Source organism: Cucumis melo, chromosome 11 (assembly GCF_025177605.1).
Source record: "Cucumis melo cultivar AY chromosome 11, USDA_Cmelo_AY_1.0, whole genome shotgun sequence".
NCBI lineage: Eukaryota > Viridiplantae > Streptophyta > Magnoliopsida > Cucurbitales > Cucurbitaceae > Cucumis > Cucumis melo.
The window spans coordinates 29755007-30242636 of record NC_066867.1 but is presented as its reverse complement, the minus strand read 5'-3'; the positions used below and the strand labels follow the sequence as shown (position 1 = coordinate 30242636).

The following is a 487630-nucleotide window of genomic DNA, read 5'->3' as shown; positions in this document are numbered from 1 at the left end:
TATATTTTAATTTTGGATATAAAACTATTTAGTAATAGTGTAATATATAGAATCATAACTGCTCCAAATCTGAAACGTTTTGGTTTCATCTATTCTTTAAATGTAGTAACCTTTTCTTCATATAAATACAAGTTTTTATGTAATATATAGTTTCATTCTTTCTTTGATTCAAGCCCGTCTATAATAAGCGTAAGTTTCACTTATGAGTTGGCTGTCATATTAGCCTATTGAGATGGTCTAAATCAATTTTATTTTTGAAGGACATAACGATTGTATTTTTGGTTCTGTAAAAAATCGTCGAGAAAACAATGGATTTTTATGTAAATATAACTAGAAAAAGAGAAATGAATATCAATGTGAATATAACTCGATTTGAATCTCTCATCTCACGTGTGCTCTTGACCAGAATATCAAAAGTTTGAATCTCTCACTTTACGTGTTATTAAATAAATAAATAAATAATTCACGGGGACAAAAGAAAAAGATAAAAGTCATAAACTACTGTGTATGATTCCAATTCATACTCTGCCAACCGGTAGTAGTAGTTATATATTAACTATGTTATACTTCATGGTTATACATTGGAAATACAAATACATTTATATAAAGTTTAGTATGAACCAATTAAAATATCACGAGATAGCCAATATTACAGTATATGGAATATGATTGGATGATAATTTTATTTATATTGTTTGTTCTGACAATAAAATATCAGTAACTTTTTCAGAACAAAAAAACAAAGAAATGCATACAGTCAAAGAAAAGAGTTATATGCACGAGGTCTCATCCTCGAAAAAAGAAGAAAAAGAAACAAGAAAGCTCATATACCTTATAAAAGAAACAAAAACAAACTCTCTTTATCCCAATTCTTTTTTTAATTTTGTCACATTACTTAGATAAAGTCTATTTTTAAATATAGTAAAATAAATTAAAATATTTATAGAATATGATATAATAAATCGCAATCGTCAATTTACAATGGATCGTGATAGATTGAGATAGACTATCATTTGTATCTATCTATATATTGTGATTAATACATATGAATAGTTTATTACGGTTTACCACAAATAGATTGTTGTATTTTGTAAACATTTAAAATAATTTTCAAATTTTTCTTAAAGCACTTTTGATCTAAATTTTAAATTGAAATTCGACTATTTATTAATTAACTTACTTATTACTTATTGTATTTGTTGAGATCAATATTTTTTATTTTATAACAATATAACCACTCAATTTAAATGTGCTAACAATTTCAACTTTTTACCTCATATATTGATCGATTTGTTACATTTTCAAATATTGTTACGAACTATATTATTATTCTTCAAACTTTTACAAGAAAAATTAATCATTTAAATTTTTGGGTAATTATAATAAGTAGTAATTTTTAGAGGATAAGTATTGAGTATGTAATAATATTTCAAAAAAATTGTAAATATAACAAAGTCTATCAGTAATAGACTTCTATCGATAGACTCTTATGGTTTATCAGTGATAGGCCAACATTTGCTACGTGGTCTGTCAATGATAGACTCTATCATCGATAGATTTTGACAAGTTTTACTATATTTATAATTTCTTTAAAATATTGCTATATATTTAATTATTTTGAATATAATATATGGAGTTTAAAAGGCCCAGTTAAGTTCGGGCCCATTTCCTATCCACTGCTTCCCACGAATGGGCCGAAAACAATGACTGCGGCCCAAACAACGTTGTACTGATTTTAGGCAACCCATTGCCCTAACAGCCAAACACGTGAGTTGCATGTGATTTTTAAGAGATATTAATATAAGTTTATTATATAAAAGCTGACGACCTAATAATGTATAAATAAATTCGTACCCACTTTTTCTAAACAAATTTATTTATTGAAGTATTAGATTCATAGCTTATAAACATATGGGACAAATTCAGTCAAAAAAAAAAAAAAAAAAATCTATCTCGTCACTAAACCTAAATTAGTTTCTCGATTAATCTACATGATTTAGCAATAATATTTAAATCGTTACAAATTTTTAAATTTTCGTACTAAACGATTATATGGTAAAAAGTTTATACACCAAATTGCTATCGAAGTACACATATTGAACCGTTACATAATAAAGTTAAAAAATTATCAATTTAAACTAGTTAAGTTTTAAATATAGCGCAATAGAAAAAGAAAAAAAGTCACATATTTCTAAATCTTTGGTTGAATGGGATGAAATGGAAAATATAAAAGTTCACCCACTAAACAAAGTCTAGAGGGTAAAACTAAATCTTTCCACAAAGATATAGTATGGTATGGTAGAGCTCATCCAGATGCTTTAGAAAGAAGGTAAAACACGAGGTTTAAGGGGCCCCCTTGTTTGCTTTGTTATTATAAGATTAGTTACTTTAGGAGATAACTAATTCCTTTTGATTTGACTAAGAAAATTCACTTAAAACATGATTGATGGTCCCACGATACAAAAGAGTTTCGTTAAAGATTATTTATATATTATCATAAGATTTAAGAAATATTTCATTTCAATTGCTATAATACATCATTTCAGGCGATTTGAATCCTCCTCAATTTTAGGTTATATATATATATATAATCGAAAAAATACCAATATCACAGTTTAGTCTAGTGGTATAACCATCTCCGAACATTCTTTACACTTTTTTCAAACTCATTTTAACTAAACTATAAAGCGTATTTTCGACCAAACGTACGAATCCGCCTGAATCTGCTTTTGCAACATGTATATTGTTGGAAATGACTTATGGGTTTTGACCCAAATAGCAAAGTTAAAGTAATATATATTCTCAACGACTCAAAGAGGATATCAAACTAAGTTGGTGGTAATAGTATAACCCTGTCGCCACACGTGCGCCGCTGTCTGTCCTGTCGAACTGACAGGCTTGGACTCGGGTAACCGCTCTTACGCGAATAAATGATGTATTTTTTTATTACCTATATTTTTGGTAATTTACCTTTTTACCCACTATTTCTTTTGATAATTTACATGAACACGTGTAAATCATTTACATAGTCTACTCGCCCCAAGTTTTTTTGTTCAACGTGTGCGCCTCCAACATTCACTCCCTGCCAAAACGTTGCGATCGTCACTCTCGTCCACGCTCTCCCGACGATCACTCTCGTCCACACTCTACCTCCTTCGGTTCTCTGTAAATTGGACAGAACTCAACTGGTTTCAACACATCAAACATTCTTCCAATTCCCTCCTCTCATTCTTCGCTTCCTCTTATGTTCTGAAAATAAATTTTTTGTTTATATCCCCTGTTCTGACGAGTGCACGTCAGTACTGGGAAGCCGTGTTAACCTTGGGAAGCAACCAACATCATGATTAGCACCACGGTCACTCGAAATTCCTTTCAAGATAGTAGTTCGTCACGACACAACAATTAATATATTCTATCAATATTTCTTTAATACAACATCGACACAAAAAAATATATACGTTTATATATTTGGAATCTATATAAGAGCATCACTAATAGTAAATATAACCTTGTAGGTACATTAAAATTTTAAATAAACTATTCATGGGTATTTTATTTATATATGGATCATTTTTTCCATCAATATTTTGTTTATGGAGATGTAATTAAATTTATTAGATTATGGTCTTACGTGGTTGGATAAACATAGGACTCTTACGTGGTCACTTGTGTTTTGCTTTACCCCACCCCCACCCATCTATGAACATTTCCCTTTATTTCCGTCTAAATGTTATATTCCTCTTCTTTTCTTCTTCCTTATTTGAGAAAAAAAAAATTTGTGTGTTAAAATTACAAATTTCATCCGTTTGGAAAGAATTTAAATTTATTTCCTTAATTTAGAACAAATATATTTTAGAAATGTTTTCATATAAAAAAACGAACCAACTAATTATAAATATAGAAAAACGTCGTTATCTTCATTGTCTATTATAGATAGAAGACTAGCTTCTATACTTTAGAATATTTCTAGAAGTTTTGTGTTTAAAACATCTATTAAATGTCAACTTTAATAATCCATCAAACAACTAATATTGATTATGAGATTTTTATCGAACTAAAAATACGAAATTCTCAACTTTTAAAATTACAAGAGCAAATTTTATTTTTATTTATTTACTTATTATTAGTATTATAAAAAGATAGGAATAGTATAGTAACGTATCTGATAATTTTGTCGATGAAAGACTCGAAAAACTTTTAATATATGTAGTGGAGTTAGATTGAGAAACAAAAATGGTCAAACAAGTGAATCAAAACTATTTTGATCAATTTAACTGAAATTACCTGTTTGGTGAAATAATTATATTTTAGCTTGTTTTGTATGGTTAGTTTGTTAATGCCTATCAATCGTTGAAATAAAAGCAAAACAATAACAATAATAAATTATTTCTTTTTAAATACTAAAGATAATGATTATTTATTTTTTTTTTTTTTGGCAAACTATATCCAATTAGTTAGTATCGGCTCATTCTTAATCATTTTTCTTTGATTTTCAATCTGTGGTTATTTGATTCTTCCAATTTTCTAACTTTCACGATCATACAATTTTTAAATTTAAATTTAAATTTATATATAGTAAAACAATTATCTTTAATAATGCCAAATTCATAAAGAACCTACTAAAATTGAAAGTTAAATGACATGTTACATATAAAATTAAATACTAGAGGTCTATTCGTTTTCTAAAATTTAGAAACCATAAACACAAACGTAAAGTTTATAAACTAAATTTATAATCTAAATTATTTACGTCGTATTTAGTAATTATTTGAATTTTTATTCCAAATTTTGTACTTCTTGCCTTCAAAGTTATTAGTTTTTAAATTTACTAAAAATTATAGTCTTTTACTTATAAAATAAAGGTCATCAAAAGAAATTGAGATAAAAAAAAAAAAGTTAGCAAATTAGATCGTTAAGTGACATACAAATGTATCGAGAGATATATTAATTTAAATGTTTCCTAAAACAATGCTTAATCAGCATGCCAACTCATCATTTAACCATCACTCCATTTTATCATTCGTTAACTAATATTCCATGTAACCTCAAAAACCGTTTAGAACTATTTTTTTAAATCATGGAGACTAAAATATTAAACTTTTAAGGACAGATATTAGTAGGGACTAAAATTTAAATAAAATAAATTAGAATATGGGGGGCCGATTTTATATTTCAACAAAAAGGCCGAACCAACCAGTTTCCCACATGAGTAGGATGGCCCAGTAACAGTTCCAATATTTAGAGGGCACAAAAATAAATGAATGGAAAATGAAAATTGGTAGTAAAATGAAGAACAATCATTTAAAGCGAGGGAAAGTGATTGCTCAAAAGAGGGATAAGAATGTTAGCCTATGAAACTTATCATCATCTTTCCTTCTTTATCTATCAATAATAATAATAACAATAATGAATATTATTATTATTATTATGAAAAATTATTATAAATAATAAAATTATTGAGAATATTTATAACTATAAAAAAATTTCAGAAAACAAATCAATATTAATTGACTCCACAATTTTGGTTCATTATTTTAATTTATCCATAGTTTGTGCATTCTCATACGAAAAAGTTTCTCTCAAGATAGGGTTGGTGGGCCCTTATTTACAACTAATAGGCCCTGGCCCACTTAACTTTCGAAGCCCATTTATCTACACCTTCAGCTTCCGTTCTTCATTCGTCGTATAAAGATCTAAACTAAGAGATTGATTGATTTTTTTTTTCTTTTTATCAAATTCTGATATGTACTAATTTTCATGAGTTAAAAGTTTACATATAAGCTGTTTTTTTTTTCTTTCTTTCGAAAATCAAAGTAAAATGGAATTAAATAGAGTAGATAAAACATCAATTACTATATAAAATATCGATGGTTTAAACCTCTAATTAAAAATTACAATTGTTTTTAAATTGAAAATGTTAAATGACAAACATTTTTAAAAAACCAAATTGAATCTCCTAGAAATATTACTGTCACTCTCATCCATTTTCTTTTTGCATACTTGACTCTTTGATGACCACAAGTTGAAATTAATTAGTTATGGACAAAACAATATGGGAAGCTCAGCATACCATACCTTTCTCGAAAACAATATGTGGGTATGTGGAGTTGGGAAATGAAACTTCTAATTTTGAGGTATTTTTTTAGCTCAAAATCACTTTATTAACACCATAATTTTGACTTTGTAAGTATTGTAATACTTACGGACTCAACATTGTTTTGAAAACGAGATGTCGATGTGGTAATCAAATAAATCGTAATAACAATTAAAACTATTAATTAGTTTAGTTGTAACGTTGTCTCCGTATGAGTCAATATCAAACACGAAAGATACATTTCATGCCAACTTGAAAAATATATGGACCACTTATGCTATATCCATCAGTGACCATACTACAAAATTTCAAATCAAATATATATCTCTTCAAATTATTGATTTGTTCAAGAAGTGCTGAATATGATTGAATTAATTAAAATAATCCTCTTAGTCATCACAATTAACAAAACTAAATTTTTGAACACCTTTTTGTCACGATGTTAATTATATTCATTTGTCTAGTCAAATTTGTTCGATTCAAATTCCTTTATTTGTCTCATTACCACATGATAGTCAAACAAGTTCACGTTTTCAATGTGACTGTATATAAATTACGAACAATCGTACATGATAAAATAATAGGCGAAATCCTACACCTATTTAATTATTCCAATTCTTTTATAACAGTTATAAAAAAAATTGATTATTACACGAACAAAACTTAATGCACACCAAATAACATTTCACATATCATGAGATTATCATAATATATATTATTGCCAAAATCAATTTTCTTATCATAACAACCAAATAATATATGCAAGTAGTTCTTGACCTAAAGTAGTACTATTATTATTATTATTATTATTATTATTATTATTATTGAGATAAGACCTAAAGTATAAGCTATATTCAATAATTGTAGAAGCTTTTTTCTTTTAATATAAACTTCTAGGAGAATATATCTCCAAACCCTTATTCTCTATATATATATATATATATATAAAGACAGTAAATATATATATATAAGTAGGTATGGGTAGCCAATGGCAAATTTGGAAAAAGAAAAGAGAAGAGAACTACACTTGTTATTGGCTATGGGTTTGTGGAGTGCATGTGCCATCTTATTCCTTTTTAAACTTTCTTGTTTTTAAAATAACTTTCATAGGAAAAGACCATCTACTTTTAGTTTTTAGTACACATGCATACTAATTCCTATACATTATCTAGTTTTTATTTATTTATTTATTTATTTAATTAAAAATTTCAAATGAAAAACTCTAGCTAATTAACCTCTCGATTGAAAGATGGTACGTTTTTTAACCGATTAAATTAGACTTAGATGATAATATAAATGACCTAATTTACATTCACTTCGATAATTCGATAATACAACATTTGAAATTAAAAAGAGTCTAAATTTTTTATACTATCTTAAATGTTTACAAAAACTTTGTCTATATAGTAAAAAAATGGAGTTCGTTTTGATTGTTTGTCTCAATAAACATAAATGGTTTGGTACAACAACCAATCATTTCATCTTTTATATGATATTTTTATAGATTACAAACCTTAATTTTATATTTAAATCATTTTTAGACTTATCCAAATGGAGAAAGAGAGAGACATCTATTTTATTTTATTTTTTAAAATGTAAATGTTGTAATTAACTTTGTTGTTACTAATAACCATACAAAACTTTAATTACAATCAATCACATACTTTCGCTATATATGTTTTAGGTATGCAATCCTTCACTTTTGAAAATTCAAAGAGATCAAAAGGAAGATAACTAACAAGGAAATATTAAAAAATATATGAATTGTATAGTTTAATTAGGTTAATCGGTAACCATCTAGTTTTTAGTTTTTTTTTTTCAAAAAATTTATCCTAGTCAATTTTAAGATGACGTACAACTTTGGTATTCAAAGAATTGACTTTAAAATTTTTAAATATTAGCACATGAAGTATAAAAAATTATAAACTTTTGTATATATGAGCTCAATTTTCAAAAAATAAAAATAAAATAGTTAACGAGCGAGAATCTTAGGGTTTTTTTTTAAACTTGAAACGAGCTAGTAATGCCATTCAATTTAGTTCTTTCTCATTTAAGATCGTTCATTTTTATTTATAAATGTAGGACTATGTAGGTTTGCATCCATCATAATTATCAAATTGCATATGTTTATAAGATGAATTAAAAGTATATTGAGAATCGATTGTTTATGTTTATTTAAGGAGTTGTCGGTGAGAAAAGAGAAAAGTGGGTGTAGTATGAAGATTTATTTGTCTTAAATTAATTAAAACTTGTACTCAATAATTATTATTGATGATGCAAATTTTGGTTAGTCGAATAAATAAATAAATCGGGTAGAGTACCTACATGAATGAGAGCCTAATTTAGCATATGTTTATGTGTGATTTTGTCCAAAAACATATATCTAAGAACTTAAAATTAATGTAATATTTAATTTTATACTTTTAAACTAATTTTTTATTTCGAACAATTAAAAACTTTTGCAACGATTTCCATTACGTTTGGGAGTGTTTTTGAATAATTAAAATTCTTTTTATGATTTTTAAAATCAATGAATTTAGAATTAATTATTCTCAAATATGTAAAAATAAATAAGTAATGTTAACCAAAAATAAAAAATAAAAAAACGAGGACAAATCACACAACCTAATATCTCCAGGCCGAAGTCAATCAATCTGAAAAATTAGAATGCCACGTGAATGGGACACGTACGATAAGAGATCTATGCTTAGCCGGTACATGAGAGACATTTTTCGGATGTTGATAGATAAATCGAAATTGAAAGCCACATAAAATGTCAGATAGCATATGTCATTAAATCTCCAATCTCAAGAACGGATTCTATAAATGCAATTGGTGATGGTAATAACAATTTTAAGAAAAGCACTTCTAAACTTTGTCGTTATATTTACCTCAGCACATAGTGTTGTGATAAGTAGTTTCATAAGTTAGTCGTTTAGTGAAGATTGGAATCAGAAGATCACGAGAAGGCTTTTGAAAATGTCAATTCACTTTTCAAAGAGTTTCAAAATTCAAACCCTAAAAATGGCTCTTCTGACTTCCCCCACTATTCGTTCATAGGTCGCCTACTCTCACATGATTTTAGACTCCACTAATCTCTCTCTCTCTTTCTCTTTGGTTTCTTTTTTCTTTTTCATTCTACCCCCTTTTACTTTTATATATTTCATTTTAGGTCCTCATAATTAAATTAAAAAAAATTAGGAAGAAGAATAGAATGTTGGACCTATCTCAAAAGTGTGAATATAACTTCGAATTAGGGTTTTTACTGTGAGCATTTTATTGTATTAGTTACATTATCGACACAAAAAATCGTGTGAAGAAGAACGTTATGATATTCATTCGTTTATATTCTAATTCAAGATTTAATAGAAAAATTAAACCGAGGTAAACAATAAAAGAAATAGCAATATACTCCTATTTCAATTGATTGCATTCTAAGTCTTTTTATTCTAATTACAAACTTATTGCTATGATTGATTTTTTTGTAGTCCGTAAACACAACCTTTAATTCTCATATATTAAATCTTAAAATTAGTCATTATTATTACCATATTTTGATTTTTTTTAGTTTTTCTAAACAACTAATTTTAATAACGTTGTCTCCATAAATTGTAAAAACATATTCACATTGCATTTTCTTACGTATTAAATTAATATATATTATTAATGTTTAACCAAATTTTTATGGAACTTAATTATTAGTTTTAGACATGTTTTGGATTTGATTAATTTGTCGCTAAAGGGATATATAGTTATTTCATCGACGGATGAATAACTATTTGATCTATAAAATTCGTGTTTATTTTCTTGTAATAACTTTTCTTTAAGAAACAAATGAATTAATAGCTAAACTTTAGAAAACAATACATAGTTTTTTTTTTTCAAAAAAAGAAAAAACTTGTTAGGGACTTTGCTAGACCCCATATAAGCTAAAATTGTGTCTTACGTCTCAACCACAATAATGAAATTTCAAAAGAAAATCATTAAAAAATGGGTTTCTTTTTCGTTTTCCATAAAATAATGAATGAAAAAAAAAAAGAAAAATTGTTAGCAAATAATAATAATTGAACAAACTATCTATCTAAAGAAAAGTCTACAAAATATTCAATGTGAATATGGTATTAACAATAGACTATAAAGTGATCGTGAGGGGCGGCAGCTTCCTTTCTTTACATACCTTTCCCTTCTTTTTTTTCTTTTCCTTTTAAACTTAAATTAAGGAAATTATTATAAATAATAAAATATTAAAACTATTTATAAAATACAGCATGAAGTTTAAAAAAAACCATAAAAATAAAGATTGATTTTATTATATTTTGTAAATAATTTTCATATTGGATTATTTTATAAAATGTTTTTTAAATTATTCTTTATTTTTAATTATCTTATCATTTTTCTAAGGGAAATTAAAGAAAATGAAAATAGTAAGCCATATATATTCGATTTCGTTTGAAATAAAAAAAGAAATGAACATTTTCAAATATAATAAAGAAATTGAAGCTATTTATAAAATACAACAAAATTTTTCTATAGCTCAATTGAGTTTTTTTTTTTTTTTTAAGTAATTTTAGGTTTTTGTTATTTATGCCAATTCCTCGAAGAAAAAAAAAACAATTTAAAAAAGATAAACTAACAAGTGAAATAATATATTTTGGGTTCTCGAGTTCTAATTGTCTAGTTTATATCTGGTTTTTAGGTTTTTAAAATATTACACAATTAATCAACGAAATTTGAATTGGATTTGAATTCAAATTATTTAAGTACTCTAAGATGTTCAAATGTGTAGTAGAAAAACATATTTATAATTAATATAACCACTTTTGAATACATAACAACCAAAAATAATTTATCTTTAAAAAAAACCCAAAATAATTTGTTATTTAAAGCATAAGTCTATAACAATATATATTTAATGCATCATTGAAATTAAGAGCTAAGACAACGTTTTGATAATGATTTCGGTTTTTATTTTCAACCGTAAACCGCTGTTCTTATTTCCCCACCAAATTTTCATTATAATTTTCACACTTCTTTTTGAAAAAAAAAATAACGTTAGTTAAAATTAATTAAAAACAAAAATAATTTGTTATCATTTATAATATTATTAATTTTGATAATTTAACCTCACTTCTGCATTCAAAAACTCACCACACAAATAAATATTTTTAAAAATTTAACTGATCAAAAGCTTAAAAACAGATAATTTTGTTAAAATCGGTGTCCATTATTATTAAATTATATATTATAGTAGATAAAATAAAAAGGTAATAAAGTTAATTTTCAATTTAGATGGCAAAAAGAAAAACAATTTATTTGTCTCTCTTCACTTCCTTTTTCCTTCTCCTTTTTTAATTGCTTAGTTTTATATCTAATCCTCCTTTTTAGTAACTACTCATAGTGAGTGTACCCCACTCGGCAGATGCGTCTACAATTTGCTCACTCTCAATCCCTATCTTATATATTATTATTTCACTGAAAAAAATTTCCTTCTTTTTTTTTTGTCATTGTTAGATTGTATGAAATATCAGTATTTCATTGATGATTCATTGATAATAATGACAGATTACAGCCCTATATATAACCATATTAAAACACACTAAAGGAAAGAACATACAAGAATAATATAATATTTTCTAAGAATAATATTTCCTAAAAATACTCTAATTATGTCAATATCCTCCCTCAAACTCAAGGTTATCACAAACTTGAGTTTGTTAGAAAAACTTACTAAACAAATCAGTAAATCTAGGATATCAAGAACCCACGAAGAAGAAAAACACAAGGAACTTCTAGGTTGGAGACAGATCCCACAAAGAACAAAACGAAGAACTTCTGGGATGGAGATAGATCCCACGAAGAACAAAAGGAAGAACTTATGGGATGGAGACATAGATCCTCGATCTATAACAGAACCTACGAAGAACATACCGAACTTCTGGGTCGAAGAAATAATTTTGATTTGAAAACAGAATAAATAAATAAATAATATATATATATATATATATATATATATATATATATATATATATATAGATAGATAGATCGAGATAGAGACGGAGTGTTATAATGTTGAGGAGGGAACGTCAGTGGAGAGTAGCCAAACCCTAAATGCAAACATGAAGCATAAACAAGTAATGGGATTTGATCCTGAAGAGGAAAGAGGGTGGTGAGGATATTCCGGCTGTTCCACGATGACTTGGAGTTGACGGCTTGGATCGGAGATCTGAACGGAGGTGGGGCGGAGCGGATTTGAAGGGCGGCGACGGCGGCTGATGTGAGAAGCTTCGTGCAGCTGACGTGGGTTGCAAAGGAACGGGCGAGGAATGGCAGATCTGAAGGCAGCGGCAGCGGCGGCTGAAGTTGGGGGCGGCGACGGACGTGGGTCGCAAGCGACTAGCGGTTGATGGATTTTTAGGGAATTGTGGGGGCGGATTTTTTTTTTTTTTTTTTAAAGTAAAAACAAAGGGTGAAAGTGGGAGATTTACATTTGGGGCTGCTGGGTCTACCTCCGTCTATGGCTAGTCATTGACGATAGACGGAGGTAGAGATCGAACACGAAAATAGAGATCGACTAAAACCTAAAGCTCTGATACCATGTTAGATTGTATGGAATATCAGTATTTCATTGATGATTCATTGATAATAATGACAGATTACAGCCCTATATATAACCATATTGAAACACACTAAAGGAAAGAATATACAAGAATAATATAATATTTTCTAAGAATAATATTTCCTAAAAATACTCTAATTATGTCAATAGTCATCATCACTCAAAATGTCGAAATTTTATTATATGTTATGAAATTAATAATATATTATTTTTTGTAAAAAACATAGTAAGAAAAAGCGTAAAATATTTATTTATTAATTTAAAGGAAACCTATGGATATTTACATGTTCTTATATTTTAATCAACATTTCTATAAAGCAGAGACATTATCACACTTCGAAATTAAAACGAAACAAAACCCTTTAATTAGTGATCATATTAAAATCCTTTTATACGATGTTGGTTAATAAAAATTTATTTAGAAAAAAAAAAAGGAAACTAATTGCATTGGTCATGAAAAGAAAAAGAAAAAGAAAAAGAAAATCCCAAATTTGTTCATGAGAAACGTCGACGTGGAAACCCAATCGTGAAAGCGAAAAGAAAAAAAAAATCATCCCACCAACGCATACTTTGCCCTATAAAAACCCATTTCCTTCGTCTCTTACGCTACTAAACCAACACACTTACGCTATTAATATACTCATTGGTTTTCTCTTCCAATTATTGTAATGGCAAATGGGTATTCGGCGGTGGTGGTGGCGATGGTGGTGGTGATAGTAGTAGCGGCGGTGGTGGGGGTACCAGCGGCGGAGGGGGCGGCGGCGTTTGCATGTGACAAGAGGAATGTGGGGACGAGAAATATGGGGTTCTGTAAGGAGTCGTTGGGGATTGAAGAGAGAGTTAAGGATTTGATTGGGAGATTAACGTTAGGTGAAAAGATTAGGCTTTTAGTTAACAATGCAATCGCGGTGCCGCGGCTGGGGATTAGAGGGTATGAGTGGTGGTCGGAAGCTCTCCATGGAGTTTCTAATGTGGGTCCCGGTACTAAGTTTGGTGGGCCCTTCCCTGGAGCCACTAGCTTTCCTCAAGTCATCACAACCGCTGCTTCTTTCAATCAGTCGCTTTGGCTTGAAATCGGACGGGTCACAATTCTCTCTCTCTCTCTCTCTCTCTCTCTCTCTCTCTCTCTCTCTCTCTCTCTCTCTTCCTTCGCATTTTATTTTATTTATTAAAACACAATAGAATGTTCATTTACTATTTATCTTTTTTTAATTGGTTTGGTTTTTATAATTTTTTTTAAAAGAATGTTCATGTAAATCAATGTTTCCGTTGAAAGTTTTCTTTTAAAGTTGAAATCTTATTGGTATTTCAAAAATTTTATTTTGATGAGGTCTGCATTGTGATTGTTTTTTTTTTAATAATGTTTTTTTTGTTAGGATATTAGTTTATGCACTTTAGTAATAAAAAGACTCTTTAGTGAAATTTTACTATGGACTGTTTGATTTATTTTATCTTTTTTAGTCGAATTTGATTTTTTTTTCTTTAATCTCTGTTTTAGGGAATTAATATTTGAAATCTGTTCATGTTAATTTTGTTTTTATTTTTTTAATTTTAAGTGGTAGTGATGGGCGACCTTCTTGCCTTATTATGATTGAAATATTGTGAACGTAAATTACAAACTTGGCCTTGGAGTGGTAGGAAGAAAGGGAAGTAATTTGATTGATTGGTTGATTGATGTGTGTGTGTGTGTATATATATATGAATATGAGTATGTGAAAGTACTGTTTCGGGTGTGAATTTTAAAAAGCTTTTGATGTCTTCTTTTTACATATTTATGAAAACTATGTGGAAAGTTTTTAATGTTTTTTTTTTACTTATATTTTCATATAAGTACAAAAAAAAAAAAAAAAAAACGATTGTATTTCCAAAAAATTATGTTCACTGAATTCCATTCTAAACCAATCCAAATAGTTTGGCTCAATGAGAGCTCTTTTGGGTGCGTACAAATAAATATCACGGCCCAATATTTGATAATTAATATTTTGTTCTTCACGGACCCTTGAAAAATCCAATCTTCAGACTTCTGAACAATAATGTTGGGGTGAAATATTTGGTGTGGTGTTTGTAATTTCATCCAAAAACCTGTGTTCAGATCCATCGTTTGGGTCTAATTTATTATAAAAACTCATTTTATTCTTACGGTTTTCAAACAAACTTACATGTTTTATGATTTTATTCTCATTTTATCATTATTCATATTTTTCTTTTTTTCTTAAACATTATTGTATTAAATTATACCTTTTTTTTAGCATCATTGAAGTTTGATTCTTGATGAGGGGAAAGACAAATTGCTATGCCCTGAAGCCTCCAAGGCATTATAAAAAGAAAAGTAAAGAAAAAAGTCATAAAACTATTGAAAAGTACTGATTGATCCTCATGAAAATGGAAAATTCAGTGGTCCTCCTCAGTCCCGACTGTGGAAGCAGAACAACTTGTTCATCTAATCTGTATATGTGTGTGTATATAAACTTTCTATATTTTTAGGAGAAAAAAATAACATATTACTCAAAGTTTGAAAAATGATATTGACTTCTGTCTTGCTGTCAACTTGACAGAGCATGCGTGTGCCATGTGAGCACAATTATGTGGGGGTTAAAAGTTAAATTTAACTTTATTACCATTGCTTAAAAACATCTTTACTTCTACCATTAGCATTACTTATTTAACTTTAATGTTTAAAATATGGATATCGAATCTGTACAAATGTGTAATTACACGTCGATAGTTCATACTTAGAATTTTAATTTTTTTGTTATAATAATTATGGAAGATGAAAGATTGGACATCCCAACTAGAATTAAACATTGTGATGATCAACTTCAAACTAGGTTCACTTTTAACTAATTTAAAATTTAATTTAGTGTCTATTACATCGATAATTTTGATAAAAACTATATGGTAAAATTTAATTGTCTTTTAGACATTAAATTCTATGCACATTTTAGGTGATTCTTTTAAATTAGAGAAGGAAGAAAAATCCAATGTTCCCTTGACACAATTTCCTACTTGAATTCAAATCATTAGGTAATCAATAGACCTTTCAACCATTCTTAAATAACCTTTCAATGGCCGTCCCTGACAACTTGACAATAATCAATTAACCAAAAATTTATACTTGACTATATTATTATTGTATTGATGCAAATTTCTGACCTCTTGATTAAAGAAGAGTTAAACCGTGTTAAGATTTACGTATTATAATTCTCAATAATGACATTGATTGCAATGTGTATCGATTTGTAGGTGGTTTCAGACGAAGCAAGAGCCATGTACAACGGAGGAACAGCAGGTTTAACCTATTGGAGTCCAAACGTGAACATTTTTCGAGATCCACGATGGGGGAGAGGCCAAGAAACTCCCGGCGAGGACCCGATTTTGGCTGCAAAATACGCTGCCAATTACGTCCAAGGGCTGCAGGGCAATGCTGGAAGGAGAAGGCTGAAAGTGGCAGCTTGTTGCAAGCATTACACAGCCTATGATCTTGACAATTGGAATGGCGTAGACCGTTACCATTTCAACGCTAAGGTATTTATTTTATCAATGGGCTTTTGAAATTAGAAGCCCTTTTTCTGATTAAACCTTAATGGGCTCTTCTCCGGGCCAGGTGAGCAAGCAAGATTTAGAGGACACTTACAACGTGCCGTTCAAAGCTTGTGTGGTGGAGGGAAAAGTGGCAAGTGTAATGTGTTCTTACAATCAGGTTAACGGGAAGCCAACTTGTGCTGACCCGGATTTGCTTAAGAACACAATTCGAGGTGCTTGGGGACTAGATGGGTGAGTCACCATGGAATTATTAAGAAGAATCTTGTTTTCTAGTTCACCAATTAATTATGGAGTGAGTGATTGAAGCGTAAAGACAAGAGAATCTTAAATTAAAATCATTGATTAATGGTGAATTGAAACAGGTATATTGTATCTGATTGCGATTCTGTTGGAGTTTTGTACGATAGCCAACATTTCACTCCTACACCGGAAGAAGCAGCTGCGTCTACAATTAAGGCCGGTATGTACTTTCATGTTTTGATTAATTTTGAGTTGAATCAGGGGTTAAAACAAAGACATACCATAGCTCTAAACTTAGCATTGATTTGCAGGTTTGGACTTGGATTGTGGACCATTCTTGGCAGTGCACACAGCAACAGCAGTGGGAAGAGGACTCCTAAAAGAAATTGATCTCAACAATGCCTTAACCAATCTACTTTCAGGTAATTGCAATAAATAACACTTAGCTTATAATTAAATGTATAACAACAACTTAGAAAAACGGTAAACATAGTAAAACTCGTTTTACACTACACTATATCTTCTAATATTTCAAGTCTAATGCTTCATTTACTCTCAGTTCAAATGAGGCTCGGAATGTTCGACGGGGAGCCCGCGGCACAACCTTACGGCAACTTGGGCCCCAAAGACGTATGCACTCCAGCCCACAAACACCTAGCACTCGAAGCCGCAAGACAAGGCATAGTCCTTCTCCAGAACCGAGGCGGAGCTCTACCACTCTCCCCCACACGCCACCGAACAGTAGCAGTAATCGGTCCAAACTCAGACGCTACCGTTACAATGATAGGAAACTACGCCGGAGTAGCGTGTGAATACACTACACCGCTTCAAGGGATCTCAAAGTACGTTAAGACCATCCATGCCAAAGGCTGTGCCAACGTCGCGTGTGTTGGGGATCAGCTGATAGGGGAGGCGGAAGCGGCGGCGCGTGTGGCAGACGCAGCAGTGGTAGTGGTGGGATTGGACCAGTCGATTGAAGCGGAGGCTAGAGATAGAAATGGGGTGTTATTGCCTGGGAAGCAAGAAGAATTGGTAAAGAGAGTTGGGTGGGCTTGTAAAGGGCCGACGGTGGTGGTTTTAATGTCGGGAGGGCCGATTGATGTGTCGTTTGCGAAAAATGATGGGAAAATTAGTGGGATTCTTTGGGTTGGGTATCCTGGTCAAGCTGGTGGTGCAGCCATTGCTGATGTTTTGTTTGGGGCTACTAATCCTGGTAATCATTTCATTTCCTCTCTATTTTTATAGTTTTCTTTAATGGTTCAGGTATAATTATGAGTTAATTATAGGAAGAATCGTCATGAATAGCAAAATATTAAACAAATGTTTGATTGGTATATGAATTTTAAGAGCTTTTGGACAATCTCTTGAAACGATACAGGAGGAAAATTGCCAATGACTTGGTACCCACAAAGCTACCTAGCAAAGGTCCCAATGACAAACATGGGTCTAAGACCCGACCCATCAACCGGTTATCCGGGTCGAACCTACCGGTTCTACAAGGGCCCGGTCGTATTCCCATTCGGGTTCGGTTTAAGCTACTCAAAATTCTCCCACTCCATAGCGGAAGCCCCAACAAAAATCTCACTTCCTCTCTCAAGTCTCTCCCCCAATTCCTCCGCCGCAGTCAAAGTCTCTCACACCGACTGCGCCTCCGTGTCCGATCTCCCCATTCAGGTCGACGTGAAGAACACCGGAACCGTCGACGGATCTCACACCATTCTCGTCTTCTCAACCGCTCCGAACCCGATCTGGTCGCCGGAAAAGCACTTGATCGGATTCGAAAAGGTTCATCTCATGGCCGGATCTCAGAAGCGAGTTCGAATCGGAATCCATGTTTGCGATCATCTCAGCCGAGTTGATGAATTTGGAACTCGAAGAATTCCGACTGGTGAGCATAAACTACATATTGGTGATCTCACTCATTCGATTTCACTTCACGCTGATTTACAGGATATTAAATTCTGATTGATTGTGAACACTGTCGTAAACCTTGATGGTGTTTTTGCAATAATTTACGTTAAAATTACAGAGAAGTAATTAAAAAGGTGAATTGAAGAATTGATTGTAAATAATCAAAAAAAAAAAAATCAAATAGGCTGAAGAAGAAAATTCGAAGTAATTGTGATTATAAGATGTTTGGTATTGAAAGTACGATCGTGCCTCAAACGCAGCAAATTTGCGAGGGGCTGTTTATGTAGTTTTTTAAATTGTAAATTCGTTTTCTTAATGAAGGTATTATGTTATACTTAAAATTTCTCTACTTTTATTTATTTATTTATTTATTATTATATATTCTACTATTGCACTCAAACACACTGAAATGTTAAAATGCATGGATGAATGTAACGATTATATTTCCAAAAAATTATGTTCTCTATTGATAGGGATTGGGATCGAACTTTTATATCTTCGTAGGTAAGATCATATCTGCTTGTTTAGTATTGTGTTTTTTTTTTTTATGATAAAGTGAATTTAAGAAAGACTTCATTTATTCAATCATAATTTAGTTGATATAATATTTTATCTTATAAGATTCAAATGGTTTCTAGTATATATATATGAAATATAGTGATATAAATTTTGTCCTTATACTTTGACAATGACAACTTAAATCTATCCATGTGAAATTATTAATAGGCCATATGCAACCATAGTGAATATTGAAAATAATAAAAACTTATACATTACAATATTTCAAGAACATGAAATTTTACTCCAATGTTTAAGTTAAATAGGCTTTTATGGTTTTAGTCAATTTCTCACATTTTATTTTTTGTGTGCCGATTGGTAGTTATTGATAAAATGGAATCATCTTAACCCATTCCATAAAATAAAAACAATTAAACTGTTTTCAATTTTTTAAAAAAATAATAGTGAAGTCAAATGAATAAAATTTCTCCATTGATTTATTTAAAGAAAGGAATAATAAACTCTTGTCGGCACCGTTGGATTTATAAGGTTTTAATTAAATCAAGATAATTATATAATTAATTGAATTAATTAATAGTCGTAAAATTTTAAATGAATTAAATTTGGGAATATTGAAAATACTTTGGTATATTCTTATTTTTTAAACATTTTTTTATTTAATAAATTCGAAAATATTTTAATCTAATTAATTGTCTTAGATCAGTTGAATTGTACAAATAAATGTTTTTAATCAAACATTTTGATTAAATGCTTTTTATTAGTTTAAAAAGGGACATTGGTGATTAATGACCTAATTCCACCTAACAATGAAAACAAAACGTGTTTATTTTTTGACCACGAATTTCGTAGGGGTTTTTTATTTGTAAAAGTTCGAATGTTTGGTTTTTTTTTTCTTCTTCTTCTTTTTTCCTTTAAGGAAAAAGGTTTCTAATATTAAAAAAGAAAAATCCAACTTTTCCAAAAATAAAAAAAAAGGAAAAAAAAGAAAAAAAAAAAAACAGAAGCCAAGTTTGAATATTCACACATTCAAACTTACATATTTATTTGGTTCAATTAAATTGGTAGCTCACTATTTGAGAATCGAAATTTTAACGATTTGTATTACAAATTAAATTGGTTATATGATAATTTGTATGTGTTCTTTTCCTTTTAGGAAATGAATATTTGTTTTGACAAAATATGTTTCTAAGGGTAATTCTAACTATTTCTTTGATTTTTACATTCTTTTTAAGAATATGGGAAAGCTGAAAAGTCAAACTTTTAATTTCAATGTTAACACTAAATTTTATATGATAGTCAACTATGCTCACATTTATGATGAACTTGAGTCGAATTTATGGTCTTAATTATAATTTTTTTAGGTTTCAATATTGTAAAAGGTAAAAATATTTATACGTATATAATAATTTTGAAAATAAAAAAAGTCCAAAAACACATAATATAAAATAACAAAAATACCTCACGATTAATCTACCACACATGTGAAAGAAAAAAATGTTATTGTACCCAATCTAAACAATTTTGGTATACGATATTACACTAAATCTTAACGATTGTTTAGTGAAAAAGAATGAGAGTACTTGATTATGAATAAATTTTAAAATGACAAATTTAAAATTTATAAAAAAATTAACCCAAATTATATGATCTTCATGAACTTTTTTTTTTATTTTGTTATAACGAATCCTAAATATATTTAGGTTTATATATATTAACCTTTTTTTATGTATGAAATAAAAATTGGATATTATTTCCAAGTATTATATGTTAGTTCATTCAAACCAATAAATAAATAATTTGAATTTGCTAAACATTTGACGATAATGAAAAATGGTTTCGAGGAAGTATTAATTTCCTTTTAAATGTAGAATTATAGATATCATTATTTTTTATGTTTTGTGATAAAGCAGTAGAAATTGCATATTTTTCTTCTTTAGTTAGTCATAGTCAAAGTATGAAATTTTAAACACCAAACCACTTTTGAGTAATAATAAATACGTTACAATAATATTTTAATCTATGATTCAATTTCCAAGTTAAACATATGTAAAAATTAACTTTTGTTTTTTTAATGAGACTCGTGGTTTTTAATTTTCTATTTCCAAATCACCACATTTTTGTTTGAATTTTGATTACCATTTAATTTTGAAATTAAGCTTATATAAATTAACATCTCGTCAAAACGCTTTCAACAACCAAACTAATTTTTAAAAACGAAGAAAAGTGTTATACACGTATTTTTTAAAAATGTTAGTACATGTTAGGATATTAATTTAATACAATAGGACGTCAAATTTATTGTTAAATATGTATTGTTTATCTTATGTTAAATCTTGTATTTTCTTTGTTTAAAGTTTATTAATTATAATATATAAATACAACAACGAATACGATCTTTTAGTCTTTATATGATATCAGAGTTAAGTTCTATACGTATTTAACAATACATTAGACATCCTGATTCATCAAAATATTCTTATAGCATCAAACATAAGAGAAAACAAGCCTATGTTTTAAAACCATAGGACTAAAATCATAACCGTTATCCTCGTACAAGCAAAAACAAAACAAACACAAACAGAAAAATAATTGTCAACGAACCATTCAATTCAACTCTAAATTTCCTTAAAAGAAAAAAAAAATCAACTCTATATTTAATTTTTGAAAATTGAAAAATTTCACCGACAATTTCTTTTTCTTATATATATATATTAATTAATTAAAGGAAAAAAAAAAACAGAAAAAGTATATAACCTCAAATTGATTGTGTACAAATCCTCGTGAGACATCTTCTTTACTCAACCGCCCCTTATTATTCCTCCCCTTCCACGTCTATCCATTTCTTTTTAATCTTCGTCTTCATTTTAACTCTCTCTCTCTCTCTCTCTCCTCTCTCAGGTACTTCTCTCTCTAAAATTTCTTCTTCCTTTTCCCCATGACCGAACTCCTTTCTTTTCTTCACAATTCGAACTGAACTCATCAATTTTTCAAAATTAATTTTGATTTTCAGACCGCGTCGTTCCCCTACGAATAACATCGGCCGAGTCGAGTTCATTTCTCGTTTCTGAATCTTTGAATTTCTTGCTTCCTTTTCCTTAACCATTGCGGCGGTTTAATTTATTGATAGGAAAATATATATATATGGCGGATCATCAAAGAGACGGAGGAGAAAACTACTTCGCCTTCCATCAAAACAAGGTACATTTAATTCCTTTTTCCTTTTAATAAAAATCTATTAACAGTATTATTCGAGTCTAATTACAAGTTTAGTAGAATTACATGATTACTCTACAAAATTTTTATCTGTATTTGTATAGTATTTATGAACTTTTACTTTTCTCTATCTAAATTATCGAGACCTTCCCTTCAACTTAAATACGTTGTTAATTAATATACGTGAAAACTTAAAAATTCATGAACGTCGTCAATTTAAAATTTTAGGATCTCTCACTACAATTAAATATTAATGCCTAATAAAATTTTTATTTAGTTTTTTTTTAAAAACATTGAGTGCTATGTCTAACAAATTTGTTTATTTCAAAATTAAATTTACTTACTGGGTATAATAAGAAACAATTCGTTTTTTTTTTTAAACTAATTTTTATTTTTATTTTATTAAAAGGTAAGTTTCTTTTTGTTTGAAAAAAAAAGAAGTAAAGAAATTCCAAATACATGACCACCAATGAAATTTGCGTGGCTTTGGTTGGTGGCCCCATAGAAATATTCAATGGGCTGTGTCGTTTCTAAATCTTTCAACACACGGTGAAATTATGATTTATTTCGTATTCTATAGTAAGTGGTTATTGTTATTTCTATTAATAAAATATTTTATACTTTGATTTTTCTTTTAAAATCAATTAACGAATGTTTGAACTTTTTTTATTTTTTCGATGTGAAATTCTCAAGGTAAGAAATAATAAATATTATAATGGTAAATTTAAAATACTAACACTATAATCAATTATATATTATATAGACAGAGAAATACATCAAAAGATTCATGACAAATATTTTAAAAAATCAACGGTTAGTGACTAAATTTAAGACGATTTATAAAAATTGTATTTATTTTAAAGTGTATGGACTAAAGTGACATTTTTCTATAACTTTTTTCTTTTGTAAAATGTGATATTTTTGGAATATTAGAATCAGGATTTTCCCTTTGTTTTTGTTTTTTTTTTTTAATTTATTGAAATTCCTCGTTTTTTAATAGTTCTTTTCTTATCGTTTTATTCTGCCACTTGGAATTGTATTTTTTAATATTCGACAATCTGACGTGGTTTGATTTCATCCAAAAGAGGGACAAAAAAAAAAAAAAAAAAAACTGAAAACTGAATTTGTTTTGTGTTGAAATTAGAAGAGAATATTATCCGCTTGAGATTTTATATTTTAGTTAATAAAACGTTTCAATTATAAATTTCAAGCTTTATTATAAGAAGTAATTGTGTAGACTATTTGTAAAACTGAGATTATCAATTTTTCTTGTATTCTTAGAAATTGTGATTTGTATGAATGATATTAACACTTTTATTCGTTTACGATTAATTAAAAAATGTAAACTAGTTTAAAGTAAATAGAAAGAAAAATCATCACAATTTATAACGAGGTTAAGAAAAAGAAAAAAGAATTACAAAAAGGGTTTTACAAGTTTTTGTTTTCCAAATATAAATTTATCTTAAAATAAAATTAAATGTTATAATTTAATGAATCAATAGAGATTTTGGTGTTAGAAACATATACATCAAATTAAAAGTTTGGTCACTAATTCTTTTTGTATTTGTGTGAAACAATTTCTTATTCTTTTTTTTTTTAATTTATCTAATAATCACAAAATTTTAAATTTTGTTTTCATTGAATCATTAATATATTTGAAATATTTTTTTGGAGGAGACATAAGCCATTTAATTCGATTTATGAAAGTACACAATAAGTCAAAGACTAAATATAAATATAAGAACTATATTAAAACTATAAGAACCATAACATATATTATATGTTATAAGTTGAAGTGTATGAACTTGTTAGACAAAGTCTAAAGTTAGTTGACACTTTAAAATTGAAAATTATATTTGATATAAAATTGAATATGCAAACATCTATATATATAAAAAAAGTACAATGCTAGAGATAACAGTGATCAAACTTAGAAGTAAAAATATTTATAAATATATTGTGACAAAAGATGAATAAGGTCCCACACTTTAATAATATAAAGCTGTGATTAGGAAGGTCAACTATTCATCAAAGGACACACTCCCACATGCTTGGGCTGTTGAGTGGTACTTTTACTCACAAATTTATAAGTTCATATCAATTTGTCGGTCAAGTGAAATGATTCTTAACCATAAACTTTTAATATTGGTTGATCGAAGTCAGTTTTCTAATCAAATTACTACAAAATCGACTATGATCGATTTAACAAATGTTCAAATTGACACTAACTATGAAGGAGTACACAGAAATCGTTGGTCAATTTAGGTTGGTTTAAGCTTTTGAAATAGTTTTAAATATTGTCAGTTTGAATCACTAATCAAACTCCTTCTCATCATAGAACAACCACCTTCGATTCAATTGATTTTGGTCAGTTGGCTCGGTTTTTCGGTCAATTATATATATAGTGTCTATTGTTTTTACTTTCTAAAACCAATAAATTGACATATAAAAGTGGTTATGATCCTATGAATTTTCAATTTTGTTTAATAAGTATGAAAAATAAAAATAGCAATCTCTTGACTAGAGAAACAGAAAATAATCATTTTTCCCCCCTTTAAGCAAAAAGGTGGGTTATTTGCTTCCATCTAAAGGATGAGTTTTCTTTACGTTGAAGTCACGGTTAATAAATAAATAAACAAACAAACATTTTTTGTGGCACAAGTTTCGTAATTCGAAGATGTAAATGAAACTTTTTCGAAATGTAGTAATTTAGGGATTACATTTTTTCTTAAAAAGATTGAAGGCAAAAATAAGTTGAATTATTGCAGGAAGTAACAGAAGGAAGAAGTGGGAATAGATATGGAGGACTTGCCCCAAAAAAGAAGCCATTGATTTCAAAGGTAATAATAGATCAATGGAAGTGGTTTGGTGTCACTTTCACCAGCTTTTTTAATATAATTATTTCCTCTTTGTGGATTTTGTTAACCTAGTTTGGTTTTTACTCTTATAAATAGGATCATGAACGTGCTTTCTTTGATTCCGCAGACTGGGCCTTGTGCAAGGTAATACTAGCACCCCCTTTCGTAATTATTTATTCGTACAACAATTTTAGAAATAATAATTAAATATATAAAAATATGTTAATAAAATTATAATTATAGTAAAATATACTAATAATAAAATTCTATTATAGATATACTTTTATGGTTTATTAGTGATAAATCCCCTTGCAATATTATTGATAGACTCCAATTATTGATATACTTTGACAAACTTTGTTATATTTGTAATTATTTTAAAATATTGTTACATATTTAATTATTTTAAATCTAATTATTATATTTACAACTATGTATTTCGTATTTTAGTTTTTGAAAATTAAGCTTACTTTCTCTTAATTTTTTTTTACTATGATTTATATATTTCTCATATATAATAATTGAATTTATAGCTATATTTTAAAAACAAAACAAGTTTTTAAAGTAAAGGCCATTTTTTTCTTTTAGTTTTCAAAAAATTTGCTTAGTATTTTAAACTACTGGAAAAAGTAGATGACAAAAGAAGTTTAGAGGTAAAAGTAGTGTCCGTAAGTTTGATTTTAAAAATCAAAGAATAAAAAACTAAATGGTTACCAAAGGACACTTGACTTTTTGTTCCAAGACGTTTTCTCTAATTGTTTTAAAATATTATTGTCTATCAATGATGGACCATGATATTAGTTTTTGGTTCTAGAAAATTAGACACAAATAAAAGTACCTACATCACCGACACAAATAAAAATATATCACAGTCTGTTGTCGATATACAGTAATATTTTAAATATTTTCAACAGTTTTATCATTTAGAACAATTTTTCAATATATAATTTGAGGGCTCAACAAGCTATTCATTTATATTTATTTCTAATCGTGAAAGCAGCAAGGAGCAGGGCTCTATAACAATGTGGCCGTTGAAAAACTACAGCCTAAACTTCAGGTAATTAATTAAATACTCTCAAATGTTCCATTTTTATTCCCTGAAATATACACACCGCTACCAATTAAGTTAAGTTCATATTGACTAAAATGTTTATATATATTTTTTTAATTCATTTTAAATTTAGTATTAAGTTCTAATTTATTGTTAATCTTTTAAAATATTTTATATTATTCATTAGTTTTTTCATTGTAAATTTTGAAAACATAAAAATCATAATCATTATTGAACCAATTTCCCTAAAATTTAACTTTTATATGGTTGATTTTGCTTTTGTTTTTGTTTAATTACCAGAGGACCCCAAAGCCACAGCTTCCACCAAGGAGGCCAATCTGTACATCCGAGAAGGGCAATATCGTAAGAAAATAAATCGGATTTAAAACTTTTAATTATTGTATTTTTCTAATGATTAAACTCTAATATTATTATTTTTTTAGTAAAAAATTTGACTTTGGGTTTTATGGTAACGCATGCAGGTAGAACTAATAGAGAATTAAAAGGCCATTGTGAAGAAATCTAAGAGGAAAAGGTCTATGGAAGGATTCATTTAATTGTGCAATTTTTAGCAGCTAAATTAATTCCAAGACCACTCCTTTTTTTTTTTTTAATATATATATATATATATCTAAATATATATTAAATGAAGATTGTTGAAATTATTTGTGTTATTGAAATTAAATTCGACTTGTGGATAAATATGGTTTTAATTTTTTAAACCAATCTTATGAAGTTTAAACAAGTATAGTTTAGAAAATTAGAACAATTTGAGTTTGTATATTTCTATTTAACAAAAGTAGAAAATAAATTTTGATTTGGATTTTTAATAAATATATAATGTCATTTCATTGAGAGCCATACGTGGTACTAGACTATCGGGATGGTTGTAAGATTTGGAACCTAGATTGAAAGGGAGATTAATAGTCAAAGTAATCGCTAAACCAACTATAAATATTAAAAATTAAGTAGTTTTCTTTATATATATTATATAAAGACAATAAAGTCTAGGGGAGCTCGAGTCCCTCTTGGGCCTATGTTAATCTGTCAGTGACTGCAAGATGTTAAACAATGTACATCTTTTTTATTTCTTGATCAATGTATATTTACTGACTCAGCTAGTTAGCTTAAACTAAAAATTTTAACTTTTATTTGTTCACATATATTTTCTTACGTTTTCGTTTAGATTTAGAATCCATTTATGAATTTTGAACTTGTGTTAACTAATATGAAAAAAATAATTTTAAAACACAACCTAAACGTTGAAAAATATTTAATAGAAAAATAAATCTCCTTTTGATAAAGCAATTCCTTGAAGTTCAAGAATGTCACATACATTCTTTTAAGTGGCAAATAAGAGTTTGGTGAATTGTAGTTCAACTTCTGTCTCTATTTTTTCTTTAAATTCTTACCATTTCTCAATGTTTTCTTTTCCATAATTCCTTTCATTCACCAAACCATATGTATTTTCTTACCTCACAATATCCTTTGTTAATTTCTTCAAGCTAATGATCCAATCAAACTATATAGATGTGAATGAACTTTGGATTTGCATCTTTTAATTTTTTTTCCCCAATTACATCAACTATGGCTCTCTTTTTCTTGCATTATGCTAGAGTTCCCCTTTCAGCTATTCTCCTCTTCTACCTTCTCACTTATGGTTGTTTTTATGGTAATGTGTAGCCATGTATTCTTTCTATCTCATTTTATAATAATTTTCTTTGGTTTTAAACTTATTTATTCGATTTAATATCGATCTAAACATAAATAACTCAACTGATATTGTTGTATGTATAAAACAATATTTTTGAATCAGGATGGTCAAAATTTCAAATCTCGTACACACTTTTGCTATATAAAACTAGGATTCTTGTGCTCTGTTTGGTTCTTTGTTTTTTAAAACTAAACTTATTTTCTATCGGCTTCTTATAAGGATTTTCATCTTTTTTAAATTAAAAGTTGAATTCTCGACCAAATTCTAAAATTTTCAAATTTATGTTTCAACTACATTTTTCTTTGTTTAAAAAATTGAGTTGGTTTTTGAAAACATTGATAAATGGTACATAGCAAGAAAAGAAATACAAAGGTGAAAGATATGTTTAGATTATTAATTTTTAAAAATAGAAATAAAAAGAAATTTTGAAAGAACTTAGTTTATTATTTTTGAAAATTAAACTTATAAACTCTACTTTTACTAATAATTTCTATGTTACATTGTTGGTTTAAAAATTCAAGCCAAGTTCTTTTTTTATCTTTTGACAGTATACATAAGGTGGAAAGTCGAATCTCTGAGTTCATTAAATTATGTTTATGTTGACAAAACTAAACCAGAGTTATAAAAAATGTTTTTAGATTTTGAGGTATAACTAAACCAGAGAAAAATCAGTTTTATAAACGCAAATTTATTAGTATAATGAGCATAAATTTAAAATAAAGCCTTTTTTTTCTTTCTTTCAGGAAAATGTGATGATTTCGAGAGCGGTTCAACAGGTGGTTCGGTGGGTTTTGAGGACCCGCCTGAGATTGTTGCCAAAGCATTGCTTTGCTTTAATGACAGATATGTATGTCTCACTTCATCTCTAATTTTTTCATACTCATTGTGTTTTCATCTCTAGTTTTTTCTTTAGGTCTCTTAAGTTTTATTGCATATTTAGTCCGTGAATTTTGATGGTCATAGTTATTTGGTTTCTAACTTTTTCAAATTACAAATTTTATCTTTTAATTTGTTGGTTTTTTTTTAATATAAATTTACTAAATGCAAGTTCTGAAATTTAGAATTTTAGCAAACATAAAAAATTTAAAAATTTATATCTTTGATCTCATAATTTTTTTCGTAGTACAAATAGAGGAAAGGATTTAAACTAAGAACCTCTTAGTTTTTGACCAATTGAGTAAGTCCAAATTAACATGATCAACTATCTTTGAATAAATGAAGATAATTATTTAGAGTTTGGTATCAAATTTTTAGAAGTTCTGGAATTAAATAAACATAATTATCTCGTAATTTAGTCTATTTTATAATACTTAACTTTTTTTTTTTTTTATGATTTTTTCAAAAAAATTATAAGGAGTTTTTTTTCTATTTAAAAAAAAACTATTTACACCTCATAAAAAAACCACTAAAAAAGAATTTATTATAATTGATTTTTTTTATGAGACGTAAATATTTTGTCAAATTTTCTATATTTAATATTTTTACAAATTATAATGCAAAATTACCGTTTATTTTAGTTTCAAAATAAAACATCAAATTTGTGTCTATTTAATTATATTGTTTGCTTTACAAAATCAAAGTACATAGATTTGATTAGGCCATCTTACAAGTTCAAAGATCAAACAAATACAATTTTAAAAGTTTTTTTAAACCGATAAAAAATGATACGTTGTTTTCTAAAAGCTCAAAGACCAAAATGAATCTATCGAAACAAAATAAAGATTTTGAAAATATAAAATTGAAAATGTAAACCAAAAATAAAAAAAAAAACTAGGATGGGATTTAAACCAAACTTGTTTATGTATGCAAATTATAGTTATACAGTGATGAATAATAATAATAATAATAATGAATACAGATATACAGCGCATGTGAAGAATCGTATAGATTAAAGGAGAGTGGGAATCTGGAAGTACCACTAGAGAAAACGGAGGAATATTGCAACGGACCGTGTTTGAGTGAAACGGAATTGGTGTTGGATTGCATTAATGGAATTTTTAGCAACTTCTTGTTTTACAATAGAGCCACCTTGCAAGACGTTAGGGATACTATCCACGCTGGATGTGGCTATGGCCCACAGAGAGGTACTACTACTTCTTCTTCTTCATCATCTTTTTCTTTTTTTTTTTTTTAATATTAATAATTATTATTAATTTTATTGTTGAAATTGAAAATATCATTTGGGTAGGAGAAATGGTTAAAAAAAAAAATAGCAAAATTGGGTAACTACAAAAATTGAATTTTGATGAATAAATGGATTTAGTTTCTTATGCTTTGGATTTATTATTATGTGCATTTTTTTTTTTAAATTGAGCTTAACACATTATAATTGACATAATCTTCCAATTTAAGGATATGAAGGTTAGGATGGAAGGTTTGATCTCACGTTGTACTAAAATAAAAGTATAATTATTTTTAAAATTAAGAAATAAAAACGTTTTTTTAGACTTTTAAGATTAAGTTTATGAATCTATTGGTTTATCCTGTACTTTTTTTTTCTTTTTCATTATTTTAACTATTCAAGTAAAGTTTAGAAAACTAAAAAAATAGTTCCAAAAACTTTATTTTTGTTTTTACAATCAATAAAGAATTCAACTATTTCTTGAAGAATATGGAATCAATAACAAGGGATATGTTTGTTTTCAGAAGTAAATAACAAAATAAACAAATATTTTTTTTTAAACCTATAATATTTGAAAAATTCAAATCAAAGTTTTGAACATATTTTTTAAACACATCTTTTTCTCTCTCTCTTTTTTTTTTTTTTTTTTTAACAAGTTGACTAATAATTTAACTATTTTACTATAAGAAATTTAGAGAATAAACTTAACTTTAAAAAATAAAAAAACTAAGTAAATACCAAAAAAAACACCTACATTTTTATCCATAAATTTTGCAACCCACTAAGAAGTGAAAATCAGAATTGTTTGACCCAAGGAATTCACCAACACTACTGTGGACACACTGTTATATAACACACACATGCTTCACAATTTCACTATATTTATTCCAATCATTCAATCATTTTGTTAAAAGATATTTATTTATTAGGCACGTACAAAAGTCTATATAATTGTTAGTTGGTATATAAATTACAACTCTAAATTTCATTTTTGTGACTGCAGGAAACTTTGATGTGTTGGAGCATATAAATGCAGAAAGAGGCAATGCTTGTAGGGCTTCCAACATGGCAGCTCTTGGATTTTCCTTTTTCATTTTAGGCATTTTTAGCTTATTGCTTTGAAAACCTTCATGATTTTCTCACTATGGACATTGTATTAACATGGTTTGCATTAACTAATTCAAACATTAGTGTATGACAAAAATATTTAGTTTAGTGCTTTAGTTGTTGTAACTCTCTATTATACAAAGTAAAATTTTTTAACTATTTGGTTTGAGAGTGATTTTTTAAAAGTCACTATTAAATATGTTTTTTAATCGTGTACCATTAATAAATTTTATGTAATTTGAGTTGTTCACTTCTCAATTCTTACTAATGTGAATGAATTGTAAGGTTATGAGCATGGGTTGGTCTTTGATACGGGCTTTCCATCAAATATATAAAATGAGCCGCGGTCATAAATAAATAGCATGTAGAAGAAGATACCAATGGGTAATGTATATCATAAGCTCATCTTATTTTATATACTTCCAACCTTAATGTTGTAACGTTTTTAAAAGGTAATTTTAGTTCCTAAATTTTGAGGTTTTGAACCGATGACAAATTCATCTATGATAATGATTCGATATTCGTAAGATATATTTTATTATTTTATAATCTTCACACCTATCATTCAATACATACAAACAAAGAAAGGATGCATGAAATTTCTCCATGCACGGCAATAAACTATCAATTAATTTTCTTTATTTCTTTATTTTTTAGGAAAATAAGCGGTTATATTAAAACTATGTTTTGAACCCCAAACATCATTCAATTGATCCATACATTACATTATCAAATAACATGGTAGAAAAGGACTAACAAGATTTACTAGTAATTTTTTTTTTGGTGTAGATAACTTAATTTTCATAGAGTTATTATGACTCGTTAGAATTTTATTTTTAACAAAATATCGTTCTATGCTTTTTTTTTTAATGGTACTACACTAAATGAATGTAATTTATCCATATTTACCTCACGCACAATAGATGAGGTATTAAAAATTATGAAAGTCCCCTCTACCATGAGATATGGACTCCAATTTTTCGTTAAGCCCGATCACAAATTGTTGAAAATTTAAACATCATCTAGCAAATGTCATATTGAATTTTTAGCTTGATGATACTATTGAGCTTTGACAATGGGGAAGGTATGTTTCATTATTTTCAAAAATTGATCAAAATTGCATTAACCCTTAATATAGGTCATCTTTGTATATTACATATAAACAAAAATATATTTTCTCAAAAAGAGAGAGAGAGAGTTCCATATGAATAAGAGGATTTATATACGAAACTACATGTCGAAAAATGACACGACAGATCGTTAAAACCACGAACCGGCAAGTCGGGTCAAGGAAGAAGTTGCGTGTAGCGAGTCGCGATTGTGAATTCGCCTCTCGAAAATTTCACGGCCAAAGCCCTGAATCCTCTCCTACAAGACTGCAACCTCATCATGTCGACATTCAAGTTCCAGCTTGAACTTCAATTCTTCGGTCCCACATTGATTCTTCGCGCTTAAGCAAATTAAGCTGGTTTACGAGACACCGATTCATTCATACACGGGTTTCTACTGATTTTTCTTCAGATTTATTGCTATTATTTCTCTTCAATTGAAGATGAAGATCAACATCGATAGGGAGGCGCGGAAAGTTGCCGTTGATAATCGAATTCCCCTCCGAAATTACTTCCGGATCGCCGATAATCTCTTAAAACAGGTGATCTTTTTGGAATCGTTATTTTTTATTGTTGTATTTGATTATCGATTCTGAATTGCTTATGATTGATGATTAATTCGAAGCTTTTCTAATTTTCATTTCTTTCTCTATACGGATGTTGAAGTGATTTTCGTTGCAGTTTTCTTTATCGGTGGTTTAAGTATTAGAATTGTGCTTTGTTGTCATGAATATTTTTATCCGTGTCTCTCATTGTTTTTTGATGTAATTGAGTTCGTTTTCTCAAAATGGCAGGCTAATATCTATCGGGAAGAGAATAATGTTGTGGATTTGTTCATTATACTTCTTAGGTTTTCAAGGTAAGGCTCTAGTTGATACTTGAATTTCCATTGCCTAGGGTTGTTGATTCTTTGTGTAGGAGTTCGCTTCTCAACTTGTTCTTATTTTCTCAGCTTGGTTTCTGAAACTATACCACGGCATCGTGATTATCAAGCTTTTTTCCCAAAGGAGAAGATATACTATAAGAAGGTGAGTAAGAAGTGCACATCTCTCTCCTTTTTCATGAATGGTGTACGAATGTTCTGTAAAGTGGTTTCATGTTGTCCTGCCAGAAACTACTGAATGTAGTGGATGAACTTGAGTCCCTGAAGCCTGAATTTGATCGCCGAGTAAATGAACTGGAGAAAGTGTATGGACGACCTCGTCTTCCTCTACCTGATGAGCAGGGAAGTGTTTCAAACAGTTTGCGGCCTTCTCCTAAGGAACAGCCATATGCGAATGGAAATTATTCGTTAATGTTGGATCAAAAGCAGGTATAACCTTAAATTTTTCTAACGAGACTTTCTTTGCTTGTAAATGCAGTTTTAAATGGAAATTCTAGCAATTATTTTGAGTTTCTTTTCCTTCTCTGATTTCTTTCAAATTTTCTCCATGGGCATGTGATTATTATCATGTTACTTGTGATTTAATTTTAGTGATTCGCGTCCTCCCTTCTTCTCTTGATTCTTAGCATGTGAATTCACGTCCCCAATCTTCATGGAGGTATAGTGATGACCGAGGCCAAGTTTCACAATCAAGTTCCTTAAGGCTTGAGAATAAGTTCTCAACAATGTGAGTATACTTCTTTCCCATTTATTACGCACATTTTTATACAAACAAGGGCGTATTAGTAAATATAAATACTTCTCTTGATGATGTAGGGAGATAAATCATTCAATTATTTGTTTCTTATTATAAAAAAATGATTACAGTATTTATGTTCTAGTCCAAGAAAGAAGAGGCCATTTTGTAGTTCAAGTAGTTAGCTAGAGAGTAGAAGATTGAATGGGACTGGCTATAACTTGCATTCTGAACTTAGTTGACCGAAAAAAAAGAAAGTATGTTGATGATGTAAAAGTTCTTCTGCAGCCGTCCTCAAGATTGAATAGAAAGACAGTTTCAGTACAAGGCCTTAAATAATACACTGTCGTAATTTGAATGGGAGCCATAAGAATACAATTCTATGCATACTTATATGGTCACCTGTTTTAATAAACTCGGACAAAGGATCTGATAATTGGTGCTGGAAATATGCAGGTCTCTTAATGTACCGCTTCCCAAACCCGAAACTTTATCTAGACATTCTATTTTGGGACCCAGTGGTCTTCAGGGCCAATGGAAGGGGCCAAGTACAGATAAGGTGAGTTATTGCGTATTCCTTTTTTATATTGTTATCTCTTGTTTCTGCTGATTCCGAAATTCATTAACAGATTAATCCTATTGTTCTGTACAGATTCAATATCCAAGAAATCAGGACTTTACTCCTGAAGATTCAAGGTTAGAGGCGTGTTTAGCTTGTACTATTGTTTGAAAACTTAACATTCTTGTTTTCTATGTTTTGAATATTCTCTTTCCTGATGAAAAACACGTAAAAGATATTAATATTCTCTGCCTTCAAATTCTTTCAGACTGAATCAAAGTGAACATTGTGATCTAGTGGCACACAAAGATAGTGGTTCAGGCGGTGTTATGTCAATGATGGAGTCAGTGCTCTCACTAGATGATGGTAGATGGCCTAATCCCGCAGACATGTCTACTCCTCCATTGATAACAGAAGTAAGGGAGGATCCTTTCCCATTGGTCAAACAACCTTCTCCTCCTCCGGTGCTTGCTAAGGTTCAGCAGGAGTATGCAACAATTCCCCCATCTAAAGTTGCAGATCCAAGGCCTGGAGTGGCAAGGCAATCACAGGATGAGTCTGAATCGTTTCAACGTTTACACATTGTAGGCCTTTTTCATTTTTCTTATATAACTTCAGAAAGCAAACAATTATTCACTACTTCCTATTGCTATATGTAGTGATTCCTTTTGCCATGTCTATGCTGCAAATATGTTTACCTTTCAATATGATATTGGTTACTTTTACTTATTGCTGCAGCCAGTAAAAATGCTTGATGATTTCTTGAGATTGGCTCGGGAAAACACAAATAAGAACCTGGAAACTTGTGGTGTTTTAGCTGGCTCTCTGGTAAGAACAAATTAATGGTTTAATGTAGTTTATTTTTAAAGATTTTCTAATATATTCTCATACTTCATCATATATTTGCAGAAAAACAGGATTTTTTACATATCTACGCTCATAATCCCAAAACAAGAATCAACATCAGATTCCGTAAGAATATAAATACTTTTCAATTGTTTCAAGCTTAAATTAGCCATGTTTTCCATGTTATTGATTTTCACTGCTTTTGAATGTTTAGTTTTCATATGACTGGTGAATGGTGATTGTAGCTTTGAACATGTAAGTTAAAGTAGGCTGTGCATATGTTTGAGTTTCATTTGTTTTATGGTTTGGGCATTTTCTATTACTTTTACCTACACTCCTATGCTACCGGTTCATATATGGTAATAATAGTTGACTTGAGGATTACTTGATTAAGCTTCATTAGTTACGACTGTTACCTTTAATCAATACTGAGAAATCATTTCTTTTTGTAATGTTCAGTGTCAGACGTTGAACGAAGAGGAAATATTTGAAGTTCAAGACAGATTATCACTTTTCCCTCTTGGTTGGATCCATGTAAGCTTGCTGACTCAATATGCAATCAATAGTATGAATCTATGATTATAGAATTGGAGAATGCAGAATTAGAAAACTTGGGATCATTATCTTGATTTCTATTGATGCTTCACAAATAATTTGTTTTTGCATCTACGGTTCATAGTACGCTCGTTACAATTTATGATACGGATAGAAAAGAAAACAAATTACGGTAATGTTCCCTGGCACATAAGAGAAGGTCAATCTAGATAGACATTCTAACCTCTCACCAAAGTTCACTTTCTTTTTTGCTTATGGACAAACCACATTCCACATATAGACTAACATTACACAAGACAATGGAGTATATCCCTCCTTAACTGCCCATACTACCAACAAAATTTCATAACTACCCACCACAGCTCATAACTACCTGAAAGACTAACTTTTTTCCTCCGTCTCTAGTCTTCTTTACAATCCTCTCATCTTTCGCATGATGCTTATCTTCTCACCTTATAGGGTTACTGTAGAAAACTCGTCAACTATATTCAGTCTAAAGATAAAAGCAAAGCATTTCCTTGATAGGATGTTGGACTGCACTTTCTGTCGTTATAAAAAGTGGAGGGAGTGTTGTTATTGTCTTTATATATAATAAGTCTTTGCATTATTTCACTTCAGTTGACTTGCTATGCAATGATGTCTTGGCTGGTATGGGAAGTCTTGTGGGGCTTTTAGATTAAGAGGAAGAATAAAATATTTAGAGAAATGGAGAAAGCAGGTGAAAAAGCTTAAGAGGTAGCTAGGTTTAGCTCCCTCCTTGTGAGTTGTGGGCCAGTCACTAGGCTTTTTTTGAATTATGAGCGAGCTTTGTCTTGGTATTTTTGGATTGGGGTCCTATTCTTTTCAGTTAGAGTTTTGATTTTTTTGTACCTGCTATATTCTTTCCATAAAAGTGCGGTTTCTTAAAAGATAATAATGAATAAAATTTAAAATGCTAAGTACAACAGTGGAATTTAACTTCCGTTATATACTTTCTTGAGAATATATGAATATTTGGTGTTAACGTTTCTATTGGCCGTATTATCCATAGAAGAAACTTCTGTTTTGATTTTTCCTCTTTCTGATTCTTGTTTGATTCTCAGACACACCCATCACAAACCTGTTTCATGTCGTCTGTGGATTTGCACACGCATTACTCGTACCAGGTAAGATAACAATTCTACTCCTTTTTGTTATTCGGAACGGATATATTTTTTTTTGAATGTTCACTCAAAGAACAAGTTTAGTTATTTTCATAACGTTGAAAGTTCCATCATGAAATTGAAGTCCTAACTTGTGAAAACTTTAATCATCTTTGCCGGTTTTCCGGTTTGCATTATTTGTTCTTCCTCTTCTAGTTTCTTTTGCCTCTTCTAAGTTTTTTTTTTTTTTTTTTTTTTTTTTTTTTTTTTTTTTTTTTTTTTTTTTTGCTTCAGATTATGCTACCAGAAGCAATTGCAATTGTCATGGCTCCAACCGATACGTCAAGGTGTGCTTTCCCCCCTCCATTCATTCAACTTTCACTGTTTTTGTTTCTCCAATCTTGTATGTATATCATTAGCTAACAAGTGCCATTGCTATTGCAGTCCATATGGAATATTTCATCTATCCGATCCAGGCGGTGTATCAGTCATCCGAAACTGCCAACAGCGCGGATTTCATCCCCACGAGGAGCCTGACGATGGGAGTCCACTCTATGAACACTGCTCTCATGTTATGATGAATCCAAATGCAAAGTTTGACGTTATCGATCTAAGGTAAGTGTTCGATTGTTGACTATTTAAGGGGAACTTGTATAGCACCCTGGAAATAGATAAAAAAAAAAAAAAAAAAAAAAGACACTTAACACTTCAACAACCGCTATGTAAATTTTGTAATTTGCAAATCCAATTGAGTTACTGCCATTGTTGCGAGACTTCGGGCGGTGGCTATAATAAAGCCTTTTGTTGTGCCGAAGTTCTCTATGATTAAGGTTTCTCTTTGTTGAAAGAATAGCTTCAAGTTATATAATGTACATGATAACTTCATTTCTTTTTCATGTCTTAGAGCTGTTTTTCTTCTTCTTCTTTAGATGATAGATGTAAGCTTTTGTTGTGGACATTATTTGTGATATGATATTATTTTAAGCTTTAAATTTTCCTTTCTATTTTTGTGATTTTTAAAAGTGAATGGATTCCATCTATGATGATCAATATACTTAGGGACCATTTGGTCCCAGGGTTATCAATATTGGGTTGGGTTATGGTAACTCGACCCTTGTTTGGGGAAGGGTTATCATAACCCCTCTTCTCTCTCATTCTTTTTAAACCTTTTTTAACTTCCTATAATCCTATCTCTTCAACTCTTCCATAAAATTATTTTTTTAAACTCTTTTTCCAAACACATGTTATGATAAAACTAGGTTTATCATAACACGAATCCTTCATAATCTAATTCTTCTCCCAAACAGCTCCTTAGATTTTAACATTCAATAGGTTGTATTGATACTTGATTGATGATTTGATGGATCTTTTGGTGAGATCAGTTGAAATGGATATGGGCTCGTTCATATGATATAAATATAGTTCATATGATATAAATATAGAACATAAAGTAAAATAAAATAAAATAATAAGAATGAATTTGTGAACTCTATTGATTTGACACAAAAATAATCCATCCCAAAATCAATTTCCAACTTTTTATGTTTGTGCCTATTAGGCCTCTTATACTTAACTCTTGACATTTTAAAATTTATTTTGGAAATTAACTTTTGAAATAATATTTAATGAAAAGGCTAATGGCTAAGGATTAGGTAAGAATTTATTGTTGCAAAAAAAAAAAAAAAAATAATATTGACATGTGGGAGTATAAGTCTATAAGAGAACGATAGGGTTAATCAATAATGAAATTTGCACTTCAGACCAATGGACAACGTAGCACCACCAAATTTTGACAAGTGTCCATTAGGCTCCACAATTTAGTACCAAAGCATTCCTAAATGGCTAAAGCTTATAGTCCACGATTCCAAAGCCATTTAGCTTAACTAGAATGAAAATAAGAGATAATTGAACAAAAAAAATGTATAACGAGGACCACATTCTAAATATTGTACTTTTTAAAATAAAAAATAGGAACAAAGAGGTGTAATTTTTATTGAAATTCATTTTTACTAGTGAATTGCATGGTAATTAAGTATAAGTGATACAAAGTTTAATGAAATTTTAATAATACCGATAAGTACATGTGAAACAAAGTTTATTGATAATCGTAATGATGTGAGAGTTGAGTTTGCACTGTTGAATATTTTATAACAATTTCGTAGTATGTTTTTCTAGTTTAGTATATATCAAGAGATATTGCGTTATTGAGGTTTTAGAAGCCATGGCCTATGTTTAGAGTTGATTAGCATACGATCAAGTAATTGAAGGTTGTTAATCTACTTAATGTTATATCATTAGATCTATCTGAAGTATTGATCTTTATTGACGAGGGCTAAGGTCTGGAAACAAGATGTGTGGTTGATTCCATCTACCATTATTTGGTGTTGTAACAATGTTTGGATGCACTCTCTTGTGAACTAAGATTTTAGAAGTACAAATTTCTTCTTTTCTTGAATGGTTTAGTTGCTGGTATCTTTTGGTGTGATGCTCTAGCTTGGTGTGATAAATGTAAAAAAGAAGCTGTGTATTTTCATTATTAATATTACTATTTTATAATCTTTTGATATAATAAAGGGACTAGAAAAGCAAAATCAGTAAAAACATGTTTTCTGTTTTTTTTTTTATTATTAATATTCTTTGTCGTTTTCACATTTTTCTTGTCTTTGAACATTTGAAATTGACACTTGTAACCTATAATCTTTGAATTAATAAAGTCTAAATTTTCATCTACTTATGGACTGGTTTTCTAAGAGATTTGGTCGTTGATACATTAGGTTAGTATGGTTGGTGCCAATCCAGTGGCATGACATCACATTCTTGATCGATTGATATTTTGTCAATTTAAACTCATTATTTGAGTTAGGATGTTAGTAAAGTCTTAATGTTATTAAGGTTAAAATATAAGCCGATTCACAAAAGAATATGGACTAATAGCCGACATGTAGGTTGTTTCATAACCTTAGACGACATAGATACACCATAGGATTTAAAGATTTATTTGATTAAACCTAATTCTCAATTGACTAGAGAAATATAAGTTTAGCTCCTTAGCTCTTAGAAGAACTTGTAAAAGTAGATTGGATATGAGCCGTTCTCTATTCATAGTTGACTTTTAATTTAATCCTTGTTGTCATCTACTAAATAGTCTAATATTCAATAAACACTCACACAAACTTACTTATTTTTACTTGACGACTTTGTTTTTGCATTGAATGTATTGTCTTAACAAGAAATGAATTAACTACTAGTTTAAAGGATACGATACTTGGAATACAACCAAGAATTAACATTCTAACAATGTGTAGTTGTATTAGACCTCAATTCATATTATTACTCGTACTTATTTGGTTAAGGGAGTTTTATTTTGTGTCTTTTGCTCCTTTTTCTTTCAAAAGGAAAAAGAAAAAAAAGAAAGATGTTTGAGTGAAAAATTTAAGAATGAATGCTTTTCAATTTTATCATAAAGTTTGTGGATTCCGAATAACTTTAACTCTTTTAACTATAGAATCAGTGTTACATATTTGAAATCCATAAAATTTTCTATAGTTAGGTTAGATATGTTAATAGCTTAATTTAATATCAATTAATTTTTCTTTTACTCTAGAATAATTATAAATCTATTATTACTCGTACTTAATATTAAAGAATTTTAATGTTACAATTCCAAGAAAAGGAATGAAAATATCTTTAATGCTAGTTTTGCATCTGAGGTGGTTTTCTAGTTTTGTTGTTTTTATATAGGGGTTTTAGAAAAAAAAAATGAAATAAAATTAATATAGGTGTTATAAACATGGCATTATCACAAACACAAACACAAACACACACTCATTATTTATTGTTATTTTTTTATATAACAAGTAAGAAGGTAAGAGGTCAAAACTTGGAACTTAAAAAGAAAAAGCTACAAAAATTATATTAATGACTTCTTAACAAATTTAAAAATTGTCTGTTTTCAATGATGCTTTTATCTCACTTGTTTTCATTTGTAAAAAAATTGTAAAAATATAATCATTTTTTAAATGTCTTGTTATATTGACAAAAACAAAAAAAATATGATCATTGTTCTCTGTTTAAGAAAAAAGTTAATTTATATCATGGAACTTTGCAAGTTAATATCAGTAAAAATTTAAATTAATAATGCCAATTGATTGATGAATCCATGAATCCCTAGATCGAAGTTTGGTAGGTAAAAAAAGTACTCAATTACTGTTTGGTTCATCAATAATTAAGGAGGTTTATTATTTTGTTCACATTAACTCACATTTTTCGCTTTGATATTCATGTCAACTCCCTCGGTTACTTTATTGTATAGTAATTCCCAACTAACGAATTTTGATTTTATTGATTTGTAGTATAAGCGTTAGATCTCTAAATTTTATCCTTGATTGTTTTCCTTTGAATGCATAAGAGCTTTACTATTCAGGCTAGTCGAACAATTTGGATTGACCTTTAACTTGTTGATAAGCTTGGAATAGCCTTTAGCTCATGCTCATCAACCTGTATCGATCTTTGGAGTTTGACTTCCAAAGCTTTAGAGAATCTTATGACTTCGGTCTTTAAAACTTGAGAGTTACAATTTTCAACTACTCCATTTCTTCCCAAAATGAATAGTAAGGCTTCTCTTTATAGAGTTTTCATAGGCTTAGTGAACTTTAGTTTGGTTAGTCATGTACCTGACCTTATAAATTGTCTTTTGAAATTGGTTGATGACGAAATTAAACCTATTTTTAGGCACAATTGAAAGTGAAAATATACATATTTAACTAAATCACATCATTTAAATTGATCAAAAGGTCAACGACATCATTTAAATCCATTGACTTTGCCCTCAATTTTAATTTGAGACACATGTTGATATTTAATGACCTCCAAAATTTATAATTTTGTCATTAATTAAAAAAACCGCGGACAACATGTGGTTGAAAATTATCTTACTCAACAAAAAACGCACTCTCGAACTTCCATGAACACCAAAAGGGCAAAACTTTCCAATAATAAACTTTTTTTTTTTTTTTTTATAAAAAGTAATACATAGAGGCTGAGGTACGGTGTATACAATTTAACCACAAATCGAAAATGAATTTGATTGTTTTAAGATCAAGCGGATAGTTTTGTTCCCCGATAGGTTGAAGTTTCGTTTCTATAAAATTAATTGTGTCGGTCGGTTCTCTAAAAAAAACTGAGAAACCAATCTACCGTAAGATTTGTATGATTCATGTAATCAACTATTTCCAGAAAACAATTCATAAACAATCTAATACGAAAATGTAACCATTTTTGTTACATGAAAGGTAAGCATTGTGCAGTACAATGAAAATGCATTACTATTAATCCATTAAAAAGAAGTTAGAAACATGTTTTTGAAAAATTAAAAAAAGAAAAAAAGAAAAAGAAAGAGTTTGAAAACCGATCAAACCGATGGTCGGTCTTGTTTAACAAAATTTCAAATCGGCTTTAAAATATCCCAGACCGGCTGGTCGATTTTCTACACCGGTTTTCTCGAGAAACCGATAACAACAGATCGAACATATCTCTAAAGTCCAATTGGAATTAAATTAAAATAGAAGGGGCAAATTTGACCTCCGGAATTTATAGGTTCTCTCCCACAGCTTCAGTGGCGCACGGCTCAAATAAAGAAAAACTTATTTATACATATAAAAAGGTAGGCTTATAGGATCATAGACTCATAGCGTAGCCATTTTCATTGCTCAAGCTTATTCGTACAGCGGTACTCCCATCCCGTCTCTGCCATTCACGAGCATTTCCACTATTTTACAGAGAGAGAATTTAGAGAGAGAGAGAGAGAGAGAGAGAAAGAGAGTTGTTCCATTAATGCGGCTTGTGAAGGAAGATGAAGGCGGAGTCTATGTAAGGCGTTTGAGAGAAAGTTTTGTCGTTCTCCATTGAGGCAGTGTATTTTTATTTAAGAGAATGGGGAGAACGCCGTGTTGTGAGAAAGAAGGACTTAGAAGAGGCCGTTGGACGGCGGAGGAAGACGATAAACTCAAAAAGTATATCGAAGCGAACGGCGAAGGTTCGTGGAGATCCTTGCCAAAGAATGCTGGTGAGATTAATTTTGATTTTGAATTTTTTGTGCGATTAAGTGCTGCGATTTTTCTGGTTTTATCGGAGATTATGAATTTTTCTGACTTGTTGCTTCTTCTAGTTCTAACTTAGATTATCAATTGTTTTGAAATTATTTCTTCTAGTTTATGTATCTGAGATTATGAATTGATGTGAAGTGTGTGTGAAAATCTAAGGCTGTTGAGGTTATGTATTTTTTCTGGATTTTTGCTTCTTCTAGTTCTGACTTAGATTATGAACTGATCTGAAATTTTTCCTTCTAGTTCTATGTATCTGAGATTATGAATTGATGTGAAGGTGTGTGTGTGAAAATCTAGGGCTGTTGAGGTGCGGAAAAAGTTGCAGGTTGAGATGGATTAATTACTTGAGAACAGACTTGAAGAGAGGAAATATCACTCCTCAAGAAGACGAAACTATTCTCAAATTGCATACGACTCTTGGAAATCGGTCAGTCTCTCTCTCTCTCTCTCTCTCTCATACACACACAGTATAGAAATATTCGTGCAGCTCTCTTCGTGATTCTTTTCTAAATAATTATACTCCTCGATTTATAATTATCGGCGAATAGATCGTTAAGGTTTAATTGAAGTATTAATATTGAGTAGACGACATTTGTATTCGTGAATCGCCGTTTGATTCTTCGCAACAGACATTTTGCTTTGTTGAGTCTGCATCGTTCTCTTCTTGATCATTCACAGAACTTTTTAATTTCATTTTCTATTTTCTCTTGTGCATACATTTTTTCCACTTCTGATTTTCATTTCAACCTTTACGACTGATTTCTGCTTTCTTTTTCTTGCTTACGTCGTTATTTGCCCGACGATCATTATAATCATTCTTTTGGAATATTCGAACCTTTTATTATAAATTTATTTTATACTTTTCCTTCTTTTGAGATCTTCATTTGAAGCTAATTCACTGACCTCTGCTTTGTCGTTCTTGTCAACATCGTTCTCGTCTTTTTGATCATCATCATCAGTTTTATTTTGGCGCATTCGATTTATTTATTTATTTTTGCAATTTTCTTTCCATTAGAGATTTTCTGATATTATTTAAAATTTTTCTAAAATGTTATCATTTGATTGTATATAGATCAATCTATTCGTTCGTAATTTCTCATAGTCTCCTTGTGAAGTTTGACGAAATTCATCTGAGAATTATAAGATGAATTCATAAAAATGAATTTCCTCTAAAATAATGGAAATCAAAGAAAATTTTATGGAGATTCCAAACTAAAAAACGAAAAAAATGATAAAAAAAATACCAAAAAGAGATGCGACTATAGAAATGTACAGTTATCTGGATTAAATTGAAAGTATGTAATAAAATTATACATTAATTTTTTTATAGATTATTTTGTCTACTTAATAATTAAATTCTCTTAATTTACTTTTTTAAAAAAGCCGAAATTGATCATTCAAATACTTTAAAACTTTACAAATTGCCTACTGTTCGATAGTATGTTAATTCTATTTATTTCTTTGTTTTTCAAATTCTTTCGTAAATCTTAGAACGAGTCTTATTTTTAACTTTTTCTCTATTAACCTTCACTATATAAATTTAAAAATATGTCTATTTTTTTCTTCAATGAAAAATAGTATTGTTATTAGTTTACAAAGTTCACCAGAGTTTTCTTCAACACTATACTAGTTGGCTTAGTTTGAGATTTATTAGTACAAATTAACTAAAGTAGGAAATAAAATTGTATTTCATTTTTGTTTGAATAACAGCGTAATTAGTTTGTGGATTTTTTTTAGGTTCCGTTTATTTGATTTCTAAAATTTCAAAAGTTTCAAGAGAATTCTGTAAAAACTTCCAATTATTTCCATTGTTGTGTGATAGATTCTAGAAAATAGTCGATCTAAGAATCATTTTTTTGTTTTTAACTTTTAATTTTCGACTTTTTATTTTAATGAATGTGTTGTTCTATTTTTAAAAAAATTGAAATTAAAAGAATAAATTCGGAAATTTATAAGTTTAGGGGTTAGAATATGTAAGTTAAATTTTTTAAAAAATTCAACCTAAGTTTAAGGGTTGAATTTGTAATTTTATATATTTTTCTTTTTCAAAAACTTTTTGCTTTCAATTTTTTTGTGAATTAATTAGTGTCATCTTTTCAGACTTTCATAATAAAAGTCTGACATTATTGATAATGATAATAGAAATTACTTTATTAAAAAGGGACAGAAACACGTGTAACACATTTTGCATGTAATGCCATTGATTTTGGGCTCACGGGCCTTAAAGCTTGAAAGAAGGCATCACTTTCATGTTCTTTCCACTTCCGTGTCCCACCATACTCCTTTAACTAACATGTCATTAAATAAGACTTTGAAGAAACTATCTTTTAGTCTTCTAGATTATAAAATAGATGTCTCAAGTTTTCAAAAGGTATGTGTTTATAATAAGTTTAACTTGTTCTAAAAGTATTTTTTAAAATGTTTTAAAAATAAATATATAAATTTAAGATGTAATATAATTATCTAAAATAAAAGTTTAAAATTACATACAGGATCTTTAAACTAATTTTTCAAATTTAAGATGTAATATAATTATCTAAAATAAAAGTTTAAAGTTACATACAGGATCTTTAAACTTATTTTTAAAGCTCAGGAACTATAGTAAAGTATATTTTAAAAAATTAAGAACGAGACGAATAGTCTACTAAAAAGGTAACGTTTTCTAAAAAGATTTATATTCATTTGTAAGCATTACATTTTTTATTTTTATTTTTAAGTATTAAATATATTTTCTTTTTGTGTTTTATAATAAATTTTAATTTTTTATATATAATGATTGGATTTTAGTCAAATATGCAGAAAAAAACAACTTTTTAAAAGTATTTTTTAGTTTTCAAATAACCGAAATATAGACAAAAAGAATGGAAATAAAAGTAATATCAATAAATGAAAGTTAATGAACACATCTCTAATTTTAATAGGGTAATTATATAAGGTAGCAATTTTTAGAATAATTATTAAGTATGTATCAATATTTTAAAAAGATCGTAAATATAGCAAAATCTATCAGTGATACTTTTATAGTTGATAGACTCTAATGGTTTATTAGACCAACATTTGTTATATGGTCTATCATCGATAGATTTCTATATACTTAATTATTTATAATTTTTTAAAAATATTAATATACTTAATTATTTTGAATATAATTACTACATTTGCAACTATCTCATTCTAATATTCATTGAAGAGCTTATTAATTACTATTGGTATTTTTGTATTATTTTCAATTCTCCACACGTGTGGCCATTTAGTGCATAGCTCATTCATGGATGCCAGCTAGTTAAAGAGTATTGGGACATTGAATTTATTTTCTTTATAAATTTTGAGTTCTATAATCCATTTTTTTAAAAAAATATATTTTTGAATTTACAATTTGAGAGTCCTAACTTTTAGCATTCATATAATTTGACTTTCCTTTGATTCACTAAAGACCTATTGATAAAATGTATGTTTGAAAACGGATTTTAGATGGTTGAAATCACTTTAAATTATGGAGGATTTAGTATTGGATAACCCTCAACTATATCATATATATATATATATATATATATATATATTATAATGACATTAAATGGAAATTAGTGATTGATTAAGGGGTAAATCACTTTTTTAATTTCCTTTGAACTTGGATTCAAAGTTCCATCCTGACATGTTAATACTTCGAATCTAATTATTATACTGATCTTTGATTTAAACAATAATATAATTATAAAAAATAACTTAGAAAACATATGTAATTAACTAAGGATATTTTCTAATATAGTAAGATAAATCAAAATATTGATGGTGTTTTGCTTCTATCTTTATCATATATATATATATATAATCTAAAATTTTACTTTATTTTGTAAATATTTTCTAAAAGCTATTTCTAAAAATAGAGCATTTTTTGGGTCAACTGATTGTTTATTGTATTTATTTTATATATTGTATAGGACACTATAACCCATGTGAGCTTGGAACAGAGATAGTGTGTTAACCCTTCTCTCGCACCCAATTTTGGGTTGAACTTCGGCTCAAAATGTCTTAAGTTAAATTTGAGCTGAAGTGGGGTTTGGAAAATGTCATAATACCACTACTATTTTATGAGGTTTTCTTTTTAAAATTCTATAATTTGAACCCAATAACTTATAAATTTTTATTTAAACATAGGTATTGAAAGATAAGATTTCACAATAAAACAAAGTAAGTTCGGACGAGGTAGAAACTGAAAATCATATACCGCAAAGACAAATTTTCTAGAGTTTTCTCTGTTGCTTTCAGGGGTTGAGCCTTTAAATTTATAGCAGCGGTAGAAGTTACCGATTACCACTAATAATTCAACATTTGCTTCCTTAGTCAAAGTTACGAATAGTTGTTGGAGACAGTTCAAAATATAATAATTAGATTCAATTATAACAACATTTTAAAAATTTGTAAATATAAAAAAATTTGTAGAATATTAATGATAGGAGTTGATCATCATAGACCACAAAAAATTTAACGATAGATGTTTATAGATTTTGCTATATCTTTTTTAAATGTTGCTATATATTTGTGATTATTATTCATAAAATTGTTATCCATTTTAATTATTATCGTAGATAGGAAGGTTTGCGAGTGATATTTTGCAAATTTTGCAATTTTGAATAGTTGAATTCTTTTGAAAATAATATAATAGTCTAGAAAAATATTCTGAGAAGACTTTCAACGCTCAAGAAAAGTAGTTTACGTGGATAACATCTATGATTTAATGCAACGATCTCATTTGAGGAAGAAAAATATCTTTCAAAATGTTTGATTTTAAAATGTTCATTTTGTTTCTTTTCTCCCCCTATTTTGGTCCCTTGAATTAAACCATCCTTCTTTATTTATTTTATAAATAAATAAGCTTTTATAATAGTAGTTATTATAGTCTTAAGATATAATCCAATTATGAAGGGTAATTTGGAGCAAAATCTCTGTAATTACAATAATTATCTGTTACAACAAATACTATTTAAAAATCCTAATAGCTATAATTTCAAAGCCTCTTGTATGGGTATTTACTATTTGCTATAATTTTTTAATATTTTACATTTATCAATTTTTTATTCTTTACTAGGGTAAGGTGTTTTACCATTTTCATATCAAACTAAAACAATTTACACATCAAACACATATTGTTCTAACCCAATTTAAAATGAATTTATGCCATAAATACAATATGATCTTATAGTTTGGGCTTGTCTAGATTATAATTATATGCTATTGAGGTGTATCCCATTTTAGTTTCAGAAAGTCAAGAAAATACTATCAACCGATGAGATGAAACATAAATGGATAGATGTTTTACATATCGTATTGAAAATGATCTTTTTGTAGTTTACTATAATAGCCTCTTTAAAAAGAGATGGAACTTTCTATATATATATAAATAGTTTTTAAAATATCTGTTTTTCTTTTTTAATGATTATTGTCTTTTTTGGATCGTTTTGCCTCGGTAAATTGTGTGTATTTTGGTGAAGGTTATTATTCATTGTTTTGAGAAAAATTGTTTTAAATCACGAAACTTACATAAAATATCTAAAATATTATTTGGGTATGTTGATAAAAAGTAAAATTTTGTTACATTTGTGAGTAGTTTAGTGCATTAGGTTTAAAAACGTCTCTTACTATTATCATTAAAATCCTTTTTGCCTTAATTTGTGTGGTCATTCATTTGTGTGTTTGTACTGTAGGTGGTCAATAATTGCAGGACATTTACCCGGACGAACAGATAACGAAATAAAAAACTACTGGAATTCACATTTGAGTAAGAAAATCTATAGCGACACCAAAAAAGATTCTCCCCAAGAATCAACAATTCCAAAGCGAGGTCGACCAAACAACAAACAACAAACGATTATAGCAAAGAAGAACAAGAAGAAGACAATACCAAATGAAGAAAGTTGCCAATCTAATTCTATACCCGAAACCACCACCAACAACAAGCCTAAAGAACAGGAAGAGCATGCTACCACCAGCAGCAGTTCAGAAAAGGAACCAAATAGAAATGACCATAATAATAAGAAGAATAATAATAATTCAACAACAAAGGATCCAAAAATAGAGGAAGAACATTGGGAATTTACGACGGATGATGGCGAGAAAGTAGAAAACGAGGTGATAAGTACAATTATAGAGAGTGGGGAATGGTTTTATTCTTCTTGGCCTTCTTCAAACTTTAATAATGAATGGATGAATTGGGACTGGGAAAGTGATGGGGTTTTAGGTCAGAATGTACAAGAGCCATCGTCTTGGTTTTGGGCTAATAATAATGATGATAATAATACTAATGGAGAAGGAGAAGAAGAATGTCGTTGAAAAAAGTTGCCTCTTTTTTTTCTTTCGAAGGAAATTTCTATAGGCCGTTTACAGCCTATAGAAATTTGGTGATTTACCAAATTTGATGTAATAAGGTCTAATATTATACTTCTACTGAGAAATGAATGGGACTTTATTTTTTCTACTTGAAAGTGACCGACGTCCTTGTATTTAATAGAGCCAAAGATTCTCCATAGGGGGCTAGTTGAGAACCACAGCCAACTTTTATGACCTACCATAGTTCTAGTTTCTAGTGGAATGGGGAGTTGTGTACTCCATGAGATTATAAAGTCTGGAAAGTTGAATTTCTGATATGAAGTTAGTATTAATTCTCTTTTAAATAACGAGACTCACAAACTCTTTTGGAACGAACTCCACTTCTCTCATTTCCTTCGGCCAAAGACTCCCTTGATGGACTCTTTGAAGCCAGAAATCATTTTTCTTTTATTAAAAATGATTAATAAGTCAAAAGGATTGTTGATGGCAATTGACAAGTTTCTTTTGGGTTTCAAAGCTTCTTGGGCCTAACTTGGAGTGTAGTTAATAACCTACTTGCTTCATCTTGAATGAAAGCAAGAGAATCAACTATCCCTAGTTGCTAAAAAGAACCAAATTTGATGGCTTATTAAGAGGCCACCACCTCCAAATGATGTTGGTCCTATGAATCAACCAAAAATCTTGCAGTAAATTTAGATTTTTTTGTTGATGCTCTTAGCACTGTCCCCTCACTTTGTAGAATTTTATAAGGTCCAAAAATAAATATCAACATTGATCGTAAAGGAATCAATGTTAATAAATATATGAACATAGGAACTTACGCTCTTATACTAAAAGGCTTAAGCTCTTCGGTTTACTAATAAATTAACAGATTTCATCTGCAAAATGAGGACAGGGGAAAGAGCATATGTATTGTTTCCCAACTAAAAAGAAACGAAAATAACATATGAAATTGGAGTAACCTGTGCTCTAGAAAAAGTACCAATAATGATGGCTGGATAAGTATACAAAGGACGGTTCATTCTACTTCCCTATATTTGTGCTTGTGTTAAAGAGTTTAACTTAGCGAAAATCGCATTCGAGCACAACCTTGAATGATGATGATATAATAATTTGAATTCCAAAAACTGAAATATACTTCACACGATACAATTTAATTTGGATGAGGAAAGTGAATACCTGGAAAATATGGTTGGTTGGTTGGTTGGCTGGCTCTTTTAAGGAGTCACAATATCAGCAAGCACTTCTTCAACTAAAGAATCCAGAATTTGAGTCTCGATTTCGTTTCCTATTGTAAAAGCATCGACTTCAAAGTACATCCATCTACCGTACCAGCAACTCATGTCCTTATCGACCAGTTCGTCGACCATACAATCCCCCATTCCTCTCCAATCTGAAACCTCCTTCCAAATCTCTTTGGCTAGCAGTTCTTTTCTTCTCAAAACTCCCACTCCTTTCTCCCACATTTTATACCCTCCACCCACATATTGTCTACATCTTAAGTCCAAACATTCACAAACGCAATCAAATAATGCCTTCCGTCTCAGCCGGGATTCACCAGGGCTTCGATCCGATCCTTTGTTTTGATTCTCTAATATATTGAATAGGTAAGGGTTTATAACTTCATGAGAACGCCCCAATACGTAGTCTTTAAACATCAACTCCACATCGCAGAGTATATCCTTTATGTATTCTACTTCCCATTCGATGCGTACTTTTGTACCTCTCGAGATAGATGAACCAGTGAACTTACTTGTTGGAGTTTCATCGGTTATCGAGGTTGCAGAATCTAGTAACTCTGTATCAACTTCCACCCGATTGAACTTAGAGAAACCTATGCCAATAACGTCCTGGCCTTGGACTGAAGAGCAAAGCCCGTTACCTATAAATTGGAATACTTAAGACTCTGTAACTTAAGAATGAAGAGTAATGCAAGTAAGAGTAAATTCTACCTTCTCTGCTGTTACTATCTGATGAGTCACAGCTTTCTGAAGAAAAGGAATGTTCAAGAATGGAGACGGGACTCGGGTGTCGAACTTTAAGGGACTGCCCAGCATCAGGATCATTACTGTTACTACTACACTCTTCAATCCCACGTACTAACTGAAGACACCGACATTTCGAAACATATAGATGAGCTTTAGCATATTAAGGACATTTTAAGTAATACCTAGTTAACTACTAAAATGGAAACTCAAGCTAATTGCACATGATCTCTGAGGGCACTAAAAGAAAAAAAAAGTGGCATTGAATGAAATTAACAGATGTATCTTAAAAAGTAGAGTACACATACCGAGGATTCGTGCTTTAATCCTTGTGATGAAGAATCAGTTGAAGAGCAATCAAAACTCTCTTGGCCAACCAGCTTGCTGCAAACGGAACTGTGTTGGTTATTCTCATTCGGCTCTGATGACATTGTATCGAATGTATCAAGTGAGGGTGAAAGATGATCATAAGTTGACAAACAAGAACTCTCAGATCCTCCAACAATAGATCCGAGGCTAGGAGACTCGACCTTATCAATTAATTCTCTTAGCTTCTGCTCTAAAAGTGCACTCAAGGCATTTTCTCCAATAGCATTGCATTCTATTGAGGATGACTTCAAACCATCTAATCCAGAGGTGTCAGATCCAGGCACCTTCCTTGTCAGTGGTGTAGTAAATGTAAAAGAAACAACATCTGTACCCTTTTTTCTGCAGTCTTGAGCCAAAGTACTAGACGATCTGTCAACGATTTTATTTGAATGAACTGACATCTGGATTTTGTCAGTTAACATATTATCCGTTGCCTGTTTCTTGTCAAACCGTTGTTCCCTATCTATTGACCGTTTCTTCCTACGAAGATTCTTTGTATTAGAATGCAAGACTTCCTTTTCCCTGTCAGATATTTCTAAACTTGATTTCCTAGCACCAGCTTTTGAGCCAACGACAACTCTTCCTGTATTTCTTCGATGTCCTAAAGACGAATCTCCAGTTAGTGGTTTCTTGCCCTCAGAGTTGGAAATTGAGTTCTTTGATGCTAATTTTGCCCTGTCAACGTTGCTGTTTTGTTTCTGGTTGTTCTGCTTGAGTGGCTGGTTATAAGAACCATTGGTAACAGAGGATTGCACATGCAAATTTTTCCTAGTGCTTGCCGGCGTCTTAAAGGGCTGGCTTGACTTGGCCTCAGTGTGTTGTTTCTGGCCAGTAAAATTTCTATGGCTATCGGTATTCACATTCTCTCTCTTTTGTACATTAACTTTTGCTTGTATTGCAAGTGATATGGATTTTCCTTTGTTCTTAGAACCATATTCCACATCAGGTAAAACCTTGAATGATGATGAATCTTGAGATCCATCCCAGCTTTTGTTCATAGACTGTCCCTTCAAAAGCCTGGAAGCATTTGATTCAATAGGCTTTCTAGAAGTTTCAAGAAACCTGGTTGATTTATGAGATGCTTCTGCTTTCTCTTTTAATTCTTTGACCTTCAAGCCAACTGAAGAGGACCTAACTGGAGGCAGTTTTTGTGGTATATCTATCTTTTCTTTTGGACCTTGAAATTTCAAGGGTGCTGAAGATCCAATCAGTGAGATCCTACTCTTGGTAGTTGCTGAAGGTCCAGGATCTATTATTTTCGCAGCAGCTTCCATTATGTGAGCAGCATTTTTACTCGGTATGAAAGCAGGACTCTTAATAGGGGACAAAAGCTTATGATGAGTAATTGGAATTGATTTTGCTGATTTAGGAGGGAGGATTTCTGTTTGGAACTTCTCTATTGGCCTGCTCAGTATCTTCTGAGGTTTTGGTTCTGAAGGTTTCTTGGCAGGGGCAGGTGCTCGATCATCAACTTGATCAAGCAAATTACCAGAGAACATGATTTGGCAGTCATGGCGGTAATTGAAACTTCCCCCATGACTGTGAGCCTCTTGAAGAGATTGAGTATCAAATGCTGGGGCAAAGTAGGAGTCTGAAAAATGGGATGACGGTAGCGAATCTAATCCCATAAGCCTAGCAACTACCCCGGGGACTTTAACACCGCATCCTTCATCTTCTGTCACAGACGAAGAACAGCTATAATCACTGCTTCCTTTAATACTTTGTCTTCCTCCGCATTCATCCAAATCTATCTGGAAATATTCGAAGGAATCAACCAAAAATCTAGAGAAATGGAAAAGAAATCGAAATACAAACGTTGTTCCACTCACCAGATGAACCTGTGTCAGTGGCGAGTTACCAGCACTTCTATTCCCTTGTCTAGAACGCTCTGTGGATAGAAGCAAAAACGTAGTTTAAAGACAATATAATATATATACAAGTGAGAGAACACAATCGCGAGAAAAAAATTTCTGCGTACTCTACACCTGAGAAATTGAGATTGTACCTTGTACGTCCGGTTTGCTAGAGAACAATTTCTTTCGAGATTTAGCAGTCCAATCAAACAACTGAAAAAATCCTCCAACATAACTTCCTCCACTTTTCAAACCTTCTTTCTCAACTCCCATTTTCTTATATGAAAACAGAGGTCATTCAACAGATACGGGGAAAAGAAACAAGATAGGAAAAAGTATTCGACGGTTCCATCCACCTATCCATCTGCATCTACATCTGCAAGCTGTTTATTTCTGAATGAATTAGCATACGAAGTTGTGATTCAGTGCATCAACTGTCAGAGTTAAACCATTCCAAAAGTTCAGTAGGCTTAGCCTTTCAAATAATCCACATACACATGACTAAAATGAAGTCAAAGATGAGATAAATCGGGAGCATAAGGTGCCCCGTTTTTCTTGATATATGGTTATTAAGACATAATATTAACATCTCAACAAACCACGATATTCTAAATCCGAAATTGACGGGAACTGACATCGACTTAATCATTTTCAAACTCTTCTAACCACATTTTTGAAAGGATAAGCATCCGTAAATTAACAAGAAAATGAAAGAACGCAGAAAACAAATAGAAAGCCACCGACGTAACTCAAGGCAAACTACAAAGCCATTTAATCGAATAAGTCTTCTATTTCTTGTTACAGTTTACAGAGTTGACCTAAAATACAGCTGAATAGGAGAAACCAAAGAATAAGATTCTAGAATCCGAAAATTAACTAAGAAGATTTAGAAATAAAAACCTAAAGATAGACAGATCAGTAAAGCATTGCGTTCTTCTTCTAGTCACTATCTCTTTCTTTCTCCTTAGAAATGCTTGTTGCCTAATACATTCATCGATTTACACAACGATTACATTCATTCAAACTACAAACTCACAGATTCTTAACATCCGATAAATCATTTCAATCTTCCTGTAACTAAGACTTGAAGAAAACTAAACAGTCCGAAAAATTCATAGGCAAAACAAGGAATGCCGAAAACAAATAGAAAATTATCAACAAACTGAAGGTAAACAACTAAACGAGCGAATCGATCAACTTAGCTATCTAGTGTCTTGTTTTTGTTCACAGAATTACTCTAAACTAGAGTAAAATCACAGGAATCGAACAATGAGAATCAAAAATACGAAAATTAAACAAGAATATTTTAAAGCAAACCTTACATTTCTAAGTAGCCAAAATCAAAAAACCTTCGCGCTCTTCTTCAAGTTATTATCTCTTTCTTTCACCTCAAAATGCACTTCAATCGATTACGATTCTCAGAGATTTGCAAGTCGGAAAAAATGGAGAATGATCGGCTACTATCGAGAGAGAGAGAGAGAGAGAGAGAGAGAGAGAGGGAGAGAGAGAGAGAACAGGCGAAAGCTCTCTTAATTGCTACTACAGACGCACAGCGGAAGTGGGTCTCCAAAGTAATGAATCGGATAGAATGAGAACGTTATTTTTGTTTTCGTTCTTTTGTTTTTCGTCCCTATACTTTCATTTTTAAAAAGATATTCAAAAATTTTAATCTACGTTCTTTAAATAAATTTAAATCAAACCTAACTTTTATTATTCTTATTTATTTTTGTAAAGATATTAGATTAATATATAATATTAAAAAATTAAATCAATAAAAATACTATATCAATTGAGCTATATTGGTTGACAATTTACTAGTAATAACATATGAAATATTTTATAATAAAAACCATAATACATAGATATTTCTTTGATATTGTAGGTAGTTTTCTCCTTTAAAACATTTTTTTTAATCCTTAACAAATTATAATTTTTTAGAAAAACAAATTATTGTTTTGAAGTTAGACAAAAAAAGAAAAAAGATTTATTTTAAAAAAAATCAACTCTAAATTAGAAATATGATCTAATTTTAAGATTTGGAAATAATATTAGACAAACTCAAAAGGAAAGGCATCAAAATGCAATTTTAACTTTATTTTACAAAATCCAATAACTATTTTTTTATTAAATAAAATATAAATTCAAAAGCTATATATTTTTATTGATTTTTAAATAATCGAAAGTAACGTCTCTTTAGGTTTGTAGAGAGAGAGAGAGAGAGAGAGAGAGAGAGAGAGAGAGAGAGATTTCAAATTCAAAACTCGCTGGAATCAAGAGATTGGTATTGAGAGGCGGTGATAAACTCACCTAACTCAACCGGATAACGGTCTTTACGATTAGTGACGTGGCAGTTCATGAGCGTTTAAGTGGCTAAGCTCAATCTCAAAATTGCTACGTGTCCTACGAAGGATTTGAAAGCACGCAAATTTTCATACCTCATGGTGAAATTTATATTTTTCTCTGCCTTTAACATCTAATGCCCTTTTGCTTTGCTAATGGCATCGCGAAATGCGAAAGTAAAATCAAAATCCTATTTTGCAAAAGGAAATTTTCATTAAAAAAAATTTCCATTCAAACCATTTTTCACTAATTTAATTTAATAAACTAAAGCAATTTATAAATAAAATAAAAATATAGGTTCATGACCCCACAATTTCATCTATGAAATTATTATATGATGGTGATGCTTGAACATTTTAATTTTTTAATATATAGTTTAAAATTTAATTTATTACATTAAAAAAAAGCTAATCAGTAATCTCTTTTTGAAAGGCTAATCAGTATTTCTTTTTTAATGCAACTATGGATTGTATAATTTAGTGAGCAAGCAATTTCGATAAGGTCAAACAAGTAAAACCAATTTTTTTTTATTATTATTTTTTTATTTTAGTAGTATATTTTTTATATCTTTAAGAGCATATTGTAATTGTATTGGGATAAATTTACCCATTTTGGGTGAGTAAAAATGAATTTTAACTTTGAACTTATTAAATTGTATTAATTTTAGTACTAAACTTGTAATAACATTAATTTAACTCTAAACTTATTTTCCCTTGACTGCATATTTTTAAAAGAAAGAAAAAAAAAACAATGTTATGATGTTCATAAACTCATTTATCTCAGTAAAATGAAGTTTGTAAAAATCAAATTTGACCAATGTAAAAAAATAATTCTGTTGAAATTGATAATTTAAGGGAAAAAAAACTCTAATTTTGTATTTTCCTCCCAATTTTTTTAAATCAATTATATAATACACATATGTTTTTATATATATTTTTCATATATAAACTTCAAATTTAAAATTATAGAAAAATACTTTGGTAACCATTTTTATTTCTCTGCTTCACTGAATTTAATACTTTTTTTTTTCAGAATACCTAAAGTGAGATTTAAATCTATGACTTAAAAATGTAGATATTTTATAAACGTGGAAATATTTTATACTTAATTATATAAACTGGTGATTTTAAAATAAGAATGATTGTTTGATTAGTTATTTAATTAAATTGACAAAGCATAGTTGGCATTTTGGGAATTAATTTTGAAAATAATAATTGAAGCTAAAGTTCAATTTGTTGCTTAATTAGGATTTGTTTTGGATCCACCATTTTAGGATCAGATTTTTGCATTTAATTAGCTTTGAGACTTCTATACACGACCTTCCCTCCAGTGGGTCACGGGACCTTCCACTCTCTATTCATTTCATACATTTATTTAAACAACTCGACTATGTATTTTTTTTTCAATATTTAATCAACTATCTACAAAAATTTAATTGGAAATATAGCTAATAATAAGGTTTGATGTTGTTTTCGATTATAAAATCGGTATAATTTAGTTTCCACCCACAACAATTTAACTTAACTAGAATATGAGTATACTAATAAATACAAGTGTTCATATAATCTAACAACTATGTTTTAGTTTCGCACCTACGTAAATTTAGCTTAGTTGGAATTCGAGTATACTAGTAATTATGAGTGTTCAAATAATCTGATTTCGAACAATCTAGACTACTATACAGTTCAAACTGTAAAAGTTTGGTTGGGTTGAGTTAGTTGTAATTTTAGGTTGGATAGAGTTGCATTTTTTGTGATATTTCGGATTGGGTTTAGGTTACATTTTTTAAAATTAACCCAACCCAACCCAAATTTCTAATGTTATTAAAAGAATATATAATATAACTTATAAATATTATAATTTATCTTATTGAGAGATTTTTGTAATAGATATATTGAATTTTATGAAATTTTAGTTATAATAGTAAAAAGATTTGAGTATTTAGAGTTAATAAAAAAATATTTTAAAAAAGAAAAGAAAAAATAAATAATAAGATTGAGTTAGGTTGAAGAATATAGTATTTGGGTCCATTAGTTTACCAACTTGATACCCCTAACCCAACCCAACTCAATCCACGTACACCATTATTAATTAGTAACCCACAATATATATGGTTTGAATTCTCCTACGTCTAATTGTATCCTAAACTATTTAAATGGTAAAAGCACTTGAATGTTCCTTTAATGAACAAATTTCTTTTTGACTATCTTGACACTCTATATTTATATTAGAACAACTATGTACATATTTATGATAGAAGCAAAACTAAAAACAGAACAAAAAGTGGCCGATAAAAAAGAATTACAAAAAACTATATATATATATATATATATATATATATATATATATATATATATATATATATAGTTCGCCGAATAGTGTGCTAGTTAAGGTAACGTGATAGAGGGAGTTGAAAAATATTACTAAAGAGAATGCTTTTTGGAATATAAATGATGTCAACCATATTAGAGAGTTTATATATCGTACTTCTCTAAACCCTAAAATCATAATTGTATATAATTAATTGATAAATTCTAAAATTTTGTTATATATATTGTTAAATACATTACGCAATTTTTTCATTAACAATGAATTATTTTTTTTTAAAAAAAAAGAATAGTTTGTAATTCTTCAATAAATGCAAACATATAATATGAATTCGGTTAAGGAAACAAATATAAATATAAAAGAACATAAAACTAAAATGAAGTTCTTATCCAAACAAGACTTAACTGATAGTTAACGACGTTATATAAATCGATAAAAGTCTATTATTGTCTATCATTAATATAATCTAAAATTTCGTTATACTTTGAAGAGGACAGAACTACTTTAAAAAATTTACAATAATTTTTTTATGCGGTATCAATTACAACCCATTTTAACTTATTCATTAATATTCAAATTAGGCTTAAAGTTTCTAATTTCCCAATAATTTCTTTTTTAGAAAGTTAAAGTTCTTTAGAGTAAATTTAATATCTGGTAAGTTTATTATTAGCTCATTTTAGTCTCAACTATTGATTAGAAAATTAAGATTACATTTTAAGGGATTTAATTTTAGAAAATGAGTCATTTTAAAAAGAAATAAATAAAGTGATTGATAACTACTTAAAACATATTTTAAACAATTTATTCAAAATGTTTAGATGATAAGAACTAAAATTGTTAAATAAAAAGGGGAAAAACTACCCAGATTATATTATACACTAAAAAACATATATTTGGCTAAATCTCAACATTTCTTTGCATGAAAAAAAAAAAAGAAAAAAAGTAAAAGTAAATAATTTCTTTAAAAGAAAAAAGCATTTAAATACACGGAAATTGAAAATAATTAAATCAATCAAATATCAACGATGAAGAAGCTCACTGCATTTGATCTTAACCCACCGAATCCCATTTCTAAGCGACGATTTCAATTTGCTTTCAACGGCGTAAGCCTTGTACTTCGCAATCCGCCGTTGCCTTTTAACCTCCTGTTCATCGTGGCCGTTAGAAACCGACGACGTATTCCACGCCGTTGGCGCCGCCGTAAACCGTTGAGGATTATCACTGCTGCTTGTATACATATCTGACCTACAGGTTGATTTTAGCACACCACCTCCCTCTCTATTTCCTTTGCCAGCCATTGGAAATTCACGAGGGAGGTAAAAGGAAATTTGAAAAAAAAAAAACTATATATATTTATTGATTTTTGATTTGAGAGGAAAAATGGTACGAAAATTGAGCTGTGGAAATTGGGAATTAGAGAAAGTTGAAAGCTCAGGTAAGGGAAAGCCTTACATTTCTGCGAATATTTTGGGGGAGTTTTTACTTAACAGATTTACGGACAACAAAAACTTAACTGCGGTTTCTTGAATTAGGAGCATTGTTTGTTTTATTTTTGCCATTAATTAGTACCCATCAATTTCCAATTATGATATAATTTGAGAGATTTGATTGGTTCAAATACTTATACTCTTATTAGTATCACTTAATTTTTTGTCGAGTTAATTAAGCTCTATTTTTAGTTATTATTAGATAAAATTGCCATAACCTAAGTTAAAAGTCAACAATTTTACTATTATTGATGCATGAGCAAAATATCTTGAGATTTCTTAATTTATATATCTAAAGTTGTCGTGAGTTGCAATCAATTATGGTCGTCTTATTTTTAACTTTTCCAAAAGAGAATATTTTAATAAGTAAATCAAGAGTACAGCAAATTTTGATTTGTCTAAGGTAATACTTATATAATTATGTCAAAAAAATTCAATTCAATTATTGATTTATTCTTTGAACTTCATGTTTCAATGCTTTTGTTTCTAATCTACAAGTTTAACTTTTAATTTAACTCTTAAGGTTGATCAACGGTCTAGTACCAAATATATATGTATGTATATTTTATATAATCAAGAATTAATCTAATGCTCGTAACAAAAATGTTCATGAATTTTGTAATTTTGAGTAAAAGTTACTCTTAAATTTTCAAAAATTTCAAAAATCTCCTTAGATTTTTAAGAATATGTTAAAAAATACGTAAGAAAAGTTAAAAAAAAATATTCTTATTTTTGGATGGAAATTGGTAAATTACTGTTTAAATACCAAAATTTCTAATTTAAAATATAAAACTCTGCAAAATCCTTCCAAAGTATATGTATTTGACTAAAACAATAGTTTATTGTGCGATGATAGTTAAATACTTTTTTTATAAGACTAATTATTATTTTAATATGTTTTAGAAGAAAATTTGATTTTATAAATTTGTAAGATTTTGTAGAATTCCATGTTCTAACTTAAAATTTTTATTTTTATTTTGAATAGTGAGAATTCATGTGAAAAAATTGGACCAAAATGAGTTTTTTTTTTTAACATATTTACGAAACTTTTCTGGATTATTTTTCAAACAAAGTTTTAAGGAATGCAAAACTAACTATAGGTGCAGTTTTGAATTTTTTTCTTAAATTTAAGGATATATTTGAAACACTGAACTTTTGAAAGTTAAAATTATTTTATACCCAAATGACATAATTCACGAGCCTTTTTTATAATTTAGCCTAAAATCAAAAGCAAGAAAACTTAAATACAAATGATTACGGAATTGATTGGTAAGTGGTGAGAAAATTGGTATTCCTCGTATCACAATTTCCATTCACAATAATATCAAACCAAACACTTTCCTCCCACTTTTCCATTCAACAGTTCAACACAATCCTGGCCGAGGAAGGTGCGAGACTGAGGTGGAGATCAACGCCATTACTTTCCCTGCTAACATCCCCGCCGCCAACCACCGCCGGCCTCGCTTGTACCTGGATCCCATCTTTCGGAGGTGGAGCTCTACCCGCCGACCAGATTCCGATAGTAGAAGGCGGCGTGGAAGTAAAAAAGTTACGAGAGTGTTTAGTAGGATGGAGAGGGAGTAATTGCTTGGCGAGCTGCCGCTCGCGCTTGTGTGCGTTCTGGTGGCCGCCAAGGGCTTGAGAATTGGCGAACTCACGGCCGCAGAATTGGCACTCAAATCTCTTGTCGTGGTTGGGACATGGGGCACCCAATTTGCTGGCTCCATCGGTAGTCGTAGTACTAGCCGTCACTGAAAAACCAAACAGCTTCATCATATAATATATCCACTTCTAATTTAATATCCACACTTACGCAAAAATTTGAATAAATATATTCCTTCACATTTTGTGGACCATGTATTTATAGACAAACTTATATTATTGGATTTTTTTTTTCTTTTTTGAATCCTCGTGACTTCATTTTATCATAAACTTTATTATAACTAATCAAATAATAAAGTGAATTTTATATATACTTTGAATATAAATATAACTTTAAAGAGCAAACAATTGTTGATACTCTTAAAGAAAAAGAAAAAAAAAAAATGACCAACAAATCATACCATGCGAGAAGAATGTGTCAGTCTCATAATAATTATCAAATATGATAATTGGATTCAAAGTCTACATATTCTTGATAACAATTTGATACAAATTCGAGGTACTTATTATTTGATACAAATCTATATATTCTTAATTAATAAAAATGTGTCAGTCTCTTTTTTATACGTCTAACAGTGAAAAATTGTCAAATACATTATAGTTACCTCATCAAATAACTTTTTGTAGTTAAAAGATATTCATACATCCATCTCATACCTTCTATAAGATTTAATCCAAAGTCTTTAGTAGCTTTTATATATATATAGATTTTAAAAAGTTAAAAGTCCTTTTTCTTATGTAATTATTTAGTTTAAAAAAACGAGAAATTACATCATATAACAATTTAAAAAAAAAAAAAAAACAGTCTATCTCTTTTTACATATTACAAATATAACAAATAATTAGATATATTAGACGGTTATCAAAGCATTATCATAAGGCTATTTATTTTTAAATTTACTACTTTTGAAATTTAGAAAATGTACTAACATAGAACCTATTATAAAAAAAATTGTGTAATATATGTAATTTTATAATTTTTGTCCTCAACCAATATTGTGACAATTTAGTACTTAATTTTAATTGCATAATAAGTTGATTTTGGTGCAGAGTAGTTTATGATCAATACATTTTAGACAGCTTATATAAACTAAATAATAGACAGTAGAAACATAAATCATTACAAAGTTTGTATTGTAATGGACAAGCTAAGGTGTGACATATTAAAATTGAACTAAATTAAATGGTTAGAACTTGTAAATACATTGGGAACTAAATTATGTTATACACTCTTACATATATTAGTTAGGTAGTACAATTTGACATTATTTGTTAATTGACAGCTGATATTTGTAATAAAATTTTAATTAAAGACTTAAATTGAGTAAAATTTTATAAATTACTTTAATATTCTTTTAAATAACAGTTAGGCATATACTGTTGTAATGATTCAATAAAAACATTCTTAAGAAATTCTTGTCATTTTGTAAGTCGGCCCTTAAATCAAAGAGATATGACCTTGAAAGATAAAAGTTCAAAGAATCGATCGAATCCATTAGGTTAGACATCTCGATCTCTCCTTGTGTGTTTTCTTTGGCCAAATTATGGGCCGACGATACTTTACGTGCAAACTTATTATAATTATTATTATTATTATTATTCTGAAGTGTTTATAAAACAACAATGGTATCAGATTTATATATATATATATTGACAAAGATCATAATTATATCAATGTGTTTGAGCTTTTAATACTTCAAAATTAAACTTGGTTATTTGAAAATTAAATCTATTTTATCTCGATTTTATTTTTTCACAATGGTTTTCACCTTTCTGCCTAAGTAAAAGTGGTCGAATTCTCTCTTAATCAAAGTCTGAAAACAAAAATTGTTTTTTTTACTTCTCTAAACTTGGTTCTTTTTATTTTTTTAAAAAATATCGATAAAAAATACATTGATACAAGAAATTTGAAGATGAAAAAGAGGTGTTTAAAAGCTAATTTTCAAAAATTAAAGAAAAAAAAATGGTTACCAAATGCATGTTAAAAACAAGTTCAAATTTAGTAGTTTATAGATTAATTATTGAATTTTTATAAAATTGAATCGTAAAAAAAAAACTACAGATTACAAGATTGAAAATTTGAGGATATGTATGAAACCTTTTAAAAAGTCCAAAAAAAAGCCAAATAGATAAAACACCAAAGTTATAAACCACGCTGAACTTTTAATCTAGTTAACATTAAATTAATTTTAAAAGATGAAAAACGCTTAATTATATAAATAAGTAAAAAATGATTTTAGCTATTTCAACATCACACTATAACATATTTTTAATTTTTTTTAATCAAATAATATGTAAAACGAATGGATTTATAGCTCTCATTTTTTAGTCAAACACACATGAATACATATATATTATGTATATATTATATCCAAATTAAACAATATTGATGTTATCCATTAAAATCGTTCTTAATTAGGAGTTTTTGTATTTTTGCTTAAAACTTGATGACTATGATTCACGAAAAAGAAACCCTAATTTACAAAATAAACAAAGGTTAATTTGAGAATAGAACGAAGGAAGCCAAAATTTACATTTACTATTACGATACGTGGTTTCAAGCCAACCAACACCATCACTTTATAAATAGAATCACATTTTAAAATATTGTTATGTGTTGTCGAATGGTTTCGTGTTCCATTTTGAGGGGTCTCCCAAAGCTAAAAACTTTTACTTGTAAATTCTTCCCATTAGTTTCCTTTATAGCTTGTCGCCCTCATTCAACTTTTCAAACATATCCCTTCCTCCTAACCTACAGCCAAATTTTTCTTTTTCATTTCTTTCCTCTATCTTTATAAATTAGAAGATATTTTCAAATATAAAAAGATAAAATAAAATATTTTAGAAAAATGATAAGTTATTTGGTTATAATATTTTATAAGTATTCTTAAAAACTTTGTCATTTAAATAATTCTATTATTATTATTTTAACAAGTATTTGTTAATCTTACTTCTTTTTATGAATTTCTTTCTTTTTGTTATCTATATTGTTTACGTGTTGTTTTTAAAATATCAAGTCGTTTAATAACTATTTTTTTCAATATTAAGATAATAATTAATAAGCAATACTTTATTCTATATTTTTTAGATAAACAATAAAGATATATAATTTTTAAAATTTTAAGTCTCTATATTTTGCTATTTACGTACCTTTTACAAATGTGATTAAAAAAAGTCGAATCAAAGTTTGAAATCAAAATGGCAATGGATTTCCAAATCTTGATATTGTTTTTAGAATCCGACCGAAAATTCGTATTCTTTATTAGAAAAGAAAAAAAGTGAAACCATCATTGAAAATTTCATTTATGGAAGAAGCCTGAAATTTAAAAACGAAATCATCGTCCTAATTGAAGACGTAGTTTTTAAATTTTTTTAAAAAATATTTGATAATGAATTCAATTGTTTAACTTAATAGAAAAATGAAAATTATTGTAAATTAATTGTGGAAAAAAAAAAGCACAAGAGTTCCTTGAGTTAAAATAAATATCAAATGGATTTTTCAAAATGATATTTTGAAGGGTCCTTAAACACTTGATCTAAATTTTATTTTCTAAAATTTAAATTTTTTTGAAATTTTTTTTGGAAAAAGTGAAATTGATCGATAGATCTTTAATATAACGATGGTTGGAAATGAGATCGAATTTCATTGACCTCAGAAAATAACCCTCAACGACATGCGCACTAAATAAATGTCATTAAGAAAAGGATAGTTCATAATTAAATATACTTAAAGATTCTCATTCTAATAAAGATTTGTCTGTAATTTATTTTCTTAATCAAATATGACACAATTAATGTTGATATTTTCTAACATAAGGTAAATACACTTTAAAACGTTATAATGATACTCTCAATGTGTGGATTAATATCCTCCGAAATTTATAAAAATTTGCAATTATAAATCCTTAAATATGATAAAATATGTACGAATTAAATTACTCTTCAACTATTAAAAATCAAACATTTTAGTTTAAAAGTAGTTTATCCATTTTATTATTATATTAAGGATCGCATCATTATAACAACTTGAAAGTTTAGGTGGATGGTTCCATCAAATCAAAAGTATTGATATGATGTATTTGTAATTATTTTTATAGGTGTCATCGCCACTACTCTGTATGCAATGTTTCTAGTGTTGATGTACAATGAAAATGTCGAGAGCTCTGTGAAAAGATACATTGTTGTTTAAAAAATTATATAAAAATCTATTACACGTACATATTACACTTAACCAATTTTCTACAATTTACGAAGTTAAACCTCGATTCACCTCGTATTTATATCTTGATATCAAACTCGAAGATACGTGAAAAATATGGGAGTTTAGTACAATAATTTGGTTATCATGGATGGTAAAATATGGAAGGTAAGTTTAAAGCAATAATGTTGTAGGAGGGAAAGTGGAAGGGTTATATCAAAACGACAATCGCCTACAAGGAAAGTGATTGTCGGCTTGGAGGGGCTAAGGCAAAGGGGTAACGCGTTATGTTGGATTTATGTTATATTCCCTCTTTCATTATATTATACTTTCATTCATTCATTTCATTTTAGTGTACTTTTCACTCCCACTTCTTTTCCATTCATTTTCTTCTTCTCTTGTTTGTGTGGAGATTGGTACAACTTCAACCATAAACCACTTTTTCTTTCTTTATTTTCTCTGTACAAACCACATATACGTTTTTCTCTTTCTTTCTCTTCGGACATTTTTTATTCTCGATTTACTTTTCGTCTCTTCTTTTTATTGAGTCGTTGATTATTTTATATACTTTCATTTTCAAAATAACTAATATATATATTTGTTAAAGATCTTACGATTTATTAGTTCGGAAGATTTCAAAACTTTTATAAAAGATACATAAATTACTCATTTCGATGTTAGAACTTTAAAAAAACCAAATAGTTATATTTGATCCATAAATTACAATCTAAAAAAGAATGGTAAATCAAAAGGATTCTATCTTAGAAACTACGTTGGTCGGAATCTAACATTCTAAGAACATTCCTCCCTATATATATATATGTTATGTGGTTGGTTAGGGAAGTACATATTTATTAATTTTGCAGTTTGTTAACTTTGTATTATATGCATGAAAATACATGCTTAATACATATTACAAAAGAGACTTATTAACCAACTTTATTTCAACTATATAAACATTCTTGTTAAGAACATAAATAACCAAATTTCGACGTATATATTACTTGTAATTAATTTTACCAGAAATTGATGTTTATGCCAAGGAGAAAACAAACTTCCAAATATCCTCACAATTATATAATATTGTCTTCAGTAAGCATAAGAGACTTAATTAATCTCTGTTTGTTTTTTAATATTTCAACCAAAATGGCTCTTATACCTAAGTTAGAGAGATATATTTGTTCTCTAAGTTATATAACCATCATCATTCTATTTTTCTAGCCAACGTATATGGAATTTTGGTCCAATCTCCCACCGCTCATAAATCGAAAATGTATGTAGGTTTTTTTTTTTTTTTTTGGACTTTGTTAAACTAAGTTAAGCGTAGAGAGCTAACACAAGTATAGTCTAAACTAACTTAAAGACATGGATGGATCGTTAATTGAATCTTCCGATACTAAAAAATATTTGTTTTAAAAGAAGTTGAACAAGGAAAGGGAGAATGAGGGCAATGATTACCACATGCTATGTCTTGATCAAGGCAAATAAACACAAACAAGGCCCCCAACAAGAGGTAAGAAATTGGGGATATGAAGGGGAGGGCCAAATTTTGAAAAGTTTTTGAAGTTGGCTAGAACAGTATAATTACATGGCTTCTCTTTAGGACCAATATTTGTGGGAAATGCTTCATTTTTTGTGTATAGTAACCCCATAATTAAGGGTATTTGGTTGCAATTCAACCAGGCACTTTGTTTTGGAGCTATCTGTTCATGAAGCCCTAGCTTATACAAGACAAAACATGTCACACACAAAATTCAAATATAAATCCATATAATTAACAAGACCATAAGAGATTTATCAGGACCATTTGTTTAGGGCAAAAAAGTTGTAAGGGCCTTTCATCTTTGAGATAAGGTTAAGAGAGAGAAAGAGAGAGCTTTTAGTGGAATTGTGAGAGGGGAGAAAGTATGAATTGGGAAAAGTGAAAATGATGTGTGTTCTTTTGTTGAAGAAGCAAAAGCTATACGCACATCAAAGTTTGCTAATAGTCTTTATCACTACCATCTCTTTTTTTGTCCTAATTAATGAAATCAATATGGACAATGTAGTTGTCTCTTTGTTGGACATATATCAATTAAACTCTTCACTAAATTATAAATTTAGTTATATATTGGTGTTTAATAAGCTTTTAAATTTTTAATAAAATATGTTTTTTTAGAGTTTTTAATTTGATGTCTAATATCGTATGTGTTAAGATTCTCTAAAATCCAAGCTCTTGAATCTTTTGATTTTAATTCCTAATAAGTTTTTAAACTTTTAATTTGGTGTCTAATAAGTAATTGATTTTTTCAATATATACATACTCGTACAAAAGAAATAAAAATAAAATTAAAAACTCAAACACTTAGTTTAACTTTTTTTTTCCTTTTTTTTCCTTTTTTATTTTTGAAAGATATTGTAATATACATAGGAGTGAAAAGGATCTTTTATCCACGCGTACATACAAATGTCAGTTGAGTTAAGCTTATGTTAGTTATTTTTGTACTAAAAGCATATGAAAGAAAATATATTGACTTCCTTTACGCTATCTATCTAAAAAAATAACTAATTAATCAATAAGCTCGTAACATTTGGAATAAATATGTGTATAAAGAGATAAAGTTATATGAGAATTTTAACCTATCAAAAGCTTTAAATTAAAATGTTTAAGTCTCTCCATAACATAACATGATATTAATTTTTTTTAAAGAAAAAAGAGTTTACGTCAACATACACTAAGGGCTATTGGTTAAGACATTCATTTCTTCCCGTAAGCTCAAATCATTCCCTTTCACTTTCGTTGAACTAAAGAAATCAAGTTTGAAAAAAATTCATAATGTCGTCATTTTCAATTAAAAGAAGGAATTGTGGATGAAAGTTTTGCACAAAAGAAAAACAAAGATAGAGATTGAATATATATATATATATATATATATATATATATATATACTATGTAATATGGAGTATTGTGTAATAATTGTCTGAATGAGATATTAACAACATCATATTAGAATACTAAATGGAGGATTTAAGGGTGATTAAATAAGTGAAAAAAAAAAATATTCATAAATATTTAAAAAGTTAATTCAAAACCAATTATTGTATCCATAAGGAAAGATATTTTTAAATTCATATGAAATATGTATATCTAACTTTTGGATTTAGTGTAGTAATATAAGTGAAATTGATTTTGGTGTTCAATATTGTGCCCAAAGCCAAAGCCCCCTCATGGCCCCTTCCCCTACAAATGGTTTTGTTCATTAGAGGGTGAAGTCAAACATTCTCATCTCTCTCACTTTAGATTTAAGACAGATAGCTTGTGAAAGCATCTCTCTCTTTTAAAAAAAAAAAAGAAAAACGAGGCTCGCAAAAATAGTAAAAAAAAATTGTGATAATAGGACTCATGTCACTACATTTTCTAAATTGCAAACACATCAAATTTAAATATGGATAACCTTCTTAAAGTCTTCTGGTAGCCATTTGATATCCGTATGTAATCATTAATTACTTGTTATATTCACAATATGCAAAAGATAGGTATTATAGGCTGTTTTTTTAAAATGTTTTTGTCATGTGATGCAATTTTCTTAATAACACTATTCAAACAATGTAAAAAAATGAGTAGGCTAAAATATAGAAAATCAATTTGGATAAGGAAGATTATTATACAGTAAAAACATAAATTATTTGTCCCATGACAAGATTATGTTGGGTTAAGATAAGACAGAGATATGGGACAAAAAAATTTCACATTATTTTCTTATTTTTTCGGTTTTATTACATAGGAAGATTATTGATTTTGTAAAGACTTAGACATTAGAACTTTCGTTGTGATCATTAAATTATTTTAATATAGTATATCATTGTTTAAATATTATTTTAATCTCTACCGTTTTTCACTTTGGTTCATTTTGGTCATTAAATTTTAGTATATTTATTTTGTTTTATGTATTTTTTTTTTTTTATTTGAGTTGATTTTAGGATTTGTACTTTCAAAGTACTAAATTAAAGAAATTTTCTTTTAAGAATAAAAAGTTCTATATATCATGACTCAAATTGTATATTCGCAATTATGGCAAGGAGCAATTTAAAGTTCGTTCTGGGCTGCTACTTCTATATGATATAGTTTTTCGATCATCTTGAATTCAAATTCATTTTATATTTTATTAGTTCTTTTTAAAAAAATACAATTAAAGTAATTTTTTCAAACATTCAACATGGTAACCTCTTAAATATCTTACAATAGCTAAAAGACAGGTTAAGTTACCAAAATTTTAGTTTTTACAAATTGGTAATATATCTATCAATTTATGAAATTTGTCAAGTTTTAATTAAGTTATCAGTATTACATATCTTTTTTAACTTATACACTGCCATCATTCACAAATCTAAACTTATAATTAAATATATATGAGTGTGAAAATAAATATCAAACCATCCAAACTTATAAGAAACGAAAAAAAATAAAAGTGAAACGACTAGGGAGAAATTATAAGAAGTGACTCAATTTTATTTTATATATCGAACAAAGATTAATTACAGTGAATCCTAAAAAATGAAATTATTCTCGCATATCCCAATAAATCTTAAATGAACTATATATATATAAAAGATTTTATGAATTTAATTTTGCTATATTTTATAAATAGCTTTTTTCCGTAGGTTTTGCTCCATTTGTAATTTTTAAAAATAATAATAATAAAACTAAGGGACATATATTAGGATTTTAGATTCGAGATATGGTCAAATTTTCTATTTAAAACTAATAGGTATTTTCAAAAATAATAAAAAAAAACAAATTGTTTAAACTTCACGATAGAATCACTAAAATACAAAAATTGGTAAAATTGGTTAGATATATTTTGCTATATTTTATCGTTTTCCAAAAATAATTTTTAAAACACACTAATTTATAAAATTATACCGCCCACTCCCACTAAACCATCGGGACACATCCCAAGTATTTAGGTGGCACTACCTAAACATTTCCCACTAATATTAATTAAATAAAAGACTCAATTAAATTACTTCCAAAATAACTTTAGACTAAATTTCAAGTGAATTGTTTCACCAAGTTCTATATATATATATGCTTGAATAGGCTATAAAAATACATTCATGATTAATTAAGCTTGATGAGTTTCGTTAATGTTTGGGGTTTACATATATAGTATTTCTAAGATGATTAAGATCATTCTCGTCTCTTTTAAATTTGGTGAAAGAAAAATTGTTTTTGATTCATTTTAAACATGAAAAAAAAAAAAAAACCAAACAATTTCAATAAATCACTTATCTTAATAAAACATCATTATCAAACTCTTTCGTTTCTCTTTCAGTCTCCACACGAATCCAACTAAGTTTCCCAATCTGTGAAAGAAAACGAAACCCACCATCTCACTTTCACCACCACCATTATCTTATGAGATAAATCTATAGATCAAACCCTAAAAAAGGGGAAGTCCAAACTAATTTTTGCCCCATTTTTCTGAAATCTAAAATTTTTATTTTGTCTTTTTGCTTATATTGCTAAAATGCTTTTTTTTTCTCCACTTTTTTCTTTGTTGTTGCAGAGTGGTTTTTGGCCCTAGTGTTCACAAAAGTGTTCGTAATTAAACTCGACGAGAAAAGGGATTCGAGAGGTTGTTCGAGTGTTGGATGCGTGGGTTTTCATCACGATATTGGTTTGTCGTTCACCCAACCAAATCTTTAGTTTTTCTTTGGAAAATATCATTTTGAAGCAAGAGCAAGGGATAAAGGAGAGATCAAGAGTGAAAGAGGAGCAAGAGCTAGGAGTAATCCTCGAGCATATATTATTTACAATAATTAAGTATATAACAATAATTTTAAAAAATCGTTATATTCACAACAATCCATTATTCTTTTGAAAAAATATCCAAATCTTAGCTATATAAATATCTCTGATGTTTAGGGTATTTATATTAAAGTTGGATATTTAATTTTCTTTAACCCGTCATATGTGGATCTCTAATTTTATCGAGAGAGTAAATAATTTAATTAGTTCAATTATTAATATTATGAGTTCAACCATTTAATTAAGAGAAATTGCATGAGATGATAAAAAATTTAGAAAAAAAACATCTCATATCACATATTTTTTGTATATTGCAAACATGTCAAATACAGACGGTCATATCAAAGAGTTATCAGAGAGCTACCAAAGGGTTATCAAAAAGCTATCAAATATTTATCTGCTTTTAAATTTACTACTTTTACAATTTAAAAGATGTAGCGACACGAACTCCAGTTTTATAATTTCTTTTGCTATTCTTGCAAAAACCCCTTAAATTAATTCAGTCTACATCAATATATGGTGATTAGGTTTTTTTCTCATAGTCATGATTGGTACTTTTACATCTTAATTATTTAAAAATAGTATTTTAAAAAAAAAATTGAAAATAGTAGCATATAGTTTTTAATGATATAGTTCCAAATAATTATTCAATCCTATTTAATAATTATTAAAGACGTGACCTCTAATAGGACTAATTGAAGTATTATAAATTATTAAGTAACTTTTGTTTTGTTACTATAATAATTATAATTATATATATATAAACAGTAACGTATAAAATGTTTCGAATATGTCAAGGCAATATCAACTTTGTCAATAGTTTATCATGGTTTTCCTTGTATATTATCGTACCGTTCCAAGTATATATTAACTTAAATACATAGAATATCCATATGTTAATTGTTGTGTATGAAGCAATTAAAACATAAAATCCACAAAAATATTTACATAAAATAATGAATAAAATAGATAATCCAACGAAAATTTATTTGAAAAGTAATTTTTTTTATTTGTTAAAATTAGGATTTCAAAATTAAAAGTAAACATAGAGTGAATGATAGTAGAGATGACATTTCATCCCAAAAATGAAATATTCACTTCTCTTAAATTATTTCTTTCTTAAGAAGTAAAAAAATGGGGTTATAGGCTACACCAATTCTAAGCTTAAAACTCACCATTGTTAGTAGGGTAGATGGTGACTCGTAAGGGTTAGATTTAAATTTCTTTACAAATTTTTTTTTTATAAATCTATGATATTTTGAGTCGAAGACATTTCTAAATTCTTTTTTTTTTTTTTTTTTCTAAAGGTTTTTGTATCCACTCACCCTTGATTAATTTATTTTATTTTTACATTTTTCTTCTTTTAAAGGATGGGCCCGGTTCAGTGCGACGCTATTAGCCCATAAATCTAGGGATTCCTTGGGCTCGATATGTTTAGGCCCATCATCAAAATCTAAATCATGGAATAAAATGCTGTTACAAAACGATTATGGCAAATATAGCCATTACATTCACAAATCATAATATTATAATATATATATATATATAGGAACATTTAAAAAAATATTGTGTAGTAAAGTGACTATCAATGATAAAAGTTTATTACTGATAAATCATATTGTGAATATTGGTCTATCAAAATTTATCGTTAATAGATCTTGTCATGTTTGTAAATTTTTTAAAATGTTGCTATATACTTAATTATTATTTTTAAAATATCTATCCATTATAATTATCCTTAAAAATACATAAATATGAGAATTTTTTTATAGAAAAGAAATATATATGGATGCGATTATATACCCATATTTTAAAATAACCAAACTCCCAACCCATTGTGAACAACATCTAAGTATCTTCTCTCCTAATTGTAACTTATACTAAAATAATCAACATCTCAGACACTAATTATTATAATTCATGAACGATAATAATCAACTTAGCACTCCCAAATAACCCTTGGTTTCTAAAAAGAAAAAAAATCAAAGAAGTGATGTGAACAATTTAACCCAATTAAAATGCTTTCCCAACTCAATTGAGTTAGTTTATTATTTAAATGCAATAGCAAATATAATCATCAGATCTAAAGTATATATTTATAAGTATATGGCAAAATTCAAAACTAGTTTTTAAAGTCTATCACTTATAAACTATATTGTGAATATTGGTCTATCAGAAACTATCAGTAGACTATTACTTATAGACCATATTGTGAATATTGGTCTATCAGAGTCTATATAGAAATATCGTTATTCTATCGATGATAAACTTTTATATATTCAGAACTCTTTAAAGAAGTTGTTGTATATTTAACTATTGTTTATAAAAGTATTATCTAACTCGATTACCCTATTAGTTAATCAAAATTGTTCATTAAAGATGAAAAAGAAAGAGAGTAAGTGAATTAAATAAAGTCAAATGGTGTCAACTTTCCTATTTTACTCTTAGAATTGCGGGTGAGAATTAATCCAAAGGAATGTGATATTTGCATGACTCAAATATGAGATTTTGACTTTTGAAATTCAATGGAAAAAGAAAAAGGAAGAAGAAGGACAAAAATTGAAGAGAAGAGGAAAGTTTGGTGGAAATAGCAGAGGGGGCAGAGGGGCAGAAGGGCAGGTGTTAGGGTTAGGGTTTGGGGCAGCTACCAAAAAATGTGGACACAAAACAAGGAGTGTACCAAACCAACAATGCAATTTCATAAATAAATTTTATTAAATAGAATATTTTTTTAATAAAAAAATGAAATTAATGAAATTATTATTTAAAAAAAAAAAAAAGAACTTATAAGTGAATTTAGCCTTTTTGTGTAAAACGACAACTCTTCCTTTTTACTGTCTCCCTTTTTATTACGATACGATGCTTAATTTTATGTATATTCCCTCTCCCCTTCATTAATTTTTTCCTTTTATTTCTTTTTTTCACCATTTGAATTGAAGCAATGTGATCGTTGATTTTGCAATTAATTTCGTTTGTCTATGTTTTTTCTTTTATTTTTCGAAAGTGTGATATTCAACTTTTTGACATTTTGATCGAGAATATAAATTTTACGTTTGGTTGAGTCATATATGTTGATGAACAACATATTAAATATATACAATAAACGATTTCAAAATATGAATTTAAGATATAATTTGAAAAGAGTATTTTTCTATTAGTTCGACATTGGTCAGGGAACTTAAGCTTCAGAGATTGAAGTAGATAATCCGTGTAATTTAAATGAGTTGAGTTATGCTCGTTTTGTCGATTGTTTTAATTTAAACATAACTTAAAAAGTAAAACCATAGGTGCAAATATTAGAATTAGACACAAAATATTGGCATATATAATAACCTATTTAAAAAATTATAAATATAACAAAGTATGTCAAATGTGATGAATAAGTCTCCATATTAGAAATATTGATCTATCGGGGATAAACTTTTCTATATTTATAATCTTTTTAGAAAACATTGCTATACTTAATTATTATTTCTAAAATTGTTATTGTTTATTATAATTGTTCGTAAATAAAAGGTGAATTATTCGATTATTTTCTGTATAATTAAATGTTTGATCTTCTCGCTCACTTTGTTTTGAATTTTATTTTTGTTGATGATCAGTGTTCTATTTCAATATAAACTTTTAAAAGGTTGTTTTAGTTGTTAAGCTTCAACTACTTTCGTACTTATATCTATTTTGATTTAACGAAACTAATGACGGTAACTTAAGTATGTGAATCAACATAATTTCAAGAGAAAAGAGGATTAGACAAATAAATAATATAGAAAGAACCAAGATGATTGTTTCTTAATAGTTCTAAACCAAAACAAAGGAAACATCAAACTTCATCGATGAAAATGAAATTCAAAAACACATAATCGCTTGTAAAAGTAGTAAAAGATTTTATAATAATAGAATTCATGTCACTACATTTTTTAAATTGCAAAAGTAGCAAATTTTAAAGCGGATAATCCTCTAATAGTCATTTAATAACTCTCTAATAGTCATATGATATATCTAATTACTTGTCATATTTGTTATATATGGATATGTAAAAAAGAGATGTTATGGACTACTTTCTTCTAAATTTTTTTGTCATATATTGCAGTTTTCCTAAAATTATTATTAAACGTTGCAAACGACTTCTTGAAGTTTTCAAAGAATTCATATATTCAAGAAACTACGTATTTAAAATTAAAATAAAATGAACTAAAATATTTACAAAATATCACGGACTATAACGAAGTGTGATAAACCAATAGACACAAATAGTAATTTATCATTGGTCTATTGTGACATATCACAAATAAATTGTAATATTTACGATGTTACAAATATATCAATGATAAATTATCGTGAAGTTTTATTCAATATTAAGGAGATAAATACGACGTTTTAGTAAAGATATCTCATGAATGTTCCAAAATTGCTCTGAGAAACAACAGACATCAGAGAAATTGCATGAGAGTTGAATCAAATTATGAATACTTTGAAGTCAATTATGAAATAGAAACATTCCCTTTAGGAAAAAAATTCAAAACAAAGTTCATAGTGTTCAGACAGAAGGGAATGTCCTCAATTACTTATGTTCTCACAACTTTGACTATTTTTATTTTTATTTTTTCTTTCTGAGTTTGAACTGTTGGTCAACAGTAGTTCAATAAAACACCTATTATTCCCATTTGTGGTTCAATAAATTTAATATTCAAACCATACACTTTCTACATCTTTTACAACTAACTATTTAATCTTATAATTTAATTTTGCACCAATTATTTAGATCTTCTTGTACTTTAAATGACAATTTATTCCCTACTAAAGGCTACTATTCTTTATTTTATTTTATTTTTTGAAAAAGCATTAATACTTTATAGATAATAAACAAATATGATACCAATATAATACCTTAATATATATATATTTCAAAATCATCTTTTTATCTACAAGTTGTTTAACTTTCAAAATATAGCTTGTTTTATCAATAAATAAAAATTATAATAGTCCATTAATTAATTCACTAGACGAATACAATACAAGTTTATATTATTTCATTTGAAAAGTTACCTAAGTGTCCAAACTATACCTAAGTGTGTCCAACTATATAACTTAAGTCAATACCATAAAAGACTCAATAGACCCTTTTCAAAAGTTTAAAATTTAAAATAAAAATTACAATGAGAGCTTCAACTACCATTTATATCTAACTGAACACCAAGAGATGTATTTAAATTTAAATGCTTTAAAATAGAAAAAATCTAATTTAAACAAATCTCAAAATTGATCGCTGAAAAAGAAAAGATTAAATACCTCCAAAGCCTAATTTTGTCGATCAACTTTAATGTTAATTTGTTACAAATGACTACTTGATTAATTAAGTTGGAAAATTAAATTATTGGAAATATGAAAGAGAAATGCTAAACCAAAAACGAATTTTAAACGTTCAAAAAGGAAAGGAAATAAAAAACACAAAACAGAAGAGAACCAATCCATTGAAGAAAGCAAATAATCAAATGCTACATTACAGTTAAAAGGTTAAATACTCAAGAAATCATAAAGCTCTAAAAAATAATGATAATGATAATAATAATAATAAAAGGAACTATTCCATTATATTAGCATTTCAAGCATATACAGATCCATAAGAAAGAGCCATTAACAAAACAGCAGCTTGCTCTTCCTCTCCCAACTGTGTCCTTTGCATTAATTCTTTTCTACCAAACGCCATTGATCTCCATTTCAAGCTTTCTCCCCCAATTTTCCCTTGATTTCCACCCCCATTGTTGTTTCTGTTGTTACTACTTCCCTTGTTTTTCCTCTCTACTTCCCCTCCTCTGTTTAAACCTAGAAGCGATCTTCTCTTCTTCCTACTTCTGATCCCACACGCATTGCAAAGAGACTGAGCACGAAAAAACCAAGTTCTGATCGTTAAAATCGAGCGATAGGAATGGAAAATCAAACAGAAGATTCGATCGAGTTTAGACATGAAGATTAAGAATAAATCACCTTAGGGCCAGCCGGACCTCCACGCCAGAGAGGAGTCTTCGTCGTACCACAATCAGCGCAGGTCTTCTTATTCTGTTCACTTTCCATCGGCGATGTCTTTCCGGCATCCTTGAACTCCGATCCCTATATTCCAGCACAGTACGATCGAATCAATACTAAAATAATTTCAAAATCAGTAAAGAAATCAACTCAAATAAAGACTCACGAATCGCGATCACTCACTTCCTCGATCGGATCCATCATTTTTCAGTAGAAATCTCAAAGATCTGAGAGGAACCAGCACCGAAGACGGAAGCGGAAAGAGGATGTTGACGTTTGAAAGCGGTGGAGACGAATTGGAGTCATAAAATCAAAGGAAACTGAAGGAGAAATGCAGTAAAAGAAGAGCTCAAACTCAAACTCGAAGGACGTAAACGAAAGTTTGAACAGAAGATCAGACGAACAAAACCACTCAACAATCAATACTACAACAGAAAATGCGAAGAACTGCAAGTACAAAAACAGTGAAAAAAGAGAGAATAGAAATCCGAGAAGAAACCGACATGCAGAGAGAGAGAGAGAGAGAGAGGAAGAACAGAGTGAGAGCGATCAGTGGCACGAAGAAAGAGAGAAGAAGAAGATGAAGATGACGATGATGATGAAGAAGAAGAAGAATTGAACCGACACGGTTTAGCAGCCGCTTTAGGGCAGAAAAAACCGACTTAATATACAACCGGATAACGAAACCCTAGTCATCGATCTGTGTTTTATGAAATGACGGAAATGCCCCTCCCTCGACTTTCTCAGCGTACCCGCCAAAATATAACGCTGGAGAAATAAATCCCTCCCAATTTTGATTATTGAGTATTATAAGGTAAAACGCGCTATATTTCAATTTCAAATCCATTCCTTCCATTCTTATCCCTATGCTTCGGACTTTATTCAATTTTACTCCTTCTACTTTTAAATGGCCAACTATCTCTCACTATTTGTTAACGTCTAAAGTGATATTTTGTTTTATTGATAAATATTTTTAACAATTTTATCGTTTAAAATAATTATTATGTATTTTTTTAATAAATCTTTAATTTGATTAGAAAATTTGGTTAAATATTTATATTTCTAGAAAAAGAATTGTATGTACTAATTTTTTCTTTTAGTAGTTTTTTTAGAGGTAGTTAGTTTTTCAATTTTTTTTTATTTTTGAAAACTCCTTTAATTATTCTATTAGAAAATTACGATGTATTTGTATATATTTGTATGTATATAAAGGAACATTTTGGGATATAGTAAAATAAATTAAAATATTTACGATATATAACAAAACCTTAGATACTATCAATGATAAACATTGATAGACTTTTATTACTGTTTATCAATATGACTAATAGAAGTATATCAGTATATCTATTATTGATAGAATATGAAATTTTGTTTATGTTGTAAATATTTTGTCAAATTTGTCGTTTTTGAAAAAATTTCTATATAAACAGATATTTAAAATCCATCGCTAAAAATGCTAATGGAAAATACACAAAAAGATGAAGAAAAAAATCATAATAAACTATCTGTGAGATTAAATTTAAGATTAATAAAATACAATTGGAGTTTATATAGCTTCCAAACTACATGACCAAAATGGTAATTTAATTTTTTTTAAAAGAAAAAGTTTGCTACTTTTACTTCTTGTTTTCGTATTTCCAAGGGTTTGTTGAGGATCAATTTGGAGTTGTTTTGTTTTTGTTGTTGGGGAGTGTGGTCTAATGAAACCATCCATGGCTCCTAAGGATGCCCAAATGGATGTGTGAATTTTGGAATATCATGTGGGGGTTGCAACACCTAGGTTAGTTCATTCGATTGTTATTAACATCTCTTCAATCAGGCACGATCATGTAAATATTCGGGTTTTGATGGTTGAATTGAGTCCCAAAAATGAAGGTAGACATATTTACCTTTGTGATTCTTTCGTGCTATTTGCTGTCAAATTTCAGTCGTCGCCTTTTGATGTCTTTCTTACATAATAGAAGAAAAACCTACATCGGAATAGTGCTTAGCCATTGATAAGTTGACGATCTAGTCGTTTATAACTTAGAGAGCTAAAGACTAGAGTTTGAAATATATTTCTACAAACCTTGAATGTCAAAAACCCTCTCGATTATATAAAAATAGGTTTCATAACAATTATTTACTGATTAATTCATTTGATCATTAATCAAAAGTGTCACTAACCATTGTTGATGGCGTGTATTTATTACACTAGTGACCTAAGCTTGCACAAAACACTTAGACATAATCTTTATTTTGATAGGATCTACATCCTTGAACTCTACGATCGTCCATATAATTGAGCTTTTATATTTTTGAGTATTATGGCTTTATGACCATCCTTATAAATATGTCTCCATGCTTAACAAAATAAACTTATGGTTTCCTAGCCAACCCATAAGATCAACACTCGTATTTAGTGAAATAAACTTATATTTTCACCTTTTAATTCAATCTACGTACTTTACAAACCGTGTTGCTCTACGATCGTGGGGTGGACTTTAGCAAATAAGGTTGGGAATATTTGGTATTCAAATCCTTGAAATAGGTAATTCTAAAACAGAAATAACCGATTATGTTCCATAAACTAGAATAGAATTGTTAACATAAATTATAATAATATGAAAGCATAGCCTTTTGATTTTTGTAGGTATTTTTCACAAACTTAATCTAACTTTTTTTTTTTTTTTTTTGATCGATATGATAGTAAATCGAGGTGGTAAAAAATCACGTTAACATTTGTAAATGAAACTATTGGGCCATCGGCTATTTGCAATGGGCCAGCATCTACATTTGCGAGGGCCCACGTAATTTTCTTTGTACAACAGAACCGTTGAACTTAGGGCCTAACTTCGGCTATGTTAGGTTCCTAAAACATAGCCCAGAGTCCACAGGGGCCATTCTTTGAAACTATAAAGGACCGACAACCAGGGGTATTTCTAGTGATTTTTTTTTTTTGATAGCGGTGAATGTAGTAATTATATTCAAAATAATTAAATATATAATAACATTTTTTAAAAATTGCAAATAACAAAACATGTCCAAATATAGCAAATGTTGGTCTATCACTCATACACCATTGATAAACCATAAGGTTCTATCAACAATATTAATCTATCACGGATAGACTTTGTTATATTTGCAATTTTTTTAAGATATTACTACATACTTAATAACTATTCTAAAAATTGCTACATTCTATAATTATCCTCTTTTTTTCAATATATATACACACAACACAAAAGCGGTTGAAAAAATACATCTTCGGTTTGGGTTTTACAAAATAGGTGTGCTTTATCGAAAACGTTTATTTAAATTATTTTTCAAAAAACTCATTTTTATTTAAATTTTTTTATAAAAATAATCCCTTTAATTAATTAATGTAATCATCAATCGGTTTTGGAAAAAGTCAATCCGAAACAGACCATAGTCAAGTTAATAAAGCATCGAACTGACCTCATCATCATTAATGAGTAAAAATCGATTGATTAGATCCGTTACTGACCTCATCATCAATGAAAAAGGGTCGATCGATCTGATTCATTTAACCCTCTAATTTTTCTACCGATCAACTTTGATTTGATCGATTGACTTGGTTCTTCGATTTATCATACTCACTCCTAATAAATAAGGATAAAAACCTCAAAACTTCGAGAAGAAAAAAGGTGACATAAATAGTAGTTTTTTTTTTTTGGCAATTGGTATAATTAATGTTAAAAGATCAATTACAAATACCACAATTATTATTAATGCTATTATTACTATTTTGAAAACATTAGTTCCATTGAAAGATAAAATTAGGTAACAAAATTCAAATTCCGATTCCCCACATGTTATTGAACTAAAAGAAAACCATGCTTCGAAAAATGTTCTTTTTTTTAAGAAAAAGGCTAACATAAGTAGAGAAAGTACAAGCAAGGCCCTACACCACCCCATATAATCCTTCCAAAAACCACCGGAGGAAATTTCAAAATCACAAACCGAATAAACAAGCCAGCTAAATACTTGCATGGAATCATGTGCATCAAATAATAATAATAATAATAATTCCTTCAAAAAGAAAAAAATAATAATAATAATACAAAAGTGCCAATTTCTTGCCTAGCAATAACAAAGTTTATAATAAAAATACTATATTCACTCGATAAGTCATAACAAATCCCAACTCCGAAGCAATTGCCATGTAAAAACAACAATGACGAATGACCTAAAATATGGTAAAAAAGAAGAAAAAAATAAATAACAGACTCGATGCCAAAATGAGAACCAAAAGAAAATTAAAGAAAGAAAAAGAAAAAAGAACACCCTGCGCTAGCAAAGACCCATAATCCCAACTAAGTACAAATCAAATGCTTATATGATGAAACCCATAATTGCCCAGTTGAGCACATTTTTATTACATGATACAATGCAATGCAGATATTTTGTGAACACTGATGCTACGTCATCTTGCCAAAACGACCTACCTTTACTTTTCCGAATGATTGTTTTGGCCGTCGTTGAACTTGACTCTTCTCCTCCCTCTTTTAAGCATCTCCTTGAACACAATGTAAACTGGACGAGACCAGACCCAACTAAAAACTCGATATTAAGATGCCCCAGATTGGACCCGAATTGAATCCAATTGACCCCAACAAATAAGCTTGTGCGCCGACACATGTACTACTCTCCCTTAGTATCACCACCAAAACCGCTGCAAAAATTCGGGTGAAAAACGAAGCAATTATTACATTATTAACACAAACAGCTCCCATCATCTCAACCTTCAAAGAATGAGTAAAAGATGATGAGCAGCTTACATACCACATATCCTTCAAAAGCCTTCAACTAAAGTTGAATCCACCAGAAGGAACTGGAAGTTCGTTTCCACCAAAGCGGAAACCAGGCTGAGCACCACCATCAGTTGTGGGCAATGCCTCGTCCTCTTCCTCCAACCAATACGTCTCGAGTATTTTGACAGCCTTCTCATAAATCTCGTGGTTGTCATGACTCTGGAGATTCTCAATCTTTTCTAAACCCTCAGCATCGTCAATCATTTGTGCATATAGATTAACATCTCCATTGGTACCCAGATTCTTTTCGGCTTCTCCAACCTTCAAAATGTTCTCCAGCCCCTCTAAACAGACGGTAACAATCCTTGGATCTGGGCATACAAGAAGATCACACAAAGGTTTTATGCACCCTTGACTGACAAGGTACCTGTATACAAAAAGGAAAGTTGTCAAACCAATGAAGAGAACTCATGGGGGAGAAAAAAACTTCTAACTTGACTTACTTAATTTGCTCATGAGTTCCACCGGATGTTGCATTCGAAATTGCCCATGCAGCCTCTTTCTTTATATCAAACTCAGCATTTTGAAGCAAATTGACAAGTGGAGGTATTAAACCAGCTTCGATGACAGCCTGCATTATGAAGGACACAAATTTAAGGTTTAATCTTCCAAGTCCACTGTAGAATCAGTAATCGACATGCAGAGACTTCAGTAGTCTATGTGATTGCTGGTGGAAACCATATACACAAATCTTAGGCTTAATAAGCATATTCGACATTGCCAAAGTTTAAAAGCCTCTCTTACCTGGATCTGTTCCTTGTTTCCAGCAGTAATGTTAGATATCGTCCAACAAGCTTCTTTCTTGATACTCTTTTTATGATTGTGAGTCAATAAGCTCAGAAGGCATGGAAGGGCACCATCATTAATTATACACTGATAAGATAAAGAATAAGACAAATGATGAAATCGCATACAAATATCTTAACATTAACAATGCCATAATCACTATCCATACTCCAGCTATGCAGTCTTAGTTACCACTTTATTCTGGCTTTACACACAAGCAGAAAACTAACTTGGCATGAGAGTACAAATGTACTCAAAATACTAGAGACCTAATCAAGATTTACAGCATTCTTGAAATTGCCCAGATCATGGACCTAATACATAAAAATAAACCAAAATTGCAATACTGGGACTGGAAATCTTCATTCGTACCTGAGTTTGAATGTCATCTCCAGTCACAATATTCCCAACTGTGCGAAGGGCAGGAATGAGGACCGACGGTGAAGGATGTCTGAAGTAACAATGACATGTTTTTATTACAAGGAAAATGAAAAGGGAGCATTATGCTTACAATAGGATGCAAGATACGCTTACAATAGCAGCTGTACGAGTCGTCCACACACCCCTGCCTCGATCACGGCTTGGATTTTGTCATTAGTACCATCAGATAGATAAGAGAGTGCCCAGCAGGCATCTGTAAGAACTTCTTCATCATTGGAGTGAACTAAGCGCTCAAGAGCTGGAAGAGCTGGCTTTACCTATCCAAGAAACATTCACAGGTTATACACAGGTGAAGAAGAATAAGGAACATTTCTAAATCTCAAACTTCACAATAATTACAAAAAGTAACCTGGTCAAATGGAGGTTGTGGCTTGCCCCTGCAGAAGTTTGAAAGCGTCCAAGTTGCATTTCTCAACATAGAAAGCTTAGCATGCTCATTCAACTGGGAAAGAAGTGGAATCAAAGCTCCATGGCGGAGAACAAGATCACGGCATGTAGGGGAATCTCCAGCAACGTTCCCCAAAGCCCAAACAGCCTACAATTATTCAGAAACCATGCCGTTCAAGTTTCAAATTCATTCAAAAGCGTCACACAAAAAACCTAACAGTTCGTCAAAGTTCTGAGGTATACCTGCTCTCGAACATCGTCACTAGGAGAAGCGAGTAGCTTAACAAAAATTGGTACTGCACCATGATCAATAACCACCTTTGTGTGTTCTGAGGTTCCAGATGCAATGTTTGTGAGAGCCCAAGCAGCCTCAAACTTCAATTAGCACATACCATCCAAGTCAGTACAAAAGGAACAGCTGATATTAATTCAAACCAATAAAACAGTTAGCAAGAATATGAGTTAAAACCTGAAGTTGAGGGAAATCCTCCCTCACAAGAAATTCTACAAAACGCGGAACAACTCCAGATTGAATCACTTCCTCAATGGGAGGGCTTCGTTCTGTAATCGCCAATAAAGAAATCAAAACGAGTTAAACTTTTATATCAAAACAAGAGCAACAAGAAAACAAAAAGATTACACAACGTAATACACATAAAAGTACCAATCGAAAGTAATTTTCGAAACTGAGTTGTTGCCTCGAGCTGAAGACTGCTATTATCAGACCATACCCCAGCAACCATAGACGGAAGGCTCTCTAACTGCAGACAAATACCAAAAACCCCTTAAATAACCCCTTAAATAACCCCTAAATCGTAAAACCCCCAACATCCACAACAATAACCCCTAATTTTTTTAAAAAAAAAAAAATCAAAGATTCAAAACATCAGATGCCAGAGCCTCCAGAATCGCATATAGATCCAAGATCAATTAGAAAAACAGAATCAACAGAGATTGAAATCGAAACAATCGAATTCGACAATACCTTCTTCTCGACAGTGGAAGTGTGGACGGCAGAAGGAAACTGCTGTGCTTGAAGGCCTTCCCTACGCTTCTTCTGAAGACTCTCTTCGCGCTTACTCTTCCTGATCTCAACCATGTTATCCTCTCGCCGGCGTCGGCCTTCTTCGGCATCGACGGATACCTTATAACGGTTCCGACGAACCTCGGTTCTAGCAGTAGGCCTCAACGACATGGCTACTTCGTCGATTAACTTGGAGTGGATTCAAAAACCCTCGCAGAAATGGGAATTCGGTGAAAGGAATTCAAAAATGATCGGGATCGCCGGTATAGAGAAAAACCCTAGCGACGACAATAATTGGAAATCCTATAAGAAGAACCGAGCCTTGGTTTGTTTTGAAATACAGGGCGTATGAAGTGGTTTAGAGTTTCGAACGAATTTAAATAGATCGCTTGTTTGGGAATATAAAAATAATAACTGTGATTAAAAAAATTACAAAAATAATTCCCTCTTTTAATTTAATTTAATTTTAGTCCTCGAAATTATTTTAATTCTTTTATTTTCAAAATTTCTTACCGTTTCAGTTTAAAGTTTCTCAATTTTTAAATTTTTATTAAACTTAAAAATAAATAATATATATAAATTAGAGTTTTAATTCTTTCTTTACTTGTTGTTAGCCGTATCACAAATATGATAGACTGGGTGAGCATAGACTCGTCGAAGTCGATTCTTCAATCAAATTGTCATCGAATTGAATATGATCGATTTAATAAATATTTAAAGTAATTCCAACTATAAAGAATAACAAAGTGGTGTTGTTGGTTGATGTCGGTTTAAGCCTCCTAAGTTTTTTAAAAATGTTTTCAATTTAGATTTTTCTAAACCGACGTCAACTCAAATCCTCTTTATCAATCTCCAATCAACCACCTTCGTTTTGGTCCGTTGACTCAATTCTTCCGTTTGTCATTTGCAACCCTACATCTGATTTGGGTTGTAGTCTCATTTCAATTTGAAATTTCGAATTTAATGAAATAATGTTTTAAAATAGTATTTCAAAATATGAATATAAGCAAGTTTTAATTGTTTTTATATGTATCTTTTCTTGTTTAAGACATAAAAACGAAAATGATTAACAAATTGAATAGAATCTAAACTTCTTTTGTATGTAATGAAATTTTCGTTGGATTGAAAAATTAATGACTCTAAAATAGTCAAAAACAATTTGTCATTTTCGAAATTACACAAACACTTCCACTTCACTTCTAATGATATGAAAACCACACTTCAAAAGTATAAAACTAGATTTTAAATTATTTGAACGAATTAAATACATGTTCGAAGTAATTTTATATATGACAATATTGATTTTAACGAATTTAAAATCAGTTCCAAACTTGCACTTGAAGTTAATATAAAATTTTAGTGTTATTTCAAATTTTATATAATGACTAATTTTGTCGGTGTTTTTTCTTTTGTTTCTTATTTTTATTATCGTTACTTTTGTGAATAATAGGAATCATTGAATAATTCTCTTTTCTCCTTTTAATGATTTTTATTTGTTAAGAAACGAATTATTGATTTAAATTTGATTATTATTGTGAACGATACAAATATAACAAATTATCCGTAAATAATTTTAAAATTTTTATCATTTAATATATATATATATACGCGATCTTTTAAAAAATATAACAAAACAAATTTGAAAAAAAACCCATCATTTAGTAGCCAAATCTAAATGATATTTTTTCAAAATTCAGTTTAGATTTTGCTAAACTATTTTTTTAATTCGTACACGTTTATTTTTTTTACTTGTTTATATTTGGCTACTCCTCTTTTGAAAAATTTATTATACATGATTCTTATTTTTCAAGAGTTTTTATACATACGATGGTTTAAATTTGGGTAAAAAAATAAGAAGAAAATAAGAAAGACTATGGAGACCCAAATAACTAGAATTATATTCTCAACCCAACCCTTATAAAATATGGGTTGAGTTGTCGGGTTGTATTATTTTTTTTGTTCATAATATTTGTATGGTTTAAAATTGTTGTACGTCGATGAATACTCACATCTAAAAATTCAAGCATCCATAAATTAATTTAAAACATTTATAAAAGTTCACATTCTGAACATTATCCATACATAATAAAAAATATAATATATATATATATATTAATAATTCGGGTTGGGTTGGGTTGACTCGAATTTTTCCATCCCAATCCCAATCCGAAAAAAAAAAAATGTTAACCCAACTCAACCCATATAATATAAATTGGATAATCCGGAAAATCGCAAAGAAAAAAGACGAATACATGAAAATAAAAAAGAAAAAGACGATAAAAAGAAATCATGAAAATTTTCATATATATTATTTTCTTGAGCACGTGCGTATCATGATATTTTGTTAAATTAAAACATAAGTTGGATAATATATGGGAAAATAAACAAATATAAAATTCTCTCAATAATTATATTAACAATTTTTTTTAAAGAACAATAAATTTTTGTAAGTATAAATATTTAAAAATGGATGTAATTGTTTATTAATATTTTTAAATACAAACAAAAAATTGACAAACTATTTATGTGATAAATATTCCGTCCGTGGATTGTTATATTTTTTACAATTTTCTTTGTTTTTTAAGAACGCATTTACTATTTATCATTTAAACAAATACATTATGTGTATTTGGATATACATCGTTTTTAGAACAAAAATATATATAAGTTTATAAATATTCATCAACCTTACTCTATTTAAAATTTCATAACAAAATTAGTAAATAAGTATACCTAAGAACACTTAATTAAAAAATATGCATATCTCAAAAAACATAAATATTTGGCAATACATACCTTCACTCCAACTAGTAGTGTTCTCTCATTTCCTTTGTAGTTTTATTATTAGCCTATCTGTAATATACTAATTTCGCACTTTTTATATTTTGAATCACATTTTTTTATTATAGTTTTGATATTTTTCAACGTCAACGTCATAGATATTAAGATCACTACTTATATTAGTTTGAAATTAAAGTTATTTTTATCAAATTTGTTAACTAATAGCATTTAAAAAAAAGGAAGGAAAATACACATTTAAATATATTTCCAAAATGTATACATAAAAAAGTTAATAAATACTTAATAAATAGTAAATTAATTATTGTGTTATGTATAATATATTTATATTCACCTCGTCTCTTCACATTCGTGTTCGTCGTCTATTATGAATAACGATAACATCAAGTAATAAATCAAACTATTCAATACGTTGGTTTAATTTTTTATTTTTAATCGAATGAAAATAGTTTTTGCTATGAATTTAACTATTTGTTTCATGTTATATTTAATTTTATTCCTTTAGTAATTATTACTACCACTGTTATTATTATTACATTATTATCGTTACTACTATCGTTATTAATTTAACAATGAGGGGTGGAGATGGATGATTGAAAAGTTACTTGTGCTTTTTTTTTTTCTTTTCTTTTTTAAAAATAAACTTTGATTTAATTTACGTTTTCTAGAAAGAAAAAAAGAAAAAAATCAAAATTCAGATACTACGTATTGGAAAAAAAAAAAATCAAATTAAAACATAGCTCAACTCTTTGTGCTATCAAATCAACCTCTTCCCCATCCATGTATTGTTTGTTTGTGTGTTTTCTTTTAGGTGGGCCGATTAAAATTGGGCTCAAATGGCACAACTACCCATCCAAACTCACGGCCTTGTCGAACCCAATAACAAATGGAAGTGTATCAATATTTTTAAAAAATTGTAAATATTCTTTTATGATTTATCAGCGACAGACCAACATTTGCTACATGATCTATCGGTGATAAACTCTTATCATTGATAGATTTTGACAGATTTTTACTATATTTGCAATTTTTTTAAAATGTTATATACTTAATTATTTTGAATATAATTGCTACATTTGCAACTATCTTTTTTTTAATACACACATTGTTGCATGTATTTTTATTTTATTTAAATTTGATCTTATTATAGATGTTATAATAAGTGTGTAATATAGACAGATGTTTAGTGTATGTAGACGGAATGGCACTATATAATAAACATACTAAAAAAAATTAAATATTAAAATTTGCAAATGGATAGCTCAAAACACAACTTGGTCATTATAAAAGTGAGGGCACAATTACAATGCTACAACTATATTTTGTTTAAAAATGATAAACATATATATTGGAATCTGACACTTCAAAATTAGTATTAAATTACAAAAACGATAATATAAGAAGCGTCACGTGTCCCCACTGGCCCCTACATAAATCCGTCGGTGTATCTTTCTAGATGTTGTTTACATATCTTATAATTAGACTCTCTTAATGTACATGAAATGTCATGTTCTAGTTGTTAAGTAGCCTTAAACAACAATATTTGGCAAAATGCATATCAGTGGGAAAGTGAAAGAAGAAAATTTTGGTAGAATTGAATTTATATATTTTATATTTTGGTATTTTAACATTTTTCTAATTTTTAGTTTTTTATTTTATTATATTATAATTTGGCTACATCAGATAATTTGAATATATGGGACCTAAGCTCGAGCCTATACCTAATCTTTCAATTTGAAAATTGAAGGGAGGGATTGATAAGAAAAGTGTGAAAAAAAAATACTAAACTTTGACACAATTTTCCTAAGTAGGGCTATAAATGACAGTAGCAATTTACTTCATTGTTTGCTTATCGTATGTCTATGCATGCACCGGCTAAAGAATTTTGTGCAATTTAATGTTGTCTTGACGAAAGGATACGATACGAACGGTCAAAGACTCAAAGACTCAAAGTTACTGTTTATGTTTTCTTTAACAGTTTAGATGTAGATTTATCATTTCTAAAATATGTTACACAAGAGTATTTTGATATTTTACTAAGGTTTAGGAAGCTATCTAATTCTAGCCATTGGTTTTTACAAGACAGTTTTTTAACTTATAATTTTGGAAATGAAATTTTTTCTACGTGGATGACCGAGATTTGCTATTATCTTCTTTAAATTATCAATTTTGTAGCTGCATGCTTGGGTATTCATATGAAATTGATCAACTTATCTATCAAGTGTGAGTAGGGAATGAGTTTTTGCTATCGATCACAAGACAACAACGTCTAACTTTCATTGGAGTTGTGCTTGTTGATTTTGGGGTTCTCAAATTTGTTAATTAAGGGTTCTAATTCTCAAATTGCTAGGATTTACGATTGTTTTCTTATAAGAGAGGAAAATGAAGAGAGCAAGATGAAGGTACAGTTAGCAAAGAGATCAGATGATAATCGAATGCATACTGATATTTGAATTCTGGATTTCTTATCATATGTCAAACAATCATGATCATTCCTATCAAACCACACACTATACAGGAAATAGTATGGACAGAAGTCAAAACTATTCGTAATACATTGTGAGAAAAGTTGGAAGCAAGTTGAGAATCTAAGAGAAGCTGCCAAGAAGAAGAATTTCTTTTTTAACAAACTCAAGAAATTATGCACACATTTGTCTCAATCAAACAAGAATATTTACATCGAAGTTGATGATTTTTCATGGGGGTTTAAATAAAACCATTCTTAAAGTGTAATTAGAGAGATGAGAAATCTCCTAAATGGTTCCAGATGCAATGGAGCTGAGCTGAGCCTTGCATCGACGACAATCGAGCGATGTGCCCGTTACAAACAAACAGTTTCACACTCGTCCTAAAATAAATCGCTTCGGGCATTAGATGTCAACCGAAGTCCGAGTAAGATTTGCACCTTGCATCTTTCGTGTAAGCATTCTGAGGAAGATTGCTTCAGGCTTGCATAGAAATCTGACATTTCCAAGGTTCAACTAGCTAAGCATACTATTCACGATGGAATTGTTGACAAGAATGATGAACTACCTTTGTCATCTAATGTGGGAGGACTTTGATCTATAAAGTTACAACAAAGTGTATCTGAAGCTGCAGCCAAATGAGGAACTAAAGCAAGAAATCATCTAAACACAAATATTCTCTGTTTGGTACCCGCTAAAGTCGACCGATCCATCGTCTCCTTGTTGCTGGGAAATAGAAAACATAGTAGAGTTAACAATGATATATGGAAAGGAATCCATTTTTTATAACAATCAAACAAACATTTAGGAAAAAGGGAAAAACTAACCTGTTGTTTGAGAAAGACACCAAGAAGTTCATCCTGGCCAAAGTCATCGGATAAGAGGTCAGTTTGATAGTTTGCATCGGGGATTTTCTGAGATTTGACCTCCACAGGATCGAGAAGCGAGTTTTGGGCAATATTTTGAGGATTCTCGGGTTGAGTCAAATCCGAAAAGGAAAACATAGTCTTTCCAACGACTGATGAATTTTGATTTTGTCCATTCATTTGGCTTGAAGGAAAACCATGATGAATTAAAGTGGAGGGTGAGATATCAAAGCTATCCTGCATGAAGTTCCCATGGTGAAAAGTACCAAAGGCCAAGGTGTTAACATTTTGAGAATCCCAGTCATGGGATTTCTGCAGGGGCAAGTCACTAAAAACATCATAACTTGACATTAGTCCGCCCGAAACTTTTAGATCTGAACTAATCTCTTCTTGAAACACCCCTTTACAGTTCAAGGTAGATACAGATGAATTGCTCTGAAGAGAATAATTGTTAGACAATTCTGTGGTTTGGCTCATTGGATAGTTCACCATCACCGATGTTGGTGAAACTAGGTTGTATCCAGGCCTGTGGCTATTATCAGTAGTCCCATTTCCCCTTGTAACACTACCTGATATGATCGGTTTCCTTAGTGTTGATGGAATTCTGGGTAAGTGGCTAGCAGGAGAGTGGCCTAGAGTTTGTTGTTGAGACAAATGCATTAGTTGAGTTCCACTATGTTCGCTCTTGATATTGAGTTGCATGTTTATGTTCCCCTGAGGCTGCACAGAGGAGTGCTGAATATTTCCAAGCTGCTTTGGCTCAATTTTTGTTGGAATCTCATGAAACAAGTTTACTGGTTTACTATTATTTAGGTGTTGTGTTTGGTCCTCAACAAACCTCAATTTTGGATTTTCAAAGCTGAATATATTGTTCTGATCAACAAGGGCCATGGATATGCTAGATTTCGCGGTAGGCCTACGAAGTCCTGTTGCTTGGAGGGCAGCAAGACTTTGTGGCGAGAGTTGGCCAGTGACCGAAAGCGTCTGAAGATCGATCCCATTGAATGAACCCATTGATCCAAAAGGTGGGTCTTGGGGGTTGATAAAAGAATTGTTCAAATTACTTTGATGTGGAGATACTCCACTAAGCCTTCTAAGATATAAGCGATATTTCTGCATAGCCATCAAATAAATAAAACAATTAAGATGCCTATGCTAATCATCAGGAAACAAAGAGAAGATACACACAAAGAGCCCCTTAAATCTTTTATACCTGAAGATGACTGGCAACATTTTCTCTAGTAAGCCCTGGAACATTCATCAACTCCAATATCTTCTTAGGGACAGCTTCTGCATTTTCAAAACAAGATTGAAAACATAACCAAGAAGAACAATGTGCAGTTGGAGTTGGGTATATGATGAATTAATCCTTTAAAGATTCTTGACTTGATCAAACTTAAAGAAAATAAAGATAAAAGAAAATGGCTACAGAACTATTTTGAGGATAAGACGGCACGAAATAAAAAGAAATGCTTTAAGAGAAGCAATGGATGAACTGATTCTTCTTAAAGTTTGGGTTCAATTGCAAAGAACAGGATGAACAACATGAAGAAATGTGTCGGTCATGCATTAGGCTTCTAATTCATCGAGATGAAAAATGATCATATAATTAAATAAGGGTCAAGCATTAAAAACAAAACCTCCCTAAATGAACTTGAAATGTAGGCTATAATCAGCTAATGTTACAGGATCATAGCCTATACATGTATCATTTATGTTACGATGGTTGTGTTGTTACCTAGAAAATGTTAAATTACAAATTTAGTTTATGAAACAAAGTACATCCAAAAAGTCTTGAAATTAAAAAATATCTATTAAGTCCTTGAATCTTAAATCTTGTGATTAATAGATTCCTAAATTTTAAGAATGTCAAATAAGCCCATATACTTTCCATTTTGCATCTAATAAATCCTTGGCATGTCCAATATTTGTTTATAATTATTAACAAGTTTTTTAAACATGAATAATCAAATACAGAGTTCCAAGTTTAAAAACCTTCTAAAACTCTAATCGAAGGACATATTTGACACGAATATGAAAGTCTAGGGACTACTCGTAAATTGTAATTTAACCTCTAAAAAACAGTCATAAGTTTGACGGAGGCATATAGAACTGGGAGAGGTAGAAGGGAAGACATACTGTCAATGCCTAGCTGATTAACTGCGGCAACAAACTGTTGATGGAGCTCAACTGACCATACCACCCTCGGCTTCTTTAAAGTTGATGTATCGTCCCTCTCCTCGGGCTCTTCTTCTGCATCCCTCCTCCTCTTCGAGCTGTTCCAACTTCCTTCATATGCCGAAGATGAATAATTTGCACCTTCAGACAGATTTTGCTCTCGATCTCCCTCGTCCACGCTACCGGATTGCTCTAAATCCTTCCATTCAGTCTTTCTCTTCCGAACTACATGTTGCCATATGTTCCTGAGTGCTTCAATCCGAACAGGTTTGATAAGGTAATCACAAGCACCATGAATCACTCCTTTCATCACAACATTCTTCCCATCATCAGCTGACATCACTGTACAATCACATGTCTCCAATATTAGTCTGCAAAATTATATAAACCACACATAATTATATAAGTTAGTATTCAACGATCCAGTAAACGCATCTAAACCAATTTACTCACTGATGACAGGCAAATCCATCTCCAGCCCAACTTGCTCTAGAAGCTTGAATCCATCCATGTCAGGCATATGCACATCACTTAAGACAATATCAAAACCATTTTTGTTCTCACGAAGCATGGATAGAGCAATCTCCGCTCGGTTGCATTTCGTCACTGTCATTAACCCCAAAAACAGCAGATTAACTACTGATGATTTGTTGTATGATCACAGAATTGTTGGATTGGTATAAGGTTTAGCTAAGAGACCAATTATTTATGTTGAAAAGCAGTTTAATCATGTCCAAAATGGGTACAAAACATACTTTCTAATGATTGAAATCAATTTTAATGATATGGAAACAAGTTTCAAGAATAAAACCCCCCAAGTCACTCACAAACATGACGGAAAGAGTTCCGATTTCTGAATCTACAAATGAGTAAAGAGATGATAGCTTCAGAAGCACGCAAATCAATTAGCAGAATTTAATGTAATTTCCGTTGTGGATCAAATAGAAAAATAAGCTCAGGGGGGCAAAAAAAGTGTAATAAGTGATAAGACAACATGTTCTTATTCCAAAGACAATAAGAAAATTCGAGGTCAGGAGCAAACCTAAACTTAAAATTTCTTCAAGAAACAATCCAGAAAATAGTCCAGAGTCGAATATTAACTCACAAAGAACAGGAGACCCCAAAAAGTAAAGAACTCAGGAAAGAAAGAAGAAAAACGGAAGTTGGAATTGAAAACAAACCAGCATAGCAGCAATTCTGAAGCATCTTTTCCAAGATCCTGAGACAGGTAGGATCGTCGTCTACAACCAGAACCCGAAGACCCGCCGGAAACTGATCAGAACCCATATCCGTGGCTTTTCTAGCAGAAATTAAAGTCGGCGTCGGTGTCGGTGTCGGTGTCGGGATCGATCCCTTCATGTGGCTGAGATCCATTCCACAAGGCTCAAAGTTCCCACAAGCAAAACAGAGCTAAAGAAACCAAAAGACTACACCTTCAGAAGAGAGATTCCCCAATTTACAAAACCCATCAGAATCTGACTTTCTAATAAAAGAATAATTGGAGCCGTCTGAACCAGAAACCAAAGACAAGAACTCTTTCACTACTTGAAGATGAAATTCTCAGATTGATTTGATTTCAAGGGGGTTTCTATTTCTATAGCCTACTCATAAAAATGGCTTGCTCCTTGAAGAACCCATGAACCCAATTTTTGTTTCTCTCTCTATTATGGGAGTTTTCTCTCTCCTAACCTGGCTTTTTTCCTCCAATAGTTGAACTGTTTTCTGCTTTCTTCCACTGCAGTCCACTTTATCCGCTATAAACAGAGAGCAAAACCTACAAATGCCTTACTTTTAACAGTCAAATCCATTGGCTAAAGGCTTCTTCAACACAGGACTTTAACTCGAGATAACAAGATATACAATAATCCACAAAAAGAAGTGAGCTTTTTGAAAATTAAACAAAATTTTCATAGAGGATGGATATCTGACACAGATGGTGATGAGCAAAAATTAATATTCTTTCAAATTCGATAAGGTTGAGGATCGAATTTGAGGGTTGTTTACTTGGAGTTGCTATGCTACAATGACAGCCACTTGCACCATTACGAGGAGATCAATTTTCAGCTTCCTTTCTCAACCTTAGTTTTAGAAACTTTAAATTACAAGTTTAGTCCATTCCTTTTAAAAGCTTTTGTATCAAATAGATTTTAAAACTTTTTTAAAAACTTCTTTCAATTTTACACAAATGACTCTTCAAATACTAACAATTTCTGTCTATATGCCCTTGACCCTTGTTTATTTTGTTATTTTAAAAAAAGTGATGAACAATTTTAGGCACAAATTTTAATTTTATGTATATATGTACTGATTCATGAAGTGTTGAATATCTCATAAGTGACTTGTGTGATACAAAAATTAAAACTTTACTCATGCATTTGAAATTGTATAGATAAAGAAAAAAAGAAGCAAAAGAACAATAAACTTTGGAGCCGTTTGACACACCAACTTTCTAAGTTATGATTAAACGGTTCAAGATCAACAACAAATACCATTTTTTTTAGTACTAGTAGCAAATACCATTAAGCTCAACTTCATCTTCTTACTTTTTTATACTATTCACCTATAACAAGGAATTCAATGTTCTCCTTTATCTATAATTTTTGTAATAAACTGTAACTTAATCTTACAAGTCTACCCTTCATACTAAGTTTAATAAATTGATCTCAAACTTACTAACTCCATCTAGTAAGTCAATCGTCCTTGATATATAAAAGTCGAATCTATTAAAATATAACTAGAGTCAGCAAAAGCAAAACTAAATGGCAATAATAAGAAAAAGTAAACAATAATAACAATAAAAAAAACCTAAATTCCACGTGCTCCAAAGGGGAATCATCCCTGTGAAGAGAAGAACCCAAGAAGCAGGGCTTGCAAAGTGAGAGAAGGTTGTCTGTCTCTGTCAATTATGAAATAATATGAATAATAATAATGATATAGTTTTTAAAATAATAAATAAATAATTGGGCAAAGCTACCCGTCAAGTTGCCCTCCGCTGTCTCTGACAAGCCTTTTGATTATTATATGCTTTACCCATTCATCTACCTGTGCTTCCCTCAGCGGCCATCTGTCATTTCGACTTCGTGGAGGATAAGATCTCTTTGGCTCCCATCCTTTCTAGTTCTAACCCTTTCCTTTTTTCCTTTTTACATAGTCAGAGAAAGAAAAAAGGATAATGAATTAATGATTAAACAAATCAAGGCCGTCCGATTCATTTTCCACCCTCAATTTTTCTTCTTCTTTTTACTATAATAATAAATAAGGAATTAAAAATTCATTATAAAACCTATTCTATCTAGCTATGAAGTAAATTTTAGTAAAAGGACAAAGCTATAAAGTTAACAGATGTCTGACTAATTATACCACCTCTATTATATGTGTGTCAATATAATAATAATAAATAATATAAATAGGTTAAATGATTCTAAACTTTGTTCATTTTATCTTGGTCTCTCAATTTTTCTCTCTTTTGCTATCGAAGTTTTGAAATAACTTTAAAATCTTGTTAATTTAATCTATAAATATTTATATGATCAAACCCACTTGAGTCAAATAAATCCAAATTAAAAAACAATTCTTCTTCCACTTGCATCTACAGCTTTCCACATTTTATTTATTTATTTTTAAATTGAAATCTTTAAGCAAATTAGAATAACGACTTCGAGTAAATTAAAAACAAAATAGAACTAACATATCAATGTTAACATCTATGATAAGTAAAATAAATTAGAAAAAAAATTACAACATATGTATAAAATAAACTCTAAAAAATTACTGATAAGTATAACAACAATGTATCACAAAATCGAAGAGAGAGAGGGAGGGAGAATTGGAAGGAAGAAAAACAAAACACTTTTTGTATCACAAATTATCCCAAGTTTGAGGCACTAAAAAATTTATAGGTAGATGAATTGCATCTAATATATGAGATGAGAAGGAGAAATAGAATGACAATACTCCAAAATGGTCACAATCAAATTTTTGAATGAGAAACTTCTTGAGTTTTTCAAAAAAAAAAAAAATCAATTTACCATTTAACCTTTAATTAAAATTTAAACAATACAGTTATTATCGTATTTAGTATCATGGTCATCCAAATATAGAAATCATATCATCATTTTGAGTCTTAACGAGAGAAACTAAAATAAATTCTTTTTAAAAGCTTAAGGATTAAAACATACATTTTAAAAGTTTAGGGACCAAAATAAAATAAGATAGAAAGTTTAGGGGCCAAAATATGATATAAACCTAACAAATATATAAAAGGTATAATGAATGGATTATAATTTACCCAGTACAAATTTAATAGTCCAACATCTCTAATTATTATAATCTACGATCGTCAACGATAGGATTCCTATTTCAATCGCTCTTTATTACCATATTCATTATTTTTTAAAACCATTTCTTTTAGTTTTTTAGTATAGTGCTTACTATTTCTTATTCATACCAAAATAGTATGCACATCAGACACAAACTATACAGTATATAGACCTCAAACTACAACAATCTTCAACTCCAATACAAAGTATTATAACCTACTAACTACTATAACCAACTACCAAATTGAGTTTAACTCAATAGCACAATCTCCTATCATAGAGGTGGGTGGTTTGATATCCCATCTCTATAATTGTTGTATTCAAGAAAATAACTTATAATAACCAACTCAATTTGCTAAACACTCTCTGTTTGATTTATATTTACAAATCTTCTATTTCTTTCTACTTAAAATACATAAAAATATCAATAAATATCATCACAAGTGCTTTTTCGCCTAATCATAATTACTTTTTCTAGGTGTAACAATTGGCCTCATTCATGACATGGGCACAACGATTACTGCTAAATAAGCTTAATTTGACATATGTCTAAGAAGTTGTACATCTATAAGAAAAGGTTTGAGAAAGTTCATGTTGTGTTGATCCTCAGAACCTAAAAGCATACGTAGTTAAGTTTTAATTAATAACATAAATATCAAACTATACAAGTTTTAGATATACTCTAAAATTTTAAAATATTTTGATGATTAAACTTGAAATTATTTTTAAAAATTACAACTCACAAAGTCTTTATATCGAAACAATTGACATAAATGAATGCAGAGGTTAATTGAAAAAAATTAGAAAGCATGTATTTACTTCAATGATCCATGATAATTCTAATTACATGAAGCTCTTATAAACGATCGACAATGTATGTATGCTTTTCAATTTTAATTTTCAAAAATAAAAATTGAAACTCCAAAAGCCTTATTCGTGAAATGGTTTCCGAATTTTGAAATAGTCTTAAAAGAGGGTTGACATAGTCATCCGATGTTCAACTAAAAAGGTTATAAAGAAAAATCTTTGTTATTCACTGTCTTGAGATTTCTAAACATTAATCCAGTTTAGTTGCTAAAGCATCTCTACCACCAAAAGGCAGTAGACTAGAATTCTACGTGTGATGTAAATATTAAACAAAAAGAAAAAAAAAAAAAAGCACCGAGAAGAATTCAATTATTATAAAAGCTTCAAAAAAGAAAATCAAAATATTAAAAAAAAAAAAATTGATTCTTTATCCCTTGGGGATAAAGAAATAGCTTGCTTATTCCATTGATAAAACATAAAAAAGTAGAATTCTGGTAAAGTGGAGTCTACTGAACCGTATATTCCCCGTGTGGCACAATGGCCTAGTCTCTAAAAAGTAGAGATGTTCGGAAATGACACGAAACATAATTTTTTCAGTTTTTTTTTTTTTTTTTTCCCTTAAAGCAAATCAATACAAAAATAATCAATAATTGTTCTTTCTTGGTTAAAATATGTCTTAATAATTTTGGTCCCTTATAATTGTCTAATAGTCTTTGTTAAGTATTTTTACCAAATCTTAAATTTATGTTTATTTTCTTTTTATCAAAATGGATTAAATAATAATAATAATAAATAATTTTAGTATAATAAAATAAATAAATTATTTTAGATGACAAAATTTATGAAAAAAATTACAAATATACTAAAATATGATAAATCTATATGTCTTTATCATGATATAAGTTAACACATATAAGTCATCGTAGATCAACCGTAATATTTCGCTATATTTTATAAATAATTTAAATTTATTTTACTATATTTAAAATAAAAAAAAATAGACTTTCAAAGTTTATGATGAAAATGCTATAGATGGCAAAAAGAACTAAATTTAAGATTTATTAAAAATATAAAGTCTAAAATTAGATAAATAAAAGTTATAAAAATATAAAGATCAAAACTGCACAAATCTGAAAGTATAGGAACAAAAGGATAATTCAACCTTCTTTCCTTTAAATTCAGCTAAAATACCATTTCAATCCTTATAGTTATATGTTTGTTCAATTTTAGCCATGGATTTAAATTTTAACGCGTGTATTTTTAATTAATCTAGTAAATAACAAAAAAAGAAAAAAAAATCGGGCAAAAGATCAATAAATGTGGGGGCTATTTTTTTTTTAATACATGACTAAAATCAACCGTTTGAAAGGATGGAAGTTAAAATTAAGTTAATAACCAAAATGACATTTTAATTGTTAAAATTTAATTTAGTTTCTCGATGTTATGTTTTGAAAATTGTTTTTTATTCTTTTGAATTTTGAACACAGTTTAAATATACAATAGTTTTAACTTCATAACTAATATAACAGTCATCCTTAAAAAGTAAGTTTTTAGAATAGGATAAGAAATGTCACTGAAATTTGTTTAAATATTTCACGCTTTGAATGTATACAAAGGAAATATGTTTTGAATGTATATATATTTATTTATTTATATAATCATAAAAAATCTAATAGAGTATAATATAAAAATAAGCATTCATCAGTGTTTATCGATCGATTGGAGTTGGTTTTAACAAAATCGACCCCTAACCGACCATAGTCGATTTAGTAAAGTGTTAAACCGATCTTGGCATTGATGAGTAAGGATCAATCGGTCAGATCGACTTAACGCTAAAAAATAATTTTTGAAAATTTTCAATTTAAAACTTTCCAAAACCAACTATGACCAACTCTTTTCATTTTTCGATCAATCAACTTCAATTTCGACGATCTACTTGACTTTTCGATCCACCATACTTATCCCTATTTAGTCTATCCCATTTTTGTGTCTATTGTTTTAAACAAAAAGAAAAAGAATATGTTAAGTGAATATTTGAATATACCAAATGAAAAATATTTGCCACGTGGTGACACACAAAGTGTTGGACCAAAGAAATGGCCAGCAGGAAAACTACAATAATGACCAATCAGCTCACTTCTCTGTCTTAATCACCACGAAAGCAGTTGTGTACTACAACTTAAAATATTATTGAAAAAAGATAAATAAATGTTTGGAAATTTGTGAGTCGTTAAAACTCCAAATTCTAAAAGAGAATTGAAATGCCACTACCAAAAGCTGACACAAAAGGGCAATAACAAGCATGTTGGCAGCAAGCAATTCAATAGAGAGAAAAAAAATATAAGATAGCATATGAAAAGAAAACGACGGAAAGACCCTAAAAAAAGACATGAGTAATTATTTTAAAGAAATAAGATTTAAAACAAAATGAAAAGTTTTTAAGTATTATTATAGTGAATATGCAAGAGCTTTGATGGACCAAAATGAGTTAGAAGTGAAAATGAAATAACCAAATATAGTCTATTTATAAAAGTAAAGGACCAACATAAACATTTTGAAAGTTCTATGAAAATATAATTTGAAAACCAAAATTAATATTTTGAAAACCAACCCGAATTGAAACAAAAAAGTGTAAGGACCAAGAGTATATAATAATTAATTTACATGGATACCATCATACCAATTCATATCCTAAACTTCCGTCGAAGCAACAATCCAAGTAGGCTACCTTTTATAATCACTTCAATTGACTTTCAACAAGAGAATATTTTTTAAATAGGCTATCTTATTAGTGTCCAAGTTAGCTTACATGCATCTTAATTAATCTCATGAAACAACTTACAAGACTTTAGAATATTTAGATATCGAGCAAACCCATAGAATATTAAATTCTAAGTAGGTGGTCACATGAATTGAACTCATGATCTTATAGTCCGTGATCAAAGTCATGCCTCTATTTTTACCTATAGGTCAACCAATTATTGTTAACAAATAGCTCGTGAACAAAGTAGTCATGCCTCTACTTTTACCCATAGGTCAATCCATTATGGTTAATAAATAGGCCACCATGAAATGAAGTACTACCATTTGGAGTGGAATGTAAAATTAGACTAAGTAGCCACTTGACCAAACACCTGAGAGTTATATATTAAAACTAAGGGTAAACATAATAGACCGTTAAACCATTCTGACCAATTAAACTAAAGTCGGTCGGAGAATGAGAGGGGTCGGTTGGTATCGGTTTGAAAAAGATCCAAATTGAGAAATTTCATAAAACATTTAAAAGAGCTAAATCGATTGACCGACCCGATAAAAAAACAAAAAAACAAAAAAACAACCCACCGACATTTACTCATCGACGGTTAAAGTCAGTTTTGAACATTTACTAAACCAACTATAATTGATTTAGTGACGGTTTTGTCAAAAAACCGACCGAAGACCATACTTAATCAAAACATCAGTCACCTACTTATCAATCAATTAATTATAACAATAGGCCAATCTAATAATCTATAACTCATGCTAGAAAGATATCTAGCACATCACATCTAAAAGAAGCTTGTGTAAGGAAGATAATGTAGCATATGGTCGCGCTCTATACTAACATAATATGTAGACCACTAAAGATGTGACTAATGTCAAGACAGCACACCTTAAGCCATCCTAGCAAGTTACAGGAATCAATCGAGATAATTGTTATCGAGGCCAATAATTACAATTTGGTGTGGCTCTAATGGGGTCACCTTAATAGACACTAAAAGAACTATCAAAATTTTGTGTCTCTTCTCGTTGTATTTGATTACAACAACTCAGCTAATGTAATAACTAGGCTAGGCTATCTGTGAGTAACAACTAGCTAAACTAAAAAATAGTTATCAAAGATAAAGGAATAATATGTTACAACAAGGCTAAAAATAGTGATTAAGAACTCAAACTGTGCCGCAGAACTGTTGGGGTCATATTTGATCTGAAACGCCCATCAACAATCAACCAAATTCATGTCAAAGTTTCTAGAGATTAGGGCCCATGTCTTATTCTTGAAGAGCATTGAACTCTATTCCTTTTATCTCTGTAACTATATCTTATTTTAGCTAGTTGTTACATGAACTCATTCAATAAATATAGTTCATCCCTTGTAATCAAATACAATAAGAAACACAAAATTTTGATTTTGATATTTATTTGTCTTTATTTGTATAAAAGCCACATTGACAAGTGTCTAATAACCTTGACAAGCGATAACCATTAAACTTTTCCTCTCGTTAAATAAAGGGGACTAATCACATATATGCACATTCTCAAGGTGAAAATCTATCTTACCAAAACGTTAATCTAATTGAAGTATTAGAGAGTGATTCTAATTATGTCAAGCGAACACCACCGTTTCACGTCACTCTCTTCCATTCCAATTAATTATTTTTTTTAATATCGAAACTGCACAAACATAATTATAACTCCTCAAGCTCTACTTAGAAGTGAACTTCAATACTAGATTGTTTTACCTGTGCGATTAATGCATGGCACCATAAATAAGCCCATTCACCTTACAGACTTCATCTTCTAACTGCGGCTCCACAAGCACCATTTCTGAGAAGATACAACGAAGATGTGTCCTCTGCTTGAAACTGCAAAGCCCAGCTGATTGAATGCAAGTTACATCTTGAAATAAATATACGTACAGTAGAAATTTGTAGTCTGCAGACTATGCAACTCACTAAACCTTAAAATTCATCAAAATAATTACAAAAAGCTAAATAATATTTTGAAGTACTTCTCTGTTTGTACCACATTCTTTCTATTTTCTTCCTTCTCTTTCTCTATTTCAACAGCTCTTCTCGGTATTCTTTTTGGTGCTTGCATAGGGTTTAGAGCATAGCTCTTAACCGTTTCTTTCATGTTTAACCAAAAGCTTCTTGAACTTTTGCAACTCGTGCATAGAAAATTCAAGTAGAATTAACTTTTCTTGTGAAGTGTTTGATTTTTGGGCTTAAAAACGTGTTCATTGTCTTGAGAGTTTGATCTTAAAAGCAATTTGTGTTCAACTAATGTGAAAATTAAATCAATTTAGGATTTGAAAGATCGTAAATTAAAATGAATTCATATCTAAAGGGCTACTACCTTCACCAGGTTTTTATGTGCATAGATTTGCTCATTGCTCTCTCTTTTTTTGCAAGGAAAAGAGTGCTATGACAAAAAATGGAAACTACTTGCCAACTGTTATGGATAAGGATATAGTATATGTAATTGTATGCAGAAAATCCCTAAACATGTTACTCGTTTTTTACTACCAACACAAACTTCACCTTTTCTCGCTTTAAAGTTCAATTACCAACTCTTCGGTTCCAACAGAGAATTCAAATCACACATTTATTAACATAAGTAAGCTCTCAATTAGTGTTCCAGCATAGAAACAAAAGCAAGAAATTTGATCGAGGATAGATGTCATCAACCAACTCTCCTGGGAGTTGTAGCTGAGAGGAAAGAATCTACTTTATTTCTTTCTTTATTATCATTTGAATAAAAAGCTGTTTTCACAGGGAAAATTTTGAAAAAGTAAAAGTGCCTAAAAGAACCAACCCGAAAACCATAAAGAAAGGATTTCTAACTAAGTAAAATATTTCCTAGAGAATAATTACAGGGCTTTGACCAAATAGAGACGTGAAACCTACTCCAGACCAAACCAAGCCAGAGAACACATTCTCAAGACTACTTTATTTGAACTCATCTATTCATATGCATCATCTTACGAAATTAATTGGCGTATGTTCGGAGGATAAAAAGAAAATCAATGAGCCACCTCCATGATTAAGAGATGGCTCATGGCTCACGCCATTCTCCTCTCTGGAAAACTCCTTTTGTTGTGGATAGAAGGGGACTTGAACGTCGGACCTACAATTTTGATTTAGATAGATATTGACTAGCAAAATCTCCCAAAAATGATGGGCAAGTTTAATACATTCCGATACATCACGTGGGATCATGCCCAAGAATATACCCTCTTGAGTCTTTTCTATCTAGAAAATTATCTGCTTGAAGACACCCTGTATGAACGCAATTGCGTACAAGCACTCAAAAAGCAGGAAGAAAATCTCCCAATTTCCGTACAATCTACCCATAACCCATTGGTCCTTGCTGATTCCAAAAAATATTGAATATGCAATTTATCAGAAACCAGTCAACTAAATTAAAGACAACATAATTCATAAAGAATGCTAGAGCAGAATTTGAAACTGAACGGAAAGGATTCTATAGCACCTAGACCTCTTACATTAAAATAGAAACCAAACCCTAACTAATCTAGAAGATTGTTGAAGTATCTACAAAATGACACATATGTGCATACTTAGTTTTTCCAGAATTATGTTGAAATACGTAAATTGTGAACAAATATGGCAAAAGTAAGGATATAGAAGTGTCTAAGGTTTCGCTAGGATCCAAGGAGTTCTCGAGAATTTGATAATTTATAGAAATATCTAGAACCTTGATAGACTCTAAAAAAACTAAAAGATCCTTTTTACTTGGACTCCAAAAGTCTCATGCTTTTTAGGTGCTGTGGCCCATGTGAAATCCAAGCAAAGAAAGGAAGGAAGAAGAGAAAACAAAAGCAAGAGAATTAGACATTCTCGTAGTAAAAGGTGAGTGGATGAGTTTTGAGAGAGGGAAAAAGAATCCTCGCAAAGCTGTACATCTTTTGTTTAAGTGATTGTCTCCCTACCTTTTGTGCCAATTCCTTCAATGTGTTACGGAAAATGGAATCCACGGCTGATATTCTACCTCCATTGGAGTGGGAAAAAAAATCCGACCATATTCAATAATCACACGATACATCTCGAAATCTTTCCTCGTAACCAGAGCCAAACAAAGCGTCTTGGTTAAAAGAGCAGTAGACTAAATTAATTACTTTCTATCTGCTTAGTGCTTACGACTGCCCACCAATTGGTTAACAGTTGGTGCTATGATATTTTCAATCTGCTTACGACTGCAATTAGCATATGACAATTTCGAACGTAAAGACAAGAATCAATCCTCCAGTAGTTGAAAAGCTTCGCACTATAGTAAAGTCCTATCGTCCACAGCAGAAACGATCGTGTCAATAAATAACAAACATTGAGCAACCTAGCCTCGGGCAAGACATATCGGGTAAAGGCAATCAATTGGAGAATCCATAACTTCCAACAACACCGGCTAATCAATAATTCAACATCAGAAAAGTAAAATCCACAAAACTAATATCTAATCAAGAAATTTGTCTAAGAAGAATATGATTCCAGATACCATTAGCATGAAAGCCTAAATGAATCTTTCAGACAGAAACATTCGCATCCAATATCGAACTCCAAAAAACGAAGGGCAAAAAGCACAACGAATCGATTTCAATGGGATATTAAAAATTAAAATGAAATCATAGAAAGCCAAGAAAACAAATATGCAATGGCGATCAGAAAATAATAGATTGGATTGATTAGTTTTGCTGAAAGAAAATGGAGAATCCATAACTTCCAAAAACACCCGCTGATCAATGATTCGGCATCAGAAAAGATAAACCCACAAAACTAATATCTAATCAAGAAATTTTTCTAAGAATAATATGTTTCTAATGTCAAACTCCATAACACGAATGGCAAAAAGAGGCAAAAAGCACGATGGATCGATTTCAATGGGAGATTAAAATTTGAAATGAAATCACAGAAAGCCAAGAAAACAAAGATGCATTGGTGATCAGAAAATAATCGGGAAAATAATCAAATGAATTCATTAGTTTTGCTGAAAGAAAATGGAGAATCCATTACTTCCAAAAGCACTGGCTAATCAGCGATTCAACATCATAAAAGATAATTCCACAAAACTAATATCTAATCGAGAAATCTGTTTAAGAAGATTGTGTTACCAGATACCGTTGGCATCCAAAAATATTTGCATCCAAAAATATTTGCATCCAAAATCGAACTCCATAACACGAATGGCAAAAAACACGGATCAATTCCAATGGGAGTATAAATTTTAAAATTAAATCATAGAAAGCCAGAAAACAAAGATGCATTGGCAATCAGAAAATAATCAGGAAAAGGTAATGCATCAGAAAGTATAAAAGAGAAACGGATCGCAGTTCTTACCGCAGGAAGATTGGCGCGAAACAGCATGGATGAATATCTTCGACGAGAGAAAATTCGGGAACCCGAGGAATGTTAAGAGAGTTGGATTTTGAACTCCGTTGGTCCAGTACTGATCGGCCCATTTTAACTACTGTTGGGCCACCTGTGTGTTGGGCTGGTTGGTTTTGGGTTAACCATGTTCGGCCGAAAACTAACAGAATTGGATTGCATAACTTTTAATGGGAGGTTTGGGTGAAGAGCGACTTGTAATAGTATAAGTATAAAAAAGCATACACATACATTTAACAAACATTTTTTCTATTTAAAAATTTATTGTTCATATAATAGACGTATTTGAAAATATCATAAAAAATGTTTGATTTATCGTGTATACTACACTATCTATCATATTTTCTAACTATCAATAACTTTATAAAAATAAATGTAAGTTATAAATATAAAAGGAAATAAGTATGATCTGCTAATTTGTTTAAATATATATATATATGTACATTTTAAATTTTTAGTAAAATCTTGACATACGACGTATTACTAGTAATAATAAAAAGAAAGTAATTTAATAAACTGATTTTAGAAAAACCATATTTAGTCCTTCAAATCTGGTCCATATAAATAGGCACATGTACTGGCAGTTCACATATTCCATATATTTAATTAAAGGAACAACCCTTCGAAAATAAAAAAAACAATAGAAAAAATTAAAGGAACACAAACTAGCTAAGACGTGAGCCGCGAGCCCCTCCACTTGAGTTGTGAGCCTCGAGCCCTTCTGCCCCAGTCATTAGTCACACCCCTTCTTCTGAGCCGTGAGCCGAATCTCTGTCTTTCAAGCCGTGAGTCTGGTCCCCTTCTTTCGAGCCATGAGCCAAGTCCCTTTTCTTTCAAGCCATGAGCCAAGCTCCTTTTCTTTCAAGCCGTGAGCCTAACCCCTTTCTTTCTTTCGAGCTGTGAGCCAAGCCTTTCTTCCAAGTCATTGAGCTGAGCCCCCTTTTGATCCCCTAGGCACAAGCCGCGCATCTTCCTTCGAGTCGTGAGTTGCACTATTCTACCCGAGTCGTGAGCCGTGCTCTTCTGCTGAGTCGTGAACCGCGCTCCTTCTGACCGAGCCATGAGCTGCACCCCTTTGCCTGAGTCAAGCCTTGAGTCGTTTCTTTCTGCCCAGTCCAGCAGCGTCTTCTCCCTCCCAAGCCAAAGCTGATTTGAATTTTCTTTGAGTCACCTTTAGGTAAATTTTATGTGCGTATTTCTTTATAATTTTAGGACTCTAAAATAATTTACCAATTTACAAAATAATTTAAAATTTTTAGTTCTCTCCGGCTAACATCTTTTCTTCTCGATTTTTACCAATTTACTAAATTAAGCTTTTTAAGTTTAAATATTTTAAACTAGAGAGAAATGAAAAAACATTAGAAGTTAACACACTTTTTTATATACTAAAGTCTACCTTCTTAGCCTTTTATGGCCGCCTGAAAAACTATTATATTTTCTATTATAAAAATTATATATAGAGAAAATTAAACTAGTGAATCAATTAAATAAACATCAAATCAAAACATTTTAATTTTTTTCCTGAAAACAAAACTTCCAACAAACACCCCCAAAACCCTAGATTTCCTTCAAGTCATTCCATCTTCTTCGTCTCTGTTGAGGATCAACGCCAACCTTCTAGAAACATACATCGTATACAACAAACGATCGAAAAATGCCACAAAATCCCACCTCTCTCTCATTCTCATTCGCTGTTTTCTACAAAACCACAATTTAAAAACCTTCTCGTCTTTTGTTTACAATATTCCATTATAAAAATTGAAAAAAAAAATTTGCTATAAGTTTGAATTTTATTTAAGAAATATCACGATTTTCAAACTATGTCTAGATGAATTGAAAAATTATTTTCATATTTTAGATACATGAAAGTAAATCTAATATATCAACTAAATATTTACTGTTTTATAAAGTTTATTAATGAAATATTTCGATAATTATAAAAAAGAATGAAAGTCTATCAAAGAGACATATAATTAGTTTAATACAAGATTGAGATAATAAAAAGGAATAAAATATTTTGGAAACTTTATTAAACTATGTTTTTTTTGAAAATATTAGAAAAAAATAAATATTATATATCAATTAAATACATATTTTAGATAATAAATATATAAACATTTATTAAATATAAATGCTAATTGGGGTATAATTTTATTAAATAAATAAATATATTATTGTTGGGTTAGAATAACTAACCAAGAATATTGTAGATAAAGATTTATATAGAAAATATTTGGTACACTGTTCTACTCAAATAAATCTCATATTGGTTAAGATCTAATATAATATCCGAGTTTGAAAAATACAATATCGAGTTTGAAAAATAAAATTCAATGATCACATAAATGTCTGATACATATATAATGTATGTGAAAGTCATAATGTACCACATAAACAAGACAATTTCCAACTTAGTATAAATAAAAAACAACATGAATGTACACGTATAGAGAGATTTATATTATTTTTACTAAACTATTCTCAATTTATTTTTTTATCTAAATCTATAGGACTTAAAGAAATGGTTGAAGAGAATAAAAAACTATTGATCAGATTCTGTAAGATCAAACTATGGGACTTATGAAATGATCCAAGGAATAAAAATACTAGCTAGGAACACCTTTTCATTGAGTATTTTGTTGGTGTTTGTTATAATTATTTATTATTTTCAACATTATTTCCAAATTCTAGTGAACTAGATTAAGAATATTTTTTATTAAAAAAAATAAAAATATTTAACTAAAGAATTGTCACGAATAACACAAAATAAATAAATAAATGAAGAGTCGGAAGACTTTTACTCCTAAATCGTTTGATATTTTGATATTTAAAAAAAAGTTAATTTATTATAACAAAACTTAAAAATATTCCTGGTTGTAACAAAAAAAAAACAATATTCACAATTGTCTCTTCAATATTTCATGTTTTTTTTTTAATATTGTTTTTCATATTCTTCATATTTGAAAATATCAAAATCATTTAAATATCATGATTATTTTTCATTGTCAATGCGATCATCTAGCATGATCAACACGACCGTTTAAATTTGAAGCATTTTTTTTGTCATTTAAAACGAACTATATGATCGTGTTGACATGATCAACAAGATCATTTAAATTTGAAGAAAAATTTTCCTTTGTTTAAAACGAGCTACACGATCGTGTTAAGATGATCTTAATGATCGCGTACCATGGTCAACACGATCGTTGATTAAAGTCTTTTTTTCATCGTTAAAAAGAGTTACTTAATTGTGTATCATGATCTAAATGATCGTACATTATTCCGTTTAGGCTGTAACATACAATTGTTCAGAAAAATATTACTCACGCACGTGTGGTCGATCAATCGTGTGTTGACTATGCTGTTTTTTGTATTTTTCATTTCTAAGTCTTTTCCGTTTTTGAAACGGTTTATATAATTTTAAAAATGTTCCTATTTAATACTTTTTTAAAAAGTGAGAATATATAATTTAAAAAAGCTAAAAGAATAAAAAACGAAATGACCTAAAATTTTAGAAGCCACGTGGGAAATCTAGCACAATCCTTACAAGCAAGAAAAATTAAAAATCGTAAATAATTAAACTAAAGGGGAAGAATTGGAAATAACATCAAATACAAGGCCTTGTTTGTTTGGATCGTGTCATGTTTAAAGCCTTCAAAGCGGAAAGTAGGTGGGGGTGCCGGGTGGGGGGGTATATTGGCAAATAATTAGATAAACAGGGGCATGCTCGCAAAATCTATATCTTAAAGTCGCATCGTAGCCAGAGGGTCGGTAGAGAGTCTTTTGGTGCTCTCTCCGTCGCGTAATTTCTGTGTCTTTTCCTTGCTGCCATTTCTTCGTTTCTTTAAGGTCTAGTTTCTAGTTTGATTTGGATTCCATTTCGCGATCTTCGATAACTATCGAGTTTTTTTTGTTTGTTGTGAGAATTCATCGGAGATCAATTTGTAGAAGAAGATTTTAGAGTTTAATCGATGGATGACGATTCATGGGATGCTCCTTTTCAAGTTTCGCGACGCTACCGATCGCGGTCCGGTACGTTTCCGATTCTTTTATTTTGGAAATTCTCTGTTTGGTTTTATTATTATTTTTTTTTGGAAATGGGCGTTCTGTTTTGATCGTCTTTTTTGTTTGTTTGGTGTAGGCGTGTATCAGGGAGATCATGAAGAAATTGAAGAGGACAATTCAAGAGCTGAATTTTTATGTCCTTTTTGCGCCGAGGATTTTGATATCGTAGGTCTTTATTGTCACGTCGACGAGGAGCACCCGGTGGAAGTCAAGAACGCGGTATGGATATTTGATAATTTTGATTTATAACATAGATATGGCCGATCTATAACACTCTGTGGTAAGAAATGATCGCATCGTTTCGTGTAAAACTCTTGTTCTTCATAATCTGGAAATTTTGTGTTTTGGTTGAGATTATTACTACTTATAGTCACAATTGGTAAACGTGGAATTGCAATATTCTGTTCTAATTTCCTTAATGAAATCTGTTCATTTTTTTCCCCTCAACCACTGTTTTATCGATCTGTTTGGATTCCACTTATAGCCTCTTTAACACCTCCATGTATTGCTGTAAGGTCATTTTGTGTAAGTGTCTAACTGCGTTTCTGGATAGCTTAATACCAAAAACCCTCGATGTCTCCTAGGTTTGGGTCTTGGGAGGTTACAGGTGCTCCTAGGTATACAAGAGCAAAACTCTTATTAGATAACACGAGCTTCCATTTGACAATGAGAGGAGTAGTCCCCATCTTATGAAGATTATCTCTACGTCTTTCCAATGTAGGACCTTTAACATGTTCCTCAAGATGGTGCCTTCTGGGTTCACTATTCTTGCGTGGGTTTTATGCGCTTTATAACACTTGATTCATCTCAAGCCCAATTAACATGAAGATCTAGTTTTGAGATGCAACCCCATGTTTATGAAGTCCAAATGAGCTTTTGGTTCGAACAAAAAAAAAAAAAAGAACACTCAAAGAAGCACCATTTTGAGTGGACATGTCGAAAACTTACGTTGAAAAGTTTGGAAAATATCACGATCCTTATAAGATATATGTGTAACTTCTCTCATTGTTAATTGGTTTTGATTTTTAAGATGGAACTTTAGGTTTATCTAATAACTCCAACTCCTAGTTATCAAGAAGGAAACAAAAGCCTTAGGATTGTAGTAAACTATGGATAAAATATGACTAAGGAGAGAAGGAGAACAAAATTTTATCTGATTAATGATGTGAATCACAAGCCCTAGCTTTGTTCACTTTCAGTTAGCTTATATCGTTTGTACTATGTGTTACTTTGGTATGTGATGAGGAGAGGGAATAAAGGGACAAATTTAAAGAATTAATGTTTTTATGGTGCCTTACTTCGTTCTTCCTGAAAGGCATCATCAGTACATTCTGCAACTATAAAGCTGGTCAAATGGGGAAATATTCTCCCCTACCATCTCATTTTTCATATCTCTGGATAGCTTGATTGCTGTATGGTCATTGTCAAGAATAAGATGCCATCAAAATTAATTTTTGCCTCACAACAGCAATATTCTAATTTCAGGTATGTCCACTATGCACAAAGAAGGTGGGGATGGATATTGTTGGCCACATCATCTCACAACATGGGAGCCTTTTCAAGATATCCTTAATCTTCCTTTGTGATAATTTATGTTCTGGTGTTGGATATTTTGTTTTCATCCTACTAACTCAACTTTCACTGATATTTCACTTTTTTCTTTGCATTTAGAACTTGTATTGTTTAGAGTTATGTTGGAATAATATCACTTTTTTCACGTTCAAGATCACTTATACTTTTAAATTAACTTGTCCAAAATCACTTTCAGGTGTATGATATTTACTTTTTTAAAAACTATAGAACCAAAGGCTAGAATGGTTATATGGAAATTATTTTTAATAAACATCTAGATCATCTTTTATTGTTAAAATTACTCTCAAACATTTCCAAATCTATGATGCTATGCCTGAAACTGAAGGACAATTCTTCCTGTCAGTCCTTCGTAATTTCTTTACTGATTTGTAGTTACTCCACTTCCTTGACTAAAAAATACGTGCAGCGACATAGGAGATTGCGAAAAATTGGATCCAATTTGACATTTTCAAAGCTGAGAAAAGAGCTTAGGGAAGGAAACTTGAGATCCCTTCTTGGTGGTTCTTTACACTCTGCACCAACAAGTACTGAGCCTGATCCATTGTTGTTTTCATTTACTTCTAATCTGCCTACGGTCAGTAAACCTGACAGGGTGCAGCCTCAGTCATCAGCCGAAGTAATTTCGTCAAAGGAAAATCCTAACGTTCTTCCAGAGAGGAGGTAAGAAACAACCTCCTCCCCCCCCCCCCCCCCCCCCCCCCCCCCCCCCCCACCACCACCACCAAAAAAAAAAAAGAAGAAAAAAAAGAAAAAAAAAAACTCTTCTGCATGTTGATCAATCTAGAGACTAAATGAAAATATGTATTTCTGTGTTACTTGTCCTGTGTATTTTGTTTCTCACTGAATTCATATCATATCATATCATCTCTCTTTCTTGCTAACATGAGTACAGCTCAGTTTCGAATCTTCACATCGGACATTTGTTGTATTCATGAAAAATAACTTAATTTCTCCTGTTGCAAAGTCTAAAACCTGAACTTATCATGGCAGCAATTCCTCAAAGTTGGCGGCTTCAAATAATAAGGATGTAAAGGAGAAGGCTCAGAAATGTGAGTTTGTACAAGGGCTGTTGATGTCTACTATTCTTGATGAGTTATGATTGGTTATAGGTTCGTCGGAGGAGGAGACCTTGCCAGTTAAAAGTACGTAACCATGAGTAACCATGAGCGTAGGTTATCGGGATGGATCAGTCTGATTTGAATGTTGCAGCAGGTGGCACGGCAATAGTTATTAGGTAATGTAAACCATGCAAGGTTCTATTATCCAAAAGTATATATGTGCATAAATGGAAAGATGGAAGTTCTTCTTTTATCAACATTTAGTACTATGATATGATAATGCAACTCTTAATCATAGATAACTCTCCCGTTCCCCTAGAACTTAAAGAGTTTGCTTGGGAAAATAATGTTAATTTCAAGCTATTTAAAAGGCTACCTTTGCTTAATATATATGTTTGTAGGCTTTGGTGCATCTTAGGTTTATTCTAAATTATGGATTGAACTAAAGCATAGTGGCCTGTTTAGTATGTTAATTTAGGCTCTTGGAACCAAAATTTTAGCCTGTAAAAATATAAAATCGCATTTCACTCACTTCCATTTTTGTGTGTTTTATTAAATTATAAAGTAGAGTTTTGGCTAGTTGTAATTGTAATAAATAGAGAAAATATTGGCTAAAATATAATTTTTATCCCTTAATTATAATTTAGTCCTTTATTTTAGTTGAATATGAACTAAACTTTGAAAAGAAAGCCAATCTTAGAGGAAAAAACCTCAAGTTGTTCATGTTGTATTTATTTATTTTGGAGATTTGGATGGGGAGATACTAATTTTTTTTTTCTCAAGGAAGTGTCTTTTCCCCCTTGTAAACTTCCTACATTTATTAGTAAGCTTTCTTTTCACTAGAAATGAGGCAGCAACTTATTACCACCGGGTTAAACTCTCGGTTATTTGGACTATTAAATGCTAAATTATTTAATTTGTAATAATTTAATCTTAATAGTTGTAATAAATTGATTTTAATATTTGTCAATGAGAAATACTTTTTTATAGGTTTTCGTATGGGGTTTCAATATTTCAATTTCACAAATCTAGAATAAGAACATACAAAGAATATTACCTAACTTAAACGTTAAGGTTAAAAAGTCGAAAATAATCCTACACATCGGGAAAAAGGATGAATGATTGACGGAAGTTAAGACTTTAGAGTTTTTGATCTGTTGATATACTTTTCCATAGATTCTTTTTTCTCCTTTATTTTTTGATAATTCAACTTCTTTTCTTTGTTGATTATACTTTGTTATGATGTTTAATTCGTTTGAATATTCGTTTGATGGTTTGTTTAACGATTCAACTTTCATACACATCGTTACACCATCTTCCATTTTTTTGGATCACTCTTTCGGCCTCTCAAGTTTCCCCTAACTAAAACTTCATTCACTTTTGATACAAAAAATGTTGTTTATTGTTTTTGGTCTTTTAATACCCATTTTGTCAATATACTTTTGCTGACTTATTTTGTTTTCTAGTTTTTGTTTTGTTATTGAATGGTCGTTTCTCTGATTATCCCTTTGAACACGCTTCCAGTGTCAAGCTTCCAATTTGACTAATTGAGTTTCAGGGATGAGATTTGAGTTTTAATACTTTCTTTTTGTTCAATTCTGTGTAATAATTATGAATTTTTTGGTTCATTTTCTAAATACTGCAAACAGGGAAAGCTAATTATTTGAATATATTAAATTGTAACTAATAGTTTGAGGTCCATTTTATTAGAAATAATTTTCTCGCTAAAATCTTAAGTAAACATTATTTTACACTTAGATAATAATGTTGTTAAAGGATATTTGAACCACTAATTTTGTAGTCACTAACACGTTCAAATACCATATGAACTAAGCTTATTTTAGTTGACCTTGATAGTGTTACTTTCTTTTCTTAAATATAGACATCCCTTGTCATGCTACATCTCAGTAATTTTATTATAACAAGATTATTCGATAATTCGTTCTTTTCTTTTCTTTGAAGAATTAATAAGGTTTTGATTTGAGTTTGGAGTTCAATACCTAAATAATATGTTCTACATATATTTGTTGGTTGAAGATTATTTCTAAATATTTTCATTTAAGGATTTCTAAACAGATGAGAAAGAATATGTTCTACATATATTTGTTGGTTGGAGATTATTTCTAAATATTTTCATTTAAGGATTTCTAAACAGATGAGAAAGATTTTATATTAGCGAAAGTAACTAACTTTACATTCAAGTACAAAAACATAATACGCAAATAAATAAATCAAAATACTTAGACATGAAACCTTATCATAGTGTAAGATTGGTATTTAAGGAGGTAAATATTTTACGTGAACATAGTACTAAAAAAATTCATGTACATTTCCAATAGTTCTTTTATAGTTTGACTCATGATAGAAAAAAATTAGTTTTAAAATATTATTAATTTTTTTTTATGTGAATAGAGGAAGTCCCTAACCTATATAAAAAGGTATACAACCTATATCGTACTTAAGTATCACGATAAAAAAAGTGTTATTCACCAAATTTATTATTGGTCTAGTTTAAATTGACTTCACTTGGCATATTATATGTTATCATGGAAAAATAATATATTTGATTCAAAATTATTATCTTAAGGAATCAATATTATATTAATACAATGTGTTATAAGTCTATATTGATAAAAAAGAAAAAGACAATTATTGGTCTCTATCATTCGACTAAGATTGATATTATATTGGGATCGTTTTCAAATCTGATAATATTTAAAAAATAATGTAAGTATTTGATTAAGATGATTGATTGACTGAATCATATGCTCTTTTATTTAGTTTACAATAATTGAGATGATTATTCAACTTCAAATTATGGGAACCTCTTTTTCTTATTATTATTGGAAAATTAGAATATGAAATCGACGGTTGGGAATGCGACCGGCTCGACTAGCTTCTAGAAATTTGTGTGGTTGATCTCACTCGCAATTCTTGTGTTATATTTAATGCCCGCTGTTCTTCAAAATAAATAAACTAATTCCCACTCTTTATGTAATATATCAATGAAAACATTTTCAAATATACTAAAATGTATAAAAATATAGTAAAATTTTATATTCTATTAATATCATCGATGAATTTTATGGTATTTTGTAAATATTAATTTTCTAAAATTTGAAATTAACAAACACATACGGTATTTTTTCATGAAATTTATAATTATTATTGTGATAGTTTCAAATATAGCAATTAGATTAAAAAATAATTAAGTATATAATAATAATTTTTTTAAAAATCGTAAATATAGAAAAATCTGACTAAATCTATTAATGATATGAGTTTATAGACCATGTTGTAAATATTAATATATTACTCATAAAAGAGTTTATTAACGATAAAAGTTTATAATAGATTTTGCTATATTTGTAAATTTTTTAAATCATTGATATATACTTGATTATTATTTTTAAAATTGCTACCAATTATAATTATCTAACAAACTTTGTAGATCGAATCTAAAATTTAATTAAAAAAATATTAAGATTAAAATTAGATATCTTAGTATAGGGAGGGATGAACAAATAAGAAACTACAGAATCGATAAGACTATTTCAACAATTTTTTTTTTTTAAAAAAATCATTCAAGTTTTGATTCATTTTTATAAATTTTAACGAATGTTAGCTTTTTTTTTAGTTCACATTTCTAATTTACTAATAAAAAATGCTCTTGTTTGTCTATGTTTTCTTCACATTCTCAGTGAAAATCAAAACACAAAATTTGTTTTTATAAAAACATGATAATTGATTCTTTTTTAAGTTGCTTATTTTTGGCTATGTAATTATTATTATTTATTTTCAAATTTACAAAACACCCCATGTTTGTGACCCTAAAGCCGAGTTGAAATTTGAAATATTAAACTGCAATTTCTAAGGGAGAAATTGCAAGAACAATTTTTTTAATTACATCAGAACAATTTAATATTAATAATCCAGCGGTAGTTAATATGATGTAATTGCATTAAATTAATAATCCAAATTTGATTTTTTTTTCCTTTTCATTCTATGTGTTCCTCTCCTATGCAAACTTTAACATTTCTATCATCATCAACTGGTGAATTTTATAATTAGAAGTGATTATATTATCAAATTGTTATCATCTCCGTTGAAAATCAACAGTATCTAATAGATCTCTAATTAAACTTTCAATTTTAAGTCGCCTAGTCTTAGGATGAGACATGTATATGTTACATTTCTTATAATACCTTTCAATCTTTTCTTTCTAAATAGGTATTTTGACCTATTCTCTATCACTTTCCAAAATTGACCACGTTATCCAAGACACGAAACTAAAGGTTTAGATTTTCATTAAACACAAAGTTCAAATTTAATTCTAATAAATCAATCTAATTTAATAATAAGTTTAATATATCATAGACTTTATAAAATAAATATGCACAAATAATATAATTGAAGGAAGGAAGTTGTGATTTAACCTAACTATATACTCCCACACTGAGGCAAAAATACCAAAATATATAATAAGGCCAATTCATTTTATTAGAAACAATAATACAACATATATATAACATTTTCTTTTTACCCTTTGAAAAATACAATTCACTCACAAACATGGAAATTAATTAACCCCACACACAATCCATGCTCCTTATTAGAAGAAGGCTAAGACACACATAAAAATAACTCAAAATGCATATATATGTTTTAAAATTAGTTGTATTCGGCGGGGTTGGCCAAGAGGTAGGCCTCGGCAGCTTTGAGAAGAGCCAATCCCTTTTCCTCGCCGCTCTTCAGTTTCCCCTCGTCGAGTTGGTTGTCTCCTTTGGTGTGGTAAACGCTAGTGCTCTTCAAAATGGAACCTCCGTCAGGACCTTCGGTTACCTTAATTTCCTTAACAATTTGGTCAATGGTTTCTGAAATAAGATCTCCTTCTAACACTGTGTATTTGTATGTTAATGATGCTTCATCCACTACGTCTAGCCTGTGTTTTATAGTTTTCAATTCCCCTCCTGCAAAAATATATATATATTCGTTATGAATATGATACAACTTCTTCTAAAAGGATTCTTAATTTATTGTATATATTCAACATTTCTTAACAAAAAAAAAAAAAAAAAAAAAAAATTAATGCATTTTATTAAATATAAAATTGAAATTTGTATCAATAAACATTATAGTATTAAATCTTTTTGTTTGTAGTCTTTTTTTTTCTTTTAGAATTTTGGTCGGAGTTCTTTGAAATTGGAAAAATTAAACCTTTCAAAAGAATAGCAAGAAAACAAAAGCAATTTCAACTTTTTTAAAGAAATATAATATTTTCTAAAAAAAACTTGTTTAAACTTGTTTTCAGAGTTGAGTTAAAGAGTTGAGACGTATTCTCTTTAACTAATTAAATTTGTTGTAAATAGATGATGAGAAAACGAGAATACAATTATCTGTTACAAACAACTATACAAATATTTTTAGTATCCGATTATTTTGTAAATTTTTTTTTATATATATAAAATGGTCAAATAGGTCAATAATTGACTAACACATTTTTAAAAGTTGTAACTAGGAGAAAAACACCAAAATGAATTAACGAAGGTAAATATAAGACTAATTACCATAATTGAAGGTGATCTTCTTGATAGTTCCAGCACCACCATCACCTTCAACAATTTCGGTTTGAGGCTGATTTGGGATAATCTTAGGGTAAAGGTTGTCAGCATCAAGAATAAATGCCTTAAAGAATTTAGTTGGAGGAATCACTGAGGTTACTTCGTTTTCGAATGTGAAAACACCCATGGCTATGTAACTTTAAAAAAAATAATTACCACTTTAACTTATAAAGGCTTTAGGTATGAGCTTGGTGATTAAGGCTTATGGATGTATGCTCTATTTATAGTTGGGAAAATGAAGCCTTCAATTTCCCTCTCAGATTTTAATATTATTTCTTAATAATTTAAAAGTTTGATTCAATTATTTTTTCAAGTCAAGATGCCAATAGCGTAGATGAAATTCCAATATAATTGAATTCCCATTCTTAATTTGTCGCTTCTTCTTCTTTATTTATTTTTAATCAAATTGATCTTTTATTATTGAACTCTTAATTGTATTTGACCAAAAATTTGGATTATGTAATGTAATAGAGAAATGAAATAATGATATTATTTTTTTAATGAAAAAACAAGACGAATATAACTTAAGAATCAAATTAGAAGGAACAAACAATCCGAACAATACAAGATAAAGAAAAACAAAAGAGAGAGGAGACACTTGTTCGACCTAACACCATAAAAGTCAAATAATGAACCAAAACATATTATTCGACCCACACGAGCATAGAGCTCTTATTGACTATAGCCTATAAAAGTTCAATAAAATAAAGTGATTGTTGTGATGTATATATATATACGTATACAATTTTCATCATCGATGAATATAGATTATTATTATATCTTATAAATATTTTCAGTAGTTATTTAATTTGTAATAATTTTTCGTATTGTCATTGCTATCGTTGAATTAACCGGAGTTGTGGATAAATGCTCACAAGAAATTTTTTTCTAAGTTTTCCCTTTAATTAATTTGGTCACAATAAAACAAATTTAATAGATATTACGTTATATATATATATATATATAAAAGTATATTAAAGCATGATTCTCATCTTGATCTATTGATGTATTTATTTATTGTTTATTGGTTTGAAACTTTGAATACACAATATAACGTTCTTCTCTATTGTAATAAATAAATAAAACGTTGTTCTCAAACTACCAATATTTTATTTATTGTGACAACAATTTTTTTTATTTATTTCTAGAAGCACCTCCATGAATAAGAAAAATACTAGAATTTTGACAATTTCTTACGATAATATTTAATTAACCATGATGATTCCACTAATTATGTAAAACTATTGCGTTGAACAATAATATAGTATAAAAAAGATAGGGTTGGTTTACAGATATATAACAAAATATTCAATTATTTACAATCCGTACAATAAAAAAAATGTTCATAGAAGTCTACGTTGTATTTTAAGTTACCCTTCTTCTTCACCTTCTTCATTGAAACCAAATCTGGAATACCCACGTCGCCAGAGTCGAAAACTGACTACCAGAGCCAACTCACACTATCTACTAACGTTGACTACATTCACAAAATGAAAAACCCAACATTTCTCTCACTAGATTTGCTTAAAATCTCACTCACTCTCTAGATGTGTGTGTTATTCTGATGCCTATCTCTTTTTCCACTCTTTTCATTTTACGATTTTGAGACCTAAAAGAAGAAATTGAAGTTACACAAAAATGCCATTGAGACAAAAATTACAACTTTGCCCTCAACTAAAGTAGACTCCAATTTTGTTTCTTGAATAGGGGCATATTGATTGCTATTTGTGTTTATCCGAGATAAATAGAGATAGAATTTTACCATGCCTATCTCAGATTAGCAACATTGAATACAAGGCAATGGATATAGAAATGAACAGTTCATAGCGAAGTTAGACTTATCATGTAGTTGTTGAGTGTGAGATTTTTAAGAAATTCCATGTATACGTGTTCTTGCTGTTCTACGATACTTAATTTAGATACCAATTCTTATATAGCTTAGTTTTATTATGGAGAAACATTGTCACCAACATATAGTAGTTGTGTTCGACCAATTGGAATTCATTTGAATTGGAGAGTTGAAGATGATCATAAAAACAAAATATAGCAAATTGCACATCATCTCAGATTTCTCAACAAGATAGATTTCAAATTATAATGAAATATTTATTAAATCATTGTAAAATATAGCCAAAATATACACACATAACACCTACATTTGCAACGTTATAAGAGCTCTTGTACAAGAAAAAAGTACATACATATATATATATATATATATATATATATATATATATATATTCCTTATCAATATATAAATTTAGTTTTTAAATATAATAAAATTTATCATAATATTAATAAATATTTATATCATATATCACCGATAAAATCTAAAATTTTGTTATATTTTATAAATATTTCTAACCGTTTTTTACTTACAATAATTCTCGATACAAAAAAGAAGGTAATAAAGAGAAAAAATGAAATTGTACGGACATATTCTATATATGTATTTAGTTACACGGATGACTTTATCTTTATCATAAGTGTTTACCAATTGTAGACCTTCGTAGATACATCATTATTTCATTAGCTGATTAAATTATATTAGTCCAAGTTATTGGTCAAATTAAGAGTACATTTAAGAAAATAAATTTGATTAAAAATAACTATATGATTGGAGCTCCATCTACGCCATTGGCATCTTAACTTAAAAAAAATACTTAAATCAAACATTGAATTCTTAAGAAAATTTTAAAAATATAAAAAATCTGAGAGGGAAAGTTGCAAGAAAGGCTTCATTTTCCCAACTATAAATAGACCATATATCCATAACCCTTAATCACCAAGCTCATATCTAAAGCCTTTATAAGTACTAATTGTTTTTTTCTAAAGCTACATAGCAATGGGTGTTTTCACATTCGAAAACGAAGTAACCTCAGTGGTTCCTCCAACTAAATTCTTTAAGGCATTTATCCTTAACGCTGACAATCTTTACCCTAAGATTATCCCAAATCAACCTCAAACTGAAATTGTTGAAGGTGACGGTGGCGCTGGAACTATCAAGAAGATCACCTTCAATTATGGTAATTAATCTTATATTTACCATCATTAGTTAATTTGGGTGTTTTTCTTCTAGTTACAATTTTTAAAATTGTGTTAATCTATTATCGACCCTATATAAAATTTTTTATAGAACTATTGGATACTAAAATTTTAAGGTTGTGCATATCTTATTTTATTAAACTATATATACGAGCGTTTGCACAAAACAGTGTGACATATAATTGTGTTCATTTTCAAATTATGTATTTACAATAATTTTAATTAGTTTAAGAGCACCTAACTAAACAAAGTTTTTCTTTTCTTTTGAAAAGAGTCAAATAATGGTTAAAATCTTAAATATCTTTTATATTAAGAAAATATTATATTTCTTGAAAAAAAAAAGTTGAAATTGCATTTATTTTCTCACCATTCCTTTTGAAAGATTTAATTTTTCAATTTTAATTAAGAACTCCAACCAAATTCTAAAAGAAAAAAAAAAAGAGAACAACAAACAAAAAATAAATAAATAATATAATGTTTATTGATACAAATTTCAATTTTATATTTAATAAAATGTTGAATACAAACTAAGAATCTTTTAGAACAAGTCGTATTGTATTCATAACAAATATATATTTATTACTTAAATTTTGGCAGGAGGGGAATTGAAAACTATAAAACACAGGCTGGACGTAGTGGACGAAGCATCGTTAACATACAAATACACGGTGTTAGAAGGAGACCTTATTTCAGAAACCATTGACCAAATTGTTAAGGAAATTAAGGTAACGGAAGGTCCTGACGGAGGTTCCATTTTGAAGAGCACTAGCATTTACCACACCAAAGGAGACAACCAACTCGACGAGGGAAAACTCAAAAGCGGCGAGGAAAAGGGATTGGCTCTTCTCAAAGCTGCCGAGGCCTACCTCTTGGCCAACCCTGCTGAATACAACTAATTATAAAACCAAATTTATACATAAAATATATGCATTTTGAGTTATTTTTATGTGTGTGTTAGCCTTTCTTCTAATAAGGGGCATTGGATTGTGTCTTGTGTCGAGTTGTATGCTTCTGAGTTGTGGGTGAATTGTAATTTTCAAAGGGTAAAAAAGAATGTTATGTTCAAGTTGTATTATTGCTTTCAATAAAATGAGTTGGCCTTATTATATTTTGAGGTTTGGCTAATTACAAGTTGCTTCTAACCATTTGAAAAAAATAAAATAAAATTATATTCTGTCGATGATTTATACTTTATTTTTAAAATACAGATAAGGTTGTAAGACTAAATTTTAAAAATAAATAAATAGCTTTTCTTTAATTATTAAAACTTCTTTTAAAGTACAAAAAAGACTTAAGACTTAATTTAAAAGAATTGCAAGAGAAGGTACCACAGGTCAAAATTTTTTCACATTGCCAAAATTCATCATCAATTGTTACAAAGTATATGATTAAAGCCTATTTGATTTCCCAAAATTGATCATTACAATTACAACATGATAAAAAGAATCTAATTCTCATCATCACTACTTAATTCGGATTCATTTTCTTCTTCCCCATAAAGAACATCATCAACTTCTTCGTCTTCCTCTTCATCGTTGTCATCGCTGCTCTCACTTCCAGCTATTTCAAGACCGTCTTGAATCGTTTGATCGGTTTTGTTGGTCGATGCCCTTTCAATCTGTCGAATATGCAAAGTAATGCAACACTACGTAAGCTTTTCAAGAACCCTCATGAAAAAAAGGGAATTACCAAAAGAAAGAGAAATTACTCACTTGTGCCAACACCAACTGCAAACGACCTGATAATTGAAGAAGAGGCTGAACCGCAGTCTCTTTGGACTTGGTAATCTGATGGAGGAAAAAAATCTAAACTCTCAATATACCATTTTTTTCCCTTGAAAAAAACATTGAGATTTCTTATTACAAATTGAGGTCAAGAGATACCAATTTCCTCTTGTACTATGAATATCCTTCTATTATGTCCAAATTTAATCCCCATACATAGTCTTTTGAAGTTATTTTTTCTTATGGAAATCAGTTAAATAACAATACTGATCTTTATGCAAGAAAAGAGGGTACATAAATATGTTTCCAAAATCTAATAAGGAGAACGTTACAAGACATTTTTTCTTGGAAAATCAACAATAAACTAACCTTTGGGATTATTTTAAAGATTTATTGAAGTAAATTTGGACAAAGACTGAAATAAAATTGAGGTGAAGAGACCAATATATTATTTTTTAACCTAACATGTACTGTCAGCAAATATTTAATCACAAATTTAGTTTTGAAAACAAAAACCGAACCATTTTCAAGATAGTTATCTAAAGAACGCCTAATTGATATAAGATCAAAGTGAGAAGAGTTCAATACTAGAAATCTTACACTATCTCACAATGAATGAAAGTAGGACAGGAGGAAAGTAACAATGACAGTCAAAGACAGCGAGACGAATTGCTAACACCAAACAAGGAAATTGAAAATGGTAATGAAAAAGGAAAACAGTCTACCTTAAATAAAGAATCGAGCATCTGGGCTGATTGTTCTTGAGACAAGATATGTTGACTGTGATTCAACAATAAACTATATATCCATTGTAGAACATTCTTTCCGCAATGCAACCTGAGCCAGTCGAGATGCGTCACTCGGTTAACCGAAGAAATAATCACTTTTGAAGTTGCATTTCCAATGTGTAAAACTATTTTACCTTGATTGCCAGATGTTAACCAAGTTTCCGAGTAACTTGTATGCATCGCCTGGTGCTAATGATAAAACTGCTTCTCTTAACTAATCAAGAAATAGCAATGTGTGTTAAGAACTGAGACATTAAATGGAAATGGAAAAAAAAAAAAAAAAAACAAAAGAACAGCCATTTGTGTAATGAAATAATGGTTAGAGAGAAACAGAGGTCGTCATGGACCTTTTTCTGTGACATGTTAGCTTCGAGATCAATGCCCTTGGATTTTGCCAACTTAAGAATGGACTCCAACATATGATCATCTGTACTATGGAGTATGCCTAACGACCGAAGTTGGTCCTCCATGCAAACTGCTGCAGAGTCCTTCACTCCGACATCATCTGTGGCAAAGAGAATCAACAACTGGATCAGATTTAATCATTTCATAGCAAACAATAATACACCATCATAGACCATAGGCAAGAGAAGAACATTTTATTAAAAACAATAGTCTATTTTAAGCCTCTATCAGATGTATATGAATTTAGACCATGTTTGATTATTCTATCACAGAAAACTCAAGTAAGATCCTTTTGCAAATGAAAAAGGTAAAGGTTGTAGTAATACTTGATTTAATGTATAACTACATTTTCTTGTAGCTACCTCAATTCATGTGATCTAACTCAACGTGTTATTGGGGCACCTTTGACTAATCTCTTTGGAGTCTTGTTCTCCTATAAAGTTCGTCTAATAATTGATTATACATACATACATACATATGTATGTATAACCCTTGTAAAAAATAGTTCAATTTTACATTTGTACCTTCTAATCGGCTCCCACTGTCAACCAATTGAGTCATCACATCATTGCGGTCAACTTGCAAATCTTGATATAAGGTACTTTTCTCTTGAGAATCGAAAACCTTTGGAATTGGCCGTAAAGCATCTTCAGCATTAGCTCGATCTAATGCAACGACTGAAACAATATAAAAGAAGTGATTAATGAGCAAAAAGAATCAGTGTTATCTGATGTCATAACATTTGCTAGCTCTACAGGAAGCCAAAGTCCAAGTAAGGTCTCACCTCCACCCTGTACATCTAAACCCTTCTTAGATTTTCCAATCGACTGACTTGGTAGAAGAATTCCTTCATTGGAGCTGTTTAAATATATGTCAGTTCCGGATTGCACCAAAACGTTCTGAAATGAAGGCTTCACTAGCAATCCATGAGCAAGGAACACCTGCCCTGACCCAGACTTGGGAACTCCTTGTAATTTTGCAGCATAAATTGCAGGAGTAGCCCGTTTTTTACTCTTTGAGAAAATATCATTATCAGATATCAATACTTTAGTAGGCTTCGCACTTCGTAACTCCTCAAGATTCTGTCCATACCATAAATAACAAACACCGATTTCTGATATGGCTAAAACGTATAGAGCAGATTCATCACCTCCATCATTCGAACGCCTGCTGTCCACAAAGATGGCAGGATGCTCCATTGCAAGAACACAACTAGCTGATTGTTTTTTCCCTCCATCTACACTCCAAACAACAATATACCTTTCACCAACTGCAGATGAAAGGATGTACCTTCCATCTTCGGTAAAAACCATACATCGAACGGCTCCCTATTTGTCAGGAGAGAAACTATTATTCCACTAGAACTTGAAAGACATACACAAAAGTGAAAGATCACAAGAAAGATAAAGAACATATACTCACAGGATGCCCAGAAAACTTTTGTATCTTTTTGTGATTGGAGCAGTTGAAGATCTTCATTTGGGAAGCTGCAGTTGCAATTATCTTCCCATCTGTTACAAGCCAAAAACCAAACCAGACACGTTATCAGTCAAATATTACCTGATACTTAAAATACTTTTCCTTTTTCTTTTTCATAAAACCAAACCAGACACGTTATCAGTCAAATATTACCTGATACTTAAAATACTTTTCCTTTTTCTTTTTCATAACCGGGGTATCTCCTCCTTGTATTATATTCATAACCCACCATGTTTTAGCACAATAAGCAGTTTTGGTGCTTTGGGTGTGGCACAAACTAAAACCTAGATTCCTAGAGATGCTTAGTAGACTACCCAAAAACTAATTCCTTTTCCTTGAGGCTTATTTCTATTTCTAGGTTATAGGAGTTCTTTTGTATGTTTGTTTTTGCTTTTTTTCCCCTTTTTTTATGAACAACCAAATCTTTATTTGACAAATGAAAGAATAGAAGGGCATACAAAAGAGAGGTTACAAATGGGGGGAGGACAATTGTGCACAGTCAAGTAAAATAAAACCTAATGGGCAATTATGAAAAAACACTTGAGCTCTGAAAAACCTAAATAATTGCTCTCTCTACATAGGCTTCACAAAATAGCCCACACCCCGACTTAACGCAAAAAGCTTTCTTTCTCGAGAATGGTGAAGTGGAGGAGGAACTCTTCTATCATCTCTTTGCAAGTCACAAACCCTATGTCTAGCCAAGTAAGACCAAATTCCTCAAAAAACCAATTCCAAATTTCTAGACCATTGGAGTTATGTGAGTCATTCTTTGTAAATTTCTGATTTAACAAAGAAAAGAACAAGGTAAGCATTTGAATACCTGGTGAAACTGAAATACAGGATATTGCCTTTGTAGAAGCCTTGAACTTCCTTAACATGTTTCCCGTCAAAGAATTGATTTCGCATAGCATTCCATCAGCACCAGCAGTATAAATGCATGAACCATGTGTAGGAAACGAAATCGATGCAACACCCCTGGCACAAAAGAGTGACACTAAATGTGAGGCAACTCTAATACCCCCAGACTAGGAGGCCATAGTGGTTCGTTTAACTTCATTGTTAAGAAAGAAAGATGCACCTTCCCCCTTCTAAGAGAAGAATGAAGGGACTAAACAGGCGGTATTGCAAAAGACTTCAATCTTACCCAGGATGACAGTCACTTATTTTCCACTTCAATTCACCAGCCGCTACATCAAGGGCTAGAACATCACCACTACCGGTTCCTAACAACAATAGCAAACATTGGCGCTTTCTTTTTCTCTGCATTGAAAAGAAAAGTACACGTTGAATAATGACATACTGCTTGAGAAATAAAAATGCCTAAATATTCAAGTACACGTAATAAGAAATTCATTTATCTAATCCATAAATGAAAAACCTTTTTCTCCAATGACAACCACTTCATGCATTTATAATCAATTGATAGATGCCCTTTTTCTGGTTTCGTGAGTATGCTTGTTGAATCAGATGTAAAGAAGTCTGCAAACTCAGTCTGTATCTGCCCCTTCAACGTGTCCCAAATCTAACATAAAGACGAAAAAAAAAAAAAAAAAGCAATCATGTTTTAGAATAAACTGAACTGAATGGTAACAAAATTGCAGTAGGCTATCACAGATTCAGTATCCATAGATGAACATAAATGTCCCATGTTTTGATATGTTTTACTTTCTTTCGCCTTTTTTTAAATATAATATAATGCTTAGAAGATAGTTCCTACGGTACGTAAGCTAGGGCCTCATTTTTGCTGGCAAATAAACCAGCACTAAAACTTTCAAACTCACTCGTTAATCTCACGGGACAACCCACCTGACCCTTCATGTCCACTTTTAACTAATGTATCATTCAACCAAAAGCTTATGCTGATAAACTGGGACATATTTGATATTCTATAAATATTATTAACAGTTAACACTCTTCTTTATGCGTGGGATTGGATGTCCTAAACTATTAAAATCTTAACCCAATAAGTTATGGCAGGTTATGTAAAATTATTGCAAAATAAACAGGCAATGATGATTTCATAAACAACATACAACAGCTCCACGCCACGGTCTCAGCATTCGCATTTGGCATGCAGTTAAGAAAGAGATACCTTAATCCGACCATCTCCAGAGCTGATAGCAAAGAAGTGCAAATCTGGACTAAAAGATGTCAATAGATCTCTGATATTTGAAAACCCCATGATTCTGAGATGTAAAAATCAATCATAATAGTAAGAATTAAAAAAAAAATCATCTTTAATAAAATAGAATTACCTTATATCATATAAATCAATATCTATATCTATACTCGACTATTAATATAATGTCTATGTTTTACCCTGATCATTTCCTATACCTCCTTAAAGCTTATAGACGGCTCTTATTTCAAGTAAATTCAAAATATCATTGGTGATTCAACAACATGAGAGAGAGAATCCCAGTTCCAAAAAAGACTCATCGTCTCTTTCCCAACTATGGTTGAGGTTTTTCTGTCAATCAAAACAACTCGAAGAAGTTCGGGACTAAACGATGATTGGATAACATGACGTCGGCTATGCTGGAAATTCAGGGTGGGTAGTGCTTTGGACGATAAACAAGACAATTTTCAGTAGAGACCAAACAGACGTGCAGATGATCAAAGCAATAAATCAAAAGACAGTACGGGAAGTCCCACTTTGCAGGAACCGAGCTTGTTTTGCTTACTATTCTAATATTGGTATACATAATAATAAAAACGATAATAAAATTAAAAACAACTCCTTTATTTCATTGGACAGTTACTGATTTGAGTTTTTCGAGTGAGAGACAAGACATGGACAGAGATTGGGAGAATACCAGGGCCAACAACAAGAGAGTAGAAACTCAATGCAACCCACCAGGAGATATACCGTGGCACGCACGAGCGGCGGAGTGGCGGCGGCGACGCTTAATTGCTGAAAGGGAAGAGACGCCGGCGTGAAGAAGAAGAAGAAGAAGCTGAAGCACGTGAGGGTGATGGGAAAATAGAAGGGTTTTAGACGTTTAGGTTTACGCTTATTTCTTTCTTTTTTTTCTCCCTCGACTCAGTATTTTATTTTAGCATTAAAGCTTTGTGTTAGCATTATTTTTCTAAGTAATCTTATACTAACAATTTAGCATCAAACTTGGAAGCTTAGGTTAAAATATCTCTCCCATCTAGAATATAACACACATTCATTCACTTTTCCACTTCATTTTTTTTTGTTTTGTTTTGTTTTTATGATTTTCGTTTATTAAAAATTAAAAACCATATATATTTGGTACCAGATTTAAAAAACAAAATTATTTTTTCTTTTCATTTTTTCAGTTTTCCTTCCTAGTTTAGAAAACAAATTTTCTGTTTAAAATATTAAAAAAGTGAATTGGCTACTAAAATTTTCAGTTTATTTTTTTTAAGGTGCGAACTCTTTTGTGTTTCATTTTTTCTAAAATTTTAAAACTTACTTACACAAAAATATCAAAATCTAGAGCTTTACTCAAGAAAAAAAATTGAGAAATTCTAAAATGTTTTGGGAGTATATTTCTGCTAATTTTTTTTAGGAGAACAATATAATCAAAACAATTCTTTTTGTTTGATTTATTGTTGTCAAACAATCTTCTTCTCAACAACTACATACTCCAATCTCACCCAATTCATTAAGTCTACTATCAACTACGAAGAATGTTGTAGAAACTCAAAATATGATTATTTAAATAAAAAAAAATATGAAGAATAAAAATGTTATAAAAGTTTAGGGCTATATTATATGAATTAAATGTTTGTTACAGACTGTTGTAATTATTTTTATTTTTTATCCCAATTTAAACATAGTTACGAAAAGTCATACTAAAAATTAAAATAAATTTAGTTTAATTGTAATTAACACTACAATCCTCTTTAAAGCGGAAATGTATTTAAAATGGTAAAAAAAATAGGATTCCAAAAAAACATTTGGAAGACAATAGTGTCATCGAAGGTTTTAGGTAAATACAATTGTACCATTTTTCTGATTGAAAGTAAGTAAATAAAAACAAACGCCAATAAACAAGAAAGAGAAACCTAAACCCTATTATCGTCCTAAACCCTTGCATCTTCCTCTTTACCTATCACGTGCTCCCCCTTCTTCACCCCCTCTCCTCCTCCTCCCTTCCAACAAGCTCAGCGTCGCCGCCGCCGTTTCCCACTCTCGTCGGTTCAGTTCTTCCACCGCCGCCGCAGCCTTCATCCTAGCGTGTATGTACTTATTTTACGTTTTCTTCGATTCAGTTGCTCGTAATCTCTCTCTCCATATTTGTGTTTTTTCTCGCAACTTGTTTAGTGAAAGAATAGAGGAGCTGTTTTGATTTTTTTTTTTTTTTTTTTTTTTTTTTTTGATTTCTTAACTTGCGTTAATTTGGGACTTTTGGAACCGCCGTTTGTTACCCACTTCTTCTTGATTGGTTGCATATTTCTGTCAATCGAAGCTTTGATTATATGTTTATCTCTTTGCTCTCTGCTGAAAATTGCATTGTTTCTGCAACCATGAAGCTTCCGGCAATTCCTTTCTTTGTTTATCCGAGAATCAGTTGAAGTAATCTATCTTGCTATCCTGTTCTCTTTTAATCTATATTCGTAATAGTTAGGCATTAGGCAAATAAAGTATTGATTACAATAATTGCAATTTACGGAATCAATATTATAAAGATTGGAATTCCTAATGTAAGTCTGGAGTAATTCAACTCGCAAAACCCTTTTGTTCCTCTCCTAATCAAATTCCTTTGTATCAGAAAAACAGCTTCAGCCTTAAAATCAGACGTCAAGTCTTCTAATGGCACCGAAGAGCCAACAAAACAGTAAACCCAAGAAGAGAAAGCAAATTTCGGGCAACAAGAGCTCCTCTCATGGCTCCATTTCGAAGAAACCGAAGTTTGTTGACAGCAAGTCCTCAAAATCCCCCAGGCTGGGGACTGTTGGTAAACCCTTCAAACCGCCCAAACAGAAAGAAAATCAGCATTTCAAATCAAATGTTGTAAAAGCAGAAGCTCGAAAGGAGAATTCGGTGCCAACCACAAATCGAGATCGTCGAGTCCAAGCTAAGGTTTGTTCCTGTTTTATAGTTTCACTTTCACTCTATTGAATGCAGTTTACTTTATATTGGCTGTTTTTTTGCATTTGTTTCAAACATTTGTTGAGCATGACTAATTGCTATTGCATTCTAACAATTCTTTCCTTGAAGGAAATTGCTCAAGTATTCTCTTTTGATTCCATCAGGAACTTGCAGAGGCTAGGAAGAAGAAAAGGAAACGACATTATGATTTGGAACATGTAAATTTCGCAACTTTGATTAGTCATATTTCTCCATTGATTCATGAAGCCTTTAGTTGGTGCTGAGGGTAAACTTGAGCAGCTGCTTAAAATATGCCATTTCACTGCTAAAATCTGGTTAATCTATATTTCCCTCCCTCTCACTGCTGCACATTTATGTGCGTGTTATGAGACAGGCATGTAAGGGGTTGAAACTAAGCTATATTCCTTCCTTCTTCTTCTTCATCATCTTCTTCTTCCACTCTCTCTCTTAAATGCCTAATTCAGTTACTCAGTCATTTTTCATTAAATAATTATTGCAGAGTTATAAACTTAATTACAGACTTTGAGGAGTCAATGATGGGTAGGCTAAGTTTTTTTTTAATCCTTCATGCCCTTAACCATCCATTGTATACAGGAGCTTGCACGTCTATGGGAGGAAATGAGGAAACGCGATATCACTAAAGAAGATAGATCCAAGTATGAATAACCATAACTGAGTTACTTTGTCCTACCTTCTCTCATATCATCGATTTTACTGTTCTTAACTATTCTCATGATTGAATTTCAGATTGATCAGTAAAGCATTAGAAAACATGAAGGGAAAGATCCCTGAAATTGCAGGTTCCCACGTATCATCTCGTGTGCTTCAGGTGAATTTTCCATGCAATATCTCTCTTGTTCTTCACAAATTTATATATATTTCTTTGTTCACCTTTACTTATTTTTGGTCTTCTGCTGTAGACGTGTGTTAAACACTGCACAGATACTGAGAGAGATGCAGTGTTTGAGGAACTTAAGCCTCATTTTCTCACTCTTGCAAGCAACACTTATGCAGTTCATCTAGTGAAAAAAATGTTAGACAATGGTATGTATGCTTTTATCTTATCATCTCCATCTCATACTCCTTGATTTCTTCTAAGCAAGGTATTTTGTGATGTGAGATTACTATATACATATTGGATCAATAATTTTTTTTATGTTGTGTTTTAGCCTCGAAAAAGCAGCTGGCAGTGTTTATCTCATCTTTACGTGGGCACGTAGCTTCTCTTCTTCGTCACATGGTTGGATCTTTAGGTACTTTTTGAATTGTAAAATCTTGTTCCCATCCCATCATTCTCTTCTGGTTAATGTTTCCATGCTCTGATTTTGTTTTATTTTATTTTTTCTCTTTCCTTTTCCTTTCTTTTATCTTTATGAACTAGCAGATGCATTTATTTACTGAACCTTTTATCTGTACTCGTTCATCTAATTAGTTTTTGGTCTTTATGGTCTGTGTTGCTTTTGTAAGTGAATATTTTTCTTTAAGTGATGCAACTAGGGCATGCATTTGCATATTTCCTACGTCATTGTTAATGTTTTTTTTTTTTTTTTTTTTTTTTTTTTTGCAGTTGTTGAACATGCATACCATTTAGCAAATGCAGCGCAGAAGCAAACTCTTCTACAGGAACTTTATTCATTGGAACTTCAGTTATTTAAGGATATGGTCTCAGTGAAAGAAAGCAGGTTCAGATACTTGGCAAATTTGGTTATTTTGTATTTTTCTCTGGCAGGCCCTCCAATGGAATTATGTAATATTGCAGGTTAGTAGATATAATTTCAAAATTGGACATTCAGAAAGCTTCAGTCTCACGACACATGACATCGGTTATCCAACCAATTCTGGAAAAAGGGATAGTTGATCACTCTATCATACATAGGGTGCTGATGGAATACTTTACCGTAGCTGATAAGGTGTTCAGAGATTTTTATTGTTCAATCATTACTAAGAATCATCAGAAATTTTTTTAGGAGTTATATTTTCTTTCTAAATCTCTCTTTGTTCCCTAAATGAATTTGTTGGAAGACATCTGCCGCAGATGTAGTCCAACAGTTGTCCAGTTCACTTCTTGTTAGAATGATTCACACTAAAGATGGATCGAGGATTGGTATACTTTGCATAAAACATGGCAGTGCAAAGGTTTGCCTTTAATCTAATTCTTGTATCTTAAAATCAAAACGAACAAATTACCTAATTTGTATAACATATCTAACACTAAACAAGTTTGTTCTTGTCTTGGATTCATTACCTCAGGAAAGAAAGAAAAGCATCAAGGGAATGAAAGGCCATATGAAGAAGATAGCGCATGAGCAACATGCAAGTATGGTAAGCATTACTTTTTAAACTGTGCTTACTAAACCCTGTCATATGAATTTCTTGTTTGTATAAAACATAATATTCTCTCTGGAATTGTAACTTCACTGATATCTCTATACCAGCTTATATAAAAAAGTCATCAGTTTAAGACAAGTACAAAAACTATGCTGACTTCACAGTGGTTGACAAATTTGAACTGAATCAACTAAAGAAAAGATCAGCAAATTCAATTTTAATATGATAAACCAACTTGGCTGATTAGGTTTCTTTGATTTCTTTCTTATTTATTTATTTATTTAGAATCCCACTTACGTTCTTGATCCTATGTCATATGAATACCAAGTGTATAGGTATTAATTATTATCCTCAAGTTTATGGATTATAGTAGAAACCATTAGCATAAAGTAAGTTCAAATCACTTGGAATTGTGCTACATTAGACCATTGAGTTGTTCCATGTTTTTCTTTCTTTCTTTCTGTCTTTTTCTTTTTTTGGCTGTGAATCCACCTATGTGAGGGTATTGCCCCCAATCACATGTACAAAATTGGGGACGACATTTGTACCATTACGCCTTCCTTAACCAATAAAGCAAGTGCTCTCATGAGGTTCCTCTTCTGCTCTTTTAGGTGCTTGTGTGCATCATCTCAGTTGTTGATGATACAAAGCTCATTAGGAAGGTTAGTTCTTAATCAATATTTCCAAATTATTGTTCTGTTTATCGTATTTTGAAGCATGTTTTAAGTTAAATTTAATGTATTTCAGATTATCATCAGTGAGCTCGAAAAAGATTTGAAGGAGCTCATTTTAGACAAGGTTTTTATTCTTCTCTTCCTTCACTTTCCATATCGAGGTGACCATTTCTCTAGTACCATTCTTCCCTGCTAGCCATTTCTTTGATTTTTTCTTTTGCTCAATTTCAATTTCAGAATGGAAGGCGTGTATTACTGCAACTGTTGCATCCAAACTGTTCACGCTACTTCAGTCCTGACGATCTTGCTTCTTTAAATTCATCAATACCTTCTCTTTGCAGCAAGGTATTTAATGGCTGTCAATCATTTTGTTTTGCACAACTAGTTCTTACTTTTGGTGCAAGCTGCCAACATTATAACTAAACTGTACCTTCTTCTCAGGGTGAGTCAGGAGTTGAAAAGGCTGAAGAGAAGGTGGAGAATGACACAGGTGAAAAAGAAAGTGAAGCTGATGGAAGCAAGGTTTCTGCTGAGGGCTCTGAAGTCGTGGAGGGTGGTAAAAAAGATCCACTTATCAGAAGGCATGAGTTGTTGGTGGATAGTGGGCTCGCTGAGGTTTGTTGTTTCACATTGTGTCATTATTCTTTTATAAATGACAAGATGTATTAAAAATGAAATGATAAGAGGAGCACCCTAACAGCAGGGATAGAGAAAGCTCTATCGTAGAGAAACCTGTACATAAAAAATACATACTTTTGCTTTGTCGTTCAACCTCCATTGATGTGTCAATAAAGCTTTAAGAAGCCAATTATCATTTTATCCTTGAAGAGGAGAAGAATATATTGATAGTTTCCAGGAACCAATTATCAGTTTATCGATAGAGCTTTAAGAAGCCAATCATCAATTTATCCTTGGAAGAGCAAATTATATTGATAGTTTCCAGGAACAGTGAACTGGGAACTTTATACTTTCTTCCATTTGTTACCATTGCTTTAATCATGCTGCATAAATTGTTTGTATTATCACATTCAGTAACCTGCCCAAGTTGACTTGGAAAGCTTTACATTTTACAGAAGCTTGTAGACGTATGCATCAACGATGCTGGGGAAATATTAAGGTCAAATTTTGGCCGTGAAGTACTGTACGAGGTATATTATACTAAAGCTAGATAACTCAATGTCTAGTATCCATGGTCTAGTTAGTTGTTTGGATTTACTTCATCTGCCCGCATTCAGGTTGCAACTGGGGGTGCTGATGGCATTCTGCAATCGAAATTGGGTGAAAAGCTGAGTGCTTTGTATGAAGCTATTGCTTCACTTGCAGCAGAGCCTAAACCTGAAGACGCAGCCTCAGGAAACGAGCACGTCTTTGAAAATTTTCACTCTAGTAGGACCATAAGAAAGCTAATCTTGGACTGCCCTGCCTTTGCCCTCACTTTGTGGAACAAAGCACTTGAAGGCAAATCCAAATTGTGGGCCCAAGGTCACAGGTTCGTTATAAATTTTTCCATATTTTGGTATTTTGGATCTTGAAGTTAGCTCAATACGTCTTATGTCGACCATATCAAAAGTGTTACAGAACTCTTCTAGATGTTGAGTATGTTGGAATGACTTTGTTAGTGCTTTTAAAACACTACCTTAAGCTTATAAACTAAAAAATCATTTCAAATAGACCTGTAATATTTCCAAAACCAAAGTAGAAACTGTTTCTTGAAAACCAACAAATATTCCAACCAGAAAACTGAACCAAGGAACAAATGATATTCTAAACCAACTCTACCACTTTACGGTTTTGGTTTTTACTCCTAGACCAATATCTTGTGATTAATTTTATCATCTACGTTAACACATTTTCTTGTTGTGAAATTATAGCTGTAAGATAGTTCAAGCTTTCCTGGAATCCTCGGACTCTAACATTCGTGAGATTGCAAGAGTAGAACTGCAGTCCTTGATAGACGAAGGTGTACTCAAAATCCCAGACTCGAAGATGTCTGCCAACAAAAGCTAGATCCAATTTTGTCTGTCCACATCCCAGAGGTACTGTTAAACTGCAGCATATCTATTGAATTGTTATCTCTGGAATTGGGTCTAACTTCTGAGGTAGAATTGTACCATGCAAGTAGACCCCGTTATTTATAAACCGATTAAATGTTTCAAACTCTCAGCCAGCTCAAAAGTTATCTTTTGCTTTGAAGTAATAGATTTACGTTCAATTCTTTGAATATAGCGCTTTCCACTCTATTAGAGAGTTCTCGCCACAATCGATGCCGAATTGAGACATCGATTTGTGGAGAATTCAACCCAGTGCTGAAATTGGTTTTTGTGGAAACCGAATTGACAAATCAATAAAACCAACTACCAAACTGACTAATATAGCAAATAGGAGAAAAATGTATAGTTTATAACTTAACCATCTTTGGTTTTTTAGTTAAAAAAGTAGGATGAGGTTATAAATCTTTTATTTTTTGTGATCCGAGAGCGTATTTTTTGTCCTATTTAGCTTATACAACTAAGCTGTGTTTACATTAGCACCTATTTTCTTATAGGTTATGAAACTGAAGGTAACAATCTAGAATTGAGATTTAAACTAATAAACTAATGAAAATTCAAATAAAGTTATTCCTACTGAGTTGAGTTTAGCGGAATTATTTGTTAACATGAGTATAAACTCAACTTTCTAAATACTTACATACATATATATATGTATATGTATCACAACTTACTACTTGATGAAATCAATTTCACAAAAAATATATACATATTTTGTGTAATTGATTTCATCAAGTAGTAAGTTGTGATACAGTCATGGGGGCTAAAATGATGTTGAATGGATAAAATAACAAAAGATATGTTGACAGAATCTCAAATAATTAATGCTAAAAACGAAGGACCAACAACCGGCAAATCAATGGCTAAGGTCAGTATTTTGATGGGCAATTTTTAGATAAATGTTATGTTATCACAACAAAAACGAAACTGCTCGTAAAATTTCCTGGCCTGTCCGGTCGGCGGTCGTATCCTCGGATAAGAACCTTCTACCCTATTATAAATTAATGCTCAAATTTAATATATACTTTATTTGAAGAAAAATAAAATAAATCAAAAGCATTCAAGATTCTAACCTTCTCTTTTTTAGTACTTCTAAAAATGATTTTTAGAACTTATGAATGTGACCTTTAAACATACAAACTATAGTTTCAAAGTTGTCCCCTCTGCTATTCCTCGGTAAGTATCCATGCGCCTATGGCTAAAGTTTTATGATTATCCTTTGTTTTTTCTAAATGATATTTAATGATTGGAGGCTACATTTTCTCGGCTTGCATTCCATGAAATGTAAGGAGGGTATTTGGATACTCATTATGAAATTAGAATGCATTATAATGCATTTTGGACTCAAATTATAATATTAAACTCATTATGTTTCGATAGATTTCAGTTAAGCTCTATATAAAATCGTTTATACTATTTATGATTTCGTTTTGGTTTTCTACTTCTCTAATTTCCAATAATCCCTGTTACATTTCAATTGACAGCTTTACGAAAACTCTTTAAGTTCATGACCTAGCTGCATTTATTAACAATATAATAAAAAAATTTAATAAAATTATATGCAATGAAGTGACAGTTTTATTGGAACATTGAGACTAGAAAAAGATTTCCTTCTCTTTCGAGTTCAAGCATTCAAAGTGGAGGATACAAAGATATGCTTTAATAAATTGAGTATCCTAAAACAAGGAAATGTTGTTATGTTGGAGATAAGCATAAGAATTTGTTGCTTTTAGACAAGGACATGGTATTTTCATGTAAACTATGATTATTTGACTTGAATGTCAAGTCGATGGACAAACCCATTTAGCAATGAAAGAATAAAAGTGAAGCAATATACAAACAGGTCTTCCAATGGTACATTTTTATTTCCCTTTCCACCATTATTTCAGAATAATTCAATTTTTTAAATTAGCATTATTTTGGATTTTTTTTTTTTTTTTTACATATTAATTTCAATTTATATTTATTTAATATAATTTTTTTCTACATTTTAGAAGATACGAAGAAACACTTCATTGCAAAATCAAGTGCGGTAGGTTTTTGCTATTTAGTTATCTTTTATCAATAATTTGTTATTTCATTATTTTCAAAAAACCTCCTTTTATATAAACTAGTAAATAACATGTGCGATGCACGTTAAAAAATTACACACGAAAAATTTATAGTTTTAATTTAAATTTATAAAACTAGAACAATCATTTGACTATATTCATATCTATATCATTTTTATATTCATATCGTAATAAGTGTAAAATGAATAATAAATTTAGAAATATCATAATATACTATCTCAAAATTTATAATACCTTTAATTAAAAAAATTAAATGAAAAAAAAAAATATCAGCAAAATTTCCATGGTTACATTGGATTCTCAATGTTACATATTTTAAACATAAAGAGCATAAACATATCTACATGTCAACCACGAAGTTGGTAGTTCAAGTTTTCTCAACTTCTGTCGTGTACTAAAAAGAAACATATATATGAAGGAATATACACAAGCACACTTCTATATAAAAAATAGACAAAATAAAAAAATTTAGAAGAGAATAGAAAATAATAATTTGATATGCTTTTCGTCTTCACTTCTATCATTTTGTTGTGACTTGTGAACATGAATGAAAAAAAAAGAGAGAGATATTTATACCCAAAGATTTGAAAATGAAGAATTTGAAAAATTGAAAAAGATATAAAAGAGTTAATATTAGATAAAAGAATGTGAATAGTTGGGAGATAGAAGATTAAAGGATAGAGAAAAATGTGAATAGATTTGAATAAATTTAAATGACATAATTAATTGAAAAAAGTTTTTTAAATATTTTTAAAAAATTATAATAGATAGATGAAAAATTAAAGAAATGTAATTTCAATGTAAAAATGGTCATAAACATTAAAATTATGTGAATAACAAAATCGTCCTACAACAAGACAAAAAAAATAAAAGTTATAGTAAAAGGGTAAAATGAGACTAAAAAATTTATCACTTCCATCATTTTATATATACTATAGATATAAATATAGATATACATGTATTTCTTGCTTTAAATAGAAAATGAAAAATATACGTGCCATACAATGTGGTTTATTGTTATTTGTGTGTGGCTACAAGTAAAAAGAAAAATATTGTACGTAGTGTTCAATATTCAAGACAATATATGGTGCATTTATCAAATAATTTATTTATAGAAAATTCAAATACATATCGATTATATATTACTATAAATATCATGGATTGTTCTCTCCTTCAAGAGTTTTTCCTATTTTTGATTTGTTTACAAGGGAAACTTATATGATTATGTAATTAGCTTACTTAGTATAATTTTATCTCTAAACTCGATTAGGAATACTTTGTTTTTTTTTTTTTTCTTGCCATATATACGATTTCATTAAATTTTGACTATAGATTAAATAATTCTTACATTTGACCCGAAAAGGAAAGCAAAAATTTAATATTGATTCTAATTTAACTCTGAAGCGTTTTTATTACCAAATTAACTTTTAATCTATATTTAAGGTCTTTTAAAAAATATAAAAATAATTTCAAAAATGGAAAAAACCTATAGGCTTATCGTGAAAATACCAAAAATATCCCGTCAACTACGTCGTCTAATATATTTGCGATCATTTAGATTTGATTATTATTTGATACGCGATCGTTTAGATATGACTACCATTTATCTTTTCAATTTCATCGGCTACCATTCTACTAGTGCACCCAAAATTATACACATCATCTTAAATATCTCCAAACAAAAAATAACAATATCTTTTCAACAACATCCTCTGAGAAAATTATTAAATCCATTTGGAGTTCCGTAAGTATAAAATGGCATTTTTTTGCAAGCAAATGGGAACTCATGAGGTATTCTTATAATGTGGGACGACCTAAGATTCAACATTATCAATCACATAGAAAGAAAATTCTCTGTTTTGATCTAGATAAATCTCCCATCCAATACACAAGGCCCTTCTTGGTGGCTTTCTGGCATTTATGGCCCGACTAATAGAAGAAATAGAGTTGAATTTTGGAATGAACTTGAAGACCTCAAATCGGTTTGCCTTCCCAATTGGCTTTTGGGAGGAGATTTCAATGTCATCAGGTGGAACTCGGAAACCTCGACTAAGCATCCGACCCAATTAAGCATGAAAAAATTCAATGCTTTTATTGTGAATAATAATCTTATTGAGCCGCCTCTAACTAATGCAAAATACACCTAGTCTAATATGAGAAATCAGCCCACTTGGTCGAAACTTGATAGATTTCTTCACACTACTGATTGTGAATCTCTTTTCTTTATGCATTACTCAAGAACGTTATCTCGTGTTGCCTCAGATCACTTTCCCATTGTGCTAGAAACTACCAATCTCAAATGGGGTCCCGCTCCTTTTAGATTCACGAATTCATTGTTAAAGGACATTCATTTTAACAAGAATTTGAAAATGTGGTGGAACAATACAAACCAATCGGGACATCTTGGTTATGCTTTCATGAGACGCCTCAAACAACTATCCAACTCCATAAAAAACTGGCAGAAAATACATAATGGAAACAGAGAAGAGGAAAAGAAAGCGTGGATAAAAGAAATTGATGAGATTGATAATCTAGAAGGTGAAAATGAGATGATAGATATTCTAAGATTGCATAGAATTTCTATCAAGACCGACCTCAATCAATTTGCCTTTCAAGAAGCACAAACTTGGACCCAAAGATGCGAAAGATTATGGAACTTAGAGGGAGATGAAAATTTTGCATATTTTCACAAAATTTGCTCTGCTAGACAAAGAAGAAACTTCATTTCGAGCATAACTTCTAAGAGAGGGGAAGCCTGCACAACAAATTATAAAATTGAGAAAGCTTTTTTAGATCACTTTGAAGAAATCTACCGGAACAATTGTGAAGACTTGTGACTCATTGATAATTTACATTGGTCCATTATCTCAAACAAAGAAAGAGAAGATCTTTGCAAGCCTTTCACCGAATCTGAAATTCAAGCGGCTTTCAAAGATTTTACAAACAATAAATTCTCGGGGCTCGATGGTTTTACTATTGAATTCTTCAAAGCAGCGTGACCTTTCCTCAAAAGCAATATTATGGATATCTTTAAAGACTTTCACAAAAATGGCATCATCAACAAAGTAGTGAATGTAACTTATATTGCTCTGATTGCTAAAAAGGAAAAATGCTCTTTGCCTTTTGATTACCGGTCGATTAGTCTCACTACTACTCTATATAAACTCATAGCTAAAATGATAGCAGAGAGACTGAAAATTACACTCCTAGACACAATTTCAGAATAAATCAGATGACTTTTGTTAAAAGGAGGCAAATTATCGACGCAATTTTGATTGCAAATGAAGCGGTGGACTATTGGAAAGTGAAAAAACCAAAGGTTTTATCATTAAACTTGATATTGAAAAAGCTTTTGATAAAATCCAATGGAGATTCATAGATTTTATGTTACGCAAAAAAGGCTATCATCTACAATGGCGTAGATGGATTAATTCTTGTGTCAGCAACGTTCAATATTCTAATATTATAAACAAAAAACCAAGGGGCAAGATACAACCAACCAGAGGTATTCGGCAAAGCGATATAAGTCGACTGCTGAAATCTTTAGAGGAACAAAATTGAATTAAAGGAGTCAAAATTAGTGAGTCTCTTAACCTCACCCATCTGTTATTTGCGGACGATATCTTACTCTTTGTTGAAGATCATAACGAATCTATGGAGAATCTGAAGTTTGCGCTGAAACTCTTTAAGATGGCTTTCGGTCTTAATATAGACCTCTAAAAATCTACGATCTCTCCGATTAATGTGGGAGTATCAAGAACTTTGGAGATGGCTGCCAAATGAGGTTTCTCTTCACAAGCATTGCCGATAAACTACCTTGGTGTTCCTCTTGGTGGTAAACCATTGACAAAAAATTTTTGGGAAGGAATTTATGGAAAAATTCAAAAAAAGCTGAGTAATTGGAAATATTATTATTTGTTTAAAGGAGGTAAAATCACTCTGATTAACTTCTTTGCTAGTTTTCCAACCTATTAGCTTTCTATTTTCAAGGCCCCAAATTCTGTTTGCAGAAATATTGAGAAATATTGGAGAAACTTCCTTTGGAAAAATTCTAGCGATAAGAAAAACATCCACCTTATTAACTGCGCTGCAATCACCTCTCCTAACGAAAATTGGTGGACTGGGTATTAGTAGAGTTAAAGATACAAATTTCACTCTGCTCTGTTGGCTATGGAGATTCATTATAGAATTTGACCCCCTCTGGAAGCATATTATACAGGCGAAATATGATAAATTTTTTTAGGGGATGTCCCTTCAAAAGGCAAATACAACAACCAAAGGTCTCCTTGGACTTCCATCATCAAAGGGGTTGATTGGTTTATGAACCAGATTAAATGGAAGATAAATAATGGTGAAAGTCTTTTCCTTTTGGCATAGTCTTTGGCATGAAACAGCTCTTTGAACTTCTACAGACCAAGACTTTTTTCTCTTACTACTGAAAAGGGGAGCTCCATTAATATGATGTGGAATGCAGTAGATGCAAATTGGAAATTTTCCCTAGAAGGCCTCCCAGAGATTTTGAAATACAACAATGGTGTGAATTGACTGCATCCTTCCTTACTCCTCTTCAGAATCGCGGACAAGACTTTCCTCGATGGAAATTAAATTCAAATGGAGTTTTTCTATTGCCTTTGTTAAAGTTGCCATTCATGAAGGAGTCCAAAGATATAGACCCAGCTATTTACAATAATCTTTGGAAAGTTAGCATATCAAAAAATGTAAATACTTCATTTGGTCTCTTATACACGAATGCATCAATACTGCTGAGAATCTACAAAAAAGACTTCCAAATTGGAGTCTAAAACCATCATGGTGTATTCTATGCAAGGAAGCTGACGAAGATATAAACCATTTGTTTTCCTCTTGCTCTTTTAGCCTTTACATTTGGGACTCTATTAAATCGACTTTGAACGGAAATGTTGATGTTTAAAATATGGCTGTCCTTTGTAAGTACATCTGTCTCTCCAAACAAAAATCAAAGAACATTTTTCGTTTCAACTTGGCTGTTGTCTCTCTTTGGTTGATTTGGAAAGAAAGAAATAGCAGAATTTTCAACGACAAGAAGAAAACTCCGGTTAAAATATGGGAAGATATCCACGCGTTTACTGGCCTCTGAACTATTCGATCTCCAAAATTCTATAACTATACTGCTAGCACCATTGCTCTTAATTTAAATGCTTTCTGTTGACCTTTTCTTTGGCTTATCTCTAGCCCCTTTTGTTTTGTTCTCTCAGCTTCGTGTACTCTCTTTCTTATCATTATTCAAACGGGGATGATGATGGTGCAGGGGTGTCCGCCTAGTGGAGATACCTAGGTTTACCTACTGACCTATTGTATCTTTTTTTAAAAAATTAAATATATAAAAATATTTTTAAAAAGTTGCAAATATAGTAAAATCTATTAGTGATAGACATGTATGGCTGATAGACTCTTATGGTTTATTAGTTATAGACCAATATTTGTACATAGTCTATCATTGATAGACTTGACAAATTTTGCTATATTTGCAAATTTCTTTAATTTTAAATATACATTAATATTTTGATTTTAATTGCTATGTTTGCAACTATCCCTATAAAATATTCAAGAATTATTATTCTATTGTATATAAATTATATATTAATAAAATTTAAAAATCAAATTGTATTTGCATCAAAAAGTTTTCTTTAAATTTATTCATTTGAAGTTGGGTTTTTTTTTTCAATCACATAAATTTAATAAATTTTTATGATTAAAACATTCAGGGGCGTTTGCAAAAATAGTAAAAAAAAGAAATGATAATAGAAATTGTATTTTCTAAATTGCAAAAGTAGCAAATTTAAAAGAAAATAACCCTTTGATAGTCGTCTGATAACTGTCTGATATCATTAATTACTTGTCATATTTGTCATATAGCAATATGCAAAAAAGATGTGTTACGGACTATTTTTTTCTAATTTTTTTTATCATCTGATACAATTTCCTAAACATTAAATTAAATTTAGCACTTTATAGTATCTCATAATTACTATTATTCTCCACTATTTTTTTATCTACGTATATGTAGAATCACCACTTATTCATCAATCCACCTATACTTATAGAATCATAATATGTATTTTCCAAATTTTAAGTAATAATCTCTCCTTACACATATTACATTGTTCTTCAGTTAAGATAATTCAAACTCAATAGAAATTGTATACTTAAGTGAAACTTAATTCTCTTAATAAGATAAATTTTACTTTATTTTCAAATAAAAAGCGAAACTTCTCTTATAAAATAATTCAGTTGTTGAGGATCCCACTCTTGGAAAATCAAATAAAGATAAAATTGTTATAGTTTATGAGCATATGAAGTCTAAAACGACAAAAATTGGAATATGATTCAATAATGGTAAACTTAATTAAAGAAATGTCATCTTAAAGATCTACATTAGAAAAATCAGAGGACCTAATTTATTCTTTCATTATTTAGAGTATATGAACTCGACCTTTTTTCTGAGTCAACAAATACCTTACGTTGGAGGCTCTAAACGGAATTTGATGAATACTTGATATTAATCCAACTTAATTGCTAATACTACTTTAAAGTAAAGATTTCATTTCATGGAATTCTCAGTAATAAAGATCTGACACTCACCACCAAGAATATATATCACTCACCAATTATTATTCCCTTTCTTATTTTCTTCTCTCTCAACATCTATGATCAACCTCTTGTCATTGTTGGATTTAATTTGGATATGATTTTTTACTATTCATTAAGTTGACAATCAAAGATAAAAAAAAGAAAAAAAAACATAAACGATAGAGAATAAAAAAATTCTAATTTGCATGGTCACATAATAATGTATTGACTGCATTTTGTTCACTTATTAGAATACCAAATTGCAAACTCAAATGTATTTTAGAGAATTTATAGAGTATACTAATCTTTAACCTTGAGCGAAATCGTAGATAACGCAAATATAAGAGTACAACTAATAAAACTAAAGTTTTAAGACATCTTATAAAACTTTTCGAGAACAAATATTCAAGGTATTATTTTGGTGTGTATCAATAATAGATAACTCTTTTTCGTAAGGCTTATCTCTAGCCCTTTTTGTATCAATAATGAATTTTCTATCCTGGTGCATATTGAATATATATAGAGGAATGATGAGAGTGCTAAAAATGTGTCCATGCAAGTGGTGATATTTGGGTGTACATACCGACCAAAATGTATCCGTTTCTAAAAAAAAAATATTCTAAGGCATTATTCAACAAATTAAAATATCATTTATTAGATAAGGAATTACAAAGAGCTTCATATATGACAACAACAAAATTCCAACAAATATATGCATAAATAAAGACAGAAAGTATACACACTTATTGAGTAAAACAATGAAAAAAATCAATAAATTTGAACAAACCAATAACATTTTAAACACACAGACCAAACTTCTTCTTTCCTTGCAGATTAAACAAGTGATCCCCAAAGAAGCTTCGAAATCAATTCACAAAGCTGCAATGGCGTCTGATCTCTCCCTTGGATCCTGTGAGGACATCAATTTTGCCCATTTTAACCATTGCCTTCCCAAACTTGGTTGCCCATTTGGACCGATGATGGGCATATCTCAACACCATTTTTGAAGTCAATGAACTGCTCAACAATGTCTGATCGGAAATCAGCAGCCCACGGTGGTTCGTTAGCTCGATGTAGTAACTGTTATCCAAATGATGGGGGGTTGAAAAATCAAGATCCACGTCTGGCTGCTGACTCCCGTCATCGCCAGAGCTACTTGGCGGTGGGCATTTGCTCTTCAAGTAATCAGCATATGAAGGGTCCAAGGAAGGGTCTTGTGCATGAGTTGTATTGAAGGAATATAGCCTGCCAACAAAGGTAGGGCAATGAGCTATTCCTATGGAATGGGCACCGGAAAGAGTCACCATCTCCGCCACTGACAGCCCTCGTTTTCCAAACTCACTAGCCAGCCTCTCGGCATGGAAAGTAAAACTAGGAAGAGCGCTAGCATCTTCCTTTCTTGAGATGTATCCATCACGTCGGCCAGCTGGCACGACATAGTTAATACCTGGTACAGATATGAGTAGAGAAGATTTAAATCTATTGTAATGTATCAATTTTCCAAAAAAACTATTGTAATGTATCAAAGTTCAAGCTTTTGAGTTTAATTAGTGATGGTTTAATCAAACAGTACCTCCAACTTTGTTGGCGCTATCGCGGGCGGCGAAGGCAAGAATGTCGGCGCATGACACAGTGTTGGGACAAACAACCTCAATTTTCGCCTTGGCTTCATCAATAACCTCGAAACCTCGTAAGGTTGGAAAGTTTGCAGGATGATATTTCTCAGATGGATTTCCAAGAGTGGATTCTAGAAGCACAGAAGCATCGCATCCCTGTAAAAATTACAAAACAAAAAGAGAGACATACAAATCAATTTTTTGTTTTCCCTTATATTATTTGGATGGGTTCAAGAAAGAAAAAAAATATACAATATTTGCTAAAATTAGAAGTTTCATTCTCAATTTTCAACAGTGGTGTTTATTTAGTCGTAATGCTTTAAGAAACTTTTAAGTGAATACATGATAGAAGTGCAAAGATGGATATCTAAATTCAAGTTTTTTTTATCACAAAAGCCTTGTGTGTGCGTGATATACTAAAAGTAAGGTTAAATTACAAGAATTTGGTCCTTCTGAAACGAAAAAAAGGTGAAAAATGCAGTCTTTATGTAGTTCTAAAAGTTAAAATTCATTTTTTCATACAGTTTCATTATTATTTATAAGGTTTTTATCAAACAAAAAAACTTCAAAATGAAACTTACCCTAACAAAGCAGTCGTGGAAGTGCATTCTAATGAGACCTGCAGCGATGCCAGGGTTTCTAGAGACGACTTTGTCTACCGCATCTTCAACAATGGCCTCAGCATCAGGACAAGATGAACTATAGAAACCTACTCTAAGGCTTGTAGAAGCAAAAGTAGATAGGGAAAAGAAGAAGATGATGCATAAGAGCTTGGAGAAAAGTGCTTGGAATAACTTATGGGAAGAAGAAGAATTAGCCATTGTAAAGAAGAGCCAAATAAGAGGGATGTTTTTAGGCAATGATGTTATCAATTTTGTTTGGTAATTTTGATGAAGAAATTAGGGGCGTTGATGATGCATATTTATAGCTTGAGGATATGTTGTGTTGATGAAATCAAAAAGGTGGCTAAAGTAATATGAAGTTGTCTAAGTTTGAACTTTTATATATTATTTGTCATCTATGTAATTAAAAATAATATATATATATATATATATATATATATATATATATATATATATATATATATATATATATATATATATATATATATATAATGGAAGGGGGAATTTATTGAGAGATAATTATTGACTTATAAGGAAAAACAAAACCCTAGTGGAAAATTTTAAAATAAGTTTACTTAGCAAAAAATGGATTGCTAGAGAGGCTGCTTGAACCAAGAATTCGAGTATAAATTGTATATAGAGACATTAAAAATATATTTTTGCATGAACAAATATAAAATAACATCTCCTTTCGTAGCTATTTCCTAAGAGAGATTATTAATTAACATGACTCGTGCTTAATTAGAACATAATTAGATGTATGAAAGAATGATAGAATAATATTTAAAATATACAAACAAATTTTCAATATGGTCGTTTTTAAGGGGAAGATTAAATGTTTTAACAACAAAATTTCAATTGCATACCAAACTCATGTTTTAGATTGATTATTATTAGTAGGGTTTCTTTTCAAATATAAATAATTGGATCAAAATAATTATAAAATACAGTAAAATTTCATATTCTATGGATGGTTGACATTAATAAACTTCTATCATCGGTGCCTAATTTTACCATTTGAAATAGGTTTCTTTATTATTATTATCTTCGTCTATGTTCATTTTGAAATAGTTGAATTTTAGAAATTTGGTTAGTTAAAAAACGTGGGAAAAGAAATTTATTAATGCATATAAATAAAATAATGTGTATTACTATGTTTCAACGACCAAAGTATATGGAATATTATACCAAAAAATGGAAGAGAAAAAAGAAAATAAAGTCAGAGACGCTTATGCATGTCAAGTTGTCAACTACTAAACTATTTTTTTATATGTAATATCGAACTTTTGAAATCTATATATATTTGTTAGATATTTTTATGCTAACTACCAACTTATTCATAATTTTAATGTGAATTTCATGCTTTGAATAACTCGTATTATCTTTCTAACACTTCATGTTTTATAGCTTCTTTAGGTGGTTGTTTTCGTCTTTTCTCTTATATTATTAGTAAAGAATGCGTGCGATTCACGTGAAAATCACACACGAAAAAAATTATAGTTTTAACTTAATTTTATAAAATTAAAATAGTAACTTTAATACTTTCCTATTTATATCATTTTTATATTCACATTGTAATGAGTGGAAAATGAATTTATTCAGTAAAGAGACATTTTTGTCATATTTCGAATGTACATTTGAATTGATTTGTTTGGATAATTCAAATTCTATCACTTAACATTCTGAGTTTGTACGTTTCAAACTTAAGCATCTAATATATCCAAATAAAGTGGAAGATAGAAATGTTGTTAGTTGTGTAGTAACATATATCATTATGTTATATCAATTACGGAAGATGAAAAAGATACATTATGACCCTGAAAACATAGAGTATTAACTAATATAGGCTATGTAATCAAAACTGTTTTTTAGTAAGGAGATGAAAAGTTAACAAAAAAAATATTCAAAGTATTTAAAAATAGAAAAAAACAAAAAAGAACGACGGAGTAAAAAAAATAAAGGAAAAAAATAAATATTTCGAAGAGATTTCTTATTAGACATAAAATAAAAGTTTATTCTAAAATTTGGTTGCACGTAATTTTTTTTAAATGATTTATTTTATAACCTCATTTTTTTCAAAAATTATTTCAAAAGGCAAAACACTTCCATTTATCTTAAAATAAATTATTTTAAAAATTAAATCTTTCAAAAACCAATCCAAACACACCTACTATGTCAATCAAAGAAATATAGTATAAATAAAGAGTGAGTTGAGTTTGAGTTTGAGTGGGATTCCACGTAATTCGATAAATGAACATAAAATAATATTAAATAAAATGTATTTGAAATTAAAATCCGGTCTACGTGGCAGCCTAAGGTTATGAGTCGGCGTCGGTTTTTATATGCCAACTTCCACGTGTCTGCATAACCAAAATATATGCCGATGCAGCCCAGCAACCTACAAAACCTCCAAACTCATTTTTCTTTTCCTAAATTATAAATTATATCCACTTTTAAAATGTATCAAAATTACCTACACACTCTATACAACTTATAGTTTTGTCAATTAGTTAACTTTAGACTTTCGTATATAAATCAATTAATTTTGATTCATTAGAAATAATTTTCTTTAAAAAATGGTATATTTGGTTAAATCTACATTCGAAAAAGTCATGGACATGTTTGAAAACTAATCATGAAGAATCTAAATTGCTTTTACTCGAATTAAATCTAGAGAAGGTGTACAAATAAACAAGTGGAAATGTAAATTTATATCATTATAAAATTTTATAATATAAATTAGTTTATATTTATATTCCCTTTTTAACCTTCAAAGAGTATAATTAAATTTTAAAATTTGTTCATAATTAAATTGGTTTGTTTCAAATAAAATAACTTTAATATAATTATTTTCCACCATAACTTATTAAAGCAGTGAAAAAATATCATAAAATTATTTATATATGTATTGTAAAAACAAGGTGTAAATAATAAATAATAAATAAAATAAAAAATTATTCATTAACTCAATTTTTACATGAATTTTGACCAAGGTGTATATATTTTTACTCAAGAAAGCTATTAGGCAAGCTTACGATGGATTACCTGAGTATCAGAATTGTTAGGTCGAAAGTTGATGAGAATAACATATGGTGAACAATGAGCATAATAATAAACATCTATACTAATAGTGTTTGTAATAAAATGTTGTTATTTACCACGATAAAAACATTAGCATTCAATTTCGAATGATTAAATTTAAGATGTCTTGGAGTGATTAGGAATATAAAAAAAAATTATAGAATAATTGGAGTTTTAAGTTAGAAAAATTAGAATTAAAAGTAACACAATTGGAGGAGTATATGGTCAATATTATTTATTATATTGTTTTATTTGGATCATTATAGAAAAGTGAAAGCGGGACTTTCGGAATAAATAATGATTTATGTTTATTTAATTTTATGCTTAAACTATATGAAATATTCTAAAACTTGTATTTTTATATAAAAATATCTTCAAACTTAAAAGTTTAAAATAATAAATATAACACACTAACAAGATCCATAAAATTAGCTATTTTTAAAATATCAGGTCCATCTTTCTGTTCCATCGTCTTTCTTTTTTTATTTCTTTCTCTTTCTTCCCGTTTTTGTCTATTCTATCATGTAAAAAAAGTTGTCAAATCTATTCTATCGTATAAAAAAAAAGTCCTAAACTACCAAATCTTGAAAAAAAAATTGTAAATGATATTGTATATCAAATAATAGTCAAATTTTGAGTAAATTACGGATTGCCAAATATATTTTTGAAAAGATCTCTATAGTTAAATTTTTAAAGATGAATTTAAAAATATCCTTACATTTAAGTTTTAGGATTTTCTTTTAATAACAAAAAAAGTGATAAACTATTTACATTCTAACAAAACTACTTAAAAAGATAAAATTTAACTTCAAAAAAAAATTGTCGAAGAACCCGTAAACTAAATAAAAACATACTTTAATGTGCAACTTCTTTAAAAATAGTTTCGTTTTACTTCATTTTTTTTTTTCCATCTCTTATTCGATAGCCTCTTACTCCACCATTTTTTCCTTTTTGTTAAATATTTGACATTTATTTATCTAAAAAGACAATAACAAATATAACTGCATATCTCAAATAAAGATATACAAGTGGATTAAAACAATGGAAGGATTAAGAGAGTTTCATATAATATTGTATTAGCATGTAGTTAAGGGTAGATTTTTAAGTATTATGTTGAGAAAGCTAGTGTAATACTTAAAAACACAAGAAAAATAATAGTATCCATAGGGAAAAAAATATATATTATATGAATAATGTATATATTATTTTCAAATTGGTTCTTTTAAACTTTAATATTGTTCTATTTAAATTCGTTTGTTTGCTTGTTTTATACTTTTGTATTTGGTTTACGTCTTTTACTTTATGTTGTGAGGTCCTTATTTCCTTTTAATATTACAATACATTTGCAAAAGGAAAAAAAAAAAAAAAAAAAAACTTCATTTTATTTTCTCAATTTAGGTTTATTTTTCGTAACAAGGTACCGACCCTTTCTACTCGTATAGTCATGATGTTGAGAGTGTCTTTTATTTTAACGTATGTTTTTTTAAACTAGAATTTAACGGTTTTCATTTTACACTAATGATAATAGCATTTTTTTTTACATTTCAAAAAATAATTAGAGTATTTTTGCAACTTTTAAATATTTGTATTATCAACGGAACATTGTTTTTAGGGAGATTTTTTCTCAAATTGGTTGCATTAGTATATATAACTTTGTATTTAAAATGTCAATCTTTGTCATATACAAATATTTCATATATTCTCCCCTTTAACCTTTTATTTTATTTCATTTTATAAACATTTACACTTAAAATTACATTTCATAATCGGACCACCGTAATAGTTCACCAAATCCTTTGTAATCCATTTAAAATTTTTACTATATTTTGTAAATAGTTTCATTTGTAGGTTATTCGTAACAATTCATTTCCTAATTATTTTAAAGTTATCTATCAACATTAACTTTAAAAAATCAAGAATTTTTTTTAAAAATTATTTACACTAATAGAAACACTAACTAAACAACAAAATTCATTAATTTAATTTGAAATGTGAAAATTTTGTCAATTTTACATTTGCGACAATTTCCTCGAAGAGAATATCTCCTAAAAAATCAACTTGAATTTAGAAAAGAACATTTTTAAAAATAACAAAATATTGAAACTATTTAAAAATATAGTGAAATTCATCGAACTTTTTTTAATTAATTTAATGATATTAATTATTTTAGCAAATTCATACCCCTTCACTAACTAGAAACATAATTATTATTATTATTGAAATATAACATCTTAAAAAGAAATATAAATATAAATTCTAAAGGAAAGAAAAAAGGAAAACAAATATTTTTGGTGTACACTGAATCAAACTACTTGCCGATTGTTTTATCAATGTGGAGCATTAAAATATAACACACCAATCGTTTACAACGACCAAACCAAATGAAATTTTCCTCGATCTTCATCTTCATTGTTGGATTTGACCCGAAACCCACGTTACAAACCCGCGAATTTTCACACTTTGACGTGTTTCTTGTTGCTTGCAGTTCAGAAAAAAGGCCAAAATTCAATCTTCAACGACAAGAAATTCCCATCTCTCGATCTCTCTGTTTCCGTTTTCTGTGATTCTATACTCTTCAATTGTGGCAAAATTCGATCAAACCAAGCTGCTGTGGTCTTGGACGGATTTGGGATGGGATCGGAGCAGTTGATGGCCGGAGGCGGGCCTCGATATGTTCAAATGCAATCGGAGCAGCCCACGGCTTCGATGTCTTCGTTTTTTTCTTTTCATCAGGATGCTCCTGAGCCTACAAGGATTTTCGATGAGTTGCCCAAGGCTACAATCATTTCTGTCTCTCGTCCTGATGCCGGTGATATCAGTCCTATGCTTCTTTCTTACACAATCGAGTGCCAGTATAAGCAGGTTTGAGTTTTTTTTTTTCGAATTCTTGTATTTTCTAAATTTATCATGGTTTGGAGATTTCATTTCTGCTGCTGAATTACTCCATGCTTTAGGTGGTCTGTAATTTCATTTGGGTCTAGGCTTGTGATATTAGATTTGTGCAATCTGTTATGTTTTTTCCGCTTAGAACAATGAGGAAATCGGATAAGACGATTGTAAAATTATGTGTATTATTATCGATGAGTTGCCTCAAGTTTGTCATATAGTGTAGTGGTGGGATTGAGGAAGGCTTATTCTATTGTATTTAGAGCTTTATTTCGATGCACTGTTCCTAATTCTAAAATTTGATGATTAACTACTCCCTTCTACCAAAACACTCCAGCAGAAGTAAGAGTTACTTAGTTGTTTGTACTCCTGACGTTATAAAATAATTTCCTCGCCAATATTCCTGCTGTAGTCTAGTGAGTGTTTTCCATCTTCATTTTGAGATTTTAAAAAAAATTTCTTACCTTTTCAGCTTTGAACATTTCCTGGTTTAACCCTTTCTTATTTTCCTGTAATAGTTTAAATGGCGCATGTTGAAGAAAGCTTCCCATGTATTTTACTTGCATTTTGCATTAAAGAAACGGGCATTCATTGAGGAAATTCACGAGAAGCAAGAACAGGTATGTGCATAATATGGTCCACATAGTTGTATGGTTGTTTTTTTTTTCTTTTTCACGATAACCCATACTTTCATTAAGAGAACTTGTGGCATTAAAAGAAAAAAAGGGCTCTGATCAGCCTAATAAGATCTAAAGGGTAACTACAAAAATCATTACACACTGAGGCTCAAGGGAAGATATAGAATCAAACAATTGATCAAATCAGCTCTTTCAACCTCTCAGCCCCTACATAAGCTTTATTGTGTCTCAACCCCTCTAAAAACTTTATAGTATGATTGTTACTATTATACGTTTCCTTAATTATCATGGGTTGTTCTAGTGGTAAATAGGGGATGACTTTGATAAAGGGCTAAGCGGTCAATAGTTTCAATCCATGGTGACCAACTACGTAGGATAATATCCTATGAGTTTCTTTGACACCCAAATATTGTATGATCAGATAAGTTATCGTATGAGATTAGTTGAGGTGTGGGTAAGCTGGATTAAACACTCAAGATATCAAAATAAGAAAAAAAAATCATTACACGTTTTGTTCTTGGTTTGATAATGTGAATTATTTGGTGTTAATGCTTTTATGCTTTTCAAATCTTAGATAAGTTATTTTTAATACGAAGGTTTGGGGTTTTGATGTATTCTTCATTGGAACATTATATTAAAGGTTAAAGAATGGCTTCAAAATCTAGGAATAGGAGATCAAACAGCAGTACCCCAAGATGAGGATGGACCAGATGATGAGGCCGAGCCTCTGCATCATGATGAAAGTTCTAAAAATAGGTATTTTTCAGCTATGCTCAAAGCAAAACTAGAAGAATTTGTTTATGTAGCCTATTCAGTTATGCGTAAATGATTCATATGGTTGTGTTCATTTTAGGGATGTTCCATCCAGTGCAGCCCTGCCAATTATTCGGCCTGCCTTAGGAAGGCAGCACTCTATGTCTGATAGAGCTAAGACTGCAATGCAAGGGTATCTGAATCACTTTTTGAGTAACATGGATATTGTCAACTCTCGGGAGGTATAAGCAGTGATACGTTATTTTGAATACATATGATGCATATCTTATTACTGTCCTGAAACCACTGTATCGGCTCTTTTTATACAGGACTTCTATATATTTTTTAAAGCCCATCTATTTTCTGGTATTTTCTCAATGAAAGCTTGGTTTATTTTTTTTGTGGAACAATGATTTAAGAGCTTTTGTGGAAGTCTTCCTCTTGTTTAGTTTAGTTGGTTGTTGTTAATCTGTTTGGATTTGTTATTGTATTCAGTTGGGTTTAGTTTCTGTTTAGTTGGCTTTGTTTTAATCCCTTCTGGTTTCTGGCTGGTAGCTTATAAATAGGCTTTATTTTCTATTCCATTCATTCAATAAAAATTCTAAGAGATATTCAAGAATTCTCCAAGAAAGTGAAGCCTATTCTTTGCAATTGTGAGTTTGCAAGCATGCTTTTGGGACTCTTTTCTCTAGACCTTTTGCTTGAGCTGTGTTTGTCACAAAGTTAGAGATATGATCGAGGAGTTCCTTCTCAATCACTATTCAGGGAGAGAGGCCACTTTCTCTGGTATGCTAGCATCTGTGCTATTCCATGGGTGCTTTGGGAAGAGGGGAATAGTAGGGTGTTTAGGGGTCTTGAAAAGGGGAGGGAAGGCTTATGGTCTCTTGTTCACCTTCATGTTTTCCATTGGGCTTTGATTTTGTAGACCTTTTATAATTATCTTATGAACATGATTCTGTATCGTTGGAGTCCCTTCTTGTAGGAGATTCCTCCATTGTGTGGGCTTGGTTTTTGTATGCCCATGTATTCTATCAATCTTTCTTAATGAAAGTTGTAATTTCTCATTAAAAAAAAAAAAAGAATTCTCCAAGGAAGTAATTTTATCAAACAAATTGTTTCATGAGTTTAAAAATGGTGACTCTATACTTAAGACTACAACATATGGTGGCCAAGAAATTCATGGGTTGTTTGCCATTGCAGTTGTCGGTACCTAGTGTGGTCTTACTAAATTTTCTTGCTATTACCTCTCTGAAAACTTGTATGGTCATTTACTAAATTACTATCACATTGGTGTTCTTTATCATAGATTTTTTTTCTCTCGTGGTTTCTTCCCCTTTTTCTTCTTTGCAAACATGGAATCAGGAATGTGACTCAACTAACTGATCAACTGAAATTTGTATCTTAATGTATTTTTTTAAAAATAATTTTATTTTGAAATTTCCATACTATTGCAGAATTAAATTAAAAAATGTGTTTTTAGAATATGTATAAAATTAGGATGATTTTTGAAATACCTTGATAAATTATTTTGTAACAAGTCCTCTTTTAGGGTCTTTTTGCTCCTTCAAAATCTCTCGCATTGGTAAAAGACCTGATATACTTATCAGTCATGAGAAACCATTTTTACCATTGATTAGTGTGATTATCTTTCACTTCTTATACTTTAGGAATTCATGAGTCATGAATGAAAATATGAATATCAACAATGTTGAGAACCACATGTCAATGTCGTTCTTTTTTCTTCTTCCCCTTTCATGTGTTTTGGGTTGCCTAATGGTCTTATGAAATCTTCAAATAGTTTTGACTGCTTTTGTTAGACAAATATATGCATGGCAGGTACGACCAAATTTAGAATGTTAATAAAATTAGTCAAAAGTATGGAACTGTCGGGTGGCTGCAAATTTGTAATTACGATTAATATACCAAGTTCATCTTTCTTGAGAAAAATTATTTAATTTATCTTCTACCCGAGCCAAATGAGTACTAGTAGTTTTAGATTTCTAATTTGCTTGCTTTTTTTCAATAATGAGTAGTATTTCGCTCGTTTTACTTGTTCTTTGCAAGATGTATAATGGTATTTTGAATCTGATTGGGGTATGCATAGCTTTCATTGAAGTTTAGTACCTTTTGGTTATTTAAACCTCCATTGGGGGTGTTAACACTTAACCCTTTTATATTCTAGATGTCCTAATGCATGTTTTTTAATATAGAACACTTCGATGCTAGTCTTTGTTTGTAGGATCCTTATTTTAGTTGTTTGATATTTCACTTGTATGTTTTAATGCATGAATGTAAAGCATTTTTTTCTCATTTATGATCTCTTTTTATTATTATAATTCCTTTTAAATTTATAAACTGTAGGTTTGCAGGTTCTTGGAGGTCTCTAAGTTATCATTTTCACCAGAATATGGCCCAAAGTTGAAAGAGGATTATGTCATGGTGAAGCATCTACCTAAAATTCCAAAGCAAGATGACTCTAGGAAATGTTGTTTATGCCCATGGTTTAGTTGTTGTAATGACAATTGGCAAAAGGTAAGGGGCTTTTTTTTTCTCTTAATTATCTTTATGTCTGGGTTTCCATGGTGTTTTAAGTGACCAAGCAAGTTTGGTTGGATGCAGTTGGCTTCCGCTTCTTTTTATTCTCCTCCTCTCTGTGTATGAAGTATGTCCTACTATTAGCTAGGTTATGATCTATTTCACCTATTGTTTGCTTTATACAAGACTTGTTTATGTAGAGAAATCTGCAAACATTCAATATATCGTTTTCACATGAAGACATATCGGGTTGTGGTCACCGGTGGATATAGTAGAGGCCGAGCTGTGTTCATCACAAGTATGCTCTTTATATAATATATATTAAAAAAATTGAAATAATAGCAATACCAGTAGACACCCAGTGATAAAACTGTTTTCCAGCCTCCTCTAGACCCAAGTTTAAGTGTCACTCCTACATTTTTATCCAAATTATTTTGACTGAATTATAGAGCTCCCTGTCAATAAAATTTTTGGATCAGCCACTGGTTGTGGGTTTTTTAAGAATATGGAGTTTCTCTGGTCCTCCTAACAGTTCTCGAAAGAAATGGGCAATAATCAGTTCAAACGCTCTATTGTTTGTTCCCTCAATGGTGTCCTGAAAGTAAAACCTCTTTAATCCCCTATATCCAGACTAAGATCCTCTCAGCTTATACGAAATGATTATATGTTTATTCTGGGAGCCAAATTGTAAAGTTTGATTATATGGTTTTTCCTTAAAGTAGACACCTAAATTTGTAGGTATGCTAGCAGGAAATGAAATTCCTCCCTTTTGAAGAACTTGTGTAGGATGTTCTCTTCTTTTTCTCCTTCTATGGAGGTTGCAACTTTAAATGCTTGTTTCCTCTTTCGAGTTCTAACTTTCTTCTATCAACATTTGGCAAACTGTAACTGGATCTTCTTGGATTTGCATCATATTATACCATGACTTGTAGCTCTTTTGAGTTTTGATTGTTCAATTGACCATGAAAGAAACTACTGGTTATGCCTTATGCTTTTTATTGTCATTTACCGATGTTTTTATCATGAAAATTCTTCTAGAGTTTCTTTTTTTCCTGCCTTTTGCATCTTAGCAATTGACCTCTTGGATCTCCCACCTTCTGACCTCTTTCCATGTTGTAGTAATTTCCTGTTGGCCCATGAACCTTTATCTTTAACTGGACAATCTTGGCATATTGGTAATTGTTGGTGATATATAATTAAATTTGCCTTCAACCACCAGCTTAAGCTTTTGTGTGAATTGGCAGTTTAATATGGTATCAGAGCAGGTGGTCCAAGGAGGTCCTGTGTTCAAGCCCCTGCATTGTTGTTTCCTCCCCAATTAAAAATTAATTTCCACTTGTTGGGCCTTTCAAACATTTCAGCTCACAAGTGAGGTAAAATTGATTTCCACTTGTTGGGCCTTTCAAATATTTCGCCCACAAGTGAGGGGGAGTGTTGGTGATATATAATTAAATTTGCCTTCAACCACCAGCTTAAGCTTTTGTGTGAATTGGCAGTTTAATAGTAATGTTAGTAGGTTTTTAAAGCAACTTATTTGATGACAAGCTTTACATAGAAATCTACGCTGTTGATTGGACTTTGTAGGTGTGGGCTGTATTAAAGCCTGGGTTTTTGGCATTGTTGGGAGATTCTTTTGATACTCAACCAATGGATATTATAGTTTTTGATGTGCTACCTACTTCTGATGGCAATGGAGATGGACGACTATCTTTGGCTAAGGAAATTAGGGAGCCAAATCCGTTACGGCATTCATTTAAGGTAGTAAAATTTTTTCATTACAATTTGTTTCTAGTTATAAATGTGGTGCTGCTCTTTTGCCCCCCATATGGTTGGAATTAAGACAGATTTCACTTCTTCCATTATTTATTTAGTTGTTGGACACTTTTGTTTGTGGTGGAACTTTGTGCTAATAAGAATTCTTAGGTGGAGTTTAAGGATATGTTTGGATTGACTTAAGAAAAAAATGTTTCTGAAGAAACTTATTTTTGTTTAAATGCTTTCAAACATTCTAATATTTTTTCAAAATAATTTATTTTTTGAATTAAACACTTGAAAATGTAATCCAAACACACCATAAATTTGTGATTTAAAATGTCAGGTAGCATGTGGAAATAGGAGTATTAGGATAAGAGCGAAGACTGGATCGAAGGTTAAAGATTGGGTTGCTGCAATTAATGATGCTGGACTGAGACCTCCTGAGGGCTGGTGTCATCCTCACCGTTTTGGTTCTTATGCTCCACCAAGAGGTTTGACTGAAGATGGTAGCAAGGCTCAATGGTTCATCGATGGCCAAGCAGCTTTTGAAGCGATTGCCTTTTCCATTGAACGTGCAAAATCAGAGGTATTATCCCAATCATTCTCTTCTCACATAAGAGATAATTGGTTTTACAATCATTATTCTTGTGGGGAAGAATTTTTGGCTGATTGAGGAGTCTTATGCAGATTTTCATTTGTGGTTGGTGGCTTTGCCCAGAATTGTATCTGCGGCGTCCTTTTGTTTCGAATGCTTCATCTAGGCTTGATGCTTTACTTGAAGCAAAAGCTAAGGAAGGGGTCCAGGTACCTTTTGGAATTCTTTCATATTTTTATAATATGAATTCATGAAAATCTTGTTAGTTATAGTGTAAACTCATGAATATCTTATTATAAATTTCATGTCCTTTTAATATATTTAATTGTATTGGGATGTTGAAAATAAAAAATAATTGCTAAAATTTATCTATTTTTATGCAAGGCTGCAGCTGAATTTTGATAGTGAAAACATTTGGGGTGGAGCAGGGATATGGATCCTGCCCAGTCGCCATTACTACAAGTTTTTAGATTGTTCAAATAATCTTGGAATAATTTAAAAACTACATGAACATGAACCTTAGATTTAATTCCATGCATCTGGTTAATTTTGGTACAATTTAATTTCTTTCAAAGTCTCAATCTGATGATAGTTTCTATATATCAATTAATTATCCATGTAAACCATTAAAAATAATACATTAATAACTCCACAAAGTGGGTTTAGTTTTTTTTTCTTCAAAAAAAGACTGAATTGTTTACAGTAGAGAGAGAATTTTTTTGTAATAATTATTCTATTCCTCCGAAGCATTAGTATAATGAGGCATCAAAAAGTTACCTAATATATTCTAGAAACTTTAAAAGTTACCTAATATATTCTAAATAGAATAGTTATCCAATGATTTAGATGGCACCGGGCACGGAATAGATTGAAAATTTGAAATAACTATTCTATTCTCTCTCTTAATGTTGTGAAACTTGCGTACCTTATGCATTATGAATGTATTTCACTCTTTCTTTTTCCACAGTTTTGATCTGAATCTCTGACGATGGTAATTTCTGCATTTTGTATACAGATATACATTCTTCTCTACAAAGAGGTTGCCCTTGCTTTAAAAATTAACAGTGTTTATAGTAAGAGAAAACTTCTCAGCATCCATGAGAATGTGAGAGTATTGCGCTACCCTGACCATTTCTCCTGTGGTGTGTACTTATGGTATGTGTTCAGTGCCTTCTTTTTGAGGGCATAAATCTATACGTTTTTGTGTCAAATCGCTCTAGATTTTCCAGCATCTAATATTAGTGAGTGGTTAATATAGGTCACACCATGAAAAACTTGTCATTGTTGATTATCATATTTGCTTTATTGGAGGACTGGATTTATGCTTTGGTCGTTATGATACACCTGAACATAAAGTTGGTGATTGCCCTCCTTCAGTGTGGCCTGGGAAGGACTACTATAATCCAAGGTAAGTTCTACTCTCCTTGCTGCTGAATATTTGCCCTGAATTTTTTTGGGTAATTGTTACAACTTAGATGATTCCTCATGTCATTATGATATTTTTTTTTTTATCTAAATTAATTGTGAGTTGGTAAAAGTTAGTGGGATCACCTCGTACACCACTAAATGGTGATAATTATTTAAGAACTTTTCATGCTATTCTATTTGAATTCTGTTTGATTCCACGTGATGATTTTATGTGTAATTTTGCTAATTTCATCTATGATTGACTCAGGGAATCTGAGCCAAATTCATGGGAAGATACCATGAGAGATGAGTTGGATCGGAAGAAATATCCTCGCATGCCTTGGCATGATGTCCACTGTGCACTCTGGGGACCACCTTGTCGAGACATAGCCAGGCATTTTGTCCAACGCTGGAATTATGCTAAGGTCAGTGCTCGTTTATACTCTGTCTAGATAGGACAAAAGTTGTTGAACCATGAAGCACTTGAAGCACATACAACGGTAGTTTTGAAAGTTTTAACACTATATCCTAATGGAAATATATATTTTCATGCAGAGAAATAAAGCCCCAAATGAGCAGGCAATTCCATTACTTATGCCTCAGCATCATATGGTCATTCCTCATTACTTGTGGAATAGCCGAGAGTTGGAGGTTGAAAAGAAGAGTTTTGACGACCCTAGAGAAACAACAGTACAGGATTCATTTTCTCGAGGATCATCTTTCCATGATATTCCATTGCTTTTGCCTCAAGAGGCTGATGGACAGGATGCTGAAAATGAAGGTCCAAAACTAAATGGACTGGAACCAATTGTCAATCCCCTCGATCAGCCAAGTAGGGTCAGCAGCGGTCTCCCTTTTTCTTTCAGGAAGACCAAAGTTGAACCCATAGGACAAGATATGCCTCTGAAAGGCTTTGTTGATGATCTTGACCATTTGGATTCTCATGGAAAGTTTTCTGGAGATGGGAAAACACATAATCGTATCAAAAGTTCAGATTTTGAGTGGTGGGAAACACAAGACAGGGGAGATCATGGTGGCTTCGCAGATGAATCTGGACAAGTTGGTCCACGTGCTTCATGTCGTTGCCAGGTGAGTTGCTTGAAGAAGATATAGGAAGTTTTGTACCTGTGGATAAAAAATTTGCATAATTGTTTTGGGTTTTGGTTTTCTTCGGCGAACTTGTTCTTTTGCAGTTTCAAAGGCTCTCTACTGTTTTTGATTTTCTGATATTTATAGTCTGAACTCCCTGTTTGTATAGATATTTATATTTAAAAAAATCTCAACTCACCTGTATGAATATATTTAAAAAAACTCAACTCACCTGGACTTAAGGCTCTTTAAAGTCATATTTTCATATATACAAGCTAGTTGTTGGTCAGTGATTCGCCAGTATTTATGGTATTAGATTGTTCTATTGCTAATGACCGCTCATTTCAGGTCATCAGAAGCGTCAGTCAGTGGTCTGCTGGGACAAGCCAAGATGAAGAAAGCATTCACACTGCATATTGTTCTCTTATTGAGAAGGCAGAACATTTTATCTACATTGAGGTACATGATTCTTTACCTTTAGTTAGGTTATTGCGTTGATGATACTTTTTCTTTTTTTATTTTCTGTTCTTTCTCATTTTCTTTATTACCACCTTCATTTTTTAACTAAACATGATGGTATTTGAGAATTTTGCTGTTGAAATTAACTGGTATTCTACACTTAATTAATGATATCGATACTTGGTTTTCCTTTTTCAGAATCAATTTTTTATATCAGGTCTCTCAGATGATGTTTCAATAAGGAACCGTGTGTTAGACGCATTATATCGCCGAATAATGAGAGCCTTCCGTGAAAAGAAGATTTTTAGGGTCATTGTTGTCATACCACTCTTGCCTGGATTTCAGGTTCTTGGAAATTCGTCATTCTTGTCCCTTGCTGGTTTATTATTGTAGTATATATATATATATTGTTTTCTTTTCTTCTATTCTGAATCTGCGGTTTGTCAGGGGGGCCTGGATGACAGTGGTGCAGCATCTGTTAGAGCTATAATGCATTGGCAGTATCGAACTATATGCCGAGGACCGAATTCAATATTGCATAATCTTTATGAGCTTCTTGGTTCTAAATTTCATGATTATATATCGTTTTATGGCCTCAGAGCTTATGGTAAACTCTTTGATGGTGGTCCTGTGGCTACAAGCCAGGTATGTATGTATGTATTTATATATTTCTTTTATGGGTTTGTTTTTAACATACTTTGTGATTTTGGATGGAACACATAGGGTTTGTTTGAAATGACTTTATAAGTCCTTGGAAAGTCATTTCAAACTGATCTTCAGTGGCATTCATATCTGACTTTTAGCTTTTCTTGACATGCTAGCATCTTTTTATGTTCTGAATATAGGTGTACGTGCATAGTAAAATTATGATTATCGACGATTGTATTGCTTTGATTGGTTCGGCTAATATCAACGACAGAAGTTTACTTGGTGCTAGGGATTCTGAGGTACCACTTCTCTTTTGGAAAACCGTGGCCCTTTCCAGTTTATTTCTTCTTCTTTTTTTCCATCAATAAAATATTTAATTGGTGCTAATTCACAACGTACCTGAAAATTTATGAATAACAACTGCTGAAAAGTTTTGAATGAGATCAATAACTAATAAACATATTCCTCTCAGATTGCAGTTGTTATTGAAGATAACGAACTCATCAATTCATCTATGGGAGGACAACCATGGAAAGCAGGAAAATTTTGCTGGAGTCTACGTATCTCTCTTTGGTCTGAACATCTTGGTCTTCGTCCCGGACAGGTAAGTGGGTAGCAAATTTAAACATCCGTCTTAGGATTAGGAAAAAGTATTTTCACTGTTTGAAGAAACGCATCTTTTTTACCTGGGGCAGAGTTATATGATTTTATATGGGACGTTGGTTTAATTTAAATGTTTAACCATTTGTGTCTCAAGTGGCTGATTATGATGTGAATTTGTTTTCTCCAGGTCAATCAAATAGTTGATCCAGTTGTTGATTCAACCTACAAGGATACGTGGATGGCAACTGCCAAGGTGAGAAAACCTAAAAAGACTAATGTGTATTTGTTCTTCTGAGGACTAATAGTTTTGTAGAATGGAAAGAATAGAAGTTCGCCCCTAAAATTCTATTTTAATTATCTCTGGAATAAAATACATGTTCGTCCTTAGGATTTGAGCTTAGTTTCTATTTGGTTTTGAAGGTTTCAAAATGAATACTTTTGTGAATTTAGTTACTATTTTGGTGCTTGAGATTTCAAAAGTCTCCGAGGTGAAGAACTTAGACCTCATTTAGTAACCATTGAAATTTTGAACATTAGGTCTATTTCTCTTCATTTATTATAGTAATTTTCATTTCTGTTGAGTGAAATAGTTGAATTCTTAGCCAAATTTAAAAAACAAAAATAATTTTTTAACTTCCTTTTTTTAAAACATGGCTTGGTTACTAAGCAAGAAATTTAGGGATGAAGATATATTTGTAGGCTTAATTTTTAAAATCCAAGAACCAAATGATTACCAAAGAGGATCTAGATAATTTTCAATATCTATTTTCTTGTGGAGTTGGCCTTGGTAGGCAGGTCAGGTGCAATCTTGGGATAGTTTATGAACATAATGTCTAGTTATACCAAAAAATACAAATGGTAAAGGGAAATTGTCAAAAGAAAGAAAAATTGACAAAATATTTATACGATGAAGGAGGACCTCCCCTTAGAATGATAGCAATTATTACTAAGATCTCATGGACTAAAAGTTTGCATTCTTCTTCCATGTTGGTACCTCATCCTCAAAGCATTGCATTAGATTTCTGTTTTGTTGCATTAGAGCACTGACAATAAACTGTTGCTTTTCAAACAGACAAACACAACGATATACCAAGATGTTTTTTCTTGCATACCAAACGACCTCATAAATTCCAGGTATGACTTGTGCTTTTGACACTGACTTGTTTATCTCCTTCTCAACATAACGGTTTTTACGTGCATTTTAAATACAGAGCTGGGCTGAGACAGAGCGTTGCGATCTGGAAAGAGCGACTGGGACACACTACAATAGATTTAGGAATTGCCCCTGAGAAGCTTGAGTTCTATAGGAATGGAGAAATCGAAAGGATTGATCCAATGGAGAGATTAAGTTCAGTGAAGGGGCATCTTGTTTCCTTCCCACTTGAATTCCTCAGCAAAGAAGATCTAAGACCTGTGTTCAATCAGAGTGAGTATTATGCATCTCTAGTATTTCATTAAATATTTACATATATCTATATATATACACACATACACATATATATGCCCTGTTTTTTGTTAGGTTAACTTCATTAATTTTTATAGTTAAATGTTGCATTATACTTTATTTACCATTTTTTAAAGGTGGAAAAAAAAAAAAAAGAAAGAAAAATAAGAGAGAGAGAGAGAAGGAAGGTGGGTGGGTGGGTGGAGGCTCATGATAGAGGCCTTCAAAAAAGGACCTTAACAAAAATTAGTACTTTGTAATATTCATTCAATTAATACAATACTTTTGTCCTAATTTGGGCATTTAATGTCGTTTTCATCTCCAACTCTACGCATTCGCATTAGCGCCTTAATACTAATAATGCTTTCAGGTGTGGATTGATATGATTCACTTAATTTTAAGTTATGTTTCCAAGTATTCAAATATCTAAAATTATTGAAAATATCTAAAATTATTTGGGACTAGTATAGTTAGTTGAATTATGTTTACGATAGAAATTTGAACTTCTAATATATAGATCGAGAATTCATGTTTTATTAGCAACTTATGCGGTAAAAAGAAAAAAAAAGCTTTTTTTAGATATTTTTGGGCACTATTGGTATAAAAATGTTAGTGCTCTTAACAATAATGCAAATGTCTGCATTATTAGCTTGGAATTTTCATGTTGAATGAATGGTTGAAAAATGGAAATGTGAGGTCAAAGAAGAATGGCTATGGCTATGATAAAAATGTGTTAGTCTAATTAGGCTATAACACGTGTTCACATTGTTGTGTTAAGTGGTGGACAATTGTAGGCCGTAAGAAATTGTATCACTAGCTAACTAAAATCCAAACTCATCGTTTTATTAATTAAACTTTTGATTAATATTAGGATATGTTTACCAATTGCTGATCAAGATCGGTGCAAGTGTAATAAAATTCTATTACGGTGAGCCTCAATTGCAAATGTTTGTTTAGGAATTTTGCAAATATAATTAATTATGATCGAGATCGTTTCCTTTATATTGTTTGGTATTATTATCTTCTTTTGACATTTAGGGGCCGTTTGGGGGAAGGATTAGGGTTATGATAAACCTAATGTTATGATAAACCTAGGATTATGATAAGATGTGTTTGGGGGAAGGGTTATGAAGGAAGTGTTATGATAATGTTTTGATAAGATGTGTTTGGGAGAAAGGTTATATGGGTAGGGTTATGATAGATTAAGAAAGAGTTGAAGAAGAGTTAAGGAAAAGTTGAAGAAGGGTTAAGAAATGTTGAAGAATGATTGAGGAAAAGTTGAAGAGGGTTAAGAAGTGTTGAAGAAGTGTTTGAGGAAGGGTTAAGAGGCTAAAACTAGGGTTACATAACATTTACCCCAAACGAGGGTTGGATTACATAACCCTAACCCTCATAATCCAACCCTTCCCCCAAACGCCCCCTTAGAGTTAATAGATAGCGAAGCGCTAATAGTAAAATTCACAATTTTTGTACTAACATTGATGGTAAAGATATTTTAGGTTATTTGAAAGTAAAGATTATTTAGGACTATAATAACTACGTGTAAATACTATTTAAAAGTCTCAAATTAATTATTTCAAAACTTTCAATTTGCTACGGTATTTATTATTTGCTACAATTTTGTAATCTTATCAAATTAAAATAGTCTACGCATCAAACACATACTATTCTAACTCTAACTAAATTAATCTACACTTCAAACACAAATTATTCTGATTAAATTATAATAGCATAGGACTATAGTAATTCAATTTTGTTCCAAACACTTTTAGTAAATTTCATATAATTTTTAAATGCAACTATATATCATATACATCTCACTCTCCAAATTACTGATTATAAATTTGGACGTGGATCCCATGTTTACTGAACTAAACCCGCTCAAGGTTTTGAGAGAAATAGCCAACGACCTTAAATTGAAAAACATTTTAACCATTGCTAAAAGACAGTTTTGTAACTTCCTCTTTTATTTATCTATTATCATTATTTGTTTGAAAAGACAGTTTTGTAAACTTTTAAAAGTAGAATAAATTGATAAATAAATCAACATTATATATACACACACACACACACATATATATATATAAAATCTCGTCCAACTTTAGTATGACGAATTTAAGAGATTCACTAATTGTGGTGGTCCGGCCCCCCAGGCTAGCTGGCTCGTCGGCAGCCACCAATTTTAGATCTCCCCATTTTGCCTTTACATAATCTACAAAGTCACCACAAAACATTAGTCACGAGTCACATCAACTATCAATTTAATATTTGTTTAGGATTATTCAATGTTCTAACTTTCTAACTTATCTCTATATTTAAATTTTTTAATACAAAAATAAATACAATTTATCATGGCAACATACCTATCGTTTACTTGAATTAAGACATTTATATTTGATTGTCAAGTTAGAAGTTTAAATCTTTTCAATTCAATTTAAAAATAAATAAAAATTTTATGTTTTTAAAAATTAAATCTATAAAAACTATTTCTTATTTTAAATTTTTCTCTTTATTATTTATATTCGATTAATGATTTGAAAAACAAATTCTAAATTTGAAAACTAACGTTTAAAAATATTTTTAGAATCTAAAATTTTATTAAAAGTTTAACTATTATATTTAAAAAATATGTAAATCATTTTCGACGACATCGACAAATTGAGTGTTAAATATTGTAAGAAAAAGAGCGGTCAATTACAATATAAATAGAGAACTAGAATGATATTATTTTATAATACTCCATCATATAACTGTGTAGTTGTTTGTTTTAAAAAAGGAACACAAATCTATCTTTTCTTCCTCTCTTCTCACATTTTTAAAATTGGTTATTTGTCAAGTAGGAAATGAACTCTTGAGAACATGTTTTCTCTTAGATAACTGTTTCGTTTTCTATTTTTGAAAAATAAAAATTATTTTTCATTTTAAAATCTCCTTTTCATTATTTTATAAATAGATTTCCTGTTTAGAAAAAAAGTGAATGAACAAATTCCTCAATCAATTTTATTCTAAATGGTCATATTAATGAATAATAAATAAATTATTGAAAAGGAAATTCAAATTATTAAAATGAATGAAATAGACAAGCAAATTGTATGGTAATGAAACCTTGTTCAACAACTCCAATCCAAGATATTTTTAATAACAATAATAATAATTTATGATCCCAATCTCTCATGGCTTCAATTGAAGTTCCCTAGCAATTCTCATCCACACAAAATTAATACTATATTTGATTTAGTTTTCTTTTCAACTTTTAAATTATAAATAATACAATACTTTGGCTTATATATATATATATATATATATATACGTAATTTAGTTACCGACCTTGAACTTATTTTATTTAAAATATGGCTTCCGATAATTTTGTTTAGTTAGCTTCCAAGTCCATGTAATGACATAAAGATATGCACATTGTTTAGGTTAAACTCCACGTTTATTATTCTTTATCAAAACTTCTATCATTTTTTTTTAATATAATCCTCGTTGTGACATTTTATATATATATATTTCAGTTGGCCAAATACATATTCGCTAAACTTACAAATAACATAAAATATAGGGTTTTTTAAAAATATAATAAATCAAAAAAATATTTAAAAATCCACATGGAAAATACTAAAAAAAATGATCCAGTGGATGCGATTAATTAACACATGGCATGAATTTCAAAAAGTGAAATCGACAAAAATGACAAATTTATGCTTCTATCTAAGGGTGTTTGCGGTTTTGTTCGGTTCGGTTTGGAGCTAAAACCGCACCGAACCGAAAAATACAAAAAAAGATCTAATCCGAAATCGAATCAAACCGCTCATCTTTGTCAAACCGAATTGAAACCGAACTACTTATGCATAAATATTAGAATCGTAATCCTTTATGAACATTATACGTAAATAAAAGTTCTACAAATAAATATAGATTAAATTATTTTGTAAAAATAATTAAATACAAGACATATAAAAGTTTTCAAACATTAAAGTTTGATAATCTATCAAAATAATTCATACAAAGTTACACTTATACCCAACCCTAATTTATACTTATATATTTAATTATTATTATCATTTTTTTATTAAAGCGGTTCGGTTCGGTTAATAGAATCGGTTTAATGTCTTAAACCAAACCAAACCGCGTAAGAATCGGTTTCAATTTAACACAAATCGAATTGAACTGCATGCATTCGGTTTCAATTCGATTGCATTTCGGTTTTCAACCTTTTTTTGAACACCCCTTCTTCTATCAGTGACATTGATAGACAATGATAAAAGTCTATCAACTTCTATCATCGATAGAATTCAAAATTTTGTTATATTTTGTAAATATTTTAGTTTATTTTACCATATTTCAAAATGTCTTTTCAAAAACTCTATACAAAATTAGTTAAAATACAAAGTTAGAAGGTAAAAGTAGGATCTTAATTTAAAAAAAAAAAAAAAAAAAAAAACTTATTTTTTCAATAAAACAAAAACAAAAGCAATGAAACTTGACCAAAATTATATTATTCTAATTAAGAGATAACCTACTCTTTTAATTAATTTCTCAATAATGTTTTTTCTTTAAAAAGTGTATTTTCCAAAAAGAATACCATAATTTAATATCCAGCTAACAGTGGGTAGTGACGTAATTTCAAAACGCAACCGTATTCTTTTCAAATTGTCCAAACTACCCATACAAATAGTCATTATTTTAAGGTCATTATCATACTTTCACACAAGAGGACACCGTACGGCTTGAAGCCCGCGGTGACGAAATATACATTCACGTAAAGAACGCTTTGGATTATACAACTGAGAGAGAGAGAGAGAAAGAGATAAATAAGTAAATGGAGAATCAGCGTACGCAAGGCTTCAAGTTTCCGACTAGAAGTTTTCTCTCGCCGGGAATTTTCGGATTCCGACCGGCGGAGATCAGTTTCAGGAGGTAGTTTTGGCGGACCAGTTTCGATCGACATATAGAACTTTCCGCGTTGACGTGTGCTTGAACAATAGTTCCGGCGGCACTTCAGATTTGGTACGCTTTAATTTAATTAGTTTTTTGTTCTTCTTCCTTGGATTTTAATGATTCAATGGATCGGAATTCAGTTTTTGTTTCTTTTTCAATAATTTTTGGCTTGGAAAAGTGATGAGTGCTGAAAAATTCCGTAGTTTAGATTCATTTGTTTACAGCATTTTTTTGGTTGCCTTTCTGGATCTCCAAATTTCTCATTGTTCTGAGCTTTAAACAAGAAGTACTCAGAGCTTTGGACTGATTTAATTTGGTGACGAAGTCATCTTCGTTTTTCTCGATTTAGAAATCTTTTGTAGGACAGTTTTAGATTATTTTTTTTTTTTTGGACAAATTACAAGCACTACCGTATATCACAATTACACCTTATAACTTTAAATTATAAAAATTAAATTCGGTATCAAAATTAGCTAAGCTTATAATATTAGTAGAAATCGAATCCTCAAATGTTAAATTATATCAACTTGAAGTCTAGTTTTAATTTTTTTTATATAAGTTTGAGACTATAATTCAACTACAACTCCATTGTTACGGTAATTTTTGAGATTTTTTTTTGTTAGATCTTAAATTTGATGTTTTTTCAGATTTCTTTAGTTAACCATACATTAGCATTTTCACTCAGAATTTAAAATATTCAATATTAATTCAAAATAAAAAATTAAAATGGAATAAACTTCAAAAATATATAACCAAAATAATAATTTATTTTATTTCCTTAGGTTCAATATTGATGGTGGTTTTTCCGGAAGTTATCGAGGAAATGGTAAGAAATATGTCGATAAAGAAAAAGAATAACAACAATAATAATAATGAAGATGATGGGAGCAAAGAAAAAATAGGTAAAGAGGGAAAAAAGAACAAATCCATGATTTGTTTATCTGGAAGTTTTAAAACCAGCAAGTTTGAAGATATGGCTTCTGTTTGCTCCAAGAGAGGAAATAAAGGAATTAATCAAGATTCTCTTGTTCTTTGGGAGGTAACTTTTCTTTTTTTCCTTTATCATTCCTTCTCATTTTGTTTCCCTATATATATACTTTAAAAGATTAAATTGGATCTAAAATTTTTCTCAACATTGATCATATAATTATGTGGATGTATATGTAGGATTTTGGTTGCCAGGCAGATGTGGTATTATGTGGGATGTTTGATGGGCATGGGCCTTGGGGTCACATGATTAGCAAACAAGTCAGAAAATCATTACCTTCTCAATTACTCACCAATATTCAAAAAAACCTTTCCATGCAAACCGACCAAACCCATCTCTTTCCTTTCAACCTGTGGAAGCAATCTTGCTTAAAAACTTATGCCGCTATTGATGAAGAGCTCAAGCAACACCCTCGTATTGATTCCTTTTATAGTGGCACCACTGCCTTAACCGTCGTTAAACAGGTAAGAACTCATTTAATAACTACTTAGTTTTTTTTTTCAAAATTGAACCTAAAAATGTTAAACTTTATTTCGATAACTATTTGATTTTTGAAATTAAACAAATGTCTGTTTGATTTTTTATCTTTATTTTAATTGTTTGTTTGGAATCTTGTGACTGGGAGGGATTTTAGTTCTTCATAGATTTTTTTAAAAAATTTCTGTTGATTACTGCATGATAAAAAGATTGAATGATTTCGAAATTAGAAATGGTTGGATTTCTTTTGTGACTAGATTTCACAGAATTTAAAATTAAATTTTACTTATTCACCATTCTAGATTTTAATTTACATATCACAGTTAAAATGTTTCTGTTAGTAAATTACTAATAATTTATCTTTTTCTTCTTTTTGTTTCGATTCAAATATAAAATTTGAAATAGTTTCGTTTCGAACTCTTTAGCTAATTAATTTAAAATAATTTTTATGATTTTAAATTATTGAATTTAAAACAATTTCTCAAACTTTCTTCAATCTAAATTACAACTTAAACTCTAAACCCATTTTAGAAAACAAACAAGTTTTTAAAACTTTGGAGGTTTTTTAAAACACCAATCTAAAGTATATAACCAAACAATAAACTTAGAGAGGGAGAGATATTTATAAGCTTAATATTTGAAAACTAAAATAAAAAAAAATCAAAGAACTGCCAAATAGAGTCTAATGCCATTATTTGGTTGTGTAATTCGAAAGGTTTAAAATTATGAGTAGGTTTAGAAAACTATAATGAGTACAGCTAGTTTTTAAAATTTTATTTTCTTTTGAAGAATTTGGTTGAAAATTTTAATCTTGCAATTAACTGTGTGCAAAATTTTAGAATACAACAAACGAAATCAAAACCGTTATCAAACCGGATCTAGAAGTATTTGTTAATTTCTATGTTAACTAACCAACTGGGAGACTTCTGTTTGCATTTCTAATAATCACTATTTTATATTGACATTTGGGGTTTAAATTTGGTTCTTAGTTGTTTTGGTATGTATCAAAATTTCAGGGTCGACATCTTGTTGTTGCAAATGCTGGTGATTCACGAGCTGTCTTAGCAGTAACTTCCGATGATGGGTGCTTGAAACCAGTTCAGCTCTCAGTTGATTTCAGACCTAATTTGCCTGGTTAGAACTTAAAAGACTCCTCTATCAAAATTTCTTTATTCTTGTTTCTTTACTTAATGTTAAATTAGTAGTTCCATATACATATATACATATATACATATATACGTATGTATATATTCGTAGGTACGTACAAACATATTATTTTTATACAAAAAAGAGAAATTCAAAATAAATGGATTATGATGCATTTATGTGCATAAAAAAACCAATTTGATGAATTTTGCACACGAAATTTATTATTATTGTTATATATATGTTTACTATCAAGTTTCCTATTTATGTCTAACACATTTGTTGCATTAATACATGTCCAACAAATGTTGGAGAGTTCATGCATCATGGTACTTCCTAACTTTTATCTTTTATTTTTAAGAATAATATTTATATTATTCTTTCAAAAGTTAGTATCATCCTTTTTTAACCTTTTTATATACATTTCAAAACTACTATTAGAATAAAAGTATTCATTCAAAGTTTGAGATTGTGCGATGATCACGACCTAAAATGGAAATTTGGATGATGGGACTGTTGTTCCAAATCTTCATTTTAGTTCTAAACTATTCTAATTAATTTTATTCTTATACTAGTTTTGAAATATTTATGAAAATTAAGTTACCCTTGTTTTAATTATATATTCACCTAATTTGATCAAATAAAAAAGGGTCATTTGGCCTATCAACTTCAATAGAAGTTTGCATATTTATCTTGTAATTCTATCTTTTTCATCTTTATTGAGTAACTATTTTTTCGTTTACTCTACTTTTCACAATTATCAAGTAGTTTGATATTATTACTACTTGCTTCTTACAACTTTACATTTCAAACAAAAATTTACTTTTTACAATCTATTAACCTCAAAATCTATATCAACTTAGTAGAAAGTTATGAGCGGAAAGCAAAATATTTATTAATAGTAAAAAATTTAGACTTTAATTTTTGAAAATAAGAGTCTAAAGAAAAAATCAACTAATAGTGAAGGATAAAAATTAAACAAGGTGAAAATTGAGAAGTGGTTGGTTTGTTTGGGTTTTATGTATATGGCAGAGGAGGCTGAAAGAATAAAGCAATCAAAAGGGAAAGTGTTGTGTTTAAAGGACGAACCTGGGGTTTATAGAGTATGGACTCCTGACTCTGGGACGCCAGGTTTGGCTATTTCAAGAGCTTTTGGGGACTACTGTTCCAAGCAATACGGCCTCATTTCTGTGCCCGATGTCAGCCACCGAGTCATTACCATGGAGGATCAGTTTGTCATTGTCGCCACCGATGGGGTATATATGTGTTTAAGCCAACTTCATTGACCATTTTTTTAATTCTATTTTTTAAAAATTAATGCTATTTTCTTCCTATATTTTACCATAAATTTGCATATTTTGTCCAGTCAAATTTCAAAAGAATAAAAATTTAGTTTGGTTTTTTTAAACCATGAATAAGAAGAAGATATTTGAATATAAAAGTAACGTTTACATATTTATTTTTAAAAACCACACGCTAAAATATAACTTCAAATGTTAAGATACTAATAACATTTTCGAAAATAATATAATTTAGATTTTTAAAATCATTAAAGTAGTCCTATAATAACATCATTGGATAGAATTTAGAGTTGAAAAAATGTCCTTTGGTTGAAATTTTTTAATCATTTTTCTTCCAAATTTCTACGAATCAATAGAATATTTCTTAGCTTTATCTTTTCTATCAATATAGCTCTTTTTCTAAATTTCTACTACTTCTTTACTAGGTGTGGGACGTCATGTCGAATCAAGAAGCGGTTCACATAGTTTCTACAACACCAAATAGGGAAATGTCGGCCAAAAGACTAGTGGATTGTGCTGCACGTGCGTGGAAATCAAAGAAACGAGGGTTCGCAAGGGACGACATGTCGGCCATTTGCCTCTTTTTTCATGCCGCGCACACAAAATGATTGAGTCGTAAATATAGGTATAGTGTAAGACTCCTCCCTTTGTGTGTGTAGTAAATATAATTAAGAATTAAGAACTTTAGCCAAATAAAATGAATATTCATAAAAGTAAGTCCTTATGATTTTAGTAGTAGATAAGTTATGCCATGGTGAGACCATATGACTATTTCTCTACGTTCTTTTTCAATCGTGAAAATTTGCGATTAATTTAAAATTTTTCATTCAACAAATATGAAGAATGTAGAATGTTCTTTAAATTTATGTTACATAATTTGCTATTACTCATGAATGACTTTGCTCGAAAACTAAAACTAAAGAAAAACTTTTGAACGAGTTTTGTAAAAGATTGTATTCTCGAATAATACAAAATAAGACGAGAAATGGACTATATACAGTAGTAGATTTCATGAACGCTCAATGACCATAAGAGAGCATTAACACTTAAAGATCCATAATGCATAACACTTAAGTGGCCATGTTAAAGTGTTAAATGTCTCGTCACCTCATTTAATTTTAGGGATAGTTGCAAATGTAGCAATTATATTCAAAATAATTAAGTATATAGCAACATTTTAAAAAAATTGCAAATATAGCAAAATTTGTCAAAATCTATCAATGCTAGGAGTCTATCACCGATATACCATATAACAAATGTTGGTCTATCACTGATAAACCATAGGAGTCTATCAACGATAGAAGTCTATTACCGATAGATTTTGCTATATTTGCAATTTTTTAAAATGTTGCTACATAGTTAATAATTATTCTAACAATTGCTATCCATTCTAACTACCCTTAATGTTATTAATATTTTAAAAATAAAATATAATTATTCCACCTTATTTATTTTATTATTTTTTCAAAAAATATTATTTTTTATTATCCTATCACCTATTGGTCATTTAATATATTACAAATACTATTTTTTTATTCATTATTTCTCCTTACTTATTTTATTATTTTATTAATTTAAAGAAAAATACTATTTTTTATGATCCCATCGCCTACTGGTCATTTAATACATTACATAAAATACAAATCACAGCAATTGCACATGTATCGAAAATGGTAGATAATATTTTGATTTAAAGATGAAAATCAAATATTAAATTTTTATTTAATTATTATATCATAGGCTATTTTTTAATTACTTTATTTATATATATATGTACATATATATATATGTATATATATGTACATACATATATATATATATATGTATCTGTATGTACATACATATATATATATGTATCTGTATGTACATACATATATATATATGTATCTGTATGTACGTACATATATATATATGATATGTATGTACGTACATATATATATATGATATGTATATATCTACATATGAGAAACTTTCATAGATGTAATTATCAAACTATTTATGATCCATCTAAAAAAGCCTATCAAATTAGTTATTTTTTAAATATTTCAGGTTTTTCCTTCTTTAAGTCGTTTAAATTTGGATAACCAAATCTAAACAAAATCTAAAAATTCTTGAAAAAAATATCATATAGATTGGAGTAGCCAAATGTAAACGATCTGTAAAAAAAATAAATCATCAGTTAAACAAATCTAAATGATCATGTACCAAAAAAATTTAAAAACTCCTTTAGTCAAAACTAAACGATGGTGTAAATAAATCCAAACGATCGTGTAAAAAAAATAAACGATCATATAGCAAAAGAATTAAAAAAAATTGTTTAGCGATCGTATAACAAAATTAAATAAATAGTAGTGATATCGATTTTGTATCAAACAATAGCCAAATCTAACGATCGGGTAGCAAATATACTACACGTGCCTGGTTGACGGCTAATTGATGTGACATTTTTGGTATTTTACACGACGGGCTTATGGCTTTTTTTCGTTTTCAAAATTGTTTGCTACTTTGTTATACTTTTTTAAAAGACTCATATATATATATATATATATATATATATATATATATATATATATATATATATATATATATATATATATTAAAAATATCATTTTAATCACCATACTTTACAAATTGTTCAATTTTAGTCTTTATGTCTTCAAATGTCTTTTGTTCTCTTGATTCCAAAATCGTAAAACAATTTCCATACAAAATAAATACAAGTAAATATACTTTAATTTATAATAAAAATATCATAAATAACACAAAAAAGGATTGAACCATAAACTAATGACTAAATTAATGTTTAGTATGAACTAGACTTTAACAAAATTCAAAGTTCAAAGTTCAAAGTTCAAAGTTCAAATAGGGTGACAAAAATTATACTTTTGACCTATATTTTTCTTCTTTTATTTATTTATTTTGAAAAAGATGTATTAATAGAATATTATGGGCTATATAATATAAATAATAATAATCTTCTGAGCAATAATTGCTTACTTTTATTAATTTTTATTATCTTATCATCTATTGACTGTTTAATATGTTATATGTACATATATATATATATATATATATTCACTGCAAAAGTTCAGAACATTATTTAAGCCATTGTTTGAGCTTCTGATTCGCTCGAGCAGTGAGAGATCGACTCACTCTCCAATTGGCTCATCCTTCTCTCTATCCAATCCATTCCCCTTCGCATCCTCATCCCAATCCGAGAAAATTGTGAGATGAGCCCGATTTTGAGTGAAGCAGAACCGAAGGAACTGCGAGATGAGTCCGATTTTGAAGCAATCTGCTCCGACAGCGATTACATTTCCATTTGTGGCTATGGATCTCTCCTCTCCGGTATGTATGTACAATTGAAGTGATTTTAAATTCATCGATGGTTGATTTCGTATTATGACTTTGTGAGCAATTTGTGAGTTTGATTCAATTTAGAGAGGAGTGCGCGGAGTACTTTTCCTGAACTGATCAACTTCAGAATTGCGAGATTGAACAATATCAGACGCGTTTTCGGAATTATTGCTCCTATTTTCTTTGAGCACGGCATTGCTAAACCTGAAACCAAGGTTTTCTATTCTCAATTTGAGATTTTGTTCTGACTGTTCTATTTGTAGTACATCCGATTTTGAATAAATTGAGAGATTTTTTTAACTGAGATCGTTTCGCTTATTCCTCTTCCATTGTTCTTTGATTTCTCTTCTAACCAAAGCAATTTGACTATGCGTCTGAAATATTAGGAGATTTCAAGCTTATTTGCGGAGCCTTGTGAAGGAGAAACTATTATCATTACGGTTTTCGAGATTAAGAAATCTGAGGTAACATTAAAACAAAACTGATCTTGATTCATGAATATCAAGAATAATTTCTATATCTCGTGTTTGCAGATTCCAGCGTTTATACAGAGAGAGTTTGCGTATCGATTTCTGGCCGTAAGATTACCATACCTCTTATGAACTCATTACCATCAATAAATTCTTATGAATATAATATATACATATAATGTATTTGATGAAGGTTCTTCCTGAGACATTAGATGGAAAGCTATATCATAAACCAGCGGTAAGTGATTGCTGAAGTCATATCATCACCTTTAAAGCTTTTTAATTCCCAAAAACATTTGAATATCTCTTTATAAGAAAAAGCATTTTAATTTATAAAAAAGTAATTACTTTTATACATCACATTTAAAATTATTTAATCGCAAAAACATGAACCCATAAAACATACTTCGAATTTAGAGAAGAACAAGTACTTTCATAAATTTGTGCATTTGGTTTTGTAGTTTTCAAAACATATTATTTTAGTTTTTAAAATTTTAGATTTAGAATATTTGTTCCCTAATTTTTAACAATTCACCCTTTTATTAAGATCCTTGTAATAATATGTTGGACATTCGATACGTATATAATTAAAGTCAATTTTTGTCCAAAATCGATACTGACTCAAAGATCGTAATTCAAATCTAAAAATATTCCTTTTTTCTTAATTCAATTCTAAAAAGAACTTTATTTAATTAAAGTTACATTATTGTAGGTGCTTTGTTCTCGATCTACAGACGAGAGATTTTTCCAAGTGAAATGCAAAGGTAATCTTACAAATTATCATACTTAGTTAAACCAAAATATACATGAATGATTATGTAAATCAGAGTAGAAATGCCTAAAAAAATGAGAACATAAGAAAATTGTGATACTTTCAAATAATAATTCCCTAACGATGCAAACTCATTTATCTACTAATATCAGGAAAAAAGGACATTTTTTTTCGATATTATGGCCGTCATAATAATGTTGATAGGATATGGAGAGATGATATCTTACCTTGTCGCGTCTATCTTCGACACTGGTAAGTAATTTTTTAATTATGCATCTTTTTCTCATTAAAGCAAGTATTTTAATTTTCTAGATCAAGTAAAATTAAACCATGCTTAATCTTGTTGACGGTTTGTTATTAAGAATATATTAATAATTAGTGTAAAAGGAAAGTTTCGAAACAAAATATGAAATGATCATTGTTTTGAAAGTAATTAATCAATTTTTCAACATGACCTTGGTGCTAACTGAGATACTCTTGATAGAAAAACCCAATACTTATCATATAAAACATAGGATTTTGTAATGTACAAACATCTTGTAAAAACAAACTAAAAGTAATAACAATGCTTTTCAACTTTCATAATACTTTCAAACAAGACCTATATAAAACACTTGTCTAATGTAACACTTGGAACATTATACCACGTAACAATAATATTATTGACTTTTTCTCGAACATGTCATAAGACAATTTGCTACTCGAGAAATATTTGACTATATATCTATCAAATATACATTTGAATATGATGTCAAATATATAACAATGAAATAAATTGTTAAATCCTCATATATATCACATACAAAAATTTAAAATATTGTCTAAGTTAAAAAAATATAGAAAAGTGAACTTATATGTAGTTTATTCAAATAAAGCTAACCATGCATATTAACAAATTCCCAGCTGGGATAACTTTCAACATATTTGATGGTTGAATTTAGATTTTGAATAAAATTACAGCTATCATTATTATAAATAATTGATAGCAATTAAGAAAGATGGAAGTGTTTGTGGATGAAGCCTTCTCCTAAAGCCATTATACTTGATGCCTAATTCTTTCAATCGAAATTCTTTCAACATTCGATTGCACGACAAACTGATTTTAATTTATAGAGGAGAAGTGTTTTAACGAATCAAAAATTGTGTTGAGGAATAACTCCTACTTTAAAAGTAATTATGATGCAATCTTAATTGATTACTTCTAGGGTGTAATTAACATGAGTATTAGATGAGTACTAATAGAAGAAGAGTTAGAATCAACAAAAATCTTGTTCAAATAAAATCATTAGAGACATGAAAAATAAAGAGAAAAAGGAATCTATATTTTACCAAACTAAATACTAATTTATAGATAAAAAGACATTTAATTTGTAACGGTTAAACGATTTTTAAATCCTTATATTTGTAGCAATCAAACAATTTTAAAAGACATGCAATGTAAGACAAAAGAAAAAGATAAATTTTGACAAGTCATTTATCAATATAATTAGTAAAGGAAGTTGTTAGGATATTGATTGTAAACAGAGGAAATGAAAAATGAGAAAGACGGTATTTTAGCAAGTAATTTAGGGTTCGAGAAAAAACTTACCAAGTACCCTCGAACACTTAACGTATATTAAAAAGATTGTGATGTATTCTTATCATCCGTTTTGTTGATTCTTTTCCTAATTTGTTCATACCAACTTCTTAAGCCTAATTGAAGTCATATTTTCGTAGTATTTTAGCTGCAAAAAGTCTAGGCGACACTGTTTATAACAACTTTTTGGATCACACTTTCCTTGGAGATCGTCGTACAACCATTCGCAAATATTTGGTTGCTAATGGCTCAAGCATTATAGAAGAGGAGCCTCCAAAATCCCTCAAGTCTCGATATGGAGGTTGATATTACGAAGGAAAATTATTTAAATGTATTACAAACAACACCTATTTTTATTCTAGAAAGTTTTAGAAATAGTCGTAAATGTAGCAATTATATTCAAAATAATTAAGTACATCGCAACATTTTAAAAAAATTGCAAATATAGCAAAATATGTCAAAATCTATCAATGATAGGAGTCTATCGCTAATAGACCATATAGCAAATGTTGGTCTATCACTGATAAACTATAAAAGTCTATCAACGATAGAAGCCTATAATCGATAGATTTTGCTATATTTGCAATTTTTTTTAAAATATTGCTACATACTTAATAATTATTCTAAAAATTGCTACCCATTATAATTACCCAAATTATATATGGTAGTTTTATTTCTTTGCATTCCAATTATTATTTTGTCCATCTATTTTCTAATATATTTCTCGACGTCAGATGTAATATTTTTATAGTAATTAAAATTACTTTTGAAAATGTTTTTAATTAAATTCAAATTACATGTATAAAGATGGAATCAAATATGAAAACAATTGATAACACTCTTACAAAACTCATTGAAGTAATTTAGCTCAAACCAACTATTCTAAATGTCAATATGTTCACTCAAGTAATTGAAATTAAACACTTCTCGTGCAACCATTGCAACACGTTTTTCATTTTTTTAAGCCTTTAGAGAGTTAGTTAAAGCTTCTAGTTCATCCGATCTTAAAATTCTCTCGGTCGTCTCTATTGGTCTATTTAGCCTTAGGTCTAATTAGTATCCGTTCTTTGGTAAAAGAAAAAATAACAAAATTAAATTCAATCCAATAATCAGGACGACATTATCATATTTGTTATTAATTTTTTATTTCAATTTCAATTTGGTAAACATGATGTCTTCTAAATTCATCGATAATATGAGAAATGATGCGATAATCGTTTGCTATCACTCCAAAATTCTTCATTCTACAATTCTACAATGGTTATAAGAATAATAAATAAATAAACGAAGTATTTAAACTTATATCACTATTACAACCACAGCGACCAACGAATTCTGAAAGCTATTTTGGAAACCAACAGATTTTCATAAGTTCTTGAGTTTCTGATTGTCGCGGGCAATGACTGATCGACTCGCTCTCCAATTTGCTCGTCCTTCTCCATCTCTAGGGCTTTCCGCTTCCAATCGCATCCCAATTCCCTCTAAATTTCAGTTTCAGCTTCCATTTCCTTTCTCTTTCGGTAATGCACACTCTCCTCTTTGCTACGGCTCCGGCCTACTCCGGCGAATATCTCCGATCAATGTGTCGTCGATTTCTCTTGTGAGTGAAGCAGAACCAAAGGAACTGCGAGATGAGTCCGATTTTGAAGCAGTCTTCTTTGACAGCGATTATATTTCCGTTTGTGGATTTGGTTCTCTCCTTTCTGGTATGTACGATTGAAGTAATAAATTGATCGTTTCGTAATCTTGATGGTTGATTTTGTGGTGTTTTTGGTCTGTGTGCTTGATTTCTCTCTCTCTTTCTCTGTCCATGTAGAGAGGAGTGCGCGAAGTACATTTCCTGATCTGATCAACTTTAGAATGGCGAGATTGAATGGCTTTAGACGCATTTTCGGAAATGTAGCTCCTGTATTCTTTGAGCGCGGCATTGCTAAACCTGAAACCAAGGTTTTCTTATTCTTTGAAACTCTGTCTACTGTTTTATTTATAATAAATCTGATTGGATACAGACAATTTTTGTGAAAAGAGATGTGAGACAATTTGTCTTCGATTTTTAAGTTTAATTTCTATTTTAACCGAAGGAATTCTGCTATAATGTTTAACGACGTGCCATTCATCCGAATATCAGGAGATTTCCAGCTTGTGTGCGGAGCCTTGCGAAGGAGAAAATATCATCATTACGGTTTTCGAGATTAAGAAGTTTGAGGTAACATCAATAGCACTTCTCATGTAGTATAATCGAACTTCGATTTGAAGAGGAAAATTTTCTTACTCTCGTTTATGCTGCCTAACGGTGTCAGATTCCCGCGTTTATACAAAGAGAGATTGAGTTTCGATTTCTAGCAGTAAGTGTCTGCTTCCTGTCCATTATCTCGTCTCTGATGAACTCTGTAAGACCAATAATTTCTGTTGATACCATTTGAGATATATATATATTTGATGTAGGTTTTTCCTGAAACATTAGATGGAAAGGCATATCAAAAACCAGCGGTATGTGATGATTGATGATTGTGTACTCTTAGGTTACTGATAATTTATAGTGATCGATTGATGTTTTAAAGTTGCATTGCAGGTGCTTTGTTCTCGATCCACTGATGAAGAGTTTTTCCAAGTGAGATGCAAAGGTACTCTTAAAAACTATCCTGCTTGGTTATACCGAAATTTTCATGAACTATTATGGAAGGCAAAGTAGAAAAGCCTAGGAATTGAGGCCAAAGAAAATGCTACTTCAATGTAAGAATTTCTACTGAATGCTTGCTTATTTCTGCTAATACCAGGGAATAAGGACATCTTTTTTCATCATTATGGTCGGCATAATATCGATAAGATATGGAGAGATGATATCTTTCCTTGTCGCGTTTATCTTCGTCACTGGTAAGTAATTTCGCTATCCATCTTCTGTGTCTCCAAGAAAATATATTCCTACATTAGCAACAAGATTCAACATGAAACTGAGAAATAAGACTGTTTAATTTGATTCAAGGTCTTGGGACCAGCATCACATGCTTCTGTTGATTATGATATTGCAAATGTACAAAATTTGTTTGGTTTAGCATACAGATGTTGCTCTAGATCGGAAATGCTATGATATTGATCTTTGCTCTCTTGACACATCCGACTGTGTTCTGTTCCCTATAGATTTTAAACACCGATCGAAAATGCTATGATATTGATCTTTGCTCTTGACACATCTGAGTGTATTCTGTTCCCTATAGATTTTAAACCTTCAACGGTGTGTTTACGGCCTGAGTTGTTATCGTAGTCGGTGGTTATTATAGTTTGTAGGGTTTTTTAGGTGCTCACTATTTTAATCTGGATTATAGTAGCAGCCTATGTTTGGAGTGCAAACTTTTTCAGAAGATTAGTACAGAAACAAAGAGAAAAAGAGGGAATGAGTACGTAATACTAAACACTGCATTAAATGTCGTAACAAAAAGGAATTCGAAATGGTAATACTTTAATTAATTGCATGTTATAATAGTTGGAAACACTAACTATTGTAATTGGAGCCCCGAGCATGGAGTGCGCTATCACCTACTTGAAGTTGGAGGCCTAACCACCCCTAAAAGAGTGTGTGTGTGTGTATGCCAAATAGTGAAAATAGAAATTCTAAGTTTATATCAAAGCATGAAAATTGAAACTTTGATCTTTTAGTTGTTAATCTTTCTTATTGCTGGTGATGGTAGACTCTTCATTGGTGCCTCATAAGTGATAGACGCTATTTAATTTGTAGCTTTGCTAGGAATAAAGTAGACAAAGTGAAGTTCTCTTTCCATGTAGGAAAAGTTAGCGAATTTTCTCTTTTGCTAAATTGTAGTGTATAGAGTTTACTTTTTTCTTAATTGGTTTCTATCTTACTTTAGTGTCCAATAATTTTGCTTCTGATTGAAAAATTCAGACATGCTTAGAAGCTGTTTCTCAACTCTGTTCATAAGTTGTTCGTGTCAACTTCTCGATCTAAACTGGTATTTTTCTCTAGTATTTTAGCTGCAAAGAACCTGGGTGACGAAGCTTATAACAACTTTCTGGATCATACTTTCCTTGGAGATCGTAGTACAACCGTTCGTGAATATTTGACCGGTAATGGTTCAGGCATTATGGAGGAGGAGCCTCCCGAATCCCTCAAGTTCCGATATGGCGGTTGATATTATGGAAAACAAAATAAGTGCAATGACTTATAGATCCTTGAAAGCCTTACGAGGTACGATTAACATATTATTTATTCGGAAAATTACCGCTCTAGTTCTCAAGTTTGGGAGAATACGAACATTTACTAAGTTTTATATATAGAAATAGTTGCAAATATAATAATTAGAATCTAAATAATTAAGTATATATCAACATTTTAAAAAAATTGCAAACATAGCACATTAAAGCCTATCGATGGTAGATCATGTTGCAAATATTAGTCTATTACTAATAAACCATTAAGAGTCTACCATAAAAGTTTATCACTAATGAACTTTGTTATACTTAATTATTATAATTACTCTTATAGATGTTAACTTTTTAACTTAACGGTGAATTGAACACTGAGATAGAATATGGTTAAAAGGTTTTTGAAGTATTTTTTTTTCTTTTAATTTTTAACATAATTATATGATATTTTAGTTTATAAAATAATCTTAGAGATATCATATTTTTGAAAAATTGATCATTATTAAACAGAATAACAAAAATAATTTAGTTACCTTTTAAACTTTCAAGAGTTAAAAAGGTCTATTTTGTAATTTGTGGTGCGAACGTTAAACTTAAAAATTAAACGAAGCAATTTTTCGTTACTTTTATGTTGCACTTGTAAGAAAAAATGTATAATAGCCCTTAAACAAGAACTTTAATGTATCCAAACCATCCATTGATGAAGTTTGATATTGAGCTGAGAGCTAAATAATTTTATTTTTAAAGAATAAATAAATAACGGAAATTTGGTTTCGATGAGGGTTAAAAAAAAACTCTATTTTCCCAGAAACTGATATATAAATATTGGAAATAGGCTAAATTGATAAGAAAGTTTTGTTGTATTTAGCATCCCTTCGATTTAGCATGAATAGGTTAGTGATTTATTCATTTTAAAAGTATCAAATGCTTGTTGGAAAGAATTATTAAATTTAATTTCATTCCAAAGGTGTGTTTTAGAATTAGGCCTAATAATTTATCCTAACAATCATGAATAGATCTATCTATAATCATACTATTAAATTTCCTTCAATATATTAAGTATTTTAATTGATATTTTTACGTCTTCTTAATTTTGATATGGATATAAAGAGTAAATCAATACCCTTACGGTGATTTTCAAATATAGCAAAACAAATTAAAATATTTATAAAATGTAATAAAATATCACAATGATAGAGACAAATCACAAATATTGTAGCCTATCTTGGTCTATCATAAATTGTTATATTTTGTTATATTTGTAAGTATTTTTAAAAGTTTTGTCATTTAAAATGATTTTTAAAATAAAAAAATGAAGCACTAAAATGTCAATAATATAAATATAATATAAATAATGAACATGTTTACTCAACACAAGCACAAGTATGAAATTCCTTTAACTCATGATGATGAGACGTAGGAAAAATCTTGAATGAACCATTGGCAACCTTTTCCCCCTCTGAAATGGTAGTCAAGTTCCATGCCTTTAGTATGCTCACGGGAGATGGAATTCGTTGCAAATGTACCACAACTTTGATTATCACAAAACAAGATAGAGGGTTGGATAATAGATATGCATAGAGGGTTGGATAATAGATATGCATAAGTCATGAAGTGAAACAGTGGGCCAAACAGCCTTATGAATAGTGGAGGCAAGAGCTCCATGTTAAGCTTGAAGTGTTCATGTAATAAAAATTTAGGTTTATGATCGAACTATTTGGTATTAGCACCCATAATAATAATAATAATAATATCATTGACATACATCGAGAGTATTGTTGTGGAATTATCATAAAGAATCCTATACAAATAAGGAATAGTCAGCTTTAGACTCCATAAAATCAAAGAGCAACTAATGTGTGTTAGAGAACTTGGCAAACCATTGATGAGAAGCCTATTGAATGTCATAAATGGACTTCTTTAAACGACAAACTAATTTTCCACTGTTTGAAAAAGAACCATGAGGTTTACAATTAAGAGGGATATTTATGAATATTTCTTTGAACAAATCACCACGAAGAAATACATAATTCAAATTGATGTGCAATAAAGACCAATTGGAAGACACAACCAAAGTACGAGCACTCTAGACACCCTGACTGCGACAAGTTTGACTATGGGTGAAAAAGTCTCATTGAAATCTAAGTCCTCTTGTTGAGTGTACTCCTTGACAACAAATCTAGCCTTACATGACTCTATATACCTATCAACACAATGCTTATCTTATAAATCAATCGATAATCAAAGTTATGTCTGTTAGGAGGCAAAGGAACAATATCTCATGTATCATCATCTTCCGTAGCTTCAAGTTCCAAATGCATAACTTTTTTTTAATATATGTAAAAAAAATCGATCCATTGATTTATTTAAAGTAAAACCATTAAATTTTGATATTCAAACCTATAGTATAAGATCTCATCTCAAAACTAATTAATTAAGTAACGTATAACTCTTAAACATCTCAACGCTGTGTTATAGAATTATAAAAAGTAGAGTTTCCTTAATTTTGCTAATTTGGTACTTTTAACATCTCTATAATTTTACAACAAAAAATAGTATTTGAAATGTTCGAAATATATATATGTATGATCATGAATGTGAAATTTTAGTATACGCCATTGTTTTTGAGTTTCTAATTCTCGCGGGGAATGAATGATCGACTTGCTCTCCAATTCGCTCATTGTTCTCCATCTCTAAGCCATTTCCCTTCGCTTCGCATACAAATCTACTTTACGTTTCAGTTTCAGCTTGCGTTTACTTTCTCTTTCTGTATTGCCTACTCTTCTGTTTTTTCCGGCTCCGGCCAATATCTCCGATCAACGCATCGTCGAATTGTAGAATGTCGAATTCCATGTTGAATGAAGCTGAACCGAAGGAACTGCGCGATGAGTCCGATTTTGAAGTCATCTTCTCCAACAGCGACTATATTTCCGTTTGTGGATTTGGTTCTCTCCTCTCTGGTATGTGCGATCGAAGTAATAAATTGATCATTTCGTAGTGTTGATGGTTGATTTTGTGGCGTTAGAGGTTTTTGTGTTTGATTTCTCTCTCTGCCGATGCAGAGAGGAGTGCTCGAGGTACCTTTCCTGAACTGATCAACTTTAGAATGGCCAGATTGAACGGCTTCAGACGTTTTTTCGGACATGTAGCTCCTATATTCTTTGAGCGCGGCATTGCTAAACCTGAAACAAAGGTTTCCCTGTTCTTTGAGACACTGTCTAGTGTTTAGTATTATTTGTATTATATTTGATTGGATGCAGAGAAATTCTGTGAAAAGAGATGTGAGTTTACATGTATGATTAATGGTTGCTCTTCTTCCTCTTCCATTTTCTTTCGATTTTTAAGTTTAATTTCTAATCTGACCGAAGGAAATTGTAGTGTTTCACGACGTGCTATTCATCTGAATATCAGGAGATTTCCAGCTTGTGTTCGGAGCCTTGCGAAGGAGAAAATATCATCATTACGGTTTTTGAGATTAAAAAGTCCGAGGTAACATTAACAGAACTTCATGTAGAATAATTGAACCTCGTTTTGAAGTGGAATAATTTCTTATTCTCCGTTGTCAGATTCCAGCGTTTATACAGAGAGAGATTGAGTTTCGATTTCTTATTGTAAGTGTCTGGTTCCTTTTCGTCATATTATCTTTGATGAACTATGATGGTACTCTTCGTGATGTATGCATTTGATGCAGGTTCTTCCTGAAACATTAGACGGAAAGATATATGATAAACCAGCGGTATGTGATGATTGATGATTGTGTAGTCAGTCGCATCACTGACTCGATCTTAGGTTACTGTTAAATGTCAATTGCATAAATATATCACATTCTATAGTTATCGATTGATGTTTTGACGTTACATTGCAGGTGCTTTGTTCACGGTACACCGATGAGGAGTTTTTCCAAGTGAGATGCAAAGGTACTCTTAAAAACTATCCTGCTTAGTTATACCAAAATACGAAAATACCAAAATATTCATGAATAATTATGGAAATCAATACAGAAAACCCTAGATGTTGTGACCAAAAAATATGGTACTTTAAAGCAAGAATTCGTACTAAATCCTAGCTTATTTCTGCTAATATCAGGGAATAAGGACATTTATTTTCATCATTACGGTCGTCGTAATATTGATAAGATATGGAGAGATGACATCTTACCATGTCGCGTCTATCTTCGACACTGGTAAGTTATTTGCTATTTGCAATGTATCTTCTGTCCAAGCAAATATTCTCATATAATAACAGCAAAATTCAGCAAGAAACTTAGAAATAAGGCTATGTTTAATTTGGTTCAAGATCCATTGCTAAATCATATGTATAACAGTTGGGACCAGCGTCACATGCTTCTGTTGATTATGATATTGTAAATGTACAAAATCTTTTTCGTTTAGTATATATATGCTGCTCTAGATATATCGGGAAATGTTATGCTACCGGTCTTAATTTTCTCTTACAAGAAAGAAAAGAAAATGCATCTCACTTTGTTCTATTCACAATAGATTTTAAACCTTCAAAAGAATAGCGAAAGTAGAAATTCTAAATTTTAGATCAAAGCATGAAACGTTCATCTTTTAGTTAATTTTTGTTGTTGTTAGTGATAGCGTACTCTCCATGGGTTCTTGATATACAAGTGATACACACTGCAGTTTTCTTTCCATGTAGGAAAACTATCGGTAAATTATTTTCTTTTGCTAAGTTGTATATGGAGTTTACTTTTCTTAATTGGTTGATCATCTACTTTGGTGTCTGATAGTGTTTTGCTTCTGGTAGAAAAACAAGGATGTGTCATTATTAGCTGTTTTTCAACTCTGTTCATAATTTGTTCGTATCAACTTCTCGGCCTAAACTGACATTTTCCTAGTGTTTTAGCTGCAAAAAATTTGGGTGAAATAGCTTATAACAACTTTCTGGATCACACTTTCCTTGGAGATCGTAGGACAACCCTTCGTAAATATTTGACCAGTTACGGTTCAGGCATTATGGAAGAGGAGCCTCCAGAATCCATCAAGTTCCGGTATGATGGTTGATATTGTTGAACAAAATCACTGCAAAGGCTTATAGATCCTTGAAAGCTTTGAGAGGTACAATCTTAACATACTGTTTTTATGCTGCGGTTGTAAACAATAATTTATATCTTTGCAACAGATTTAAAAACTTTAATGAAGCCAAACCATCCATGAACTATAATATTAAGCTAAATAATTTTGTTTTTTTCTATGGTTCCACCCTGTTGAGTGTGTAAACTTAACATGTTGCTTTTGTGGTGTGCTTGTAAACATTAAAAAACCAAACAATTGGTTTGGATAAAGGGTTTGCCAATTTGACCAGAAAATGTAATATATATGTATGTATGTGTGTATCCCTTTAGTTTAGCATGGATATGTTATTGATTTATTCCTTAAAAGAAATTTAATAAAGCAGAAACCAAAACCAAAAAACATGATAGCTATGGGCTAAAACCTTCAGATTTTTTAATGTTCAATTTACATTTGATTCGAGTTGGGTGTTTTAGAATTAGGCTTAACAAGCTCGAAGCCTAGAAAACCAATTTGTTTGGTTGTAGTTGTAGCTCATAACCGGTTCTCAATAACACTTAATTTGGTTTGATCTCTACACATCGATCATCCTGGATTAAACACAATTTATTTGCCCATACCATCTTTTTTCCTCTACCTTGAATTTTACCTTCACTGAAATCCGACATCTTGTTGATACGTTTTCTTGTACAACGGTGAATGTGCGGGGATTTTAAGTTGGGATCTCAACAAATATTAGACTTGAACTGGAGATCATATTGTTGTTTATAAGTAGTTTTTTCATCAGCGTCATGGGATGTCTTTATTAAGTTACTCGGTGTCTGGGATGTCTTTTTCCAGATATTGTGAGTGTTCTGCCAATGGAGATTGAATGGTGGCTGCCTCCTGCCATGAAGATACATGAGCCTGGCAGCCTCATTTTGGAATCCAAACGAGGTAAAAAAAAAATATTTAATGCTCTGCGCTACGTGTTACGCTATGGTGGTAACGATTTTTTTATTCATTTCTTTTTTGTGAAGCATTGTTTCCAAAATTATTTTTAGAAATTGCTCTTTAATTCTTTTTTAAAGGAAAACTGATGATATAAACCTTTACATTACACTAAATTCTAACAAATATCATTTTTCAATTTTAAAAACTACTTTTTTTTTCTTTCCAAAAATTGGTATTAAGCATAGAGTGGAATTTCTTTAGATATTCGAATAGGAATTAAGACATGAAATTGTCGGTGACGACCTAAAACAATGTAATGATCTAAATCAGATGGTTACTATATCAATTTCTATCTTAATTCTATCTAAAATTTGGAAGAATCTATATTTCAAAGATATTTTTGAAGAATTCCAAGTTATTCAAGAATAATATTGCCAACTTTGGAAGTATAATGCTATTTTAAAACAAATAAAAAAGTTGAAGAATATATTCCTACTTTAAATTTAACTACTTAAACGGTAGAAAATATTTTTAAAAATAAAATAATTAACTAATGGGTGGGTACACAGTTACACTGAGAATTGCTTCTTCCAAGTTGATGGATGAAATTGGTCATATCCTTTGGATTTTTGTACTTCTTCGTTTTAGTCCGTTTTTAACCATGGATCATTTTAGTCAGTATTTAAAAAAAAAAAATGGATCATTTTAGTCGGTGTGATTTAGAGTTAGACTTTGAAATTTTTATGCCCCTTTTTTAGTATATTTATAAATATATTTATTTATTTTAACAAAATATTTTCAAATATAATAAAAGAAAACTCTTTATATACTTGTGTTTATATATATATATATATATATATATACATATTACTATAATTGATAAATAGTTTATTTATCGGAACATAAAGGGTAAATAAAAGAAATTGATTAAGATTTTAAGAACCAAAACTAGACTTTACTTTAAAAAACATTACTTGAAGAATTGATCAAATTGCAATGCTCCGATGTATTAATACTAAGAAACATTTTTATCTTATAGATTTTTAGATGCAATTGAATTATTTACATTTCATAATTGCTTATTACATCATTTTCAAGTTGGTTGATTAATGATTCCATCATCTTTTTGTACATAGGCATATAATGATCATTAATCATTGTTCTTGAGAGACGCAGCTTACTATACAATTCTCTAGGTGTCTCGTATATCCCAACTATTTCCTGCATACTCTCGTCCTCATCGTCCTGAACTAAATTATCAGAATTCGGTGAGGGAGTTGAAACAATATGCATCGTTTTCCCTGGAGGATAGAAACGAACATTTTCCGAAGCATCTAGAGAAGACAATGGCTTTTCACTGCTTCCCTCGACATCAGTCAACATACTCTCCTCTTCTTCCTTGATCTCCTTGGCTACTGTAGCCACTTTGCCTTCTCGAGTATTGGCATCGACCTTTCTTTCCTGTCGTTGCAGTTCCTTCTCCAATTCATACCACAACTCACCATCTGTAATGTCTTCGACATCAGTCGAGGCGATGATTCTTTCTTCAGTAATGAGGTGGTGTCGCTCTTCATCTGTGTCATGATCTGAATTATCGTCACATGAAGAGCTGCCAGACTCTGTCTTCTTTTTCATTTCTATTCCATTAATCGTAACTTCTTCGGATATGAGTGACTCGTGATTTCTTTCCGTTATCCGAGGAACTTCAGGCAATTCCTCTGTGGGATTGGATAAAATGCCACCGTTTCTTCTACGGGCGCCCATACAAGACCAGGAAGATAGAGAAGAGCGAGTTCTGACAACTGCGCTTTTCACGGCAGCCTAAAAAACAATGTCAATCCTAATGTTAAATCAAACAACAAAGCGTTAGAAAGAAGGAAAAATATTTCCATTTTGATGAAGAGAGAAACCTGGGTGGTAGTTGAGACTGGGCGGAGGAGGGCGCCGGCACCAGCAACCTTAGCTTTGGCTGTAGCAATGGATGGAAGGCGTGAGCCTAGAGCACTTGCGGAGCGATAAACAACGTTGAGAACCCTTGTGCGCTCTACCTGATCTCGTAAATCATTCAGCCATGATGATGCTGTCACCTGATCATTAACCAATCGTAATGATAATAATACCATACAAGAAATTAGAAATTAGAAATCATGATGTTATACTTTTACGATAATATATTTCAAAAATTTATAAAAGCATCATCAAAATGTGTGGAATCATTTTGCATTTTGAAAGATTATCCTTTTATAATACTAATGGGTTATTCGTTCATCATAGTTGGAAGAAGAAAATAAGAAAAGGAAAGATGCAGCTACAACCCAAACATAAATAACATTTATAGAAAAAAGAAAAAGAAAAAGAAATAAATTTTTAAGATAGACAAAGAAAAAAAGGGTCGACAGGGAAACAAGAGAAATTCCAGAGTACAAATGGGTGTTTCCAAGCATAGCAAATCAAACCAAAATATTCATAAATTGAACATGCTCTTTAGAGCAAGAGTTTAGAAAATAGTAAATATTATAGCAAGTGAAAGTTTAGAAATAGTATTGACTGTAGTAAAAAAATGATTATTATAGTTTGAGATAATTCGTTCCAAACAACCCCTAATATCATCTATCGAGAGAAGAGATAAAAGAATAAAAGAGAACTAACTAGAGAGAGAAAATAAGTTATAAAAGTTTAGATCAATTTCTTGAGTTCACATCCATACTAGAATTGAAATTATTATATTTGTAAATTTTTTCGGACAAACTGTAATTACTCCAACAATAATTATAATATTTGTAAATATTTCTGGAAGTTTTCATTTAAAATAATGTTTCTAAAATTATATATATATATATATATATATAGATATGGGGGAATAAATATAAAATTTCACAATTATGGTAAAAACTGTGGGTTTTCCTTTTATTACCTCAGAACGCAAGTCGTCAATAGAAGCCGCGGAGAAGCTGGGAACAAGATCTGAACCGTTAATAATGGTAGTGATGAACTGCTTACCCGATTCTGCCAACTCCCATGTCATACAAGCAGCTACCCCCATACAAGTAATTGTAATTGTAAATAGTAAATACAGGTTGGCCAACAAGAAATTGTTGTAATCGTAAATTAATATATTAGCAAAAGGATGTAGTAATAAAATACGTCAGAAAAAAATTCAAAATTTTATGACATCTTGTTGGAAAAAAAAAAAAGTTAATTTAGTTGATTAAAAAAAACCCTAAAAAGTCTCCGCACATTAAAGTTCATCATCATTTTTTCTAAACAGGCAACACCTACTTTTTTCTTTTTCTTTTTTTTTTTCAATTTTAATAGTAAAACACCTTTATTCTTATGGTTGACAATGTCGGTAGACATAGGTGGTTGGATCATAAATAATTTATGAGGAAATTATAGAGGCAAATCCAAATCCGTACGCATAAAAATTTCCATAAAAAACGTTTAAACATTCTAAAACCTCATCCCACCGACATACAATCAATAATCAAAATATTTATCGATATAATTGTGAATCACACGTCGATATCAGTTAATATGGATAGGAATATTAATATAACAATGTTCATATTTTGAAAGAAAAAGATTTAATTATTAATTTAAGTAAAGTATATAAACTTTTTTCTTATAGGAATATTCTTTCATATTAATATTTTATCATTATAGTTATAAAATAGTAAGGAAATAAGAGCATGAGGCTAATCCAACCCATTCATCTGATATGTCCAAAGAAAAAAGTATTAAAAATAGTCAAATTATCGATATTTCAAAGAAAATTGTTAAAAGAAGCAAACAAATATATTCTTATGAGCAAACAACCATTGAAATCCATTGAAAGAAAGCAACCGACTGAAGAAAACGGTTGTCAAACATGAATGCAATGCAACACAATGCCTTGCTTTTCTAAGTACCAATGAATATTAAGAGTGCTTAGTTTAATTTTTCAAAGGTCGAAAATATTTTTTTTTTATAGTCAATCCAAACATATCCTAAATCTCACAAGAAAAAGGAGAATCTGAACAAAGGAAGAAGTTTGCAAACCTGGGGCAAATGTGATGCAAGTGCTAGAGGAGAACTCCTTTTGCTCTCGAAGAATATATGTTAGTAAAGCAGCGGTTCCACCACCAAGGGAATGTCCAACAATCTGAAGTATCAAAATCTAAGAATTAGAAATGATGTCCTCTACATGGAAAGTAGATAAAGAATCAAAAAACCAGAGTATTTTTCTTGATTTTGTAATTAATAAGTACTTAGTTTGTACAAAAAAGTGTACGTTTTCTTTTACTTTTTACTTCAACTTTTGACAATCTTAGAAGCCTCGTTAAACTAGGAAAGATCAGGCGGGCGATGATGATCTAATCTTTTCATGATTTAAATTTAACCTCATCTCATCGTCATGCTTCTGTTGCAGACAAACAGATAATCATTTTTTGGAATATGTATGTATCAAAAATATTTTCACTTGAAGATCTTAACATGGTTAATATTCATGGTGTCAAAGGCTAGTTCGCGTGTACCTAAACTATTCTCACAAATTACTACTGGGCTCTACTACACTACATTTGGAGGCCACCAACCTAAATCCGTTCTCTCTATGTTCTTTAGCTTTACCAAATTGACCCTTACAAGTACCATCCACGATGATATGGATTACCTTAAAAACTTAGATCATATGTATATGCATTTGAATCTAGACTAGCCAGGAATTGTAACTCTCTTCCGGTTATTGGTGCGTTTGGGTGAAAACGACAGTTTCTTTGGCCTCTAGAAAGAGGGGATACCTTTTCTGAAGATGATGGAAACGGTCCCCAAGACGAAATCCACCTATCGATGCCATCTGGAATTTCAAATGTCCTAAGAAAGTTGGAATTTTATAGTGGTATTTAGCCCACACAGGGTTATATGTTCAAGATCGATTGCAGAGGAAATGTAAAAGTTGCGCTTTGTAGCCCTCTGTCTGTCACATATGCCTTAGGAATGAAGAAATCTAGACCATATGTTTCGCCATTATTGCTTTGAGTTTAGAATGACTGCTTGCCTAAAACTATAGATGGTTCAGGTTGGCTCCTTGAAGTCTTTTTGGATGGATGGACAATGTCCAAGAAGGCAGATATATTGTGTGGAATTGTGCGGCTAGGTTGATTTTATGTGGAAAGAAAATAAAGGATCTACGAAGATAGGGGATAGGTTCCCCTCTCTTCAGCCTTTCTAGGATTTCTCTTGTAATAACAACATTTCTTCAAAAAAAAAATCCTATAGAAAAAACTCTTCAATCTTAAACGAGTAGCTTCCTTTTAGATTCTCTTAGGAGGGGATATAGATAGTTTGTTGGTTCTCTTTCCCCCCTAATACTCTTTCATTTCTTACTAATAAAAGGTCTTCTAAACAAATAATCACCAACTTCGCTAGCCAAATTTCTTCAAAAATATAACTAAACACATTATAAAACTAAAATCTCTGAGATTAATAAAAAAAATCCACAAATACTAACATAGTTCATCTCAGAAACATCCGGGAAAAAAAATACAATTTATCAATTCAAACAAGATTATGATGAAAATATGGTAGGCAAAACAGAAGTTTTCATCATCCAGTAGAATCTGATTGATAGAAGGAGACAATGACGGTATAAGAAAGAATAATGAAGTAATTGATTTTATATGCGTATAGATAGATTTAGAAAACCAAAGAAGGTAAGAAAATAATGTACCTTTATTTTGTAATCGGGAAAATCGTCAAGACCTTTGAGTAAGAAAGGAGTGCTTAGCTTGGCAATCCAACGCGCTGCAGCAACCATCCCAAAGTGTGCATATCCTAGAACTAGATTACTTATCCCACCATCATGTAAAACTGAATGATGGAAAGGAACCACTGCACCAGTTACTGCTGTTAATGTATCTTTGATACTATGAGTACCCCGAATCAATAGAAGGAAACATTTTGAACTACTATCACGAATTATGGTAAAGGCAGGCTTCAAAATCTGCAGTTAGTAAAGGAGTACTTAAAATGATGGTAAAAAACTCAACTCAAATAGAGAATTCTAACCAACGGAAATAATAAAGGTTAGAATTTCTATAAATACTAAAACTCAGCGCTATCCAGGTACCAGAACTCGTTTTTGTTTTTAGAACTCTATTCAAGTGTTTCTCTAAAAATTATAATTGAAAATTTGGAAAGAAACGTGTATAAACTTCAAAGAAAAAAACAAAAAATGAAATCGTTAAGAGGAATTCACAATGCTTTTCATTTAAATGAATAATAAAATTAATCAAATTTCAAAAACAAACCAATATGTTTCTAAAAAAACCTACATCTGAAACTTGCATTAGATTTTGAAAGCACCCTTGAAATAGACAATAAAGCAAGGAGCCCTACGGGTTGAAGCAGTATTTATAAACTTAATTCTCAAAATATAAAAATAAAAGAGCAAATTATGAAAGGAAAGTTTTACTTATTCCGAAATTGTTATAACGTTGAGAACGCAATTTTCCTAGAAAAATATCAATAATGCTATTGAATCAATATATGAGAGAAGCAAGGACAGAATCTAATACCCCTGCTTTTGGTTTCTGAATAAGCACTTCCTCCTGAGAATAGCCGGCAGATTCTAGAAAAATCGGAAACGGTTTCTTAGAGAAAAGCATGCAGAAGGTGAGCAACCGTAAAAAACTCTTCAACTCTGCGATAATTTCAGGACCTTTAAGTTGTACACTGTCGTTGCCCGCATACACGTTAGCAACTTGTAAGTTACCCTACACAGTAACATCGATAAGTCCAAATTACAAAATCTAAATGATCTCATAGCTGAAATCACTTTCAAGCTCCGGTAAAAGGAAAGTAAAAGAAATCTAAAGAACCTAAATCAGTAACGATAAATTACGACATATGAAGATTTTTAAATATAAAACAACGTCCTCTATCCACATTCAAGAAATGGACAAATAAGCCATTGCATGCACGTCAGACAGTCAACGATAGTCGTGGCAGATTAACAACAACGCTTAGTCCACAACACCTCATTACTAAAATCTCTTTCGTATGCAGTACAAGGAAAACAAACAAGAATTCAAAAATGAATAAACATGCAACAAAAGAAAAAAAAGAAAACAGAGAGACAGAAAAATCTAAAACAGTCGGATAAATCAGTGCATGTCAAGTGTCTTAATAGATCAAAAAGAAAAACAACTTCCTAAAGTTCACATTCGAGAGATGAGAGCTCTAAAACCAACCAAAATTGTGCGTAGTTCACACTCTTGTACGAACAGAACTAAATTGACATAACCTCGCTGAATTCAGACTCGAAATATACGTAACGTCGTGACCAAATTCACTCTAAAGTTATAGCACGAGGAAAACAACCGGCATTCGCAAACGAAAAACCAGAAAACAAGCACCAGAGAATATAAAACAGGAACAATAAATTACGGCAAACCAAGACTCGAAATGAAAAACAACGTCCTTATGTGCACAAGAATGAGACTCTCAAGCTACCATCGGATTGTTGCCTGTGTTCACACTCTCGAAACCAAACGCAGAAAAGAAAAAATAACAAACAAAAAGATACCACAAGCGAATGCACGTCGTCCAGTGAAAGATCGGGAAGTGTGTCGGACAAATCGAACAAAAGGAAAATCTAAAGGAAAAACAAGCGCACCTGTCTCCTCATCAAGTAATTAATGCCAAATGCCAAGTCGCCGATCGGCCATTTGCCTAAGGTCTCGGAGTATGTAAACCTAAGAGTCTCCGATAGAGTAGTAATCGTCTCAAACCACGTCGCCGGCGCCTGAGCCGGCCTCCGAGAGATCCTTCTCCTACCCGATCTTATCGATTTAGACAAATTACCACTCCGATCATCCTCATCACCTTTTGCTGCTAATCTCCGGCTCAGAAGGTAATAAATAATCAAGGCGGCTCCCGCATAGGTTGCCATTGCACCGGCCGCCATGGTATCGAATTATGGAGATCGAAACCTCAAGAAAAAACCATCAAAATCGAAGTGCGATGAATTTAGCACTTCAAACAATAACCGCAAATCTGAAAATAATCGAATGCGAATGAATCTAGGGCTTTGAAAATCGGAGAAGTATAAAGGAGAGATAGAAGAAGAGAAGAAGAAGAAGAAGAAGAAGAATAAAGGAAGAAGAAATTCGGGAAGATGGTTATGATTCCTAAAATCTGGAGAGATTATTGCGATTGTTTGGAAGAAAAGCAGAGATAAATCTTTACTTGGCGTCTGTAACGATAGTAAGGGTAGTTTCGTCATTGTCAAAATATGCTCGGTGTTTGGGTAACGAATTACAATCGCCTAAACCAAAGAAAAGCGTAAAAATAATTTGTTTGACTATAAAGTCAAGAATATTGGTTTTTCTTTTTCTTTTTCTTGTTTTTCCCCCTCTCTCTCTCTCTCCCCTTCTCCTTTTCTCCGACGAAAATTTGGAATTAATCTTTTAATACTATTTTTTAATTGATTTCCTTTTTAAAATCTGATATTTCTAATTAAATTAGACAAAATACACAAACTAATTTGGTTTAAGTTTTTGTTATTCTCTAGATTTGAAATGATTTGTTTGACTTTAAGATTTTTCTAAATTTGTTTAGGGTTTTAAATCCTAGATTTTTTTAAATATTGCCATTTCGGAAAGGATAAATACCTTTAAAGGCATTTTAATAAGAAATTGTTTAAGAAGTTCCCATGTTATAAAAAAAACTTTATAAATATTCATAAGTACCGACGGAATTAGTATAGACCTTCTAACTTTATGCTATTTATATAGAATTATACATACAAAAAAAACTGAAATAATATTAGTATCAATAGTTAGTCTAATAGTAAAATTATTTTTCAACTTTCCCTGAATTCAAGTTGAAACCTCACTTCTTATATATATATTTTTAAAATTACTTTTACTAGATCGTAGAATCTTTCTCAACAAAATTTTTGGAATTGAAAATCCATAATTTATGAAGGGTCATATAAATTAGAGAATATTAAGAAGATACGAAAAAACTCCTATTAACATCGTCACATAAATAGGCCCTAATAAAATTAGATATCATGGTTTAATGTACTATTTCCTTATCAAAATGCAATTATCTGTATAAATGGACAACTTGACAGTAATTGAATGTCCAACTCGTTGTTATTTTACATAAATATTTAAATTTGGGCTAATGAGTAGAGATAAAAGTGAGAAATGTCCGGTGATGTAAGCTAAATGGTTTTTGTGTTCACAGGAGGAAATGGTGTAAAAAAAAAACAACATAGAACAAAAAAAGGGTTTTAATTTCTTATAAGTAATGGAATGATTTATAATAATTAAAAAAAAAAAAAAGAATTGAAATATCACCGAAATAGAATAAAGTATTGAAGCCGCAAGTGGAGTGGCCATTATATTATTATATTATTATAATTGAAGTGTAGTAATGTAAAATCAAAATGAATGGATGAAATTGGAGAAGGGGCAAAGGATAGTGACAAATCTCTTAATAGCTGTCCGTATTTGGGGATTTGGATCGGAGCTCGTGAACTAAAATAAAATAAGATAAAATGAGAACATAATTGGATTGGAGCTTGGGGACGAGGGGGACCCCACTTTGAAAACTTGGTAGTTCCACTTTGAAAAATGCTTGCTAGATATAGACTTTTTTTTTATTATTCTTTTTTTAATTTTAAAATCTTGAAATAAAATAAAATGATTATTTTTCTGGTCACGATGTGTTGCAAATTTGACAATCTAAATAGATGTTAAAGAAAATATATTTTGTGATGTGTATTTAATGAATTAGAACATACGTTTGATGTGAAATTAAACAAAATATCTCTAAAGAAATGCCCATATAGTTGGAAACTTTTGTAAATATAACAAATATTATTTACGGCTTGTCGTTTCATCTTTAAATATTCTATTTTTCTTTTTTTGATTCGTCTTGTGAGATTTTGTTTTTTTTTTTTTTTTTTTTGCAATTTTTTTCTATTATCTTTTTTATTTTTCAATTCTTTATTTAGGTCGTTTAATATTTTTTTGGGTCGTCTTTCTTCTTTTCTTTGCATCTTCTTAACAAAAAATAGTATAAAAGTAAAATATCTAAAAAAGATTGTGTATAAAGAATTAAATTGGGGTAGGCAAATGTAAAAGATATAAAAAAAATTAAAAAAAATCGTGTACCAAATTTTAAAAAAATAAATCGATTAACCAATTTTAAACGTACTCGAAAGTCTCATTATGTTCCCCTTTAATCCACATATTGCAAGCTTCCTTTATCTGATAAGAGTTTTGAATATCCTTGCATATCAGATCACGAAAAGCTCTAATCTTTCAAAGAAGGCAATGAAATTGATCTCCAGACATACCATAAACAATATTCCTCTTCATTTCAGAGGAAATACTATCTGACAAACCCGAATCCAATCCATTTGCCGACATCGAATCTTCCTCTCCAGCATTGATGCCCTTTTGATATAACGGTTGGCCAGCCAGGGATTGAGTTTGTTTCAATAATGGACACCTCTTTACATGCCCTTGAAGATTTTCTCGAAGCACATAGCAAGAGAAGTGAATATAGAGAACGTAATAGGCTAAGAATTATTACCAAACTGGAAACTATATATCAGAGTTACGAACACTAAGTTCTTTATGCAAGAGAGTCTTAAGGTTAGAATGGAGTGAACATACAAAAATTTAGATATATTGAAAATCCATAGAATCGAGTGCGGTGGATCATTTGATCTCTAGGTACTTAATCAAAATTAGTCTTTGGTGGGAGGAATTTACTATTTGAATTCAGTGACTCTTTTAGGAGATCATTTGTATCTGATTAAAAGAGACGACTAACCTATTTAGCAAAAATTTAACCGCTAGAACTATCTTTTATGCAAAATTTAATATAAACAATAATGGGCATGTTTAAGAAAAACTAATCAATCACTTTTAATATTAGTTCGTAGAGTCATAGTGTATAAACATGATGGTTTGTTAAGAGCGAGGACAGAGAAGATGGACATTGTGCCTAAATTTTCACTTATCAAATCTAGATGGATTTTTTTTATCAAAGATAGAGAATCATAAATATTGAAAAGACGTTCATACATGACTATTACCTGATTAGATAATGACATTTTGTTGTATTTGTAAATAAAGCAATTCATTACAATAGTTTATCTCTTCGTGCTCTTTATATTATTAAAATTAATTTTGAAAGAGTAGATAAATATTTTTATTTAATTTTAAAAATGATAAAAAATATAATTTTAACAAATGGAAAATAAAAACAAATCAATTCTTGAAAATTTGTTATTTTATATGTCAAAGAGGTAACACACATTAATAAAATAACAATCTTTTAACGATGCACAATTTTTTATTAACAAAATGCAACTTTTTTTTTAATATAAAGTTTGTCATGTTCAATAATCATTTTTTTCCAATATAACAAACACCATTGAAAAATTCATATTAGAATTGAATTGGTAACTTCATATAATATATAGTTGATTAACTTAGAAAATTTAATGTTTTCACCTCTTGATCTATGCTATGACTAATAATTTCTCTCATAATTACAATTTTCAACACATGGTTTCTTTTTCCATAAGTAATTTTTTTAATAGAAAAATCTCATTTCCTCACCCACACTTTCTTAAGCTATAATGATTCTAGAAATACATATTTTTCTTCACAAACCTAAAACAAAAAATTACACACATTCTAGTGGTTTCTATAAATCATCTTGTTCTCATGTTGAAGTCATTATCAAGAACGTCGTCGACGAAACCGTCTTTTGTAACCCTGACATTGTTGTCAGACTCGTTAGAAACATTTAAATAAATATTTCAAATATCATTAGTTAAATATGTAAAATAGTAGGAAATGTTATCAATTTTATGTTCGATCAATAACATTTCCTACTGTTTAGAAATAATTGATCTATAATTTGCTATGCACATTATAATATGTAAAAAAAAAAAAAAAAAAAATCCCGAAGCCCATTGACATGTTGGCTTAGCCTATAATTTTCAAAATTCAAAATTCACGCTTTTAACGGTAACATTTCCCTAGGATCATCCTATTTAATGATCCTCCACTTGTCAACATTCATAGAATCGCTTCCATTTCTTCTGGCACCGTCAAAATTTTGTTTAGATTGAAGAAGTTTTGTTTAGGGTTTTCCCGTCGGCCATACCAGAGTCAAAATTTCTTCAATGAAAACAAAAATTTGATCTCCATTTCGCCATGGATTTCCATACCTCGTCAAGGAGAGAACTCCGAATAAGATTCCGGCCAATGTCACTAATATCGCCATGGCCGACGCTCTTGCTGCTCGATCTTCAATCCGTGAGTCATCTTCTTCCCTGTAGAGTGTTCATCTTGTGATTTTGGATTGTTTTTTCAAGATATGTTTTCTGATTTTGAATTGTTTGCTTTTCGTATAGGCTAAAGGAATCGAGGGGTTTTTGTACGGTGATAGAGCCTGAATCGTTTTTTGATTCTGTACTTCGTGTAATTTTAGTGATTTTGAAGCGTATAATATAATTCTACTAAATAAGATTTTTCTAGGGTTTTCGGAAGTTTATTTAGATATTTCCTTATTCGCTCTTGGTATAGGTTGAAGGAATCAAGGAGTTTTTGCACCTTGATAGATCTGGAATACCTGAATCGCCGATAGAGGTTATTTCCTCGGGAATTCCACGAATTGCATCGAGAACTTCGAAAAGAAGAAAGGCCCCTCAAAGATGAAGCAATTACTACTCGATCATATTGAGAACTTCAAAAAGAGAAAAGGCCCTCAATCATGAGGCGATTACTACTTGATCACGCCTAAGTGCAGCTTGAGTTTAGGGGGAGATCTGAAAATGGAACCAATTACTGTCCACATATCGTTCAATGATATGCCTAACAGTTCAGGTTTGCATTTGTTGACTTCCTTGTGCTTTTTCCTTTGTATATTGATCTGTTTAGTTGAAAATTTTGACGATTGATAAAAATTGGTGCAGAACTCGTGAAGGAAAGTAAGGAATTAGAAAATGAAACCAATTATTGTTCATATGTCTATTGGTGACAGGTCTAACAGTTCAGGTTTGCATCTTGTGATTGTCTTGTTCTTCTTTGTTTTGCACAACAATATGCTTAGTTGAGAAGTTTGATGATTGATAAAAATTGGTGCAGAACTCGTGAAGGAAAGTAAGGAATTAGAAAATGAAACCAATTATTGTTCATATGTCTATTGGTGACAGGTCTAACAGTTCAGGTTTGCATCTTGTGATTGTCTTGTTCTTCTTTGTTTTGCACAACAATATGCTTAGTTGAGAAGTTTGATGAATGATAACAATTGGTGCAGAACACGTGAAGGAAAATAGCATCAACTTCCTCTTTAGTGCAACTAAGTTCTGACCAAACCCACCTTCAAATTTTCCCCCACAGCTCCAGACTCCAAAATTTCACAGGAAGAAGAAGACACAGTAGGAGTAGCAGCAGAGAAAACATGACCATTCTCCTCTTGAGATGGAACAAGAGAACCCCCATTCTTATCTCTTCCATCATGGATTTTTCTGTGCTTAATCACAAAAATCTCCTTCTTCACAGGGTACTCACTTCTTTCTTCTTTTCTCTCACCATTTTCCTCCCCTGTTTTGTTGCAGGTCTTGAGTTGCACATCAGTGGTAGGAGGCTGACAAATTGCAATGATGGGTTTGGTGCAGCCGTTGGAAGAGGTGGGATCTGGAGGTGAAGGTACAGAGGTGGAAGAAATTGAAGGTAAAGTCTTCTACTTTTTGCTCAAACAAGCACCCATTAGAGATATTGAGAAAGACCCAACAATGGAAATTCTCTAAAGAAGTAGGAAGAAAGAAGAGGTTGGTGAGTTTTTGAGATATTTTTAATTTAGATTTATCTTTTGGCTTCCTTGCATTTTTGTATTATGGATTATGGTGAAATTTTGAGTTTCTGCTTTTTTTCCCCTTTTTCTCCAATTACTGTCCTCATGTTGTTCGATGACATGCCTAACAGTTCAGGTTTGCATTTGTTGATTTCCTTCTTTTTTGTTTTGTATATAGATCTGTTTAGTTGAAATTTTTTATTATTGATAGCAATTGGTGCAGAACTCAGTGAAGGAAAGTAAGGAATTAGAAAATGAAACCAATAATTGTTCATATGTCTATTGGTGATATGTCTAACAGTTCAGGTTTGCATTTTGTGACTATTGGAAACAGAGTCTAGGAAAAACGATGAATTAGGAAGCAAATTAGATGAAGAATTGAGTGTGTAAGTTGATGATGGAGAGAAGAATAAGATGGAGTCTGAAGCTACTCTCGGAGGAGCAGAAATGGTTCTTGATGATCTGTTAAAATTTAGTTACTGCAAAGAAGGTTGGTGATTCTAAATTACAGAGGGTATTAATAACCATCAATAATTTTTCTCCATCTGTGCATTGAGGAATATTTAGCTGATATGTTTGTCCTTCTTTTACATTGCTGCAGCACCACATGCTAATTTGGATGTGAAATGTTTCTCTGAAATGAAAAGTAAATGAGGCTTCCAAAGAGGTTGATTCTGTGGAGATTTCTGCTGAGGAAATCAAAGTTTTCCATTGTAAAAGACCTCACCAGCTTTCCCTCTCAGGTTTTTCTATTCTTTTTCTTTAATATTTAGGAATTTTGCTTGTGTGATTTTCTGCATATATTATTGCCTTCTTCCTTTATCCTTTGGTTTGATTTTAGAGTGCGTTCTCGGTAATTTTAAGGTGATTTAAGAAAAATTGGTTGTCCGGGAATCAATTTTTCTATATTACCTTAACTCTACCTTAATAGAAGACATGTGTCTTCTAGTTTCACTTTAGTCGTGTCTTTCTTTCTTATTTTTATTTAAATCTAAATGGTTACTCATTTGGTTACGATGATTGATTGATCATTATTATATTTATTTCTTGTTGGAGACTGTAGGTTTTATTTTATTTTTTGGCCTTTGTTATTTGCACCTATACAGGGGTTTGAAAAGTTCAATCCCTCCCTCCCCTCTTTTATATGACATTCTTTTAGTTTTGGTTGTTTTCTAGTTGATCTATTATTGGATTGTTCAAATATTTTTTACTTCTTCTAGATGTTATATTCATTTTTCTCACTGTTTTTGTTTTTTTATTGAACTATTGTGTGGCAGTCTTTATTTATTGGTTATTTGTTGTTTCACTTTTGTTTTTTCATATTTTCTTAGTTTCTTTTAAGGAGTTTGACTAAATATGAATTGTTTTCATGGTCTTCCATACTCTCAATTTTTGTAGTTCCATTGTTCTATTCTATATTATTTTCTTTTGGTTATTTTTTGTATGCAATGTCTTTTTGACGAGACATTTTTAATGTAGATTTATATTGCATTTTGTATTATGGATTATTTATAATTTTGAGTTTCTTCTCTTTTTTTATTTTTCTTTTTTGGTTCTCTCTTATGTTGACATTTTCTTTTTTTGGTATTCTCTGTTTTCTCTTTTCTTTCTTTCTTTATTTTTTATTTACTTAGTTGGTCCTACTATTTTTGTTTTCTTTATTTTGTGGAATTTGTTTTCTTCTGATGTAGTTGTGTCCCATTAAATTTATTTTGGTGATTTAACAATCCATAATGTTCTTCTTCATTTTTATGTTAGTTTTTTCTTTGGTTCTTTGTCCTGCAATGTCCATTTATGCGATATCTTTAATTTATTTCTTTTAGCTTCTTACATTTTATTTTATGGATTGTTTGTATTAAAGGATTGTTTTGATATTTTGAGTTTCTGTTTTTTCCTATTTTTTGTATTTTGCTGTCTCTCTTTATGAGATATTTTAATTTAGGTTTATTATTTTTTAGCTTGCTTGTTTATGTATGGATTGTTCTGAAATTTTCTTTGGTCATTTGTTGTGCGTTGTTTCTTTATTCATTTTTAATTTAGGTTTACTTTTGATATTTTCTTTCTGTGTGTTGTGCAATGTCTTTTTTATGAGACATTTTAAATTTAAATTTGTTCACCTTTAGTTTGCATTTTGCATCATTGCTTGTATTAAAGGATTGTTTTGATATTTTGAGTTTCTGTTTGTTCCTATTTTTTGTATTTTGTTGTCTCTCTTTATGAGATATTTTAATTTAGGTTTATTATTTTTTAGCTTGCTTGCTTATGTATGGATTGTTCTGAAATTTTCTTTGGTCATTTGTTGTGCGTTGTCTCTTTATTCATTTTTAATTTAGGTTTACTTTTGATATTTTCTTTCTGTGTGTTGTGCAATGTCTTTTTTATATGAGACATTTTAAATTTAAATTTCTTCACCTTTAGTTTGCATTTTGCATCATTGCTTGTATTATAGGATTGTTTTGATATTTTGAGTTTCTGTTTGTTCCTATTTTTTGTATTTTGTTGTCTCTCTTTCTGAGATATTTTAATTTAGGTTTATTATTTTTTAGCTTGCTTGCTTATGGATTGTTCTGAAATTTTCTTTGGTCATTTGTTGTGCGTTGTCTCTTTATTCATTTTTAATTTAGGTTTACTTTCGATATTTTCTTTCTCTGTGTTGTGCAATGTCTTTTTTATGAGACATTTTAAATTTAAATTTGTTCACCTTTAGTTTGCATTTTGCATCATTGCTTGTATTAAAGGATTGTTTTGATATTTTGAGTTTCTGTTTGTTCCTATTTTTTTTATTTTGTTGTCTCTCTTTATGAGATATTTTAATTTAGGTTTATTATTTTTTAGCTTGCTTGCTTATGTATGGATTGTTCTGAAATTTTCTTTGGTCATTTGTTGTGCGTTGTCTCTTTATTCATTTTTAATTTAGGTTTACTTTTGATATTTTCTTTCTGTGTGTTGTGCAATGTCTTTTTTATGAGACATTTTAAATTTAAATTTCTTCACCTTTAGTTTGCATTTTGCATCATTGCTTGTATTAAGGGATTGTTTTGATATTTTGAGTTTCTGTTTGTTCCTATTTTTTGTATTTTGTTGTCTCTCTTTATGAGATTTTTTAATTTAGGTTTATTATTTTTTAGCTTGTTTGCTTATGTATGGGTTGTTCTGAAATTTTCTTTGGTCATTTGTTGTGCGTTGTCTCTTTATTCATTTTTAATTTAGGTTTACTTTTGATATTTTCTCTCTGTGTTGTGCAATGTCTTTTTTATGAGACATTTTAAATTTAAATTTGTTCACCTTTAGTTTGCATTTTGCATCATTGACTGTATTATTGATTGTTTTGAAACTTTGAGTTTCTATTTTTTATCCTTTGTTGTGTGATGACTTTTTATAAGACGTTTTTAGTTTAGATTTATTATTTTTCAGTTTGTTTGCATTAGGAATTATGGATTATTTTTTGAAATTTTGAGTTTCTTCTTTTTCTTTTTTGGTCTTTTGTTGTGTGATGTCTTTTTATGAGATATTTTTAATTTTGATTTATTATCTTTTAACTTCCTTGCATTATATCTGGTATTATGGATTATTAAGAAATATTGAGTTTGTTCTTTCTTTTTTGTCCCTTGTCATTGTGCTATGTCTCTTTATGAAACATTTTTTAACTTAGGTTTATTGCTTTTTTGCTTCCTTGAATTTTGTATTATGGATTGTTTTGAAATTTTGACTTTCTTTTTTCCTTTTTCTGGTTATTTGTTATGTCATGTTTTTTTATGAGACATTTATAATTTAAATTTATTCTTTTAGCTTGCATTTTGTGTTATGGGATTCTTTTGAAATTTTGAGTTTTTTTTGTCCTTTGTTGTGCGATTACTTTTTATGAGTCATTTTTAGTTTAGATATTTCTTAGCTTGTTGAATTTTGTATTATGGATTATTTTGTGAAATTTTGTTCTTTCTTTTTCTTTCTTTGGTCCTTTGTTGTGTGATGTTTTTTGATTAGACATTTTTAATTTAGATTATTTATTATATTTTTAAGCTTGCTTGGATGATGGATTGTGTATTGTTTTGAAAATTTGAGTTTCTGTTCTTTTTTTTTTTTTTTTTGGTCTTTGTTGTACAATGTCTCTTTATGAGACATTTTAAACATAGGTTTGTTAGTTTTTAGCTTGCTTGAATTTTGTATTATGAATTGTTCTAAAATTTGGACTTTTTTTATTTTTTATTTTTCTGGTTATTTGCTGTGCTATGTCTTTTGGTGAGACATTTTTAATTTAAATTTATTCTTTTAGCTTGCATTTTGTGTATTTTGTGTTACGGATTGTTTTGAAATTTTGAGTTTTTTTCTTTTTTTTTTTGTTGTCCTTTGTTGTGCGATAACTTTTTATGAGACATTTTTAGTTTAGATATTTTTTAGTTTGTTTCCATTATGTATTATGGATTGTTTTTTTGAACTTTTGAGTTTCTTCTTCTTCTTTTCTTTTTTGGTTTTTTGTTGGGCAGTCTTTTTATGAGATATTTTTAATTTAGATTTATCTTTTGGCTCCCTTGCATTTTGTATTATGGATTATTATGAAATTTTGAGTTTCTGCTTCTTTTTTATTATGAGACATTTTTTAACTTAGGCTTATTATTATTTTTGCTTGCTTGAATTTTGTATTATGGTCGGTTTGACTTTCTTTGTTTTTCTTTTCTGGTCATTTGTTGTGCCATGTTTTTACATTTCTTCTTTTGGTTATTTGTTGTGCGATGTCATTTTAGGATACATTTTTTTTCTTTAGATTTAGTTTGCATTTTATATTAAGAATTGTTCTAAAACCTTTTCTTTTCTTTTTCTGGTCATTTGGTGTGGGATGTCTCTTTACGACATTTTTAATTTAGATCTATTTTTAGCTTGCATTTTTTTGTTAGGGATTGTTTTGAAATTTGGAGTTTGTTATGATATTCTTAAAGTATTCTCTGTTTTTTCTTCTCTGTTTATTTTGTTAGTTGGTGATATTGTTGTGGAATTTATTTTCTTCTTATGTAGCATTTTCTCTACGACTTTTTTATGTGAAATTCTTTGGTTTAGTTCTATTTTTGTTGATGTTTTCATAATTGTAGTTAACTTTTTTGGTATATGCTTGTTTTAATTTTATTTTCTTTATTTTCTTTGTTCAACGACATAGCAATATTTCTCTTGACCAATGATCTACTGGATTTTTTTTCCTTTCACTGTGAGGATTTCTTTTTTTCATTTCTGTTGTGTAATCATTTTTGTGCATTTTCATTCTACTCATCGCTGCATTCATTGTTTTGATGTTTTTAATTACAGATTTTTTTTAATATTTTCATTCTACTTGTAGGCTTCCACAACCATTTTCCCTATTGGGAAAAGTCAATAATGCTAAAGAATCCTCCTTGTCCTCCTTGGATTACCTTTTCTTCACACGTGTCTTATAAAATATATATATATATTTTATTCCAAATATATGCATGTATATAAAGAAAATGGAACCAATTACTGTCCACATGTGATATGCTTAACAGTTCAGGTTTGCATTTGTTGATTTTCTTGTTCTTTTTGTTTTGTATATAGATCTGTTTAGTTGATTTTTTTTATTATTGATAGCAATTGGTGCAGAACTCGGTGAAGGAAAGTAAGGAATTAGAAAATGAAACCAATTATTGTTCATACGTCTATTGGTGATATGTCTAAAAGTTCAGGCTTGCATTTGTTGATTTCCTTGTTTGTTTTGTTTTGTATATAGATCTGTTTAGTTGATTTTTTTTTTTATTATTGATAGCAAATTGGTGCAGAACTCAGTGAAGGAATGTAAGGAATTAGAAAATGAAACCAATTATTGTTCATACGTCTATTGGTGATATGTCTAAAGTTCAGGTTTGCATTTTGTGACTGTCTTGTTCTTTTTTGTTTTGCACAACGATATGCTTAGTTGAGAAGTTTGATGAATGATAACAATTGGTGCAGAACCCGTGAAGGAAAATATGAAATTGGAAACAGAGTGTAGGAAAAATGATGAATTAGGAAGCAAATTAGATGAAGAATTGAGTGTGTAAGTTGATGATGGAGAGAAGAATAAAATGGAGTCTGAAGCTACTCTCGGAGGAGTAATCAGAAATGTTTCTTTGATGATCTGTTAAAATTTAGTTACTGCAAGAAGGTTGATGATTCTAAATTACAGAGGGTATTAATAACCACCAATAATTTTTCTCCATCTATGCATTGAGAAATATTTAGCTGATATGTTTGTCCTTCTTTTACATTGCTGCTGCACCACATGCTAATTTGAACGTGAAATGCTTCTCTGAAATGAAAAGTAAATGAAGCCTCCTAAGAGATTCTGTGGAGATTTCTGCCGAGGAAATCAAAGTTTGCCATTGTAAAAAACCTTACCAGCTTCCTCTCAGGTTTTTCTATTTTTTTTCTTTAATATTTTTGAATTTTGCTGCATGTGTGATTTCTTCATATATTATTGGTTTTTTCCTTTATGATTTCTTTTGATTTTGGAGAGTTTCCACGGTGATTTTGATGTGATTTAAGAAAAATAATGGTTGTCCGTGGTTACGGTGATTGAATGATCATTATTATATTTATTTGTTATTATATTTATTTCTTGTTGGGGACTGTAGGTTATTTTATTTTTTGGCCTCTGTTATTTGCACCTATACAGGGGTTTGAAAAGTTCAATCCCTCCCCTCTTTGATATGACACTCTTTTAGTTTTGGCTGTTTTCTAGTTGATCTATTGGATTGTTCAAATAATTTTTACTTCTTCTAGACGTTATATTCATTTTCTCACGGTTTTTGTTTTTGCCAAGGAAATCAAGGATTGTCATAGTACAAAACCTCACACCTGCTTTCCTTCTCAGGTTTTTCTATTCTTTTTCTTTAATATTTAGGAATTTTGCTTGTGTGATTTTCTGCATATATTATTGCCTTCTTCCTTTATCCTTTGGTTTGATTTTAGAGATCGTCCTCGGTAATTTTAAGGTGATTTAAGAAAAATTGGTTGTCCGGGAATCAATTTTTCTATATTACCTTAACTCTACCTTAATAGAAGACATGTGTCTTCTAGTTTCACTTTAGTCGTGTCTTTCTTTCTTATTTTTCTTTAAATCTAAATGGTTACTCATTTGGTTACGATGATTGAATGATCATTATTATATTTATTTCTTGTTGGAGACTGTAGGTTTTATTTTATTTTTTGGCCTTTGTTATTTGCACCTATACAGGGGTTTGAAAAGTTTAATCCCTCCCTCCCCTCTTTTATATGACATTCTTTTAGTTTTGGTTGTTTTCTAGTTGATCTATTACTGGATTGTTCAAATATTTTTTACTTCTTCTAGATGTTATATTCATTTTCTCATTGTTTTTGTTTTTCTATTGAAGTATTGTGTTGCGGTCCTTATTTATCGGTTATCTTTTGTTTCACTTTTGTTTCTTAACATTATCTTAGTTTCTTTTAATGAGTTTGACTAAATGTGAATTGTTTTCATCGTCTTCCATACTCTCGATTTTTGTAGTTCCATTTTTTATGGTATATTATTTTCTTTTGGTGATTTGTTGTGTGTGGTCTTTTTTATGGTATATTATTTTCTTTTGGTGATTTGTTGTGTGCAATGTCTTTTCTATGAGACATTTTTAATGTAGATTTTATATTGCATTTTGTATTATTGATTATTTATAATTTTGAGTTTCTTTTCTTTTTTCCATTTTGTTCTCTTTTATGTGGACACTTTCTTTTGGTATTCTCTGTTTTCTCTTTTCTTTCTTTTTTTATTTTTTATTTACTTGGTTGGTCATATTTTTTTCTTTGAACAAATGTGGAATTTGTTTTCTTCTAATGTAGTTGTGTCCCAGTAAATTTATTTTCGTGATTTTATTTTTCTGTTGTATCTTCTTTGGTTCTTTGTCCTGCAATGTCCATTTATGCGACATCTTTAATTTATTTCTTTTAGCTTCTTGCATTTTATTTTATGGATTGTTTGAAATTTTGAGTTTTTTCTTTTTCTGGTCCATTATTGCGACATTTCTAATTTAGATTTATTAGCTTGTGTTATGGATTGTTTTTTGGAATTTTGAGTTTCTTCATGTTTTGTTGTGCGATGTTTTCTTAGGAGACATTTTGAATTTATATTTATTATTTTTTAGCGGTTTATTATTTTTTTGCTTGCGTACGTGTGGATTGTTTTGAAATTTTGAGTTTTTTTCTTTTTTCTCTTTGGTAATTTGTTGTGCAATGTCTCTTTATTTCTTTTTTAATTTCGGTTTATTTTTTAGCTTTCCTTTCTCTTTTTCTTTTTATGTGTGGATTGTTCTGAAATTTTGAATTTTTTTTCTTTGGTCAGCGTTGTCTCTTTATTCCATTTTAATTTAGGTTTATTTTTTATCTTTTCTTTCTCTGGCTTTTGCAATGTCTTTTATAGGAGACATTTTAAATTTAAATTTGTTCACCTTTAGTTTGCATTTTGCATCATTGATTGTATTATTGATTGTTTTGAAACTTTGAGTTTCTATTTTTTATCCTTCGTTGTGTGATGACTTTTATAAGACGTTTTTAGTTTAGATTTATTATTTTTTAGTTTGTTTGCATTAGGAATTATGATTTGTTTTTTTGAGATTTTGAGTTTCTTCCTTTTCTTTTTTTTGTCATATGTTGTGCGATGTCTTGATATGATATATTTTTAATTTAGATTTATTATCTTTTAGCTTCTCTTATATCTGGTATTATAGATTATTATAAAATTTTGAGTTTCTTCTTTTTCTTTGTCCCTTGTCATTGTGCGATGTCTCCTTATGAAACATTTTTTAACTTAGGTTTATTGTTTTTTTTGCTTCCTTGATTTGTATTATGGATTGTTTTGAAATTTTGACTTTCTTTTTTTCTTTTTCTGGTCATTTGTTATGTCGTCTTTTTATGAGATGTTTATAATTTAAATTTATTCTTTTAGCTTGCATTTTGTTGTGGTATGGGATTGTTCTGAAATTTTGAGTTTTTTTTATCCTTTGTTGTGAGATTACTTTTTACCAGTCATTTTTAGTTTAGATATTTTTTACCTTGTTGCATTTTGTATTATGGATTGTTTCGTGAAATTTTGAGTTCCTTTCCTTTTCTTGCTTTGGTCCTTTGTTGTGTGACGTTTTTTTATTACATTTTTAATTTAGATTATTTATTATCTTTTTAAGCTTGCTTGGATAATGGATTGTGTATTGTTTTGAAAATTTGAGTTTATGTTCTTTTCTCTTTTTTTTGTCTTTGTTGTGCCATGTCTCTTTAATGAGACATATTAAACTTATGTTTATTAATTTTTAGCTTGCTTGAATTTAGTATTATGAATTGTTCTGAAATTTTGACTTTCTTTTAACTTTTTTGGTCATTTGCTGTGCTGTGTTTTTTGATGAGACATTTTTAATTTAAACTTATTCTTTAGCTTGCATTTTGTGTTATGGACTGTTATGAAATTTTGAGTTTTTTTTTGTCCTTTGTTGTGCGATAACTTTTTATGAGACATTTTTTGGTCATTTGCTGTGCTTTGTTTGTTTGCATTGTTTTTTAAATTTTGAGTTTTTCATTTTTGGTTTTTTGTTGGGCAGTCTTTTTGTGAGATATTTTTAATTTAGATTTATCTTTCAGCTTCCTTGCATTTTGTATTATGGATTATTATGAAATTTTGAGTTTCTGCTTTTTTTTCTTTGGTTGTTGTGTGATGTCTGTTTATGAGACATTTTTTAACTTAGGTTAGTTATTTTTTTGCTTGCTTGCATGGTCTGTTCTGATATTTTGACTTTCTTTGTTTTTCTTTTCTGGTCATTTATTGTGCCATGTCTTTTCATTTCTTCTTTTGGTTCTTTGGTGTGCGATATCATTTTAGGATACATTTTTAATTTAGATTTATGATAATTAGTTTGCATTTTATATTAAGGATCGTTCTAAAAACATTTTTTTCTTTTTCTTTTTCCTTTTCTGGTCATTTGGTGTGGGATGTCTCTTTATGTGACATTTTAATTTAGATCTATTTTTTAGCTTGCATTTTTGTTAGCGATTGTTTTGAAATTTGGAGTTTGTTATGATATTCTTAAACTATTCTCTGTTTTTTTTCTCCTTTATATTTTGTTAGTTGGTGATATTGTTTTTCTTTGAACAAATGTGGAATTTATTTTCTTCTTATGTAGTTGATTTTCTCTAAGATTTTTTTTTTTATGTGAAATTCTTTGGTTTAGTTCTATTGTTGTTGATGTTTTCGTAATTGTAGATAACTTTTTTGGTATATGTTTAGTTTGATTTAATTTTCTTTATTTTCTTTGTTCAATGACATAGCAATATTATTCTACTCTCTTGACCAACGATCTATTGGATTTTTTCTCTTCATTGTGAGGATTTTTTTCTTTTATTTTGCGAGTCTATTTTTTACATTTCTTTTGTGTAATCATTTTTTGTGCGTTTTCATTCTACTCGTGGTTGCATTCATTGTTTTGATTCTTTTAATTACGGAATTTTTTGAATATTTTCATTCTACTGGTAGGCTTCCACAACCATTTCCCTATTGGGAAAAGTCAATAATGCTAAAGAATCCTCCTTGTCCTCCTTGGATTACCTTTTCTTCACACGTGTCTTATAATATATATATATATATATATTGTTCCAAATATATGCATGTATATAAAGAAAATGGAACCAATTACTGTCCACATGTGATATGCCTAACAGTTCAGGTTTGCATTTGTTGATTTTCTTGTTCTTTTTGTTTTGTATATAGATCTGTTTAGTTGAAATTTTTTATTATTGATAGCAATTGGTGCAGAACTTAGTGAAGGAAAGTAAGGAATTAGAAAATGAAACCAATTATTGTTCATACGTCTATTGGTGATATGTCTAAAGTTCAGGTTTGTATTTTGTGACTGTCTTGTTCTTTTTTGTTTTGCACAACAATATGTTTAGTTGAGAAGTTTGATGAATGATAACAATTGGTGCTGAACCCATGAAAGGAAACTGAGTTTAGGTTTCAGTCTAAGAAAACCGATGAATCAGGAAGCAAATTAGATGGAGTCTGAAGCTATTCTCGGAGGAGAAACCAGAAATGGTTCTTGATGATCGGTTAAAATCTAGTCACCGCAAAAAGACGGTTGATGATTCTAAATTACAGAGGGTATTAATAACCGTCAATAATTTTTCTCCATCTGTGCATTGAGCAATATTTAACTGATATTTTGCTGCAGGCACCACATGCTAATTTGGATGTGAAATACTTCTCTGAAATGAAAAGTAAATAAAGCTTCCAGAGAGGGGAGGATTCTGTGGTGATTTTTGTCATTGTAAAAAACCTCACACTTACTTTCCCTCTCAGGTTTTTCTATTCTTTTTCTTTAATATTTTGGTATTTTGCTTGTGTGATTTTCTGCATATATTATTGCCTTTTTCTTTAGTTTTATTTTTGAGAGCGTCCTTGGTAATTTTAAGGTGATTTATGAAAAATTGGTTGTCCGGGAATCAATTTTTCTATATTACCTTAACTCTACCTTAATAAAAGATACCTTAATAAAAGACACGTGTCTTTTAGTTTCACTTTAGTTGGGTCTTTCTTTCTTATTTCTTTTAAATCTGAATGTGTTACTCATTTGGTTAATCAAATGATCGAATGATCATTGTTATATATATTTCTTGTTGGAGACTGTAGGTTTTATTTTATTTTTTGGCCTTTGTTATTTGCACCTATACAGGGGTTTGAATAGTTCAATCCCTCTCCTCTTTTATGACATTCTTTTAGTTTTGGCTGTTTTCTAGTGGTTCTGTTGGATTGTTGAAATAATTTTTACTTCTAGATATGTTGTATTCATTTTTCTCACTGTTTTTGTTTTTTTTATTGAACTATTGCGTGGCAGTCTTTATATATTGGTTATCTTTTGTTTCACTTTTGTTTTTTCATATTTTCTTAGTTTCTTTTAATGAGTTTGACTAAATATGAATTGTTTTCATTTGTCTTCCATACTCCCCATTTTTGTAGTTCCATTTTTTATGGTATATTATTTTCTTTTGGTGATTTGTTGTGTGCAATGTCTTTTTTATGAGACATTTTTAATGTAGATTTATATTGCATTTTGTATTATTGATTATTTATAATTTTGAGTTTCTTTCTCTTTTTTATTTTTCTTTTTTGTTCTCTTTTATGTGGACATTTTCTTCTTTTGGTATTCTCTGTTCTCTTTTCTTTCTTTCTTTATTTTTTATTTACTTAGTTGGTCCTAATTTTTTTGTTTTCTTTATTTCGTGGAATTTGTTTTCTTCTAATGTAGTTGTGTCCCATTAAATTTATTTTGGTGATTTAACAATCCATAATGTTCTTTTGTATTTTCTTTGGTTCTTTGTCCTGCAATGTGCATTTATGCGACATCTTTAGTTTATTTCTTTTAGCTTCTTGCATTTTATTTTATGGATTGTGTTGAAAATTTGAATCTTTTAGCTTGTTTTGTATTTTGTATTATGGATTGTTTTTTGAAATTTTGATTTTCTTTATTGGTCCTGTCCTTTGTTGTGCGATGTTTTCTTATGAGACATTTTGTACTTTGTTTTCTCTTTGTGAGATTTTTTAATTTAGGTTTATTATTTTTTAACTTGCTTGCATATGAATGGATTGTATTGAAATTTTGAGTTTTTTTAGCTTGTTTTGTATTTTGTATTATGGATTGTGTTGTGCGATGTTTTCTTATGAGACATTTTGTATTTTGTTCTCTCTTTGTGAGATTTTTTAATTTAGGTTTATTATTTTTTAACTTGCATTGGATTGTATTGAAATTTTGAGTTTTTTTTTGTTCTTTTGGTCATTTCTCTTTATTCCATTTTTAATTTAGGTTTATTTTTTAGCTTGCTTGGATTTTGTATTATATATGGATTGTTCTTAAATTTTGAGTTTTTTTTTGTCATTTATTTTGCTTATATTTTATATTATTTATAGATTGTTATGAAATTTTGAGCTTTTTTTTCCCTTTTTGGTCCTTTCTTGTGCAATATCTTTTTAGATACATCTTGAATTTAAATTTATTATCTTTTAGTTTGCATTTCTGCATTATTGATTGTTCTAAAATTGAGTTTCTTTTTTTATCCTTTGCATTATTGATTGTTGTGAAACTTTGAGTTTCTTTTTTTTATCCTTTACTGTGTGATGACTTTTTATAAGATGTTTTTAGTTTAGATTTATTATTTTCTAATTTGATTGCATTATGAATTATGGATTGTTTTTTTAAATTTTGAGTTTCTTCTTTTTATTTTTGTCTTTTGTTGCGATGTCTTTTTGTGAGACGTTTTTAGTTTAGATTTATTATCTTTTAGTTTCCTTGCATTATATTTGGTATTATAGATTATTATGAAATTTTGAGTTCCTTCTTTTTTTTTTCTTTTACCATTGTGCGAGGTCTCTTTATGAAACATTTTTTAACTTAGGTTTATTGTTTTTTGCTTCCTTAAATTTTGTATTTTTGATTGTTTTGAAATGTTGACTTATTTTTTTCCTTCTTATGGTCATTTGTTAGGTCTTTTTATGAGACATTTATAATTTAAATTTATTCTTTTAGCTTGCTTGCATTTTGTGTTATGGGATTGTTCTGAAATTTTGATTTTTTTTTTTTGTCATTTTTAGTTTAGATACTTTTTAGCTTGTTGCAGTTTGTATTTTGTGAAATTTTGAATTTTGAGTTTCTTTCTTTTCTTTTTTCTTTGTTGTGTGATGGTTTTTTATTAGACATTTTTAATTTAGATTATTTATTATCTTTTTAAGCTTGCTTGGATGATGGATTGTGAATTGTTTTGAAAATTTGAGTTTCTTTTTTTTATTCTCTTTCTTTTTAGTATTTGTTGTGCGATGTCCCTTTTTATCTCTTAAACTTAGGTTTATTATTTTTTATCTTGCTTGAATTTTATATTATGAATTGTTTTGAAATTTTGATTTTTTTTTTCATTTGTTGTGCTATGTCTTTTTACAAGACATTTTTAATTTAGACTTATTCTTTTAGCTTGCATTTTGTGTATTTTGTATTATGGATTGTTTTTTTTTTTTTTTTTTAAATTTGAGTTTTTTTTTGGTTGTTGGTTGGAATTTTGGTATTCTCTGTTTTTCTCTTTTATTTTCTTCTAATGTAGTTGTGTCCCAGTAAGTTTATTTTTGTGAAATAACAATTCATAATGTTCTGTTGTATTTTCTTTGGTTCTTTGTTTTGCAATGTCTATTTATGCGATATTTTTAATTTAGATTTATTTCTTTTAGCTTCGAAATTTTGAATTTTTTCTTTTTCGTACAATAAAAACATGGATTCGTACTTATTATCTTTTAGCTGGTTGTTTGTTGAAGTTTTGAGTTTCCTTTTCCTTTAGTCCTTTGTTGTGCAATGTTTATGGCTTGTATTAATGGATTGTTTTGATATTTTGAGTTTCTATTTTTTCCTTTATTTTTTTGTCTTTTATTGTCTATAATTTTTTAATTTAGGTTTATTATTTTTTATCTTGCTTGCATTTTGTTGTATGTATATGGCTTGTTCTGAAATTTTAAGTTCTCTTTTTGTGGTTTGGCTGTGTGATATCTTTTTATTCCATTTTTAATTTAGGTTTATTTTTTAGCTTGCTTATATTCTTGAGCTTTTCCTTTTTGGTCATTTGTAAAGACATTTAAATCTAAATTTATTATCTTTTAGTTTGCCTTTTTGCATTATTGATTGTTTGGAACTTTGAGTTTCCTGTTTTTATCCTTGGTTGTGTGATGACTTTTTTATGAGACGTTTTTAGTTTGTTTGCATTAGGTATTACAGATTGTTTTTTTAAATTTTGAGTTTCTTCTTTTTTTTTTTTGGTCTTTTGTTGCGTGATGTACTTTTATGAGATTTTTTTAGTTTAGATTATCGTCTTTTAGCTTCCTTGCATTTTGTATTATGGATTATTATGAATTTTTGAGTTCCTATGTTTTTTCATTTTTTTGTCCTTTGTCAGTGTGTAATGTCTCGCTACCAGACCTTTCTAACTTCAGGTTTATTATTTTTTTTGCTTGCTTTAATTTTGTGATTGATCTGAAATTTTGACTTTTGTTTTGCTTGTTCTAGTCATTTGTTATGTCATATCTTTTTATAAGATATTTTTAATTTAAATTTATTCTTTTAGCTTGCATTTTGTGTTATGGGGTTGTTTTGAAATTTTGAGTTTTTTTTGTTCGTATATGCGATGACTTCTTATGAGTCTTTTTTAGTTTAGATATTGTTTGCATTTTGTATTTTGAAATTTTGAGTTTCTTTTTCTTCATTGGATCCTTTTGTTGTGCGATATTTTTTTATTAGACATTTTTAATATAGATTATTTATCTTCTTTTTAAGTTTGCTTGGATGATATGGATTGTGGATTGTAATTTTGAAAATTTGAGATTCTGTTTTTTCTTTTCTTTTTTTGTCATTTGTTAAGCGATTTCTCCTTATGAGACATTGTTTATTATTTTTTAGCTTGTTTGAATTTTGTGTTATGAATATAATAGTTCTGAAATTTTAACTTTTGTTCTTTTTTTTGTCATTTGTTTTGCCCTCTCTTTTGATGAGACATTTTTAATTTAAATTTATTCTTTTAGCTTGCATTTTGTTATGATATTTTTACTTTTGGTATTTTTGTTTTTTTTGTCTTTATTTTATTTTGTTAGTTTGTGATTTTTTTTATTGAACAAATGTGGAATTTATTTTATTCTCATGTAGTTGCATTTGATGGGGTTCAAATTCTTTTCACCCTCTCTTTGAAACTTTATTGTTTGTCTGTTTGATTTGAATTTGTTTAGTTCTATTGTTATATCTTTGTTTTTTTTATCTTAAATCTCGCTCATTTGGTTATGACATTTGAGTGAACATTGTTATATTTATTTATTGTCAGAACGAGTATAGATTTTTTTTTTAATCCTTTGTTGTGCGATGTCTTTTTATGGGATATTTTTAATTTAAATTAATCTTTTTAGCTTGCTTTTTTGTATTACATTATTATGAAAATTTGAGTTTTTACTTTTTATTTTTTTGGTCATTCGTTGTGCGATTCTCTTTTGGAGATGTTTTTAATTTAAGATTTATTATTTTTAGTTTACATTTTTGCATTATGGATTGATGTGAAATTTTGAGTTTTTGGTAGATATTTTTAGTTTAAATTTATTATTTTTTAGCTTAATTTCGTTTTTATTAGGTGATTGTTTTTAGAAATTGAGTTTTTTTTTCCTTGTTTTGTTTTGGTCTTTTGTGGTGCAATGTTTTTCATGAGACACATTTAATTTAGATTTATTATCTTACCTTGCTTGATTATGGTACATTCTAAAATTTTAAGTATCTTCTTGTTCTTTTTTTGGTCTCTTGTTGTGTGAGTGTGATGCCTTTTTATGAGGTAATATTTAATTTAGATATATTATCTTTCAACTTCCTTGCGGTATTATGGATTGTTTTAATATTTTGAGTTTCTTTTGGTTCTTTGTTGTGCGATGTTTTTTTTTTTATTTATCATCTTTTAGTTTGCATTTTGCATTATGGATTGTTATAAAATTTTGATTTGTTTCTTTTTCTTTTTCTAGTCATTTGTGTCATACCCTTCAAGGAGACATTTTTATTTAGATTTATTCTTTTAGTTTGCCAAGTATTAGGGATTGTTTTCAACTTTGGAGTTTGTTTGGATATTTTTACTTTTGGTATTCTTTGTTTTTTCTTTTCTTTTCTTTCAATTTTGTTAGTTTGTGATATTTCTTTTTCTTTGATTTAATAAATGTGGAATTTTATTTTATTCTTTTTATGTAGCATCATTTTCTCTATGATAGCTTTCAAATTCTTTTCACAAATCTCTTTGAAATTTTATTGTGTCTATTTGATTATTCAAATCTTTCTTTCTTGTTTTGTGTTGTTTTTTTACGTGAAATTCTTTGGTTTAAGTTCTATTGTTATTGTTCTACTCTCTGACCTACGATCTATTGGATTTTTTTCTTTTCATTGAGTTTTTTTTTCCTTTGATTGTGCGAGTCTTTCTATTTGTGTAATCATTTTTGTGCATTTTCATTCTACTCACGGTGTTTAATTTCATTCATATTTTTTTTAATATTTTCATTCTATTGGGATTAGGGCTCCACAATAACCATTCCCCAATTTGGGGGTCAATAATGCTAAAGAATCCTCATTGTCCTCCTTGGACATCCATCGTGACTAAACTGCTCCTATGAAAGAGTGACCATACAAGACTTATTCAACTTCTCCTGCACTTATTGAAGTGATCGTACTAATTGATGGAAGAAGACTCATGACTGAGAAACCTCATTTTTCTGTCATATTCTGACCGTTCCAGTTGGTTTCGTACTGCCCGTGGGTTAACATGTTATATATAAATTCAGGCTTTTCTCTTTTTAGTAGGTTCTGAATAGACTTTATACCTTTTAGTTAGTAGTAGGCTTCAAATGAAATATGTTTTGAATTTGACATAAGACTGTAAGTTGTTTGGTCTTTTGTTTTTTCGTTTCTACGTAGGATTTGAAACATAACCATGGATACGATAGGTAATTTTCATTGGAGGTCACAACTTCACTTAACATGTTTTTATTTTAGCATGTGCAAGCATAATTTGTATTGGCTAAGAATTGGTAGCTTGTGTTGATATTGTTGTCATTATCAATATTAATGTGTGGACTTGTGCTTCAAAATGATTTTTTCTTTTCTTATCAGGTACTACAAGAATCTATTGGATCAATAAAGCCACATAGCAATTGATTGAATTAGACTTTTTGTAGACTCTTCAAGCTTTGATTAGATTGCAATTTGATTGTATTAGTCTCTTTGGAAAACATTCGATAGACTGTACTACTATTTTCTATGTTTACGTTAACTGAAGCTTCTATGTTATTGTAATGAACTTTATTATATTTTTGATAATATAAAAGTTACATATATGGATTCTGTGGAAATAAATATATGCACCATCTATCCTATACATCACATTGATTCTTGGATACATATTTGAAACTTCGAGAGCTTATAGTCATAGCATAAATTTTCTGATCGTAGTTTTAGAAAAGCAAATATTTGAATATATTGCGTCATATATTTTTATAGTTTTTCTAGACATTTAAAATATTATTTTAAATCTTTAAATATAATTCATTAGACTATGAAGATTTTCTTTTTGGTTTATTACTAATAACCACACTAACAACAAAGAGTATATTAGTTAAAGCGTACTATATCTATAGTTTGCATTCATTAATTTTAATTTAAGTTTTTGAATTAATTAGTGATTTAACGGTCCAAAAAAACTTGATAGTATTAGTTTTCATCGGTCTTTTTTTAAGATAAGATTTATAATATCCATCCTTTAAAGTAGCGGATTAAAATCGATGCATAAAATAAATTATTCTTAACGAGAAATTAAATGAATTGTGACAGGCTAGAGATTTAAGTAGGTATTAATTTATTTAGTGATATAATCGTTACAATAATTTTGGTTAAAGTTTAAAAGTTAATACATAATTTTTCTTAAATCTATATATCAAAAAATGGTAAAAATTTGCAAAATTAACAAATTATTTATCAATAGAAAAATGAATTATAATGAATTTTGTCTTTTTATTTTACGAGGGTAAATAATTTGTTTTCTTAATTTTTCTTTTAAAGAACTCCTAAATTCTTTTTTTTTTTTTTTTTTTGCAATTTCTTCATTTTTCTTTCATTTCTATATATATATATATATATATATATATATATATATATATATATATATATATATTTATCAACATGTAAGTAGAATCCAAAAATTTGTTAACGTTCCTATGGTCTTTTTCTCTTAATTTTTTTTGTTCATTTTTCATGAAAGAATTAGTAGGTATTGATAAAAAAAAAAATTAATTTAAAGATTTATTGAAAGTTAATGAGATTAAGTTCGTCTATGTAGAATTAGATTTTTCTTTAAATAAAAGTTTAGACATGTATGATCAAATTTCTTTTTAAAATTGCTATCAATTCAATTAGTATGATGTTGCCTATATTTATCTTTGTTTATAAGCGAGTCTTATGAGATATAATTAAAATTGTAGTGTAACCATTTGATCATACGATAATTTTAGAGATATAATTTGTAAAATTTGTATTAATCTATGAATTTAATCTTTAATTTTTTTTATTCTCTCTCTTTTGGAAAAAGAATTAACCTTCAAGCTTATTGATCTTCATGGACGTCTGGCCTTTGGACTTGTTGATCTTCTTAGAGGATCATATTGGTTGATCTTGTTGAATAATTTGGACTAACTTTTAATATGTTGACCGTCTTCATGACACGATAGTTACATTCTTCGTATCTTAAGAGCTTTGATCATGTGAACTTTTAAGAGCTTTAATCATGTCTCCAAATTTTGAGAAGTTCAATTGTATAGTTTTCATAGCTTGAGTGGAATTTAAAAAAGATTTAATATTCTAAGCATTCGATTTTTCAATAGGGGATAATTTCAAGATCAATAAGAACTTTAAAATATATCTTCGAATCTCCAAAACTTCAACATTTCATTATTCACTCTTCATCCTTTCCTCCAAAATGAAAGGGTAAAACCTTTATCTATAGAAGATTTTCACGAGTTTTAGGTGGCCTTGGTCAAATATTTTCTTTGTACCAATTTTTTTTGGGGCGAATTGGATTGAGTTTGAGAAATTCTAATTACCCAAACCGACCAAATTAAAATTTTTACGTTTGACTCGATTTTCCTGTAGATGACGTGGTAGAATTCACTTGGCCAAAAATTCCTCATTCAATACCACTTGAAGAACTACAATATCTATTTAACATGAATATACGTCACAGAGATATTTAGAGGGATAAGTAGATTATTTTAACCAATAGTTTATTATAACAAGAAGTGAAGCAATATTTTAAATAACTATAAGTTATAATATAATTGGAATCCCATACTTTGAAACGCAGTAACCTACTTTCCTTCGCTTTCCAAACAACTCTAAAATTCTTTGTCTACTTGTTCAGTTCGTCCTTCTCGCTCAATGACCATGTGAATACATTAGCAGCTAACATAATTAGCTAAATATGTAAATATCTATTTGGTAAGAAATCTAAATGGTGTTTTTAAATATACCTTTAAGATGATATGCATTTGATAAATGATTAATATGTTTTCATTGAGTTCCTATGGATTGGGCATTGTCACAAAGGATAACTCACTTGAGAAAAAGAGGTTTCTTTCTTTTTGTGTTGTGTACAAAAACGACGTCGCTTCAAAAATTGTATCCTCAATCATTCAATTCAATATAATTAATTTAATACTTAACTGATATCAATATAAAATTAATAGTTTAAATACTACAGTAACTTTGACTTTTGAATTTGGTTCATTTTAGTTCTATACTTTTAAAATATTTACTTTGATTTTTGTATTTTTAGCTTTGGATCAATTTGATCGATATACTTTCAAAATGTTTACTTTGGTTCTCATATTTTCAAATTTGATTCATTTTGGTCCTTGAAATACTTTTCAAAAGTGACGATTATGTTACTTTAAAAATGAGATAAAAAAACAAAAAGTTAGACACAGTCAGTTTTCAAAAGTATAAGGATCAAAATGAACATTTTAAAAGTAAAAAAACTAAAACGAATCAAAGTTAAAAATATAAATCAAAATGAATATTTTAAAAACATAGGAACCAAAACGAACCAAGTATGAAGTAACGAGATAGTATTTAAAATTTTAAAGCGGTAACATATTTGTATCTAAGCATATATATTGCCATGGTTATCTTTTTAGAAAAGAAATTATTTGTTAACTGGAGCATGAGCCCAAAAATATAGTACTTAAGGCCCAAATAAGGCCCAGACCGGCCCACTACGTTGAGACGGCGGACCATTGCCGTGAGGGAATTGGTCTAAGCCTCGCGTTACGAACACGCGGCGTTTTCGGATTCCAGACTCGTGGAGTGACTCGCCCGCCAACTCGTTTTCCTCATTGATTTTTCTTCGATTCCCCCAAATTTGTTAAATCCCTGGTTCTCTTCTACTACGAAATCCCAATTCTAAATCCTTCCATTCCAATGGATTCCTCTCTGGTTGCCGGAACCCTTTCAATGGTTGCCAACAATAGCATCGGCTTCGCAAAACTCCTCAATCGCCTCGATTTCGTCTCCAATTACTGTATCTCCGCCACCGATTCAATCACCGACCAGATCCCATCGTCTTCCACCGCCGCAAGTCTTCGATTATCTGCCGCACTTTTCCCCGTCGCAACCATTGCTCCGCCCCCTGTTAAATCGGTTTCCAACCGATCGGCCTCTCGGACATTTCTCCGTAGAAAGCGTCGCACGAAACGTAGATTGTATAGTGATGATTCCGAGGGACGCGAGGACGATGGATTCGGCGGCGGCGATTTTGATGGACCGTATGGTGGAGATGGGGGTGGCGGCGGCGGTGGTAGAGGTTGGAATTTCGATAGATTTGGAGGAAATGATTGGGATGAATCGTCGTTTTCTTCTTCCTCTTCAAATCCAGCGTATTATTTCGTTTACGAGGTGGTTTGTTGGATTGCGTTATCAAATTGTGTTCATTTTGCGTTCAAGAAGGTTGTTAGATTTGCAGCAGAAGCATTTGGGAATTCCGAAAGGGGAAAATTGTCCATGAGATTAATCTCCGTTTGTTGATCAGTACAAATTCTCTTTCTCAATGATTATCTTTTAGAATGGAAATCTGGGTATAAATCTCTTGTATTCAATTTCAAAAAATTGGTCTGTATATATTTTGTAAATAATTCACATTGTTTTATAAATTGGTTGGGGATTACATATTGAAATCTGTGCCTTATCAATCTGATAATGTCATTCCTTTGTAGTTAATTCTCTGTGGCTGATGTTCATGTCTATCATTCTTATAATGGATAAAAAGTTGGGTGTTTGTTTCTACTCAAATATTTTTGAGAAATCTGTGGGCGGAAATCTTTTGCTTGATTTTCCATCCATTGGTTTTGACTTCCATAGAAAGTTCTTGGTTTCATCATTTTGCTTTTGTCATATTTTTTTATTATTATTATCATTTCTTATTGGTGTCAACTGGCCATATGCTTTTAATGCTTGAATTTAACCTCCTGTAATTGGGTTGTTAGAACCTCTATTATTACGATCTTTTGATCATATATTATTTTATTCTATGATCATAGGCTTCTTAAGTTCCTCAACTTTTTATAAAAACAACAATTTGATCATTATAGTTCTATAGTTTGTGGCGATTTCGTCCTTGACGTTACGGTTAAGATCTCATGACATTGATGTGTAAATTGAACTTTGAGGACTGATATTACTTGACACAAATGGATACATTTTCTACACGTAGATTAGTTAAATTGTAAGAACTCAGGTTCAATAGTTAAATGGCTATTTGCATAAAACTTTTTAAAGATTTTAAAGAAAAAAGTATTCTTTTAATGAAATAACATTTTACATTAGTGTAGTGCTCGAAGTTTCATCAATAATTTGCTGTTATGTCTTCTATGTTTGGGTTGTCAAAATCTTTGTTACAATGATTTGACTCAATAATGTGATTTGCCAAATTTTCTACCCATTAGGCAACTTGAGGATCTTCTTTTGTCTGTCTGCTGTGTTTGTTTATGGGATGATGTGATCACTGTTTGTTTATAATATTTTCTACCAAATAATGAAAATAATTCATTACTTTTTCATATCGGTTCACTTGTATCGTCTATATCAAAATATCCGATGTATTGGAATTGATGTGTGTTTATACTATAGAGAGTTGTGTGATCTTTTCGGTCCCGTCCCTATCAACACTCTATGCTATAGAGATAAATGATAATGAGATTTAGAGTTTATTTCCAATCTCATACTTATTTGTGTTCTAAATTCTCTTGTTACACTCTTTTTGTAACATCTATTTAAGAAAATTACTATAGATTTGTCCATGGACTCTTTAGGTCGGAAATTTTGGTTGTCTTCCTTGAAATTTTAATTTGGTCTATTGAATAAGTCTTTCTTTGACGTATTTGACATTTATGAATTTTTTGGAATGAGAATTGAAAGTTCAATGATATATCGAGTATAAAGAAAATATTAAAACTCGTATTCTAAATAACATGTAAAGTATGTATAGAAGTATTAACAATTTAATTGAAGGTACTATGTCTTACCTAGTTTAGGCCTCGTCCGATAATTTTTTCTTTTAAATATTTAACTTATAAATCATACTTTCATCGCCAACTACTTTATATTTTTCTTTTTTACATTTTAAAAGCTAAACTTTGAAAACATAAACGGGCTGATTTTTTAACTTTCACTCATAATTCATACATTTTTTTTAATAAAATAGAAACTAAAGTGTCGTTCATTTGATATTACATTGTTTTAAAACTAGAATCTAAAACGGGCTAAAATATGTATAATTTTCACACATATAGTTTCTTTTTTTCTAACAAATTTTCATATCATATAGTTCAAATTTCATAAATAGATTTGATGGATATTCATTGAAATTGCTCACATTATATTTATCCACTTACTATGAAAAATCATGGTGGGGATTCACTTATAATTTCTTGCAATTTTTAAAATTGGCCAACACAACTTTGGATAAGGTCAAATAATTTCATTAGATTTTCCCTTCGCCTTGTCGTCCGAGGAATAGTATCCACCACTTGTCTTGAATGGACCTTTTAAAATATTGTAATCTTAGCTTGAAAGTTTTCTTCAAAATTGTGGGGTTATTTAGTTGGATTTCTTTTGGGAAAAAATAAGGTTGTTTGGATTATAATGCTTTTATATTTGTAGAGATTTGAATGATATTTTAGGGATATAGTATAATCTACTTAAAAACGTTTTCAAATTTGAAAGAAAATCAAGTCATAATCAATGTAAACATAAAATAATGAAGACTCTCGATCCTCCAAAACTTTACGTGCAATACAATGAATGGTCACGACATTCTTTTAAAGCTTTTCGACCCTCTAACTCACTGGTCCATTTCTTAGCCTCCACAGTATAAGCATCGTTCAACATATTACCAACTTTTAAACAATCAGATTCAACCACCATATTCGAGATATAGAATGAAAAAATTCTCTCCCTCGTAAAATAATAAAATATAATATTTTCTATGTCAACTTTTCAAATTTCAATTAAAAAATTGCGACATTTACCTAAGTTTTACCAATTTTGAATAATCCATCTCTTTTCTCTAATGAAAAAACACCTTATATTAGCATATATTTGGTTGGTGAGCTGTGAAAACAATAGTAACTCACTTTGCTTGAAACCAAAACATGATATTTTACAATGGGGCCCCTCAAAAGGACAAATTATTTGAGGAGTAAAAGACTCATTTGAAAAAAGAAAATTAATGAATTAGGTCAATTTGAAAGGACAATATGGCAAATGATGATGATGATGAAGATGTCAAAGCCATTTTGAATTTAAAATCAATTACCCCTAAGAAGAAAGGATAGAATTTTGAGGATTTATTACTTTATTGGCTTTCTTTCGATTTAAACCGTCATTTTGATTTTAGGTCCCACTTTGGATTTTTGTTGGACCATTCTCACGTTTGGTTCATGCATCTCTTCCTCCTTTTTTTTCCATACCTAAGTCGAAGGGTTTTTATTTTAAATACCCTCAATCTTACTTCTTGTATTTTTAATCAACAACTACATACGTATTTATAAATTTATACATATTATTATTATGAAACATCATGGATTGACCTGATGGTAAAAGACAGATATAATCTCAATAAATAACTAAGAGGTCGTGGATTCAATTCAATCTATGGTGACTACCTACCTAAGAATTAATTTTCTATCAGATCACGCATGTTATCACATAATATTAGTCGAGGTGTTCGTAGTCACTTACCCACGTAAGCTGGCTCGAACACTGGCGACTATAGCAAACAAAGACTGATACATTGGTTAAGGAGCAAAGAGATTCGTGTGGTAGATAAATATCACTTGAACTATGAGTTGAAGAAAGCTAATATTACATTAATGTCGACTTCAAGATTTGATATTCAAAATCTCTATTGCATATCAACTAAACAAAAAGGGAAGGTTTGGGGAAAATAACTAATATGTGTTAGAGTGGAAAACTATTAATAATGTATTCAATTTGATGTAAAGGATCCCAAAATGTATGATCTAATAATAGCATTGTAACAAATAATATATAATTGTGTGACAGAAGACAAGAGCAACAACAAAGAGTCAAACATAGAAAGAAAGACCATAAGGAGTTAAAATAAGATATAATAATGAAACTACAAAGCGGTGAATATTAAAAACAAAAGAGATGATCAGTTTGATCTGATACAAGAACCGACATGTCGTTCCAAAAGGATTACACAAAAACACATCATATCGCAAAGCATTTATTCAATCTCCATAATAATATCTACAAAGGCTACGGCTACACACTTCAAAGCTCTCAAACATTTTAAAAATATTACACACCAATAAACGACATGTCGAACAAAACAGTTAACCATACGTTCATACCAGCTGACTGAATTTCTCCTCATTCAACGACATGTCGTCCATCATCCAAAGATCCAAATCAACTCGTTCAAACTCCCCATTTCCACCGAGTTGACTCGGTTGTTGCTCCTCACCATCCAGCCCCAAGAACGATCTTAAACTCGCCAACTCCTCGCCGTAGTACAGCTCCTCGCTGTCACACGAACTATCCGCACGTGTACACGGAGGCGAATCGGTTGTGTTGAAGCCACCCGGAGTCAACTCGGGGAGGACGCACTGCTTTTTCACCGGAGTTTGAGGCTGAGCCGTGGGCGACGGCGGCGCCGGAGCAAAGTTCAGCTTGGCCTTTACTCCTCGGATCCGTTTGGCAGCTTCATCGTAGGCTCTGGCGGCTTCCTCGGCGGTGTTGAAAGTGCCCAGCCAAACTCGAACTCCCTTTCGTGGGTCCCGAATCTCCGCCGCCCATTTTCCCCACGGCCGTTGCCGGATTCCTCTGTATAAATTCTTCCGAACTTTTCGAGTCTTCTCCACCGCCACCGCCTCCGCCGCCGTAGATCGGTCTCTTTTCTTAGGCTTCTCAGTTTTCACTACAAATCAGTCACACCTCAATATCCATTACCATAGAAATTTCCATTCCCTTCTCTACTTTTTTATTCAAACTTCATCTACTTAATAATAGTTCAATTTTAATCAATATTTCGATAAATCAATGAATTCTAAAAACATATTTATCTATTTTATTTTCCTATTATAAAAAGTTATTATTTTATCAACTTTCATATAAATCAAATTTTAAAAGATTAGAGCTAAACTAAAAGCAATAAATAATTAGAAAAAAAAAATCGTAGTACTTTTAAAGTTAATTGAATAAAATATAAACAAATTGATCTTCATCAATCATCGTTATTCCTTCCTTTCAAATAAGTAAAAAAAATATATAATTTAGCGATATCTTTTTGGAACAAATGAAATGAAAAGAATTATAAAAAAATGGGGAATGGGGAATGGGGAATGGGGAATGAGAAGAACATGAACATACCAGAGGAATAATTGAGGCCGAGGAGATCGGAGAAAGGGTCGATGTGGGACCAAAGAGATTCATTGTTAAGCTTACAAGTTCGCCTTTTTTCTATAAAATCAGAGATAATGGCACCACCGCACATTTTTCTCTCTAATGTTATTCCTCCAACATAATCAAGAGGTTTTGGTAGAGACTTCATCGGATGTTATTTATAGACGAAAAAGAAGGGATCTTAATGGGCCTTCTTTTTAGGCCCTAAATGGTGACTTCTTATTGGGCTCGTAACCAGATCCACTAAAAGTCCCACAAAATCATATTTTAATTTTTACAAAACGCAAATTTATAAGGTAAAATATGTAATTTTATCGTTTTTTTTTTCTTTTCAAAGTTTCAAAATGTCTATATGGATCCCTAAACTAAAAAACAATTTCAGCACTTTGTACATATTATTATTTTTCAATCATTGACCCATTTATCTATGCATTTTTTTCTTTGGTTAAGAAAGAAAACCACACACTTACATAGAAGCTATAATATATATATATATATATATATATATATATATATATATATATATATATATATATCAAATGTACATTCAAATTATAATAAATATGAGGTAATTATAATTGTAATTAAAAAATATATTTTTAAAAGATAAATATATAAAAAAAAAAAAGGAAAAAAACTCAAATCTCACAATGAACTTTTTGTATCTCAACAAAATGTAAAGGAAAGAAAAGCTTAGAGTGACTAAATTCGAATTTTAAAATAACATAGATGATTTTAATAATTTAAAAAATACATAGAAAATGCTATAATAATATTGTACTAAATCAACGTAATACATGCATTTGTATATGTAAAAATAGATACGTAATAATTTAAATTTTGTAATAATTTAATTTTCAATCATAAAGTACTTATGAAAAGGGTGATTAACGCAACATCACGGAAAATGTGTTTTTAAGGTGCATTCAACTAAGGTGACAACGTTAAACAATAGGCAACTATTAAAGCATTCCAACATCTCGAAGGAACCAATATGGTTGGGTGTAGGATTCACTTTATTACTAAATTTAATAACTCATTTCATTGGTAAGTTCAACCATGTTTAAAATTAACAGCTTCTTGCACCACATCTTTAAAACCCAAGAAAATTCCTAAATATACTCATAAAACTTTCTTCGTAAAACCCGAATAAAATAGACATAAAACAATGATACACTCTCACAAATAATACGTTCAAACTAAATTATAAAATCCTTTTGTTTTGATTTTAGATCAACAATAATTTATAGTAAATAGTTTGTTGTTAGTGAAAGAAGAAAGAAAAGAGAAAAAGCGTAATGAATAGATTCTTTACTTTATGACGGTGGCCGTACAGTCTGGCGGTTTTGAAAGGCGTGAAAGGAAGGCTGTTTCTTTTCTTACAAAAGGTGGGGACATTTCTTTACACGTGGCTGAATTTAATTGGTTCTGTGACATGAACGTACGTCGGTAGAATTACTTTAATAGTTCGTGGAAGGAAGCGAGAGGGTAATTTATTTATTTATTTGCAAATTCTAATAAATAAAAATATGATACATTTTTTTAAATATTAAAATTATTTAACAGAATATAATAAAATTGATCAAATTTTTATTGTATAAATAGTTTTATTTTTATGTTATTTATGACAATTATTTAAAAAATTATTTCTAATTCTTATTATTAATAATAATTAATTAATTAACTAAAGCATATGCATATGCATGTATTTAGTCTTATGAAATCAACATCTCGAATACAAAATACAACAGTTGGTGAACAATAGACTCATGAACTTAAAAAATTGCAAATAATTAGTTTGTACATAGATCAGAAAATTTATAAGATAGAGAAAATAGAACCTCCAGACTAGAGTTTGATGTTACAAAATTACTCTCAATTTGGATGTACTCAAGGTTAGAAAAACAGAATTCTTAAAATGGGCTTTACTTTTAGTTTTGAATTAATCAACTGTAAGAAAAGGTTGGAGGAAGATAAGAAAGGTGTGGCCAGTGACAGCTTGATGAATTCATGACATAATCATATCATATCCTTTGAAACTGTGAGACCAAGAAAATGATTAAAATGATGAGTTGCATAACAAACAGCTGCTTTTAAATTTAGTTTATTTGTTTGTTTTTATTATTACTATTTGGGAGTATAGGGAAGAAAGACAAAAGATTCACCAACAGAACCAGTCGACCATGTTTTTAGAAAGAATGTGTTTGATTTTAATCCATTTCTTTTTTTCATAACTTTACATTATGTTTCGTTTTCATATTCTATTGTCACTTTTCTTATAAATTACAACGTATGTGCTAAAGTTTAATGTTTGCGTGTAATTTTATGATATTTTAAAATGCTAATACATCACGACATAGTTAGCCTTTTATAAAATCAATTAGTTTCTGTTTCTAAAAAACAATTAAAATTTCAATAGGATTAAAGTTTTTGTGAATTTAAAAAATTGTTAAATAGTGATACACATTGCCATTAGATTACCCTTACGAAAATGGCTATAAAATTGAGATCCACCCAATTTCTCCGATAAAAGAAGAATAAGAAAGTGGAGATATAGCAATAAAATGATGCATCAAGAAAAGCTTAACTCAACTAGCATTGTATGTACTAAAGACCTGTGAAGTCCATAGCTCAAATTCCTCGTCTCAACATTTACTGAAAAACAACAAAATGATAGTGGATTAAAAAATGAACCATACTCTTCTCAAATTTAATTTGAACCATTCAAGAATTCAAATATGGTCACAATATTAAAATCCCCATTATTCATAGATCATTCAAATACAAAACTAAATGGTTGAGTATTAGTTAAATTCCATCACATCAGATGGTAATTAATGAGAGTTCATATCCAAGGAACAGTTCAATCATTCCTATGGCTTCTTTTTAATATTTGGACCTATTGCTAAGGAAAGTAAGAAAATCTAATTCAACTCATTTGGATGCTACATTTATATATGATTTCTTGATCTAAATGCATTAAGGACTGACACAAATCTCATACTCGTTGAATATTTGGAATGTTGGTTAGTAAAGATTCCAAACTCTCCTAGATTTGTCATGCATTAAGGAGTCGATAAATACTCACATTTTAAAGCATCCATCAACCAGCGTTGCTTTGATTAAACTGGACTGGATTTGTCGAGAGATCTCCAACACCACTTTGAGCTCTATTTTGACCATGTATGGAGGGTGGTTGATGCATTGGATCAATCTATGCTCGACTCCAGTTCTATTTCTAAATCAGCTCCCAGATCAACTTGCACAGTTTCTCAGTGTCTATCATGGCGTGAACGACGATTGTTTTGTTGCGTAACATTATGCCTAAACTGCGGTCTTGGGATGGCCTTTCCATCAATAAACAAATCACCTGAAATTAACATGAATGGTTCATAAAAGAAAAACAAGCATTTGACTTGAGATATCAACTGATTTCAATTTGTATCAATTTGATCAAGTTGAAATGGGATCACCTCCGTAATCTTTGTTCGGAACATCTTGATACGAATCTGGAAAAACCCATCGAACACCTGGCAATTCTGTTTCATCAGGAATGAAAAGCTCAAATCAGATGCCAATTCTTCAATTTAGCAATAAATAACGCAAATCATGAATGTCAAACCATCACATTGTAACACGAAAATGATCAAACTAAAACCGGGTCAATTCTGAAGCAAACTTGGAAATAGAAAGAAAAAGATCCTAAGCCATTCAAATATTATCTAGGAAGTTTGATCAAACAAATTGCGTGGTTGAGCTACAAAAGTACTCTTTTAATCTGTAACTTTAATCCAAACACTAGCCAGTAGACACATTTCCAACATCTATAAGATGAAAAAAAAAATTGATTCACATCACAAGACTCTTTAGCGTTGTCAAACAAAAACTCGAGTCCATTCTACAGCAAAGTTCAAATAGATTGTGAAAATTTCTTAGAGCTGTATGGGATTTTGAAAACTAAGTTTATAAACAGTATCTTTCTTTGTTTCCTATCTACTTTTTAATAGTGTTTTCAAAATGCATAGCTTTGGCAACTAATTAAAGTAGTTTAAACTTGTTCTTCGTTATAGAATTTGGCTGAAAATTCAAACTCAAAATGGTAACCATGGTAAGGAAATGGCATGGTAATAAAACAAACATAATTTTAAAAAACGAAAGGGTTACGAAATAGATGCTTTTATATTGTTTGTGAGAACTTTCATCGAACACATTGCACGCTTGAGCTCAAAAGTACACTTTGAATATTCACATTTAATCCAAATAATCAACACAATTTCAATAGATGCATGATGAATCAAGGTTACTTATTCTAATCATAACACGAATAAGCAAAGACACTATGAAATATTACCTTTCATTTTCCGAGAAAGCTCTTCCGAAATCAACGCACCGAACCCAGTATACGTGGTGGTACAAACTGAGTATATTTTCTCCTTCGCCTCTTCCTCACTGAAAATCAGAACAAAGCAAAAATCCTAAAATAACTAAAGAACAAAACCCGTGTTACAATAATTTGTTTTCAATCCGATACCTTCCAACGACAGCGGCTAGAGTTTTGACATAAGAATTAACCATCTCTTCCTCCGATGGTTTCGGGTCATTAGGAAACTCCAGCACTATCAGCCAGTGCTCGTAATCGCACCCATCGTAGGGTATCGACTCTTTTGGAGGTCGCTTGCTCGAATTAGGAGAAGGATCGTTGAGTGGAGAGGATTCGGATTCCGAAGCCTTGCATCGAATAGGAAGATTGAATGAATTAGGGATTATTTGAACCTGTCTGTTGAGGAGAGGAAAAGCAAATCGCAGGCGAGAAGAAATAGGAGATGGAAGTAAGAGGGAAGAAGAAGATGATGAAGATGAAGAGAGGCTTCGGCTAAGAACAGTGAATAATGTGCGCCGAGTGGCTGAGGACGCCATTGTTGAGAGCAGTAGAGTCTTTGGTGATTTGGGATTTTAGAGAGGTTTGGGAAAACGAAGGACGTACGCCATACGTCGTCGTTTTAGAGATATAAAACTATACGTCTTCTCTCTTAAAAAATCTCTCTAAATTTTCAAAACTCAAATTCTTTAACTCACGATATTTATACAAATTTTAAGTTCAAAAATATTTTTAAAATGCAAAGTGAATTAATTTTGGAACTACTAAATCATGAAATGATTCATTTTGAAAATGGTAATATAAATATAAATATAAATATAAATATATATATATAGTAAAAAGTTATTTCATGTAAAAGGAAATTAAAACAAAAGGTCATTGATACATTACATAATATTAATTAGATTCAATAAATATGATTATAAGTATAACTAACCATAAAGTTCTATCTGTCTCTTCCATTGACCAAAACATTTACAATCCTACTAGAAGGCAAATTATTGAGATAAAAGCTTTCAAATTCAATCCTCTCAAGTCTTGGTCCAGAGATTTTATGAGTCTATCGGTAATAAATTACAAAATTTGTCACTAATAAGTTTATTACAAAGTTTATGATTAATAAATTTTACTATATTTGAAATAAACCCTATAAAATTGAGTCCTCTGCTTTCTAAAACCACAAGAAAAAACAACCTGAAAGTGAAGATATAAAAACAAAATGGCGAAGAATCAGAACTGAACCATACTTTTTTCAAATTTAATTTGAAATCATTCAAAAATTCAGATATTGTCACACCATCACTAACTTAGAATCTTTAAAATCAATCCAAAATCAAAATCCCCGGAATTCATAGATCATTTAGAACAAAAAAAAAGAAATATACACATTTTAAAGCATCCATAAATCAGTGTTGCTCCGAGTGATTAAACTCGCCTGGAGTTGTTCGAGGGAATTCCAACACCACTTTAAGCTCTATCTTGACCATCCCTGGAGGGTGGAGGTTGCATTGGATCACTCTGGTTTTGACCCCAGTTCTGTCCCTGAATGCTTTGTCTTCGAACAACTGGTATAGTTTCTCGACGTCTATCATACCGTGGACGAGGTCTGTTTCTACTAGGTTGTTGCCTATCATTGTACCTATATTGCGGTCTTGGGATGACCATTCCATCAACAAACAAATCACCTGAAATTAACACGAATAAGTCATAAAAGCAAAATGAGCATTTAACTTGAGATATATCAACTGGTTTCAATATATATCAATTTGATCGAGTTAGAATCACGATCACCTCCATAATCTTTGTTCGGAACGTCAAGATATGAATCTGGTAAAACCCATAGAACACCTGGCAATTCTGTTTCATCCAGAATGAAAAGCTCAGATCAGATGCCAATTCTATATACATAATCTAAAGCAAAAGTATCAATAAATAACACAAATCATAAATGACAAACCTTCACAGTTGTAACACAAAAATGACCAACTAAAATCGGGTTGATTCCGAAGAAAACTCGAATGTAGAAAGGAAAAATCCTAAGCCATTCAAATATTATCTAGAAAGTTTCATCAAAAACATCGATTTCTTGAGCTAAAAAAGTACTCTTTCAATCTTCAATTTTAATCCAAAAACAAAACACAGATTTGATTCACATCACAGGACTCGTAACTTTTCTTGTTTACAAAAGGCTCCTTAATACAAAGTACAAAGGATCACAAAATAATACAAATGCCAAACCTTCATGGTGGTAACACACATATTATCAAACTAAAACTCGAGTCAATATACAGAAAACTTCAAAATAGATAGAAAAATTTCTTAGGCCTCCATTTGGGTTTTGAAATTAAGCTTATAAACACCACTTCTACTTATTGGTTTCTTTTTTGCTATCTATTTCTTAGTGGTGTTTTCAAAATACGTAGTCTTGGTAACTAATTGGAGTAGTTTCTTAAAAGACTTGCACTTCATTTTAGACTTCTGCTGGAAATTCAAATTCAAATTCAAATTCAAAAGGTGACCATGGTAAAGAAATGATAAGAAGACAATGATAATCTAAGAAATACAAACACTTAAGTTTGACTAACGTTTGTGACAGTGTCTACACTTAGACACTCCAACACTTGTCCAACACATATCGAACAGTTGTTAGTGAACCAAATGTGTTAGACATTCATAAAACACTTATGGAGCAGAGTTAAAGAACACCGATTTATGAAAATAATACTAAAAAAACACACACACATGTATGCATAAAACAATCGTTGAGCATACATTGAACTAATTTCTATCTTTTAAGCATGTAATGCATCAACCTTGTTGTGTCATGCCCTAGACTTTTAAGAAATGACTTATTGCCATGTATCCATGTCTAGTATCCGTATTTGTGCTTTTCATAACATGATTTTCAAAAGCTAAATGATTATGGAATGAATCATTTTATCTTATATTTTAGAACTTTCATCAAACACATTGAGCGCTTCAGCTCAGAACTACAATTTCAATCTTCAATTGTAGTCCAAATACTCAACACAATTCCAATATCTACAACGCGAATAAATCAGATTCCCAAGGCTCCTCAATCTAATCATAACACGAATAAGCCCAGAAACTATTACCTTTCACTTTGTAAGAAAGCTCTTCCGAAATCAATGCACCAAACCCAGTATACGTAGTCGTACTAACTGAGTATATTTTCGTCTTCGCCTCTTCCTCACTGAAAATTAGAAGAAAACAAAAACCCTAAAATAACTAAAGAACAAAATCCGTGTTATAATAATTTGTTTTCAATCCTATACCTTCCAACAACAGCGGCTAGAGTTTTGACATAAGTATTAACCATCTCTTCCTCCGATGGTTTCGGGTCAGGAAACTCCAGCACTATCAGCCAGTGCTCGTAATCGCAGCCATCGAGAAGTATCGTTTCTTTTGGAGGTCGATTGCTCCAATTAGGAGACGGGTCATTGAGTGGAGAGTATCCGGACCCGGAAGCCTTGAATCGAATTGGAAGATTGAATGATGTAGGGATTATTTGATCCTGTCTGTTGAGGAGAGGAAAAGCGAATCGCAGGCGAGAAGAAATAGGAGATGGAAGTAAGAAGGAAGAAGAAGATGATGAAGACGCAGAGAGGATTCGGCTAAGAACAGTGAACAACGTGCGCCGAGTAGCTGAGGACGCCATTGTTGAGAGCTTGAAGGTGGCTGAATGAGGCAGTAGGTTTTTTGGTGGATTGAGATTTTAGAGAGGTTTGGGAAAATGAAGGACGCGACGGTACAGCGCACGGCGTCGTTTTTAGCGATATAAACTACTTTGAGGACAAATATTGATTTAAATAGACCCAAAATTAACCATTATATCAATTTAACCATTGATTTTTTTCATAAATGTGTCAATTTTAATATACAAAACTATGTCTACGTGATTGTATCGATTTAAATTTTCTATTATGTTTTAGTTCGGATACACTCGTAATAGTTTAGGGTTTAGTATTTTACTGGTTAAATCCATACAACATACAAATCATAGTTTAAATTGATTCAATTATTAGTTTATGGTCTAAATTGATACAATACTATAGTTTATGGGGTAAATTAGTATTTGTCAACCTATTAATTTTATTCCTCAAAAAAAAATGTCCCTCAATTTTCAAAGGGTCATTTTTATATATAGCGAAAAATAGAAATTATTTACAAAATACGTAAAATATATCAAATTCTCTATAATTTATTTAAGTTTTTTTTTTCTTTTTTGTTGTTTATAAGAATTTATCTTTTTAAAATTTAGATTAATGTATACATTTAAAACGCGTGTTTAAAGAAGCTTAACTCAACATGAATTGACAATTATAGTTATGACAATTATTAACTAGCTTTGATGTATATCTTCTCATTCTTTTGGATTCATTCAATAAAATTTCATAACTCGAATTTTTAGTTTTCACCAAAAGTTTATTCTTTTCAACAATAGTTAAAATACATATATATTATGTGCTATAAGTATTGAATATATAACGAAATTTAAAGTTTATGAATCTAAAATAATATTTAAATTTGAATATAAATATGATTTAAATTATATTTTGGTTCATAAATTTTGTATATAATTATATTTTGGTCACAAACTAAAAAAATGCATGTTTTAGTTTCTGGAATTGAAGAAAAAAAATCATATGTTTGGTTCATGTTGTTAAAATTATATTAATTCCTTAAACAAATGATAAAATTAATCAATCTTAAAAATCTATAGTTTAATTTATAATTAGAGATCACCATATAGTAAATTGATGTTTTAGAATTCAAAAAGTACATCAAAAAGTAACTTTGTATTTAAGATTATGTTCATCACTATTTTGACATATTGATATTCTACTTCCCTTTCCCTTTCTCAACTCATGTTAGATGCAATTTTATTAACATGCAAATTTTTTAAGTGTCTCAAAGTTCAAGATATTTTGTTATTCATTGAGTTATTTTTTCTCTTCCTCCAACTCAACCTCATCTTTACAATTTAGGTTGGGTATAACAAGTTATTGGGTTATTTGAACATCTACGGTTTAAATTTAAAGACTGTAATTTTAAAAGAAAAATATTTTTTATCCATATTTGTCCCTAACAGTTCCGAAGAAGTAATTATACATATGTACTTAGATTTATTTATATTTAATTTAAAAGTTAAGAACAATTTAAAGTCATATTTCTTTTCCTCTTTAGAAAAATAGGGTTAAAATTAACGATTTAAAGTATCTTAATATTGTTGTTGGTAAAATTTTAGTCAAAGTGAAATAACTCACTCAGCTTTTAGGTGAAATTGAATTAAGATGAAGAGGTGTGACATGCAACTCACTCAACTTAACTCAAAACATGCATACTTTTTTATATTACTAAAGAGCCCAAGAAAAACAACATAACCAAGCTATAGCTAAGTACCCCATACACATACTTCATATCTATCTATCTATATCTATATATATATATATATATATCCCATATCTCTATTTATTTCTATACTGCAGGCTTGTAGTTAAGTATCTATATTTCTTTATATATTATGAGCATCCATCCACTAGTTATGTAGAGAAAAACGAAAGCTATTTCCGTTTTGCATAAGAACGCCAAGTTGTTATCACGATCCCGCCGCGGGTTTTGGCCAACTGATCGGAAGTCACCACCGCCCCGGCCTGTTTATCTTTCGTCTTCAAAGGTGGTTGATCCACCTTACGCGGTGGCTGATGCTGAGCTGGCCTCTCCGTTGCCGCCACCCTTCTACCCTTCGAGGCTCGACCGAAGAATTTGTCAATCAGTTTGAATCCTTCAATCCCAATCATCGCCAGGTTAGCATCAGTATCTCTAATTTCTCTCTCTCTCCTACCCATAACTTTCGAAGATTAAGAAACAAAAGGAATTTGTTTTTGATTGGCTTTGTTGGTTTGGTGAAGTTTCATTTGGTTTTTGGTGCATTATATAGTAGTCTTGGTGGGCTCCATGGTAGTAATTTAAAAATATTAACGAAAAGATTAGGCAGAGGAAGGAATGAACTCTTTAATGGAATTTGATAGAATTTCTTTTTGTAATAGAACTATGCTTCCTTTTGTCTTTTTCTCTTTGGGAAAAATATCAGATTATATAGATTATATACTGTTAAAAGCACTTTAGGGTTGGGATTTGGGAATCATAAAATGTTTTAAGCTTTCGTAAACCTATCAATTAATTATTAGCTTTTGTTAAAAACTGTGTGAAAAATATAACTAACCTCTAAATTGTATATTAATTTTATAGACATTTTATTCACATTATTGTATTCAAAAATCATCAAATGCATCGATATATAATTGATTTAGGAAAAGGATTTTCAAAAGAAATATCCTAACGAAGAATTTAATTTGATTCGTTTATCAAAGTTTAGGAATTTAATTAATCGATAAAATTATAATTTTTCAAGAAAAATATAATGGAGAAATCTAAAGGAGATTTTTGTGGATAGTCTAATATAGTCTTAGCTACTTCAATTGCTGGAATTCTAAAAAATCAATGGAAACTCATCAAAATAATTGAACTCATAATGGGATATTAATTATTTTTAATTGAAATGAATATTATGATAGGTTCTAGAGGAGAAAAGAAAACTCATTTTAAAATTAGTCATATATATGGTGAAAGGGATTGGGAATATTTAGGGGTAACTTTTAATGTTTTTTAATGATTAATTAAGTTATTAATGTTTTTTAGAAGAATGAATATGATTAATTTATTACAACAAAGCGTAACATAGCATTAAACTTGTTTTATATAAACACTAAAAAGGGGGTGTTCAAAAGGAATTTTGCAAATGGTTCTAGAGAAAGATAAAGATACCCTTTAGTATTGTAAAAGAAATTAAAGAAATAATTAGGATTAAGATTAGGAAGATATTTGGTTTTTTAGAGAGTAAAATAATGGATTTTTAATTTAGTTAAAGGGATTAGGAATATTTGGGGGTAACTTTTTAGGGATGTTACAATATAAACTATAGTTTTGGAGCACTTAATATATATACCTTTTGGTAAATATTAAATATGTTTTAAACATATAAGTCCAAGGAAGCATAAACATTTATTATAACCTAATTATAAGTTGGTCTAGATTGTGGAGCTTTATTGGCCCAATGACTTAAGTTGGGGAGTTCCACCTAGACCGAGGAATCCAACTTTTGCAAATGTAACTTCCCGTGCCAATCATCGATTAGGTTATCAAATAATTTGAAATAGAATAAGATCAGAAGAAGTTGTTAGACTGATCTTTATAAATACATAATTATAACTCAATATGAGGTAACTGAATCTTTATTCGCAAACTTGTTTTTAGCTTTTACGTTCTTTTACTATCTGACTTAAACATTAAAATATGTGTAGCAATCACCACACCAGTGTATATTTCAATTTAATTAGTTCATAGACAAATGTTTCAATTTTCCCACTAAGACAACGAATTTTATTTAAATGTATTCCTTGAGATGAGATTCGAAATTTACAATAACTCAAATTTCTTTTACTAAATACTCCCTTAATGTTTATTATTCAAGATTTACTAATTAACTTAAAATAATTGTGAAACAAAATATTGTTAGATTTAATTCTAGTACGATAAATCATAAAATTCAATGTTATAACTTTATTAATCTTTTAAACATTTTAAAATATAGGAACTAAATTAAATTTATTATCGAACACATTCTAAATTAATAATTTGTTAAGTTGGTTCAAAAGAAAGAAAAGGAAAAAGAAAAAAAGGAATGTTGAATTGAAGTTTCGTAGTGAGTAGAAAAGAGGTCGGTCTTCATTCAATGTTCACATTGGGTCGGCAAAGGTTCGTTCTTTTCTTCCTCAAAGGAATCCTTGCTGTTTAAAGACGTCATGGTGGTGACGACGACCGTAATTTTGCACCTACGCTCTCTATTTCATACCATTTATCTCAACCTTAGTTTCAATTCAATCTCTACCTTGTAAAACTCTTAATATTTGTAGTTAATTTTATTCGAATAAATGGTTATTGTTCGTATTTATGAATGGATGCATCATTTTTCGTATTATAGAAAAAGGACATGATTTTTCGAATAATCAACAATAAGGTCTTTTTCTATTTGATTTAATAGTCATTTGTCTTCTTTCAAAAATATTTTCTCTCTATTATCCACAATTTTCACGTTCGGTAGATCTACAAAGTTTTGTTCGCTGATCTTCTAGACGGGGTGCTACTCTTAGAAGAAAAGTGATATGTTCTGTCCTAGGAGATAATTACTCTAAAAAAACTCAAGCACTAGGGTGAATAAATTTGTCTTAACGAGACAACGTGAATTCGTTGGACTCAGATCTATAGTACATATATGTTTTCCTGTTTTGCTGTGTTGATAATTTTCATAACAAATTTCTCAAAAATTTTGATTTGGTTTACGTAATCTATATATACCGTATTCGTCACACGTGTAATTTGTTTCTTTAAAACTATTTTTTAAAGCTCATTCGTTATTGTCCTCGTCAATCTCTCTACTTTAATTAATTCAAGTCATCGACTTTCCGATTGGTCGGAGGTGTTAGAAATCTAGTTCAATAAAATTAGTTATAACAATAAGGTAATATGTAACATTGAAAGTTGTAGATGTCATTACATTGAAACTCATACTTTTTGTATGAGTGCAATGAATGAATATGATGTATGGATTATTTCAACAAAGTATATATGCTATGTAATATATGAACACTCACAAAAACGCCTAAGTTTTTTTTTTTTACTTTTTCACATATGTACGAAAGGGAGAAGGGGAGAGGAATGGTATCGAAAAAGAGTATAAATATAAATAATTTATGTACGGAAATTGAATTAAATTGTAATTTTAAAAGAAAAAAAAATACATATATAGCTTTATTCGTATTTATCCAACGAAATAGCTACAAAGAAATACACTTACTAAAGCAGAAGCCGAAGGAGTGATTATATATATATATATATATATATATATATATATTAGACAAGAAGAAAATGATTAAACTATATTTAATTTCAAAGTTTAGAACAATTTGAACATATTTTCCTTTTCCTCGATTAAATTAGGAAAATACTCTTCAAATTATTCATTATTTCAATTGTAAATAAAAGTTCGAACGAGTTTATCAAGAGATGTTATCTAAATTAACTTTATCGTTAAGTTATTGTGTTTTTTTTCGCTAAATTAAGAGCATTTAAATGAAATTAAGCGATTAAAATGTAGATCTAAAAATATGAAACATGTGAAAGAAAATTTTCTTTCACATTCTTTAGTTGCACTTGCAAGTAGACACTATCGATAAGTGATAAGAGGAAATATTATCCAATGGAATAGACGTAACAAAAATTCTTAAAATAATGAAAAATATTTTCCCCAACAATGAGATTTTAGAGTAAAAAAAAATAATGTGGAGTGAATGGACAAGAGACTCAAATATGCACATACATATACGTTAGTATCAGAGAATGTCACTTTTCTTGTCATTTCGATTTTGATTCAAAATTTGGTATAATCTATAAGACTAAATTAGTATTTTCACGAACATTCATTCAACAAGTTTACGATGGGTTTTAGGTATCCAAGTCTTTTTTTTTTTTTTTACTAATTAGGGTTTACCACTATTTTCTTGCTTAACAAAACTATTTATATTTTCTTTTTCTCAAGAGCAGCAAAACAAATGAAAGATTCTTCTAATTAATTTGTGATATATATATATATATATATATATATATATGGGTTGTTGATGATTCACACCCAAAATTCTTGACCAACAAAAAAACCCTATCTCAAGTTACTCTAAAAGCTTTCATATTATGATCACTAAGTTAATTAAAACGTGAAATTAAGGTCAATAATTAGGAAAAATTATATTCCTCGTAGAGGATAAAGAAAAATCAATTGTTGTTGGTTTACAACCAACACTAAACTAATATATATGTATTTGATCTTAGATTTAATTTAATTAAATTAATATCCTTAATTGTTTCATTATTTACTTTTTTACACATATTATTTTGTTGGGCAAAGTAAAAGACAATTTCTCTAATTCATCATGTATATGTATAGTCTTCTTTTCGACAAAAAGAAGTTGTAATAAAGTGACTTACAATTTGGTCCATCATATCGTTTCTTTCTCGTAGACTCTTGACCTTTCAGATCGAGTGAGTTGTTAGTTTTTTCGTTTTATAAGGTGGCATTATAAACGAAAAAAAAAAGTATTTTTTTTCTATATAGAAAAACCCAATCAAATTTTAAAGGAAGATGAAAGAAATATACATAATTTTCTATTGGATCGATATCATGTATGAATGTTATTCTTATATCATGATTTTGTGAAGATCATCTAATGAGGATAAAACTTTTTTTATTGTCAAATGAGGACGAAGAACCGTGACAACTCCTATAACTTTTGTTCAAAACAAAGAAGTTTAGTTTAAAGTTTAAAGAAAAAATTCAAATATGAGCTTAAGAAGTTCAAATTAAATTTTTAATTTATGAATTTTCAATTTTGTGCTTTAGACTATTGGACGTACGTTGAAATCAAATGTTTAAGATGTAATAAACACAAATTAAAAGGTTAAATTTACATTTTTTTTTGGAACACATCATATTGAAATTTAAAGAATACTACACTTGTAATTTAATTTATTTTTTTAATGATAATGAACAATAAATTTAGGGATAATAATCATATATATATATATATATATATATATATATATATATATATATAATTATTTAAAAAATTGTAATATAACATAATTTATCGGGATGGATTAAACATAGGATTGAACTTTAAATTCTTAAACTTTCCTCCGAATTAATATACTTTAAAGTCTACGTTCTTAATAGCTCCCTATCATAATTCAAATTTTAAAAAAAAACTAATATATATATATATATATATATATATATATATATATATATATATATATATAAATTTAAAATTTTATATCTAATAAAACTTTAAGTTTTGACTGAATTTATAATTTTAAAACACACAAAATTTTCAAAATCTTGAAACACTTAAATTTGTAATTTAACTGAAATATTATAACACAAAACTATTTGTCTAATTGATTTCTTTCTTTGTAGAGGAAGAGAAGATATATACAGCTAGAGATTTCATAAGTAGTAGATCAAATATATTTCTTAATTAACATATTGATATACGACATACCAAAGCAAGAAAACAAACTAGAGCTGTACTAACATACATACATACATACATATATATATATATATATATATATATATAGCAGTTAATTAAGTACCCATATGTATATATTATAACCACCAACTAGTTCTAGTTTTAGAGGTAGAACAAAGCTAAATATATTCATTTTGCATACGCACGCCAAGTTGTTATCACGATTCCGCCGCCGTGTTTAGCCACTTCATCGGAGGTCATGGCGGCCGCCGGTTTTTCCTTCCTTATCCTTGGAGGTTGCTCCACCTTACGTGGTGGTTGTGGCAAAGCTGGCCTTGCCGTTGCCGCCACCCGCCTCCCCCTCGTCGATGCTCGACGAAAGTATTCATCAATTAATTCGAACCCCTCTCTCCCAATTTTCGCCAGGTCACCGGGAGAACCCCTAATTTCTCTTTCTTTAAGAAATCCGGCCATGATTATGGAAGGAAAAAATGAGAGAGAGATATATATATATTTTTTCTTAATTGCTTGGTTGGTTTGTGAAGCTTTGATTTTTTGTTTGCTTTGTTATATAGAGCTCTGGGGAAGGGAAGGGAAGTGAAGTGAAGGAAGCTTGAAATTTTGGGTTAACTTGCGAGGGCCCCGCAGATGGAACAATAATATTATAATGAGATTTTTTTCTTCTCTGGGGGAATAAATAATAGAATGAGATTTTGCAAGAAAGTGAAATAATGAGTTTTAATAAATAATTGGTATAAGATTTGGAATGATATTTTGTTACAAAGTAGAATAATGAGCTTTTAATTATTTAAAGTAATGTAATATATGTGTGGTGAAAGAGATTTATGAATATTTGGGTACAACTTTTTAGGATGATATATATATATATTATGTGCTTTGTTTATTTATTTATTTATTGTGTGTGTTAAGGTTAATTGTAGAGATTTTTAAGATTAAAATGATGGATTTTTTTAAAATTGAATTGAAATTAAATGGGTATATAAGATGATCAATCATTTCAATGTTGTTGTACTTAAAACTAAAAGGGCCAATATTTTGGGATGTGATTACTTTATGTTATAACATGATCTTTGATGTTTAATTAATATTTTTGGGACACTTGCATGCAATATGTTTTTTATGGAATTAGGATATTATTGCTTTCTATAAAAACACTAATAAAAAAAAAAAAAGGAAAAAAGTATTTTGGTGTGTGCTTTAAATCTTTTCTTTAATAATATCATCAATCATATAGCTAAATAAGATTTTTAAAAATATTCTTTTAACTTTTTTAGGAAATAAATAAACAATATTTTGTTTGATCTGTTATTTAAACTGCTTTTATATAATTAAGCAGTCCAAAAGAGTTGGGATGATTCGAAGAAACAAGATTAGAACATTAAAATTAGGGAAATATAAACTCTTTGTTTTTTTCCCTTCCAAATTAAAAAGATACTTAGTTTGTTGGAAACTAAGGGGTTTGGAATATTTTTTGGTTACTTTTTTGATAGATTGATTTAATTTTAACATGATTCTGTGTTATAATAAGTTATGGTTTTGGAATGTTGTCCATTAAACATATTTTTAATAAACGTTTTTGAGATGCAAAAACTAAATGACTAAAACGGTTGTTCGTAGTGTAGTTTGTATGTCTCTAGATTTGATATTTTTGTTTATCTTTTTTATTCTTATGCTTCGTAGTATTATTAGGTGCAATTGGAATTTCTATTCCTTTGGATTTTAAGTCTTACTTTCGAAGATTTGGTGGTTTCTTTACTCTCTACATATAAATGAATGAATAAAATCCTTTCGAGAAAAAGAAAAAAAAGGTAATAAGGTGTTTTTGAGTTATTCTATAAATTTTAAAAGTATTTTTGTTAAAAACCTTATTAAATAACAAAAAAAAAAAGATTAAATGCTACTTTTTATTTTAAAAAACACTTTAAATTAGGAGCTTTTTCAAAAATAAAAAAGATTTGACGAATTTTTTTCTATGAAGGGTAAATATTTAATCAAATATTCTATTTTTAATAACGTCTCCTAAAAATTATGTATTTCATTTTTATATTATTAACTTGAACTTTTAACAATTTTGAAAGTTACTCTTAAAAATATATTGGCCTATTTAAAAGTTCTAAATTAAAAAGTTTAGGGATTAAAAATGTTTTTCGGCCTTGAAAAAAATGGAAGAAATAGACACTATTTCAGAACCATTTGAACAAAATTTATAAGGTGTTTATAGACCATTTTCACTATAACTATTTAAAAAGCGAGTAACATTCTTCTTTATCCTTGTTCAAGTCAAATTCTTACGTTGCAAGCTTCAACGTGAAACTTTTCTATTCTTTTTCAACACATAATTCAAAGATCTGACCAATTATTTTATGTTCGAAGCTTCAATGTGACTTTTTGTTTCATTCTTGAATTAAATGAAATAATTTAAAGTCTATATAAGAAAAATGCATTTTTTTTTCTCAAATTTTTTAGTTTAATTTTTATTCGATTCATAGATCTTAAATGTCACGCTTCTTTTAGTTCTTATACAAGTTTTAAGTTTCTTTGTTTCACTAGATAATCATTTTCAGGTTTTAGAAAATTGATTTGAATCAAGCAAAACTCTAGAACTTATTTAAGAGTCATGATTTCGAATGAGTTCAAAAAATCACTTCCAAACAAGTTAATAATCCTTCAAACCGACCCTTTTTGGAGGAAATAGAATGATTTTAAGTCTGATAAAAGTAACTATAATTGTTTCAAACATCATCAAGTTGTTGAGTAACTTTTCTTTTATTTTTTTAAAGATAACAAATTTCTTTGAAATTTTATTAATGAACTTTGAAACAAAAATATGATGCTCTATGAATGTTGGGACTCCTATTCCTTTGCTCGTCTCGTTCATATTTTAGTTAATGGGTCTGTTTTTCAAATTTTGAATTGAGTTAAATTAAGAGGTCCTGACAATAATATTATATTTATTTATTTTAAAATACCAATTTACGTCTCAAATCCTAAATATATTCTGTGTCAATTTAAGTGCTAAAGCAAGCTTGTGTTCGTGGTATTGACATAAAATTCAAACTTTTGTAATATATTAATATACTTACCCTATTAATTATGTTTTGTTTGATAAACGCCAAAGTTTATAGTTTTATAAATAAGATTTCTAAACTATTACAAGTGAGTTAATTTGGATTTTTAATTACGAATTTTTTCTAGATTGTTTATGCATCAATTCTCTAATCTCATCTGCATTTAAAGAAATCTCTATATTTGTAAGAATTGAATCCATAAACAAATTTTAAATTTATTATTAATAAAAAGTCTAAATTAATTCACTTAACAAATTTGAGAATTTTTATTAAAACAATTATATATTATACGCGATATATTTTAAAACTAAAAGAGAAGAATTACAAGAATTAATATATTTAGAAAAGTCTAAAACTAAAGGTGAAAAATGATTTTTTTTTCTAAAAATTATTTTAAGAAAATAAGCGAATTTCAATTTGAAAAGTGTGTATATGATAATTAAAATTTAGGTTAAAATATTACTTTCGTGTATTTTCAAATAAATTTTTAAATAGGTCTTAAAATTAGTTAACGTAATTAATATAATGTTGTTTTTTAAAAAGAAAAAAGAAAGAAAAGAAATACACAATATTTCATTGAACAAAACTATTCACGACGGTGTAACAAATTTTGATTTAAAAATTTAAGTCATAGACTAAAATTTAAGCCAACAATAGCTCAAAAGAAATTCTCAGTTTAAATCTCCACCCTCAATTTGTACTTAAAAAAAAGTTATAAATTAAGAATTAAGAAAACAAATAACTATATGGTAAAATTGAAAGCAAAGTTAAGAAAATATACATAGTTTTTAACCCAAGATAAATAAACACTTTTATAGAAAAGATGAAGTAGCAAAAAGTGGAGAAAGTAGTGGAAAAGAGTATATAAGTATAAATACTTTTATTGGGATCACTTTATTGTAATATCAAAAAATAATTATTCCTATTTATCACCAACATGTTTAGCCTTTAGGCAATGCACATGATCAACTCCATGAACTATATACTTCAAAATTTCTTTTAAATAGAAACAAATTCTTATTAATATATAAATTCATTTCTAACATCGTACAACTTTACAAAATTATCCATTAAACAAAATACAATGTAATTAGTTAATAACATAAACTATACAATTAGTTAGTATGATTTTAAGTCGAAAAGTTCGATGGTCGTTTTGTGAGGTTTTATCGAATCATAAAGTTAATCTTTTATTTCTAAATTATGAAGCGAATTTATAATTTAACTTTTAAGTTATATATTCGATGGCTTAAACATGCGAGTTTAATCTAAGGTAACCACCAACTTATAATTAAAAATATTTACAAATATAACAAAATTTCAAAACTTATCAATATGTCACTGAAATATATAGAAATCTGGCGATGTTGATCAATATCTATTATTAAAAGCAACGTTAGAGTTGTATTACATACAGTTAAAATTTATATTCAAATAGTGCAGATTTAAGATCGTGATATAATTTGACTGAATCACTATAAGATCGAATCGTAACCGTAAAAGTTGGTAGGGAATTGAATTCCTTCCCTATGATGGATGTTTCCTTTTGTGATATCAAGATTCCCACCAAAGTTGGGCATGGCTTCAATTGTTTACACTTGTAGCTTATGAATGCAACATATATATAAATTCAAGAGTGGATGATGTTTAATTGGAATCAAATTCTAACCATTCTTTCTTTCTTTCTTTTTCACAAAATTTTAAATAAATTTAAAAACAAAAGCCAAGTGTTGTTAATTATTGAAAATGTACTTTCACCTTTTGAATTCATTCCTTTTGAAAAGAATATAATTATTGTTCCATTTTCACTTTAGAATGTTTTGAATTGGAAGACTATTACTATATATATTCTTTATGATTCTTAAATTTCAATCATTAATCAACTAAGATTCCTATTAGTTTTTTTTTTTTTAATTAAGTGCTTTCACGATCTTAATCAATCGTTATATTTTTATTGTAGGATCATTATTTCGAATATTTCAAATTTGGTTTATGCCTCTTTTTGGACGGTTGGTTTCTAAAATATATATAATTCTTATTGCTTTTATAACTGTTTATCGTTTTCAGACACGTTTATCCACTTTTGTCACTTTTGGTATCCTTAGTTTATAAATTTTGGAATTTCGTTTCAATTTAATTTTTAAGTTTCAAATTATTATAGTTTTAATACTTAAATTTGAATTAATTTGTTATTGCGAGATAAAATAGTAGGGAACCTGATATGGTGAATGTGAGAGGATCTCATTCTAAGAGGGAGTCTAAGCATATTATATTGAAGGGATCTCATACAAATTTCGAATAAACTTTTTTTTTTTTTTTTTTTTTTGGTGGAAGTAAGGGGAGTTCAAACTTAGGAGTGTCTTAGTTGAAACTTTGAAGAGCAAGTTATACAAGAGTTGTTGAAAAAAGAGTCTATCAAACAAGTACTTTCGTTAAAATTTCTAAACTCTTTATCTTTATACAGAGAATCCTAGGCACATGTGATTTTTCACTTAACTGGGTTATTAATCTTTGTGCCGTTATTTTTCTATTTGCTACTATGACGACCTTTTTGTTGGATATATTATATGTGACATCGTGTCCTTGGTTAGATCCACCCTTTTTTTTTTCGAGAAATCATAATATTTAACCAATTTGATTAAAAAAATTGAAGAGTAAAATGTGGAAAATGATAAATTGTTACTAAGCAAATTTGTTTATAAATGGGCCGCGAAGTTTCGTCAGATCCAACTGGGTTGGGCCGAGTAAAGGATTGAAACACAGCTGCCAGCCCAAATTATGGGCCATCATCCCCAACTTACGGGCCCATTTTCAATATTTGAGGCACAATTGTAAAATTTAATACAATTTAAATGAGTTTAATTAATTGGTTGAGTTTTAGCCGATGAATTAAAACAAATAACAAACAAAACCCAAAACCGAATTCAAAATTCCATTGGTCATCGATCATCAAATTTTTTGAACTCTCCTATTAATTGGGTTCGAAAAGTCAAAGAAATGGTAAAAATTAAAATAAAATTACCAACCACAAATCCCACAACGTTCTCGGTAAAAGAAATAACTAACATCCTATTTTTTGGACTTCATTTACCCTAATAAATTCACACCCAATCCCACTCTTATTACAATCCAGAGCCCAAGGGGCAATCCATCTATTGTCTTCCATAAAGCCCCGACAGCTCTGAAAAAAAATTAAAAAATATATAAAAACCCAAAAAAAAAAAAAAAAAAAAAACAATCTTTTTTTACGTTCTTTCAAAATGTCAAATGGATTTGCCAACGCCGAAGGTGATAAAAAGAAGAAAAAGATCGCCATTATTAGTGTGTCTTCTTTAATCCTCGTAGCAATGGTTGTCGCCGTTACCGTTGGCATCAACAATGCACCTTACGAAGAGCATGGTGAGGGCGATCAAGGAAGCAAAACCACCCCTGAAATCTCATCATCTACCAAAGCTATCCAAGCCATTTGTCAACCAACGGATTACAAAGAAACATGTGAGAAGAGTCTAATGGCAGAAGCGGGTAACACGACAGACCCAAAAGAGTTGGTGAAAGTGGGCTTCAAAATCGCCACAAGGAGTCTGAACGAGGCCATTAGGAATTCGACCACGCTTCAAGAATTATCCAAAGACCCCAGAACCAACCAAGCTCTTCAAAATTGTCGTGAGCTACTAGAATATGCCATTGATGATTTGAACGAGTCGTTTGAAAGAATCGGCACCTTCCAAATGTCCAAACTCGATGAATTCGTCGCGGATTTAAAGATTTGGCTCAGTGGTGCACTCACGTATGAACAAACTTGCTTGGATGGTTTTGAAAACACTACAGGTGATGCTGGTACGAGAATGCAAGAGTTTCTGAAGTCAGCTCAGGAAATGACAACCAATGGCCTTGGCATTGTTAACGAATTGTCTACCATTTTGGGTTCACTTCAGATTCCTGGAATGACTGGACGACGACTTTTGGAAGATGATGATCATGAAATGCCATCATGGATTAGCGATGGAAAGAGACGATTGATGCAGGCGGGAGCTGCGGGGATGAAACCCGATTTGATTGTAGCTCAAGATGGGAGTGGGAAATACAAAACCATAAATGCAGCTTTAGCTGATGTGCCTTTGAAGAGTAATAAAACGTTTGTGATTTATGTGAAGGCCGGAATTTACAAAGAAATCGTTGTCATCCCCAAACATATGACTCATCTTACAATGTACGGTGATGGTCCAACCAAAACTGTCGTCACTGGTAGCTTAAACTTCATCGATGGTATTCAAACATTCAAGACGGCCACCTTCTGTAAGTACACAGTATCATTTGATCTGATTTGATTTGATTAGTTGTCTAATTAATTGATATGGTTCAATTTGATTCAGCTGCAATTGGAGCTAACTTCTACGCTAGAGATATGGGATTCGAGAACACGGCTGGATCAGCAAAGCACCAGGCCGTGGCCCTACGAGTCCAATCCGACAGATCAATCTTCTACAACTGCCAAATCGACGGATACCAAGACACCCTCTACGCACACGCTCATCGTCAGTTCTACAGAGATTGCACAATCAGTGGCACCATCGACTTCGTCTTCGGAAACGCTGCTACAAATTTCCAGAACTGCAAGCTAGTGGTGCGAAAGCCAATGGATAACCAACAATGCATCGTAACAGCTCACGGGCGTATGAACCGCAAGGAACCAACGGCATTGATCTTCCAGGGCTGCCATTTCATGGGTGATCCAGCTTACTTGCCATTCAAGAGCATCAACAAGGCTTATTTGGGACGTCCATGGAAGCAATATTCAAGAACCATTATAATCGGATCACAAATAGACGATATAATCCAGCCAGAAGGATGGTTGCCATGGATGGGAGATTTTGGATTGAACACCTTGTTCTACGCGGAGGTACAAAACAAAGGACCAGGGGCTGTTGAAACTAAGAGAGTGAAGTGGAGAGGAATTAAACATATTACGCCACAACATGCTGCAGATTTCACTCCAAGACGATTCATTGATGGCGATGCATGGATTCCTGCTAAGGGAATTCCTTACTCTTCTGGCATGATGTAATTGTGAACAAAGGGTGGTTTTAGTAAAACCGAACCAAACCGAACCCTTTTCTTTTTTCTTTTTTTTCTTATTTTAATTTTATCTTTCTTTTTCCTTCTTTTTTTTTTCTTACACACTTTTGGCGTTTGTTTAATGGAAATCCTAATGGAAGAAATAATTTGACTTATATTATTTATATTTATATTCTCTAAATCTTTTTTCTTTCTTTCTTTTTTTCTTCTAATTTTTGTTTAATGCAATTATAAATCATGGTATATAAATAAAGAAAAAAAACAATGTAATTCAATTTAGGGACTCCATTTTTTGTTTTAAAAATTAATTGAAATTTTGGAAACTAAAACAATAGTTTTTAGAATCTTAGCTTTTGGATTTTGGAATTTGACTAAACTTATTAATACAAACAAGAGAATGAAAGGATATGAGATTTTGAATGGGAGGAAAAATGTTTACTTGAGGAATTGGAATGCTTCTAAAAAGAGTAAACAAATAAACTTAAAAAGGCAAAATTATATATGTAATTTTCACTATCCGTGAACTTTTATTATTTTTAAGAATAAATAAAAGATTTTTGAAATATTAATATTAACATTTTAAGACTTGAAGTGGAAACTTCATTAAAAATGTACGAAAAAAAAGGTATTTTAAAAAATAGTAATATATTTAAATTATTTTAATATATATATATATATATATATATATATATATATACATATATATATACATAGTCTCAAAAAATAAAAAGAAAAATATAAAAAAAAAATTAGAAAAGTTACAAAACTAAAATTCTAATTTATGTACTACAATAGAAGACAAAATGTTGGTGACCAACTTTGTACTTCTGTATTTTGGATATTTAAATGGAAAGATACTTAAAATTTAATTGAATATTCAAATCAATATTTCCATGTCAATTTTATTAAAAAAAAATAATTCCTTAATTAAATTTTTTGCCATATTCTATATGAAAAATTTAATATTTTACTATTTTTGAAGTATGAGAGAATATATATTTTCCAACCATTTTTCACAAAAATATTCTTTTTGTATATAAATAATAATAAAAATTTAAATAGATGAAGATGTGACAAAACTCAAAAAATGTCATTTTATGGCCCTATCTTGTATAGCCATGAACATCGTTTGGCACAAAACCATACTTCACAACTATAAAATAATCAAATTGCATTTTTAATCTTATAATTCGATAAAAGAAATTAAAATCTAATACTTATAGATTCATAAAAAATTGGTTCTTTAAGAACTTAATTCTAACTTTTTAAAAATAAAATTATATATATATAAAAATTTTAAGGACTACATTTGCAATTAAACAAAAAAGAAAAGTTCGTATTTGTATTTTGAGTGTACACAAAAGAAATATTTACGACTCCAACCCCGTCCCGTTATCTTTCCGAACCCGCTGCCTCTATTTCCTCCTTCACGGACAACGACTTCACAAAATTCACCGTTGCCCGCGACGTCCCATCATCCGACATGTCGTTCACATGCCTCGACTCATCCTCCACCACCTCCACCGACGCCGCCATCTCAACCGGACACCCACCATCCCTTTCTTCCTCACCAGATCTCGAACCCACTTCACTAACATCAATGACAATCTCCCCACACGGCCCGGATCCACATCCGGGTTCGGGTTTCACCTCCGATCTACAAAGCGGGCAAGTCACGTGCGAATAAAACCACATATCAATACACCCAACGTGGAACCTATGGTTGCATTTCGGAATACTCCGCCCGATTTCGTTCTCTTCGAATTCCGATAAACAAACCGCACAATAAATCGGATCCGGGTCGGTTTTCGCCAAGTGAACGAAAACGGGTAGGGACTTGAGAATCGACTGCGGCAAACCACGCGATGGAGCACCAGCGGCGGCGATTCGAGGCTCGGCAGTGAAAACAAAGTGTTCTCGGCGTCGACGGCGGCGGATGCGGCTGCGGGATGGCCGGTGGGTGGAGGAGGAGAGTAGGAACAATCGAACGTAGAGATGAAGACAAATCATGAGGATGACGACAAATAATAATAAAATGATTGCGCCGAGCATGATTTTGCCGCTGAGAGCGTAGCGTCTGTAGGACGGCGGAGAGAAGAGGGTGCCATCGTCGTCGTCGTCGGCCATTGGCGGCGACGAATAAGGGAGAGAAAAAAAAAAGAAGGGAAATTTAATAATGATAATTGGGAAGAAAAGAAAGAAGGGGATAACGAAATTTAAAGGAAAAAGGAAGGAAACTTCGTGAGGGTTTCTGCTTCGAGGAAAGCTTGTTTTTTGGAGTCTATGATGGTCAATAATATTTTAAATCATTTATTAAAATCATATATATATATATATATATATATATATATATATATATATATATATATATATGTCAATATATTATTTATTTGGATTTAGTAGCGAAGTGGATTTGGCAGTAGTGGTGTAGGCAAAACAAATTACATTGACTAATTACTTAAATTAGTAAAGAAAATAATATAAATATAAATATTAATTTCAATTTTCAAATACACTTCGACAAATATTTGAAAATATTCAACTAAATGGATTCAAAATTTTAGTAGAGAAGTAAGCGTTTTCTTTTCTTTTCTTTTTTTCAATCTCTAATTTGAACAAAAGAAAGGCAAAAGTCAACTTAAAAAAAATATATTGGAATCGGGACTTTGTAATCTCAATGGAAATTAATATTTGCACAAATGTTTGGTCGATAAAATAAAGCATCGTTGAATTAATAATAATAACAAAAAATGAGTTGTATTACTTAAAACTTGAAAATAATAGAAATTAAACCATATATTTTAGTTAATTAATGAATTTGAATACATCGTGTATGACATGTAAACTGGACTTCCTTTAAGGGTTAGATTAACATAATGTTATGTGGAAAGAGAATTTGAAGTAAATGGATGTTAACTTATGAGTCATATCATTGTCATCTTGTTTTGAAAGTGTATTGTGATAAATTTTCTTGCCATTTTGGTATTAAAATTCATAATTTTTTTTCCTTTTTGCTATATCTTAAAATGCTGAGTATATTATTATTATTAGTCTTTTTTTTTTTAAGTCATAATAATAGTAAAATGAAGTTGAGATAAAAATGATGGGAAATTGCATTTGGAAGTTGCCTAACTATTTGGGCCATGAGGTTTCACTTTCTGGGCCCATTCATTTGTCCAAAGTCTCTGATTTCTTTGTCCAATAACACGACATTCCTTTTACGCTTAAAAATAAACTTTAAATTGAATATTATGGCTCATGATGATGACACACAAATTATTTGGATGTACATAAAACCATATGTTATGGATTCCGACTCCATCACATAATCAACTTTCAATAACCATGTAAACTTATCATATATATGTATATTTTTTAATTATGCATTCATATATATGTTATTACTTTGATTTTTGTTCTTTGTATCTATTTAGTCATCGAATTTACAAAATACCTACTTAAATTTTTGAAATATTAATCCGTGTCCAATAATTTTTTAAACATCAAGTGTCTCGTACGTCTCTAAACTATCATTGTAAACGAGTTTATGCCTGACTTTGTAATTTTACTTATATTTAATTCTAATTTACCACGTTATTATATATATCCCTGTCATCTCTCTATTTTCAACGTTATAACTTGTTCTACAAAAATATTTGATAACTATTTTTATGTTTAGGTTTTTTTTTTTCCCTTTCTTGTTGCGTATGTACATATTCAAATAGTTACAAAAAGTTGATTGATAATATATGTTTTACTACGTTTGGACCTATACTTTTCTCATATGTTTTTTCATCAATGTTGTTGTTGCTTGAATTCTCTTACTAGCTTCCACTAATCGAAGTATTGTTTGTCGAAATTCTTCTAGAAGTTTGTTCCCCCCCCCCCCCCCACCCCCTCCAAATGCTTAAGTTTTGGCTATCATCGAAAGACGTTCGATCGACAACTATGGTCGGCTACTTTTATCAAGTCAAAGTTGAATCAAACTGCTGAATTGTGATTATTCTCATAAACAAAAAAGGATAGCTCCTCTACGTGTGGTTAACAAGTTAATTAATCAATGATTAACTCACTGAAAGAAGAAAACACAAAAACAAAAAAGATCTAAGTAAATTTGTGAAGATTATGAGATTAACAGTAAAGACATGTTTGGCTTGACTATTTTTTTTCGTTTATATATTTCATGATTCTTCATCAATTAAACAAAGTTGTTCATCAATTAATTAAGCTTAGTGGGTGTGGATGACAATTGGGTTTTTGAGGTGAAAAGCGGAATTGGGCTTGGGGCTTTATACTTCAGTGGGTGGGCTTTTGAGCAATAAAGCCCAATAAGTAAACATATATTGTATTGGTTCACTTAATGAATGAAAAATGTACTTTTGTTCAATTAAAAGAAAAAAAAAAAATACACTTCTAAAAGCTTTTCGTATCATATTAAAATATCTAAATATTTTATTTTCAAAAGTATCCAACAAATTGATATAAATATTTTATTTTGGTTTGTTTTTAAACAAAAATAGTATGTATAGACTTAATGAAACCCTTCGTTAAACAAAATATTTGTAACCTTAAAAATGCTGATTATTTAATATTGGTATCATCTTGTTGCTTCTTTTTTCTCATGTGTATTAATGAAGTTTCTATGGATGTAAATCTACAAACAAACATGTGAAAATATGGGGAAAAAATTGTGAATAGAAGAAACACAATAATAATAATAATAGCGGAGAATAGGGGATGGGAAGTTTTGGGTGATATTAATATCTTATAAAAATGAAGTATTATGAGCATTTAATTGGAAAAGTTAAGAAGAGTCTCGTGGGAAGGATGATTGAAATTCAATACTAATGTCCTGAAGTTGTAAAGCTAGACACCTCCCCCCAAGGTATACTATAAGTTTGAATTTTGTTGCAAACACATCACATTTATTAGTACGGTTTCCTCGATCCCCTTCCCATCTCTCTTATCAATTTTTTGAATTTTTTTAATCTTAAATTGTTATAATTATTAATTTTCAATTTTAATTTATACAAACAAACCAAAAGGATATATTTTAAAGTAAAATATTGAGTTAAAGAAGGCACGGTTAAACTCTAAAGTTGTGAACTATACTTATTTCTTACTTAAAAAAAAATTCAACTTCTAAAAAGAACATAAAGCTTATATCTTTTTGACATTCTTATATTGCGAGCTTAACTTTACTTTTTTATCTTAAAAAGACGTCAAAATAGTTGTAAAGTCTAGAAAGTTATTTAGTTCACAAGGTACAAAATTAATAAAATATAAACTTTGATGTTTTTGTAGTAGGTGAAGTTCACACTTTCACTCTCCAAACTTTGTACAACATCAATGAAAGACAAATTTATGCATAGAAGATGTTGGTACAAGTAAGTACTAAAATTTCTCTCAAGATCTCTAGTTTGAATTCTTTTTAACCTACGAGAACAAAATCATATTTTAAAATTTTATTCCCCTCACCACACTCTTTAAAAAAGAAAGAAAGAAATTAATAGAACTATAAAGCAAACCACCCTCTCTCTCTCTCTCTCACCTCTCTCCATCCAACTTCTACTTTTTCAAATTCCCACTTAAAAATCAAAAAACCTCCCTCTGATTTGATCTCTTCACCTTCCTAATCCCCATGTCCACCAAATCCCCTGTTTTCCCCTTCCCGGAAGAACCTCAACACTTCAGCGACTATGGCTTCGACCCTCAAATCGACTATTTCCAGGTTCCCCCCTTTCCCCCCCCTTCTTTTCCAAATATCACCCCTCATTCATTCATTTGTTCTATTTTTTTTTTGTCCTTTTTAATTTAGGTTCTGGAAGAAGCAAGAAAACACAGACGAGAATCATCAAGATCCATAGACTCCATTCATTTCAAGCTCCAAAAACCCATTTCCAAAGACGACTCAAAGAACATCACAAAGAAGAAGAAAAAACGGTGGTGGAAAAACGCACTACTTTTCTTCAAATGGAAATGGATCCACATCCACCACCAAAACGACGCCGCTAATTTCCTTCACGACGACGTTCATCAAGCCAGAGCCCGTGCTTTCCGTGCTTCTATTTCCGGTCCGGTTTACGTAACCGAAAGTCGTAGCGGTTCCTCTACACCTTGCCGCTCCACCACTCGACCCTCCTCCGGTCCACTCGCCGGAACTCTAACGCCTACTAGAAAAGGAGACGTTGAGATTCCTTATCTTAGCCTCCGAGAACTCAACATGGAGCAACAACAATATAGAATTTCCTCCTCAGCTCCCATGCCTATTTACTTAGTCACTTAAAATTAATCAATCAAAAACCAACAAGAACAACAAAAGGATTTCGTTTTCTTTTTTTTTTCTTCTTTATTTCTGGTGGGTGTTAAATGGGTTGTCGATTGGGTGGGTTTACCGGCGGGGCCTGCAACGGGAAGTTTGTTTATTTATTTTTGTTTATTGGGTGCAAAAAGGTGTGATGATCCATCGGGAAAAGGATGGGATCTTTTCTTTTGATCCGCCTTTATTGATTTACGCGTTCAAACAGGTTTATCGTCTTTTCATCTGACCTTTTCTTTGTTTAACTTAAATAGTAAGATTGTTATGATTATATTATGTTTAATGATGTTTTTAATTTCTCCAGATTATTAGGAGTTTAGCTTTAAAAGGTATGTAATCTTCCATCTTATTACTAACCCCATATTATATTTCTTTGCTTTGTTATCTATTTTGTTTAAAATACCAAATTATTATTTTTTAATTTTTTTTTTTAGGATTTAGGTTTATTGTAAGAAATTAAAATTATTTTTGTTTTTTAAAAAATGGTTTATCACTAATAATAATGTTATAAGTTTCTGGTAAATATTATTTGTAATGCCATCAAATAATTTATTATAGATAACTATGTCTATATAATTTAAAACATGAAAAAAAATTAAATATTGATTTCTTTTAGATTTTTTTTTCTTATCTGTTGGATTTTGTATAATATAATGACAAAGCATTGGTGTAAACTTGAAATATGAAACTTAAAGGTATATTAGATGTATTAATTTTTTAGATTTTAAAATTTTGGAGGAATTATCATAGATGACTCAAATAAGCTAAAAGGAATTTAATGATTTTGCTATAGTGTAAATAGTTTTAGTTTCTTTCTTATATTTGAAAACCTCTTGTTCATTTATCCTAAAAATAGATTTTATCTACTTAAGATAGATTAGATCTATTAATTTTTTACCTTGTACATGTTTTATTAAGACATTGTAAAAACTACTAATAAGAGTACCGGGTAGTTGTAGCTATATCACTTTTAATTCTAAAACTAGATGACTCAAATATATGTATTTCTCCAACTTTATAACTATCGTAGATTTGAAAGATTTTTATTTTAAATTAAAAAAAAAAGAAAAAGAAAGCCTGTGATTTGAATATTCCATCTTATAATTATGATGTAAATGCTTTTTCTTAGTTGTTAATTGTACTAAAGTTGTGTTGAAAAAGAACATACTTTTTTGAAGCTTAAAAGATGTGTATGCTTTTTTAGTCACACTTCTAAAGCACAACCCCTTACAATAGGGAATATATATTGTTATTTTATATGAAAGAAAAGTAGGAATAAATGTGTAGTCTTATTATGAACTTAAAACATTAAAAAACAACAAACAAAAAAGTGTTTTCTTGATCAACATTGAAATTGAAAATCTTTTTTTTTTTTAAAAAAAAAAAAGACAATCCATTCAACATCATATTTCAAATTATCCATAAAAAAGCAGTTCGTTCACAAATCTTCAAGTCACAAGCACGTGTTTGGTCTATCAACTTCATAGTTAAAATTTATTTATTTATAAAATGAAAAATGAAGCATTTACAAAAATAAAAAAAAAAAATTTATGCAATAGTCATATGATATCATTAATATACCGAGTTGAACTTATTTTAAAATGTTAGTTTAACGTTGCCCCCTAATGATAAGATCAAGAAGGCATTATTACTTTTTCTTTTTTCCTTATTCTTTCCAAGCTTTTGATTAAACAGCTCAATTAACTGTCGGTGTGTAAAGATCCGTTGAGTGGAAGATTCTGAGTATCTTCTCATTTAATTTTCCTTTCTACCCTTTCAATCCAACGGTTGCCGGTGGATCCAATCCAAACCTTACGTCAAACAAGCCACGTGTCCTCATCTAAATCTGCCCACGTCTAGGACCGTGCATTAGCTTGGAAATGGGCTTTGGGCCCATACAAATCAAACGGTACTAACGGCAAGTGCGAGGGAATTGGTAAAAAAAAAAAAAAATATATATATATATATATATATATATGAAAAACGACAAATCGGAGGAGAGACAGAAGGTGATGGATGGGAGCCGGAAAAAGTGCGTATTCAACGGCTGTAATGAGAAACCGATACGTCGTTTTCCGAAAACCAAGTCTTTGGTTGTACAAAATATATGTAGAGAGTGGTGAGGTAATTGCATCAGTTTGTCACGTGGCCGCCGCTCCTATTACCTGCAAGCCACGTTCTCTACTTTTGTATATTATTATTTTTGTTAAATGTAATATTATGTTTTGAGAATTGTTGAATTTTAAAATTATTATTGTGTTTGTTTGTTTTTTGATCAACATTTCATGAGGTTTACCAAAAGGGTTGCAATGGGGTGAGAATGTTCATATTAGTTTGAATGTTACCGTTGAGGACATATATTTGTACAATTAACAAAGATGATGGGTATGGATTTAATAGAGACCTCTAACGTTGTTGAAACACATTTAAGTGGATGTTTTGAGTATGACATTTTTGTGATACTTTGGTTGCAATTTCTTTAATACGGTTTGAATTTGGGTCTTGATATTATTTTAATTATATCATATAAGGAATATAGAGTTTAGGGGAGCTCGGTTTATATTAAATTTGTGGTCGGTATCTTTTTTTAGTGAAGTTAAATGAGCTTTTTGGGAGGATTTTTTTTTGCCGAATAGAGTGTTTTATGCTTTACTTAAGAATCTTTCTTTTATTTTGTAACACCTCAATTGTTTAGGAGGTATCAATATTACTTTTGGAATGAGAAGGATATGGAGGAATGAATAGTATGGTTAACAAAGGGTTAAATAAGAATTGAAAGTTACTATTTATACCGATAATTAATGTGCACCCTACTTTCTCGTGTTAATTCTTGGACGTTACATGCATGATTGGTTTGGTTTTGCCATTATACAATACTTCTTTTGATGAAGTTTTCAAGACATATAATTAACGAAAAGTTTATTTTATTAACAATTTTTTTTTAAGAAAAGTTTTTTTCTTTTCGTAGAATCTAAAATTAAGATATATCGTAGTCAAATTAAAATGAAATATTTGAGAATATAGATATTAAAATTGAAAAAATTAAAAAGAGTATCTAAGAATACTTGCATAGGTTGAGATTAGCCTCTATTAAACTCATCTTGACCTAAACCCCGTTTAAATAATAATGCCTGAGGGTTCTGAAATAAAATACTTATAATTAATTGATTTAAAATATTAATTAGAGGTCAAAACAAGGGATTAAGATTTAAATGTGAAAAAGGGGGAAGGAATTGAGTTTGTATATTTAAGGTAAGAGGAGGTTAAAAAAAAATATGTTCGGGTTAAAAAGGAAGAACACGTGGATTTGTCAGAATAGGAGATTCCTCCCATTGGTATTCCCTTTTTTTTTTTTTTCTTTAATCTCAAAATTTACCGTACGGTTATATTTCTTTTTTTCATTTTCCAAAATTGTCCCTGCCTTACTCTCTCTTCATTATGGGCTTTTAATGACCTATAGGCCCATTAATTAAATTGATTCTTCGGAAATCAGTTTTTCAAATCTTGAATTTTAGCTTATATACACTTTATCAAAAGATTATTTCATCGACTCTTATGCATATTCTAATTCAAATTTTCAAGCATCACAAGTTTATTCTTTAGCTACTTTTTTATTTTCTTTTTGCTATTGTCGTCTTGTATTGGACAATCTACTATGGTATATATTTAGGATTATTTGAGAGTTTGTAACGTAGTGTATTCATGTTTAGATTGAACGATTTAGATCAGATTTAATTTGTAAGACTAAATTCATTATGTTTGTGTTTTAGTTTGTTTCACTAAAGCATAAAAATTTTCAAGAGTAGCATAAAAATTTTCAAGAGTCTTTTTGTAGCTCGCCTACATATTATTTTTCTGAGTTGTGTGTGTGATCAGATTTAATTTGTAAGACTAAACTCATTATGTTTGTGTTTTGGTGTGAGTCCCACGAGTGACCCAAGCTCATAGAATATATAAATGTCTCAAGGTTTTGGTTGACTAGCTGAGCCATTGAATATATATCAACAGGAAATTAACTAAGTTAAGTTCACTAGAATCTTGCAACCTAAAACACCAAAAACATCATTAACACAATTGTCGTCACACGTAACAATAGACATGTGTTAAATGAGAGGTTAAAAGTAGCCATATATGCGACCATTGTACTCCTTATAAGGATAGAGTAGGTAAGTCTCCCAAGAAGAAATCAAACATACTTCTTTTATATTAATTTGAGTACCAGAGAGAGTGAAGTAGATTCAATACTACACAATATCAATGATCTTTTACGTAGGTTAACTCGAAGAATATTAGACATACCAAGAAGAGTGAGTCACGATCAAAATCATCACCGAACACATACAATGAAATCCAATGCAAACAAAACTGGAAACCGAAAAACCCTAAAACATACGGTTTTGAGTGTTTTAGTAAGAAGGTGAATATTGTGTGGGAAGATCATATAAAGTAAAATAGGGAAATGATAGAGAAGATGATATTGGGTGGAAGTGGGCACTTTAACGGATCGCTCAATAATTAAACAAATTATTTGTCCTTTACATAATTAATTTTCTCCAAAAAGAAAAATGATTGATGTTACGAGGAGAATGGGAAATCAAAAATGATTGGAACCCACATCTAACCAAAAGCAAAAAAAAAAAAAGTAAAAATTTAGTTGAAAAAGTAAATTAGAAATATATATATGTATATATATTAAAAATACTTTTTATATTCTCTCTAACACCTTAATTTAATGTCTCTCAAATTTAAAAAAATAAATAATTTAATCCCTAAAGTTTGAGAAATGATTTTAAATTGTCCCTCCGTTAGTTGATTTGATGAAAAAATGATGTATCGATTAATTTGTTGGATTGAACTAATGAAAATTTTAAATTAATTGCGTTATATATTTTTATATTATTATTTTAGGATAGTATTTTAAAGCTAAAATTTTCTTGAAAAATTGCTAGGTTTAAATTCTGCACGTGTGCCAATTGTGTCAATTTTAAAAACATGGGCCGTTGGAAGTGTTATGGCCCAAAGGTATTGGACCTTAATAATTACAAGCCCAATAGTATTTTATGCCAACTACAAGAACCATAGTATTTTAGGTCTAATTTTATTTTGGTCCCTCTCCAAAAATATTTTCCTTTTGAATTAATTTGAAAAAAATATGGTGAGATGGGAAAGAAATTGACAAAAAAAAAAAAAAAAAAAAAATTTAAATGTTCGTCAAATTGTTGTTAGTAACTAGGAACAACTTGTTTAGAGAGAATCAAATATTTCTCGGAGTAGATATTTAGACTACCCTATTTATTTTACATGAATATAGGATACTTACACACCCCAAAATACTCAAACATTGAATGCACGCGAAATTTCCAATATTTTAAGGTCTAAAAAATCGTATTTTTACACTTTTATCATTGATTTTTCTCATATGTATATGCAATTCATTAATGTATTTATTTATTTTTCATTTGTTAAATCTTTATTTAAATAATTTTAGAACATATCATTTATATCTCAAGTAAAAATTTGCATTTATTTTACTTCTCGAATAGTGATATTCTAATATTAGAAAAAAATATATATGACAAATGGATATATTTTCTTTACAAAATATCACTATTTTGATATGGTATCAATACGATCCACATAAATACATACTATCAACTCTATAATTTTCTTTTCTCAAAAAAAAAAAAAAAAACTATATTATTATCGTTAATTAAAACGTTTCAAGTATTTCAAATTAAAACTTAAGTACCTAATATCTATAAATTACTTTTATAGATATATACAACATTGCCAAAGTAAGATTGATTAAAAATGTATACAACACATGATTCTATAAAAAGCGAAATTATACTAAACTAATATACAAATTAGGGGAAGATAAAAGAGTGTTGGTGGAATAATTAATATTTTAAGACATCCTCACCCAAAAATCCTTCAAAACAAACACAAAACATGCATATATTATAAAGCATTTTAATTAATTTTTTTTAGAATAAAACAATGATTAATCGAGTGATATAGTAAAACGAATCAAAATATTTATAAAATATATGTTACGGTCTATCTACAATGAACTACAATAAAATAGGCATAGATAGGATTATTTAAAACAATTTTCCTTAACCGAGAAAGATATATTTTTCATGCATGCAAAATTCATAAATTTGAAGATGTTATCTATCTTCATTCTAAAAAAACGAAATGCGAATCTATTTTTATATTTCGTCATTTTTTTTTTTGTCTTTTGAGTTCAACCACATGTGAGAATGATAGATTCAAATCTTATAACTTAAGCAAATGCGTATACTTTAATCATATCTCAATAATACGTCAGGATTTTAGACTTATCTTAGTTTGAATAATATACTAAAAACTAGGACTAATAAATGTAGAATAAACCCCACGTCTCTAGGATTAATATAATTTTATAACATAAAGAATAATATGATATACAAAATATATAGGGAAATTTGGGACGTAATTGATGAATGTGAAGGGAAGTATATTAAAAATAGAAAAGAAAGAGACAAACTTTAATAATTTAGGTCAAAACTATCATAGAAATAGAAAAGTAAATAAACTATTGCCAAACATGTCCCCAAAACTAAAAGTTAGGGTTTATTCAAAACAGGGTATATATAAACAACCTAACTTTACAAGAAAATAAAGTATTCAAATTTCAAAGCTAAATGAAGAAAAAAGTTTCTTATAAATATAGGAAACAACTTTATATCCTAAATGACAAAATCTCTACACCATCTCCAAATTGTACTTAAATTAGGCCAAGATGTTGATTAGATGTTATATGGTGAAAAGTCGAGAATACCCTAATGGCCGGTTCAATGATATATATATATATATATAATGTATTATGACTATGGAGAATTCAAACGTTTGACTTTCTGATGTTGATTAGATGTTATATGATGAAAAGTGTTTGAGCAACATTACTAGTTAGTGTGTCGTTTATTTGTAGCTAGGTTATTTGACACTCTATTATGAAGATACAACGATCATTCGAGAGAATGAGAGAACTCATATTAATAAATAAGTTGAGGAGGTTTCTATTTTTACCAAAAAAAAAAAAAGAAAAAAAGGAAAGGAAAGAAAAAGAAATTAATGACGACGTTTGATACAACATATATCAACTTCTTCATTTAATATAACTTGAGGTCTCATAAATGAAGTTCGAGTTGCATTTAATGCAAATTCAAACTACCAACCTTAAGTACTTGGGATAATTATTCTACAAGGACTCCTAAGCTGATTCGAATACTCGTAGATAATAATAAAAAAAATCCTTAAATAGTTATAATATATCAATACTCTTATTTTTTTAGTACAAGTTGGTGCAGAGGATTTGAATTTGAAGTCTTTTAGTTCTCAATACATACATGTGTCGACTGGGCTAGGTTCTTGATAGCTATATTTGAAATAGGTATTAAACAAACTAACTATCTTTTAAAAAATAGTCATGTTATTAGGACAACGATTGAACATCTTAATTTAATGAGGTCCCTTTAGATAACTCTTCGGCATTCAAATTAAATAATTTAGTCGTTATCAGGCTAGATCATACAAATTTTTTAATCCAAATCCACACATTATTAGAAAACAAAACTTCCCAATAGTTTCTCCATCCTCACATTTATACAAACACGCATCAACATTGTTGTTGACTCCATTATCTCTAGATGTGACCAAAAGTTACATGGTTTCTCATTTCTTTCCGTTTACTATATATCTAACAAACCTTACACAAACTTTGAAGACATTTTCTTATGTACTTGCCATCTAATTCTCATATTAAACGGCCATCAACCTTTGAAAATATAATTGATGTCACATCTATCAAACTATGTTAGGTTGAATATAATGTAGCATCAAAAGAATTGAAGTATTATTTTTATGGAAAGCATGTTGAAATCAGTGGTTTCTAAATGGTTACTCAATATAAGTTTGTGGAGAGAAGAGAGAAAAGTTTGTGGGGGAGATTGAAGTTTATACAAAAATGGAAAGAAGAGTGAGTGAGGCCTTCATACTTTAGGGCTCATGAAAAATGTGTATTTTGCTTCTACACAACCTACTAGTCAAGTTGTATATAAATGAAAAATATCAAAGGAAAATCTAAATCAATAAATCAATAAATAAATTAGTGGGATTTCTTTTTTCTTTTTTCTTTTTTTTTTTGGCAATAAAAGAAAGGAAAATAATAAACAAAACATATAAAGAAAAAAAGGAAAGGAGAAAGAGGTTTTGTAAGAAATAGGGTTTTGGTTGCTTTAATGGGAAGGAAAGTGAAGGAAGAAGAGAGCTTAAATTTAGGTTAATGTCAATTCAGTCACATGCTTTTGTGCCCTCAAAAGATCCTTTTTCCACATGTTAATCTGTCCCCCCTTTCATGTTTTTTCTTTCCTTTTAGAAAATTCTTTTACGTTTTAAATTTATTTGCTAGTCGGTATTATCAAAGTCTCGTACTTTAATCTCTTTTGTTTCACTTTTTTTTTTTTTTTGTTTCAGCTTCGTTAGATAACTATTTTATTTTTGATAAGTAATTATTCACGCACTCATAAAAACATGTTTTAATTTTGAGAAGAATTTTAAAAATAAAATAAATTCACAAGGATTGGTTTTTAAGAATAAAAAGATTCAAATGAAGTTGTTGTAGGGTGGAGTAACTGATTTATTTCCTCATCTAAATACAAAACTTTTATTAACATTCATTTCAAACTATAATTTTCTATGGTTTGAAATTATAGGATTTAGAAAAATAAAAGGATTTATCATAAACAACGAAAAATTGAAACTATTTACAAAATATAGCAAAAAAAAAAACTCAAATAAACTATAGAGAATTTGATGATTTTGTTATAGTTTGTAAATAGTTTCCAACTTATTTACTATATTTGAAAATAGCCTTTGAAATAATCATTTAATCAACTTTCTTGGTCAAATTTTCCTTTTCTATAGTTATATAAGGATAATTATTGAAACTAGCTAGATAAAATAGTATTTTTACTAGTTTAGGATATATATTATATCCTATAATCTTAAAATATAAAATAAAAAAGGTATATATATATATATATATTATATATATATATATATATAAATATAGACTTTATTAACTCATTAATTATAATAAAGTACAATTAAAATAATTGCAATAATTTCTATATTTTAATATGTCGGAATATAATTAATATTATTCTTCGTATTTTATATAGACAATGGAAGAAGTGGACCTATATATATGTGTGTGTTGAAGCTTTTGTTGGGTACAAAAGCACTCTTGATTTTTCAATATAGCAAAGCTAACTAAGATTTCACTCCTAATAATTAATGTTCATCACTTTAACTAAATAGACATCATTGAAAGCAATGTTGTTAATAGTTCAATAATGAAGATTAATTTGGATAAGTGATTTGACTTTGTAGGGATTTGACACTTTCTTTATGGACCCATTTCAAATAAACTTCATACCTAACTAGTTTAATCATACCTACTCTCATATATATATATATATATTGTAACGCCCAGCGTTTTTCGGTTTCCTTTGTTATTTTGGACCACTAATAATATTAATATTAAGTGTGGTTATGGGAATTTTAAACTTCTTGGAAGAACCTTGTCTTTTTAATTCTCGAGTAATTAAGGTTGAAAATCTTCATTTGGTTTATGATAATAAGTATTTTTTTGGAAATAATTGGGGAAGTTTTATAAAACTAAGGTTGGTTGGTTAAGGGAGAAATGTGGGGACCAGTTGGGGGTTAATTGGTAAATTCCAAAAGATTTGGAGATATGGTAGGTGGTTATTTCTAATTAATTAAAGGAATTGGAAAAAGAAAAAAAAAGATAAATTCCCTCTTTAAAGCAGCCTCGGGACGCGCATAAGAAAATCAAAAAAAAAAAAAAAAAAAAAAGAAAAGAAGAAAGAAAGCATTTAAGCCGCCGCCGCCGCCGAAACCCTAGCCGCCTACCCACGCCACACGCCCAGCCGCGCCGGAGACATCAAACCAAGTCAAGCCACCGCACGCCGAGGATCAGCTACGCACGCCAGTCGTGTTTGCAGCCGGAACCAGCCGCGCCGCGTCGATCCGAGGAAGGGCAGTCAGCCGCGTCGCGACGCCCCGATCCAACGCTGAGGAGCCGCAGCCGATTCCTCAGCCAAGCCATGTCCGCAACGCCGTCGTTCACACGCCCAGCCACGCCGCGCCGCTTAGATCCGACGCAGCGCAGCCGGAACGTTCGCCAGCCAGCCGTCGCGCCGACTGAAATCCAGCAGCTAAGCCTCGCGCGCCTCCAGCCGCCGAACCCGAACCCGGAACCGCCCCGCGCCCGCTCGCCCGAACCCGAAACCGAACCCGCGCCCGTGCCCACACGTGCCTAGCTCTCCCCGCGTGCAAGCCGCGCCGCGCCGCCTGCACTGCAAGCCGAGCCGCGCCTCCTTGCTGACGCGAGCCGAGCCGCATCCCCTCCCTGTTGCAAGCCGAGCCGCCCGCGTAGCTTCCTGTACCGAGCCGAGCCGGTCCTGTCTTCTTCCAGCCGAGCCGCCAGGACTAAATTGGCTCCATCCACCTAAATTTTGGTAATCCATTTAATTATTGTGGTTTTTCCGGTAAGACTCCATGCTCGGACGTTAGTTAAATTAAATTGGGTCTAAATTCAATTATTTTTCTCAAGGGACGTCTTGGACCAGGAAATTACTGTAGCGCGGGATTTCTTCAGTAGGGGCTCGAGCACTGCAACCTCCTTCTAGGGTAAGTTAAATTCAATTGAGTCTCGAACCGTTGGTCGTTGGCGACCTATTTACGAATTTTGACTTATTAAACAGTTAGGACTTCGTCGCTTGGAAAACGTACTGCCTCGCGGTTAGGACTCGACAAGTAGATCTCCAGGTAAGAGATTCTACTACTAGTTTCATGTTTGAAGTATGAGACTGTGTATGCCCTATGTTGCATATTGAGAGTTTGACAGTATGATGCCTGAAATAAATGTTAGTATGATGCAAATGACGATATAGTTGTGCTATAGCCTGTTATGCGTGGCAAGATTTATTATGGTTACGACGAATGTCGGGACGGAGAGTGTAGAAATGATTTATGTGACATGTTATATGTGTTGGGGTTGATGCCCTAAATCTCGTGGTCTTGTAGTTTGTAATTGTATATATAATACAAACTTTTTATTTATCTAATAAAATAAAGTGTTTTATTTTATTTGATTTGATATTTAGTTGCATTAACTCACAAAACCAATAAACTAACATCCAAGGTTATCTTCTGTAACCTAAACATGTATGTAGAGACATACAAGTGGATCATGTTTAAGTGATAACCTAAATGGTCTGTAGTAAATGGATAAGGCTGGATACCTTATCCTGGTGACACTACGAATACGGTCTGCTTTGTAGTTGTTACAATTGTTCTAAAGTGCTACAAATGATTTGATCCTAATCATTTATGTCGAGACATTAGAGCGGGGGTATTCTATACAAAGAGTTTGTATAAGACCGGACCATGAAATGAATAGTCTCTCTTATTAACACCGTTACTAGTTGAGACTACATTTCACCAGGATGACTATAGGTGACTTGACCTGAATCTTGAGTGAGTTGTGAACTCCTGCCTATGTAGGCGATCCTTTGATTTGTATGGGTGAGAGTGGCCTATGTAGCCGACTCAATATGCCTACCATTTTGGGGATTCGTCTGATTGGGGAGCTGGGAACGCAGCTACACAAGAAGGAATTCACTCCTTCTCTATAGATGGAGTAAGTAGAGAATTTGCTCTCTTAAGGGTTGATTTCAGGGCTTGAACAATGTGGCGCCACACCCTCTCTTGGCCTGAGAGGAGTTCAGTTATAGTAGGACTATAATTATTGTTCATTAGAGGAATCAATGGTACTTAAGGAGTTAGATGTAACTACAGGGGCAAAACGGTAATTTTTGGCCTAGCTGTACTTACGAGCAATTTGTGAAGGGTCATTGCACTGTTGATTGGTTATATCTAATGGACACAAAAATATATCTACAGTTAGAAGAGTGCAACTATTAGTCTTTAGTGGAATGACTAATAGTTAATGAATATAGATTAAATTTAATTAAAGAGTTTAATTAATTAATCTCATTTCATTAGAGCTTCAATCTGTAGGTCCATAAGGTCCCCTTGTTAGCTCAATAAGGATAAATGAGAATCAAATTTATTTTGGTTTAATTTGAATTGTTCAAATTGATTAAAGGGAATAAATTGTATATGATACAATTAATATAATTTATTTGATACATTATAATGTAAAGTTTTTTATGAGAGAAGTTAATATTTGAATATGATTCAAATAATAATAGTAATATGAATGAGATTCATAAATAAACTATAGGTTAAAATTGAATTCGATTCATATTAGAACTATAGATTATATGAGAGATCTAAATCATTGGTTATATTATATATGATATAATATAAAGTTTATATTATATGAGATATAATATATTTGTAATTAAATTTATATTAATTTTATGTTATATGAGATATAATATATATTAATTAAATTTATATTGATTTTATTTAATTTAATTAATATATATATATATATATATATTAATATATTTAAATAGAATAGAATAACTCCCTTGGGAGTTATTCTACGTGGGAAGGATGGGGAAGTTATTTGATAACTTCCCCCTCCATTGTTGAGATTTGTTTTAAAAGAAAATAAAAAGAAAGGTTTCTTTTTTAACAGCAGAAGACAATCTTACGATCTCTCTGTATCCCAACAAAACAAAATCCTCTCAAAAGCTTCTTCCCTCACCAAAATTACAGAAGCCCACAACTCTCTGTGATTCTTTACTTGGAGAATAACGAGGAAGATTTTGTGGTGCCACGAAGCTTGGAAGAAGAATTGGTTCTACAAAGGTCAGTTTATTTTCACCTTTTCCATGAAAAGCATGTTTATTATTTTTCTTTGAATTTATTGGTTTCATAAATTGAATTTCACTCGCACGGGCGTTCATAAGCTTTCGCTTTAGGAATTCCATTCCTTCAATTGGTATCAGAGCCAAATCGTGCAATTGTTTTTTCAATTTTTTTTTGAAACAAAATTCAAAGAAAAGGTGGGTATTTTTTCTCTGCATTGTTGTATGTGGGTTTGCAAAATAGATGTTTTCGATTTTGGCACCTTAGATTACAATTTTTTTTATTTTTCATTAATTTGATTGATGTAAGGGGCTGTTGTTTTGGCCATTTTAATTCTGTAATCGAGTCTGTAAGTCCATGTCGTTCGAGGCAAGTGTTGCTGGGTTGATGAACGATTTTCGGAGGCATTACGGAGTTTTTTTTTTCCAGTTCGTACAGATTCAAATCTGTACAGAGTTGCAGCAGATTTTGTTATTAAAAAAAAAAAAAACAAAACAAAACAAATATATCTATTATGCGCGTCTTCCAAACATCGTGGATTGCTTCCTGGTGCAGTGGCTTGTTGTCCATTTCTGTTGCAAGAGGTCGTGGCTTCGAGTTCCAGATCGTGCGGTTTTTCATTTTTTTTTGTTTCAATTAATTAAATTAATATAATTTGATTATATTAATTTGATTATTTTTTTTAGGAGTGCCAAATTCGGTCTATTTTGCTTTTAATATTTTACTGCATGTGATGTTTTATTAAACTAATTATATACATAATGTATGTCATATAGTTTAAAATCCCACCTTAGGATTATAATTATCATGCATCATACTTAAATATAAGTGTTGTATTTTAGTTGCATGATTTTCTAAGCATGCTCATGCATCATATTTAATATAATTGTTATATTATATGATAGCATGTATAATTAATATATCCATGCATCATCCTATAATTTAACATGTTGTATTATATAGTTTGATTGATGGATGTTTTTATTTTCATTGCATTAATATAATTGTTGTATTGTGTGATGAAAATGAAAATGCATTGAGCATGTCATTACTTAGAGAATATATATATTAAATGACATTAGAATTGCATGTTTATAGTTTTTAATTATTTTCTTTCCTTATAAGTGTTATAAGTTTATGAATTTAGAATTAAAATCTATAATAAAGAGTTGCATGCTAACATAAGGTCACAATTAGTTTTAAATAGTTTAAAATTAATTCACCTAGACCTTAATGAATAATATTTCTAATGAGATTAGAAATAGGGTTAATCTTTTCTCGTTTTATTAGGATTAAAATGATATCAATAAAAGATTAAATTTATAAAATATTTGTCTATAAGGGACCTTTGTCTAAGGAAGGTTCTGTCTAGGCTGGGGTACTTAAGCTGACGGTAACGGAACACCCCTACCTGGGAACTGACCTGGAAGGTGAATTAGTCAAACATTTTATAAGCATGCAATACATGATTATATTTATCAAAGTGTTTGATGAACAATAATCATATATTGTTAAACAATCCAATATAAGAGTTATATTGGGCCAATTTAACAATGGACTTAGATAAATAATTAGCCGTATTTTCTAAGTTGTTTTTTAAGTAAAACACTAAGTGGGAGGAAATGAGGTATATGATACTTCATTTTTCTTTTCATGTTTCTCCTTAAACATTCACACCGTGAGACTTATGCTCGGCCTCGAGGCACCTTTGCTTGTGTCCCCCTACGGATGGTGTTTGTGTAAGTCAATAACAAGGTGAATGGAGATAGTGTTTATAGTAAGTGGGAGAGGGATGTGTGTCAACACATCCCGCGGTCTCTTTCATTAGTTTTTAGTAAATTCTCATGCTTGGCCTTGAGGCACCTTTGCTTGTGTTCCCCTACGGAAGGTGTTTGCATTAGATTTTACTCAAACTCCAGAAATGGATAAGATTTCTTTAGTTTTTGCTCCAATCGGTTTTTTCCCTACGGATTACTTATTGGGGCGGAACTCTAGAATCTAAAATGAAAGGTTACACTTACAAGAAATTTTTAAGTAAGTTAATCATTTCTTGACTAAACAATGATGACTAACTATTATAGGAATAAGAGTTATTCTAGTGTAATATTTAGTTGAGATTGTCTCAATTTAGTGAAGGGATAATTAATCACCCTACGGAGATTTTTTATCCTACCTCACTGAAGCATCATTGCAAAATAGATATCACTTAGGATACATTAAAATTTTGCTAAATTGATTGGTTTTATATGGAAAATGCTAGTATAACTAATATAAATAAATTGTATGTTTTCAGTAATTTGATAATGACGAGTGCTACTTTGAATATGCTGGCTGCTGATAAACTTAATGGCAATAATTATGCATCTTGGAAAAATACTATCAACACTGTGCTAATCATCGATGACCTTAGATTTGTCCTAGTTGAGGAGTGTCCTCAAGTCCCAGCTGCTAATGCAACTCGAACTGTTCGAGAACCATATGAGCGTTGGGCCAAGGCAAATGAAAAAGCCCGAGCATACATCTTGGCAAGCTTATCTGAAGTATTGGCCAAGAAACATGAATCAATGCTCACTGCTCGTGAGATTATGGACTCCTTGCAGGAGATGTTTGGTCAGGCCTCTTATCAGATCAAGCATGATGCTCTGAAATACATTTATAATGCCCGTATGAATGAGGGAGCCTCAGTGCGAGAACATGTTCTCAATATGATGGTTCATTTCAACGTGGCAGAAATGAATGGGGCTGTCATCGATGAAGCCAGTCAGGTTAGCTTTATTTTGGAATCTCTGCCAGAGAGTTTCCTGCAATTTAGAAGCAATGCTGTTATGAATAAGATTGCTTATACCCTTACCACCCTTCTCAACGAGCTACAGACTTTTGAGTCTCTGATGAAAATCAAGGGACAGAAGGGAGAGGCAAATGTTGCTACTTCCACAAGAAAGTTCCATAGGGGTTCGACCTCAGGAACAAAGTCTATGCCTTCTTCATCTGGCAATAAGAAGTGGAAGAAGAAGAAGGGTGGCCAAGGAAATAAAGCTAACCTCGCTGCTGCTAAAACGACCAAGAAAACCAAAGCTGCAAAGGGAATATGTTTCCATTGCAACCAAGAGGGACATTGGAAGAGAAACTGTCCCAAGTACTTGGCAGAAAAGAAGAAGGCTAAACAAGGTAAATATGATTTACTAGTGCTAGAGACTTGTTTAGTGGAAAATGATGATTCAGCCTGGATAATAGATTCAGGTGCCACTAATCATGTTTGTTCTTCATTTCAGGGAATTAGTTCCTGGCGGCAGTTGGAGACTGGAGAGATGACGATGCGAGTTGGAACTGGGCATGTCGTCTCAGCAATTGCAGTGGGAGGGCTTCGACTTTGTTTACAGAAATCTTTTCTTTTATTAGAAAATGTATATGTTGTTCCTGATTTAAAAAGGAATTTGATTTCTGTAAAGTGCTTACTAGAACAATCTTACTCGTTAACTTTTAATGTAAATAAAGTGTTTATTTACAAAAATGGTGTTGAGATTTGTTCTGCAAAGTTAGAAAATAATCTTTATGTGTTAAGATCATTAACATCTAAAGCTCTTCTTAATACTGAAATGTTCAAAACTGCAATAACTCAAAATAAAAGACTTAAAATTTCTCCAAAAGAAAATGCTCATCTTTGGCACCTAAGATTAGGGCATATAAATCTCAATAGAATTGAGAGATTAGTAAAGAATGGACTTCTAAGTGAGTTAGAAGAAAATTCTTTACCTGTATGTGAGTCATGCCTTGAAGGTAAGATGACCAAAAGACCTTTTACTGGAAAAGGTCATAGGGCCAAAGAACCTCTAGAACTTGTACATTCAGATCTATGTGGTCCTATGAATGTTAAAGCAAGAGGAGGATTTGAATATTTCATCACTTTTACTGATGATTATTCAAGATATGGGTATGTTTATTTAATGCAACATAAGTCTGAAGCCCTTGAAAAGTTCAAGGAATACAAGGCTGAAGTTGAAAACGCATTAAGTAAAACTATTAAAACATTTCGATCGGATCGAGGTGGAGAGTATATGGATTTGAAATTCCAAAACTATTTGATGGAATGTGGAATTGTATCTCAACTCTCAGCACCTGGTACACCTCAACAGAATGGTGTATCAGAAAGGAGAAATCGAACCTTGTTGGACATGGTTCGGTCTATGATGAGTTACGCTCACTTACCTAATTCGTTTTGGGGTTATGCAGTGCAAACTGCAGTCTATATTTTGAATTGTGTTCCATCTAAAAGTGTTTCTGAAACACCTTTAAAATTATGGAATGGTCGTAAAGGTAGTTTACGTCATTTCAGAATTTGGGGTTGTCCAGCACACGTGCTTGAGAATAACCCTAAGAAATTGGAACCTCGTTCAAAATTATGTTTATTTGTAGGCTACCCCAAAGGAACTAGAGGTGGTTACTTCTATGATCCTAAAGATAATAAAGTGTTTGTATCGACAAATGCTACATTTTTAGAAGAGGACCACATAAGGGAGCACAAACCGCGTAGTAAGATAGTATTAAATGAACTTTCCAAAGAAACTACTGAACCTTCAACAAGAGTTGTTGAAGAGCCTAGTGCATTAACAAGAGTTGTTCATGTCGGTTCATCTACTCGGACACATCAACCTCAATCGTTGAGGGAACCTCGACGAAGTGGGAGGGTTACAAACTTACCTATTCGTTATATGAGTTTAACTGAAACCTTAACTGTCATATCTGATGGCGACATTGAGGATCCATTGACTTTTAAGAAGGCAATGGAGGATGTGGATAAAGATGAATGGATCAAAGCTATGAATCTTGAATTGGAGTCTATGTACTTCAATTCGGTCTGGGATCTTGTAGATCAACCTGATGGGGTAAAACCTATAGGTTGTAAATGGATCTACAAGAGAAAAAGAGGTGCATATGGTAAGGTACAAACTTTTAAAGCTAGACTAGTGGCAAAGGGTTATACCCAAGTTGAGGGAGTTGACTATGAGGAGACTTTCTCACCTGTTGCCATGTTAAAGTCTATTCGAATACTTTTGTCCATTGCTGCATATTTTGACTATGAGATTTGGCAAATGGATGTAAAGACTGCCTTTTTGAATGGCAATCTTGAGGAGACCATCTATATGCAACAACCAGAAGGATTCATAATTCCAGGTCAAGAGCAAAAGATTTGCAAGCTTAATCGTTCTATTTATGGATTAAAACAAGCTTCTCGATCTTGGAACATAAGATTTGATACCGCAATAAAATCTTATGGATTTGATCAAATCGTTGATGAACCTTGTGTCTACAAAAGAATCATCAACAAATCAGTAGCTTTCTTAGTTTTGTACGTAGATGATATCCTACTCATTGGGAATGATATAGGTTTACTAACTGACATCAAACAATGGCTAGCAACCCAATTTCAAATGAAAGATTTGGGAGAGGCACAATTTGTTCTGGGTATTCAGATCTTTAGAGATCGTAAGAACAAAATGCTAGCTTTGTCTCAAGCATCGTATATTGACAAAATAGTTGTTAAATATTCAATGCAAAACTCCAAGAGAGGCTTACTACCTTTCAGGCATGGAGTTACTTTGTCTAAAGAACAGTGTCCTAAGACACCTCAAGACGTTGAGGAAATGAGACATATCCCCTATGCATCAGCTGTTGGCAGCTTGATGTATGCGATGTTATGTCCTAGACCTGACATTTGTTATGCGGTGGGGATAGTCAGTAGATATCAATCTAATCCAGGATTAGCTCATTGGACTGCCGTTAAAACTATCCTCAAGTATCTTAGGAGAACGAGGGACTACACGCTTGTGTATGGTTCTAAGGATTTGATTCTTACAGGATACACAGACTCTGACTTTCAGACTGATAGAGATTCTAGGAAATCTACTTCAGGTTCAGTGTTCACTCTTAACGGAGGAGCTGTAGTTTGGAGAAGTATCAAGCAAGGATGTATTGCTGACTCCACTATGGAGGCAGAGTACGTTGCAGCTTGTGAAGCTGCCAAAGAGGCTGTTTGGCTTAGAAATTTCTTGATTGATTTGGAAGTCGTTCCAAACATGTCAAAGCCAATTACTCTTTACTGTGATAATAGTGGGGCTGTGGCTAATTCTAGGGAGCCCAGAAGCCACAAGCGTGGAAAGCATATTGAGCGCAAGTATCACTTGATTCGAGAGATAGTGCATCGAGGGGACGTGATCGTCACACAGATAGCTTCGACACACAATGTTGCTGATCCGTTTACAAAGCCCCTCACGGCTAAGGTGTTTGAGGGTCACCTAGAGAGTCTGGGTCTACGTGACATGCCACATTTAACCTAGGGCAAGTGGGAGATTTACTGGGTGCATATTGTATGCCCTAGTTTCTTGTTTTGTGTACTATTATAGTATTTTATTTTTTTATTTTGTACACCCCACTAGCTTTAGGACAAGTGGGAGATTGTTGGGGTTGATGCCCTAAATCTCGTGGTCTTGTAGTTTGTAATTGTATATATAATACAAACTTTTTATTTATCTAATAAAATAAAGTGTTTTATTTTATTTGATTTGATATTTAGTTGCATTAACTCACAAAACCAATAAACTAACATCCAAGGTTATCTTCTGTAACCTAAACATGTATGTAGAGACATACAAGTGGATCATGTTTAAGTGATAACCTAAATGGTCTGTAGTAAATGGATAAGGCTGGATACCTTATCCTGGTGACACTACGAATACGGTCTGCTTTGTAGTTGTTACAATTGTTCTAAAGTGCTACAAATGATTTGATCCTAATCATTTATGTCGAGACATTAGAGCGGGGGTATTCTATACAAAGAGTTTGTATAAGACCGGACCATGAAATGAATAGTCTCTCTTATTAACACCGTTACTAGTTGAGACTACATTTCACCAGGATGACTATAGGTGACTTGACCTGAATCTTGAGTGAGTTGTGAACTCCTGCCTATGTAGGCGATCCTTTGATTTGTATGGGTGAGAGTGGCCTATGTAGCCGACTCAATATGCCTACCATTTTGGGGATTCGTCTGATTGGGGAGCTGGGAACGCAGCTACACAAGAAGGAATTCACTCCTTCTCTATAGATGGAGTAAGTAGAGAATTTGCTCTCTTAAGGGTTGATTTCAGGGCTTGAACAATGTGGCGCCACACCCTCTCTTGGCCTGAGAGGAGTTCAGTTATAGTAGGACTATAATTATTGTTCATTAGAGGAATCAATGGTACTTAAGGAGTTAGATGTAACTACAGGGGCAAAACGGTAATTTTTGGCCTAGCTGTACTTACGAGCAATTTGTGAAGGGTCATTGCACTGTTGATTGGTTATATCTAATGGACACAAAAATATATCTACAGTTAGAAGAGTGCAACTATTAGTCTTTAGTGGAATGACTAATAGTTAATGAATATAGATTAAATTTAATTAAAGAGTTTAATTAATTAATCTCATTTCATTAGAGCTTCAATCTGTAGGTCCATAAGGTCCCCTTGTTAGCTCAATAAGGATAAATGAGAATCAAATTTATTTTGGTTTAATTTGAATTGTTCAAATTGATTAAAGGGAATAAATTGTATATGATACAATTAATATAATTTATTTGATACATTATAATGTAAAGTTTTTTATGAGAGAAGTTAATATTTGAATATGATTCAAATAATAATAGTAATATGAATGAGATTCATAAATAAACTATAGGTTAAAATTGAATTCGATTCATATTAGAACTATAGATTATATGAGAGATCTAAATCATTGGTTATATTATATATGATATAATATAAAGTTTATATTATATGAGATATAATATATTTGTAATTAAATTTATATTAATTTTATGTTATATGAGATATAATATATATTAATTAAATTTATATTGATTTTATTTAATTTAATTAATATATATATATATATATATATTAATATATTTAAATAGAATAGAATAACTCCCTTGGGAGTTATTCTACGTGGGAAGGATGGGGAAGTTATTTGATAACTTCCCCCTCCATTGTTGAGATTTGTTTTAAAAGAAAATAAAAAGAAAGGTTTCTTTTTTAACAGCAGAAGACAATCTTACGATCTCTCTGTATCCCAACAAAACAAAATCCTCTCAAAAGCTTCTTCCCTCACCAAAATTACAGAAGCCCACAACTCTCTGTGATTCTTTACTTGGAGAATAACGAGGAAGATTTTGTGGTGCCACGAAGCTTGGAAGAAGAATTGGTTCTACAAAGGTCAGTTTATTTTCACCTTTTCCATGAAAAGCATGTTTATTATTTTTCTTTGAATTTATTGGTTTCATAAATTGAATTTCACTCGCACGGGCGTTCATAAGCTTTCGCTTTAGGAATTCCATTCCTTCAATATGCTGATGCCATGTGTATGTATACTGCAAATTAGGGTACCTGTTAGCTTGATTCTGTTAGAGTCGTACCTGCATGGGTGTCCTTCGGGATCACCACCTATTGAGGACTGTGTGGTCCGACGGGACGCCAGTCTAGCATGATATAGACATGACTCGAGTGACTCGACGGGGTCCTCGCATCCCGACTGTCCTAGGTGTCCCCGGGCACCGAAGACCAGAGTTACGTTCCTACGGGAGCGCATGATTGCACGTGTTCGGGAACGTGCCAGAGATTGGGTACCAGTTATCAGGACTCTAACAGGAAGTTAACAGGCACCTAGTGGGACTAGTAGTGGGTCCCTTACTGAGTATTTTTATACTCATTCTCTCCATTTTATGTTTTCAGGTAGAGGACGGGGCAAGGGCAAGGGCAAGCTGGCGAGCGACCCGAAGTGAGACCGAGGAGGGCCATAGGGACTACCGCTTCCGCTTATTTCTTATTTCAGATTTTAGCATTTGAGTTTGAGTACTTTTTATTTTTCACTATCTTTTATGTAGATAGGGCCCGAGTAGGATTTCAGAACGTTTTTACATTTTTGCATGACTACCTTGTTTATGTTTTTATAAATGAATTTCTTGAACCGTATGCTTTTAATAAAATTTTTAGACTTAAACCACTTGTTCTATATTTAGTAATGACTTCGATTCAGCATAAGGAGTTGGGTCGTTACAGTTGGTATCAGAGCACAGTGTTTTAGGTTCTGTAGACTGACCTACGATGTAAGTCATTTTTGTTTGGTTTTACTTCACCCTATGGCTATACGGTCCTTCGGCACTCGCCAGGTATGTCTAAAGCCTTGCTAATGTTAAGATTACAATTTTGCCTGAATAGTCTAAGACCTAGATATAGGGTGTTAAGTTCTTGTGGTGAGAAGTTTGTTGGTGAATTTTAGGGAGAATGCCGCCACATAGAGGTACACGCCGAGGAGGTGGTAGGGGAGGCAGAGGAGCCGGTCGTGGCCAGCCGGAGGCGCCACCTGTTGCACCGGCAGTCGACCCAAACGCACCGGTCACCCAGGCGGATCTCGCCGCAATGGAGCAGCGTTATCAGGACATGCTGCAAGCTGCTTTGGCGCCTTTCCTTGCCGCCCAGCAGAACCAGGCCGCCCCTGTTCAGGCCGAGGCCGCCCCTGCTCAGGCCCAGGCCGCCCCTGTTCAGGCTCAGGCCGTCGCTCCTCCAGCCCCTGAGGAAGCTCAACCAGTACCAGTTCAACTGTCGGCCGAGGCGAAACACTTACGGGATTTCAGGAAGTATAATCCCAAGACCTTTGACGGATCCATGGACAACCCCACAAAGGCCCAAATGTGGTTGACGTCCATAGAGACCATTTTCCGGTACATGAAGTGCCCAGAAGACCAGAAGGTGCAGTGTGCAGTCTTCTTCTTGGAGGACAGGGGCACCGCCTGGTGGGAGACCGCGGAGAGAATGCTAGGGGGCGATGTAAGCAAAATAACATGGGAGCAGTTCAAGGAGAACTTCTATGCTAAGTTTTTCTCCGCCAATGTGAAGCACGCCAAGCTGCAAGAGTTCCTAAACTTGGAGCAAGGCGACATGACGGTGGAGCAGTACGACGCCGAGTTCGATATGCTGTCCCGCTTTGCTCCCGATATGGTAAGAGATGAGGCTGCCAGGACGGAGAAATTTGTTAGAGGACTCAGGCTAGACCTTCAGGGCATTGTCAGAGCCCTCCGCCCAGCCACGCATGCTGATGCACTACGTATAGCACTGGATTTGAGCCTGCCTGAGAGAGCCGATGCGTCTAAGGCTGCCGGCAGAGGGTCAGCCTTGGGACAGAAGAGAAAGGTTGAGACGCAGCCTGACGTAGCACCGCAGCGAACACTGAGGTCAGGAGGTGTCTTCCAGAGACACCGACGGGAGCTTGCAGCAGCCGGGAGGACTCTGAGAGAGCTACCCGCTTGTACTACCTGCGGGAGAGTCCACGGAGGTCGTTGCTTGGCTGGAAGTGGAGTCTGCTTTAGGTGTAGACAGCCGGGGCACACTGCTGATATGTGTCCTCGGAAACCCTTTGAGACGACACCGCCCCAGCCTTCTGCGGCCCAGCAGGGGAGAGTTTTCGCCACTACCCCGGCAGGAGGCTGAGCGAGCTGGCACTATGGTGACAGGTACGCTCCCAATTTTGGGGCACTATGCTTTTGTGCTATTTGACTCTGGGTCATCCCACTCGTTTATATCCTCCGTTTTCGTTCAGCATGTGGGTTTAGAGGTAGAGCCTTTGGGTAGTGTTTTGTCGGTTTCTACTCCATCTGGGGAGGTCCTGTTATCCAAAGAACAAATAAAGGCATGTCGGGTAGAGATAGCGAATCGTATGTTAGACGTGACCTTGCTAGTGTTAGACATGCAGGATTTTGATGTGATACTAGGCATGGATTGGCTATCAGCCAACCATGCAAATATAGACTGTTATGGCAAGGAAGTTGTCTTCAACCCTCCCTCCGAGGCTAGTTTCAAATTCAGGGGGGCAGGCATGGTATGTATACCCAAGGTCATCTCAGCCATGAAGGCTAGTAAACTACTCAGCCAGGGTACTTGGGGTATTTTGGCAAGCGTAGTGGATGTGAGAGAGCCGGAAGTTTCCCTATCTTCCGAACCAGTGGTAAGAGAGTACCCCGATGTTTTTCCAGACGAACTTCCAGGACTTCCGCCTCCCAGAGAAGTAGACTTCGCTATCGAGTTAGAGCCGGGCACTGCCCCAATCTCGAGGGCCCCTTACAGAATGGCTCCAGCCGAACTAAAGGAGTTGAAGGTCCAGTTACAGGAGTTGCTGGACAAAGGCTTCATCCGGCCCAGTGTGTCGCCTTGGGGAGCCCCAGTATTGTTCGTGAAGAAGAAGGATGGGTCAATGCGCCTTTGTATTGACTACCGAGAGCTGAACAAGGTGACAGTCAAAAACCGCTACCCCTTGCCCAGGATTGATGACCTGTTCGATCAGTTGCAGGGAGCCACCGTCTTCTCCAAGATCGACCTGCGATCAGGCTATCACCAGTTGAGGATTAGGGACGGTGACATCCCCAAGACGGCCTTTCGATCGAGGTACGGACATTACGAATTCGTTGTGATGTCTTTCGGCTTGACTAACGCTCCTGCAGTATTCATGGATCTGATGAACAGGGTGTTTAAGGAGTTTCTAGACTCGTTCGTCATAGTCTTCATTGACGACATCCTCATTTACTCAAAAACTGAGGCTGAGCACGAGGAGCACTTACACCAAGTTCTGGAGACCCTTCGAGCCAACAAGTTGTATGCCAAGTTCTCCAAGTGTGAATTCTGGTTAAGGAAGGTGACGTTTCTTGGCCACGTGGTTTCCAGTGAGGGAGTTTCAGTAGATCCCGCAAAGATTGAAGCGGTGACCAACTGGACCCGACCGTCCACGGTTAGTGAAATTCGAAGTTTTCTGGGCTTGGCAGGTTACTACAGGAGGTTCGTGGAAGACTTCTCACGTATAGCCAGCCCGTTGACCCAGTTGACCAAGAAGGGAACCCCTTTTGTCTGGAGCCCAGCTTGCGAGAGGAGCTTTCAGGAGCTCAAACAGAAGCTAGTGACTGCACCGGTCCTGACAGTGCCCGATGGTTCGGGAAACTTTGTAATCTATAGTGACGCCTCCAAGAAGGGACTAGGTTGTGTCCTGATGCAGCAGGGTAAGGTAGTTGCTTATGCCTCCCGCCAGTTGAAGATCCATGAGCAGAACTACCCTACCCATGACTTGGAGTTGGCAGCTGTAGTCTTTGCACTGAAGATATGGAGGCACTATCTGTACGGTGAGAAGATTCAGATTTACACCGATCATAAGAGCCTGAAGTACTTCTTCACCCAGAAGGAGTTGAACATGAGGCAGAGGAGGTGGCTTGAGTTGGTGAAAGACTACGACTGCGAGATCCTATACCACCCAGGTAAAGCGAATGTAGTGGCTGATGCGCTAAGTAGGAAAGTTGCACATTCAGCAGCGCTAATCACCAAGCAGACCCCCTTACTCAGGGACTTTGAGAGGGCAGAGATTGCAGTCTCAGTAGGTGAGGTTACCGCACAGTTGGCTCAGTTGACAGTTCAGCCAACCTTGAGGCAAAAGATCATTGCTGCTCAGCTGAATGATCCTTATTTGGCAGAGAAGCGTCGCGTGGTAGAGACAGAGCAAGGTGAAGGCTTCTCCATATCCTCTGACGATGGCCTTATGTTTGAAGGACGCCTGTGTGTGCCGGAAGACAGCGCAGTTAAGACGGAGCTTTTGACTGAGGCTCACAGTTCCCCGTTTACCATGCACCCTGGGAGTACGAAGATGTACCAGGACTTAAGGAGTGTCTATTGGTGGAGGGGCATGAAGAGGGATGTGGCAGACTTTGTCAGTAGATGCTTGGTGTGCCAGCAGGTGAAGGCACCTAGGCAGCATCCAGCAGGGTTGTTGCAACCCTTGAGTGTGCCAGGGTGGAAGTGGGAGAGTGTGTCGATGGATTTTATTACGGGACTGCCCAAGACCCTAAGGGGCTACACGGTGATCTGGGTCGTGGTCGACAGACTCACGAAGTCGGCCCATTTCGTGCCAGGGAAATCCACTTACACTGCCAGTAAGTGGGGGCAGCTATATATGACAGAGATTGTGAGACTACATGGAGTACCCGTATCCATCATTTCAGACAGAGACGCCCGTTTCACATCGAAGTTCTGGAAAGGACTTCAAATTGCATTAGGTACAAGGTTGGACTTCAGCACGGCATTCCACCCTCAGACTGATGGTCAGACAGAGAGATTGAACCAGATTTTAGAAGACATGCTGCGAGCCTGCGTACTAGAGTTTTCAGGAAGTTGGGACTCCCATCTGCATCTGATGGAGTTTGCCTATAACAACAGCTACCAGGCTACTATCGGTATGGCACCGTTCGAGGCTCTGTATGGCAAGTGCTGTAGATCCCCTGTCTGCTGGGGCGAGGTTGGAGAGCAGAGGATGCTAGGCCCCGAGTTAGTGCAGACGACCAACGCAGCCATACAGAAGATCCGAGCTCGTATGCTGACAGCCCAGAGCAGACAGAAGAGTTACGCTGATGTACGACGTAAGGACCTCGAGTTTAAAGTGGGAGATATGGTCTTTCTGAAGGTAGCGCCTATGAAGGGTGTTCTGAGGTTCGCGAAGAAGGGGAAGCTGAGCCCACGCTTCGTAGGGCCGTTCGAGATATTGGAGCGGATTGGCCCCGTGGCTTACCGCTTGGCGCTACCCCCCATCGTTTGCTGCAGTGCACGACGTATTCCATATCTCCATGCTGAGGAAATATGTCGCAGACCCAACACATGTGGTGGACTTCGAGCCACTGCAGGTTAGCGAGGATCTGAGCTACGAGGAGCAGCCTGTCGAGGTCCTGGCAAGGGAGGTCAAGAAGCTTCGCAGTCGAGAAATCCCACTGGTCAAAATCCTTTGGCAAAACCATGGAGTGGAAGAGGCAACGTGGGAGAAAGAAGAGGACATGAGAGCCCAGCACCCCGAGCTGTTCGAGGATTAGAACTTTCGAGGACGAAAGTTTTTTTTTAGGAGGGAAGATTGTAACGCCCAGCGTTTTTCGGTTTCCTTTGTTATTTTGGACCACTAATAATATTAATATTAAGTGTGGTTATGGGAATTTTAAACTTCTTGGAAGAACCTTGTCTTTTTAATTCTCGAGTAATTAAGGTTGAAAATCTTCATTTGGTTTATGATAATAAGTATTTTTTTGGAAATAATTGGGGAAGTTTTATAAAACTAAGGTTGGTTGGTTAAGGGAGAAATGTGGGGACCAGTTGGGGGTTAATTGGTAAATTCCAAAAGATTTGGAGATATGGTAGGTGGTTATTTCTAATTAATTAAAGGAATTGGAAAAAGAAAAAAAAAGATAAATTCCCTCTTTAAAGCAGCCTCGGGACGCGCATAAGAAAATCAAAAAAAAAAAAAAAAAAAAAGAAAAGAAGAAAGAAAGCATTTAAGCCGCCGCCGCCGCCGAAACCCTAGCCGCCTACCCACGCCACACGCCCAGCCGCGCCGGAGACATCAAACCAAGTCAAGCCACCGCACGCCGAGGATCAGCTACGCACGCCAGTCGTGTTTGCAGCCGGAACCAGCCGCGCCGCGTCGATCCGAGGAAGGGCAGTCAGCCGCGTCGCGACGCCCCGATCCAACGCTGAGGAGCCGCAGCCGATTCCTCAGCCAAGCCGTGTCCGCAACGCCGTCGTTCACACGCCCAGCCACGCCGCGCCGCTTAGATCCGACGCAGCGCAGCCGGAACGTTCGCCAGCCAGCCGTCGCGCCGACTGAAATCCAGCAGCTAAGCCTCGCGCGCCTCCAGCCGCCGAACCCGAACCCGGAACCGCCCCGCGCCCGCTCGCCCGAACCCGAAACCGAACCCGCGCCCGTGCCCACACGTGCCTAGCTCTCCCCGCGTGCAAGCCGCGCCGCGCCGCCTGCACTGCAAGCCGAGCCGCGCCTCCTTGCTGACGCGAGCCGAGCCGCATCCCCTCCCTGTTGCAAGCCGAGCCGCCCGCGTAGCTTCCTGTACCGAGCCGAGCCGGTCCTGTCTTCTTCCAGCCGAGCCGCCAGGACTAAATTGGCTCCATCCACCTAAATTTTGGTAATCCATTTAATTATTGTGGTTTTTCCGGTAAGACTCCATGCTCGGACGTTAGTTAAATTAAATTGGGTCTAAATTCAATTATTTTTCTCAAGGGACGTCTTGGACCAGGAAATTACTGTAGCGCGGGATTTCTTCAGTAGGGGCTCGAGCACTGCAACCTCCTTCTAGGGTAAGTTAAATTCAATTGAGTCTCGAACCGTTGGTCGTTGGCGACCTATTTACGAATTTTGACTTATTAAACAGTTAGGACTTCGTCGCTTGGAAAACGTACTGCCTCGCGGTTAGGACTCGACAAGTAGATCTCCAGGTAAGAGATTCTACTACTAGTTTCATGTTTGAAGTATGAGACTGTGTATGCCCTATGTTGCATATTGAGAGTTTGACAGTATGATGCCTGAAATAAATGTTAGTATGATGCAAATGACGATATAGTTGTGCTATAGCCTGTTATGCGTGGCAAGATTTATTATGGTTACGACGAATGTCGGGACGGAGAGTGTAGAAATGATTTATGTGACATGTTATATGCTGATGCCATGTGTATGTATACTGCAAATTAGGGTACCTGTTAGCTTGATTCTGTTAGAGTCGTACCTGCATGGGTGTCCTTCGGGATCACCACCTATTGAGGACTGTGTGGTCCGACGGGACGCCAGTCTAGCATGATATAGACATGACTCGAGTGACTCGACGGGGTCCTCGCATCCCGACTGTCCTAGGTGTCCCCGGGCACCGAAGACCAGAGTTACGTTCCTACGGGAGCGCATGATTGCACGTGTTCGGGAACGTGCCAGAGATTGGGTACCAGTTATCAGGACTCTAACAGGAAGTTAACAGGCACCTAGTGGGACTAGTAGTGGGTCCCTTACTGAGTATTTTTATACTCATTCTCTCCATTTTATGTTTTCAGGTAGAGGACGGGGCAAGGGCAAGGGCAAGCTGGCGAGCGACCCGAAGTGAGACCGAGGAGGGCCATAGGGACTACCGCTTCCGCTTATTTCTTATTTCAGATTTTAGCATTTGAGTTTGAGTACTTTTTATTTTTCACTATCTTTTATGTAGATAGGGCCCGAGTAGGATTTCAGAACGTTTTTACATTTTTGCATGACTACCTTGTTTATGTTTTTATAAATGAATTTCTTGAACCGTATGCTTTTAATAAAATTTTTAGACTTAAACCACTTGTTCTATATTTAGTAATGACTTCGATTCAGCATAAGGAGTTGGGTCGTTACATATATACCAATGTCCAAAACTACATAGGTTGTAATATATACATAAACATTCATCAAATCTATTTTTGGTCACAAAAAAAAAATTATAATAACAATAAATTATAATCCTACTCTTACCAACAAAAACTTTAAGGTCATGTTATAATTAGAGAAGACATGTCGATATTTTCACATGTCTATTAATTTTGGATCTACCGTAAGCAATAATAAATACACTACAAGAGACGGGGGTACTCCCGACGCCAAAAAACGTCGGCGAAAATGAAAAGTACGTCGGGATAACCTTTCCCGACGTACCAAACGGCGTCGGAAAGAACGTCGGAAGAAATGCGTCGGGAGAGGCTTTCCCGATGCCATACCAACGTGGCGTCGGGAAAGTCTCTCCCGACGCCTACTAAGCGTCGGTATAGCCTGCGTCGGGAAAGAGGCATTCCCGACGCAAGCTATGCCGGCGCACCTACCAGCGTCGGGAAATACTCTTTCCCGACGTTTTTTTCCTGACGTTTTTTTACGTTGGGAATTCCTTTTTATATATATTTTTTAATATTTTGTTTCTACTTTTTTCCTTATAATATTTTGCTCAAACATTCACAATGATGTTCAGATTGCTGAAAAAAAATTTCTGACGTTTTGGATTAAATTAAAATAAATTGAATATAAATTAAAATAAATTAAGAAATATACAAACACAAATTAAAAAAATAGAATTAAAATTAATAATACGAAAATATAGTTCACTACAATAAATATAGTTCTCAAAATAGAAAAAACATAAACATAAGAAAAAGTCTTCCAACGAGGTGCGTATGCGCGTCATTCTACACCTTCGGTCCTAAAAATGATATAAAAATAATTAAATTTAGTACATAATCATATATTTGCAAAAACTTAAGAATAATAGAGACATATACATACCGCAGAGCTAGGGATCATGTGGTGGTCCCTGTTGTGCACGAGTAAATTCTTCTATCATCTTTTTCATACTTTCCACTTGTGAAGCTAATGCTTGGTGATTTCTATCTTGTACTTCAATCCGTTCCAAAGCTTCTTAAAGTTTAGCTTGTAATTCAATCTCTTTTTCTGTAGACTGTGAACAAGATGTCGACGAACTACTTGCACTCGCCGTTCTGCGGGCCTTCAGCTTGGGTCCCCAACCAAGGCCTTTTGAGTAGCCTGGTCGTCTACCCAACACTTGATCGCATATCTCATCCTCAGAGAGTGGCTGACTACCCTCTGGGGTAGGCTGGGATTGGAGTTCCAGCATTTGATTCTGCAACAAATTTAAAAACTATGTTAGGTAACGCGCAAAAATATATAATGAAAGTGGATAATTAATAAGGGCATAACTTACATGCGCATCCTCGGTGGCCTGCGACACGAATGTCCCAGCTCGAACGTGTGTTTCCCGAAACAATTCCACACGATCGACCAACTCCCCTTTTCTTTCAGCGAGCTCATACTGTCGTTGTAGAAACGACTTGGACCCGCTACTATGATTGTAAGGCTGCTCAAATCTATTTTTGGTCACAAAAAAAAATTATAATAACAAGAAGACATGTCGATATTTTCACATGTCTATTAATTTTAGATCTACCGTAAGCAATAATAAATAGCTCTCTAAGCTTTGCTTTTGGTATCATCCTAAAAGACCCCATACCAATGAAGATATTTGTCCTTACTTATATACCCAAGATCATCCTCTTATCTAACCGATGTGGGACTATGGTCGGATCCACAATACATTTGTTGGGATTTTGTCAAAAAGATTTTGAGATTATCTTTTATTAATGAGTTATTTAATTCCAAAAAGATAAAAGTTCCTCATTTATTTTAGTAATCTTATATTATTATCTTTTTGAGACTACGAAACTTGTAGGTTCTGTGACGATTGATGAATGAAGAAAATTTTTAGAGTTGTTAGTCGAATCTATATTGCAATAACTATGAACGGAATAAGGTAGTGCGATTATCTATCCATGATCTCGACGTGTTGATCTGTGATGATCCTTATGATGAGTAATGAGAAAGACGAAGCAGTGATTCAAGTGGTCACAGTAAACTTCAGAAGAGTATGAAGATATCGTCGAAGAGATTCACTTATGCACTCAGGAAAGCCTGAAGTCAGACATCATTGAGAAGGATTACTCATGCATTCAGGGGAGCCTAAAGTCTGAAGTTAACGAGCATGTTAATTAGTCATATAGTTGAACAGAGATCAGATGATGTATCGATGTATATTGACTTAGTGTGAATCATAATAATATTACTCATCAGGTCTGTGCGCAGCTCCCAAACGCAGACAACATTGACCGAACTAGGTTACCAAAGTTTCTTGTGTTATTCTCTTCTAATGTCCCTCTAGCTATTCGATAGTTATTAACACGTGGATTAACTGAAGGTTATTTGATTATCTCACATTGTTTTTTCATATTTGAACCTATTAAAAGCGTAAATGTTTCATTTCTAATTTAAAATATTATTTTACAATTTTTTTAAAAAAACAATCATCAATAGTTAATATTTTCATCGACATTTTCATAAAATAGTATATATGTTGGATATTGGTTATAGAGGATAATTTTAAGTCGATTAAAATACTATATATGTTGGTGATCTCTCTATACTTTAAAGTTTAAATATCTTATATAAGTCCATGTGCTTTCAATAAATCTTAAATTTAGTCTTTGTTGTTAGTTTATTTTTCATTTTTTTAAAAAGAACAATTTGTTATTTATTAACACATTTATCATAAATCTTGAAAATATATTCTTTAACTAATTTCAATAAAGAAAATTAATAGACTAAATTTAAGATCTATACTAAAAGTAAAATGGCCAAAATTAAACAATTAAAAATACAAACTACGATTGAGAGCAAACTTCAAACCATGAGACAAAAAAAAAGAGAAAAAAAAAGGATGTTTTAACCTTTTCTTAAGTTACGAACCATATAATAGTTCAAGTAAAGAAAAAAGAAAAGCAGGAAAAGTTAGGGTTTTTTCTTCGTTATTTGTCAAAGTAAAGAATTGAAAGTGTGGAATAATAAAAAATCAAACCTCAAATATTAAAAGTTGATTGTACAAACACTACATGAATCGACGATCAATAATGGAATTAAAGATAATAAGTAAATATGTAAATTAATAAAATAATAAGATAGGTCAAAAGGTTTAAATTAATTAATGATAGCAATCTTCATTTTTTTTTTTTTTGACTAAAAAGGATTGTTGTTTTAGTAAGTGTGTCATGGAAGAGGAGGACCAAGCAATGTGGACAATCTTTTGGATTATTTTTTTCTCCACACTTAAATTTCTCTCCCCACTCTTTAGGGCTTCCAAATATGAATGAATTAAAAAGGTTGACTATAAAACACACACACACTAACAAAAATGGATTCAATATTAAAAAGAAATTATTATATGTCCAATTCCATGGCCCCCCATTAAGGATTATATTACCCCTAGCTAAGATCTACAAAATCTCTTTGCTTTTGACTTTTAAATTGTGTGTGGTTTCTTAGCTACCTATACAAACTTAAATCCCCCTATCGATCTCGATGTTCATGGAAAATATTATTTCTTGTGTCACTTCTTTGTTTAATTAATACCTAGCAATATAAGGTGATAAGTGAATGATATTGCCTTTAGAAATATGGATTATTATTTGTCTAAAGTTTTTATTGGTTTTCGGTCTTTGTTGGCTTCATTTTAAGAGTGTTTTTAAAACCAAGTTAAATTTTGAAATTGAACAAGTAGTTTTTTAAAAATTCATTTTTGTTTTTGAAATTTGGTTAAGATTTCAACGATGATTATTAAAAAAAATTATTTGAAAATAAAAAAAAAATTGTTAGGGATGAAATAATTATTTATGATTTAGATTAGAAAATGTAACAATAATGGATTGTTTTAGATAAGTTTCAATATCATAGACTTTTGAATGATCTTAACTTGCACGTATTATTATTTAATCATGAATTTGTCTTTTTCAAATTATTTGAAAATTTTCTTGCTCTAATTTGATCAATTCAAGTTAAAGAACTCTTTTTGATAACTTCCCAAAAATATATATATATATATATATATATATATATATATATATATATATATATATATATATATATATATATATATATATATATATATATATATATATATTTAATGTGAATAGTTATTTTAACTTTTAAGTTTTACATCTCTTCTAATCTCTCTCACACACACACACTCATATGTTGCTTTTTAAGACAAAAATTGAACATTTTCCTCAAAGGATTTTTAGCATTTTCTTCTTCCATATCTAAACTAAAGTTTTGGTGTTTTTCTACTAAAACTTTTGACTTCCAACTTTTTCTTTTTGTTTTCTTCATCCAATTTTCAATATGACAAAAAAAAAAAAAAAAAAAACAATAGCCGTTAATTCCTTACGGTATCAAAATACATACAATAATCTTAACCTCAACCGACCACCTATCTATACAACTCAAAAATTCTCACAAACAAAATTAGCAACAAACCCTTTTTTGAAAAATCGATTAGACCTAAGCCTTTGTTACATATACACTAATCCATACAAAATTTCTTATTCTTTGTTTCTCGTTTTTCGTCACAAAATAAACCCTAATTATCCTTTTATCTCTCTTGTTCAGCATCCTTTTCACCTTGAATTTCAAAAGCAAAAGGAGGGGAAGCAAAAAAAAAGGGAAAAAAAATCAATGCAATGAATATATATATATATATATATATATAGTTTTAAATCAATAGTTTTGTATAATTGAAAAAGAAAGAAAGAAAGAAAGAAAGAAAGAAAGAATTAAAAGAAAGAAATGGAGTTTGTCACTCGTTGTGGGAGAAGGAAGAAAAGGTGTCGGTGGTTTGAGTTTCTCTTTGGTTTTCTCATTCGGTGCCTCACTCTTTCGGACCAAACAAAATCCCATTTTTTAACATAAAATGTTATATTAATAATATTTATTAAAAACAAATTTTCATTTTAATGAGAAAATAAATAAATAAAAATAGGAAGATTGTGACAGTTGGATACGCTGTCGTTTCCACCAACCAATACATATATATAATATATATATATATATATATATATATATATATATATATATATATATATATATATATATATATATATATATATATATATATATATATATATATAATTTTCTCTAACACTAATTTTGTTTTTGTTTTTGCTTTTTTTAATTAACTATGAAGTAAGGTAAGAAATCCCATCTCTTAATGGAAAGACATGTTATGAAGAAGTGATGGAATCCAATTTTTCATAGACAAGATTATCCAAAGTGGGTGTAATAATAATTGATGTTTGTTTAACCTAGGTTTTATGCACATGGATGGTCTTGTCTATGTGTGACATCCCAAAAAAAAAAAAAAAAATAAGAAGAAGAAGAAAAGCGGTCAATAGTCTCAATCTTTATCTAGATTGTAGTTTAATCTATTAGAAGAGATTTTTAATGGGCAAAAACTTTAAAGGTCATACTTGTATATGTGTTTGATTCATCAACGAGATCAAGAAGTCGAACAAGTTTTATGAAATTGTCATCTTACTAAAAGTCGACTCTATATTTTTCTTATTCTTTGGCTATAAATACTTGTAAAACTAATTAGTAAGACTTTTATTTATTTATTTATTTATATATATGGGTATGGGTGGAGTATATTATTTGTTTGAATGAAGATATCAAATGAATGGTTTTATATATGTCAATTTTAATGTAGAGTACTGTTTTATTTCTATTTGTTTTTTTCTTTTAAAGAGACAATAATATTTGTCCAATAAGTAATTAATTTTGATGCATTAATGAAAAGAAGATATTTAAGGATGATAGGAGATCAGTTGTTAAATGATTAATTGGTGGAAAAATAATTATTATTGTGGGAGCATATTTTTAATTTGGTATGAAAACATAAGAGGCAATATTTGATTGCTCTAAAAGGACGTTAGTTTAAGTGAGAAACTTAAGCAATCAATATCTATATATATATATATATATAAAAGGCATTTAATTAACTAAATCGTCATTCTTTTCTATTAAAATCAACTTTAGACTTCAAATATAAACATATATATATATATATATATAGAAAAGCAAAAAAAGAAAAGAAAATGTAAATGAGGAAAGGGACTTTTTTTACCCTTTGATTAGGCTCTAAAAGAAAGCAATTCCTATTACTCATCTCTCTACTCCTTCACCAGCCCCCCCCCCTCGAAATGTCATATTGTCGTGCTCGGGCAGTTTACATTCGTCACCTTTGATTGCAAATAACGATTGTTTGATGTCTCTACAACAAACAACTCGTGTGATTATCGTATTCAAACAAACATTTGATGTGGAGAGTTAGAGAACTCATAATTTTAGGTACAAAGACTCAATTAGTTTTGTATGTTCTATTGACCATCGGATTGATTATAGATAATTTAGTATCAGTCAAAAAGATCTTAATTAAATCAACGAATATTTGTATATGTTGAGAACTAGAAAGCTTGTGGTCCATATCTTGTGCCTGTATTGAAAAGATAGTTAAGTATCAAAATATATAGTATAGGTACCGTTAAATTGGTTTGATAAAAGTGGAAAAATAGTGAAAGAGAAAGAGATAGAGATTGATAAAGAAAGGTATATGTGAATGGAAAATACAAAGACATCCACAAAATTGGGTGTTGAAAATTACCATATATTATTGGCTGTACATATAGCACCAACTTTATAAGTTTAAACAGCATGTGGTATTGTATTGTATTGTATTGTGAGAAAAGTTTATTAAATTGACTGTTGATTAATATGTATAACCAAACTTTTGGCTGTCCCTTCTAAAATTAATAAAAATGATAAACAATACCAAACTTTTGGCAAGAAATTGCATAAGAGCAATTAATTGCACATTTCTTGGGATTAGTAGTAGTAGGCAGCTCATTTACAATATGTTATTTTCTTTTGAAAGTTGCAACTCAATACTTAAAAGGTCTCCACTTTCTTTTATTATTATGGTTTGCTCCTTTTAGTGTGTGAGTGAGATTTTTTCACCCATAAAATGAAAATATCTATGTTTGTTTAAATTATTACAACTTGAAAAGCTATCACTATTCTTTAATCAAGAGAAACATGCATCCATCAAAGCAAAATATCATATAATAGGACCTTATATCTTTTAATAACCACAACATTTTTTTAGCATCAATATGTTTGTAAACTAAACACATAATTAAGTACTATCAAATCAAATAAACTTTTATATATATATATATATATATATATATATATATATAAACACATATTTATTAGTGTTTGAGATAACTAACATACATCTCGAATAACTTTACAAGATAACCCACCTGATCTTGCAAGATTTGGGTTTCAAGGAAACTCACCATAAATTGAAATCAAAATCATGACCTCTTAATTAGCTATTAAGATTATATCTCTCTTTTAACCATCAGACCAACTTATAATGGTTATATACGTACATTATGATGATAGTTTTCTACAACAATTACTAGTTAAGATTGAGTAAATTGTCTTTCACATTTTCAAAATCAATTGACAATGAGAAAAATAATACATGTATCTATTAAAAGTGGTGAGGCGTAACTTCTCTCAATGTACTTTCCTTAATATCTCTCATCAACAATGTATTTATCTATAGATGTATCATTTTTAGGTTGGATTTAAACCAACTTTTACTTTTCCTTCGATCGATTAACTTTTTTTTTCAACTAATCCTAGAAATCAACCAATGGCTCAAATGTATCTATTTTTTATACAACAAATGAAACTTTTTTTTTTTTTTTTATCTCTCACTATATATATATTACCATTCAAGTGGCCTATGGAAAAATAACTCTTTTAACGGTATAATTCACAAAAACCACCAACCATTCAATTTGAACCGTATAAACATATAAGAAAATGATAATATTGTGTGAGACAAACTAAGAGAAATTATGAGATAATTATGAAACCAAAAATCTATCAAACTATGAAAAATAAAAAAAATAAAAATAAAAAAAATCCCACGTGAAAGAGAAATCAAGATATTTAAAGGAAAAAAGAACTTATAATATAAGCATGATGCTTTTCACGAAGAGTGGAGTGGATATGTTTCCTTTAATTTTGGAAAATGCCAAAGTTCTATATAAATCAAAAGCTAATTTTTTAATGCTATTTTCAACTTCATCACATGGTTTAAACAAGAAATACATGTTCTACACGAAACAAGCAAATTACACCCCACATTAAACTTAGTGCAAACTTTGTCCATAAAAAGAGAGCCTATGGAATATTTTGTTGGCAATTTTAGTTATTACTAGTTTGATTTTATGGATTTCTCTTCTCTTTTTTCTTTTCTTCTATGGCAGCATGTATATAATACCTACATTTATGGGTTAACGTACAGAGTCTTTTTATTTATTTATTTATTTATGTATGACTGACTCATTCAAAGACAACTTTATGATTAATGACATGCCTTCAAAAATGTATGAAATTTAACCTTCTACCAACACAAAAACGTACTACCACACTAGAGATGATCATGTCTATTGTAGCTCTCATGCAATGTCCATCCATATTGCAATAAAAATTTTCTATTGTGTTTTCCCCATTTTTCTCTTGGTTAGTTTTTTTTTTTTTTTTTTTTTTTTGTGAAAAATAAAAATTGCAATAGGAAATCATCATTTTTCTCACAGTTTTTGTTGTGAATTTTTTTTATCACAATAGAAGTCCCAAAAGTTAAGCTAGTATTTGGTTTCAAATTCTCATATCACTAGCATGATAGAAGTAGACAATATCGTATAATCAGAAAAATAAATATAGATAGATCAATTGTTTATCCACGAAAAAAATCAAGTTTGATTCATATGAAAAAGAGAGAGAATAAAAGGAAACGTTTGAGTAATATTCTCCTGGTATATGAAAATCATGAAATGAAAAACTTTTAATGGGGGTGGGGAGGCAAGCAAAACTAAAGGAGGGGCTTTATGCATTTTAAAGGAGAGAGAATATGTCACATAAACGCATATAAAAGAGACCCCCACCAATTGGTCCAATTCCCATCTCTATAAATTAAAATCTTTTCCTTGCATGCCTAACACTCACTTTGCTTTCTCCCTTCTCTCTCTCTCTTTTCTTTTTTTTCTCTCTTTCCTAAGCCACAGGGGAAAAAGAAACAGCAAGGGGTAAAGGAAGGAAAAAATATGCTTGCAGAAGAGAAGTCCCAAAAGTACCCGACAATGCCAGAGGTACGAAAAAAAAAACCTTGCAGAGAGAATAATAACACTATATATTTATTATTAATGGCGTACCTGTTTTTTTTGCTAACTTGATGGAGTTTCCTCTCCTTTTTTGAAGGTCCTTGACGAGCTGAAGCAAATGGCTGACATTGGCTTCCCTGTTTTGGCAATGGGTTTGGTGGGATATCTCAAAAATATGATCTCTGTTATTTGCATGGGTAGACTTGGAACTCTCCATCTCGCAGCTGGTTCTTTGGCTATTGGCTTCACTAATATCACTGGCTATTCAGTTCTCTCGGGCTTGGCTATGGGCATGGAGCCACTCTGTAGTCAGGCTTTTGGTTCTCATAATTCTTCCATTGCGTTTCTCACTTTGGAAAGAACGGTTCTTATTTTGCTTTTCGCAACTATTCCCATTGGATTTCTTTGGCTAAATTTGGAGCCTCTCATGTTGGTTTTAAATCAGAACCAAGAAATCACTAGAATTGCAGCTGTTTATTGCCGTTTTGCAGTCCCTGATTTGATACTGAATAGCCTTCTACACCCTTTGCGTATTTACCTTAGAAACAAAGGCACTACGTGGCTTGTTATGTGGTGCAATTTGTTGGCTATTATCCTACATGTTCCTATTACCATTTTCTTGACTTTTCCTCTTGATCTTGGAATCAGTGGGATTGCTATCTCCAATTTTTTAGCTAACTTCAATACCCTTTTCTTCCTTTTACTCTATTTGATATTCACTACTCGTAGTAGTATCTTTTCCTCCTCTTCCAAGGAGGCTAATCTGTTTGTGCCACTGAAAAGCAGCACAGTCGTTAGCACTGTCACGGTCGGGGAAGAATGGGGAATGCTGATCAAGTTGGCTATTCCTAGCTGCCTTGGTGTTTGCTTGGAATGGTGGTGGTATGAGTTCATGACCATTCTCACTGGCTACCTCTATAACCCACGTATTGCACTTGCGACTTCAGGCATCGTAATCCAAACAACTTCGCTAATGTACACATTACCAATGGCTCTCAGTGCTGCCGTCTCGACCAGAGTCGGCCACGAGCTCGGTGCTGGCCGGCCTAAAAAGGCGCGACTGGCGGCTGTGGTGGCAATTGGATTGGCGTTGGTGGGCTCATTGATGGGGCTCGCATTGACCACTGTTGGAAGAAGGACATGGGGAAGAGTTTTCACAAAAGACGAGGAAATTCTAGAGCTGACAATGGCGGTTCTGCCCATAATCGGGCTGTGCGAGCTAGCAAATTGTCCACAAACAACAAGCTGCGGGATTCTGAGGGGAAGTGCAAGGCCGGTGATCGGAGCAGGGATAAACTTCTGTTCATTTTACATGGTGGGGGCGCCGGTGGCAGTCTTGTCGGCGTTTGTTTGGATGTTTGGGTTTCTGGGTCTTTGCTACGGGCTTCTGGCAGCTCAGATGGCATGTGTGGTCTCAATCTTAATAGTGGTCTTCAATACAGATTGGGAAATGGAGTCAATCAAAGCCGAAGACTTGGTAGGCAAAAACACCAATAACAACTTTGCACATGCAATCCACACAGCCATACGTGAGGAAGGTCCTGAATTTCTGAAAGAATCACCTGTTCAAAAACAAGATACATAAACTTAGATTTAATATTTTTGTATGATATCAAGTATAACTAGGATTTAATAGGAAGGTATACTATATATTATAATTATCTCCATTTTTTTTCAAAGCCTATTATTTTGTTTGATTTATTAGGATAATTGGAATTGGGATATGTTTGTAATATATTTAGATAGTGATTTTTGTTTTCTTTTTGTTTTTTTTTTTTCTTTTTGGTGTAGAACTTATGGTATCATATCAATGGATGGAATTTCCCTTTCGAATGACCGGAAATTATATAACGAAAAAATTGGAAGAGGCATATGGAAGCACAGTAATATTAGACCAACCATGTGTGGTGAGGTGTGTATAACCATTAAGACAACAAATGAAACGTGAGCTACGCAACAGTCTATTTCGTACATGCAAATGCATGGCTCATAAACAATCCTTTAACAATACGATTATCATATTCTTCAACTATACTATATACAATGTTGGACAATATAGTCATTTCCAAGGCTAGATCTTCAGTTATGGAAGCGCAGCAGCCAAATTTATGGGGGTTTTCTTTTCCCTTGTTCTGAGAATACCTTTTTTACACATGATGACGTAAAGAAGTATTCTTATCAACTTATGATAATAACTGATAACTTAGACATGTGATATAACTTAGAATCTGGTATATACCACATCACACTAGCTTGATTCTTCTTTCTTTTCGGTACAAAGAAACGCTGAACCAAGATATCTAATAACCAAAAGTGGTCCAAAATTGAACCAAACAGAAGTGGATTTACAGCTCTCCAATTTCTAATATAATTCTTCTTTTAAAAAGTTTGTGGCTCTCCTGTCCCATGGCCCAAACTCTTGAGACATCAAGAGCTTTTCCTTCTTAAGTTTACCCAAAGCTTCGACAAGGGATGCCTAAGTTAATATTTAAATAATATCATTGGGATATTTTTCTATATTACAATCTTTTTATGTTTGAGTGACCGTACCAACTAACAAGTAACGCATACCTCAACTAGACTTGACTACTAAAAATATTAAACGGATATTTAAATCTTGGTAGGTGGCCACCATGGTTTAGACTTCTTTTTCTCTTGAACTCCTTTACTTTTTACCTTGACTTTATTGACTATATAACAATCATTCAAAATTTTAAATTATGTTGTTGTATACATGTTCTTTAATCTTCATTTCTATGTTCAAGGAACTTCTCGAGTTAAAAATCTTTTAGATCAACTCAACTGGAAATGAGTAGGGAAAATTTAGAATCCAACCTGGTTTACTGTAGAAAACAGTAAAATATTGTTTTGAAAAGTCTAAAACAGTTTCCCGTATCATTATTCCCAAGCAGCACCTAAATCATACAAAACCTTTGATAAATGCTCCTGTCTTGGGGTTGGGTACTCCATTAAATGAAAAATAAAAGGCTTAGCTAAATTTAAGGCCTTTGTGCATGTTTGGGAGGCAAACAAGCTGTATAAATCTGATTGTCTTACCTGTCATCCATTTCTTGGGGTACGGCGTTCTTCTTGTTTCAAACTCAAACGGGAAGAAGTAATCAAAAGTTGAATCCAGACTCCTTCCCTGTGTGCAAGAAAGGCAGCAAAATAATGTTAAACAATTAGAGAACAGCGTGGCTTTATGCTTCTGCAGACTCTTTAGACTTAATTTAATGAAATGTCGTGCAAGATCACTTCCCTTTTTTGTCCTCTGATTGCTGACCCTTCAACTAATTTCCAGGGAATGAACCTTAGCCAACGGAGTTTTAGTCCAACATTTCAGCCAACAGAAAGCAAGCTTGACTAACAGTTACTTTTCATCATTAAAGGACTAAAACGCTGATTTCTCTTATCAATTAGGATACAAACAGAATTCAAAAAGTTTTGCTAATCAGCTTACCTCCCCGTGGGGTGCAAATGGGCGGTGGTTAAGATAAAGATGTTATGTAACAAAAAGTAAAAGTTAGATCTGATTTTGACTCTTAGTGCTTGAATTTTTAAGACTCAATTCCATAATATTTTGGTTTTGTTTGTTGTTTCTTGAAAATTAAGCTGATAAATACTGCAACCCTAAAAGTTTATAATTTAGTTAGCTACCTTCTACTAATTTTTAGAAAGAAAAATTAAATTATGAAAATTAGTAGGGAACAAGTATAAATTTTGACAATCGATAGCGATTACATTTTTCATTTTTACTTTTTAAAAATTATCCTATTTCCTCTCATTTTCATATTATAGTTTGCATCTTTGAATTCTTAGGTAAATTCCAAAAACAAAAAACAAGTTTTTAAGAACTACCATTTTGAATTTCAAATTTCACTTGATTATTGAACACATGGGTAAAAAATAGATCACAAATCAAGAAATTTAGGAGTGGAAGGATATTTGTAGTTTTAATTTTCAAAAACAAAATACAAAAAACCAAATTTTAAAAAAACGTGACCTAGAAAACAAACAAGGATCTAAGCAATTGTATCATATAGAACCGATACATTTGATGATACAGACTAGATACAAATTACAATATTGGCTCTACAAGAGTATTGCAATTCAGACAATGTATGAAATCTGAACATATGATCGATACAGATTACCGTCCGACCAGTCTAGATATAATTCAATCTTATACCTAGAAATGATTAGCTAAGACTTTTCGTATTAGAAAAAGTAGGAAAAAAAGAAAGAAAAAAACTATGCAGGGGGTAACCAAATTATGCAGAGACATTACATCAAACACCTAGCGTGCAACAGTAGTGGCGCGCTTACTTTACAACATGGACCACCAATGCAAGATTCTACATAACCAATCAAATTCCATTTCCTCGACGAAGATGATACAGTAATGAAACGACCTGAAAACGACCGTCATGCAGGGGAATGAATGATACGGAATCTCTATAACGATAAGAACAAATTTGCTTTTCTAATTTGAAACAACAGGCTCAATAGGAGCAAGGAAAAGAACAAACACAAGAAATTGAGTGAATTGCATTGTGTTTGAAAAGTGAAATTTCCTAATTAGTAAAGAAAATTACAGACAACGAAGAATGACAAAACCGATTAGAAATTTAGTTTAGTGTCTATATAGAATAAAATGAAATTTACCAGTCATCTCATCTCACAGTGGATGTTCCTCGATCGCAAACTATAATGCTGTTCGCTTTTCAACTCCCATTCACGAAGAATTAGACTCCCTTGACGAGATGCCGGGAAACATCCACCAGATATGGGACATTGCAAGGATATAAAGGTCACATAGTTCGTTTGTGTAGCTTCCATGGCGGACATGATCCGGCATGCTAAGGATAATAAAGCAAGCCTAGTTCTAGAGTACCTATATTGCAGCACCAACAACACGATTGTTCCCCAACTTTCTCGAATTCGATTACAGTAGTAATTTAACTCCATTGGGAACAGCAATCATGAATTCAATTTTGTCTAAAAACCAATTCGCCATTGTTCATCAAAGCTGGGCGAGAAATTTTCAGAAAACACATGATAGACGTCCACTAATACCAAATCGTTTTCATGGCAAGCTATGATTATCGTTCGCCATTAATGGGGAATTGAAGAATCTTTTTCGAAGTGATTTTGGCTTCCAAAACAAGAAAAGGAAAAGGAAAAATGAACGGAAGTGATTTTCGGTTCTGATTTTGAAGTCGATCAAAGTTGGCGAGATAGCGGGAACTGTTCAACTTCTTGGCGGTTATTTTTGCCCAGGATAAACGTAATTTCTTTGGGCCACGTGTGATCAGATTGCTAGTTGGGCCTAAAGTCCCGGTAATTAATTGGATCCAAAATTCAAAGGTTAGCCCACTTTAATTGGCCCAATATTCATGTTTTTCAATAGTTTTGTATAAGGGTAACTGCAAGGGGTTTAACTCAAATAGTCTAATTTGACCGATGATTTTATATAATTGGTCTAATTTGCCTATATATTATACTAAAGTCTTAATTGGGTTAATATTTTACAGAATAGTATGGCCCAAATTACTACACTATCCATATTAAATGATTTACAAATAATAATAAAAAAATTGGTAAGTGAAACGTTAATGGTGTAAAAATAGGGAATTTTTGAACCACGTAAGGAAAGAGGCAATTGCGGAATCCATTATACTTTTCTTTGTACGCTGAAATTTTTCTTCAACCAATCTTTAGGGTTTTGAAAATGGAAGACGAAATGGCGGCGGAATCAAGATGGAAAACCAAACGGTTGTGAAAATGAACGAGATTTTGAAATTCGTATTGATCGACGACGGCGGCCACTAGAGAATCTGAATTCGTTGTTGAGTTAATTAATCGACGGCGGAGGGAACTGGAGAATCTAGCTTCTGACGGCAATGCGACACTGTTTTCGTATCTAGACAAGCTTTTGATTTTAAAATCGACAGGCATGGCAGCGGAGGGAATTTGTCGACGACAGACAGGCAATTGATGACACTTTGTTCAGAGTTTTTGAACAGCGAGACGGACATGACGGAGACAGTGATAGAGTGGGGGATGGCGGAATTGATAACGAATGAGGAAGTTCAGACGAATATTGTGGAAGAAATTAAAGAGACAGTTGGTGAGAGAAAAGTAGAGGTATATATTAAATAAAATAGTGTATATTACAATAGTGCATTTTTCCAGTTATTGAAATTGAAAGCAATCGATAATACACTTTTCGACTGAGATGGTATACATTAAATGAAATACTGTATATCAGGATATTACACATTATAATTTGAAGTTAACTTAAATTTACAATATTAAATACAATATTATAACATTTTGAACTACGAAGTTTGACCTAAAAAACTGAGACAGATAATGTATACATTATGGTTGAAAAAATATCATGTGGTTGAAAAATAGGAAAATAATACAGAGTATATTTTCAATTTTATGAAGTATATACGAACATAAAAGTAAGAAAAATTTAGGAAACGTTTATAATTGAAATTAAAATTTTAACAACATTACAATATAAAAATCTAAAGTACAATAGATTAGGTATATATTTACATAATATGAAGGGGTATATATTTACATACACAAAGAAGATAAATAACTACTGTAGCGGAACCTCAAAAACTAAAATATAGTAGATTGGGTAGATATTTACATAAACAGATAAGATAAATAACTACTATAATGGAAATTCTAAATCTAAAAAAAACGGTTGTGAAGCTTTGTAATGTAAAGTAAAGTTTCCGGCGGTTGAGGATTTTCGACGGTGGAAGAAAGATCCGGTTGTGTAATAAATTTCCCGCAGAAAAAAAATATAATGATGATTGAGGACTTTCAATGGTGAAAAAATTGAATAGGGAAGCAATGTCTTGCAAAACTGTACATCCGAATGAATGTACGTACATTGTTAATATGACGGGGTATATATTTATATAAACAGAGAGCACATGCAGCTACTGTAACGAAAATTGAAAATCTAACATATAGTATATTGGGTATATATTGACATATGATGAAACGTAAGATCTAAATATAAAATACAGTATATCGGGTATATATCACAAAATCTAACTACTTTAATATGTACGTATATAACTATTGTAACGTTAATATTGTAAATCTAATTACTTTAAATTGTGTATATATCACAAAATCTTAACTAACCAAATAAATGTGAAGGTGCATGGAATCTTAAAGAAAAGACGGTGGAGAAGGATAACCGACTGTGTACAAAATCGAAGAAGAAATATAATCGACTGTGAATTATTCAACCATTATTCAATCTTGGGAGATGAAGAATACAAATAGAGAAAATTAAACGTGAGAAATATAAACAGAAAAAAAAAAAAACACGAGGACGAAGGAGAAAAAGGAGAAAATTAGATAAATATATATACTTATTTAATAATATTACCATATTAAAACATATATTATTACATTATAAATATATTTAAAATTATAATTAAGGAAATTAAATGAAGATAAAATGAGAAACATTATTTAATTATCAATATGAATAAGGAAATTATATGTATACAATTATTATAACAATAATGTAATTAAGGAAATAACTATTTATTAAAATGGAAAATTATATATATATTATTGATTAACGATAAGGATAAAATTATCCTAAAAAATTGATTTCCTATTTAAGTAAAAAATATATAACTTAGAATATTTTCGAAATTTCGTAACCAAATTAGGCATTTCCTCTAAATCTTTCTAATTATAAAATGTAGCAGTTTTTAGAATAATTATTAAGTATGTAGCAATATTTTAAAAAAATTGCAAATATAGCAAAATCTATCGATGATAGACTTCTATCGTTGATAGACTAAAACTTGTTACATGGTCTATTAGTGATAGACTCTTATCATCGATAGATTTTGACAAATTTTACTATATTTGCAATTTTTTTAAAATGTTGTTATATATTTAATTATTTTAAATATAATTGCTACATTTGCAACTATTCCTTTGTATAATGGAACTCATTTTCGTTTATGTCCATAAATTCTGAAATTTCTACTTTTTATCACAAAAAATTACTTTCATGTATTAAAAAAGATTAGCAATTCAATCGCAATTTATTTTATTTTTAAAATTAGTAATAAAATTTATATTTGTTTCCATAATTTTAGACATGCTAGTAAACCAAATCAAACTATATAATTTACATTTACTTTTAACCCCAACTTGACCTAAGAGAAATTGAATATTTATAATCCATCCTGTAGTGAATGGATTCGAATCAATGGGAAAAAATGCAAGAAAAGCAAAACAATATTAAAGCTATAGGATAATAAGAAAAATGGGTCTAGTTGGCTTTGACCGCACCTATGGGCGAACTCGTGATGTAAACTAAAAGGCCAAAGGTCCAACATAGCTAGATGAAACCCTAACATACCTAACAAGAATGTTAGGCTAATTGGTCTTGACCCAAAGATGATCCATACACTAACGGTCATATAAGAGGTAGGATAATGATATAAGCCTATAAATAAAACAATAAAAAGTAGACGTAACCAATTAAGTTTTCCAACCAATATCAAATACCATCTTCTCCTTCCAACCTTTTAACTTAAATATTAGAGTGTACGTAGCTTATACCAAAACAGTGTTCAGATTTCTTTTTGCTTGCAGGCAAGCTCCATTTCTCTCAAGAAAAAAAAAATTTAACCTTGTTGCCCCTGTGAAGACCACGTACATTTTGCTTGATCAAAATTTAACATCAACCCAACCTTAATCATAGAGATTAGGTTGGGCAGATCCAACTTCACGAGTCTACCAACATTTTTAACCAACGATAAGAAAACAATAATATACTTTTAACAATATTAAAATACTATTTACCATAAAACAATATTATTTACCTATGGTAGCCGTAAAGCAATACATACATACATATATATATATATATATATGAAAATGGAGAATATTGGTTAAAATTTAAATTTATTCTTCTTATGTAACCTTATGTTAATGTAGTGAAGTAGTTTTGAATAAATTTATTTGTTTTGTCTAATTTAATTTTTAGTTTTAATTATAAAATAGTAAATAAAATAATAATGTTTGTTTAGAAAATTGGGTGCAATGGGCATTAGACAAATAGGTAGAAATGGGTTTGTGTTTCCCCCACATATGTGGGGATGATAATGAAGTGTGAAATTGAATATAATTGGACATATAAAGTAATAGGTTAAAATTTTATCTTCTTATATATGGACCACAATATTACTTCATTCAACAACACCATAAATCCATTTTTCTTTTCCCTATGAAACATGATGATGGGACTTTCACTTTTTGACAAAGGTAAAATTTAATTGTCATTTTAAAGCTTCTTTCCCCAACCAAAAACAAAATAAATAAATCATTTGGCTTTTTTTTTTTTTTTTTTTTTTCAAGAAATAGAAACTAACTAAAACTTCTCTTCATACACCGAGGAAAAACAAGTGAGATATCTGAGGAAGATCCACGACAATTCAGAAAAAAAACTAAAACCTTAGAAACAGTTAACTTGGCTAACGAGTGCACAACCAAATTACAAAATTTTGGGCATTTTGAAAAAGATACAATCGTAAGAGCAGAAGCTAGAGATATTACGTTATCAAATATTGATTTTCTTTTAGAGATTGTCATTTACCTCCTTTAAATCTACAATGGCATCGGCTGAATTAGAATGTCCATAATCAGCAACGGCACCAACGATCCAAACCGATCAAACAGAGCTTGCAACCTCAATTCAATATCTTTCATCTCAATGACTTTAATTCTCTAATGCTTGAAAACTCTTTGACAATCCTAGCCAAGATCCAATCAACTCCATCCAAAAATCATCTTTGTTAACTGATGTAATCAACTTTATTTTGTCAATATTAATGCATTGTTTGAAAATTCAATATTGACATCAGCATCAATACTTGAAAATGCCTCTAAGTTATATATATGTAAAACTTACAAACAACGATAAATATAGAATTTTAACACACTATATATTGTTAGTTGAATTATACCCACGTTTGACATATTTTCTATATTTACGTACTCTATATTTTCAAGAAAATGAACTTAGTTAAACACATATTATCAAATCTATGTACCAAATAGAAATTAAAACCAAAACTTAAAATATAAAATCTTAGAACTTGTCTACTCTTTAAGTTTTTAAAATGTATCTTTTTAATCTAAGTATTTTTAAAAATATAATTAAAATGTTTTAGAAATATGTTTTATTTGATTTTTTAAATAATATACAATGTATAAAATTAGAAAAATATAGTTGTAGAGAAAAAAAGTGATTATTTGAATTTAAAATCTAAGGGATGTAATTATAAAATTGTTATAGTTTAAGGGAGATTTGGAAAAATAAATAAATAAAGTAACATACTTTTATAAAAACTTACATTTTTGTTTTCTCTTAAACAATCTCAATCGGAATCGACCCTAAAATATAATGTAATTTCGTGTGTTAGAGATTTGTCTCGTGTTTTTGTGAACATAGTAAAATGTATCAGTGGATTAATTTTTTGGTTGTGACGAAAATGCTCTCATAATCGAAAATACTATTATTATATTAAAAAATGAAATTGCTTGTTCAAGAAGACCGCCAATTCCAAAAACCTCATGTTGTTTATAAATTACGATGTTATTGTTTAGAATTGATGGTTTTCAAACCTAATAAAACATTAAACATATTCATCGTTTTTTTATGTTTGAAGTTACTATTTGGTCACTTTCATTAACATAAAGAGTATTTTATAAAGTTTTTGGATATTTTTTCTAACAAGATTTCAACAATTATATGAATATTTTTAGAATCTTTTTTTTTTTTTTTAAGTTTAAGATTGTTCTTAAAATCTTTTAAACTTCGGAAGCACTTTCCACATAATATACAAAAAGGTAAAGTTCATGGGAATTTGTTTATAATTTGTAAGTTTCATGAAAATTGTTCAAGAAAAAAAAAAGGAGAGAGTACGTGGCAGTTAATAAGCGTAGAAGTCAAATCAATGTTTTTACACTGTCCCAAAACCACTTTTTCCAAAATCGCTTGTACACAAAAATACGATATTTATCAATCCAAAGAAGTAATTTTAGAAAAATAATTTTTAAATACTCAAAGTACCTTTTTTTTAATTTTTATAGTATAATTTTAAAATCATTTTTGGTATTTGAGAATCAATTTTACAAAATGGATTGTACTAAAAAATATTTTTATTTCTAAAATCACTGCTGGACCCCGACACTCACACAATCCGTACAATCTTCATCTTCTTCTTCCTTCTCCTTTTCTCTTTCTTTCTTTCTTTCTTTCTTTCTTTCTTTCTTTCTTTTTCGTTTTCCAAACCATTTCCTTATTTATTCAACACAAAATTCCATTCCCACATTTTTCTCCCTGAAGTGGAATGCTCCAACATCAACAACAACAATGGTGGGGTTAAGCGTGATTTTAGAATCCAACCAAGGAGATTTCCCTAAAAAACCCTACTCCACCTCCATCCTTCTCACAAATCTCACCCTCAACTACTCCAAATCCTCTCTCAAAACCCCCTCCTCTCGCCTCCATTCCTGCTTCCTCTGCCAACACAAACTCCTGCCTGGAAATGATATCTACATGTACAAGTAATTCAACTCAATTCAATTCTCTCCTTTCTTTTCTTTTCTTTTCTTTTCTTATGTCTTCTTTTTTTTTTTTTTTTTTGGTTATATATATATATATATATGTAGAGGAGATAGGGGATTTTGCAGTGAGGAATGTAGGCGCAAGCAGATTTTCATGGATGAAGAAGAGAGTTTTATGAAAGATAATAATAATTCTCGTAAAACCCCGTCGTCTTCCAGCTCTGAATCTCCTTCTTCTTCTTCTTCTTCTTCTTCAATGGCGGCGGCGGCGGCGAAGGCGGCTTCTAGTAGTAATAATAACCGCAAAGCCACGAGGAATCGGAGGGGACAGTTTTGAGAGGGTTTCGGATGAAAATTACGGAAGTACCCTTTTGTAATTTACTAAATTACGTTTTTGTCCAACAATGGATGAGATGAGAAAAACCCTAATCTAACTCCCTTTGTTTCAATTTGAATCATAGGTTTAAAAATATTATTACATTCCTTTCCTTCTCGTTTTATCTTTCTAATTTTTTAAATATACTTAATTTGATACTAAAAACGATCCATTTTTATGAATAGGTTAAATCAATTCAAATACAAGGATTGAAGTAATAAGTAATACTTGAACTTGAATCCATGACCTAATATCCGATGAATTAGGGTTGGAGGGTATTAAGTTTGAAAAAGAACGAGGGTATTTTTTTGAAATGAAAAAGAAAAATTAGGGTTTATTTTTGTTTGGAGGCATTAATTTTGCTCCCTAGAAGAGAAGCAATTAGGAAAAAGGAAAGGTGAAAATCTCCCACAATTTGGCAACTACCCTTCTTCTGACACTTCTTTTGGCTTTTTCTTTGCCTCTTTCTTACAAAAAGGACTGAAAGGACTGAGAGCGTAAGGGGGAGGGGGGGGGGGGGGGGGGGGGGGGGGGGAGGGCCACACACCAACCCCATTTTTGGAATTTCCCCTTTTTTACTTACCTTAAATCTTTTTTTCTTTCTTTTTTTCAAATATTACTTTCGTAATTTGACTTTTAATATATTCATTTTAGTTATTCTTCTGATCTGTTTCTATATAGATTGTTTTGGTAATTAGATTGTTATGTTTAGTTCATTTGGGTTTATGATCTGTCAAATTGTTCGTTTTGGTCATTATTTTTTTACTTTGATTTATTTTTAGTTTATGTACTTTTGAATTGTTTATTTCGGTCATTGTTAGTTTATTTAGTGTTTGAATTATTAAATAGGAAATTTTTTTTTTATTTTTTTTAAATAAAATGAAAATAAAAGTGAACGGACTAGAACAATCACTTCTTTAAGGTTGATTGTATGAGTTTTAAAATGACTATCTTTTTTAAAGTGAAACAACAAAAAAGAATATCGATATTAAAGTAGTGTTTAAATGAGTTTTTAAATTTTTGCTTTTTAGCTTTTTAAAAGTATTTAATGGAATTTTAATCATTAAAAATAAAGTTTTTTTTTTTTTTTGTTTCATAATGAAGTTAATTAATGCATGCAAATAAGAATCAAGTCTTTTAGAGGATGGCTGGATTAAGGATGCATGAGGCTGAAGTTTTATCCTAAAGTTGGAAATATTAATTTAGATGTGACTCGTCGTGTAAGGCTGAAGTTTGGTCGATAAATTTGTAATTTGAAAATAAATGACTTGTAAAATCAAGAAAAAGTGGTTATGTGATGCCTAAGTCGAAAAGAAAATTAAATAATAAAAAAGAAGTAAGAAGTTGAAGTTACATTTGGTGGAACCATAATGATATATTTATAGTTGTAGTTAGTCTTGAATTCCTTTCTTTAGAGTCTTCGAGGTGCTATAGGTTTATCCTAAACTAATTAGGTGTGTGTTCCGTTTAACATTTTGTTAGGGTTCGTCCTTGGCCAAGGCTAAGGCCTAGCACCTCACTTTAGCTATATTTTGGGCCTAGAATAATAGTCACTCGTGCATGCCCCATTAGGTATTTGATGAGGCTCGACCTTTGCTTAACCAAATCTCTTTTCCCTTAGGCCCATTTTTGTCTTTAAGGTTTTACCCTCAACTCGAATCATGTTATTTTCTTAACTTTGTCTTCTATATTCTTGGCAAATGTCATTCCTGTCATTTGGTCCAAACTCACTCAAAACAAAAGAAATTTGATTATAAGAACTTTAAAATATATTAATTTATATCCTTAAATTTTGAAATGTATGTCAAGATGAGTATATAATCAATTGACATAATATTTATACTATCAACTTCAAAATTATCAGAAGCTTGATTCTCCTTCACCACATATTTAATCCAATACATCTACAAATAATAATAAAGATTGTATTCCAATGAACCCTGAATTAATAATTTTATTAATTTAAATTTAGTGGTATCGATTTATACCCTCATTCATGTTTCAATAAGAAAATATTGAGTGGAATTTACAATTGTTTTCATTAAAGAACTTAAACTCTTTATTTAGATTGCATGGAAGAATGTCAATGAATCATAGGCTTTTTCAAATATCAAATTAACAAAAGAAACTACTAGAATTAATGATAAGACGGTCTCAACGCGTACTAAATACTAATCAAGATATATGTTCATTTTTTATAGAATACATTAAGAAGTCCATATTTCCCATGGGCGTCGAACTAAGGAATGTGTTCTAGGTTGCACGCACATATAGGTCCTGGAGACTCAAGAGTTGGTCATTTTTTTCATGGTTCTCGAAGTTTTATTGACCTCCTCAAGTTTTAGAGAAAAAGATTATGTCAATTATCGTTGAGCTAAGTTCACGTTGGTACTTCAAATTACAGTTGAGTCTTTAAAATGTGTTTGGAGCCAATTCTTGGAAAAGCTACGACGAATATATATTAAGCTTTTAGACGTCTTTTTGTCATTTGAGTTGCTCCTTTTATATCCTTTGGAAATGATCATTATAAGTCATTTCTAATGGTATGAGTTTATGAAATATGCTATTTTATAAAAAGCCTTTTCATAGATGTAAAAAAAAAACTTACTTACGACATGTCATGTACCGAGAATGTTGGAGTGTATTTTAAACAGTTTTGATTAAACAAATTTACCAAAAAAGAATGGGTTTTTTAAGAAACATTTTTTTCTTAATGTGGTATTGAAAAATGATGACACAGCTCAAGAACTAAGACAAAGGTTCAAACTCATATGTCTACAAGACTTGTAATATTTAAAATAATTGCTATCCACGTTCCGTTTAAGTATTGAACTTAAAATTGTAAACTTGTAAAAGAAATGGTCTAAAATGATAAAAATGAATTTTAAAAAATTGAAGAACCAAAAGGCACACCATTTTATTTTCCTCTTTTATCTTCGCACTTTCTTTACAGGGGTGATTTAAGCCTTCTTGATCTTTATTGACCAAGTAGGATTGGCAAAAAGAACTTGTTTGACTGGGGATTCTAATACTGTCCCCCCTTCTAATGGCGGGAATCGAATGACGTTCTCCAATGGGGGACGGGATTGGTTAATCTCTCCCAGTCCCATTGTTAGCCCTACAAGTAAGCTATGTTTAAACGAGTCTTATGATGGGTTAATGACTCTAAATGAATTCAGATCAGAGTATCTTAGTAGAAATCCATCAAAAAGTCGAACCTCATGATAATATAGAACTGCAACAAATGCAATCAACATGGAGGAAAATGAAAACTACTTTTGAACAGAATGCGTGTGAACAAAGCTGATTATGTCTAATATAAAGGCTGAAGTGTCCTAAGCAAAATCATTAGATACGAGAAAAAAGAGATGTGGAAAAAGGGAAGGCTGTCTTGTCCACAAAGGATATCATCATTTGATTAAACTGCGATGATCATAAAATCAGTTAATAAGATTCATTAATCTGCATAATATACATGTTTATCAACCAGATTTAAACAACAAAACTGCTTTCTGATCCAAGTAGAAGTAAACAAAGTGGTTTGTCTCGTGTGTCACGTACGAACCTGTCATAGAAACACCAGAAAGTTCAACATTCAGGACCATGGATCTAATCCACACTGTTTTAGGTAGCTTTATAAGTTTTGATTGTAAGAGAAACCCCCGACCCTAAACCACTTAAATGATCGACTTTCATTTTAATGGCCACTACTCAACGTGATATCAATTTGGGAAGTATTTTAGGACACTGAATTGGTTATTATATTAAGTGGGTTTGAAGGTTATAATAGTTCACTTCTTTGAGGTGCAAACTATTTCAGTTTGGGTAGGAAATAGTAAACACTATAACCAAGAGAGAGAATAAATAAGAAATAGTAAAAAGAGTAACAAAGAAGAATTTGAAACAGTAATAATGTAGTTAATTATAGGTTATAATAATTGAAAACTCCAACTTGAGGTGGACTATAATACAATAGTCTGATCCACCCACTTGAAGTTGGTGGTTCAAATACCCCGTTGATGTTAAAGAATGATATTTTCAATCACAAAGATGATCTCCAATTTTGAAACCTTATATGATAGACTTGTATCACAGTATTCACCTTGTCGGACGCAACACATAATTGGTATTTGCACCAGCTTGATGTTACAAATGTCTTCACTCACAAAGATAGATAAATTTACATGGAGTAACCATGAGATTTTGTTGCTCAAAAAGAGAGTAGACAAAATATGGAACATTTGAAGAATAGAGCCTAATTACTAGCCATACATGTTGATAATGATAACATTGTCATTGACATTGACCACTCGGCTCAAGAAATATCAAGAAATCCACTATTTTCTCTTGTCGAATGCAATAGAAGGGAATTGAAAGCAAATTGTAAGCATTTTCAGACCTGGACCAAATTATACAAGGGAAGAAAAAGGGAGATAAATGTTCTGCACGAAGTTGACTAAAGTTATGGAGGACAGATTAGACTCTCTCTCACCCCCCGAGAAGGAAGGGACCCTTTTCCATTGTCACCTTGACCTTCATTAATTGGGTTGCCAACTCAAAACCGAAAACAAAATTATTGGCCTTGAGAAACGTTAAACCACCTACCATGGAAATCAGCTTTAAGGGGTTAAGGGTTCTTATGCTCAGGGGTTTGAGTTAACTTCTAGAAGAGCCGACAGTTTCAGTTTCTTTTTCTTTTCTTTGGAAAATAAATGAAATACAACAACCTCAAAACAAACAACCAAAGACAGAGAACGGACTACCCTTGTTCTAAGTAGAGGATAACCACCCATCCCGGAAAGTTTGCAAACCAAAATAACTCCTGTCTTCCACAAAAGAAGACCCGTTCAACTCAACAACAACCTCTAATCCAGCAGCAACCAGGACAAGTTAAAGTTTCAGTTTCTTTTTCAAGATAACTTTGTGTCGACTTATTTACAACACGACTAATCTCAACCATGACATGAGGCAGTCACATATAATAACCAATGGGTGTTGATTTAAAAAAATTGCATGCCACTTAATAACCTTTGGCTATAAATTCAAGATACTTTTCTCTCATGCATCCAATAACAAGAAACTATTCACTACATTGTGGCAGCCTAACTGAATAATTTCTCGACAAACACCCACCATCTTCATAACATTAAATTAGTCCATGGTGATTTGAGTTCAAATTTCACGAAAGACTAACATCAGAGGATAGAAGGAAAGGGAATGAACAAAATTGAGAAGAAAAACTTTCAAGTTCTCTGTAAAAGTTAGTCTTAACAACTCTAAATCAGCTCAATTCAATTAAATCTTGTGGAAGGACCGCTTATTATCAAATGCAGGTAATCTAACCAGATCAAACACTTCTACCAAGCAACCTAAAAATGTAGATCTATTCCATTCACGATGTAAACCTTCGCACCAAAGTCGAAACGAGAAGGCACATTATCAAGCAGCAAAATCACAAAAAACGTCAGCTGAATTTTTATAGGAAGAGGAAGATCAGTTACCAAAATTACGGCCAACAATGCAGTGCCAGGTCGGTCCATGTCTCTTATCAAACTCTTTCTTAATACACTCTGCTATATCCTTCTCTACACTATGCTTTTCAAATGCCTAATACAAAAATCCACAAAAGATCATGAGAAAGAACAACAGTCCAAATATGAAATTCAAATACGAAATTAACAAAAAAAAAACAAATAAATAAATAGCGATCGAGAAAATAGAACTTACAGCTATGGCGACATCGATAGCCTCTTTCTGCACATCACCAAACATATCAGCACTCTTGATAACAATTTTCTTCCCAGTAGCCGTCACAGCCGGTGGTTTCCGATCTTCCGACACAGATTTCACCATTAGATTCCCTTGAATGCTTCTCTTAGCATCGTTACTCATTTTTTTTTTCTTTCTGCTGATCTCCGGTGCGGGTTCGGAACCGACGGTATATGAGGAAACAATCTGTTCGAGTAGTTGTTGTTGTTCGGAGAAATTTGGAATTAGTTCATCGATTTGAGTGGAAATTGTAAGGAAAGCTCGTGAGTTCTCTCAGAATCTGAGAGGATAAAGTGATTTTTAACTCTTTTTGGAATTTATTGCGGCTTTTTGCAATCTCGTCCTTTGAATGGAGCCGTCGGTGAATTTTTGCTTCGCCGGTACAGCCTGTCAATACGGCGTCGTTTTAGTGGTCTTCGGAGAACTAGAACGAGAAAGGGTGTGTCAACTCGTTGACTCACTTTGACCCTTCAGAAAAAAATTGGTTAAAGTTTACATTCTAAACTTCACTAATTTAAAGTTTCCTTTCGTCAATGTTTTAAAAGTTAAATTCATAGTATGAATAAAGTAATTTTTTTTTCTATTACTATAATAGAATGGTATTTTGAAGAACGAAATTTGTCGCGGGTGATTACGTAGAAACAAACGAAAAGGATGAATGAGTAAATTGGAGAAATCAAAGCTTACGAAAAATATAAAAGTGTGTTTTTTCTTTGTTAAAATCATTTTTCTTTCAAATGGTGGTGTTTGGCATGAATTAAAATTAACCTTAGAAAAATATAAAATCATTTCAAATTGATATTTTGAAGAATTAGGTCATATGTGATATTTGTTCGATAATTCCGACTAATAACTCACAAAATGGTTATAAATTTTGTATAAGATATCGTTGGTTAGTTAAATATGGGAATAAAAGATGCAACCTATCATTAATTGTTAATAAAGTAAACCGTTATATTTGTTTTGATATTTTACGGTGTCTATATATAAACATATAATCAACCATGTGTACAATAATTTAACAGTAAAATAACCCTAATTATATTGGATAGCAGTTTTTAGAATAATTATTAAGTATGTAACAATATTTTTTAAAAAATTGCAAATATAGCAAAATCTATCGGTGATATACTCCTATCATTGATAGATTATATCACCGATAGACTTTGACATAAGAGTCTATATTTGCAATTTCGATATACTCCTATATTTGCATTTTTTTTTTTAAATATTGTTATATACTTCATTATTTTGAATATAGTTACTATATTTGCAACTATCCCTAACATAAATAGAAATAGATGTTTACTATAATTATCTAAAGATAAATAATTATTTCTCAACTTGAACAATTCTAAATTAACTTCTGAAATGAAACACGATAATTGAAAATTACTTTTAAGAATATGATACCAAACATAAATTTAATTATTTAAAAATCAATTTCAGTAGGTATTTTTTTAAAATCAATAAATCTTGTACTTCCGCTCACATTCTTGTCAGTTCATTCGCATTCTCCATTCTGTCACCGTTCGTATCCTCTATACATTTATACACACTCTCACATTACTCCAAACAAACTTGAATTACTATGTTTTTTGTAACTTTTTTTTTTTAAGCTTTCGAATTAAATTTTCAATGTCTTAATTTAAATATTTGATGGTAAGAGAACAAACCAACTAATAATACTTTACATTTAATGAGAAAACTTTAAAATAAAAACTTACTGCTTCTATAGAATAAAAAACTTATTTCTAATATACTTATAACTAATATTTAACTTCCTAAAAAAGTAATGATTTGTGAATGCCCAAAATAGAAGAAACTTATTTTTTAAAAAAGCAATTTACTATAGTTTTTATTTTAAAGTATCGTGTGATTTATTTGGAATCGTTTTTCAAACGTGAGTTAGAGTCGAGATAAAATGTAGTTTCTTTATATTTATATTTGAATCGGAGACTAAATGAGATTTATGTTGGCAATTTGTAAGAAGACTTCGATATTTTGTCTATTTTAATATTATTATTGTTGATGTTGTTTCGACGGATTTTTTAGGAAACAATTAATAAACAAACTATTTGCCTTTAGTAGAAAAAAATTACAAAAAATCAAATCTATTACATTAGATCTAGATTTTTCTATGAAATATAAATATTTTGTTTATTTTGTTGTTTATACAATTTTCCTTTTTTAAGGAAATTGTAAGAAAGAAATTGTAAGAAATAGCAAATTTGACAAAATATTTACAAACTATAGAAAATTTTCAGATTCTATCAGTAACAAATATTGATAGACAGTCATAGAAGTTTATCGATTTTTATTATTGATACTATAGTTTTTGTAAATATATTACTTTATTTTGTTATTTTTAAAAAAATCCTATCTTTTTATGTAGTTTCCTTTTATTAAGTTAGATATTTAGAGGTCACACGTATTTTGTTAATTGTGGTTTGTCTATTAATGCCTAAAAATAAGGAGATAAAATGTGGGTGTTTTTTTCGTACTTCTATTATAGTAAATGTCATAAAGCTCGAGGGGTTGTTTGGCCCACAGGGTGAATCGACAAAATGTGAAAGTACTTCGTATAACTCAATCAACAAAATATTAATTTTACTATGTTAACAAATTTAAAATAATTAAACAAAAATATTTTTTTTGTTTATTTGTTTGGGAGAAGGGTATAAAGAAGAGGGTGGGTTACCCAACCCTAGTTTCAGGGAAGGGTTATCATAATCCTAGTTTTATCCCATCAACCCTTCCTCAACTATTCCTTAATCCATTTTCTTTTCATTTGTAATTTTTATACTTATCCTTTTGTTGATTTTAATTTTTATATTTTAAAAACACAACTTTTTTTTTTTTTTTATGTTATAAATTTAGTACAGCTACGTTATTAAAATTTTAATTTCTACATTTATTATTTAATTAGGTAATTTATTTTGATTACACAATTAAAATTTTAATTTAATTACCTTTAACGAATTCTAGGTTCGAATACATGTCAATATATTTGTGAAATTAAAATTTTGATATCGATATCGTATTGTATTTAGGAGATTGATATCAAAATTTTAATTTCATAAATATATTGATATGAGTTCGAATACAGAGTTGATTGAAGGTAATTAAATCTTGATATTAATTTCAACCTCATTGTTTTCGGTAGTTCGTATTTTCAATTGTTATTTGCACTTATTTACCTGTTTACGGATTGCGTGTCACATGCATAAAACCAATTAATTGAAACGTAACGTATACTTAAAAAATGTTGAAAACGAACATCGTAGTTAAATAAATTGAGGAAAATTGTTTTACGAAAACTATAACGATTCGGTAAATTAAATATATAAAATTTGTGTATTGGATTCAAAATATGAATTTTTTAAAAAATTATTCACACGTAACTACTTAAAAAAGGTTGAAAATGAACTTCATATTCAGAAATTAAGACAAATTGTTTTACGACAACTAAGACAATTTGGTAAATTAAATATACGAAATTTGTGTATCGGATTCATGATATGAATTATATATATATATATATATATAAATTCTATAACTCTTCCTCATACACATCTTATCATAATACTGTATAACCTTATCAACGTAACCCTTTCCTCAAACTCATCTTATCACAACACTTATTCTATAACTCTTTCTCCAAACATATCTTATTATAACATTTCTTTCATAACCCTTCATCCAGACACATTTTATCGTAACCCTAAGTTTATCATAATATTAAGTTAATCACATTTGTTTAATAATTTAAATGTGAAACTATGTTGTATAACTCAATCAACGAAGTATTTATTTTCTGACATATATGTTAATAAATTTAAAATAATTAAAGTTCACTGTTTTTTATCCCTTCTAAATTAAGTTGAAAAAATTATTTTATAATTACTTTAAATTAATTATTAAATATTAACATAATTCTTTGAAAGTAAGTATGTAATCAAAAAAACTGACCTTAAAAATGTAAAATCTCAATTTCTATAGGTTAATTTGAAACAAAATTGTAAAAGAAAATTTATAATATTTTGATACTTTAGAACTAAATCAAAATCAAATTTTAAAAATTAAATGCTTAAAATATTAAATAGAAGCTAGGTACAAAATATAAAGAAAAATGATAAAAAAATGTAAAATTTATAAAATAGAACAACATTCATATAATTGTTTATTTATTTATTTATTACTATATTTTGCTAATACTTTTTTTTTTTTTCTATTTGTCATAATTCTTAAAAAAAAAAAACTATTTTTCTTTATTATTATTATTATTATTATTATTTATTCTCATATTATTATCTTTTGTTATCCATATATCCAAAAATCATTTTTTTCCGCATTTCAATACCAATCTCTTTACGAGTCCCAATGAAAAATGAAAGTAAAAACAAATGTCCACTTCATCCAATCAGAAAATGACAACACGGCATTTGCGAATTAAAATAATTTTAAAAAAGAGGATTTAAAGATATCAACAGACAACTCGATGACGTGGCAGATATTTGTGCGCTTCTACGCTACTCCTCTAAGCGAGCTTGACCACGCGCCCCCTTGTTTCTATTTGCCGCATTAACGGTCAAACCATAAATTTTATAATTTTCAATGGCTAAATTCTTTTTTAAAAGAAACATTTTTAAATATAAGAAAACAAACTAAAATATAATAAATTTTGAATTGTACGACGATAGATAATTATAGACTTATATTACTGTTTATCAATATGATCGATATAAGTATGTCTATCGTCTATAGAATATGAAATTTTGTTATATTTGTCAAATTTGTCGTTTTTGACAAATCTCCTTTTTAAACGTAATTTTTGAATAATTGTATAGTTTAAAATGATTGTAAAAAATGGTAAAATTGTCAAATTAATTACAAATTTGTAAAATTTCAAATTCTATCAATAATAGACATTGATATACACTAACATGCTTCTATCAGTGATTTTGATAAATACTTATATTGATAGAAAGTGATATAATTCAAAATTTTGCTATATTTTGTAAACAAAAACACCAATAGAAAGAGATATAATCCATAATTTTACTATATTTTGTAAATATTTTAATTTATATTTTTATATTTATAAATACATCTTAAATTAACAGTATATATTTCGTCCTAACTTAAATTAAGATTTTAAAATGTAAAATTAAGAAAAAAAACTCACAATTTTAGAAGGAAAGAAAAAATTTGAGCTATTATTCATGTAAACACACCGTTAACGCAATCACATACTTAATAAGCTCGAGTTTTACTTCTTTATATTATACTCGTTTCGGTCGCTTTATCATATTTTATAATTAAGTGAGACTCGACGTAAGAAAAAAATTAAGAAAATTAAAAATTAAACTATAATTGTTGTTATTTTGAGTATCGGAAACTCCTAATTTGACTTTGTATTATTCTATTTAGAGGGTATTGTGTGCACGCTCTATTCACACGCGTGTTGTTGGTTTGAAGATTTGGGAACGGTAGGGCTATTCATTCTGTTGTTAAAAACTTCATTACTTATTAGTACTTAAATTTACAATTTACTATTTCCCCAGTTTGAAATTTTAGTTTTCTTTTCCGTGTTCATCTCTACAACACGCCATTAGCGTCTCTCTTGTGGAATCTGAAATACGATACGAATTTCCATTGGATCTTCATCGAATTCTTCGCAATTTCTTGCTCAAAACGGCCTCTATTTTCATTTTTGTGAGATTGTTTTGATCTCCTGCACTGAGAAATGGCTACCCAAGTGAAGGGGGGAACAACTTTGGAGGTTGGAGCTGATGGAGTCGCTCTTATCGCGATCATTAATCCTCCTGTCAACTCTCTTTCTTTTGATGGTATGAATTTTATGTTCTTTGTTCTCGCCCTTCTACTCCGTTTGATTTTGCTTGATTCGTCTGTTGTGATCTCTTGGTGTTGTCGGTTTCTTCTTGTTTTTCCTTTTTGTGTCGAGAATTTCGTTTTTGGTTGATTTCGTGGGTCCTATATTTCATTTCTTATAATTGTTTTGAAGAATCATTTGTCGGATATACATAAATGATCAAAGAATCGCGTTTATTATGATTATCTACTGGTTTGAGTTAAAAACAGCTCAATCACATGACAAATTGCCAATTGCTAATTCGACGACTTGGTTCACTGGCTTTGACTGTTTAATATACCAATGGAGGCTTGGAGCTGTAGGTTTTAGCATTGTACTTATGTGTGTTATTTGTGGTGTTATTATAATTGAGCTAGGCTTCTTGCTGTGTATGAAAAACCACTGGAAATATGAATGATGAAAATATAAGACGACTTCATTTAGAGCACTGCATTGATTTTCATACAGTCATGAGAATTTGTGGTTTGGGGACTCCGTTCTTATTATTGGGAAAATTGTAAACTGAGAACTGGCTCTTGGTTGTTTTTCTTTTAAGATGAGTTATTTTATCCTCTTCATATGTACTAAGTGTATTACTCCTCTTTCTTTGTAATGTAGTATTATTTAGCTTGAAAGAGAGTTATGAACAGGCTTTGCTAAGAGAAGATGTGAAGGCAATTGTTGTTACAGGTTAGGGTGAAACGATTTTCATACATGAGCTATTAGAAATGTTAGAGATGTAAAAGCTAACTCTGTATGTCATTTGAGCAGGTGCCAGGGGAAAGTTCTCCGGTGGCTTTGATATAACAGCCTTCGGTGGACTGCAAGGTGGAAAAGGTGTGTTTACATTTCTCTGTGTCCCATTGTCTCATAATTACTCTAGACATTTTTGTTGACATCTTTTAAATGATCTTTTAGCTGTGGAACCACGGCCTGGCTACATTTCCATTGATGTAATCACTGATATTTTTGAAGGTACATTTCCGCTCAATTTCTTTAATTCTTATTCTCATCTTCCAACTCTCTTGAAAAGCGAGTGAAAAGGATAGTTTTGGTCGAGAAATTAATTGTTAGTTATGGTTTCCAGCTGCTAGAAAGCCTGCTGTTGCTGCTATTGACGGACTTGCTTTGGGTGGAGGGTTAGAGGTCGCTATGGTATGTCTTAGTACTTCTTTTAGACAATTAAATCTTTAAAATCATTGTTTAAAAATATTTTATATAATTTTGGTTTGTAGGCATGCCATGCACGATTATCAACCAAAACTGCACAGTTAGGATTACCTGAACTTCAGCTTGGTTTAATTCCAGGTTTTGGAGGTATGTCTGTGGCACTGATTCTTGGTGGTATTTTTCTTATTTTTATTGTACCAGTTAATCCTGTGAGCCACCGTAATGATATGCACCCAACTGAATTTTACTTTAAGCTGTGGGCAGTTGTGATCTCACCAATCTACCTCCTCATACTTATGCTTTTAACATTGAAAATAAATGATTAAGTTATTAACAAATAACAGTTTATGTTATCAGTTGGATCCGTCGTGGATTTAGTATTTGGATCTTGGGCCTTTGATAGGATAGCATACGATGTAATTCCTAATTTTCAGAGGATGGATAATATAGATCTTTTAGTAATAACCTAGTATTTGAATTGGCTGAAATGAATTTATCTATTATATAATGAAAACAACAGGAATCGACTGTTTTGAAATCTTCTAAGATTTTCTTTTGCTGTTCTAATCTCAAGCTTCTTTATTGTTCAGGAACACAGCGACTTCCTCGTCTGGTTGGTCTTCCAAAGGCTTTAGAAATGATGCTGGTGAGATTAGTAGCTCTTGCTTTTGTTTTCTGATACCTTGCCGTAAAATAGCTTCAATGGCCATTCATATCTCTTGTTTATTTCTTTACCTGTCTCTCTCAACGTATCCAAACTTGCTACGCTTGAACAGACATCCAAGCCAGTCAAAGGAGAAGAAGCTTTTTCACTGGGACTCGTGGATGCCATAATCCCTCCCGAAGAGTTGATCAGTGCTGCTCGCAAATGGGCTCTGGATATCTCAGAGCGGAGAAAACCATGGATTATCAGTCTTCACAAAACCGACAAGTTAGAGTCTCTTGCTGATGCTAGGGAAATATTTAAATTTGCCAGGGCTCAAGTACGGAAACAGGCTCCAAATCTCAAGCACCCACTCGTTTGCCTTGATGTTGTTGAAACGGGTGTAGTCTCAGGTCCCCGTGCTGGACTTCGGAAGGTTGTATTTCTAAGGCAGCTATTTTTTCTTAAAGTAAAAGAAAGATCCAAATATGAAATAACCTTCCTGAATTTCTTTTTTATGCTTATGGCAGGAGATTGAAGATTTTCAAGTGCTACTGCATGCTGATACCAGTAAAAGCTTGATTCATATTTTTTTTGCTCAGCGTGGAACAACAAAGGTATGTGATGAAGATTTACCGAAAAAATAAATGATTGCTTAAAATAATCTTTATTTCAGAACCTGAAATTCAGGATATAGAAAAAATCACATCCATTGTTTGTACATTACGAGGTTAGTCCTTTCACTTATTTTGATATTCTTTCCTTTTTTTTTTTTTCAAAATATGACAGGTACCTGGAGTTTCTGATCTTGGGTTGACGCCAAGACGTATTAATAAAGTTGCTGTTATTGGTGGGGGATTGATGGGATCTGGGATAGCTACAACATTGATTCTTAGCAACTATTCTGTGATTCTTAAAGAAGTAAATGAAAAGTTTTTGGAGGCCGGTCTTGGCAGAGTCAAAGGTAAGCCTGGAATTTACTACTATTGACTGTAATCTTGTTTATTCTATCTGGCTTGTGTATGACCTGTCATGTGTAAATATGTTAGCCAATCTACAAAGCCAAGTCCGCAAGGGGAAAATGACTCCAGAAAAATTTGAAAGAACCATTTCCCTACTCAAGGGTGTCCTTGACTATGAAAGTTTCAAAGATGTGGATATGGTGATTGAGGTAAGTCCCACTTCTTACTTCTTCACCCACAAAAAGTAGCAATCGTTAATGTCAATGTGGTATGCTTGTACAGGCTGTTATAGAGAACATCTCCCTGAAGCAACAGATCTTCGTTGATCTTGAGAAATATTGCCCTCCACGTTGCATACTTGCTACCAATACGTCCACAATAGATTTGGATCTGATTGGAGAGAAAACAAAATCTCATGATAGAATTATTGGAGCTCATTTCTTTAGGTTTGTAAATTCATATTTCTCCTCATTCCTGTATTGTCTTGGCTTAGCCACTTAGCCATTGAGTTTACGCTTCTGATGCAGTCCAGCACACGTCATGCCACTATTGGAAGTTGTTCGTACTAAAAGGACAGCTCCTCGAGTAATTGTTGATTTAGTAGATGTCGGAAAAAGGATAAAGAAAACACCAGTTGTTGTTGGCAATTGCACTGGTTTTGCTGTCAATAGGATGTTTTTCCCATATACTCAAGCTGCTTTGTTACTTGTAGAACATGGAGTAGATCCATATCTGATCGACAGGGCAATTTCTAAGTTTGGAATGCCAATGGGTCCCTTCAGGTTTATAGACTTTTGTGCTTCAGCTTCATGCTTTTTCATTTTCGACCTTCATCTAACTTTGCTATTTTCCTTCAGATTGATTGATCTTGTTGGTTTTGGGGTAGCTATAGCAACCGGTGGTCAGTTTGTTCAGAATTTTCCTGATAGAACCTTCAAATCTATGATAATTCCTCTTATGCAAGAGGATAAGAGAGCAGGTAGAGTTTCACCCCTTCAACTCAGACACTTGCATCTATCATTTTGCTGGCATTACACTTCCGGAAAATATTTTATCGTTGATTCTTTTAGGTATTTTTATTTATCTGGAAGTATACCAAGGGTGTAATTACTCCTCATCACACACACAACTCACATTCCGTAACTCATTGTCAGAGGTATTAAAAAAAAAAAGTCCATCCTATATAAGCATAAAACCCTAATGATCGACGGTTTATGGAATCACACGCTCAAATATCTTATCTTTCTTCTTTAGTCATGGACATTTATTTAAAATATAACTTTGTAATTTTTCAGGTGAGACAACTCAGAAAGGTTTTTATCTCTATGACAAGAACCGCAAGTCTAAGCCAGATCCTGAGTTAAAGAAGTATATTGAAAAGGCTAGGAGCATGTCTGGCATTTCTGTAGACCCTAAGGTCTCGCTCTCTCTCTCTCTCTCTCTTTGTGCATTTAGTTTGCGTGATATTTCTTTTTCTTTTGACACGGTGCTCCTTCCTTGAACTTTCATAAATTAAAGATCAAATGCCAAACTCACAACTGAGAAGTGTGTACTTTTAACCGTTGGAAAGTTTTGCGTAATGTTCTGATGTTGAACTTCTGCACATTCTTCTATTTGTGATCGTCTGGGTCCAGCTAGCGAAATTATCAGATAAGGACCTCATCGAGATGATATTCTTCCCTGTGGTGAATGAAGCATGCCGTGTACTCGCCGAAGGAATAGCCGTCAAAGCAGCAGACTTGGACATCGCCGGTGTAATGGGGATGGGTTTTCCACCTTACAGGTAGGTTGGTGAGAGTTGTTTTAAACTAGGTTTTTATTTGATTAGTCCTCAATAAATGCTCTACAAGGTATGGTTCCTTTTGATCGCAGGGGAGGAGTGATGTTTTGGGCTGATTCTCTTGGATCAAAATACATATATTCAAGGTTAGAGGAATGGTCAAAACTGTACGGCGGATTCTTCAAGCCTTGTGCTTACTTGGCTGAAAGAGCTGCTCAGGGCTCAACCTTGGTGAGTAATCTAAACCACTGCTTGACATATATCTTGTGCTATAACATGTCAACTCAGTAAAATGAAAATAATTAGAATGATAAAAATTCGTGAAAATTAAAAAAAAATATATATATATATATATAGGAAAATTGTGGAAAATGATAAATTTGACAAACTATTCAATTTTCTCAAAAATAGAAATTGATAAACTCTGATATGCTTTTATAAATGATATTGATAGACAATGATAAAAGTTTATCATTGATAGAAATCAAAAGAAAGTGTTTAAAAGGTAATAAGATATATCGAATAAACATAGCCCTCCCTCACCTAGACATTGAGATGGACCTAAAAATTTATCAGTTACACTTTTTCTTTTAATTTTTTCTTATTCTAACAAGTGAATTTCCGAATCTTTGACCTCGTGTAACTAGTTGAGTTATGCTCAACTTAGTTTCTTTCTAAAAACGTTGCATCATATTTTGCAGAGTTCTCCATCTGTTGTCGCAAAATCTCGATTGTAAGATATACACCGAACCTAAGGTGCGCAAGTCGTGTTCGTTCTTACAATCCCATAAAGATGCCCTAAATAATTCTCTGGGGTTATACTTGGTTTGGAAGAAGATGATAATTATTAGTAATTAAGGAGCCCTAGGAATCGCAAACAAACTTGAAGGTACCACAACAATAATAGTAATAGTAAGTTAAAAAGGAAAATGATTAAATTTATTATCTTCATTTATCCTTTTAGTTGAACTATCAAATTGCTTTCCATTGGATGCTTTTGAAATATCTTGTTCTTGTCTTTATATATTATTAGATGCGCATGTTAGCACGGCCTAGCTTGCTTTTCTTTTCTTTTCTTTTCTTTTTTTTTAATAAGAATTTTCTTGTTTCCTTTTTTGGGGCAGAAAGTTGTGGATCTCTTAGGTCTTTTGGAATTTGAATTTCAAAGGGTCCTTTTAGTGATGTTTTTTTTTTGTTTTAAAACATTGTCTTGTGTTTACCTTTTTTTTCTTTTTCTTTGTTTTTTATTCTTTGTCCAGTTTTCAAAATGTTAAATAAGTAATTACAATTTTAGTTAGCAAAACTGAAACAAAAAAACAAGAAGGTAACCAACGGTTTTTAAAATTAAAATAAAATATCTTATTATGGATAGTCGATTTGAGATTTGATATTTGATAGTATATGTTTAATCTTTATTTGAGTTATGTTATATTTGATGTTGTCGGTTTTATCCAAATCAAATAATTGTGAATTGAGACATTCTTGTATTTTGGCTTATTTAATAAGATTATCAGTTTACAAAAGTATGTATAATTTTATACTTTGAATATATCTTTAATAATGTTTTTTCATGCAAAAACAAATACACCGTGAAAATATATTTTCAACTTTTATAAACAAAATGTTAATATATGATCTCTCTTTTTTTCTTTTTTTTCATTCGTTCTTTTATCATTTGATTTGTTTATTTCCTTTTATTTTCTTTCTTTCCAATTATTTCAACCAAACCATAAAAATAAACTCATAAAAGATCGTTTTTTGTTGGGGTTTTTTCTAAATTATTTATAATTCACACAAAAGATCAATAAAAGATAATTCATTATACTCGATTTTATTATGAAGTTTAAATATCTTGTTGAAGGTTCTTTTTTAACGATTTAATCATATTTTCTCTTTTCCAATTTTTTAGTAGTTCTATAAACAGTATTAATATTCAATTAACTTTTCAAATTAAAAACAAAAAACAAAACTTCAAATAGGTTTTTTTGGAGACATATCAATTTACTTTGAATTTTCACTAGCATGTCTTCGATATTCGTTTGAAACTCAAAATTCTCTATTAGACTAACGATTCCAAAACAAACTGCAACTGAAAAAAATCAAAACTCGTTCACTTAAAAAAAGTTCAAGTATTTAATAGATTCAATAGTGCATTACACCAAATTTTATCGAAACAAAAAAAGATTGATTGATCCGTTGGATTTCAGCTATTGAAATCACACATAAGCTCTATATGTTGGTTTATACAAATTCAATATAAATTGATATATTTTTTTCTATTATTTTTAAAGGAAAAATAAAATATAAAATTAATAATACACAGCTTGATTTCATCAAAATCCAATGGATTATATCGAGATAGATTTGATTTCAATAGCTGAAAGTTCATCAATTCACTTTAGCATTTATTACACCAATTATTATCATTTTTCTTTAAAAACAAATTCACACACACAAACACACACACACACACACATATATAATAAAAGTTTTTCACATTTTGATAGAGCAGCCTTTGTTTGGTTTGTTTTCTTTCACACAAACTCAGTCATGTCTCCATCTTCAAAACCCCTCTCTATCTCTCTCTCTCTCTCTCTCTCTCTCTCTCTCTCTCTCTATCTCTGATTGCTATAATGCCCCTCTACCCCTCCTTTCCTATTTCTGACAATTTCCCTTTTTCATTTATTTTCTCTTTAGTCCCTCCCTTTCTTTTTCTTTTTCCATGGCAACCCCCCTCCAAATCCCAATAAATTTAGCTACTGGCAGCCATAGCCAAGAGCTATCCTAAACTAAACCACCCCCTAAACCAGCTGTCTCTCTTTCTGTCACCTTCTCTTTTCTTCCCACTCAGCCTATTACTACTAGAGATGATTTTAATTATATACCATGAATCAAAAGGATTTCATATCGATAATAAATATAACAATCTTTTTATAAATAATCGTTAAACATAACAAAAAAATATCACCTATTTAGCATAATGAAAACAACTTCACCAATAAGAACTTATAAGACCTTAATATGACCACAAGATTCTAAGTTCAAGTTCATCCCGTTTTAACTTGTACTAAAAACGTAACAAAAATAACTTAATAATTATTTTAAGTAAATTTTTTTTCATTTTATGACTTATAGATATCTTTCGATTTATCGATATGTCTATGATTTACATAAATATCTTTCGATATTTTATTAATATGTCCAATTTTGATACTCAATCCAACTATTCCAAGTCAAATTTCCAACATTTCTATCAAATTTCTATTTCAAAAGTTAAATGACATGACATAGATTTGGATGGACTACTTTGTTGGCTAAGGGATATAATAGTTTGCATTTATTAGTGTAAACCATTTTAATCCGAATAAGAAAATATCAACCACCATAACAAAAACTAAAAAAGAAAAACTTTAAATGACATTGTTGTAAATAACTACAGGTTAAAAGTAATCGTAATCATCACCAATATACTTGAAACTTCAAATGTGGAATGAAATATAATAACTATTTCATCGAACTTCAATTTTCGATGTTAATATTGAAAAAAATGAGGTATTTGTACAAACAAATGATGAGGTTTGATCATTAATTTATAGCTTCAACATGAATTAGTAACAAAAATGGGTTACTATAGAAGATTTTGGTTTTGTTTGTAATGTGATTTTTAAGTCTAAATATACTTTGACTTCATAGTTAAAACTAGCTGTCTATTCCACTACCATGCACGTGCCATCATGTGATTATTAGTGAAAATTCAACCATTTCTTATTCTTCAAAAGAACATAAAACATAAAACATTACATTCAACATTGACAAATTACAAATTTGATATTACATAAACCACAAAAGGCAAATTTCCATCTTCTCAAAAAGATTCATTCATTATATTCTTTTTCTTTTTTTCATTCTTTCTCTTTTTATGTTTTTGATTTGTACTGTGAGAAGTGAAGAAATCCACTGTGCTTTAAACGCACCTTGTTGTTTGTTGAATTGCTTCTTCATGATTCCCCCTTTTTTGATCTTCATCCAACTGCATTGGAAGCAAGCAAACTATTCAATTATTGTCAGAGAATATGATGAAACTTGAAATTGGGAATCACTGTTCTAACTACTTGTAGAAAGAAACAGAGATATCAGCCGGGAAAAATGGGGGAAAATGGATTTGATTGACAGTCAAAAACTCACCGGAAACAGAGTGTTTTAGTTGTTTTTTCAGCTTCTGACGGTTAACAATGAAGGAATAGAGTTCAAATCCGGTGATGGGTTGCTTTCTGTAGCTTGTCTGATTATGGAGCGTTTCCGATCCTTCGAATTTGACGGTTTAAAAGCTCTCATCGGACTTGCAAATGCCCACGTCCATGTCCTGCTACGGCCACCGCTTATTACTGGCCCTACTACCGGAGTTGGTTTACGTGTGAGTTCGTCAGCGGAAGATGATGAAACTAAGTAAGATGAGGAAGATGACGAAGAAGAAGATGAAGTCATCATGAATCCACTGAACAATACCGGAGTTGGTTTACGTGTGAGTTCGTCAGCGGAAGATGATGAAACTAAGTAAGATGAGGAAGATGACGAAGAAGAAGATGAAGTCATCATGAATCCACTGAACAAACCACCGCATTTTACTCTTTCTTTAATACAATGATGGTCGACGCCGGCGCCATTACGGTGGCTGCTGGAGTTTCCATTCGTAGAGACTTTCGACGACTTGCTTTCTCTCTGAGACTCGACACGACGGAGCGTACAATCACCGAAACCAGTAGAGATTCTCTCGAAAAAATCGCCGGAAAAGCTCCGACTACCGCAGCCGACGGATCTAGATCTCGAAACCTTCCGCTCAAACGACGTTGCATTGCCATTAGGGCTTTCATCCTCCTCTAAAATCGTATCGTTCACCCCCAAATTCCCACCACCGCCGCTAGTAGCAACTCTCTCCACTTTCCTCGGCGCGTGAGATTTCGAAGACGACGGCGCGTGGTAATACAAAAAGGACCAAAAACCCCCTCGGTGCTTCCTAGGGCTAAAATCGACGCCATCGTCACCATCAACAAGGAACTGCCCTCTCCTCGGCGCGGTGGTGGACTTGCTCCTCTTAAAAACGACGTCGTTAGTCCGATTATACTCAGCCCCCCCAACCATAACAACTTTCTTCTTCTTTTTAGCTAACAAAAAAGGGATCCGGGCCCGCTTGGTAGTATTATCATGATGAAAATGACAATCAACAACTCCATTAACATTGAAATTAACAGTTTTGGAAATGGAACCGGCATTCGACGGAACACTACCATTAACATTATTATTAATGCTACTATTGTTGTCAGATCCAAGGGAAGGAGAAGAAGGGGAAGAAGACGAACCGCGAATGGGAAGAGGGAGGGAAGAGGAAACGAGCTTGCCGAGCTTTTCTTGAAGACAGAAGGCACAGATACCGCCGGGATTGGTGCGGTAAGGATGGTCGGTGCATTGCATTCCATCGGAGATGTCGTCGTCGAGGCCAACGCCGACCTTGGCGGCGGCGGGGGGTGGGGGAGGAGGGAGAGAGGGTTTGAAGGAGTCAATCTTCATGATAGTGAGTGGGGAAAAGGAGTGGAATGAGACGTGAGGGAAGGAGAGGAAATGGAGGAAGAAGGAGAGGAAGAGAGGGGAAGAAGGAAGAGAAATGGCATTGAAGTAAGGGAAGGAAATGTGGGGATGATACTGAGAAACGAATTGACGAGAGATTTCACAGTAGCACGTGGAATACTGACTCCACCAAATGCTTTCTTTTCTTTTTTTTTACTTTTCTTTTTCCCCTTTCTCGATAATAAATGTCATGATAATAATATTAATATTATTATTATTATTATTATTATTATTATTATTATTATTATTATATGGATGGGTTAAAAATAAAATATTCTTCTTGTTTCTAGATGAACAAAATGATTTATGGAAAAGTTAGTGTTATGATAATAGTCGTGGAGTTATGATAGTATGTGTTTGGGGAAATGGTTAGGATATTAATGTCATTATAGTATATGTTTGAGGAATATTGGGGAAGAAGAAGCAGAGAATTCGCGTCCAATTCAAAGCGGTCTGTGGTAGTTTAATTAAGCAGCTTTTGCACCTCTTTCTATGGGTTCCGGTTGAACGTCTTCATGAGATGTTTTCATCCTCTATCGATAGTCTTCCGGATGACTGGTTTTTATCCATATTTCAACTGAGGGTAGCTTCTATTACTGAATTATCTTTGTGATTCCTTCCTCGGCAGCCATCATTACTTCAGCTACAGCTATAACTGCTAATTGCAATAGAAAAATGAAGAATTATGGAAAATCTAATCCTAGGTTTTTCATAATACTTTCCTCTACATAACTCACTCTATTTCACCGTAATCCTAGGACCAAACGCTCCCTAAAGCTTGAATGTAATTGTGATTATTGAGAATTATGTGAGTATTATAAAGTGTGAGTGAGACGTCGATGATAAAATAAAAATGAGATTTTAAGGTAAAGTTTGATTGAAAACTGTCGGAATGAAATGAATTTTACAAATGTTTGAAGTAGTTTATAGGCGTGTAAGAGTTAATGTGATTTATACGTTTCTTTGGTGAAATAGACAATTAGAATTGATGGTTACATAACTAATAATTCAAATTGAGATCTTTTAGGGAGTAGGGTCTGGATTGATTTGATCGTAAATAATCGAGAGTTCAATTATCAATAAATTATATGCGTCGTGTGAATATTGTTAAATGAGCGTGGTTCCACTATTCTCCTTGTGGCTCAATGTACCTTAGTTGTTCTTGAGTTAATTGCCTCGTGCATGTTTATTAAACTTTTTTGAGAATTTGAGTGGAATGCGACCCATCTAAAGTAAGGAATAATAAATGGTAACAAGTCGTATAGCTTTAACTACAAGGCCAAGTCTTCATTTTGTCTTCGTTTAACTTAAAATGACTTTATCAATTTTAAATCATAAACTTTCATAAATATACCGATTTACCCAATCCTCCAAAGTCCGTTTTATCAATACCATGCAAAACTCGTAATTTAAGACAATTGATCCATAAATTTTCCCAGGTCAAGGAATCTATACCTTTTTTTATTATTACATTTAAGAATCATATACGTATTAATTCTAAAACATACGTAGATTTTTTCAAATGTCAACTTTACAAAAACCGAAGACCGTCAAATAAAATTTTGTCTAAAAACTCTAAATCGATTCATTTAGAAAATTTAATTCATACCATGTCTACAAACTATCGTATAATCGATAAATCTTACTAAAAAACAATAATTTAAAAATAAAGCATTTAAAATGCACAAAACTTCCTAAAATAAATACATGAAAATATCACGACAGAACATTCGTTACTAGTCTATACGATGATACAAATAGAGACGTATAGTTCATCACGATTCATCATAGATATACCAAAAAAAAAATAATAATAATAATAATAATAATAAAGCATTTAAAATGCACAAAACTTCCTAAAATAAATACATGAAAATATCACGACAGAACATTCGTTACTAGTCTATACGATGATACAAATAGAGACGTATAGTTCATCACGATTCATCATAGATATACCAAATAAATAATAATAATAATAATAATAATAATAATAAAGCATTTAAAATGCACAAAACTTCCTAAAATAAATACATGAAAATATCACGACAGAACATTCGTTACTAGTCTATACGATGATACAAATAGAGACGTATAGTTCATATCACGATTCATCATAGATATACCAAATAAATAATAATAATAATAATAATAATAATAATAATAATAATAATAATAATGGAATGGTCAAGAGGTAAGTGAAGAAGAAGAAGAAGAAGAAGAAGAAGAAGAAGAAGAAGAAGAAGAAGAAGAAGAAGAAGAAGAAGAAGAAGAAGAAGAAGAAGAAGAAGAAGAAGAAGAAGAAGAAGAAGAAGAAGAAGAAGAAGAAGAAGAATTATTATTATTATTATTATTTATTTTACGTTTTTTCTTTAAATAATTTGAATTATTATTATTATTATTATTTATTTTACGTTTTTTCTTTAAATAATTTGCAAATTTCTGCTACGTTTCCCCCTAAGCCCAAAGCATCCCATCGTTCCCATACACAAAAAATCCCAATTTCCCAATTTCCATTTTCTTTTTAATATTCCCACGTGTCCTTTTTTAATTGCTTCACTTTTAGATCCAATTTATTACACAATCCAGACTATCCAACCCATAGGTTGAGTTGGATTGAAAATTTTAATTTTTTCGAGTTGAGAGTTAAAAAATTCGAGTCAACCCAAAATAACTCGAATTATATATATATATTGTGGATATTTTGTTATTTATTTATATTTATAGATAATGTTTGAAATGTTGAACTTTTATGGATGCTTGAATTTTTTGATATGTGTATTTATCGACTTATAACAATTTTAATCCATGTTAGTAATGAAAAAGAAAAATACAACCTAACCCATATATTTAAGTGTTGGGTTGGAAATATAATTTAGGTTATTCAGGTTAACAATTCAACCAACTTGAAAATATGTGTTGCGTTGGAAATGTCCCTCAACTCAAACCATTTACACCCTATCTTAGATTATATTATATTAATCTTGATATATAAAAAGGAGTAGTAATTGATTAAATAAATAGTATTTTTTAAAGAAAAAACGTAAAATAAATATAACATTTAACTAAATATTTACGCTTCATACAAAAATTTAGGAGTATTTTTTTTGTCTGGCTTTGTTCAGCGTAAAAAATTCGTCAAATTTTTCTCTTTTAAAAAAATCAAATCTTTTAATTATATTTAGTACTACTAAAAAAAATGATGAAAGGAAAATGAATGATATATAATATAATGACAAAAATTTGTGATATTATGTATTTTTAAAGATAAAAATGAATTAGTTTTGTTAACGAAAATAAAGAGAGAAAATTATTTGTAATTACAATAAAATCTCAAATCCTCTAATTTCTAATATCTCACTTCAAATTAAGTATTACAACAACTTTTGTAACAAAAAAAAAAATCATATTCTCCTAAGTTTAAAAGTAAAACCTCATTTTCTTTTTCCAACCAATTTTTTTTTTTTTAAATTGAACTCCCATCCTATGTGTTTTTTAGTAATGTTTATTGTGGCTCTCATTTGATGGGCACTTCCTTCTAACAATTGAAATAAAAATAAAACTTATTATTATTATTATTTCAACTCCACGCTTGCCCAATTAATATATATAAGGAAGCAAAAAAAAAAAAAAAAAAAAAAGTAATAATTATTTTTCTTGGGAATTTGATTCCAAACTCAGTATGTGTATTCTAACTTCCACCGTTGGATTAACATCACATCGAGATCTTCGTTGAATTTGTCTTCTTTTTCTTCCCCCTCTTCCCTTTGCCCTCTTGAGTCTTCAGCGTGGTGCCCCTCTCCTCTACTACTCCTCCACGGTTGGGTTGGATTTTCTATTCTTCTTCTTCTTCTTCTTCTTCTTATTATATACTTTGTGGTCTACTTTTTGACTACTTACCACTTTTGATTCAAGCAATCAACTTAATATCACATTCACTCCCATACACATCTAATCGAGTTGACTGACAAAAACGAAAAACGCATTTACCATTTGATGAAATATATCAATAATCGAAGAGGTTTATTACTTTGTTATTTGTCTCGTTGTTTACTTCAATTCCCCTTGCTATCCTTTCGTCTAATAATTATGGACTCTCCAAGAATAATTCCAACCAATGCTCTCTTAAGAGTTGTTTGACCTACTAACTATTTAAATTGGTTGGTATACGTAATTCAATTTTAACAATAAATACGTTTAAATTTTATACATTCGTCAAGTCATTTCGCGCGTTATATATATATATATAGACTCCATTGTTTTTTTTTTTTTCTATTGAAATTTCTCTAGTGCTATGCGAGTACGATAGTGTGTTCACGTTAAGTTATTCTTCATAAATATTGTATAAACCTTGTATCAATATAAGCGAAACTCACTTTAATTTTAGAAGTGTTTTTTTGACTTCATGCATATTGAATGAAGATAGTATGGAAGCGTAGTATTGAAAAATATTCTCTTCTCTTGTATATCTCTACTTTCAATAATCGAGTAACTCTTTATACTTTATCCGTTCATTGAATAAGTTGATTAATCTTATAACTATATACCACAAATGCAAACTTACTGACTTTAAATTTATTGACTATACTTGGTGTGTCAAACAATCCCTGGAATGTTTGGATTGGATTAACTTATAAAAAAACGTTTTTCAAATAGTCGCTTTCATTTAAACAAATTGGATAAAACCATTTAGAATAAAACACTCGTGTGTTTCACAGCTATCTCTTGTAGGTGTTTTTATTACAAATTTGTTTGGTTTGTCGTATACTATAAATATTTGTATTAATGCAAAAAAAAAAAAAAAAAACTATAAGATACTTTGAACTAATAATCTAAAATAATTTCTTATTGCTATGTATATCTTTTTAAAAATTATCAGAATATTCTCAAAGTCATCTACCTTCGGTTATGTCGTCATACCTATCGTCTCTATTTGCCAACCAACTTTTTCTCTCGTAGTATATTATCAATAGTTCATGTATAGTATCGCTTTTTTTCCCTAAGCATATTTACTCTCAATTCTTTTAAGAACCATATATGCGTGTTAAAAACCGTTAAAACTTTTTAATGGTTTTCTTTCCAACAAATAACAAACTAGGAAAATTGTTATTTTGTTAATAACAATTTTACAAAATTTCACTTTGCAACTTACAAGTTAATGATTTGACTTAAAGCTAAAATGAACACGATAGGGTATGAGCCTCATCAATATAAATTGATTTACTATTTTGAGCACTACATATTTTGTATTACATGTGAATGTCGAGCTAATTTGTGTCTCTCAAATTATCTAAAAGCTAATAATTTGACATGTGAAATTAAAGTACACATTAAAAACAAACTAGATATATAGACTCATATAGGTCATCCTTTCTTTCTTTCTTTCTTTTTTGTCACTGATTGAAAATGAAATCATACTCGTGAGTAAATTAAGTTTCATATGTCAAATGGTAAGTCAATGATATGCCCAGTGTGTCTTCTAATTTAACTATACATCCTTTTTACTTACAACATTTGATCTATACAGTGTATATATATATATTCTATATAAAAGGATGGATGTGAAGAAATTTTTTGTTTCCAATTTAATCATTTATTTTAGTTCATTTATTTGTTTTTTACTTTGGTTTTATTGTAATTTGACCTTTAATTTTATTTTTCAATTTTAAATTAATCATTGTAATTATTGCCTCATTTCTCCCAACTATTCACATTCTCTTCTCGTATTAATTTTTTTTTTTTTTTTTTTTTATCTTTTTCAACATTTCAAATTATTCCCTTTTGCCTTATGACTTTATTTTTCAATTTGAAATTAATTATTGTAATTATTGTATCGTTTCTCCCAACTATTCACATTCATTTTTCCTATTAACTCTTTTATATCACTTTCAACATTTCAAATTATTCCTTTTTCAAATTTTTTGATATAAATATATCATTCTTTTTTTCTCATTCATGTTCACAAGTCACAGCAAAATACTATTAGTGGAGAATAAATCAAATCGTGTTTTTCTATTTTCTTCTATTATTTTAAATTTATTTTGTTGTCTATTTATATAGAAGTACGTAAGGTTGTGTATATTCCTTTATTCATAGGGTTCTTTTTAGTACACAACATAAGTTGAGAAAACTTGAACCATGTAATATTGAGAATGTCTATGCTCTTTATGTTTAAATTATGTAATATTCATAATTTTTTTTAGTGTAACAATGGGAATCTTGCTCATGTTTTTTTCTTCATTTAATTTTTTTTATTAAAGCCATTTTATTAATGAAATTGTTGAGTGACTTATACTTTGATGTTGTTAAAGCAATGTAAATACTGTTGAAATTTATTAAATATACATACAGGTAAATAAAATGTGTAAAGTAAGAAATATTAAAATATTTCCTTTTAATTTTTTTAACCTACAAAATCATTAAAAAAAATAGGATTTCAAATTTACAATTTCATAATTTCAAAAGAAATATGATTTTGGTGGATATTTTACCATTTCATTATTAATTTTTTTTTAGTTTTGCTTTAATAGAAATTTTATCATTCACATAGATTTAATATCGTTTGTGGTCATTGAAGTTACACACTTCACTAATTTTTCATCTTCTTATTAAAAAAAAAAAATTCAATTTCAGAACCGATATTAGATAATGCTATATGTTATTAGGGTCATAATGTAACTTTTCTATCTTCCATAACCGATATTACATGATACTATATATTATTACACAACTTGACAACATTTCAATCTTCCACTTTATTTGGATATATATAGATTAAATGGTTAAGTTTGTAAATTGTAAACTTAAGATGTTAAGAAATGGAATTTGAATTGTGCAAACAAGTCAAATTCAAAGATACATTTGAAAAATGACACAATTGTCTCTTTACTAAATAAATTTATTTTCCACTTATTACGATGTGAATATAAAAAATATTAAAATGATTGTTCCAAGTTTATAAAATTAAGTCAAAACTATAATTTTTCTGGTGTGATTTTCACGTGCATCGCATGTGTTGTTTACTAGTAATATGAAAAAAAAAAAGTTAAGTAGATTATGCTCCTGGATCCTACATATGTGTTAAATCAAAGGTCGACAAGTGTTTTCTTCATAAAAAAAATATAATTTTTTTCTTTTAGAAATTAGTGTAAACTAGATTGCACCTAAATATTGCTAGTTTGAACTCAATTAAGAATTTGTAACGCATTCAATGTATAAATTCATCTTTTAAAAAGATTTAAGAAACATAGAAACATATTTGTTTTCGTATTTAACTTATTTTAAATACTTCAAAGGTTAAAAAGAAGGTGACAACGACAAACACAACAATCAAAACTAGAGTATTAACAAATATTATAATGCAAAAGATTTTACAGATATAACAAAAATTGGATCAAACTATCAAAATCTATCAACGATAAAGTCTATCACAAATAAATTTATCTACATTTACATCTATTTAAAAGTATTATATTCTTAATTATTAGCCCAAAAAATATTATTGAAAACGTTAAGCTCCAACCGAAATGTCCATTTAACCCGTGGGTCCTCCTCAAACGAGGTAGGGATTCTCCGAACAAACGGAGAATGGGGGAAGGAGTGAAAATTATTTTTTCCTGTCGACATTTCAAGGCCAAGAACGAAGAATACATTCCTCGACCTCGACCTCAACTCCGAAAGAAAAAGATTGTATATATATGTATGTGCGTATATACATATTTATTTATAAAAACACAAAAAAGCGAAACAAAATTAGAAGTGAGAAATATTTATTTGGGAACTCGATCTTTGCGAAATCTCGATCTCGTATAAAAATTCGTGGGATGAAAAATGAGATAGAAAGCGGGGACATTTCTATCCATGAACATCTAAGTTGCTATTTATTACATAGGTAAGAACTTCACAAAAGTAACGGTCCATTTACGAAGCAAAGAATCTCAATCGGGCCCTAAGTGTACAAAGGAGCTTATGGGCTGGCCCAGGAAATGTTGTTAATGGGCATAGTTCTCGGCCCATTGATTCTTCACCATCAGGGTTCGCAACAGCAGTTTAGGCGCCAGTTCATCAGCAGAGCAGACATTTTCTACTTCTTCAGCTCCGCCGGGGAGCACATCGGAGCTTTACCACTGATTTATTTTATTTTTTCTGGCCGGAGACGGCGAAGACGATGCCAGGTCCCGCCTTAGAGATGGAGCCAGTTGAACCACAGTCATTGAAGAAGCTTAGCTTCAAATCTCTCAAAAGAGCCCTAGACCTTTTCTCTCCGGTCCACGGCCATGTCGCTCCTCTCGATCCCGAAAGGTAAGGTTTCTTACTGTTTTAGTTCGATTCTCTGATGTTCGTTTTTCTTTCGTTAAATGTTCGTCTCTGTTACTTTAAATCGTAATTTCTAGCGGATTGACACGTACGTTTTCTTCGTTTGTTTTCTGAATGCAGCAAAAAAATTCGTATCAGTCATAAGGTTAGTGTACTTTTCTTTTTCATACATGATTTTTGCCATTGAATACGAACAGCTGTTAGGACACTCTGCTGATATTTCAAGCTGCAGTGGAGATTATTTTTTATCTTTTGTTTTTAAATCCATAGATAAGTGTTGAGTACGGAGGAATGAAGAACATCGGTACTAAGCCTACTGGCCAGGCAAGTTCCGCTCCCGATAGTGCTATTGGAACTCCAGCGCCTTCCAATGCTCTCGCACTTCCTGGTAGGCATAGCCTGTTGTTTTATTTGTAATCCTTAAGTGGGCTAATTCATCTGTAATTTTGTGTCCTGAAGTTTGATGGCTGAAATACTGGATAGGTCAGAGGTTGGTTTTTTGTGTAATAGATTTGATGGGAAGAGGAATTCTTTTTTAATTGAGCTGTGATTTTGTTATTCTAAACCCTAAGTAAAAAGGGCTGATACACACTGAGATCCTAATTACCAGCGGAGCAAGTTGACAGCTTAGTTACTAACCAAATTTTCTTCCAACTATCTAACACTCTTCAATTCTGTACAAAGGTCAGGAGACCAAAACCATTACTGTTGATCTTTCTAACAATCGTACATATTATTGAGTTGATGAATCTCTTTGTAATGCAGGTCCGACTGATTCTAGGGATGTGAAGTCTGGGGCACAAAATGCAGTGGTTATTGGTCCAACCGTGCAGCCAAACACACAGTGAGTACTCTCTATTGCCTTCTTTCTATGCATCTGAGTATATTTATTTGTGTGAAAAAAATAAATTGATGTTTTTGTTCTTTTTGCACGAGTTTAGTTTTTCCTGTTTGGTTGGAATTGGATTGTTGCTAATCTTTCTATACCGTCTTTTATTTTCAGAAATGACGCTGGTCTTCAGGGAAGAAGCTCAGCTATTGTTTCGGCATCTGGTTCATCTGAAAGGTTTTTAAATTTCTTTACATCTCTTTTATACCCTAGCAATATGTTAGTTATGAAGGAGTTATGTACAGTCTTTCTAATATGTGAAATTTAATCGTAGATAGGCCATAGCTGGAATCTTAGTCTTTGCTTTCCCCACTCCCTGTGTTTCAGTGGTTAGGGGCCTATAGTTGACTGAATATGTGCGATTTAATCGATTTGGAGTGTTTTTTTCAATTCTCACAATTCTCTTAAGGACTTATGTACTTAGTTATAAAATCGTCAAGCGTGACATGTAGAAAGCTCTTTCGTTCTTGGGCTTGTAGTACATGCCCTTAATTTTTTTTTCTTGGAGACTAATGGGATTTCATACTATGAATGATTCTTTACTTACCTAAAATCATCCCTCAAAATCCTGGTGCATTCTCCTCATTATTGACTTTTAAGCCAGCTCTCTCTTTTGTTTAGTTGATGCCGTTTAAGCCTACTCTTTCCTTTCACAATTTTAGTATCTGTGAGTTTTACTCAAAATAGTTTGGCTTTTGGTTTTATAGGATGTCTACTTCTGCAATTATGGAAAGAATTCCAAGCAAGTGGCCACGTCCGGTTTGGCATGCTCCATGGAGAAATTATAGGGTTAGTTTTATTATTAAATTTTTTCCTCTAATGCTCTATGTGTTTTTCGTCAATGTCATGGATATCACGTCAGTTATATGCCTCCTGTTGACTTTATTATTCGCCATTTAGGGTTTTACATGTCATATGAATTATTATGTGCATCTTGCATGTGATATTTGCCATACCTTGTTAGTAAACAATCAACACTTGTCTTTTGATGTAGGTCATAAGTGGTCACTTAGGGTGGGTAAGATCAGTTGCATTTGATCCCAGTAACACATGGTTTTGTACGGGTTCAGCAGATCGTACAATCAAGGTATATATTTTTTAAAGTTATTTAGTATTTATGAATTCCATTTTGGTCTATCATGGTGTCATTTATAGAATCCTTAATTTTTTTCCTGCGATAGCGATTGTTATTTTTGAGTTTTTCTGCAGATGAAAATATTTGTGATATTTGTAGGAACACGCATCTTTATCCTAGGATAGTGTGACATGAAATAAATCCTAAGATTGGTGTAGGAAAAGATGGTCTGATAGTCGAAGGACTGGACTTCTCTATCAAATAGAGACTGCAAACCAAAGTTGGATGGCTCACCCTTAACACTTATTCTATAATTCGTCATGCGTGTCAAGCCAGGCTATGGACCAAAAGCAAAATTTGACCTTTTCTTAGGAACTTTGGATTTCAAAATAGCAGTAATTGGAAGAGTTTTGTGGGGAAGCTTTGATTTTTATTGGATGCATAAAGCTGCTTTATTGTTTTGCATTTGATCTCAAGTACATTTGTGCATGGTATTGAAATCATTTAAATTAAAGTTCAGGCTACGGAGTGCTGTAGGATTTAATATTGGCCCCAGCCTTGAATTCAATGACCAAGAAGGTTGTAAGATTTACCGTAGGTCAGAAAATAAGATAAACTGAGAATAAGTTTTACGAAGTTATGTGAAATATTGCTGTGTAAACGAGATCTTGACATTGGGAATTCAGTTATATCTTTTCAATTTTGATCTGTTAGATTTGGGATGTTGCAAGTGGAAAGTTAAAACTCACATTGACAGGCCACATTGAGCAAGTACGAGGTCAGTTCTTTTTCATTTATATCTTAGCATAAATGCACAATTAATATTAGTGTTGCCTACTGCTGGTTTGGAGGTATATCTTAAGTGCAATTTTGTCCCTAGGTCTTGCTGTCAGCGACAGGCATACCTACATGTTTTCAGCTGGTGATGACAAACAAGTTAAATGCTGGGACTTGGAACAGAATAAGGTTTAGATAACTCTTTTAATTTATCTATAGAGAGCTCAATCCTTGATATGAAATGGTGAGGAAACGCAATTTCTTTCTTTCCAGGTCATTCGTCATTACCATGGTCATCTGAGTGGTGTTTACTGTTTGGCTCTTCATCCAACAATAGATGTTTTGCTTACTGGAGGACGTGATTCTGTCTGCCGGGTAGACTATTTTTCTTATTTCTTTCTTGGCTAGTGTTACAGAATTATAGCATGGTTGAATGTGATTTTTCTTCTAGGTGTGGGACATTCGAAGTAAGATGCAAATTCATGCGCTCTCTGGACATGATAACACAGTTTGCTCAGTTTTTACTCGACCTACGGTATCCTTTTCTATCTCTTATTCTTCCCCTCGACATTTTGGTTAGATTAATTCTTTTCAATATACTTTTTATGTGGTTTAGTGCTCTTAGATTGATCATTTCCCTCTGGTCCTGCATAACATTTGTTGCTCATCTTCTTGCCTGATGCCTCCTTCATTTCTGCATGATCAGGCCCAAATGTTCTATTTGTTTTTGTTCTGGGATGTTTACTACTTTTTTTAGAAGAGAAGAAAAACGGTGCTGGGATTGTAAGAACTTGTTTCTTACTAATTTAGTCTTTTGAGTATTTGCAGGACCCACAAGTTGTGACTGGCTCCCATGACACAACTATCAAGTTTTGGGACCTCAGATATGGTAATATTATACATTTTACTACTATGCGATTATGATTTACCTTCATTTTCAAACGTCATTTATGTCCTTTTGCAGGAAAGACCATGACAACACTGACATACCATAAGAAATCTGTTCGGGCGATGGCATTGCATCCTAAAGAGTACGATACTGCAAACTATAAAAGAAAATTTTTCCAAATTTGCTTCCAATGTCACTTCTTTACACTTTTTTATTCCTTGCCTCCTTTCCAGACACAGTTTTGCATCTGCCTCAGCTGACAACATCAAGAAATTTAACCTCCCTAGAGGGGAGTTTGTGCACAATATGCTGTGAGTTCTCTATCAAGTATCAATCATGCTATACCATATAATTTGAAACAATATTTGGAATCTATCTTCCTAATATAATATATTCTGATAAAGTGACTAGAATAACTCTTTCATTCTAAAAATTAAGTCTATGTGAGACTTAAGAAATTATTAATGGAAAAAAAGAAAAGAAAAAACCCTTTCGTAAGACGGCTTCTTAAATCTGTTTTCACCGAACTCGTATTTTTAAGAAATAGAAGATATTGGCAATTGCTGTGCCATTAGCATAATTTTAATAACAGCCTTCTTTTGCAAGCTTTTATTTTTGAAGTTTTATCTTGTTCCCCCTGGCTTAGTAGTCTCGCTTCTTTGCAAATATTTGAGTTTCCTTTCCTCAATAGAAAGAGGACACATGTTCGTAGCATATCGGATAATCAAAATACCTGATATTCCAATATTGTCTCCCTTTTGTGCTCAGTTCTCAGCAGAAGACTATAATAAATGCAATGGCTGTCAATGAGGAGGGTGTTATGGTGACTGGAGGTACTTTTTTTATCTGTTGTGACTAAACTTATGAATATATATATATTCATTCCTTTTCTGGAGTTCCTTGGTTCTTATTTTCCCTTTAATGTCTTATTAAACGCCTGTTCGCTCCACATTTTCCTATACTTTTTATGGGAGAAAATTAAATGTCAAAGCCACTCCCAAACGATTAGGAATGCTAAAACCTTACTATTAGAGTATTATCAGAACATCAAGGGCATATTGGCAATTAGTTAAGGAAGTTGTTAGCGTATTGTCGAATTACTTGTTTATCTGGTAGGTTCTTTACCTTTTATATTGCAATACAGTGAGGTTATATTTTGGTTTCTATCACAACCCTAAACCCTGATTTTCATTCTTAATTTTCTCAAATCAACCGTATCTTTTTAACATCTTTGAAGAATCATTAATTCTTTACATTAATGTTCATCATGGCTCTAAAGACGCCTTAGTACTCGAAACAATATTGAATATTCAAACGTATTCTATGTCCATTACATTCCTAATCATAAAACAACAAATTTTTCTATCATGAAGGTGACAATGGTAGCTTATGGTTCTGGGATTGGAAGAGTGGTCATAACTTTCAGCAATCCCAAACAATTGTACAACCTGGTATTAATCTCTTCTTTTTTACTTTCCTTCCCCTCGTTTTGCCATTTTATCGAAAAAAACTCTTAACCCGACGAGTCCACTCTTCAGGGTCGTTGGATAGCGAAGCTGGTATCTATGCCCTTTCTTATGACATAACTGGTTCAAGGCTCGTAACTTGTGAAGCTGACAAAACGATTAAAATGTGGAAAGAGGATGAAAATGCTACCCCCGAAACTCATCCTCTCAACTTCAAGCCACCCAAAGATATCCGAAGATTTTAGACCCTCGACACGGTTAGTGTTATTTCAGATTTACTTGTATGCATTGAGAAGTTATGTAGACTTAGAAATTCCATACTCTCTAATTCTCATGAATTGAAGCGTTCACTTAGCTTTTCATATTTATTTTGTATATATGTAAATTAGGCAATTTTTCTAAAGAAGGTTGCAAAGTTTACTGTTTTTGTTTATTACTAAGTCGGAAATTTTTAGAGAATATTTTCTGATTGATATTAAATTTTTCTATAAATGGTTGAATTACTGCAATCATCTTTTTTATGTTCTAATTATTTTTGCACTGATTGATTAAGCAGATTTCCTTGTATCTTCTACATCAGATAAATTTGGTTGTGTTATTTGTCTATTGGTGGTTCCTTTCCATTTTGTTGTTCTTTCTTTTGACTTTGTTACCCAACTTAGTGCTACCATTTCTTTCCTAATTTCATTTGAGTTAATGAAAGGGATAAAGTGGCCAGCTATAGCAACCATGTCTATAGTATCAATTGGTGTAATCCAATGGAAACCAACATGTAGATATGAAAAAAAATTTAGATTAAGTTTTCAGAGCCTATTAGTTACGGTAAGAGTCTATCATAGATAAACTTTGCTACATTTATAAGAGCATAAGAGTGATAGTTAAGTATAGTTTAGATTGTACTTAATTTCATGTTTCCTTCTCCCTTCCTGTTATGGGTATTGTTTTTAATTTTTTTAAAATATTGTCGTGCACTTAATTTGTTAACCTAATGTAATTGGTAATTTTTTTCCTTAAATCATTTGAGTTTATGGAATGTCACAGAACACTTGATTTTGTTTTGGATGATATTTTACACGCTCAGGCATGTTCGGGGTTTGATTGGCTGTAACGAGGAGTGTTGGATGAGGGATTAATGATAGGAACAAAAATGAGATCCTAAATTAATTAATTCGAGTTGCCAACCCAACTAACCCGAAAATATGGGTTGGGTTGAGAATGTCTCCCAATCCGACCCAACCCATTTACACCCCTATTTGCAAGGGACTGTTTGGAGGTGTAATTAGGATTTTGTTAGATAAGGAGTTAAAGGAGGAACGAAAATGAGATCAAGTGGATTGAGTTGTAAAATATGGAAATGAAATGAGTTTTGTATTACAAATCAATTCAAAACGAACAATCTAATAAATAGGATTTGGATTGCATTACAATTTCATCTTATTTCGTATGCATGTGTAATTTTATTCATATTATATATGTTAATCGCATTACTTGTGCGACATTAAACTATATAGATTCAGAATTACGGAATTTGTGAGATTGCAAATATACTCAAAGCTTGCAGGTCGGAGATTGGATTGATCATAACACACTCAAAGGTGTTTTGAAGTTCCAATTAATATGATAACCAAACCTACTTATTTCTCCAAAGTCTTGGATCTTGGGTAGTTATTATTTAAAAATTAAATGCCATTTTGGTAATTATAACATTATGGATTGTATTTTTCGTTTAATTAAAAACAACAGTTCAAAATTTACAATGTTCTTTTGGAGCAATCACCAACAATCTATTTTTTTCATAAACTATTTTTAAGTAGGAAGGTTAAATTTGGAAGATCAGAAATACACAAACTAAATAGAATGTCATTTTGAAATATATTAACTTAGTCTATTTTGACCTAATAATGATAATATTAATAATTCTTATTATTAGGTTTAAATATTATTTTGGTTTTTTTAGTTCCATTACTTTTAAAACGAACATTTTGATCCTTGTATATTTAAATTGGTTTCTGTATTTTTAAAAGGTAACTATTTTGTCCTTTGATGTATATTTTTGTTTCATCAAAATGGTCAATTTAGCAACCTGCAAAAACAAAAATGGATCAAAACTGAAATTATATAATATATGTTATCAACGAGTGTCTAGGTTAATCTATGTCCACCTCAACTAATTTCACGAACGCATTTGAGTTCCAAGAAAACTTATAGGAATAAAAGACTTGGTAATATTTAAGCCTTTTATTATTTCAAATCCTATGCTAACTTTTTCTCTCCTTATAAACTTACAAATTAGATATATACAATTCAAATGTATACTACTCATCTTTAAATTACTTGATTTGGATTTAAATTCTCTAGACGTTTTGAACTCAAACGATTTTTTGCTGCTACTAAAAATTCAAGCATAAATTTTAAAGTTTTATTTTAAAAATGGCAAAAAAAAAAAAAAAAAAAAAAGCAAAACAAATTTGAAAATATAAATTACTGAGTAGTAAATGATCAAACTACCCAAAAACAATAAAGTTGAGTACATAGACAATGCTTCAAAAACAACATGAAAGATTGCATAGAAAACGCCATTTCGTTCTCCATTTTCGTGAAAATTTCTACGAGAATCACAACGATCATAGATAGATATATTGTTAAATTTTACCTTTTCAAACCTAATTTTCTATCAAATAAAAAAATGGTATTGAATATTAAATAACATATGGAATGTAACTTTTTAACGACAATAGTTGTAGATACCATAACTAAGTTTCTTCTGACCGTCATTGGCCTACTCGAAACGCAACACTTCAACTCCCATCTTTCTTTACAAAAATGTTATCATCCAAATATACACTCTTTTTTTAAAAAAAATTGTTTTTTTCGCTAGTCTTTCCACGTTTTTAGATTCTTAGTTTTTTTTTTCAAAGTTTAATTCTACTTAGTCATTGAGTTCAATTTTGTATCTAAATTGCCTCTAAATCTTAAATATAGATCTCTAATAGGTTCCTAATTTTTCAAATTTACATCCAACATGTTCATTTCAATTAAGAAGTCATCAACACATCCAACCTTTCTAAAAATCCATATGGACCATTTAACATAAGTTTGAATGTAAAGTACAACTACACATAAAATCCAATTTTATCTTATAGATTTATTCATTTTTTAATAATAAATAACTATTGGACACAAACACAAAACTAAAAGGGGAGGAATCCATTAGAATCTTTTAAAGATGAGAAATAAATTACAAACAAACATAAAAAGTTTAGACTTTTATCTTTTATACTTATTTAAAACTCCAATGCTAAATATGCACAAACTCATAGTCTTTGATTTCTTAAAATTAGAGGTTTTGGATGATATTATTTTAGTTAATTCATATATCGTAATTAATATAAAGGTTCTTCTTCTTTCAAAAATATAATAAAACTGTGAAATATTTATACTACATATAATTATTTTGAAAACGAAAAAAACTTACAGACTTACAATATAAAATACAAAAATTATCCCATCAACATGAGATAAATTAGCCTATGATGTAAAACAACAAAATTACCCCATCAACAGGCGATAAATCAGTCACACGGGCTCGATATACGAGCATATAGATTTTCACACTTGATCTTGGTCATACCATTCCCCGAGCTGTCTCAGGATTAAAGAACACAATCGCGTAAAACGATTGTGTAAATACTCTCGGCTATAATAGGTCTGAGATAGCCTTGAGATCCTTCAAATTTCCTTTTGTACATTCAATCTCGATCGGACTTGAGCCAGAGATTATCCTCGAGATCCTTCAAATTTCCTTTTTTACCTTCAATCTTGACCGGACTCGAGCTTGAGATTGCTCGATAACCCTTAAATATTTTTTTATATTCCCAGTCTCGCTCAGGAACTTCCCCGAGTTGGGCCAAGTTCCATCCCAAAAACTACTATGCCTTTTGTTATTCGCTCTCGAGCTTTAATTGCACCGAAATGACAATGATTAATAAGTCCAAAGAAAATATAAATCGCAAGGGTATATATGAAATTTATAAAAAAATGATCGTGTGTCATGAATTTTTCTTATTTTGTTTCCCGGACCATAAATATATATAAAATTAAATTCCCCATATATATATATATACATACATATATATATAAATATGAAAGGTGAACCAAAATTATTTATTTATTTATAATTTATGGATAAGGCATTATTTTGAAAACGTGGCTTAGGGAGGACACTTGTCGTTTCATTATATTGTAATTAGGTTTCATTTCATCATAGTACCGAAATCGGCCACGTGTCCATGCGTGTAACTTAAACAATTAATTAGAAAGAAAATGCATTTCTTCACCATCAAACCAAATCAATAAATAACAAAATTTCATCTAATATAATGTTAACGTTAACCCACTAAAAGGTATATACATTTAAATTTTTTAAACTTTATTCTTCTAACTATATGGGATTATTTCTTCACTTTCAACCTATCTGACTCACAATTCAATTTTTTTTTATTATAATGCAAATGAAGTTTTGTTCATTTTAGACTCCTCGTAAGTGGTTATGTCTATGTTTATTTATTAAATAAGTTTGGATTTATAGTGATAAATCAATCATTTTTTTTTAAAAAAAATCATTCATAAATAAAAGGATATTTTTAAACAAAAAAAATATAAACTAAAATATTTACGAAATATATCAAACTTTTGAATTTTATCAATGATAAATAGTGTTATCGATAGAATCTGAAATTTTACTATATGTTATAAATATTTTGTGAAATTTACCATTTTTTTCAATTTCCTTAACGAATAAGAGGTTAAAATATCCTTTTAATTATCGTACATTTTTAACAATATTTTAATTCTTATACTTTGACGTTTCCATGTGATGAATTTTGAAATTTAGTATTGGCTAATAAACCACAAAAAATTGAAATTTTATTTTCAAAAATAAAAAGAAATCGAGAAACTATTCATATGACATAGAATAAAACCACTAAAATACAAAATTTATTTTCAGTCGATATTTCTATGAAATATAAATATTTTATGGGATGTTCAAATAATAGTGTGCATCCTTATATTTTGTAAATATTTTTGTTATATATATATATATATATATATATATATATATATATATATATATATATATATATATATATATGAAAACAATTGTTTTAATTTTTTATTAATTGAAATAAATAGAGAAAATAGGGAAAAAGGGCTTATAAAAAAGGGTATTTACATAAAAGGGGAAAGAGAAAGAGAAAGTGTAACCTATGCATCAATTAGTTCCCTTATAAAAAGGGAGTTTATAAGAAAGAAAATTCATGCAGGAAAGTCACCGTCCCCTTCTTTCCTACACAAATGCTCCAATCTTTCACTTTCTCTCTTCAATCTTTCAATCTCATACCCTAAACTCTCTCTATTCAAATCTCTACAATTTCTTTCTTTTTGGTATTAAATATTTTCTCGGGATTTTGATATTCAATTTTGTTTTTTTTACACAACATGAATAATTCTGAGCTTCTTCGAAGAAATCAATCCAATCCGTCCCCGGCGGTGATCGATTCACCACGAACTCCGCCATGTTCTTCCTGCAAAACCAGGAGCCCGATCCGTTACATGCTTCGTGAGCAACGTCTTCTCTTTGTTTTTGTTGGGATTGCCATTGCAACTCTGTTTTTTAATGTCGTCCGTTTCACTTTTCCGCCGGAGTTACGTGATGATCATCACCGGGCGTTGAATTCGTTTGTTCGATTGGGTTCGACGATCCCGATGCGGAGAGTTTTGTATGAAACTCGCCGTGAAGGATCGTTGGGGCGGGTGAACTTGGCGGGGAGAGTTCCGCCGGGATTGAAGAATAAGAACTTGAGGATTGTTGTTACTGGTGGTGCTGGATTCGTTGGAAGCCATCTTGTGGACCGTTTGATTGAGAGAGGGGATAGCGTGATCGTTGTTGATAATTTCTTCACTGGACGGAAGGATAATCTGGTTCATCATTTTGGAAATCCGAGATTTGAACTGATTCGACACGACGTTGTTCAGCCGATTCTACTGGAAGTTGATCAGATCTATCACTTGGCTTGCCCTGCTTCTCCTGTTCATTATAAGTTCAATCCTGTCAAGACAATCATATCCTTCTTATTCTTGTTCCTCAATTTTTTTTAATTTTCACCTTTTTCGTAACAAAATTTATTTCAAATCGTAATATCTTAATCTTAGGGCTACGGGAATAACGCACAGTATGAATCTAATGAAGCAGTTCAACTTCAAAATTACGCTGGAATTTTCTTCTCCGAATCTTTTTCTTATTGAGATTGTTCATTCTTTTTTCTCTATATTCTGGAAATTCTTCCTCTGACTATGAGAATTCATTTCCTTAACCTGATTGAGATCACAAGACCAACGTTGTCGGCACATTGAACATGCTAGGGCTTGCGAAGAGAGTCGGCGCCCGCTTCTTACTCACCAGCACCAGCGAAGTCTACGGCGATCCACTCCAACACCCGCAGGCTGAGACCTACTGGGGCAACGTCAATCCCATCGGTAACCCCCCTCCCATGGCTAACAATCCTCTGTTTTTTTTTTCCATTTCCGTTGCTGATTGTGTACTTCTCGCCCCCGACCCTCCTTCTCTTTACAGGTGTACGAAGCTGCTACGACGAAGGAAAGCGGACGGCGGAGACTTTGACAATGGATTACCACAGAGGCCTTGGCATTGAGGTTGCTAGCAAACTGATCATTATTATTCACTGAAACTCCTGTTTAGACAAATGTTAGAATTGGAATCTGCCATTTTCTTACAGGTGCGGATTGCTCGGATCTTCAACACTTATGGACCACGGATGTGCATTGATGACGGCCGAGTTGTGAGCAATTTCGTAGCACAGGTACGCTTTTTTTTTTTTTTTTGTTAATGGCTCGATTTGGGCAGACACAAAAGAGTTCATGGCCTGTGGTCCCAATTGGATTTTTTTTGTTAGAAAATATCATTTTTAAATTCTATGCAAAAGATAGTCATATGCTTTTAATCCTAAACCCTTACAAATTCTGCAACCTATTGTAATAACCAAACAAGAAATGAGTTATTTAGGAGTGGAAATGAGTCCATGTTATAAAAGTCAGGGTTTGAGTTCTCAAAATTTTAAGTTGTTGGACTACTTTAGGAATGGGAATAGAGCTACCACCCATTTTGAGACCATAAAAATTGCCATAAAGATAGGGTAGGGTTGAGAGAAAGAGGATGCGAGGTTGAGATTTAAACCTCTAATTTTTATGGTGAACTGAGCCTATGTTACTGTGAAAATCGAGGTGAATTGAATTCTTATTCTCTTAAGTAGTTGATTTTTTTTTCTGAAGGATGACATTAGTGGAGATAGAGTTATCACTAATTTGTGTAATAAAATACGAGACCATGGAAAAAAAGTGCCTTAAACATAGGGTAGATGTAAGAGAAGCAAAAATGGATAGTTGGTTATTATGGCCTTAGGTCGTTACATTGAATTATAATATATAGTTTGTATTTTGGGTGTAAAATATTTTATCTTAAATTACAATAATATGTGTTTGTTTGAGTGGTAAACTATTTTAGTTTGTGAAGAGATAATTATTATAGTCTTGGATAATTCTTGTCTCAAAATGTCTTTAAGTATTATTTAACTAAAACTTGAAAGGAGTGGTTAAACCAAACATAAATCAATTGATATACAAGTATGTTAATAATCACATGGCCTTTAATTTAAATCCCCCCTTCATTTGTACTAAAAAACTTAGGAGTGGTATGAGTTGAGGTTGAGGTAATACTCAACTCATTGTTTGTGTGTTTAGAGAGACATAACCATGAAACATAGAGAAGAGGATGTTGGACTATAAATTTCCTTTACTTAAATAATAATAACAATAAATTTCAACATTGAAATATTTGAATTTTAGTCTTTTTGTTAAAGAATATTTTAATTCAACGTACATTTTTTTATAACGTCATCTCATTTTAATAAATAAAAAAAAAATTATAATTTAAAGAGTCTAATGGTTTGATTTCATAATCTGATAAGTTTGATCATTGATCATGGTAGTAGCACAGTTTTTCAATTCCCCGGAGTGCACTTTGAGCAAGCAAGACAATAAAAACTACCCCTAAAACAACGTTTATAAAATCATAATTAGTGATGACGTTAAGTTCTACCTTGGTCGTCCTAAAGTTGCATAATTATTAGTATATTACCCAGACGTTATGTTAGATCAAAGTTTGAAAAATATAGTAAATTATTTTGTGAAAACTCCCACAGGCATTAAGAAAGGAGCCGTTGACAGTTTATGGAGATGGCAAGCAAACCCGGAGTTTTCAATACGTTTCCGATCTGGTAAAACATATACATATATTTATTACCACAAAATTGACTGTTTCATCATCATTTGGAATCTTAATGTAATATTTATTGCATATTCCTTTTTCTATTGCAAAACTTTATTTCGAATTTAGCAAATGTGATATTTAAAGATAATATATATTAGTTTTTCTTATAGTTTTATAAATAATGAAAAGATTAAATTATAAATTTGGAATTTATTGTGATTGTTTTGAGTTTACGTGATAAACTGACAGGTGGAGGGGCTAATGAAACTGATGGAAGGTGAGCACGTGGGCCCTTTTAATCTGGGCAACCCCGGCGAATTCACTATGCTCGAACTTGCCCAGGTTAACTCTCTTACTCACTCCCATTTCTCACATTTATAGTCCCAAACCAATCTAGTCTTAATCAAAACTTTTGATTATTTGGACTTCTATATTATCTATATCTTGTTTTCTGTTTTAACATCTAGGTTTCATCGTTTTTAGAAACATTTACTCAACCGTAATCGGTTTCCCTTTGTAAATTTCTTCCATGTAAGTAATTCTTATTAAATAATGTACTTGATTCACGAAAACATTTAGGTTGAGATAATTTGGATTGTTTGAGTCTATAGAAAACTATTTTTGTATATCGAATTAAGATTTAGCCATACAACTTCAATTTATTTTATGAATCTTTTTTTCAATAGATTACTTAAGAAAATAGAGTTGTAGCACAATAAAATAAAATTAAAATGAATATATGTATGTATAATTTTTCTTTATATAGAAAAATATAGTTTTAAGATTAATAATAAGTTTGTATTTGTGGGAGCTATTTTAGTATTTTAAGTAAATTGACAAACTAATTCAAGCTATATATATTTTATTTATTTGATCGGATTTGTATTGGTTTGAGTTATATCATAAAGAGGCATTTTCAAATAGAATATAATAAACTAAAATATTTACAAAATTCAAAATCCTATCGACCCTGAATAATGATAGATTTTTTGCATTAATAAACACAAATAAAAATTTATGTCTAATAAAAATTTATGTCTATTATCGATAAAGTTTGAAATTATTATATTTTGTAAATATTTGGAGTAGTTTTGTTAATTTTTTTTTTAATAATATACTGATTTGTTTGGAAAATAATAATGTATTGTTTTCCTTCCCATAGTGGTCTTTTAGACTTTTCTTGCCTTATAGGTTTGTTCAATAAAATATTAAGTTTTGTACATCGAAAACTGAATTCATGGAGAAGCAAAACTAATTTTAAGAATAGTTGACTTAACTATCATCACTTTATAGGGTTCCATTTCTTTTGTTTTTTAACAAGTTGAACTATAGACTCAAATTATGATAAAAGGACATACTAATAATTATATAATATAGTCCACTTTGAATATAGATTCTCAAATTTATTTTTGAAACGATCCAAATAATTCTATATCAATAAAACAATTGTCACATGTCAACTCACAGATTGAATATTTGAGTAATCAACATAAAGATAGGTGTAACTCGAGATGCATTAAGTATCTTTCGAATGGTTCTTATTAATATATTGACAATTACTTTCTTTCTTACCAATAAAGTTATATATATGTAGGTAGTACAAGAGACAATAGATCCAAATGCAAGAATAGAGTTCAGACCAAACACAGAAGACGACCCACATAAAAGAAAGCCCGACATTTCTAAAGCTAAGGACCTTCTTGGTTGGGAGCCCACCGTGTCCCTTCGAAAGGGCCTCCCCCTTATGGTTTCCGATTTTCGTCAACGCATCTTTGGTGACTCGAAAGATGACATTTCTGCAGCCGCTGCCCTCGTCACCACCACCACCACGGTCTAGTCCCCCCTTCTTAATCTCTTCTCATACCTTTTTAGAATAAGAGATCTCTCAAATCACTTCCTCCCAAAGAATAACATTTGGTAGTTTGAAGATGAGAGAAAAAAGAGGGAGGGGATCATCCCATCCATCAAAACCTCTTTCTTCTCTCTCTCCCTCTCCTCTCCCAATTTTCACATTTTTTATTCTGTGGGCCTAATTCACCTCTCTCCCTCTCCTGTTTTGTATATCTTTCCTCTATATTTATGAAACTCTCCTCTCTCTCTCTCTCTCTTTTTTCCCTTCATTTCTTCCCCATATACATTATATATATACCTTTTTTTGTTGTTAAATTATAAATATGGTAGTTATATATATATATGTTTGATAAATCTGTCGTTCCTTTTTTTCTTTTCAGTGAATATATAAAACTATAAAATTTTGAAAGGGTATGTCTCTGAGATTTTAATTTCGTGTACTCTGTATGAATATCTGTTCGTGTATTAGAGAAAGAGATGCATAAGATTAGATTAGATGCAATAGCATTGCTCATTTATTAATTAGCTATTGCCACATTGTTATCAACATATGTGATTATATATAGTTTATCAACAAAAATTGACGTGCATTTCTTTCTTTAAGATTAGAGGTTTAAACTCACTTGTTTCGAGCTATTTCTTCTTCGGTAATTTGTTCTTAAGACAATTAATAATGAGTAAAATTTCATTTGGCTTTTTTCTAATAACTTCAAAACATGTATGTCCTTAAGTTCGTTTGATAGAGTGATTTTTGTCGAGTGTCGATCTAAACATATCTCAACTATTCTTAATAGTATATTCTTGATCAATAAGACGATATATTTCATGGATCTTTCGATCTCGCATTCGCATTATTGTTGTAAAGAATATTTAACAACCAAAGTGTTTGCTTTTATCTTTCTAACCAGCAAAAGTCATAAATAATTCAACTGATTTTCTTCAAATTAAAACAAAATTATCTAACAAATGGAAACCAATTATGAATGAACCAAAAGTGTAGCCCACAAAAGGCTCATTTCTTTTACACACCAATTTATTGTGGAGGTTTTGTAGCAAAGTTTGTTATGAATTTGGTATTCCAAACTAAATTTCAATTTATATTCAATGAGTACTCTCCCCTATGTTCAAATATCTTTCTTTCAAACTTTGCTTCCATTGCTATACAACAACAACAATAATGATGTCTATAATATCTCTTTTCATTTTCTTATTAATCTCGACGATGACATCGACAAGTTCATGTCAGCTTGATTTGATTCGAAGACTTCTTGGTCCCACCCAAATCCATGGAATGCTCTATTGCGCTATTGATGGGAGTGTGATCTATGGGCAAATGATCCCAACATTTCCGAGTGAGTTAAAAAAACTAAACTAAACTACACAATATTTTTTGTCTTGTTTTTTTTAGAGTATTTATTTATTTTTCTGTATCATATTTAAAGTATTTTTTTTTAATGACTTTAAGTACAACTTGAGAACGAAAGGTTTGAACTCAAAACCTCTTGTCCTCAAGAACATACAGATTAAACTAAGCTCACGTTGGTTTATTTAAAATAGTCTAGTTTTCATGTTAGCCATGATATTGTTTAACTTGTTTGACCTCCCTTAACTTATGAACCACTAATTTTTTTTTAGTATATAAATTAAAAGGAAGAGGAGAAAGAAATGGTAAAAACATTAATATGGAATGACCCAATCTTAGAAAATTAATAAAAGTTAACATTTTAGTAGATGTTACGTAGCAGCACTGTCGCACGTTAGTGTGTCCCTCACTTGGTTAGATTACTTCAATCAACCGTCTTTTTTTCTCAAATTCATGTCAGTTTGATTTTTCAAAATTGGATCATTCAACATCAACACGACTATAATTAAGTCAACTATTTTGAATTCATGCGAAACTAAAGATGATTTCAAAATAATTCTAAAATCGTTAAAATCATTGTGTTGGGTAAATTTCTCAATAGCAAATATTGGTCTCATTTTGTGTATATGTTGAAGATGCCGAGGTGCAAATGCAATGCGGAGCCGGAACGGTAGTTTCATCCGTCAAGACCGACGCCACCGGCAATTTCTCCATTCTTATCGATGCTCCTCGATTGATGCTCCCTTTTTTACTCACCAATTGCACTCTTGTTGTCACTACGCCGCTTTTCGACTGCAACGCCGAGCTGCCATCGTTCGGCGTCCTCGTCTCACCGCTGCAGCTCATTGGAAATACCTTCCATGGACTCTTCAATGTCACCAATTTCATTCCGGTAGGGTTCCGATTCGTTAATAACATATGAGGAAAATTTCTTCTGTTTTTGTTGTGCTCTGCCTTTTTAACTCATTTGAATAAATAAAGTACTTGATCTTTAGAACGATGGTTTTCTTTGTTTGATTTTGAAAGAATTTGATCAGGATTTTATTTGTTGTAATGATGTATGTGATGATGAACACTGAGGTTGCTAATAATATGTGTTTCAGCCAATAATTTGGTTGAATCAATATTTGCAATTTCAATCAGATTGCACCTTAGGATTGTATTCGAAGGCATGGCGACGGACTAATTATAGTTAAGAAACTAAGGTTAAATGGTAACGAACATAACCAAATGAGATCGAGATTTATTATGCTTCTTCTCGTCTAAACGTGGTCTAATTAATTTCGAATACAAATATGTTCACTCGAAAACTAAAAGTAAATTAAATTGTAATCAAATATCCACAAACTTTGTTCTTATTTTTAATAAAAGAGTTGTAATAGTAATTCCAACTTTCATAAATGTTTAAAACATAAAAAATAAATGAAATGTTTGATAATGTAATTTTTTAAAATATTATTTTTTAGTCGAACAGTATATTATAATTACCACCGTTTCTTAAAAAAAAACTTGTGTAGTGTTCTTTCGTAAAGAGTTTGATCACTCATTTCACAACTCTCGAACTTAAGAAAATCTCGTAACTAAATATGTTTAATGACCATATATACACTTCACGTATAAACAGTCTATTATTGAGTTGCGATCATATGGTTGAAATATTGAGTTAGACTTACCATTTTATTCTAACGTTATTGTATTACTCAACTAATTAAATGTAAAAGTCATCGCTTGTCATTTTAATAACTCAACTGATTAATTGTATAAGTCATTTACACCACCGTATAGCTCGATTGATTAAATATATAAACAATTTAGAGTAACGACTCAAAGCATCAAACAAATGTCACGTGTTTAGTCAAACAAAACATCAACTAACAAAAGCATTACGTTTGCGCTCATTATATATTAGCTCGTTTACTTTCCGATGTTGGAACTTAGTTACTACACATTCGTTCTTTAGTTTAAAGATGATTTTTATTTAACTTTACAAAAATGTTAGTAATATGGTTGCAAAAAGAGATGAATATGCTCTCGACCTTTAAAATGAAAAACTGACTAGAAAAAAAGCAATTAAAAGTTAAACTACAAATATGACTGATTTTAAAATTGGAGAATTGTCTAAGATGACAAAAAAATTTAGAAAAAACCAGCTCATAGCACATTTTTTTACATATTGTAAATATGACAAATATGATGGTTATCGGAGGGTTATCTGTTTTTAAACTTTTTACTTTTACAAGAACGGAGTGAAATGAACTCTATTTTCGTACATTTTTTTTTTTTGTTATTTTTGCAAAATTGGATGAATGCAACTAAATTGATTCGAAAGAAATAACAAATTAGTTAGCATACTTGAAAAAACCTTTAAGGTGGAATGATATAAACTTAATTCAATTCATTTTGTTAATAATACAAACTTAAAATTGCCTTTAAGCTTTTTGGAAAAATTAGAAATTTATAAAATTTTAATTATAAAAGACAAAATATACGTGGCATCCTATGAGAGGCTACTGGGAGAAAGGGTCTAAGCGGGAAATAGAAACTTAAAACTCAATAGATTTATACAAAAGACGGTGGCGGCTTCACGCGGGCCTCCTCATAGCTTCACACTTCACTTCACTCCCATGGAGGAAGCCATTTCTCGAATCCTCATAGAGCTCGAAGAAATTCGCCATTTCGATGACTCTACAACTCTCCACTCCCATCCTCCGCTCTCCGAATCCGCTCTCTTCGACCTTCAAACTTTGTTAGACAACTCAATTAGTACCGATGAACAACAACCACTCGATCGTCTCTACGAGGACCTCTCGGCTAAATCCCTCTCTCTGTCCTCTCTTACTCGCGGAATTGCCTCCGCCATGGATGAATCTTCCACCCGTGTTTCGATTTTAGCCTCTACAGTCTATCTGTCTCTTCTTTTGGCCCCTAATGCACCGGTCTTCACGCTGTTCAATCCCATGGATTTCCTCTCGTTTCTCAGGTGTATGAGGAGATTCTTGAAGCAGCGACCACAGGGTCAACAGGACCAGGATGATTCTAATAAGGAGTCTAGTGCTCCTAAAAGGAAGAGGAAAGCCGGTGTTAAGGGTAAGGGTTTGCGGAAACGTCCGAGGCAGAGTTGTAGTGGCAGATATGATGATGGTGAATTGGATGCAAGAGTTTTGTATCCCCTACTTGAGAGGTTAGAGATTTTAATGAGTTTAATTCATTTGGATCGATTTCCGGATAGTTTGAAATCTTTGATTGAAACTGTAGTTGATATTCCTGTTTTGACACTTGAAATATGTACCAATTTAAGTATCTATAGTAAGTTCACTGAATTTTGTTCGCGGATTTTGAGTGCTATGTTGCGTCCTGAGCATGGGGATCTATTGCATACTGCTGTTGAGGTGATTAAGTCTCTGACACCATTGATTCTTAATCATAAAAATCAGGCGCGAGCGTTTGCGCTAGAGTTTGTGACTATTCAAATAGGGAAGGTAGCAAAGGAATCAGATGGTGTTAAGAGTGCTCTAGTGAATCTTCCAAGGTATTTGGTTCAGAAGGCGCCAGAGAAATCTGAGCCTCGTAGTTTAGCAGTTGATTCAATAATGGAGGTTGTTAAAGTGATGGAATTACCTGATCAAATTGGGTTTGTGGATTATGTAGTGAAGATGACTCGAGGAAAGTCTAATCTTAGGCTGCTAGCAGTTGATCTCATCTCAATGTTGATAATGTCCTTGAGTGATCCAATGGTCATTGATTCGGAAATTGAGCTAAAGGATTCGTGGGTTTTTGGGTGCTTGGTGGCATTGGTTCAACGTTGTTCAGATGCCAGTGCTCCAATTCGTGCTCGAGCACTTACCAACTTAGCTCACCTTGTGGTGTTCCTGTCTGAGAATGACAAGAATAAGGCCTTAATGAAGGAAATGTTGGGGCCTGGTGAAGGTGAAATTCTTGGTCTTTTGCGGAAAAGGTGTGTGGATGAGAAGGCGGCAGTTAGGAAGGCTGCATTATTTCTGGTTACCAAGTGTACAACCGTCCTTGGTGGAGCAATGGATGGTGATATACTAAAGACGGTAGGAATTGCTTGTTCTGACCCACTCGTTAGCATACGGAAAGCTGCAATGTCGGCTCTTTCCGAGGTAAATTCCAATGTTTACACTAAGTTGAGGTTTTAGTCAGAGTTCAATAAGTTTAAAGTTGATATAATTTGTGTTTAGATGGCATGTAGGAGTAAGAGTAAGTTTGACAATTTGGCCACGTAGGGGAGACGTCTCTGTATCTTGTCACATGTATTAATGGTGTTGGACACCGACATTTGGCCACTTTAGAAGTATGGATGTTTTATAGATTTTGGTATACAGTTTTATTTTGCTTTATTTTTTTGCTAGGCTAAACTGCTAAAAGTTACAATTTCAATTTTTCATTCACTATTGGTCTATCATTGAATCTATATTTACTTTTATAGGCCTTTCGAAAATTCCCAGATGAATGTGTCATGGTCGAGTGGCTACACTCAATTCCACGTTTGATTGCTGACAATGAATCTAGCATTCAAGAAGAGTGTGAACACTCGTTTCAAGAACTAGTGCTAGACCGGTTGGCTAGAGCTGGATCTTCAAATTTACCTGAAGGAGTATTGGATCTTCTTAAAGAGATAAGTCATGCAGAGGTAATTCCTTGGGTGAAGAAAGTTTGTGCTAACTTAGGAAAAAAGAAAAGATTAAAACGCATAATTGCCGATTCACTTCAGATAATTATAAAGACATCTGAATCCTTATGGCGAAGCCAATCTTTGCCTCCAGAGAAGTGGACAGCTCCTCCGGGTGCCTGGTTCCTGCTGTCAGAACTATCCACTTATCTTGGGAAAGCTATTGATTGGGAATTTCTTCATCATCACTGGAAACTCCTTGATGATCATGGTAGGACTGTTCAGAGTTCAGTGACTCAAGTAGGCTTATTTGGAGAGGAAAACAATTCTGAGTCAAATTCCGTCGCTTGGGCTCAAGATCGAGTTTTTCTCTTACAAACCATCTCCAATGTTTCTGTTGAGCTGCCTCCAGAACCTGCAGCAGATTTAGCTCATGAATTGCTTAAAAGGGTTGAAGAATTCAACATGCATCCAACGGAGGTAAGCATCAACATCATTGTTTTCAAACTTTGGTTTACACTTCATCATGGTTGGTTTATTTCTCCGGTACAATTGTTTAGATAATAAAAATTAAAATTCACCAATACCTAGTTTCCTAACACGCTTCTATGGACAATAATCTCATCTTCTAGACTTCTATGGTATATGAACACTGTTCATCCGGATACTGTTCTATACTACATACTATTTATCTCTACGACTCTATACATGCATGCTATAGTTTCGGGCTAGGTACTAATGTGCTCAGCTCAACGTGTATGCTGTTGTTTTACTAAAATGTCTTTAACGTCGGGAAAGATTCTTCTTGGAATTATTTGACAATACATGTGGTGAACGTATATATGTAGCCGGTGTGTGTGGTGTGGATATTATCAGCCAATGCGTATGATTGCAGCTCCCTCTTCAAATAACTATACAGTGGGATAAAAGGCCTGAAAAACATCTGTGGGATATGAAAAATTAATAAAGTACAGTGATAAATTAATAATCTAAATACAAGCCAAAAAAGTGTGCTGGGTTTGAATTTTCTTATAGCACTCTACTTTTCCTGTTAAGCACCAATTTTAAAAGATCAACACTTACGTATCTAGTCTCTTTTTCTTGATACCTCACACGCATTTTCAAATAATGATGATATCTTGGTAGGTGAATGCACATGTAAAAACACTTAAAACATTGTGCAAGCGGAAGGCTTTGCAATCTACTGAAGCCGATGCCCTCATCCTAAAATGGGTAAACCAGCTTCTTGCGAAAGCCTCGGACATATTGGAGAAGTACATATCCAAGCATGCAGAAACAAACAAAGATGTGAACTTCACAACACCACCTCCTAAAAGTGGTAGTCGAATGGGGAAGAAAGCATCTGCTGGGAGCCAGTCCTTGTCCCGAGCAATCACTGCAGCTTACACCATTGGCTCTTTGATTCTCATTTGTCCATCGGCTAACATGACTACCATCGTACCACTTCTCCACACCATTATTACTTCTGGAAACCGTGATCTCAAATCTAATAAACTACCAATTCAAACTGCATCTCTGAAGAAAACTGCCCCTTCTTTATACATTCAAGCATGGTTGACAATGGGGAAGATTTGCCTTACTGATGAGAAGCGAGCAAAGAGTTACATTCCTCTGTTTGTACAGGTTAGGTCTCGAATCTCAGGCCTCATATCACTCATGTAGCCTGACCTTTTGATGGTTTGAATGAATGTTACATGAAGGTCTCTCGCATTTTGGTTTTAAAGGAATAATACCACATGTACTACATGAGCCAATCATATAATCTTTTCGACTATTCATATGTCGTAGATAAACTTTTACTCATTTGTTTGTTCATTAAGTTCTATTTTTTATTTACAGTATAATGACCGTGCTAAAATTTATAAGATTTTCCTTGTTTCCATATATAAGATCTCATGTTATATTACTTTATCAGTGTCTTTTATCTAGTCAAATTTTGTTCGAAAAAACTCAAGATGCTTAAAATTTTAAGTCTTTTATGTTGGTTTAGGAGCTTGGAAATAGTGATTGTTCGGCTCTTCGCAACAACCTTGTTATCACAATGGCAGATTTTTGTGTACGCTATACTGCTTTAGTTGACTGGTAAGGCTGATACATGATACGAGTGTTGGAGATAAGCTAGCTTTGTCAAATACTTTGAAATGGCAGAGAAAGAGAATCTCTTTAAGCTAGTTCCTCGTTACAATCAGACTAACTCTGAATTGAACAGCTACCTTACGAAAATCACAAAGTGCCTTCGCGATCCTTGTGAACTTGTCAGAAGACACACATTCATACTTCTATCCAGATTACTACAGGTAATTTGTTCTTTCCTAACTCCTAAGAACTTCTCCCAATTTTCACTTTTTCATGTTTGTGATTAACAATGTTGAGCAATATCGTTTTAATTTTCAGAGAGACTATGTGAAATGGAGAGGGGTTTTGTTTCTTCGGTTTCTCTTGTCACTTGTTGATGAATCGGAGAAGATTCGCCAACTAGCAGATTACCTTTTTGGTAACATTTTAAAAGGTTATAAAATTTTACATTTTCAGCCATTGTCATGGTTATAATATTGGTCATATCGTTCCAACATGGCCATGGAATTGAAATGTGAAACTGAATTTGCAGTGAAGGCCCCACTTTTGGCTTACAACAGTTTCGTAGAAGCAATTTATGTTTTGAATGACTGTCGTGCTCATTCTGGACATAGTGATTCGAAGGCATCACGAGCTGAAAGTCGACTATTCTCCATCCGGTACAGAATGTTTGAACTATGTGGCTTATTATACAGTTACATGTAATGGAAAATGATTATCTTTTGTCTATCTTTCCAACTTTGTATTTTAAGAGGCAATGATGAAAGGTCGAGGTCCAGGAGAATGCACATTTATGTTTCTCTTCTGAAACAAATGGCTCCCGAGCATCTTCTGGCTACCTTTGCAAAGTTATGTGCAGAAGTTCTTGTTGCAGCATCAGATGGTATGCTCAATATAGATGATGCCACTGCACGTTCTGTTTTACAGGTCCAAATTCAAAAGCATTTAATTATCTTTAGTTAATAATTTTGCTGCTATTCTAATTTTCTTTTGTTAGTATTTGCAACCTAGAATCTCATTAGTTTCCCATGGCTGAAAGCGCAGGATACCTTTGATATTCTTGCTTGTAAAGAGATTCGACTATCAATAAATCGAGTATCATCATCAGAATCTGGTGATGTAGATGAGGAAGGGGGCGAGAGTGGAGGAGCGTCTGCTGCTAGAGGAAAGGTCATCACTCACGCAGTGAGAAAGAGTCTCATACAAAACACCATACCCATCTTCATTGAGTTAAAAAGACTAATGGAAAGCAAGAATAGCCCCCTTATAGGTATGAATACTCCAAAACTTAAATAATTTAAATTTTGAAATATGAAGTGCCTGTTTGGGACGATTTTGTAAGTGCTTTAAAAAGTGTTTTTGAACACTTAAAAAGTCGTTTAAATTGATCCTAAAACATATTTAACATTTTATTCGTATTCTTTAATATAGGTTCACTCATGGAATGCCTTCGAGTTCTTCTCAAGGACTACAAGAACGAAATTGATGACTTATTGGTAGCTGATAAGCAACTTCAGAAAGAGCTCCTCTATGACATTCAAAAATATGAATCTACCAAAGCCAAGTCAGCCGTTGCCGAGGCAGTCAACGAGATGCACAAGTCAACTAACTATCTTTCTCCTGAGGCTCCTCCTCAAGCTGGAAGCATTATTAACAACCTAACCTCAAAACTTCAAAATGATTCGAAAGTTGCTTCAGCCATTGCTGATGCAGCTGCTGCAGCCACAGCAAAATCTGTGCTTAGAGAAGTGAACAGAGGGACTTCGACACCGCCTCTTGGTTCTCTAAGTTTGCCTAAACTCAAGTCTCGTACTGGTGGAAACAATGGCACAAATACCTCACGTTTGAATGTGATTGAATCTTTGAGAAAACACCAGTCTTTTGAGTCTGATGAAGAAAACTAATGTACATAGGCTAACTAGGCAACAAGGATTGAAAATTAGTGGATCTTTCTTTGTTGTAATATTGTTTTATCTTATATTGTATTTAATTTAATTTTTGATGTGAATCACGAGCTTTATTTGAGTTGTTATAACTTAGAAGTATGAGAGACTGTACAGAGAAACTATTGGCAAATGGCATCCATATTTATGGTGTACAGAAACTATTGGCAAATGGCATCCATATTTATGGTGGGAAATGTTTCATTTATTGATGTTGTCGAGCCTAAATCACGAATAAATCTTCATATCTAGGTTTGGGGTACGTGTGATGAATGTATTCTTTGTTTTGATCCAAATCTTAAATTTTCTGCCATTTCCATTTGTTTGGTTTATAGTTTTAACGTAAGGGGTAAATTAATATTTTTATTTAGTTCTTTTTTTGTTTGGTAGGATTATCACTAATCTATCTATATTATCTTTTATTTTCAGAAACCATGGTGGCCTTAAAGGTAGAAGTTCAACTATTGTTTCTGCATCTGGTTCATCTGGAAGGTTTATAAATTTTTGTACATTTTTATACCCTATCAATTTGTTAGTGATGAAGGAATATTTGCAGACTGCAAGTCTTTCTAACGGATGAAAAATCATGAAATTTAACTATATATGTGCTTGGAGTCTTAATCTTGCTTCCTTCCTCCCTTCCCTATGTTTCAGGAGTTAAGGCCTGTGGTTGACATCAATATGATACTTAGAGGACCTATGTAATTAGTTGTCAAATCATGAAGCATGACCTGTTGAAAGCTCTTCAGTTCTTGATTTTGTAGTACCGGCTCTCATTTTTTTTGGACATATCATATATGATTGATACCATGAATGGGCCTTCGACATTCCTAAAGCTACTCATTTTTTAGGCTTTTTTTTTTAGTTGACACCCTTTAGGCCTGCTCTTTTCACATTTTTAGTATCTGTGGTCTTATTGGGTCAACATCAGCAATTATGGAAAGAATTCCAAGCAAGTGACAACGTTCGGTTTGGCATGCTCCGTGGATAAATTGTAGAGTTAGTTATATAATATATTTATATTTTTTTTCCTATTGCTCTATGTGTTTAGTGTCATGAATATCAATAGTGTTTCAGATGTAATTTATTTAAATGAGAAAAAGTGGGATGAGGCTTGAAGTTTTATTCTTATGGTCCAATTTAATTCAACTTGTATATAAACGTCCTGTATTCCACAATTTATAGGATAAATAGCCTCTGGTCGGTAGCCTATAGAAGCTTAAATACTCAATGAGAAACTTCGAAGAAAGCTCCAAATTTGGTCCATCTCCCTCCCTTGGATAACTTTTTATGCACTGTTCTTTTTCGGCTCTTTTGTTGACTATATACATTCCTGCTTCTTATAAAAAATAAATAGAAATAAAGTCTTAAGCTTACTTTGCTGAAGCAGTGATTGAAAAAAAAAACGCCACATGGAGTTAGAAAGTACATTATATTTGAGAAAAAAATACTAGTTGAAAATAACAGAATAGTAACTGAACTGATAATTGCATACTGACATCAATTTTTATGTCTCTCTATGTTGACTTTATTATTCTCTCATTTATGATTTAACATCTCATATGAATTATTGTATGTATCTTGCATGGGATATTTTGCTACTTCGTGCCCGTAAAAGTCAACACTTGTCTTTTGGTGTATAGGTCATAAGTGCTCACTTTGGGTGGTAAGGACTGTTGCATTTGATCCAAGTAACATTTCGTTTTGTACTGATTCAGCAGATTGTACAATCAAGGTATTTATTTTTAAAATTATTCAATATGAATGAATTCCATTTTGGTCGGTCGAAGTGGGCCATATATAGGTTCCATAGTTTTTGCCCTTCGATATCGTTATCTTTGAGTTTTCTGCTGCTGAAAATTGAAGTGTCATTTATTTGTGATAATTGTAGGAGCATGTTTCTTCTTCCTAGAATAGTGTGACACGAAATAAATGATAGTATGGTTGATACGAGATTTTTCTTCTAGGGCTAGTACAATCCATGAACTCTCTGGGTACGATAACACCGTTTGCTCATTTTAATGGACCAACTGTATCCTTTTCTCTCTCTGATTTTTCCTTCCGATATCTTGGTCATATTAGTTTATTTCAATAAATTTTTTACTCATGTGGTGTAGTTCTCTTGGATCATTTCCCTTTGTTTCTACATAACATTAGTTGCTCTTCTTCTCGCTCTTTTGCCTACATTTCTGTATGATCAGGCCTAGATTTATTATGGTTCTGAGATGGTTACAACTTTTCTTAAAAGAGAAGAAAAACGGTGATGGGATTATAAGAACCTATTTTCATGCTTTTGTAATTATCGACTTATTATCATTCTTTTAGACTGGAGCAGTACATCAGATGATCAAAATAATTTGTATTCCAATATTGTGTATCTTTTGTGCTCAGTTCTCAGTAGAAGATTAATCAATACAATGTCTGTCAATGAACATTGGATGGAAATGTTCTTGGATAAACTGAGCTCACCCAGCTCCCCTCTACTTCCTTTTTTCTTGAAATATATATATATATATATATATATCATGCATCATGTGGCTTAAAATGTTTTTACGTAAATTTTTAAAATTTTAAATTGTGATTTAATTACTTTTAACGTAAATTTTTGATTCAACCTCCATCGACTCTAATTAGTAAATATTAGACATGTAATTAAGTAATTTAAATAGTGGAATAAGTTAATTTTAATGAATATGGATATTGTGAATTCATATTGATACGAGATATTTTTAACGTGGTTCTAAATTTTGACACAATTTTGGAGTTTTTTTTTTTTTTGAATGAATACCTATAGTTAAATTTAAAATTTAAATAGTTAGTATGAAATTTAAAACTATAAAAAGAGAAAAATATATAAAAGTATTCGGATAAATAAAATTAAAATGTGATGCGAGTAATATTTTCTAATATGAATTGATATGTGGTGTAAAAAATATTAGTTCAAAACAAACACAATAAAAATTAAAGTGGTTAAGATTTTACCATGAAGTGTGAACGTAAGATATGTATGGGTGGATTAAGGGAAAGTGAAAAATTATTTCCTCGTAATTTTGAATATAGTAGAGATTTTAATATAGTATATACATGAATAATGCGGATAATATTTTTGAATAGGAAGAGATGAGATTTCAGAAATTTTTGTTTATATATTTGCTTGTAAAGAGATTTGACTATATAAATATAGACAGGATCATCATTGGAATCTGGTGATGTAGATGACAAAGGAGGCGAGAGTCGAGGAGCACTTGCTGCTAGAGGAAAGGTCACACCACTCGTGCAGTGAGAAAACTTCTTCTTCATTCAAAACACCATACCCATAGGCCATAACCCCAAAACAATAATATAATTTCAAATATTGAATGCATGGTTGGAACGACTACTTTGTAAGTGTTTTTAAACATGTTGAAACTCATTTCTTTGACATTTTATACATATTCTTTAACAATAAGTTCACTTGTGAAATGTCTTCGAGTTCTTCTCAAAGACTACAAGAACGAAATGGACAGTGGATTAGCAACTTTAGAAAGAGCTCCTCTATAACATTCAAAAGTATGAATCAACCCACGAAAAGTCAACGGCTGTTGAGGCAGTCGACAAGATGCAAAAGTCAATTATCAGAAAATGAGCTGTCAAGTTATTTTCTATTGTTTTTTTCTCCTTGTTCTTCTCTGAAATGTTACTAACGCATTTCATAGATCTCAAAACTCCTCTCTTGCTCACTAGTGAATGCCATTGCAACACCTCACAAATTTCTTGTGTATCGTTGGGACCGGAAACAACGTTGACGGTGGGAAAAGTGGTGTCGTAATGGGCAGAAATTCAGAGAATGGCTTTGGGTTTTGTCACAAAAACACTGTCCTTCCATGATTTAAAGAACTGTCTTGCTTCCATGCTTTCATCGATGCTCCCTCACAAATTTCTTGTGAAATTTCAATTTTCAGAATGAATCAAGATCCTCATCTTTCTCCAACTTTGAAGCCGCCAATCTCCTTTTATCAGGCACGGCTTTCATTTTCCCTCCTTTTTCTATATACTTTGTTAACAATGATGATGATGATGTTGATGATGATGTTTGCTAGCTTACGGTTGCGAAATTTGATTGCGAAATTCTCTTTTTCCTTAATTTAGGTCTTCTCTATCTCGGTCTAGTTGGAATTGTTTCTGAAATCGAGCTGAAGGTAATGAATTCAGGAAGTTCAAGTGTTTTTTTTTTTTTTTAAAGATTGTGTCGGTACGATTTTGGATAAGAATAAGGACGAAGTGTTAAGAATCTGTGCAGTGAAGATGGTTTGAATAGTGAACGTAATCACACAATGGAACACGTTCAATTGATTAGGCAGATAAAAACAACCAAGTGCTATTACAAAATTCTTGGTGTGAAGAAAAATAGTTCCGCTGAAGAGATTAAGAGGGCTTATAAGAAACTGTGCCTAAAAGTTCACCCTGATAAAAACAAGGCTCCAGGTTCTGCTGAAGCATTCAACAAAGTAAACAAGGCTTTCAGATGTTTGAGCGATGATACTTCGAGAAGGAAATATGATCACACGGCTTTGGTTGATCAGTATCAGTACAACCAACAGCAGAAGGTAAGGCATAGGAGAAGTGAAATGAATCATGATTCGTCTGAAAACAAAATTGATCCTAACGGAGGTAGGAAAAGCCAACAGAGGACTGAAAAATCTGATGGGGGAGGTCCCAAATTTTTTATCATTCTTCTAATGTTACTATTGTTAATTTACTTGTTGGCATATATGCCATTTCGAGAGCCTGACTATTCTTTGCATCAAAATCTATCCTATAGTATTCCTATGGCTACAGAGAAACATGGAGTGGAATTCTTTGTCAAATCTTCAAATTTTGATGTAAGATATCCTCTTGGAAGCCCAGCTCGAGCTGAAATAGAAAATAGTGTGATAATGGATTATCGAAACCTTGTTTCGCGTTATTGTGATGTAGAACTCCAGAGACTCCAGTGGAATAAAAATCTCCCAACTCCTCATTGTGCGAAGCTGAATAACCTCGAGGTAGCATAAAGATAAATGGGGTTCTTTCTTTTCTTAGAAGTTATCTTTTTGGAGATAATTATCCATCTTTTGTTGCTTGTAACTTCACTTGTTAACCTTGCTTGGATATAGAAGCTTTTGCATCTCATTTTGATGTATGTGTCTGATTCTGACAAAGAATTTGATATTATTACAGTCTGTAGGAAGCTTTGTTGAAGAAGGTATTGTAGTTTTAGATCCTTTGTTTGAACCTCAAACAAACTCGTGTAATATCATTTCCTTTTTAATTATTTTTAGTTTCTACTAATTGACCTTTATCTAAATTTTCGAGCCCTCGATTGAAGTGTTTTAAATTATTGATATATGTTAAACTGAGCATTAGTATATGTTTTGGACATAAAAAAATATTTTGTTGCATTCCCAACTACAGAGCCTCCCCTCAAATGGTATCCATCTACCTAATTTTGTCTTGACTAACTCCTTTTCCCCAGAGCAAACAGCTTATCCAAGGAATCTTAGGATCTTACTTGTTAAGTTTGGGGCATGACTCATTGTTTGCTTTTAGTATCACTCCAAAAGGTCTCCTACTAATGGAAATAGTTGTCTTTACTAATATACCAACGATCATCTCTTTATCTAATCGATGTGTAACTCTGTTCTTATTTTCAATAGGAATAAATATAACTAATAACAAAAACGTCATTTTAACCTTAAAAGTAAATACATAATTAATCATAATTTACACAACATATAAAAGTATATAACGTGGTTGGAAGTCTTTTTTTGACGGGAAATGATACAAACATGCAAAATCCATAAAACAATTTTTAGGAAATAAGTTATTTCAAAGTATTTTTTTTTTCTTGCATGGTAAATTGGTAATCAAACCCTGGAATTCCATCAAAGTTAATTTATACTGCTTCGTTCGAGTATAATAAACTTCGAATATGAATTTATAAAATAAGTTGATTCTTAATTTTTAAAGTAAAATTTGTCTATTTAGTCTTTAATTTTGAAAAAATATTGCATTCCATCCTTACATTCTAAGAATATAATTTTGTGTCCCATATTTACAAGAAAGATCAGTTTTATCCTCAAATTTTCGAAATATACATTTTTACTTTTTAAATTTTAAAAAATGTTAAAAAAGTCACTTAAATAATTTTGTACTTTTACTTTAAATAATTATACCATATTTAAAATTAGAAAAATGTACATCGATAAAATTGAGTCCAAACTTCAACTAAAAAGAAAGTAATTTTTTAAGATTTGTCAAATCAGAAAATGAGATATTGTATTCTAAAAGTTATTTTCTTTTGTTTTTCTCCTTGGAAGTCCCCAAACGCATCTCTCTTGAATATCAAACCAAAAAAGTCCTCTCTTGCTGACGAATGAACGCCATTGCAGCATCTCAATAATCTCCCCACCTCGGTCTTCATCGCTAACAAATTTCTTGTACGATTTCAATCTTCACGATGAATCAAGATCCTCGTCTTTCTCCAACTTTGAAGCCTTCAATCTCCTTTTATCAGGCACCACTCTCATCTTCCCTTCTTTTCCATCTATCTTGAATATAAAATTATATTGTTATCAATGAAGATGATGACGTTTACTCTAGCTTACAGTTGCGAAATTTGATAGTGGTTTTCTCTTTTTCCTTAATTTAGGTCTTATCTATCTCGAGTATGTATCCAGTCTAGTTGGAATTGTATTCGGCTGAAGGTAATTCCCGAGTTCAGGTTTTTTTTTTTTTTTTTTTCTTTCGGGGGGTGGGGGGGGGTGGGTGGGGGATTTTGTCGGTGTGATTATGGATGGGAATAAGGATGAAGCTTTGAGATGTATTCGTATAGCGGAAGAATCAATTGCGTCGGGGAATAAAGAGCGAGCACTTAGATTCATTAAAATTGCTCGTCGTCTTAATCAGAGTTTGCAAATCGACGAGCTATTGACGGCGTGTGAGGAGATGGGTTCGGGATCATCCGCGGAGAAACGCGCGGGAAAAGGTGAGAGTGTTTCTGGTTCGGTGAAACATGTTGATGGTTTGAATGGTGAACGTAATTACAGTATGGAACATGTTCAATTGATTAGGCAGATAAAAACAACCAAGGACTATTACGGAATTCTTGGTGTCGAGAAAACTAGTTCGGCTGAAGAGATTAAGAGGGCTTATAGGAAACTTTCCTTGAAAGTCCACCCGGATAAAAACAAGGCTCCTGGTTCTGAAGAAGCATTTAAGAAATTATCCAAGGCTTTCAGTTGTTTGAGCGATGATACTTTAAGAAGGCGATATGATCAGACGGCTTTGGTTGAACAGTATGAGTACAACCAACAGCATAATGTAAGGCATAGGAGAAGGAGAAATGGTCATGATTTGTTTGAAGAAAATTTTGATCCTGATGAGATATTCAGGGCGTTCTTTGGGCAGGGAAATATGTTTCAGACGAGTCGCGCTTATACGTATACAACTGGAGGTGCAGGAAGCCAACAAAGGACAGAATCTGATGGGGGAGGTCCCAGCTTTTTGATCATTCTTCTAATGTTACCATTCTTGTTAATTTGCTTGTTGGCTTACATGCCATTTCCAGAGCCGGAGTATGCTTTGCACAAAAATCTATCCTATAGTATTCCTATGGCTACAGAGAAGCATGGAGTGGAGTTTTTTGTCAAATCATCAGATTTTAATGTAAGATATCCTCTTGGAAGCCCAGGTCGAGTTGAAATAGAGAATAGTGTGCTGAGAGATTATAGAAACATGGTTTGGCGTTATTGTCATATAGAACTTCAGAGACGCCAGTGGAATAAAAATCTCCCAACTCCTCACTGTGAGAAGCTGAATACTCTCGCTGTAGCATGACGGTAAACGGGGGTTCTATCTTTTTATCTTTTCTTAGAAAAGAAATCGTATTATATTTTTGGAGATATTATTCAAATTCTGTTGCTTTTAACTTCACAGCTGTTAACCTTACTTGAATATAAAGGCTGCAACATTAAGTTCATTGTTTCTCGATGCTTTGCATCCCATTTTGATCTAGCCTATTGTGTCACTCATGTGTTAGGCAGTTCAAACTCAGATTGTTTAATGCACCTTTGCTGTTTGATCCCCGAGAAATTTTCTTTGTTGAACAAGGTATATTATAGTTGTAGATCCTTTGTTCGAAACTTCAAACTCCTATAATATCATTTCCTCTCTGATTTCTACTAATTCGATCTTGGGAAATAAAGTCTTTTGATATAGTTATATATATGTGAATCTACCATGAGTGAAGTTCCACATATTTTCTTGTATGGAAGGAAATGTGCAAGTATAGTATTCAGAATTTGTCAATTGATGTTCTGATCATATTTTAAATTAAAGCAGGTCATATAGATGGATTTTGAAATTTTGATACTCCATGCTCGTATGTGGAACAGAACGCTTATGGCTGGACCACAGGGGCTATGGTCCGACGGTTTCTTTGGGTTGTGTTGATTCAATCACCGAAGGTTTCTTTGGGTTGTGTTGATTCAATCACTTGGCGCCATTTGCCATCAACGACCCTGGACTGGTACTACCTTCTGTAATTTTTCCACATCACGTCCTCTTGAAACTAGTGTAATCCATTTTCTGAATGAAGTCAAAATAATTGTACGAACTGAAAGAAGATATTGATTTGTTTCTGCACATTTTGCAAATAATAATAGAGCGAAGCTTAGGTTTTTACTTATATGCCCTTGTCATCAATATGATATAGGATTCATGATGCCTGTGATGATAAGATTAAGTTACTACTTCTATTACTCAAAAGAGAGAGAATAAAAAATTCGCACAGCAACCGATTATTTGGCATCTTGTTTTAGTTCGTGTTTGATGAAAACAGTCACGGAGTTTATGAAATGAAATCTTGGGGGGGCATCCCTTTCTCTTTCATCTCTTTCCTCGTACCTTGACATCTTCCTATGATTGGTTATGCTCGCAGCCTGGATAACTCTATACGACTTCCTGGATAATTAGTGATGGTTAAGCTCTAGCAATATCCCGATAACTCTGTACTCTACTACTTTTTTAGCTTGCAGACCCATTAACTGACAGTTGGATATATTTTGTAGTATTCGGCCGCAACAACGGGGTTGATTGAAGGGACACATTTTGAGAAAAAACAAGTCCTAGAATCCAGATGAATGTAATGAAATACAAAAAAACCAAAACATTCCATCAAAGAGATGATGATAACGAATAGAATACTGTGAATTGAAAATTGCACCAACTCAAATTCCGCTGAAAAATAAATGTCTTCCAGAGGGTACAACCGCAACCTAATACATTATTCATACAAGCCCAATCCCAGGCATCATACCTAGATTTTCAGAAGAAACACAAAACAAACTTCCAGTTGTGTTGATTGATCTTACATGCGAGGTTTAGCATGGCCACCAGGAGCACTCTGCATTGGAATCACACAATATAAGTACTTTGAGTAGCAATTATCATAATCAATCTAAGACCATCAGAGATTTGTCATTGTATGTTAGCATGAATCAAATCACTTGTTTCACATCATTGAATTGAGAAATCTGTACACTGGGACGGTTAGATCATTGTCGACAAAGATGATCCCATGATAGGCAATTTTGGAATGTTTCATCAAAATTTAGGAGTGTTTCCTATTTTATCAAGAGCCATTTTGTTCCCAATTACTCTAGGCAGTGGCGTCCAAATGCGAAGAGGGAAGAGACTCAAACGATGCAACGTGTAATACTTAATAAAAACATGGATGGAGAATTAGGACTTTGTAATTTTGTTTAGTTTGTTGTCTGTTAATTGGTTGGTTGACTTAAATTCTATCAGAATTGACACCTGTAGTCACTTGGAAGTTGGCAAGCAATCTTTTATCCCTTCCGAAAATAGGATGCACCAAGTTTTTTCCTAGAAACTTATTCCCTCCCAGTTTTTGTTTGCCAAATCACCCTAAATCTGTTCCTCAGCTTTCTATTTTACCAAGAGTTCAGCTTTTGATCCATGTGGGAGATGCATATAAGAGTTGAGGATCGTTTTATTAAGAGGTGCATGAAGAGGAGCTGTGTTAAATTAGGATGCAGATTTCTCACCAGAGTTGCACCCTGGGCAGCCCTTTCAGCTAAGTATCTACAGGGCTTGAAAAATCCACCATACTGTTTCGACCATTCCTCCAATCTCGAGTAGATGTATTTTGATCCAAGAGAATCCGCCCAGAACATGAGTCCTCCCCTGCACAAGGACACAATTTTTTTACTCTAGTTTTTGGAACTATGGAGACATACCAAAATGAGGTCAACTTAACAAACCTGTAGGAGGGGAAACCCATTCCCATTACACCAGCAATGTCCAGGTCAGCTGCTTTGACTGCTATGCCTTCGGCAAGGACACGACATGCTTCATTCACCACCGGGAAGAATATCATCTCCACAATGTCCTTTTCGGATAACTTTGTGAGCTACATTACCGAAGTCATTTATTTAGTTATGCCACAACTACCTTCACTTTTTCAAGTTAATACTTCATGAGTTCATTCCAAAAGTATATTCTTGCAAACGAAGTTTATTATACGATTCAAATGCTACAATTTCTGCCTATAGCTAAGGTCATAAAATAAATTTTAAATGAAGAGAATGAAGCAAAGCAAATGTATGTTTGTGAGGAAAAATAGGGAGAGATACCTTAGGATCAACTGAAACACCAGAAATGCTCCTAGCCTTCTCAATGTATTTCTTTAACTCCGGATTTGGACCAGCTTTTCGGTTCTTGTCATAGACATAGAAACCTTTACGAGTGGATTCACCTTAGGTGTGTAATGCATTCTCATTTTTGTAAGTAATGTTGTCTTTCAAGTAAAAATGAATGCGAACACGAATGAATATTACAAGCGAGACCATCTAAAATTGCATAATAAAGGTAACGACATATTCAATGACAGGTGAGGAGTGTGGACTGTGGGAGGGGAAATAGGAGGTTTTATAGAGGGGTAGAGCGTTCTTTGAACGAGGTTTGGGAGGAAGTGATGTTTAGTGCCTCTTTTGAGTATCCGTTTGTATGATCTTTTGTAATTACCAACTTAGTATCATTCTTTTAGACTGGAGCTTGTTCATGTAGGTAGTTGACCGCTTCTATAGGCTTGTTTTTCCTATGCCCTTATATTTCTTTCATTTTACGCAATGAAAGCTCGGTTTTGTAAAATAATAACAAAAGTAAATAACAAGCCCTATGCTTATTTTGAGATGAAAAAGCTACCTGCATTCTTATCCTCTTGCATCAGAGGAATTAGCATAGATTTATAAGTTCTTTCTGGAAAAGCTTGAACAAACTGACTAGCAGTTGCTGCTGCCACACCAAAACCAACAAGGTCACACAACCTGAAAGGATTATCAAGAGCAAATAAGGAAAAAAAAAAAAACTGACAACCTTACTTCAACAAAAAATAAAAGACGAAGAGTAAGCTGTGGTTTTATAAGATGAGGAGATGCAGCTGACGCAAACTTCATTGACAATTACAAACCTGAAGGGTCCCATTGGCATTCCAAACTTGGAAATAGCCCTGTCAATCTGATAGGGATCTACCCCGCGTTCTGCAAGTAAAATTGCAGCCTGAGAGTAGGGAAAAAACATTCTGTTGACAGCAAAACCTGTACAATTTCCAACGACAACTGGTGTTTTTTTTATATTCTTCCCAACATCTAGCAGATCAACAATCACTTGTGCAGCCGTATGCTTGGTACGGACAATTTCCAATAGCGGCATGACATGAGCAGGACTGCATCAGAAGCAGAAACTTAAGGCTAAGCCAAAAAGATCTCAGAAGGGGGGAGGGGATATGTGGATATACCTAAAGAAATGAGCTCCAATAATCCTGTCACGAGACTTTATTCTCTCTCCAATCAACTCCAAGTCTATTGTAGAAGTATTAGTAGCAAGCATGCAATGTGGGGGGCAATATTTTTCAAGATCAGAAAAGATTTGTTGCTTCAAAGAAACATTCTCAATAACAGCCTGTTTCGAGAACACAAAAATCAATATTAACTAGTGCACTCGACCTTGGGGGAAGAAAGGGGGAGTCTTGACAACACTACAAAAGAGAAAAGAAGCCCAAAAGTACCTCTATAACCATATCTACATCTTTAAAACTTTCATAGTCAAGAACTCCCTTGAGTAAAGAAATAGTCTTTTCAAATTTCTCTTTAGTCATATTCCCTTTTTTGACTCGGCTTTGTAGGTTTGCTGTGGGAGAATATATCAGATCATGAGTTTAGAAAGAGCTGCAAATTGTGAAGTGCAAAAGAATATGTCAAAATCATTATTTTCCAGCCGTACCTCTGACTCTGTCAATGCCAGCCTGCAAGAACTTATCATTCACTTCTTTAAGTACAACATGATAGTCGCTAAGAATCAATGCTGTAGCTATACCAGATCCCATTAATCCTCCTCCGACAATAGCAACTTTCTTGATTTGTCTCGGTACCAAACCCAAATCAGTAACTCCAGGTACCTATCAAACATGAAAGGAGAAGAAATGTTGGTGTGAACGGGGACGTATGAATAAGCCTTTACAACAAATTAGCAAAACTACTGATTTTCTCAGTAGTGAAGACCCTTTATACAGTATTATGGTTCGCATCCTGAGCTATGGAATTGCCAAATTTAGTATCTAACTCTATTGATATTCTAGTTCTCCTTGGGGACGTTCACTTTAGCCCTTAAGATCGATCCTCCATAGAAAATTAGACATGATGAAAACAAATAAATACAACCATGAACATCCAAAGATCAAGAGGTCAAGAGAATATACTTCTTAAGTCTATCAGAATACTCATTATTAATGTACAACCACTTCTCTAAAAACAACATAACATTCATGTCTCAGTTCTTTATTATCTGACCTTAGTTGTTGAACGCTGGGCAAAGAAGATATGGATTAAGCTTTTGCAAGTATCAGAATGTAGGAGTCCCTGGAATTCTTCAGCCTCCTGGAATAACCAAAACAAATATATAGGCTGTGAAAGAAGGGGGGAGGAAATGGAGAGGAAAGAAAATTATCAAGAAGATGAGAAACCTTCCAAAGTCCAGCACGAGGGCCAGAGACGACACCCGTTTCAACAGCATCAATGCAGGCAAATATATGCTTAAGATTTGGGGACTGTTTCTTTGCCTGAGCTCTAGCTAAATTAATTATTTTCCTAGCTTCAGCAAGAGACTCTAACTTGTCAGTCCTGTGAAGACTGAGAACCCATGGTCTTCTTCGCTCAAGGATTTCGAGAGCCCATCTACGTGCAGTGTTGATCAACTCTTCAGGAGGGACAATGGCATCCACAAGCCCCAAAGAATGAGCTTCTTGTCCTTTAATCGGCTTTGACGTCTGTTTACATGTGTAATAGACAACAAGAATCAAAGTTAATATATTTACAACTACGATGTGTATCTTTTACATTATTATCCATTTGTTAATCCATCTAAGCTTACCAACATCATTTCTAGGGCCTTTGAGAGACCAACAAGACGTGGAAGCCGTTGTGTTCCTGAATAGTTAAAGAGTTTCAAGATTAAGATATGAAAAGTAAAACACCCCAACCATTTTAGGAATGTGTAGATCTTATTGTCTTCATGTTGGACAGACAGGATAATCCAAACAACAGAAAAAACTAAGATCTGCCTATTTCTTCTATATATGAATTGACTCCATCACTCAACGATCATTTGTTTATTCTCATACAATAAGACCAATAGCTATATTTTAAATCTTAAAAAACCAATCAACGCCTAAAAGTAAAACCTTACCTCCAAAACCAGGAATTATTCCAAGCTGAAGTTCAGGCAACCCTAATTGAGCGGTAGGAGTTGATATTCGAGCATGACAAGCCTGAGAATATTGAAGTCAGAGAAGAGATCGTAACAGGAGTCATTCTCATAAACCCAGTCTATATGGAAATAGCCAACATACCATGGCAACCTCCAACCCTCCACCCAAAGCAAGTCCATCTATTGCTGCAACCACAGGTTTTCGGGCAGCTGACAGACGAGATTAAGGAATTAACACCCACTAGGCCAGCAAAGAATCAAATCTCTCACAATTGATATAACTAAACCATGACAGTAATTCATTACCTTCAAAAATATCAGTGATCATTTCAATTGATATGTTTCTAACATTTGGTTGCTCCCCTGAGACACATTTTACATGAAGTCAATATGCATGGATTGATTAGAAAATTTCATCCGTACCAGTGAAGTACGTGAATTTTTCATGTCCTTAGAGATTTTTTCTTGTAACTACAAGTTAATCAGACCTACCCTTTCCTCCTTGGAGTACACCAAAAGCAGTTATATCAAAGCCACCAGAAAATTTTCCCTTTGCACCTACACTCCAAACAATATAAAAGAATCAGTTCCTTTCTTCCATTCTCCATCTCTCTCTCGAGATCCGAACACAGATAAAGCACCAATTACCATCCCAAAATGTTTGATCCCACCACGGACAGAACTCTTGAAATCCATAAACCAAATTCATTTCACATATTACTAACCTGTAACAACAATTGCCTTCACATCATCTCTTCTCAAGGCTTGTTCATAACTATCTCTCAGGCTGAATAACACTGTGTTTGGACAAAAATAGTATACACAAATTAGAATTTCAGGTTCCTTCACTTATTTTAGAAACAACTACGTCCATCCGGGAGAATCACAAAACTCCTGTTCCAACTTAAGCAAGGTACTAGCTAGAAGATAATTACAATAAGTCTTTGAAACCGAAGGCAAACATGAAATTTGAGTTTCCTATCTATCTCCATGGCCAAAATCTAAAACTGAATGGAGATTTGATAGAAAGAATGAAACTGTACCATCAAAAGACAAGGAGTTAACTGGAGGGTTGATGATGGTGATTATTGCTACTCCATCAGTTCCCACCTCCATTACTGTTCTTCCTTTTGCATTGCTTCCCATTTTGCCTCTCTCCGTTTTTCTATTGTTTTGTTCCTCTAAGATGAATCAATGGAAAGGGAAACTTTTGTATGAGAAAATGGAGAGAAATGGAGAAAGAGAATCACAGAGTATGTCCATTCCAATTGTGAAGAATTGTGACGTCCTACAAGGCATGGCACATAGGACTTTGATTTTGGCACAGTTTCCAACGAAGTGATAAATATGATTCAAAGGTTATCGTTATCTGTCACTTTGATAAAAAAGAAACGTCCAAACTCATATTTTCCCCACCGTATTTGCTAAAAGCGGTTTAATATCGGTTTTTTTCTACTTTAATTTTTGTTTGTTTTGGAATCTAACTTCTAGATAATACATATATGTCTGCTCATGCTAGCCTTTGATTATTGAGGTTTTTTCTAGATTTCTATCTTTTGGACCAAAAAAACACCTAAAAAATTAATTCTTATATAAATAACCAATCATAAATTAAACTTAATTACAAGTTTTTTTTAATATAAAATTACAAAAAATACCCTAAATTTTTAGAAAATCTCAATTTGACATATTAGTCTTAAAGTATTAATCAAACCATTTTTTTTTTTAATTTTATGTTGCTAAACGTAAAATAATGTATTGTTTTACTTTGTTTGCCTTGTATAATAATGCATAGTTATTAAAAACAAATAAGCACATTAATTTTGGTTATTTAATTTTAAAAACGAAAATTTAAATAAAATATTTACAATGTTTTATTTTAAAAGTGGTCAGCCCTTAGATGTTATGAAAAATACACACACATCTATGAACCTAAGCTAATGGGTTTTAAGTTATTATTTTGGGTTCAAATCTTAAACGGTAGAAATCAATTGTGGTTAATTACGTCCAACTTTATATATATATATATTTTATATATATAGTCTCGAAGTTATAAATGAGGATAGATAGAAATAAATGATGGAACTGAATTATATAGAAACTACTCTAAATTAAATCATATGCCTTTTTTATATTACTCAAGCGGCCCCTCCCGATCCGGTAATTTGTCGGTGGATGATACTCATCCTTGCCGATCCCATCGGTGGTGTGCTGCACCCTTTTCTATTTTGGAGGATTTCAAGCCATCCAATTTGTTGGTCGGTCGTTATGTTAATTGAATTAAACTCTTGTCGATCGTATTTTATTATTTTAGTAGATAAAATAATCAACATAATTTATATTGGGTTGGTCTTTTAGTTTTGAAGAATTGTATTTATTTATGTTATTTAATTTTCGAATTTGAAAGATAAGCTTTTAAATGCGTGTTGATAGATCACTATCATCTTTCACTAGGAGTGTTAAGGGGTTGAATGTAATTAGGATTGCTTTGAATCATATGAGTATTATAATGTGTGTCAATTTGAGGATAAAATAAAAATGGAATCGTAAAGATGTGAAACAATGAAAAATAGAGTTTAAATGATAATTGTCGAAACGAAATGAGTTTAATATTACAATTTGAGCTCAAAACGTATAATTCCCTCGTGAATTTTTTGTTATGTTGTAATTGCATTCAAATTTTATTATGGGTGTCCAACACCTTTTAGTAAGTATCGTCTATAAACGACTGATAAAGATATTTTTCTTCATTAAATCTTCTCTCTGTTCTCTCTTGTGTTTTCTTGGTTGTATAGTCATATAATTGAAGATCTTGCTCCCAAAGGTAGATATGATAATGTGGCTTTGTGAATCGATTCCTTTCCATAGCAACTTAAGAGCTTGATAGAGAATGAAGGTCTTGATGTTATAGTTTCCACAACGAACGCCAAACCAAAAATTTTCATCATGGTTATAGCCTACGTTTACAATGATCCCAACTATTTCGATGGACTTTTTTCATTTGCGTTGGTTTTCTAATATAAGGTACTTGTGTACATTTATTTTTCTCACTTGAGGTTGTAAAATTTTAAATTATGAAGGTATTCATTTTCCTTCGTTGAAATTATTATATAGTTTTTTAAAACTTGGAAAGGAATTTATTTCTATATTTTCATATTTATTTCATTTTTCAATATTACTTTCTAAATATCATTTTGTTACTTGTATTTGATGACTAGACATGAATATTTTATATATACACACAAACCGTTTTTGTCTATTACATCACGTGAAAGAAGCATAGAAAACTACTCAAAGTAAAGAGTAACCAGAAGAGAAGACTTACGCTCCTCCAAAGCTTTAGACGCAAGTGAGTGACCTACAATATTTTAGCATCAACGAACATGAGAAAAAGAGATTCTACCCCAAAAATATACCTAAAGTCATTATTCTTTTAAATCGATATCAAAATTTAGCTACTTATCTAGTCATGGATTATAACGTTCACATTCCCCATGTATTTTTGGCCCAATTTAGCCAGCTGAGTCCATTCATATTGGGCTTTGATTTGGGCCTGAAATCCTCCCCATCTCCTGTCTCTGATTACATAGGCCCAGCCCACTTTGATCCAATCAAAATCTCTTTTATATTTACCCTTAATTGAACCATTCTTTCTTCAACATCCCATTTCAACAACTTGACCATAAATAAGAATGTCTATGATTTAAATAATATGACTATATTACTAACAATTCCCCTTGTTATAATTATTTGCAATTTAGATTTTATCTAATAATCAATGATATTTGCCATGTCACCATCATGAAAAACAATACACCTATCAATCAACCAATGGAGTAAGACTCAGCTCCCCATGGACTTTTAGAAGGATATATAAATAGAAGTAGAAAAGAAAATAAAATAAAATTTGGAAATATAAATTCTTTTTTTAAAAAATTCTCTTTTTAGAGGGATCCCCCACACCCTCACATGCTTTAAGGTAAAGCAATGGTATTGTTTTAAAAAGAAGTGCATTTGAAGCTATGAGAAGGAGGGGGGGGGGGGGGGGGGGGGGGGGAAGGGAGAGGGGGCTGTTTGTAAATATCATAAAGTAAAAGGGCTTTTCTTTAAAAAAGAAAATTCTTCTAAGGGCCCACTTTGAGATCCACCAGTCCTCATTCTTTCTCATGTGGATCCCCACGTGCCATAAACAAACTAACTTCTTTTACACAAAAAGTTTTGTTGACTATTGTAGTTCTAAAGCTATAACTTTGGTTCTTAGGGTTGGAAAAAGGTGACATCAATCTTTACCCTATTCAAAATTTCGATGTTTTCGCTTAAGGCATCGCTAAATTATGTTTGTTTCGTATATGCTAATGTGAAAGATTTAAACATTTGACATGTTGAATCGACTAAAGTATATGTTATATCTCATTGAGTTATATTTGTGTTGGCTTTAACCTAAATTTTTATCTATTTAGAAGAATCATTAGTTGTTTAACAGTGTACTGTTGAGGATTGTGTATGATAAGGTTAAAGGGTATTGGAAATAATGCATTCTCCAAAAGGGAAATATTAATTTTCTTGGATTTTGATCAACCAATCAAATCGATAAATAGATGGTAATCGAAAATTTATTGGGTCTATGTCGAACTGGCACCCTGCAACCTCGAATTCTATAGACATCTTTAACATTTCTTTCACTATATGTTGTAATCATAGGCTTGTGTCAGAAGATTGATATATAAATAATCTCATTTAATCACCTCGAAAAAGGGAGGATAAGTAATTTCAAAATGTGAGATCCAACCTTTTTTTCTCATGGTACTTAACTGAATGAGCCACTTCCAATATGTTGATTTAAACATCACAGTGCAATGGACTCGTCATCACATTAGTGCAAAGATATCTTACGCATATAAGCTTGGCCAAGACCGGGACTAGACTAAAAGAGAAATGAATCAAAGGTCAAGGACACTAAACATTAGTAACCTAACCCAAATCGAACAAGATTTTAATCGCAACACGGTTAACCAAGTTGAAAACTTTTGAAACTTTATACTTTATAGATTAAGGTGAATAATCTAAACTATATGAAAAAGAAAAAACTAAACTATAGGGTCTAAATTGAACTTTTTAGTACAAATATTGCATAATTTATCAAACCTCTTATCTCACGAAAGATAATACACGTTGATCATTGTAGAGCTAAATTTGCTTTGAAATCTTAATTGAAGCTTTTAAAATCATAGATACCGACTCGAAGCTTTCACTAAAGTATATACACACCAAATTTATAATTTAACTAATATCAAATAGCTTCTCTAATATTGTTTTTACTACAAGAGGTTGAAATTTGAACCTCTAATCTAAAACCAATAGTATATATCTTAATCGTTGAAATATCCTCACGTTAACTCATTTCTTTCCGATATATAAATCCAAAAAAACAAAAAACAAAAAGAAAATAAAATCACTTTCATATTTAATAAATCAACCTTAATTTTAATGTTTGATTTTACATCTTAACTCGTTTTTTTTAAATGTTATTAATAACTTAAATTTATTTTATAAAAAAAAACACACATTTAAATATTTTCAAATAACATGTCCTTAGTAAATGGATCAATTAGAGTGTTTTTCTTTTAGCTTAGGAAATGACTAAGAAGTCCAAAAATCCAAGTAATTAATTAAGGAGATAGTGGATTTATAAAAAATTAAAATTAAAATTAAAATTAGAACTCTATTTATTTATTTAAGATATTTTAATTTGTATTATTTGGTTTGGAGTATTAGTGGGATGCCTTCTTCTTCTTCTTCTTCTTCTTCTTCTTCTTCTTCTTCTTCTTCTTCTTCTTCTTCTTCTTCTTCTTCTTCTTCTTCTTCTTCTTCTTCTTCTTCTTCTTCTTCTTCTTCTTCTTCTTCTTCTTCTTCTTCTTCTTCATCATCATCATCATATCCATCCATATTTTCTTCCCACTTTTACCCTTAGGCGGTTCTAATATTACATTTCGGCCATTGAAATCAAACGTTGTTTTGTTTGAATTTCAAACCAACTTCTTGTTGTCTACTGGAACAAAACACATTTTTATTTATATATATAAAGAAAAACCATATGGCTAAATTACAAAATAAGTAAATAAATATACGAATGTTTGTATTTATTTTTAAAACCATACTATTCTTTCCCAATATTTTTAACTTTTCATAATTCTATATTTTAATTATAAATTAGATCACAAATTTTATACAATAATAAGCTTGTATCGTTCAAGATCACGTTTCTTCTATCGTTTTAACACCTTTTTTTTTTTGTTCGTTTTACAAATGTTTCTAACAAATTAAGTGTAATGTTATAACTTTTGATCAAAAACACGGTATTTTTTTAATTAAATATAATATATTTCTTTTTTCGATATAGTTTTATTCTTGTCTAGGGTTACCATAGAATACCATGAGGAGGAATAAGAGAATGAACATCGAGTTACGTTAGAAACAATCGTGATATCACCAATATTACACATAATATTAAATAAATAGCCTCATTAGCAAATAAAGATACACATATATGTTATGATAGTTATAAAAGTAACATGAAATTAAAATTCTAGCATTTTGTTCGATTTTTATTATCGTAGATATATGTTTTAATCGGTTGAGTAGAATGCTTAACTCATTATAAACTTAAAACTTTTTTTACGTAAACAAAACGATCGTTCATATAAACAAAAAGATACCGTTACAGTTTGTCTTTATATATACTCTGGTCAGTGTGAAGTTGATTTATGTATAGATTTGAAGTGTCTCCTAACAATTAACATTAAAAGCAAAATTTAAAAAAGTGGTATTATTGTAATGGTTTGTTTTGGAATAATAATTTGAAACTAAAAGAAAAGAAAGAAAGAAAGAAAGAAAGAAAGGGGACAAAGATGAGTTAAATGAGAATGCAGAGAGGAGGTGGAGTTTCTGAGTTTGGAGCAGAACAAAAAAAAGTGTCATAAATGTGTTTTTGTGCCATCCGGACCCCTCCCTCTCTCTTCAGCTTCCTCTCTAAAATCCCCATTTCCCCAATCATTTCCTCCATCATCATCATCATCATCATCATATATTACTTCTTTCTAATCTTACATTCAAAACCATTCTTTTCATTCTTATACTTTTCTTTTCTTTTAAACTTTACTTCACTCATCTTTAATAAAATCTTACACTTAATTGTAATACTATTTTGTTATCCTTATTTAAAAGCATTTTTCTGTAAAATTTGAAAATATACTTACTTACGACGATTAGGACTTGACAATGAAATAAAAAGCGGAAGCTAAAAGTTCTAAATGTTTAATTATTATTGATTTTCCTTTACTTGGTTTCAAAAATATTACCGACATCCGTATTTTAAGCTTTGTACACGAGCAATTTTATAACTTAAAAAAAAAAAAAAAAGTTTAAACAAATTCATATCTACCACCATTATTATGTATTGTACTATTTTAATGGACACTCAACTAATTTTGACATAGAGTTTCAATTAATACGTTGTTGTTGTTGTTGTTATGAACCAGTTAGTGACCTAATGTTGAATTTAACTTACCAAAACGCACAAACTACAACTTAATGCACGCCAAATTTTAATATATAAGAGTTTGATGAAAATTATGCTTTAGGAAAAATTATGACAACGAAGAAATTCAAAGAAATTATTTAAATAAATATATGAACATGAAATATTTGGTTGTTGTGGTGTTTAGATTATATTTACGTTAGTGATGTTTTGTTGGTTATTGTTTTTATCTTTGATGAAGTTTATATAATACAATGAAAACATTGATTCACTCATTACATTTGTCCAAATTTATAGTAGAAAGATGTAAATGTCATCATGTTGGATAAAAATTCAACATCCTACTACACATATCTCGACGAATAGCTAAAATCCCCAACACAAAATTTTTTGAATCGATACTTACAAAATACGTAGCCACAATGTTATATTCTTATCATCGGCGATTACAATGTTTATTTTCTCTTCTCTATTCGAATTTCTTCACATATAAACTATCTATCATAAGAGTTTGATTTGTAAATTTTAAATAAAAATATCCAACCATACTTGTGTGTCTCTCTCTCTATATATATATATAGAAAAAATAAATTAAAACCAAAACAAACAAATACAAAAAAACAACAACAACAACAATGTATATAAAAAGCAAAGAACTTGGGTCATGTTCACTCAAGTGCAATGGAAATGAATCAATGTTAATTTAAAGAGTGGTTCCCACGTGATTACATTTGGTGTTGTTTACTTGTGTTCTTACATCCATACTGAAACATGAGATTCACATCGAAAATTTAAACGAAAGTTGCAATCCAATTAACAAGCGAAAGTTGATCAATCCTTGCGTTTTACGGTTACCATTTAGGTTTAGTTTTGGGTTATAGTTATACTCTTTGAAAAAACATCTTTATTTTTATAATTATGGTTCAAATTAACCATATTTACAGTTTGAAGTAAACTCAATCAAAAAAAATTCAATCATTACAATTAATCTATCAATGAAATTTAATTACGATTAAACGGATGAGGTTGGTGTTTGATTAAAGTGAAAGAGTGTCATTTGTCAACCAAATGAGCCCTAAAGACAAGGGCATTTCCGTCCAAAGACAAAATGAAAAAAATCTCTATGCCGGGGTCGGCCCGGGCAGCTCCCCCCCCCCCCCCCCCCCCCCCCCCCCCCGCTCTCCTTTGACGACAATGAGACGCGTTGGGTCGAAATTAAATTAGTGAATAATCATAAGGGTATTAAAGTCATTTAACAAACATGACTTAAAATAGCGGTTTAATTATTTTGAATATAATATCAAACTAATTAGTAATTAGTAATTTATGTATATAAATATTTTTGTTGCCTTTTTAGCCAATTTGATTTATATATTAATTTTCCTTAATAATATTAAGGAAAGGGTGTACTCTGTGGCGTTGAAGTCTTCTACAAAATTTGGCCAACTCATTTCTCTCTCGGTTTCATTTCTTCACGAAGATAAAAGAAAAGGTTTGGCCAATTTGTATATTTTTTCCCTCTTTCTTCTCTCGATGAGATTAGGGTTTTGATTCAGATCTGATCTCTGATTCCCATCTTTAGATTCTTCCTTCTACAGATCTCCACCTTCCAAACCTGTTCATTTCTTTCTCAATTTTGGTATGTTTCAATGTTTCGAATCACCTCTCAATTCTTTGCTTTATTTATTTATTTATTTATTTTTAATTTCATCTGGTGATTTTTGTTGCAGATTCTGTTTGGATTTGAATTTCGTATTTGAGTAATTCCTTTCATGTCCTGTTTCGAATTCAAACTTTCTTCTCACTGTGAGTATTCTCCTTTTCGTTACTCTTTTTTGTTTGGTTAAACATGGGGGGGATCGGCTGGTTGTTTTCATCTGGAATGTTTTGATGATGTTGTTGTTGATTTTTTTTTTTAATAGTGATTTTGTATACTTGATTAAATTTGTTTTTTCGGATGAAGCGGTGTTAAACAGATCTTGAAAATTGGCTCCGCAAAGACGTTCGCAGCGCCACATGGGCGGCCAGATGCAGCAGAGCAATGCTGCGGCGGCGACTGCCTTTTACGACCACGCCGGCGGTGGGACCCTGCATAATGCAGGTCCCACTAACGACGCTGGTGATGCTGTCATGGCTCGGTGGCTCCAGTCCGCTGGCTTGCAGCATCTGGCCTCTCCTTTGGCTGATCAACGCTCCCTCCTCATGCAGGTACACGGCTTATTATCTCTGAGGGTTTCTGTATGTTTTTCTGGAGTGCGATTAAAAATTTGTTGCGAGAGAAATGAATCGGCCCCCTTTTTTTTCTTCAATATGTGGAGTTCGGGTGGGTCTTTGGTCGAGACTACATATTTTATGTTGGTTGACCTATGCTTATTTGGCATGAATCTGTCTTTGAGTATTTACTGTAGAAGGTCATTTCTATCTTCTTTCTTTTTCCAGCACATGCAATCTTCAACTATTGAGGTCAAATGTGAAATTATGAATGTTTAGATGCCCTATTGAATTTGATTATCATTCCGTAATTTTATAGGAAGCTCCGTTTGATTTGGGGATAGTTCTGCTTTTTTTTTTTTTTTCGTCGTTCAGTTGATGTTATACTTGGCTTTAGTTGTTGTTTATGCCATGGCTATTGAATGTCCCCTTCCCTTCTAATTGGCTTAGAGTTATGGAGCACAATCTGCTGAAGAGAAACAGCGGCTTTTAAAACTGATGAGAAATCTGAATTTTGGTGGAGAGTCTGGATCTGAACCACATACACCTACTGCCCAAGCTTCCGGAGTATTGGGTGCAATGGATGGCTATTATTCCCCAGAATTTAGGGGAGATTTTGGTGCTGGACTTTTAGATCTCCATGCTATGGATGATACCGAGCTTTTGTCCGAGGTATGGTGATTAATTCGGGTTTTTTCTTTTTATAGACAAGAGATTCTTTGTCTGATTATATATGTAAAAGTTGTAGTAATTTCTGGAGGTAGATATTAGATGGTTGCCTATTAGGGATTGGAACATATTAATCTATCTAGTTGCCTCTTGCCTGATATTCTGGGAGAAGAATCATAGGTTGATGACATGATTCCATTATTATTTTCTTTGGGGATTTTCTATTGATGCGGGTGATTCAGAGGGAGGGAGACGGTTGGGGTCTAGGGAGATCAGAAAGGAAAAAAGATGCTTCTATACCCCAACTAACGAACTACTCACCTTTCCTTATTGAAGAATCACATTTTAATTTCATGTTTTATAGCATTATGGTATCTGCTAAGAATTTATCTACGGCCCATTGCTCTATGAATGTTGCATGTAAATCACCTAGTTATCCTTTTCTGTGGTGGTTAGTTATTTTTCAATTTTTTTTTCTGGATTTCCTTTTTAATAAGTTCTTTTTGCCACCAGCACGTTATGTCAGAACCATTCGAGCCGTCACCATTCATTCCAAGTGGTACTAGAGCATTTGAGGATGAATTTAGTGTAGCTAGCAGCAGGCAGCCAAGAAGCCAAGCTGATGAAGATGCTGTGGCTATGTTACCTGTGATTGAAAAAGAGAATGCTGCCAGGGAAAATAACGTAGCTAAAATCAAAGTTGTGGTAAGATTCTTATGGGATCATATAATTGATCATTTGCTTCTTCTATTGTCATGGGTATTCTAGCATCAACTAGCATAGACTTCCATATATTGTTTCTTTTTCTTTATATATATAGTGTACCCTGTCTTAGGTGCGAAAGAGACCATTAAACAAGAAGGAGCTTGCTCGTAAAGAGGATGATATTGTATCAGTGTGTGACGATGCCTCTTTGACTGTTCATGAACCAAAACTAAAGGTTCCTAAATCTCAGAACTTTGACGTAAGATATTGGCTTAATTATTTGATCTGGCTGTTGTTTGACTAGATGGTAGTTTCTTTTCTTGCGTTCTTTAAATTGAGATAGGTGGACTTAACTGCATATGTGGAGAAGCATGAATTCTGCTTTGATGCAGTTCTTGATGAGTATGTCACCAATGATGAGGTAATCATTATATGTTCCTCTTTCCATTGTAGTTTAGAATAATTTTGCGATGTTAGATGGTTTCGTAGAATCTGGTTTAACTGACATGCATTTTTTTAAAGGTTTATAGGGTTACCGTGCAACCAATTATTCCCATCATATTTGAACGGACAAAGGCTACATGTTTTGCTTATGGTCAAACAGGTATACAATAAATCTGATCAACCTATTGCTCACTTGTTTTCATGGATATTGTGACTTCTCTTATTTCCAATGAAATTGTATGTACCTTTTTTCGTCGTTATAAGATGTCATTGGTACCATGAAGTTGATCCAAATTTTTTGTATTTGAATAGGCAGTGGCAAGACATTTACAATGCAGCCGTTACCTCTTAGAGCTGCTGAAGACCTTGTTAGATTGTTACATCAGCCAGTTTATCGTAATCAGAGATTCAAGCTGTGGCTTAGCTTTTTTGAGATATATGGTGGGAAATTGTTTGATCTACTCAGTGAAAGAAAGTAAGTTTTTAATTTTATTCTTTTTTTTTTCTTTTTCTTGAATTGATCTAGACGAAAAAAGATTTGATATTGTCAATGGGGACAGCAAATTCATTCATCCATAGTGAGATTGTATTATGTATATGATATCATATCGATAATCATGGGCATCTAGGTTAGTTTATGCGACCTCAACAATCTTAGGGTATATGGGTTATATTAACTTTTTGGTGCTTTGATTATAAAATCTAATCTTGGTTTTTTGTTATCTTAATCTTTTGGGATCGCTAGTTTATTTGTTCTTGTACTTACGGCATCAATTATCCAATTTAACTGTAATTGAACTTGGTATGATGTCAGGATGAAGCAAACATAGTCCTACTGCAAGTTCATATTGACATGCAGTTGCATAATGAATCAAAGGTTCTACACACAACAGCTTGCATGTGATTCAATATTGACTTTCGGGCATAGTTTAGCTGTATATATAATGTTTGTGACTGAATTGATACATTTACCGACCATAATGAAGTAAATGAAAATACAGATACAAAAACATTGAGAGTTTTAACGTGCATTTTCTTCCCCTTTCAAGAGTCCAATTCTTTAATTGAATGATATTTGATATATTTCATGCATTTCTTCTTTTTCCATGCATACACATCCTCAGTATGACATTATTTTTCTTTTCTGTAATAGGAAGCTTTGCATGAGAGAAGATGGTCGGCAGCAGGTTTGTATTGTTGGGCTTCAAGAATTTGAAGTGTCTGATGTACAAATTGTAAAAGAATACATCGAGAAGGGAAATGCAGCTAGGAGTACAGGTTCCACTGGTGCCAATGAGGAGTCTTCAAGGTCGCATGCTATATTGCAACTTGCTGTTAAGAAACATCCTGAAGTAAAGGAATCCAGAAGGAACAATGACGGGAATGAGTTGAAAAGTGGGAAGCTTGTTGGGAAAATCTCTTTTATTGATTTGGCTGGTAGTGAAAGAGGTGCTGATACGACTGATAATGACCGTCAGACAAGGTATGTCAGATGTTTTAGATCTTTGGTCTTATGTTTCTTGTTAAGGTTCTTTATTCACAGTTGTAAAGGTGTCACCCATCAATAAGTTTACCAAGCATGTCACTGTCTGCTTGATCGAATTGAGTATACCATCTTGGTTAATTATTTTAGTCTTTTTAGTGCATCCACTAAGAATTTTATTTGGTAGGCTTGTAGCCAGTCTGAAGTTCTTGCGTTTCACAGAGGATGACTGCTTTGAACTTCTCGGTTCAAAATGCTGCTTGATATATTTTCTGATATTCTTATATATATACACATTCCTGTCATCAAAGAGTTAATTCCCGTCAACTAAATTTGTACACTAATTTAATTTTGCTGCAATTTGTCTATTTTGTTTTGCCGGAACTTTTGCAGGATTGAAGGAGCAGAAATCAACAAAAGTCTTCTGGCTTTGAAGGAATGCATTCGTGCCTTGGACAATGATCAGATTCATATACCCTTCCGTGGAAGCAAACTCACAGAAGTGCTCCGTGATTCTTTTGTTGGCAACTCAAGAACTGTTATGATATCATGCATTTCTCCGAATGCTGGTTCATGTGAACATACTCTAAACACTTTGAGATATGCTGACCGGTATGCCTTTTGACATCTTAGGCTTTGCATCATCCAAAATTTAGCAATATATTCAACTTATAAGTTGCTATCAAATAACATCAGGGTCAAAAGTTTATCCAAAAGTGGAAGCACAAAAAAAGATCCAGCTGTTAGTTCCAGTGTGCCAATAGCTAGAGATGTTTCTTCAGCCCCATCTATTCCAATTCCAACTGAAGCAGAAGATACGAATATGCTGCGCCAAGAGGTGAAATTAGGGGAATTGGGCAGAAGGGTTGCTGAGAAAGAGAGTCTCTCCTCTTCCAACTTTGACATGCCAACTACTGCTTTGCCATCAAGCAATAGCTTTCATGCACGAGAAACTGTAACTTCTGCATCATTCGACAAGGAGCAGCCTGAAATGAGGAGCACTCATAGTGATCCAACGGGTCGAAAGATTCCCATGTATGCCCAGCGCAACTTAAATGATATAGAGGAGAAGGTGCAAAAGGTATCACCACCCAGAAGAAAATCAACCCGTGATGAAAAATCGGAAAAATCGGGGAGCTGGCAGAAGAAAGATAACGTCGTGCCTGACGTATCAACTGCAAGCTCCAAGCAGTATGGTCCAGGGATTTCTAATACAAATGATACTGGATTCAGAAAGTCTGAACCCGAGCCAACTCCTGATGGGAATATTAATGCCATATTGGAGGTCCGCACTCTTAACATCCGACTGTGTGTGCGCATGTTTTTTCACTTTTATTTTTCCACTTATGCTGCAAGCATATTTAGTCACCAGGAAAGCAGCTTCGTTTTTCACCATGTCAAAGAAAATAATTGCACTACCTCTCCCACCAGTTCCGTGGTCTTTTGACTGTGTCATCTACCTTGTTGCAGGAAGAAGAGGCGTTGATCGCTGCTCATCGAAAAGAAATTGAGGACACCATGGAGATAGTGCGAGAAGTAAGTAAAAAATTTCAATCTCTTAGTACAAATACTTATAGTTAAATTTGATTCATTATAATAGACTCGGGACCCCTGTCCCTTCTGATTCTTTTCTAGAAAAAACCAAAAGCCCTAGAAAAAGCCAAAAGCTTTTGTTCCCTATTTTCCTTTTAAACATGAAAGTAGGGAACTCTCAAATTTGTCTAATGGTTTTCAACTTTATTTGAGATTTTTAATATACAGACATTAGATATAATTGAGTTGTCTCCTCATTGGATATGACCGTTCAATTATGTCCAATGCATTCATTAAGTTATTAAAATGTCCAATATGCCCTTTGTTGCTTTTTGTTAAAAAGGACATTTGATATTTTAGGGACATAAAATCTCAAGGCAGAAAGTTACGACGTTATTATACCCTTTGATACTTTAGAAACCTAGCAGACACAATTAAAAGATAATGACATCTCTTATTCTTTTTTAAGACACCTTCTAACCTCATTGAAAATTTTGAACTACTGAATTTATTAAACACAAGTTTATTGTAAATTCTATAGCTTGTTAAACACAACTTAGGAAGTCTAAAGATTAAACTTGTAACGTTACCTATTTTGTTACTCCATAAAAAGGACAACACAAAAGTGTTTTTGAAACCAACTGAACCACCAACTTGTTTAAATCAAGTTTGTTGGTCTCTTTCTTTAAGTTGGTAGGGTTGGGTTAATCTGTAGTGATGATGTGTGTTTGTTTGTGGTTGTTGGTTGTCAGGAAATGAAACTGTTGGCAGAAGTAGATCAACCTGGAAGCCACATTGAGAACTATGTGACTCAGTTGAGTTTCGTGCTGTCTCGAAAGGCTGCCGGTTTGGTTAGTCTTCAAGCACGCCTTGCGAGATTCCAGCATAGACTTAAAGAACAAGAGATACTGAGCCGAAAAAGAGTACCGCGTTAAAAAGGGTGTGAGTTTGTTTTCATGTCTTCAACTCCTCCTCCTCAGCTGTACCCTCCTGCTTTTATTCTCTTCTTCTTCTCTTTCCATATTACATAATATCATTAATCAATTGATTTGTACATTTTCGAGCTTGAAAAAGAGATTGGAATTGAATTTGCTTTGCTTTGCTTTCTCCTCTTTGCCCTGACCTCTCTCTTGTGAACACTTTCACATTTATACGACTTCCCAAGCTTCTTCTAACAACCGTAACCCTGAGGTACATAATCAATAATGTTATTGTGTAATTGTAATATGATAAAACGACGAAAATACCATTTGTTTTCGTTGTTTGGTATCATCCATCGTCGTCCTAGTTTGGCAGGTGCGAGGCCACCATTCTTTCCATTTGAGGACCGGAACGGCGGGGTGCCCATTCAAATTTAGTACATACTAAAATGGAAAAAGGGGGTTTAGTGTCCTCTCTCTCTCTCTCTTCAAGTTTGTTCTTTTTCTCATGTAAGGAGATTTGTATTTTCAATTGAAAAAAAAAAAATATGTTAAGATGATACTCTTTTGTTCCATTTTGCCATTTCATTTTAGATCAGATTTCTGGTTTCTTAGTTTCCGGAAATCGACAATCTTGGTTTCATTATTTTCATTTTTGGGGGAAGTTTCTACATTCTGCTTCGAAGCATCCTTCTGGCTTTTTCTATGTGCTCTCAGTCCCAAATTTTCCATTTTGGAAATTTCTCTTCTTTATTTTAGTTATTTAAAATCAATTAAAATTTAATATTTATATTGAAATGATAAATCTTTTAGATAAGGGTAATTATAATAGGTAAGAATTTTTAGAATAATTATTAAGTATGTAACAATATTTTAAAAAAATTACAAATGTAACAAAATCTATCAGTGATAGATAGACTCTTATGGTTTATCAGTGATAGATCAACATTTATTATATGGTCTATCAATGATGATAGACTCATATCAATATCATTGATAGATTTTGGCTGATTTTGTTATATTTACTATATTTGCAACTATCCCTTTAGATAAATTATTGTTTTTTATGTAATCAAATTAAAATATATTTTTATTATTTGAATTAATAATTAGGATTATAGTTTTCTTTTTCTTTTAAAAAGTAAGGTTAATATCATCAAGTAATCTTCAGAAAAAACTTAGAAGAGTTGTAGAAAACAATAGCTAACAGTTTCATCCAAGAAAGAGTAATACTCAACAATGCATTCATGTATTCATGTAATCGATAATACTCGAGTATCTTTCTATGCATTCATGTAGTCGATAATACTCGAGTATCTTTCTATGCATTCATGTAGTCGATAATACTCGAGTATCTTTCTATGCATTCATGTATTCGATAATACTCGAGTATCTTTTTATGCATTCATATACTATATATAATATAGTGAAGTACGTAAGAGAATAGAATCAAAATATTGACGTGTATAAACAAATTATTATTATAAACTATTTTGCAAATATTGGTATATTATCACCAATAAAACATAATAAGAATATCAATAACAGATTCACTTATATCTTGAAATTCTTTAAAAAATGTTAAAATAGTTTTCTTAAAATTGAATCGCACTCGAAAAAGTAAAAGAAGAGTGGCCTAGGCCTAAACTTTCAAAGGTCATAATATTGTAATGTGCATCAAAACCTTGTATATATTATTATTCATCACTAAAAACCTGCATGATCATATCGAATCTAAATCTTCCCCAAAGAAGAAAAAAACAAAAATAAGAAACTATGTCATAGCCTTACGACCAAGACATTGAGGGGAAAAAATAAATAATGAACGAACCTTTGTTTCAAGAAGCGGCCGGCCTTGCCCTTCTACGGATACTCTCTAATCTTTACAAACATTTTCATCAAACTTAATACACAAAAATAGAAAAAAGAAAAAAGAGAAATAATTCAATAACACATAGGTCGTAATGAATCTCACTAAACCACTTATGTGGGGATGTGTATACTTTTCTAAACTTACCAAATTTACATGGTTCAGCACATTATTAGTTCTCGGAAGTGGAAGTTCTCGTATACTTTCTGCACTCAACCACCCTTTCCTCAACAGTAATGTACCCGAAACCAATACAAAACGTACAATTTAACGCCGCTGCCACTCATAAAGTGCAGAAAAATCTCAGAACTATAATTGCCAACATGATGAAAATTTCGAGCAATTGCGTGCATAGTTGGTTGAGCATGTTACTCGGCCGCTTTTCAAATCAGTTAGCTCTCAATCTCAAAATTTCCTTGGCTGTTCGAAGACGGAAGTAAGGCATATGTTCCTACAAGAAAGGAAGTAGAATCATGGTAATCAACATTTTACCCACATTAGATTTAAAGGAAAGACAAACACAAATTGTCACAAACAACATTGTAAATAAAGCAATTTTATGATGTTTTGTTGAAAATGACCAAAAAGTTGGACAAAATCCACCAAATTATATTAGAAATATAAGTCAATTTGGGGTTCCGGTTATGACTTTTGATGTTATAGAAAACCAGAAACTCAAACTTTGAACAATCTTTACCTGCTTGAAACAGAGATTCAAACCTCTACTATAAAAATCAGCATACTTGATCATAAACATGCCACAATCAAACCTGTATCAATAGAATGAATTGTAAGAAGAAAAAATATAGAAAACATACTCACTTTGAATTACTTTAGTATCAACAGTATCTCAAGAACTGTTTTTCGGAATAAAAAAATATAGATGAAAGACACAAAAGAAATATAAGTTTAAGAGGTGTTTGTGTAACAAACCCATTTTCTTGTTCGGGAAGGTCTTCGACAAATTCTTGTGCCCAAGAACTTACATCAATATCTTTTCCACTCTTGTCCTTCACCTCATCTACAAAATACCTTGCCTGGGGAATATATAGACTCAAAATTATAACATGACTGGCATAGGACAATAAAAAAGAGCGCAACTTGAATGTATACATCCCCTTCTCTTGTACTATCACGTCATAAGAATAATAAAATAAATGGGAGTTCAAAAAAACAATAATAATCATGAATGACTCAATTTCCAGAGTTCTTGTACCCATGGTTGGTTCACCGATCATAGAATATGACCAAAGCTAAGAAGAAGAAGAAGAAGAAAAAATGTTCTCATGATTATGCAAAATAAATGCAAGAGCAAAGAAAAATAATCAATATCTAAGATTTAAGAAAGTGATGGGGCTATTAGAAAGTCAAAACTGTAGACCTATTAGAAACAAACTAAAATGCAGTATCTGTTCTCCCCCATTACATGCCTGCTTCCTGCTTCCCTAACAATAGGCCCCAAAAGGTGAACTTGTAAATGTTTATCATAATTGCAGCAGTGTTTAAAGCAATGAAGATTGAGACATGCTATCGGTACAAAGAAATATAGTTTGTGGGAACAACAACACAAATGATAAATTGGAATGCCAGGATTGATGGAAGGGCTTCAAATGAAATTTCAGAAAAGTCGGAAACAAACTTAAGAGAGATGAACGTAAGATGGGAAAAGAAAAGTTATAGCATGAGAACTAACAAAGTATGAAGACTTTTATAGAGGGATACGTTCCGAGAGAGGAAATATGTTAAAGAAAGAAACACAAGTTATAGAGAGAGAGAAAAATAGAGGTTGACTATGGTAGTGCGTCAAGAAGTTAAAAGATCAGTTTTTGGAAAAGCAGAAGCCTATTATTAAAAGGTTCCTTTTTTAGCTTCAAACCTCATTTCAAATTCCAAAATTTAGAAACTGAAAACTACACAGATAGTCAAATACCCTAACTTAAAATCTGAAATGTGTATATATGAGTCTGTATTTGTGTATATTTTCTGGTATCTGTGAGTGTCCAAGCCAATTTACACGCACCTTGACTATCTCATGGGAGAAATGAAACAGTTATTAACCATCATCCACTTACTATCAAAACTTAAATCCCATGACTTCAAGAACATTCTAATCTCATGGCAATTAACATATATTTTGAGATCAAAGATTAAAATTGCGACCAAATGAATAAATAAGAATAACTACTCGTTTTTTGTCCAAAAAAGGGAAAAGGAAAGAAAACAAAAAGGATTAGGAACAAGAACAACATCAGCGACAACAAAATAATTAAAAAGAGTAATAATAAAAATAAAGTACTAGACTAGTTAACTTTTGTCAAATCCTCTCTTCAGATCCATAAATCAACTATGTATAAATTCACTACCGAGAAAAAGTGACCACAAAGCAGAGTCACATTCCGTGGAGTGTTCCATTTTTAGATCAAGAAACTTATCCTTCATCCCAAGAGATTAGGTCTTATTTAAACCTTAGGATTGAGTTTGAAGCAATTTGAAACTTTTAGTATCGGTGTTTGAGAATTAGGGGTTCATACATGTATCCAGAGGGTTCCTAATTCTAATTTCTAAGTCACTAGGATTTATGATATTCCATATAGCAAGTATGCCAAGTATGTGTAATGCAAGGAAGCTACCATAACAATAAGTTCATGAACCATACAAATGAACTAATAAATTGCAGAGAGGAGAGGGTAGACAAAACATACCAATGTTTTTAAAACACGAGAATCCATTCCCTTGAGAGAATCGAGATACTGAAACTTCTTCTCTTTCTTGTTGATTACTGCTAGGCACCAGTGTATTTCTCTATGGATGGGGACAAATATCTAAAGAAGTAATTAAACTGGATCAGTGAAAGTTGAACTAATATCTTTCCATCAATGGCCATTGATTAGATGTCTAATAGAGTTTAGAGGTGGCAGAATATTACTTTATCACAATCAATGAGTTCGTATTTTAACTTCCTTTGGCTGGTCCATCTTTTGACAGATCTGTAATCATAGCCGTTCCTTCCATTTAACTGTTAGCAATGTTAAAAGAAAGAACAAACCATGCTAAAGTCAGATCATCACTAGTGGCACATATAAATGTCTTTTCTAATAAGACCACACTTCTATTAAGATTGAAGAAAAATGTATACATTTCTATTTTCTACTATGCAAAAACAGAGATGTCCGAGGGAGAAACACGATAAGAATGTTAACACAGATTGAGGAGGCTTCAACTACAATTTACTGCGTCCATTGAAAACATTCTCATAAAAGGGAACTTGTTTCAACACAATTATTCACTCGAAAGCTGTACCAGGTCTGGACTGGCCACGGTTTCATAGAGTAAAAAAGGAAAGAATACATGAGTTACGAAAATAGAACCCACAAACGGAGGAAAATGAAAGAAAGGGTCTCCAATCAACATACCAACAAAGTTATATGTACGGAATGGTCAATCCAAATGTAGGCCACATAGGAAAGTCAAGCAGCTCAATTTCCTATCATTGACCTACTATTATAAAATTCAGAAACGCACCAAACTAGAACCTCACCATCTCAAGGTAAATTAACAATTTGTGGAAAGAGTGGGTCATAGCAATTGGGTGGTTGTGTCTATGATTTTGAGGGGCCATAAAGATTTGATTAGTTAGAAACTTAGAAGTTCTTTGTGAAGGTCTATTGCAGAGGCCTTATAAAACGAGAGCTCTGCAAACTCCCTTGGCATTGCCAAAATATTGAACAAATAAATGGAGGCTTGTCTTATGGCAGATTATTAATAGGAAAAGAACTGACCTACATTTGCTTTAGAAAAAATGAAGCAGAAAATGGAGCAAGGTAAACCAACCTTTTTATAGAAGAAGGTATTAAAGAAATGGCATTTCAAATACTTCTCTGGCTCTCTTCTTTCCCTTTCTTTCAGCAACTCAAGATACAAATTAATCACCTACAAACAATAAATACAACAAAGTTTCCCCAGTAATCTCAAGATTGAAACTATAAGACACTATTTCTTCTACTCTTCAAATATACCTCGTCATTTAACCAAGCAGCCGGTCTTAGACATTGCAAAGTTTCTCCAGTGATCTCAATATTTGAATTCTCATGAGCAACCAAAACCCTCCTCCTGAATAAATATATGGTAAAAAAAACGTCAAACAAAGAACAAAATGCAGTACATGAAATATCACAGGTACATCATCAGTACCGGTTACTCGAGAACGCACGTTCAACCTCGGCTTCCTCCTCCTTAGTAAGAGGAGTAAAAAGCTCCTGTGGAATCTCCTGGAAACAACAAATAACTTCTCATTGGCATAAAAATGGTGAAATTGCATCTTCCAGAACATAATTAATCTATCTCTGCTGCAGAGATGACAAACTTACATCAAGAGGCTTCTTTTTTGGAGTTAGCGATTGAAGAATTGACCGACGCTTCTCATTCAACTCGATTTCAAAATCCAAGCTTTTCAATCTCGATGTTCGCTTTTCCACACTCTGAAGCAACTTTTTGTAAGCCAAAACACTGGACATATCCGGGTTCAATGACAAAGCACCAAGCATTTTCTCAGCGTTTTCAACTTTAGAACCGTCATTTGTCAAATCTACAACTTCCAAAGACGATGATGGCTGACGAACATCCATCACCTTCGTATCCAATTCCTCCATTGTAACAACCTCACGAGACCTATGCTCCTGGTTTTCATCTTCAATTACCTCAACAACGTCTTCGTTCTTCAAGTCTCCAGAAACATCTCTTTCAGTTTGCGAGTCCGAATCCAATTCAATAACATCCTTAGGGAACGACCGCAACGAACCAATTGCACGACTCTTCGCAACTTGGTAATTGTACGACAAGACATTTCCCACCTCATCCTGTTCCGACAAATCACTATTTTTAGACTCCCAAAACCTATGGATGCTCCTCGAGAGCCCAAATTTGAACAATCTACAAGGACCATGGACTTCTCGACGCAATTGCGAAGTCTCTTCAGGGTACCGAGAGAGTCTAGCGACAGTAGAGTTGGATGAAACAACCGGCCGATCCGCAGACATAGTAGAAAATTTACGTTTCTTAGGGACGTGAAAATCCGGTGATCTCAACGATGAATAACAACGATTAATACTCGAACACTCATCATCCCGCTTACGGTTGCTGGTTCGAGCGCCCATTAGTAAACAACATAGATCGAAAGAAAACTCCTACGACATCGCGACTCATAAAACAAAACCAATTTCAAACAAAAATTCAGACAAAATAAAAACTAGGGTTTTGGCGAAGCCAGCAACGAAGAACCCTAAACGTCAAGAAATGGGGATGAACTGAAAAGAAGGTATGGCGGCGAATTGAGGTTGAAAAGCTCGAGGGAAGGAAGAGACGGAGAAGTGGAACAGGGAAAGTAGTGAGTGAAATCGGAAGAGAAAAAGGGGAATTGAAAGAGAGGTTGAAATAGGAATCGGAATCGGAATGTTTTGAGTTTTGGAAGAGGAGAATTTGGGTATTGGATATTGGAGAAGAAGAGAGTGACGTTTGAATCTGCAGAATTTTGAGAGTGGAAAATCTTTTCTATTAGTATAGTTTTTGATGTTTGATTTTGTTTCTCCGTTTCGAAGAAAGATTTTTAGACGACGGTCACTTCAGCTCTCGGTTTTATTTACTTTTGTCACTAAACTTCAGCTACCATTTTTGAGTTTACTACTGACTATATAAATATAGATTACTCATAAATCTACTTTTTACCCTTCAAGTTTGGTGTGAATAAATGTTTTTTATCCCTTAATTTTAAAAATAAACCTTTTTAGTCTTTTTGATTAACAACAATAACAATAACAATAACATTACTTCTCGAGTTTGATATTTAAAATTTTTAAAAATAGTTTTAAAGAATATGATTTATCATATAATTATTTAACCAGCATTTTAAACCTATTTTTAAAAACTCATATACTGAAAAATGAACATTTTAAAAATTTGGAGATTAAATATGTTTTCTTATAAATATTGAGACTAAAAATGTCTAATTTTAAAACATCAATTCATAAGGAAAATTATTTTCCTTAGATTATCCTACTCCTACTCCATCTTAGCATCAATTGGGAAGATGCAAATAGTCTTCCAAAAATTTTAATTTTTATAAATCAATCTATTTATATTTTTTTATTACAATTATCTTTAAAAATCATTTAAGTATTAGTTCTCGCACATGTGTTGATTTTATCTCGTAATAAATTTCTCGACTAAGAATCCAAATGAACAAAACGTCACAATAGAATGAAAATCCAACCTTCAGCCTAAGAGACAGAAAGGAGAAGTGTGTGTTATTATTAGTATCAAATTTAGGAATACTAAAAGAATGACTTATCAAACTATCAATTGTAAAATGTTTAAATTATAAATCCAATCAACTAAAAACTAAATTGATTTTGATAAATGACTCAGATTTATATATTTAAAGATACAGAGTTTAAAAGAATAGGTTAACAAGAAGGAATCGAGACTTCGCAACCACTATTGATATATTGAGTGATTCACTCTCAAAATTTCTCAATGTCAATTAGGAATCCTTTAGAATGAGTTAATGTGCTTGTTCGTTCGGTTCATTTTTATTAATTTCTTTGCTGGAAACTAAGGTAATAAGTTTGTTCTCGTTTCGCTTGTACTAGTAAATAGAAATACAAAAATAAAAAACAATACTTGAATGCGTCCCGTGTCATTAGACCCCATTTATTTTGTCTACTCAAATTTCGCTTGGTGAAACAAAAACTACAAAATCTACAATTTCATAATAGCTTGAAAATGTTGATGATATACTTAAATCAATAATACCAACACGAGTATAAGGTATACCATGTTGGAGGCTCAAAACTCACTTATAAAATACGCAATTTAGTTCAAAAATTATCTGCTTGAATCGACCGTTCATGAACATTCTTCCATAATCATCTCTCTGACAAACCAAGATTTCATGAATAAATGCTTCAAAATATATATATGTTAAGACAACCATGTGGGGTGAAAGTGAAATTCAATCCTAAACGCAACTCTCTGAACTATTTAAAGCAAAAAATCACTTACGGATTTTCCTATGAAGAAATTCATATCATCGCGAAATCTGGGAAATGGTGGCAAAGCTCCCATTTTCAGTTGCAAATTTTCACCATCTTGGGCAGGTTTGATAGCTGCATTGGTGACAGATCGAACATGAAACCCGATCTTCCTCTGGCCATGTGGTTCCTAACTGGAATGTAAAGAAATAACATTCTCGTTTCGTTCAACCAAAGAATACAAAGCCATCTCGACATCGGCAAACGGTTGGCCAGCATAGAGCTGGAGTTGCCCCTTCTTCACAACAATCATTTTGCTTGTATGTGATTTTATGACCTTCTCGAGTTCCTAAAGAGAGAAGCACCAAGCAAAAATGTTAGCAGTTTTTCTTTTCCTTTTTGTTATGCTTTTCCTACGATTACAAAACCACCAACTTATCATCGTATTATAACTCAACGAATAAAGTACCGACTAGACAATTGTTATCACAAATATTGATGATTCAATCCTTCAACCCCATGATCATTCAACTCAAATAAAGAAATAAAAACACAAGCTAATCAACTGAGCAGAATGATTTTGACTTAGGGTGAGTTTAGCGCGAATTTGGAAGAATATAAAAGTGATTGTAAAAGAATTATAATCATTTTTAGTGTATGGTGGATTTGCTAACCATTTGGAGCCGTTGGACGCCCATATTGTAATGGGTTTGTAATGTATGTAATCCAAAACTACATCTTAACTGAGCATTTTGGATCCAATCTTTAATACCAAACTCATTATGTTTCCACGCCTTTTCAACTCAACCCTCTTATCTTTTGTTTTCACACTTCACAATCTCATTTCCGTTTCATCCTTGATTCTTCATGCATTTCAATGATTCAATTGAATTCACTTTTTCTTGACTAAACACAATATTGAAGATCGTAAATTACATGAAATAAAATTTTAAATTAATTATCCTATAAAAATTTTGAATGTAAATATCAACATAATATTATTATGAGTTATTAAAATATAATGCCTCTTAAGATTTTTATAGTTAAGATACCATATTATAGTATTAATTTACCATTAAACCAATTTACTTCTACAACAATAATTTTAGAAGCCAGAATAATTCCAACAAGTCAAGGATGAAAATGAAGATAGATATCGTAAAATTGAAGAATTCTTACTTTTGTTGGCAGAGGAACAACATCGGTTGTGAAATTGTCGAGCTCATCAAAAAAGGATTCCAGAAGAAAACAGAAGTTATTTGCATCGACATGGTTTTCAAAAGCAACCGTATATGTAGATTCCTCAATATCTTGTGTCGCGGAAGGAATCCTTATGGTGAAAAGTCCATCTAGTTCTTCATCGGAACCTTGACGCATAACAATAACCTGTGATGGATACATTTTAGTGTTAAGAAAAGAAAAAAGAATCATAGTGCTAAAAAACAAGTCTTAAAACTAATAGAAGGGTTATTGAAATATGGATCTCCGCAAAATAATAATAATAAATAAATAAATAAACCCTTCAAACATGTGTGCTTGACATTTTCATTGTTTTTGAAACATTTAATATAGAAATTAAAAGAAGCAAGGAAACAAAGAAATTAAAAGTACCCTTCGACGATATCATATTCCGAGAAATACTCTTACGCTTTCAAAAGTTAGTATTGCCAAAAAATTTCAAAACTAAATTTGAATTAAGTATAATTCTATTAAAACGTTGGACATAAATTGAGACATAAACATTGTCATGCCATTATATGTCATTGCCACACCCATTTCATGTTCCAAATTCCGTCCAAAATTCTAAGGAGGTAGTTTTGCAACATTCACGAAAGATGAAGCATAATATTGCAATACTGGAAAGAATTGGGGCATTCTTGCAACAAATGCAAACTTCAGATGAGCCTTTCATTGCATCCAAATGAACATAAATAAATGTGCTGTTCAGTCGTATTTTACTTTTAAAAAAAGAAACGTGTGCGTCCAAGCCAACTTACACGCAGCCCGACGAATCTTATAGAACAACACATCTGACCCTACAACATTCGAGGATGAGAAAACTAATAAGAAATTAATTACTAAGTAAGTGGCCACCAATGGATTGAATCCATAAACTCTTAACCACTTAGTGAGACTTTGTCTCTTTTTTTACTACTAAGTCATCATAGTTACCAAACTTTCAAACTTTGTATCTTGAGATACAAGCCAGCAAAAGGAGGTGTATATTCACCATATTTCACCTTTCTTGACCTGAAAGCATTCCCTCGGTTCCCTTCTGAATCATTAAACTTTTGTTATCCGTGATACTAACTGAAATAATCCTTTTATAAAAAATGTACATTAAACTACAACTTTTACATGGATGCATAATTATTCTGCCTAAACCAGTGTTATGTGGCACTATAACTACATGCGCATAGCAACTAAGTTTATTTGCAGATAGAACCAGCGGACAGAATAGCAATTCTGATAAGATAAAATTAAGACTTCCTCCGATAATCAATTAGAATTTTTGTTCTATGAACATAAAACACTGCTTCCACTTCTATGTTTTCATTATCACCTTTCTACCAATGCTTTCAAAAACCAAATCAAGCTTTGAAAACTAAAAGAAATAGTTTTTTAAAAAATTATTTTATTTTTTAGAATTTAGCTGAGAAAAAAAAATGATTCTATAAGATAGGTAAAATTATAAAGGAAATTGGAAGGAAACAAGCATAAATTTCAATACGAAAAAAACTAAAAACGAAAGTATCAAACAAGGGTCTATTTTCATTAGGAATACTTGTTATGCTAAGTGTGCGACTCAGGATTGAAATCAAAAAGGTTGATCTCGTACATAATCCAAATATCCATTTGTCGCATTTTGTAGCGTCTTCATAAATTAAAATCATGCCATCAAGAAGAACATAAGTATAGAAAGCAAAGTTTATTTTCTAACTTACTAGAACATAAGGAAGATTCAACCACCATAAATCGGCTTTCTTGTTTGATTGTTTCCTTCTATCTTCACCAGCCTTAGATTTCTTTTCAACACTGTCAACTGAACTCGCCGAAGAAGAACTTTTCTCCACTACATCTTTTAAATTCTGTGATTTCGATATCACAACTGAAGAAGTCTCCTGAACAACGCCTAAAAACTTAAGAAACAGACCATAATTATTTCTTACGACAAATATGAAGTTCGGAACAGCGATACTTTAATGTTGAATGAGGAATTCAAAACATAAAAAATCAACAAACAAACAAGCACCATTAGACGAAAATAGTATCTTGTAATTTAGAGACATTACCATTACTTGGCTTATTCTTTGAACTCGAAGCCTTAATTCCAAGATCCAAATTCGTTTTATCATTTTCCTGTGGTAATACTAATTCGTTTCTCGCAAAATTTGTGCCATCATCTTCGAACATCTCTGAAACAGTATCCATGATTTTGTTACCTACCCGTTTTTCAGTATCCTTCACTCCCATCTTATCAACAACAAAATTTGCACCTCCCTTTGTTGTACCCTTGCCATTCGAGCCACTCTTTTTCCCATTAGATACAAAACCTTGAAACCCCTTAGGCTTCTTAATTCTATGACTAGATGAGTTTCTGTATCTCATTTTTTTCTTAAACATTAGACTCTTGTCCCTCTCTTCACCATTGAAACTATTCCTTTCAACTGCATCCTCAACATTTTCAGACTTGAGCAAATAATTCATCGATGAACCCGGTATCTTTTCTTTGGAAGAATTTAGCCTCTTCTCTAACTTAACAAGTCGAGCATCTACCTCTTTCTCGATATCAATCCTAGCTCTGGAAATTGCATTTCCACCCTCCATATCGTCTTCCCCAAAATCATCAGACCTTTTATTTTTCTCCTCTATCCTTGCTGCCCTAGCCATCGATCTTATCTCTTCAATTTTTTCTCTCATTTTCGTTTCCTCCAAATAAACCAACTTGTTTCTTTTCGACCCAACATTTCCAAGGCCAATTCTCTCATTTCCATTCAACAACACTTCCCTTCCGCTGTTTCTCCTAACGCTCAAATCTTCATTTGAACTCGTATCTTCCTTACTCGAACTACCATATTCTAAGACCCACACAGTACAAATTGTCTGAAACGCAAAAACGGCAAGAAAATAAACGCCAAGCTTGACAAAACTTCCCCAAGAAAATTTGGCAACGTCAAAATTAAACAACGAAGCAGTGCTCGAGCTCTCGGAGAGTCGAGATTCGCCGTCCGTGGAGGAAGGGCAGGATTCCGCCGGAGACAAAACCTCGGTCTCGACATCGACAGGACCTGAAGTTCCCGGCGAGACGATCGGAATTGGAGATTGGGTTTCAGGAGGAATAGGAGAGAGAGAGAAAGGAGGAGGTCTAGCTAGGGTTTTGAGAATTTTGATGCGCAAGTGATTTTTTCTTGTTCGGAGCTTGGAACGAGATGAAATGGAAATGGAGGATGAAACTGAAAGCAGTGGCTTGGGTGTGCAAATGGTGAACTTGTTGGAAGGAAGGGAGAGAGCAATGGTGGAGCCGTACGTACCCGCCATAACCAGCGGGGAAGGAAGCTTGTGAATTGAGGTTTGAATTTCTAGTAAATAATGATGTAGGTGTACGGAATATAATGGGCCTAGGCCCATTTTGGCCCATCTTAACATTTTCAAGTATCAATTAGAATTAGCCCGAGCCCACTCTTAAATGTAGGGTTAATGGGCCATACAAGGGTAATTAGAATGGATAGCAATTGTTAGAATAATTATTAACTATCTAGCAACATTTTAAAAAAATTGCAAATATAGCAAAATCTATCGGTGATAGACTTCTATCGTTGATAGACTCCTATGGTTTATCAGTGATAGACTAACATTTGCTACATGGTTTATTGGTGATAGACTCCTATCGTTGATAGATTTTGACAAATTTTGCTATATTTGCAATTTTTTTAAAATGTTGCTATATACTTAATTATTTTGAATATAATTGCTACTTTTGCAACTATCCCTAATTGTATAGCTAAAGTAAGAGACGAAACAAGAAGGGATAGTTGCAAATTACAAATAACGATTATATAGCAACAGTTTAAAAAATTTATAGACTCTATAGCAACGGTTGGTCTATCAGCAATACATCTAATGAAAAATATACTGCGTTAATTATGAAACACAACTTTAAACGTGTAAATTAGCAAAAAGAAAAAAAGTAATTAATAGAAGAATGTGGATCACGTGGCGTGACGTTAGGTTTAATGCTCTAAGTACGATTAGTGAGAAGAGGCTTACCGACAGAAAAAAAATAAAAACGGTGAATGATCTCTCATCCCATTAGATCGAAAAATGGAAAGGCAACAAATCGAAAAGAAAAAAAATAATATTGTTGACAATGAATAAAAAGTAATATAATTTTATAGGATATATTCTATATTTATTTAGGAAAAATATCAAATGAAATCAAACAAATAAAAATATAAAATACAAATAAAAAATAACAGTTTTTTAAAAGGCAATAAATCTTACTTAACACTTAAATGATAATTAAATATAATGAAATTCGAAATAAATATTTTTTTTAATATTAACCAATACGTCAATCTTGTCCAAAAAAATAAGAAAAATCTTAGGAATGAAATATATCTTAAAATCAAAACAAATGTGAAATAGTTGTTCTAAATTAAGTTATACCTCTAGATATTCCAATAATAAAACTAAAACCATTTTAACAGATTTGAGCATCTAACTACACCTTTCGTATTTATTGAGTTTGATAGTTTTAAAAACAACAAAAAAAATAGAGAGATTTCTACTAAATGAGGAATTCGCTTTCATGTACGTCCAAACAAGATGATTCTCAAAATCAAAACTTAAGTCATAAATATTAAAATTTAGAGATGAAATTGAAATTAAGAGAATAATAAAATTATAAAGTTTAAAAATAAATGAATAAATAGAAAGTAAAGGTAAAACATTAAGATGCATTTTGTAGAAACTAGACCCACAACCCATATGGACCAAAAAGATTTTTCCCACTTGACATATAAACACTTCAGTGATTTTTTTTTTTTTTTTTTTTTTTTTGTTCACTGCTGTTTCAAATTCAAAACTAAGAACACAAAATAAGTTGTAAATGAAATATAAGAGAGAAAAGAAACCAAAAAAAAAATCTAAATACTTGAATTTTACCCAAAAAAAAAAAGAGTAATAATCATAATATTCATATTTATTAGTTTAAACAATTTATTTAAAAAATATTCCAAAACATTTCATCAAGATCGATATCCTAATTAAATTAAGACACATTTTACTTCAGAAAATCAACCTAAACTTTCCCAGAAACAATATTCTAGTAAAAGATTCCTAAGGAAAAAAAAAATGGAACTACATCATCATCCATCAGGCTCGTGTTGTGGAAAAGCCTCCAAATAATACAATATCGAAGAAGGAAGAAAACTTTGCAGCAAACAAGATATGATTATTGTTTAACGTAATTGAATCATGATTAAATTGTACACAATCTCACTGTGGAAGCATAATCAATGGTTGGCCTCACTGACTGGGAGGAGGTTAGAGATGGAACAAGAACACTTCTGCATAGTTCTTGTCACCAAATGCAAAGCCAAACTACTTCGAAGACATCTTGAACATTTAAACCTTAATCTATCAATGAATTGAGCGGAGCCCCCGAGTTAGGTGATGCCTGTAGCATCAGATCTGCATCTTCTAAATCCTGTGGTTGAATTGGTACGTCCTGTTTTAAAAAAGTTGCATCATATTGGCAACAATGAACATTTTCTTTAATTAAAGATACGAGGTAAGAGAACTAAAATTAGCCTCTAGGTCCAACGTATATGTCTCAACTACTTCAGATGTTTCTCTATGTCGAGTACATGTTTAAATTGGCAACAATGAAATTGTCGACACTTGCAAAACTTGGTTACCGGAATAAAAGAAATATATACTACAAACAAATCATATGGAAGGATTAAAATGGGAGACAAATTTACAAATCAAATCGAGTTTGCTCATGCCATCAAGGAAAAACTCATTCTTACAAAATCAATAATCTATGGATTGGTTTAAGGACAAAAAAAACCATTCACTTTAAATACAAAAGAAATGAGGAAATAGAAAGAATGAGTTTTTGAATACAAAATAAACACAAAAATATCTCGAAGGTAAGGCTAATAAAATTTTGAACGTTGAGTCCATTTAATACGAATGTGCAGAAAAGGGAAGTCTTTATTTCCCAAACATGATTTGGCAGTTACGCAGACAATTCCAGAAATTGCAAAACCAATTTTCACCTATGCTTAAAAACACGAGAAAGTTGAGACTCAAGAAGATGGTGGAAAGCACATAATGACATACCTGTGGCGGAATTAGCTGGTGTTGCTGATCTTGAGCTACAGGGTAGACTTGTGGTTGGGACATTCTATAGTAGGGCTCTTTCAGGTCAAGTTTGCACGAAGACGACTGAAGTATTCCTCCTTGCTCGGCACCAGGTCCCCACATTTTGGCTATATAGCAATCTTGGTTAGCAAGTTCAAAATAAAACCATGGAACAAAAACTATGAGAAAGAGGAATCAATCAACCTGATAGAGTCAAATAAAGCGTGTAACTCTGAGCACTGTGAGCAACCATGTGAAGTCTACCAGTAATTTCCTGTCCTGCCATGACATAAATAGGCTGGGAAAGAACACAACGTAACTGATACCAATGGGTTGTCGGGGCACCTGGGGCAGTGGTAAGCCATCTCTGCACGGTGCTGCAGTCGAAGCGGTTTATAAGCAATCAATAATGTAGGAGTGAACTTGCTATTCAAACTTGTAATTAGCAGTAGCAAGTAGCCAAAATTTTATCTTAAACCCCAATATTTACCTGCCATTAAATAAAACATCGAACCAGCAGGCCAATCCATGGATTCTGGCACCCACGGAAGCAACGAACTTCAGAGGAATATCTATGTCATACAATTCCTCTTCCTGATATTAAGAGTGATTGTGCCAGAGTTCATCATTTCAAGCTATATATTTTTTAGCGGGAGAAAGAAAAGGACAAAACTACAATAAGATGGAACTCTGACTCAGTTCAACATTTTGAAGTATAAAAAGTAAAACACTCGGTTGGTTTTTGGTAGTTCATTTCGATTTGCATCTGTTTAGGTTAATTTGCTCAGTTTCAATTTTTCGGCAAATTGATTGCTGTGCAGATTTAAAATTTTCCTTAAATAGTCGTTGACAAAATCAATTTTGGCCAAGAACCAATCCACTCATTCCCTTAAAAGATCCAAAATAAAAATCTTTTCCAAAAAAATAATAAATAATAAATAAATAAAACGATAAATGGAAATGCGTGAAAGAAGTTATTTTATCAAGCCAATCGCTTAGCCGGTAAAAAGTGAAGGCCATAATACCAGAAATGCTTCCATCAATAAGAAAAATAAAAGTTCTGGGTCAAGATATAGTACCTTGATATTTGTGAAGTCTAAAACATGAGACATTGAAGCGGCCACCAATAATCTTGGATCAAAAGCATCCACCACCGGCTATTTGTAACACAAAACAGAATATTACGGATACACAGTTTAAATAACAGAAACAAATATGAGAAATGAGATGCTGCCGCATGTTTTAACTACAAATACTGTGGTACATCGTAGTGAAGAGGAGTGCATTAAGCCATCATTTACAAATGTATTTTCCTTTGCTGTCATTCAGAAATCTTCGAGAAATGGGACAATCCAGATTCTACTTCTAAGTTAATCATCCAATTTTAATATAAATTAAAAATGGCCCAAATTTTCATTCAGGTTATTGAAAATAATACACACCTGAGAAAAATAGCCTTGAAATGCTGATCCATGCAAGGCTGTCAAATCAACACCATAATAGTTTTGTTGCTGCCAAAAGAGTGCCTACAGAAAAAAAAAAATTAAGTTTACTTTGTTCACAAGTAATTTGGAAGAGAAAACGACAGTAGAAAAGTCCAAGAGGATACACTTTAGTTGTCAGGATTATTTGCACTGTGGTGTTTATTAAACCATGTGCTTCCTCAATCACAAAACATTTTGTGTCATCATTTAGAGCCAAAGCTTGTGAAAGCTATTAATCATTAGTGTTCTCGTTCTGCTAACTATGTTGAGATGTTGGAGTGTAATTTGGACAAAAAGTAATAAAAAGAGAAGACTAAAAACTACTTCTAACAATGTATTGAAACAAGAACAATTATTTCTAAAATGTGTACAGGTAAAATAATGTGATACATATTGCTAGATTGATACAATTAAAGGAGACATCTCAACAAGCAACGAGAGAAAGTAGATTCTTACTCAAATGCAAATTTCACAGACGTTCATGCTTTATCCTTTCTTATTTATAAAAAAAATGTCCTTTATTAAATATGTAAGCTAGAAGTAAAACAGGGTTATATTTCCTCTCAATTTTCTAAGTGAAGATAGGACTAAGCATATTTTGAAAAATTTGAGAGCAAAAAATCCTTCAGAACTCGAAGGTCCAAAGTGCAAACAAATTTACACCCCGGAGGCATCAAGTGTAACTTAACCTCAGAGAAACTTCATTAAAAGTCTCACCTTGTTAGCTACTTCAACAAATAGATATTCATCACTGAAAGGTGCCATGTGAATCCTACATGGAAAACATCTTAACTCATAAAAACCGGAAAAAAATATTTATAAATGATTTACAAGCACTTAAAAGTACAAGAAACGAAAAAAATGAAGACCCAGTGGAATAAATCGTGATAATAAAATGACATACAATTAAGAAACTAATGTTTTCTTACATGAAGATGAGAATGACTTTGAGATAATATTCTTACAAAACCACGTCAGAAAATAAATGAAAATTTCCTACAATCAGCTTACCTTCCTATTGTTGGGAACATCTTTCCATTTTGGTGCAAAAAACGATCCCTTGCGATCACATACGACTCTAGCATTCTTTCATTGACCAATAAGGTGCCTAACAGCAAACAAGAAAAATGAGAAACGGGGCTGAGTTGAACTTGTTTCCGAGATCAAGGAGGGAAACAGGAAATCATAACTTTCAAACACGTTCATTTGGGGCTTATACCTTTTAATTGTTTAATTACAGCTCATTCAGGGATGTTTACATATGAACGAGTAAATAGCTAAAAGTTTTAGGATCATTCAAAATTGCACAACCTCCCAAGATAATCTGATAATATATGACAATTCGACTACAGCTCTCACCCATTGGCTCTGAGATTAAAATGTCTGCTTTCTCAGGTAATTCTACATCTTCAACTTTGCCTTTAATTACCTGAGTTTCGAATTGGAGAATATGAAAATAACATAAATATTGATTAACAATGATACTTGGGATAAATTTTAATTTTTTACATTATCAAAAAAACTCACTGTGATTCGTTGACTCAAGGCAGGGTTCCCTGCAATTAATACACGAGCATACTCAGCCATTTCAGATGCTTCCACAGCATAAACATGCTTTGCACCGGCCTGTTGAAGATTTAAGGCATTAAATTTGGATTCAATTACAGAACTGTTGAAGCGAATTACAAAGGAGAATTCTTATATTCTATTTTTTAAAGAAAATAAAAATAAAATAAAACAAAACATAACCAGCAACTACAACAGAGAGTACCTGAGCAGCAAATAACGACAAGATACCACTACCGGCACCAACATCAACAACCACTCGGCCTGTGAAGTCAGCACGATTTTCCATTACTGCTGCATAATATGTCCCTGAAAAAACACAAGACCGCCAAAGTTTACCATGTAATTCAGTTAACAAATTGAAACACTACCATATGGGCAGGTAACGCATACCGTGACCAGTGTTTTAACTTAGCTATCAGTACAAAGATAATTATACGTTTGATTTGAAAAATTCAGAAAGTGATCCATAAAATAAATTGCAAGATAAACAACAGCTAACTTATATAACCTGTCCTCACATAATCCTGCAACATATTTTGTTGGTGAAGAAGTTGTCCATAGTAGTGGAAGTACATCTTAGCAGACGACGATTCTATTTTATCATCGAACTTGCTTTTTAAGAAGGAAATTTCACCATTTGGTAAAGGGGTGGTCCCTGAATATATAAAAAGGTTAACTTCGGCAAAGTATTTAAAATGGAAACATCAACAAATTTGTACGTTAAGAGCTGCAACATTTGGAGCAAACTCCAGATTTCTACCTTGGACAATATTATCCTTCTTCCTCTGATCAAAAGCAGAATGAAACGCACTGCTCTCTTCCTCATTTCTAAATTGAATGGTAACTCCTCTGGAATGAGATTTCTGTTATAAAAGTGAAACTATTGAATGACATGAGAAGAAAAAGGCTTGGCCTTCGACAAGTTAAATTGTACAGAATTACAGAGGCCGAATTACCATTGCAGTGACAGATTTGTAAGGGAAGCAACACATAATTGAACTGGCAGAGTTGATCAAAATGGTGCCACAAACTTTTTCTTATTGAAGAGCATGCAAAAATTATTTTACAATGTCGTAATTATTATAGCATGAAACTGCGATTCTTACCACTTCCCTGGCATCGCCTTCGGAAATGCAAACTGACTGAACAGGTCCTAACCGAAATATCTGAAGACATAAAAAGAAATATAAAATTAATCATATTATATTCTTTAAATTTCTCACCATCGAGCTAACAAGTTTAAGTGTGCCTAATCTTTCACATATTCTTAAAATCACATGGGTCAGGTAGAGTGTCAATTCAACTCGTGAATGTCAGCACGTAAAAAAATTGATAAATATGGGATATACGGTCGTGCAAGAATTCAACACACTGCCCCGACGTTTGATACTATAGTAAATCATCATAGAGCTTAAAAGCTTATTTAGGTTATAGTACATTCAAACTTTTATATACATTCTTTTAACAATCAATCTTCTTAAGAACGGAAATGTATGTCATTATGCTCATCTGTAAAGTAAAAACAAGCATTCTTACTATGCACTCACTATTTCTAATTATAAAAAATACAGAACCAAAAAACAAAAGAAAGGAAACAAAAAGTAGTTCTCTTTTTCCTCTCGTCTTTATTCCTTCTAAGCTCTCCCACACACAAAACAACAATCACGATACGTAAACTCGTTACAAATGAAACAGAACCTGAGAAGTCCGAAGATCGAAAGCAAGGTCATCAGAATCGGTTTCCTGCCGTAACCGAAGCTCTGCCGCACCGGAATCGCCGCAGAACCGCGCGACCACCGGTGAGGAAGAAGAGGACGATGAGGAAGACGAAGAAGCAAGCTCAGAAATCGAAACAAGAGTGAACTCCTGAGGTTTGTGCTTTTGCCCTAAAGAGTCTTCCATTAATGCAAAACCTGAAGCAGAAAATTTATGCTCGGAAGACTAGGGAGTTTGAAGCTTCAGTAGTGCAAGGCGTTCGGTGGAGAATTAGGGTTTTGAGAGAGAAACGAAAAGGTTTTTGGAAATTCAATGGAAGCAGCCGCCCGGCAGGGAGAAAGACAGAACTGAGTGGCATTAAACCCCAGCTTTTATATGTTCTTTTTTTCTTTTCTTTTCTTAATTTGGTATTAATTTCTCACCCATAATATCAAACTTTCACATCTTCATACAAAATAGTTCAAAATATTATATAAATTATAAACATGGATAGAATTCTTATGAATGAGTTAGTCAGCAATTATAGAAATTTATGAAATATCAATATTTTGATTGATGATAAAATCTAAAATTTTGTTATATTTTGGTTCTTACACTATATTTGAAAATTCTTTAGAAATTTCTTTTGTTGGTTTATTTTTTAAATGAAACAAAGATTTAAAATATTAATATCTATTTGATATGCTTGTTTTTTTTATTTTAATTTTCCTACGATGCAATACAAATATTAACCCACCTCTCGAGAACTTAAAAATATCGAATTTAATCTCATCAATACAACAACAATAGGTTTAAAAAGATCGAATCTTTTACCTACTAGAAAAAATAATTAATAAATCCACTTTGCATTAATTAAAATACTTAAAAGTATTAATTTCACACATTTTATTTGTATGTTTGAAATTCTAAACTTTCTATGAGACCGTCTTGTTTGTTTTGAGGGGGAAAAAGAGAAAGTTTCAAGGGAAAAGGGAAAGCCAAAGGATGAAAAAGACAAAGAAAGAAAGAAAGAAAGAAAGAAGGGGGGGGTGGGTCACGTGCTGCCTCGCGTGCTTGTGGGTAATGTTTCTATGTGAGAGAGACGATGAGACAGACTTTTGTGTAGGCTACTGATATTTTAGCCTTAGAAGTGACGTGTCACTTAAAGGAAGAATCTGGTGCTTCTATTGGACCCACCCATGGATGGTGGATTGGTTCCAAAGCAAATTCGAAATTCCTTGGGGTTTTTTCTTCTTTTATTTTTCTCTTTTTTCTTTTCCTTTTCTCCTCTGATTTGCTTCTTAGTAATCATGGGTGTGGTGTTTGAGATATACTCTTCGTTTCTATTTATTATGGTATAAATAGATATAGATAGTAATCTATCTTGAGATATAGTGATTCATCGTAGATTGACAATGATATTTTGCTATGTGTTATATTTGAAAGTAATAGGTTAAAAAACACGTTTGATTTTTTCCGTCTAAAAAACTTCAAGTTTATTACAATTTATCCGAACGAAAAGAAAAAAATGACAAATATTAGATGTCAAAATTTATTATGACATGATGTAGACTTTTGTACTTTGTATTTTACAAAAACATTAAATCTCTATTTCTTTTTTTATCTGGGTATTTATCCAAAGAAAAAATATTGTTAAATCTAAATACTGGTTTTTAAATTTTGGACTACGTCGTTACAATATTTAAGTATAGTAATTATATTGTCATATGGTAAAATGTAGAGGTTGAATGGTTGTAAAGTTGAAAGTACGAAATCGGTGCCAAAATCAATGAACTAAGTTGTTGTTTCGATAAAAGTTAAAGGGCTTATAGTGATTTTAAAGTTGTAGTGAAGTAAGTCTTCACTCGTTGCAATATTGCATTCCTGTAATGAATAGGAATATAGTCTCCAAACAATGGAGACATTTACTGTTTTCGAATGCCTTTTTAGTTTATTTCTCAATACATCTAATAATGTAGAATTAGTCAAGTGTGGTGCAACACCTCTATTCAATATACAGGTCGCTGTTTTCATTATTTTCTGAAAAACAAATGTGTTAAAAAACTACATAGTATCTAACTAGCAAGCCTCCTTACAAGCAAATGAAAACCACAAGGAACCAAATAATCTTTACAAGCATCTTTATTGAGAAGATGGGAATTAACAAAACCAACCCTACGATTAACGTTAACTACCGCACGTGCAAGGTGACGAGTGACGCCATTTGTCGAGCGCAAATACTAAACAAACAATCAACCTGCGCGTACACGGATAAGACCTTGATATCAAATACTAAATGGGACAACTCATACAAGTGAACCATAAGACAATTAATAACATCAATAAGTTCAACTCATTCAGACCCAACAACATGGTGAAAATGACCACCGCCAAATTCGAAATAATGTTAGATAGAACCTTTATCACATCAAGGGCTTTTCATGTTTTTAGTAACTCAATTCGATCTCACTTACTCACACCCAGCAAGAATAAGAGACCGAACAAAATTCACAAACAACCTAACTGATACCACCATACTTGACACAATCGACCCACGAGACATCGACGTTGATCTTCCAACAATCAAAATGAGGAGGAGACCACGATCCATGAGTCAACTGACTCACCACCTTATACAACATGGGAGCCTTACAGCAGACGAACAAAACTCCTAAACGTATAACGAATGTTCTAAGCCAATAAAGCATTATCCAACAACAAAGCCGCTGTAACTCACCATATCACGACAACGTAAGACATCCCACACAATGAGCTTGATCTAAGCATAAAACTCCTCCAAAATCCAATCCCAACAATGGACCAAACTCCAACAATCCTTGGCAAAACCCAAAGAACAATATAAAAAAGGAAAAAACGTAGCCAAACACATTTCATAAACTTACAAAACCTCATATGACATGAGAAGATGATTCCACGCATTTCATGCAAAACAAACCAAAGAGATTTAGTGGAAACCTCTATTTTGATGATACTGCACTCAGTAGAAAATAAGTCAACTGTTTTCCAGACTTATGTATTCACTATATGCGAGACTCTAAACTTCCACATCGAATAGTGAATATTAGTTAAGTAATACGTCTTATGACGGTTTGTGACAAGCTTAAATCTTAAAGAAGAAAAAAAGTGTTGTTTGGTCTAAACCACAATATACAAATCCACTTGAAATGATAATTGGCCCAATCTCAATTACCAAACCCAAAAAGCACAAAGCAACAAACATATAGGTCAAGCAAATTCAATTTAAGTTAGTTTCATCCAAAGTTGATCAAATTTAAACTTCATACGTAGAATATATGATTCACAGTAACATTATGAAGTAATAATTAAAAATATCAATAGATAGCTATGATCTAAACACCCACGTAAAAGTGCAATGCTTAGTTTACAATTTTTTAAAAAAGTATATAAACAAGTCCTCCCAAAACACGAAGAGTTGATAAATAAGGTAGTGTTAATGGTTGAATATGTATATATAGAATAAGATTTTAACCTATATATTGACTATCAAACTCGTGGCCAAATATGGAAATGAAGTCTTCGAGGAAAACGAAACAAAAGACGCGACATGTCGGCACCTATTAGGGTCGTAAGTGACGTGTAATTTTGCTATTGACCAATATAAAAGCACGCACTGGAGGCCACTTGATCAACCAACGTGTAAAACGTTTGACCCTATGATGAAAGGACATTATTTCACCTCTTCATTGTACAATAAAACCTCATACATATTTTAACTAGGGAAAAGGTGACAAATTTAGTAATTAAACCATAACCATACAAGTAGATGTAACACAATGTAAAATAATTTGTAGATATATCAAATTTTAGTTTAAATTCATAGAGTTTATTAATAATAAATCGCACTGCTCACAAGAACCATAAATGATAAAATATATTTGATAGTAGAAGTTTATCAACAAAATGTCTATCGTTGATAGATTTTGCTACATTTACAATTCTTAAAAGATGTGAACATCCCTTTTAACTTACACAATATGCTACAATTTTCATTTTCTTTTATTTTTTATCACAATACGAGATTTGAAATTTTGAATAACACGATTATTTGAAGTCTTTTGAGATAAAAATTATATAATATTATAATAACCATATCTAACTACTACTATTCATAAGTTTAAGATTAGTTATATTAAAGATAAACACTATTTTAAAATCTCTTATATGGTGTAATTTTTACTATTTTAAATTTACAATATTATTATCCTTTACTATAAGACTTTAATTACCATTTCCATATCAAACTAAAATAGTTTACACATAAAACACATACCATTATAATTCAAACTCTAACAACAACTCAATTTTTGTCTCAAACGTCGTGTTAACGAATAACCCGTCTAATTACATCCCCTCAAAGTTTTAGATACATGAATTAAGATTTATTCCCTCGAAAACCGAATATTTAAAATTGCACTCCACTTTATCTCTAATGCCGAAGCATAAAAGTGGGAATGTAACGGCACACCATAATACAAACGGCTAAATTTCCATTTCCATTTCAATTTCAATTTCAAGTTTACATAAATATAAAAAAAATCCATTGGGTGGGAGGGAGGGAGGGAGAGTGGGTCCCGCAGCTGTGTGGTGGGGTCCAGCACGAAACGAGAGCCTTTGGAGAGAGAAGAGAGGGGAAGGGCATTCACGGATGCTAAGATGACAGACAGGGACGTTAATAAACCGTCCAAACAGAAAAGCTAAGATCTCATTATTAAGGACGAGGATCGACGTTGATTGCAATTTTGCAAAGTGACCCCCATGTGACGCTAAACTAACTCATTACCTTCCCTCTTTCTTAATCACTATTAGTTGGAGTTTTCGTCGCCATTAATTCTCATCGAAACTCTTTCACATGCTTCCTTTTTCCCTTCATATTCATTCTTCTATACCAATGGATCCAAAATGAAGTAAAAGGAGTTTTTAATATTGCTCTATATGTAATTTGCTTGATATACAAAAGTATATGTAAAATAAACATTTCAATTTTATTATTGAAGTAGAACTCGTCAAGATGATGATGAATACATTAAATTCAGAACCTCAACGGATATTATTCAAAGTTCTAAAGTTGTCGTAAGGGTGATTTTATGCAATTTTTTTCAAGATTAATGTAATATTCTAAAATTTGGAAGAATAATATGTATTAGGTATTTAGAATTTCAAAAGTACATTTACTATTTTGTTGCATATCACCAAATTAAAAAGAAATCAAGTTGTGTATTGTAAAGAGAAAAGTAAAAACATTCGGTAAGAAATGATAGTCAATGAATATATATTTAGAAGTATAAAATTAAAATCAATCATTATTGGTTTTTGGGAAGTTTCAACATTCTGTTCAGATATTAAAAAAAAATGCATTGATTCAGATAGCCCAAACGTGACAGCCAAAAATTCAACGAACGAAAATAAATAAAAATAATATAAAAATGAATAAAAAGAAGAACTCAAAATAATAATGGCCTAAGGCCTTGCAAATTCAGCAAGATCCACCAGCAATTTACACAAATAATCTGTTCCTTCCTACCACTGTATTACCAATTCCAAACAAGAACAAATGATTTCGGAAATAAACCAGAAGAATCAGCCACGAAAAAAGAAAAAAAAAAAATCATGTAGAGGACTCGGAGAAAACAGAGATGTAAATTAAATTACATTTTCAACCATCAGTGTATATATATGAATTTTATTACTCGATCGACATGTATATTCAGTATTAACACACGAAGAACTAACCGATAGAGTACGACGACGAATCTAACTTCCAAAAAATGAATCAAGTGATACGAAATCAACTTCGGCAGCGAGTAATAGCGCTGCAACCACGGGAGTAAGGATTCGCCTGAGCGCCTGGTCTGCAGTTGTAATAAGAAGCACCACGACGAGAGCAAGGAACATTGTTCCTCCTAAGAGCACCGTAGCTTATGTAACGAGTAGTCGCTAGAATTCGGCGATTGATCTCAGAGTCCATCTGGAACTCCATTCCGAAACCGAAATCATCGTTGTCGTTGAAGAAATCGGATGTGGTCGGAACGAAGAGAAGCTTGTGGTCGCCAGAGAAATCGACGGCAGCCGCCATGGAGACGAGAAAATGAGCGGCAATAATGAGGAAGGCGGCAAGGAGAGAAGAAGAAACGCGTGAGATTCCCATTTTTTGGAGGATCAATACAAAAGTCCCGTTGGTTTCGAGAGGAACGGAGATGAAAGTGGTGCGTGAATATAAAGTGAAGGGTTATAGAGAAATGCCACTGCTTTCCATGTTAATTACGAGAGTACCACTTGACCTTCACGCGCTTGAATTATAGTTTTGTTTTTTCTTTTCTTTTATTTTTATGATTATAGTATGAATGTGAATAAATTTATTGGTACCCACTAATTGCAAGACTTTCGCCTTATTTTCGGCTTTTAAATTTTCAGCCGGCAATAGCCGAAAATAAATCAAATAAATATTTTGTTATAAGTTTTATATTTAATTAAACAACCAAATTAATCATTATGTTCATTTAATCTCTACATTTTTATAATTAAATCAACTCCAATTAAGAAATAATGAAGTGGCCAAAGTATTTATACTTATAATGAATAATTAGTTTCTTCCATTTTTATGAGATTTGAAATTAATCTTGCATTTAAACAAAAAAACGTAAAAATTAAAAAATTCGTTCAATAAACATTTTGTTTTTGCCAATTATGTTTAATTTTTCTCGTCTTCTTATGAAAGTTTGGATTTTTAGTCCAATTTTAAAAATTTTGAAAAAATAATTTCCATAATTTAACTTTGCTTTTTACTTTTTAAATATTAATAGAAGATATAAGTAACAAAACAATAATAATTTTAGAGGTGAAATAATTATGAATGTCTTCAAAATCCAAAATGTTTAATTGAAAAGATAAGTCATTTTAAAACAATTTATAATACTTGACAATCTCTCGAAATAGTTTATAAAATATACTTAAAACAATTTTTATAAAAACAATTATTTTGGAATAACATATGCTTAATTTTCAAAAACTAAAAATTTAAAAATAAATCTATTACCAAATTTTGTTGCCTAACAATTTTCTACAATCGTTTTTAAAGTTTACCAATGTGATTGAAAAATCAGCAAATGCAATGCCTATGCTTTTGTATTGTTGAAATTCAAATCTTTACATTTTCTGCTACTCATTAATTTATTTTTATACCATATGGTTTTTTCAAGAAATATAAAAAGAATTTTGGATGCGTCTTTACATTACATTATCAAGAAATATATATATATATATATATATATATATATAGAGAGAGAGAGAGAGAGAGAGAGAGAGAGAATTTGGAGGACAGCTAATTGATTGGGAATTTTTGAAAATTCTGTTATCTATTTTGTTTGTTTATTATGAAATTGACTAAAATAAAAGTTGACATTGCACGTCTAGAAAACCAACACACCCCATCTGCCATAAAATAAAACGAAACAATTTTTATTTATATTAAGTTGTTTGTTCAATTTCGGCCAAAGGATGAACCATTGCTGACTTATGTATATTTCGTAGGAATATACTAAATTATAAATCATATTCCTATGAAATTGAGCATCGTTATACCAAATGTAAATGTGATAGGTTGTATCAATTTTAATTTTAAACTTTTAATCTTATTAAATTGAATCCTAAACTTTGACTAATTTTAGCTTAGTAATGTTTGTCAAGATGTTGGATTGAACCATCTTGACGTTAGTGAGATTTTTGTCTTTGGTTGTTGATGTTTGGATCTTGTTTAGTGTGTGCGTTCTACGAATAAGGCAATTCACTGCTCTGTTAGATTCTTTTGGGTTTCATTTTGTGAACTTTTTCTTTTTCTTCAACTGAAGAAGGTAGTTGAATTGTTGTTCACTTACCTATCTAGTTATTATATATGCTATCGATGAGGAGTGTTGTATCGTTTGTTTTGTTTAATTGAACTTTACTTGTTTTCTGTAAAATCCACTCGATTTATTATTATTATTTTTTTTCAACGTCTAAAAAAACCCTTCAAAATCATTCTCAATCAAACAGAGTTATACATGCAAATAATAACTCATACTAATGCACAAACTAACCATCAAAAAACTTTGCCAACATTCACTACAAAACTAATTAAAATAACTAATTCACGTCATTAAAAAAAAAAAAAAAAAAATAGCTCTTGATTTTTTTAGCAAAACATGGATTTTAATAGCTTTTGTTGGACAATGGTGTTTTTATGTTCTTAAGTTGTAGATTTGAGATATTGACCAATAATTGCAGATTTTAACAGTTTGATTCAAAAATGATAATCTGGTGGATCAGAAGATCAAGATGACGTGAAATGAGTTAATAGAAGCCCAAGAGACAGATAAGTCGAAAAGGAAAAACAATTAAGAGAAGTTTAGGGGAGTGGAGGGAAAGAAAAGGAAAAGGAAAAGAAAGCATGATCTGTAGAGGAGGTAATGCCAGTTAAGAGGACAGCAAACCATTGACAACGAGAGCACAATCAGGTGCCATCTTATAACAGATGCCCCCACAATCCATCTGACACGTGTCCATATCCAATTCGCTATTATATATACAAATTTATAAAATTAATTAATTTTTAAAAATATTACTATATTTATAAATATCTCGTGATAAAATCATTAAAAGTACGGTAAGATGTCACTTTTTATTATTGAGTGAACAGTAATAGAAGTTTGTCAAATTGTAGATGATAATAGTTTATCTGTGATAGACAAAAATATTATGCTCTATGCGTAAATAATTTGATTATTTTGCTATATTTGAAAACAATTATTTGAGGGGCTTTGTGGTTTTTGAAATTGTAAACAACTAGAATCTTAGATACTTGAAATTATAGATGTTCGACATATTTAGATTCTCACGATTTGTTTCATAAGTGTCTAGGAATATTTTGATTAATGTGTTTGTCTCGTAGGATTTCTATATGTGACTGTCTTAAATTTACACAGTGTTCCAAGGACGCGTTTATGACTATTCATTGATTTATAATTAATTTGGTATAATTTGAACTTATTTAGCATTTTTTTTCCTTCTTTTTCCTCAACAAAATAATGTATTATAATTTAAGATTTGTTTATAAAACACATGTCAATTTAAATTTGAATCTGAATGTCTCATTGAAAATAATAAGAATTGCAATATAACAAATAATATGATATGTATGGTTTGACTATTTATTTTTATTATATACTACAGATGAAAATTAATATATATGCAAAATAAAATAAAATAAAAAACAAAATTGAAAACGAGGATACCGAAATTTTGAAAACTCATGTAGGAGGACATCCAAAACTCTTTGGATACCCTCCATTCGGGCATTCTAGGATATCAAGGAATCTTCAGATGTTGGTGCATCTTATAGTACTTCAGAACAAACATGATATTCTAGATGCCTACTTCATAAGAGTCTAAGATGTCCGTGGAACAAACGACCATTGAGGGTGTATTTAACCCACGAAAGTGATAAATATAAGTTGTGGATTTCACTTATTATTTAGCCTACGTGTGTCCCACTACTAAAAAAGGTTACTTCTAAAGCTTATCAAAACTCAACCCCAAGAGTTCCTTTTCTGCACTTCATAACTTGTACTCCTTATTCCATACACTCTCTATGTTCTCAAAATTGTATATTATTTATTGAAATCGTATACACTTTTAAATATTTACAAATTTATTAGACACAAACTTGAATTAAAAAAAAAAAAAAAAGTATTCATGGATTGCCATTTTTTATTTTTTATTTTTATATTCTATTGGATATACGAACCTTACAATTATTATGTAAGATCTTAAAATTGTATATTATTTGTCGTTATACTACTTTCAATAAATCTTATGATTGTTCACTATGGCTAGTTTATATATTTGCCGTCTTTAATAATCTTTACTACCATTTATTTATAAAAGTTGTGGAAATATATATACAAATTTGTTACGCGAAAAAATAGTTTTGTCTCATTATTTGATTTTGATCAATTTAATTTCGAAGAGTTTTTGCAACAAAATTTAAGAAGGGAATGGTTAAACCAAATTAAAATCGTTCAATAGGTTTTTGAATCTGTCAATATACTGGTTAGAAACGTTTGAATTGTTACGATCTACTCTTAACTATCGTAAAACTATTTTAACAACTCTAATCATTTATTATGAATACCAATTTGTTACTATAGTTTTCCTTATTCATAGCTTGAACTAATTTAGTATCTACCCAAATTCATATGAATGCGTCTTAAATTTATACGTTCTTAGTCATAAGTTTATAAAAATAAATTCATTTAGTCTTATGATTTTTAAAATGTACATTTTTAGTCAATAATTTTTTTAAAATATGGTTAAAAGATCTTAGAGTTTTTTTATTTGATTTTTAAAAAACAGTTATGTGATATTTAAAATTAGAAAAAAAAAAGTAATTGATTTTTATAAATGATTATAAATTTAAAATGTCATATAATTATATAACGTAAAAATATCAAATTATTTGAGGAAATTTTTAAATATATTTTTTAAAATTAGGAACTAAAAAGATTAGGAACCAAACGATCTGATAAGACAACAAAAATATTAAAATAAAAAATTTGATAGAATATTAAATAAATGTTGTCGTTTTGTTTTTTTTTTTTTTTTTTTTAGCAAAGCGTAAATAACTTCTTTTATTTCTTTCTATTTTCTTTTTTAAAAAATCAAAATAGAAATGCACATTTTTAAAACTAAAAATGTAATGTATTTTTTTGAAAATGGGAAGAAAAAGAAAAAAGTAACATTTACTATTTGAAAGTTTTAAAATCGTAAAATTAATGAAAAACGTGCTGGACACGTGAGTAGATACGTGTGTGGTTTGTTTAAGAAGGCAGCTGTCGTCGATGGATAGCCAAACGTGTGAAGGGTAATTAATAAAGCCTTGGTATGACTATTAGATACGCGTGTGTATAATAACATATATTACATACTTATATATTGCATAAACGAATATTGAAATAAAAGGCAAAATAACTTTTACAAACTAGTTGACATCTGTATTTCAAAATACTACAGTTTTATATATATATATATATATATATATATATATATATATATATATATATATATATATTATTGAACAGAGACTTCTAACAATTGATATTCATATTCACAAGTAAATTTAAAATAATTATGAAGTAAATTTTAATTTTTAATTTTACAAGCTATGGAAAATAGTGAAAAGCATGTATACAAGGTTAAAAAAAAATCAACACCAAATAGTAAATTCCAACTCGGGTAAACATTCTTTTTTATCTCAAATTTATCTAAATATCAAAGTATTGTTATTACAAGTTCGGGGTGACAACTCTAAAGTTAAAAGTTGAAAATCCTAAAATCATAATATCTCATCAAAATCCAACGTAACCATATAATCAAATAATGTCACCTTCCATCATTTAAAAAACGTATGAATTGACCATGGTTAATAGGCTAAATTAAAGTTAATGTAAAAAGAGAGAGAAAAAATAAACTTGTTTTTATTGAATTTCTCTCCTGCAAAATTTTTCAAATTTGTGATATATGAATTTCCAACGTGTCATTTTTTTTTTGTGTTTAAAGCTCAAAGTATTAATTTCCACTCAATTTATTGATAGTGTTTGTAGATTTTGTTATAATATATATGTTCATTAGTTGGTACAAAATGTTGGCAAAGCAAGACGTATCTGATCTCCACGAAATTTTTTTATCTTAGGTAAAGAGAATTGGCCTGAATGCAATGAGATAGCATATACCTTTGTAATGTAAGCTATATCTACTATGATACTTGAGTCATAAGGTAAGAATAAAAATATAATATTTGATACAGTTGGAGAACTTAATTTATTTACATTATTTTATGTTGTATTTATAAGTCCCGAATAATCTTTGATTCCTTATCTAACCAGCGTTCGACTTGGTTGGTTGCATGCGAACTTCTTTTGGATTAAAGTCGACTTACTCAACATTCTTACCAGGTATTTTAGGATCTAATCCTCTTTTAACCTAACCCATGTCAGACTTTTATGGGGCATTTGGTGCGAGTATTGACTTATAATAGTATGAAGAATATAAAAGTCTGATGTTACAATAGTTTGAGGATTATAATAGTCTGCCTTTGGGGTGCAAGCTATTATCTCAACTTTCGTCAGTGTTGCTTCCTTTTGTAGTGACTGTTACGAGGATTTCTGCTTTAGCTTGACCTTCTACTTTTACTTGGTAAATATCTGGAGCTTGGTGAAAGAGAGGATGTGAGGAAGAGGATGAAAGAGATGCGAGAACAAGTATTATCCTAATATATATATGTCACATGCTTTCTTTATATTTTGCATTATTTTTCAAATATAACACGTACTTTACTAATTTCTAATTTCTAATAATTATATTGCATCCACTTTAACAATATCTAGTTAATTTACATGATAATTTATTACAATTATATGAAAATAATTCCGTTAATTAATTAATTGACTAAATATGCAAATTTTAATGTAAATAATAAATATTAAAATATTTATGACAATAAATCTAATTTTTAAAATACGTAATATTTAAGATTAATGCGAATGACAAATTGGTGAATAAAAATCTTGAAATATTGTTAATAAAAATAAATGAAACGTTATGTGTATAAAACCATACCCTAATCAGAAGTTTTCTCTATTTTTTTTTTTCTAATTATAATGCTAGCGTCGATAATTAAAAGTTAAAACAAATCTCTCCATCTGGAAATGTATAACGGCCCAAAAGAGCTAATAAAATCCTTATTGGGTCGAACAACAACCCGAAAGAGTTATATATAAATGTTTAGGGTTTCGAAGAAACCCCAATTTTCTTTCTTCGTTAGCTGTCGACGCATCCCTTCGTTGCCGATTGGTATCCGCTACACTTATTCTCCAAATCTAACAATTGTATTTGTTTCTGATTATTTTCAATTCCACAAACAATTTGTTCATTCATATATGTATTAGAACTCAAATTTCTTAGCGTTAATCCGTTGTTTTCTTGTCGAAGCAGGTTTTTATCTAAGCTAAAATGCATAACAAATAGGGAAAGATCACCGAGCTCTAGATTCCTAGGAAGTGGTGCGCAGTCAACTCATTTTTATTTCAGCTCTACCAAAAACCGACTCATTACTTCCAAGGATAACGCCTCGGTTCAAATTAACATTAGTCATATGTGTGTGTATGTATATTGTAACCATGAAACTTTTGTTAATCAAATTGAGTTAATGAATTTTCTTTTGGGATTTTCCTTTTAGTATATAATTTTTTGTCGTGTAGGTAGTAGCTTGTAAGCACATTGCTCTTCAATTTTCCTAATTATGTAATTTCATGTTAATTTAGGCTTCTTCTAAGATTTAGGGGTGCTAAATTCCATCCCAACACAAAATTAAATCCGTTCATATCAATCTCATCCTTAATTTTAGAGGTCTATTGCTAGACCTCCAATTTTATTTACCTATAACAGAAGGAAGAAAGACAAGGGGACACGTGGAAATGGTGAGGAAAGCAAGGAGGGGGGACCGCAAGTTAGTTAGTAGTGGAACGGAAAAAGGGAGCAGGCAGAGCAGAAAGGACAAATGTCGGGTAAAAGGTGGGAGCAGACTGAAGAAGAGAGCAGAGACCGTTAAGGCAGGCAGACTGGACTTATAAATAAGCCCTTCCGTGGGTAATAGGGGGCATGTTTTCATTCTGAGTGTTGTGTGGTGTAGTAGGGCAGTAATAGAGAGCTTATTGCTGTGAGTTCTTTTTGTGTTTTGTTCTGTGTATTCTCCTTAGAGGAAGAACAGACTTAATAGTTTGGGCTGTAAGTTTCTTGATATTTTGGCAAGTTAAATCAAAGTGTTCTTAAGGATTTCTGGAGTCCTAACATTTTGGTATCAGAGCACTATTACCTGGGAAAACCTACCACGATGACGAGAAGCACCGAAGAAAGACTGGACATGGTAGAACAAGGAATCTTGAGGCTACCTTTGCTGGAGGAAAACGTTTCCCTTCTGTCAAAAACGATTACGGAAATGAATGCTCAGATTGACAAGCAATACCAACAATAGCAAGTGATATTGAAATACTTAGAAGGCATCCTACGAGACGACTCACCCGGTAAGCAGGTGATTGAAGGTTCCTCGAGCAAAACCCAGATGGAAGAAACGACCATAACCGCCATTTCCAATGACCCCAAAATTGAAGGAAAGACCGAAGAAGGACCGGCGATGGACCGGAGCAAGTTTAAAAAAGTGGAAATGCCGATTTTCACGGGGACCGACCCTGATTCGTGGCTATTCCGGGCCGACAGGTACTTCAAAATACACAACCTATCTGACTCAGAGAAGCTAACCGTGGCGATCATCAGTTTCGACGGGCCGGCGTTGGACTGGTACAGGTCACAAGAAGAAAGAGAAGCGTTTAAAGGATGGCAAGACTTGAAACAGAAAATGTTGGTGAGATTCCGATCTATACGCGACGGCACATTGGTAGGGCGTTTCCTTACCATTAAGCAGGAGACGACAGTGGAGGAGTATAGGAATCGGTTTGACAAATTCCTGGCGCCAGTGGCATTCCTACAGCCGGTGGTATTAGAAGAGACCTTCATGAATGGCTTGAGCCCATGGTTAAAGTCAGAAGTAGAAACGTGGGAGCCCGTTGGGCTGGCCCAAATGATGAAGATGGCCCTAAAGATAGAAAACAGAGAGATGGTCCGGAAGGAATGCGGGTTGAGCAGCGCCTACGATAGCAAGGCGGCCCAGCGGACAGCCAATACGCGGAATGTACACCCTTCACCAACGAATGAAAACACAACTGCAGGTGGCTGGCCAATGAGAACCATCACGCTGAGAGAAGTCGCGACTGGGGAAAATCGACGGGAAGGACCAACAAAGAGACTAACGGATGCCGAATTTCAAGCCCGCTGGGAGAAGGGGCTGTGCTTCCGATGTGGGGAGAAATACTACGCTGGGCACAGGTGCAAAGCTAAAGACAGCAAGGAGCTGCGTATGTTACTAGTAAAAGAGAATGGAGAGGAGTTAGAGATCATCGAGGAAGAGTTTTTTGATGCCGAGACAGAGATAAAGCCACCAGAAGAAAAGAACGTGGAAAACTTGAACATAGAACTATCTATCAACTCGGTGGTGGGCCTAACGAACCCAGGGACAATGAAGGTAAAAGGGAGGTTGGGAAAGGAAGAAGTAGTTGTCCTGATCGATTGTGGGGCTACCCACAACTTCATTGCTGAGAAGTTGGTGGAGAAGTTACAGCTGCCAATGAAGGAAACACCCAACTATGGGGTGATACTGGGGTCGGGTACATCTATAAAAGGGAAGGGTGTGTGTGATAAGGTGGAACTGTGGCTAGGAAATTGCAAGGTCACGGATAGCTTCTTGCCATTGGAGTTGGGAGGAGTTGACGCCATTTTGGGAATGCAGTGGCTGCATTCGATAGGAACCACCGAGGTTGATTGGAAGAATCTGATACTCACTTTCTTCGAACAGGGCAACAAGATAACCATCAAAGGGGATCCGAGTCTTACGAAAACACAAATCAGCCTCAAAGGGATGATAAAGAGCTGGGATACGGAGGATCAGGGGTACCTGATGGAGTGTCGAGCCTTGGAAAAAGAGGGCAGGGAAGACCGGGAGGCAAACACCCAAATCACTGAAACAGAGGAAGGATGACGGCAATTATCAATAAGTTCAGAGAGGTGTTCGAACAACCAAACAGACTCCCACCCCAACGAGGAATAGAACATCATATATACCTAAAACAAGGAGCCGATCCAGTCAATGTTAGACCGTACCGGTACGCACACCAACAGAAAGAGGAGATGGAGAGATTGGTGGACGAGATGCTCACTTCGGGAATTATCAGGCCAAGCACCAGCCCATACTCCAGCCCAGTGTTGTTAGTAAGAAAGAAGGATGGAAGTTGGAGATTCTGTGTGGACTACCGGGCATTGAATAACAGTACCGGACAAATTCCCAATTCCAGTCGTGGAGGAGCTCTTTGATGAATTGAATGGGGCAGATGTATTTTCAAAGATTGACCTCAAAGCTGGGTACCACCAAATTCGGATGCACCTCGAAGATATTGAGAAGACAGCTTTCCGAACCCACGAGGGGCATTATGAGTTCATGGTAATGCCGTTCGGCCTCACCAACGCCCCATCAACCTTTCAAGCTTTGATGAATCAGGTATTCAAGCCTTTCTTAAGACGATTTGTACTTGTTTTCTTCGACGATATACTGATTTACAGCAAGGGAATGGAGGAGCACGGACAACACCTTGAAGTGGTGTTGGAAATCTTAAGAGAAAGCGAGTTATATGCCAACTTCGACAAATGTCATTTTGCCAAGTCAAGGGTCAGCTACCTGGGGCATTACATTTCAAAGAAGGGTATTGAGGTGGATCCCGAAAAGATTCGCGCGGTAAAGGAGTGGCCAGCACCTACGAATGTAAGGGAGTTAAGAGGATTCCTGGGGCTTACCGGCTACTACCGCCGCTTTGTGCAAAACTATGGAAGTATATCTGCACCACTAACACAGCTGTTGAAATCAGGGGCGTATAAGTGGACAGAGGAAACAGAGGCAGCATTCGAAAAACTCAAGAAAGCCATGATGACGCTACCGGTATTGGCAATGCCTGACTTCAATTTGCCTTTCGAAATCGAATCTGATGCCTCCGGATTTGGGGTAGGGGCAGTACTGGTTCAGGACAAGAGACCGGTAGCATACTTCAGCAAAGTCTTAAGCACGCGGGATCGGGCTAGACCAGTGTATGAGCGTGAACTGATGGCCGTGGTGTGGGCTGTCCAGCGATGGCGACCCTACTTGTTGGGGAGAAAGTTCACAGTGAAAACGGATCAGAGATCACTTAAGTTTCTGTTAGAACAAAGAGTAATACAGCCACAATACCAGCAATGGATTGCTAAGCTACTTGGTTATTCGTTTGAAGTACTTTACAAGCCCGGATTGGAGAACAAAGCCGCAGATGCCTTGTCCAGAATAGGACCCACGGCACACTTGAACCAAATTACAGCACCGGCTTTGTTGGATGTGGAATTGATTCAGAAAGAAGTTAGAAAGGACCCAGCCCTGCAAGAAATCCTCGCAATGATCGAAGAACAGGGCATAGAAATTCCACATTACACTTGCCATCAAGGAATACTGAAGTTCAAGGGAAGATTGGTTTTATCTAGGACATCTACACTAATTCCCACTATTATGCACATCTATCATGACTCGGTGTTTGGAGGGCACTCGGGGTTCCTTAGAACCTATAAAAGAATGGCCGGAGAATTGTATTGGAAGGGAATGAAGAAGGATGTTCAAAAATACTGCGATGAATGTGTGATTTTCCAGAGAAATAAATCATCTGCTCTATCTCCCGCAGGATTGCTGCTACCCCTTGAAATGCCAGACGCCATCTGGAGTGACATCTCCATGGATTTCATCGAAGGGCTGCCCAAATCATACGGGTGGGAAGTGATTCTAGTAGTTGTGGATCGGCTGAGTAAGTATGCACATTTCCTCACTCTAAAACATCCATACACTGCTAAGACTGTGGCGGAAGTGTTTGTTAAAGAAGTGGTAAGACTGCACGGATTTCCCAAGTCCATAGTTTCAGACCGAGATAAAATCTTTCTCAGTCATTTTTGGTCCGAAATGTTTAAGCTGGCCGGTACCAAATTAAACCGAAGCTCCTCCTATCATCCTCAAACGGATGGACAAACCGAAGTAGTTAACAAAAGCGTAGAAGCTTACCTCAGATGCTTTTGTGGAGAAAAACCAAGAGATTGGAGCCAATGGCTGCACTGGGCCGAATATTGGTACAACACAACCTACCATGGATCCATTGGTATCACCCCCTTCCAAGCAGTCTACGGGAGACTTCCACCACCATTGATCCAATACGGAGAGATGGAAACACCTAATTCCACGTTGGACCAGCAACTAAGAGACCGAGATATTGTATTGGGGGCACTGAAGGAACACTTACGGGTGGCCCAGGAAAGGATGAAGAAATTCGCAGACTTAAAAAGGAGGGATGTGGAATTTCAAACCGGGGATTTTGTGTTCCTTAAACTGAGACTATACCGGCAGACGTCCCTTCGAAAGAAACGTAATGAAAAACTATCTCCCAAGTACTTCGAACCATACAAAACCTTAGAAAGAATTGGGACCGTGGCATACAAGCTGGAACTACCGAGCAATGCAGCCATTCATCCGGTGTTCCATGTCTCTCAGCTTAAGAAAGCAATAGGGAACATCAAGGAAGTCCAATCCCTTGATCCATTTATCAACGAAAGTCATGAGTGGATCACTCAACCGGAGGAAATCTATGCTTACCGAAGGAACCAGGCTACAAAGGAATGGGAAGCGCTAGTCCAATGGAAGGGACTACCCCCGCACGAAGCCACCTGGGAAAATTATGCTGATTTGAAAGTACAATTTCCTGAGTTCCACCTTGAGGACAAGGTGGATTTAGAGGAGGAGAGTGATGCTAGACCTCCAATTTTATTTACCTATAACAGAAGGAAGAAAGACAAGGGGACAAGTGGAAATGGTGAGGAAAGCAAGGAGGGGGGACCGCAAGTTAGTTAGTAGTGGAACGGAAAGAGGGAGCAGGCAGAGCAGAAAGGACAAATGTCGGGTAAAAGGTGGGAGCAGACTGAAGAAGAGAGCAGAGACCGTTAAGGCAGGCAAACTGGACTTATAAATAAGCCCTTCCGTGGGTAATAGGGGGCATGTTTTCATTCTGAGTGTTGTGTGGTGTAGTAGGGCAGTAATAGAGAGCTTATTGCTGTGAGTTCTTTTTGTGTTTTGTTCTGTGTATTCTCCTTAGAGGAAGAACAGACTTAATAGTTTGGGCTGTAAGTTTCTTGATATTTTGGCAAGTTAAATCAAAGTGTTCTTAAGGATTTCTGGAGTCCTAACATCTATCTATCTCCTCCCCATCATAATTGTATGAATTACTAAGGAGATCCTCTAACTCTCGTAAACCGGCTCAACTTCTTTTTCAATCTCAACTTGCATATCTAATTCTAGAATAGGCGAAACATCTCTATAGGAAGGACACGACTCAATCGAATAGTCTAAATCGAAAAAATTACTAAACACAAACATTTGTGAAAACTAAATTAAACGAGAAAGTTTGACCCTAAATTGCAGAGCTACAAAAACATAAACTCATGCCTTGAAAAAATGAAAGGATGAAGGAATTGAGAAACAAATAGTAGCCACATGAAGACACGTATGAAAAAAATCATTATGAAGACACATATTAAGCAGCCACGGTGAGTTTCTCAAATCTTTCTCAGTGAAATATGTCTCAGTGAGTGAGAGGCTGACTTTCAGTGAAATATGTCTCAGTGAGTGAGAGGCTGACTTTCGGTGAGTTTCTCAAATCTGTCTCAGTGAAATCTGTCTCAATGAGTGAGAGACTGACTTTAACGTTTTTGTGGGTTTCTAGGGTGTTTATAGGATTTTATTTTATTAGATTACTAAAAACAAAAACCCACCTGGACAAGTTTTTTTAAGTCCAATTACACTTTTAAAACTAAAACCAAAAGCAATAATGATGAAAACTCCGGACTAAAAGGATATTTTTCATAAAAGATAATTATAAGGGGTTTTAACTAGAAGAGGCTAAATATAAGTCTCTATTTACATGTTGGACCTAAGATTGCCATATTTTTCACAAATGTCCTAATGGGCTACAAGTTTACACAAATATTTAGCCCAAATGCCCAAACATCCAACCTTAATATCAATAATAGAGAGGGAAAAAAGTGGACTACTAACCTTTAATATTAATAATAGATAAAATAAAGAAAATAAAAAGTAGAGCAAAAAAAGAAAATAAAAAGTAGAGCATCACCCGTCAGAACTGTTTTATTTTCAAATTTCACGAAAACTTTCCATTGTTGAAGAAACTTTCGAATGGTGCTCTTCTTCCTTCGCAAATCTATCGGCAACATCCTTCATTCATATTTTGTGTAAGGAATATTGTGTAAATATGATATATAATTAATTTAATCATGGTAAGATTCTAATCAAAATCACTCCTCAATTAGTTATCTTCCGGTGCTTTTAGTTAAAATTTATTTTAATACACTCTCTCTTCATCCGTTATTTTTTATTCAATTTCAGTGAGTGCATATTTGTTTCATATTATTAATTTTGTTTATAAAATTGTGAATTACTGTATGCTAGTTAAATTTTACTACTAATATCTAGTTAATTATATACCCTAGTTACATATGATATTTAATAAATGTAAATATTAAAATCGTATGAAAATAATTATATTAAATAATTAATAGACTAAATACATACCTTTTAAAATGTAAATAATAAATGTATAATAAAATATTTATGATTATGAAGTATATATATATATTTGAAAATATGTAATATTTAAAATTATTAGGAAGGACAAAGCGATCAATAAAAATCTTGAAAATCTTGGTCGAAAGTAAATGAAATAACAAATGAAATGTTATAATATTTGTATAAAACCATACCCAAATTAGAAGTTCTCTCTAAAATAATGCGAAGGTCGAAAGAGCTAATGAAGTCTTATAACGGCCCCAAAGAGCTAATGAAGTCTTATTGGGCCGCATTACGGCCCAAGAGAGTTTTATATATAATTGTTTTAGGGTTTTGAGGAAAACCCTAATCTTCTTTTTCGTTCGCGGCCGACGGATCCTTCGCTGCCACTGGTATCTATTTCTATTGATTTTTAGTTTGTTCATGTGTTAGAACTCTAATTTCTTGTCGTTAATCCATCGTTTCCTTGCTTTCTTATCTAGATTTTTGATCAAACATCAAGGCCAAAATGCAGAACGAAGAGGGAAAGATCACCGAGCTCTACATTCCCAGGAAGTGGTGCGTAATCAGCCTATTCTGTTTGATGTTTTTGTTTTTCTGTAATATTTTTTACGAATTTGGTTTGCTTAATGTTATTTCAGCTCTGCCACAAACCGACTCATTACTTCTAAGGATCACGCCTCGGTTCAGATTAACATTGGGCACTTGGACGAGAATGGCATCTACACAGGCCAATTCTCCACTTTCGCTCTCTGCGGTTTCATCCGTGCTCAGGTTCGACTTCGTAGACGATTTCTCTCTTCGTATTTTTGCTTATTGTTTGTTATTTGTTCTACAGAATATTGGCTGCACGTTTTCTGTTTATTATGTGATTTTTGTTAATCACTGGCTGCTTCACATGCTCCTACGCATTTTGTTATTTGAATTGCTTTCTGTATGTTCATAACTTAATTTATTTTATGAATCGACAAGGATAATATTGTGTATGTGTTTATTTCGAATTTAGTGACCAACCTTAATATTGTTCAAGGTTTTATGGGTTTTATTTTTATTTTTATGATTTACATTGTTAGGAAGTTTTCGGTTGACCACTTTATTATCCAGTCCACTATTTTATCTGAGGACCCACAAATCAGTTTAGTTTTCAAGCCTTACAGAAATCCTTACAAAGATTAGAGTTCCATTACTATGTGTGTTGGGGATCGAGTGGATGAAACAGTATATGATCGGTTTTTGTTGCCGTCTTCTTTTGTTTAATCGAGCCTTTCGACAATTTGATATTCACAATTGTCAAACCTTGGTCTATAATATTTAATCTTTAATTTAGCACTCCAGGGAAAGCATCGTGGCATAGAAAGGAAACGGAAGAGAAATGATGTATTAGTATCATTTATTACAGTTTTTTAATGATATGAAATCATTTAACGGAAAGGACCATGATTTGATTCTAATATTTTGATTACGACCCGACTCGAACACAGTATGATATATATATTGTACATTGATTATATTACCTCGTGCACTATCTTTCATATGAACGTGTGAAGATAATTTTAAACATCTAAATTTTTTCTTGGATAGATTTTGATATATTGAACTATATCAATTTAGTCTGTGACATCATTGTTTCCTCTATACAAAATCTCATCGAAGTTAGTGGGTTAAGTTTTACCTTAGTTACCGTCACAAAATTCTCAAAAACTCGTGACAAGAAAATCCTGTGACTCGATGATAATTAGACAGTGATTTTTTGCCTCAGGTATAATTGTTGGAAGTCCAACCGTTCTCATTGGAGAGGATAAATAAAACTTAAATGTCTGGAAACTAAATATGAGGCACTTTGTTTTATGACACGAAGATCGTGTATGTTATTAATTGTTTGTATCTTCAATCAAGTTAATCTCTCGATGGGTTATATTTATTTGACAGGGAGATGCCGACAGTGCATTGGATAGGTTGTGGCAGAAGAAGAAAGTAGAAGTTCGCCAACAGTAGAAAATCCAAAATCTCTTCTACTTGAAATATTATGTTTCTAATTTAGTGTTCCATTGAGAATTTATGAATATTGAGAGAGCCTAGCCTGCCTTTTGCTGCTAAAATTTGTAGTTTTTGTTGGAGTCTTTATGTGATGAAGCTGGTTTTTGATAATTTCTTACTGGATTCATATTTGCTCGTTTGGTTAATCGATTTTTTTTCCTACCACCTGGGGATTTTTATTTTTATTTTTTTAAATTGAAAAGTTTTACTTTCTAACAAAGACAGGCAAGTAGTAGTGAAAGCAGCAAACGGTTTTGTTTCTTGCAATCAAATTTTATCTTTCGAGTTTACTAGAAATATGGTCCAGATTTTAGAATGTTACTTTAATCTTGACGATTTATGTTGAAGTTGTTCATTTCAGTCTGGTTTTTCTTGATTGTGCACTTATTTACTGCAGTTTTATGCCCAATAACTAATATAAATTACTACTATTTTGATCTCTTTTACGATCTTTTCTTAACCGATGATGTTAATTTTTCTATTACCTTTTCTCCCCCTCAAAACTTTACGCTGTCGATTGGGAGTTGAAATGTACCAAACCCAAACCAGCCCATCTAAATATGGGCTTGGAGTTTCTTGCGTTTTCTCTTTACAAACTCATTTCTATTTACCATCACTCGAACACAACTTCAACAGTAGAAAGCGAAGTCAAGCTGATTCCATATTTAAAACCATGTGGGAGAGATCAAAAGGGAAAGAAATTGGAGTAGGAAACATGGAATTTCGGAAAAATCATCATTCTGTCTCCCTTTCTAAAAGTCTGAATGAAGGTTGAGCTGTGAGTAGGAGGCAACGAAAAGAGAGAAAAAAGTAGGTAAAATTAGACCACAAAATCAATGGACGTGAACTTCCTGATGCATAACAAACAAATTGTGTTCTACCCAAAAAGGGTGACAAATTTAACTATTTAATTGCAACCAACATTTTGTTTAGAGTATATTAAATGCTCATTCGGTTGAAAGTTGAAAAGACTTCTATTTCGTGTTAATCTTTTCTTTTTACAACTGAAATTTGAACATTTGAAATAAGCTATCTTCCCACAATTTTCTAACATATCATTTATCAAATATTTCAAAATCTTGAGTCTTATGGAACCTTTATGTGAACTTCTAATATAATCTTTTGAAAATTCAGAAACCTATGGAATATTTTTGACACTCTTTGTCAAACATCTAAAAGTTGTAATTAATACCAACCTTTATAAAGTCCTCTCTATTTATTATTTATTATTTTAGAATTCAATTTATTTTCAAATAATGTGTTTTCAACATAATTACCCTACTCAAACTGAAAATGAAAATGAAAAGAAAAAGAAAAATGAGTTGGCTTGGTTTAGAAGAGACAAAAACGGACTTAGATTCAACTTTGGAAATTGTTCCAAAAGAAGTTACTGACACCAGACATATATTTTTCTGTTTTGAATCGTGATTTTTTTTTTAAAATAAAAGCATAAAAAAGAAAATTGGAAAATTGGAATTTTTTCTTTTAGAAATAAGTTCTATTTACAAAATTTCAATCCTAAGAAGTAACAAAGGATATTAGGAAGACATTCTAAATAAGTGGTAAAACATTAACAAAAATGTGAAGGACATATTATAGAAATGTACGAGTCGAATTATTGTTTTTAAGTTTATAGGAAATTGTTTCTTGTCACACTAACACAAGTTTATGAATATGTCATATTTATGGTTATTACCACTATTATCAATATTATTACCGTTTCTTCTAGTACAACAATAACAAAATTAAAAGTAACATTAAGCATAACTATCATAAATTATGTTTAGCAATAGTAAACGTAAATTTGACAATAATAACAACAATTAACGTGTCAATTTCATTATCTTAGATAAACGAGATAAAAACCATTCGATTATGTTTGAGATTTAACTCATTATTTTTAATCCATGGATTGAATCTTTCCTAATACACACCTAACTCATATCATCAAAATTCTAAAAAAACAAAAGGGTGAAGATGGGAATGATAGTGGCACACAAAATAAGGAACCTAATCATTTTTAATCATAATGCTTTTTTAGCAAAGAAAAAGATGCCACAAAATCAAAATAATAATAAAAAAAGGGTTCTATTTAGTAAAGTTTGTATTACAAATTTCAATTTTCCATACATTTTCCAAAGAAAGAAAAAAGAAAAAAAAAATTCAAATTCGCATATACTTATGCATAATAAAATATTTACTTCACGTTCGATTCCTTCACCCCACATATTATCAATACAATATATTTATAAAAAAAAAGTGATTTATTAACACATACACGTAAAAAAGCAAATAAACCTTTAAACTCAAATACGAACAATTTGTTATCTAACAAATATATATATTTTTTAAAAAATACATACATGTGAATATACGTATGTCTTCTGTTAACAAAAAAATCATATATTATATAACCTCATCTTCGTAACGATTTGATAAAATTTTAAATATTTTTATTAACATACGAAAATTACTCGTAAGAATCTGACAATTTATTCCTCTAATCTATGTAATCGAAAATAAGTAAGAATAAAAAGAATCATATAACAAATTTAATTCATAAATTTTTATGTTTTTTTATTCATTAACATTAAAATTACGTATTTATTCATCCGAGTTTAAAAGGTCGAATTAGATTAGTAAATTTTGAATAACATAATTCAACTTAAATAAAACTAAGTCATAAACATAAATATCCCAAATTTAGAACTTCTTTAGTTAATTAATATTTAATAATACGACCCTATTACGTAAACTTAGGACCAAATTTTAATTATTTGACCATTCCCCTAAATCTTTGTTCTTCTAATAATAAATTAATAGTTAAAGTGAGAGAAAAATAAACAAAGAATTTCGCTTTCTTCGTAAATAAGGAAAAGAAAGAAAAAAAGAAAAAACACAAAAACAAAACAAAAGAAGCAAAAACCAAACACTCACTTTTTATTCAAAATTTTGATTAATTTAATTATAATTAATTTTTGTATCGATTCCCCAAAAAGCAAAATTAAATTAAATTCCCCAACGGCGATCTCTCTCACTCTCTCTATCTCTCTCTCTCTCTCGCTCTCGCGGAGTCCTCTGTTTCCATCTTCTTCCGAGTCGACTCAGTCGCTCACTCACCTCGAAGAAGATGAGTCAAGACTCGTTTATTTACAGCTTCGTGGCTAGAGGAACTATGATCTTGGCCGAGTTTACTGAGTTCACCGGAAATTTTCCAGCGATTGCGAATCAGTGTCTTCAGAAACTTCCTTCTGCTAACAATAAGTTCACTTACAATTGCGACCATCATACCTTTAATTTCTTAGTTGAAGATGGTTATGGTAAGGATGCTTTAATTTTACCTCTACGTTTTGATTCGTTTCCTTTTTCGATTTGGATGTTTTTGTGTCTGTTTTTATTTGGGAAGTTGAGTTTCAGCTGGAAATTGTTGGATCTAGTCTGATTATTGTTGGATTTCTTTTGTTCTGCTGTTAATTTCTTGTGAATTTGTTTGGAATGAAGAGGAATTTGGATTTGGAAGTGTGTTAATGTTGTGTTGGGTTTGATTGATTGTGGATGTTTAGTTTAGGTGAAGGCTGTTCGACGTCTGAGTTGAAATTTTGTTTTAGTTTTCTGAATTCAAGAATTGAAAATTGTGTATGCAATACATTTCCAAACAAAACAAAGAAAATGGGTTGGTAAAGGAAGCATACTAAAACTAAATTGTGACCAAATGGCTCTGCGGTAGCTAATTCCAGGTTCTCAATTTGGAAACGTTTCTAAAAATGTTATAATTGGTATTGTAAATTTCACGTTTGTTAAGAATAACTTAAAGTATGTTAACATAACATGAAGTTTCTGAGTTCAAATTTGTGGATGTTTTGTTTCTTCATGCTCATTTCCAGTAAATCAGTAATTGTGCAAGTGTGTTATTTCCTCGATGAAATTAGTAGATGTCTAGGAGTGATTTTGAAGAGTTAAAATCATTTTTGTCATGTCCAAAGTCAGTTCAATGTTTAATTTTATACTTTTAAAAGTAATTTTCTTTCTACTAAAATTGTTTTTGAATGATTAAAAGCGTTTGGGCGTTAAAAATGTGGAGGATTAGCCTGTTTGCTGTCCTGAATTTTTGGGTGCAATAATTTCTTTTACATGAATTTAAGTTCAACGAACTCTGTCTTGTTTTAATTCCATATAAATGGTACCTTCATGGAGTTTTGCAGCTTATTGTGTTGTGGCGAAAGAATCTCTCAGTAAGCAGATATCTATAGCCTTTTTGGAACGGATGAAAGCCGACTTTAAAAAAAGATATGGAGGCGGTAAAGCCGATACTGCTGTTGCGAAAAGTCTCAACAAGGATTTTGGGTAAGTTCAAACACGAAAAAGCTTTATTTTGATTGCACTTGGGTGTATTTCCTGTAGCTCAGTATCAAGAGACATACTCCTGCTGATATTTTGCAGTCCAATTATGAGAGAGCACATGAAGTATATCATCGAGCATGCCGAAGAGATCGAAAAGTTGATAAAAGTGAAGGCTCAAGTGTCGGAAGTTAAAAGTATAATGTTGGAGAATCTCGACAAGGTAAAATTATACATCAACATGGGTTTGAACCATATTGGATTAATTTGAATTTGAATCTCTCTAATAGTTGTCATATGACATTTATCATTGTCATTTTGTTTTATAAAATTTGTGGTTAACCTTGACTTGGCCTAGTCGATAGAAAGTCGTAAAGTCAATTACTTTAAGATTCATGTTTGTGGCATATCTTAAATCATTAACACTATTTCGTAATAACTAGCCAATAGCAAAACCATCTTAGAGCATCTTCTTGTGGTTTAATAAGTTAACTAATCAAACAACATTGAGCGGTTTGGCCGTTTTTTTCAATTGAAGTTAGTTTCTAACTACATGAAAACCAAAAACGACTTCAGTTAGCTTCGGTTTGGACGGTTTTTGTCGAATTGGTTGGGCAGTCAGATCATGTTTGGGGATAGTTCCACTGGAAAGCCATCTCAATGTTGGCTTGGGGCACATTCGGATAACTTCTAAATGCCTAAACATCCTTTTTTACCCTTAAAAATACTTAAAAAGTCAATCCAACTCGAAATTAACTCTAATTACACAATCATCCTCTCCACGAAGTCGAGGATTCTCAATTTCTTTCTTTTTTTCAATTGTCATTATGAGATCCTTCCACGTTTTTCAGGCTTTCGAGAGAGGAGACAACATCAATACTCTTGCTGACAAAACAGAAAGTCTTCGAGATCAGGTAAATATAACCGAACCCTATCCATTCAATAGCAGTGGAAACAAGAGAGACGTGAGAACTAATAAAAAAAATTTCTTGATATCGATAGGCTCAAACTTACAGAGGACAAGGAACTAAACTGAGGAGGAAAATGTGGTATCAAAACATGAAGATTAAGCTAGTTGTTCTTGTGATATTGTTAGCTCTTGTGCTCATAATCTGGGTTTCCATTTGCCATGGATTCAACTGCAGCAATTAGTTTTTACTGTAGAGAAACAATGGCTGAAGTGAAAGAGAGAGTTTTTTAGCCTTTAGGCTTGTGTTCTATGGCTGAAGTGAATTTGGTCAAATATTAATATTATTTTTATACATGTAAGTTTCTATTTGAATGGATGCCATTTTTTGTTTCCTCTTTTTAAACAGAGCTTAAATTATTAGGAACAAAATTTTATTCTTTGCTTCTTTTATACTTTAGCTTCTTAATATGAAAGAAAAATCTTTTTCTGTGTATTATTTTTTCCCCATATTTCTCTAGGGGTTGGTTTTCTTATTGGAATAAATCTATTTTAATCATTGAAATTTATATCAAGATTTATTTTGCTATTTAATCGTAAAGAGACGTTTGATGAATCTTGAAGTAAGGATGAGTATGATAGATTGAAAAATTGGGACGACCGATTGAATCAAAGTTGTTCATTGGGGTTAGTCAGTTGGAAAATTTCAAAAAAGAAAATTTGAAGAGTTAAATCAATTTATTGATTTTATTTCTCTATAGTTGAGGTCAATTTGAACATTTATTAAATTGGCCATAGTTGGTCCTACTCCAACCGGCAAAGACATTAACTTACAATGATCTTTTCTCTTCTGCAAATCTTTGTTTTGTTCCATTTTTTCTTATCAATGTTATTTTTTCATTATATTAGAAGAGAAATAATGAATTAAGTCGAGGCATAAGTTTAAGTTGTAAGTAACTTCAAACAAAGTTAAACTAAAAGTTGTCTAATGCATGAATCTACATGATTTAATTTGTATATGAGTTTGGGATTGGAGCATTACTTTTTATATATCAATTATTTTCAGGTTTTCCTTCAGATCAAAACGAAGAAGATAGAAACAAAGTTGAAAAGAGGTGTCCTTGCTCGGTTGTACATCTAGAAGGTTTTGAGTAAGGGTCAAGTTGTGAACTGCACCCCTTGTTTAGTTTACGAAGTTTGTAGTTTTACTACTGAAAAGGATTATTTTATATTTTATTAATCCCTTACTTGTGTATCCGAGAATACACAATTTCTTGGAGTTTACTGCTCCATCCCTTACCCTTTTAATTGATACCTTCTTAGATTGTGGTAAGGCGAGTTAGTTGCGGCTCAAAACCTCGACAATGACTGATGTGGCCAACGTGGACTTTTGGCTTAGTTTGTCTTTCTTAAGGGTTTGTGGGAGTATTAAAGAGCGAACAAGGTTACTTTGCTTCGAGGTTGATAATACAAACATTAAGCGATATGAAATATATTCACTTTGACTATTTACTATTATTATCTTTCTAGTGTTAATGTTTTTGCTAGGACTCTTGATTGATATTTTTAGTATAATTTAGACATGAGGTTGTTGAATGAGGAATTTTCAATTACCAATCATAAATTGTCTTGGCACTTTCTTGAAGTAACCACTCAACGACAATTACTCAAATTTAGAACTAATTAAATATTGATGTGTTCCCAAATTGATATTAAAGACACATAAGTTTACAAATCTCGATGATGCTACATGCTTTTATTATGATTGTTGGATTTGAATAAAATAATTTGGTCAATTTAATTTGGATATTAATATTTGAGCTTAAGTCTAATCGAGCCCAAAAACGTGCTTGATTTGGTCAAAATGTACAATCAACTCCAATGTTCTTCTAATTCTGCCTGATTACAAAATCCATACCAACTAAGCTTAAACCCACAAAACTCACCCGAAAGCTTTAAAAAATAGAAGATCTTCTCCATTTGAAAAGCTAGAAATTTTGCGCTCCAGGTAACTTAAAACAAATTTTTTCTACAACTAGAAGACGCTCTATGCTTTTGAATATTCAGATGTTTAATACACTTAAATTGAAGATGTAGACACTGTCGATCAAGATTTCAATTTCATGAACATGAAGATGTTTCCTCAAATTAGGAGAGCATATACATTATATTCAACACAAATAATTAGAGAATCAAGTATTAGTGACTAACTCACGTTCACACAGATCAACACAAACTCAAATTTAAATTCCACAAAATACGGTTTTCCAAACCCGATGATGCAAAGAGAGATCATGGAATTGAATAAGATGACTTGATGGATTGTATATAAATGGGTATTTCTCCCAGGTGAAGTTAACTTTATTTTTAAATTACAAAAGAGTTTCCTAGAAAGGAATACAATTCTTTAGCTAAAACACACACATATATATTCCTCATCCACTGTTCTTTTTATATGTACTGTGATTAAAGCACAGGGAGAAACAAAAGCTTTTAATCTCGAGGTTGATAATACAAATATTATGCAAATTGAGTTATGTTTATGTTGACATTTTTTTTTTACTATTAACAGATTAAAATTATCGTAAGTTTAGATTCTTCGCTATGAAATTTTTGTTTTAATTTATTTATGAAATCTTAATAACAACGCTAATGTATATTTATATAAACTTTTAGTTTTGAATCTAATAGGTTACTGATAAAGTATATTATTAAATATTTTTTAAATAATGTAATCAATCTATTAAATTAAAATATTTATATCCGACATTAATTACTATTAAAGTGAAATTGAGAGTTGAACATTTGACTTTAAGAAAGATAGATCATGTCAATTACTATTGTGTTAAATTTATTATCACTAGACGAACAAACTAATTATAACCTTGAACTTTTAAGAGCTTTGCAAGTAGCTTTGCAAGTCAAACAATTATAAAAAAAATGGCTAACAGAAACTTTGGAAGAGAAACTTTCCAAATGATGTTGAGTTAGGGCGATAGGGTGTTTTAGTTCTCTTTCTTCTTTATCTTTAATCAAAATGTATACTTTGAATGAAGTTTGAAGTTAGTGTTTATTTGAGTTTTGACAAAGAAGACTTTAATTAATTAGTTTATAGGACCTTAAATACTTCTAAACGAGTGACTTAAAAGAAAATGAAAATGGCTTCGATCTGTAGAAATTTATTTTACTATTTTTATCGTTGTTTTTTACGATTAAATCGCGTCCTTTTCCTCTTCTTCCTTTGTCTTTTCATACTACTTTTCATTTTTTTTTCTTTAACTAATTAGAGTTACCTTCATCCAAGTTTATTTTAGTGTACCAAATACATGGCAATTAGCAACAAAGTAACCGTCCTCTTGCTAAAAGCTATTGGATCTAATTTCATTCTATTTCATAGAAGAAAAAAAGCTTCCTTCGATAACAATTTCATTAAACTTTGTTAAAAAAAGATACGAAATCTTATATGGATTACATGAAGGAAAAAAAAAAACATCTTATTCATAAAATTTCTACACAAATTATCATAGCAACTATTCAAACTCACACATCGTCACACACAACTAAATCCAAATTCAACAAGTATTTGAACAAGAAACGACCGACAAAATATATATAAATCACACATATAACATATAAACTTACATTCAACATATAATCAAAACCGTAACCCTCACGTTGAATAATTCAAAAGAAAAATAGTAATTCTTTTTTTTTTTTTATTATTATTATTATAAAAATGAGTTTAATTAAAAATTTAAGTGTCTATAACTTCGAAATGGTTTCGATTTTTGACGACGATGTCGTACATATGCATGGATTTGAACTTAGCAAAATCCTTCGGGAGAGAAATAAGGTGGACCGTCGATCTCTTATGAAATTGCAACAGATTTGGATCATCGTAATACCGCTCCCAACCCAACGTCACCAATTTCTTTTCCAACGCTTCGTATGACGTCATCACCTCCGCCGTCGGGCTGAACACCAGCGCTTTCCGCCGGAGTTGCGACTGCTGACCGCCCTTCGCCGCAGTGCCTCCGCCGTTTTCCATCAGCCGAACGACGCCGTTTCTGAACACCCAAACGCCCGACATAATTTTCTAATTTTTTTTTTATTTTTATTTTTAGAAAGTGTGAAAGTTGGTTAATTTGGGATTTTAATTTCAAGGTTTTGGTATTTATATAAGTGGTGAGAATAATTAGTGGGTAATTAAATTTTTAATTTTTGATTAAATCACGTTTGGTTCCTTTTGATTAATTATTTGCATGATTGTTAAAAAAGATATTCTCTCGATTATTAATGTAATTAAAAAGATTAGAGAATATGTGTGTGTTGGGATGGAAGTGTTCTCCAGCACTTTATTTTGTTCTCTTTTATTTTTTTTTAAAAAAACTTTATTTGTTCTCTAAATATATTGTTTTATTACATTTCAAAGAATCTTCCAAGTATTTAATTAAAAAAAAAACGAAATAAAGGATCTTAAATAGTAAGAATATAAGTGTGCACACTAATCTGAAATTAGGTTTTGCTTTAAATTAAAATAAGTACGATTAATTAATTTAATAGTTAGCATGAAAAAGAAAATGATATAATATAATCTTGCTTTTACATTAGTGTAGCCTTTTGTTTTGTCTTATTACTTAATATAATAATTTAGATCTTATACTTTTTTTTTTTTTATTAGTAACAATTGATCCATTTTCATAGTTCACAAACAAACTTATGTTTGATCTCAATTTGTAATTGATCGATCTATATGTGTACGAATTCTTGGATTAAAAAACTAAATCATTATTACAAATTAAATTTCACAAAGTAAATTGTTACTTGCACATAGTTTCCACGATCGTTAACCTTAAAAAGTTGGGATAGTTGCAAATGTAGCAATTACATTCAAAATAATTAAGTATATAACAACATTTTTAAAAAATTGCAAATATAACAAAATCTGTCAAAATTTATCAATGATGGGAGTCTATCACTGATAAACTATGTAGTAAATGTTGGTCTATCACTGATAAATCATAAGAGTTTATCAACGATAGAAGTCTATTAGACTTTGCTATATTTGTAATTTTTTTAAAATATTGTTACATATTTAATAATTATTCTAAAAATTGCTAACTATTATAATTACCCTAAAAAGTTTAGCCCTACAATTGTATTATTTTTTTTTATAACAAAAGATTAATATAATTTTCTTTCCTAAAAGAGACATAATTTAATTTTTAAAGCTTATATTTATGTTTTTAATCATATATATACTGTCCCCCTCTACCCAAATATTGAACTTATTCTCCACCATTAATACTCTTAATAATAATAAAAAAACACTAATAATATTTCAATTGGGTAATTAAGTTTGTGTTTATATGTTCTTTAAAGAATGAATATAATTAGTGAAACATTTAAATATATATTTATATATGAGAATAATGCACAAAAATTTAGTGGTAGGGTTGGTGTGCCTAACTTTGAATTTTTTTTTTGGTACATAAGAAATAACAAAAGGAATAATAGAAATGTGTATTTTCATTTTGCTAATTAGAATAAAGCAGTAAGCAAAGCAATGAATTAGGATATATTCCTTTGATTAGACAAAATTAGGAATGATCTTACTTACCTTAATTTTTATTTTCATGATTGATAGAAAAGGATAATACAATCATTAATCATCAAACTTTTATTGTATTATTCAATGAATATTTAGAAATAATTTTCATTGTTAGAATAATTCAAATGTGACATTTTAATATATTATGCTCATCATCTTCGATCAATGTATGCATGCATACTTAGAGAAATTTTATATGATATTTTCAAACTCTTAATTGTGAAACACAATTAGATTTAAAATGATTGTGAATTCGATTTGGATAAATAAAGTCACTATCAATAAGGGTTTTAATGACATTTGAAATTAAGAAAAAAGAGGTGGAATGGTAAAAAATGTGTCGTTAAAAATAATAATACAGAATTTTTCTTGACACAATTTTTACGTCGACATAATTTTTGTGTTATTAAAAAATTATCCTAATAAAAAATATAATTATTCCCCTTTCATTGACACAACTTTTCCTCCCTCTCTCGCAAACTTCCTGAAAAAAAACCTTCAAACATCTTACGCAGTTGTCGTCTCTCTCTCTCAAACGCTCTCTGGTTTGTGAACGCATGACTTTCCCTCTCTCTCGCAAACGCTTCAGCCACTATTTGTAGGAGCCCACCAAACCATCTGGTGCTTCTCGTTTGGTGCGCACTGCCTTCATTCCTACAACCTATACTAGTGTTGGTTTGTTCTCTACAGTTGGTTCTCCGTCTTCAGTCATCTCCGTTTTCGTTCCTATAGTGCTCCTCTGTCTTTGTCGTCGGTTCGTTCCCTATTTGCTCAGCGCTTTTTGCTGAAATTTAATGACATTGTTCAAGGTTTTCCTATTTTGAGTTATTTGAGTGCTGTTCATATTGCATCATGGCAAAGCAGTGAGTGTAAAATAAAAATATAATTTTCATGTTTTTTTGAGTATCAAAGTTCTTGAGAGTGAGAAGGGTTGTATTGCTTTAAGGGTAGAGTTTCCTTTCAGCTGTAACAATTTAGATTGCGGGGGAAAAGCCTTACAAAAACCCACTCTAGAAAAAAATTCTCCCAAATTTTCACATAATTAAAGTTGTCAATTTAACACCCAAAATGAATCAGAGGGGGTGTGCCTACGACATTTAGAGACGCAAATTGTTATAATGAATCTGCGATAGTTGTTGGGAGTTATTGAAGAAGAGCCCACTTATCTCAAGTACATGCATGAACTTTTATTTATATCAATCAATTTTCATCTTTATCACTTGTAATGGTTTAGAAGATCAATATTCTTTTATTAGTCCTACAAGTGGTTAAAAAGAATTTAATGATTCAAAAATGAGGTGCATGCATGAATAATACAGATTAAATCTTGCATATGATTATGGTACATTTAAGAAAGAATAGATAAAAATTCATGGTCATTTTTTCAATTAATTATTTATATGCTCATCGACCATGGTTTTCTTTGTAAAGATTTGGGTCATGTTTATCGATTTGTAATGAAAGTTGGTGTAATTTTTATAATAATAGGTCAACCATAATGGACTGCACAATCATAAATATAATTATATTACTTTTGGTTGCGTTTATTTAAAACTACTAACTTAGCTCATAATTAAAGAAATAAATGATAAAGAGCTGAGGATACGAAAAGAAAGTTTATAGTATGCTAAATAAGGGATGATTGAGGGTATGAAAGAGAGAACAACTATAATTAGATAATATTTCACCACACGTATATGGAGATAATTGCCGAGCCAAAAAATTTATACAAGAGAACATTATGTGTACTATAAGGTTGACAATAGGGATCGAGGCCAGTGTTCGAGGGTTCGCGTCTCTATTCTTGAGGGAGTATATTTACCCTCATCTCCGACTCTACCTCGCCATTAGAAGGCGAGAACGGTGGGCAGAGATTCCTTGTTGAGGAAAATGGTTCCTCGTGTGGGGACCCATTCCTAGATCTATTGCTTACTGAATCTAAATTTTAAGGATTAATTAAATTTGTAGATAAGTTAGATATTTGCGACTTTTTAAACTACAATGTAATATTTTTTAAAGAGACATATTTAGAATTCTAGAGACTAAACTTATAATCTGGAGGTATACAAATATAAAACAAAATTAATTACAAAATTATAAAAATTCTAAATATATATGGAAATAAGATTTAAAACAATTCTCCCTAACACACATGCATATATATAACGACTCATTTCATTCTTTAGGTAAATCTCTTGTATAATCTATATGTATATAGGTAGTATATTTTTCACGATTCGATCGGTTTGGTTTGGAGCTGAAACCAAAACGAACCAAACCGCATGTTTTGTTCAAATTGGTCTTCTTTTTATATGAATTATAACCACACCACCCTACCTAGTTGTGTATATATAATTTTTTTTTTCTCTTTCTAATTTGCTCTTCTTTTTATATAAATTATAACCACCACCCTAATCTGTATATGTAATCTTTTTTTTTTCTCTTTCTAATTTGCTCTAAGATAATCTTTTGGTTTTCTTTTTTATTTCGGTCTATTTCCCACCGGTAGAAAATAAAATCATTTTATTTTATTTTATTTAAAATTATTTACTTTATTTCGATGTTGAATATTACCGTAAAAAAGATTGGTGACGACTTTTTTGTTGTTTTTAATTAGAGGATTTTACAACAATAGTAAAAAAAAATTATGAAAATAGAGTTCATGTCACCACATTTTCTAAATTGCAAAAGTAGTAAATTTAAAAGCGAATAACCTTTCGATAAGCCTCTGACAAGTGTTTGATAGCCGCCATATTTGTTATATTCGCAATATGCAAAAAAAAAAAAAAAAAAGAGGTGTTATGGACTATTTTTTTGTTATCTTATGCAATTTTCCTTAAAATTATCATTTTCTAAGGACGTCAGTCGCTTCGATTGTTTTAAGTACATGGCGAGTACACGGTGACAATCATCACCCCACTAGTATGAAAGGAAATCAATAAAATATTCGGTCTTCGCCCTACTAGTATGAAAGAAAATCGATAAAATATTTGGTCGTCGCCCTACTAGAAAATCGATAAAATATTTGGTCGTCGCCCCACTAGTATGAAAGAAAATCAATTAAATATTTGATTGTCACCCACCACTGGTATGAAAGAAAATCAATATTACTTTACTTCATGTTCTACTATCTAAGAAGAAACGAAAATATATAATTATTGAAAACGATATGGATATCAACTTGCTTCTTCACCATGATTGGGGCTAACAAACAACCGAAATTTTGAGAGTAGAGAGTGTATTGAGAGCGTACATAACTGAAATCTTTTAAGTATTTGAGATTAGAAATGTACAGACTTTGAAGTATCTTTAATTTAAATGCATATATTTGAGAGTATTTTTATAATTTTTTTAGGATCTCTATTCCATAATATTTTAAATTTACGTAATCTTTCAAAAATATTATCATCACAATGACTATTTATAAATTTATAATTAATTTAATATAATTTGAAACGCATGTAACATTTTTTTTTATCAATTTTGAATTTGTTTCTCACCAAAATAATATATCATGAAGATTTTTTCATATATATAGTAAAAAGACCAACTTAATTACTTACAAAAATAGCAAATGACAAAAAAAGAGAGTTTTTTTTTTTAAAAATATAACAAAGCAACCAAATATTTACGTGAACAATGTCGGAAACAGAAAAGTCCACAATGGAAAATACCAAAAATGCCTCGTCAACAACGCGCATAATATATTTGATATACAATCGTTTAGATTTGCTATTGTTTGGTACACGATCGTTTAGATTTAGTTGTTTAGAGTTGTATACCCATTAAACGATTTATTTTTTCAATTTTATCGTTTAATTGGATTACACAATCGTTTAATTTGGTTACACATCGTTTCGATTTAGTGACACAATCGTTTAGGTTTGATACAAGATCAAATCTAAACAATTTTTTTTTTCAAAATTTGGTAGACGGTCCGTTTAGATTTGACTAAACGAATTTTTTCAAGATTCTTTTGGTACGTGATCGTCTAGATTTGTTTACACGTTTATTTTTTCAAGATTTTTTGGTAAACGATCGTTTAGATTTGACTACACGATCTTTTATATTTGATTACTTTAATCTAAATGACGTAAAAAAAAAAAGAGAAAAAGAAGAAAGACGATGAAAAGAAATCGTAGTGCAAAAAAAAAGGAGAAAATGAAGAAAAACGATAGAAAAATCGCAGCTAATAGAAAAACAAACGGCAAACCTAGAATATTTAAAAAATAACTAATTTTAATAGTTTGTTATATTTATGAATTTTTTTTTGATATTTTGCCTTTTTGCTATATTTAAAAATATTTCGAGTGATTTTTCATAAAGTAAAGATTTATTTTACATTAATTTTAATATCATGCTTAAAAATTATAAGAAATATAATAACAAGATGGGATATATATAAAGGACATCCAAAACTCTGGAGATATCTTGATATCGATCTCATAAATTTCTAAAAATCTCCGTATATTAAAGCATCTTAAAATAACCCAAAAACAAATACGATAATCCAAACGTCCTCTCCATAATCTCTATTAACTACAATTTTACTTATCTCAATTCTCTTTTTATTACTGTATTTAGTATTTGTTAGAATGTATACTATTTCTTATTTAAATTAATAAAATAGTATAATTTGAACTTCAAACGTATACTATATATTATAACGTACTGACAATGCAACAGTACCCAAAAATGTCAACTCAATGGAAATAATTGAGTGAAATCATTAAAAAAGAGTGCATATTTTTTAACCCTATATATGTAAAAAATCACCTAAAAGATAGATTGAAAAAGTCATGGATGGTGGACTTCCCTTCCTATTATAAATTAGGAATTTCCCATGAATTTTCTCATATTATTTCTCCTATACTTACTTTCAAAACAATAACTCTCTTAAAGAGAAATGGATCTCCTGAGTTTAGAAATCTCTGTGGACTCTGCTGAAGATCTTAAGAAACCTGATACTTATCTTCCCTCTAGGGTGAAGGCATACGTCGTCGTTTCGGTTACGAGTGGCGTTTTCAGCGAGCAACGAGCTCAAACCAACGTGGATATGGAAGGAGGTGAAAATCCCAGATGGAACTTTCCCATGAATTTTCTCATTGACCTAAACGCTGCAAAACAAGATCTCAACTCTCTTCTTACTTTCACTATCAAATCTGAAACCCCACAAGTACACAAATGCATCGGCGAAATCAAGGTTCGGATTTTAGAGCTTTTCGAGTCTGTTGGAGACAAAAACTCCATGCGATACACTTCACGTCCAATCACGAATACCCTCGGACAAACCACGAATGCCAGGTTAAGTATTTATATAATCAAACTTACCATCTAAAACATACGTTTAGATAAAATTAAACTCCCCATCACTTTGGATAATTCCATTGAGCCAACTAACTATTTGATATAACAGAGATAACCAAGAAACTAATTAATGGCAACCCAACTAACTTAAGTTTACAAAGTCTCTGGCTTAAACTTTTAGGGTCAATGATATTTTAAAGTGATATTAGAGCAGGGAGATCTAATGTGTTCAAACCATGTTTATGTATTGTTGGTGTTCCTCTCCTATAAATGTTAATTTCTATTTGTTTTATCTATTTCTATATATCGAGTCCACAAGCAAGCAATGAAAGACATTAATTAGTGATATATATACACAATTAAATTTGTCTCTACTCATTAGCTCAAGTTTTTGAATAAATTAAATTAGACTACAAAATTCTATTAAGTTAATTATTCTTTTAGGGTTGATCGATGATTTAATATAACAGGTTGAATTTTATATTCAAATTTAGAGAGCTGAAATTACAAGGATCAGTGACATCTGGGGAGATATCAGAGGAAGTTGAGAATGGAAATGTGAAAAATAACATGGGCAGTGAAGTTGCCAAAGATATGGCCATGAAATCGACCACGGGTGTGGTTGTGGGTGGTGTCACAGGTGTGAGCAATGTTGTGGCCGCAAACTTGATGAAACAGTATCTTGAGAGTATGGGTTCTGATAAAGCCGCTGCAACATCTACCACTATTGAAACTCAAACTTTTTCGGACACGTCCGTCGACGTTGATCAGTCGATAGATGATTCTAGTTCGTTCTTTGATATAATTTGTTCCTTTTTTACTTAAACTTGCTTTAACATTAGGGTGTGAAGTATAAATTTGATTTTGGGTTATGAGTATTTACATTTTGGAGTATGTTGTCGAATAATCTCTAGAAATAATGCAAGAGAAACATTGTATTTGTTAAATAATATTATAGAGAGTCGTCGGTAAGAAATTCTAGTGGTAAGTTTAATTTGAGTTGCAATTATAAATAAATTAGGTGATATATATGTTAGAGTTTGTGTATTAAAAAAAATCCTTGGAGTAATGAAATAATATATATACAATTAGTAGCTTCTTTATCGAAATCTATTTTTCAAACTAGGGTTACGTTTTCTTAAATCATCAAATCAACTCAAAAGTTTAAGTTGATAGGTGAAAGTAAATTTAATAATGATGTATAATACTATCCTTTACTTGCAGACTTGCATTATGAAGAAAGACCAAACAAATGAAAATCAATATTAAATGAGGAGAAAATAACGTTCTAGAAGCTTGAACACAAAATCTTAGAACCACTTACTAATACTATCTTGAATCATTAATTTAATCCAAAAACTTAAGCTAATGGAGTGAAGCTAAATTTAACATAATAATATCTAAAACACATTTCAATCTTCAAAAAGTTTCTTTTTAACCTAAGTGATGGTATTATCATAGCGCATAAAGGTTCTTTCTAAGAAAGATGACAACTAATGATATGGTCTTATTCTGAACCTCAATGCTAGCTCGAATAAGGGCAACGATGATAACTAGAGCATCGAGATGAATAAAGGCTTTCCTTAATTCATCCCAATATGTATAGATTCTTAAGATTATTGTATAAGAAAGGCTCCTTATCTAATATCATGTGTACTGTATATGCTTCACTAGAGAGCTTGTGTCCTGAGGTTGATTTTTAACTTTTCTTTAAAAAGTTCTTAAAAGTCATTATGTATGTTATTATTGAAGTCTTCTGGGTATATTCAAAATGTTGTTATCGGGAGATGAGGATGAGCGTCGATGAGGTTGATGGATCTGCACCGATCTGGCTCTCGTCTTCATCGACAATAGGTGAAGATAACGTGTAATATTATAACTCTCTAAACTATAAGACTTGTACCATGTCAAAATATGATCATCCTTTTGAAATCCTAACGTAATGTGTATAATCCATCTCAAGTGGTGCATTAGGGAATTAATGGTTATTATCACGTAGTTATAGTTAGTTGGAAAAAAAACAAAAATGTCAATTATTGTTGTGCTGTGTCGAACCACTGCCTTAAAAGCAAAATTAATCCTCAAAATAATAATAATAATAATAATTACCATATTTCTTATTGAAATATTAATTATAAATTATTAATTATAGTCATTCTTAACCATATCACTCTTGAATTGTTTATTCCATTTCAAACTGTATACAAAACCAGCACAAACCACAAACCTCAAAAATCACAACCTAAATTCGTAATTCAATAATTCAAAAATTTTTCTTAAATTTTAAATAATAGAACACACTCACAATATATTTGATATTTTGTTCAACAAAAAGTGGATAACACACCATCAACCACAGCATCAAGGAGGGTATTGTCTTCGTCCAGGGGTTGCATTGCCTGGATCAATTAAAGGTTGGTCAATGGTGGATCATTTTCGTAAAACGACAACGCCAAGTTAAAGTCGACCAACCTAATGGTGTCATCAGAAAACTGGTGAACCGTTATGGTAAAATGATATAATATAATCTTGCTTTTACATTAGTGTAGCCTTTTGTTTTGTCTTATTACTTAATATAATAATTTAGATCTTATACTTTTCTTTTTTTTTTTTATTAGTAACAATTGATCCATTTTCATAGTTCACAAACAAACTTATATTTGATCTCAATTTGTAATTGATCGATCTATGTGTGTACGAATTCTTGGATTAAAAAACTAAATCATTATTACAAATTAAAAGTTTAGCCCCTATAACTTGATATTATATAACGTCCCAAATTTTGAAATTGAGGGCATGAAAGGTATATATTCAATTGTATTATTTTTTATAACAAAAGATTAATATAATTTTCTTTCCTAAAAGAGACAAAATTTATTTTTTAAAGCTTGTATCTATGTTTTTAATCATATATATACTATGTCCCCCTCTACCCAAATATGAACTTATTCTCCACCATTAATGCTCTTAATTAAAAAAAAAAAACACTAATAATATTTCAATTGGGTAATTAAGTTTGTGTTTATATGTTCTTTAAATAATGAATATAATTAGTGAAACATTTAAATATATATTTATATATGAGAATAATGCACAAAAATTTAGTGGTAGGGTTGGTGTGCCTAACTTTGATTTTTTTTTTTTTTTGGTACATAAGAAATAACAAAAGGAATAATAGAAATGGGCATTTTCATTTTGTTAATTATTTATTTCCAAATTAAAATAAAGCAGTAAGCAAAGCAATGAATTAGGATATATTCCTTTGATTGGAAAAATTAGGAATGGTCTTACTTACCTTAATTTTTTTTTTCAAAGATTGAATGAAAATGCATTTTCATTCAATAATTAATCATCAAAACTTTGATTGTATTATTCAATGAATATTTAGAAATAATTTTCATTGTCAGAATAATTCAAATGTGACATTTTAATATATTATGCTCATCTCATCTTCAATGTATATGCATGCATAACTCCACTAAAACTTGAGAACTATTATGCTGATATCATCAAACTTCTAATCGCCAAACAATATAATTTCACTGGTAGATTTGAAGGAATTATTATGAATTCCATTTGGATAAATAAAGTGTTTAGAAGATTATTCTTTTTTTAGTACTACAAGTGGTTAAAAAGAATGTAATGATTGAGTAACAAATGAAGTGCATGCATCAATAATACATATTAAATCTTGCATATCATCATAGTATATTTACAATAGGGTAGATAAAAATTAATCATTTTTTCTTCAATTAATTATTTATATTTTCGTCAATCATGGTTTTCTTTGTAATATTAATTTGGGTTATGTTTATCTATTTGTAATAAGAATACTGTAATAATGAAATAATTCTTGTAATGAACGGCAATCATAAATATAATTAAGATTATTTTTTATTGCATAAAACTACGAATTTGGTTAAATTTAACGTTATCCTTATGATTATTTTTATTTTTTTATGGTCAAATTGTAACGATAATGGTAACAATAAATTTCTCAGAATCTATATTTCTATTATATGATTATCTTAAAAAGTCAAGACCAAATTAGTACGTCGAATTAGATGGAGTAACTATATACATAAAAAAAAGAGATGGATGGCCTGAAAAATAAAATCATTGAAAATATATAAATTCTATTTAATCCTTGATAGTGACTTCATTTCTGAAGTATACAAATATGATGTGTTTTTATCACTTCTTAAAATTGAAATTTTACAATATTCTAAATCCAATTATCATTTTCTTGAAATCATTATTATTTGTTTAATTATAGTCTTATGATTTTAAAAGCTGTATTAATACTCTCAAACTCTTAAACACACATATATAGAACGAAAGAAATTTCAAGTAACATTTTCACTATTAAAACAAACTATGAATTTAGAGAAGTCTCTTACTTTATTTTACATATTATTAAACATTTGTTACTTTATTTGGAGTAATGACCTAGTTGAATTAAAAAAAAAAAAACGTAGCTCATAGTTAAAGAAATAAATGATAAAGAGTTGAGGATATGAAGGAAAGTTTGTACAGTATGCTAAATAAGAGGATGATTGAGGGTACGTAAGATAGAGAACAACTATAACTCGATTCGTATGATATTTTTTTATGATATTGTACTAAAAGCAAGGCCGTAAAGGTTAGTACCAAAGTAGATAATCTTTTACCATTGTGGAGATAATTACGAAGCCAAAAAATTTATATAGGGAGAACATTACGTGTACTAGGGTTGACAATAGGGGATTGAGATCATTGGGGCCAATGTTAGAGATCTAGTTCACGTCTCTATCTCCTTTGGAGTATTTACCCTCATTCCCGCCCTTGCCCCACCTTTTTTTGAAGGCGAGAATGGGGGCAAGGATTCCTGGTTGAGAGAAATGGTTCTTTGTGGGATCCATTCCTAGATCTATTACTTACTAAAACTAAATTTTAAGGATTAACTAAATTGTAGATAAGTTAGACATTTGTGACTTATTAAACTACGATATAATTTTTTTAAAAGATTTTTTAGACAAAAATTTTAGAGACTAAATTTGTAATTTAATGGTTAATGTTAATTATAAAATTTATAAAATTTATATATATATATATATATATATATATATATATATATATATATATATATATATATATATATATATATATATATATATATATAAAACAATTCTCTCTGACACGTAATAGATATATATAACAACTCATTCTTTAGGTAAAACTCTTGAATGATCTATATGTACGTAGGTAGTACAGTGTTGATGATTCGGCCGGTTTGGTTTGGAGCTAAAACCGAACTAAACCGAGCCGCATGTTTTGTTTTCAAACCAAATTACATCTCCGTGGTTTGAACTTCGACAAAATTTAAATTATCAAACAAAATAACTAAAATAATAAACAAAACGAAAGCGTTAAGAGTTCCAAATGATCGAAAGGATAAAGCAGAGAACTACATAAAAAAAGAAGTTAAAATTTATTTTCAAGGATATCATTCAGACAATTTCACAAACATCACCATGCAATCTGTCTTCTCCTATTTATATAAATTACAAACACCACCGTAGTGTGTGGTCTTCTTTTTCTAATTTGCTCTGAGATAATCCTTGGTTTAGTTTCTTTTTATTTTGGTCCTTCTCCCCACTAGCATGGAAGAAATTAAATCAATAAAATATTCGGTCGTCGCCCCAGTAGTACGAAAGAAAAATCAATATCACTTTACTTCATGCATGTTCTACTATCTAAGGAAGAAACAGAAATAATATATAATTATTGAAAACGATGAATATCAACTTGCATGCTTCTTCACCTTGATGGATATCAACTTTGGCTTCTTCACCATGGTGGATATCAACTTGGCTTCTTTCACCATGATGGATATCAACTTGCTTCTTCACCATGATTGGGACTAAACAAACAACCAAAATTTTGAGATTAGAGGGTGTATTGAGAATGTAAATAACTGAAACCTTTTAAATGTCAAAAGATTAAAAATATTATACAGTATTGTAAGCGTTTAAAGTATCTTTAATTTAAATTACTATGTTTGTTTTGTAGGAATATTTTTACATACATTTGAGAATATTTTGATAATTTGTTTTTTAGGATCTCTATTTGATAATATCTTAAATTTACATAATATTTCAAAAATGTTCTCATTGCAATGATTATTTATAAATTAGTTTAATATAATTTGAACGTATATAACATTTTTTTTATCGACTTTGAATATTTTTCTCAATAGAATAATATATTATAGAGATTCTTTTCAAATATAGTAAAATGATCAACTTAATTACTTTTACAAATATAGCAAGACGACGAAAGAAAGAAAAAATCATATTGACACTAGAAGAAATCTGGTCTTTAATGTCAGGTGGAAAAAATGAAAAATAAGCTTTAATGTCGGTTTTCAAAAGGCGGATGTTTAATGTCGGTTTTAAACCGACATTAAAGCTTTATCTTTAATGTCGGTTTAAAACCGACATTAAACATCATGTTTTTTAGAACTGACATTAAAGGTCTTTTTTATTTTAAAACTGACATCATGTTTTTGTCGTTTGCTATATTAAAAAATATTTGGAGCGATTTTTCACAAAATAAAGATTAATTTACATTTTAATTTAAATAGCATGCTTACAAATTATAAGAACTATAATAACAAGATGAGATATACATGGTGATAGTATTTGTTTTAGTTAAATAAAATGCATATTAAAGAGTGATATAAAAGAAAGAAAAAAGAAAAGGAAGAGCTAGCAAAAAAGTAAATTGGTGAAGGGAATGCAAAACTCATATATTCTCGGGACAGCCAAAACTCTCGAGATGCTCTCGATAAAGACACCGTCTCATAGGATTTCAAAAAATCTCCATATATTAAAGCATCTTAAAATGACTTGAAAACAAACACGGTAATCAAATGCCGCCCTCTCCATTAACTACAATTTTACTATTTCAATTTTATTTTTATTACCGTGTTTAATTAGTATTTGTTAGAATGTTTACCCTTTTTTATTTAAATTGAAATAGTATATATGCATAAATTTTTATAACTAAATTAGTTTGCATGCCTAAAAACACATATTATTATAACTCGCTAGCTTAAAATGCAATACACAAAATATCAACTTAATGAAAATAAAATTGACTGAAGTCATTAAAAAAGTTCATATTTTTGAACCCTATATATAAAAAAATCACCTAAAAGATAGATTGGAAAAGTCATGGATGGTGGACTTCCCTTCCTATTATAAATTAGGAATAATAATGGCTAACAAAGTTGTCTACACATCATATTATTATTTCTCCTATACTTACTTTCAAAACAATAACTCTCTTAAAGAGAAATGGATCTCCCGAGTTTAGAAATCTCTGTGGACTCTGCTGAAGATCTTAAGAAACCTGATACTTATCTTCCCTCTAGGGTGAAGGCATACGTCGTCGTTTCGGTTACGAGTGGCGTTTTCAGCGAGCAACGAGCTCAAACCAACGTGGATATGGAAGGAGGTGAAAATCCCAGATGGAACTTTCCAAAGAAATTTTTCATTGACCTAAACTCTGCAAAACAAGATCTCAGCTCTCTTTTTCTAACTTTTACTATCAAAACTGAAACCCCACATGTACACAAAACTCCATGCGATACATTTCACGTCCAATCATGGATGCCTTTGGACGAACCAGGAATGCCAGGTTAAGTATTGATATAATCAAATTTAGAGAAATTAAGTAATTAGTATTATATAATTAAATTTGTTTTTAACTAACCAATCAATGGTCTCTATTGGTTGAAAAATAAACTCTGTCACTACTAACTATTTGTTATAAAAGAGATAACCAAGAAAGTAATTAATAGTAACCAACAACAATCCAACTAATTTAACTTTACAGAGGCTCTAATATTAACTCTTTGAGATCAATTCATCATTTAAAATGACGTTACAGCATAGATATAACTAATTTGTGTTCAAACATATTTATTGTACTCGGTGTTCTTTCTCCAATAAAAATTGATTTCTATTTGTTGTGTCTTCTTCTATATCGAACTCACAAGTGATATATACAATTAAATTTATTGTCTTTACTCGTTAGCTCATGTTTCTGGGTAAATTAGTTAATTACTCTACAAATCTATTAGCTTTACTTATTCTTTTAGGTTGATCGATGGTTTAATATGTCAGGTTGAATTTCATATTCAGTTTTAGAGAGGTAGAATTACAAGAATCGGTGACGCACGAGGAAATATCACATTTAAATGAGAAAATTGAGAATGTGAAAAATATGAACAAAAGAATTGCCAAAGATGTGGCCGTGAGATCGAACAGAAGTATGGCCATCAGTGGTTTCGCAACAGGTTTGCACGCCACAAGCTTGGTGAAAAAGTATATTGATGGTACGAGTTCTAGTGAAGCTGCAACATCTACCACTTCGGACACGTCGGATGGTTCGATTTCGGTCCTTGATATAATTTTTAGCTTTTTTTCTTAAACTTGCTTTTACATTATTGTGTGAAATATATAAATTTGATTGTGGGATATGATCAGTATTTACGTTTTGGAGTATGTTGTAGAATATTCTCTAGGAACGTGAGAGAAATATTCTAGAGAGTTGTTCGTAATCGTCATAGATTGTATATATATGTGTTGGAAAAATTCTAGTTGTAAGCTTGAAGTTGCTATTACAAAATAAAGGTGATATATGTTGAGTTTTTGTATTGAAAAAAAAAATCCTTGAAATATTGTTAATAATTTAAATAAGTAGCTTCTTTATCGAAATCTATTTTTCAAACAAATGTTATTATCTTTTCAAAAATCACCCATTCAACCTAAAAACTTAATTGATAGATAAAGGTAAATTTAATATAATATCTAACATTTTCATCTATTAAATGAGGAGGAAATAACATTTTAAAGACTTGAACACAGAAACCTTTAGAATTATCTGTTAATATCTTGAATTATCAATTTAACCCAAAATGTTAAATTAATAGAGTGAAAGTAAATTTAACATAGTATCTAACACTTCGATCCCAATCTCCAAAAGTTTCTTTCCAACCAACCAAAGTGATGGTGTTATCGGAGCATAAAGGTCGTTTCTAAGAAAGATGAACAAGCAATGATATGGTCTTATTTTGTGACGATGATAACTAGAGGATCGAGACGAAGAAAGGCTCTCCTTAATTATTCTAACTAATTTTTTATATAAGTTAATTGGTTGTTTAAAAGGAAAAGATATATAAATATAAATTAAAAGGAAAAGATCAGAAAATAAATAATTGGGATAAAACCCCAACTAATTTTTTATTATCAATTATTGGTTGTTTTTAATTTCTAAGGGTTGGAATGTTATAACTAATTCTAACCAACGTTTAATACTGCTCGCTTTTCGAAGTTTGAAGTTTGAAAGTTATTAATTAAACACTAATTTATTTCCTTAGTATCCATACTTTTATTAAAGCACCATTATCGACCATTATTGGAATTATTTTAATGGTCACAAATAAAAACAAATATTTTTAGGAAAAAATCAAGTTAATGGGTTAATGCCGGTTATAATGGTTGGAAAAGTAAATGTCAATTATTATTATGATGTGTCAAATCACTATCTTTAAAAGCAAAATTTAGCACAATTTCGATGCTAAATTGCATATGTTAGTTGCTCTCTAAGATTATAATAACTTTCCAAACTCATGTTTGCACTCTTAGAGTAAGGAATATTGCTTAAATAAGAAATCAAAATTTTGAAAAAGAAAAAAAAAACTATACCAACGCCAAAATCTTTTCTTCAAATATATAAAGAACAGTGGTTTTAGATCTAAATCTAATTTTGGATCTATAACGATTAGTGTATTAAAATATATCGTTATAACTATAAAATAGTTAGAATATTTATAACCATAAAAATAACCATAGTTGTCACTCTTTAAATTGTTTATTTCATTTCAAACCGTACACAAATCAAAACAACAAACCTCAAAAGTAACAAACTAAATTCGTAATTCAATAATTCAATTTTTTTTTCTTAAATTTTAAATAATAGAACACACTCACAATATATTTGATATTTTGTTCAACAAAAAGAGGATAACATACCATCAACCATAGAATGAAGGAGGTCGGTATTGTCTTCTTCCAGGGGTGCATTCCATGGAAGATTGGTCAATGGTGAATCATCTTCGTAAAACGACGACGCCAAGTCAGGGGCTACGAAGATATCGGTGTCAGAAACTGGTGAACCGTTATGGTAAAACGAGGCCAGGTCAAAGGTGCCTGCAGCAGCGTCTTGAACGGTGGAGATTGGTGTAGCCGGGTCAATGGTATCTGTAGCAGCGTATTCACCAGTGGAGATTAGTGTAGCCTGGTCAATGGTAGCTGTAGCAGGGCCTTGACCAGTGGAGATTGGTGTAGCTTGATTATCATAAAAAGAATCTGGAGAGACAACGTTATCAGAAGAAGAGGATAAAGAATTAGTAGAGGATGAACCTTTTCCACCATGTTCAAAGATTAACTTTGATAAATATCCACCCCCCACGCTTACAAGCAAACCCGCCATTAGTTTTGTCACTATGCCTTTCCATCTCCCACGTTTCTTCACGGGCTTTTCTTCTTCTTTTGCCTGTGTAGTAAGAACTTATTCAATAAAATCATTCCAATTGTAGCAGATCCAAAAATTTGTTGACGAGTCTTTTATAATTTAGTAAATTTAAATATAAGAAATTGGAGTTTGAATTAGAGTCTAGAGAAGGCTAGATGAAAAATTTGCCACTAGTTAGACTAGTTAGTAGTATTGAAAGTATAAGTTTAAAGAGGACTCGAATCCCTGAATCTATACTAAATGTGATATATGACAGTGTTATTCTAAGTTTTTAAGTTGTCTTTAATTAATATGAGTGATTTATGATATAACATTAGGGTTTTATTCGAGAGACTATTAAAAGTGCTTTTGGGTTATTTTGAAACTTTTGTATAACATCTTTTAAATTTATCTCGGGAGTTTGTTGAATTTTGTAATTCATGTGTGTGATGTGTTGAGTTATTGCATGCATGTTAAGAACTTTCAGGTGGATTCAATCAAAACATATATCTTTTGGGAGTGCTCAAATCTTGGGCCAAGCAATTTGTTATTTTTCTTAACAACTTTGATCTTAAAGACAATTTGTAGTTCTAACCCAAGTTCTTAGGGATGAAATGAAGTTAATTTGAGGGTTTTAATGATGAAAAATTAGGGATTATTCTCACCTCAAAAGAATTTCTAATTCCAATTTGCTTCAACTTTCAGATCGTATACATACATATATATATTTGCATGACACACATGGATTCTGTTTAGTTGAAGATATTTGGTTTGGAAAGACAATTTTCAATTTAGTTATTATGTTTGTAATTTAAGTTTATATATATTAAAAAGTATCATAGTTCTATTTTTTTAGTGTGGCTAATTGTTACATTGTTATTAATTTGATGTGTAAGAATTCATTTTGATATGATTATTATAAGTTTAATTTAAGACAAGTTGGTTATGTTTGGGATCTGAATATTACAAATTTAATTTGTTAAGTTGATGGGTTTTTTATGTTATTATATATATTCACGTTCTCCACAAGTTTAGTTGTTTTTTATTAATTTTTCTAACTCATTGACTATATATAATTTTGTTTTTTCTTGGATAAAGTTTTATGATGTCAATGTAACAAAGACTATTTTTAAGGATTATGATGTTAACGAGTGGACACAAGAGTAAAAGTACATAAATGTTCTCCAAATGAAAGGATTGTAAGAACAAATTTGATTTTATAAATCTTATTTCGTAAATTCGATTGTGTGATAAAATCATTTATACGTCAAAAAAACTTGAGATCAAGAAAGCAACTGGAAAAAGAAAGAAATAAAAAAAAAACCAAAATTTGAAAGGAAAAAAAGTTAACGATATTGGTCTCGATAAAGATGGGATCATATGCTGACCACCATGTTCTAGCGTTGATAAAAGCAAGTTTTAAGTTTTAACAACATTTAGTATGGGAGAGGAAAGTTCCTACCTGATCAGACGGGCGGGTAGACGACGACGACGACAACGATGACTTACGTAGTGATTGCAATTGATCAGCTTTTGGTTGTACAAATTTGAATTTAAATTTGAACGTTCCATTAGTGGTGTGTCCTGAAATTTTCTTGACAGAATAGGAAAGGCTTTCGAAAGAGTCCTTATGTTTAAAAATTTGGAAGAGCTCTACAATTGGCACATTGATTCGGCCAACATTTTTGTGTTCATCATTGTTTTTGGATATGATAGAGAACATAAGAAGAGATTTTAGAGCTTGAATTTGCTTACTTCTATCAATGAAGAATTTCACTGCAAAATTCCATATAGGATTTTGGCCTCCTTCAACCATGTGGGTGTTTGCATTTTGTTCCTTCAAAGAAGCCCCTTTTAGTATAACCATCACATAAACACTCAAATTTGGAGAAGAAATGAGTTCCTCAAGCCCTTCTACAGAGATGACATTCATTTCTAGAATTAAGTAACTCATTTTTATTATATATATTGTTTTGAAAACAATATAAATAAAAAGATCAGGAAGAAAGTTGATCAGCTTGAGATGACCATAAAATGATTTGTTAGCCATTTTGATTTATAGTAGTGTGGGAATGAATCCCACCTTACCATGACCTCTTCAAAGCGTCATATAAAATAATTAAATACCCTAAACAGTAGACGAAGTCAAAGTCTAACTCTCCATCCAATCCATCTCCTCCTTCTCCACTTTCAAAAATCTCAAAGTAATAAGTAATTCTTAAACCTTTTTCTTTTAATTTAAATAATATTTTTTAATAAACTTTTACTAAATGGGTGTTTGCAAAAATAGCAAAAACTTTTATGATAATAAAATTCATGTTACTACATTTTCTAAATTATAAAAGTAACAAATTTAATAGCGGATAACCGTCTAATAACCATTTGATAGTCCTCTGTTATATATCTAATTAGTCATATTTTGTCATATTTTCAATATGCAAAAAAGAAGTGTTATAGACTGTTTTTTTTTTTTTTTTGTCAATGAATGCAATTTTTCTAAATAGAATCTAAAATTTTACCATATTTTGTAAATATTTTGGTTCACTATACTATATCTAAAAATATCATTTCTTACGACATATTTATAAAAAAAGTCTAACGTTTCTTATAAGTTATCATTTTATATAAATCTTGCAGTCGATTTCAGTTGAATGTACTGATTTTTTTTTTTTTTTTGAAAAAATGTGATAATTTTAAATTTTAAAAAATTTCTAAGTCCTATTATAATAATTTGGAGGTATACTCACAATAATGATATATGAAATGAAAACCTAGTTATAGGCGACCAAAGAAGGTGTTAATTTAATATTTTAGATATCATATCTTATATATTTTTTCAGAATATGATACATTTTTATATTTAAATGATGATTACATATTTGTATACATAATGAAATGAAGTAGTCAAATTGAAAACCGAACTTAATATGCAAATTATTACTCAAAATGCGTAGGGCAGCATACGTCACCCCCTTGAGCAAAGCCTAACGCAACTTCTGGAATATATTTTAGTTAAAATGGATTAAAATTTTAATTAATTCATTCTTGTAGATCAACTTAACAATATTGTTTTGATAATTAAATTCTTTGTGACAATCATTACGATGGTTGAAGGAGATTGTTTGTGAGTTTTTTATGATTAGGTGATAAGATTAAATTAATATTTAATTATAAGTTGTAAAGACTAAATTCTATTGGTAGACCGATTTGTGTTAATCGACAATTTATCATTTTGTATTAGTAAACCTTTTAGCTCGAAGAATCATCCATGTTGAAACTTTAAGAACTAAAAGTATTTATTTATGCTGAAAATTTGAAGATCAAATAGATGCAAATTCCAAATATCATAACAAAAAATGTCTTAAACATTAAGATATATGGATAGTTACTCACATAGTTATCGTAAGGTATATTGCCTTTTTGCCCCTTTTATCTATTGAAATTGAAAATAGTGTGAATGTAAAAGGAAGAGAACCCGTCTTTTATCGAAAAGTTCAAAACAAATTAAGGTAGGAAACGAAAAATCTAATAGTTTTCATAGATATAAAAAGATAAATAAAGATTTTTAAACAGCTTTTTCCATTTAGAATTAGGAAATCTTTTTCATTATTTTTTATCTCAAAAGAAAGAAATATAAATATAAGAAAAATAGGGTTATTTGTATTTAAAAATCCTATTAAGATTAGGACTACAAATCCTAATAACATTATAGTTTGTTTGTCGAGTCCTATAAATAAGACATTGTAATTAGCATTAAGCATAAGAAAAAAAAAATTCTCAAACCTTCCTATAGTTTTTGTGTAGGTTCGATATCAAGTCGATTAAATATCATGGCGATTTACGATTACCTTTTCAAATATATTTTAATTGGAAACACATGTATTAATTTCTCTAAATCTATTTCTATATATTTTTTGAATGAGTTTCAAAGAACTTTTATATATTATATTTTTTTTGTGTGTATATATAGGGGTTGGAAAATCTTACTTAATGTCACAATTTCTAAGGAAAAAGTTTGAACCAGTTCATGAAGTTACTGTGGGCGCTGAATTTGGTGTTCGTACCCTTACACTTCATGACAAAATCATTAAGCTTCATATTTGGGATACAGTTCGTTTCTTTTCTTTTTAGTTTTTTTTTTCAATCCCGCAACCCAACCCAAAATAAAATGTAACTCAATCCAACCCTTACAATTTAGATTGGGTAATTCGAGTTGGTCGGATTATTAGGTTTTTTTTTAATGTTCCTACCAAATGTGGAAGTATTGATCTCCATTTTTCAATTATTGAATTACAAAAAGAAATTCTTATTCTTACAATTTTTAAGTATATTTTAATTAAAAAAATGTTGAAAATATCTACAAATATAACAAAATGGTATGACGTGATAGACATCTAGAACGTAGTTATCTACCGTGATCTATTGCATATAAAAAGTAAATTTTTACAATATTTGTAAATATTTTGGTTTCTTTTAATTAGCTAACCATAATTACTAGTAGTATTTTTAAACTGATGGTAAAATCAAAATATGTATTATTGCAGGCTGGACAAGAGGCATTCAAATCAATTACAAGATCTTATTACAGAGGAGCAATCGGTGCACTTTTGGTTTATGATGTTACTAGGTAAGTTCTAATATAAAAGTAAATTGAAATATTATAACTAAATTTGATCATAGATCATCAAACCTTAGAATAGTTAGGAATAAAAACATCAAAAGTACTAATTTGAATGAAATTTAAATGTCAACCTCAATAATTATTATCGCATTAAGGAGAGAGACATTCTCTAACTTGAAGAGTTGGTTGGATGATGTTAGAGAGCTTGCACATCCCGACATATCAATTATGGTGGTAGGAAATAAGGTTGATAAAAATGGTCGAAGAGAAGTGACCAAAGAAGAAGGACAACATTTTGCGGAACAAAATGGACTCTTGTTTTTAGAGACATCCGCTAAAACAAGTCAAAATGTCTATGAGGTTAGTTTAATTTGTTTCAAAAATTCATGACACTAAATATCTTATATAACAATTATATATAAAATATAATGACATATCTTTAAAGAAAAAATCATTAGTATTTAAACTCTTACGAAACAGTCGTGTATTTTTTAAGTTTAGTAAATTTATAAACATTCATTTGTCTCTATTAACCATCAAATTTTAAAATTTATACTTTTAATTTTATTTGATATTCGATTCTTATTCGAGGGTTTTAATTTCTACCATTATTTTGAAATAATTTAAATAATTATAAATAGATTAATTACTTATCATATTAATTTATTTTTCTTATTTATTTATTATTTCGTTTAGCTGATCACCAATAGTGTTGTTCTACAGGCTTTCTCAATAATTGCAAATAACATACTTGACAAGATTGAGCTTGGTGTCCTTGATTTATCCAATAAGGTAATTTTTATTTTCATCTTTAATTATTTTCATCTTTAATTAAACATAGATTATTATTATTATTATTATTATTATTATTATTATTATTATTATTATTATTATTATTATTATTATTATTATTATTATTATTATTATTATTATTATTATAACATGCGATCCAATCAATACATATGGTTTTTATATATAATAGTTAAAATGGATATTATTATGCACAGCCATCTGGAATCAAGGTCGGGCTACGGCCTAGCGTTGAAAGTTCATCCATGGCAACGGAATCAGTAGGATTTACATTTAACGGTAAATGTTGCACAATACAATGAATTAAATCAATTGTATTCCGTTTTTCTATTTTTATGAAATGATGTAATTATGTTATATTATATTTCTTTTAATCATTCAATAATATAAAATTCTTTTCGACATTCAAAATTGGTTAAAATATATTTTTGTATCTAAATTTTGATTATTTGAGTTCTTTGTATAATTTAGTTCTTTTAAGTTAAACAATTTTATTAGAACTAGAAGTTAATTTTTATTATTTTATGACGTAGATTTGTATTTTATATAAAAATATTGAAACTTTAGTTAGTTTATTGGTTTATTTATGTAAGAAATCTAATTAAATATTAGCTTTAGATTTTACAATAGAGATTAAATTGTTACAAATTTTAACCTGTGGCGACTAAATTGTTAATTAAACCAGAGTTTAAAGACTTAATTGTTTCTTTCGTAAAAATTTAGGGATCAGGATGAAAGTAATTTTTAATCTTAAATTTTTTCTCAAACCTAGAATGAACCTGCCACTTATTGAATAAGGCATAACTATGAATCGAATATGACTAGCTTTTTCACTTTTGAAATCACCACGACATCTCTCAAAGTCTTATTCATTATAATAATTCTTTTCAATATAGTAAATGAAAGATTATTTGAATTACAGATCTCTTAAAGATTAATATGTTCTTACGGTAGTTTGAGTTACAGTCGTTCTTTTTTAACGATGGAAAAAATGTATCAAAATGATATTTAGACGATCTTGATATTCTTGAATATAAGAAAAATGAAATAGCTTAAAAAAATCTTGCCAAAAATGATAAAAATAAATAAGAACCTTATGGAGAAAAATAAATTATTGGAGGAGACAGATTAATGTGGAAGAGAAGATGAATAAGTTCAAGAAGAAAGACAAGCGATGAATCGTCAACCGTCAAAGACAGATCTGTAAATTATGAAAATACTTTACCGGCTTTCTAAAACTTTTGTTTTTTAATACGACCGGTAAATATTTTTTAATTAACTTAATAGAATTCATTATATATTTTTATTATTAATTTATATATTTTTCTTATTAATTTAATAAATACTAAATAGAAAATAATTAGGTCAGAATTTCAATTTCATGCCCTCACTTCTAGAGTTCAAGTTCACGCCGCCACTATACTGACCCTCCCGTCTCGGCCGCTCATCTCACGCCGTCACCGGCGCAATCGTCTCCGGCCATCTCTCCTTCTGAGAAGTCTCCGATAGTCGCTCGGGAGATTTGGCCTCTCATCTCACGCCGTCTCCGGCGTTCAATCGTCTCTCCTTCTCAGTCTCCATCCGTCTCTCCTTATCAGAAGTCTCTCAATCTCCGGTCGTCTCTCCTTCTCAGAAGTGTCCGATAGTCGCTCGCGCTCGGCTCTCCCTCACCGTTGCGTTGCCGCCGGCTACGATACTTTGTTGCGTACGACTTATCCAAATAAATTTCTCAAGGTAAATAACATTGTTTCTGCATTGCTTGAGTAAGTACATATTTTTGATCCACTTGGAACTTTTGGATGATATTTATAACCATACTTGAACAAGATCTATTTTATAGATTTTACAACTTTGCTTTGCTTTGTTAGTTTTATCATTTTTTTTTCAAATCCTTCCGTCATATTGGGATTATTTGTTTGTCTTCCAAACATACATATAAACACTCTTATTTTAACTTGAAATAATGCAACCTGACAACCAACCCCAAGAAATAATGTTTGAGGTAGGATCACTATATTCAAAATTTGTATTTAGTAAGCATATTAGATTTGAGATCAGAAACAATGATAGTTTTTAAGTTATTTTCATAGTCAAAGTGTCACACCAAGTTCTAATTTTTAGTTGGTTACGAGTTTAAAAGTCACATTTAGACACTTCTTGGATACTTTAGGTTGGTTTGGTAGTCACACTTAATCATAAGTTGTTTTGAGAGTTAAGACACATTTTAGTTATTTTTCAGTCGGTTTTTAGTTTGAAAGTCACACCCAAGACACTTTTTAACTTGTTTTGAAAGTTAAGATACTTTATAGAGATTTTGTGTTTGGTTTTGAGTTTGGAAGGTGCATCATATAACCATTTTGAAAATTGGTTTGAGGGTCAAGAGAATTTGCAGGTGATTTAGTTGATTTTTAGTTTGAAAGTCACATTGAAAGAGTTTTGACTTGTAATGTGGGATTTAAAGTGCTACATAGACACTTTTTGACTTGTTTTTAGAGTTATACTCATATTTTCACACTTTTAAGAAACTTTTTAGGTTGACATTGATATTACGTGTCAATATCCTTCAGCTATGATAGCCAATCATGCATATATTTCACATTTATTGTATGCTTGAGATGTAATATGTTGTGGCTATCCTGTAGTCACCTCTCACATATTAATTGAAAAACCTTAGATAAGAAGAAGAAGAAGAAGACGATAGCTGCGAAGATGGTGTCCGGTTCCGGTATCTGTGCTAAGCGCGTCGTCGTTGACGCTAGGCATCACATGTTGGGAAGGCTCTCTTCCATTATCGCCAAAGAGCTTCTCAATGGTCAAAAAGTCGTGGTCGTCCGGTGCGAGGAGATCTGCATCTCCGGTGGATTGGTCCGCCAAAAAATGAAATACATGCGTTTCTTGAGGAAGCGGATGAACACCAAGCCTTCTCATGGCCCCATTCACTTCCGTGCTCCTGCTAAGATCCTTTGGCGCACCATTCGTGGGTATTGTCCTCTTCCTTTCTTCTTCATTTTTGTATTTTCTTCTCTGTGATTGAGAGTGAATCTGGGCATTTGAGTGTCTTTTTTTGGGTTTTGTAGGATGATTCCCCATAAAACTAAGCGTGGTGCAGCAGCGCTTGCCCGTTTGAAGGCCTACGAGGGTGTTCCTCCTCCATACGATAAGATGAAGAGGATGGTCATCCCTGATGCCCTCAAGTAAGCTTTGTTTGAGGGCTTAATCGTTTAATGTTTCTTATTTTCTGATTTGAGGTCTTTGTATTTACGAATCTCTTATGTTGCTTTGGAAATTCAGGGTCTTGAGGCTTCAAGCTGGACATAAGTACTGCTTATTGGGCAGACTCTCTTCGGAGGTTGGATGGAACCACTATGATACTATCAAGGTGAGAATTTCATTTTCTTTGAAATTAGTGAAATGTGTACCGATGATTTTTATTGTATTGTTATGAATTCATGTTGCTGTTTGGAGTTGATATAAGTATTGGTGTTTGGTTGAGTATAACTGCAATTGGTATCTTTTGACTCAATTATGGATGAACCTTTGTTAGTCCAGTTTAAACAAATGCTCATAATGCTTGTTGGGTGTTTATATGTTCACCCTTTTGAATGTCTAGCATTTTGTTCATGTGCATTTCTTACTGGTATGGTGATCTCCAATCTTGTCTTTGAAGTTAATAATATTAATTGTTCAATTGCATATTTCTTTTCATATTTCCCCTTGACTGAAATACTTCTGCACTTGTATATGGAATTATATATTACTTATGCATGCAAATGTCAAAGTGGGAAATTTTTGGAAATATGAATAATACACATGGCCTGGCCCGCCTTTTCACCTTGTTCCCTTTGTTAGTGGTGTTAGTTCTGATTTGTTATGAGAAATTATTATTCTGCCGTATGATTGATACCTTCTGTTATGAACTTACTCCATAAACAAGCCTTGTATACTACCTTCTAGTAGTTCTAATATACCATCTAAACACTTTCTCTTCCTGTTTGGATTGTCCTGCTACCTCTTTGTCCTTTCTTTCTTACATACATATGTCTTGTTCCAATGCAGGAACTCGAGAGGAAGAGAAAGGAAAGATCCCAGGCTGCATATGAGAGAAAGAAGCAGTTGAATAAGCTGAGGATTAAGGCCGAGAAGGTTGCTGAGGAGAAGCTTGGTCCCCAACTTGAAGTTATTGCTCCTATCAAATACTAATTTATTATTTTGATCTCAGAAACAACCACTGGAGAATTGAGTTGCAGTTGAATGCTCTATTTTAGTAGACCATGATACATCTTTGTATGCTTCCAGTATAACCTTTTTGTTATGCATGTCCAGTAGATTCACGATGCCTGTTAATCCAAGCAAAAATGTTTTGATCGTCTCTTTGCTATGCATATCGTTGTGTCTGAACTCTGCAGTTGATTCTTATGAATTGGCTTGAAAAATTAGTCATTTTATGTTCCAAACCTTTATGAACTGGATTCTTATTAGGCATTCTCTCGAACATTTTGCTTTTATTCCTTGTTCTCTAATTCAAATTTTGAAGTGGAGATGTTTTCGGTTCATATGATTCGATCGCAATGGCTCGACCTTGAGATTAAAATATTTGATAATGCATTTTAGCATAAGCTAGGGTATAGAGAATAGAGTCTTAAGGTTTTGCTCTGCTGCCCGAATGCTTGCCAATGCTTCGACAAAGAAAAAGAAGTTGGGGATGAGTGAAATTCTTGGAATGGGAGCAGGGTTGTTGGTCGGAGGGCTTTTGCTTGGGGAATTGACGGCGGATGCTGGGGCAGCGCGGTCGTTTGATTTATTTTCCCATCTCATGGGCGGTGGAGGAATGGATTACGATGCAAGCATGCAACCTATGTCTGATAGTATCGATCTGCTCGATACCATTGGGTGATAGGTAAAATTTATTAATTCAATTTATATGCAGAATTTCATTCCTTTTTTTTTTTCTTTTGTAAGTTTTGTTTTTGTTTACTTACATATTTATGTCTGGTGTTCATCATGATGGTAGGGGTTTAATTTATATGTTTAATTTGATCGTTTTTGTTTGGTCAAGTTTGATATTTCGATGTGATTTCTCTATGTATTATTTCGAAAAATTAACTTCAAATTGAAGTTCAATTTTTATTATATTAATGAATTAAAATAGGAGTATGTTAATAAACCCCATAACTATAGTTTAAATCTTTCTATCACTAATTCTAATAAAAAAAATGATTTATTGATATAAGAAAAAGAAATAATTCTTCCATTCCAATAGGAAAAAGAAATTTATAGTTAATTTGTTTATCAAATAAGTGTGGCAAGTAAGCTTTAATCTTCTATGAGTAAAATCCTTTAAAATACAATATATTGATATATTTTAAAATTTTATAGTAAGATGACAAAAACGGTTTAATATTTGTTGAAAGTATTTGTTAAGAAATTTTGGATCAATCGGTGATTCTTTTAAATTAATAACAAAATTACAAATAATTATATTTCGAATTAATTAATGGTCGACATGTGTTATTAAAATTGAAGGACAATCATAGTAGTGGTTGGATTAAATTAATTATTTTTATCAAATTAAATACTAAAATTTGGGATAAAGTTCAACCAAAAATAAGTTTTATTAAGATCCATATTCAATATAGTTGAGTCAAAGAGTCAAGCTAATAGACCATCGGAACTAAACTCCACAATTGAATTGCCTAGTTCTCTAACTTAACTCCACAACAGAGTTGACTAGTTTTCGAAGTGATTAGAAGACTTGCTAGCTTTTGAAACTGAACTTCTAAAGATCAAACCATACTTCATAAAATGATTAAACATAGATTAACTTTACGAAAAATGTTTATCTTAGACTAGATACAAAAAGTGACCGTGTACAAAGAATATTGAAACTAAAATTAAATAATTGAAAATATAAAAACCAACCAAAATGATATTTTAATGTATTTTAAATTAATTTACATAAAAAGTCAAACGCATTATTCAAATACACAATGACAACATTTCAAATAATATTCCCACAAAACATAAAGTTCATCAAAACAAAAATGAAATAGAAGTAGTAATTATTAAACAAGCGAACTATAATCAACGTAAGTGGCATCCCTTAGAGCAGAAGGATCAGGAATCGTATTGATGAACGATAAATCTTGTGGGCCATACGCTGAGGGATCCGCTAATTGAAAACCACCCGTTAAATCGGACAATTCCGGCGCCGGCGCCGGCGGTATCTCTAATGACGGCGCCGCAACGCCAGAGAGAACTCCGACGGCAACCGCACCGGCCAACCCCAGCGCTGATCCCCACACAGATTTTTTCTTCTTTTGCACCGACCGTTGCTCAACTGGAGCCGCTCGTGCCTGCACGTGACTTGCGTGAGGTGGATATGGATGTGCATACGGCGGCGCTGCCGATATTCCGACGTTGTAGGGCGGATACGGCGATGACGGCATGTAGTGATACGGCGGCGCTGCTAATGGTCCGACGTTGTTTGGTGGTGCATATGCTGGTTGCGGCGTGTAGTAGTGAGACGGTGATGGCGGCACTGCTGAAGGCCCCACGTTGTAGGTTGGATATGGATAAGACGATTGTGATGGTGGTGGTGGTGGTGGTGATGGTGGGTAGGCTCCATATCCTGCCGCCGGAAGTGGGTGGTAGCCGCCGTTTTCTGTTGCCGGTGGTAGTGGAGGATAGACTGGATAGTTATCTCCTTGTTGTGGTGGATATACTCCCATGCTTCTGCTTAATGAAGTGAAATTATTAAACGGGTTTTCCTTAATTAGGATATTAAATATTAAATGTATTAAAGTGTCAAATAAAGTATTATGTAATATAATGTGTATCTTTATTTTATGTTTAGTCTTCTATTTTTCTTTTAAACATGTCTTTTCTAATTTAAAATCTCACTTTAATTTGTAACTAAACAATGATATTAAAATGAAAAAATGTTATTGATAATAATAATAAAAAAACTATTTATAAAATATAGTTAAAACTAAAAGATGTTTGATAAATTTTGTTATATGGTATAAATAATTTTAATATTTTGTTATTTTCTATGTTAATTTGTTTTTATTAATTAAACTATGAACTCAAAATTTATAAAACAAAAATTGTTATTAACGAAATATTGAAATTATTTTTAAAAAATTTAACAAAATTCATCAAACTTAGTCTATTTAATTTTTGTTTTTCTATATTTTGTGAGTAATTTCGTTATTTTGTTTTTTTTTTTTAAATATCTTCGTTAATCTGTAATTTGATATATTTTTTTTTCTAATGATAGAATAATATATAAATATATAATTATATAAAACTTTTTTGGGGATCTTAATTAAAATTCATCATTTCATACCTTGCGGTGGCGAAACCGTCCACTGGAGTATCACTCATCGGAGAGCCACCAAATTTGTAATGGAAATTCAACAAGGCTACTGTCTCTCCCGACGGTTCTTTAACCGGGTACGAAACGGCGACATATGATCGCAGGAAGTAATTCCCATCTTCAACGGACTTCAAAAGCTCACAAATCGAAACGTGGACTTCACCTAAATCTTTATTATTTCCTTTCTCATGATCCTCACACTTGAGAGCAAAAACAATACCAGCTTTGAAATCCTGCTTTAAACCCTCCACGTCAAATTTCATCGAAAAGTTCCACGTAGGATTTCCTCCACCGTGTTGGTCTACGTCAGTCTGAGCCCTGATCTGCTCGTTGACGGCGGTGCCGGTGATTGAAACGACGACGTATAACCTCATGTTGGGAGTAGGGTTAATTCTTGCAAGACATCTAGCTGAAGCAATAACAATCTCTAAAGCCATTGAATTTTGTATTTTGAAGAAAATAGAAGAAAATGAGTGAATGATTTCGTTTGGAAATTCCTTTTTAAAAGGGAAGGAAGACATTATGGACTTTTTCAATTACTTAAATTTCAATCAACAAAATCAAGTTGGTGTTAAAAAAAAATTAATCAAAACTTTTTGTTTGAAATATTATTTAATTTTGATTCATGTAAATTTAATGGCATTAAGTTTCATCTTAAAATCAACAACAATAAAAAATAGTTCGTCTCTAAAGTGTCGATCCCTGTTTATCTTTATCATTGACATTATCTCTATTTCCATCATTGATAAAATTTATAAATATTTTTAACATTTTTATCGTTTACTGCAATTTTTCAATATACGTATGTGTATATGTATATATTATTATTTAAAGTTGGTGGGTGGTGTAGTAAGACAATTAAGAATAAAACCACATCAATTAGTTGTAAGGACCAAGTCTTTTTATGCATTTTTTTTCTCCGCTAAATTGTTTATTTATATTTAACGACTATTTCTAATGGTTGGAGTTAAAAGTTAATTAAACTTTCGTTAGTTGGTGTTAGCAAGTGATAAAGACAATTAAGACTAATAACACAATTAATTACTTTTTTTTTTCCTTAAAAGAAAGCCTAAGACCACATTTCTATTTCTAAGGACTCCATCCTTTAATATGTTTTTATCTTTTAACGTGTTCAAAAATTTGAAATTGATATAAACAACATAACTATATCTCAATGATTACAAAGTTATCGTTATTATTTATATTTAAAAACATAAAAAAAAAAATTGATAATTTGGATGGTAAAACATCAAATATATTTTATTTTTCAAACATGTCTATTTGGATCTTTAAACAATCGTCTCGATTATTCTAATTATTCTTTAACCTATATAATGTACATCTTAATATCTATTTAAGCCAACTTTATGTTACTTTTTAATATGCTCCTAAAGTTCAACTTGCTTCTTTGTCTCTGATCTTTTAATCCATAGGAAGATTAGAGAAACCTTGAACTCATCTTCATGAGTTATAACTATATGATTGTATTAAACCATCTATAACGTAACGTTTTGTATCAGTATTAGTAATTGTTACCACGGTTTATATAGAAATGATTGAAAGTTTTCAATTAAGTAACAGTCAAAGTCTAATCATTATGAATAATTATTTTTAGTTAAATTCTTAATTTTCAAGCATTTTTGGCCAAAATTCATTACTTTTTCTTCTACCATAATTCACAAATATCGCCTAAAGTTCATAAACTCGTACTAAAATTTGACCCAAGTTCGTCAAGTTTGTTTTTCTCTAAAAAAAATCTAAATCTCCTTAAAATAATATTTTTCGAGTAAAATTCAACAAAATAATAATATAATAATAATACAACACAACACAACTCTCAATTCTATAAAGCAAATATATATGAGGTATTTAAAATAATGAACATAATTATAAAATATGGAAATATCTATTGAACATTCTCTTCATAGGTTTTCCATCGAATTTCAAACAGACATTTATGTTTGTTTTTCGTAATTTCACCATTTGACATGGATTTTTTAATACCCTATAAAATTATGGGATTTTTATATCGACAACTAAAAGATATAGCTTAATTAATTTATAAATTAATATAGATTATTCATTACCCTTAATTTTAATTAATTATTAAATGTAAATATAGTTTTTATACTTTTTTTTTTTTTTTTAATATTTCATGTTATCTTAATTAGTTAATATAAATTACTATTGTTAATTATTAATATTCATAAAAGGTATTCTTTTAATTTTTTATTTTATTAACTAAGTAACTAATTAAGGTTAAATTTAATTAATCTGTAGTATATAGTTAAGTAATTATTGAATTTTATTTTATTTTTAATTATGAATTAAACACAAATATTTATCTTTGAGACATTATTAATTATTCACCTTAAATATTTTAGACATTTAGAATCCATATAGTTAATACCCATAAAACAATATCTCTCATCCAAATAGCCCTGGGTACAAGTTTATGTAAATCACAATTTTTTTTAACGATACGAGTTTTTTTTTCAGATTTTTTTATGGATGGCAAAGAAAATGAAACTATTTATAAAATATTACAAAAAAAACTTAAATACATTAAGAAGAGCTCGATGAATTTTTGTTATATTTTGTAAAGATTCATTTTTTTTAGTAACAACAAATCTACAATTTTTGCATTTAATTAAATTAAAAAAAAGGGATAAAAACTTTTAAATATAATAAGGGGAAACTCTTATCTTGACGGACTATAAACTAAGGGTTGTGTGTTTTAAGGAAAATAATTTTTTCAGTCGTCAATTAAATTTTTAGTTTAGTTTCATTTCTAGATTTAAAAATATTTAAAAATGTTATATGTTTAGTTTTTAAGTATCATTAAGGAAGTTTTAAGATTTTACATTTTCAAAAGACTTCCTTAAATACTCTATTTCAATTATTGTCGTCCATATCTACTAATTAATTTTAAATAATTACAAGAGAATTTGTTATGAATAAAAAAAATAAAAATAAAAATTTTACAACGAATAACAAAAAAAATTGTTGGATTTTCATCTCGCTATATTTTATAATTAGCTTCAATATTTTGTTATTTCAGAAAAAAATTAATTTGATTTAAAAATGATAAGAAATAATAAATAGATCATTTTCAAAAAAAGAAAGAAATATTGAAACTATTTATAAAATATAACAAAATTCATCCCACTCTCTTCAATATATTTATGTTATATTTTGTAAATAGTTTTTCTTTTTCTATCTATGACAATTCTCCATAAAAAATTTAATCAAGGATGATATGTTGAATCATATTAAAATTATTAACCTGCATTAATATTAAATACAAAAAAAGAACTGTCGAGTGAAAACCATCTGTTGAACGGAAAATTTTGACCAATTAAATCACGCCACGTCATCACAGCAAAATTGAGATAATTATAATTTGATTGGATTTAGGTAGTCAAGTTTTCTCATACCCAACCTAATTCAAGGCCCTAAAAAAATTGGGCCAAAGAAATAATGGACCCGAGCTTGCGCAAATAAGTGGGTCGAGTTCGAGCCCACCAAGCAAATGGATCCAAGCCCAAACCGATCGAGCAAATGGGTCCGAGCCTAAGCCTGTCAAGAAAACAGGTCCAAGCTCAAGCCCAACAAGCAGATGGGTCCAAGCCCAAACCCAACAAGTAGATGGGCTCAGGCCTAAGCCCGCCCAACAAGCAAATGGGCCCAGGCCTAAGCCCGCCCAACAAGCAAATGGGCCCAAGCCCACCTAAAGCCCATCGAGATTCTCTATAAATAGAGACCTTCTCATTCATCTTGAGAGGACCTTTGATTGAAGAGAAGAATCGAAGCTCTGAAGAATTGAAGACAAAAACTTCTGAAGACTCTCAAGACGTGCAAGTTATCATCAACCTCAAAAATCAACCTTTTGAAAGATCGAAGACTTGGAAGATCAAACTTTCCTTGAATTCCAGAAGATTGAAGCTTGAATTGACTTGTAGTTACAACTTCTTGAAGATCAAAGACCACGAAGTTTTAAATTTTACTTTTTGTATTCGAGAGAAAGAATCAAAGGAGTAAATATTAGAGATTGTATCCACAATACATAAATCAATACAAAGTTCGATTCCACGAATTAAATTTCTCCTGAAATCTCATGTGAACACCATCGTTAAAAGTAAAAATTTTGAAATTTAAGAACCAATTTGAAACAAAAAGTTAGATATCAATTATAAAATAAATTATGATATTTTAAAATTTAGAAATTAAATAAAAATTAAACAAAAAAATTATTGACAAAAAGTATAATTTTCATACATATAATAATGGATAAAGAATAGATTGCTACTATTTTATGTACCCATTTATTACATTATAAAAAGATAACAATTAAGGGTCGTTTGGGAGAAGGGTTAGATTATGAGGGTTAAGGTTATGATAAACCTAGTATTAAGATAAACCTAGGTTTCATAATAAAATTTGTTTGGGGAAGGGTTATGGAAAAAATGTTATGATAAAATGTGTTTGGAGAAAAAGTTACGTAGCTAGTATTATGAAATTATATATATATATATATATATATATATATATATATATATATATATATATATATATATATTTTAATTCATATTAGGAATCCAATACACAAATTCCGTATATTTAATTTATCAAAATATCATAGTTTTCGTAAAACAATTTGCCTTAATTTTTTTAAATACGACATTTATTTTTAACTTTTTTTTTAAATAGTTAAGTGAGAATAATTTTTTTAAAATTCATATTCTAAATCAAATACATAAATTTTGTATATTTAATTTACCAAATCGTCCTAGTTTTCGTAAAACAACTCATAATCTACATAATTCAATTAGTTTGAGGTTCCATTTGGTTAAAATATACCAATTTGGTTCTTAATTGTACTTTGAACTTTGTCCGATTTAGTCTCTTTATTTGCCTAACTTTAGCATTTGTATTTTCAATTAATATTAAATTTTGACCCTTAAAATTAATTTATATAATTAAATTATCCCGAGAACAATTGTAACATGGTTTGCAAAAATCTTGAGACAATGATATAATTAAATTTACCATGTATCTTTAACATTGTACCTTTATTAACATGAAGCGTTAATTTAATAATAAATAATAAATAGATCATTTTCAAAAAAGAGAGAAATATTGAAACTATTTATAAAATACAACAAAATCCATCTCATTTTCTTCAATAAATTTAAGTCTTTTTTTGTTATATCTTGTAAATAGTTTTTTTTTTATCTATAATAGTTCTCCTTACGAAATTTAATCAATGATGATATATTGAATCATATTAAAATTATTAACCTGCATTAATATTAAATACAAAAAAAAGCAAGTGTTGAGTGAAAACCAACGTTAAAAGTAAAAATTTTGAAATTTAAGAATCAATTTGAAACAAAAACTTAAAATAAATTATAACATTTTAAAATTTAAAAATTAAACAAAAAAATTTATAGACCAAAAATATATTTTTCATACATATAATAATGGATAAGGAATAGATTGCTACTATTTTATGTACCCATTTATTACATTAACAAAAGATTACAATTAAGGATCATTTGGGGGAAGGATTGAGTTATGGGGTTTAAGGTCATAATAAACCTAGTATTAAGATAAACCCAGATTTCATAATAAGATGTGTTTGGGAAAGGGTTATTGAGAAAATATTACGATAAGATGTATTTAGATAAAAAGTTATGTAGCTAGTCTTATAAAATTCATTTATATATATATACATACATAATATTACGATAATATATATACATACATATATATACAATTACATATATTTAATTGTATATATATACACAAATATATATACACAAATTCCATATATTTAAATTACCAAAATTTCCTAGTTTTCGTAAAACAATTTATCTTTATTTCTTTAAATACGACATTCATATTCAACTTTTTTTATAAATAGTTACGTGCGAATAATTTTTAAAAAAATTCATATTCTAAATCCAATACATAAACTTTGTATATTTAATTTACCAAATCGTCCTGGTTTTCGTAAAATAATTTGTATATTTAATTTTGTATATTTAAAATAATTTATTTAACTACGATGTTCATTTTCAACATATTTTAAGTATACATTACGTTTCAATAAATTGGTTTATGAATGTGACATGCTTGTAAACATGTGAATAAGTGCAAATAACAATTTAAAATACGAAGTACCGGAAACAATGAGACTGAGATTGATATATATTTTAATTACCTTCAATTAAGTCTATGTTCGAATTCATATCGATATATTTGTGTAATCACAATAAATTACCTAATTCTAGAATAAACGAAGAATTCTAATCGTACAAAATTCACAACTTAAAAACAAGTTGTATTTTTAAAATAAAAAAATAAAAAATAACCAAACTCATAACTATAGAGATTATTAAACGGGGAAAAATAATGGATTAAGGAAGAGTTGAGAAAGGTTGAAGTAGGGTTATAATAACTCTTCTTCTAAACAAAGGTTGGGTTACATTTTTTAAACCCTTCCTCCAAACATGCCCTTAAACTTTTTAAAAATAAATGTAAAACTCAAAATAATTCTTACCGATAGTAAATAATAAGTTGAAACTATTTACAAAATATAGCAAAAATAAGCTTTGATGAAAGTATAAAATTTTTGATAGATTTTGCTCCATTTTATAAATAATTTCAACCTTTTTGTTATATTTAAAAATATCTATTAGATTATTCTCTCGAAAATAAATAAAAAAATTTAAATTAATCCTATATTAATTAAGATTTTAATTAATTAGATAACTCAACCCCTATAAATTGTTTAAAACTGAACTTGGCGCCATTATTCAAGAGAGAGAGAAAGCTGAGACTTAAGAGGATCGAATTCGCTCTCAGCATTTCAAGAAATCCAAGACAGAGAACGTAAGTGATAATAGATTCGTAAGTAAATTCAATGGTGTCTTCAGAGAAAATTCGTTGCCAGAAGATGAAGAAGTCAGATTTTAGTAATAACGATGAAGGAAGAAAGATTCTTATCAACGTGAATCTTATGGATAGCATTGGCCCTCTCCGATTCTTTGTCGATCCAAATCAATCCATCGAATCTATCATTGTAACTTCCTTTGACACATTCACTCGGCATGGTCGTCTTCAAGTTTTGGGGTGCAAACCCCATCAATTTGATCTCTACTGTCTCACCTATTCTGGATGGGAAGGTAAACATATCATAATCTACATAATTGATAGTTTGAGGTTCCATTTGGTTAAAATATATCAATTTGGTTCTTAATTGTACTTTGAACTTTGTCCAATTTAGTCTCTTTATTTGCCTAATTTTAGCATTTGTATTTTCAATTAATCTTAAATTTAGAACCCTTAAAATTAATTATATAATTAATTTTATCCCGAGAACAATTGTAACATGGTTTGCAAAAATCTTGAGACAATGATATAATTAAATTTACCATGTATCTTTTAAGATTGTACCTTTATTAGTATGAAGCGTTGATTTAATTAAATTTCACTAATATTATTTTGAAATGCCTTGTAGTTTTAAAGCCATCGGAACTTATTGGATTGGAAGGTCGTTGTAATTTTAAGCTATACAAGAAACCTTCAATAGCCACGATAAGTTATTTTGATACAACCACTAAGTCGAATGATGAAGAAGGTGGTAAAAAGATGCTTATCAATGTGAATCTTGAGAGTTGCAGTTTACCACCCATTCAATTCTACGTCGGTCGAAGTCAGACAGTTAATTCTGTCATTGAAACTGCCCTTCGTACCTTAAATCGATCGGGACTTAGTCTTTTGGGTTGCAAACCATATCAGTTTTCCCTCCTATGCTCCACCAATTTTGGATTACAAGGTAATATCATCATCAAATAAACCCTAAGATTGTTTAGCTAATAAAAACTCAAAGTTTGGAAGAGTAGATTTGGCTGCTTGTCTCTAATTTTCTTGTGTTTGAATATATTTTAGTGGGAAAGAAATTTGTTCCCACAGAAAAAAAGTTCATGAACAATGAATTTCTTTTTATCAAAAAAATTTAGAATTTACTTTTAAAATAGTTCAAAATAATGCGGTCTATTTTATTAGATTTAGAATAAATTAGTATAAATTGTTAATGTAATTAAAATTATACATATTATTATCTATAGGTTTAACTTTTGAATATATCAATTGTATGCTATGCAGTTTTGGAGCCAACGGAACCTATTGGATTGGAAGATCGTTGGAATTTTAGGCTATGCAAGAAGCCATCTGCCACCACAAATTGTGCTACGGCAGCTAGATCTCGATCAAAAAGTGACCTAAAGAACTTATTCAAATCTTGGTTTCATTCCATATTGTAACCCTAACTTTTTAAAATTAATTTCTTTAGTTTGAGTTGGCCTATGATAAGAATTAATGAGTGTAATTTCTTTGTAATTAAATTAGAATAAAATATGGCCAAGTTTCCTATGTATTTGTATTATTATATATATTCCTCGCTAAATTTTGTTTCTTTGAGGCCAGTTTAGTTAAGTAATTTGTGTATTACACTTGGCGAATGAGAGGTCCAACCAGAAACAAAACAAATTATGTTTCGGTTATATTCATCTACGTAAACTAAAATATTTATAAAATATAACAAAATATATCATTTATCTCATTATGGATTATAATAAACCAAGATAAATTATTATCATGTCTAGTAGTAGTTTATGAATGTGTTATTTTGTTATATTTGTAAATGCTTTTAGAAATTGTTGTTTAAAATAATTTTAACATAATAGTTTTTTATATTAAAATAATATAAATATGGTAACTTGATTAACTAA

General features: G+C 31.3%; 51 protein-coding genes and 5 long non-coding RNA genes across 102 annotated transcripts; 33 read left to right on the top strand and 23 right to left on the bottom strand.

The window, feature by feature from the left end:
- The first annotated feature begins 13326 nt into the window (after nucleotides 1-13326).
- Nucleotides 13327-18745, top strand: LOC103497802 (beta-D-xylosidase 1-like). Its single transcript, XM_008460152.3, has 7 exons — nucleotides 13327-13792; nucleotides 15954-16235; nucleotides 16315-16484; nucleotides 16616-16713; nucleotides 16805-16915; nucleotides 17053-17706; nucleotides 17872-18745. The coding sequence occupies exons 1-7, from the start codon at nucleotides 13379-13381 to the stop codon at nucleotides 18456-18458; spliced, it is 2316 nt and encodes a 771-aa protein (XP_008458374.3). The 5' UTR covers nucleotides 13327-13378; the 3' UTR covers nucleotides 18459-18745.
- A 2972-nt stretch (nucleotides 18746-21717) lies between these two features.
- On the top strand, nucleotides 21718-26747 carry LOC103497803 (uncharacterized). Its single transcript, XM_008460153.3, has 6 exons — nucleotides 21718-22121; nucleotides 24905-24976; nucleotides 25091-25138; nucleotides 25995-26051; nucleotides 26346-26408; nucleotides 26528-26747. Exons 1-6 carry the CDS (start codon nucleotides 22065-22067, stop codon nucleotides 26546-26548), a joined length of 318 nt encoding a protein of 105 aa, XP_008458375.2. The 5' UTR covers nucleotides 21718-22064; the 3' UTR covers nucleotides 26549-26747.
- Nucleotides 26748-27354: 607 nt separating this feature from the next.
- On the top strand, nucleotides 27355-31237 carry LOC103497804 (uncharacterized). The gene is made up of 4 exons (XM_008460156.3): nucleotides 27355-27717; nucleotides 28503-28606; nucleotides 29618-29843; nucleotides 30885-31237. The coding sequence occupies exons 1-4, from the start codon at nucleotides 27582-27584 to the stop codon at nucleotides 31001-31003; spliced, it is 585 nt and encodes a 194-aa protein (XP_008458378.2). The 5' UTR covers nucleotides 27355-27581; the 3' UTR covers nucleotides 31004-31237.
- Nucleotides 31238-32202: 965 nt separating this feature from the next.
- LOC103497805 (AMSH-like ubiquitin thioesterase 3) lies at nucleotides 32203-37693 on the top strand. The gene is made up of 14 exons (XM_008460158.3): nucleotides 32203-32639; nucleotides 32892-32956; nucleotides 33050-33125; nucleotides 33209-33409; nucleotides 33607-33707; nucleotides 34173-34275; nucleotides 34369-34412; nucleotides 34544-34859; nucleotides 35014-35103; nucleotides 35185-35247; nucleotides 35581-35655; nucleotides 36759-36821; nucleotides 37092-37144; nucleotides 37242-37693. Exons 1-14 carry the CDS (start codon nucleotides 32541-32543, stop codon nucleotides 37414-37416), a joined length of 1524 nt encoding a protein of 507 aa, XP_008458380.2. The 5' UTR covers nucleotides 32203-32540; the 3' UTR covers nucleotides 37417-37693.
- A 4677-nt stretch (nucleotides 37694-42370) lies between these two features.
- On the top strand, nucleotides 42371-49373 carry LOC103497807 (transcription factor MYB8-like). The gene is made up of 3 exons (XM_008460160.3): nucleotides 42371-42861; nucleotides 43199-43328; nucleotides 48604-49373. The coding sequence occupies exons 1-3, from the start codon at nucleotides 42729-42731 to the stop codon at nucleotides 49226-49228; spliced, it is 888 nt and encodes a 295-aa protein (XP_008458382.2). The 5' UTR covers nucleotides 42371-42728; the 3' UTR covers nucleotides 49229-49373.
- A 742-nt stretch (nucleotides 49374-50115) lies between these two features.
- Nucleotides 50116-54997, bottom strand: LOC103497806 (uncharacterized). Of its 2 annotated transcripts, XM_017046804.2 has the most exons (6): nucleotides 54755-54997; nucleotides 53585-53866; nucleotides 53409-53467; nucleotides 51519-53330; nucleotides 51178-51328; nucleotides 50116-51107 (listed from the first exon to the last, which is right to left on the bottom strand). In XM_017046804.2, the coding sequence occupies exons 2-6, from the start codon at nucleotides 53703-53705 to the stop codon at nucleotides 50443-50445; spliced, it is 2808 nt and encodes a 935-aa protein (XP_016902293.2). In that variant the 5' UTR covers nucleotides 53706-53866; nucleotides 54755-54997; the 3' UTR covers nucleotides 50116-50442. The 2 variants fall into 2 exon arrangements, with proteins under 2 accessions (XP_016902293.2, XP_050947848.1); XM_051091891.1 differs by lacking the exon at nucleotides 54755-54997 and having other exon boundaries at nucleotides 53585-53983.
- A 5691-nt stretch (nucleotides 54998-60688) lies between these two features.
- On the bottom strand, nucleotides 60689-61394 carry LOC103497808 (zinc finger protein 6-like). Its single transcript, XM_008460161.3, has one exon. It carries the CDS (start codon nucleotides 61361-61363, stop codon nucleotides 60944-60946), a length of 420 nt encoding a protein of 139 aa, XP_008458383.2. The 5' UTR covers nucleotides 61364-61394; the 3' UTR covers nucleotides 60689-60943.
- A 15283-nt stretch (nucleotides 61395-76677) lies between these two features.
- LOC103497809 (GATA transcription factor 16-like) lies at nucleotides 76678-77999 on the bottom strand. Its single transcript, XM_008460162.3, has 3 exons — nucleotides 77446-77999; nucleotides 77224-77346; nucleotides 76678-77116 (listed from the first exon to the last, which is right to left on the bottom strand). The coding sequence occupies exons 1-3, from the start codon at nucleotides 77464-77466 to the stop codon at nucleotides 76841-76843; spliced, it is 420 nt and encodes a 139-aa protein (XP_008458384.1). The 5' UTR covers nucleotides 77467-77999; the 3' UTR covers nucleotides 76678-76840.
- A 3364-nt stretch (nucleotides 78000-81363) lies between these two features.
- On the bottom strand, nucleotides 81364-85080 carry LOC103497811 (importin subunit alpha-1-like). The gene is made up of 11 exons (XM_008460164.3): nucleotides 84679-85080; nucleotides 84358-84454; nucleotides 84163-84254; nucleotides 83937-84068; nucleotides 83656-83841; nucleotides 83400-83563; nucleotides 83238-83316; nucleotides 82824-82952; nucleotides 82523-82650; nucleotides 82051-82446; nucleotides 81364-81940 (listed from the first exon to the last, which is right to left on the bottom strand). The coding sequence occupies exons 1-10, from the start codon at nucleotides 84886-84888 to the stop codon at nucleotides 82071-82073; spliced, it is 1593 nt and encodes a 530-aa protein (XP_008458386.1). The 5' UTR covers nucleotides 84889-85080; the 3' UTR covers nucleotides 81364-81940; nucleotides 82051-82070.
- Nucleotides 85081-90115: 5035 nt separating this feature from the next.
- Nucleotides 90116-106352, bottom strand: LOC103497812 (two-component response regulator ARR2-like). 6 transcript variants are annotated; one of them, XM_051091888.1, is made up of 11 exons: nucleotides 106266-106288; nucleotides 104867-105214; nucleotides 102654-102776; nucleotides 96000-96164; nucleotides 95831-95921; nucleotides 94207-94799; nucleotides 93479-93631; nucleotides 92987-93367; nucleotides 92061-92137; nucleotides 90809-91960; nucleotides 90116-90707 (listed from the first exon to the last, which is right to left on the bottom strand). In XM_051091888.1, exons 6-11 carry the CDS (start codon nucleotides 94397-94399, stop codon nucleotides 90645-90647), a joined length of 2019 nt encoding a protein of 672 aa, XP_050947845.1. In that variant the 5' UTR covers nucleotides 94400-94799; nucleotides 95831-95921; nucleotides 96000-96164; nucleotides 102654-102776; nucleotides 104867-105214; nucleotides 106266-106288; the 3' UTR covers nucleotides 90116-90644. The 6 variants fall into 6 exon arrangements, 5 of the variants coding, with proteins under 5 accessions (XP_050947845.1, XP_050947846.1, XP_050947847.1 ...); XR_539484.3 differs by lacking the exon at nucleotides 104867-105214 and having other exon boundaries at nucleotides 90116-90477; nucleotides 90550-90707; nucleotides 94207-96164; nucleotides 106266-106352; XM_051091889.1 differs by lacking the exon at nucleotides 104867-105214 and having other exon boundaries at nucleotides 94207-95921; nucleotides 102654-102789; nucleotides 106266-106291.
- Nucleotides 106353-110015: 3663 nt separating this feature from the next.
- Nucleotides 110016-113415, top strand: LOC103498016 (protein DEHYDRATION-INDUCED 19 homolog 4-like). Its single transcript, XM_051091887.1, has 5 exons — nucleotides 110016-110345; nucleotides 110455-110597; nucleotides 111864-111941; nucleotides 112372-112631; nucleotides 112962-113415. Exons 1-5 carry the CDS (start codon nucleotides 110285-110287, stop codon nucleotides 113068-113070), a joined length of 651 nt encoding a protein of 216 aa, XP_050947844.1. The 5' UTR covers nucleotides 110016-110284; the 3' UTR covers nucleotides 113071-113415.
- A 4091-nt stretch (nucleotides 113416-117506) lies between these two features.
- Nucleotides 117507-118853, bottom strand: LOC103497814 (major allergen Pru ar 1-like). The gene is made up of 2 exons (XM_008460169.3): nucleotides 118597-118853; nucleotides 117507-117999 (listed from the first exon to the last, which is right to left on the bottom strand). The coding sequence occupies exons 1-2, from the start codon at nucleotides 118775-118777 to the stop codon at nucleotides 117701-117703; spliced, it is 480 nt and encodes a 159-aa protein (XP_008458391.1). The 5' UTR covers nucleotides 118778-118853; the 3' UTR covers nucleotides 117507-117700.
- A 2552-nt stretch (nucleotides 118854-121405) lies between these two features.
- On the top strand, nucleotides 121406-122803 carry LOC103497815 (major allergen Pru ar 1-like). The gene is made up of 2 exons (XM_008460170.3): nucleotides 121406-121676; nucleotides 122293-122803. Exons 1-2 carry the CDS (start codon nucleotides 121496-121498, stop codon nucleotides 122589-122591), a joined length of 480 nt encoding a protein of 159 aa, XP_008458392.1. The 5' UTR covers nucleotides 121406-121495; the 3' UTR covers nucleotides 122592-122803.
- Nucleotides 122804-123022: 219 nt separating this feature from the next.
- LOC103497817 (uncharacterized) lies at nucleotides 123023-129122 on the bottom strand. Of its 3 annotated transcripts, none has more exons than XM_051091886.1 (13): nucleotides 128961-129122; nucleotides 128184-128277; nucleotides 127470-127613; nucleotides 127236-127351; nucleotides 126912-127066; nucleotides 126035-126123; nucleotides 125397-125940; nucleotides 125137-125289; nucleotides 124555-124712; nucleotides 124342-124421; nucleotides 124145-124256; nucleotides 123408-123482; nucleotides 123023-123313 (listed from the first exon to the last, which is right to left on the bottom strand). In XM_051091886.1, the coding sequence occupies exons 2-13, from the start codon at nucleotides 128271-128273 to the stop codon at nucleotides 123143-123145; spliced, it is 1887 nt and encodes a 628-aa protein (XP_050947843.1). In that variant the 5' UTR covers nucleotides 128274-128277; nucleotides 128961-129122; the 3' UTR covers nucleotides 123023-123142. The 3 variants fall into 3 exon arrangements, with proteins under 3 accessions (XP_050947843.1, XP_008458393.3, XP_050947842.1); XM_008460171.3 differs by having other exon boundaries at nucleotides 128908-129121; XM_051091885.1 differs by having other exon boundaries at nucleotides 128949-129121.
- A 900-nt stretch (nucleotides 129123-130022) lies between these two features.
- Nucleotides 130023-136400, top strand: LOC103497818 (pumilio homolog 24). Its single transcript, XM_008460172.3, has 18 exons — nucleotides 130023-130303; nucleotides 130837-131147; nucleotides 131321-131374; nucleotides 131772-131833; nucleotides 131925-132006; nucleotides 132098-132221; nucleotides 132347-132430; nucleotides 132745-132859; nucleotides 132937-133087; nucleotides 133200-133313; nucleotides 133428-133499; nucleotides 134117-134167; nucleotides 134253-134303; nucleotides 134417-134524; nucleotides 134621-134794; nucleotides 135253-135327; nucleotides 135415-135668; nucleotides 136051-136400. Exons 2-18 carry the CDS (start codon nucleotides 130878-130880, stop codon nucleotides 136184-136186), a joined length of 1977 nt encoding a protein of 658 aa, XP_008458394.1. The 5' UTR covers nucleotides 130023-130303; nucleotides 130837-130877; the 3' UTR covers nucleotides 136187-136400.
- A 9135-nt stretch (nucleotides 136401-145535) lies between these two features.
- LOC103498017 (peroxidase 5-like) lies at nucleotides 145536-147393 on the bottom strand. The gene is made up of 3 exons (XM_008460466.2): nucleotides 147106-147393; nucleotides 146482-146680; nucleotides 145536-146355 (listed from the first exon to the last, which is right to left on the bottom strand). The coding sequence occupies exons 1-3, from the start codon at nucleotides 147343-147345 to the stop codon at nucleotides 145775-145777; spliced, it is 1020 nt and encodes a 339-aa protein (XP_008458688.2). The 5' UTR covers nucleotides 147346-147393; the 3' UTR covers nucleotides 145536-145774.
- Nucleotides 147394-152525: 5132 nt separating this feature from the next.
- On the top strand, nucleotides 152526-165347 carry LOC103497819 (phospholipase D zeta 1). Of its 3 annotated transcripts, none has more exons than XM_008460173.3 (20): nucleotides 152526-153090; nucleotides 153633-153734; nucleotides 154393-154508; nucleotides 154606-154747; nucleotides 156867-157037; nucleotides 158625-158798; nucleotides 159139-159381; nucleotides 159483-159599; nucleotides 160406-160545; nucleotides 160649-160798; nucleotides 161066-161222; nucleotides 161353-161886; nucleotides 162235-162345; nucleotides 162544-162690; nucleotides 162793-162990; nucleotides 163191-163292; nucleotides 163466-163597; nucleotides 163784-163849; nucleotides 164669-164730; nucleotides 164808-165347. In XM_008460173.3, the coding sequence occupies exons 1-20, from the start codon at nucleotides 152860-152862 to the stop codon at nucleotides 165052-165054; spliced, it is 3342 nt and encodes a 1113-aa protein (XP_008458395.2). In that variant the 5' UTR covers nucleotides 152526-152859; the 3' UTR covers nucleotides 165055-165347. The 3 variants fall into 3 exon arrangements, with proteins under 3 accessions (XP_008458395.2, XP_050947841.1, XP_050947840.1); XM_051091884.1 differs by having other exon boundaries at nucleotides 153043-153090; nucleotides 154418-154508; nucleotides 156875-157037; XM_051091883.1 differs by having other exon boundaries at nucleotides 153043-153090; nucleotides 154418-154508.
- A 4320-nt stretch (nucleotides 165348-169667) lies between these two features.
- On the top strand, nucleotides 169668-174728 carry LOC103497822 (probable protein phosphatase 2C 73). The gene is made up of 6 exons (XM_008460174.3): nucleotides 169668-170050; nucleotides 170764-171020; nucleotides 171149-171433; nucleotides 172463-172580; nucleotides 173625-173848; nucleotides 174319-174728. Exons 2-6 carry the CDS (start codon nucleotides 170775-170777, stop codon nucleotides 174499-174501), a joined length of 1056 nt encoding a protein of 351 aa, XP_008458396.1. The 5' UTR covers nucleotides 169668-170050; nucleotides 170764-170774; the 3' UTR covers nucleotides 174502-174728.
- A 2244-nt stretch (nucleotides 174729-176972) lies between these two features.
- Nucleotides 176973-180757, top strand: LOC103497825 (uncharacterized). 4 transcript variants are annotated; one of them, XM_051091881.1, is made up of 8 exons: nucleotides 176973-177241; nucleotides 177335-177465; nucleotides 177637-177714; nucleotides 177784-177828; nucleotides 177914-177958; nucleotides 178433-178484; nucleotides 178697-178744; nucleotides 180209-180757. In XM_051091881.1, the coding sequence occupies exons 1-8, from the start codon at nucleotides 177124-177126 to the stop codon at nucleotides 180214-180216; spliced, it is 525 nt and encodes a 174-aa protein (XP_050947838.1). In that variant the 5' UTR covers nucleotides 176973-177123; the 3' UTR covers nucleotides 180217-180757. The 4 variants fall into 4 exon arrangements, with proteins under 4 accessions (XP_050947838.1, XP_050947839.1, XP_008458401.2 ...); XM_008460179.3 differs by having other exon boundaries at nucleotides 176976-177241; nucleotides 178645-178744; XM_051091882.1 differs by lacking the exon at nucleotides 178697-178744 and having other exon boundaries at nucleotides 176974-177241.
- Nucleotides 180758-181034: 277 nt separating this feature from the next.
- On the top strand, nucleotides 181035-184318 carry LOC103497824 (uncharacterized). Its single transcript, XM_008460178.3, has 8 exons — nucleotides 181035-181774; nucleotides 181885-182015; nucleotides 182197-182274; nucleotides 182369-182413; nucleotides 182514-182558; nucleotides 182641-182692; nucleotides 182846-182942; nucleotides 184048-184318. Exons 1-8 carry the CDS (start codon nucleotides 181468-181470, stop codon nucleotides 184211-184213), a joined length of 921 nt encoding a protein of 306 aa, XP_008458400.2. The 5' UTR covers nucleotides 181035-181467; the 3' UTR covers nucleotides 184214-184318.
- A 2451-nt stretch (nucleotides 184319-186769) lies between these two features.
- LOC103497823 (uncharacterized) lies at nucleotides 186770-192555 on the top strand. Of its 8 annotated transcripts, none has more exons than XR_007824918.1 (10): nucleotides 186770-187186; nucleotides 187289-187419; nucleotides 187605-187715; nucleotides 187793-187837; nucleotides 187918-187962; nucleotides 188092-188143; nucleotides 188313-188409; nucleotides 189163-189307; nucleotides 190103-190198; nucleotides 191332-192555. XR_007824918.1 is itself a non-coding variant. In XM_017046796.2 (8 exons), exons 1-8 carry the CDS (start codon nucleotides 187066-187068, stop codon nucleotides 189251-189253), a joined length of 693 nt encoding a protein of 230 aa, XP_016902285.2. In that variant the 5' UTR covers nucleotides 186771-187065; the 3' UTR covers nucleotides 189254-189443. The 8 variants fall into 8 exon arrangements, 6 of the variants coding, with proteins under 6 accessions (XP_016902285.2, XP_008458398.2, XP_016902286.2 ...); XR_007824919.1 differs by having other exon boundaries at nucleotides 186780-187186; nucleotides 187638-187715; nucleotides 189096-189307; nucleotides 191332-192411; XM_017046796.2 differs by lacking the exons at nucleotides 190103-190198; nucleotides 191332-192555 and having other exon boundaries at nucleotides 186771-187186; nucleotides 189163-189443.
- Nucleotides 191205-198457, bottom strand: LOC103497826 (uncharacterized). Its single transcript, XM_008460182.3, has 7 exons — nucleotides 197850-198457; nucleotides 196750-196947; nucleotides 195903-196175; nucleotides 194234-194336; nucleotides 193110-193228; nucleotides 192106-192282; nucleotides 191205-192016 (listed from the first exon to the last, which is right to left on the bottom strand). The coding sequence occupies exons 1-7, from the start codon at nucleotides 198138-198140 to the stop codon at nucleotides 191258-191260; spliced, it is 1920 nt and encodes a 639-aa protein (XP_008458404.2). The 5' UTR covers nucleotides 198141-198457; the 3' UTR covers nucleotides 191205-191257.
- A 3838-nt stretch (nucleotides 198458-202295) lies between these two features.
- On the top strand, nucleotides 202296-221980 carry LOC127151744 (uncharacterized). Of its 8 annotated transcripts, XR_007824911.1 has the most exons (10): nucleotides 202296-202527; nucleotides 202626-202692; nucleotides 202798-203097; nucleotides 203187-203268; nucleotides 203359-203440; nucleotides 203531-203946; nucleotides 204402-204557; nucleotides 204669-204810; nucleotides 221155-221391; nucleotides 221749-221979. It is a non-coding gene; the product is annotated as an uncharacterized LOC127151744 (long non-coding RNA). The 8 variants fall into 8 exon arrangements; XR_007824916.1 differs by lacking the exon at nucleotides 221155-221391 and having other exon boundaries at nucleotides 221749-221980; XR_007824917.1 differs by lacking the exon at nucleotides 221749-221979 and having other exon boundaries at nucleotides 202626-202648; nucleotides 221155-221633.
- Nucleotides 221981-224295: 2315 nt separating this feature from the next.
- On the top strand, nucleotides 224296-225857 carry LOC103497828 (uncharacterized). Its single transcript, XM_008460184.3, has one exon. It carries the CDS (start codon nucleotides 225106-225108, stop codon nucleotides 225706-225708), a length of 603 nt encoding a protein of 200 aa, XP_008458406.1. The 5' UTR covers nucleotides 224296-225105; the 3' UTR covers nucleotides 225709-225857.
- A 3453-nt stretch (nucleotides 225858-229310) lies between these two features.
- LOC103497827 (ethylene-responsive transcription factor RAP2-3-like) lies at nucleotides 229311-230738 on the bottom strand. Its single transcript, XM_008460183.3, has 2 exons — nucleotides 230578-230738; nucleotides 229311-230125 (listed from the first exon to the last, which is right to left on the bottom strand). Exons 1-2 carry the CDS (start codon nucleotides 230699-230701, stop codon nucleotides 229554-229556), a joined length of 696 nt encoding a protein of 231 aa, XP_008458405.2. The 5' UTR covers nucleotides 230702-230738; the 3' UTR covers nucleotides 229311-229553.
- Nucleotides 230739-233020: 2282 nt separating this feature from the next.
- On the bottom strand, nucleotides 233021-238775 carry LOC103497831 (multiple organellar RNA editing factor 3, mitochondrial). 4 transcript variants are annotated; one of them, XR_007824909.1, is made up of 5 exons: nucleotides 238285-238775; nucleotides 234962-235059; nucleotides 234084-234149; nucleotides 233699-233980; nucleotides 233021-233265 (listed from the first exon to the last, which is right to left on the bottom strand). XR_007824909.1 is itself a non-coding variant. In XM_008460186.3 (4 exons), the coding sequence occupies exons 1-4, from the start codon at nucleotides 235525-235527 to the stop codon at nucleotides 233883-233885; spliced, it is 648 nt and encodes a 215-aa protein (XP_008458408.2). In that variant the 5' UTR covers nucleotides 235528-235652; the 3' UTR covers nucleotides 233350-233882. The 4 variants fall into 4 exon arrangements, 2 of the variants coding, with proteins under 2 accessions (XP_008458408.2, XP_008458407.2); XR_539487.3 differs by lacking the exon at nucleotides 238285-238775 and adding an exon at nucleotides 235142-235600; XM_008460186.3 differs by lacking the exons at nucleotides 233021-233265; nucleotides 238285-238775 and adding an exon at nucleotides 235142-235652 and having other exon boundaries at nucleotides 233350-233980.
- A 13585-nt stretch (nucleotides 238776-252360) lies between these two features.
- On the top strand, nucleotides 252361-254488 carry LOC103497833 (probable pectinesterase/pectinesterase inhibitor 21). Its single transcript, XM_008460187.3, has 2 exons — nucleotides 252361-253538; nucleotides 253616-254488. Exons 1-2 carry the CDS (start codon nucleotides 252503-252505, stop codon nucleotides 254305-254307), a joined length of 1728 nt encoding a protein of 575 aa, XP_008458409.1. The 5' UTR covers nucleotides 252361-252502; the 3' UTR covers nucleotides 254308-254488.
- A 1085-nt stretch (nucleotides 254489-255573) lies between these two features.
- Nucleotides 255574-256567, bottom strand: LOC103497834 (RING-H2 finger protein ATL2-like). The gene has a single exon (XM_008460188.3). It carries the CDS (start codon nucleotides 256443-256445, stop codon nucleotides 255711-255713), a length of 735 nt encoding a protein of 244 aa, XP_008458410.2. The 5' UTR covers nucleotides 256446-256567; the 3' UTR covers nucleotides 255574-255710.
- Nucleotides 256568-259706: 3139 nt separating this feature from the next.
- On the top strand, nucleotides 259707-260965 carry LOC103497835 (uncharacterized). The gene is made up of 2 exons (XM_008460189.3): nucleotides 259707-260049; nucleotides 260137-260965. Exons 1-2 carry the CDS (start codon nucleotides 259960-259962, stop codon nucleotides 260602-260604), a joined length of 558 nt encoding a protein of 185 aa, XP_008458411.1. The 5' UTR covers nucleotides 259707-259959; the 3' UTR covers nucleotides 260605-260965.
- Nucleotides 260966-290505: 29540 nt separating this feature from the next.
- Nucleotides 290506-290858, bottom strand: LOC127151743 (uncharacterized). The gene is made up of 2 exons (XR_007824908.1): nucleotides 290728-290858; nucleotides 290506-290644 (listed from the first exon to the last, which is right to left on the bottom strand). It is a non-coding gene; the product is annotated as an uncharacterized LOC127151743 (long non-coding RNA).
- An 8067-nt stretch (nucleotides 290859-298925) lies between these two features.
- Nucleotides 298926-300924, top strand: LOC103497838 (protein DETOXIFICATION 55). Its single transcript, XM_008460190.3, has 2 exons — nucleotides 298926-299069; nucleotides 299179-300924. The coding sequence occupies exons 1-2, from the start codon at nucleotides 299025-299027 to the stop codon at nucleotides 300664-300666; spliced, it is 1533 nt and encodes a 510-aa protein (XP_008458412.2). The 5' UTR covers nucleotides 298926-299024; the 3' UTR covers nucleotides 300667-300924.
- On the bottom strand, nucleotides 300462-304321 carry LOC103497836 (uncharacterized). Of its 2 annotated transcripts, XR_001763807.2 has the most exons (4): nucleotides 303747-304321; nucleotides 302139-303493; nucleotides 301917-301996; nucleotides 300462-300643 (listed from the first exon to the last, which is right to left on the bottom strand). It is a non-coding gene; the product is annotated as an uncharacterized LOC103497836 (long non-coding RNA). The 2 variants fall into 2 exon arrangements; XR_001763806.2 differs by lacking the exon at nucleotides 301917-301996.
- A 6023-nt stretch (nucleotides 304322-310344) lies between these two features.
- LOC103497839 (FCS-Like Zinc finger 15) lies at nucleotides 310345-311212 on the top strand. The gene is made up of 2 exons (XM_008460192.3): nucleotides 310345-310721; nucleotides 310827-311212. The coding sequence occupies exons 1-2, from the start codon at nucleotides 310528-310530 to the stop codon at nucleotides 311056-311058; spliced, it is 426 nt and encodes a 141-aa protein (XP_008458414.2). The 5' UTR covers nucleotides 310345-310527; the 3' UTR covers nucleotides 311059-311212.
- A 3276-nt stretch (nucleotides 311213-314488) lies between these two features.
- Nucleotides 314489-317378, bottom strand: LOC103497840 (uncharacterized). The gene is made up of 3 exons (XM_008460195.3): nucleotides 316825-317378; nucleotides 316599-316704; nucleotides 314489-314662 (listed from the first exon to the last, which is right to left on the bottom strand). The coding sequence occupies exons 1-3, from the start codon at nucleotides 316987-316989 to the stop codon at nucleotides 314580-314582; spliced, it is 354 nt and encodes a 117-aa protein (XP_008458417.1). The 5' UTR covers nucleotides 316990-317378; the 3' UTR covers nucleotides 314489-314579.
- Nucleotides 317379-322352: 4974 nt separating this feature from the next.
- Nucleotides 322353-328299, top strand: LOC103497841 (glyoxysomal fatty acid beta-oxidation multifunctional protein MFP-a). Its single transcript, XM_008460196.3, has 18 exons — nucleotides 322353-322718; nucleotides 323360-323431; nucleotides 323513-323578; nucleotides 323660-323716; nucleotides 323829-323896; nucleotides 323977-324058; nucleotides 324502-324557; nucleotides 324688-324990; nucleotides 325085-325171; nucleotides 325344-325518; nucleotides 325604-325725; nucleotides 325799-325962; nucleotides 326044-326298; nucleotides 326374-326495; nucleotides 326812-326933; nucleotides 327151-327299; nucleotides 327389-327527; nucleotides 327998-328299. The coding sequence occupies exons 1-18, from the start codon at nucleotides 322616-322618 to the stop codon at nucleotides 328031-328033; spliced, it is 2178 nt and encodes a 725-aa protein (XP_008458418.2). The 5' UTR covers nucleotides 322353-322615; the 3' UTR covers nucleotides 328034-328299.
- A 2734-nt stretch (nucleotides 328300-331033) lies between these two features.
- On the bottom strand, nucleotides 331034-331799 carry LOC127151742 (uncharacterized). Its single transcript, XR_007824907.1, has 2 exons — nucleotides 331482-331799; nucleotides 331034-331326 (listed from the first exon to the last, which is right to left on the bottom strand). It is a non-coding gene; the product is annotated as an uncharacterized LOC127151742 (long non-coding RNA).
- Nucleotides 331800-331805: 6 nt separating this feature from the next.
- On the bottom strand, nucleotides 331806-333037 carry LOC103497842 (uncharacterized; the record flags this gene model as incomplete). The annotated part of the gene is made up of 1 exon (XM_051091876.1): nucleotides 331806-333037. A coding segment is annotated over exon 1 (1056 nt), but the record flags the coding sequence as incomplete, so codon positions are not given.
- A 7929-nt stretch (nucleotides 333038-340966) lies between these two features.
- Nucleotides 340967-347762, top strand: LOC103497843 (protein pleiotropic regulatory locus 1). 2 transcript variants are annotated; one of them, XM_008460199.3, is made up of 18 exons: nucleotides 340967-341219; nucleotides 341355-341379; nucleotides 341505-341622; nucleotides 342000-342078; nucleotides 342238-342300; nucleotides 342831-342912; nucleotides 343118-343210; nucleotides 343913-343976; nucleotides 344079-344164; nucleotides 344249-344350; nucleotides 344427-344510; nucleotides 344804-344864; nucleotides 344940-345006; nucleotides 345098-345175; nucleotides 345633-345697; nucleotides 346238-346315; nucleotides 346403-346587; nucleotides 347412-347762. In XM_008460199.3, exons 1-17 carry the CDS (start codon nucleotides 341086-341088, stop codon nucleotides 346573-346575), a joined length of 1452 nt encoding a protein of 483 aa, XP_008458421.2. In that variant the 5' UTR covers nucleotides 340967-341085; the 3' UTR covers nucleotides 346576-346587; nucleotides 347412-347762. The 2 variants fall into 2 exon arrangements, with proteins under 2 accessions (XP_008458421.2, XP_050947830.1); XM_051091873.1 differs by having other exon boundaries at nucleotides 347372-347762.
- A 3857-nt stretch (nucleotides 347763-351619) lies between these two features.
- On the top strand, nucleotides 351620-356882 carry LOC103497844 (UDP-glucuronic acid decarboxylase 2-like). 2 transcript variants are annotated; one of them, XM_051091875.1, is made up of 7 exons: nucleotides 351620-352458; nucleotides 352725-352867; nucleotides 352965-353044; nucleotides 353128-353211; nucleotides 354610-354684; nucleotides 354927-355019; nucleotides 356272-356882. In XM_051091875.1, exons 1-7 carry the CDS (start codon nucleotides 351830-351832, stop codon nucleotides 356512-356514), a joined length of 1347 nt encoding a protein of 448 aa, XP_050947832.1. In that variant the 5' UTR covers nucleotides 351620-351829; the 3' UTR covers nucleotides 356515-356882. The 2 variants fall into 2 exon arrangements, with proteins under 2 accessions (XP_050947832.1, XP_050947831.1); XM_051091874.1 differs by having other exon boundaries at nucleotides 351621-352454; nucleotides 352721-352867.
- A 788-nt stretch (nucleotides 356883-357670) lies between these two features.
- LOC103497845 (phylloplanin-like) lies at nucleotides 357671-359030 on the top strand. Its single transcript, XM_008460201.3, has 2 exons — nucleotides 357671-357880; nucleotides 358527-359030. Exons 1-2 carry the CDS (start codon nucleotides 357706-357708, stop codon nucleotides 358811-358813), a joined length of 462 nt encoding a protein of 153 aa, XP_008458423.2. The 5' UTR covers nucleotides 357671-357705; the 3' UTR covers nucleotides 358814-359030.
- A 1447-nt stretch (nucleotides 359031-360477) lies between these two features.
- On the top strand, nucleotides 360478-366761 carry LOC103497846 (uncharacterized). Of its 2 annotated transcripts, XM_051091872.1 has the most exons (11): nucleotides 360478-362015; nucleotides 362342-362545; nucleotides 362627-363004; nucleotides 363671-364168; nucleotides 364536-364627; nucleotides 364755-364842; nucleotides 364940-365054; nucleotides 365154-365280; nucleotides 365374-365548; nucleotides 365666-365891; nucleotides 366053-366761. In XM_051091872.1, exons 1-11 carry the CDS (start codon nucleotides 360516-360518, stop codon nucleotides 366523-366525), a joined length of 3876 nt encoding a protein of 1291 aa, XP_050947829.1. In that variant the 5' UTR covers nucleotides 360478-360515; the 3' UTR covers nucleotides 366526-366761. The 2 variants fall into 2 exon arrangements, with proteins under 2 accessions (XP_050947829.1, XP_008458433.2); XM_008460211.3 differs by having other exon boundaries at nucleotides 362342-363004.
- Nucleotides 366762-370696: 3935 nt separating this feature from the next.
- Nucleotides 370697-371874, top strand: LOC103497848 (chaperone protein dnaJ 49). Its single transcript, XM_008460216.3, has one exon. The coding sequence runs from the start codon at nucleotides 370878-370880 to the stop codon at nucleotides 371595-371597; it is 720 nt and encodes a 239-aa protein (XP_008458438.2). The 5' UTR covers nucleotides 370697-370877; the 3' UTR covers nucleotides 371598-371874.
- A 989-nt stretch (nucleotides 371875-372863) lies between these two features.
- Nucleotides 372864-375271, top strand: LOC103497850 (chaperone protein dnaJ 49-like). Of its 8 annotated transcripts, none has more exons than XM_051091870.1 (3): nucleotides 372864-373099; nucleotides 373235-374423; nucleotides 374926-375271. In XM_051091870.1, exon 2 carries the CDS (start codon nucleotides 373375-373377, stop codon nucleotides 374419-374421), a length of 1047 nt encoding a protein of 348 aa, XP_050947827.1. In that variant the 5' UTR covers nucleotides 372864-373099; nucleotides 373235-373374; the 3' UTR covers nucleotides 374422-374423; nucleotides 374926-375271. The 8 variants fall into 8 exon arrangements, 2 of the variants coding, with proteins under 2 accessions (XP_050947827.1, XP_050947828.1); XM_051091871.1 differs by having other exon boundaries at nucleotides 372880-373099; nucleotides 374979-375271; XR_001763828.2 differs by lacking the exon at nucleotides 372864-373099 and adding an exon at nucleotides 374624-374694 and having other exon boundaries at nucleotides 373233-373289.
- Nucleotides 375272-375771: 500 nt separating this feature from the next.
- Nucleotides 375772-381758, bottom strand: LOC103497849 (glyoxysomal fatty acid beta-oxidation multifunctional protein MFP-a). Its single transcript, XM_008460217.3, has 18 exons — nucleotides 381414-381758; nucleotides 381096-381167; nucleotides 380863-380928; nucleotides 380677-380733; nucleotides 380513-380580; nucleotides 380350-380431; nucleotides 380035-380090; nucleotides 379628-379930; nucleotides 379455-379541; nucleotides 378889-379063; nucleotides 378674-378795; nucleotides 378404-378567; nucleotides 378077-378331; nucleotides 377812-377933; nucleotides 377241-377362; nucleotides 376869-377017; nucleotides 376653-376791; nucleotides 375772-375988 (listed from the first exon to the last, which is right to left on the bottom strand). Exons 1-18 carry the CDS (start codon nucleotides 381514-381516, stop codon nucleotides 375953-375955), a joined length of 2178 nt encoding a protein of 725 aa, XP_008458439.2. The 5' UTR covers nucleotides 381517-381758; the 3' UTR covers nucleotides 375772-375952.
- A 7530-nt stretch (nucleotides 381759-389288) lies between these two features.
- On the top strand, nucleotides 389289-396059 carry LOC103497851 (kinesin-like protein KIN-13A). Of its 5 annotated transcripts, none has more exons than XM_008460223.3 (15): nucleotides 389289-389399; nucleotides 389490-389546; nucleotides 389638-389713; nucleotides 389871-390115; nucleotides 390569-390790; nucleotides 391301-391492; nucleotides 391623-391727; nucleotides 391836-391913; nucleotides 392015-392096; nucleotides 392249-392411; nucleotides 393090-393419; nucleotides 393813-394031; nucleotides 394116-394704; nucleotides 394890-394955; nucleotides 395705-396059. In XM_008460223.3, the coding sequence occupies exons 4-15, from the start codon at nucleotides 389924-389926 to the stop codon at nucleotides 395885-395887; spliced, it is 2421 nt and encodes an 806-aa protein (XP_008458445.2). In that variant the 5' UTR covers nucleotides 389289-389399; nucleotides 389490-389546; nucleotides 389638-389713; nucleotides 389871-389923; the 3' UTR covers nucleotides 395888-396059. The 5 variants fall into 5 exon arrangements, with proteins under 5 accessions (XP_008458445.2, XP_008458448.2, XP_050947825.1 ...); XM_008460226.3 differs by having other exon boundaries at nucleotides 389305-389399; nucleotides 389884-390115; XM_051091868.1 differs by having other exon boundaries at nucleotides 389341-389399; nucleotides 389506-389546; nucleotides 389884-390115.
- A 1632-nt stretch (nucleotides 396060-397691) lies between these two features.
- LOC103497852 (ubiquitin-like-specific protease ESD4) lies at nucleotides 397692-403380 on the bottom strand. Its single transcript, XM_008460228.3, has 9 exons — nucleotides 402110-403380; nucleotides 401934-402010; nucleotides 401759-401852; nucleotides 401574-401672; nucleotides 400669-400758; nucleotides 400445-400564; nucleotides 398676-398779; nucleotides 398440-398512; nucleotides 397692-398193 (listed from the first exon to the last, which is right to left on the bottom strand). Exons 1-9 carry the CDS (start codon nucleotides 402893-402895, stop codon nucleotides 398131-398133), a joined length of 1506 nt encoding a protein of 501 aa, XP_008458450.1. The 5' UTR covers nucleotides 402896-403380; the 3' UTR covers nucleotides 397692-398130.
- A 1228-nt stretch (nucleotides 403381-404608) lies between these two features.
- On the bottom strand, nucleotides 404609-409335 carry LOC103497853 (uncharacterized). The gene is made up of 4 exons (XM_008460229.3): nucleotides 408061-409335; nucleotides 407713-407900; nucleotides 405947-406153; nucleotides 404609-405116 (listed from the first exon to the last, which is right to left on the bottom strand). The coding sequence occupies exons 1-4, from the start codon at nucleotides 409304-409306 to the stop codon at nucleotides 404958-404960; spliced, it is 1800 nt and encodes a 599-aa protein (XP_008458451.2). The 5' UTR covers nucleotides 409307-409335; the 3' UTR covers nucleotides 404609-404957.
- A 1776-nt stretch (nucleotides 409336-411111) lies between these two features.
- On the bottom strand, nucleotides 411112-417272 carry LOC103497854 (probable histone-arginine methyltransferase 1.4). Its single transcript, XM_008460230.3, has 15 exons — nucleotides 416890-417272; nucleotides 416298-416357; nucleotides 415952-416054; nucleotides 415700-415846; nucleotides 415394-415497; nucleotides 415150-415248; nucleotides 414982-415051; nucleotides 414634-414730; nucleotides 414340-414394; nucleotides 413581-413664; nucleotides 413218-413295; nucleotides 412629-412732; nucleotides 412343-412515; nucleotides 412118-412266; nucleotides 411112-411497 (listed from the first exon to the last, which is right to left on the bottom strand). The coding sequence occupies exons 1-15, from the start codon at nucleotides 417091-417093 to the stop codon at nucleotides 411402-411404; spliced, it is 1623 nt and encodes a 540-aa protein (XP_008458452.2). The 5' UTR covers nucleotides 417094-417272; the 3' UTR covers nucleotides 411112-411401.
- Nucleotides 417273-422369: 5097 nt separating this feature from the next.
- Nucleotides 422370-423127, bottom strand: LOC103497855 (protein RALF-like 33). Its single transcript, XM_008460231.3, has one exon. It carries the CDS (start codon nucleotides 423071-423073, stop codon nucleotides 422714-422716), a length of 360 nt encoding a protein of 119 aa, XP_008458453.1. The 5' UTR covers nucleotides 423074-423127; the 3' UTR covers nucleotides 422370-422713.
- A 6557-nt stretch (nucleotides 423128-429684) lies between these two features.
- On the top strand, nucleotides 429685-430791 carry LOC107991604 (uncharacterized). 2 transcript variants are annotated; one of them, XR_007824906.1, is made up of 3 exons: nucleotides 429700-429810; nucleotides 429952-430119; nucleotides 430378-430791. It is a non-coding gene; the product is annotated as an uncharacterized LOC107991604 (long non-coding RNA). The 2 variants fall into 2 exon arrangements; XR_001763803.2 differs by having other exon boundaries at nucleotides 429685-429810; nucleotides 429952-430791.
- A 6768-nt stretch (nucleotides 430792-437559) lies between these two features.
- LOC103497856 (40S ribosomal protein S21-2) lies at nucleotides 437560-439408 on the top strand. Its single transcript, XM_008460232.3, has 4 exons — nucleotides 437560-437652; nucleotides 437743-437818; nucleotides 437902-438034; nucleotides 439190-439408. The coding sequence occupies exons 2-4, from the start codon at nucleotides 437769-437771 to the stop codon at nucleotides 439253-439255; spliced, it is 249 nt and encodes an 82-aa protein (XP_008458454.1). The 5' UTR covers nucleotides 437560-437652; nucleotides 437743-437768; the 3' UTR covers nucleotides 439256-439408.
- Nucleotides 439409-442281: 2873 nt separating this feature from the next.
- LOC103497857 (vesicle-associated membrane protein 724) lies at nucleotides 442282-444948 on the top strand. Its single transcript, XM_008460233.3, has 5 exons — nucleotides 442282-442617; nucleotides 443500-443641; nucleotides 443738-443858; nucleotides 444487-444549; nucleotides 444638-444948. The coding sequence occupies exons 1-5, from the start codon at nucleotides 442428-442430 to the stop codon at nucleotides 444785-444787; spliced, it is 666 nt and encodes a 221-aa protein (XP_008458455.1). The 5' UTR covers nucleotides 442282-442427; the 3' UTR covers nucleotides 444788-444948.
- A 3075-nt stretch (nucleotides 444949-448023) lies between these two features.
- LOC103497861 (flowering-promoting factor 1-like protein 1) lies at nucleotides 448024-448668 on the bottom strand. Its single transcript, XM_008460237.3, has one exon. The coding sequence runs from the start codon at nucleotides 448630-448632 to the stop codon at nucleotides 448297-448299; it is 336 nt and encodes a 111-aa protein (XP_008458459.1). The 5' UTR covers nucleotides 448633-448668; the 3' UTR covers nucleotides 448024-448296.
- Nucleotides 448669-455018: 6350 nt separating this feature from the next.
- On the top strand, nucleotides 455019-464140 carry LOC103497859 (protein SRC2-like). Its single transcript, XM_051091867.1, has 3 exons — nucleotides 455019-455392; nucleotides 463079-463143; nucleotides 463632-464140. The coding sequence occupies exons 1-3, from the start codon at nucleotides 455060-455062 to the stop codon at nucleotides 463936-463938; spliced, it is 705 nt and encodes a 234-aa protein (XP_050947824.1). The 5' UTR covers nucleotides 455019-455059; the 3' UTR covers nucleotides 463939-464140.
- Nucleotides 464141-469853: 5713 nt separating this feature from the next.
- LOC103498018 (ras-related protein RABB1b-like) lies at nucleotides 469854-471756 on the top strand. Its single transcript, XM_051079292.1, has 6 exons — nucleotides 469854-469902; nucleotides 469994-470133; nucleotides 470568-470650; nucleotides 470800-471004; nucleotides 471368-471436; nucleotides 471652-471756. The coding sequence occupies exons 1-6, from the start codon at nucleotides 469854-469856 to the stop codon at nucleotides 471754-471756; spliced, it is 651 nt and encodes a 216-aa protein (XP_050935249.1).
- A 1053-nt stretch (nucleotides 471757-472809) lies between these two features.
- LOC103497862 (60S ribosomal protein L13a-4) lies at nucleotides 472810-475894 on the top strand. Its single transcript, XM_008460238.3, has 5 exons — nucleotides 472810-473188; nucleotides 474129-474435; nucleotides 474532-474648; nucleotides 474746-474833; nucleotides 475511-475894. The coding sequence occupies exons 2-5, from the start codon at nucleotides 474164-474166 to the stop codon at nucleotides 475652-475654; spliced, it is 621 nt and encodes a 206-aa protein (XP_008458460.1). The 5' UTR covers nucleotides 472810-473188; nucleotides 474129-474163; the 3' UTR covers nucleotides 475655-475894.
- Nucleotides 475895-487630: the final 11736 nt, after the last annotated feature.

Coding starts and splice junctions, on each gene's coding strand:
- LOC103497802 (XM_008460152.3), top strand. CDS start 13,379: ATGGCAAATGGGTATTCGGCGGTGGTGGTGGCGATGGTGGTGGTGATA. Junction 13,793..15,953: donor TTTGGCTTGAAATCGGACGG/GTCACAATTCTC, acceptor ATCGATTTGTAG/GTGGTTTCAGACGAAGCAAG. Junction 16,485..16,615: donor GGTGCTTGGGGACTAGATGG/GTGAGTCACCAT, acceptor GAATTGAAACAG/GTATATTGTATCTGATTGCG.
- LOC103497803 (XM_008460153.3), top strand. CDS start 22,065: ATGGCGGATCATCAAAGAGACGGAGGAGAAAACTACTTCGCCTTCCAT. Junction 24,977..25,090: donor AGAAGCCATTGATTTCAAAG/GTAATAATAGAT, acceptor TCTTATAAATAG/GATCATGAACGTGCTTTCTT. Junction 26,052..26,345: donor AACTACAGCCTAAACTTCAG/GTAATTAATTAA, acceptor TTTAATTACCAG/AGGACCCCAAAGCCACAGCT.
- LOC103497804 (XM_008460156.3), top strand. CDS start 27,582: ATGAACTTTGGATTTGCATCTTTTAATTTTTTTTCCCCAATTACATCA. Junction 27,718..28,502: donor CACTTATGGTTGTTTTTATG/GTAATGTGTAGC, acceptor TCTTTCTTTCAG/GAAAATGTGATGATTTCGAG. Junction 29,844..30,884: donor TGGCTATGGCCCACAGAGAG/GTACTACTACTT, acceptor TTGTGACTGCAG/GAAACTTTGATGTGTTGGAG.
- LOC103497805 (XM_008460158.3), top strand. CDS start 32,541: ATGAAGATCAACATCGATAGGGAGGCGCGGAAAGTTGCCGTTGATAAT. Junction 32,957..33,049: donor ATACTTCTTAGGTTTTCAAG/GTAAGGCTCTAG, acceptor TTATTTTCTCAG/CTTGGTTTCTGAAACTATAC. Junction 35,248..35,580: donor AAGAATCAACATCAGATTCC/GTAAGAATATAA, acceptor TGTAATGTTCAG/TGTCAGACGTTGAACGAAGA.
- LOC103497807 (XM_008460160.3), top strand. CDS start 42,729: ATGGGGAGAACGCCGTGTTGTGAGAAAGAAGGACTTAGAAGAGGCCGT. Junction 42,862..43,198: donor ATCCTTGCCAAAGAATGCTG/GTGAGATTAATT, acceptor GTGAAAATCTAG/GGCTGTTGAGGTGCGGAAAA. Junction 43,329..48,603: donor CATACGACTCTTGGAAATCG/GTCAGTCTCTCT, acceptor TTTGTACTGTAG/GTGGTCAATAATTGCAGGAC.
- LOC103497806 (XM_017046804.2), bottom strand. CDS start 53,705: ATGGGAGTTGAGAAAGAAGGTTTGAAAAGTGGAGGAAGTTATGTTGGA. Junction 53,468..53,584: donor TAGCAAACCGGACGTACAAG/GTACAATCTCAA, acceptor TTCTATCCACAG/AGCGTTCTAGACAAGGGAAT. Junction 53,331..53,408: donor CACTGACACAGGTTCATCTG/GTGAGTGGAACA, acceptor GAATATTTCCAG/ATAGATTTGGATGAATGCGG.
- LOC103497808 (XM_008460161.3), bottom strand. CDS start 61,363: ATGATGAAGCTGTTTGGTTTTTCAGTGACGGCTAGTACTACGACTACC.
- LOC103497809 (XM_008460162.3), bottom strand. CDS start 77,466: ATGATGGATCCGATCGAGGAA. Junction 77,347..77,445: donor TGATGGATCCGATCGAGGAA/GTGAGTGATCGC, acceptor GCTGGAATATAG/GGATCGGAGTTCAAGGATGC. Junction 77,117..77,223: donor GAGGTCCGGCTGGCCCTAAG/GTGATTTATTCT, acceptor TTTCGTGCTCAG/TCTCTTTGCAATGCGTGTGG.
- LOC103497811 (XM_008460164.3), bottom strand. CDS start 84,888: ATGTCGTTGAGGCCTACTGCTAGAACCGAGGTTCGTCGGAACCGTTAT. Junction 84,255..84,357: donor TCGAAAATTACTTTCGATTG/GTACTTTTATGT, acceptor TGGCGATTACAG/AACGAAGCCCTCCCATTGAG. Junction 83,317..83,399: donor CGACTCGTACAGCTGCTATT/GTAAGCGTATCT, acceptor TTGTTACTTCAG/ACATCCTTCACCGTCGGTCC.
- LOC103497812 (XM_008460166.3), bottom strand. CDS start 94,399: ATGGATCTCAGCCACATGAAGGGATCGATCCCGACACCGACACCGACA. Junction 93,368..93,478: donor GATGGATTTGCCTGTCATCA/GTGAGTAAATTG, acceptor GTGATTGTACAG/TGATGTCAGCTGATGATGGG. Junction 90,708..90,808: donor GTGTCTTTCTCAAACAACAG/GTTAGTTTTTCC, acceptor TCTATTTCCCAG/CAACAAGGAGACGATGGATC.
- LOC103498016 (XM_051091887.1), top strand. CDS start 110,285: ATGGATGACGATTCATGGGATGCTCCTTTTCAAGTTTCGCGACGCTAC. Junction 110,598..111,863: donor CGGTGGAAGTCAAGAACGCG/GTATGGATATTT, acceptor TTCTAATTTCAG/GTATGTCCACTATGCACAAA. Junction 112,632..112,961: donor AACGTTCTTCCAGAGAGGAG/GTAAGAAACAAC, acceptor TTATCATGGCAG/CAATTCCTCAAAGTTGGCGG.
- LOC103497814 (XM_008460169.3), bottom strand. CDS start 118,777: ATGGGTGTTTTCACATTCGAAAACGAAGTAACCTCAGTGATTCCTCCA. Junction 118,000..118,596: donor GAAGATCACCTTCAATTATG/GTAATTAGTCTT, acceptor ATATTTTTGCAG/GAGGGGAATTGAAAACTATA.
- LOC103497815 (XM_008460170.3), top strand. CDS start 121,496: ATGGGTGTTTTCACATTCGAAAACGAAGTAACCTCAGTGGTTCCTCCA. Junction 121,677..122,292: donor GAAGATCACCTTCAATTATG/GTAATTAATCTT, acceptor AAATTTTGGCAG/GAGGGGAATTGAAAACTATA.
- LOC103497817 (XM_051091886.1), bottom strand. CDS start 128,273: ATGGGGTTTTCAAATATCAGAGATCTATTGACATCTTTTAGTCCAGAT. Junction 127,352..127,469: donor GGTTGTCATTGGAGAAAAAG/GTTTTTCATTTA, acceptor TTTTCAATGCAG/AGAAAAAGAAAGCGCCAATG. Junction 124,257..124,341: donor GTTAACATCTGGCAATCAAG/GTAAAATAGTTT, acceptor CGACTGGCTCAG/GTTGCATTGCGGAAAGAATG.
- LOC103497818 (XM_008460172.3), top strand. CDS start 130,878: ATGGCACCGAAGAGCCAACAAAACAGTAAACCCAAGAAGAGAAAGCAA. Junction 131,148..131,320: donor ATCGTCGAGTCCAAGCTAAG/GTTTGTTCCTGT, acceptor TGATTCCATCAG/GAACTTGCAGAGGCTAGGAA. Junction 135,328..135,414: donor GCCGTGAAGTACTGTACGAG/GTATATTATACT, acceptor GCCCGCATTCAG/GTTGCAACTGGGGGTGCTGA.
- LOC103498017 (XM_008460466.2), bottom strand. CDS start 147,345: ATGGCTAATTCTTCTTCTTCCCATAAGTTATTCCAAGCACTTTTCTCC. Junction 146,681..147,105: donor TCCACGACTGCTTTGTTAGG/GTAAGTTTCATT, acceptor TAATTTTTACAG/GGATGCGATGCTTCTGTGCT. Junction 146,356..146,481: donor TAGCGCCAACAAAGTTGGAG/GTACTGTTTGAT, acceptor TATCTGTACCAG/GTATTAACTATGTCGTGCCA.
- LOC103497819 (XM_008460173.3), top strand. CDS start 152,860: ATGGGATCGGAGCAGTTGATGGCCGGAGGCGGGCCTCGATATGTTCAA. Junction 159,600..160,405: donor AAGCTAAGGAAGGGGTCCAG/GTACCTTTTGGA, acceptor TTTTGTATACAG/ATATACATTCTTCTCTACAA. Junction 163,293..163,465: donor TTGGTGCTAGGGATTCTGAG/GTACCACTTCTC, acceptor TATTCCTCTCAG/ATTGCAGTTGTTATTGAAGA.
- LOC103497822 (XM_008460174.3), top strand. CDS start 170,775: ATGGTGGTTTTTCCGGAAGTTATCGAGGAAATGGTAAGAAATATGTCG. Junction 171,021..171,148: donor ATTCTCTTGTTCTTTGGGAG/GTAACTTTTCTT, acceptor ATGTATATGTAG/GATTTTGGTTGCCAGGCAGA. Junction 171,434..172,462: donor CCTTAACCGTCGTTAAACAG/GTAAGAACTCAT, acceptor TCAAAATTTCAG/GGTCGACATCTTGTTGTTGC.
- LOC103497825 (XM_008460179.3), top strand. CDS start 177,124: ATGAGCCCGATTTTGAGTGAAGCAGAACCGAAGGAACTGCGAGATGAG. Junction 177,466..177,636: donor TTGCTAAACCTGAAACCAAG/GTTTTCTATTCT, acceptor CTGAAATATTAG/GAGATTTCAAGCTTATTTGC. Junction 177,829..177,913: donor TTGCGTATCGATTTCTGGCC/GTAAGATTACCA, acceptor TATTTGATGAAG/GTTCTTCCTGAGACATTAGA.
- LOC103497824 (XM_008460178.3), top strand. CDS start 181,468: ATGACTGATCGACTCGCTCTCCAATTTGCTCGTCCTTCTCCATCTCTA. Junction 182,016..182,196: donor TTGCTAAACCTGAAACCAAG/GTTTTCTTATTC, acceptor TCCGAATATCAG/GAGATTTCCAGCTTGTGTGC. Junction 182,275..182,368: donor TCGAGATTAAGAAGTTTGAG/GTAACATCAATA, acceptor TAACGGTGTCAG/ATTCCCGCGTTTATACAAAG.
- LOC103497823 (XM_008460175.3), top strand. CDS start 187,066: ATGTCGAATTCCATGTTGAATGAAGCTGAACCGAAGGAACTGCGCGAT. Junction 187,420..187,604: donor TTGCTAAACCTGAAACAAAG/GTTTCCCTGTTC, acceptor AGGAAATTGTAG/TGTTTCACGACGTGCTATTC. Junction 188,410..189,087: donor CGCGTCTATCTTCGACACTG/GTAAGTTATTTG, acceptor ACATTTTCCTAG/TGTTTTAGCTGCAAAAAATT.
- LOC103497826 (XM_008460182.3), bottom strand. CDS start 198,140: ATGGCGGCCGGTGCAATGGCAACCTATGCGGGAGCCGCCTTGATTATT. Junction 196,948..197,849: donor ATTACTTGATGAGGAGACAG/GTGCGCTTGTTT, acceptor GTTACTGTGTAG/GGTAACTTACAAGTTGCTAA. Junction 196,176..196,749: donor TTCAGAAACCAAAAGCAGGG/GTATTAGATTCT, acceptor TACTAACTGCAG/ATTTTGAAGCCTGCCTTTAC.
- LOC103497828 (XM_008460184.3), top strand. CDS start 225,106: ATGGATTCCTCTCTGGTTGCCGGAACCCTTTCAATGGTTGCCAACAAT.
- LOC103497827 (XM_008460183.3), bottom strand. CDS start 230,701: ATGTGCGGTGGTGCCATTATCTCTGATTTTATAGAAAAAAGGCGAACT. Junction 230,126..230,577: donor CGGCCTCAATTATTCCTCTG/GTATGTTCATGT, acceptor ACTGATTTGTAG/TGAAAACTGAGAAGCCTAAG.
- LOC103497831 (XM_008460185.3), bottom strand. CDS start 238,667: ATGGCGTCCTCAGCTACTCGGCGCACGTTGTTCACTGTTCTTAGCCGA. Junction 238,203..238,284: donor CTAGCCGCTGTTGTTGGAAG/GTATAGGATTGA, acceptor TCTAATTTTCAG/TGAGGAAGAGGCGAAGACGA. Junction 236,846..238,104: donor GCTTTCTTACAAAGTGAAAG/GTAATAGTTTCT, acceptor TGGATGAAACAG/AATTGCCAGGTGTTCTATGG.
- LOC103497833 (XM_008460187.3), top strand. CDS start 252,503: ATGTCAAATGGATTTGCCAACGCCGAAGGTGATAAAAAGAAGAAAAAG. Junction 253,539..253,615: donor ATTCAAGACGGCCACCTTCT/GTAAGTACACAG, acceptor AATTTGATTCAG/CTGCAATTGGAGCTAACTTC.
- LOC103497834 (XM_008460188.3), bottom strand. CDS start 256,445: ATGGCCGACGACGACGACGATGGCACCCTCTTCTCTCCGCCGTCCTAC.
- LOC103497835 (XM_008460189.3), top strand. CDS start 259,960: ATGTCCACCAAATCCCCTGTTTTCCCCTTCCCGGAAGAACCTCAACAC. Junction 260,050..260,136: donor CTCAAATCGACTATTTCCAG/GTTCCCCCCTTT, acceptor TTTTTAATTTAG/GTTCTGGAAGAAGCAAGAAA.
- LOC103497838 (XM_008460190.3), top strand. CDS start 299,025: ATGCTTGCAGAAGAGAAGTCCCAAAAGTACCCGACAATGCCAGAG. Junction 299,070..299,178: donor AGTACCCGACAATGCCAGAG/GTACGAAAAAAA, acceptor CCTTTTTTGAAG/GTCCTTGACGAGCTGAAGCA.
- LOC103497839 (XM_008460192.3), top strand. CDS start 310,528: ATGGTGGGGTTAAGCGTGATTTTAGAATCCAACCAAGGAGATTTCCCT. Junction 310,722..310,826: donor AATGATATCTACATGTACAA/GTAATTCAACTC, acceptor ATATATATGTAG/AGGAGATAGGGGATTTTGCA.
- LOC103497840 (XM_008460195.3), bottom strand. CDS start 316,989: ATGAGTAACGATGCTAAGAGAAGCATTCAAGGGAATCTAATGGTGAAA. Junction 316,705..316,824: donor CTATCGATGTCGCCATAGCT/GTAAGTTCTATT, acceptor TTTTTGTATTAG/GCATTTGAAAAGCATAGTGT. Junction 314,663..316,598: donor CATTGTTGGCCGTAATTTTG/GTAACTGATCTT, acceptor TTTCTATGACAG/GTTCGTACGTGACACACGAG.
- LOC103497841 (XM_008460196.3), top strand. CDS start 322,616: ATGGCTACCCAAGTGAAGGGGGGAACAACTTTGGAGGTTGGAGCTGAT. Junction 324,059..324,501: donor TTTAATTCCAGGTTTTGGAG/GTATGTCTGTGG, acceptor TTTATTGTTCAG/GAACACAGCGACTTCCTCGT. Junction 326,934..327,150: donor GCATTTCTGTAGACCCTAAG/GTCTCGCTCTCT, acceptor GTCTGGGTCCAG/CTAGCGAAATTATCAGATAA.
- LOC103497843 (XM_008460199.3), top strand. CDS start 341,086: ATGCCAGGTCCCGCCTTAGAGATGGAGCCAGTTGAACCACAGTCATTG. Junction 341,220..341,354: donor GCTCCTCTCGATCCCGAAAG/GTAAGGTTTCTT, acceptor TTCTGAATGCAG/CAAAAAAATTCGTATCAGTC. Junction 341,623..341,999: donor CAATGCTCTCGCACTTCCTG/GTAGGCATAGCC, acceptor TTTGTAATGCAG/GTCCGACTGATTCTAGGGAT.
- LOC103497844 (XM_051091875.1), top strand. CDS start 351,830: ATGAATAATTCTGAGCTTCTTCGAAGAAATCAATCCAATCCGTCCCCG. Junction 352,459..352,724: donor CCTGTCAAGACAATCATATC/CTTCTTATTCTT, acceptor AGATCACAAGAC/CAACGTTGTCGGCACATTGA. Junction 353,212..354,609: donor TGAGCAATTTCGTAGCACAG/GTACGCTTTTTT, acceptor AAACTCCCACAG/GCATTAAGAAAGGAGCCGTT.
- LOC103497845 (XM_008460201.3), top strand. CDS start 357,706: ATGATGTCTATAATATCTCTTTTCATTTTCTTATTAATCTCGACGATG. Junction 357,881..358,526: donor AATGATCCCAACATTTCCGA/GTGAGTTAAAAA, acceptor TATATGTTGAAG/ATGCCGAGGTGCAAATGCAA.
- LOC103497846 (XM_008460211.3), top strand. CDS start 360,516: ATGGAGGAAGCCATTTCTCGAATCCTCATAGAGCTCGAAGAAATTCGC. Junction 364,628..364,754: donor TATACTGCTTTAGTTGACTG/GTAAGGCTGATA, acceptor TGAATTGAACAG/CTACCTTACGAAAATCACAA. Junction 365,281..365,373: donor AGTCGACTATTCTCCATCCG/GTACAGAATGTT, acceptor TTGTATTTTAAG/AGGCAATGATGAAAGGTCGA.
- LOC103497848 (XM_008460216.3), top strand. CDS start 370,878: ATGGAACACGTTCAATTGATTAGGCAGATAAAAACAACCAAGTGCTAT.
- LOC103497850 (XM_051091870.1), top strand. CDS start 373,375: ATGGATGGGAATAAGGATGAAGCTTTGAGATGTATTCGTATAGCGGAA.
- LOC103497849 (XM_008460217.3), bottom strand. CDS start 381,516: ATGGGAAGCAATGCAAAAGGAAGAACAGTAATGGAGGTGGGAACTGAT. Junction 380,929..381,095: donor GAAGGCAATTGTTGTTACAG/GTTAGTAATATG, acceptor TTTGGAGTGTAG/GTGCAAAGGGAAAATTTTCT. Junction 378,568..378,673: donor ATGTAGATATGGTTATAGAG/GTACTTTTGGGC, acceptor TTCTCGAAACAG/GCTGTTATTGAGAATGTTTC.
- LOC103497851 (XM_008460223.3), top strand. CDS start 389,924: ATGGGCGGCCAGATGCAGCAGAGCAATGCTGCGGCGGCGACTGCCTTT. Junction 392,097..392,248: donor TTTTGCTTATGGTCAAACAG/GTATACAATAAA, acceptor GTATTTGAATAG/GCAGTGGCAAGACATTTACA. Junction 394,032..394,115: donor ACTTTGAGATATGCTGACCG/GTATGCCTTTTG, acceptor AAATAACATCAG/GGTCAAAAGTTTATCCAAAA.
- LOC103497852 (XM_008460228.3), bottom strand. CDS start 402,895: ATGGGCGCTCGAACCAGCAACCGTAAGCGGGATGATGAGTGTTCGAGT. Junction 400,565..400,668: donor AACTCATTGATTGTGATAAA/GTAATATTCTGC, acceptor TTACTTCTTTAG/ATATTTGTCCCCATCCATAG. Junction 398,780..400,444: donor CTCGTGTTTTAAAAACATTG/GTATGTTTTGTC, acceptor TATATTCCCCAG/GCAAGGTATTTTGTAGATGA.
- LOC103497853 (XM_008460229.3), bottom strand. CDS start 409,306: ATGGCGGGTACGTACGGCTCCACCATTGCTCTCTCCCTTCCTTCCAAC. Junction 407,901..408,060: donor AAAGAATAAGCCAAGTAATG/GTAATGTCTCTA, acceptor TTAAGTTTTTAG/GCGTTGTTCAGGAGACTTCT. Junction 406,154..407,712: donor TGAATCTTCCTTATGTTCTA/GTAAGTTAGAAA, acceptor TATCCATCACAG/GTTATTGTTATGCGTCAAGG.
- LOC103497854 (XM_008460230.3), bottom strand. CDS start 417,093: ATGGAAGACTCTTTAGGGCAAAAGCACAAACCTCAGGAGTTCACTCTT. Junction 416,055..416,297: donor AAGGCGATGCCAGGGAAGTG/GTAAGAATCGCA, acceptor CTTTTATAACAG/AAATCTCATTCCAGAGGAGT. Junction 415,847..415,951: donor GAAGGATAATATTGTCCAAG/GTAGAAATCTGG, acceptor TTATATATTCAG/GGACCACCCCTTTACCAAAT.
- LOC103497855 (XM_008460231.3), bottom strand. CDS start 423,073: ATGGGAATCTCACGCGTTTCTTCTTCTCTCCTTGCCGCCTTCCTCATT.
- LOC103497856 (XM_008460232.3), top strand. CDS start 437,769: ATGCAGAACGAAGAGGGAAAGATCACCGAGCTCTACATTCCCAGGAAG. Junction 437,819..437,901: donor CTCTACATTCCCAGGAAGTG/GTGCGTAATCAG, acceptor ATGTTATTTCAG/CTCTGCCACAAACCGACTCA. Junction 438,035..439,189: donor GCGGTTTCATCCGTGCTCAG/GTTCGACTTCGT, acceptor TTTATTTGACAG/GGAGATGCCGACAGTGCATT.
- LOC103497857 (XM_008460233.3), top strand. CDS start 442,428: ATGAGTCAAGACTCGTTTATTTACAGCTTCGTGGCTAGAGGAACTATG. Junction 442,618..443,499: donor CTTAGTTGAAGATGGTTATG/GTAAGGATGCTT, acceptor GGAGTTTTGCAG/CTTATTGTGTTGTGGCGAAA. Junction 443,859..444,486: donor TGTTGGAGAATCTCGACAAG/GTAAAATTATAC, acceptor CACGTTTTTCAG/GCTTTCGAGAGAGGAGACAA.
- LOC103497861 (XM_008460237.3), bottom strand. CDS start 448,632: ATGTCGGGCGTTTGGGTGTTCAGAAACGGCGTCGTTCGGCTGATGGAA.
- LOC103497859 (XM_051091867.1), top strand. CDS start 455,060: ATGGATCTCCTGAGTTTAGAAATCTCTGTGGACTCTGCTGAAGATCTT. Junction 455,393..463,078: donor TTTTCGAGTCTGTTGGAGAC/AAAAACTCCATG, acceptor CCCACATGTACA/CAAAACTCCATGCGATACAT. Junction 463,144..463,631: donor GGACGAACCAGGAATGCCAG/GTTAAGTATTGA, acceptor TTAATATGTCAG/GTTGAATTTCATATTCAGTT.
- LOC103498018 (XM_051079292.1), top strand. CDS start 469,854: ATGGCGATTTACGATTACCTTTTCAAATATATTTTAATTGGAAACACA. Junction 469,903..469,993: donor TATTTTAATTGGAAACACAT/GTATTAATTTCT, acceptor GTGTATATATAG/GGGTTGGAAAATCTTACTTA. Junction 471,437..471,651: donor TCCTTGATTTATCCAATAAG/GTAATTTTTATT, acceptor TATTATGCACAG/CCATCTGGAATCAAGGTCGG.
- LOC103497862 (XM_008460238.3), top strand. CDS start 474,164: ATGGTGTCCGGTTCCGGTATCTGTGCTAAGCGCGTCGTCGTTGACGCT. Junction 474,649..474,745: donor GTCATCCCTGATGCCCTCAA/GTAAGCTTTGTT, acceptor TTGGAAATTCAG/GGTCTTGAGGCTTCAAGCTG. Junction 474,834..475,510: donor ACCACTATGATACTATCAAG/GTGAGAATTTCA, acceptor GTTCCAATGCAG/GAACTCGAGAGGAAGAGAAA.